At 40.6% G+C, this 527552-nt stretch overlaps 10 protein-coding genes and 2 non-coding genes across 25 annotated transcripts; 4 read left to right on the top strand and 8 right to left on the bottom strand.

Annotated features, from left to right (window-relative positions):
- Positions 1 to 11177: 11177 nt before the first annotated feature.
- bri3bp (bri3 binding protein) lies at positions 11178 to 20738 on the bottom strand. The gene is made up of 3 exons (XM_063034565.1): positions 20496 to 20738; positions 16988 to 17090; positions 11178 to 13662 (listed from the first exon to the last, which is right to left on the bottom strand). The coding sequence occupies exons 1-3, from the start codon at positions 20676 to 20678 to the stop codon at positions 13250 to 13252; spliced, it is 699 nt and encodes a 232-aa protein (XP_062890635.1). The 5' UTR covers positions 20679 to 20738; the 3' UTR covers positions 11178 to 13249.
- A 33263-nt stretch (positions 20739 to 54001) lies between these two features.
- Positions 54002 to 94923, top strand: dhx37 (DEAH (Asp-Glu-Ala-His) box polypeptide 37). The gene is made up of 28 exons (XM_063034527.1): positions 54002 to 54070; positions 54776 to 54904; positions 56713 to 56882; positions 57805 to 57917; positions 61639 to 61996; positions 64170 to 64318; positions 65916 to 66008; positions 66284 to 66380; positions 68519 to 68632; positions 69061 to 69162; positions 69621 to 69735; positions 71575 to 71673; positions 73334 to 73401; positions 75331 to 75475; positions 76063 to 76139; positions 77144 to 77376; positions 78879 to 78990; positions 79686 to 79792; positions 79897 to 80085; positions 82005 to 82129; positions 83580 to 83696; positions 86436 to 86608; positions 86735 to 86849; positions 88615 to 88752; positions 89908 to 90002; positions 92159 to 92232; positions 93292 to 93389; positions 94689 to 94923. Exons 2-28 carry the CDS (start codon positions 54793 to 54795, stop codon positions 94769 to 94771), a joined length of 3471 nt encoding a protein of 1156 aa, XP_062890597.1. The 5' UTR covers positions 54002 to 54070; positions 54776 to 54792; the 3' UTR covers positions 94772 to 94923.
- Positions 94924 to 97926: 3003 nt separating this feature from the next.
- On the bottom strand, positions 97927 to 97998 carry trnaa-ugc (transfer RNA alanine (anticodon UGC)). Its single transcript has one exon. It is a non-coding gene; the product is annotated as a tRNA-Ala (tRNA).
- An 847-nt stretch (positions 97999 to 98845) lies between these two features.
- On the bottom strand, positions 98846 to 98917 carry trnad-guc (transfer RNA aspartic acid (anticodon GUC)). Its single transcript has one exon. It is a non-coding gene; the product is annotated as a tRNA-Asp (tRNA).
- A 10414-nt stretch (positions 98918 to 109331) lies between these two features.
- On the bottom strand, positions 109332 to 113833 carry iscua (iron-sulfur cluster assembly enzyme a). Its single transcript, XM_063034303.1, has 5 exons — positions 113676 to 113833; positions 112939 to 113052; positions 111315 to 111425; positions 110649 to 110727; positions 109332 to 109561 (listed from the first exon to the last, which is right to left on the bottom strand). Exons 1-5 carry the CDS (start codon positions 113766 to 113768, stop codon positions 109500 to 109502), a joined length of 459 nt encoding a protein of 152 aa, XP_062890373.1. The 5' UTR covers positions 113769 to 113833; the 3' UTR covers positions 109332 to 109499.
- Positions 113834 to 116886: 3053 nt separating this feature from the next.
- Positions 116887 to 160260, top strand: sart3 (spliceosome associated factor 3, U4/U6 recycling protein). The gene is made up of 19 exons (XM_063034126.1): positions 116887 to 117135; positions 118970 to 119096; positions 119424 to 119528; positions 121295 to 121479; positions 122504 to 122609; positions 126401 to 126525; positions 129404 to 129559; positions 131107 to 131245; positions 132658 to 132765; positions 137345 to 137422; positions 138689 to 138747; positions 142398 to 142507; positions 143088 to 143200; positions 147175 to 147251; positions 148270 to 148429; positions 153620 to 154062; positions 154338 to 154490; positions 156225 to 156412; positions 158857 to 160260. The coding sequence occupies exons 1-19, from the start codon at positions 116995 to 116997 to the stop codon at positions 159044 to 159046; spliced, it is 2763 nt and encodes a 920-aa protein (XP_062890196.1). The 5' UTR covers positions 116887 to 116994; the 3' UTR covers positions 159047 to 160260.
- A 198-nt stretch (positions 160261 to 160458) lies between these two features.
- On the bottom strand, positions 160459 to 169537 carry ficd (FIC domain protein adenylyltransferase). Its single transcript, XM_063034127.1, has 2 exons — positions 169207 to 169537; positions 160459 to 162318 (listed from the first exon to the last, which is right to left on the bottom strand). Exons 1-2 carry the CDS (start codon positions 169472 to 169474, stop codon positions 161237 to 161239), a joined length of 1350 nt encoding a protein of 449 aa, XP_062890197.1. The 5' UTR covers positions 169475 to 169537; the 3' UTR covers positions 160459 to 161236.
- Positions 169538 to 171869: 2332 nt separating this feature from the next.
- mtmr3 (myotubularin related protein 3) lies at positions 171870 to 258413 on the bottom strand. Of its 14 annotated transcripts, none has more exons than XM_063034399.1 (24): positions 258215 to 258413; positions 237076 to 237180; positions 235598 to 235669; positions 233692 to 233743; positions 228617 to 228701; positions 228251 to 228330; positions 222756 to 222845; positions 221612 to 221728; positions 202642 to 202724; positions 202025 to 202191; positions 201609 to 201705; positions 199815 to 199928; positions 198145 to 198344; positions 197879 to 198010; positions 195543 to 195654; positions 195037 to 195235; positions 194634 to 194819; positions 194379 to 194549; positions 193386 to 193531; positions 189387 to 190815; positions 182328 to 182438; positions 180060 to 180148; positions 176324 to 176350; positions 171947 to 174494 (listed from the first exon to the last, which is right to left on the bottom strand). In XM_063034399.1, exons 6-24 carry the CDS (start codon positions 228251 to 228253, stop codon positions 174323 to 174325), a joined length of 3645 nt encoding a protein of 1214 aa, XP_062890469.1. In that variant the 5' UTR covers positions 228254 to 228330; positions 228617 to 228701; positions 233692 to 233743; positions 235598 to 235669; positions 237076 to 237180; positions 258215 to 258413; the 3' UTR covers positions 171947 to 174322. The 14 variants fall into 14 exon arrangements, 12 of the variants coding, with proteins under 12 accessions (XP_062890471.1, XP_062890476.1, XP_062890469.1 ...); XM_063034398.1 differs by lacking the exon at positions 237076 to 237180 and adding an exon at positions 231268 to 231369 and having other exon boundaries at positions 233692 to 233746; XM_063034397.1 differs by lacking the exon at positions 237076 to 237180 and adding an exon at positions 231268 to 231369.
- Positions 258414 to 258600: 187 nt separating this feature from the next.
- On the top strand, positions 258601 to 309712 carry ascc2 (activating signal cointegrator 1 complex subunit 2). Its single transcript, XM_063034482.1, has 19 exons — positions 258601 to 258664; positions 271413 to 271508; positions 273092 to 273250; positions 277116 to 277286; positions 279494 to 279623; positions 279710 to 279777; positions 280313 to 280423; positions 281327 to 281439; positions 283187 to 283261; positions 283650 to 283757; positions 285716 to 285784; positions 286593 to 286667; positions 289140 to 289329; positions 289984 to 290189; positions 293502 to 293621; positions 296082 to 296300; positions 297411 to 297489; positions 300126 to 300220; positions 305616 to 309712. The coding sequence occupies exons 2-19, from the start codon at positions 271425 to 271427 to the stop codon at positions 305788 to 305790; spliced, it is 2247 nt and encodes a 748-aa protein (XP_062890552.1). The 5' UTR covers positions 258601 to 258664; positions 271413 to 271424; the 3' UTR covers positions 305791 to 309712.
- Positions 309713 to 310935: 1223 nt separating this feature from the next.
- LOC134338567 (cytochrome b-c1 complex subunit 9) lies at positions 310936 to 314621 on the bottom strand. The gene is made up of 2 exons (XM_063034485.1): positions 314417 to 314621; positions 310936 to 311194 (listed from the first exon to the last, which is right to left on the bottom strand). The coding sequence occupies exons 1-2, from the start codon at positions 314555 to 314557 to the stop codon at positions 311144 to 311146; spliced, it is 192 nt and encodes a 63-aa protein (XP_062890555.1). The 5' UTR covers positions 314558 to 314621; the 3' UTR covers positions 310936 to 311143.
- A 191-nt stretch (positions 314622 to 314812) lies between these two features.
- zmat5 (zinc finger, matrin-type 5) lies at positions 314813 to 340058 on the top strand. The gene is made up of 5 exons (XM_063034483.1): positions 314813 to 314947; positions 318266 to 318328; positions 322771 to 322851; positions 326881 to 326977; positions 338642 to 340058. The coding sequence occupies exons 1-5, from the start codon at positions 314821 to 314823 to the stop codon at positions 338784 to 338786; spliced, it is 513 nt and encodes a 170-aa protein (XP_062890553.1). The 5' UTR covers positions 314813 to 314820; the 3' UTR covers positions 338787 to 340058.
- A 42850-nt stretch (positions 340059 to 382908) lies between these two features.
- Positions 382909 to 456693, bottom strand: LOC134338471 (calcium-binding protein 7). Its single transcript, XM_063034304.1, has 5 exons — positions 456585 to 456693; positions 455406 to 455549; positions 413694 to 413806; positions 388422 to 388575; positions 382909 to 383036 (listed from the first exon to the last, which is right to left on the bottom strand). The coding sequence occupies exons 1-5, from the start codon at positions 456691 to 456693 to the stop codon at positions 382909 to 382911; spliced, it is 648 nt and encodes a 215-aa protein (XP_062890374.1).
- Positions 456694 to 527552: the final 70859 nt, after the last annotated feature.

Here is a 527552-nt window from a genome sequence, read left to right as displayed (position 1 = left end):
TAAGGCGGCTGACAGGAAATGATAAAGTAGTGGTGGTTGAGGGCACGGAGTTGTGGGTTACTGGGTGGAGGTGTTGATCAGCTGGAGAAAGTAACGTTGGGAGTCTGGTGGTCCTGGCGTGGAAACTATGTGGCCTCCCCCCGAGGGAAGTGGGACAAACGGTGGGTGGGATCCATCATGATGTCCCCTGGCCCTTTTCCAGCACATATCTCTATACGTGTCCTTAATGGTAGGTTGGCTGGTGCCAGTCATTGAGTATTTTTGACTATCCATTGTGTGGAATTCCTGTCTGCCACAGTACATTTTCCTACATAAGCCCTACAGACTGGCATGTCTTATTTTCATTATCATTTATAATTTCAAATGTTAGATAAACATCATGCAGTATTTACAGATTGAAAAAAAAAGCAAAATACATACGTCAAGATCACAAAAGGTTTAGTAGCGACCGCTAAAATGCTAAATCTCCAACTATGAGTGAATAAGTTTGGTTCTTATATACAAAGTGAATAACCTAATTCATTTTTACCATTTATAGCCATTCTAATTAATTGTAATACTAAGAAGTGATGTTGATCAAGCTTGACATCTTAAAACAAACAGTGTTTACAACTAAAATTATTTATTTCTTTCAATGCTCTCCCATAAGACATGGGAGCAGAATTGGGCCACCAAGTCAGCTCTGCCATTTAATCATGGCTGATTTATTATCCCTCTCAACTCCCATTCTCCTGTCTACTTCCCTCATGATATGAAGCACTAGATTACAATATCATAAGAATGTTTGAGACTCTACAACAAGCAATTAAAGAGCAGGTCTATCACAAAAATGTAGAGTACAATTTTTGAGAAATGACTGATGTACAGTTATCACTATATAAATCTCAAAAAAAAGCACCCTATGGGGTATCCAATAAACGAATGGTACTGTAAATATTCAGTCGACTCTATTCAGTTAAGCCTCTGGTGATTCAGGTCCACTACTATATTTAGGTTTGAAATACATATTTATCCAAGGACAAGTTCCTCTCACTCTGCATTACACTTTCTTTTAAATTGGGTTCATTTCTCTAAGACCATAAGGCATAGAAACAGAATGAGGGCCATTTGGCCCATCGAGTCTGCTCCGCCATTCAATCATGGCTGATCCTTTTCTCCCTCCTCAGCTCCATGATAGGAAAGAGTCTTGGAGGTATTTACAAACAAGAATAAATGTCTTAAACTCAAGCTGAAATGAAATGAAATATCTTTTTGTCATTGCATAGTACAATTTGTCATGCACCAACACAGCGAAAATGAGTTTGCAACTCTCGTACTCAATGCTATAAAACAACAAATAAAATAAATAATAATTAAAATCAAGTAACCAGCCAGTAAAAGCAACGCCCAGCAGTACAAAAGCGCAACTCAGATACATGACAGCCATAAAACCAGTATTAAAGTAGCAATAGAACAATTTATGGATGATGCCTGATCGATTGGTTCAGAGCAATTATAGCTCTGAGGAAAAAGCTATTTTTCAGTCTGGAAGTGCGGGCATAGAAAATCTTATAACGTCTGCCAGATGGGAGAAGTTCAAACAGATGATTGCATGGCTGTGTATTGTCCTTACAGATGCTTGTAGCTTTCTTTAGGCAGTGTGAGCTGTAGGTATCCTCCAGGGCCGGGAGTTGTGTCTCGATGATCTTCTGTGCGCTAGAGACGACCCACTGAAGTGCTCTCCTATCAGCTGCTGTACAACTGAGATACCACACAGAGATGCAGTATGTTAAGATGCTCTCTATGGTGCAATGGTAAAAGGTCACCAGCGTCTGTTCAGGTAGACCAGCTTTCTTCAGCGTCCTGAGGAAAAACAAGCGTTGCTGTGCTTTCTTAACTATGGCAGTGGTGTTAGTGGACCATGTAAGGTCTTCTGAGATATGTATTCCCAGAAACCTGAAACTGGACACTCTCTCCACTATGTCTCCTTTAATGTAGACTGGATTGTACTTGTCATCCTGTGACTTTCCGAAGTTGATAATTAGCTCCTTAGTCTTTGCTGTATTAAGAAACAGGTTGTTCTCAGAGCACCAGCTCATTAAGTTCTGTACCTCCGCTCCGTACGCTGATTCGTCTCTGCTGGGATCAACCCGATCACTGTTGTGTCGTCTGCGAATTTGACAATGGTATTGGTGTTGAATGCAGATACACAGTCCTAAGTGAACAGGGAGTAGAGTATGGGACTCAATGCACAACCTTGTGGTGTACCAGTGTTCAGGATAGTAGTGGAGGACAGGTGAGGGCCCAGTCTCACTGCCTGTGAACGCTCTGACAAGAAATTCAGGACCCAGTTGCAGAGTGATGAGCTGAGGCCTAGCTGGTGGAGTTTGGAGATGAGCGTGCTGGAGATGACAGTATTAAAAGAAGAGCTATAATCAACAAACAACACCCTCACGTATGTGCCCTTTCCCTCCAGCTCAAGGAAAATGTGAATTTGTGTAAGTTCAGACATGGGCAATAGCTTTAATTCGAATGGGCTGAGAATATACATTTACTTATTATTTAACCAACTTCAACTAATCATGTAAAACACTGACTCAAACTTTCTTTTGTTTGGGAAACTAAGATTTTGAATTCTGCTACAGTTAATTTTGATGAGATGAAATAGGCTGATAACAACAAACCAGCCAAAAACAGTAAAGCTAAAGATGAAAGCTAGGTGGCGCTGCAAGAAAAGACTACACCTCAGTCTAGAACTAATAAAGAGAAGTCTACTCATCAAATAAGCAGCAAAAATAGGGTAAAGGCATACATTTAAAGAACATTTATATGGAGGGGATATTTAGAGGGGATCTGATTGAAAAATATGAGATTATTAAGGGATTGGACACGCTAGAAGCAGGAAACATGTTCCTGATGTTGGGGGAGTCCAGAACCAGAGACCACAGTTCAAGAATAAGGGGTAGACAATTTAGAACGGAGTTGAGGAAAAACTTTTTCACACGGAGGGTTGTGGTTCTGTGGAATGCTCTGCCTCAGAAGGCAGTGGAGGCCAATTCTCTGGATTCTTTCAAAAAAGAGTTAGATAGAGCTCTCAAAGATAGCAGAGTGAAGGGATATGGGGAGAAGGCAGGAAAAGGGTACTGATTGTGGATGATCAGCCATGATCACAGTGAATGGTGGTGCTGGCTCGAAGGGCTGAATGGCCTACTCCTGCACCTATTGTCTATTGTCTATTAAAAAGTGAAATCTAGGGGCTGGGTGAAATATACAGAAATTCAAAGAAGGATATAAGATTTGCAAGAAAGAATACAAGTGTTTTTTTTCTTTGAAGAACTACAAAGTTCAACACAAAAGCTTTTCAGTTGTATTAGAAGAGAGAGGGCGATTAAGGGGTGGATAGGCCTGTATATACAGGTGACAACAACATTTTTAAAAAAAAAGAAAATAAGGGCGTCTAAGCAATTATTTCCATTCAATAGACCAAGCACAATCTACAGAGTTGAGAAGCTGAGTCAATGCTTCAAGTCAGGAAACTTTTCCTCATCTTCATAATTGGGGTGGGAAATCTACAGCATGCCCACAATAATGCAGAATTTCAGAGACAGGTATCCTTAGAGAGAAATAAAAGTAAAAGAGTTGCAAACTTTGGCCAAATAATTGTGTACTTGAAGTTTAGTAAAGGAAAAGATTTAGTAAATTTGCTACTTTGATAATTTGGGATCTGTGCGTTCCTGCCAATTGCAGCCAACTTCTGGTGAAGGGATTCACTCCTATGGTGTTTTTGGGTAGAGAGCTCGAGGATTTAGGCCCGATGATGATGGACAACTGATTTGTTATCAAAAGGTGTGAAACTTGTTGGGAGGGGACCGGAATACACAGGTGCTCTCGCATCCATCCTGCCCTTGCCCTGTTAGGTGGATCTATTGTCAGAGCGTTCTGGATGAATGACAATACAGTGGCCACTGTGTAGTGGTAGCAGAGGGGATGCCTATTTACTGCTGTGAAAGAGTGGTGTAAAGAATGGTGAATATTTAAGAATCTTGAGTTTCGTGGTACTGTAAACTGGACACAATGCCAATAAATGCGGTGGGTAAGACTGTCTCTTTCTTACTAACGCAAGCTCAGAGGTATCTGCCAGGTGTTTACTGATTTTAGATTAAAAGTTTGAACTTATCAAATGAGCAAATAAGAATGGTAAGGTTATCCAATCATAAATGAGAAATACATTACAGGTAGGGTTTAGATCTCATTTGATTTCTCTATTTAAGGATTTTTTTAAATTTACCTTGGAACTACCCACAACACCACTCTGCCAGAACTTATTTTTGATCACCTTTGCCAACTTCCGACCCTAACTTTAATACCAATGACTTCAACCAAACTGGTTTAGAGATCCTCGTATTTATTCTCTCCATTTGTTTAAAGGGAGGCCTCTAATGATTTGGTGTGTGATGTTTCACAAAATGCCTGTCTTTAAGAAAGGCAAGTGTGTGAAAACAGGGACTATCCAGAAATAACTAGAATATTGTGCATGCATCTGGTATCCCTTCTCAAGCAAGTATATACTTGTACAGCAAAGGGTCAGAAATCTGATGCCTAAGACGGCTGATTTATTGTGAGAAGAGATTTGAACTGGGACTGTGCAAAGAGGTTTTGTCATTGAAGGAAAAGTATTCGACAACGTGGATGATTTCTCAGGCCAGTGTGTCAAGAATGAGCAGTCCCAGTCTCAAAATAGGTTTACTATTCCGATCCCTAAAAGGCTGGGGAACTTTAGAATGACGTAAGGGCCGTGGCAGCTCAGAAACCAGCGATATTGAAGAGAGAGACCAATAAATTTTTAGATATTATTGAAACAAGGAATATGGGGCTTGTGCAGGGAAATAGCACAGAAGTAAAAAACCTCAGCAATAACTTTGTCCAAATGCAGTAATGAATATTTTTCTTCTGCCATCACATTATTTGGAGGCCTACAAAGAATCTTGAAATGGTTGTGAGATTTTACCACAGTGATACTGTCTAATCACATAGTAGAGTTCAATCCCGACCCATCATTAATGGAGTTTGCATGTTCTCTCTATCACCACAGATTTCCTTGGGTGCTTTGATTTCCTCCCACAAAGATATGTGGTCTGGTTTTTATGTGGCCCACCGTAAATAACTTCTAGCATGTAGGTGAGTGGAAGAATTCGGGGCAATTGATGGGAATATGGGAAGAATAAAATGGGATTAGCATAAATAGTACGAGATAGTTATTGTGAACTTGATGGTTCAAAAGACTAGCTTCTATGCTGTTGGAGTAACACACACAAAATGCTGGAGGAACTCAACAGGACAGTACCGTTGATGTTTCGGGCCGAGGCCCTTCATTAGGACACGTTTTGTCTATGCTGTCTGACTCCATGATTCAAATTATAAGACTTTAAAGTTATAAGGGTAGTTTCTAGCAAAAAAGATTGAGGAATACTTGACGGGTGTGTAAAATATGATAAATTTAGGTTGTAAAAAGACCATTTGGGTAAATTTCATCTAAGAGATAGATGGAAGATTCAAGAAATACAAGTGGTAATGACCTGTAAATTGCTAAATTGGATGCAACAATGATCAATGCTGGCAAAAGGATATTAGATAGGCAACTGAAGAAAAAAAATGTGGGGCCACGGGGATAAAGCAGAGTACATGATTGATTGGATTTTTCTGCTGAAGAGACAACATGGGCACAATAGTCTATTTTGTGTCATCATGACATTGATTCAATAAATAAGACTGCATACAAACTGGATAACTCTCTAAACAACCAGTGCAGGATCATTAGGCCAAATTCTATCACTGTAGTTTGGACTTCTAAGCCAGCAATGGGAAAACAGCCTAAAATGAAACTCCAAGGGAAGCTATGGGATTATAGTTAGTCTCACGTTTTTTAATATTGCATTTCCCTACATTTATGATGCAGGTATTTCTAGAAGAGCCAGAGTTGGCAAATGGGCTGTGTTGATGCATGAATGAAATCACCGGTGAAAAGCACAAACAAGAAAAAAATCTGCTGATGCTGGAAATCCAAGCAACACCCGCAAAATATTGGAGGAACACAGCAGGCTGGGCAGCATCAAAGGAAAAGAGTACAATCGACGTTTCGAGCCGAGACCCTTCATCAGGACTGGAAAAAAACAGGTGAAGGGTCAAAGTAGGGAATTGGGGGGAGGGGAGGAAGAACCACAGGTTGGCTGGTAGAGACAAAGCAGCTTCTTTATTTGACAAAACAGGGTACAGCAGGCACCATACGGAGATGCTTTCGGTTGAAAGGTCTGCTGGCCCAACGTGGGGCTCGATATTTTATGTGCTAAACATCAAAGGACAATTCCATATTTACAATGTATCCGTAATGCTTTCTTTGAAACTACACACAAACTTCACACGTCCCAATTCGCAGGCACACCACAAATGAATTTTAATCAGCATTGTCTGGTCTGAGCTTTTCAGTTTTTAGGAACTCATTGTTCAGAGCTGTGCTCCAAATTAAATCCACGATACACATTCAGATACGAGGACTGGTAGCCAAAGTCATTTGCTAAATGTAAATGCGCTAAACCCAAAATAGCTCTAACATACCCTCCTCTTAGCTCTCCTGGACAAAAATAAATTTGCACCAGAAAAGGCCAACATGAAGGAGGATCTACTCAAACAGGGCAGCAAAAATGCCCTGACTCGTAATTCCACTCCTCACCCCTCCCGATTATTTAAATGTACACCTACATCTATCCTACCTACAAAATGCTAAGCAGAGAGATTGTTCCAGAAATTTGAAGAACAGTTTTTCGAAATGCGTCTTCGTCCGTGTGCCGGTTGGTTCTTCCCCTGCTGGCCCATTGCAGCACAAGCACGTTCCTTGTCTTCGTCCTTTAGTTGCTAAAACTCTCCTTTTCCGGGGGCACCAAGTGCATCAGGCTCACAGGCCTCTCAGGAAGGGGCTGGGGTGGTTTCTAATTGAATTACAGTACTGCAAGGACCTCTCCCCAAAGGCACTTCCTTCCGAAATGTCCAGTCGATCGCTGGCCCGACTGATTTGTATTAACTCCCCATTCAGGCTGGGGGTGACTGTCTTCAGATGCCGTGTGCAACCTTTCTCAGTCTGCTATGCCGCCGAAGTTGCGGAACCTGCTGTCTCAGCTTTAACTTAAATCCACCCCCATCCTCGCGTTTCCAGGTGGTGCGTTTTCATCCACTGTGGCCGGCTGGTGTTCATCTCTTTGGAAAGCAAACCCTGCCCTTTCAGGCAGCACCCTCACCGTGACTTGGTCACCCGGCTGCGGGAGGACTATCTCCTTTCCCTCCGACTCTCTCTGGTCAGCGATGTGCTGCTGTTGGTTTGCTCGGTCCTTCAGCACGTTAAGTTGGTTACAAAGGTCTTCACATGCTCTGTCCCTGTAAGCCCCAAAAAGTCGCATTGTTCGCCCCATCAATAATTCGCAGGTGCTGAGACCCAGCGTGTGGTTTAGATTTGCTAGCAATCTCGTCAGGATTGCTGATAAATACATCAACCCGGGTCTTTCCCGTTTCAGTTATAGTCGGCTAAATCAGCCTTTAAATCAACCGTTGTCGAATCCCTAGCAGTTGGCACATTTCCCTCCTCACTTTCCCCTGTAATCTCTGCTTCCTGACCCGAGTCCACCTGAACTGGGGTTCCCCACCTTGGGAAGACTTCCTGAACTAGAATCCGTGCAGCGGTGCAGTCCCTTGTTGGGAAAGCTTCTACCCATCGGGTGAAGTGGTCCATAATTACTAGACAGTAGCTTTCCCCGCCTGCTTTTTGGCAGGGGCCCCGTGAAGTCCGTCTGGATGTTTTCCCAGGGTCCGCTCGACCGTGGTTGATTTGCCAGCTGGATGCCTTTACCGGGGTTATGTTGGGCACAAATGATACAAAGGCGGCAGAACTTCCCAACATCCCCGCCCATCACCAGTCCTCCTGGAGGGTCGGGATCACGCTCTGCCTTCCCTGATGCATCACCCCATGATATATGTAACTTCAGTCGTATCTGTCTAATACATGCTGGGGCCACCGCGACTCCCTCCTCCCCCTGGGTCCAGCTCCCGTCATGTCTCTCCTCTGTTCCCGTTTCCCTCCATTTCTCCTCCGCCTCATATAATTTTACTAAACTGGCTTCCGTCTTTCCTTCCCGCGCACTTGCAATTCTAATTGCCACTTGTTCCTCTGCTGCCTTTTTCACACTCATTTCCCCCCTGCTCCTTACTCTCCCCTTTCCAGTGAGCTTTTACTTTAATTGCAGCCACCTCAGCTGGCAGACACACTGCTTCCAGCAGTCGTTGCGTTAAGTATCCGCGCTGAGTACCTGCCCCCAATGAAGTTGCAAATCCTAGTCGTGCCCATGCCATCCGATAATCATGCACCACCCCGTCTTTTATATATATTTACTCGTCTGCCTATTTACTGTAGCGCAGTTCCTCTATCAGGGCCACCAGTTCCGCCACCTGAGCTGAGCAACCCCCTGGCAGTGCTCCCGAAGCTAATTCTTCACCCGTTTCCTCCAACGCGGCGCACCCAGTTCGTGGTTTCCTGTCTAGGTATCACCTAGACCCGTCTACAAAAATCTCCTCTGCTTCCCCATTCCAGCAGCGTTTCCTTCACACTGATCACAAACAGGAGAAAATCTGCTAATCCAGAGCAACACACACAAAATGCTGGAGGAACTCAGCCGCCTGCTGAAAGGTCTCGACCCGAAACGTCGACTGTACTCTTTTTCCATAGATGCTGCCTGGCCTGCTGAGTTCCTCCAGCATTTTATGCACCTTCTATTTCCATTTGGCGCTCGTGTGCCTCCCCCTCTGACAGGATGGTGCTCGCGGGGTTCGTTTCAGTGTCCCTAACTGTCGTTACCAACTCGTCTTCGGGGATGAGAACTGCCTCCCCAGCTGCCCTTCCGCTGCCGGTGACTGTCCTCAGCCTCCCCGTATTCAGGAGCTTTACAATGGTGTGTAGTACGAGTTGCCCCACCATTACTCGCACTGCCCGCGCGGCGCACTCTACGCAGCGGGGTCCGGCCGCAACGGGTGCCTGTTTCATTCGGTAATATGCCCCTGGCCTTGGGTCCCCGTCGTCCTGCGTTGCTGCAGTACAGTATAGGTGAAACGGGCGAGACGCGGCCGGTCCCCTAGCGCGGGTGTAGAGACCAGGGCTTTCTTGATATCTGTAAAGGCCTTTTTCTCATCTGGCCCTAATCTTACTACCTCCAGAAGGGGCTTCCCTCCTTTAACAAGCTCTGCATCGGGGCCACTAGTGCAGTTCTGGCAATAATTAGACCCTTTACCTTCCTCACTCCCTTTATGTTTACTGGGCGGGGCATGAAGCTGATTGCAGAACGCCTGTCATCTGACATGTCCTTCCTCCCCGGGGAATGGTGCAGCCTCGGTACCGTATGGTTTGCGTTTCTATCCAAACCTTGTGTGGACTGATTTTAAACCCCTCGTCTCGCAGTATCTCTAAAAAAAACCTGGTTATCGCCCCCAAATGACCTACTTCATCTTCAGAAGCGATGAGTAATCATCTACATATTGTAAGATGGTCGACCATTGGCGTTCGATTAAGCTCTCCAAGGTCTGCGCCATAACCTTGGCCGGGGTATTGTGGAATCCCCGAGAGAGTCTGCTCCACGTATACTGCTGCTCACACAGGGTGAAGGCAAATCGATCTTGGGACTCAGGTGCTAAGGGGAGTCTCCAAATCCATTAGCGATATCCAGGACTGAAAAACTATGTTCTGGAATCAGGCCATTCAGGACTCGCCACAATGGGATGCAATCTTGGTATGGTCTTATTAGGGGCGGTATAGTCTATTGATAGTCGATATGATCCATCCATCGGATACTTTACTGGCCATACAGGCGAGTTGGTAATTGACGCGGTCTCTCCGAGTATCCCCAGGTGTTTTAGTTCCTTCACCATGCCCTGAACAGCCGTAACTGGGTTTATCGTTATTCGACCACAGTCTCGCTTGTGTCTGGCCCACGCTACTGGGAAATGCTGAAAAAAGTAACCCATAGGTACCATCTTAGCTCCAGCCTCTGGTGATCGGGGCGGCTGCCACAATGCTGGTCAGGTTGTGTATTATATTGGTTGTACGTGCTCGTTGCCCCTGATTTATCCGTGTTATTTCTCCCTTCCCCTAATCTACAACGGCCCCTGTTTCCCTTAGGATATCTATTCCAAGGATAGTACCCCCATTATTTGGATATGCCTAGAAATACACTGGAAGCTGCACTCCGCCGATTTCGAGTATTTGCGATTCGCTTCTTTCTGCTTTCACTGTTTTTCCTCCTACACCTGTAATATAAATAGCTTGTCCGGTTGTTGGCAAGGGTAGGTCGGTTATCAAATGCCCCGATATATTGCATTGCCAGCCCCCTAACAACGCTGTTTCCATTCGCGGGTTACCAGCGCTGGTTGTGGGGGCTGCCGCTAGCTATTTTTCTGACCTAGAAGCCATCTTCACCAGCACTAAAATCTCATCAGCCGAGAGACTGGACAGCCTGGGCGCTGGTGGGATGAGCGACTGCGTGTCTGCCGTGACTTTTGCCTCCTTTTAGGACACTGCCTCCAACCATGTCCCGGTAGGCCACAGCTGTATCATGTCGATTCCTTTACCACCTCCCCCCCCCCCATGTCTATTCCAGCAGTTCCTTGCCACGTGCCCCAGATGCCGGCACACAAAGCAAACCCTGTGACGTCACAACAGCTGCACCCACTATCGCCACTTTACAATCTCCCTTTCATTTTCTTTGGCCTATCTCACTGGCTCATCAGAGAAGGTCGACCCCACCTCTATTCCAAAATCTCGAACTTCTTGGTGGGCTGAGCTCCAGCATTTTCAGGAAGACTGGGTCATCCCTCCCTAGATCCAACCCTGAATGCTCCTCATACACTTGATATTTACATTCTGCATAATCCATGGCTGTCTCCTCAGCTCTTTGAATCACTGCCATTATCACTCTCCAGTTACTCTCACCTCAATAAGATCATTGCTATTCCCATAATCTTCTGATCCAATAGCTTGACAATACTTGCAAAACAAATTTTGAATGTTTGTATTTAGTTCAAGGAACGTTCCTGGCTCACTGCCAGTGAAGCTTTAAATCTAACAATAACGTGCAATTTTAAAGAAATGTAATTCAAAATGTACTAGATTGTTTTGCTTTTATTAAGGTACAGTAGCATTGCTTAACAGATTCCATATATAGGTAAAAATGACACTGACAAGAATCCAAATACTTAACTGTAACATATAGTTATACAGTGCAATTCACCAAATGCATGACACTTGTTTGAATCTGGACAATTAAAAAGGCTTTGACTGAAAAAAAACCAAGTACATTGCTATGATTTTTGTAAAAAGGCATAAAACACATTATTTGACTTGCTGAAAATATCACGTGGCCCAATGAAAAATTAGTACGGTCAAATAATGTATTAGCAATGAAATTCTCACGTGAAAATCACCAAAAATTAACAGTCCATTTTGTATGATATTAAAGTTAGGTTTTGAAATTATTACAATACACCGAGTTTTAAAACTGGCTACAAAACAATGCTAGCTCAAGTAAGATTATCATGATTTAGTCGATCACTTCAATTATGTTTTAAAATATTGATGATTTTCTTACATGTCAGAATCCCCACAATAACTTCAATTAATGTTTAATGGCTACACAAAAAAAAAAGCATTTATCTAGTGTGAATGTATTTTACCAGGCAGCTTTTGTTGCCCTTCAAGTGCTTGGTTCTAAACTCCAGAGCATACAGCATTTGAGAACATCCTCCAGAACAGGGGTTCCCAATCTTCATTATGACATGGTCCAACACCATTAAGCAAGGGGGCCATGCATCCCAGGTTGGGAATCGCTGCTCTACAACCAATATAAATTACTATTTGTTGGTGGAATTAACTCCACTTAGTATAAATTTCATCGATCTTCATAACTTAAAATCCCATCCTCCTCATGTTTTTCTTACCTGATCAGTTACAACAAAGAACGGGGAGACTCCAGCACAAACTCTGATTCATTTCCTCAGATAGTCACATTTGACTGCAACCATTTACAATTCTACTCGTCTATCCTGTGGAACTGATGATCTCTAAGAGGAATCATACAAATTTGTGTGATCAGCCCTAAATATGAGGCTATCCACTTTAAATAAAGTTCTATTGAAGACTGGAAGTGGGACAGTAAACAGTAAACTTTACACCTTTTTTAATATATCATAATTAGGCTATATATAAATAATCTGGCAATGAATTACTCATCACATTATAAACATGCCATATTAATAGATTCATGATCTTTGAATAATTGGCAATAAATGATTGCAAATATACACATTTCTATACCATACTTCTATTCACATGCAATGTACCCACAAAACCAAAGGAAAAAATTCAAATGCACAGTAGTAAGAAATCTGGACCTTTTCTTTTCACCACAGCACATTGCATATAGAACACCAACTCAAGTTCTCTTACATAATTAAGGATCTAACCACATAGTTACACTGAAATGGACAGGAAGGGGAAACTAGAAGGAAAAATTGTACAACATGTCTTTGAGTTTGCCCTTGCTTTTAATTGCAAACTGTGCAAGTGCTAAAAATCATCCAGTTTATCTATGAATGCACAAAGCGCACAGAAATGATGGTGTGCGCAATTAATGAGCACACATACTATTCATTCCTCCCTTCCCCCACAAAAGTTGAATAGGTTGAAAAGAATATTACACGAAATTATGCTGGCCATTGAAACTTAAAAAAAATACTTCCATATCAATGGGTCTCCGAAAATCTGGTGATCAGTCACTGGTGCAAACTGGAAGATAAGCCCTCTGCATTTGGCCCAGTAAACAAGGGAATGCAGGGACCATGGACGGCGATTCCAAACAAACTGGTCCAGCATATTTCACCATTGCCTCTACTTTTATACCAATGAATAACAAACCATGTGTACTTAAGACATTTAAAGAAAATATTAAGATACAACAATTTACCATTTGTTATTAGCAATAATAATATACTCAATGAGTATAAAAATTTTTTAAAAAAGGTTGAATGATAAAGAAGTTTAAGAACATAACTACTGGTCACTAATTCACTGACACTTCACAACTAATCCTGATTGTTACGAACATGGGTTGAACAAATCACACCTGTTAACAATGATTCAATATATTAAACAGTGCTGGTGATAAGCAATGGTATTTTCCCAGCACTAAGCAGCATTTTGGTCGAGTTTTTCCAAGACTCTATTAAGACGAATGTTCATGAGCCTGATTTGACCATCAAGATGTTCAAGTTTATCTTCTACATGATTACCACTTCTCCTCCAATAAAAGCCAACTGGACCAGTTATAACATATGTCAAAACTAGAATGCAAAGGGGGAGCACTGCACCTTCAGGGTCACCTTCATTCTTCTGCAGAATATACAAACAAGCAAGGGCAAAAAAGATGATTCGGGCAATCCAGAAAAAATAGCCAAATACTGTGCGTAACATATAAAACAGAAGTCCCAGACACATTGATATAAACCAGTAAGCTAAAAGCACAGCGACAGATATCAGGAGGACTTGAGATGGGTGGTGAACTGCAGTCGCTGGATTCAGATACTGGTGCAGGTTGGATGCTGCAAGAATAAAAAAAAACATAATTTTACTTACTATAATAAACAAAGCAATTCAAGTAGCTATCCACTCTACGAGAATCATGCAATCTTTCCTTTTGTGAGAATGCAAAAACTAAACTGCATCAGGTTATGGGAGAGGATAGCAGAGCTGGAAAGTTTACAGCTTCACTTTTCACTAATCTGCTGAGTTTTCCCCCCAGCGTTCTCAGTTTTTGTTGTAAGTTACACAGCTGATTCAAGCTGTACATGAACTATTTGGTGCGGATCAAAATGGGAACAAATAGAATAATGGGCTTTGACTAAAATATTTAACTTTATTCAGTCCTAAGTGCACTTACTTGATCTTTAAAGCCAGTGTTCTAACTTAAACCAAAGTAAACTTGTGACACACTAGTGTACTTATGATTGTACAGTAAAATAATCTTAGAACGTTAGTGAAGCTAGGTGAGCAGATATCGCAGACTACTAGATAGTACACTCTTGTCACTTTTTCCCTACATTTTACGACAGAGGTCTAATTAATTTTTAAGTGAACAAGCTAAGATTAAAGAAAGCAGGAAATTGACCTATAATGAGTTGAAAATACAGGAGCCTCAGGATTCACACCACCAGGTTCAGTAACAGTTATTACCCTCAACTATCAGACTCTTGAACCAGAGGAGATAACTTCACTCACTCAGTCACTGAACCATTCCCACAACCTATGCACACACTTTCAAGGGCTTTTCATCTTGAACTCGATAGCTATTGCTTATTTATCTATTATCATTATTTCTTTAGTATTTACACAGTTAGTTGTCTTTTCCTGTTGGGTGCGGTCTTTCAGTGATCCTATTATGGTTCTTGGATTTACTGAGTATGCCCATCCTCGCCATCAAACCCGCAGATAATGGGGGTGTTGCAGTAGTCTAGTGACTAGTCTCTACCCAGCTGAGGCCAGGAAACAACACTCAAAACACCTCCACGTAATTAACCCTCAAACAGGACCCTACTAAAGAGCACCAGGCCGTTGTCTCCCACACCATCACCGACCTTATCCACTCTGGGGATCTCCTGCCCACTGCCACTAACCTCATAGTTCCCTTACCCTGCAGCTCCCCTTTCTACCTCCTACCCAAGATCCATAAACCTGCCTGTCCAGGTAGACCCATTGTTTGTTTGTTCCTGCCCCACCGAACTTAATCTGTATACCTCGACACTGTTACATTCCCCCTGATTCAGTCCCTTCCTACAAGCATCCATGACACTTCACATGCTCTCAATCTTTTCAATGACTTCAAGTTCCCTGGCCCCAGTCATCTCATTTTCACTATGGATGCCTAGTCCCCATAACCTCTACCCTCTCCCCTTCAGAGGGCCTTAAAGCTCTCTGCTTCTTTCTGGACAACAGACCCAACCAATCCCAATTCCCCTCTGCCACCACTCTCCTCCATCTGACAGAACTGGTCCTCACTCTCAACAATTTCTCCTTCAGCTTCTCCCACTTCAAGACCAACGGTGTAGCCATGGGCATTTGCGTGGGTCCCAGCCATCCCTGCCTTTTTGTCGGCTACGTGGGACAGTCCATGTTCCAAACCTACACCAGTATCACTCCCCAACTCTTCCAATGCTGCATCAACGACCTGCGTTGGTGCTGCTTCCTGCACCCATGCTGAATTCATCGACTTCAACTTTACCTCCAACTTCCAACCTGCCCTCAAATTTACTTGCTCCATTTCCAACACCTCCTCTCTCCCCTTTCTCAATCTCTCCGACTCCATCTCTGCAGACAGTCTATCGAATGTTAACGTTTATGAACCCACTGATCCTCACAGCTACCTGGACTATATCTCTTTCCAACCGGTCACTTGTAAAAATGTGATCCACTCTCTTAGTTCCTCCACCGCATCTGCTCTCAGGATAAGGCTTTTCATTCTAGAACTAATGAGATGACCTCCCCCTTCGGATCCCACCACCAAACACATCATTCCCTCCCAGCCCCTGACCCCAACTTTCTGCAGGAATCTCGTCCATTCATCCTTCCCCAGTGACCTCCCTCCTGGTGCTTACCCTTGCAAGCAGAACAAGTGCTACACCTGCCCCTTCATTACCGTTCAGGGCCCCAAACAGTCCTTCCAGGTGAAGCGACACTTCACCTGTGAGCCTGTTGGGGTCATCTACCGTATCCAATGCTACCGGTGTGGCCTCCTGTATATTGGTAAGACCTGACATAGATTGAAGGACCGCTTCGCAGAACACCTACATAACATCTGCCAGAAGAAAAGCGGGATCTTCCTGTAGCCGCCCACTTAATTCTACTTCCCAATCCCATTCCGACATGCCAGTCTAAGGCCTCCTCCACTGCCACTATGAGGCCACACTCAGGTCGGAGGAGCAATATCTTATATTCCGTCTGGGTAGCCTCCAACCTGATGGTATGAACATTGATTTCTCCAACATCTGGTAATTGCTCCCCCTCCTCCTCCCCATTCCCCCCTTCCTGTTTCCCTCTCTCACCTTATCTCCTTACCTGCCCATCACCTCCCTCTGGTGCTTCTCCCCCTTTCCCTTTCTTCCACGGTCTTCTACCCTCTATTAGATTCCCCCTCCTCCAGCCTTTTACCTCTTTCACTAATCAACTTTCCAGCTCTTTACTTCATTTCTCCCCTCTCCTGGTTTCACCAATCACCTGCCACTGTATACCTCTACTTTCCCCCCCCACCGTCTTACTCTGACTTCTCCCCCTCCTTTCCAGTCCTGAAGAAAGGTCTCAGCCCAAAACATTGTCTGTTTACTCTTTTCCATTATGCTGCCTGGCCTGCATTTTGTGTACATTGATTTGGATTTCCAGCATCTGCAGATCTTCTCCTGTTTGTGACATATACGTACTTTCATAATAAACTTATTTTGCACTCTGAAATGATTTGGGGAAACATGTCTGCTTACGTTCCTCACTCTGACTGCACACCTTGCCTGCGGTCCAGACCCTGACTCTGGCAAAAATTCTCACCTGTGCTACAGACTATGAACGAGTGACATGTGGAACTATGATTTCCAAAGAGATCAACATTGGAGTTTTACTCTAATGTCAAACTCTAGGTCAACGACCGGTATGTATTCTGTATCAAATGCAACAGCAAAGTGGAAATTATCCTGCGTTAGATACAAGGCAGATATTTGCCTTTGTCTTCTTATGCAATGGAAGTTCACAGCCTTTTGTGGCTGCAAAATAATTTTGCATGCAAAATTCCATCAAGCAGTAATTTGATAACAAAGCAGGCATAAAGACTCAAGTTCTTTCACTTCAATGTCTCTTGCATCCCAACGTGAACAAGCAACTTTTTACCATCAATTCCAAGAATTTCCAGGAGGTCCGACCATATTTTCCACACGGTTTCCACTAACACATCCATACCAAAGACAAACTGTTCAGTTGCTCTGGAGAAAAACTGGAAGAACATTTTCTTCATTAGACCATGAATTCTAACTCAATCTGGTCCAATAAATTGCAGCACAGTTGACATATAGTATGAAGCCCATAATGTGCTTCTCTTTACCCCTCCATCCCAAAGCCCAGGGTGGCCGGACAAGAACACTTCAGGCAATACCAAAGATGTGTTTCTTAAAAATCAAATATCAATGCAAAAATCATTCCATTTTAACATTACACTAAGAGCAGCTCAATATTTATCTGAAACAAAGTAATTACAATTAAAGGTTACATGAACTTTGTAAATGAAAGCTACAATTACATTAAAAAGATCCCGTACTACAGCAATACACACAATGACCACTGGGTGCTGCTATTTACCAACGGCAAAACAAGCGTGCTGCCTTTGTGGGGATATGGCAAGTCATGACTGCAAATTATTTGGTACAAATTATGATCAGAATACAGATGACACTGAACTTCATTTGTTTCCCAAAAATAACATTAAACTTTCATCTCAGCGACTCAAAGCTGTAATACAAACCTGAGTAGTATCTCTTTGTATAAATGTCACCATTTCATTTGTTCTTCCTCCTCAAACCACTCTGCCCGCGCCCCCCCCCGTGATCATCACTTCCACCCTCCAAGCCTAATCCTCATCCTCAAACCCACCACCTCCTTCGGCATCCCCTTTCCAAGCCCTCTACAATGACTCTCCCCCCTCCACTCACTCTATCCTCCTTTTCTTGCCAAACCCTCCCCAATCTAAACTGCCTCACCCATCCAGCTCCCCCAAACAACCACCTCCCTCTATTCTTCCCCTCCACCCACTCCCCATTCCCCCCATCTCGCCACTCTCTGTCCTCCCTCCCTCCTCCTCAATCTTCCTTCCGATTCTACCTCCCTGTAGCGGCCAAATCAAAACAATTGCTGCCGCCAGCAACCCCCACAGATGTTATACTTGCAAGATGCGCCTTCACTCCAATAATGATTGCTCCAAAAGTCGACGATTATTAGCAATTAGCAAACATACAATCTTGAAGCAATGAAACCTAAGCGTAGCCAAGCATAACTGAGCGTTATTGAGCGGTCACCAAAAGCTACGACATCTGCCGGCCCCCAGATACTACAAACTGTGACCAACAAAGCCCGAATACATAACTTATTCCCTTCGCTTTTACCACGCCCCCCCCTACTCATGGGACTAATTACCAGAATAAACATAATTACTCTCAACATGGATAGGGAACAGATGTATGGCTCCTACACTCCACTTCTTCACACAACCATGCATTGTTCCCTCCTCATCCTTTCCTCCTTCCCTCTCCATTAGACCACAAGACCAAAATACATAGGAGCCGAATAAGGCCATTCAATCCATCGAGTCTACTCTGCCATTCCATCATGGCTGATTTAACCCTCTCAGCCCCATTCTCACCATAACCTTTGACACCTTGACAAATCAAGAATCCTATCAACCCCAGCATTAAATATACCCAATGTCTTGGCCTCCACTAATTCACCGGTCTCTGGCAAAATATATTCATCCTCATCTCTGTTCTAAAGGGATCTCCTATTCTGAGGCTGTGCCCTCTGGACCTAGACTCTCCCACTACTGGAAACATCCTCTCCACGTCCACTCAATCACGGCTTGTCAATATTCGATGGGTTTCAATGAGATCTCCTGCCCCCGATTCTTTAATACGCTAGCGAGTGCAGGCCCAAAGCCCTCAAACACTCCTCATACATTAACCCTTTCATGCCCAACTCTCCTTCCTCTATTCTGCCAGGCAACTTTCTCTTTATATTTACAGCTGTGCGAACCAACCATTGCACTGAGCAGGAAATTTTTACACGGCCTGGAAACTGTGCAGCACTTCAAATGTTTTTTTGGTAATATGCACATCAAACAAACACAAACCACAACTCACAACACAAGTAAACAATGTCAGGTAGTCAAAACAGCCAGCAGGCAAAACTGCAAAAGTAAAACGTTTTGACTAAATGGCGTTGGCAATCAGCAGGCCAGTGGTTTATTAATAATAAGTTACTTACTTCCATTCTGTGTTTATTGTTACAATTTGGAACAGTGTTGTAACTTGAAACACTGACAATGTAAATACGTTGAAGCTCTAAAATCTTTCAAAGGCTGTGGTACATTTGTTATTTAGAAAATTTATGGCTTACATTTATTAACAGAATTACAAGATATTTTCACAATTATATTAGCATCATTTCAAAATTATATTTACATAATGTAAAAGAAATCTCCAGCTGCACGGCAACAACAGTTATGTGTGCGGGAACATTTCAGTTACTGTGTTGCTGTGCACCCGTGCAGCTTAGAGGAAACAGTGCTGCTAGATCCTCATTTCCCTTTCCCACCCTCATCTGCACTTCCACACCTCCTCTCACGCTCACCACCATCGCACTCGCCCTTCTCTCTCACCTCCCACTCTCATGGCCAACAGCTCCACCTCCCATTTCCCGTTCTCCTGATTTACTCACAACCCTTCTCTGCCTACTTTCTCAATCTCATTCCCTTCTCCCACCCTCATGCTTCCTCCCCTCGTGGTCACGCCCTCTGTCCCCTTCCCCCTGATCCTACCCCACCCTTCCTCGTCCCCACCGCCCCTTTACTTACCTCATCCTTTGCCTTCCCCCTTCGTCAAAACCCTCCCTCCTCCCCTGCCCCCTACCTCAACTTCTTCCCGTCTCAATCCTTGCTGGCATCCCCTTCCCCTGCTCTCACATCCGCTCATCCTCATCTCTTGCTACATCCCCTCCCACCCCCTCATCCCATTTCTGCTCTTCCATACCTTCGCTTGCATCCCCTCCTTCTTCTTCCCCCCATCCTACTCATTCTTCCCATTCCCCCATTCCTCTGACCATACCCTTTTTACCCCTCTTGTCCCATTCCTATCCTCACCTTTCCCTTCTTGCCCCATTCCTACACCCCATTACCCCTCTTATCCCATTCCTACACCCCATTACCCTTCTTATCCCATTCCTACCCCTTTTCTTCTTGCCTCATCCAACCTGTCCTACTCAACCCATTCCACTCTTGCCCCACTCTAACCCCTCCTCCCACTCTCGCCCCACTCCAACCCCTCCTCCCACTCTCGCCCCACTCCAACCCCTCCTCCCACTCTCGCCCCACTCCAACCTCTTCCTCCCTTTCTTGCACTACTCCAACCCCCTCCTCCCCTCTTGCTCACTCCAACCCCCTCCTCCCCCTCTTGCCCACTCCAACCCCTTCCTCCCCCTCTTACCCCATTCCAACCCCCTCCATGCTCTCTTGACGCAACCTACCCCACATACCCCGCTAGCCCCATTCATACTCCCTCTTCCCCACTCCATCTCCTCCGCCGCCTCTTCGATCCCTCGCCTCTCTTTTCCCGCCCCACCTCCTGCGCAACCTTACCTTGTACACCGCCTCCACCATCTGTTCCCCGAAAACGGCCACCAGATTCCGGTAGATGCCATTTGCCACCTGCCTGAAAAAGTTGTTTGACTTCTCGTGTGCGGAGGCCCGACGTGCCTTGGCCGAGTCCACGGACACGAGGGCTGCCAGAAGCAGCGCGGCCAGCAGCACGGCTCTCGCCATTGCCAGCCCGGGGAAGCCAAGGTGCGCCCGCCAAAGGCGTCCGGCCGCCTCACAGCTGCCCCGACCCTCTTGTGCAACCAGCAAACACTTCCCACTCCAAAGACAACCTGCTCCGAAATCGACCTGTGCCAGGGGGGCGAATATGTGGCCTCATTGCTGAATTGTTGCTTGCCTTTGATAATTAATGCAGAAAAATTTAAATTTTTATTTCCTATAATAGAATTATTTGCAATTTGATTTGTTGGGAACTGTAGTCGATCTTCAAGCTGCTCCTGCTCAGTCACTTAAAGCCTTCCATTCTTACCGGCCACCTCCGAAATCTCACAACTGAACTGGAAGGCGCTCATCCTCGAACCTACCAAGAAGCAATCACCTTAGAAGCCTTAGACAGGGTTAGATTTTTGTGACAAAAAGGTTATCTCCATTATTGCAAATCCATCATATCAATGCTGATGTAAAATTCATTTTCCCTTATGACGTAGGAGGCCATTTGGCCCGTCGAGTTTCTTCTGGTTCCTGCCAGTCCCTTCTCCAATTTATTTGCCAGTAATGCTTACTTTCTCATATAATTATGAAGTGCCCCTGAATCTCCTACCATCCACAATTGCAGATATCACTGGCATATATTGTGAAATCTTTTAATTTTGCTGCCACAGTACAATGCAATTCATGATAATATAAAGAAATATATATATATCAAATACTTAAATGTAGTGCAAAAAAAAATAGTAGTCAAGTAGTGAAAAATGATCTAGTTCTTTCTCCGGCATATATGATAAATACACTCTGGTTTCCAGCCAGGTACAGGTATCCTGACATTTCAATGACAAACTCTGCCATTTTCGTCAGGGATGATGCCTTCGCATCTCTAGTCTGGTGGTATTTATACCCCCATAGTCCATCCCTCCTGATTGGTTAGTCCTCATCCTATCAGGTTTCTGTTCTATCACCTTGTCTACAATTGAATTCCAGTTCTTACTTAGAGTGAGACCTTTGTCTTTGTTAAAATTATTTTCCTCTAGTTTTATTTTTTATCAGGCAGTCCCAAAACCCATTGGCACGGCACGGTAGTTTTGTGCCATCGAAGTCAATCCTACGGCCATTGTGAATGCAGTGTTCTGCTACCTCCGATTTCTCCAGCTAACCCAAATGGATACACCTTCTGTGCTTGATGCGGGTTTCCACCATGTATCCCGTCTGCCCAATACCAGTACCACCGGACTAGACATCCCTGATGAAGATGGCAGTGTTTGTCATTGAAATGTTGGTTGTAATCAATACCTGTACCTGGCTGGAAGCCCGAGAAACATTTATTAGTGAGGTGGTGTTCATGGATTCAATGTCCATTCAGAATTCGGATGACAGAGGGGAAGAAGCTGTTCCTGAATCTCTGAGTGTGTGCCTTCAGGCTTCTGTACCTCCTTCCAGATGGTAACAATGAGAAAAGGGCATGCCCTGGGTGGTGGGGCTCCTTAATGATGGATGGCACCTCTTTAAGGCATTGCTCCTTGAAGATGTCCTGGATACTATGGAGGCTGGTGGTCATGATGAAGCTGACTAATTTTACTGACTTTGATCCTGTGCAGTAGCCCCTCCTCCCTACCAAATGGTGATGCAGCCAGTCAGAATGTTCTCCCCAGTATAGCTGTAGAAATTTGCAAGTGTTTTATAGGTGACATACCAAATCTCCCAATCTCCTAATGAAATATAGCCACTGTCTTGCCTTCTTCATAGTTGCATTGATATGAAGGGACCAGGTTGTGTCCTCAGAGATATTGACACCCAGGTACTTGAAATTGCTCACCCTCTCCACTTCTGCTCCCTCTATGAGGACTGGTCTGTGTTCTCTTGTCTTGAACTTCCTGAAGAAACATAAAGAACAATGTACATTAACCAACTAATTCTCCAGGTTGTCTTTCGGTTGTGGAAGGATATCAGAACATACAGAAGAGAACATGCAAACTCCACACAGAGAGCTCTGGAGGTCAGGATTGAAACTGGGTACGGCAGCCATCCCTAGCCTGAAGCCTGAAGGTAGATGGATACCTAAACTTCACAGGCAGTAATGGATCACTGAACTAGGAATAATCTTATTCAATAGCATCTAAATGTGATTTGTAACTCTTCCTTCATTTCTCATGCAATCCTGTATCTGTGTGAACTGAGGAGCTCCAACAAATCAGAACTGTTTAGACAAACGTTTCCTTCAGTTTATCTCAGGAAGCTTCTCAGAGACCAGTCAACTACTTGATACAATGTTTTTAAAGATAGCAGCCTTAAAATGACAATTATCATTTTACACTAATGCTGTATATACTAAAATACCTTTATTGAGAGCCATTGGTACTGCCAAATACAAGCACCCCCAATTATTTCCAACCTTTCCCTTTCAATAGTCCTGTATTCTTAGAAATATGCATCAACTGTTCCCAAATATTTTCCTCCTAACACTGACCCCACAGCCTTGTATTCTTTCATCTCAAAAGCAGGGCCCCACTTCCCAGACCAAAGAATGGTGATAGTAAATTTAAAAAAGCATAAAATGAGTGGCTCTGTTATAATGCCCATTGCCCAACAAAACTACAGAAAGCAACATTCCAAAACTACTTATGATTAAGCCTTACAATCAGAACAGTCTTAATTAATCTACAGCGTACAATAGTCTCATATACTAGATTTGGCCCTATAAAAATATAGCATACCTCAATTAAACTTGTAGCAGCCAAACCAAACCAAAACAATTGCCGCTGCCAGTAACCAGATGGATTTGTTATACTGGCATGAACGGGCCCTCACTCCTGTAATGCTTGCTCAAACAGTTGAGGATATGTATTCGATGCCTTATTAGAAATTAGCAAACATGCAATCTTGAAGCGATGAAACTTAAGCGTGCCCAAATGTAAGTGAACTGCAATTGAGTGATATTGAGCGATCAGCGAAAGATTTGACACCCGCTGGTCCCAACTACAAACTGCAGTGAACAAAGCATGAAGATGTGACTTATTCCCTTCACTTTCACCACGCCCCCACTCATGTGACTAGTTACCATAATAAACAAGAACACAGAATACAAAGCAAGTAGAGAGCAGATGCATGGCTCCTACACTGCTAAAATTCCAATTTATTCAGCAGCTGGATTAATCTCCTCACAATAATGTTTGCCTTTACAATGTTTTGTGCTTCCAGTTTAATTAGCCTCAGAATTGATTTTATGTGAAGACTTTTGTCCATGCAGTCTCCATGAGTTCACCTGATGTTGTGGTTATTTGGGGTTGTCCTGAAAATAACCCACCTGAAATCTATTCTAGCAGTACCGTACTTACAATTCTGTGTTGTATCAAGATCATACAATCCTCTTACACCTCCATCCCATGTCAGGATGGTTTGAAGGTCCTCCACTTCTTCCTGGAGAACAATTCCCCTCCAGCAACATATTTATTTGCTTGGCTGAACATGTTCTCATATTAAACATCTTCACATAGAACTCCACCCACTTTCTGCAGATCAAAGACGTAGCTTTGGATACTCACCTATACCCAAAGTGTGCCTGTCTTTGTGGGATATATGGAGCAGTCCTTGTTTCATTCCACCCTAAGTCCACTCCCTCAACTCTTTTGTTGCTTCCTCACGTGCTTATTTGTGCAGACCTCCTAAATTTCATTACTTTTCCTGCCAAATTCCACCCTGCCCTCTTTCTTCCCTTCCTTTTCTGGATCTCTCAGTCTTCATATTGGGAAGTAAGATAGCTACTAACATCAATTATCAGCCTATCAACTCCTATTGTTATCTCATCCATCTCTTTCACCCTGCATCCTACAAGGACTCTATTTCCTAGTTCCTTGGAGGGTGAGTCCTGCAGGTATTCTCTCTTCCTGAATCATAGCTTCAGCTCTACCACTGTTAACAAAGCCCTTGACTACATCTCATCCATTTCTGTCACTCTGTTCTCACCCCATCTCCTCCTGTGCAGAACAAGGACAAAGTTCCCCTGCTTTTCACTTTACACCCCACCAGCTTTGCAGTTTCTGCCACCTTCAAAGAGATTCCAACACCAGTTGTGTCTTCTTACCTCTTCCCCTTTCTGCATTTCATTCCTTTCCTGACTCCCCAGTCCATTCTTCTGTTCCCACCAGCCACTTACATCACTTTCTCTTGTAACTGAACTTCCCTTCCAACCGTCTGGTGACCCTCGCAACCTTTCCAGGTGAAGCAGCAGTTCACTGGAACTTGCTGTTATCTACTTCATAATGTTCTGTCCTCTACACTGGAGAAATCAGATGCAGACTGGGCGATCACTTTGCAAAGCTCTTGCGTTCAGTTTGCAGGATGACCCTTGCCTCTTGTTGCCTGCCACTTTGATTCTCCCATTCTGGCCCATCAGACAGCAGCCTCCTGTACATTTATATTGAGACCTAACAACCTTGAGGAAGAATACCTTATCTTTCACTTAAGCAATGTTGCAGCCTTCTTGCCTCAATATTGAACTCAACAACTTAAAGACAACTTGATTTCTGTATGTATTAGTCATCTATTCAGTCCAGTACATCACGGGTAAAACCCTCCTAACCATCTTCCATTGATCCTGCTAACAGATACTGTTCTATTGATATATGCTTGCAATATGCTCACAGGAAAAAGAAACACTGGGTTGTATATGGTGACATCTATGTACGATAATAAATGTTACTTTGAACTTTATTTGTGATATTAGCTCAACTTGCTCTGTGATTTTCCCCTTTTTTCTTTCCTTTCCTTTCATGAGTGAAGGATACACCCATTTTGACATGCATCTGAACAAGCTTCTGTCTCCTTCCCACTTCTAAGGAAGTGCTCTGACCTGAAACATTAGCTCTGTTCCTTTTTCTATCGACGTGGCTTGATCTGCTAAATATTACCACTACTTTCTGTTTTTATTTAAAATTTCCAGCACCTGCAGTTTGATTTTCACCAGCAATCACTGTTCCTCTAAGCTGCATAAGTGCATGGCCACACAGTAACTGCAGTCCTCCAAACCACATAACTTATGTTGCTGCACAGCCAAAATTTTCTTTTATATAATATTAATATATTTTTAAAATTATGCTAATATAATTTTGAAATCAGTTAATATTTGTGTAATACCCTGTAATTAATTATGTTAATGAATATAATCCATAAATTTTCTAAATAATAAAGGTAACACAACCTTTACTTTGAAACATTTTAGAGCTTCAATGTACTAACTATATTGTCAGTGTTTCACGTTACAACACTGTTACAAATTGCAACAATAAACACAGAATGGAAGTCAGTTGCTCATTGTTAACAACCCACTGAGCGCCGATGCCATCAAAACATTTTACTTTTCCAATGTGCCTTTTGGTTGTTTTGACTGCTTAACATCGTTTACTTGTGTGGTGCATTGTGGTTTGTGCTTGATGTGTACATTACAAAAAAAAATACCTAAAATGCTGTGGAGTTTTCAGGCCACGTAAAATTTTCCTGCTCAGAGCAGTGGTTGGTTTGTGAAGGAGTGAAAAAAAATTAGAGGGAATGTTGCTACAAATCCACATTCTTTCAACTTGTCTGTTAAGAATGCTACATTGGAATATTAAAGTTGGCAGTGCTGCTCATAGATCATGCCCATTCCTGTTGATATTTATTAGATAGAAAGCTTGAATTGCAGAATGTTGAATGTTGTATACAGTGCCTGCACCCAAACTTGTCAGATGTAATCGTGAAATTGAGAAAAAATAAACCATGAAGCTGATAGTGAGAAAAATAAAGCATGAAGCTGATAAGAGAGTAGTAAAATACCGGAGCTATGCGCAGGAGATTTGTAACAACATTGCCTGGACCAGAATTAATTAACTACCAGGAAAGATTGATGAAGCAGGGGTTTTTGTTTGGCACAGAGGAGGCTGAGGGGAAACCTTATTGAAATGTAGAAAAAAATTATGAAAAGCCTAGTAGAACAAATAGGAAGGACCTAGTCGAAAACCAGAGGCCATAGATTTAAGATAATTGGTAAAATGATTAGAGGGAGATGAGGAGAAATATTTTGATCCTGAAAATGACAGGGTTTTGGAACTCATTGTCTAAAAGGGTGGAGGAGTGAGTAACCTCTATCATATATAAATAATACTTGACTGTGCAGTTCTAGAGTCATAACTGCAGGGTTAGAAACTGGACCTGGACAGTGTGATCAGGCTGGAGAGCTGCTTTTCATCAACATATGACAGGCTGAATGGAATCCTCTTGTATTATAAATTGTATCTTATTTCTATTTTTATGATACTTTGTTGGTTTCCTAGAAAATACGTCACACTTGTATAAAACACCCTCAGCATGTTCAAAATAATGTTTGCCCCAGGACTGTGTCAGAGGCCCTTGGAGCATGGAACTATTGGACCAAATTGACAGCCTAGGGTTCCAAAGGGAACTGCCAACTGCCATCTATTCATAGCTCAGCTTATCTCAGATTTCCACACATGCTCAGCCAAACATTCTGGTGTAGCCAATCAGTTTTTTTAAAGCTTTAAATTAGTCTTGGGAGCAATTTTCAGCAACATTAACGAACCTCAAAGTTAAAGCATCTAACCTGGCCCACTTTCTCCTTACCCATTCTAGAAAGAGGCAGACTTAGAATATCGAACCATTTCACTGATAGATATTTGTGTTTCATTCAGCTCCAGAGAAACGGATCCATTTTTTTTGAGGCATCAATTTAGTCTTCATAACTATTCTCAGCAATGTTACCTAAATCCAAATTTATGCATTTAACCTGAACAAGCACCCTACTAATTTTGTATGAATAATTCATTTTTTGAAAAAAATTATTAAAGAGGCAAAAAAAAACAGTTATCCAAGTTTTTTTAACTCCCATTTGGGTACATTGCTATAGTAAAAGAGGAACAAATATCTTTGATAATAAGGTTTTGAAAAAGCTTCACTGCTAGAGTTGCTTAGATGTAAGTTAAGTGGTATTTTAAAATAGCTCCTACAAAATAGAATGTCTTGCAAGTTAACTGATCCTCAGCTTCCTGTGGCAACAGGCCAGAGATAGAGCTGAAATATTGTGGTTCTGGTTCTTCAACATGCACAGCTCAATACTGTGAGCCCACAAATATGTCTTCTAAATGCAAAACACTTTTCACTTTCCAAAACTTTTTAAAACAACTTACAGGCAGGCAACAGGAAAGAAAACTGTCCCGTTCATTAAGGTATTTGTTTCATTAAAATTTTGCATTATATAGCAAAGTGAAATTCCTATTCTTTTATCTGAGGAAAGCAAACTTTTAAAAACAGTTAATCTTTTTGACCTGATTACAAGCAGAAAAGAACAAACAGTTAACATTAAAAGTTACAATTGTTTCTTCACAATATATTGTTAAGATTGCTTGGCATGGCGTTGAACTTATTATATAGCACTGCATTATTTTTTATAGAACTAAGTTATAAAACAAAACAACAGAGCTTCCTTTGTTTTATGTATTAAAAAATTCCACATTTTTTAAAGTCCAGTTTACAACAACCACTTAGGAATTCTGCTTACTGTTTTAATCATTTACTGCTGCGTTGTGATGATGATGTTAATTCCTCATTTTGTTGTAGACCTGTTGGTAGGTATCATGAGTTGAATGCTATTGAGGAGTAAACATAAGATGGAAATGATTTGCTGTGGGCAGCTAAATTGAATTGAATTGACTTTGTTACTTACATCCTTCACATACATGAGGAGTAAAAATCTTTACATTACATCTCCGTCTAAGTGTGCAATGTGCAATCATGGTAATTTATAATAAATAGAACAGTCAATGTAACATAGAAATTCACTCAAATCAACGTGAGTTGATCAGTCTGATGGCTTGGTGAAGAATCTGTCCTGGAGCTTGTTGGTCCTGGCTTTTATGCTGCAGTACCGTTTCCCAAATGGTAGCAGCTGGAATAGATTGTGGTTGGGGTGCCTCGGGTCCCTAATGATTCCTCAGGCCCTTTTCTCACACCTGTCTTTGTAAATGTCCTGAATAGTGCGAAGTTCACAGCTACAGATGCGCTGGGCTGTCCACACCACTCTCTGCAGAGTCCTGCGATTAAGGGAGGTACAGTTCCCATACCAGGCAGTGATGCAGCCAGTCAGGATGCTCTCAATTGTGCCCCTGTAGAAAGTTCTTACAATTTGGGGGCCCATACCAAACTTCCTCAACCGTCTGTGGTGAAAGAGGCACTGTTGTGCCTTTTTCACCACACAGCTGGTGTGTACAGACCACATGAGGTCCTCGGTGATGTGGGTGAAATTTGATGAGGTGTTCCACTGAGTTTAAAGAAGGTCATGCATGGTGCTTACTGCTGATCCTGACATTTTTCTTGGAATTGTTACACATTATGTCCCCGCTGTGTCTTTAGGTAGACGGATTCAGAAAGTGGCTGTTTGGCCATTGGAATAAAATCTTTCAAGTTCACCAGGTGGATAAATAGACCAGGGCCAGCATCTTCTCCTAGGCCAACATTCCCAACACAAAGGCCCTGCTTCCTCACTTCTAGCTGCATTGGGTCGACCACATTGTCGATATGTCCAACACCAGGCTCCCAAAACACACATTCAGTCCCTGGCTCGATTGTGGCAAACAGAGTAAAGGATTCAAGGATGGACTTGAAACTTTTGGGAACCTCTGGTCCTCCGATCACTCAAACGAGGAGAAGGAACATTCAATTTGGTATTGAGAACTTCAAGACCAAACATTGGGAGAGAACAGAAGGTCTGTACAGGTAGCAAAAAGAGCATGTCACCTCCCAAGGTTTGTGGGTTCCCATACTGTCTCCATCAGTCATCTCAGAACCCATAAAACCAGAGTAGAAGCAAGTTACGCTCCATCTCAAGCGACTGGCGAAGAAGAAACTAAACAGCTCCTCACTATGTGCTTCAGGGATCATGTGTCCAAACAAAAATAAGTTATATAGAGTCATTAACATAACACAGATTTAATTAGGGTTCAAATGGGCACTGAAAATTTGCAAATGTGCCGTGCTGCACTCCCACACCTGAAGTAAAAAATATTTATATTCTGCAAGATTAATGAAGGAAGCTGGGAGTACCAGTGACCAGGTCACATAGCGGAATTGCTGAAAACTGAAATCATGAGGCAACATAAGCACCATAATCAACGGAATAAACGGGAAGCTTGATGGTCAGATAACACGATGATTAAGATAATGGGTGTGCGAACACGTCTCATGTTTGGCAATTACCATGAAGGAAACAGAGAAAATGGCTGCTAAGTAAATAAGATGAACCAAAGTCTTTACATTCTTTGATTGAAGTTTAAAGCAGATTATATCTGAGCATGCTGTGTGCATAATGAACATAACATTTTGCTCTGGGTGTGGGGGTGCTTATTAATAATCACTAGTACATGTGGCAGGAAGGTGAGATAATCAATATGAAGATCATTTTTCTAATAATAGATGGGTGAGTTAACCAAGATTTAACTCACTCATGGTTTGATATATACTGTATGTGATCAAATACAGCAGATTAACATGGAGATTTTAAGAACTTAACTGAAGCTTTCGGAAAAAACAAAGTAAAAACCTCCTTTTCCAATTCTGACTATCAATGGGTTTACAACATTGACACAACAGCATTAAAACCGCTGAGGTAAATTCATTAGGAATATTGGTACTTCCTGATTTATCTCACAAGCTTCTTTTTGGACTTAATGTAATTGAACTAGACAGAATAACTATGAAGGGCTTTGGCCTGAAACTGCAACTATACACTTTTCCATAAATGCTGCCTGGCCTGCTGAGTTCCTCCAGCATTTTGTGGGTGTTGCTTGGATTTCCAGCATCTGCAGATTTTCTCTTGTTTGTGATGATGTTCTGTGTTCTGTCGTGAATGTTTCCATAGCAACTGTACTAGTTTTCTCAATGCCTCGATATCAGAGTCATGGAAAAAGGCCCTTCATCCCAGTCTGCGTTGCTTAACAAGATGGTTCCGCCTGCCGTGCAGGTATAGCATGTTTTCTTTTACAACTGTCTAGTCAGCGCGCAATGCCAAATAAAAAAGGGTATGGTTTCCAGTTTTCAACATTGAAAGAGCAGAATAAACCCATTCAAGCCAGGTATACTCGATGATGTTAGATGGCATCACTAGTGGAACGCATTCTGCACAAGCAAGACCCACAAATACCATGAGTCTCACACTAATGCAGGGCTTAATTGGAGCAGAAGCCTCCTTCAGGATCTGTTGAAAGGGACCCTATTAGATTAGATTAGAATAGGAGGACACTCCGTCCTCCTTTATTGCCATTAAGAAATGCATGCATTAAAAAATGATACAACGTTCCTCCAGAATGATATCACAAGAAAACACAGGACAAACCAAGAATAAAACTGACAAAACCACATAATTATAACATATAGTTACAACAGTGCAAAGCAATACCATAATTTGATAAAGAGCAGACCATGGGCACGGTAAAAAAAAAGTCTCAAAGTCTCGATAGCCCCATCATCTCACGCAGGCGGCAGAAGGGAGAAACTCTTCCCGCCATGAACCTCCAGGCACCGCAAAATTGCTGATGCAGCACCATTGGAAGCACCCGACCGCAGCGGACTCTGAGTCCGTCCGAAAACTTCGAGCCTCCAACCAGCCCCTCCAACACCGAGCACTGAGCACTGAGCACCAACCTCTGCTAAGCGGTTCGATTCCACCCCGGCCGCCCAGCAACAAGCAAAGCTAAGGACTCGGGGCCCTCCCCTCCAGAGATTCTGGACCACACAGTAGCAGCAGCAGTGAAGTAGGCATTTCAGAAATTTCACCAGATGTTCCTTCGTGCTCTCATGTCCGTCTCCATCAAATCAGGATTGTGCACGGCACCCTACTTGACAAATAACAGACATCACCACCAGAGTGGCCGCTGCGAGCTGCGTTGCGCCGCCATCTTCTCCTCCCTCCCTATTGTGATAAAGTCTAGGTGTACATAGTCTTCCAGTGAGATTCACTTTTAAGCAGTTTCCTTACTGTTCATGCTCACGTAGGCACCCACTCTGTCAAAGTTCTCAGGTGTCAACTGACCTCCATGTCCCGGCCTAATTTCCTCGGCAAGTGACCCCAGTACTTGAACCTAACCATCTGTTTTGCTGACCCTCAGCCCTTCCCTCTCTGCATTCTGGCTCCATACCCTGCACATTGAAGTTTTGTTCTGTTGCGCATCACATTCTGGGCTTTCTGGGAGATAACATGTTGCTGTCAGGGTCCTCACACAACCCCACCCCCCCCCATCTCCCCACAGTGCCACGATAATACACCTCTCAGGCACTACCTCACAAGATGAAAGCATTCTTGGTATCCAAAGTGTGCATGTGCTGTGGACTGAGTTATGCTGGATGCTGCTTTGTTAATAACACTGGAGTGTATGCAGGGTAACCCGACCTCAAAATCAATCAGCGTCCAATGTTGAAATCACGCCAGCATTGTCATCTTTCTTAGCTTAAATGCATTAGCTGGTAAAGTCTTGTACACGGAAGATTCTAAGAGAGCAGTGAGGACTCTCTCCCTCTTGCCAACAAATCTATTTTTAACAAAACCATCTTTTTAATATTACTACTGTTATTACAAGCGTTAGGCCATAGAGTCACAGAGTCATAGAAAAATACAGCACAGAAAGAGGCCCTTCAGCCCATCTAGTCTATGCTGAAACCATTTAAACTGCCCATCGACCTGCACTGGGACCATAGCCCTCCATACACCTATTATCCATGTACACTACCAAATTTTGCTTAAATATTGAAATCGAGCTTGCACACACCACTTGTGCTGGCAGCTCATTCCACAATCTCGCGACCCTCGGAGTGAAGAAGTTTCCCCTCATGTCCCCCTTAAACTTTTCACCTTTCACCCTTATCCCATGGCCTCTGTTTGAAGTCCCACCCACTCTGGTGAGGTCTAAGTTTCTTTAAAATTGCACGTCTGTGAGGGGAGGCACGGTTGCATGGCACCAGCCAGCGATCAACAATCAGGGTTCAATTCCTGCCACTGCCTGTAAGGAGTTTGTATATTCTCTCCATGAATGTGTCAATTTCCTCCGGGTGCTTCCGTTTCCTCCCACATTCCAAAGACGTATGGTTAGGATTAGTCAGTTGTGGGCATGCTGTGTTGGCGCTGAAAGTGAGGTGACACTTGTACAATCCTCGTTGATTTGATTTGACACAAATGACTCTTTCACTGTATGTTTTGACTAAACTAATCTTTAATCTCTAAAACTGAGGCTTTACATTGTGTAGGCTAGCTCAGGTTTTCAAGTTTTATGCTTGCTCCTGAGAGACTCAACAATTGTGTCAAGGTAGACGCAGCCTACTCATCTTCCTTAAATCCTGTAAATATGTCATCCTCTGGTATATTATCCAAATACCTGCCATTCTTGTCCACAAAGAGATAGTGACTGGCACAAGCTATTCCCCTGTTGCTCCCCATAGTGTACACATATGACTGGGGCTAGAATCCCTGAAAGATTTCCCTTTATTGACAGTTACGGACAGTTGTAATTACCAGGCAAGTTGAAGGGTCTCAGCCTGAAACATTGAAAGTTGATTGTTCATTTATTTCCATAGACGCTGAGTTCCTCCAGCATCCTGTGTGCGTTGCTCTGGGTTTCCAGCATCTCTTGTGTTTATGAGTTGCAACCAACCAATTCAACACAAACCTTGGCCTATTTGGTATAAAATTATCAATGACGAAGCAAGCAGAATTTTAAGTTTATTGCCGACCATTAGTTATGTATACCACCAAATGTTGAACAATTTTCCAGGCCAACCAATCTTTGTTGCCATTGGTCTGATAGTAGCAACATAATGAATTATTGATACTGTTTTAGTTTCAGCTGCATAATTGTGAAGGTTATTAGCTTTGCCAGAACAGTATTGAATTCCTATTAACGTGAAAGACAATATTACATTGTCAGGAGCAACATAAATGATTTTAAGTCATCAGCTTTTGATTTTCTTTTGGGCCAGAAATTGATTGCTATGGTGACAGATGTCTGAAGATAAATCTGCAAACTCTTCCTTGAATTCAATGCAAGGAGGGTTTGCATTAACTATGATCAAATAATTATTCAACTTGAAGTGGAAAAAAAAGACCTTGTTGATAAATTTGCAACAGGCAAGTATGATAGATGCCTGTACGGATTGCGGACTTTGGGAAGGGGAAGTCACAAGAATGCACACCAGTCCTCACTGAGTGGTCAGCGGCGGAATGGGTTCCTGGGTGTCAGCGCCTTGGAGGGTCTATCTTGGGTCCAATACATTGATGCAATCACGAAGAAGGCACACCAGCGGCTCTGCTTTGTTAGGAGTTTGAGGAGATTTTCTACTTGCAAATTTCTACAGGTATATGGTGGAGATCATTCTGACTGGTGGCATCACTGCCTGGTATGGAGGTTCCAACGCACAGTGTTGAAAGAAGCAGCTCCATCACAGACACAAACCTACCCACCATTGAAGACATCTTCAAGAAGTGTGCCTCAAGAAGGCAGCAACCATTATTCTCACCATCTGGTACCTAGCCTCTTCCTAATACAATGATCAGGGAGAAAGAATGCAAGCCTGAAACCCACATTCAACAGTTCAGAAACAGCTTCCTCTTCTCCTCCATGGTATATAAACACTTCCTCAATATCCTGCTTTTGGCACTATTTAATTTCGTAATTGATGGTAATGTTACGTCTTTGCATAGTACTGCTGCCACAAAATAACACATTTTTACAACATATGTCAGTGATAATAAAACCTGATCCTAATACCCACACCTCATTTAATACCTCCTGAATATTCCGAAGTCACTCCTGCAAATTAAAGCTTCCCAAATCTTTCAAAAATTAAAATACTGGGAGCAATGACATCGACACTTCCAGAAATTAAGTTGTACTATTAAAAGTGCACTGAATGAGTTAAACTGTACTCGTCACAGCTAGGATTAGAATATCTATGTCATGTCTTTAGATGTGTCAGAGCACACCTTTAGTGGAGACAGCACATTCACAACTTTCAAACTGTTCTTGACATCAATATAAAATAAGTAATGCTCTTACTGGAAAATTTAAGTCTGAGCATTTATGAAACCCTTATAAATTAATATTTAATTTAATTTTCTAAACTCAGTGGGATGATGAGCAGCATGGTGGAACAGCTGGTACTGGAGCTGCTTCACACCAGAACCCCAGGTTTGATCTTGCGTTCATATTTCAATACAATACAGAAAAGGAAGAGCAGCTGCCAAGAGTTGAATTGTGATTCCCAGTGCTGTCTGCGTGGAGTTTGCATGTTTCCTCTGGGTGCTCCAGCTTCCTCCCACATCTCACAAATGTGCAGTTACCCAAATGATCACTACGAATTTTCCTTTGTGTACAGGGGAGTGGTAGAGACTGAGTGGAGAATAAAAAATAATGGAATTAATAGAAGTGGGTCATTGATGGGACTCAGTGGCCTTTTTCTGGTCAGTACTTCTCTATGACTATGAATAGAGTGGATGACAGAATTGATACGTTTGCTCAGAACTTAATTAAAATGAACCAATGAATCTAACGTTCTCTATACACCATTTTTGCACAACAGGTGTTATACAATTATCTCCCAAAAAACATAATAACTCAATGTCAGTCATGACAGAATTGCTACTTCAGCTCACAATCTCAATTCGTGGCATCTGGGTGGGGAAGATGGAAGTGGGAATCATGATTCTTGGCAGTTGCTCTTCCATTCTCACATAATATTGAAATACGAGTGCAGGATTCTACACCTAAAAGCCCAAATTGCATCAAAATGTGGTCTGATTGGACACATTTTAGCCACTCCCCTCATTTGTATTGGAAATTGATAAGGCTAAATTCAAGAGCTTCAGTGTGTATTTGTGCCAAAAAGTCATGTGAGCTGCAATGAAATAACACCATCATGGATATAAGTGACGTACGAACTGTGTTTTATGGTTGCTGTTGATTCTGCTGTACTCTCATTGAGGGGTACTACTACTACTACGTCGACTCAGGCCTAGGGGGCTGGTGTCGGGCACGATGACGGACTCTCCACTTCTCCCTCTCCCTCATCAGTGTGTTCAGTTCATCTACATTAGCCGTGCCGCTGTCTTCTAGGAGCGTGTTGACTACAGTCTTGGGAGGGCGCCCAGGGTTCATCCTCCCGTGCTTGGGCTCCCATATGATGACTAGGCTGGCAGGTAGCTCGGGGTGGCGTAGACAGTGCCCCGCTAGTTGCAGTCTTCTCGCCTCGATTTTAGTGGTGAACATCAGTAGGTTGTTATAGAGCTCGACGTTCGTCATGTGCTGTTGCCAACTCACGTCAAGAGCCATCCGGAGCATTCGTGTATGACAACCATCCAGAGACTTTCGCATCGTCTTGGTGAGTGTCCACATCTCTCATCCGTACCTGAGAATGGACTCTATGACTGCTATGAAAATCCTCTTTTTAAGCCCTCTGGTCAGGTTCGACTCCCAGATTTCCTTCATGTCGTTCATAGCCCTCCACGCCAGCGCCTTCCGTATCTTCATGTCCTTCTCCGAAGGGAAACATTGGAAAGGGAGAGCATTTTCAAGTCCCTGGGCATCACCAGTTTAGAAGTTCTATCCTGGGCTTGCCCCGTTGATGCAATCATGACAAAGGCTCGTCAGTGGCTATACTTCATCAGGATATTGAGGATATTCGGAAAGACTCAGAATCCTCTAGCAAATTTCTACAGATGTACTATAGAGAGCGTTTTAATTGATCGCATCACCGATAGGTATGGAGGCACCAATGCACAGGATCGTAAGAGGCTGCAGAGGGCTGTAGAGACAGCCAGCTCCATCAAGGGTATAAGATTCCTCACCATTGAAGACATCTTCTGAAGTTGATGCCTCAAGAAGGCCGGACTCGTCATTAAACGTCCTCACCATCTTCAGTATGCCCTTTTCTCATTACTGCCACCGGGGAGGAGGTACTGGAACCTAAATATGCACACCTTTCCCCCAATGCCATCAGATTTCTGAATGGTCCATGAACACGACATCGCTATGTCTCTTTTGCATTATTTATTTATTTTTATTGTAACTTATAGTCATTTGTTATACTTGCCAAAAAACAACAAATTTCACAACTCACCCAAAATGCTGAAGGAACTCAGCATCTACAGAAATGGATAAATAGTCGACGTTTCGAGCCAAGATCTTTCTTCAGGATCCGAAACGCTGACTATCTATTCATTTCCACAGATGCTGCCTGACCTGCTGCGTTCCTCCAGAATGTTGCTTTGGATTTCTGGCATCTGCAGACCTTCTTGTGTTTATAATTTCACAACTAATGTCAGTGACAATAAAGCTGATTCTAATTTTGAGTCGTGCATTCTTAAATGACTATTGTGGTTCGTTCTTACTGGCAAATACAGTGCAAGGTTCAACAAAAAATACTAGAATCCCTGAAAACGGCTGTGGGGTTGCAATGCATGATGAATGTGTGTCCATTGTTTTCAATACAATTAGCACACCACTCATAACGAATCAGAATCAGGTTTATTATCACCAGCATGTGTCGTGAAATTTGCTTAGCAGCAGCAGTTCAATGCAATACATAATCTAGAAGAAAAAATAAAAACAAAAATGAACAAATAAAATCAATTTTTACAGTACATGTATATTGAACATATTAAAAAGTGTGCAAAAACATAAATAATATATATTAAAAAGTGAGGATGTATTGCCTGACTTTTCCCTCATCCTCCTTCATTCATTAATTTCACAATGTTTACAAAGAATTTTTAATTTATCAGCCTGCCTGAATAGGATTTAATAATGAGTGGTAAACGAAAAACTTATTTCTCACCCTGTGCTTCTTTGGGAGTAAGATGTCCCTCTGATTCAGACAACATTTCATTGATGAACGTATATTGCAACCCTTTCAGATGTTAGGACCCAAGTGTGATTTTACTCCCATGTGAACAGCGAAATTGCCAACATTCACCTGTAAGGTCATGAGCCAAAGCTAGAAATATACAGGAGACCTATTAGAACTTAAAATATTACCGGTTAGCATTGAAAGTATGAAACTGATTTGAAGACTGTCCATTCAGCAGTCTTATAAAAATGCAACAAAAAAGAATGTGATTAACTTTTAAATTAATTAAATGGTGCTGCTATGTACTGTATATTTTGAAATTAATGATTTTGATATTTGGAAATTTTGGAAACAAGCTTCTAGTTACAATGAAGTTCCTGTGGATCAGAATTCCCAACTTGGGGTCCTCCGACCCCTCGGTTAACGGTAGGGGTCCTTGGCATCAAAAAGGTTGGGAACCTCAGCTGTAGATAAAGAAGATACTTAGAATTGAACAATTGAAGCTCCATGCAAAGGATGCCCATGAAAGATGTGCACGGTACTTGGCATTATCAAGAGTCTGATTCTATGGTATTTCAAAATCATGAGAATTCTTCATGCACAGTTTCATTTAAAACTATACATATAGTGGAAAGTCCAAAGAATTATAATTTTGGATTCTGTAATAAACTGCTCAACAACATCACAAGTAATAGCATTAAAGATCAATCGAGGGAGGCAAATGAGTCTTAAGTCAGGAAAATACTTATATTTTGTTTGCTGCAGAAATTGTGACAGCAAAGACTATTTGTAGGGTTTCCACCATTAAAATATGTCCATATCACTAACCATAATCTCACCCTTTTCAATGACATGCGGACAATATTATTATATCTGAACTACTCAAGTTACCAAGTAATATGGCATGTATTCAGTTTAAGTCAAAGAATCTAAAAATATTGTGAAGAGCATTTCAACACTTTCATTCAATTTCTTTTCAATAATAGATGGCAATGCTGAATATTGTATGACTTGCTGGAGTGGTCCCAAAAGTAAATAATTTAAGTTTCTCGCAATATAGCTTTTGCAGATGTGGACCCCAACCAATGAAGTAACAATGCTTGAACTTTCTATAGCAATTTTAAAACATTGTTTTCCAACTTACGTTTGATGTAAATCCTTTGTTGCAGAACAGAGATCTCTTAAATGAGCACAAGCCCACTTCCTCCAAGTTAGCACAAGGGAACAGAAATTTGGGAGAGGTGGGAGGTGGAGATATGTCTCTACCAAAGGAGGTGTAAGGCACTCCTTCCCGCTACTAACCTGCAGGTCACCCTTGGGCAAGGTGTAGCACCTGCTTCCTGTGAAGTCATGGGAGCAGGTGGTGGATGGTCGTATGATCAGCTGGTTCATATCACAGGTCCTGGTTATGCGACCATTGACACCGGGGAGACAATCTCTGAAAAGTATTGGTAAGTGGCTGGGGTCACCCATCATGTAAAGAACTGCCCAGAAAGCAATGGTGAATCACCCCCGTGGAAAAATTTGCCAAGAACAATCATGGTCATGGAAAGACCATGATCGCCCACATCATAGGACACAGCACAGAACGATGATGATGACAATGGGGTTGGTAGTTGAGAAAGGCACAAGAGAGAGGTGGAAGCTCAGATCAAGAGTGGGTATGAGTTGAGAACATTGGGGATCACAGCAACAAGTGGAGGCTTTGGGATCATGAACTAAAAGTGATCATTATTAAGCCAAAATGTACACATCAATAGGTACTTTTAACTTCAGAGAAATGTATACAATATACATCCTGAAATTCTTTTTCTTTGCAAACATCCACAAAAACAGAAGAGTGACCAGAAGATTGAATGACAGTTAAACGTTAGAACCCCAAAGCCCCACCAACACCCCCCTCCCATGCACAAGCGGCAGCAAAGCAACAACCCCCCCCCAAACCAGCAATAGAAAAGCATCATCACCCTCCACCGAGCACTCAGCGTGCAGCAAAGCATCAGTAAAGACACAGACTTGCAGTACCCCAAAGACTACTCATTCACCCAGTAATTTGACACACCACAGGCTCTCTCTCTCCCTAATAAGGGAAAAAGAGGTGTCCCCGTTTCACAGTGAGAGGGGAGACATAACAAACAACTCGCTGGTTTATGATGTTAAAAGTCTGAGTTCTGCACCCAGAGAATTGGCCTCAGGGCTCAGGTCTCTGGGCACACAGCTGGCAGCTAACCCGCTGCCCCTGATGTTCCGTATTCTCCCGCGACGCCTCAGTCAGGGGCACTGGCCCTGAATCAGCCCGTCTCCAGAGCCTCAAAAATCCGGCACCCTGAAGGCATGCTAGTCTTGCAGGCCGCGTCCTTGGAATATCAGAAAGCAGCCGGTCGTGAGGCCTTGAGAACGGGTCCCATTCCCGCAAAGAACCGAAGTCAGAGTGTAGCTCCAGGATAGGGTCTTCAAAAGAACCTTGAAAAGGGAAAAAAAAGAGATATCAAAGACAGAAATTGAAATCAGGGTGCAAATAATGATTGTCCACATGAAATTTATGCAGGGTATTGATGTGTTATCAGCTAGATCAACATATTTCAAAGCCTACATCATTACATCCAGGGAAAATAGATTGTCATCTTCTCTGGTCAGTCCAATACTAAAGTTGCAATGCTGACTAAATGCCCACATTTACTCATTCTGATTTTCTTTATCAGAATGACCTAGTTTTTGATAAATGAAATATGTTGAAATTTTTATTTTAAAATACTAAGGATTTGAAATGACCAAAAGTAAACACACAAAGAAGATATCAGCTGCATTAAGCTATACCTGTGTCATCTTAGTCTTGACTTTGACTATAGCACCTATGTTCTGTTGCAGTTTAGAATGATTTATATTTGCACGTGCCCACAATAAACCTGGAACTGACTATACTGTAAGCTTCGACACGAGGAAATCTGCAGATGCTGGAAATTCAAGCAACACACACAAAAAATGCTGGTGAATGCAGCAGGCCAGGCAGCATCTATAGGAAGATGTACAGTCGACGTTTTGTGCCGGGATCCTTTGTCACGAAGGGTCCCGGCCCGAAACATCGACTGTACCTCTTCCTATAGATGCTGCCTGGCCTGCTGCATTCACCAGCATTTTTTGTGTATACTATAAGCTTACTGTAGTGCACTTAACAAATAAATCATCAGGCTACTGTTTCCTTATTTAAAGATTACTTTTCACCACTTTGACTCTGCTGATCTTTAGGCAGACAAAGCCAGTGTTGCTCCATAACTCATCAATGGAATGTGATGGAGTTTAAATTATCTATATTCCGCACTTCTCATCAACTGAGAAGCCATAATCAAGACCTGCATTCTTAGTCAATACAAAACACATGCTTCAGTATTGAACTAAGAAATCACGGAATTAATGTGTTGGTGTATTGGAGGTTTGGGTGATGCAAGTCATGAAGCTTTAAGATAGAGCAATTCAATTAAAAAAAAAAATCGGTGAAATCCAATCTCTTGTGAAGATGTGCATAACAAGTGCCTCGATCAAGGTCTCTTTGCTGTTGCTTGCATGGTGAGGGGGCAGGAGTTTCGATGGTTTTGCTGGCAAAAGTGGTGGGGGAAGAGAAGGTTGATGCTTGTGTGAAGGGTAGGGGGAGGGGGGCTTCAATGTTTCTATCATTCATTCTATGGAGTCTTTTGTTTTGGTGGATGTCTGTGAAGAGTATGAATTTCAGGTTGTACACCGTATACATTCCCTGATATTAAATAAGCCCTCGAACTGAGGGTTTCCTAGTTCCCCCGATATTTTGTTTAACCATCTCAAAATGAATTTTTTTATTTTAAAGGGAAAAAGGCAGAGCAGCTGTCTTCCATTAAGATTGGTTCAATCACCCCATAAACAAATCAAAAGAGAAAACATGACTCAGTTTGAACAGAATTAACAAAGTAACAATCCTAAGTGTCAGTAACATTGGGGAGCCATGACTGAGTGGTTTATCAAATGATTTATTCATTAAAAGACTCTTTACAAGGCCTGTAGTTGTCTTCTATCCATCTATTATACATGATTTTACTCAACATTCCTATTGAAATCACATATCTTTTTCTCCAGGAATCTCATTAAAATTTATTGATCGCTGTCCAAATGGATTAGTGAGGTTATCTTGTAAGCAGCAAGATGGTCCAAATGAAGAAAGACTCAGTTCCAGTTTTTGGTCTGTGCTGAGTTAACTTTACCCAACTTGGACAAAAATTTGCCTTGAATCCTTGAGATCAGATGGGATGAAATCTGTAACCAAGATTGTGTGGTTACAAAACAGTGTCTAGGCTTATAAGGCAAACCAAGACACATCTCTAGTAATATTATTCACAACCCGACTGATACTAATTATTGTGGCTCCCAGATAAATAAATGCCACTTGAATCGGGTGATGAAAGATGGCCAAGACCTAAGGAATTAATAATTTGAGGAAGCATAGGGATGGTTTGGGAAAGGGTAGTGTTTTTAAAATTCATGTCTGGGATGTGGGCATTGGTGTCTTCTTCCTTTTCCTCTGGTGTTTAGAGCAGCAATGAAGGTCCTCTATCTCTGGCAGCGTTCATGGCTTCCTTCGCTGTGTCAGTAGTTTCCTTGCAGTCTCCTGTCAGTCATGCAAGGCTTGGGTGGAGACTCAGGAATACCATCGCACACAGATGTAGAAGGATTCTTCATTGCTGTTTCTGTAACAGTTCTGTTTGACCAGTATGCGTTCTTAGCCCTGACCTGAACTCCCGAACCTGGAGGACCGGTTGTCCACTCTTAGTCCAGCCTCTACGCTTTGACCTGTTGGCATGGGTGACCCTACCAAGAGCCAAAGCATAAAGCCCTGACTCCAGCCAGCATAGCTCTCTGGGTCATTGAGACATGCAAGCCTCCAAACCGTGACAAGCTAGTGGTCCTCTTGGACATCCTTATTTACCCATGAGAAGATATGATGGGCCACTTTTTAATCTTCTACAATCCCGCTGGGAAGGGAGTTCCAGTATTAGGATGAGTTACAATGACTGAACACTGATATACAGTATTTCTATGTCAGTATGTGTAACTTGTAAGTGGTGGTGTTCCTCTGCACCTGCTGCACTTATCCTTTGTAGGTGATAGAGGTTGAGGGTTTGGAGGTGCTGTTGGAATAGCTTAGGCAGAGAATTTTTCAGACGATTCATCCTATAGCAGGTGGAAGGGTGGAGATACATCTCTACCATAGGAGATGTAAGGCGCTCCTTCCCTCCGCTAGCCTGCAGGTCACCCTTGGGCAAGATGTAGCACCCGCTTAGCCCTCTCGATCAGGGTTACATAAAGCCACGGAAGCCTGTGGTGGAAGGTCGTATGAGCAGCTGCTACATATCACAAGCCCTGGTTATGCGACCACTGACACCAGGGAGACAATCTCCGAAGAGTATTGAGAATGGCTGATGTCACCCATCTTGTAAAGACACCGGCCAGAAGAAGGCAATAGCAAACCACTTCTGCAGAAAAGTTTGCCAAGAACAATCATGGTCATGAGACCATGATCGCCTACATCATACAACACGGCGCAGAATGATGATGTCATACAACACGGCACAGAACGATGATGATAATGGGTTCCGCAAGTATTCACGTGCAGTCAATGAAAAGCATCCGCGTCTTCATTGGTGGGACTGCATAATGTTTCTGCTTATTAGCTTGTATTTAATTCAGTGTTTCAACTACACCAAATTAGCACCTCACTTCTAGGCTTGCTTGGAGCTGTTCTTAATATGGCTCCTTACCCCAACTCTGTTGCTCCTTCAGTTTAATTGCAACAGTAGAACAGGCGGAAGCTGGGCTATAATATCACTCATTGTGATGGTACATGCCTTTGGTGCTACTGAAAAATGCCACACAACACAATTTTATTTTCTTTACTGCTCGTTACACCACAGGCGTTTAGGGCAGCAATGAAGGTCCTTGATCTCTGGTGGTGTTCAGAGCTTCCTTCATCGTGTCAGTAGCTTCCTCTTGGTTTTCACCACTGTCAGTCATGCAAGCCCCAGGTAGAGACTCAGGAATACCGTCCCACTCAGATGCAGAAGGATTCTTCATTGCTTTTTTTCCGTAACAATTCTGTTTTAGCCCTGAGCTGAACCCTCGAACCTGGAGGACCGATGGACCACACTCAGCCTTTAACTTGTTTGGCAAGGGTGACCCTACCAAGAGGCAAATATAAAGCCCTGTCTCCAGCCAGCATAGCGCACCGGGTCACTGAGGCATGCAAGCCTCCAAACCATGCCAAGGTTGTGGTCCTCTTAGAGGGCACAACACAATGGAACAAGTTTTCAGTGTGAAAATGAGGCAAGGGACTCTCTTTTATATTCCTTGGTCAATTTTCTATCCACATTGCTGTAACCTCCTTGCTTCAAAGCCTTCAGTTTTGAAGACAAGCCTATTATATGGCACCTTATCAAATGCCCTTTGGAAGACTGTAGATAATGCATTTCCGTTAACTAGCCTTTCTACTATTTCATCAGAGAAAAGCTCTATTCAGTTAGCTTACCTTAAATAAATCCATGCTGGCTTCTCTGATCAAATCCACCTTGTTCAGGTCACTGCTATTTCTCCCGATTATAGTTTCTGCAACTTACCTTACACCAAGGTCAAGCTGGTTGAGGAAAGGTAATAGGGAAGTCATTTCCTCAACTGTTTTTGACCTGATGCCTTGTGATTTCTTGTCCCCTTCTCCATGACAGTGTTTCATCTCCTCAGAATGGACTAACCTGCCAGTGGGAAAGAAGTAGGTGAGGATTTTAATGGTGGAGCTCAGCACATTGTCTGTAGGCATGATGTTATTCCTGCAATGACAACAAACTGTGGCTTGACTAACCTTTGGGACAGATCTCTCAGTTTAGACACCGATTCCCCAATGTTTATGTAGGGAATTTTTACGGTATTAACTGGGCCGAGAGAAAACTTGCTGCATCTAAGTTCAGAGCCTGAATTGGTGTTCAGTGATATGTCTGGTTTTATTCTTTCTCTGAATTAAAATACTGATTTTGATACAACTGAGTGGTGCAATTAGTCATTTAATGGGTCAATCACACTGTTCTGGTTCTGGAGTCGGTAAAAGGCTAGACTGAGCAAGTGTGACAGATTTCTTCTTCACATAACCAAATGGATTTGTGCTGTAATCTAATAAGTTTTTGATCGTCAGTAATAAGACACTTCTAAAATACTAGATTATCAATCTGAAGTTGGAGTTCACAACTACCATGGAGGGATTTGAACTTTTCTCTGGGTCTCTAGTTCTGATGATCCCTGATATATATATATATTTTTTTTTTTAATTTTATTTTTTTTTAAACTCTCTGCTTACTCAAAAGATCTGTTTATTTTCATGTCCCATAAATTCAAGGTAGAAAATCAGCCATAAACTGTTGAATATAGAAACTAAACACAAAATAATCTGCAGATGCTGGGGTCAAAGCAACACTCACAACACGCTGGAGGAACTCAGCAGGTCGGGCAGCATCCGTGGAAACGATCAGTCAACGTTTCGGGCCGGAACCCTTCGTCAGGACTGAAGAGGGAAGGGGCAGAGGCCCTATAAAGAAGGTGGGGGGAGGGTGGGAAGGAGAAGGCTGGTAGGTTCCAGGCCTTTCCTGCCTATCACCTCCCTGCTTCCCCTCCCCCACCCCTTTATCTTTCCCCTTACTGGTTTTTCACCTGGAACCTACCAGCCTTCTCCTTCCCACCCTCCCCCACCTTCTTTATAGGGCCTCTGCCCCTTCCCTCTTCAGTCCTGAAGAATGGTTCCGGTCCGAAACGTTGCCTAATCGTTTCTATGGATGCTGCCCGACCTGCTGAGTTCCTCCCGCGTGTTGTGAGTGTTGCAATATAGGAACTAGTTTGAGAGGCCAAGTGGCCTCCTGTTCTAATTGCCTATGCTCTTTACAGTCAAATAAATGACAAAACAAAATATTAAAAGACTTAGTTCATGAGGACTACTGTAACCCTGGGGAAATGATAATGCATGCAAAGGAAATAAGGCAGAAATTATTTTCTACTGATATTGTTCTAAGCATATCTCACACACTCATTAATTTTATAGCCAAGAAAAGGAAGGTCAATATTTTATCAATTCACAAAGCATCAACAGCTACAAAAACAATGAAGCCCTTTATAATTAGAAGCATAGTGAACCAATCCTGGTAGTGTTTCCATTTACCTGCAAGGGAATAAGACATCTCCCACCAGTAAAGCTACCTGTGCACCTCAAACTGCAGTTCGCATGTTGCCATGGAGATAAGGTCTTTAATGAGACTGAAATAGAAAACCAACTGCATGTTCTACTGCAAACAGTAATTCAAGTACATTAACTCTGGTTAAAATCTGGAATAACAGAATATGTGCTATGACTATAACGTATCACAGAATATGTAAAACTGTAGGAAATTTAAGAATATGGAATCCAATTATCAATAAAAGACTTTTCACAGGAGCATGCAGGAATTATGCTGTACTCCCTGGAAGTTACAAGTACCTAATACCCCCAGAGTAATCAATGGTGTCATCCAAAATGGTGGCCGAAATAACACAGATCTGGTAGATCTTTGGAACACCACATAAACTTCAGTAGCAACTGAGATCTGAAAGCCTCTCCCTCAATGAGCAAGGATTCGCACATTTCTGTGCCAACCTAGGAAATGGGAAGAGCTCATGGGAAATCAGAAACCACAAACTCATGGGGGATTGGAGGCCAGCAGCGACTATACCAAATCAGAATCAGGATCAGAATCAAGTTTAATATCACCGGCATCTGTCATGAAATATGTTAACTTTGTGACAGGATTACAATGATGTGCATGATAATAATAATAAAGGCATCCGTTAGTCTCATGAGACCACGGATGTGCGCCTTGGAAGGTTTCCAGGGCGCAGGCCTGGGCAAGGTTGAATGGAAGACCAGCAGTTGCCCATGCTGCAAGTCTCCCCTCTCCACTGCACCGATCTTGTCCAAGGGAAGGGCATTAGCACCCATACAGCTTGCACCTATGCACACACACACATAGACATACATATATATACACACACACATATACTGTAAAAATATATGTGTATGTGTGATGTGTGTGTGTGTGTGTGTGTGTGTGTGTATTAAAGAGATAAGGTAAGTAGTGCAAAAACAGAAATTTAAATAGAGTAGTGAGTTAGTTTTCATGGATTCAATGTCCATTTAGAAATTGGATGGCAGAGGGGAAGCAGCTGTTCCTGAATCGCTGAGTGTGTGCCTTCAGGCTTCTGTACCTCCTTCCTGATGGTAGCAATGAGAAGAGGGCATGTCCTGGGTGGTGGGGGTCCTCAATGATGGAAGCTGCTTTTCTGAGGCACCTCTCCATGAAGATGTCTTGGATACCATGGAGGCTAGTACCCATGATGTAGCTGAGTAATTTTACAATTCTCTGCAGCTTACTGCAATCCTGTGCAGCAGCACACCCCACCCCCCATACCAGATGATGTTGCAGCCAGTCAGAATGCTCTCCGTAGTACATCTGTAGAAGTTTTCAAGTATTTCAGGCAACAAACCAAATCTCATCAAACTCCTGATGAACTATAACTGCTGTCTTGCCTTCCTTATAGCTGCATCAATATGTTGGAACCAGGTTAGATCCTCAGAGACATTGACACACAGGAACTTGAAATTGTTTAACACACAGAAAATGCTGAGGAACTCAGCAAGCCAGGCAGCATCTATGGAAAAAGGTACAGTCGACATTTTGGATTTCCAGCATCTGCAGATTTTCTCTCCTTACTTGGTCAGGAAAGTGAAAAGCCAGTCATATTCCGGGGAAGAGGCATGTTGAATTCTATAACTGCCTGGTGCTCAGTGGGAGTGGAAAGGAGTGGGCAATGGGATTCCACGTGGTTCAGTACTAGATAACTTGTTTCTCAGGTTGCAGTGGCCATGAAGAAGTTCGCAAAAGATGTAAAAATTGATTGTAGATGATGAAGACTGTAGACCAGAGGCCAGTTTCAATGCAAAAATAAAATATTCCAGATGCTGGAAATCAGAAATAAAAACAGAAAATACTCTATATACTCAACAGGCTGAGCAGAATCTATGGAGAGAGAGAAGCGAGGTGAATATTTCAGTCCACTGACCTCTCATCAGAACCTTTCACTGTGTATTAGTGGACTTGCCAGTTAAATGGGAAAGTGAGGAATCGACTTTAATCCGCTGAAGTGTGAAACATATTTTGGAATGGGGAAGGCAGCAGTATCACATTGAGACGAACAGCAGCACCTTGAAATGTGTGTCCACAGATCCCTGAAGATAGCAAGACGTGTAGAAAGGCACATGGGATCTTTGTCTCTAAATAACCTTAGACACAGAATATACAAAAAAAAGTGATTATGTTAGCTAGCTCTTCTTTCAGTTAGTCCTGACGAAGGGTCTCCACCCAAAACATCAACTGTACCTCTTCATAGAGATGCTGCCTGGCCTGCTGTGTTCACCAGCAACTCTTATGTGTGTTGGTTATGTTAGGACTGCCTTAACCACTGATTAGGCCACAGTTTGAACATTATGTAATTATTGTTTCACACATTACTACAAGATAGTTGCGGAAATACAAGGTCCGGAGATCTGTGGGGATATAACCAGAATCAGAGAATTTCATCTGGGAGGTTTGATTGGATAACCTGGGAAAGTTATCTTCAGAACAGGGAAGGGTAATGGCAGATCTAATTGCAGCGTACAAAATTAAGGGACTCACTGTCTGAATGACTGGAAAGATCTATTTCCCTGGAGAAAGATTAATAACTAGGGGGATGGAGATTTTGAAATCATTGGCACATTTTTTTTGATTAAAAAGTAAGAAATCTTTCATCTCATACATTGAAATTTCTCACAATATCTTTATGAAATGCTCTGCTTCCTGATCCTTTCCAGAAGAAAATTATATCCAATGCCTCACAAAATCTGCAGACAGGCATCCCTCGAAGACTTACCAAATCTCTTCTGGTCCCACAGATAAGGGATTAGTTGAATTTCCTTGGGCTCAGTCATTTTGAAAATATTTCACAGCCTCTCTTTTTCAGGTTGAATATTTTGTCTCTAAAATTACTCACGTTTGAATAGCACAATACTAAATCCTCACAGCACATTTTGAATATGTTTTTAACTACAGTAACTGCTCAGGAATGCTTTACTTAAGTTCCAAACATTTGAAAACCAGTTCAATCCGGAACAGCATTGTGCTCTCAAGATCTTTGGCTTCTGACTTCTTGTTTGCCCATTTTACTGACATAAGGCTCCCCCGGATGGTGTCAGCAGTAGCATGCAAAACTCACTTCAGCATTATTTCCAGTCTCACTGCTCTGAAGAATGTCAGATTATTTTTGGTCACAACACCAGCAGGTTTTACTGGCCCTATTTCTCCTGAAGCCATGGTTTTAAAATGGCCAGCACCAAAACTGCACTGTTCACTTAGAAGTGTGACCACCATTGCAGTGTTACGTGATGTGCTTATTCACAGGTGGAGGGCAGGGTCATTCAGGAATTAAAGTCGGAAAATACACAAAAATTCACTCAATATGACAAATGTACATCCATATTGCGGTATTGAATGACACTAAAAGCTTAGGACATATTAGAATACAGAATTAGAATATTAGGTGCTTGACCGCTTCGTCAAGCACCTCCGCTCCGTCCGCCACAACAGCCAGGATCTCCCGGTTGCCACCCACTTCAACTCTGCTTCACATTCCCATTCAGATATCTCCATACATGGCCTCCTCTACTGCCATGATGAGGCTAAACTCAGGTTGGAGGAGCAACACTTCATATACCGTTTAGGTAGTCTCCAGCCCCTTGGCATGAACATTGAATTCTCCAACTTCCAGTAATTCACTTCCCCCATCCCAGTTTCACTCTGCCCCCTCCCCCGCCTGCCTACAACTTCCCTCATGGTTCCACCTACTTCTCCTACCCGTTGTGCTTTCCCCTATTCCTTCTTCACCTTTCCTGCCTGTCCCCTCCCCCACCCCTTTTTCTTTCCCCTTACTGGTTTTTCACCTGGAACCTACCAGCCTTCTCCTTCCCACCCACCCCCCACCTTCTTTATAGGGCCTCTGCCCCTTCCCTCTTCAGTCCTGATGAAGGGTTCCAGCCTGAAACGTTGACTGATCATTTCCATGGATGCTGCCCGACCTGCTGAGTTTCTCCAGTGTGTTGTGAGTATTAGGATACAATACAGGAACAGGCCCTTTGGCCCATAATCTTGTGTCAAACTAATTGAACTAGTAACACTGGATACTGAATATTTTGCTTCCTGAACACTTTAGGGTGTATCTTATGGATTTTGCAGTTAATCATGAAAAGCGCCATGAAATTTCCCTATCATGCACCACTTTTTAAAAAACTTCCTATATTTGTTATTTCAATTCATAATTCAAGTCAATTAAAATGTTGCCCACAATGTAAGCTGAAAAGTTTTCTATCTTGTCCAGGCAAGCTCAGGCAGGGTGGATACTGCATAGCAGGACAGGTTTTAGAAAGGCTATATATCTCAGTGAAGGATTTCGATATTTGAGACTGGTGCTTCCTAAGATAACTGATGCCAAGATTAAGGAAGGCATTTTTGTTGGTCCACAAATCAAACGGGTCATCAATGACACGCAATTCAAAGAATTTCTAGTGGGACGGGAGAAAATCACATGGAGGGCATTCAAGGATGTTGCTGAAAATTTTCTTGGTAACTACAGAGCACCAAACAACTTGCATCTGGCTGACAAAATGCTTCAAGCATGCAAAACCATGAAGTGCAACATGTCACTAAAGATACATTTTCTGCACTCCCATTTAGATTTTCCCCTGCAAATCTCGGCACTGTAAGTGACGAGCATGGTGAAAGGACTCACCAGGCCGTGGAGAAATGGTATCAGGGCAACTGGAATCCATCAATGCTGCCTGGTTATTGTTGGCACTGAAGCGAGAAGCCTCAGACACTGAGTACAAATGAAAATGATCAACAAACTACTTTTAGCTGAGTTGAACTATTGCAAAGCATCAGCACCATTATGTAATTAAACACATTATACTCAATAAAAGTTAATTTCTTGTTTCTCCAAATTCCTACATGATACAAGTAGTCTGAAATTATATTTGTGTTCAACTTGAAGCAGTCTATCATCAACAAAATATCTGAGGATGCAACACCTTCAAAAAAAATTTGTGTAAATGTCCAACTAAACTAAAACGCACCTGACTTCACCTATCACTTGCTAGCTTGTACTCCTTCCCCTCCTCCCACCTTTTAATTCTGCCATCTTCCCCCTTCCTTTCCAGTTCTGACAAAGGTTCTCGGCCCGAAACGTCATTTCCATGGATGTTGCCTGACCTGCTGAGTTCCACCAGCATTTTGTGCGTGTTGCTTTGGATTTCCAGCATTCGCACTATTTCCTGTGTTCGTAAAAGGAGCTTTCTACTCAAGTACTTTATTCATAATACACGACCAAATAAATCACTTTATAACCATGTAAGAAAAGAAAAAGAAGCTTTGTACTTTAGGACATTGTCAGTTGTGGTTAAGCTGGTGTTGCTTCACAATAAAAACATTTGAAAACTTTATAACCGTGTGAGCATATTGACAACTGAATTTCTATTCTAACCTCCCTGCATTTTGATTGATGAAATATTCATAGAACCATATAGGAGGGAAAGACCCCCTTGGCCCACCGGGTTCCATGCCAGCCAATAAGTACTTCTTTTACATATCCCATTTTCCAGCAGTCACCCCACACCCTTGAATTTAGTTGCTCGTCAAAATATTTATTCTGAAAGTGCCTGCCTCCACTACTCCCTCAGGCATTGCAATCCAAGTTTCAACCATCCTCTGGGTAAAAGGAAAATTACCCATATGCTCTATAAATCTCTAGCACTTATCTTAAACCATTGCCTTTTTTTTTTAAGATACCACCGGTCGGAAAAAATGTTTCCAACTGTCTGCCCTGATTTGTAATTCTGTATCAGCATCCCCCTCAGCCTTCTCAATCCCAAGGAAAACGGCCTATCCAGTCTCCCCTCATAACTGAAATGCTCCATACCAAACAATACCCTAGTGAATTATAAAGGCAAGAGGTTCTGCAGATGCTGGAAATCTTGAGTTACACACGCAAAATGCTGGAGGAACTCAGCAAGCCGGGCAGCATCTATGGAGGGGAATGAACAGTCGACGTTTCGAGCTGGGACCGGAAAGGAAGGGAGCAGAAGTCAGAATAAGAAGGAGGAGGGAGGGGAAGGAGTACAAGCTGCCAGGTGAGGGGGGGCGATGAAGTAAGAAGCTGGGAGGTGATAGGCCAAAGAGGTAAAGGGCCGAAGAAGAAGGGATCTGATAGGACAGCGGACCGTGGAAGAAAGGGAAGGAGGAGGGGCACCACAGTGAGATGATGGGCGGATGAGGAGAAGGGGTGAAACAGGTACAGATTGGGGAATGGAAAAAGGAAGAAGTGGGTGAGAAATTGCCATAACATAGAGAGATTAATGTTCATACCATCAGATTGGAGGCTACCCAGAAGATGAGATATTGGTCCTCTAGTCTGAGAGTGGCCTCATCGTGCCCGTAGAGGCGGCTGTTGACTGTCATGTCAAAGTCTAAGTAAACTTATTATCAAAGTACATATATGTTACCATCTACTCCCCGAGATTCAAAGTTTGAAGTTCAAAGTCCCGCAATCTACGTTGAGTTGCACCAACTAGAGGAGGCCACACCTGGAGCACCAAATACAATAGAGAAACCTGAGAGACTAGCAGCTATCGCCTCACCTGGACGGACTGTGTGGGGCCCTGAATATGGTGAGGGAGTGGATGTAGGGGGTAGGTGTGGCACTTGCCCTACTTGCAGGGATAAGTGCCAGGAGGGTAATCAGTGGGGAGGGACAAGGGAGTCACGCAGAGAGCGATCCCAAAGGAAAGTGGAGTATGGGGTGGGGGGGGGTAGGGAAAGGTGTGCTTAGTGGTCGGATCAGTGGATCTCCTCTGTACCCTCCAGTACAATGATGGTATAGCGTGGAATCCAAAACTGCCCACAGACTCCAGCTGTGGCTGGCAAATGTTTCAGATAGTTATACAAAAACCTCTCCACTCTTGTGTCTTGGCAAATGAAAGCAATCGTTCTATATGCTTCTTTCACCACCTTCTGTGCTGTGCTGTGGCCGTCAGGGGACCATGTAGACCATTCATTCTGTGCAAATATCCTAGCCATATTAGTCCTCCACAACTGTATCATCTCAGATTTTTAAAATATTAAATTCTACTTGTCAATTTTTTGTTCAAATAATCTGTGGCCTTTATCACAAATACCAGCAATTTTTATTTCATTTGCAAAAGTGAGAACTGTACCTTTCCCTTTAACACCCAGATCATTAATGAACATAACAAACCTCAAGGATCCCATCACCAGTTTCTGCAGAGCGCTAAATGGCACAGGCTTTCAAATACAAAACTGATCACCTCCCTCTGCCAATCATCATGCCAATTTCCAATGCAATGTGCCAGATTGCCTTGGATCCTATAATGTTCTCCCTTGCTGAAATTTACCAAAGGCCTTACTAAAGTCCAGGTAGAGTACACAGCTGCATTACTTATCACCTCCTCGAAAAATTCAATTATTCGGACAGGATCTCCCCACACTAAGCATTCCTGGACAATTAGTGTTTCTACAAGTGCAGATTAATCCTGTCCCTCAGAATTTTTAAAAAATCTCTTCTGCCCGGGATGTTAGATTCACTGGCCTGAAATTACCCATCTTATCCCTGCTGTTCTTCTTTAGTAAAGGTACAGCATTGACTCTCCACCAATCATCTGGCACCTCTTTTGTGGAGCATAAATCTTTTTGAAATAAGGTTAAATTCAATTTATAAAAGCTCAGCTCATTCTTCATATAGGCAGTCGGGAGCTCCTTAGTGACAGCTCTTAGCTGAATTTTATTTCTTTAGTTTTTTGAATGGAGTACCGGACATTGAATATTAGTTTCTGAAGGGGAAAAGATGTGGTCATGTGTCCAATGAAAAGTATCTGGTAATTTTTTAATTTTACATGGTAGATAAAGCAGTTCCTCATTGGAAGAACATTCAAATGAATCTTTAAGAACAAAAGTTGAGAAGTTTGATATCTCTCTCGTGTGTGTGTGTGGCCACAGTATCACAAACCAAGAGAAAATCTGCAGATGTTGTAAATCCAAGCAGCACACACAAAGTGTCTCGGCCCGAAACGTTAACTCTACTTTTTTTCCCCATAGATGCTGCCTGGCCTCCAGCTTTTTGCGTATGTAGCCTCAGTATCTTTCCAGGTTTCAAGCTCCCTCTCAAGGTTGCGTTGTGTTGTCTGGTGGCTCACTCTCACCCTCGGCCGCTTTGTTTGCCGGAACGGCTTCACGGCCGTGGATTCCGGTCGGAATCAATTTACGAGGTACCAGCAGACACTTCCGGCGAGGACATGTGTGGAGAATGAGAGCCTAACACAAACCTGTGATCGGGATTGAAAGGTGCACAATCCAGTTTCTCTTTAACATGACTGTTGCACCTCATTGACTCCGGATTCGGTGTCACTCTCTCACCCCCTACCACCATACCCTCTCCACTAACCCCGGGTTCTGTGTCTCCATCCCCCTCACGCTGACCCCGTACTCTGTGTCTCATCCCCTCTATTGACCTCGGGCTCTATGCCTCCACACACTCCCATCCCCATTATTGACCCCGGGCTCTGTGTCTCATCCCCATTATTGACCCTGGGCTCTGTGTCTCATCCCCATTATTGACCCCGGGCTCTGTGCTTCCACACACTCCCATCCCCATCATTGACCCCGGAATCAGTGCCTCCACACACTCCCATCTCCATCCTGTCTACTGACCCCGGACTCTGTGTCTCCACACACTCCCATCCCCATTCCCTCTATTGACCCCAGATTCTGTAACCTTCCCCCAGCCTCCTTCCTCTCACCACAGACTTTGTGTCTTCCCTCAGATCTGGACTTTGTGTATTCTCTGGCTGACCCTGGACTTCGTGCCTTCCCACCCATTGTCCCTTCACCTCCTTCCCAACCTTCCAGCACAAACGCGCATACACCCCCCGGCTCCCCCGGACCCTACTGTCCTTTCTCTCCTCCATCCCTAAACCTGTTGCTTCAGCTCTCTCTGCTCATCTCTTTCTCCTCGGCCGATGCTTTGACATTCGCATTTCTCTGTGACAGATTGTGGATTTTCAATTATGGGGAGATTGCGTAAAAGGCACAACTGGAAGGCACGAGTTCAGGGGAGTACTGTGGCATGCAGTTCGAAACAATCTGATGACGACGTCAAGGTTGAGATTGATCTGGAAGGTGTGTTTGAGAAAATAATGAATGAGCTGAATAGAAGTTGAAATTACTCTGAAGGTAACTGACAATCTCCCAGTCTTCATCCACTTACTGATGTACTCCAGTGAACTGAAAATGCGCTTCAAAATTTTCTGTCCATTGCATGAGAGTGACAGAAAAGAACCTAGTACATCACAGTACTAAGAACTTCCTACAGGGGCATGATTGAGCGCATCCTGATTGGCTGCATCACTGCCTGGTATGGGATCTGTACTTCCCTCAATCGCAGAACTCTGCAGAGAGTGGTACAGACATCCCAGAGCATCTGTAAGTGTGAACTTCCCACTATTCAGGACATTTACAAAGTCAGTTGTGTAAAAAGGGTCCAAAGGATCATTGGGGACCTGAGTCACCCCAACCACAAACTGTTCCAGCTGCTACCATCCGGGAAACAGTATCGCAGCATAAAAGCCAGGACCAACAGGCTCCAGGACTGCTTCTTCCACCAGGCCATCAGACTGATTTAATTCATGCTGATACAACTGTATTTCTATGTTATATTGACTGTCCTGTTGTACATACTATTTATAAATTAATATAAATTGTGCTTTGCCCATTTAGACAGAGACATAATGTAAAGATTTTTACTCTTCATGCATATAAAGGATGTAAGAAATAAAGTCAATTCAATTCAATTCTGGCCTTTGTGCCCTCAATATTGCGTCAACCTTTTGATCTACTCTTTGATCAATCTAACTCTTTTCTCCTACATTGGCCATCATACTTTATTGTTTTTCAACCACGTGCCAGTCTCAGATTCAGTGTTTCTACTATATCAGCTTCAATCAAGCCCCTGGAAGTACATGCCAAAGACACAGTAGAGTCAATTCTCAATCTGGCTTTATGCTTCATGAAAGTAATTTTAATAAGTTGTCCTAGTAGCACACACAATACTCATTTTCATCATGTGATGGTTCTTGAGAGGGTCTAGGGGAGATATTCCAGGATATTACCTGAAATGGAGCAATTCAGCTTTGGGGAGAGACCGGATAGACTGGGTTTATTTTCCCCGAAGCCAAGTGGTTGAGGGGTGACCTGAGAAAAGTATTTAAGCTTATGAGGAGGTAGACAGGGAAGATAGTAAAAATCCTTCTCCTGCATCCAAGACAAAAGGGAATAGATTATGAGATGTAAATTTAGAGAAGGTCTGAGGGGAAGTTTTTTCTTGGAGGATGGTTGAGTGTGCTACCTGAGGAGGTGATGGAAATAGATACTTGCAGCGTTCAAGACTCGTAGGTAACTACAGTAACTGAATTGCCAAGGCATAGAAGGCCAAGGGCCTATTGTGGGTAAATGGGATTACTGTAGATGGGTGTAGCGGGCTACTTGACTCTATGACTTTGTGTGTACGCAATGTTGAATGCCTATCACACCTTTACCGGGGAAAAAGCTTTGCATGTGCAATCTCATTCTTGTAACAATCAATGGTGAGATTCTTGTGCAGTTTACATAACATGGAGTTGTCAGGTCATTGTATGTATAGGAGCTGAGTTTTAAAATTGAGAGAATTACAGTGATAATTTTGTGAACAGATTAAGAAATGACTGTTTGTAAAGATAAGCATGAGGAGTCGCATGCTGGATACCTCTGTCTCTCCCTCTCAAAATTTAAGTGTAGGTGATCATTTCCAGACAGATTGATAACTATTACAAAAAGATTCTTGATGTAATTTGTTTTTGCATTTGGTTATTCCCTAGTTGTGCGGTGTGACTCTATATGCTTGCTGCTGATCAGACTTGAATGAAGTTTTAAAACCGGCTGTGCTTTTGCAGATGGGATTACCTTAAAAGGAGTTGATGAGTGTAATGCCCTGGTATTACCTGCAAAAAGAGCAAAAAAGAAGCAGGTGAACAAAGAAGTTCCAGCACCAAAGCAACCTCTGAGCAAGAAGAGAAGGAAGCAGCTGGAGAAAATATTGGAGCAGAAGAAAAAGAAAGTTCAGGTTAACCATGTTCAATATTAAATACTAAGCCCTACTTAACATTGATTTCACTTAAGATCCATATTGTGCAACTTTATTTTTGATTGTGTTTTTTTAAAAATACACAATGACCTGAAATTTTAGAGACTACCTCCCTGAGGAGAAGCAAGTTAGCCTGCAATCTTGTAAAGCTGAACTGTGTCAAATCCTTGGAATCTGTGGCTCTCGGCTGGAGGCCCTTTATGGCTGACAAAATGAGTCTATTGGTAGCTATAGCTCAGGTGAAGTAAGGTGATCAATGTCCTTCAGTATTGACAACCTCACTTGCCAAGATCTGCAACATCCACAAGATGCATTTCAGCTATTTTTTTAAACCAACAATCAGTCTTAGCAAAGCTTTTTAAGGATAATATTCTAAGAAAAGTTTTTTCAACAAAAAAGTTCCCCTGAGGCAGGTGGAAGATCTGACCTGGACCCAACTGGTGCTGCTCCTTCCGTGGGTTGCTAGATAGTCGGAGTCTGCCTTCCTTGCACTTTGATCCAGACTGAGATTGCAAAGAATTTCCTACCGAAGATCCTCAGCCAGAAACGTCGACTGTACTCTTTTCCAAAGATGCTGCCTGGCCTGCTGAGTTCCTCCAGCATTTTGTGTGTGTTGCTATTTGCAGCATCTGCAGATTTTCTCTTTTTTTTAAAAGCATTTTGATCTAACCCTCCAAATTTCCAGGTTTCTTTTAATTGAAAATTTATTGCTTAATTAAAAAAAAGCTCAATCCCCTTAAGCACCATTAAACAACCTTACTAATTGTAACAAGTGGCAGTTAGCATTCTGTCTCTGAGTGAATTAATGGTGAGTACAAAAAAAGGGAATTGTTCTGACTTATTGCATTCTGTATAATTTTGTGCTGTTGCCCTTTCAATTAATTTCCATATTTCTTCACAGAGGAAAGAAATTCTGAGCAAACTTGCAGAATGTCAGGTCTCAGAGTCAGAGATGAAACTTTTCTACACTACCTCAAAAATAGGCATCGGAGAACGCTTGTACCAGACTAAGCTGTATGTTGTTTGTTATTTTAAGATAATTATTGTATATGTGTGTATATATGAAATATATGTGTGTATGATATAAGTCTGTGTGTGAGTGCGTATGAATATTGCCTGTTTACAAAATGCACTGAAAAGTTTACACATACCCCTGCGCACCCCCCCCCCCACCCCTTTGGTCCTTTAGGGACATAGGCTGGCTGTTGTCCATAAGATTTCTGTTCACTTACTGCAGAGCCTTATAAAAGCATTCAGCCCCCAACCCTTTGTTGACAGAAATGGGTATTACAATGAGGGATTTTGATCAAGTTAATTGGGAATTTTTATTTGTGAATCAAGTGCTCTTTTCTCACGGTAGAGCCCCAAAAAACAGGGAAAATTGCAAAGAATGAAAACTAGAAGTTTGAAAGCTGAATGTCAGCAGTTCAAAAGTATTCATCCCCCTTTGCTCAGTACTGAGTTGAACCACCTGTCGTCGTTGTTACAACCCGTAGTCTTTTGGAGACGTCTCTATTAGCTTTGCACAGTGTAGTGGAGCAAGATCTGCCCAATCCACCTTGCAAAATTGCTCAAAATTCCAGGTTAGTTGAGCTGCGAAAGTAGGCAGCAATCTTGAGGTCTTGCTAGAGATGTCCGACCGGGTTAAGGTCAGGATTCTGACTGGGCCACTCAAGGACTTCAATTTTCTTCATTTGAAGCCACTACATGGTTGCTCTGGCAGTGTGCTTTGGGCCTTTGTCCTGCTGAAAGGTGAACCTGCTCCCTAGTTTTAAGCTTTCTGGTAGAGACTAGCAGGTTTTTTTAATCCAGAATCTCTCTGTATTCAGCAGCAATCATCTTCCCATTAATCCTAACCAAATTTCTAGTCCCTGCTGCTGAAAAGTATCTGCATAGCATGATAATACCTCCACCATATTTTAAGTAGGGATGGTGTTACCTGTCTGAAGAGCAGGTTATACTTACCAGTTTTTCTAATAGGTTTACACCACACGTACCATTGAGACTGAAAAGTTCCACTTTTGTCTGGTCCAGCCACCAGATCTTCTTCTATATCTTTATAGTATTTTCTACCTGATGCTTTACAAAGTCTTCATGGGCAAGGATATGCTTTTTTTTTAAGCTTGGACTTCTTCCTTGCCACTCTTCCATAAATACTCTTTTTTTTTGCTGTGTCTCAGATATTGTGAACTTCGTCTCCAGTTGTAGCCACTGACTTCTGCAGCTCACTCAGGGTAACTGTTGGCATCACAGTAGGCTCTCTTACAAGTGCCATTCTTCTCCGGCGACCAAGTTTAAAGGGGCGGCCTGACCTAGGCAGTGTGGCTGTGGTTTCATTTTTTTTTCACTTTTTCATGATGGACTGTATTGACCTCTGCAGTATGTTCAGTGCCTTTGAGATGGTCTTGTAGCCTTCCCCAGATTTGTGTTTCTCTCTTATAATTTCCCTGACTTGCCTTGAATGCTCTTTTGTCTTAATTTTGGTTTGGTCTATTGAAAATCTACCATACTGTTGGACCTTACAGATAGAGGGGGTCTTTATTCGGGTGATCCCTCCAATTTTCTACATCAACAAATTGGGTGAGTTGGTCAGGTAATATATAGTATTGCACCTGAGGAAAGATAGCATAGTAATTACAAAGGGGATGAATACTTTTTCAGCCTCACAATTTTGATTTTAAATTTTTAGTAAATTGACAGGTTTTGGAATTTTTCTTTTGCTTTACCATATTGCATTATGTTTTGCAGATTTGCTCAAAATATCTTATTTTAATGTACTTCAAATTTAGAAAATGGGACAGTAAAATGTGAAAATAGTTTTAGGGGCTGAATACTTTTTCAAGGCACTGTATAATCTGCCAGATAGAACATAATTAAGTTTCGAAAAGCAATTTTGCTTTTGTTTATTAATTTGTAAACTTGAGATCACAGTCTGCCTTCTAATTTATGCTAGAATTCCCCATGAATTGTCACTTGCAGAATTGGGCTTTTACAGGAATGTTCAATTTCAGGAGCACTATTTGTAGATGGCATAAAGCAGTTCTTTCCATTCGTCTTCACATTCTGAAATAGTAATAATGTTTTTATGTTTTTAGCCACTTCTTCATTTGGCACCATTTATTTCTGATATTCTACTTGTTTCATTTATTTTAATTGAAGATCTCCAAGATTCTACTGGCTGTGATTTGGACAATTTTATACTAATTTGAGAAGAATGTAAATCTGAACACATTTGTCCAGCAATTTTGTATCTTATTTTGCCAAAAAACATTCTTGGCTAAGGAAACTAGTGTATAGGTGCTGACAATTTGATGTCTATCCTGCAACTTATAAATGGGGTGCCATACATAATATGACCTCAACATAATGTACTGTCAGGAGACAAGTTTAACACCTACCCTGTAAATGATACTAGCATTTATCCATTTTTGGGGACATAAAACGTATAAGATCCTAAAGGGATTGGACAGGCTAGATGCAGGAAGATTGTTCCCGATGTTGGGGAAGTCCAGAATGAGGGGTCACAGTTTGAGGATAGAGGGGAAGCCTTTTAGGACCGAGATTAGGAAAAACTTCTTCACACAGAGAGTGGTGAATCTGTGGAATTCTCTGCCACAGCAAACTGTTGAGGCCAGTTCATTGGCTATGTTTAAGAGGGAGTTAGATATGGCCCTTGTGGCTACAGGGGTCAGGGGGTATGGAGGGAAGGTTGGGGCGGGGTTCTGAGTTGGATGATCAGCCATGATCATAATAAATGGCGGTGCAGGCTCAAAGGGCCAAATGGCCTACTCCTGCACCTATTTTCTATGTTTCTATGTTTCTATAATAATCGTGTGGTATATCCAAAACCATTTACAATCTCATTGTATTGAGGTTGCATTATATTTAGTTACTACATTTTATAAATTGATTTTACACCATCTACCTCAGGGGTTCCCAACCTTGGGTCATAGAAACATAGAAAATAGGTGCAGGAGTAGGCCATTCGGCCCTTCGAGCCTGCACCACCATTCAGTGTGATCATGGCTGATCATCCAACTCAGAACCCTGTACCAGCCTTCCCTCCATACTCCCTGATCCCCCTAGCCACAAGGGCCATATCTAACTCCCTCTTAAATATAGCCAATGAACTGGCCTCAACTGTTTCCTGTGGCAGAGAATTCCACAGATTCACCACTCTCTGTGTGAAGAAGTTTTTCCTAATCTCGGTCCTAAAAGACTTCCCCCTTATCCTCAAACTGTGACCCCTCGTTCTGGACTTCCCCAACATCGGGAACAATCTTCCTGTATCTAGCCTGTCCAATCCCTTTAGAATTTTATATGTTTCAATAAGATCCCCTCTCAATCTTCTAAATTCCCATGAGTATAAGCCTATAACTACAATAGGATCAATGGAAGATAAGCCAGAGTGCAGAAGACAACAAACTGTGCAAATGCAAATATAAATAAATAGCAATAAATATTGAGAACATGAGATAAGAAGATAAAGAGTCCTTAAAGTGAGATCATTGGTTATGGGAACATCTCAGTGGGTCCATGAACCTCTTGGTTAATGGTAGGGGTCTATGGCATGAAAAAGATTGGGAACCCCTGTTCTACCTCATTATGACTGCACCTTATTGTCTGCCAGCACTGCACCTTCTCTGTAATCTGTAACACATTATTCTGCATTCTGTTATTCTTTTCACTTGTTGAATTAATAACACCAAAGGATTAATGACTTTCTACATCTTAGGTCTGAACATAAGGTTGACAACGAGTGCCAAATCAACAGTGTTAGTGGGGCGAACAGGAAAAGATTCAAAAGAAGCTCTGAGGTTGTGGAGGAAGCACCAGAATCTGAAACGAGCTCATCTTCAGACAGCTCAGATGAAGAAGCAGAACAAATGGATGATGTAGAAAGTAAGGAAAGAGACAGCACACAGACAAATACAAACGAGAATGTTAGCAATGAACAAATTAAAAACTCGAGCACTTCCAAAGCACTGACAGAGAAACCTTCTGTTGATAAGGAAACCAGTCAAAATGCAACAAAGCAACCTTCCTCGGAACCTGCCATTTTTATTCCAGTGAACAGGACACCAGAGATTCAGGTACTGTAACAAACTCTAAATTACTATTTTCATTTAGGGCTTCACTTTTCTTTTGTTCAAAGTAAATTTTATTACTAGAGTACATATTGTTGTTGTTGGTCCATCGTTGTCGTTGATGAAGACCTCGACACTGTTATGATGGTGTCGAGACTAGCGCGTGATTTGGATTTAAGTGAGGGAGAGTTGCGCAGCGTCAGCCTCACTCTCTCTTCCCAATTCCTATCTGGATCCAGCGGCAAGACAAGAGTCGAGACGGCTGGAGATGGGACTAGGCGCAGTGGATGACCAGGACATCTTCTGTGTCTTGTCCTGCTCTACACGTTCCACGACGCTTGCAGAGACTGTCTTCTTGACCATTGGACCTTCTATTGGTCTCGTCCGCTCAGTCCACCGGAGTCTGTCTTCACATGCTGGGATAGACAACTCCCTATCTCACCGAGGGTTTGAGACCCATCAGCTACCCTCACCTGGTTTAGCCAGCTTGTCGAAGCCGTTGCCCGGGGTGTGGCTGCCGTCGCATGCAAACAGCTACGAGGAGTCACAGGTGAGAGCTGAGTGCCAGGTGGGGACCAAAGGTGGACAAGCCACCCTGAAAAGGATGCGACATGCTCCCCCACCAGAGGTGCTACTCCTCCCTGACACCCCATACACCCCATAGACACAGAGTACATATATGTCACCCCACATACAACCTGAGATTCATTTTCTTGTGGGCATATGCAGCAAATCTATAGAATAGTAACTACAATAGGATCAATGGAAGATCAGCCAGAGCGCCGAAGACAACAAACTGTGCAAATGCAAATATAAATAAATAGCAATAAATATTGAGAACATCAGATAAGATAAAGAGTCCTTAAAGTGAGATCATTGGTTGTGGGAACATCTCAGTGGATGGGCAAGTGAGTGCAGTTATCCCTTTTTGTTCAAGAGCCTGATGGTTGAGGGGTAGTACGTGTTCTTGAACCTGGTGGTGCGAGTCCTGAGGCTCTTGTACCTTCTACCTGATGACAACAGCAAGAAAAGAGCATGGCCTGGGTGGTGAGAATCTCTGATGATGTATGCTTCTTGGCTACAACAAAGTTTCATGTAGATGTGCTCAATGGTTGCGAGGGCTTTAACTGTGATGTACTGGGCTGAATCCAGTACCTTTTGTAGGATTTTCTATTCAAAGGCATTGGTATTTTGATATTAATAGTCAATATTAACCTGGAATAGGTGTCTTAAAGATGCAATTTTCATCTTGCATTTCTAATTTCCGATTGTTTAAAGCCATACTGTGGTGTAGAAGTCATGCCACCATTTTCTGTGCATACATGTAAGAAGATTTGATTCATATTCATATCATGTATACTGGTAATGGCAAACACTGCTTGATATGAAAAAGTGATGTTCTTTCAGCTTCCCTGATAAAACGTCATCACCTGTATAAGAATGGAAGTGGTGGACACTGTTGTTCCCTGAAGTTTATTTTACCACTTGAGATTGAGGTTTATCCCATTGTGCTCTTCATGAAGACATTTGTCTATCTCTTTCCTTGCTTTAAGACAACCTCTCATTCCAGACATGCAAGCGATGGGAAATGTACTTCATTGAGATCATCTCTCATTGTTATAAATGCAAGGCAGTAATAAGTCTAATCTGGTTAACTTCTCCTTGGAGGTCAAATCCATGTCCCAGAAATCAATCAGATGAGCTTTGGTTGCACTCTCAATTATAAATATATCTGTCAGAAGGGCAAAACACTCCTGTTCACGTTATTCCAGATGCAACCTCAACAAGGCCCTTAAGTTATATGTTGACTGTGGAATATGCACATGGAACTGATACATTGTGCATTTCTTGTTGTGATGTAATGCATTTTGCAATTGTTTCTGGATGGTATAAAATTGAGCTGTTGAAATAGCTAGTTTGAAAATGGAGATTTTGATGTGGTTTGATGTTATTCATAATAACTTGCAAACCAGTGTTTCTTTGCCACTTTCAAAATGAGATTTGATTATTTGGCTTGAAAATTATGAAGTTATCAGTTTGTCAGTTGGTATGCTTCATCAATTCATAATGTAGACTATCTCAGTCGCGGTCATCAATAAACGTATTACTTCACCTTCTATGTTAGTCAATTGGTTCTTTTACTGACTTCAAAGGATGTGCTTTCTGATTATTCTTCCAGGAAGCTCGCCTCAAGTTACCAATTCTAGCAGAAGAGCAAGTTGTCATGGAGGCCATTAAGCACAATCCAGTTGTAGTTGTATGTGGTGAGACAGGCAGTGGCAAAACAACACAAGTTCCCCAGTTTGTTTATGAAGCTGGCTACGCCAGGTATGTTTGAGAATTTATTTATCTGTCTGTCTATCCATTTATATATTTATTTATTGGGATGCAGTGCGGAATAGGCCCTTCTGGCTCTTCGAGCGATCCCCAATTTAACCCTAGTGTGATCATCGGACAATTTACAGTGACCAATTAACCTACCAACTGGTACGTCTTTGGACTGTGGGAGGAAACCGGAGCACCTAAAAGAAACCTATGCCAATAACATATAAACTCCTTTCAGGCAGTAGTGGAAATTGAACCTGGGTCGCTAGTACTGTAAAGCGTTGTGCTAAACCACTAGGCTAATGTGCTGCCCCAATGGCAGCTGCAATATTCATAAAATTTATTTATTTTTCTGAAGAAGGATGTATTCAGTAACAAAATAGCAAATGAGTTTTCACCTTCCTCGGAATTCTGATGGAAAATATTCAGTTTCAGTGCAATTGTCTAATTTTACTGTGACATTACGATAAAGTTTGTCAGAAACCTTTTTATACAAATACATTTAAACTGCAATGTTGAACATTGGAGTTTATTTGTAAGTATTTGCGTGAAATATTGTTAGCAATTCTGTTTATATTGTTTGAATGAAGTGTTGATTCAGATTATATTTACAGAATATTTTTTGTAAATTTCATGCATGATTAATTGAATTGGTGCATTAGTCCTGATCTAATTTTCTATCAGATAGTATGAACAAGATGTACCACATGTTGATCAACTCAAGTCTAAAAATGTATTATCAATTAGGATATTATTTCTTATGATATAGAATTGAAAAGTAGAGAAGTTATGCTAAACTATACAACCTTGGTTTGGCCAGATTAGAGCAAAGTATTCAGTTCCTAATAAAAACATCTAGACATTAGAGAAGATAGAAAAAGAATGGATTAAAAATCTGACACGAGTCAGAACTGCAAATTGAAAGGAAGAACAGGCTTGATTTCATCCAAGAAGATTTTGAGTTGTGATTTAATAGAGCTCATCGATGGAACAGTAGAAGTTTGTCTTCTGTTGCATGTGCCGAATGTGATGTAGTTGCCCCTGTGCTTTTCCAAAATTTGGCCCAGTCGACTTTAAGAGAACTATAGTTCAGAAGTGGTGTTCAAAGTACGTTGCTGCAAAGTCATGACATTACCCCGACGACATTTTTCTAGCTCGGTCAGCATGTCCATTTGGCAAGTGGCCATCAGTGTAAAATATCCCCCAGAGAAATCAAATTAAGCAATTCTGAAGAACCACTTCGCCAAGAGCGTGGCAGGGAAACTGCTCCTACTGGGAACAGCAAAATAAATGGATTGGGAAAGCTTGATGGGTTTATGAGTTAGAAAGAATTAGAACGTTTTGCTGATAATTGAAATGGGAGACAGAGTTAAATGAATATGGTGCAGATTTTGGACAGTCATGCTTAATTATGGGATTCAACCCACATGTACCTAATTATTGTGTAGAACAGGGGTACCCAACCTGGGGTCCACAGACTTGGTTAATGCCAGGGGTCCATGGCATAAAAAAGATTGGGAACCCCAGGTTTAGAATAAACGTGAAGCTTTTTAATGACTAAGTTTGGACTTTTAAGTGCTTCTCTGATTACTGCCCACAGTGGTGATGGAATCATTGGCATCACAGAGCCCAGGAGGGTAGCAGCTATAAGTATGTCTGAGCGAGTTGCAAAGGAAATGAATCTTTCGCAGAGGTACAATCTCTTCTTTCTTTACTATGAACTCAAATGTTTCTGTGCTTAAGGCTTTAACAGAGATCAAAATTGCACTAATAAAAGAATGATTGAAGTTTACCTTTTGACGAGCAATGAGTTGTAAGTTATTTGCAAAATAGAACACGAGCAGAAAATGTTTGAGGTGACATACTGGTGTAGTTCTCTGCCTATCAGTTCTATTGATTTTGTAGATGATTTAGTTGGTCCCTTTTAGCTGTGATAGTACTAATAATGTAACCTTGTGGCTTTTGAAGGGTGGTTTCTTATCAAATACGATACGAAGGAAATACAACTGAAGACACAAAAATTAAGTTTATGACCGATGGTGTCCTTCTAAAAGAAGTACAGAAGGTGGGTTGAATTAATATTTATTGTTAGAAAAATAATCAATTGATGGTGATTGATTGCCTGTTTACTAGGATGTTGCCTGCATTAGAGGGCATGATCAACGAGAGATTGGACAAACTTGGGATGTTTTCTCTAGGGTGGCGGAGCTGAGGACAGATTTGATAGGTATTCATAAGATTATGAGATGCATAGATAGAGTAGATGGGCAGTAGCTTTTTCCAAGTGTTGAAATGTCTTAATACCAGAGGTATTAGAGGTGAGAGGGGATCATTTCAAAGGAGATGTGAGGGGCAAGTTTTTTTTTACATAGAGAGTGGTGGGTGCCTGGAATGCGTTGCTTGGGGTGGTAGCAGAGGCAGAAACATTAGAGACGTTTAGAAAGGCACATAAACATGAGGAAAGTGGAAGGACATGGGCCTTGTGTAGGCAGTCAATTGAATTGGTTCAGCACAACGGTGTGAGCCGAAGGGCCCATTCCTGTGCTGTACTGTTCTATGTTCAATATTTTATTCCTTGGAGGGTAGAAGAATGAAGGGAGATTTGATAGAGATATACAAAATTATGAGGGTTGTAGATAGAGCTGAGGTTGGGTGAGACTAGAACTAGAGGTCATGGGTTAAGAGTGAATGGTGACATGTTTAAGGGGAACATGAGGTGGAATTTCTTCACTCAGAGGATGGTGAGGGTGTGTGACGAGTTGCCACCGGAAGTGTTGGGTGCTGGTTCAATTTAAATATTTAAGAGAAATTTAGATAGAGGGGTATGGAGGGCTATGGTCAGGGTGTGGGTCAATGAGACCAGGCAGATTTGTAGTTCGGTATGAACTAGATGGGCCGAATAGCCTGTTTCTGTGCCATAACTCTCTGTTAGCCACTATTTTCCAGAGTAACTGTGATTCACCAGTTGATGAAAAGGGGATGAGAGATCCTGTTACAAAAATCAGTAGAGACCCCAACATGGATTTCCCTTTCCTGACCTGATTTACAATTAAGCACCAGCTGTATGTGATCTGTGATGTTAATGTCAAGCACATTGGGCAGTCTATCAGACTGAAAGCAAAAGACACTAATTATCTGTGTTCTACTCTACCACATGAACCATTCTACAGCATGGACCCCACATCCATTAATTACCCTAGTATCTTAAAGTCTATTGATCACTGTTGTAGGCATCGAGAGTAGAGAATACTCTGAACTAAATGTCTGATATTTTATTTTGATTTTGATCTCTGCGTCTCCTCCGACAAGCTCCATAGGGAATTCATTCAAATCTGTAACGCTTAACATTCTTTTTCAGCGTGAATGGTGCATTTAAGAAATTGAAGTTACACTAAATCTGATTATGTGGTATGCTTAAAAGACCTCCCACAGAGGAGCAGCTTTAAACCAGCAGTGTCGACTTAATAGCGTATAAAAGTTGCTCTCAGTTTTAGCCATAATGGTGACAAGCAAGTGAAGCTGTGACTGATGTTACAACTATAAATTCTAGACTATTGATTTCTTTGAAGCTGCTGCTATGTTTAAAACCGCATGAAGATCTCTGGGCTTGTACATTCTGCAGTGCATGCAAAGCTGGTTCCCTTAGTCAACAGTGCTCAATACAAGAGCACTAGTTCATTTATGGTTTAGGCAGACTAAGCACCATTGTTACATGGTGATTCATTTTCATGTTGTGTTGGAATGCAAAAAAGGTTGTGATCCCATTATGCCAAAATAATATATTTAGTCACTCATATTACAGTTGTGTTGTATGCATTGTATATTTTCACTGTTTATATAAAGTTCACTAAGGTACAAGGTACTTGGTATTTCTGATTGGGGACCTTGAGGTACACATATCTAAGGGGATACTTAGAACTGTTTTACATGGCTCAGTTAATATATTTGAGCAAGATACCAGTTTCTAAGATTTTGTTACAAGGTTTGATGAGAGGAGTTGAATGAGCCAGTGAATCTGCAAATGAGATTTTGAAAATGACCTAGTTTTACAAGTTGTCATATTACGTTATTTAATACTGAAGTGGTAATGTCTAAAAAAAGACCTGAAATAATTTAGTTCAATTGTAGGCTTAACCTAGCTTTAACAGATTTATGTCCTTCAGTTCCAGCCAGAAATTGTGAAAAATGTTTCAAATTTTGCAGGATTTTTTGCTCACGAAATACAAAGTGATTATTATTGATGAAGCTCATGAGCGAAGTGTGTACACAGACATCCTGATTGGTCTGCTATCTCGTATTGTTCCACTTCGAGAAAAGGTAAAAACAGAGTTGCCCAAAAATCTTGAGATAGAGAATAAAATTTGCTGTCATGGAACTTAATGTGTGTGCTTTGGAGGGCGGGGAAACAAAATAAATAATATTTTTTTTCAATTTCCTTTTCCTGACCATCATGATTTGGATGACCATCCATTTTCTAGGAAACCAACCACCCGAATAAAGAAGCTTACATAAATAATTTCTTTCCAAGACTAGAATGAAAGAATCTTACATGTTTTTTACAAAAACTTAAAATATTCAATGATCTAGCTGTTGGAGAAATTATCAAATAAAAAAATCACATAGAATCCATGTAACTCTTAGATTTCATTATCAGATTTATTAACATAATAGAGCTACTAATAAGTTGTTATTTTCTACATTTATCCTCTGCACATGAATTGTCCATCACTACTTGTTCCCTACAGAAAGGGCAGCCGATGAAACTGATTGTGATGTCTGCTACTCTACGTGTGGAAGATTTTACAGAAAACAAAAGACTGTTTCCAACCTCTCCCCCTGTCATTAAGGTAATATAATTATGATAATATGCTCATATACTTATGCTAATGTTATGCAGAAATGTTTACATATGAGACATATTGAAAGAAAATGCCGTAAGACTTTTTAAGACATCGGAGCAGAATTAGGCCATCAAGTCTGCTCTGCCATTCCATCATGTTTGATTTATTATCTCTCTCAATCCCATTCTTCTGTCTTCTCCCTGTAATCGTTGACACCCTTACTAATCAAGAATCTATCAACGTCCATTTTAAATGTATATACTGGAGCTCAGCTGTCATCAGTGGCAATGAATTCCACAGATTCACTACCCTCTGGCCAAAGAAATTCTTCCTCATCTCTGTTCTAAAGATATTAATTTTGCACATATTTCCTTCTACTGGACTTATATTATCATTTTATAATATGTGTAAAAAAATCATTTTGAGGACAGTTAGGTAAATATTATTTCCAATAATCCTTTAAGGTGGATGCCAGACAGTTTCCTGTCACAGTTCATTTTAACAAGCGGACTCCACTTGATGACTATGCAGGGGAGACTTTTAGAAAAGTGAGCAAGATCCATCGGATGTTACCTCCAGGTAAGAAAATTGCCATTAGTGCCTTTCTGTTTTTACATTCATCTAGGTGAATTTTAATTTAATTTTTCTAATTGGAGGATTTTCTTCCGAGGGAATTCTTCAATTTGGGCTCAAAATACAACATTTTTTTAACATAAGAGACAGATTCAGATTTATTTATTACAGGTATGTCAAAACATAGAGTGAAATGCATCATTTGTGTTAACAACCAACACACCCAAGGATGTGGTGGGGAGCAGCCCACAAGCGCCGCACATTACAGCACCAATATAGCACACCCACAAAGCCCAGCAGAACAACACAGAACACAATAAGCAACAAAATAGTAACACCTAAGCCCCTTTCCTCTCTCTACCCTCCCTCCTACACACACACACACACACACACTCTCACTCTTACACTCATCCAACCCCAGGACAGACCTGACCTCTAACTCCTCCACATCCCTCTCTCCAGACTCTAATCTGACCTCTAACACCCCACATCACTGTCCCTAAGACCTAATCTGACCTCAAAATCCCCTGCCTGTCCCCAAACCATCCCTGTAAACTTAACAAAACAATTGAGTCTAAGCCACAATCTCGACAGGGTCTGCATCTTGGCGCCATCTTTAATAATCTTCTTCACACAAAGGGTGCCGGACGTTTGGAATGAGCTGCCAAAATTAATGGTTGTACTGGGCACATTAGCAACATTTAAAAGCCTTTTAGATAAGCACATGGAGAGGAGAGGTTTAGAGGCTGTGGACTAGATGCTGGCAGATTGGGACTAGCCCAGTGAGCAACACAGTCACCATGGATGATTTGGACAAAAGGGCCTGCACCCATTATCTGTGCCTCTATGACTAAAAGTTGATTTGGCCATTTAATGAAATACGCATTTATGAAAACATCTAATTCTTTCAACACAGAGGAGCAGCTTGAGCAATCTTGACTCCCCCCCACCCTCCAGTGTGGTCGGTATAGGTTTTCTCCATTTTCCTCCTGCATCCTAAATATGTGCAAGTTGCTGGGTTAATTGCCTGCTATAAAGTATCTCTGGTGTGTAAGTCAGAGGTAAAATCTGGGAAGATTTAGCGGCATCACTGGGAGAATTAAAATGAGTTAAGGTTGGATTCGTGTAGAATTAGGTGTTTGTTGTTCAGCGCAGACTATGGATAAGTCAGAGTTTCCACTTGTATCTATCTCTGACTCTGACTTAAACTTTTGCACAATACTGTATTTGTCAATGTGGAGCAGAAAGCGAGTTTGTAAATCTTGCAAGAGCAACGGGCGTTGGGAATGGCAAGGGGGAACACCGCAGGAGAGACATGGGACAGGTGGCAGAGGAGGAGTGCCTGGGTCAGTGTAGACACACCCAACCCTGAGACACCAGGCAAGGTCATTTGATTCCAAACTATTGGTTTATTGATCATTACAGAATCTCACTCTGGTGCTTCCCACTTCCTCCCCTCTCTCTTTCCCTTTTCTCAAACATGATTTCCCTCTCTCTGCCCCCTCCCACTCTCAGTCCATTACAGAGACCCATATCAGAATTAGGGTTTATCATTACTCACATATGTCGCGAGCATTTTTTTTTTGCGGCAGCAGTACAGAGCAATACATACAATTTCTGAGGTACTGTGCAAAAGTCCTAGGCACCCCGGTATATACAGTATATGTGCCTCAGAGTTTTGCATAGTACTGTACGATTTGACCCTACGTGTTAATGTACGTGATATGGTTTTGATCTTGCATAATTAGGGCTGTGTTTTTTTTAAGAAAATGTAGAAGTTGATTAAGTATTTACATGCATTCTTTTGGAACTCAAATGATCACAAATCAAAATTACTTCTTGTAGGAGGTATCTTGGTATTTCTGACAGGGCAGGCCGAAGTGAATTCTCTTTGCAGAAGGCTGAGAAGAGCCTTTCCCTACAGGCCTAACAGCACCTTGCAAGGTAAACATCTTGCTTTGCAAAGTACTTCAAATATCTTTTAAAAACAGTAATATTTGGTCAAATGTGTAGAAGTAGAATATTGACAAGAGAATGTTTGACAATATGTGGAGGACCTTTCGTCATCTACACGAGAGACTCTGTAGATGCTGGAAATCCAGAGCACCACACAAGATGGTGGAGGAACTCAGCAAGTCAGGCAGAATTTGACGTTTTGGACCGAGACTCCACAAGACTTGAAGGGAACAGGGAAGATGCCAGAATAAAAAGGTAGGGGAGGAGAAGGATGACAAGCTAGAAGGTGATAGTGAACTCAGGTGGGTGGAGAAGGGGGGATGAAGTAAGAAGCTGGGAGGTGATTGGTGGAAGAAACAAGGGGCTGGAGAGGAGTCTGACAGGAGAGGAGAGAGGACCATGGGAGAAAGGGAAGGAGGAGAGGCACCAGGGTGAGGTGATAGGCAGGTGAGGAGAAGAGGTAAGAGGCCAGAGTGAGGAATTAAAAAAGAGGGAAGGGAAAGGGGAACTTGGTGACACCTGTTTTCATGCATCAGGTTGGAGGCTACCTAGATGGAATACGAGGTGTGGTTTCTCAAATCTGAGAGTGACTTCATCATGGCAGAAGAGGAGGCCATGTCAGAACAGGAATGGGGATAGGAATGAATTGGTTGGCCACTGGGAATTCTGCTTTTTGTGGATGGAGCGGAGATGCTTGAGAAAGCAGTCCCCCAGTTTATGGCAGGTCTCACCAATGTAGAGAAAGCACTGGCTATAGTAGATAGCCCCAGTAGGTGAAGTGTTGCCTCACCCGGAGGAACTATTTGGGGCTCTGAATGGAGGTGAGGGAGGAAGTGAATGGGCAGGTGTAGCACTTTTTCTGCTTGAGGGGATAAGTGGCAGGTAAAGATGTGTTTGGTGGTAAGATCCCGATGAAAATGGTGGAAGTCGCAGACAAGGATATGTGGCATAAGGAGGCTCATGGGGTGGTAGGTAACCTTTTTGTATCTGGTCTTCCTCAATAACCTTTTAATTGCTATGTCTCTGCGTAACACCGTTTTATTAAGGATTGGGCAATATGCTCTAGGTAATGCAAAATCCAGATTTGATAGTGCTAAAAAGGTGATACTGTCTGAAGTTTTAGTACATTTAGATTACAATTTTAACCAGAAAACATTTGGCAAAGATTTCTGTTACTTATGGTTGAAGTAGAGCGGGGGAGATGAGAGATTTATTCAATGTACTTAATGTAATCAAAATCCTAAATGGGTTTAATAAAAGATTTGCGATTTTACTGAAAACAATCAATTAAGGAAATACCCTAAAGAGGATAAACAGATGTAATGCAAAATGTCAACGATGACTTGGTTTGGAGCTATCATATCATCATGTGTCCTCCTTGTTTACAAAATAATATGCCATGTACTTAGCTTTCGACTTTTCCTTAAGTTTGAGACATGCTTGCAATCATTGACTAGACCCCACAACTATCTAGGCGTAATCTCTAAAGAAAATAGTCACATTACTGTTGCAATTTAGAGTGTGTGCAAACAATCCTCACCAACACCTGAGAGTTTGCTTTCTGTTGGATATGTGAACTGTTCATGGTGACAGCAATGGTCCAGTCATTCATTCTTTCACAGTATTTTCTTTGTTCCTTCAAATATAGAAGTTGATCCTGCCGCAGATGATTCAGTTGAAGCAATAAGGAAGTTTAAGAAGGCCAAACCTAAACCAGTATGTGCTCTACCTTTTTGTTCTTATATTCTATACTGTGACTTGAACATCATATTACTGTAGTTAGAGATTTACAGCATAAAAACCGGCTTCTCAGCACACCAACCCATTTACACAAATCCTATATTAATCCCAATTTTATTCTTATTCTCTGCACATTCTTCCACACATCTACAGAAGTAGGAGGAATGTACTGCAAACAGTTAATCTACCCACCTGCGTGTCTTTGAGATGTAGGAGCAAACTGCAGAATGCCCATAGGATCACAGGGAGAACACACAAACTCCTGAGGAGAGACTTGCACCTGGTGCTCTTAGGTCTGTGAGGCTGTGGTTCCACTAGTTATGGCACTATGCTGATTGCCTTTTGGGTTTCTTTGTGTATTATTCAGACTGTGCGGCCCTTTGCAATATCTTAATCGTAAGTTTAATTTAACTTAATGTCCTCACCTCAAAGATTCGGAAGTAGAATTGGTATTGTTAAAACAAAGCCTGTATTGCATAAAATACTGCAGTGAGCTAGTTCCCATGAATCTTGGCTGTTTGGATTTTCCCTTTGCCTTTGGACGGTGATTTGTCACTGATTGGGTTGTTCCCGCGGCTTAATGTGCAAACATGGGTTGAAACAACTGAGCAGCAGTTACTGGATCAGATGCTCCATTTTCAGCTGCACCTCTTGTAGAGCAAATGCATCTCTGGAGACACCTGCAGGAAAGATAATGGCCCTCTGGAAATGTCACAATCATCTTGTGTATCTCACTGCACCCAAAGCATTATTTTTTTCTCTACGTTTTGTGTTTGATGACAAATATGGGAGTATTGTCTTAAAGGTGTTCAGTGTTTCTTTAGTTTGGGGGGAAAAAAAGGGTTCCCATCTTCCACACAGCATGTTTACTTTGAATATTTAGTCATACAGCAGTGATATCAGACACTCACCATCATTATAGGCTGTGTCATAAGACTTTGACCACGATTGTTCTTGGCAAACTTTTTCTACAAAAGTGGTTTGCCTTTGCCTTCTTCTGGACAGTGTCTTTGCAAGATGAGTGACCCCAGCCGTTATTAATATTCTTCAGAGATTGTCTGCCTGGTGTCAGTGGTCACATAACCAGAACTTGTGAAATGTACCAGCTGCTCATATGACCATCCACCACTTGCTCCCATGGCTTCACATGACCCTGATTTTGGGTGGTGGGGGGGGGGAACTAAGCAGGTGCTACGCCTTGTCCAAGGGTGACCTGCAGTCTAGCAGAAGGAAGGAGCGCCTTACATCTCTTTTGGTAGAGAAGTATCTCCACCCCAACACCCAGAAATTAGCCCTTCAGAATACAGCTTGTTAGTTTTTATAAACTCTCTTTTCTGAACCTCTTGAATCAATTTGATTTGCAAATATGCAGTACTGCGTAGGATCACGACTTTAATATCATTTGGCAATTTGCAATGCAATTCTAAATGTGTCTAGGGACTTTTGTTTTTACACTGTAGGGTGCATAGCTCAAAGCTTCAGGAAAACAAAGATAAAGTTCAGTTAGTATTTCAGTAATGTAGACTGCTGATATAATCAGGTGTTCATGCTTTGGGTTGGTGTTCAGTGTTTTTTTTATATGAAATGTCCAGAGGAGAACACTCCAGAATTCTGGTTTCAAAAAAAAGTACAGAGAGCAGGAACTACAAATAAAAATTGGAAAAGTGTCAAGATACGCTTAATAACAAAATCTAACTGCCGTTTCTGTACTTTTAATTTCTTCACACTTGCAACCTTTTGTGCAGTTAGCAGTTATGAATCTTTCTCTGTGTTTTACTATCTGGATAACTTTCGTCCTGATGAAAAGTTTGGCCTTCCATGGACCTGTCATTAATGTGATTCACGGTGTTTCTTGGTACTTTCAAGGTAATAATATGTGCTAAATTTCTTTTTCTATCACCTTAGAATTTACCAAAGATTAACCTAGATAATTACTCTGCAATGCCAGTGGATGAGGGAGATGAAGATCGAGAGGCAGGTGTGGGTGATGAGGATGAAGTTGGTTCTGATCTTGATATGGATTTGGAAGACATTGATGATTCGGAAGAAGGTACACAGATGATGGGTCTCTTTCTTCTTTAACATGGGAAGAATTTTTGTAGACGGAAAAGTAGACAAACCCATACTTTGTTAGTATCACCATGTTTCTAACTAAATTAGGTACAATTTGGGGGAATTATTTAGATTATTGCTATTTTGGCATTATAAATGCTTGAAATGATTTGATTTTTAAGAAGTGCAAAATTAGATGGGGCCGATTTGTGCTAGCTATGACGTTTGAAGTTTGTAGTAAGCACGTTTCAGTCTTAAGTCTGGGACAAGAGTGTCTCTATATCACTTTTCCCCAGTCACTGGACTGTACATGAAATAGTGGTTTGACTGAATCATAGTAAACCCAAACAATTGCTGTACAAGTATGATCTCAATACTTGTCCATTTGTGTTGATTTGAATGACACTTCGAATAACTCAGAGAAGTATTTGCCAAAAAGTCGAAAAAGACTTCCCACTAGTAAAGTGAGGCGCTGTGCTGGCTTGAAGCCAGTTTATTTCAATCTAAAAATCTAAAAACCCTTTGTTAAAACTTTGTGGTCATTATGTGATCAAAAGCTGATGCATCCATTTTTTGTGTACACAGTTGAGAAGTCGGATCCTTCTAGTCCACTTTACGTTCTTCCACTGTATTCATTGTTGGCAGCAGATAAACAGGCAAAGGTGAGCCTTCTCCTCTGTGATCTGAGTGTGAACTCTAGATTGCAGAATGCTCAAAAAATTACAGGTATTGTGCCATGGAGTACTTTTGTAAATGTAAGTTTTGAAAGCTTCAATATTCATTCAGAAATTTTGATTCAAATTTGAATGGTTTTTTTTTTCCCCGACTGGTTTCATACGTTTGCTCAAACTGAAAAAAAAATACACAGCATTTTGACAAGTTTTAAACTTTTTTACAAGTAAGTAAAGAAGCTACATTGGCACATATATGAATTAATTTTTTAAATTTTGAATTCAGAAGTTTAAAGCACAAGGAATACGTAGACATTGTCTTTTTAGATAGTTTTTTGGGATTGCTTCCCCAGATCTCTGATTAATGAATCCAATGCAGGAACTATGGATGCTTCCGCAGATGGGGCAGGCGACTGACTGGGCAAGTGGGTGGAATTTTGTGAGGTGATCTGGTCCTTTCGCTGTTTTCTCCTATAACATTATCTTGAGGTTCACAATACCATTCTGAATGCTCATGTGCTACTTTGAGTGGTCATGAGCTAGGGGCTCCTAGAAGCTCAATGGGAATGTTGTATTGTGCAGCTTTGAGGGTAGCTTTGAACACAGTTTTGAATTTTCTCTTCTGACCTGGTAGCAATGCCTTATGATAGAACTACAACAGGGTGTCAGTTTTGGGAGCCTGGTGTTGACCATGCAAGTTGTGTGGTATGTCCAACAGCCCACTGTTTAGGGCCTCAGTCCTGGAGGTGTTGGCCTGCAAGGGAATGATGACTTTGTTTCATTGATCCTTCCGATGGATTTGGTGTATTTGTGGAGAAGGCTGCTGTCGGTAGACCAGCTCTGGAAAGCATAGAGGAGATCGAAGATCACAGTTAAAGTGATGAAATTATTTATACCTAATCATTCTTGGTTTAAAACAAGCCTTTTAAGCAGAATTTAAGAGCTCCTATTTAAGCTTGGTAATACTCTGTAATTATTGACTCTTTGTTACTTAGGTATTTCATCCAGCTCCAAATGGCACAAGATTGTGTGTGGTAGCAACCAATGTTGCTGAAACCTCTCTCACTATCCCAAACATTAAATATGTGGTGGATTGTGGAAAGGTGAAAAAACGCTTTTACGATAAAGTTACTGGGGTCTCGTCATTCAAAGTTACTTGGATCTCTCAAGCTTCATCGAATCAAAGAGCAGGTCGTGCTGGACGAACAGAACCAGGTCACTGTTACAGGTCAGTAATTAGACGTAACAGCCATTCTTAAAACTGGAGCGACGCATTGAATTGGTATCCTGTCCGTTGAAGTGAGATAGTTATTTACTGAAATTTTGTTACCTGTGAGCTTCCAGTCTATTGATTAGATATCAGGAGGTGAGCATTACTTCTGCTAGTTGTTGGGTCAATTTCACTTAAGAAATAGGAACAGAATTAAATTGTACAGCCTTTTGAACTTTTACTGTCATTCAGTGAGATCATGCCTAAGCTTCCACAGCCATTCCATTTTACTGTCCATTCCAGATTCCTTGATTTGCTTCATGAACAAAAAATTACCGAATCCTTCAGCTGAGGGTGTGGAACCCTCTGGATAAAGACCGCCAAATATTTGCAACTCTAATATATTCGCATTATTCACAATGGATCTACATTGGCAAACATTTTGGGAATAGGGATCTACCTAATGGTATTGGTTCTAGCTGATGCTGAAAATGTAACTTTTAAATGCAAAACAAAATTGTTAACAGAACTTTTAGGTTCATTGCCTTTAGTTTTTTTTTCAAATGAGGCCACAAAGATAATGGCCCTTATGTATGCTAAGTTATTGTTCAGTGGAGGATTAAAGGCATCCGTTAGTCTTGCAAGACCATGGATCTGCGCCTGGAAAGTCTTCACTCTCCAGGGCGCAGGCCTGGGCAAGGTTGTATGGAAGATCAGCAGTTGCCCATGCTGCAAGTCTCCCCTCTCCACGACACCAATGTTGTCCAAGGGAAGGGCACTAGGACCCATCCAGCTTCGCACCAGTATTGTCGCAGAGCAATGTGTGATTAAGTGCCTTGCTCAAGGACACAACACGTTGCCTCGGCTGGGGCTCAAATTCACGACCTTCAGGTCGCTAGTCCAATACCTTAACCACTTGGCCACGTGCCCACACAAGTGGAGGATATTGTATAATTAATTAATGCATTTTTCATCAAGTTTTAGTGGACATAATTGAAGTGTTGAAAGTCATAGTATGATCTTAACAAGATCCATTTTTTTATTTTTGAAATTCTGATTTTAAAATAAAGTCTGATATTGGATCACAGACTATTCTTTTCAGCTTCAAGGAGATAATTGCAGACCTCCCAGAATATTGATCTTTACCTTTAAGTACTAGTTTAAGCATAATACATTAATTCTGAGGTCCAAAATGAAGCCACACAGAACAAGGAGTGTAGCTCTGATATTCTAGCCCACACTTCTGAAAGTATTGCGACGCAAGAGACTGCAGATGCCAGGATCTGGCACAATAAACAATCTGCTGCATCTTAGCAAGTGGAGCAGCATTTGCGGGGGATAGGTTTTTTTTTAAACCGCTTAGATGAAACAGGGTGAAAATTCGCATCCCCAAAAAAAATTCTTGCAATGAACTTGATTCTCCAAATGTGATATTAAGTGACGGAGAGTACATCTGTGGTCTGTTGGAGTAAATATCAAAACTTGTCTGGACATTAAATGCAGAAATTATTTGTGTGCAGGCTGTACTCCTCAGCAGTTTTTGCTGACTTTGAGAAGTTCTCTGCAGCTGAGATCACAAGGAGACCCGTGGATGACCTGGTTCTACAGATGAAAGACTTGAACATTGAAAAGGTATCTTTGTAGGAAGATTAACCTTCTATGTTTGGGACATATGATTTTAGTTTGGATTGACCAACTTGTGCTCTTAATTCAGGAGGCAAAGGATTATAATACCATAAGATATAGGAGCAAAATTAGGGCATGGAGTTTTTTCCACCATTCTATCATGGATGATTATTTACCTGTTCAACTCCATTCTCCCACCTTCTCCCCTTAACCTTTGACACCTTTACTGATCAAGGACCTATCAATCACTGCTTTAAATATTCCCAGTGACTTGCTGGCTGGTTTTATGCAAAAGCAGGCCTTTTTGAGCCCTGCCTACTCCTTGGAGCTTTATAATTTCCTTCCTCTCCTGTACTTCTCCAGTTCTCAACCTGAACATCTATATTGACTCTACACCCACCAGAACCATGCCAGTGCTTCCAAATCCTGACTTGCTGATATAAAATCCTTCTATTACTTTTGGTTCTTTTGCCAATCACCTTTTTTTTTTGCCTTCTGAAATAAGAATAGTTTGAAACAACTCCCTCCTTTCTGCACATTTTTAAAGACCTTCTCATCCTCCGTAAAGTACAGTGCCCTGAATTGACCACAAGACTTTATTTGTGACTGAACCAAGCTTTATTGCAACTTTTTCGCTCTTGTAATCTACGCAATATCGTGGTTGTAAAAGATGCACAATTAATTTGGTTCTTTATACATAGGTGATCAATTTTCCATTCCCAACACCACCATCAAGAGAGTCACTAATAGCTGCTGAGGAATTGCTCATTTCTCTTGGAGCTTTGGAAGAGCCACCAAAACATGGAAGGTAAACTTTAACTCACCTTTTTAAGCTATAACTTATAACCGTCTTAAGCCCAAGTATGATGTAGTGATGACTGTACTACTGAAGCTATTCTCCGTTCCTTTCAGGTTTAAGGAATTAGAAAGAGCAAAGCTGAGCTGTCCAATCACATCACTTGGTCGAGCAATGGCATCTTTTCCAGTGGCACCTCGATATGCAAAAATGCTGGCCTTAAGCAAACAACATGACTGTATGCAGTATGTCATTGTGATTGTTTCTGGGATGACTGTAAGAGAGCTGTTTGAGCAGTTTGACAGGTAGAGTTCCCATGAATTTTTAAATACACTTTTAATTTTTGCCTCCTGATCATCTCTAGTGCAAAATAGAGATTAAAAAAAGTAGTGCGATAGTGTTCATAGGTAAAGTGTCCATTCAGAAATCTGATGGCGTAGGGATCCCTCCTTGAAGATGTCCTGGATACTACAGAGGCTCGTGCCCTTGATGAAGCTGACTAAGTTTACAACCCTGCAGTTTATTTCAATCCTGTGCAATAGCCCGCCCATACGAGACGATGATGCAGCCAGTTCGAATGCTCTCCACGGTACATCTGTAGAAATGTACAAGTGTCTTTGGTGACAATACCAAATCTCCTCAAACTCCTAATGAAATAGAGCTGCTGTTGAGTCTCCTTTGTAGCTGCATCGTTGCGTTGGATCCATATTAGATCCTCAGAGATATTGACACCCAGAAACTTGAAATTGCTCACTCCTTTCCACTTTTGATCCCTCTATGAGGACTGGTGTGTGTTTCCTCATCTTACCCTTTCTGAAATCTGCAATCAGTTCTTTGTCGTACCTGCCAATCTAATTGTACTACAAGATCATCTATCTTATTCTATATACTGTGTGCATTCAAATATAACACCTTTAGTCCTGTATTCATCACCCTTTTTGCCCCCATGTAATACTTCAATTCATTTCACTGGCCACAATTTTGCCATATCATTTGCCTGTCCTTTTTCATAGTTTTACTACACACCACATCTGCTTGTATACTAATTGCCCCATCGCCAGCCCTAATATCCAGTTCCCAACCCTCTGCCAAATTAGTTTAAACCCTCCCTAAATCTGCCCGCAAGGATATTGATGCCGCTTGGGTTCAGGTGTAACGTGTCATTTTTGTACAGGTCATACCTTCCGCAGAAGAGATCACAATGTTCCGGAAATCTGAACCCCTGCCCCCTTCACCAGTTCCTCATCCACATATCAAACTGCCAAGTCATCTTATTCTTAGCCTCACTAGTGTGTGGCACAGGCAGCAATCCAGAGATTACCACCCTGGAGGACCTGCTTTTCAGCTTCCTACCTAACTCCCTACATTCCCTCCTCAGAACCTCTTCCCATTTCCTACTTATGTTGTTGGTACCAATATGTATCATGACTTCTGACTGTTCACCCTCCCCCTTGAGAATACTGTGGACCCGATCCAAGACTCTTGCACCTGGGAAGGAAGATACCATGGAGATGTCTTTTTCACGTCCACAGAATCTTGTGTCTGCTTCTCTAACTATGTAATCCCCGAACACTACTGCACTCCACTTCTTCCCTCTTCTCTTCTAGCCACAGAGCCACAAACCTGCTCACTGAGGCATCACCCTGGTAGGTCATGTCACCTGTCCCCACCCAACAATATTCAAGCAGTATACTTATTATTAAGGGGAACAGCCACAGGGTTACTCTGCACTGGCTACCTACTCCCTTTCCCTCTCCTGATAGTCGGGTACCTGCCTCCTGCAACTTGCGAATAACTACCTCCCTGTAGCTCCTATTTGTCACCACCTCATTCTCCCATGTGCACTGAAGTTCGTTGAGCTGCAGCTCCAGTTCCTTAACAGGGTCATTAAGGAGCTGCAACTCGATGGAATTCACGCAGTAGTAGCCATCAGGCAGAGTGGAGTTCTCCCAGGGCCCCCACATTTCACACAAAGAAAATACCACCAAATCTGGATCCATTCTCAGCACAGTAGCTATGTACTAATAGACAAAGAAAGAGGGAGAAAAAACTTACTACAAATTTATGTAGGACCTCCATCTGTGCTTGCCCAAGCCCTTTGAGCCAAAGCTAGACCTCTCTTAACACAGCCCCACTCCAACAATGGCCACTCCAGAAAAATTATCTCAGTTTGTTTTTTCTTAGGACAAACCACTGTCTAACATTTTTTACTTACTGTTTCCAGACCAGCAATCAATGATGAGAAGGCAGAAGAACTGAAAAAGAAGAAAGCTAGAGTTTCACAAATGCAGCGTGTTTGGGCTGGGCAAGGCCCCTCTCTTAAACTTGGGGACATCATGGTCATGCTAGGTACAAAGAATTTCTTAATATTTTTGGGTTACGGTTTTTTTTATCAGTACCATGACCGTGTGAGTCAAAGGTAATGTTTGTGAATAGGCTTCCATTTTATGGAAGGCTATCCAATAATTCAACCCTTCACTTTCTCCAGATAAGACACAAACTCAGGTCGTTAATGATTCTCAGTGGGAAGTGAAGTTGCCTATCCTAAATGGAGTGAATTTGAGCATCATACATCAAAGTTGCTGGTGAACGCAGCAGGCCAAGCAGCATCTATAGGAAGAGGCGCAGTCGACGTTTCAGGCCGAGACCCTTCGTCAGGACCTGACGAAGGGTCTCGGCCTGAAACGTCGACTGCGCCTCTTCCTATAGATGCTGCTTGGCCTGCTGCGTTCACCAGCAACTTTGATGTATGTTGCTTGAATTTCCAGCATCTGCAGAATTCCTGTTGTTTGAATTTGAGCATAGCAATTTTACTGTTACTTCCCCGCTTCTGTTCACTATTCCCCTTTTAATCTTCTCTCTGTCTGGTTCCATTGGATATGTACATCAGGTGGTTCAACATAATGCTCTACAAACCACAAATATATTTTGCTGCTTAACCTCTTCCTTGATATAAGCTATTCTAAACAAATTCAGGGCTACTTCCTTTTCCAGTTTTGCCAACTTACCTTTCTAAGTCTGGCTTCTTTTGCATAACAGAATCCTTTTGTCTCTGCATTTGCAGATGTGACTTAAACCACTTCAGGTTTTTAAATGCGTTTTTATGACTTTGATAGTTACCTACCGCTTTGATTTGAGATGCATTTTGTCTGGTTTCATTTCTGTAAAGTACAGTTAAATACATCACAGCATTAAATGAAGCTAGCCGACTCTGTGTTCACCTAATGTATGTTAAATAGACCAGTAATTTATTCCATAAGAAGCCAAATGCCAAAAAGCTAAATTGAGTGGAAAATTGGGAAGATGGTAGCTGCAGCTTTATTTACGACAACAGAATAGAATTGATGTTGGGGATGGGAAAAGGTTTACTTTAGCATTTGTTCCAAGCTTCAATTGTTGTTGCTTCTGAGTGCTGTTAAATCACCGTCAACACATGGCAACCCTATGGATACTGTAGTTGTACATAGGGATTTTGTAGCAAGATACAGAAGTAGATTGCCAGGCTTTTCTTCCGCACAGATACTGCTACTGCCCAGTTTGGGACCCAGCCAGATTGAAACTTAGGACCATACACCTTAAAGTCCAGTGCTAATGCTACTACACCACTGACCGGCCCAAAACTTCAATTACTGTGTAATAAATTACATTAAAATTTAGGGACAGGTACTGTGACTAAGATGTCAATAAAATATTGCATTACTGTCTTTAAAAATAGCAAATCCTGCAATTTCTAATGCACTACTTATCACTAAATAACTACATTTTAATTTTCTTTTTCTATATGTCTCTGACCATTCAGGTGCTGTTGGTGCCAGTGAGTACACAGAATGTACCCCTCAGTTCTGTATAAAAAATGGACTTCGACATAAGGCAATGGTTGAAGTCAGACGTTTACGAGGGCAGCTAACTAACGTTGGTAAGAATTGATGTCAACTGTTAAAGGAATTTGTCACAGTTAAGAAAAGGGGGTTGATCTTGTGACTTGTTACAGTTATTGGTTATGACGGCAAATGACTCTTATATATTCTGATTGGTACAATATCCATAATGCAGTTTCCCATGAAACCGTACTAGACTCTTGTCTTCTCATCCTTTTTATCAATAATCTGGAGGAAGTAGCTTCCAGAGGAAGGGTAGACATGGGACAATTAAAATGTTTAACAGCAGGTACTTTGATAAGAAAGGCCTAGCGGTATTTGGCCAAGTGGGATTAGTGTCGGTAACCATCATGATTGGCATTAATGAAGACCCTTCTCTATGCTGCACAGCTCTTTCACTCTGTCTATATCCAACTTTGTAGCTGATACTAAGTAATTTTTAAATGTTTAATTGCAGTTAACAAGTGTGATTAACACATAAACGTTAAAACATGTCGTAATGGATAAGATAGAATCGACTTAGGAGGAAACATTTAAAAGTAATCCTTTGCACATGGTGTTCCAAGAATCCATGTTCCAGACGTCCCTCCATCCCTCTCTTTGCTCCCTATTTTGTCACAGGCCCCCAAACCTGCAAATGAATTGTATTTATGACAAAGCTAGTTTTGCAATACACTGTGCTGGACAATACTTATCTTTTCATTATTTAACATTCCTTCTTTGAAATTTTAAAGAGTTTTAATGAGACATGGAGAACGTGGTCCATTTGAGTTGTTTAAAATTATGGAAGGATTCAAAAGGATAGATACAGAGAAGCTGTTTGGTGGGAAAATTAGAATTGTTACAGCACATTTGAGGTATCAATTCAGTTTAGAAAGGGTAGGAATCTCAACCCTTCCTGTCTTTCCTAAATTGTGGTTGAATCAAACTGGATGGAAAACTTCAGTTGTTGCTTAACCAATTTCAACATTACTTCTCGGTTTTGTACTCTAGGCTGTTAATTCATCAAGTGAAATTTAAATAAATGACTTTGTTTTGAACAAAGTCTTTAAATTTGAGTAGGCCATTCATGAGTGACATCAGAAAATTAAGTATAATAGATGAGTAAAGAGTTCTATACATAAAAAATCTGCAGTTTTATTTCAGAAGTTTGTAGATGTTGGGTGTGGATCAAAAATCAAGTAGGTGAAGTTGAGGTACAGATAATTCATGGTCCATTTGAATGATAGGTCTGATTTGAGAACTTGAATGGTTAACTTCCTTTTCCTACAAACTTAGCAATAAGATGGTGGGTTATCCACTCTGCAGGATTAAGGAGTATCTACAAAATAGGAGCATGCTTGAATAAGCGCTCTTCCCCCAATCCGGTTCAGTTGAACCGCATTGCAATGTTTTAACTTCTACATAATTCTGCACAAACCAATGTTATTGTTAATTTGACTGAGTTCAAAGCCACAATTTGTAATACCCTGTGGTTTCTCTGTTCCATAGCTTTTGAGTGGTAATTTTACTTGCCCTTTATCAAGCTCTTTCCAGTGTTCAGTTTTACTATGTAAGGTGGTATCGGGTGGCAGGGTGGTGGTATGCCTCTACCAAAGGAGGTGTAAGATGCTCCTTCCCTCCTCTAGCCTGCAGATCACGCTGGGGCAAAGTGTAGCACTTGCTAAGCCTTCCCAATCAGGCTCATGTGAAGCTGTCGGAGCAGGTGAGTAGTTGTGTGAGAAGCTGGTGCATAGACCATGATGGTTATGCAGCCACTGATGCCAGGCAGACAATCTCTGAAGAGTATTGATAATAGCTGGGGTCACCCTCTCGTAAAGACTCTGCCAGAAGCAGGCAATGGCAAATCACTTCCATAAAAAAATTTGCCAAGAATAATCATGATTGATTAGTATTAAAAGCTAATATAGAATTTTATCATGCTGCAGTAGTATTGGTAGTGTTCTAATTTGTTCTGTATTTCATTTAAAAACATAGTTTATTACTCATTTTGTTTTTTTTTATACCTTCAACTATTTCTGTGAAACTTTGGCTAATTGGGGCAGCTGCTTAATTGGCCAAAATGTATTAGTCCTGATGTGTACCAATTAAAGGGAACCATTTGATTTCTTTGCAGTGGAAGCAATAACTTTTTCCTTTTCAAATAGGGCTTCCATTTAAAGTTAAAGTCAAGTTTATTGTTATACACACAGTATGTGTATACAACAGTGCGATGAAAAACTTACTTGCAGCAGCAGCAAAGGTACTGCACTGAATGCCACAGGAGAACCTTTCTCCCTCTGGCTACAAGGCTCTACAACTCCTCCTTAAATATATAAGTATATGGTTCATTGCACATCTGTATTTTGCACTATGACTTTTTAATGTACGTTTTGTATTCTTTTTCATGCCTCAATGCTTCCATTTTGTATTTTAAAGTATATATTTCTGACTGAGCAACCTTGCAACAATAATTTCCTTCTGGATAATTAAAAGTTTTATCTTACCTTATCACAGCCACATAGCATCATATGAGAATCATTCACAGGAAAAACCTAAGCATAAATTATTCACAATTCTTGCAAGAAAGAACACAAATAGAACAAAACAAAACAGAAGTCCATTTTAGTGCAAAGTGATTTAAGCATTCATAATATTGCTTAACTGTAGTGAAGAGGCTTATGCTTCTTGATTCAAAAACAGAATGGTTCTTAAATTTTAGTTGTCATTATTGCATTTTCTAAATGATCCCAATTTGTGTTCTTTCTAAATGCCTATTATCCCCTTGTCTTCTACAGTAAATGCGGTCTTCCCACAACTTGGATTGTTCGTTGATCCCAAGATGAAACCACCAACAGAAACTCAGGTCCTGTACTTAAGGCAGATTGTTATGGCTGGTCTTGGGGATCACATTGCAAGGAAGGTCCAATCGGAGGATGCGTTAGATGAAACATGCAGAAATGCCTACAAGGTAAAGCAAATTGAACCTTCGGCACATAGATTTTTGATTTGAGTTGTGGCACTTTCCAGTTAGTGTACAGGAGCATGAATGAACTGGTCTGCATTTGATCTAATGTTTGTCTGTTCTGTTCTTCAGACCCCTCTCCTCGATGAACCTGTGTTTATCCATCCAAATTCAGTGTTGTTCAAACATCTTCCTGAGTTTGTCGTTTATCAAGAAATAGTTGAGACTTCCAAGATGTACATGCAAGGTAAAGGATGTACTTCTCTCCAAACTTAGAAATTTTGTAGTTCTTTTTTAACAGCTAGCATCATAAGGATGTTTCTGATAAGACAAGGCCAGTAAAGGTGAGATATTGAAACATGCATCATATATTTTTGTACTTTCAGCAGTTCTCATTCTATGTATAGGGAATTGAGTTTGGAGTAGCTGCATTCTGACAAAACTGGGTTTTATCTTACTAAAAATTGAGAAGCGAAGCACTGATTTTCTAAAGTTGATTCTGAATTGTTAAGTAGAGTTGTAGCTTCAATGTAAACTAGAAATGTTTCGAGCTCTGTTAATCTGGCAAAGACCCGAAGCAAAGGTTTTTCAAACCATGGCTAGATTATTTTGTATCCTAGAATTGGGTGGGGAGGCTGCATATGAAAGCATAAGAAAGAACTAGGCAAACATAGATTAGGAGCAGATACTGTATCTGCAGAATTACTGTAGATGGGCATAAAGTTGGCATGAACGTGGCGGACCGAAGGGCTTATTCTGTGCTGTGTAAATCTTTGACTCTAAGGACAAAATGTTACGTGTACCTGGAAATTTACCACATAAGCCCTGCTGATTCAACACTACAGCTGTGAAGATTCTGGCAGAGATATGTAGTTATCCATTGTAATTCTTTGTTTTTGCCATATTAGGTTTGTTTGCAGCTGCACAATCTTGTAAATGAGTTCAATGTAAATATTCTGAAAATAACTTGTTTTATTTCTGTATTTTATTAGTAATCCGATGCTTGAATTATTGCAAAAGTATCTTTGTAAGGTGAAACAATCTTGACCACACATTGATTATCTTGGGAAATATAGTCTTCAGTGATAGTTTGCATTTGTTGGCTGGGCGTTTGATGCCGTCTGGAGTGGCTTGCTCACAGATCTTTGCAATTCACATTTGCGGGTGACTTTAGCCATATTTCTTCCCATCCATCTACATCAGAAACATGTTCATATTGAAAATACTTCAAGCTATTAATTTGGACATGACAGTGTTCTTAACTTGCATACTAATTTCCTTGTCTCAATAACCTACACACGTAAGATCCTCCACTAACATTTACCAAGTTCTCAGTTTTAAATAGACTTTTTTCCCTGATCTTCTTTCCAAGGTGAATAACCTCTTGTTTTCTTACAATATATTGTCTGCTCTAGTTTGTTTAGGCTGACTGAGTCCATCCCTTTTGTAGATCTCCTTATTGTTCACTTTCTAAAAGGAGATGCTAGTATAGTTATCCAAATCAATATGTTCATAGGAACTGTATAACCTAAAGTGTGACAAGAAGAGCATTTGAATCATAATTTAAAGCCTTCTGGAAGATTTGTTCACTGCATCCTGCTACCTTTCTCATCAGGTTTGTTTATTTCAAGTACAACAGCATTGTCTATAATTGAAGAAATTGGCCAAAATCCACATGCCACACTGAATAAATGCCACATGATGAAATTATCTTTCCATTAGGTACATGATAATTGACATTCCAAACTATTTTAATCTATAGACCAGACTGAGGATGAATGCCTTTCAGCAATATTATTCATTATTCTCAGCTTTCCTCAGAGCAATGGAGTGGAGCAAATTAGGTTGGAATGATAATTTCGTACATGAACATTTTTGACAGGCTGTGTGATATTATGGTGTGGCACAAAGTCCAAATTGGTTCACAAGTCTTTTATAAAATTTGTAAGGCTATATTTTTAATGTTCACTTAATGCAAATTTAATAATTGTGAAATCAAATTCTCTTTCCAGGGCTGACCGTGATTGAACCTGAGTGGATCCCTCTCCTCCTACCCCAGTACAGTCACTATGGAAAACCTCTGGATTCGCCCCCTCCCCGTTACTGCCCTGGGACTGGTCGGGTTAAGTGTCACAGAGGAAGTACCTTTTGTAAGTCGATGGGTTAGTTTATTGCTAATGTGTGCAGTATATGTGTTAACTGGACCCTGAGGAGGAATTCTGCCTTTGGGTAGTACAAGATGGAATAGATGGCTTTGTGCCTAAGTTTGCTGACGATACGAAGATAGGTGGAGGGGCTGGTAGTGCTGAGGAAACGGAGAGTCTGCAGAGAGACTTGGATAGATTGGAAGAATGGGCAAAGAAGTAGGAAATGAAATACAATGTTGGAAAGTGTATGGTTATGCACTTTGGCAGAAGAAATAAACAGGCAGACTATTATTTAAATGGGGAAAGAATTCAAAGTTCTGAGATGCAACGGGACTTGGGAGTCCTCGTACAGGATACCCTTAAGGTTAACCTCCAGGTTGAGTCGGTAGTGAAGAAGGTGAATGCAATGTTGGCATTCATTTCTAGAGGAATAGAGTATAGGAGCAGGGATGTGATGTTGAGGCTCTATAAGGCGCTGGTGAGACCTCACTTGAGAACTGTGAGCAGTTTTGGTCTCCTTATTTAAGAAAAGATGTGCTGACGTTGGAGAGGGTACAGAGAAGATTCACTAGAATGATTCCGGGAATGAGAGGGTTAACATATGAGGAACGTTTGTCCGCTCTTGGACTGTATTCCTTAGAGTTTAGAAGAATGAGGGGAGACCTCATAGAAACATTTCGAATGTTGAAAGGCATGGACAGAGTGGATGTGGCAAAGTTGTTTCCCATGATGGGGGAGTCTAGTACGAGAGGGCATGACTTCAGGATTGAAGGGCGCCCATTCAGAACAGAAATGCAAAGAAATTTTTTTAGTCAGAGGGTGGTGAATCTATGGAATTTGTTACCAAGTCATTGGGTGTATTTAAGGCAGAGATTGATAGGTATCTGAGTAGCCAGGGCATCAAAGTTTATGCTGAGAAGGCGGGGGACTGGGACTAAATGGGAGAATGGATCAGCTCATGATAAAATGGCGGAGCAGACTCGATGGGCCGAATGGCCGACTTCTGCTCCTTTGTCTTATGGTCTAAAGATCACAAAATGGAGAAGCATGGAGCTTAATTCACTGAAACAAAAACAATTTTAAAACTTCCTTGCATTTATATTTGGTGAGGTAAGGTAAGTTTTCTATACTCATCAATTGCAATATTTCTATTTGTAGTCAGAGTTGGCTGGGAACTTCCTGCGGTTGAAGTAGACTACCCAGAGGGACTGGACCGATACAAGTACTTTGCTAAATTTTTGTTGGAAGGAACGGTAAGTGTTTCCTAACACAATACCGCACGAAAGGAGTCATATTCCAGCTGTCAGTGTTACATCTGAGCTCCATTATTGCAGCCTTTTACAGTGTAAATATTGATGGGATGAATTCTACAGCCAAAAACTGCAAAGACCTTTGCCAAAAACACCCAGTGAAACAAGTTTTCTTTTGTATGAATGTTATTGTATTTCTGCTGTGCCTTCTGATGGTTTCCTCCCTGGTCACTCCTCTCTTGTGGCATTGATCACTCAGTGAAGTGTCTTTTCATAGTTGCTGAGTCAGAATCTGCCACTTTACCCAATTCACAGCTGATGAGTGGTTGTGTGGTGTACACTTGCATGGAGTATCATCACACTCAGCTGTATTCTCATTAGATAGCCATACTCTGTTTCCTTTTACTGAATGGCAAAGGCCAGTTGAGATTGATGAATTTAGTGTAAGGGAATGATTTAGGCACTGGGCCAGATGGAAAACGTCGGAGTGCTGGGGCCTGAGGTGAGGGATAGGCCAGTTCAGCTTGCGGCTCCTTTCTGCACTGTACTAAGCGTCTGTGAACTGACTTTCTTTGTGGACTTCAGTTCAGAATGCTCTGTCCTTGCGTTTATTGTTTGCATGATTTGTTTTTTTTTTGTATCTGCACACTGGGTGTTTGATGATATTTTTTGTTTTGTGGCTACCTATTAGGAGACGAACCTCAAGGTTGTATAATGCAGAGGTCCCCAACCTTGTTTGCACCGCGGACCGGTTTAATATTGACAATATTCTTGCAGACTGGCCGACCGTGGGGGGTTGGAGGGGTGTTTGTTCAAGTAGGGTTAAACTCACCTCAACATGTCTTTTACAGTTAGGGTTACCAACTTTCTCAGTCCCAAATAAGGGACAAAAGTAGCAGTCAAATCCCGGGACACTTTGCCCCAGGAAAAACTACCATGACCATAAAGACTTGGGCGGGCACCTGTGTACGCATGCACATATGCACATATGTGCTGATTTTTTCCCCCACAAATCGGTTTTGCCTTCATCTTCCCGACAAGACTGTAGGTACATTATTTCTACTTCATATAGGCTGCTTTTACTATATCTTAGTGTTATTTTAGGTTTTATGTGTTATTTGGTATGATTTGGTAGGTTATTTTTTGGATATGGGAAGGCTGAAAAATTTTTCCCATATAAATTAATAGTAATTGCTTCTTCGCTTTACACCATTTCCACTTACAAATGGTTTCATAGGAACGCTCTACCTTAGCGGGGGAAATACGGCACAAGGGCGGTCCAGTATGGGACAAACCAATTTAGCCCAATATACGGGATGTCCCGGCAAATACAGGACAGTTGGCAACCCTATGTTCAAGTTCAACAGTGCGTGACAGGGAATGAGGAAAGGTGCAGCTGACTCTCATGGTTTCCTCGCAGCCCAGTAGTTGGGGACCGCTGGTATACTGTATACATACTTTGATAGTAAATGTCCGTTGAACTTTGTTTAAAGAAACCTGGGGAGAAACTTTAAATGCACGGTTTTGTGCAGCTTGAAATATTTAAAATCTGAGCACAATTTGACTAAATTTCAGTAATATATTCTTCATCTATTTACATTGATGGAAGTTCTAATCAGTGAGTATAGCATCTGCATCTGCAGATTTTTTGTTGTTGTGCATGTTATTGATTGTATTAATGAGGCCATTGGTCAGAGTCAACCATGGATGTAGCATCCTAAATGTCTAAACATGCAAGCCAGGGCAGTACGATATGGAGAGTAAGCTGTTGCCCGTGTAGCAAGTTCCCCCCCTCTATGCATCTGATGAACCCAAAGGAACGGCAGAGATTGATATGGTTTGGCACCAGCAGCATCACAGGAGTTGCCAGTCAACGTTGAACTCAATGTAGGACTGTCTTAGGCATTCATTCCTGTCCAACAGGCTGAACTCAGTGAAATTGGCTGATTCTTAATATAAGATTAACACCAACAGTTCCTTGTATACCTCTTAAAATATTTAATTGACAGGGTGAAGGAGAGAGTGTTAAGATTAAGGTGAAAAGTTGCTAATCTCTCGAGCTGTGTATGTTAATAAATTAAGATACAAGATAATTTTCTTAATAATGCATTACCTGCTTTGGAAATAATTGTTTTTTTATTTTCCACCCTATATTGAAGGTGATTAAAAAACTTGCCTCATACACCAAGTGTCTACTTTCCAGTCCATCGACTATGTTAAAGTCCTGGGCCAAGTAAGTTTGTATATTTTTGTGAATAACTGAGCATGAGATGACAACGTTAAAGTAGTATTTGATAAACTCATAACATTTCAATGATTATCTATAGTGTTTAAGATAAAACTGACTTTTTAATGAATTTGATGGAAGTGCACTTGTGCCAATTTGGAATGGATCAAGGCTGCAGTGCCAATGTACTATATCAAGCAGTTGTTATCTTCTCGCCTTGGACAGTCCCTCAGAATTGAAGGTGACTTGCTGCCACTGTGGTTTTAGGGCTTAAAGATGTCAGTGGGGCAGTTTCAGATTCCCCCGTTGATGAGGCAGAAGGTGCTGGTTAGTTTCTGATGTGTTCCACCACTCACACATGACTTCTGTGTTCCTGTTGCATGGTCTCCAAATTTTTGATCTCGTCCAAAATGTTTCTCTCTACTCTGAGCAGTCCTTGAGGCTTCTGTTTGTCAGGAAACATGCACAGTGTCCAATTCCACTGTCTGGTACTGGGCACCAAGACATCCCGTGGTGGTGTGGCACGTTGGTGTGCCACGACCCACAGTGGTGCTCTCGGTGGCGTATCAGTGTGCCACATCGCACAGGGGTGGTATGCCCATACTAAATAGAACTTTGTTTCTGTGGAGCTATTGTTGGAGTTTAAATAATAGCCAAAGTCAGTGGAGTAATGGCATAAAAATTAACTTAGCAATACTGGGAAGCACAGGAGCATAGTGGTTAGCACAACACTTTATAGTACCAGCAACCTGGGTTCATTTCCTGCCGCTGTCTGTGTGTTCTCCCTGTACTGTGTGGGTTTCCTCCCACATTTGAAAGATCTACTACTGGTTGGCAGGTTAAATGGTCATTGTAAATTAGGCTAGGTTTTAAATTGGGGGATCGCTAGACAGCACAGCTAGAAGGGCCTATTCTAGATTGTATCTCAATGAATTAAAAGGAAATACTATTTAGATATTTATTTGGGCTGGGTGATGACCTTGGGTGAAGTGGGGAAATTTTATTACTTGCTGTCATGTTTTGATTTGTGTGCAAGTCCAGTTACAAAATCCTGCTATTTCAAAGGCTTCAGCCGAGGACAGACGCCCTGCTGAGAGCTCTGGTTTCTGAAAAGGTAGACAACCGTGATGCATTGCTCACTGCTTGGAAGAAAGATAACAAATGTGAGAAAACTGTTATGTTTTTGTTTCATGTTACCTAGTGCCATGATAAATGTTTGTGCAACTCGCATTCCTTTGTTGAATATAGAAAAGTTCCAGTAAAATCAAGACCAACAAATAGGAGTAGTTATTAGTCTTCCTTGGAGCTATTTCTCCATCCATCACAATCATGGTTGATGTCTTTCACCCACTTTAGAGCCATTTTCTGTAACTAGCCCCATATCTTTTTTGTTCCCTTCATGCCTAGTAATTTTGAATGAACACACAACTAAACTTTCATAGCCATCCAGGAAAGAGAATTCCAACTTTCATAGCCATCCAGGAAAGAGAATTCCAAAGATTCACCAGTTTCTGATTGAGACATGTTTCCTCATCTCAACGTTGCCTTTTATTCTCAAACGAGACTCCTCTGTCAGGGGAACCATTCAAGCCATTAAGAATCCTTGAAATGTCAATGAGATCCTTCATCATTCTAAACTTTAAGGAATACAGTCCCAGTCTACTCAATCCCTCCCATTTCTGGAATCAGTCAGACTCTTCTTTGCTGCCTGCCCTCCCTCACACCCCTCCTTGGGTAAGTGGACCAAAAGGGTACAAAGTAAATCCAGACCCTGTCTCAGCAAGATCCTCTAGAAATACCCAGGACATGCTGTCGTCTCACTGTTGCAATCAGGAAGAAGGTATAGGAGCCCTTAGGCTTACACCACTAGGTTCAGGAACAGTTACTGCTCTTCAACCATCAGGCTCTTGAACCAAAGGGGATAACTTCACTTGCCTTTTCATTGAAATGTTCCCACGACCTATGGATCACTTTCAGGGACTCTTCATTTCATGTTCTCGATGTTTGTTTATTTATTAGTATTGTTTCTTCTTTTTGTATTCGTACAGTTTGTCATCTTCGGCACTCTGGAATGTCCTAGTTGAGTGGTCTTTTATTGGTTCTGTTATAGTTATTATTCTATAGATTTGTGTGTGCCCATAAGAAAATGAATCTCAGGATCGTATAGATGTGTATTTTGATGATAAATTTGATGTGACAGATGTGTATTTTGATGGTAAATTTACTTGACTTTCCTAATCATAAAGGCTGGCCTTCCAATCACAGGAGCTTTATATTGGCTTTTAGTAATGTGTGTAGAAACAAACCTGTTTGAATGTCATCTCTACATAGTTTAGTGAATAATCTGCTTTTCTGTTGTATGCACTGAAGTATTTTAAAAACGGTGTTTAAGTTTCCTGATAGTTAAATGTTTGGTGATAATTAACCTACTAATATTATTTTCATATTTTCATTTTAAACAGACCTATTGTCAGCTTATTCTCAATGGCTTCCTGAGTCAGTGCACACAGACGTCTCTCTTAACTGGCCTCCAGTAAAATTGTAAGATGCAGCTTTAGTTTCCAGTTGCCGGAAATAGTTTTCATTCAGAACTTACCCTCTTTGGTGGAATTATATCCTTCTGATCAACAACTGATTTAACAATGTTTGAAGAAAGAATAAAATTTGCTCAAAAGATTGTAGATACGAAATAATATTTTGTCCATGTCAAAGACTGTAAAAGTGAAAACTGGTACATTTATCTAAAAAGCAAACCAATTTGGATTTGTTGGTTATTGAGCATTGGAGTAATCCACATTACAGTTAAATATTTAACTGTAATGTGGATTACTCCAATGCTCAATAACCAACAAATCCAAATTGGTTTGCTTTTTAGATAAATGTACCAGTTTTCACTTTTACAGTCTTTGACATGGACAAAATATTATTTCGTATCTACAATCTTTTGAGCAAATTTTATTCTAGTATACTTGTATACTTGATAATACTTGTATTATCTATTTCAAAGGAGCTTTATTTGATTTCTCATAGTTCCTACTTTGCTGCATTGTAACTATTTGTAATGAAAAATGAATGCTGCTTGTAGTATTTTTTAACCTGTAATTTTACTGTAGCAGTAAAAGTACTTTAAGTGCAGTTGCCTTGTAAACTAAGATTTTGGTCTTTATAAGACCAGGGCGGGAGAAGAAATGGTTTAAGACATGTACTCAAATTACCATTAAAAATATTTAAGCAGACCAAATTGTTGGGTAGTTGCAATTTTTCAAATAAATCTTACTGTGCATAAACTGATTTTGTGTATTTTCTTTCCAACATAAATCTTGCCAGAATAATTATAGAGTTTAATTTTTGAGTTTATTTTTAATAACGCAATTTGCAGTGGCAAAACTAATCTAAAATCAAAGCAATTGCCGCTAACCTGTGACAGCGACAGGGTTGTTATACTTGCATGGCGCACCCTCAGCTCAGTGTTCCAAAGAGTTGAATCCTTTATTAGCAATCGGCAAACAAATAATCTTGAAGTGGTCAGCAAAGATACGACCTGCGCCGGTCCCAAGCCACAAACTACCACGAAATAAACAAGAATACGTAAATTATTCCCTTCACCTTTATCATGCCCGCCCACTGATGTGACTAGTTAACATAATAAATGCGCAATACAGAATAGAAACATGTAGAGAACAGATACATGGCTCCTACACAATCATTCTTGCACACACTGCAGAACTAACGATGGATTTGGTACAAGTATAGAGTGTGGTAATTTGCCTTGCTTGAATGATGAACAAAATAACCTGCAATTAACTTAAATTCTCAGAGGTTAAACAAATACATTATAAGGCAAGCTTTTTCCTAACGTTTTGCGCAAAATGGTTATAAAAATATGAAATTCGTAACTGGTGGGGTGAAAGAATTTCGCAGTTCCTCTATCAGCTGAATTTTATGCTGGAATTCAGCAAGTTTCTCTGCCATCTTTTCAAAGGCTTTGAGCATGCTAACGTGTACTCTGATTTCTTCAGCAGTCATTGTGTGCTTGGAAGTTTTCTCAACCTTCTCTTGAATCAGAATCAGGTTTATTATCACTAGCATGTGATGTAAAATTTGTTAACTTAGCAGCAGCAGTTCAATGCAATACCTAATCTAGCAGAGAGAGAGAGAAAAATAATAATAAAATAAAACATAAAAATAAATCAATTATGTATGCTGAATAGCTGTTCCTGATTCGCTGAGTGTATGCCTTCAGGCATAGGTATCTCCTACCTGATGGTAACAGTGAGAAAAGTGCATGCCCTGGGTGCTGAAGATCCTTAATAATGGATGCTGTCTTTCTGAGGCACCACTGTCTAAAGATGTCCTGGGTACTTTGTAAGGCTAGTACCCAAGATGGAGCTGACTAGATATACATCCTTCTGCAGCTTCTTTCGGTCCTGTGCAGTAGCCCCTCCATACCAGAGAGTGATGCAGCTTGTCAGAATGCTTTCCACAGTACAACTATAGAAGACTTGCAACAAGGTGGTAAATTATCTCGTGGAGTCACAGAGCACTACAGAACAGAAACAAGCCCTTCGGCCAGTCTGATCGTACCAGCCTGGCTTCATGCCCATTCCCATTTTCTTGCACCCAGACTATAGCCTTCCATACCTCTTGTCATCTATATACCCTTCCAAACTTCCCTTAAGACCATAAGATATAGGAGCAGAATTTAGGCCATTTGGCCCATCGAGTCTGCTCCTCAAGTTGAACCTTTTCAGCTGGCTGCTCATTCCACACTCATGCTACCCTCTGATTGAAGTAGTTTCCCCTCAGCTTCGTCTTAAATATTTCACATTCAACCCTAAAATAATGACCCCTAGTTTCCAGACTCAATGACTATTCTATTCTGAGCTGTTGCTGTAAGAAATTACCAGGGGGCAGTGGTTGTGCAGTTGATGAGGTGGTATCTTTAAATTGCAAGGGATCGTCTAAGATTGTGATCCCTGGAATTTGGAACATTAAGAATAGATCTGGTGTTTTTTTTAAATACAAGTAGGAAGTGATGTAATAGATTAAAACTAATACCATTAATATGGGCGTCCAGGTTGAGGCATCAAAAACACAAGAAAGTTTGCAGGTTCTGGAAATCCAAAGCAAAGCAACACACACAAAATGCTGGAGGAACTCAGCAGGTCAGGCAGCATCTATGGAAATGAATAAACAGTCGACATCAAAAGTTGTTCGTTTTCTGTTGTAGCCTAAAGCGAAGAGCCAGGATTTTCAGAGGATTTTAGTTCGGGGTAGTAGTTGCTGGTTGAATTGTTCATTTAAAATTTAAGATTGATGGAATCATAATCTTAAAAATTGGAAGAGCAAGTCTGATACAATTTATTCATTAGTTTGCCTAATAAATTGAACATGGTTACGGAGAAAAAGAGTAATCCAATTTATCTTCAGTATTCTGACCAATTATTGTTCTAAATTAAAATTTTTTAAAGCTGGAATTATTGCAATGACCATCTGCTTTGACAAATTCTGCTTGTTTCGTTGAGATATGTTACAATCTTCCATTATTAGTGCTCACGGTATGTTTACAGTGCAAGTATTTATTTTATTTAATTTATCTTTAGAATGATGTATTTTATTTAAGAAAATGTAATGTAACTCTACTGCTTGTTTGCCTCTGTATCCTGTGGGCCGTCAATTATATTCTTTGGAATAAAAGAGTGGAGATGCCGGGGATTGAACCCGGGGCCTCATACATGCAAAGCATGCGCTCTACCACTGAGCTACATCCCCTACCCGTGAACGAACAGCGGAAACCTGCCTTCTTATAGAATGCAGCAAATGTTTGCGTGAGATGGCTGAACTTTTTTTACTGTTAGAATTCAGGTCATGGAATCGGCCCAGAAAAAGACTGCTTACTGTGCTGATAAACCCATATTCATTAAGGAGATGCTTCTCATCATCTATGTGACTTGTAAAGTCCAAATTGGTTTGGATTTGACGAGCAGATAAAGTTACTTGATAAGCTCACACAAAGCGCTGGCTGGAGGAAATCAACAGGTCAGGCAGCGACCAGGAACGGTCGACATTCCGCATGGGACCCCTCGTCAGGGCTGTTTGTTTCTCAACATAGATGTCGCTTCATCCGCTGAGTTCGTCCAGCGCTTTGTGCGCGTTATTCCAGATATCCAGTAGCTGCAATCTCTCAAAATATACTTTATTGTCGCCAAACAATTAGTACTAGAACGTACAATCATCACAGCGATATTTGATTCAGCGCTTCACACTCCCTGGATTACAAATATTAAATATGAAAAAAAAATATTAAAAATAGTTAAGATTAGTAAACATTAAAATTTTAAATTATAAATCATAAATAGAAAATAGAAAAATGAGAAATAAGGTAGTGTACTGAGAGGCAGGTCCGGATATTTGGAGGGTACGGCCCAGATCGGGGTCAGGATCCGTTCAGCAGTCTTATCACAGTTCAGTTTATGAATATGTGTCGAAATAAGCGGCAAAGAAAGCTGATGAATTTTTAAATAAATCGCAGGGAAATTAAGAACTTTTGCAATGCAATGGTAATTGAAAGAGAGACTAATAAAATTTATAGGAAGAAAATAGGAAAAAGTACCACCATCTCCCCGTCGGGGAATTGAACCCCGGTCTCCCGCGTGACAGGCGGGGATACTAACCACTATACTAACGAGGACTTGGCACAGGCGGACGCTCTACTGTCTTCAACTTAAAGACGCGACATGTCGGGTACAATCACTGAATCCTGTGAGTGTGGCGAAAGGGCGCAGAACATTAAACACGTTCTGCGCAACTGCCCACTCTCTCCTGATTTGACTTCAAGAGATGCCCTTGGCAAAATAGTTTAACATTGCTAGCAACCTGCGCACATTGACATGGCTTCTTTCAAGTCTTCTTCAATATTCATTAAATGTATAAAATATTGTTACTGTGTTTACGGTAGCACCTAAAGATGCTAAGAATGCTGCATTTTTATTTATTTACTAAGAGATACAGTGTGGTACAGGCCCTTTCAGACCAATGAGCCACGCTACCAAGTAACCCACCCCAACCTAATCACAGGATCATTTACAACGATCAGCTAACCTACCAACCGCTGTGGTTTGGAGTGCGAAAGAAAGCCCAAGTGGTTATGGGGGGGGGGGGGGGGTGACGGTACCAGAACGGAACTTCGAACTCCAACGTCCTGATCTGTAAGTGTCGCGCTAACCATTTGTTATTAGCATTTGGGTGAAAACTGAACCATATTCTGTCAGTTACATGAGAACTGACTGTAAGTTGGGGTACAAGCACTGACAAGCTTCCCTAAGTGTGACAAACTTCTATAGATGTGTAGCGGAGAATGTACTGACTCATTGACCTGGTATGGAAACACCAATGACTTTGAACGGAAAATCCTGCAAAAGTAGATGGATTCGGCCCAGTACATCACGGATGAAGCCCTCCCAAACTTAGAGCACATCTACATGAAATGCTGCTGTAGGAAAGTAGCATCGATCATCAAAGACCCTTACCACCCAGGCCATGCTCCTTTTTCGCTGCTGCCATCAGGTAGAGGGTACAAGAGCCTCAGGACTCGCACCACCAGATTCTAGAACAGGTACTACCCCTCAACCATCAGGCTCTTGAACAAAAGGGGATAACTACACCCACCTGCCCATCTATTGAGATGTTCCCACAACCAATGACCTCACTGTAAGGAATCTTTATCTTGTTATTTCATGTTCTCATTAGTTGTTGCTATGTATTTACATTTGCATCTGCACAACAGTTGCTGTCTTCTGCAAGTTATTTGACCTTTCAGTGAATCTTGTTATAGTTACTACTCTATAGATTTGCTCAGTATGCCTGCAGAGAAAAAGAATCACAGGGTCGTATGTGGTGACATATATGTACTCTGCTAATAAAATTTACTTTGAACTTTTTGAACTTTCAGGTCAAGGTGCAAAGCGAGCATGCGTCAGTCATTGATGAGGACTCGACAGTATTTTACAAATGTTCATTACACATTGACCAGAAACCGATGCTAATGAGAATGGGAAGTGTCTCATTATCAGATGATACTAAATTGCATGCATAGAACATAAAAACATAGAAAACCTACAGCACAATACAGGCCCTTCAGCCCACAATGCTGTGCTGAACATGTACTTACTTTAGAAATTACCTATAGCCCTCTATTATAGATCAGATTATTATAGATCAATTGTATATGCACTGTAGCTAATTTAAGTATGTCATGTATTTTGTTTTAAATCCAATGTTCATCAACTTTTTTAAATGAATGTTGTTTCTTACTAAGAATTAGGAGAGCTTCCAATATCCTGTTCAAATCTGGTGTATTATGTGATTTTTTTCAAACCCTATTACACAATGCAAGCAAATTTCAACGTTGAGAACTACTGCACCATGTGGCATTTCCCTTCAGAGTAAAGCTTTCAGAGAGATTGTACCACACATTTACAATAGAAACTAACACACAATAGAACCTGTCTGGTTATTTGAAGTTCAGAGCGTAGGTAGAAAACAGAAACATGGGAAGGGAGAACACAAGAATGGCTGTTAGCATGAAGAGGAGACTTTGCACCAAAACCAAATAGGAAAATAGGAAATATACTCATGGAAACAGGTGGCATTATTGAGGTACTAATTGAATATTCTAGTTCATTTCATGAAGGGAGAAATTAATGTTCAGCAAATAGAATCATGGTAGAGATTCTAGATGGGATAAAAAAAATTGATTAGCAGCAAGTCCAGCATACCTGGTGCAGATGGGATGCATGCTAGATTTCTGAAGGAAGGAAGGAAATTGCTTAGGCCCTCATCATGATATGAGCATGTATAGATTTCCTGAGCGAGTGCTAGTGAATTACAAGGGATAAACTCAGTTCACTATTGACCAAATGATTTAACTTTTCATGATTAGGTAAGTTCTAAAAATAGCAGTCATTTGGACAGTTTGCAAAAAGCCAGTAAGGGTGGACCTGTTGAAGGCAAGTTATAAGGCTATACAGTATGACCATGGTACTTAGGAGCAGAATTAGGCCATTTGGCCCATTCAGTCTGCTCCACCATTCAATCATGGCCAATCATTCTCTTATCCCCTCTGCAGCCCCACTTCCCGGCCTTCTCCCTGTAACCGTTGATGCCGTGGCCAATCAAGAACCTATCAAATCTCCACCTTAAATACACCCAACAATTAGGCCTCTACAGCTGCCTGTGGTAACAAATTCCACAAATTCACCACCCTCTGGCATCTTTGTTTAAATGGATGCCCCTCTATCCTGAGGCTGTGCCCTCTTGTCCTAGACTCCCTCACCATGGGAAACATACTTTCCACATCTACTCTTTTCAATATTTGATAGTTTTCAGTGAAATTCCCCCCTCATCCTTCTAAATGGCCCAGAACCATCAAACGTTCCTCATTTGATAACACTTTCATTCATGGAATCATCCTTGTGAACCTCCTCTGAACCCTCTCCAATGCCAGCACATCTCTTCTGAGATAAGGAGCCCAAAACTGTTCACAATACTCACCAGTGCCTTGTAAAGCCTCAGCATCACATCCCTGCTGTTATATTCTAGATCTCTGGAACTGAATGCTAATGTTGCATTTGCCTTCCTTACAACTGACTCAACCTGCAAGTTAATCTTTAGGTTGTTCTGCACCAGGACTCTCAAGTCCCTTTGCAATTCAGATTTTTGGATTTTCTCCCCATTTAGAAGATAGTCTGCACATTTATTTCTTCTACCAAAGTGCATGACCATGCACTTTCCAGCATTGTATTTTGTTTCTTGCCCACTCTCCTAATCTGTCTAAGTCCTTCTGCAACTTTCCTGTTTCTTCAACACTAATCTTCTTATCACCTGCAAACTTGGCAACAAAGCCATCTATTCCATCATCTAGATTATTGACATACAGCATGAAAAGAACTGGTCCCAATAGCAGCCCCTGCAGAACACCACTAGTCACTGGCAGCCGATCAGACAAGGATCCTTTCATTTTCACTCGCTGTCTCCTACCAATGAGCCAATGCTTTAATCATGCCAGAAACTTCCCTATAATACCATGGTCTCTTAACTTGGTAAGCAGCCTCATGTGTGGCACTTTGTCAAAGGCCTGCTGTAAGTCAAAATATATAACATCCACTGCATTCCCTTTATCTATCTGACTTGTAATCTCCTCACAGAATTCCAACAGGTTAGGCAAGATTTTCCCTTAAGGAAACCATGCTGACTTTGTCCTCGCTTGTCCAGTGTCACCAAGTACTCCATAACCTCATCCTTAACAATTGACTCCAACATCTTCCCAATGGACTGTGATACCTGTTGTATTCGTTATTAAGGGATAGAGCAGAGCACACCAGGGTGTTAGCATGCAGGATACTCAACTGAACTTGCATGACAACTCTGCTTGTACAGTATGTGAACTCCTCCCGCGTAGGAGTGGCTAACTGAGTGCATCGGAATATCCACTATTGACCATCACTATGAACATCCTGTTCTTGAAAAAAATAGGTATGTACTTCTTGTGCATAGAACTGCATTGAAATTAAAGTCACTGAAATTGAGCGATTCAATTCACTTTAACCATAGCTCGTAACGTATGCTCTTCACATGAACATAAAAAAGAAATGCCAACATTATAACTGCCTTTCTCTTTGTTTTTAATGGTCTTTCTCTTTGTTTTCCTCTTTTCTCCAACAATTCCCTTTTTTTTAAACAGTTTCATTTTGTGAAATGTTTTGAACATTAGAACACTTTTTAAGAAACACTAAATCTAACTGAGGTCAGGGTGGACTTCCTGAACACTTCAGCAAAGTGAGAGGATTATTCAGCCTCTTTAGTCACTTGCCCTCAGTTATTAGTCTATGGAGTATATCTCTGTGGTGGGACAGATAAGTGACCCGATCTGGTGTAAGTTGGTGGAAGTGTTGGAGTGGATGGAGATTCTTGAACAGTTGCGTCCACCTCAGGTAAGTGGTCTTCATCATAAAGATCTGGCCACTCTGTTTCTTTCTCTACCATTCATGGACTTTGAAGGCACACAAGCGAATGCCTGTTCTGTCTGATTTCACCATGTGATGTTCTGATCAGAAACAATCCAGGTACATGCTGCCAGACTTTTGTTCCTTTGGTGGATTGGTCTAAGACCCAAACGGCTTCACCACTTCTGCATCTGAGATCATGCATGCTCTTTTTCTCATGCCGTGTTGTCTCACTTTGTCTAAGTGAGGTTGAAGAGGGAAAGGAGGAATAGACAGCCTTGTTTTCAGCCTCCAGTCCATTGACAACTCTCATAGATTGTAGTCATCCCAGAAGCTAGCAGTGCTTTGTAAAGGTCTCTCTGGAGGAAACTCTTAACAGTTTGTACTGCTCTTTCCGCTCCTCCATTTGTTTGTGGGTACCGTGGACTGATGTTTGAACTCATAGCCCCTTGCAAAGGCTTTGAATTCTGAGCAGCTGAGTTGTGGACCATTGTCTGACACAAGTGTCTCTGATATTCCATGGCAAGTGAGTACAGCTTTCAGGAGTCCTACAATTGCTGATGAGAATGTAGAGGACAGCTTGGACACCTCAATATCCCATGACTAGTAATCCACACTGAAAAGACACTCGTCTCTTTTCAGCTGGAAAATGTCTGTGCCTGCAATTTGCCAGGAAATGTCTGGGAATTCTGTGGGACAGAGAGGTTCAGCATGATTTTGTGCAGGTTTCTGCATACTTCACATTGCTTTACATAATCCCCCAGCAGCGTGCTCAGACCAGGTCACCACACAATGCCTTGATGTCCTTGGTGGCTTTGACTGATGATTCTGGCATGCATAGAAGTAGGAATGACGAGTTTAGAGCTCGTTAGCAGCAAACCGTCAAGAAGAAACTTTCAAGACAGTAAGGTCTGAGTTCACGAGCTCCTTTTAGAACAGCTGGCCATCCATGCTCACAGCATTGCATGACCTTGCTGCAGATTTAGTCTTTTTTCAACTCAGTGCAAATTTGGTCCAATATACTTTGTGAGGCAGGAAAGCTTTCACGTACCTGAGCTGAGAAGGTGTTGGTATCTTCCACGAGTGTCTGGTGTTGTGAAAGATTTGCCGGGGATATGTTCAATGTCATAACAGTATTGCCTACATCTCATTTTGAATCTTTGCAGACGTGGGGGTAAGTCATCCAAGTGTTGAGGAGTCTGACCAGTGGCTGTGGTCTGTTTCAAGTAGGAATTTAGTGCCGATCAAGTAGCAGCTGAAACATTTACGAGAGCCAGCATCTCCTTTTCAATTTGGGCATAATGCTGTTGAGTAGGAGTCAGTGCTCTTGATGCATATGCCACTGGTTTCTGTATGGCACTGCAACATTACTTGAGCACTCCCCATAGCCCAAAGGAATAGATATTTGAAAAGACCTTGGTTGCTTTGTTCAGATCAAAGAACACCAATGTTAGCAGAGAGATAAGCTCTGCTTTAAGTGATGAGAATGACTTTTCTTGTGGTGCGTCCCAGATCCAAATGTTTCTCTGAGAGAGGAGGTCACATAGTGGCTTTGTTTTCTCTGCCAAATCTGGAATGAATTTTCCCAGCTGGTTTACCATGCCAAGGAAACTGTGGATCTCTGATACATCCCTAGTTTGTTCCATGCTCTGAACTCCTGAACTCCTGCCGGTATGTCTGAATCTGGTTGCACTCCCTCTGAAGACCATTGATGGGCTAAGAACTTCACCTCCAACTTTGCAAATTCACATTTCTTTCTGTTCAGGGTGATTCCAGTCTGTTTCAGTTTCTCCAAGACAGCTTCCACTCTTTTTTCACGTTCCTCTCTTGAGCCTCCAAAGATGAGTGTGTCATCCACGTGGCAGACTACTCCTTGCAGTCCCTCCGAAATGTGGTTCATCCTCATCCGAAAGCGTTCAGGAGCTGATGAGATGCCCGAGGAGTGTCTCTTGAAAGCATAGCGTCCATACGGTGTGATAAAGTTGTGAACTTCTGTGACTCGGGAGCTAAACAGATCTGCCAGAACCCTGAGTTTGCATCTAGTTTGGTGAAGAACTTTGCTCCATCCGGCAAACCCAATTTGTGCTCAACAGAGGGCAGAATAAACTTCTGCCTCACTGCATTATTGAGTTTTGTTAGATCAACACAGATATTCACTATGTCATCTCACTTGGGAACAGGAACATTGCCCAGCAGTCAGTACTCCATTCACTCCAATTATAATTTCAAACGTCTCCATTCTCTCAAGTTCAGCTTTGACTTTGTTCATCAGTGGGACTGGTATACGCCTCGCTGTGGTCAGAGAGTAGGGTGTCACTCCTTCCCTCAGATGGATAAGGTACTCTTCTTTCAGTACCCCCAGACTTGTGAACAACTCCTGGTACGTCTCCTGCCACTGAACAACCTAGCAATGTGGTTCAGCTTCTCAATGGCATGTCGTCCCAGGAGTGGTGAGAAGAGATTCTGAACAACGTCGACATTCTCTGTTAACTGTTTCTCAGTTTCACAGATGGAAGTAATAGACATTTATTTCACACTGAGCTTATGTTTTCCTGGCCCCAAGAGCACTCCCTTTGATGGATTTAGCATAGTGTCTGTTTTCCTCACCAGTTTTGCGAACAGACGTTCAGGGGTGGCTGACATCTGTCCCTGTGCCCATTTTGAATGTCACGGCCTCATTGGAGTACACCAGCCTTGTCTATTTGAATCGAGAAGTCCAAGGTAAGCTCTCTCTTCATCTGAATCATGGTCTCCTTTGACCTCCTGAAGAACTGTTTTTGAGTGACACTGGCTTTTATAATGACCACCTCTGTTGTGCTGCTGGTATTTCACTTCTTTTACTGGACAGAGCTGTTTGTCTCACTTGTCTGTTTTGCTTGAACTGAGTTCTACTGCCCCTCTTTCTGACTGCACTTTGATGGTATCTTTCTTTTTTGTACAGCTTCTAGCTTTACCTCAGCATTGTTTTTGTGCCTGAATTTTTATTGCTGACAAACATTTCCACTTTGCCTGCTTGTAGTAATAGCTTTCTCTAGTGTGAGATTTGCTTGCAACTTACGTTTCTCTGACAAGTTGGTGTCTAGTAGCGACAACAATCCTACCTCTAATGAGCTCATCCCTCAAATTTCCATATGTACAGTTGTCTGACAACTCATACAACGCTGTGCTGAAGTCAGTTACACTTTCATCTGGCCTCTGTTTTCTGAAGTTGACCTTTGCCCTTTTATATATAACATTTCGTGTCCCTGTGAAATATACTTTTAATCTGTTCTTCATTGTTGTGTACTCTTTTCGAAGCATCTGTTAGTCCTAATCCACCCATAATGTCATCTGCTTTGTCACCTATGCTGTATATCAGTGTGCTTACTTGATGCTCTTTTGAAGCCCGAGTAAGATTGCTTGCAACCCTAAATCCCTCAAAGTACTTGAGCCATCTCTCAGTGTCCCCTAGTCTACTGGAGTCAAATGTCTCTTGGCGGGGGGGGGGGGTATTTTATCGGGTAGGTAGATGTAGGTACTGTAGGTATTTGCTCAATTTTCTCATTTATTATTTGGACTACAAATCTTCTTTTCTCTTCAAGTTTGACTGACTTCTGTGCTGTGTCTGTGTCTCTGTGCTGTATCCCAGGCTAGTTGCTCAGATTATTACAATGTATCCACTAACGGGTGTAGCTTGAAGGCATTGCCTAGCAACTCTTTTCCAACTAAACCTCATGGTGCATGGAATTAATATGTTAGGCAGTTGATCAGTTTCTGGATATTTTTCATAGATATTTGCAAACACAAAGAGTCTTACTGTAAATTCTTTCTTGATGGGAATCGCACTTGATCTGTAGCACCAATTCATCGGCGATCAACTTCTGATACCACGTTGTGTTCGTTAATGAGGGATAGTGCAGAGCATACCAGGAAGCCAGCAGGCGGGATACAGAACTGAACTTTAATGACAACCCTGCTTATGCAGCATGTGAACTTCTCCCACGTGAGAGTGGCATAAGGATAATGCTATCGACAGCCACTACATGAGCATCGATAGAAAATTAGGTAATAGGAAACAGAGAATAGCAATGAAGGGTACATAGGAACTCTCTAGATATCAATGCTAAGACACACTGTTTATCTTACTAAGTATCAACGGCTTGAACCTGCATGTACAATGCACTATTCCCAAACCTGCATGGCTAGTGAATGATGAGACGACATAGGCAGAATAAAGAATCATTGTTGCACACCACTGTTGTTACACATGGTTACTTGTGTTTCTGTTGCCATCTTGTCAGCTTAAACCAGTCTGACCATTCTCCTCTGACCTCTCTTTATTAAGATGCTTTCATCCACAGAACTGCCACTCACTGGCTTTTTTTTAAACTCTAGAGATTGTTGTGCACGAAAATCCCAGGAGATCAGCAGTTTCTGAGATACTCAAACCACCTCGTGTGGCACCAACACTCAATCCACAGTTAAATTCACTTAGATAATATTTCTTCCCATTCCTGATGTTTGGTCTGAACAATGAAACCTCTTGGTTATGTCTGCATATTTTTAATGCATGCTACCACATGCTTGGCAGATTAGATATTCGCATTAACAGCAGGTGTACCTGATAAAGTGGCCCCTGATTGTACTTTAAGCAGCTGCAAAATATTGTGCTCTAACATGAACTCTAAATCTGACAGAGGTTAGACTAATAGCTCTGAAATATATATTTAACGCATATACTTCTCTACCACTACAGCTCCAAACACAACTCACCAGCAATCACTCAAAGGAACTTTGCCCCAGCTGTAGAATTGATTAATCATATTTGCATTTTACTGAGATGCCCAAGGCCAAACTTTTTTTATAATACAAAGTTCACACTTCTGATGATTAATACTTATCAATTTCACTCAAAGGTATCATTGGTGAACAAACTGGTGCATATACATCTGTGAGTTCCTGATTCATTTGTTTGTCATAAATGCCCACAAAAGAATTTTGATGAGGAAGAATGCTTGGCTTATGAGCACATTGTAAAATTCTTAATTCTTGTGAATATTTAGCTGTCAGCTAGAAGATTATGTAGACAATAGTATTACAAATTATTTGTAGTGAAAGCTGATAAGTTCTGGCCTTGAGTTTGTCTCAAGTTTTTGTCAGTGATTTCTTTTCCAGAAGCTTTAGTCTAGTCTATTTGTAAAGCTTGTTGGTTCTTTATTGTAAGCTTAGCTGAAATTTTGGCCAGCAACATTTTATGATTGCTTATGATTACTAGTACAAGTTCAAAAAGGATCTGTAATACAGTACATGTAGTTCTCCCCCCCACCCCCAGTTCCTTTGCCTCAGTCTTTAAATGTTTGTCACAAACCTGGCCTTCATATCAATTTCTTGTTTACTCATCAGATTTGCTCTCTCTCCCCTCCCCCCCCAAACCTATTGAAATGTCTGATTGTTAAAGACAGCAAATGGACGCTACTCAGACTTGCGCAGTCTTTCAATAAGATCAAGGCTAACCCCATATCGCAGGCTCACTTTTCTGCCTAGACCTATACCTCAATTCCTTTAGTGTTCAAAATCACTCTCAGCCTTATATATTTTAAGATTGTCCACCCAGTTTCAGGGAGGTAGGAATCCCACAGTTTTACAAGCCTGTATATAAAAAGCAAAAATTCTCTCCACAGTCTGAAATAACTCAGACCTTCTTCTGAGATCATGTTCACTAGAGAAAATCGAGTGGAGGAACCCACTCTATCCTTTTAAATCCATTTCAGAAACTTGACATGATTACCAATATAGCATTGTACAAGGATCTGTAATACATCATGGGTATACAATAGTACAATATATTAGTTTTTTTTTCCTGCTTCAGTTCTCAATCCACAAGTGATCTTTGAAAAAACGCAGAAGCTGGACAGCCATGGATAATGAACCAGTTTAGGAATCAGCTAACACTCGCTTTATTGAAATCCAAGCAAAACCCGCTGAGTCAATAAAATGGTATTTGAACATCATACAACTAATTTGGTTTATACCAGCATTTATACTTCAAAAAGTTCAGCACTCACAAAATAATTTTCTGCACTCCATAAAATTAAGGCACAAATAGAATATCACAGACAAGAGTCAATTTAATATATTTATGGCTTGCGGTCCCCTTTCTTACAGAAAAAAGACTAGAGTATTCTTTCTGCTTAACTTTTGAAATTCTGCTGCAGAACTATACAGCTGTGTTGGTTAGACCATTATTAACAGGTGCTGAAACCCGTGATTTTCAGTTTCCAGTAAGATCTTTCACTTTTGCTGTTTCACTTTATAGTCAGCAAGAGCAGCTTTAATTGCATCTTCTGCCAACACTGAAACAAAAAAAAACAATTAAGAGTGCAGCTTCAACGTAAACATCATTTTCCAGATTCTAATTGAAAAGGAGTGAAATGAGAAGCTGCAAGTGTGAGAATCAAAAAGACTGCTTTATATTTAAGTACAAGGAAAAAGAATATTACACTGAATAGTTAGTCAATGTCAAGTGAAGTAGTTCTTGAATATACCAGTTACTGATAAGTGTCGGCACCAATATTTAATATTCATAGGAACTATGGTTGAATGAAATACAAACCTAGTATCATAATTATACAGCTTTAAACCATTTTCTCATCACATTAAAAATACATTATATGCTCAAAATACTAATTTTAATAACATTCTTTTCACTGCCAAGTTGAAATGAACCTCTGAAAAGGTACATACAAAAGTCATCTGTTAAGGGCAATTTAAAGCTGCTGAATTTCTAATAAAAAATCATTAAGTTATTCTTCAGTGGCTGCATTAGTTTCTGTTAAATCCCAAAGTTTCAGTCTTGTACTCATTTGATAAAAATTTCCAATCCTCCCACTTTTTTTTTTAAATTAAAAGGTTTATACCATTAACACCTAGCTTAACCTCTTCCTACAATGCTTATCTGTTGTCAACTAAGCTTATGTCAGTTAGGTGATGGAACAAGTATTTCCTGCAGCACAAAATCTACCGGTTGAACAAAGAAAGCAAGATCCTTTACTACACCATGCTGATGTATCTGAAATGTTACAGAACTAGAAGTTGGTCATTTGGCTCCTTATGCCCATTCTGCCGTTAAGATCATGGCTGACCTAATGCCTGAAGTCTGCTCCCTGCTCAAATGCCACATCCTTTAAGATGGCTGAAACCCAAAAATACAGCAGATGCTTAAAGCCTAATAACATACTTCTGTTCATCTCAGTACTAAATGGCTGATCTCTTAACCTGAGGTTATGCCCTCTAATTAAAGGATGCTGTTTCTACCCCTGCTCACTTTACTGTGTTTAAAATTATCTCTTTTCAGAACCTGCACTTCTCAAAAATATTGCTTCTTGCTCCCATAAAGTCTACAGGTTAGTAAGCTTGCCATGCTATGAAACACAGACTTACTTGAACAATGCAGTTTGACTGGAGGAAGGCATAGTTCCTTAGCAATATCTGTGTTCTTAATCCTTGAGGCTTCATCCACCTGTAATTAAATGAAGGCCAGTGACAGTTTCTTCAAATCAGGCATGATCATGAGGCACAAATAATACTATCATACGAATTTCAAAAACTGCAAAAGAAACACCTGAAAATTGGAGATAATACCATGCAACTCCAAGGTACAGAAAATGGCTGAGTCTTAATCTGCAGGACTGAAATTTCACACAATTATTTAAAGTAAATTATCTCTCCCTACTGTCATGATACAGAAGCAGCTTACTTTTTTCCATTTTAGTTTTCAGAACTTTCTCTAATTAATCAGTGACAAACTACCTATTTTTCAGGAATTGCCTTCTATGATACTGCTTTATTTTTCTACATTGCACTCAGGTGGCACAATTTCATGAAACCCCTTTTCTGGCCACAAATTCATGGCACAGAGCCTCAATCATATAACGCGCTTGCATGGATTGCTGGATAAAGAACAGGAGGGAGGAAACGTGTAAATATTCGGTTGAAAGAAAACCAGTAATTTTTAGGCATTTGGAAATCTCAGGAACTTTGGGGCTTTAAAACAAAGATATTTTTGTTGGTGTATTCCAGCCAGGTTTTGAAAAATTACAGCTTTACCGTTTTTCCTTTCACCCATTCCGTTGCCAGAGAGCTGGAGGCAATTGCAGATCCACATCCAAAGGTCTTAAATCTCGCATCAATAATTTTTCCATCACCGCCCACTTCAATCTTAGAAGAGAAAAGAAATGAGAGATTTGAAAACTTTGCCCTCATTGAGGTACAGCTCAGTCACAATTCTTGAGGGGTATTAACTAGGAGTAATTGCAGCAAGCATTCACGTGCAATGCAAGGAAGTTGAACGAGAAATGAAAGCAGTTGGTGAACTTGTTTTGCAAACTGTTCTTCCCCCTCCCCTCCCCACACTCCTCCTCAAGTCAAACTTAATACTTTCAAAAACCTCTGGGATACCTTTACCATTTTCTGACCACTGGCTGGGGGGGGAGGGGAGCATTTCCTAGATTAGGAAATGACAATTATTTTTTAAACAAAGAGGACAGAGCTCCAGATCGGTTACATTACATCAGAGTTTCCCAACCTGGGGTTCATAGACCCCTTGGTTAATGGCATAAAGGTTGGGAACCGCTGCACGAGAATAAGTGGCATTGCAGACTGCATCGGTTGCACAATGGTTAAAGTGCTGCCTGACACTGATCATCAAAACTATCAACAGTGACTGTCCAGTTTAAATACAACTTTATTCTCAAAGGACCGGCTCCTGATGAAGGGTCTCGGCCCAAAACGTCGACTGTACCTCTTCCTAGAGATGCTGCCTGGCCTGCTGCATTCACCAGCAACTTTGATGTGTGTTGCTTATTCTTAAGACTGATTTATAGTTGTGCGTACTAGCTTACACTGTAGGCTACGCAAGTGGGCTATGCCATCGTGAGCATTTATACTTGTGCGTTGGTGTGTCTGCGTCGCTCTGCGTTAGTTGGCAGTGGGGTTTCTATGCCACTGTGTTGAGTTTCAACACGAAGAAACTCAAACTTCAAACAATGGCGACTGAAACTGAAGGAGGGTGAATTTTCTGTGCTTGTCCGGCCACTGAGAGACATGGACGAGGAAATGCATTTCAAATATTTTCGGATGTTGGCAGGCAGATTTGACGATTTGGTTCATCGTCTCCAACCATTAATATCGCATCAGTGTACGCACAGTATACTCAGAGACTGGCAATCACCATTCGAGTTTTAGCTTCAGATGGAAGTCGACAGGCTGTAGCAGCTAGCTACAAACTGGCATAAAGCAGAGGCTCCTCCATAATTTCGGAGGTCTGTAAAGCTTTATGGAAAGCATTGTGGCCAGAGTTCCTTCCCTGCCCATCAGTCACCCAATGGGAAGCTATTGCAGCGTAGGAGGAAATGTGATGCTACCAAGCGGACCAATCACACTTGTTGAGGTCTGCGTCGCCACAACTTGTAGTTACATTTTGGGAGAGGTGCGCGTTAGGCTACAGTGTAGGATGCGTGGCTATGCCATACCTATGGCGTACATTTGACGCACAATTTATACACTGTACACTTTCCAGTAGAATCCATTGGGTAGCAAATCATAAGCAGAATTTGGGGTTATTTAATAACACCGAGGTCAACTGTTACATCTCAATGTTGAGCAAAGTCAGGACAACTCAGTTAAGAAATTCCCTGGGAAGTTGCCCCTTTGTACATGAGAACAAGTTTACCTGCAACTTCATGACGTCACCACAAGCAGGGGCACCAACCAGGCCAGTCCCAACATTTTTTGCATTCTTATCTAAAGAACCAACATTTCTGGGATTCTCATAGTGATCCACGACCTACAAGATATGGGAGGGAAAAAAAGTAAAAAATTCCTCCAATGCATCCAGTTATTCTATTCACGGATTTCCTGTACGTCAACAGTCCTAAACTATTAAGTCACCAAGCAACTTCATTAAAGAATTGCAAAGATATATGCAAAAACATACAATATTCTACATTATACTAAAATCACAAATTTCTCCAACAGCTATTCCCACCCTCATTTTTAAAGTGGTAAATTTACAATTTAATATGTACATGAAGGTACACAGTTAGTGAAAACTCCGATATCTTATGGTCTTCCGATTCAATGATCAATGACTCTGCACTTCTGAGCCCTCTGTTAAGATGACCATGCTGCCAAGAAATTGGTCAAACATCACCCCATCGCCTATTTAATCGATGACCTTATATTCCTGCTTCCACTCACTCACGCCCCGTCACTCCATTGCCCCCCTTTACCATGTTCCAGCAGACACTAAGACACTCAGGTCGGGGAAGAACCATTATGATTTAACGCCACCACTAACTCTCTTGCATAACCCCCATCACCCATAGCCCAGGGCAACGGCTGACCCACTGTCACGCCACACCGACCCAGACACAATCGCCGGCCCTCATTCGGGAGCGCGGCCCCCACCTTTTCGTGGTAAGCGGCCGAGAGAGGTGCCTGAGCGTTCACCGCCAGGCGCAGCAAGCGCCGGGACACACCGCTCGCCATCGCCGCAGCCATCACCCCGCCACTCGGCCGTTCATTAGCAACTGCGTCACCCTCCCCGTCCTAGTCACCCTACGTCACACGTCAATCACCCGCGGGGCCCGCCTCCTGCGCCGTGACGTCAGCGCGATCCCACGCACCCGCCGCAGGATCTGTCGACTTGTTTCATCTTGTTGCAAGTTCTATGCAAAGATAAAGCACCCAAGGCTGCAATATTACAGTTTTATTTAAACTCTAATGTGGTGATAATACGTTAGAAAAGCATATCAACATTGAAAAAAACAAGTCAATGGCTGGCTGATTTTTGCATTTGCGACGTTAGGGTTTCTCGTATCTTCCCACTTTGGTTCTGAGATGACATATTTAACCGGCAGCGGAGAGATGGGTAGTTTTACCCGTTTAAATTCCATGCGGAATATTTTGGAGGATCAAGGACCAAGAGCTGCATTCCGTGGGCGATTTCAGCCTTTAACATGCCATGTCAGTAAGAGGTACTCGACCAAAATGAACTCCTCTAAGAACCTGGAAAGTGAGGGATCTTGTTGGAAAAAAACCCGGCTTTTTCGGAGCATGCGGTTTCAGAACGGTGGAGAACTTGCTGCACGATGTATGCTCACAGCGGTCATTTAGAAAACTTTCTGAAAGTGGATTACTGCATGAACATCTTTTGGGGAGAATTGCAGGGAAACACCCAATCCCTCTGCTGAGTGCAGAGCATTCTTACTAAGGAAGATAACAGAAAGTGAAACATTGGTTGTCTGTATGTTCTAACTGCATTTTTTTGACCTGGATGTCCCAATGTGCCTCCTAAGTAACATAAAAGAGAAAAGCATTGATACCAGGGATATACATGTGATTGAAAAAAGCTGAGGGAAGACAAGGGCAGCAATGTATTTGTCATTGGCACATGTTAGAGCTACATAGAAAACCTACAGCACAACACAGGCCCTTCGGCCCACAAAGCTGTGCCAAACATGTCCTTACCTGAGAAATGACCTAGGTTTACCCATAGTCCTCTATTTTTCTGTGCCCCATGTACTTATCCAGGGGTCTAACAAAAGAGCCTACCATATCCGCCTCCACCACCGTTGCCGGCACCCCATTCCACACACTCACCAGTCTCTGTGTAAAAAAAAACTTACCCCTGACATCTCCTCTGTACCCACTTCCAAGCACCTTAAAACTATGCCCTCTTGTGCTAGCCATTTCAGCCCTGGGAAAATGCCTCTGACTATCCACACAATCAATGCCTCTCATCATCTTATACTCCTCTATCAGGTCACCTCTCATCCTCCGTCGCTCCAAGGAGAAAAGGCCGAGTTCACTCAACCTATTCTCACAGGACATGCTCCCCAGTCCAGGCAACATCCTTGTAAATCTCCTCTGCACCCTTTCTATGGTTTCCACATCCTTCCTGTAGTGAGATGACCAGAACTGAGCACAGTACTTCAAGTGGGGTCTGACCAGGGTCCTATATAACTGTAACATTACCTCTTGGCTATACACAGAGTAGTTTATTGTTGCCAAACAATTGATACTAGAGCATACAATCATCACAGTGATATTTAATTCTGCAATTCGCGCTCCCTGGAGTACAAATCGATGGTAAATAGTAAAAAATTAAATTATAAATCATAAATAGAAAATAGTAGGTAGAGCAGCCAGCAGAATGGTGCGAGCACAACAACGTGAACAAGACCAAACAGATTATTGTGGGTCTTTAGGAAGATGCAGGCTGCCCACTCCTCTCTGCACACAAAAAAATGGCTCCTCAGCGGAGTGAGTTAGGAGCACCACGATCCTGGGGGCGCACAAGAACGGACAATCTCACCTGGTCCCTCAACATCCCCTCTTTGATTAAAAAAAGCACAGCAGCATCTCCATTTCCTGAGGAGATTGAAACAAGTGAGGCTCTCCTCCACCCTATCCTAACCAGTTGTTACAGGAGCACCACTGCATCACCACCTGGTGCAGGAATTGCAAGGCACCTGACTGCAAGTCCCTACATAAGATTGTGAGGACTGCGGAGAGGATCATCGGGGTCTCTCTTCTAGAAAATGACAGCCTCTGATTTGCCTGAAACTTCCTGCTTTTTTTCTGAACGAGGTGTTGAGTTTCAAAACAGCAAACTCAAAAGTCCCATACTAAGTACCAAAGCTGGGTGAAAGCACCAGAAGTTCTGTACGGGTAAATGCCACCGTTTACGATCTTCTATTCCACACCCATTGCTTGAAATGTATCTTAAAAATCCAAGAACTAGTTGCATTTTGGTTGCAAATGAATGAAAACTGACAATGTGCTAATGTTAACAGGAATAAGTGATATATTATAAAAATGTTGACTTGAATGTTGTGCAATAAAGTATGATTTTTAAAAGATGACAGAAAAAAGATGAAAGTATCATGGTTTTGCAGGAGCAAGCTTTCACTTATCTTTAGCTGGTCAAACATAACATCATTTTTGAGAACAACAACTGAGTGGCAAATGTAGAGACTCATAACACGCTGGAGGAACTCAGCAGGTCGGGCAGCATCCATGGAAACGATCGGTTAACGTTTAGAGCCGGAACCCTTTGTCAGGTGTTGTGAGTGTTGCTTTGACCCCAGCATCTGCAGAGTATTTTGTGTTTTGCAAATGCAGAGATATGTACATTGTATAGGCAGAAGGAATTAATTCAGTTGGAGATTTAATTGCGAGTATAATTAGTTCAGCATAAAGATGCAAGGGTCTGTTCCTATGCTGTGCAATGTTCTATAAAAATTACCAGGGTAATTTCAAAAGATAAACCCGGGTAACAAACGATTAGTTAACAAATTTGACGACACGTGCCGGGCATAATAAACCCGATCCTGATTCTGATGATTATATTGCAATAACCAACGAGACAGACAGACAGACACAGACACACTGACCTTACAAATATGGCGATTCTCGAAAGACGCATTTTCAGCGATGAGGTCTGCTGACGTAAATTTTAACCGCTAGATTAATGAAAGCCCAGTTTAAAAAAAACTCTCGCATCGTAATGACTCATTTAATAGCCTTCTTTGTTACCTTATTCTCTTCTTCAAAATAAATACGATGCTTGGTTCACTTTCTGACGAGCTGTTTGTATTGTACCTTATTTTTAAGGTTTGGGTAAATTAAAGAAGGGCGTTAGGGGAGGAGGGTGGGTTCTGGGGGTGAGCGATTGTCCTGACTTGGATCGGGCGCGGCGAGCTTGACCACACTTGCCTGCACGATGGCTACCAGCGGTCGGCGGCGGGCGAGCGAGGCCGAGGAGATGGAGCCCGGCCCCGCGAGCGATTCGGCGGAGGAGATGGAGGACTCCTCCGACGACGAGCAAGAAAACGAAGCCGAAATCCAGCGGCTGGAGGAACAGGTGCGACCTGAGGCCGACGCAGCGGCAAAACACGGCGGGAGGCCGGAGCTGGAGTCGGCGGGGTTTTAAATTGTCCTCCCGTCCCGCTCAACGCCTTCCCCTGAGCGGGAGGGAAATGAAGCACGAAATATGCCTGAAACCCGGGATCCTTCCCTGAAGGGTCAGCCATTGCAGCCCTAAACTAAACCGGAGAATGTTATTGTGGCTCAGCTACAGAGGGAACCATCATTCTCCTGCAAAAGTACCTTTCTTTGTAAGAGTAAGGCATAACTTCTCACCGCGTTTCAGGGAAATCAAGGCGATGACAGAAGATATAAAAGAGCAGAAGGAATTGTCTTAAAACACAAATAGTGCCCTTGTCACTTGTTACGTCTTGATGCCCAGTTTAAAAAAAAAACCCGGCAATGCAGGATTGTCCATTTCTGTGTGTCCCTAATGTAACATTTTTAAGAGTTTAATAATATTGCAGTGAACCTGGGATGAATCCACTCTATGTTAACAATAATTGGCTACAATTGAATGATGAATGCCATTTAGAAACCTCACCCATTCTTTGAGGTCTTGGTTTTCAGCAGCTGATGATTCTCAGGTGACAAATACAATGAAAATAGTTCTTAAAAAATGGTATTATAGTGGAATTTAGCAAGTTTAATTTAAGCAGGGCATTAGAGACGAGTTATGTGTTCTTTTTGCTGTGGCTAATTGAAATTAAGTCTACCTCAGGTATACAATGAAGTTCTTTGTAGTCGAGACTTCTTGATACAACTTAAGCTACTGAAAAGTGTTCACTTTTGATAGAATTCTATGCCAGTATTGTATACAGTGAAAACTTTTTCTGTTAATAGAGGGAATGCAGAGAACAGTCTAGAGCAGGGGTTATCAACCTGAGGTCTGTGGACCCCTTGGTTAATGGCAACGCCTCATCGCATAAAAAAGATTGGGAACCCCTGTCTAGAGGGAGGCTAGGGAGGCTGGGGACACTGGGAACTAGAACCCAGGGAACCTTTTGCAATTTGTTCTTCACTGCTGGAACAGAATGGATGACTTGTGCAATTTGCTTCAATTAACCAGCACAGAGTTTCATCACTAATGATTTGATTGCATGAAGTTGCTTAAAAGACCATCATAAAATTGATTAAAATATTTTGGGCATAAGAACAGAAATATTTAAAAAGACATACTGGTGACAGGATTCATTTTGGATATGCAAGATTATTATCTTCAAATCAAGTAGTACTGAGTTTCTCCATTAGGTCATAAGATTAGAAGCAGAGCTAGGCTCTTCAGAACATCAAATCTCCTCCTCCAGTCCATCATGGCTGATTTTATATGCATTTTCTGTTATTTTCATCATGATGTGCCACGTCATATCACATGGGTGATCATAGTCTCATGACCATGATTGTTCTCGACAAATTTTTCTACGGAAGTGGATTGCCATTGCCTCCTTCTGGGCAGTGTCTTTACGAGACAGGCGACCCCAACCATTATCAATACTCTTCAGAGATTGTCTGCCTGGCGTTATTGGTCCCATAACTAGGATTTGTGATTTGCACTCGCTGCTCATACAACCATCCACCACCTGCTCTCATGGCTTCACGTGATCCAGATTGGTGGGGGGGGGGGTTTCTAAGCACACGTTGCCCAAGGGTGACGTGCAGGCTAATGGAGAGAAGGAGTGCCTTACACCTCCTTTGGTATAAATGCATCTCCACCCCACCACCTGAGTTGGATATTATACTGTAAAATAAAACCTACGCACAAGTTCGTACTCATTAGGGCACTGGCGGGTATTTGGGCTTAGCGGTAACGGTGACTTGTGCTTTTTCGTCAGCTTTCCATCAGTGCATATGACTACAATTGTCATGTGGACTTAATTAAATTGCTACGCCAGGAGGGTGAGCTGGAGAAATTGCAGAGTGCTCGACAGAAGATGAGTGAGCTTTTTCCACTTACTGAAGGTAAGATGATTGCAAATGTACTGAAAGCTGAGTCTTGTGATATTTTAAAGTGGAGCAGACTTTCTTTGTAACATTTGTAAGCCAGCTTGGTTCTTAGAAGTTGGCTTTTACACTGTGAAGAAGTTTTAATTGTTTATCAGTAGTTTGTGATTTGTTTTTAGATTGTAAGTAGCAGTGAATCATGTTTACTATTGTAGTTTTACTTGTTTTTACTGTTGATGTATCAATTATCACCCATACAATTATGAATAATTTTCTTTGGGAAGATTGTGCTTTGCTGTATTAGGAGTAGTAAGGAAGTAAGTAAATGTGGTTGTTTTTTTGCAGAGCTTTGGCTGGACTGGTTGAAAGATGAGATTCGAATGGCTGAAGAACCACATGACCGAGAGAAAATTTATGAACTGTTCGAGAGGGCCATCAAAGATTATATTTGTAAGTTGCTCAGATTGCTACATTATAGTCCATCCACGACTCACAGGAAAGAGCCCCTGGGCATGGTGGCACGGTTAGTGCTCCAGGGAACTGGCTTAAATCCTGACCTCATGCTGTCTCTGTGGAGTTTGTATGTACTCCTCATTGTGGCTTGGCATCCCCCTAGGAATTCCCAGTTTCTTCTCACTTCTCAAAGATTTGCTGATAAGTTGACTGGGTACTCCTTTAGTGTAGGGAAGAGGCAAAGTAATCAAAGGGGACCTGATGGTAAGAGAGAACAAGTTTCAGGAGTCACAGATAAAAAGGAGAGGAGAAATGGAAGTAATGGGATTGTTCTGCTGGGGACCAACATGAATTTGAGGGGACAATTGCTTCCTCTGTGTCACAGCTCTTATTTTAAGTTAGTACTCATCTATACGGCTGGTGGTGTAGTGGCATCAGCACTGGACTTCAAGGCAGATGGTCCTGAGTTCAAACCCAGCCAGGTCCTAACCTGGGCAGCAGCAGTATTTGCGTGGAAGGAAGGCCTGGCAATCTACTTCTGTATCTATCCATGAAAACCCTATGTTGGACTCGACTTAATGTCTGAATAACGAGAACTCATCTGTTGCCCAATGGCCAAACAGAAACCTGTCTGAATGGAGATATAAAGAGATCTTGGGGTTATTAACTTTGTTAATTTAAATAAGTTTGAGCCATAGTATAGCATTGTATTTGAGATTAGTCTGCTTGAAAATGATTCGTGTCTGTTGAATAAACCTGAGTTCAAATCTATGTAATTACAAACTGGGAAATGAAATGTCCATTTGGTTTAGAGCAGATAAGTAATTAAAATTTATGTAATGTCCCTGTGTCGTAGAATAATTTAGTTTCCTGTATATATTTGTTGTATATAATGGGACTGTCATGTTCTCCATTGCTCACTTTGGTACTCATTAGTTTGTCACAATGGCAGAATTGCAGTTGCAGATACAGGATATCTTCAGATAATTGAGACGAACAAGCTGTGTAAGAATTCCCATCAGAATCAGAATGAGAATCAGGTTTAATATCACCGGCATATGTCGTGAAATTTGTTGTCTTTGCAGCAGACTTACAATGCAATACGTAATAATAGAGAAAAAAACACTTAGTTACTGTAAATATGTATTAAAGAGTTAAATTAAGTAGTGAAAAATAGAAGTAAAATAGTTTGGTAGTGTTCATGGGTTCAATGTCCATTCAGAAATCAGATGGCAGAGGGGAAGAAGCTGTTTCTTAATAATTAAGTGTGTGCCTTCACATTTCTGTATCTCCTTCCTGATGTATTATCATGGGATATCAGTGTACAGAAGTTTAGTGCTCGCTCTACAGTTCCTTTCTGCGGTGTTAACTTGTTTCAATTAACACTGCTGCTAAAAGCAGATGAAGCTGTTTTGAACAATTTGCTGTCAACATAATTTTAGGATCTATGTAACATTGATGATCACATTGTTTCACAATTGAATTAGCAGTGAAGAGTTTGTTGGGCTGGTCACAAAGGGCCGCACTTTGTTCAATGGTAGTGTTTTACTACTAATCTGAAGTTTCGTAGTCAAAAATATGTGCTCTGTCTGAAGGAGCCATTCCACCCATATGTAAGATAGAAGCCAGGTTAAATTTTTAAGGGAATAATTCCACGTTTGTAAATGGCTAGTCTTTACTGAGACTTGGCTGTAAAAATGCATGTTCTATTCCTCGGTCTGTGTTAATATACATTACAATTAATTAACAAATTTTAAATACAGGTCCTGAGATATGGCTGGAATATGCACAGTACTCTATTGGCGGGATTGGCTTGCAAGGTGGTATCGAGCGAGCTCGTGGGATATTTGATCGAGCCTTAACTGCTGTTGGATTGCATATGACAAAAGGACTAGCAATCTGGGAGGCCTTTAGAGAATTTGAAAATGCTATTTTAGGAACTTTACAGGTAAGCAAACGTAACTCAATTAACGCATCAGGAGCTGTTTGCATGTTTTTTCTCTTAGAAGTAGATGCAAGCCAGCTAGAAGTAGTTAGCAAGTAATGTAGCATATATGGGATGGTGAGCATTGGTGTTTGGTTTTCGCGTTTTATTAGTCAGTTCGTGCCTGTTTAACCTCATCTCTCTCCATTGTATGCAGTTGATCCTAGACCCCTTTGGTGGCTGTAATATCACTCCATCCCAAGCAAAAGCAATTAATGGAAAATTATTGCTTAATTTGTGTTTTATTATTTAGAATGTGGGTTGAAGTTGCCCTAACTCATTTTATTCCTGATAGAGAAGATACTTGAAAACCAAGCATAAGACATGAACCCAATTTTCTGCTTTAAGGCATTAATTCACTATTGATTTCACAATTTTAAATTAATTGCCTCATTAATTTTATCAGTTAGATAATTCTGTTGTATTTTCCTTTAGTGAAGAAATGGGAATAAAATTTTGTCCGTTATCCACACTGAAGACTTGGCCAATGTCGTAAAATAGGACTTTTTAAGCAGAATTATGGATATACTGTAGTAATATTTCAGTGTTTGTCCTTGTTTCCAGTGCATTTCACAGTTGATGTGAACTTGGATTTAGGGTGACCAGTATTGAAATGAGCAATAATTGATGAGTTTTGGATTGATAATTGTTACTGAGATCTTATCCAGTGGCACGTCTTCCAGTTCATTCTTGCCATTATCTGCGTAAGAGCAAGGGAATTCATGCTGAAACAGAGCACTGTTTTAGCATGATTAGTGCTTCGGGAAAGAGTATTGATTGTGACTTTGAAGGGACCATATGTCACAGGTAGAATGAACTATCTTCTGAATCTGTCAAATTCTGATACGTTATTCTATTTTAAGTAAAGTTTACTGGCACTTAAAATGTTTAAGAACTGGAGTATTCTGGAACGTTCAATTAAATTCTTCATATTTAAATTCAGTAGTTGTTACTATTAATTACGTGATTTTCTTTTCACCTCTGACAGCCCTTACCTGGTACTATTGTGACTTCAGAACAGCAGGAAATGATGAAAACACAACTTGACCGAGTACATACACTCTTCAAGAGACAGCTGACTATCCCTTTGCTTGGTAAAGTGCTTTTAGTTTGTGTGTGGATAAATGCGCTTTCTTCAGAAATGTTTGCATCCAGTAGAATTTGTGTAGGGTGCCTATTAGATGGGCAGATATGAATCTTTCATATTTAGATCAGAAATTTAAATGCCCTACTCCCACTGCATCTTCATAACTTTATTTCTTTTGCATTTATAAATGTATCCATCTGTTTCTTAAATACATTAACAACTTTTCTCATACAGACATCTGTGAAAGCAAGTTCTATAGGTACACAGCTTGCTGAGTTTCATGAATAACAAGTTTCTTCTCAATCTTGAATCTCCTGACAGTGCGATGCCTCGTTCTATATCTCCCAGCCAGTGGAAGTATTATGTGGTAAATCTTGGTTGCATTGTTTGATGGCAAGTAGTTTTTTTGGGAAAGAGACGTAAACTGCACACACTATGCCAAATGTGGTCTCACCGAGGCCCTGCATAATTGCAGCAAGACATCTTTGCTCCTGTACTCAGTCCATACTGTTTGCTCTACCAGTATTGCTTTTAGTGACTGAGTGCCGAAGTCTGTTTACATATCTTCCCAACCTAGCACCACTGAAATAATATGTTATCTTTTTGTTTTGCATATTAAAGTGGATACTTACTGCCTGTTGCACTACTGATGTTGAGGGCAGCAATGAAGGTTTTCTTTGCGATTTCTGTAACAGTTTTTTTTTACCAGTCAGGATTGAAGAACCCTGAATCCGGAGAACCGGAGAGCCACTCTTAGTCTGGCCTCCACCCTTTGACCTGTTTGGCCTGTGTGACCCTACCAAGAGTCAAAGCACAAGGCCCTGACTCCAGCCAACATATCTCTCTGGGTCATTGAGATTCGCCAGCTTCCAAACCCTACGACAAGGTTGTGGTCCTCTTGGGGGATTAACGTGGATAACATCGTATTTATCTACATTATTACTGCATTAGCCACGGTTCTGCCCACTTTATGCTGCTAAATTGCGAACAGAAGAATGCATCTTTGAAACGTCTCACTCTTCGCAATCCCATCCAGTTTATGTCATAGTGTGGATCTAAATTAGATCACAGATTAAATTTTGATAATTCTGAAAGCGGTCGAAAACCACGACATGCAACTCAGCAAGACCCTCATACGCAGGAGACTGACGGTCCCCACTGTCATACAGACAGCAACAGCTCTCAACCTTGTTTGTTGCAGTCCAGAAGGAGACAGTCCTTTTAATTTCACTGTTGCCCTGCAACCCATTCTCTCTCATGTGCCTCAGCTCCCTTACCATTTACCTCTTAGTGCGAGTAACTTACCGACTTTCGGTTCCAATTAACCGAATAGCATGTCATTAGGATGTGTAGGATCCACATGAGGAGGACCTGCAAGGTCAAAGGTCAGAATTCAGAATCAGGTTTATTATCACTGACTTATATGATGTGAAATTTGTTGTTTTGTGGCATCAGTACAGTGCAAAGCTTCTCCGTGGATTGTCACAGTGTCGCGGTGGAGAAGCTTGTGTGGTCCTGTGATCCCGAGAGCAATGCCGTCTGGAGCCATGCTCCTGGTAGGGTCACCCGTGGCGGTAAGGTCGAGGGTGAGGTCCCTGACAAAGAACAATCCAACCAAGACCTCAACGGTGGAACAGGCAGACGAAGTTACTTCGAACTCAACGGCTGTGAAGGCAGATGAAGGCTACAACAAACCCATCAGCTCCAATCGTCGTGGTTTCAGTGCCATTGGAATCAGTTGGTTGATTTGTGAAGTATCGAGTGCTTCTTGGAGTGCAACATCAAGTACACGTTAAACAAATACACGCACAGGCGTCTTCGCTCTGTGGGCCACTTCTTCAGAACGAAGACCATCATCCTCGACCTCGGGATAGCCACGACAATGCAAAGGCATAAAATTACTATCAATTGCATAATGAATAGTGTGCAAGTAAAGGAATAATGAGCTGATGTTCGTGGGTTTGTAGACCATTGAGAAATCTGACGATGGAGGGGAGAAGCTGTTCCCGAATGATTGAGTGTGGTTCGTGCTGATGTTGAGTGCGAGGTTCACATACGAAATGCTGGGTCTCGGCCCGAAACATTCTGTACTTTTTTCCATAGATGCTGCCTGGCCTGCTGGTTTCCTGCAGCATTTTGTGTGTGTTGCTTGGATTTCCAGCATCAGCAGGTTTTCTCTTGTTTGTGTGTCGAGTGTGAGCTGTTGTTGCACTCAACAGCTGATCTCTCTCACTCACGTATGACTCCTTGTTGCCATCTGAGATTTTACCAATGGCAATGGGAATTTATAGATGCTGTTTGAGCTGAGCTTAGTCACATAGTCATGAGTGTGGAGTGAGCAGAGCTGGGGGCTATTCACACGTCCCTGATCTGCTCCTGCGTTGACCGATCCTAACTGACTCTGCTGTCTCGATGAGAAAGTCAAGGATCCAGCTGCAGAGGGAGATACAGAAGCCCAGGGTTTGAAGCTTGGTGATTAACACTGAGGGGATGATAGTATTGAATGCCAAGCTTTAATCAATAAACAGCAATCTGACATGTAGTTTGCTATTGTCCAGATGCTCCAAAGGAGAATGGAGAGCCAGTGAGACTGCTTTCATTGTAGACGTGTAGACTTGAAGGCAGCTGTTAGCTAACTGCTGTGTCACAATGCCATCCTTAAAAGAAAAAGATGAGAAAAGAGGATTCTGCTTTCAGAATGCAATGTGAGACTTGTATAAGTGCAGTCTCCCTAATATTTTATCTTCAAGTTGATCAGCCGTTATTAGAAGGTACAAAAATAACCTTGTGCCATTTGTATTCCCACCTTTCATGAATGGCATAATCAGTATGCTCCCCAATTCCCCTGGAGTGAGCTACATTTGCTTAAAATAAAGTGCTTTCAATCTAGGCCAGAGAATTCTGCATGATGTCTACCATTCCATGAAGACTACCAGGTATTGAAACTGTCAGTACAATCCAGCCCTGGCCATTTGTATTTTGTTTTGCTCTCCTAATAAAGTAATGGTATTGCTACAGCTCTGTAAAGAACTTCAGTGATCTTTTTAAGTGTAATGCTGAAGTGTTCTCTATGCATCTGGCTGAGTCTTAGATTGTTGTGCTTTAATAATAGAAGGCTCAGTAAAATGCAAGTTAGTTTTCCAAAATGAATACATATTGATTATTTTATTAAATCAGAGGCAGACAACACCAGAAGGTGATTCAGTTTGTTGTGCCTGTGATGGCTCTTTAGGAAGGAATTCGGCTCATCTCACTATGTGCCACGAATTTATTTTAACTTTTAAGTACTTTAATCATTCGTAAGGCCAGTGATGCTGTGGGGATGGAACTGGACTCTCTGACGGTGGTGTCTGAAAAGACGATGCTGTCCAAGTTGCATGCCATCTTGGACAATGTCTCCCATTCACTACATAATGTACTGGTTGGGCACAGGAGTACATTCAGCCAGAGACTCATTCCACCGAGATGCAACACAGAGCGTCATAGGAAATCACTCCTGCCTGTGGCCATCAAACTTTACAACTCCTCCCTTGGAGGGTCAGACACCCTGAGCCAATAGGCTGGTCCTGGACTTATTTCCTAGCATAATTTACATATTACTATTTAACTATTTATGGTTTTATTACCATTTAATTGTTTATAGTGCAACTGCAATGAAAACCAATTTCCCCCGGGATCAATAAAGTATGACTAAATATTATTTTTAGAGTTTTAACATTTTTGCAAAAGAGCATTTTAGATTTTGCTGTTAAGTGTAGCTGTGTTTATTTCACCCATGGTTATCTATGTTCTGAATAGACATGGAATCCACATATGCTGAATACGAGGCATGGGCTGATGAGGTGCCTAACGAATCAGTGATACAATTATACAAGAAGGCTTTGGAGCAAATGGAAAAGCGCAAACCCTTTGAAGAAGCTTTGGTATGAATTAAGCCTGAGATAGTTTTGCTTTAAAGTTCCGTAATGTAAATCTGTGTTCAAAAATGTATTACAAAAGAAATTTTTAAAAAATTTTGACATGTGGTGGAAAATAATCTAACTAAAGAAACTTGCATTGGATGAAATTTAGAGTTGCTGAACACCTGCTGAAGGTCCACATCTTTCTAACAAAATGGTGACACTCCATTTACAATGTTTGATTGGGAGAACATTTGACTACTAATGTTATTTCACTGGCTGGCAAGGTTCTTGTTCTGCTTCTGACATGCATTGGAAAGGATCTCAATCCACTTACTGCTTCTCAAGAGAACAAGTAAAACTGAAGCTGCTGTTATCTAAAAGATAAACAAATGGAAGAACTCAATCTGTCAAGCAGCTTTTGCTGAAAGAGAAACAAGTTAACAATTCCGGTCAGGGACTCTTTCCTCAGAACTGTTCTGAGGAAGGGTCCTTGACCCAATTAAGTGCTTTCTGGTACAGTGCTGCTACACTGGCTGAGATCTGCCATTTCTGTTTTAGTCCTTCCGAGACCTTAAAGGAAGGAGATAAGAACTTTGCAATTCCCATAATTTTACATTGTCCCAAAGTTTCTTTGATTTGGGAGCTATTCTTTTAGATTAGAACATTATGGATGTCACTTCTTTTAACAAAGATGAATGAGGTAAACAATAATCCCAATATTACTGGTGTATGTAATCAAGGATCAAGGGAATGAACATTTTTTTTAGCTGATCAGTGAGTCTAGCATCGATTTATTGCTGACATGTTTAAGTTTTATGAAGAAGCATCCAAATTAGTTGGCAGTGGCATGCTTATGATGTGAATTGTGTGAATTTGATAAATTACCTTACAAGAGACTGTTATTTAAAGCTATAGATCATATAATTGAGAGAAAAATTTTGTGGCTGGCTCAGAACTTGGCAGAATGCCAGGAGGAATGATGGGCATGTAGTCAGATTGGTAAGGTTAGAGCCAAGGTCTCTGGAAGGGTTATTGGTCAACAATTCCTTAGTGTATCTCATTCATCTTTATTATAAGTGACATCCACAATGTCCTAATGTAAAAGAATGGCTCCCAAATCAAAGAAACTTTGGGAAATTATAGTTATTTATAGTAATCAGAGTATATACTGAGATGAAGAGATGGAAAATTGTGTAGATATCTAGTTTTGGTGATTACATAAAGACAGGTAGCATTTTAAGCAATGTACTTGGAAGGAATCAATTAGAGAAAGTGTAATTCTTCAAGTGAATGGAAAAAATGGTGGTAACTGGATTTTAATATAGAGAGATGCAAACTTACATAAAAGGGACAAAACTCAGCATTGGCCGTGAATTGGTGGTTGAGCGGGTAGGCTAGGAGAGGAGAAGAACCGGAGGTGGTGGTGGGTATCTGTCCATCGATTATTTTCTGGACCTGACTGATACATTTGTTAATCAAGAGGGCCTTTTAATCTGAGGTGAGTGCAGTGGGAGTGACTATAAGTTATACTACAGCTGTGCAAATTCCTGTTTGGAAAACACCTGGAGACGTGTTGAGCAGTTCTAGCATCCTCGCTTTATAAAGGGTGATTTGAAGGGAGTGCAGCATGAATTTACTTGAATGCAACCTGGATCCTAAGTGTTAAATTATGACACAAACTAGCATTTATTCCCTGAAATTTAGATGGTTAGATTGAAGTTTTCAAAACTTTAAAGTGAACTATGAAGTAGTAGAAATTTTTACTGGTTGGGAATCTTGCACTGAAGAGTATTATCTGAAAATGAGAACTGAGCCTCTTGGGAGTGTAAGAAATTTTGAATGCTCTTCCACAGATAGCAAATGATGCCAGATTAACTTTGAATTTGTAACCAAAATTTGAGGTACAGATAACCAAATGGGAAAATTGCTGTTGGATTATAAATCAGTCATAATCTTAATGGATCGTGTCAGGAGAGAAGTAGACTAACTTCAATTTGTTGTATTTGAGGAATTGATTTAGTTTACATATTAAATATGTGAATATTAGATATTCAGTAATGTAAATCATCATGTGTGTTGCTATTTCTCAGGCAGAAAGTTCCTGAATGTCTCCCATCTTAGTGACATTTTGCAGAGGTACTCTTTGCATTAGGGAATGAAGACAGATATATCCAAAGTGGATTTATGCATCTCTCAGGGCTGTTTAGATTAGTCTGTGACAACTGTAATATTGAGTTACTTCTCCATTTTCCTTTTGCATTTGGAGTTGAGATGCAATTATCTGGTTCATTCTGTACTTCTGGGAAGGATTTATAAACACAGCTGAACTTGATTTCCTATTTTTCCCATTGCAGTCATTTGATTTTCTGGTACTTTTATTTCCAGATGATATAGATTTCCTTTGACAGTACTTGGTTTGAAATGGTTCATACTTTGAGAAATGAAACAATGTGCATATTAATGTGATTACTGCTGGCATGTAAATGAGCACTGACAAATTGGTTATATTAAAATGCATCTTGCTTTTGAAACAATTAGAATTATGAATAAAGAGAGAAAACACTGGAAACTCTCAGCAGGCCAGGCTGTTTCTATGGAAGAGAAACGGAGTTAACCTTCAGTTTGAAGACCCTGCGAAAGGGAGTGGGATGGAGAATCTAGGATCTCAGGTTTATCCCTGCAGACTGAATGGAGGTGCTTTGCAAAGCATTCGCTCCATCTGCATGTGGCATGTCAAGTGTAGAGGAGACTGCATTATAACAGCCAAGCTCCGTACACTCGATTGAAAGAAGTGCAAGTAAATTGCTACTTCACCTGGAAGTACTGCTTGGGAAGGGAAGAGCTAAAAGGAAATTAGGATATCATATTTCCCAAATAACATTTGCTTGTTCTATTGCAGTTGGTAGCAGATCCTCCAAAACTGGCAGAGTTTCAGGCTTACATTGACTTTGAGATGAAGGAGGGGGACCCAGCAAGGATTCAGATCACTTTTGAACGGGCGCTGTCCGAGAACTGTTTAGTGCCAGATCTTTGGGCACGCTACACTCAGTACTTGGTAAGGAAAAGGTGACAAAGCTGATTGCTCAGGAGCATTTGTGTTAGTCTTCTCGAATTTGCAGATTTGTAATATCACCTAATGACTTCTACCACCCTTAAGATCACACCTCCCGGCTACTTCTAATCAGCTGCCTTGGCATATATACTGTTATACCTTAATTTATGCCTTTGTTAGCACTTTTTGCTTGATTGTTCCAATGGCATTCTGGTTGCCTTCTCTTTCTAAACTTGATGTTATCCAAAATTCTGCCACTTGTACCTTAACTAGCAGCAATTGCTGTTTACCCTTCATCTCTGAACTTCCTGACCTACGCTGATGGAAAAAAAGCCATTCTTTTTCTCAAAGCCCTCCATGGCTGGCACAGCCTGTCTCTTTCAGTCTTGATCTCTTTTCCTCTAGGTCATTCCTGAATATAATTCTTTCACCACTAGCTGTTAATCTCCCTGCTTCTTTATTTCTTTTTCCAATTTTAAGACAATCTTTGAAACCTATTTCTGAGCAATGTTTTGTTATCTATCCAAATATACCTTATGTGGCCTAGTGAACTTTGGGATGTTCTGTGTTCAGCTTAGGACATTGGAGCAGAGTTAGGCCATTCAGTCCATCGGGTCTGAACTGCCGTTCCATCAGGGCTGATTTATTATTCCTCTCAACCCCATTCTCCTGCCTTCTCCCTGTATCCCTTGAGACCCTTACTAATCAAGAATCTGTCAACCTCCACTTTAAATATACCCAATGATTTGGCCTCAGCAGCCGTCTGTACAATGAATTTCACTGATTCACCACCCTCTGGCAAAAGAAGCTATTTGTATAAAGAAGTTATATGTAGTTATTTGTCTTTGCATAGATGAATTAAGATGGGCTGCATGGTCTTCTGGTTCTGTAAGTATCTTCTGGCTCTGTGATCTGCACAAGAATGATACGCTCTCCTAATTAACCTAAACAACTTAAGGACAGTGGTATGCTATATAGTTTGATAAGTACAAATATCAGGGCACTTTTAAAGTAAACTGCTTAGTGCTTCGTGTTGTGGAAGGAACAGCTATTACTGTATCTGCTGATCCTCATAAAATTCATCACAACTGAGTATCAGAATTTGTTTTCACTGCAAAATATCCCAGACACTTGCAATTGGACACTCTTTAGATTGAAGTCTTTCATCCAGCATTAGTTGCAGTACGTATAGACACTTATTCCCCAAGTCCTTTTTTATTTGTTTTGTGTACAAAGTTCTTGTGTGATCTAATTTATTGTTTGATGTTATTCTCAACCCTTCTCTGATATGCTTTTGACAGTGCAGTATGGAGTACTCTCCTTCCCCGCCCACACCATTTCAGTGCCCTCTCTGCTTGGTCCACTTTTAGTGGACAGAACAGTGCTTCGATTCTTAAAGCTTTGTTTCCTCACTTATCATAGACTGAATGAGGTGGCTCGCCTTCATGTCTGTGAAAAGTATGTTACAGAGAGAGTTTAAGGATGGTTAATCTTTGTTTCCTCTTTATTACTGATGTCTACATTTTGGCTTGCCCTCCATGCCATTGTAGGACAGGCAACTGAAGATTAAAGATTTGGTTCTCTCTACACATGAGCGGGCTGTTCGAAATTGCCCTTGGATAGTTGGATTGTGGAACAGATATCTTCTAGCACAGGAGAGACACCAAGCTGAACACAAGGTCATAACAGGTAACTTGGATTCTTAGCATTCGCACATTTAAAAGAAAATCCATGATGTATAGGTGTTACTGGTAAGCATTAAATGCTCATCTCCATTTGCTTTTGAGAAGTTGGTGGGATGCCTCTTTTTTTTAAACTGCTTCTTCCCATGTGGTGAAGGTGTTCTTACATTTTTATTGTATATGGATTTGGATCCATCATCTTTGAAGAAAGTGGTATATATCCAAGCCACTCTGCTGCATGTGGGGCTGGCTTCAGTGGGAGTGACGGGACCTTTCACACTGTAGTCCTTGTCCTTGCACTCGCACTCGATAGTGGATGTTAAAGATTTGGCAGGTGCTGATGAAGAAGCTTTTACAAGTTTGCTGCATTCATTTGACAGCCCAGGTGCACTGATAATGTGAATGTGTGATATTGTATGGGGGTTCCAGCCATGTAGACTGTTCTGTTTGAGATGATTTGAACTATTATGGGAATTGCATTTATCCTGACAAGTGGACCGTGCTCATCCGAATCCTAAATTAGAAAGCTTTGAGGGTCTGGAGAAATAATTTCAGCCACCAGTACTTTAGGCATCTATTAACTTAGGGTTAGTTTTGTCAGCCATTAGAAGAAGCAGTTTTAAGAATAGTTATATTTTAGTTAGAATTGTGTGAAGAGTAAAATATTCTTGATACTGTAAGTGAAAGAAAAATGTTGTAAAAAGTCAAATAAAATTTTATGGAGAAGGAAACTGCGTACTTATGTTACTTTCTTAGAATTAGAAAACAGGTGTTATGGACTTTATTCAGAAGCTGGGTGGGGAGGAAAGAAGAAAATCGAAAGGAAGAGAGATTAAATGATAAAGGAGAAGATCGTGTAAGACAAATGGGAATGGTAGGGAGAGAAGTAAAGAACTATAGGGGAAGACCATAAAGGTGGTGCTGTCTTAAAAATGGGATGGTGATAATGATCTGTAATTCATTAATTCAACAATGAGTTTGCCTGACACGATTTTTGTGCTGTTCTTTAAGTTACTAAATAAATTGTTATTTCATCAGTAATGGACATGTAGGGCCCTGCTCAGCCAGAATGGAATAGATAAAAGGGAATCCTTAGTTGAGAAAAAAGAAAGACTTGTCATTTACCACTCCAGTGGTTCTGACGTTATCAGAATGGGTAAGATGGAGACTGACAAACTGGGAGAATTAAATAGGCACCTTAGTGGATTGGCAGTTATGAGGAAGTGCAGCTTATGTAGCAATGGATGTTGCTGGAATGAATATGTATTTCATACATTTTCTGCAGAAAGTGAGACTGGTGCTTGGAAAATTGGAGGTTTGTTATGCATTTTAAAATATTTTATAGTAATCATGAAATGCTATAATGCAGAGCATCATTTCAGTGCAACTCACTACTTTTTTTTTAATTATAATTGGTAGATACTTTTGAAAAGGCATTGAATGCCGGGTTCATCCAAGCTACAGACTACGTGGAGCTCTGGCAGGCATTTCTCGACTATCTGAGGCGCAGGGTGAATTTTAGCCAAGGTATACCATAAAAGTGTGAGTTGGTGCTTTTGGCCTTATCTTGATGAAGGTAACAAATGGCAAAGTGTAAATTACGTTTGCAAAATAAACTGCTGCAGGAAGTATTTTTATTTTTGGAGCACAAGACTGCAGGAAGCACTTTTCTTGTGTTTCTTTTGACTCTGTAAGATTTGTTAACTTATTTCCCTGGCAGTTGTGCCTGCTTTGAGTCAAGTTCCCTCTATATATTAGAGGAATTCTATTGGAATGGCAAATTTTGTTGTTCAATGAAATAGATAATGGTAAGAAAACACTGGGGCTTGAAAGAATGAGATATGTTGACAACTTGTATGAGATGGTCGAGAGAGTCAAACTAATTCAAAGTTTGGGTATAAGATTTCGCTATCTGTAGGAACATCTGAGAGAAACAATAATGTCATGGAATCAGTAGGGTGATGCAAGGAAAGTGGTAGGTGATATTTTGAAATTAAAAGTAGGCGGTGTTGTTTATTGATAAAATGAGAGGTTTAAAATTTGGCTGTGACTTAATGTCGCTCGGTGTCAATAAGACCAAGGAACTGATTGTAGACCTCAGGAGAGGGAAACCAGAGGTCCATGAGCCAGTAATCATCGGAGGATCAGAGGTGGAGAGGGTCAGTAACTCTAAGTTCTTGGATGTCACTATCTCAGAGAACCTGTCCTAGACCCATCATATAAATATTTCTGCGAAGAAAGCATGACAGTGCCGATACTTTCTCAGGAGTCTGCGGAAGTTCGGCATGTAAATGAATAGCTTTGCAAACTTCTATATATGTGAGGTGGAAGATATGCTGACTGCGCATTACAGCCTGGTATGGGAACACCAATGCCTTTGAGTGGAAAATCCTACAAAAGGTAGTGGATTCGGCCCAGTACATCACGGGTAAAACCCTCCCAACCATTGAGCACATCTACATGAAACTTTGATGTAGAACAGTAGCATCCATCATTAAAGATCCTCACCACCCAGGCACACCCTTTTCCATTGCTGCCATCGGGTAGAGGGTACAGGTGCCTCCGGACTTGCAGTACCAGGTTCAAGAACAGTTACTACCTCTCAACTATCATGCTCTTGATCATAAGGGGACAGCTACACTCATTTAAGGTTATATTGTTATTTTATGCTCATTATTTATTGTGATTTATTTATATCTGCATTTGCACGGTTTGTTTACAGTTAAGTCCTGATGTCTACAGTTTAGTTATTGTTCTATAGCTTTGCTAAGTATGCCTGCAGAAAAAGGATCTCAGGGTTGTAAGTGGTGACATGTATATACTTCGATAATAAATTTTACTTTGAACTTTGACTTAAAAAGACTGAGGTTGTAGGCAATGTGGGTTAATGTGAGAAAGCATCTATGAAGTTTGTGCTAAAGGAACAGAGATGTAAAATATGTAATGACGAAAACAAAGTCTGTAGTTGACCTACTATTGAGGGACAGTTTGGGCTTAGTCGTGATTTAATATGAGACGATGAACTGGACAATATCCAGGCAGTTATAGGTTGAGTAGACAGGTGTTGCTAAATAAGTAGGGCACCGTCGTCAGCATTCTGTGGAAATTGACACTCGGACTGGATGACGTTACTCAAGCAAATGAGGAAGTACTATGTACCAAGAAAGAATCCTGGAGGACTGGAGTTGTTGGTGCAGAAGAGGGAGTTGCTTGCAAGCATTTTTTTAGATTTATTCTTCAAGATTCAAAATACAAAAGTTCAAAGTAAATTTATTATCAATGTACATATGTAACCATATACAATATTGAGATTAATTTTCTTACGGGCATAATCCATAATCGAATAATAGATTCAGTGAAAGCTGCACCGACTTGGGCATTCAACCAATGTGCAAATGACAACAAACTGCAAATACAAAAGCATATTAATAGTAAATAAGTAAGCAATAAATATCAAGAGCATGAGATGAATAGTCCTTGAAAGTGAGTCCATAGGTTATGGCGACATTTTAGTGATGGGGCAAGTGAAGTTGAGTGAGGTTATCCCCTTTGGTTCAAGAGCCTGATGGTTGATGGATAATAACTGCTCCTGAACCCGACGGTGTGAGTCCTCAGGCTCCTGTACCACCTTCCTGAAGGCAGCAGTGAGAAGCGATCATAATCCGGGTGATGGGAGTCCCTGACGATGGATGCTGGTTTTCTGCGCCAGTACTCCATGTAGATGTGCTCAGTGGTGGGGAGGGCTTTACCCGGAATGGACTGGGCCATATCCACTACTTGTAGGATTTTCCGTTCAAGGGCATTGGTATTTCCATACCACGCTGTGATGCAGCCAGTCAATATACTCTCCAACACACATTTGTAGAAGTTTATCGAAGTTTTAGATGTCATGTCTAATTGTTATAAGTAAACATAAGAAATAGGAGCAGGAGTCGGCCATCTGGCCCGTCAGGCCTGCTCTGCCATTCAATAAGATCATGGCTGATCTGGCCATGGACTCACCTCCACCTACCTGCCTTTTCCCCAATACCCTCAATTCCCCTATTATAAAAGCACTTTCTGGCAGATTCGTTAATGTGCAATTTCCAGATGTAAACAATACTCCATTCCATTGGTACATTTCCTTACAGACCCCAAAATAAATGTACACCATATATTAAAATAGCATCATACAAGAATTTTCACATTTACTAATCTGAAAATATATTGAATAAAAATATTAATTAATCCTCGACTCTCTCTTCTCACACCCCACCAGCCAAATAATGAAAAGTTGTGTATGCATAGTGAAAACAGTCTCTTAAAAGGGAACATGCTTAAATGATGCAGTCCATGACATGGATCTGTACGGTATCGATGTCAGGGAGGACGATCCCACACTTCAGGCAAGCGTGTTCTGGCAGAATACCTTGGTGCTCCCAACCGGGGTTTCTGGGTTCTTGCACTCCGTGCTGCTGTAATGCATCATCATCCTCAGTCACTGGCCCACAACTTCCATGCCGGCGCTGAAGTTCTGCTAAAGACTGCCTGCCAAATGTGTCCAGTTCTTCCTTCAGTTGTGTGTTTTCTTTCAGCAGCAGGTCCAACTTTTCAGCCATGGCCCTCTTTTCTAATCTATGCAAACTCCTAAGGAAGTAGAGGCGCTGTTGTGCTTTCTCTGTAATTGCACTTGAAGTGTTGGGTTCAGGACAGGTCCTCTGAAATTATAACACTGAGGAACTTAAAGCTGCTGACCCTCTCCACCTCGGATCCTCCACTTTTCCTACACCTCTGGTTTCCCTCTCCTGAGCTCAATAAACAGCTCCTTGCTCTTGCTGACATTGAGTAAAAGGTGGTTGTGTGGTACCACTCAGCCAGAGTTTCAATCTTCTTCCTATGTGCTGATTTGTTACCATCTTTTCAAAATTCTGATTCTTGCTTTTAGATTAAGGGAGCTAGGGCTTTACTCTTTGGAGAGAAGGAGGATGAGAGGAGACATGATAGAGGTGTACAAGATAATAAGAGGAATAGATAGAGTGGATAGCCAGCGCCTCTTCCCCAGGGCACCACTGCTCAATACAAGAGGACATGGCTTTAAGGTAAGGGGTGGGAAGTTCAAGGGGGATATTAAAGGAAGGTTTTTTACTCAGAGAGTGGTTGGTGCGTGGAATGCACTGCCTGAGTCAGTGGTGGAGGCAGATACACCAGTGAAGTTTAAGAGACTACTAGACAGATATATGGAGAAATTTAAGGTGGGGGGGTATATGGGAGGCAGGGTTTGAGGGTCGGCACAACATTGTGGGCCGAAGGGCCTGTACTGTGCTGTACTATTTTGTCTTTTTGTCTTCTAGAAATGGAAGAAAATAAGTGAAAGTCCATGGAGCTAAAATAAAGAGAAAATTTGTTAATAACTTCAAATCACAGTCACAAGCCTGCAGCTGGAGACATGATTGAAGGATTTGATTGTCTTAGGTTGGGTGTAGAAATGCATGGCACAGAGTGTTTGAGGATCTTTTATGAAGGAAGGATGTGCGGAGTTAATGGTCATGCATGAGCTACTTGAGGAAGGTTTATTCTTGGTAAATTTGGAAGTGTATCACAGTAAATAAAGAGCGAGAGTAAAAAGGAACAAGAGCTATTTATAAAAGCGATAAAAGCAACTTGCAGTGTGATGCAAGTGGTACCTTCCAAACATCTGGGTGTGGGGTTATTTATATATGATGTTCCTTTGGACTCTCACAGATTGGAGCAGTGTTAGGACTCTTCTGGCAAAGTGCTACAGCTATTGTTTACCAGCTGTATGCATGAGAGAGAGAATCACGTACAAAATAAAAGATATAGTACTGTATTTGTCTTCTAACTGCGTCTGAATAACTGCATGCTATGCTTAGAGTGAATCAGTTCTCACAGCAGCATTTCAATGGTTTGAGTGATTGAGGACTGCGATTTGAACAATTAAACTTTTCTATGTCAGTGAAGGCAAAGTTACATGGCAGGACATTTGGAAGTAGTGATTACTTTCAGCAGAGAAAACCAAGCTGATACTTTGCTGATAAAATCTCTTCACCCCTCTGGTCCTGGTGGAGGCTTAATTGCCTGCTAACTCTTTGCCATTTTATTTGAATAGATTCCAGTAAAGAATTGGAGGAGCTCAGATCAGCGTATAGTCGTGGCGTGGATTACTTGAAACAGGATATAGAACAAAGTATGTTTGCCCTTTATTACTTAAAAAACAAATTACTGGCCGTTTCACTGTAGCCAGATGTTATGGTGATTCATTCATCTGACCATTAAGCGATGAGAACATTTGATTCTTGCCATTTTCACATTAATCTTGTATTTTTAGATTGTTTTTATTTGTTGCAGATGTTCAGTTAATAGATCTATAGCTCTGTGTCAAAATTGTTACCTTTCTAGATATAGGTACTTGATTACCAGTTGTGCAAAAACCCTTCAGAGCCCACTGAATAAGTAATTGAGCACTAGTTAAGTTTCGTTAGAGCTCAAATTAGATAAACTTGAAATGACTGTGAATGTAAATAAATCAATTATTTCCAGTAGTTAAACTACTGTGAACGTGGATGGCCAAATACTTCCTCTCATACTGAAGCTTCTGTATTACATAATGATGGTCAATTTTCTCTGTATACCACATCAAGGCCTTAATATCCCGAGATGCTTTGTGCTCCCCCTATCAGGCATCTCATTTATACTGGTTTTGTATCATGTAGTGTTTCAATGAAACAACAGGAAGTTAGAAAGTTGCTGTTTGGCGATTATTAGACCTATTTTAACTAACCTTGTGATTTCACTAACCTATACCTGTTCTTACCATTTACTGGAACAACATTTTAAAAGTCTATTGTTGTCGAGGATTGCCCGACCCTAGAGGTTCTTTTGATTCTTTGTCACGCAACATTTCATTGAATGGAAACGATGATAGCTTGACGTCAGCTTGAGGATCAATTCCGAACCACATTTAATAGCTTAGATTCTTTCGCCTCTCTTTTGTGGAACAGATAAACTTCAATTATAGAAAAGATTTGTGCTTGTTTGATTTCTGACTTATAGCAGAAATAGATTTTTATAGGTCATTAACTCTTCATAGAGTATTCATTGCAGGTGCACTTCCCCACAAATTCAATGATTGATATTCTGCTTCACTTTTGGTAAATATATGAATTATGTATGTCACATTTCAGCAGAATTAATTGTGGACACCTTCATCTTATCAGTTAATCAAATTGATTTTTATCCACTGTATATTTCGGGAGATATTTGACTTGCTTCTCCTTATACTTGGTCTAATAGTCCCAGTTAAGATAAGGTTGGTTGAGTTGCTATTGTCATCCAGTATTTTTCCTTAGTTTGAAAAGTAATTTAATGTTTTCATTAGAGGAAACATCAGTCCTTTACACAGTATTTTGATTTGTGACAATCAAAACTGAAGTAACTTCCGGACTTCTTGCAGGATTCAGTGAGAGTGGAGACCCCTCATGTACAATTCTACAGAATTGGGCAAGAATTGAGGTAAGGTGACAAGTGGAACTGAGGTGGAATGATTTGAGAAAGTATTCCAGATAATAAAAAACAATTAAGAAGCCAGTGAAAGAACCTGACAACTATAAAGAATTATAAAGAATAAATGAAAAACATGACCTTTATTTGTCCATTTGTGCCTTTTAAGAGGGTATCACAGTGATACATTGTGGTATACCAACTTTCTTTGGAATTCTTTATAAAGTCAGCTAAATGATTTCTAAATTAATTCTAGTTTGTCATTATTTTGTTCTCTGGAAACATTTGAAAGAATGGAAAGTCAGTGATATAGGCAGCAATGTATGCTACAGACAAATTCCTAGCAGTCTTTTTATATCTTTTCTTTGTGATGCTTAAATGATGATTCCAGATTACTATTTTAAGATGTGGTATGAGATATTTTGATCTGTATTTTACTCAATTTCTGTATTATTCCATAAGACCATAAGCTACTGGAGCAGAATTAGGCCATTTGGCCCATCGAGTCTGCTCTGCCATTTCATCATGGCTGATCCATTTTCCTCTCAGCTCCAATCGCCTGCCTTCTCCTCGTATCCTTTCATGCCCTGACCAATCAAGAATCTAACAATCTCTGCCTTAAATATACATAAAGACTTAGCCTGCACAGCTGCTTGTGATAAAGAATTCCACAGATTTACTACTCTGGCTAAAGAAATTCCTCCTCATCTCGGTTCTAAAGGATGCCCTTCTATTCTGATACTGTGCGCTCTGGTCTTAGACCCCCCCCCCCATAGGAAACAGAAACATCCTCTCCACATCCACTTTATCAAGTCCTTTCACCATTCCATAGGTTTCAATTAGGTCACCCTGTATTCTTCTGAATTCTAGTGAATAAACCCTGGAATCATTTTTGTGAACTTCTTTGAACCTTCTCCAGTTTCAGCACATCCTTTTTAAGATAAGGTGTTCAAAACTGCTCACAATACTCCAAGTGAGGCCTCACCAGTGCTTTATAAAATTTCAACATTACATCGTTGCTTTTGTATTCAGTCCTCATGAAATGAATGCAAACATTGCATTTGCCTTCCTTTGCACAGACTCAACCTACAAATTAACTTTTAGAGAATCCTGCACGAGGACTCCCAAGGCCCTTTGCGCCTCATTTAAAAAAAAAAATTCTCTCCACTTAGAAAATAGTCAGACTTTTCATTTCTTCTGCCAAAGTGCATGACCATCAACTTCTTGACACTGTATTCCATCTGCCATTTCTTTGCCCATTCTCCTAAAGGTCTAAGCCCTCCTATATCCTCTTTACTTCCTCAAAACTACCTAACCCCCACCTATCTTCATATCATCTGCAAACTTTGCAATAAAGCCATCAATTCCATCATCCAAATCATTGACATATAATGTAAAAAGAGTTGGTCTCAACACAGACTCTTGTGGAACACCACTGGTCACTGGCAGCCAACCAGAAAATGCTCCCTTTATTTTCACTCTTTACCTCTTGCTAATCAGCCTGTACTTTATCCATGATAGAATCTTGCCTATAATACCATGAGCTCGTAGATTGTTAAGCAGCCTCATGTGTGGCGATATGTCAAAGGCCTTCTGAAAATCCAAGTACACAATATGGACTGATTCTCCTTTGTCTATCTTGTGTGTTGTTTCTTCAAAGAAATTCATATAGATTCATCAGGCAAGATTTTCCCTTAAGGAAACCATGCTGATTATGGCCTATTTTATCATGTGCCTCCAAGTACCCTGAGACCTCATCCTTGATAATCAACAACATCTTCCCAACTACTGAAGTCAGACTAACTGGCCTTTAGTTTCCTTTCTTCTGCTTCTCTCCCTTCTTGAAGAGTTGGGTGACATTTGCCATTTTCCAGTCTTCCAGAACCATTCCAGAACTTTGTGATTCTTGAATGATCATTGCTAATGCCTCTATAATCTCTTCAGTCACCTCTCTCAGAACCTTGGGGTGTACACCATTTGGTTCAGGTGACTTATCTACCTTCAGACCTTTCAGTTTCCCGAGAACCTTCTCTCTAGTAATGATAACTTTATGACCCCGACACTTCCACCATACTGCTAGTGTCTTCTACAGTGAAGACTGATGCAAAATACATTTATTTTGTCCACCATTTCCTTGTCCCTCACTACTACCTCTCCAGCATCGTTTTCTAGCGGTCTAATAGCCTCTCTAGTTCTGGCCTCACTAGCGTGTAGCATGGGTAGCAATCCTGAGATCACAACCCTGGAGGTCCAGTCCTTTAACTTGGCATCTAACTTCCTGAACTCCCTTTGCAGAAACTTCTCACTGGTCCTACCCATGTCATTGGTACCAACATGGACCATGACTTCTGGCTGTTCACCCTCCCACTTAAGAATGCTGAGGCCTTTCTCCAAAATATCCCAGACTCTGGCACCTGTGAGACAACATACAGTGTTGTCTGGGAATCTCGTCCTCGCCCACAGAACCTCCTGTCCTTTCCCCTAACTAATGAATCCTCTATCACCAGAGCATGCCTTTTCTCCCTCTTTCCCTTGTGTGTCACAGTGCCAGAGACCCGACTGCTGTCAGGTCAACTCCCCCTAGCAAGGACACACATTGTATGGAAAGGTCAGGCAGGAAGGCAGAGGGGGCGGCGTTGCTCTGTTGGTAAAAGAGGTGACATAGGGTCAGAAAGTGCTGAATCTTTGTGGATAGAGCTAAGGAATTGCAAGGGTAAAAAAGACACTGATAGGCATTGTATACTGACCCCCAAACAATAATAAGCATGTGGTCTATAAATTACAACCGGAGGTAGAAAATGCATGCAATATTGCAGTAGTCTTGGGGAACTTATCACACCTTTAGCCTCTTGAATGATCTGGAGTTCATCTAGTTCCAGCTCCAACTCCTTAATCTGGATTGTTAGAAGCTGCATATGGATGCACTTCTTGCAGTTGTAGTTGTCAGGGACACTAGACGTCTCCCTGCCACATCCTGCAAAAGGAGCAGTCAACTATCCCGCCTGGCATCTCTACTATCCTAGGTGGGCAGATATAAAGAAGGGAAGGAAAAAAAAACACCTAGCCTGGAACTTTTCATTTGCTTTCTCTGACTGAAGCCTCAAGGTCACCACTCTGACTCTGTACACTTATGATGGCCGCTGAACTTGCCACTGCCTGCCTTTAATTTGCTCGTGTTAATTGCAAACACTGATTAGTCACTGGTCAAAGCTCAGTTGTAAATTGCTGCGTAATTATGCTTTTAAAATCTCAGTCGCTGTCCTGATTAAAAGGTAGCTCTGACATACTCCCTGCCATGGATTATCCAACTCAGAGAAAACTGGCGCAAAGCTCTGCTTTTTAAATTTGAACGTGGACCTGACTGAAAGGTTGCTCTTTTTACGCACTGCCTCTTGTTATGTAGGAATATAGAGAAATATGGTTGGCACAGTATGCCTCTTGAGAATAAAGTTGCTTTATATACATTCCTGCCCATGTCCAGAAATTTTGACAGGTGAGAAAGTCTGGTTTGCACCATGTACTGTATTCCTGATAATGAGGTGAACTGTGCTAAAAGTGGCTTATCTCTTCTGCAGTAGAGATGGGGTTTACGGTAAGTGTTTGATCTCGGGAAGATTGAATTGCATCATGGTTATTGCTTGCCTCTCTGTAATTCTTTGTAGGCAAGACTCTGCAAGAACATGCAGAAAGCCCGTGAGCTCTGGGATAGAATCATGAGCAAAGGAAATGCAAAGTATGCCAACATGTGGCTAGAGTATTTCAATTTGGAACGGTAAGAATGTTAGCCTTATCAGGCAACTATTTGTATTTGATTTATTTAATTTCCGACCTGTCCTGAAAGCATTGGATGAAACAGCTGTTGGTGTATGCTGGCATTGGGACTCTTCCATAAATCTGTCCATTTGTCAGCTGTTGTATCTGAGCTGTGTGGAAAACCAGACCTAGCGGAAAGGAGTAAGACTCTCTTTGATAAGATTCTAATCTAGTAAAGGAGATGAGCAGTAGTCAGATGTGTTTTTTGGAAATAGTAGAAAGAATTTTTTTTTTAAGAAATGAGTGTAAAAATCAGATTATATATAGTGTTTAAAAAATACCTGGGCAATCAAGATTACAAAGTGTCTAATGAATAACAAGTTATTTAAAATAAGACGTATTGTTAAAAATCATTCTCATCAAAGGGATAAAAAGGAATCACAATTCTGAGATCAGGAACAATGCAATTTAACCAGTCAGTACTATTGGATCTGTGGGTTCAATCAGAAAGACTATAATTGTCACCATGTTTATCTGTACCTGCCTGTGTTAAGAAGCAATTTGATTTAAAAACAAATCTGCATGTGATGTTCTTACAGAGCTCATGGTGATCCCCAGCACTGCAGGAAGGCTTTGCATCGAGCAGTACAGTGTACCACTGACTATCCTGAGCATGTCTGCGAAGTGCTGCTCACCTTTGAGAGGGTAGAGGGTACGCAAACTTAAAATGTTACAGCGATGGATAAGAGTACCGAGACCTTGGCAATATGTTATGTGATTGCAGAGAGGGTATACAGCATTGTAGCATGATAGATAGATAACTGGATAAAAACAAGTAAAATGAAATTATGTTTTCTGGTGTTGATATTTGTAGTTATTTTTCAGACAGGTACATGTCATGAGGGTAGCCAGTGACAGACCTCTGAAAAGACTGACATTCTTCTGACAGTTTCAGACCTAGGGACTCTTACGTTCCCTTGGAATCTCAGCCGATGAATTCCTCCTTGAAATTCTTGATGATATTAGCACTTTAAGATTTGTTTTTCTCCATGTTGCTTCCTGGTAGTAGTGGGTCCTGAGGTATTGAGTGTAACCATATCTTGTCAGAAGATAGTATATAAGGTATGGCTCTTTGCTGTTAATGGGTTTAAGATAAAAAAAAAGTGATCTCAAGAATCTGAAGCTATTACTGTCCTATCCTATAAGAGTGGAAAGTTAATTTTTTTGAGAAGGCTTGGATTCTTCTGATAGTTTCAAACAAATTGATAAATCTTAAATATCTTTATCAAAAAGGGATTGACCAAAGCATACAAATGGAAATTCTTTTTATGTTTTGTTTTTATTCTGGGGGGGAAATATAAAATAATGTGTGTGTATATGTAAATGTGTGTATGCATATGTATACATATGCATACACACAGTACATACACATATACAGTTGCTAGAAAGAGTTTGTGAACCCTTTGTAATTAACTGGTTTTCGGTATTAATTACTCATAAAATATGGTCTGATCTTCATCTAAGTCACAATAATAGACAAACACAATCTGCCTAAACTAATAACACACAAGCAATTGTACTTTTCATGTCAACACTGAGTACACCATTTAAACAAACACAGTCTGGGTTCAAAAAACTATGTGAACCTCTGGGGTAATGCCTTCTACAAAAGCTACTTGGAGTCAGATGTTCCAGTCAATGAGATGACACCGGAGGTGTGGGTTGTAGAGGTGTCCTGCCCTATTTGTAAAGAAAAGGCATACAAATTCAGGTTACTGACAGAGCTTGTTCTTCTCAAGGAAGATCTGTTTATGGGCACCATGTCTCAATCAAACAACTTTAAGAGGAGCTTAGAATAATTGTAGAGATGCATAAAGTTGGAAAAGGCTACAAAAGCATTTCTAAAGACCTGAGTATTCGTCAGTCCACAGTCAGAGAAATTGTCTACAAATGAGGAAATTCAGTACTGTTGCTACTCTCCCTAGGAGTGGATGTTCTGCAGAGATGACAGCAAGAGCACAACGTGCAATGCTGAAGGAGGTGAAAAAGAACTGAAGGGTAACAGCAAAAGACCTACAGAAATTTCTAGAACTTGCTAAAGTCTCTGTTCATGTGTCCACTCTAAGAAAAACACTGAACAAGAATGGTGCTCATGGAAGTACACCACGGAGGAAGCCACTGCTCTCCAAAAAAAGCATTGCTGCATGTCTCAAGTTTGCAAAAGACCATCTGGATGTTCTCCAACACTTATGGGACAAAGTTGTGTGGACAGATGAGACAAAAGTTGAACTTTTTGGCAGAAATGCACACCACTATGTTTGGAGGAAAAAGGGCACTGCACACCAACACCAAAACCTCATCGCAACTACTGTATGAAGCACGGTGGAAGGAGCATCATGGTTTGGGGCTGCTTTGCTGCCTCAGGGTCTGGACAGCTGCAAATGTTGACTGAACAGTGAATTCAAAATTGTATCAAGACATTTTACAGAATGTCAGGGTAGAAGTCAATCACCTGAAGCTTAATAGAAATTGGATGATGTAACAAAACAATGATCCAAAACACAAGAGTAAATCAACAACAGAATGGTTTAAAAAGAAGAAAATTGTCCTTTGGCATGGCCAATCAGAGTCGAGATCTTAACCCAATTGTGATTCTTTGGCATGACCTGAAGAAGGCTGTTCATGCGAGGTATCCCAGAAATATTGATGAACTAAAACAGTTTTGTGTGGAGAAATGGTTTAAAATTCCTCCTTGCTGTTGTGCAAGTCTGATTAGCAGCAACAGGAAATGTTCAGTGGAGGTTATCGCTAAAGAAGGTTCCATCAGTTATCAAATACAAGGGTTCACATTCTTTTTCCAGCCTGGACTGTGAAGGATAAAAACGATGTGTTCAATAAAGACATGAAAGTACAATTGATCCCTGTGACTAGTGGTGTGCCACAGGGATCAGTGCTGGGTCCATTGTTATTTGTCATCTATATCAATGATCTGGATGATAATGTGGTAAATTGGATCAGCAAGTTTGCTGATGATACAAAGATTGGAGGTGTAGTAGACAGTGAGGAAGGTTTTCAGAGCCTGCAGAGGGACTTGGACCAGCTGGAAAAATGGGCTAAAAAATGGCAGATGGAGTTTAATACTGACAAGTGTGAGGTATTGCACGTTGGAAGGACAAACCAACGTAGAACATACAGGGTTAATGGTAAGGCACTGAGGAGTGCAGTGGAACAGAGGAATCTGGGAATACAGATACAAAATTCCCTAAAAGTGTCGTCACAGGTAGATAGGGTCGTAAAGAGAGCTTTTGGTATATTGGCCTTTATTAATCAAAGTATTGAGTATAAGAGCTGGAATGTTATGATGAGGTTGTATAAGGCATTGGTGAGGCCGAATCTGGAGTATTGTGTTCAGTTTTGGTCGCCAAATTACAGGAAGGATATAAATAAGGTTGAAAGAGTGCAGAGAAGGTTTACAAGGATGTTGCCGGGACTTGAGAAACTCAGTTACAGAGAAAGGTTGAATAGGTTAGGACTTTATTCCCTGGAGCGTAGAAGAATGAGGGGAGATTTGATAGAGGTATATAAAATTATGATGGGTATAGATAGAGTGAATGCAAGCAGGCTTTTTCCACTGAGGCAAGGGGAGAAAAAAACCAGAGGACATGGGTTAAGGGTGAGGGGGGAAAAGTTTAAAGGGATCATTGGGGGGGGCTTCTTCACACAGAGAGTGGTGGGAGTATGGAATGAGCTGCCAGACGAGGTGGTAAATGCGGGTTCTTTTTTAACATTTAAGAATAAATTGGACAGATACATGGATGGGAGGTGTATGGAGGGATGTGGTCCGTGTGCAGGTCAGTGGGACTAGGCAGAAAATAGTTCGGCACAGCCAAGAAGGGCCAAAGGGCCTGTTTCTGTGCTGTAGTTTCTATGGTTTTCTATGTTCGTGTGTTATTAGCTTAGGCAGATTGTGTTTGTCTATTACTGTGACTTAGATGAAGATCGGACGACATTTGATGAGTAATTAATGCAGAAATTGCAAAGGGTTCACGGACTTTCTCGCAACTGTGCATACACATACTCAAATATAAATTTTATGTATATATACACACACACACACACACACACACATATCCTATAATATAGATCTCCATATAAGAAAGTTTCAATGTTCTGAAACTGCTAAAATTGAAACTTGCACTTTAAAGTTCAAGTGACTAAAACTACATGGATCAGTATATATTCCGCTAGTGAAATGGCTGTGACTTGCATGTGACCATTGACAGACCACGTCAACAGTATAAAGAATGGAACATTTACACTCAGTGTCACTGGATTGTAGTCAGGAACAGAAACCTATGATTATTTTTCACATCTGCTGCAGTTGGACTGAGTAAAAAGGAAGGAATCTTATTGTAGTAATCTAACCAACATCATGTCAAACCTTTCTATAGTTTGTCATGTCGTGTTTTCAGTCCCAGAATCAAACAGGTCCTTGTAGTTTTCATCACTTAATAGAAAAATGTGATGAGTTTCTAAATCAAATTTCAAAGTGTGAGTCGAAGTACTAATTGATTTTAGCAGTTTCAGAACAATGAAAAGATCTTTTTTAACACTGATTCATCATTAATAACTCAGAGACATTTGGACATAAATGGGAAGTACAACACATTTTTGTTTCTTTTTTAGGGTCTTTGGAGGACTGGGACCTAGCTGTAGAAAAGACTGAGAGCAGAATCAATCAAGTTAATGAGTGGAGAGCCAAAGTAAGTGCCTTGTGTTTCTTGGCAGCATAAGCATCTTTAGTAATACTGCAAGAGGTTCTTCCATGCACATTGGAATGCCTTTTGCAGCTTTGGTCGTTACTGAGGGAGATACTCTGTAAAAGTTGATTGTCATTGTATATTCAGGGAGGCTGGCAGGTGATAACAGCTGAAGGTGTGTGTTACTGCCTTGGAATGACTTGCTCTCTGAATTCTCTTATAGTGTAGAATTTTCATTACTGGAGAACAGAGTTAAGCACTGATAGCAATTTGTGCCCCTAGATCTGATGTATTACAAATCTGATGTTGAGCAAAGCACCTAAAATATGCCATAAAGGGATAATATATAACATGAAAATTGATAGTTGACTCTCCACTCAACAGTGAATCAGAAGGAAGTTTTAATGTTTTCATCACTACAGTGAAGAACAATAGATTAGTTGCAATTTAATAAAGCATCATGCTGGGAGACCGTGCTAAATGATTTTAATTGCTGCTCAGAGAAAGAAAATGTCAATATTATAAAATACATTCAAACAAATATTTTGTGAATGCAGTAGAACTGAAATTAATTTAGAAAATATTGGTAAGGGAATTACTTAATCATGATGTGGACATATATCAGCATTGTGTTACAATAGAAGGTGTCCGCTATATAAATCAAACTCCAGTCCCTCCCAGAACGACAATGGACCCTACCTTTCTAAAAACAGAACCAAGGGAACAACCCAGCCTCAACATAACCTTTATCATCTGGAACACTGAATGCCTCTATTTTAACAATTGATTTTAGTCACGAATAAGAATACTTGTGTTAGATTTAGGTGCACAGCAGCCAGCTTTGTGAAATTAGATGTGATCATGTAACTTATATTAAGCTATGAAACTTTGATACTTTTCAGTTTAACTTTACCAAGCTATAAAGATTACCTTTAAATACTATAGAAAGAAATAAAGAAACTCCTATGTGGAATTGAGGCTTTTAAGTAGTAGCTTTACATTGTCACTTTCTTTTCCCCAGGCTGCAGAGAAAGAAGCCCTGCTGACGAAGCAGGAAGAAGAGAAAAACATGCAAAGGAGGAAAGCCAAATCTGAAAAGAAGGCTGCCAAGAAGGCCCAGAAACAGGCAGTACCTGGAGAAAAACGCAAAGCAGATAAGGAGGACTGGGAAGCAAAGTTAGGTGAGAAAATTTGACTCTGTATTTACAAAATGAGCACTGTTCTGTATGTACCAACAACTTATAGATGTGAAATCCGGTAGTGAGGCAAATGATTGACTAAGATTTATTTGAGAAATTTTTTTATTTGGCAATGAAGTGATTTTAAGCTTCTGTTCCACAGCCTTATAAAAATATTCGAAATGTAGATGTACAGTTAAAATCTAAAAATAGTTCAAAATTGCTGTTTAAAACCTCAAAGAAGATTCCTTCGCTTTCAATGTTACAATAAGTAGCAATAATTTTGCAGTTTCTGTAATCAGAAGCATATCTGCTGTAGGACAGAATTCATTGATTCTGTTTTGGCATTCAGTTTTCAATTATTGTGCAGTACTGAGAAATTTAGAGCAGACTAGTTAGGACAGGACCTGGTTGGAGCAAGACTTCCCTGCTTCTGATACACGTTTATTTGCAAAGACGTATATCAAAATATTTAAATGGAATTTAATTAATAACAGCTTTCCTTGTGGATGGTTTACGTCAAAGTGGAGAATGCATTGGTTTGAAACAATAGGTTCATCGTACCTTTACCCTAAGTTCTAAAGTATTCTTTCAAGAGGTCTGAAAAAGGATGGGTGGGTAGAACGTAGAACAGTACAGCACAAGACCAGGCCCTTCAGCCCACAATGTTGTGCTAAATTAATTAAACTAGTAATTTAATGCTTAACTAACCTATCTCTTCTGTCTACACAATGTCCATATCCCTCCATTCTCTTTACGTACATGTGCCATCTAAGAACCTATTGAACGCCACTATCATAATTTGCCTCGCACATCCCCTTTGAACTAATCATGCCCTCTAGTATTAGACATTTTGATTTTGGAGGGAAAAGATGCTGGCTATTTGTCTATGCCATTTTTATTCTACATTTTCTAAGAGTATTACTGGTTAGGGAAATTAATTTGCTAGAGAAATTCGATTAAAGTTGATGGCAAGTAAATTAGACATGGACTTCAAAGTAAAGAGAGCTTTATTCATGATATTGTGGGGCGTGGAACCTCTTAATGGTGGGTTTCGAACTCCTGATAATGCAGAGAGCACAGCTCCTTTTATGCATGTACAAATCGATTGCAGAAGCAAAAGCTGTTCGATTAACCTTGTGAATTGGAAAGGATAAGCTAGGTTCACATGCAGTTCTCTTGTGATAAACTATACCCATAGCAACAGCCAAAAATTAAAAATTCAGTCCCGTGTATAACTTTGTATTAAACAGTTTGTCTCATATCTTTGAGCCTAATTCTTACAAGATAAGCAACTGCAAGTATTTATTCTCAGAGCCGTCTCTGCTGAAACCCAAGGCCGTATCTGTAACAAACTAAGCTGCAAACTGGTTTCCATTCTCAAAAAGCCAATATTAACCCTTTGTCTATCAAAATCTTTAACTCTCAATATTTTCCTCTACAGCCCACTGTGTAACCCTATTATTTTCTCTTGTCTAAGTTGACAATTACAATACATTCCTGGTTGGTGCCCATTCCTCCCTCTGCATAAACTGCAACTCATCCAAGACATGGTTGCCTGCTGCATCAAATCCTATTGATCCGTCACCTCTGAGTTCACTGACTGATGTTAAGTTTTAATCCACCAAATACTCTTTTTAAAAATTCTCATGGCCCATGTTCCCTCTAATTTGTAATGATTGGTGTGCTGTGCAATTTTTTTGCCCAGTTACAATGTGTGTACACCGAATAATTTCTTCAATAAAAACAGTATAAATAAGCCAGTTCTAAGACCTGCAGACAAATTATCGCAAACTCCATGTTGTCAACACCATCTGCATCAGAAGCCTGGGCAGGAAATGTGATTGTGTACCATCGTTAAATATAGTTAACCTGCCAATTTACTGTGTGCACTTTAAGCTCATGCACATCTGAGAGGGAACATTGCTCATTGCTGACTTAAATCCTTCCATGGACTTACAGTTGTTCCAGCCTTACAAACTTCTTCCAGATGTGTCTCCCTCCCTTCTTTCCATTTGCCAGACTCTGTGCTTTGAACTTACTTAACTGAATTCTTCAGTATCTCTTGTCTTTCTTTTTACAATTTATCTTAAAGTCCACTATTTCAGAGTTTTTATTTTTATTTCAGCTCATTCCATTTGCCTGCATTTGGCCCATATCCCCCTCAAGCTTTCCAATTCATGAACCTGTTGAAATGTCTTTTACATATCGTAACCTCAGCTCCCTTTAAAATCTGTCTTATGCCGTCTAGGTTTAGACTCCCCTACTCTGGGACAAAGACGGCATGATTTTGTTTATTTATATATCTATGAGTGTTGGGTGTCATTATACACCAGTCATTGAAAGTGGGCATGCAGGTACAGCAGGCGGTGAAAAAGGCGAATGGTATGCTGGCATTTATAGCGAGAGGATTCGAGTACAGGAGCAGGGAGGTACTACTGCAGTTGTACAAGGCCTTGGTGAGACCACACCTGGAGTATTGTGTGCAGTTTTGGTCCCCTAATCTGAGGAAAGACATCTTTGCCATAGAGGGAGTACAAAGAAGGTTCACCAGATTGATTCCTGGGATGGCAGGACTTTCATATGAAGAAAGACTGGTTGAACTGGGCTTGTACTCGTTGGAATTTAGAAGATTGAGGGGGGATCTGATTGAAACGTATAAGATCCTAAAGGGATTGGACAGGCTAGATGCAGGAAGATTGTTCCCGATGTTGGGGAAGTCCGAAACGAGGGGTCACAGTTTGAGGATAGAGGGGAAGCTTTTTAGGACTGAGATTAGGAAAAACTTCTTCACACAGAGAGTGGTGAATCTGTGGAATTCTCTGCCACAGCAAACTGTTGAGGCCAGTTCATTGGCTATGTTTAAGAGGGAGTTAGATATGGCCCTTGTGGCTACAGGGGTCAAGGGGTATGGAGGGAAGGCTGGGGCGGAGTTCTGAGTTGGATGATCAGCCATGATCATAATAAATGGCGCTGCAGGCTCAAAGGGCCGAATGGCCTACTCCTGCACCTATTTTCTATGTTTCTATAAGGGCACTCCTTGGCCTGCTTTCTCCAGGGGGGAAAGCATCCCAGTTTCTCCTTATAATATAAACCTTGTATCTTTACTGCACCCTTTCCAATTTAATGTGACAACCTTTCTACAGTTTGGCACCCTAAACTGCACACAATACTCCTAGTGTTGTCTCTCCAATGACTTGTACAATTGCAACATGATGTCCCAATGTGACGGCTGATGAAGACGTGTGCCATATGCATTCTTTATCACTCTGTCTTTGCTTTCAGAGAATTATATACCTGTTCCCTTGGGTCTCTGTGTTCAGGTGCCTGACATTTTTTTTCCTGGCACTATCCTGATTAACTTACCAACATGCTTGTAAGTTAAGATGTTAAGTCAGTTGTCCTGCAGGAGTGGAGTGTTGGGGGTTTTCAGGATATGTGGAGGATATCCTGTGGATTTGAGATGACCTTCTGATATTCTTTAATTATTTAGTTATATTATCCTGGCCAACACTCATCTTTCCATCAACCCCACCAAATCAGAAGGCAGGAAAATAAAATAATCTGAGTGATGAATGAAAATACTAATTCATGGCACTCAGGAAACAGACTTCCTTTGTGATTATGCACTCCTTTATGACTTGACACTTTTTAAGATGAGAGCATCCAGTAACTGGTATTTAGTGTCTCCTTTGACAGTCAAGATTGTGTTACCAGCAGTAGGAAAGAGGTGCACTGGGAATGGAGGTAAGCTTTGATAAACCTAGAAAGAAAGGACAAACTGTATTTATAGAGATACAAGAAACTGCAGATGCTGCAATGCAGCAACACACAAAGGAGATGGAGGAGCAACACACACAAAATGCTGGAAGAACTCAGCAGGCCAGGCAGCATCTATGGGTAAAAAGTACAGTTGACGTTTCAGGCCTGTAGCATTTTGTGAGTGTTGCTCGGGTTTCCAGCATCTTCAGATTTTCGCTTGAAAGCGATGGAGGAACTCAGCTAGTCATAAGCAGCACCTTTGGAGGAAAATAGACAGTCAACATTTTGGGTTGAGATCCTTCATCTGGACTGTTTAGAAGGGCCATGACCCGAAACATCAACTCTGTACTTCCCTCCATGGATGATGCCTGGCCCACTGAGATCCTCCATTTTATGTGTTGCTCCTGCATTTCTTAAATGGTTTCCACATCTTCAGGAGATTCTACTGTAGCCTGCAGCTACACTTTTGAAGTAAGCTTACGTTTGGAAAGTCCTTGGGTGTTGCAGGTTTTCTGGAGGAAAAAAAAAGAGGCTGTGATACGCAGACAAGTGGTTCTGCCTCACTATCAGGGTCTTTGCTTGATTAGAATGGCTGGTGTGAGCAGCAGAAAATCAGCAGGTGGTGATAAGTTTTCTATATAAATTGTCTGAAGTCTCCAAAAAACATTTATTTTTGAATTAATTTCAATTATGAATATTTATTTCCCTTTTCTTCTGCCAAACTCTTGTCATTGTGTTATGTTTTGATTTTTTGCTTAAAACCTTACTTTTAGGCATTTGAGATTAAATAAAAATGAGTAATTTTGAATGATTCAGTTGGTTCAGTATGTTAATAGATTCTCTTGACCAATTATTAGTTTTTGACAGTTCCTCACTGATTTCTAGCAACTGTTGCTATTTCTAATTCATATTGCCTAACAATTTCTCAATTGATGCTGGATGACTTTACGTAATTTTGCAGCATAACTGTAGTTCAAGCCAAATTTTAATGTGATACATCTGCTTCATAAGTGTAACCACAAGTAAGAATGAAAAGAAAAATGTACAGTAATTTAGGAAATGGGATAGTTTGAAATTTTTCTGTATTTGAAACAAAAAAATCCTAACCCTTTTTATCAGGTTGAGAACTCAGTTTATTCTGAAAGCAAGTGTTTCTTGCCTTAAGAATCCCAGATGACTGTGTCATATTTACCAATCCTTCTTTCATCACCATTACTGATGGAAGATATATGGAGGTTTAAGCTGCTGTGGTGATATCATGTCAAGTAAGTTAGATCAAAACTACAGAGTTTACACTGTCTGGTTTTACAGCTAGTAAGCTTGCAGGTGCCTCTGTTACTTTAGTTTTCTTCGTATTCTCCTGCTCCTTTTAAGGTGAGAAGATGAGATTTTTATGATAGAGATTTCTAACGATTGCTTGTTGAATTTCAGACAAACCAAGTAAAAAGCCTCGACATGAGGAACAGGAGGAAACTGAGGAGGCTCTTTCAGCAGAATGTGGCCTGTTTGGGCGTGAAAGCAACATAAAGACTGTAGAAACTCCAGCACAACAAAAGCAGAAGGCGGTTGCTGCCACAAGGAACAAAGTTCTTCATGACAATAGCAAGGATGACCTCACTGTGTTTGTCAGCAATCTTGCTTACTCAATGCCTAGTCCTGAGGAGAGGATGAAGGAGATATTTGAAAGCTTTGGCCAGATCGCAGACATCCGCCCCGTTTACAGCAATAGGGGACACTTCCGAGGATATTGTTATGTAGAATTTAAAGAAAAGGTGGCGGCTGCAAATGCACTAACAGTAGACCGTCGGGAATTGGAAGGCCGGCCAATGTTTGTTTCACCTTGTGTTGACAAGGCAAAGAATCCAGAATTTAAGGTAGCAGTTTTGGTATCCATTTGTAATCAGGTCAAATCACTGTTTAAACAAAAGGAATGACTTGCATTTCTGGTATGTTTTTAAATTCAAGCCTTTCTGCGGTGTTTCATTCATTTCTCTCACATTTTTCTGTCACAAATCTTTTTCTGTTTCCAAATGAGATAAATTGTACAGTGGAAGGCAACAGTAAGAGTCTAGTCTTTTACTGCAGTGACAGAACATCTTAAAGGAATTAATTTTTCCACTATTAAGCCTTGATATTTCTTACTTTCCAGGTATTTAAGTACAGCACCAGTCTGGAGAAACACAAGATCTTTATATCAGGTTTGCCTTTCTCCTGCACTAGAGAGGATCTGGAGGAGATCTGCAAAGAGCATGGAAATCTGAAGGAGATTCGTCTCGTCACTAATCGCTCTGGAAAGCCAAAGGTACCAACTTTTGTACAGTTGCTTATTGAGATGGTTGTGTGCTGTGCTCATCTGTGAAGCAAGAGTATTCCCTGAGCTTAGGCAAGATTTGAGAATTTTCAGCACCTTGTCTAAAATTCACAAATAGCATGTAAGGATACGCCTTTCCGTTTCCTTGCCAGATCTTGCGCACTTTTCACTGGCTTTGAGAACTTTCGTAGTTCTGCATTGAGAGATAAAAGGCGTGAGGCTTTCAATACTGAATGCAGACAATGCATTTTATTTAGACAGTTACTTAAACTTAGTATTGAAAGTATGGTGCAGCCAAATTTCTGGGAAAGAAGTGCATGTCCCACTGAGGTTCTGGATAGCCATCAATTAAAAGGCCAATTGAATCATTTAGCCTTGACCAATTTCTCTGAGGCTGTCTTGCTTGTCATATTTCAGTCTCTTTCACAATTACCATCCACTTAAAACAGATACAGGATGGGTGGAGTGGTGCTGCAGTGCCAGAGACAGCACCCAGATCTGTGTAGAATTTGCCTGCTCTCCCTGTGACATCTCCTGCCACATCCCAGTGATGTGCTGGTTGGTAGGGCAAATGGCTACTGTAAATTGTCCCTAATGTAATGGAAATTTGTGAATGACTAAAGAGAGGATTAATGTGGTATTAATGCAAATGAGTGGTTAATGATCAGTACAGACTCGAGGGCTGAAGGGTCTGTTACTGTACCTCTTATGACTAAAATATCAGTGTCTTGTAAACGCCAAATGATAACTAATTAGTGAGTTCCTGGAAAGTGGCATTTCATTAAACACTTAAATAAAATGAATATTCTAGAGATAAATACATCGGGTAGCATCTATGAAGAATTAATGCTTAGGTCAAAGACGGACCCAAAAAGCAAAGGCTGTTATCTGAAATTGCTGAACTCACTGTCGATCCCTTAGGGCTGTAACATCCCTGTTTGGATCCTCTTCCTTGATGTTCAGCTGTAAGCATCACTGCACTTCCAATTCTCCATCAAAGTCCAGCTCTAACCTCTGTCTTTAGCCCTCGCACCCTTCCCATGAAGCACAAAATAAACTTAATCAATAGCACTTAATCTTACGTCAGGTATTTTATGGCTCTTGGGGCTCAATGCTGAATTCAGCAATTTCAGATGATTAGTCTTTCCTGATGATGTCAAAAAGGAAAGTAGACCAATGTAAACTTAACTCCATTTCCCCTCCATAACCGCTGCCTGACCTATTGGGTATTTACAGCATTTTCTTTTATTTTAGATTTCAGCAACTACAGTGTTTTATATTTTGCCATTTCAACATTGCTTTCCATTTCTTCCTCTTGTCTTCATTCATTTTTAAAAAAGTATTTCTCTGGAAAGATTAGCTGTATCTATCAAGACTTCAGCACACTCTCTTCTTGCATTGCAAGCTTTAGTATAATCTCCTCTCAAACCTGGATTGCCAAGAACAGGTAATTAATTTTTAAACACATTAATTTTCCTCTAGGGAGCAGGAGGATGAAACACAAAATGAAAAATTACACATTATTAATTTTACCAATGTGAACAAAGTCAATGTAGAGGATCTGTGAGGTCATTTTTGTCACCTTGATAATCGCTAGATATTAATATTTCACCAACTATGTGTTAGTTGATGTATTAAGAACTTGAAGGTGAATTAGTTTCTACTGTGTTATTTACTTTGAGATTTCTTGAGATTGAGTGAAATTTGAATCTGTTTTTGTTTCAGGGTCTGGCATATGTTGAATTTGAGAATGAAACGCAAGCCTCTCAGGCAGTCCTTAAATTGGATGGAACTGTAGTTAAGGATCACACGATCAGAGTGGCCATCAGTAATCCTCCACAGAGAAAGCAGGCTACTAACGTTGAAGCTGGCAGAGCTTTGGGCTCGTTGCTTCCTCGGCAGTTATATGGAGCGTAAGTGTTAAAACTGTGAATGATTCAGTCCGATTGTGAGATAAGAAAATTACCTATTTATTTGTGGTCTAATTTTCTAGCTATTCATCTTAGACAATCATCATATGAATATTGTATGATTTAATTTAGGCTCCTTTTTGTCATATAGTTTTATTTACTCTTTCCTTTGAGTTGCCAGGCTTGCATATTGGAATAGATATCCATCCATTTGAGTGGCTTTATTAAGCGTCATGTATCTTTTCTTGTATTAATTGTGATGGAGTCTTTATGTAGTTAGCAATGGTGATGTCTTGATGGTCAAATTCTATTTTACATGTCTTGAGGTGTACCTATTAATTACTAGAGAGAATTTTGATTTGCCTTCATAGAAATAGTAGCTCATCCTCAGTGCCATGCATTAGTTCATGGGTGATTTGTGCCTTAGTTCTATCTTCCTCCCTTGATTCTCCAAAAGTGTCAATTTTGACTCTTTCAATTGCTGTACACTCAACAACTGGAAGGGGAAAACTGTATTTCTATCGTTTACTATAATTGGCTAGTTTCAGGTTATTGGCTCTCTTGTATCGATGTTTGATTGTTGGATGGCCATTTGTAAAATAATGAGCAGGAAGTATTAGTCATAGAATGGCACAGCACAAGAGCAGGCCCCTCAGCTCAATGAGGCCATGACGCCTACCCATCTAGTCCCAATTTCCTGTGGTGGGTTGCTGGGCAGCATTGCTAGTTCCCACTATATGTCTAAATAAAATATCCAAGTGTTCCTTAAATGACCCTATTGTACCTGCCTCAACCACTTCCTCGAGCAGCTCATTCTATATACTCACCATCCTCTGTGTGGTAAAAGTTGCCCCTCAAGTCCCCTTTAAATCTTTCCCCTCTCACCCAATGTCTATGCTCCTTAGCTTTTGGACTGCTATCATCCACCTCATGATTTTATAAACCTTTAAGGTCCCCCCTCATTCTCCTATACATTCCAGGGAATAAAGACCTAGTCTGGCCAACATCTCCCTATAATTGAGGCCCTGTGGTACTGGCAATATTCTCAAATCTTTTTTGCACTCTTTCCATGTTAACTACTACTTTCTTGAAAAAGGATAACCAAAACTGTACAGTTATCCAAGTGTGACCTCACCAACTACAGCATAACGTTTCAGCTCCTACACTCAGTGCTCTGACTGGTGAAAGCCACTGTGCCAGATGCCCTTTTCACCACCGTTTACCTGTGACACCATTACACCACTCTCTATGATCACTTGTACTCCTGGCTCCCCCTTTTCCATTGCATTCCCTAGTACAGAGGTTCCCAACATATTTTATGCCATGGACCCCTACTCTTAAGTGAGGGGTCTGTGGATCCCGGGTCAGGAACCTCTGCAGTGCCTTGCCATTGATATTGTGTCACCTCACTTTTAATCTGTATTGAAGTTTGTTTGGCATTCCTTCACCAACTTCCCCAACAGATCAAGATCCCTTTGCACAAACCAGTGATAACCTTCCTCACTGTCACCGTTATCTCCTAATTTCCTGTCATATGTAAGTCGTCATTTTTGTGAATGAGTGTCCAAACACTGACCCCACTAGTCACCTGCCTCCAATCAGAGAAACAACCTTAACCACCACCCTTTTTTTCCCCCTACTTTGGAGCCAATTTTGAACCCACCAAACTCATTCTCTCTGGATTCTGTGGGTCCTAACCTTCCAAATGAGTCTACCGTGTAGATAGGTATTGTTTATAAATTATATTTAATTGGTGAGAAGAGATCATGGGGAAGCTGCAGTTTGCTGTAGCTTGGAATGGTTTGGAGCAGGGGTTCCCCACCAGTTTTATGCTGTGGACCCCAGGCTGGGAACCCCTGATTTAGAGGCAGGTAAGGAAACCTTATTCTTCAGTGGAGAACTTAATGATCATGATCCCTGGGAAGAAGCCGGTTTGGCGAGGGACAAATTCAGTGCAAGGGGGAAGTTCGAGGATATCCAAGTTGACTGATATCATGACCACCAAGTTGAAGCTAAGGATCAAATCAATTTTCATTGAAATAATGAGGGAAAGTATCTGGGAACTTGAATGAGTTGATGTTTATGGGCTCTCAGCAGGGCTATTGGCGAAAAGGCCATGATGAAGACTTAACTCAAAACGGCATTTGATCTGCTAGGTCTCAGTTAAGCTCTCGATATGTGAGCTTGGGGAGTGTAGGTAGTTTGAAGTAACAGTATATGTGGGGGAAGATGGAAAAGTAAGATTGACATTTGAGTATCTGAGAAAGAAAGAAGAGCAGAGAGCAATAAGTGGAATAGCTCCATTCAAATGTCCTTTGGGGTGGAACATCTGTAAATCTTGACTTTGATTTGAAATTGTTGATGGATTATGATAAATAATCCTTTATTTGTAAAAGAATGGTAATTGGATTTGTTGATTTACATGAAATTTCTTTCAATTTTCCAAGGAGGGGCAAAGGCCGGACACAGCTTTCACTTGTGCCTCGTGCTTTACAGCGCTTGCCTGCATCAGGAACGAATACTGAGAATGGGACGGTGAGCAGTCAGGATGGTAACTCAAAGGGTGATTCATCTCTGGCAGCAGAGACAAAAAAGATGACAAACGCAGACTTTGCAAAGATGTTGTTGAAGAAATAACTGTGATAAGCAGCATTTGGTGATTAAATGCTGAGAGTCTAGAAAAAAGATTGTGAACTTCCTTTTCAGAAACCATTTCACATCCTTAAGCATGGAGAGAAATTCTGAGCAGTGAACTGTAAATCTAATTTTTTAAAGAAAGTTTGACAAGTGTTAAATATATTTGATGGAAGCTCGTACAGATCTTTGCCTCGATTTTTAAGCAGTAGCTCTATTCTATTTATAGAGTTAGCTTGTATGTTCATTTATAATATTGTTTTGTAAGTGCAACTTAGTAAATTTGCATTCTTGTCTAAAACTGCACAATACTATGTAGAAAGATTTTGGGGACCATTTTATGTTATTTTGACCTCATCTTTTTTTAATACTGGCTGAGTTTTTTGTTCCTGATTAAATGTTTTCTATAATTGTATCATGTAACATTGGCCAGAAGAGCAAGCTCACTGGTTCAATTTATCTTTGTGTGATCCACCAAGAATAAGATACAAATAGAGGAAAAGTAGTTTGTGAACTGGTGAAGTTGTACATTTTCTGACGCATCAACATTAGCTTTCAACTTTGTTGGAAGGAAGCTCAAATGGCCCACGGGCACAGAAGAATGAACGATATTCTTTCTAGTAGAACTAAGGAAACTGCCAAGGACTGGTCATCCTTCAGCTAATATCACTAAACCAGTCATTACCAATCATACAGCTTTTACTGAGTACCAAATTAGAAACCACTTTTCCTACCTTATAGTACGGACTATAGTCCAAGTACTGAGGTGTTTTGATGCTGTCTCAACTGAGATTTTAATCCACCGTACTCCCAATTGTGATAGGCATTGTAATCTTGAAAAATAACTGAGGAAGCAGTGGTTGGCTGTTAAACTTGTGTGATCATGTAGGTTTGCCTTGGATTTAACACACTCTGGACTAAGGTGCCTATTCTACTAGATTTGCTTTGCACTAGAAAAGGACTTCTACTGTTTAGAGCTACTCAACGGGGTAGCCCCAGCTGGATCCGCAGCATAAATTTAATAGTTTTTGGCACCCAGCAATGACTGGTAAACAGGCAGCTGTTGATTACAAGTGCCCAATAGAGCATGTTATTTCTGAAAGTTTTCGTGTCTGCTTAAACGTGGGCTTACACACCAGAAAATCACTCTTTCATAAGTGTTTCTTCTGTACAAATGACAATTATAATACCAAAGGATATAAAGAGTATAATTTATTTTATATATTATAAATATACTATTTTAATGGCCTGTTTAAATAATTAATTTATACAAAGTGCAAGTTCCAGTCACATAAATATTTCAGTCATTTCAAAGAACAATTGAGCTACAGTCCAGGGTTTGTTCCACGCTGATTCCTCTGAAAAGGATTACTCAAGTGAGAGCTTGGGAGTTAAATCTGATGAGAAAATGCAGTTTCTATTTTAGTGAACCTCTAATGAACTTAGGTTATTTTTCATGCAGATCTTTGCTCTCTGACAATTGGCTGAAACCAACGCCACTAATCTCACCAGCTGTATAAAACTTAAAGTTAGGTTTCCTTTTTAGAGCTGTGCATAACAGCCTGTAATTAATATTAAACAAATTTGAGGATCAGAACATTCACACCAGTCTCATTAAATGGTGCACTATTATTAGTATGACATTGCGTGGAAAATGATTTTTTGCTCCCTCATAGGTACTAAAAAAAATGCTACAAGTGGTCCCTGGCCATTAAACTTGAAAGTATGTTCTCAATATGCAGATAGTAATCACCTCCCTCCTGACTTGGGAGAGGTTAAAAGTCAGGAGCTGTTCTGCTTCTCCCCCCAGTGAACAAACCTGCCGACCAGCTGCAGGTGCTGGAATCCACATTCCAATTTCCTTAACTGATCTAGAAATTTGGGAATCAGTTGTTTTCTTGTCCCACCGCATCCAAATTGTGGGCCTAATATTTAGCTGTTGAAGTTATTACAAGACTCGTTTGTTTAAAAGTAACACAGGCACATTATAAAAGAGTTATTTTCCTTTTCTGTACCATTCAGGAATGGGTTTGATTTGGAAATTCAGTCCACTATTCTTAAAAAGAAAGTGTATTCCAACATCACTAATCCTAACAATGTAAAGTGGGATTTTGCTTTTCCCTCCCACATGACACCTAGTGAAAGCTAGACAGAAGACTTGGCAAATTTCACATAATTGTAGCCATTAAACCATTAGTTTTTAACTAAGATGGTTTGTGTATAATCGGAGTGGTTTGGATTTGCTTCAGGTAAACCTTTATCGACAGAATGATCAGCTGTTGCAATCAGCAGTAAGTCAAGCGTCATCTCTGTGCACTTCCCAATAAAGCGGATAAATGGCCGAACGTCTCCCTCATTGGCCAAATCTAATGAAGTATAATACTCAACCCGCTGCTCCTTGCGGATTGTGACAGGCGGATAACCTGCCTGCATTAAAATAAGATTCATCAGTAATCGAGCCGTCCTTCCATTCCCATCTACAAAGGGATGGATATAAACAAGTTTATAATGGGCAAGGGCAGCGAACTCCACAGGATGCAGACTCATGGCTTCTTCAGAATTCAACCACTGGACAAGCTCTTGCATTTGTTTCCTGACATCTCTGGGATGGGGAGGAATGTGATGGCCTACGAAGACCTGATTGGTTCGAAATCTTCCAGCCTCTACAGGATCAACGTAACCCAAAACCCTTCTGTGAATCTGTAAAATGTCATCTATATTAACAGATCCAATTCTTGATAGCAGGGATTTATTGAGATACTTCATGGCTGCATCAACCCCAATAACTTCATTCTGCTCCAACAGGCTCTTCCCAGGTACGGCATACCTTGTTTCAATGATGTGCCTGATCTCAGAAAGGGTCAGTGTATTGCCCTCAATAGCCACAGTATGATAAATATGATGGTAATAACTTTCCTCCATCACACGGTGCAATGCTGCATTCCCTTTGGGTATAGCCATCAACTTTTTAACCTTGTGGTCAATAATACTAAACTGCTTCTGGTCAATTTCTTCTACCAGAGGTAACGTTCTGTCACGATTGACCAGTGCCTTCTCGTTGCATGGAGAAATGGTTAATGCTTTTGTGTACAAATGGTCAGCTTGAATAACATCCTTATTCTCTTCCATGAAGACTCCCAGTTCATTCAATGCATCTACATAGTGTGGGTCCATATTTAAGGCATGCATGAACAATTTGTGTGCCTTTTCTCTTTTCCCCAGACGCTTCATCTCCAGAGCTTGGTGCAGAGCAGCTTTAGCCTCCAACTGGATATCTGAAATCAAAACCAATTGAAGTTACAGGGACTAAACCAGTTTAAAGACATTCTAGACTATGACTTCAATTTGTCAGATATCTGGTTTGCATAAACCACAAGAATAGGCTAAACTGCTGTTAAAAAAAAAAATCAAAACTTCGAAACATGTTCTGAATGATCAAAGGATTTATGCTGTGTGATGTTTAACTACAGAATAAACATAACCAAAACTGACAAAATCACATCTTAAGCAGGTTAAAGCATTTAATTTTCATTCTAAATCTTATTTTGTTATTTCATCTTCTTACTAGTTATTGCTATTTATTTATATTTGCATTTGCACAGTTTGTTGTTTTCCGCACTCTGGTTGATCTTTCATTGAATCTTATTATAGTTACTATGCTATAGATTTGCTGAGTATGCCCCAAGGAGAAAGAATCTCAGGGTTGTATGCAGTTCTGTTTTTTTTCCCCCCTCTCCTATATAATAAACTTTACTTTGAACTTTGGAAATTGTTAGGACCTATCCACAGACATCTGACAAGGCAAATGAACACAATAGGGAACCCCTTTTGATTGAATGTGGTGGAACAGCGTCTGCTAAGCATCATAAAATAGATGAAACCAAAACATCGGTATTGCAAAATTCATTTAACCTGAACAAAGCTGGGCTGAACTATTTTCAATTTTTAAGCACTCACAGATCAAAATGAGGACTTTGGTCTCAACAACTGAATTTGAGTGATCGAAAAGTGCAGCACAGGAACAGGCCTTTCAGCCCATTTCATCCATGCCAAACCATTTAAACTGCCAGTCACATCCACCTGGACCATAGCCCCCTGGACCCCTCCCATCCATATACCTTTGCTTAAATGTTGAAATCAATCGCATCCACCACAGCTTGTCTACACTCTCACCAACAAGTGAAGACCTTTTCCCTCATTTTCCTTGAGCAGTTCACTTTTCACCCTTAACCCATGATCTTTTGTTGCAGTCTCACTCAGCTTCAGTGTTAAAAGCCTGCTTACATTTACCCCATTGATACCCCTCAATTCTGTATACCTCTATCAAATCTCCCCTCAATCTTATACGTTCCAAGGAATAAAGTTCTATTTTATTCAATCTTTCCTTATAACTCAGGTCCATCAGTCTCAGCAATATCCTTGTAAATTTTCTCTATACGCTATTTTATTTACATCTTTCCTGTGAGGTGAACAAATCTGCACACAGTACTCCAAATTAGGCCTCAACAATATCTTATACAACTTCAATATAACATGCCAGCTCCCGTACTCAATACATTGATCTCTGAAGGCCAGTGTGCCAAAAGCTCTCATTATGACTCTATCCATGTGTGATCACACTTGCAATGAATTATGGACCTGTATTTCCAGATCCATTTGTTCAACTGTACTCAATCTGTGCCCATGTACCTGTGCTCACTATGTTAAGACCTACACTGGTTGACCCTCCCAAAGTGCAACACCTCACACTTGTCTGCATTAAATTCCATCTGCCATTTTCCAGGCTATTTTTCTAGCTGGTCTAGATCCCGCTGCAGACTGATAGACTTCCTCACTGTATACTACACCCCCAATCTTCTTGTTATTTGTAAATTTGCTGATCCAGTTAACCACATTATCACAGAGATCATTGATATAGATGACAGGCATCAAGGACCCAGCAACCATCCCTGCGGCACACCAATCCTCACAGGCCTTCAGTCAGAGGCAACCATTTACTACCACTCTTTGGCTTCTCCCGCAAAGCCACTGTCTAATCCAATTTATTACCTCATCTTGAAGGCTAAGCGACAAACTTCTTGACCAGCCTCCCATGTGGCATCTTGTCAAATGTCATATGGACAACATTCACTGCCTGACTTCATCAATTTCTTGGTAACTTCCTTGAAGAATTCTTTAAGACTGGTTAGACATGACCTACCATGTACAAAGCCATGTTGGCCATCCCTAATCAGTCCTTGTCTATCCAAATACTCATACATCCGGTCTCTTAGAATACCTTCCAGTAACTTTACCACTACTGATGTCAGGCTCACCAGCCTATATTTCCCTGGTTTATTTTTAGAGCCTTTTTTAAACAGCAGAATAACATTAGCTATCCTCTAAACTCACCTGTCGCTAAAGATGACTTAAATATCTTTGCTAGGGCCCCTGTAACTTCTGCACTTGTCTCCCATAAGGTCGAAGGGAACACCTTGTCAGGCCCTAGGGATTTATCCACCCTAATTTGCCCCAAGACAGCAATTACCTCCTCCTCTGTAATCTGTATAGGGTCCATGACTTCACTGCTGCTTTGCCTCACTTCTATAGATAGTGTGCCTGTTTCCAGAATAAGTACAGATGCAAAACAACCTCTCAGAAACCCCAAGCCTGTTATCCTTGCCTTTTATTCTGACAGGCACACAGAGCTTTGTACACTCAAAATTTCACTTTTGAAGGCCTTCCACTTACCAAGTACACCTTTGCCAGAAAACAGCTTGCCAAATCTTTTCTGACACCATCACAATTAGCCTTTTTCTAATTTAGAACCTCTGGTCGAGGACCAGACCTATCCTTTTCCATAGTTGTCTTAAAACTAATGGCATCATGATCACTAGATGCAAAGCACTTACCTATACAAACTTCTGTTGCCTGCCCTGTCTCTTTCCCTAATTGCACCCTCTCTTGTTTGGACTTCTATGTACTGATTAAGGAAACTTTCCTGAACTCATGACAAATTCCATCCCTTCTAGTCCTTCTACAGTATGGAAAGGCCAGTTAATACGTGGAAAGTTAAAATCATCTACTATTGTAACCTCGTGTTTTTTGCAAGTCTGCGATCTCGACAAGTTTGTTCCTCTAAATACCATGGGCTGTTGGGTGGTCTATAATAAAGCCCCATAACGTGGTCATACCTTCCTTATTCCTCAGTTCCACCCATAAAGCCTCACTAGAAGAATTCTCTAGTCTGCCCTGATTGAGCAGCACCGTGGCAGCTTTCCTAACACCACCGCCCCTTCCCCTTTAATCCCTCCTGCTCTATCTGGTCTAAAACAACAGAACCCCAGAAGACTGAGCTGCCAGTCCTGTTCCTCTGGCAGCCAAGAAGCATCATGAACAAAGCAGACAAGCTTAGAGTGTAGATCAGTACTTGGAGCTATGATGTTGTGGCCATTACAGAGATTTGGATGGCTCTGGGGCAGGAATGGTTACTTCGACTGCCAGGCATTAGATGTTTCAGAAAGGACAGGGAGGGAGGCTAAAGAGGTGGGGGCGTGGCATTGCTGATCAGAGAGTGTCATGGCTGCAGAAAAGGAGGAAGTCACAGAGGGATTATCTACTGAGTCTCTGCTGGTGGAAGTTAGAATTAGGAAGGGGTCAATAACTCTACTGGGTGTTTTTTTCAAATATATAGACCACCCAATAGTAACAGGGACATTGAGGAGCAGATAAGGCGACAGATTCTGGAAAGGTGTAATAATAACAGGGTTGTTCTCCCAAATATTGATCGGCATCTCCTTACAGCAAGGGGTTTAGATGGGGTGGAGTTTGTTAGGTGTGTTCAGGAAGGTTACCTTAAACAATATGCAGATAAGTCTACAAGAGGAAAGGCTGTACTTGATCTGGTATTGGGAACTAAATCTGGTCAGGTGTCAGGTCTCTCACTGGGAGAACATTTTGGAGATAGTGATCACAATTCTATCTCCTTTAACATAGCATTGGAGAGGGATAGGAACAGACAAGTTAGGAAAGTGTTTAATTGGAGTAAGGGGAAATATGAAGCTATCAGGCAGGAACTTGGAAGCGTAAGTTGGAAACAGATGTTCTCAGGGAAATGTACGGTAGAAATGTGGCAAATGTTCAGGGGATATTTGCGTAGAGTTCTGCATATGTACGTTCCAATGAGACAGGAAAAGGATGGTAGGGTACAGGAACCGTGGTGTACAAAGGCTTTTGAGAATCTAGTCAAGAAAAGCTCATAAAAGGTTCAAAAAACTAGGTAATAATAGAGATCTAGAAGATTATAAGGCTAGCAGGAAGGAGTTTAAGAATGAAATTAGGAGAGCCAGAAGGGGCTATGAAAAGGCCTTGGCGAGCAGGATTAAGGAAAACCCCAAGGCATTCTACAAGTATGTGAAGAGCAAAAGGATAAGATGTGAGAGAATAGGACCAATCAAGTGTGATAGTGGAGAAGTGTGTACGGAACCGGAGGAAATAGCAGAGATACTTAATGAATACTTTGCTTTAGTATTCACTACAGAAAAGGATTGTGATGATTGTAGGGATGATTTACAGTGGATTGAGAAGCTTGAGCATATAGACATTAAGAGGATGTGCTGGAGCTTTTGGAAAGCTTCAAGTTGTATAAGTCTCTGGGACCAGATGAGATGTACCCCAGGCTACTCTGGGAGGTGAAGGAGGGGATTGCTGAGCCTCTGGCGATGATCTTTGCAATAGCAATGGGGACAGGAGGGGTTCCGGAGGATTGGAGGGTCGCAGATGTTGTTCCCTTATTCAAGAAAGGGAGTAGAGATAGCCCAGGAAATTATAGACCAGTGAGTCTTACTTCATTGGTCAGTAAGTTGATGGAGAAGATCTTGAGAGGCAGGATTTATGAACATTTAAAGGAGGCATAATATGATTAGGAATAGTCAGCATGGCTTTGTCAAAGGCAAGTCATACCTTAACAGCCTGATTGAATTTTTTGAGGATGTGACTAAACATATTGATGAAGGTGGAGCAGTAGATGTAGTGTATATAGATTTCAGCAAGGCATTTGATAAGGTACCCCATGCAAGGCTTATTGAGAAAGTAATGAGGCATGGAATCCAAGGGGACATTGCTTTGTGGATCCAGAACTGGCTTGTCAACAGAATATGAGGATGTGACTAAACATATTGATGAAGGTGGAGCAGTAGATGTAGTGTATATAGATTTCAGCAAGGCATTTGATAAGGTACCCCATGCAAGGCTTATTGAGAAAGTAATGAGGCATGGAATCCAAGGGGACATTGCTTTGTGGATCCAGAACTGGCTTGTCAACAGAATATAAAAAAATGGTTGTAGACAGGTCATATTCTGCAAGGAGTTTGGTCACCAGTAGTGTGCCTCAGGGATCTGTTCTGGGACCCTTACACTTCGTGATTTTTATAAAGGACCTGGATGATGAAGTGGAAGGATGGGTTTGTAAATTCGCTAATGACACAAAGGTTGGGGGGTGTTCTGGATAGCGTGGAGGGCTGTCAGAGGTTACAGCAGGACATTAATAGAATGTAAAACTGGGCTGAGAAGTGGCAGATGGAGTTCAAACCAGATGGAGTGTGAGCTGGTTCATTTTGGTAGGGCAAATGCAGAATATAGTATTAATGGTAAGCCTCTTGCAGCGTGGAGGATTAGAGGGAACTTCTGGTCCGAGTCCAAGTCCAAAGGACACATAAGCTACAGCATAGGTTGGCTCTGTGGTTAAGGCAGCATACGGTGCATTGGCCTTCATCAACCGTAGGATTGAGTTTAAGAGCTGAAAGGTAATGTTATAGCTTATAGGACCCTGGTCAGGCATCACTTGTGCTCACTTCTGGTCACCTCACTACAGGAAGGGTGTGGAAACTACAGAAAGGGTGCAGAGGAGATTTACAAGGATGTTGCCTAGGTTGGGGAGCACCCCTTATGAGAATAGGTTGAGTGAACTTGGCCTTTTCTCCTTGGAGCGGCAGGGGATGAGAGGTGACCTGATAGAGGTGTATAAGATGACGAGAGGATAGTCAGAGGCTTTTCCCAGGGCTGAAATGGCCAACACGAGAGGGCACAGTTTTAAGGTGCTTGGAAGTCGGTACGGAGGACATGTCAGGGGTAAGATTCTTAAGCAGAGAGTGCGTGGAATGGGCTACCGCGACGGTAGTGGAGGCGGATACGATGGGGTCTTTTGAGAGACTCCTGGATGGGTGCATGGAGCTTGGATAACGTTAGGCAATCTCTAAGTAGGAACATGTTCGGCACAGCACAGTATTGTGCTGTAGGTTTACTATGTATGTACGTACATACGTAGTCTGATAATAAATTTACTTTGAACTTCTCAGTAAGAGCGGTACGGTAACGTAGTGGTTAGCGTAAAACTACCCAGCGCCAGCGGGAAGATTTGGGTTCAATTCTGGGGGTTTCCTGCCATCGTTGAAAGGTTAGTAAGCTGTGGTGATGTTAAATTGGCGCAGCAAGCAGAGTGACACTTGCGGCTGCCCCCCAGCACATCCCCGAATTGGTTGGTCGCTGACGCAATCTCATTGTGTTCATGTACATGTGGCAAATAAAACACTTAAAAGATCTGATCTGTATCTAAATGATACGTTCATTACAGAGATCACGAGTTTAGGAGGTGGAATTCCAAACTTGAAAGACCCATTTTCGGCTGTCTCAGTTATTTATGTTTGAGAGTTGCACCCTGAACCCCCTCATGACTGTACAACTGGAAAAAAAAATGAGGAAAAGAGAAAGAAAAAAAATTGAACCATCTCTTCAGACAAGTTTCCGATCACCTATCCTTGGCTTGGTGTCAGTATTTGTTGCTGTGGAGTGCCTAGGAACATTTCACTGCTGTAAAAAAAAGGTCTGCGTAAATGTACACTTGCCGTGACATGGCGAAAGCTACAGGTCTTTTTTAAAAAAAACACAAAACTGCTGGAAGTTCATTACTGAGCGCCAAGAGAGCGAGGTAGAGGGCGAAAACCAACAGCCAGCCGCCCGAGGATAGGAAGTGGGCTCCGTTAGTCGGAGTTTCCCCAAAATGGGCAGGGCGGACAGCTGTAAACAATTCTGGAACCTACGTTTCTACCGCCGGTCGAGAGACGCCAGCTCACCAACTCCCCTATGCTGCGGGTCAGCCTCCCTCTCCGCCACCGCTGAGCTCTTACCTGGCCCCACTCTCTGCCTGAAGGCCCAGGGCTCGCCGATTTGGCTCAGTTCAACCGCGCTGTAGGTGAGGCTGAGCTCGGTGCTGGAGTCGCCGCCCAAGCCCGAGTCTAAAAGGCGGCATCGCAGCAGCCACAAGGCACCCCTGAGATGCATCACCAGCAAGGCGCTGAAAGAGCCGAGGAACAGCATCACCGCTACTGAGACGCCCCGCTTCCCCAGACCCATCGCATCCATCGCGCGGCCGAGGCTCCAGCAGCCAAGATTCATCGTCGCAGCACCAGAACCTTGATTGGTTGTCCTCCGCCGAGGAGCCCTTCGTTTACCACCGATTGGTCAGTGTCCTGCAAGCACAGTTCTAGCCAATAACAAACTAATACGTACTTAACGCTCGGCCACTCGCCAATGCGCAACGTTTTGCTGCTTAATACGCATGAGCATTGCGGCTCCCCGCATGTGAAAGCAGGATACTGTAGATATGACAGCAACACACACAAATCGCTGGAAGAACTTAGCGGGTCAGGCAGCCTCTATAGAAAAGAGACCCTTCATCAGGAATTAATCGGGTTTAATAGCACTGGCAAATGTCGTGAAAGACGGTGATGCAACCAGTTACAATTGTACACGTTGTACACGTAGAAATGTGCGGGCGTCGTTGGCATACCAACGCTCCTCAACCTGCTACTGAAACATAGCCGCTATTGTGCCTTCTTGGTAATTGCTTCAATATAAATCTTCAGTAGAGGTGTTGGCACCCAGCAACTTGAAACCGCTCAACCTTTACTCTTCGGATCCCTCGGTGTGTGTTCCTTAACTTCTCCTTCCTGGAGTTTACAATCAATTCCTCCATCTTAATGATGTTGAGTACAAGGTGGTAATTGAGACTCCACGCAGTATATTAGAACAACTAATATTTACTAATAACAAAGTTCTAAGGGGCGAACACTATTTAAATCTCCCTCACCCGTCAGCACTTGGAAGGATTATATAGAAATGCCAGCTATAAATGATTGAATAGAAATGGTTGCATGGGAAGTAATTGGAAACGTCAGCGGCAGGTTGTCCAACATTCTACTTTCTGTTTACAAAATAAACTTCAAGATGCATTTGCAATTAAACAAAATCTTAACAGACCAAGCACTTAACCTAATCATGCATTACTTTTTTGTAACAATGTTGCAAATTTCAAATGAAATGCTGGAAAAAATGCAGCAGAAGAGGGAAATTGAGCTGAAATGCTGTTCTCCCTCCCCGCCCCCCCCCAAAGATGCTTCTGAACTTAACGAATACTTTTCCCTTTCCCACCGCCTGTGCCGATGCACGATTTTTAACATCTGCCCATTTCCAAAATCAGGCTTCCTTTGAAAAATGGCTCCACTTTGACAATAATAGATCATACTTCATTAAAATAGCTCAATAAATAATGCTACCTTCAAATTTTATTTAATGCTTGTAAATTATTGAAATTCAAAAATCTAATATTTTAGTAAATGCAGTTGGTTAATTATTGTTGAATTATTGACTCTGCCTCAATTATCCACATCACACTAACCTCCAGCACAGGCATCAAGTTTCATTGCAGCAGGTCAAACTAGTTCATTTTCCAATAGCTTTACATTGAACTTGATAGAACATAGAACAGTACAGCATAGCACAGGCCCTTCGGCCCACAAGGTTGTGCCGACTCTTAAACCCTGCCTCCCATATAACCCCCCCCACTTTAAATTCCTCCATATACCTGTCTAGTAGTCTCTTAAATTTCACTAGTGTATCTGCATCCACCACTGATTCAGGCAGTGCATTCCACACACCAGTCACTGAGTAAAAAACCTTCCTCTAATATCCCCCTTGAACTTCCCACCCCTTACCTTAAAGCCATGTCCTCTTGTATTGAGCAGTGGTGCCCTGGGGAACAGGTGCTGAATGTCCATTCTATTTATTCCTCTTAATATCTTGTGTACCTCTATCATGTCTCCTCTCATCCTCCTTCTCTCCAAAAAGTAAAGCCCTTTCGATGTTCGATCCAATTTCAGATAATCACCATCCATTCATGATTTCAGATGATTATTCTGCATTAAAAGATGCATTAGACTGACTTTTCTTATTTTTAACCCTTCACTGTATATTTGCACCCCTCCCCCCACCCCCTCAAGATGTACTTGTCATCCTTTCTGGCAAATTATCTCTTATACTTCCACAGACCTCCATTGTCCCTTTCTTTCTCAGTAACACAACTTCAATATTTTTATTTATGCCCATTTTGATGGAAGATAATTTTCCTGACAAGTAAACTTCCTTTCCAAAATTTCTGGTTTTATTTCCATTGTCCAGAATGTAATATTTATGTAAAATTTATCTTGTCACAGTAATGTCAAGTGATCAGATATTCTAATTGTTGGCAAGTCCTTATTATTTCATTCCAACAGTCAAGTGAAAACATCTTCGAACAGTTGCAAGACTGAACAATGCACCGAATACCTTAATCATTGCAGCCAGGAATTTGCCGAGACAAAATCTTAATCTGAACAGTCTCTGATGGAAGGTGGAAAGGCAATAAAATGTTTATTCACCCAAATATACATTATATATGGCTGGGAATAGTGAAAATAAAACTGGATAAATACTGGAAGGAGCAAAATTCTGTACAGGAATAAAAATAGTGAAAAAGGATAAAGTGCTTTCCTGGCATACATGACAAATAAACTTCCAGCAGGGTACGGCGTTGATTTTAACCGATGTTATAAAGACAGTCTCAATATTACCTGGGATCTCAGTATCTTCTTGGAATGATTGTAATCTGAAATGTTGTTACACAGTGAACCAGGCACTTCAACGGGAAAGGTAGCAAATGGGGATTTCTAATATTTAAAAATTATTTCTACACTTCTCCTTTCCCAACAAAAATGTAAGAGAGAAATATGTGACTACAGATTGTCTAGTTAAATTGCTTAAGGAGACCAACTAATGCACAAAATTTAAAAAGTTCACCCTTCTAAATGCATGACAGATTTCAAACTACTGAAGATCTCTATTTATATCCAAATACATCATTCATTTAGTAGACAGTACATCACTGAACCATTGTGTTGATATGAAAATCAAAGTGACCCCCTCTTTAGTCAACTTGTAATGAATATGCAATAAAATCGGTCATTCAAATTTAAGATAAAACACAATATATGAAAATGACAAATTTATTTAGATTTAAATAAATCATTCTGAGGCTACAGAAGAGTATATGCCATGAAAGCTTACAAACAGGTAAGCACTACAGTTTCCACACTCAGCTTTGTGGCATCAATTCTTAAAGCAATTAAAGTCTGGCTTTAAGTGCTACTTTACAAATTCCACTTGAGTGTACAATCAGAAGTGTCTACCATTACCACAAAAGGATAACAGTCACTTAAACAAAGAAGATTGGGGGGGTGGGGAGGAGAAATGACCAGACTGTTCAAAATATGTTTAGCAGCATTTTAACTTTAGTTCCAAACCCCAAAACGATGTTACTGTGTGTACTCGACACACTTCAACTTCTGTGAAATCAAGCACCAGGATGAGGTGGATTCTGAATTTCAAGTTCAATAAAAAAAATTTACAGACTGTAAAATGGAATTATACTAAGCAACTAATGTACTGATAAAGTGCAGTTTCTTACATCAGCTTTTTATTGAACCAGTTGGTAATGTGAACTGTGGTTAGTTTTGTTACCAGGAAATTTCTAATCTGGTTTATGGAATCTTTTTAGTCACTTTAAAAAAATAAACAAAGTAATTCCAGAATAAATCAAAAACAGCACCAGTAAATTACTTAGATGCAATTTAAATTTAGAGAGTTGGAACAGTTCTTTCCTGTTTGTTACAAACAGCAGTTTCAACGACGTCCCTACAATGGACTTATCACCCATACCTCTTATTAGGGAAACAATGCCTGATACAAATACATTTTGCAAATCCTAATTGTGCTGCAATGATTGGCTGTTTACAACTTAAGAGCAAAAAGGAGGGGAAAGTGTTGGATTAATTGATACCTTACAGCACATTATTAATAAACAATGAAGTTAAACTTCAATGTCAAGTGGGGAAAAGCACTTGGTGTTTTTACCTGTATATCCACTGGCCCAATTTTATTTTATATTAAACACTGCTCATCTATTAATAATAAAGTAATAAAATTGTTGAGAGTTAGCATAAGCTTCATACAAATGCCAAACTTTAAATTTTCTTTACATCCTCTCTAAAACGCTAACAGCACTTGATGCACTTCTAAAACAAAACTGGGAAAAAACATTTCTTCATGGTGGGGCAAGGAGCACTTAAATCTTTCAGGAAAGAGTGCTTATGTAGCTAGCAACAGCATTTTGTCCTCTTTATTTACAAAGAGTGAAATTTTAAAAAAGTGCTTACATGAAGAAAATGAAATGAAAGTGAATGTCAAATATGCTTTTAAAACACAATCCCAGAAACCCGTATCATAAACAATGGCACCTATCCAGAACTTCTCATTTCTTGACTTCCTCTAACCTTCATTTGCATTTCAGAATCACAGCAGAAAGAGGTCAATTCACCAAGCTCAAAAGAAATCCTGTTCCAAATAGAAGACAAAAACATTTGAGCTTACAAAACATTGTGTAAACAAAGCTTAAAATATTTCATTCCTTCAGTGCCCATCAGTTCACTGTAAAGTCATTTTGCTGCAACTCGAGGGCATTTATAATACTTTCTGTACATGCCAAAAATCAATTTAGTAAATAAAAAGGAACATAATTAACACTGATCCATATTAAGATTTTACATATTCAATTACTTATGTAGGAGGAGTAGTGCGACAATGCAATCTTCCATCAAAATTTGTTTATCACTTCTGCAGGTCTAAGGCCTTTGGTTAATACAGTAATATACTGCACTGCCCATTCTATTCCAGTCACAAGTCACTGTAAATAAACTTTCAAACAGCTTTAAGTTACTCTATCTAAATATGTCTGCATCCACCACATCCTGTTCGAACTTCCAAGCTATAATGTGCATTCAGTTCCATCTTAAGTGCACAATTATACCAAGAGCTTGGCTTCTTGTACACCATCCCATAATGTGCGTGTTTCCGGGAAGAAAGGCATTGCCTTTAGTTTGAAGAAGCTGCAATGGGTTTGTCCAGTTCTATCTCCAGGGTAGACCCACTGGGCTGTAGACTGCTGTAGCAGGATTTACAGACACGGCTAGGCTCAAAAAGTTGTTGACTCGGCACTGGGATCTTCTGATTGCAACAACTTGAGCAAAATACATTCCCACAATTCCTTTTGGGGAAAAAAAACAAATGGGCAGATTGATAATTAAAATCTTGTTTCATCAATCTATAATCACCAAATACTGATAAATTCAGCTTCTTAAAAAAAGGAAAACATTTCCCTTTGGTTACTTGCTCTATGTACATGAAGTAGTGGCTGCACACTGAATTCTATTTTCAATAATAAATTTGCAATCAACATATACCCAACCACTATATTACAATGAAAACATCAATGTTGAATTTCTGCCAAACAAGTATTTAAATTTTCAACAATTAGTAATATTTATGCAAAATTTTAAAAAACTGAAGGACAAACTCTCAAGTGAAATTATATTCTTTAAAAATTCAAAGTTATTTCAATGAAAAAATACTTGTTTTCACCTATGAAAGTTGAAACCCTTGCATAGCTGTTAGCTCAAGATGAAAACATGTTTTTAATAATTAGAAACTGAATGAATCCAATCCAGAAAAAAAATTCTACTGAGAACTCTCACCTTTTCCATTCTAATGAATAGTTCAAACGTCACAGGATTATATACTCTCCTATTTACACACCTGCAAACCTAGTCTGAAGAAATCACAGGAATCTATTGAGGGAACCTATTGTTATAAAGATGTAAAATTTCCCTGTAGGTTTTTGATTTTGCTTTAAATTGAGAAAAAATGGCCAAATAATGTAATTTTCAATTTATAAATCCCAAATCAGATGTCCATAATACAATTGAATTAACAGTTCGGATCAAAAGCTTGAGTAATGTTCTAGAATCTATTTTCATTAATTTATCTGATGAGCTTACTTCTCAAAAAGTCTGATCTATTTTGTGCTGTATACTTCATAGTCTTGTAACTACTGAAATAATACTGCATTTAAAAAAAGCTTAATTTGTTTTAATTGGAATCCAAAGTTTCCCAAATGTTCCATGGAAACTCACGAAACAGTTGTGTTTAACTAATTCATGTTTAATGATGTTTTCAGTATAAATCTTGCACATAATTTACATTGGATGATTAACCTACAGCATTTTAATATTTGAAACAATTTAAGAAAACGAGTCTCAAGTTTTCACTACTAAAGGTATCAGGGGGTGAGCATAAACATGATTATTAGGTCAGTTGACAAATGAAGCTCACAGTGCATCTGGCTTACAATACCAATTTTACGGCAATTATGGTTTCTCTACAATAAACACAACCAGCAAATAAAAGATTTACAAGACTAACATGCAGTCCACCAATATTCAGCAGCTTTCTTAAAAATACACAGCAGAAAATTAATATTTTAAAGACAGTCAAAAGAGTGAGATTAAACGATATTTTGCCAGTGAACAGGTTACTGTAGCTTTTTAATTACATCTCAATTCTTGGGAAAAGTGCAAAAATAGTTTAAAAAAGATCATATTCAGATTGTGTATAGATAAACTAAGTTTTAATTAGTGGCAGAAGTCTTTACGTCACATAAACTTGGTTGTCAGGCTGATTAAAAGCACAATGTGATGAAATGGCAAAATCTTATACATATCCAAAACTTAAAAACTGAAAACTATTGACAAGGTTTCTATCAATGCAATTAAATATGTGCAAACAGGAGAAGTAATAAACATAGGTGTTACTGGGCAGCAAATTAAAAATTTTTTCAGCTGTGGTGTGGCTAGATGGCCTATAAAACAGACTGTACATTTCTTTTGGAAAATCTAATTTGAATTTAATCAATGTACAATCAACAAGAACCAATTGTTTGAGATGTTCAGTTAATAAGGCACAAATAAATGTTTTAAAATAAATATCATCAGGAATGAAGACAAACAAGAGACAGAGAAGACTGTTGAAAATGCTCACCATTTGTCATCAACAGGCTCCCTGTCCCTGCAAGACGGAAAAAAGAGCTCAGAGGGAAACTAGCTAAGGAAAAGTGTAAATCAGCAGGGCAACAGCAGGGGATACAAACAAATGAAAAACACATGCAGCAACCTTACAATGAGAGATGTATACTTGAAATAATTCCATATGTTAACAACAATGTCAATCTTAGAGATGAAATTAATTCTATTAAGCAACATTCTTGCGATCTTTTTAAATGAAGAAAGCATTACAATGTGCTGTATAAAGCATAACTGCAAGTTCATTCACCATGGGTGGGGAATCATGTTTGAAACTTAGACATCGAAAAGGGTTTAAAGGCAGGAATCAGAAAAGTGAAAAGGGTTTGAGGTGTTGAGCAGCTGTAAAATATCAACGTTAGTGGAGCAGACAAGAATGATGGAGAATATCATAAGTTGGTGGAGATATGAAAGGATTAGTGCAAGTCTTCGTGATGGAAAAGATTTAGAAGGTAAATTAAGATAAGTCTTACACAAGTTGGCAATGATCAGAATGCCTGAGATTTCAAAATTGAGCAGGTTGCCGCAGCAGTATTATGGTTGATTGTTATGGAAGGAAAAGTACTGGACAATGAAAGACCTGTACAGAATGGACGTGATAAGGATGTTTCCAATAGGAGGAATAGCAAGGAATCAAGAGCACAGCCTCAGAATAAAAAGGATAATCCTATAGAACTGAGGTGAGGTGGAATTTCTTTAGGCAGAAGGTAGTGAATCTTGTGAAAATGCAGAGCTATTGAGGCCAAGACAATGAGTGTTATAGAAGACAGGGATCGATAGGTTCTTGACTGGCAAGGGGGTTAAAGGTTCTGAGAAGGCTAGAAAATGGGGTTGAAGGAAATCATCCACGATTGGTGGAAATACTCAACAGATCAAATAATTCTGCTCCTATATCTTATGATATCACAGAAAGCACGTCTTACTGACAGAAAAATGGGGGATTAGTTGAAGCGGCATTGGAGGGAAATAGTAAAGATGCAAAAAAAATGGAAGGTGCCAAAATGAGTTTTGAAACTTGCACAGAAATTGTGTAGTACTATAACACAGTCCCATGAACCTGCTCAGTAATTCAATGAGATCATACTGATCTGACTGGAATCTTTAGCATCTCCACCTCCATTAACTCCAGCACCACTATTTCACTGTCAGTCACCTTATGTACAGCCTAATGTCACTTTATGAACATACAATCAATGTAAGAAGATATTTACCTGTACATGTGTTGTTTTATTATTGAGTTCTTTATCTTTTGTGGGGTTTTTTGTGCTTCACTGGATCCAGAACAATTACCGTTCTCCTTGCACTTTTGTACAGAAATGACATTAAACAATCTTGAATTATTGCCACTTACCCCAGTAATGTTCCACCTCCCTGCTTTTTAAGAATCTATCTCCCTGTACCTCAAGCATTGAAAGGTTTTGCTTCCCCTACCATTCGAAAAAGAGTTCCAAATACAGCCTCACTGCCATTTTTGAACAGTGACCCTGTTTTAGATGTTCTCACGAGAGGAAATATTCTCTCTGCATCCTCTAAGCACCAACTGATACATTTCTAGTCCATCCAACCTGTCTTCAGAAGACAGCATGTCCACTCCAACTATCCGTGCAATAAACTTTCATACATTTACATCTTTCCTTAAGCAAAAAAACCTATTCTTTAGAGACCCTAGAGAACACAGAAGTAATCAAATTTTAAAACTTCCCAAATCTCTCCCATCCTTTAAAACCATTTCTTTGATGGCACAAGTAATCAAGTTCTTGATTAAAGTAGAAAATGGAAATTCTGTCTGCATTTCCCATTTTATCATTTTGACTATACTGTGCAAGTACTTAAAAGGCTTGAAGCATTTTTGGATATTCTCTAAGCATCAAAATGAGTAACAACATTCTTCTGTAGCATGTAAAATGATGACACTTTACCAAACTAAAGACTATTACTATGCAAGTGGTACCTTGACTCTCATCATTATACTGTGCAAACCCAACCCCCACCCCCTGGTGGAAAGGACTGGCCATTCATTTTGTTGGCAAAACATGGACATCAGAAGGGGCATTCACATGATTTCCTGTCAGACTGTCAGCCACTCGATGAGTAACAGAAATATGAACATAACAGATAGCAAGAACTAGATTGAAGTATCATCTCATTCAATGTATTACAAGAACAAGCATCTTTCCCCAGCGTGTGCCATCGGCATTACAACTTACTGCTGGTACACACCATTGTTTCTCACTGTCCCTCAGTTCAGTGATAGAAGAGAACTGATTTACAGTTATCACTCACTTCAAACCTATTCTTAATACTTCAGCAGACTAGCTCACAGACTTTAGTATCACTCACTATACTAATGTCTCAACTCAAAGCAAATGTAAAATTATACTAACCACAATGCATCAAGATGCAGAAGTACAATCAATCTGCAATGACCATAGATCTTGCAACTCTACAATATTTAATAACCAATCTTTCTAAGCAGCACTGAACTATTCGATCAGAATAAAATGTTACAGTTCAAGCAGAGGGGGACAAATGCAATTGCGTCCTGTCAAGCTGGTGCCAGGGGTTCCCAACCAGGGGTCCACAGGCCCTTTGTTTAATGGCATTGGTCCATGGCATAAAAAAGATTGGGAACTCCTGCAGTAGACACAAGAGACTGCAGATGCTGGTATCTGGAGCAATAATAATAAAAAAATACTGCTGGAGCAATTCAGTAGGTTAAGCAGCATCTGTGAAAGCAAGATAATTGTTGATCTTTGAGTTAAGATTCTGCACCAGGTTTGGGAGTGGAGAGGGAAGGCAACTGGTATAGAGAGGGTAGGGATGAGAGATTGGTCTATAGACGATAGGTAGAATGAGGAGGGCTGAGGGATGAAGGGCTCCTGTCTCACTCCTCCCCCTCTATACCAGCTATCTTTGCTCTCCACTCTCAACCCTGATGAAAGGTCTTGATCCAAAACATGGCAATTTCTTCCACCACCACCCCACTCCCCATTCATGCAGTTCCTTTTACAGTTTGTTTTGCTTTCAAACACAGCATGGTATGTGTGTAAGTGTACATGCAGGCATGCAGATAGGGTATGAAAATCTATCAAGGGCAAGTTTCAGGAGAAAGTCAGAACTCAGTCATTGATTCAGTTCACAACTTTACAGTAGTGTGGGATGTTTGAACTTTGAAGTAGGCAGTTTTGTAACTTCATGATGATAATATTTTGAACAGGTGCCCTCCAATCACATTATGCCTAGTAAAGACAATTATTATTTTGGGGAAAATGTGGTAACTATGCTATTAAAACAATGTGGAAATCTGTAATGATGAAAACGAAATGTATAAAGGATCAATAATATTACTCCCAAACTTTAATTTCACCTGAATAAGAAAAATTATGCCAGTTGGAAAAGTCCTAATCTTTGTTAAACGAAGGAAATAATAGCCAATTACAAAAAATAAGAGCGTGAAATTTATCAAAAAAAAGTGTCTGCTGGTTGTAAATAGTACAATTACAAAATCTTTGGAAACTAATATTTTCAATTGGTGCCAATTTTTAGTGGACTTCTATGAACATGCAGAAGTTAAAGAATTTCTTGAAATTTGTTCAGTATTAGTTACATACATGCTCACACAGAACAAACAGGTTTTGTAAAAAAGACCAAGCAAAAGAAAACATTTAGTTACTCATTTTTTTGCAGCATAGTACCTGCAATGGTGTCTCCTGCTAGCTAGCCAGAATCTACTTTCACATCCATAGCACTGAGAAGCCAAATGATCAGGATACCATCGAGTTACCTAGAAAGAGACATTGTGAATCGAAGAAAGCACAATCCAACATAACAATTGCATTCAAATTTTCAAGTTTTAAATGCTTTTTTGAAGTTTTAGTTTCTCACTTTCTTTGCATCATAAATTATTGTACAATCTGTATTGTGAAAAAACTGAATATTGCCCATCAAATACAATTAAAAATCTATGAACATGCAATGGATATTCAATGGTATTGGCATTCAAATTTCCAAACAGAAAAAGTGAACATCAACCAAGAATATCTTTCATTATAATGTTAACTTAAAAGACAGATAATTAAGAAACAAAGATTTTAAAAAAAGTTACACAGAAGTAAAAGTGAGGAAAGAACACGAGTTATAAAGGAAAAGCAGAAATCAAAAAAATAAACTGATAATGATAGAAAATTTCAGGCAACATAAAGCAATGACAGGTCATGCTTGGTTATAACTAATCATTAGTCTGAACTGTTATTTATGCCACTAAGTTAAACATAACACTGTCACATTTGGCACACAACTTTCATTCTAAACCTGTCCATAGAGAGCCAGTATAGTAGATTCTAGTTAATTGGGGCATCGCTTATTTGGGATAACTCAAAGAACAAAAACTAATTGAGAAAATAGCTGTGATTCCCTTTATTTGGAACACAATGCCGCTTAATTAGGACAGGAGACTGTGTTGCTGAACAGTTTCTAACTAGAGTCAGACACATGCACTTCTGTGGCCATTACACTTCACAGCGCTTTGTGTAAACAGTATTAAATAGTGTCAATTGCATGTGCTTGTGTTTAAAAAAAACTTATTTTTGTCAGCAATAGTGGTGAGAAATAAGCAGCAAGACAATTCAGAACCGTTTTGTTCACTGCAGTTTCAAGCATTTGGGCATGGAGATGCCAGAAATGGCCAGGAGTGAAAATGAAAACTTCACTACTTCAACAAGTTAGGAACTACAAAGAATTTGAAGGTATTGACAATCATCCTGAATGTTATAATGAAAAAGAAGATGGAGAATACAGTCAGTTATCGAGAACATTGTATGAAGGCAGTTCATTATCTAAACTAGATGTCTGTGCTGATTTTGTTCATTTAAATGGTAGTTTGCATTTTTTAGAAAAATAAATCTTCTTAAAGATTCATGAAACTTTGGCTGAGGCAGCTGCTTAATTGGGCCAAAATGTACTTCCCAATATGTCCCAATTAACTGAAACCCACTATATTTATCAAATTGCATTAATGTGAACACTATACTAAATATTGCATTACAAGATTCAAATGCAAACTGAATATACTTAGAAATGACCGTAATGGCAAAACACTGTCATCCAACTATCTGGCTTAGATGAGAAATTGTGTGTTCTAATAGGCATTATGAGAAAGTGCATTTGATCAAGATAACAATAAACCAATCATACATTGACAGTAACATCCAAATTAAAGACCTACCATAATGTTGTTCACAGTATAATTCATTAGTTGAAGCTTAAATGCAATGAGATCATCTTTCTTTCCAGGAACGCCCATCAGTCTGAATGTGAATATTACCCCTTTTAAAATTCATCCAGTGAGAGTGTGGGGCTAATAGCCTTATCTCAGGAAAGTATCCAAGCTCTCACCCATCGTTATATTGTGACTTCACTGTCAACGTCTCAAACCAGTCAATTAAATAATTTGGTACAGCTGATGTGAGTAAACTTTGAAATCAAATTAACTTCACAATCGTCCTAAAATTGACTTCTGTTGTCTTCTTTGCACAATTTCTTAAGCTGGCAGATCGTATTCTTCTGCTGCAAATAGCCTTCCCTGGCCTTTGTCACCTTTTCCTTAATTCACTCTTTTCATCGATTTCTTGACCACTCATTCTTTTGTAGACTATTCTTTCTTCTTTAACTTCTGTAATAGTTCTCAAACTCTTAATATTTAATAGACTAGATTACTAATACTACCCACAGTTCCTCAATCTTGAAAAGTTCATATTCAAAATTTTCCTTGATTTTTACACTGGCCACCACCCATATCTAATGACCAACATGGCCACGATTTGGATTTTCTCTGCATCACATGAAAAGACATGGTGTTCGTATTTTTCCCCCCTCAAGTGACATTTAAAACAGTACGTTTTGACATGAATTCACTTTTTAATTTCTGCACTATTCCTAGCTTTTGTTGAAGCTGTATTTCTCACCTCTGCGTCCTGTTTATCCACTTGTTCCCAACTAGTTTCAGAGAATATTTCCGTGCTACAGCGAGATAAACAATTATGATCCACATTGCTCTCCGAGTCTGGGATAGAGGTCTAATTATAAAAAAGATATAACAAACTATTTCAAAATCATAAATACATACCCAGTGCATTGTATTATCATGAACATATTCAGTGAACAATTTTATTCCTATGTGCTTGTGAAATGTGCATAAAAATAAATTAGGTAATGTTCTGGGTGTGGCACAAATTTGGAGATTCAAAGAATGTTCAGAAGCAGACGTTTTGGCGCCTGTTCAGTTCTTTCTGCATGAAATCACACATTTTGTTAGTTAATAAACAAGTCTCGAGTCTTTTCTGGAAAGTTGTTAGAAGTTTGCTGGAATACAATTTGCTTTGTTACAAAGTTTTGATAATAGTTGGCCAACATTTCAACTTTTCTGTTGAAAAATAATTGCATCCCTCTTGGATTCTGATAGATTGCTATAATCTACGATAGCTGTTCAGATACTTTGTATGATTTTTTTCCAGTCTATGTAGATGAGACTGATTACAAAAAATGAAGTGTAGAATAAACATTTGTAATAGTAACTTCAAATTATATTCTATTTTCTATTTATGATTTATAATATAAAATTTTAATATTTACTATCGATTTGAAATCCAGGAAGCGCAGAATCAAATATCACTGTGATGATTGTACGTTCTAGTATCAACTGTTTGGCGACAATAAAGTACAAGTTATGATGAGGTATTTTATTTCAAAGGTCATCCTACAACGAAAAACAAATTTCTTATTTCTCTGTTCATCTTTTCAGAAATCCCATCAACTTGTCCAGAACTCACTTTCCCAGCTTGATCTAATCATGCTAATGGGACAATGTTTGAATGAAATGACAGGGCAACATACTCAAGTCACTAAAGTAAAGTTTGTGCAAAAGCAGATCCATAAGTTCTCCTCATTCTTCAGTGTTTTGCAGTTAAGTTGAAGTAATAAAGCTAAGCTGTTGTCCACTCTCTCACAGATGAGGCCAAGTGCTTGAAGGGTGGTTTCAAAGGCTGTGTAGTTGTTCCACCATTTACTCTCAACCTCAGAGGGCTTCTAGTGAAGGGACTAAAGGTTCTTGGTGCCATCCTGAATGCTCTTCCTCCATCTTGAGCAGTCATGGGTCACTGATTTCCATGTCAGTGTGAATATTGCATTAGGTTTCCACAAGGAGGCTTTGAGAGCTTCCTAGGATGTATTCCTTTATCTGCCTGATATTTTCTTGCCTTGGAGTATGCAGCAGTGCACCTTTAGAGACAGGTGTTGGTATGGCAGCGACATGATAGTCTGGGAAAGGTTATCAATATTGATTCATGTGTTATGTAAATAGATTTGGATGATTTTGCAAAAGGAACATTGGTACTAACTTTCTAGTCCCTCCAAGTACTTGCTGGAGGTAGTTCACACCTCAGAATCATATAGGAGTGTAAAGATCACTGCTCCTCGTAGATCATGAGTTTTCGTGCCAGGCTTCAAGTATCAAACTTCAAACACATTTCTTCAGATAACCAAATGCTTAACTGATGTACAATAGCTGATGGTGAATTTCAGTATCAGTGAGATACAAGAATCTTTTTTCACTTTTCAGGGTCTATCCAGCCGGTGCCTAGTAATAGGGACAATTCAGGAGACAACCTTAGTACTTCTTGGTTTCTGTTACCAAATTGTTGGCTTGAGCTTAGTTTTTGAACATGCATGTACAATTTGTGAGCAGTAGGAGGCAAAAGTGAATCATAGAAACATACAGAAACATGATGTTATGGCCCACTTTGTCCATGCTGGCCATGATCTCAACTGTCCATATTGGCCTTCACCTGTGAGTCTGTTGAGGTCATCTATTGTATCCAGTGCTCTCAGTGTGGCCTACTCTATATCAGTACGACTTAATGCAGATTGAGGTCCTGCTTCACTGAGCACTTTCATTCTGTCCACCGCAAAAGGGAGCATCTCCCAATGGCTATCCACTTCAGTTTGATATTCCATCCCCATTCTGATCTGTGTTTCGGCCTCCTCTACAGCCATGAGGATGGAGGAGCAATAGCTTCTTCAACAGGGCAGCCTTCAACCTGATGATACAAATTTCAATTTCTTCAACTTCTAGCAATTTATTCCCCTCCCATCTCACCTGCTCATCACCTGTCTGGATTTCCTCACCTTCCCTTTCTTCCATAGTTAACAGTCCTCACCTGTTAGATTCCTTCTTAAGTTTTCCTCTTCCACTTAGCCCCTCCCAGCTTTTCCCTTTATCCCACCTCCCCCGGGCCCACTGATCTTCCCCCACCAACTTGTACTGCCTTCCCCTCCTTCCACCACCTGATTCTGGCTTCTGCCCCCTTCCTTTCCAGTCCAGATGAAAGGTCTTGGCCTGAAACGTTGACTGTTTATTCCCCTCCATAGATGCTGTCTGACTTGCCGAGTTCCTCCAGCACTGGGCGTTGCCCAAGACTTTCAGCATCTCTTGTGCTTATGAAACTACTGGAAAGAGGTCAAGCAACAGCTAAAGAAAGAAAAAAAATGATGAAAGGTCACTGACCTCAAATGTTGATCATTTCTCTTTCCACTGCTGCTGCGCATCCGCTAAGTATTTCTTGAATTTTATTTCCAATTTCAACACTTGTTTTAATTTCTGACTGATATGCACAATGATGTACAGCAGGACTACCAGAAAGCCTACATGCAATATCAGACAGCACGACATCCAGCATCAACTCTCCATTAGCTCTTAGTTACCTATCAGAGCTTTCATTACAGCACAAGCAGATCAGCATCTTCCACCATCATACTGCAGCTCCAATGGCAACACTGATCACTAACAAAAGCAACCACTCAGTACAGACATCAAGGGATGTTCACAAGTGGCGAGATGATATTTTTGGTGAATGGAGAATTAAGGTTAGATCTACAGGCGTTATAGAATTGTGCCAAAGTCTAGCCAAGACGGGACTTCACAAATTACTTCCTTGCTTTTCCTCCTGCTCCTCAGTCATTTAGCAGGAGCACTGCATACATAGGGCCCTTAGTAATACTAAGGACCCCCACCCATCCAGCATACTCTACCTCCTACCATCGGGCAGGAAACTACAATGTATACAAACAAGAATGGTCAGGATGAGAAACAGGGCATCAGGCTTCTGAATTTCCTGTCACATCATATTTGAAATATCACTGGTTAATCTGTTCCATACCTTACAATATTTAATGTTAATGCACTTTAGTTTGTTATTAATTTGTAGATTTTATCTTCACTTGACTTGATTATCTGATCAAACAATGACAATCATTTTCCTCTAGTCTACTCCTGCACCATTTATGTGCTGTATCAGTAAAGCTGTGGATTACACAGTTAGGTCATTAGGACATAGCCTTGGTTTTTGAAGTTCAGTAAAAATGTTTAATCCCAACATTACTCAATATTTAATCATCACTTGTTTTGCCTCGATGACCCCAAAGCATATGGCACAGTGGACTCCTGCAGAATGAAGTAATACTTTCTGCACGATACTCACTGATTTGCATGATTTATTGCCTTTAGACCACAGCAGCTGAATGTCAAAGGAATGAAATAGCCTTTATCTTCATATATTTGCAATATTGACACACATTTCCTTACATAACATGTGCAATTAATGGCACACTTTACCACAGGTAGTCATCGTATTTTGAGAAAACCTGCTAAAGTTCCAGAGTCAGTAGCTACCTACAACAACCCTTAGACTCTAAAAATACTAAATTGAATAACTACCTATTTTGAAATTTTAACTTGCAGTAGAATATAACTTTGTCATGCAATAACAATAACTTTATTGTCATTGCTTGACAAAGTTATTTAGTACAAAACTAGCATTAGTGACAAGTTACTCATTTGATTCTAATGACTGCACACAAAAATGTTCACAGTAGCTTGTTTCAAAGTATGCAAAATTATAACTAGAGATTGCAGCCATTGCAATATTTTTTAAAAAAACGTTCACCTGAAATAGTATTGTTAATTACCCAGAATTAACAAAATAATACATATTGCACCATCCAATCAAAATGCTACCATAAATTACCATTAGTCCCAAAAATATTTGAATTACTGTATACTTGAAAATTTGGAATTTTGCAGATTTTCATTGTCAATTAATTCTAAAAGATACACTGTACCGCAACTGATTTAACAAAACTGAAAACACAGCAAGTGAACACACACTCACTTCAGGCTGTTTTAAATGGTAACATTCCAATGAAGCTGTGTGTTCTTCATGCCAGAGGTTGGTGTCCCACAAGACCCAGAGTCACCCAGGGAACTACACCTTCATGAAGTACACCCAGCTGCAGCTCCTTGAAGACAGTGTCAGGGATCTGGAGAAGTGAGATCACTGATCGGAGTCACCGCCAAGTTGTAGGAGGCAGGTAGCTGGGTGACTGTCAGGAGCAAAATGGGAAGGTGCCCTGTGGCCATTCCCCTCAATGAGTATACTGCTTTTGATACTGTTGTGGCACGTGGCCAAGTGGTTACGGCATTGGACTAGCGAGCCGAAGGTCGCGAGTTCGAGCCCCAGCCAAGGCAGAGCATTGTGTCCTTGAGCAAGGCACTTAACCACACAGTGCTCTGCGATGACACTGGTGCTAAGCTGTATCGGTTCTTGCCCTTCCCTTGAACAACATCGGTGTCGTGGAGAGGGGAGACTTGCAGCATGGGCAACTGCTGATCTTCCATACAACCTTGCCCAGGCCTGCGCCCTGGAGGGTGAAGACTTTCCAGGCGCAGATCCATGGTCTCGCAAGACTAACGGATGCCTTTACTTTACTGTGGGGGATGACTTCCCAGGGGAATGCCATGGAGACCAGGTTACTGGCATTGAGCATGGGTCCGTGCTGCAGAAGGGAATGAGGGAGGAGAGGGGAGTAGTAATGATAGGGGTCTCAATAGTTAGATGAACAGACAGGACATTCTGTAGACATGAATGGGACTCCCGCATGGTACGGGGACTCCCAGGTGCCAGGGACATCTTGGATCATGTCCACAGAATTTTGGGAGAGGGAGAGAGAGGGAGGGGAGGGAGAACAGCCAGATGTCTTGGTACATATTAATTCCAAGACCTAGGAAGGAAAAGCAATGAGGTCCTGAAGAGAGAATTTAGAGAGCTAGGCAGAAAGCTGAGATGCAGGACTTCAGGGTAGTAATTTCTGGATTGCTACAAATGTGCGGCTGAGAAGCTGGAGCAGGGGGATGGGAACCGGAGCGAAGGGACTCAGGATAGGGTGGATGGTTTAAAAAAATAAAAAATAGCATGAAGTCAGACTGTCAGGAAGGGCAGGCAAATGATAGGACAAAATTGCAGCCAGCAGGGTGAGTATCAGTGCAGAATCATAAAGGGTAACAAATACAGTACTCAAAGTGTTATATCTCAATCCATGGAGTACAAGAAAAAAGGTGGATGATCTTGTTGCACTTTTTACAGATTGTCAGGTATGAAGCTGTGGTCATCACTGAATTGTGGCTGAAAGATGGTTGTACAACATCTCAGAAAAGATATGTTATCATTGGAGAGAATCCAGAGGAGGATCACAAGGATGATTCCAAGAATGAAGGGGTTAACATATGAGGAGTGTTTGGCAACTTTGGGCTTGTACTCACTGGAATTTAGAAGAACGCGTGGGGATCTCATTGAAACTTACCGAATGTTGAAAGGACTAGATAGGGTGGACGTGGTGAGAATGCTTCCTATGGTGGGGTGCCCAGAGCTAGACGGCAAAGCCTCAAAATTGAGGGGTGACCTGTTAGAACAGAGGTAAGGAGGAATTTTTTTTAAGCCAGAGAGTAGTGAATCTGTGGAATGTTCTGCCACAGACTGTGGTGGAGGCCAAGTCTGTGGGTATTTTAAAAGGTGGAAGTTGATCGTTTCCTGATCAGTCAGGGCATCCAATGATATGGCGAAAAGGCTCGTGTATGGGGTTGAGCGAGATCTGGGATCAGCCATTGTGGAATGGCAGAGCAGACTCGATGGGCTGAATGGCCTAATTTGCTCCCATCTCTCATGGAAGCTAAATTAATTCTGCTTGGGAATTCTTTTAGATTGTAGTTTTCAAAAAAAAATTAGTGTGTTGAACCTTCCGCCATTCTCCAGAAATGGCAACTTAAATCCAGCTTCTTGTCATTTGACAAGTCAAGCTCAGAACAATGAACTTCAAGGTATTCAATTATCACATTACATTTCAGAACATTCACAATTTTGAAATTGGGATCAGTAACCTTAAAAAAAATAAAACTCACTAATAAAAGAGCTGATATACTTGTTTGAATCAACTTGGCTTCATTCGCCAACAGCTTGTATCTGATGCTTTACAGCAATTTTGTAATATAACATCTTGAGGAACATAGTTCTCAAGATTCTGATTTCAAAGTTGGGTAATCTGAGACTGATTCCTTTATGGAGTAGAATGGGAGAAACTTCAGTTAATTGCATTAAGGTTATGAAGGACTTAGATTAAACCCATTTCCTTTGGCAGTGAGGTAAAAAGAAAAATCTAAAGAGTACTTTAAAGTAATTGGCTAAAAGATCAGAAGGGAGATGAGAAAATAGTTTTTCCACCCAAAGGAAGTTGAGGATAGGGAAGACAGAGCCTGAAATGCAGACACAAAGGCATCACATTTCAAAAATTACTTGGATGCCTACTTAAGGAGCTGCAATCTGTGGATCCGTGAACTTGCTGCTAGAAGATAGTCAGGTTGGGCAATTTTGTCAACTGGTATAGAAAATCAAATAGCCTCCATTGGGCCATAAACTACGCATGATTCATGCTATTCTTTGTAATACCAACTAATCATTGGTGAGTAACTGAAAATATAAGATTTCAAATTAAACAGGTATCACATAATTTGAGCAGTATAGCAGCCATACTGTGCAAATGCAAGTGTTCACTTGCTTTCAAAATAAAATGCAAAATAACTGCATGCTAAAAGCTTCAGTAACAATCAGAATATGAAAACTTCAATTTCCTATACTTACCACTTCGTCACTAAACTCCCCATTAAAACGCAGTGAAGAATTGCTAAAATGCTGGAATTCCAACCTGCTCCATAGGTCTTGTACCTGTTTTTTCAAAGTTTCTACTTCTTGCTGATGACCTGTCTCCATCTGACGAAGTCGTTGTTGTATAACATCAGTGTATGTGGGCAGTCCATCGTCATCCAAGTGGCTTCGTGTAGGTTGATCTGGACTCGTTATTGGCTGCTGCTTTCCAGAATAGTAGTGACACCACTTGATCTGAGGGTTTCTAAAATGGCCAGATGGAAACTGCAAAGAACTACAACTTGCTGCAGAAACCTGCCTACTTAACACCATTTTCCCTCTTACTTCATCTCCATTTATACAGAGTCCATTAGCTGTGATATTTCTTTCAGCACCAGTCCCAAAGTCCATTGCTTTCTCAATTACTGCATTTTCATTGATCACTTCTCCATTAGGAGTAAATCCATCCTTACATTCACTGAATGACAAGGCACAAGGAGGAGGCTGTGTACTCTGAATGCTTTTAACTGAAGTCCTGTTTGTATCAGTTGATCTGGATTTCACTATTGTATCCTGATTTTCAGGCAAAAACTGAGAAAAATTAGAGTCTGTAGCAGGTACCAATGTACCATTGGCCCTGGTATTTAAATAAAGTTTATTAGAGTAGGTTTGTGGCACATCCTGCTTTGCTCCATCTTCTGTTAATGTTTCTGTAGAACTTTCCAAAGTAGATATTTTCTCCTCCAGTTTGTCTGGAGCAATTAAGTGTGATAAGCAAGGTTGAGGTGTAGTAAAGTGACTTTCTGGTTCAATGTCTGGGTCAAAGTCCTCTGCTGCAACACATGGTTTTGTATTACTTGATGGGCAATCTGGGGCAACATCTCTCACACCTACTTGAGTATGATTAACGGAATCCAAGCCACCCTCCTGTGTCTCTTCTTCTGAGCTTGTAACAAGCCCAGAATCAGGTTCAGCATTTTCCATTTCATTAGTTGCTAAAGTTTCTGAAGAGTCCGTTACCAAATGGTTACTCAAGCCAGTATCAAGATCACTTTCACTACTTAATACATTTACTTCTTGTTTTAGTTCTATTGTTGTCACATCCTTTGATTGTTCCTCCAACGCACCATCCTCTTTAGATGCTTCTTGTAAAATATTCTCTATTTGACCTTCCCCAACACCAGCAGCAACAGAAAGTTCAGCTTCTAATGGGTTCTTTCCCAATTTCAGTGCTTCATTGCTGTAGGAATCATCCAGTCCATTCCCATCCATCATTCCTCCTAATCCGACACTATTAAGTTCCAACGACTTGCGATGCTCCTGCCATTTGTCATTTAGGCTTGGATCACTGGAGCGTCTATTTGCTGTAGGCCCAGGGTTATCACAAACAGTTGTCAGGTTGTCAAATGATCTAGTCTTTGGTAACCTGTTTTCAAAAAGAAAGATGCTAGAAACAGTGTACAACTAAATACAGATCAACTCTACTTTTACCAACCAGATTAAATTTAATTTTGTAGTTCCTGCTCCTTAAAAATCACATTTGTTTAGCACACAGAATACAAGAAATACAAATGACCACATTTTACATTTAAAAATTATCTTGCATACAAACATCTATAATCTTTTGCATTCTTGCCTGGAAGAAAATCTCAATTTAACACTTGATAAGTCAAAGGTACAAATGATGAAATATTAATTGATCCACAAAACAATGTGATATTCTCCAATTATGTATTCTGGAGGCTCAACTTTCACATACAGTAGAAGTAGAATGATAGATCCAAGTTTGCAAACAGCATGTAGTTAGAGAAAGCAAATATAGAGATGACCATCAATAAAACTATATAATACAAAGTTGTAGACACATCTTTGGGCACAAGAAAAAATATTAACCTGGAGGATGAGAATTTAGGCATTACTGAGAAGTACAGGAATCATTAAAAGCTGGTGTAAAGGGCCAAGCAATTCAAGATTGTTTAATGTAATTTCCAGTGCACAAGTGTAAATAATCTCTATTTTTAAAAGGAGAATTTATTAATCTAGAGATTAATAGAACCTAGTCCTCATCTCAAACTGAAATACAAAGCACAGCTCATTCCATAGAGCCTTACTCGGAACTCAAAAAGTGATACTTATTAAAAATATTGTCAATGTTAATAAGATTTTTAGGATGGGATGAAGAATTTTCTTCTGCTCATGAAGGGAAAAAAGTGAGCCTAATACAGGAACAAAATTGGAAAGCACTTTTACTACAAAAACAAATGTAATAATGTAACTTTTAGACTTGGATATACAAGCATATTTTCCTTCATCTATGTAATTAATATAGTTTCCATTTCCACTGTTTCACCAAGTGTGAGTGCTTCTTCAGTTGGAACTTTCAAGACCTTGACAGAAATTACCGAAGGTTAAAAAGCAAGCACAGTGAATCATTAGCAAGGATATTGTTAACCTTAATTCTCATAGGCCAACAGTAAATAGTTACTGTATCAAAAGGTGTAATACTACTTTCCCTAGAAGCAGTATAAGCTATGTCCACTGTATTAACTTCCAGTATAAGAGGTTGTCAAATGAGTTGGATAGCAAGTAATCTAGATTTTAATTTTCTGTAGGTTAGAAAAATGAAAGAGGATCCCCTTGAAATTTTATGAAATTTTGGAGGATTCATAGAGTTGATTCCAAAAGACATTCCTCTGATTGAGCAGTCCAGAAATCTACATAATAGATTACAATAATGGGTTAGTTATTTAGCACTAAAATGAGAAAAATATATTCTGTAGATTATGAAGCTTTGGAATCTTCTTAAGAAACTGTGGGTGCTCAGCCAAATACTACACCTAACATTGGTATCAACAGTTTTAGAGCAGGAAGATGGTATGGTCTTGTCTGCGGATTCATTCAATGGAAGATAATGAACACTGGGTCATTTGGCCTGTTTCTCCTTAGATTTCAGTACCAAATTAATTCTATCTTGTATAAGAAACATGGACAATGATAAATCTTATCTAATTATCAGGAAATCTCTTCTGCTTTATTTGCTCTTCCTAACATTCAGTAGACCACATCAGCTCCATTTGCACAATATAAATGAGCAAACCTAACAGCTCACAATAAAGTGGGAGAGTGTTCAAAAAGGTTAAAGGAATTGTAATGCATATTAGATCAGAAATGTGTTCTCATCTTTGGCACAAATCCAATTCAACTTAATTTGCACTTTATCAGTTCAGCACAATCTACAAGCAGGAGAAACAGTACATTGTCTGCATAGGGAAATGGAAAAAGCACTGTACATGTGAAGTTACTTCCCCCCGCCCCCCCCCCAAAATCATGGGGCAGAGTCAATGGAGCTCAGTTCTACACACAACTGTGCTCAACTAAACTAAACGCAATTTGAATTGGTACTGGGTACTTAAAATTAGAAGAATCCTATTTCCTTGTGTAGGCTTACCTCAAAACCTGAATAGACAAGTAGGAACAGAGAAAATACTGAATTATAGCTACTCTACAAAAAAAAACTCCACATAAAAAAGTCCCAGCTCAAGAGTGGTGCTAATAAATGTTCCAATAAATTAATCCTCTTCTAATCTCTTGGTTTACACAGCTATGAAGTCAATATGAAATGGATTCTGCTTAGAGGAAAGATTCTAAAAAAGTATGAATTGCAAATATAATCCTTGCTTTCTATTTGGTGTAAACATTGCCAATAACATTCAAATAGTCTCAAAATATTCCAGTATTAGTTCTTGCCACTTTCCTATCTTAGCCTATTTGACTCATCTGTGGGGGGATACTTATTTATAATCAGTTGACAGAAAAATAATTCTTTTGCTCATGGGAATGCAGAATTGCTCATAATTGCAGACACAACTATTTCTACATCAAACATAGAATTCAAAAATAACTATTTATTAGAAAAATCATATCAATCTATATGCACCAAGTCCAATATCTAACATATCATATTGATAGTTAATGAAGTACTAGTCTGAAGCTCACCTTCCCAACGTCTGTTCTTCAGGAATGGACCTTGGAACTGGATAAGGGGCATAGTGGTCATCAGCAGGTGTAGAGGGAGATGAATTGGGTATGTACACTGCACTCCAAAGCATTAAATTCCTTACATGGCACACTGGATGCAATACCTAGTTAGATGTTCAAACAAAAACATTTACTTGTAAGCAAAACATTAAAACCATTGTAAACATTTTACAAAAAAGTATGGTATTGTGCTTAATATGAATTAAAATGGAAATAACAGACATACAGGAGATAATCAGAAATGTAAAGGCATTTTATCAGCATTAATCCCAGCATAAAATCTATAACATTTGGGCAAGTGTCAGTGCAGTTAAGATATAGGTAATAATTCATTTCCTAGTACTCAAATGCAGTCGGGTTATTCTCTGAACTGCACCAAATAGTCTTCCAGAGCTTTACAAATTAGATAACTATTGAAAATAAACATTTCATATCTTGAATAATTAGATGTGTATTAAGTTTTAATTTTAGATTGAATAGTAGTGGAAACTGAACAATCCATGAATTTTCCACATGGTGGAAATTCTAGAACATTTTGCTAAGCATCTTATTCTGGCATTCTTTTACTGTCATTATTTATAAATGAATCAAACAATTATATAATATATACTGACATATACTTTGCTTGCTAGCCCAAAATGTATTAGAAAATCAGAATGACTGATTAAAATATCAGATTTCAGAACCCTGAAGACAGCCTAAAGCATAAAAATCTATTTTTAGCTTTCATGTTGTTTATATAATTAAAGCTAGAACAAAAAGACACACATTCTAGTATACATGTTGTAACCTTAGTACAATGTTATCAGCTGTTTCTTTTAATAAGTTGAATTATTTGATATGATATGAAATAATTTAATATTGCCTTAGAATTTATAAAAATGCATTGGAAGGTCAACGATTAATTGCCATTGTACTACATCCAACATAAGCTGATGTAAACAAACATACAGTTTCAGATTGTGAGGTGTATAGGAGATTTTTAAAGGCTTTGTTGGCAGGCCTCAGTAGGGACCAAACAGAACAGGTTCTTTCCTGAGTGTGTTTCTCTTCACGCTCCTTTGCACTGTTGCACAGGAATGTTCCAAAAAGGCAAGAATATGTATGCTGCACCAATTTAACCTGTAAATAAGTAAAAGGAATACATTAATAGCCATTTATATTTAGATTAAGCAAGCAGCAAAATAGAAAATCCACTCCACTTACAAGGAATGCTTCATTAAACTCAAATGAACAAGGGAACTGCCTCTGTAACTGATGGACACAATCCAACCATTGAAGAAATACAGGACAGCGTTCATTAAAGTCATCCGAGTTTTCTCCATGGCCACACCGATCAGCAAACTTATGACCAAAATCCAGCCATTCTGTTTCCACCAGTACCTGAAAGCCCTGTTTAAAAAAAAAATGTTGTTTATATAAATCAAAGCTCTCTCAATTGCAAAAAATAATTTTCATTACAGGCGTGTTCGTATTAAAATTTAGCAATTTACTGTTGCTCAAATTATGAATACTAAAGACTATAGGTATAAGAGTTAACTATGTTTAATAATCCTAACAGATCCAATTTGCATATTAAGTTCCTACAAAACTTAACATTTATGCACACCTCAATTGTTCTGTAATAAGGATCCAGCAGTAATTTTGATAGAGCCACTATCTGTGGTGTTCTGTCCCAGCCATCAGAGCAGTGCACTAAAACAGGCCGCTGGTCTCGATCGACTGCATTAATTACAAGTACTGCTGCTTTTAAGAGCATGGATAGATGCTGAAGCCACTTGGTACCTTCTAATGCTGATAACCAACTGCTAATTAAAAATCAATTGAGGAAAATTTTAGATTAATTGATAATGTGACTTTACAGCAAACAAACAGGACATGTTACAGTGATATACATAAATGGTCGATTATAAACAACCATCTACATCTTGGCTAGAAATTAGTTTTAACTATAAATACGCAAAAAACAAATTTGATGATTTATAACCAAAACTTAATTAGCCTGTGTGAAAAGTAACTTGTGGGCACTTCCTTTCTGAAAGAAAGAACTACAAAATTCAGATCATTTTTTATTTTCATAGTTAGAGCAAATCAAAATGAAATTAAATAACTTACTTTCCAGGGTCTGGCATTTGAGTACAGAGAAATCTCAATGACTGGAAACTCTTCCGAATGGAGTGAATATTTGCCATACCCATGAACACTACTTCGCAGTTGGGATAATACTCTGAGAGATATATAACATTTGGAGTAGATTAAGTTACATACTAATGAAAAAGACAAACTTCCTTCACAATGTTAATGTTTTAAAAGCCTACTCCTTTCCTAGCCAATTGCAATCACTTCTAAAATACTAAACATTGATTCACACACAAGTAATTTAAATACAAAAAAGAAAAGCAGGTAAATGGTCAAATATAACACATGCACAGCTTTATAGCTCTCAACACATCCAGTGCAGGTTGGCACTTTCATTGCATCCTGGATTATGGACTTTCTGACTAGCAGACCCCAGTTTGTGCTGCTTCAGAGCTGTGTGTCAGACATGGATATAAGCAGCACAGGGACACCACAGGCTCATGTATTGGCTCCCATCCTGTTTACTCTGAAAACCTCAGACTAGACAACACCGAGTCATGTCATCTGCAGAAATTCTCTGATGACTCAGCAATAGTTGGTTTCAAGGGCGCACTGGACGATGAATACAGGGCCCTGGTGGAGGACTTTGACGAATGATACAAGCTGAATCACCTGTAGCTCAACATCAGTAAGACAAGAGAGATGGTGATGGACTTCAGGAAGATGTTTCTCACCCTCTGCATGACATGTTGGCTGAACTGAGAAGCACTTTCAGTAATAGACAGACAGCTGCACTGCTCCAAAGTGCACTATGAGATCATTCTTACTCTGGCTTTATAATGAGTCAACCTATAGCCAGGGAAGTGATGACCACTGGTGGAAGTTAGACTATTTGATGCAACTTATTTTTAAAAAATTTATTCTTCTTACTTTTCTTCTAGTATTGCATATCTGTGTACTTGTAATGCTACTGTGGCACTGTAATTTCCTTTGTGATTAATAAAGTATACACATTAAGCCTGACTGTAATCACCATTCACATCTTTTTAAATAACTTTTAGGCTTACTTAAGAGATAACACTAGCTGTAAATTAGAAAAGAATTGAAAATATTTATGTCATTATAAGTACTCCCAAATTAGGTATAATGTTATTAGATGTAATGTTGTGACTGCCACTTCACGACACCACCATATAACACTGAGGTCTGGGAAACTTTCATTTCCATGCAAGACACAGTAGCTGCAGAACAGAATTTGTCACACAATCCAATGTCAAATTCTGTAGTTCTCATATCTAACTGTAGTTTTTTTTATTATTAGCCCACTGCTCCAGAACCCAATAATGGTTATTTAGACAGAATGGAGATGTTGATTGAGGTGGAAGTGTGATGGAGCTGCTGGAAATCGTCATTTTATGATGTCACTGAGAGGAAGCACAGGGAGATGGGATTATCCTACAAAGAGATACCTTGAGATGCCATGAATAATAGTGTGAGAAATGGGAAAAGAGTAGTCGATTCTTCTGCCACTGGACAGACAGGCAAACTGGATTTCACTCACCCACCTACAAAGACTGTAGTGGTGCAGCAATCCAGTGAAGGAAAATAATATGATCAGTCTTTTGTTGCAGTTACAAATGATGTCATTTGTGTATTTATTTTTTTATTTTTTAAAGTACTGTAGTAGAGTCAGAAAAGTGGCGAGAAGGATTCAGATTTTTGAGCAAGTAAAGCCAAACTTAAGAGGCATCAGCACTTGAGGAAAGGGAGGTTGGTGATAAGATGGTTACTTGAAGGAATGAAGAGGCACAAGTTGCTTTATTGACGAGAGCAGTGAAAACTAGGTAGTTAAAGGGAAGGGATATCACATTACCTGTGGATTAAAAAAATTAATACCAGCTAACAAGTGGACTGAGTGAAAGCTGGTGGTTTACAGTTAAATGACAGCAAAATACAGCTTCATGAAAAATAAGCACACCAAGGGCATGAGGAGATAACAGAGAAATTGGAAAATTCAAGGGTAGGAATGGGAGATTGAGGACAGGAATGAACCTTAGATGACACAAGGCCAATAGATGGGGGTAAAAGGAAGGATGCTCACGGTATTACTGCAATCCTAATGACAAGGAGTCTATGTTCCTCGCATTTGTTGGAGATAAAGGTTTGGGAAACTGTGGAAAACAATTTACTTCTTTTATTCCTGGATGACCCGACTCCAGAACATTGAGATGTTTTGGCAGGTGACAGGAATTAATGGCATTCGATATAATATGCCCAGGTGTAGTGGTGTACTTCAGCTGTCTTTCACATATGTGCAAGTCCACCCCCACTGGAATTAAAGGGTGATTTTTCATTTTCTTGTTGATACTCACCAGGACATTCGCATCCACCACCCTTTGCCCTGTTAGCTACAGCTGCTGCATATGACCTCGCATCTAATATCAAAAGTTTATGTGGCGGATTGCATATATTTTCTACTCCAGTTGTATTAGTCATTGAAGAATCTATGATACAAAGACAATCACCTTATCAGCAGGAGTATTAAAAAGTAGTTAACAACCAAAAGACTTTAACAGAAAGTATAAATCTATATTACTGCTGTAAGTAATTCACAGGAACAAATGATTACAACTCTTACCAAATTCTCCATCAGACAGGTCACTGCCATTAGGACAATCGCGCATATAAATGCCATTGACATGTTTCAGGGAGTTGCTATCCATGGCACAAGCTTTTGCAACAGATTGTATTAGGTGTTCATCATCTGCGTTCCTCCAGCCCCACCAGCTGACCTCCGGTTGACCACAGCGTGCAATCACTGCTCCATTACCCTGGTGCCTGAAATATCATCAAGTTATTTATATAAAATTTGTACTAATGGTAATAATGGTTATAATCCTCTTTTCAGGTAACTGGATCATCAACATGCTTGCCCACATAACGATCACTAAAAAAAAATTCACAGCACGATTGAAACATGCCAGAGGATATGATAGACTACTATTTAAATTGGGATTCATTTTACTTTAGATAGTGCACAATACAAATGCATCTCAAGATGTTGGCAAACCAACTGCAGTCATCTTAAAACAAAATAATAAATTTATTCAGATTAGCATATAGCATTTTAACCAACTAAGATGGAGTACTATAAAAATACTTCTGCATCCATGTGCTGCTAACAAAACCAAAATTCAGTGCCCATAATTGTTTGCAATGGAAAATAAGGTAAATTTTAAATAATTTAAATCAGTAACTCAGCTGGCTTATTCTTGTAACATCAATAGCAAGTGAATTGCTTGCTAAGGCAGACGCTATCAATCCCACATAGAAATACAATATATCATTACTCATAGATGATGAATCCAAGTACTTCAAATAGCACTATGGGAACACCTTCACTACAAAGATAGTGAGTCAAGATGCTTTCAAGGACAATGAATTAATGCTGGCATCAATGCTTAAATCATATATACAAACAAAAAGCAATTTGTTTTTCATCATAGTGTGTATTGTTAGACAAATAAACTAGTTAAAATAAATTTTAAAAAACATGCACATTCAGACTGTCTTTAAGTTTAACTGGATGTGCTAGATTTAAAAAAAATTCGGTCATAGTTTCTGAAAGCTATTTTTCATGGGAGAATAAATGAAGCAACAATGCTGATAGGCTATATCACTACGCCCAGAGCAGCCAAGATGGCAACAGTGGGGTAAACAGTAACAGAAGTATGAATTTGTTTCTAAGAGTGGGGAAGAAAAATATGGGAGGAGTTGAACAAATATTGTCGAGAATTATTTTTAAATTGAACATTGAATAAGTCATTAAGTATTCAATAAATTAAGCAGTATATCAACTGATTAGCCCAATAAATCAAAAACTAACTCGCTCAGAAAACTGGACATCAGTGAAATGTTTCTTTACTTACTGAAGTCTTAAAAACAAAAAGAAAAAAGACATCTTTCATAAACTTTAATGCTGAAAAGGAAGCCAAGGAATATCTTTATCAGATTTAGAAAATATTACCTAGTTCTCAACACCACCAATGAGTTGCAATGGATATCACTCATGGAGGATTCCTAATATGTTTACTTTCAAAGGCCTTCTATGCTTGGCAAGCAAAATTCAAACAGAAATGGCCGATTCATCTGAATTATTGTGATGACAGGTCACAGTGCAAAGTGGTACAGGGATATTTACACTTTGTTTTATCATACAAATATTTTCCCACAAATTTGCATTGCATGTTCAAATGCGCTTTTAAAAGTACGTTTTCATATATATTAACTTTGTGAATCTTTTGTCACCTGTAGACAACACTCGGAATTCTTTTCCATGATCTAAAGTTTCCAACGCTTTCAAGCTCTTTATCAGTTAGCCAAGCTGGTACAAGTAATTGCTGTGGGTAACTGGCACATAACCTGCAATTCAAAGCAAAATACTGTTTAACAATCCTTGTCATTTCAATCATCAGTGAGAACATTCAACATGTAAAAAGTAACAAAACAGCTTAATATATTGCAGTAAAAGGATGTCAAAACCATTCATCTTTGAGGCTGACTTTGCTGAACAATAACGGCCAGGGCCTAATGACAGGCTTTCTCACCAGGTCAGAACAATCCTCACCACAAAATGGCTAAAACCAAGACCTGGCATCAAACAAAGAAATCCTTGGGTCAAAGTGGTTAAGACTTTGAATGCCCAAGCATTCCTGACAATTAAACTGCATTCAAAAAACCTAATTAAATATAGTTCAAGCAATTTGAAAATAAAAAGTCATCCCAAAACTAAATAAAGTATCAAACAATTAAACATGTCCATTAATTTGCTCTCTCACATAATCATAAATACTTCTTTCAAATCAATGGTTCATGAATGATCCATCAGGGTTATCCAAGTATGCTGTCAGATTGCCCAGCTCAAATGTTCAGGAATCAACACATTTCCATTTGCCTTATGGACTTCGAAACAACATCCAGCAGTGAAGGGCAGTCAGGAAATTACCACTACAATTGTGTTCCGTGGACCCTAGGTTGGGAATCCTTAGTTTAGTCTATACTTATTGCTGCTTCAGTGCAGCCGCTAGCACAATCACAGACCCCACTGACCTTGAACATTTTCTCTTCACCCACTGGGCAGAATATACAAAATACTGAAAACACGTATTACTAGGCTCAAGTAAACACGAGGAATTCTGCAGATGCTGGTGAACGCAGCAGGCCAGGCAGCATCTCTACGAAGAGGTACAGTCGACGTTTCGGGCTGAGACTCTTCGTCAGGGTCCTCGTCGACTGTACCTCTTCCTAGAGATGCTGCCTGGCCTGCTGTGTTCACCAGCAACTTTGATGTGTGTCGCTAGGCTCAAGGTCAGTTTCTATCCCACTGTTTCAGATCTTTAAACTGACCTCTTCTATACAATGGACTCTTCCTCCCAATCAACCTCCTTGTGATTTTGCACTTTACTCTGCATTGTACTCTTAGTAGCTTTTACACTTCATTCTGCACCATTGTTTTAACTTATTCCAGTTCAACGCATGATGTAATGCTTTGATCTGTATAAGCAGTATGCATTGTACATGTGACAAGTTGGAGGAACAATCCAAATAACAAAAAATGATTTTATGCATATCAAACGACCAAGAAAATACAAAGAATACAGAGACATTTAATAGTATAGCACAAATATAAAATGTCAAAACTGATAAAGGCCATAGATACATTTAAAAAAACCCAAATATCCTTAAGGACCCATCAACTCTGAAGTACAAAATTGAAGAATATGCAGTTTGCTGAAGAGCAAGTTTTGCTATATTAAGACATTGTGTACTTTAACAATTACTGACATACAGCAAATTTTCCACTTGATTCACCGAAATTAAAAAATCATCAACATCTTAACTTTATCAGATTTGAAGTTCATTAAGATGTTCAAAAATGATACTAATTTTCATTACAAATATTAAGAAATGAGAAATCAGAGCCAAACTGAACCACAGCACACAATTCTGGATACAAATATACATGGTCATCTGGCCAAGACTGAAGGTCAGAAGATTAACAACTAATAAATACCACCAACAAGAAATTACTGCAAGTCTTACTTGTATTTATCATTGATATTTGTGATCCGCCATGCATTTTTCATATCAAAACACATTCGTTCCACTTCATTTTTAAATCTTGAAACAACATGCTCACCTGAAAAGATAAATATTTTAGGAATAGTTACAAGTGGTTTGTTCTTTATAAAGACAAGCAAGTAGAGGTACATTTCTGAAATGTGATGTTTTTGGCTGCAGAGGCACTTTTATTCTTAGTTTGCGCTCATGAACACCAACAAGTTTTTTTGGAAAGGAATATACCCAGCAAGGCGTACTTCTTGTCAGACAATTTCTCAAATGGGATTGTCAATCTTTGAAAATCTCCCTTATATGCACTCCCTACTTGATTGAAAGAAACCTTCTTTGGTACAAAGTTTTAAGGAAAATATATGAAGAAAGTAAAACATTAACAATACCTGGTCGACACAGGTCTCCATGTTGCTCTTTTTCACTGGCATATACATCCATACACCAAGCATGGTAAGCAAAGGCAAAAAGGTCTTCTATCTTTGTAGGAGGTCGTATAGCATTATTCAAACGCTTTACCCACTCTTGACATTGCTCGAAGGTAGAAAACTGACACCTGTTTTGATGTTTTTGTTTTTAAAAAGAGAAAACAGTTTTTCAAAATCTGTATTACTGGCTTGTTTCAGTCCACTTGTGATCTGATTACGCTGCTCGAATGTCATGCTGCATCAGCTTGTATTGGCCCTAGGAGAGCCACATCGGTCTGCATCAATTAGATTTCGGTCAATGGGGAATGTGAACAATCTATTATGAAGGCAGATTTCCTGAAGAATCCAGGCTAATAGTCATTGAAGCCTTGCCCACTTTAGGATGAACATAAAGTACCCAATAACTTGGTCAAAATTCTTGTCTCCAGTCTGCAGCAATTTTATGGTTTTAATTACCTCAACTTCACATGAAAGGGATTTGAATTTTACAACTTTTATAAAGACCAGTTGTGTTAGTGAGTCCTGAAAATGTGTAATATTAGACACAAGATAAAAATATCTAAAACCTAATTTTGTACCTGATAACTTTGCAATCTTTACAAGTCAAATGAAGCTGGAACATTTCACGGCATTCAACACTTTCAATCAGTTGCAAAGGAACCTGTAACAAAGCACCAGAGAAAATGAGGCAATTTTACAAATATTTGATATGGATACTGTAAAGATAACAGTGCTAAGTACATCTATATTTTGAGTCTCAAGTTTATGAGGAGAGTGGAAATGATAAACCTTTAGTGGTAAACTGCCAGTTCAAAGCCAGTCCTGTACTGAAATGATGAACTAACAATTTAATAGTTTTTGCACTACATTTCAAAATGTGCTGGAAAATACCCTATGTAGCAATGGCCTATTGAAGTTCAATGGAGTCATAGCACAGAAACAGACTCTTGTGCCTCCACATCATTTAATAACCTATATTAGTAATATTTACCCACATTGGGCCCATAGCCTTGCATGTCTTGTCAATTCAAGTCTTGTCTAGATAATTTTTACAGGTTATGAGATTACCTGCATCATCACCTCCTTTAGCAGAATTTTCTCGTTTCCAAATACACTTTGCACTTTGAACATCTTATAAGATGTTCTCTTGTTTAAGGCACTCACTACAAGGGGAAAAAATTCTTACCAGCTATCCTGCTCACAGTTTTGTATACCTCTTACGGGTCACGTCTCAGTGTCCTCACTCCAGGGAAAACAAACACAGCCCATCCAATCTCTCCTTATAACCAAAATGTCAGTCCAACCAACATTCTGGTGAATACTCTCTGCACCCTCTCCAGAACACTAACATCTTTCCTAATAGTGTGGTGAACAGGGTTACACACAACACGCAAGGTAATGTCAAACAAGGGTTTTATAAATTTGTAACATGATAGCCTCGCTCTTGTATTCTACAAGAAGTGATAAATTCTATATACCCTTCTCACCATCTTATTTATCTCCGCTAGATAAATCTATGGACTTGTATCCCCAAAGGTCCCTCTATTCATCAATGCCTCCTAGGAACTACCATTCACAGAGCACGTGCTATGATTATTTGACCTTCCAAAATGTAGGACATTACACTGGTCAGGATTAAATTCCAACTGCTATTGCTCCACTAATTTGGTTATCTGCAAACATTGTCATCAGCAAACTCAAAGATTATATCACCTACACAAGTGTCCAAGTCAATAAAGAATATCACAAACATCAAGGATCCCAGTTCCTATCCTTGTGGTACACACCAATAGTTACAGATTTCCAGTCAGAAAAGCAACCCTTCATCTTCTGTTACTAAACTAAATTTGGAACCAATTTGCCACCTAGCCTTGGATCCCATGGATTCTAAACTTCTGGACAATGCTCATGCTTTGGTCCCTTCTCTTGGTTATATCTCCAAATTAACATTATAAAATTTAAATAAATTTCTCTGCAATATGAATGTTCACATGCATATTACAGAATTACATAGATCCAGCATGGATCCTCAAGCCATTCTCCTCCCCACCTGTGGGCAGCTGGGTCCTTAATCCCATTCTCTGCTCTTTGGAATTCAACCTGCAATCCACTCTGCTTTGTAGCCCTGACACTGAATTATCGAGTGTTCATTTGTTTTTTTTCAGGGCACAAATTAAAGACCTTTTGAAAATCTGATTGAATTACATCAACTTTATAATCACTGCCTCCTCTCTATTTCTTCAAAAAACTCAAGAAACTGGGTAAGCACGATATTGTCTTTTGAAATCCAAGTTGACTGTATTATTTTTCAGCTTCCTTCCTACTTCATAACTTAAAAACAGGCACAACTCTCCCCACCAGAGGGCATCTTCAAGATGTGGTGCCTGGAGTAGTAGGCATCCATCATCAAGAACCATATTCTCCAGGAGATGCACTCTTGTCATTACCATCATGGATGGTAGTTTGCCTCCCTGGTGCCAGGGTCCGGGATATTTCTGATCGTGTCCAAGATATCCTGAAGTGGGAGGGTGAGGAGCCAGAGGTCGTGGTACATATAGGTACCAATGACATAGGTAGGAAAAGGGATGAGGTCCTGAAAGTAGAATATAGGGAGCTAGGAAGGGAGTTGCGAAAAAGGACCGCAAAGGTAGTAATCTCGGGATTACTGCCTGTGCCACTCGACAGTGAGAGTAGGAATGTGATGAGGTGGAGGATAAATGTGTGGCTGAGGGATTGGAGCAGGGGGCAGGGATTCAAGTTTTTGGATCATTGGGACCTCTTTTGGCGCAGGTGTGACCTGTACAAAAAAGACGGGTTACACTTGAATCCTAGGGGGACCAATATCCTGGCAGGGAGATTAGCGAGGGCAACTGAGGTGACTTTAAACTAGAATGGTTGGGGGGTGGGAATCAAATTAATGAGGCTAGGCGTGAGGAGGTTAGTTCACAACAAGGGGATGGGAACCAGTGCAGAGAGACAGAGGGGTGTAAAGTGAGGGTAGAAGCAAAAAGTACTAAGGAGAAAAGTGAAAGTGGCAGGCCGACAAATCCAGGGCAAGCATTAAAAAGGGCCACTTTTCAACATAATTGTATAAGGGCTAAGAGAGTTGTAAAAGAGCGCCTGAAGGCTTTGTGTGTCAATGCAAGGAGCATTCATAATAAGGTGGATGAATTGAAAGTGCAGATTGTTATTAATGATTATGATATAGTTGGGATCACAGAGACATGGCTCCAGGGTGACCAAGGATGGGAGCTCAACGTTCAGGGATATTCAATATTCAGGAGGGATAGACATGAAGGAAGGGGAGGTGGGGTGGCGTTGCTGGTTAAAGAAGAGATTAACGCAATAGAAAGGAAGGACATAGGCCGGGAAGATGTGGAATCGATATGGGTAGAGCTGCGTAACACTAAGGGGCAGAAGACGCTGGTGGGAGTTGTGTACAGGCCACCTAACAGTAGTAGTGAGGTCGGAGATGGTATTAAACAGGAAATTAGAAATGTGTGCAATAAAGGAACAGCAGTTATAATGGGTGACTTCAATCTACATGTAGATTGGGTGAACCAAATTGGTAAAGGTGCTGAGGAAGAGGATTTCTTGGAATGTATGCGGGATGGTTTTTTGAACCAACATGTCGAGGAACCAACTAGAGAGCAGGCTATTCTGGACTGGGTTTTGAGCAATGAGGAAGGGTTAATTAGCAATCTTGTCATGAGAGGCCCCTTGGGTAAGAGTGACCATAATATGGTGGAATTCTTCATTAAGATGGAGAGTGACATAGTTAATTCAGAAACAAAGGTTCTGAACTTAAAGAGGGGTAACTTTGAAGGTATGAGACATGAATTAGCCAAGATAGACTGGCAAATGACACTTAAAGGATTGCCGGTGGATATGCAATGGCAAGCATTTAAAGGTTGCATGGATGAACTACATCAATTGTTCATCCCAGTTTGGCAAAAGAATAAATCAAGGAAGGTAGTGCACCCGTGGCTGACAAGAGAAATTAGGGATAGTATCAATTCCAAAGAAGCATACAAATTAGCCAGAGAAAGTGGCTCACCTGAGGACTGGGAGAAATTCAGAGTTCAGCAGAGGAGGACAAAGGGCTTAATTAGGAAGGGGAAAAAAGATTATGAGAGAAAACTGGCAGGGAACATAAAAACTGACTGTAAAAGCTTTTATAGATATGTAAAAAGGAAAAGACTGGTAAAGACAAATGTAGGTTCCCTACAGACAGAAACAGGTGAATTGATTATGGGGAGCAAGGACATGGCAGACCAATCGAATAATTACTTTGGTTCTGTCTTCACTAAGGAGGACATAAATAATCTTTCAGAAATAGTAGGGGACAGAGGGTCCAGTGAGATGGAGGAACTGAGCGAAATACATGTTAGTAGGGAAGTGGTGTTAGGTAAATTGAAGGGATTGAAGGCAGATAAATCCCCAGGGCCAGATGGTCTGCATCCTAGAGTGCTTAAGGAAATAGCCCAAGAAATAGTGGATACATTAGTGGTAATTTTTCAAAACTCATTCGATTCTGGACTAGTTCCTGAGGATTGGAGGGTGGCTAATGTAATCCCACTTTTTAAAAAAAGGAGGGAGAGAGAAACCGGGGAATTATAGACCGGTTAGCCTAACGTCGATGGTGGGGAAACTGCTGGAGTCAGTTATCAAAGATGTGATAACAGCACATTTGGAAAGCGGTGAAATCATCGGACAAAGTCAGCATGGATTTGTGAAAGGAAAATTATGTCTGACGAATCTCATAGAATTTTTTGAGGATGTAACTAGTAGTGTGGATAGGGGAGAACCAGTGGATGTGGTATATTTGGATTTTCGAAAGGCTTTTGACAAGGTCCCACACAGGAGATTAGTGTGCAAACTTAAAGCACATGGTATTGGGGGTAAGGTATTGATGTGGATGGAGAATTGGTTAGCAGACAGGAAGCAAAGAGTGGGAATAAACAGGACCTTTTCAGAATGGCAGGCGGTGACTAGTGGGGTACTGCAAGGCTCAGTGCTGGGACCCCAGTTGTTTACAATATATATTAATGACTTGGATGAGGGAATTAAATGCAGCATCTCAAAGTTTGCGGATGACACGAAGCTGGGTGGCAGTGTTAGCTGTGAGGAGGATGCTAAGAGGATGCAGAGTGACTTGGATAGGTTGGGTGAGTGGGCAAATTCATGGCAGATGCAATTTAATGTGGATAAATGTGAAGTTATCCACTTTGGTGGCAAAAATAGGAAAACAGATTATTATCTGAATGGTGGCCGATTAGGAAAAGGGGAGGTGCAACGAGACCTGGGTGTCATTATACACCAGTCATTGAAAGTGGGCATGCAGGTACAGCAGGCGGTGAAAAAGGCGAATGGTATGCTGGCATTTATAGCGAGAGGATTAGAGTACAGGAGCAGGGAGGTACTACTGCAGTTGTACAAGGCCTTGGTGAGACCACACCTGGAGTATTGTGTGCAGTTTTGGTCCCCTAATCTGAGGAAAGACATCCTTGCCATAGAGGGAGTACAAAGAAGGTTCACCAGATTGATTCCTGGGATGGCAGGACTTTCATATGAAGAAAGACTGGATGAACTGGGCTTGTACTCGTTGAAATTTAGAAGATTGAGGGGGGATCTGATTGAAACGTACAAAATCCTAAAGGGATTGGACAGGCTAGATGCAGGAAGATTGTTCCCGATGTTGGGGAAGTCCAGAACAAGGGGTCACAGTTTGAGGATAAAGGGGAAGCCTTTTAGGACCGAGATTAGGAAAAACTTCTTCACACAGAGAGTGGTGAATCTGTGGAATTCTCTGCCACAGGAAACAGTTGAGGCCAGTTCATTGGCTATATTTAAGAGGGAGTTAGATATGGCCCTTGTGGCTACGGGGATCAGGGGGTATGGAGGGAAGGCTGGGGCGGGGTTCTGAGTTGGATGATCAGCCATGATCATAATAAATGGCGGTGCAGGCTCGAAGGGCCGAATGGCCTACTCCTGCACCTATTTTCTATGTTTCTATCATCAGGGAGGAGGTACAGAAGCCTGAAGACCTACATTCAACGAGTTCGAACAGTTTCTTCCCCCACACGAGACGTTTTCAACTTTTTAAAAAAATATATAAACACCATGGACCAATACCATTAAGCAAGGGGTCCATGAACCACAGGCTGGGAACCCTTTTCCTACACAATCAGATTTCTGAATGGTCCATGAACACTATCTAACTGGTTGCATTACCATCTGGTATGGAAGGGCCACTGCACACGATCAGACAAAGCTTAAGTTGTAAACTCTGCAAGCGCCATCATGGGCACTTTCAAAAGGCAATGCCTCAAAAAGGCAGCATCCATCATTAAGGACCCCATCACCCAGGGCATACCCCCTTCTCATTGCCACCATCAGGTCGGTAGTATAGAAACTTGAAGACACTCAACGACTCAGGAACAGCTTATTCCCCTCTGCCATCAGATTGTTGATGAGACATTGAATTTACGAACACTGCCTCAGTATTTTTTCCTCCTCTCTTTTTGCACTACTCAGTTAATTTAAAATTTTAACATATATACTTAAATGTAATTTATAGTTTGTAATGCATTGTAATATACTGCTACCCTAAAACACATTTTACAACATATCCCAGCAATATTAAACTTTGATTATTGCTTTTTCCTACTACATTGTAATTTATAGTAATTGTGTCTTTGCACTGTACTGCTGCCACAAAATAAATTTCATGACATAAAAATCGTGATAACAAACCCATTTTGATTCCCATTTTTAAGCAAAAATGTACATTAATGGGCAAACTCAAATAATGTCAAATCCAAAACCATCTTACGAATAACAAAAGTCTGCAGATGCTGGAAATCCAAGCGACACACACAAAATGCTGGAGGAATTCAAGCAGGCCAGGTAGCATCAATGGAAAAAGAGAGTACAGTTGATGTTTCGGGCTGAGACCCTACGGAAGGATCTCGACCCGAAACGTCGTTTGTATCCTTTTCCATAGATGCTGACTGGCCTGCTGAGTTCTTCCAGCATTTTGTATTGCTTATGAATAACAAAGCCTCTCTAAATAAGTACTCCAAATGTTAAAATCTTTAATGTTAATACCTTTACTAGATTAGTTTCCTTTTAAATGTATGCTCAAATTCTGACAGTGAAGTTTTACATTTGCTTACCTGTGTTCTAGGTATTCCATTATAAATTTCTAACCTACACTTAGAATTGAAATTGCCATGCTAATAATATTGAAGAGCAGTTTTTCAGAATACCATCAAAAAAAAATGCAACTTTAAATGGACAATCTCTAATGTCAGCCAGGATGTGGGAAGTACATACAATGTGCCTATTTCAAATTAAATTTTGCCCTTAAACCTACTTCATCTGAAGCGCTTTACTCAAATTCATGTAAAGCTACAGAAGAATGGAACAACATTAATATATCAGGTGGTATAGAAGGTCCAAGTAATGCAACAGTAACAAAGTTAGAAGTATTACAGAGTTGGCCAAGGTTTTAAAGCACTTACAAGAGCCAGCATATTACAGCCAATTAATAGGGCATGCTCTTCCCATGGCTAAGTGCCTTCTACTAAATTGTTGGCTGTGTACTAAAGGATTTTGTCTGAATTTTTGTATACATGTTAGATAATTCTAACAGTTTAACCTACAGTAAGTTATACATGAAGCTTTATCATGAAGTTAAAAAAGTAATCTCTAGTGCATTTAAATCAATGCAGTAATAATTGCACTGCTATTATTTGTACCAAACACATTATTACAAGAAAATTAAACACCACCTATTACTCAGGTATACTGGAGGTGTTAGTGATCATTCAGTTAGATCACAGATACAAAAACTAGTCAACAGGACTAACACAACATTGACCTTCATTTCCAGAGGAGTGGAATTTAAGCTATAGTTACAAAAGTCCAATTCAACTCGCCTCATTGCTCCCTATGTGACTCCCTTGTCCTATGCAGGTTTGGAGACCATTTCGCTGAACACCTACGCTCTGTCCGCCAGAAAAAGCAAGATCTCCCAATGGCCACACATTTTAATTCCACATCCCATTCCGATATGTCTATCCACGGCCTCCTCTACTGTCAAGATGAAGCCACACTCAGGTTGGAGGAACAACACCTTATATTCCGTCTGGGTAGCCTCCAACCTGATGGCATGAATATTGACTTCTCTAACTTCTGTTAATGCCCCTCCTCCCCTTCACATCCCATCCCTTATTTTTTATATATTTTTTATCCCCCCCCTTTTCCCCTCTCTTTTTCTCCTTGTCCCTCTCACTATAACTCCTTGCCTGCTCTCCACCCTCCAGGTTCACCTCCTCCCTTCTCTTTCTCCCCAGGCTTCCCATCCCATGATCGTTTCCCTTCTCCAGCTCTGAGATCCACTCCTCCCCTCCTGTCTTCTCCTAGCATTTCGATCTCTCCCTCCCACTTTCAAATCTTTTACTATCTCTTCTTTCAATTAGTCCTAATGAAGGGTCCCGGCCCGAAACGTCGACTGTACCTCTTCCTATAGATGCTGCCTGACCTGCTGCGTTCCACCAGCATTTTTTGTGTGTATCGCCTCATTGGTTCCACTATTGATCTAACAGCTGAATTCTGGGGGCTAGGGGAGGGTTACTACCTCTGATAAAAAGCAAACATTCTTTCCCCCACGAAATACAGTATAAAGGAACTCGAGTAAAACTGAAATCAATGGGCATCATGAAGCAGCATTTCAATAATGATGCAAACATGCCCCATGGCTCACCAATTTTGCACGAGACATCAAGTATCCATTTACACCAATCCTAACGTATTCTTCCCACATTCCCTCCAACAAAATGCAGATTCTACCACTCCATTTAGGGTAGGGATTCCCAACCTTTTTAATGCCATGGGGCCTTGCCAATAAGCAATGATCTGTGGACCCCAGATTGGAAACCCCTGGTTTAGGGTGACCAACTAACCTAGTGATCTGCACGTCCTCAGAACATGGGAGGAAGCTGAAGTAAATTGAGGAAAGCGAGAGGTCTCAGAGACAATGTGTATATTCCACACAGACATTATCAGAAATCAGGATTAAACCCAAGCCAATGGAGGTGCAAGGCAGCTTTGCTCACATTGGGAGTCATACTTAATACAAAGGAAGATGGCTGTGGTTGTTAAAAATCGCTACAGCCAGAACATCAACTAAAGCAGCCATACAAATGTGATGGCTCAAGGGCAGATCAGAGGCTGAGCACCCTGAGGCTAGTAATCCAATGCCAACCTAAACCCACAGCAAATGGAGCAGAGTCCATTTGCTTGAATGAGTGCAGTTCCAATTCAAGGAACTTAACTCCATCCAGGACAAAGCTGTTTACTTGAAAAGATGTGCACTTAATTAACAACCCATGCAGCACCCTTTAACAATCTCTGTCCGTGACAGCTATACCGTAGTTGCAGAATGCGTCATCTAGAAAATGTATGCCTCCTGAGTCTAACAACTCAGCACCAGAGAAGGCAACACCAGAATTTAGATTCCCTTTCAAATTACATGTCCTGACCACACAATATATCCTTCACACATCACAGAGTAGAATTAGTGAGATCATTGTCAGGACTACAACATTTCAAACATGTGGCTCATCACAAGCCTCAAGTGAAATTAGGGATCGACAACAAACATCTGCCTTATCAACAATGTCTACACCCCCAAAAAACAGACAAATACAATCCAGAACCTACTAATTAGTAGACCCAATGTACCATTATTTGTTATGTGGACAATTACTGATTTAATCCCATCTATTACTGTTGGACCCAGCTGGTGATCTCTTTGGAAACTCATCCAGCAGAAGGCAATGGCAAACCACTGCTGTAACTTGCCTCGTATGCAGTTCCCCACTACGTCGGGGAGGCGTGGAGGGAAATTGTCCGCTAACCGGAGAGAATCCGGATGCGACGTACCTTTCCTATTACTGTTGCATATTTGACCCAAGTTCAAATGAACTTGCAATTGCAATTCTGTTACAAAAGAAAACAATGTTTTTAATAAGAGCTCAATGGGAACATTAATACTCACACTCAGACTTGCTACCCATTAAACAATGCAAATCTATTCAGATTTTACTTGGTTAAGCAAAAGTACTGTTGTGTCCACAGAACCTGCACTCCGACTGATGTAGTTGAAGCCCATGTCTACCTGAAGACCCAGGAACAGGGCAACCTCACCGAAAAGGAGACTTGGCTCTCTTTCCTGTTACTGGTTAACTAGCTGATATATCTCAACAATCTACTTGTTTGGATGCATGGGAACCCTTTTGTCTGTCTAAAAGTTTCATGTTCATTTTTTTCCCCTCCATGATATTTTTCCATTCAATATGTGATACAGGAATGATGATTTGGAGAAATAATGGGAATTGTTAAGCACAAACAATAAAAAAAGTAGGAATTTTGACCATGATTTAAAAAGAACCTACCAACAATTTTTGTAAATCTTGCCGAGTTCAGAAAATAAAAGGTAATTGATTTTAAAGTAGTACTTTCCACAGCCTCACTATCCCCTAAAACGTTCCACAACTATTTTGAAATGAAGGCACATCTACAATAAAATTAGTAGTGATTTAGACGGAATGAAGTGCTCTCAAACAGCGGTGAATTAAAAGGTCAGATCATCATCTCTTTTGGTGTTGCAGATTTAGAGATAAATATTGTTTGTGAGAATTGAAAAAACAAAAAAGGACCAGATGTGTTTCACATCAATTTTTAAATTAAGTTCCATTTACATTTGCCTTTGTGGAGAGAAAAAAAGTGTCTCTAACACTACAGCACCCCTTCATTACTGCAGTTGATTACTTGCGTAGTTGTAGGATATGAACTCAATCATGAGATTCAGCAGATCATTCAGTAATGGGACAGAAAGACCAAGATATTTCCACATTTGTCAACATTGTGGCCTGGTGTTTATATTCTGAGAGGGGTTGGGGGGGGGCGGGGAGGAGACTTGAAGACCCAATTTAAACCTCATGTCATAAAAAAAACTGCTGAGTAATGCTTGCATTAGCACTGATGGACAGGATTAGGAATGTTATCACAATTGAAATGGCTTGAAATACACAGCACAAAATCATCTCTTGGAAGAACCAGAGAATCTCCTCTAGAAATGCTTTACCACCTTACAGCGAGAAGGTACAATTAAAATCAAATATTGAGCTAATGAAGTGGGTGGACCAGGGTCTTTAATGTTAAATAGAAGCACTGTTATTCTGCTGTTCCAACAAAATATTATCACTTTAATCAGTAAGTTGAATAGGCACAGCCCATTTAAAACCAGCAACGTAGCCATACCAATCATGCATCATTAATTCAGAAATGCTGAGACAGGCAGTGTAAAAAGACAAGCAATTAATTCCCTAACTCAGACTGCCATCACTTCCAGCTTAAAATAGCAGCTGAAGTGAACATCTGGTACCAATAGAAGAAATATGAAATGAGATCATTTTGAAACTGTTGCAGATTCTTAGAAAGTTGATAAGACATTCTATCAATTAATGCAAACTTGCCCCTACATATTCTCTTGACTGCACAACAGCACTGATATCCTAATTTATTATTAGATGTCACAATCCCTTAAACAGTGTTAATAGCTTTTGAGCAAACCACAACAGACAAGCTTTTTAAAAAAAATTATGTCCATTTGAAATAGTTTACTTGGATTTTCAGACAGCCTTTGACAAGGTGCCACATGAAGCTGCCACACAAAATAAAGAGCCCACGGTATTACAGGATAGAAGATTGGTTGATTGGCAGGAGGCAAACAGTTGGAATAAAAGGAGCATTTACTGGTTGGCTGCCAGCAACTAATAGTGTTCTGCAAGTGGTCAGTGTTGGGACTGCTTCTTTTCACGTCAAATGTCAATGACCTTTATCTTCTGCAAAGTTAGCCACAAAGCCATCAATTCTGTCATCCAAAGTTAGATGGAGGGGCAGGTAGAGTTGAGGAAACAGGAAGTCTGCAGAAGGACATAGATTGGGAGAATGGGCAGTTTCAGATGGAATATGGTGTAGAGAAATGTATGATCATGCACTTTGGTAGAAGAAATAAAATCAGAGTCTATTTTCTAACCGGGGAGAAAATTCAAAAATCAGAGGTGTAAAGGCACTCGAGTTCTCATGCAGTATTCCCCAAAGGTTAACTTGCAGGTTAAATCTATGCATTTGTCTTCCTTACCAATCATTTTGAGAGGATTAGAATTTAAGAGCAAGGATGTAATGCTAAGGGCTTACAAGGCATTGGTCAGACAGCACCTGGAGCATCGTCAGTAGTTTTGGGCCTCATAAATGATAAGATGTGCTGCTATTGGAGAAAAGCAGAGGTTGATAGGTTCATGATTGGTAAGGGAATCATATATTATCGGGACAAGGCTGAAAAATGGGGTAGGGAAGGATAATAAAATCAGTCAAGCTGGAATGGTGCAGCAGACTCAATGGGCTGAATGGTCTAATTCTATGACTTACAGAAATATTTAATTCATTAATAAAGATTCTGAATCATCAATCTCATACTACTTTTAGAATGCTGTTAGAGGGGAAAAACAGCATTTCTTTCCACAAAAGTTGAAGAGTATAAATTTCATCTATCTCAAATGTTAGCTGGGAAGGAAATAGTGCTATTTGAAGTCAAAAACAGTTTTTATTCAATGTATACCTAGCTTGGATTGAATGGTGGACAGTTTTCGGCTTCAGTTCAAGAAATGGGACATGTAGAAATACAAGTGTTAACATTACTTCAACAACTTTCAAAAACCAGATTTAACATAGTTTCAACCAGATACCAGTTGAGTATGTCCAATTTCCTGAAGCCTTGTTTTAACAAAAGTGACCTCAAAATAACTACTTAGAGCACAGGGGTTAGATGATGGAAATATTGAATGAGATGCAGAGAGCTCAATACTTCTGAAACCCCGAGGCACTAAGGTTATGATAGTAGGGGATTTTAACTTTCCACATATTGACTGGGACTCTATTACTGTAAAAGGAAGTAAAGGTTGTCAAATGTATTCAGGAAAGTTTCCTTAATCAGTACACAGAAGTTCCAATCACAGTGCGCAATACTTGATGTCCTATTAAGGAATGATACAGGGTAGGAGACACTAGTTTCTGTAGGGGAAGTTTTGCATCTACTGATCAAAATGTCATTCGTGTCAAGGTAACTATAGAAAAGGATAGCTCTGGTGATCAAACAGATTCTAAACTGCAGAAAGGTCAATTTTGATGGTATCAGAAAAGATCTGGCAAGTGTGGATTGAGACAGGCTGTTTTCCAGCAAAGGTGTACTTAGTAAGTTGGAGGTCCTCAAAATGAAATTTTGAGAATACAAAGCTTATGTGCCTGACACAATAAAAAGCAAGGACAACAATTTAGGAAACTTCGACTTGAGAGAAATTGAGGAGCTGGTTTTTTAAAAAAAGGGAGGTGCATAGCAGGTATAGGCAGCCAGGAAGAAATGACGTACTTAAGGAGTACAAGAAATGCAAGCGAACACTTAAAGAAATCAGGAGGGCTGAAAGTAGTAATGAGGCTGCTCAACCAGACAAGGTGAAGGGGAATCCCAAGGTTTTGTACAGATATTATGAGCAAAAGGGTTGCAAGGGACAAAATTGGTCCTGTGGAAGATCAGAATGGTAGTATAATGTGTGGAGCCAGAAGAGATGGGGGAGACCTTAAATGGATGTTTTTGCGCCTGTATTTACTCAGGAGATAAACAAAGTCTAGAGAAGTAAGGGAATGCAGCAGCAAGGTCATGGACCCTATACAGATTACAGAGGAGGAGATTTTGCTGTCTTGAAGCAATTAGAGTAGACAATTCCCTTGGGCCTGAAAAAGGGTGTTCCCTCAGACTCTGTAGGAGGCAAGTGCAGAAACTGCAGGAGCTCTGGCAGAGCTATTTAAATCATCCTTAGCAACAGGTGAAGTACAGGAGGATAGCTAATGTTGTTCTGCTGTTTAAGAAAGGCTAAGAATAAAGTAGGGAATGCTAGGCCAGTGAGCACGACATCAGAAGTGGGGATGTTATTAGAATTTTAAGGGACAGGATGAATAAGTATTTGGAAAGAAAGGGACACTTTGTTCCTGGTGTCTCAGAAAGGCAGCGTCCATTATTAAGGAACTCCAGCACCCAGGGCTCGCTCTTTTCTCACTGTTACCATCAGATAGGAGGTAAGCCTGAAGGCACACACTCAATGATTCAGGAACAGCTTCTTCCCCTCTGCCATCTGATTCCTGAATGGACATTAAAGTTTTGGACACTACATCACTTTAAAAAAAATTATATACAGTATTTGTTTTTGCATGTTTTTAAATCTATTTAATATATGCAATTGATTTACTTGTTTATTTATTTATTTTTTCTCTGCTGATTGTGCATTGCACTGAACTGCTACTAAGGTAACAAATTTCACATCATATGCCGGGGATAATAAACCTGATTCTGATAGGTCGTGACTAACCAACCTTGTAGAGTTTTGAGGAAGTTACCAGGAAAATTGATGAAGGCAAGGCAGTGGATGTTGTCTCTATGGACTTGAGCAAGGCATTTGACAAGGTCCCACATGGGAGGTTCGTCAAGAAGGTTCAATCACTTGGCATTCAAGATGAGGTAGCAAATTGGATTAGATATTGGCTATGCGGGAAAGCCAGTGTGGTAGATGGTTGGCTCTCTTATTGGAGGCCTGTGACTAGTGGAGTGCTGCAGGGATCAGTGCTGGGTCCATTGTTGTTTGTCATCTAAATCAACGACCTGTATGATAATGTGGTTAACTGGATCAGCAAATTTGGGGGTATAGTGGACAGAGACGAAGACCAAAGCTTGCAGCGGGATCTGGACCAGCTTGAAAAATAGGCTGAAAAATGGCAGATGTAATTTATTGCAGACAAATGTGAGCTGCTGCACTTTGGGAGGATCAACCTGGGTAAGTTTTACACTGTAGGGATAGGGCAGTGAGGAATGCAGTAGAACAAAGGGATCTGGGAATTCAGGTCCCTAATTCTTTGAAAGTAGCGTCACAGGTGAACAGGGTAATAAGAAAGTATTTGGCATATTGGCCTTCATTGAAGAAAGTATGAGTACAGGAGTTGTGATGTTATGTTGAAATTGTACAAGATGTTGGTGAGGCCTAATTTGGAATACTGCGTGCAGTTTTGGTCACCTACCTGTAGGAAAGTAGTAAATAAGATGAATAGAGTACAGAGAAAATTTACAAGGATGTTGCCAGGACTGGAGGACCCGAGTTAAAAGGAAATATTGAATAGGTTAAAACTTTTCCCCCTAGAATGTAGAAGATTGAGGGGAGATTTGATTGAGGTTTACAAAATTATGAGGGGTATCGAGAGGGTAGACGCAAGCAGGCTTTTCCCCCCCCAATGAGGTTGGGCAACACTACACAGAGGTCATGGGTTAAACATGAAAGGTGAAATGCTCAGGGAAAAAGTAGGGGAAACTTCTTCAGAAGGTCTTGAGAGTGTGGAACGAGCTGCTAGTCCAAGTGGTGGATGCAATTTCAATGTTTAAGAGAAGCTTGGATAGATACATGAATGGAGGTTGATGGGACTAGGCAGTTTAAATGGTTCAGCAAGAACTAGAAGGGTCAAACATCATGTTTTTATAGTGTAGTTTTCTACGACCATGACTGAAAATAAGTTAAAGGCAAAGACAGAACGTGAAAGAAAAAATTGTTAAGTGAAAGTGAATCTAAAAATGTTATACAAATGAATTAAGGGGGGGGAAGAGAAAAAAATGGACCTATAGAAATCAAAGGTGGTGGGTAAAACACAAAACATAACAATTCAAAGAGAAAAAGTATTAAGCAGATTAGTATCTTTTAAAATAAAAACATTGCTAAACCAGATAAAAATACATTTCAAATGATATAGAGGCATCAGTTCAAACCGAAGAAAATTTGGTATCACTTTCCAATCATCCTTGGGTTACAGGCTGAATGACTGGACATGCCAATATGGTGGCATCGATTAAATGTGAGAACTGGGTTAAAAAAAAAAAACAATTTGGATCTGGAAAGGAGAGCAGAAAATCAGGGTAGGCATTTTATTAAAAATTATCTGAAGGCCATTATTCAGAAAGGCACAGATTAAACATGGGATTTGCGAAGGAGTAGGGGATCATGCCAGACATTTAATAATTATGCAGTGGTGGTAGAAAGTCAACGGTGCCATGTTCAATAAACTACTCCTCCTACTTCTTTCAAATATGATTCTAGAACTAAGCTGCAAGCATTTGGAACCTGTGATTTACATTTTGGGTTGATTGAGCAATCTGACACGTAGTTGTCGCTGAAGGAGTTCAGTGAGGTTTGGAGCAGAGTGTGTGGCCTGGAGAGGGACTCAATTTCTCACCGATCAAATCAATGAGAAGTCAACAAGGATGAGAGCAGAAGTAGGTGGGTGTTCAGTGCAGACTGGTCTCTGTCTCTCTCTCGTCACTGCTGCTGGTAATCTTGGGTCTTGGACAATGTTTCAGCGTGTTTGCGGACTAGACTCTGCAGTTCGTGTTATGCATTTCTGGTTATTTCTTTTTTATTTGCTCTTTTGTGCAATTTTGATCAGAGTAGATTAACTCTGAGGCTTATAGGCAACGAACAAAAGTGTTAAATTAAACTGAACAGAACTAACCTGAATATTCCTAAACTGTTTCAAGGACTCTGGTTTGATGTTTTATATTCTGTGTGCTTTTTGCTCTTTATTGCCATTTGCGCAATTTATTCTTTTTTGCGCATTGGATATTTGATGTTTTCTCTGAACAGGTTCCATGGTGTTTCTTTGTTTCGTGGCTCTCTACAGGAAGACGAATCTCCGGGTGTATAGTGCATACATACTTTGATAATAATGTACTCTGAGTATTTTAAGTGGCCCACATACATTTGGTCAAGGGTTGGCATGACATGGATTGGCAGATTAATCAGCAAATTTGAAGCCTATAGTAGTGAAGGGAATAGGGCATGTTAGATCCAAGCTGGTTCACCGTCAGAAAACAAAGAACAATTAAGCATGTTCGATAATAGGGCATTTATTTGGAACATGATTCAGAAGAGCTCTTGCACTGAAATCTCAATTTGAACTTAAATGGAGGAGACATATTTAAGAGGCTTGTAGATGAAATAAAAATGTGCAACAATTGTCTATGTGGTCAACATTAAAGAGAAATCTACAAACCGTAGCAAAATACTAGTGCAGTAAAATAGCAAACATAATTCAGTCTGGAGACTGAAGTAATGCATTCTATGGAGAACAATGAATACTAAAAACACAGTTGGATACTGAAAAATAAAGAAATATTGGGATTTTCAAATGAATTTCTACGGGTCACTGGAAGTGGAAAGGCAGGTAGATTAGTGGTCAAGCATTTAGAATATTTTCTTCATTAGTGACAGTACATAAGTCAAATGAAGTCACACTAAAAACTGTATAATATATTAGCCAGGTATTCGATCAAATGTTATAGAATATCACAAAGGATGTGCTAAGAGTAGCGAGGCTACTGAAGAAATTAGTGAAGATGTAGCAGGGCTGGAATTTAGTTATGGGCAAATATCAGCTAGACTGGGGTTTAGTTTAGAACATAGTAGATCAAGCTGAGACTTATTCAAAGCAGCAAGTGGTAAAAGTGGTTAAGCATCTGTCACTGATGAAATTGAGCAACTTTAAACACCTTGTAATACCAAAGCATGTTTCTAGTCTGATTTATCTTAGAGAATAAGGCCCCATTACTAAAAAGTCTACTTTGGGCAATGTTTCAGAAAGTTCAAATACTCATTATTGTATAATGCTAGGATAAAGCCACACTTAAAAGACAAAGCATGCAAGAACTACAATGCCACAATGCACTGACAGCATTCTGTTTCAACATGTCCATCAATGATGCTAGGATAAGAAAAAATGTATTATACTTACTGTCAGTTCACAAAAGGTATTTTGATAAATACTCTGCGCAGGAAACCAAAAAAAAAACAACTGTTTTTCCTCCATAAGCCATAAACAGATTTTTTTGCTTGGAGTAATGGAAACAATTCTTTAATTATGTACATAAACAATAATAAACTTTTGTTTTTCTTAAGATGTCCATGAATTAATGTGCATGCAAAGTTGACAAACAATATTTTCAGAATTCTATAGAGCCTGAACTTCCAAATCTCTAGAAGTTCTAACATTTTAAATCCAGAGCACGTAATTGATCCCCTTCTGTAAAAAGGCACCAATAAAAACAAACTTGTTAAATAAAAACACACTGGGAAAATTACATGAGTATACTTGTGGTGGGGGGGGGGGGGGAGAGAAAGAGAGCTCAAAATTAACCAAACATTAACAGCAGCGTCAGCCTTAATATAATAATCTAGTTATCCTGTCAACCTCTAACTCAGCAATTTCTTTTGTTTACTAACAGAGCTCAGGAATTCACAATTCTACCTGCTTTGCTACATTGGAATAGGATGATGTAAATCTGCTTTGGTTTTATAATGAAAATGCAAACACTTATCTTCATACTATCTTGATTCAACTGGAATTAAATTCTAGAAAAATAGGGATAAAAGATAGAGAACAATGTGTGCGAAGGAAAAGAATATTAGAAGGCTAGCACACACTAAAAGAGATAAAGGTGGAAGCAGTAGAGTGAGTAGTTGTTTTTTTTTGGAGGGAAAGATAAGCACAAAGAGTGCCATTGTGAAATAAGAAAACCAAACATATCAAGATGACAGGGTGATTACTGAATGCTCAAGGGTAGGGTAAATCCTTGGAAAGAAGGTTGCAGTAAAGTGGTTGTATCAAAGATGCATGTGGAGATGGAAGACAGGAATGAAGAGCACAAGTGAGGTAGGTTCTATGCTCCAAGATTATGGGAAGTGTCAAACACAATGGAGATAAGGTTACAGCTTTTAATCACGTTAAGCTGATTCTAAAGAGAAATTAAACTTATTTATTACGCTTCTCATTCTAAAACTTTGATCAATTTGACTCAAATCTCCAAGCATTTGTACCTTGATCACTGTAAACTCAACAGTAGCAGCAGCAGACTCCTGCACCTTGGAATATACCTGTTACCATTCTCTGGTATCTCCTTACACCTGCTCTATGGCCTCTCACATAGATTGTTCAAAGAAAGCTCAAAAAAAATACCAACTTATCTTCCAACTAGACAATTAAGTTTTAAGAATGCAACATTAAATTCAATAATTACAAAGTTACCCATTCCCACTTTTTTCTTTTCCAATTTCAGATTGTTAATTTCTTTCACTGATTTCAGATTGTATTTGTTATGTCCTATTTACATAATCAGTTACAGTTTCTTTACTAGCCATCAACATCCCTTTATCATTACCACCATTCATGTCAGTCTCCTTAGACTCACTATCAAGAGCTTCCCTTTTGATCACTTATTTCAAAACTAGTTCAGATGAAATATTAACTGTTTGTCTCAGTGTGCTGTAAAGCCTGAGTATTTCCAAAAGTTAATACCTTACTTGATTGATTATTTAAAAGGTTTTCAACACTTACATTCACAAGTGATTCCTTAAACTTGATGTGTAATCTATAATTAGACAAAGCAATAACTGCATCTTCAGCACGTCCTATGTATTCTGTACTTTCTCCATGAAGTTCTGGGAATGGAACCTAAAATAGTAAGTAATTGGTAAGCAATCATTAAGCAGCACAATAACTAAAATTCTGTTATAATTGTACCTGGTTTTATGGAAATTGGTTGTCATAATCTTGATTCAGCCACAAATACATTTAGTGCAGGGGTCCATTGGGAAATTTAAAAACAAAAAAATGTACATCTACTCTAAAGCAACAGAACATATATACATGCATAAAATCTATTTTAACACAGTGACTGAGCATCTATTAAAGAAAATGGAGGAAAGCAGAGGCTACAATCTACTATTGCGGTTGATCATGTCAGGTACAATATACAAAATGTGAAATTCAACAAGGCCTCATTATACACAAAATATTTTCATTTATTGGGAAATTTTTACCTATAGTTGACAATAGAGAATCACGTAATAAAAGCCGTGATAACCATGAGGAAAATAAACCAAGTCATTAATGGAATAATTCAAATTGTGAAACTGCCAGTTGGTTCAGTCACATTTGTATGGCAACACTTTCACTTTAGTGACAGAGAGTTTGAAGTTCAAATGTTGCTTTGGAGAAGTGAACAAAACAGTTTGATTAACACTCAGTCATTGCAAGAATGTTCACCCAAGGCTGTTTTCTTTCAAAGTCAACTGAGGACCCCATCTACCTGCCCGGGTGGATCCAAGGGATCGTAAAGGAAATACTTTAAAGGAGCAAATTCGCAATGGAGTCTTCTGTTATATGAAGACACATCAGCTAAAACAATCTATCCAGTTATTATGATATGGCTGTACATGGCATCCAGCACAGAACAAATTAAGTGCTGTTTTACAGCAGTGACTAAAACTTTGAAAGTACTTGAAATGGTTTGGGGTGAGAAAGTTAACTGCATGTCTCTCAGTTTAAAAAGTGATACAGCTATCCAAAGAACCAACAGGAGATCAGACATTTAGATGAACCTGGGATCTATCCTAGTACTACACTGGAATTAAAGCCAAGCAGATCAACAAAAATGAACATTTAATTTATAAACAGTCCACAATTTTTCCATTTGTACCTGGAGGTTTTCTTCTTCTCTAATTAGTTTTTTTCTAGGAAAGATTTGATTGGCTTGGATACATTCCAAACTATGTTGTCCGTCTTCATCCTAAAAAGGAGGGTTGGTTTCCTTTTTAGTCAAAGGGCACATTTATTTTCCATCAAATTAAAATAATTTCTCTTGTAAGATTTTATTTTCAACTATACACATACATCCTTATAACACCAGGTGATTTCTCAGAAAACAAAAGATTTAGAATGGATTAATTCTGGTACAGTTTGTGGTAATTTCAGATAAACAACAGTTATTTCACGAGGACAATCTACTTCAAATTATGCGCAATATCCTTTGAAACCAGCCACCTCTGACGGGTGCGTCTGTTCCAAGCTTTGCTAAGTTTGATGATGAGTAACACTAGTTCTTAAAAATGAACTGACAATCTATTCAACTGGACAAAATAATGTCTTGAATGTGGCTTGAATTAGTCATCTAGCTAATCTTGGATGCAAAACAGATGCAATTAAGTGGAAGATAGAAAAATGATTTGGTACTTTATTAAAACTTTTGTGCTAATTTGAAGCCATATGTAATGGTACACACTACACAATATCAATTTTAATTATATTGTTTCATTGAATGTGATAAAGTAGGGCATACTACGATTGATAACTCATTGTTAATTTACACACTAATTATCAGTAGCATTAGACTGTTTTTCTTTATAAAAGTTATTTCATCTATCCTCAATGCAAATCTTTTCATCATATTTGACTACAAAACAGTTATTTGTAGAAACTGCCTCCAAATGAACTCAAATTTCCATTCATTAGCAGGAAAGGCTTATGAAGATGCTCCTAGAGGAATGGGTTATCGAGGGGATAAGCAGGTTGGACTTTATTCATTGAAGCAAGGGAGAATAAGGGGATAATCTCAAAGAGGTACATAAAATCTTGGGCGGCAAATGCACCATGGTTGGGGTAAGTCATGAACTAGGAAGGCATAGGTTTAATGCAAGAGGAAAGATTTAAAAAGGAAAGAGAAGGGTAACTTTTTCTCCCAGAGGCTGGTATAATAGAATGAGCTGCCAGAAGAAGTGGTTGAAGCAGGTACAGATATGAAAAATGTAAGGTTGAAGGAACTGTTAAGATCTTACATCACAGAAACAGGCTCTTTGGCCAGCATGGACTGGTTGGCCCATAGATCTTATTTCTGTACTGTATGATCCTAACATGTGATCCATATTTTATGATAGTGCAACAAAAGGTACTTGGCGCCAAATTAAAAGAAAACTCTCCACAATGATCATTTTGGCAGCAGTTCCTCAATTTCACTGCAGGTTGCTGCCAATCAGGTCAACTGCTTTGCAGCCAAAGATAATCAAGAAAATTGGACAGGCTGCATACCAAAAAGGAAAAAGCACAATTTTTGGCTATGTTACACAGTACTACAGCTGGAGTGAACACAAATAAATCAGGAACTCAAATATCCAAAACTTTTCCAAAAATAATTCAAAATCTTTGAATTTGAAATGTGAAGTTACAGATGTATTAAATGTCTCAGATACATTTTTCTCAGGCTCAGTTTGCCAAACAGTAATTGTGTCTGAGTAAGCCTATGAAACCTCACTTAGATTTCCTGCAGTTAATCATACAATTTTCAGGGTATTTTACAGCAGTAATTTGAATTCACTATGATGAAAATGTCTTAAACACCATCCCTGGAGCAATACTGTAACATTAATTACAGCTTTGGGATTTGCACATTAGACTTCCAAAGTTGCCATCTTCTTGAGACTAATAGCTGAAAACACCAATAATTCTAACACTACTTGTGTAAAATCCAAACTGTGTTTTGACAGAGACAGCAAGTTTTCCTATATTTGCTACACAAGAAAATTGCAAAAGCATCCTGAAGTATGTAAACTATCAGATGTATTTCCCCTACTCAAACCTGGCTGCATTGGGCAATCGGTGGAGATAGTAAGAACATTTCAGAGACCTTACTTTCTTCTTGCTTTACACTTCTAAAATAAAACTAAGGCTTATTACAGGGTCAGAGTAATTATAGCATAGAAACAGGCCCTTCAGCTCAACTCACCTATGCTGATCAAGTTGTCTACCTGAAATGATCCCACTTGCCTGTGTTTGGCCCATATCCCTCTGAAGCTTTCCCACCCACGAACCTGCCTAAAGTCTTTTTACATGTTGCAATCATCTCTAGCTCTACCAATTCCTGGTGGCAGTTTGTTCCACATACCATTATCCTATGTGAAATCACAATTCACCCTTAACCCATGACCTCTAGTCTCACCCAACCTCAGGGAAAAAGCCTGCTTACATTTACCCATCAATACCCCTCAATTTTGTTTACTCTATCAAATCTCCCCTTTTTTCCTATACTCCAGGGAAAAAAAAGAGACCTAACCTGTTCTACCTTTCTCCATAACTTAGGTTCCCAGGCCCTGACAATATCCTTGCAAATTTTCTCTGCACTCTTTTAATCTTATTTGTATCTTTTCTGTAGGTAGGCGTACAGAACTGCACACAATAGACCAAACTAGGCCATACCAACATCTTATACAACTTCAACATCCCATCTCCTGAACTCGATAGTTTGACAAGGCCAAAGCACCAAAAGCTCTCTTTAAAACTTTATCTACCTGGGACATCACTTTCAAGGAATTATGCATTTGTATTTCCAGATCCCTCTTGTTCTACTTTCACCATGCAAGTTCTACCCTGGTTTGTTCTCCCAAAGTACATTTTTCCAGTTGGTCCAGATTCCACTGCAAGCTTTGGTAGCTGTAGAATAAACCGATCTTAAATTAAACTGAAACACATCTGCTCAGAAGTGATTGGGAGTGGAATCAGCCCAGCAAAAAGCAGCAATTGTAGTTAACTTTAACCACATCCCATGGAATTGCTGATGGATGGCCAACAGCATGTATTCATATCAAGTTCACCCATTCTCTTGACCAGAAATCCAAAGTCACAGAGCACATCATCGAGCTTTACAAAGGTATTTGAGTGACTGACTCTACACTGCTGAGACACAAATAAGCCTACAGAATGTAAAGACTACTTAAATGAAAAGTTAACATCTACTGGGTCTAATCTAACACATTTTGTTATATATTAAATTGGATATCCATTTTAAAGTTTAATAAATCTGCACCTATTGTTCAGTTTCTCAAATGGCAGCCACAGTATTTACCTCTGCATGAACTAATTCCCCTATGTTGCAACGTGTTTCCTGCATAACAATCAAGGAAGTTGTTCCATGTCAAACTGATGCATTTCAATACATTAGGAGAAATTATACAAAACAGTAAAGATAATAACTAAAGATATTAATTGTAAATGATCAAGAAACTGTTGTTTAATGATCGGGCAAGGTTAACTGAACTGTCCAGGTTGCACTTTTATGCACTACATCTGAAGAAAACATTCCAGGAGTTACGATTATCAATGATGAGTGATAGATAGATTTTACAATTTTACTAACTTTGCAGTGAGTATTCATCTGTAAGCAAGTATTCTTGCAACAGCGGAAAGAAAGGAGAACTTGATAGTAATCTTCACAGAGACATTATGTCAAAATACATGCTCTGAATGCTTAGAAGTAATGGTGCCTCAAGTTTATTTTTTTGGTATTCTAAACCTGCCACCACAGCATTCCATCTGAGTTTGCAACATGTACAAATTTTGTCTCTTTATTAAATCTGCTGAATTATATACCCAACAAGAGTGCCACCGTACAGTAGTGGTTAGTGCAAAGCTATTACAGCTTGGGACATTGGAGTTCAGAGTTCAATTCCAATGTCATCTGAAAGGAATCTATACACCCTTCCAGTGGAATGTGTGGGTTTTCTTCTTTGGTGCACCTGTTTCCTTCCACACTCCACAGACATACTGGTTGGCAAGTTAATTGGTCACTACAAGTTGTCCCATGATTAAGCTAAGGTTAAATCGGGAATTGCTGGGGCGGTGTAGTTCTAAGGGCCAGAAGAGCCTACTCTATGCTGTATCTGTAAGTAAATAAACTGTGTGCCCGAAGACATGAGATCTTTGTGATCTTCAGGCACGGAGCTCGAAAAAAAGCAACATAATGGACCTATAACATCGTAAACCAGCAAGTTGTTTGTTGTGTCCGCTTGACGGGAAAATGAAGGGGGGGGAGGGGGCATTTTTGAATGTCAGTGTGAAACGCTAAGTCTTTGGGGTAATTGCAAGTCTGTGTCTTTGCTATTGCTTTGCTCACACTTGAGTGCAATGCTTGCTTTTTTTTTGCTGGTGGGGGGAGGAGGGGGGATTGTTGCTTGCTGCCACTTACACGTGGGAGGGGGAGATGGGGGACTTTGGGGTTCTCACGTTTAACTGTTGTTCATTCTTTGGGGCACTTCTGTTTTTGTGAATTGTTGCAAAGATAAAGCATTTCAGGATGATATTGTATACATTTCTCCGACATTAAATTGGACCTTTGAACAAGAGAAATCACAGGGGAGAAAAGTAAACAACTGAAAAATAAGTTCTGATCCATTCTTTCATCCTTTGATTCATAATATACTTTTTATTTTATGTTCTTCACTAAGATTCCCCTAACAATCTTCTCTTGCTAGGTTAGAGATAGGGTCATATTGAAAACTAAATACTCAAAACATTTAACTGTCAGACTCAGAATAAATCAACTGGATGCACCTTTGACTTATGACCATGTCATAATATGGCAAGCACATTTCAACAAGTACAGGAAGTGGCCACACACTAATTCACTTGAGCTCAATTCCAGCACAATGCCAACACTGTTAACTATTTTAAATGTTTTATTATGACAATTTAGCTGACTTAAATGCAATGCAGAAGTATTTGCAGAAAAGATACATGTCCAATTTCAATAGTTTTTAAATGAATTAGATGTATTGTTACGTACATTTTAAACATCAATAGCTGATTTCATCATGTCTTTTTAGGGTACACTGAACATTCTGGTATTCTTTAGTCACAGACTAGGATTTTTAAATCAAGAATTTTTCTAACTCAAATGGCAGCCCCTGCTGAGGGAAACCACCTTTATTCCTCCAGTGATACATCACTGATTGCAATAGGACCGGAGCATACTGAAGGATATGGAAATGGATGGGGAAAGAGAGCACAGCCACATCCAAGAAAAGGGATGAGGTGAGGAAGAGAAGTGGTATTTGGTAGTAATAATTGAGCATGTAGAAAATACATAGTTATAGAGGTAGGTATAAGTAGAACTGCTAAAATATTTTTGAAAAAAACTCATCTAAAAACTTTAATTTTTACCTCATGAATAAAAGAGATACAAAAGAAATGCTAAACCTGTGTACTTGGACAATTAGAAGCAATAGGTCAAGCAATATAGGTCTCAACAAGATGACTATCCTCAGAACACTGAAGAACTTCTCATGGAATTGAAAACAAGGAAAAGAAATTCAAGGTGAATGCAATGGATATTACAGAATGTAACAAATAAAAAGCTGGTAAGCTCACCATGTTAACTCCACTACTACAGTTTATGTACAATTCTTTGGTATCACTTTGTTGTTCTTGTATTCCACTCAAGATCAAATCTGAAAATTCATGTTAATACAAAATTATGCAACTTCCCTTTGAGATAGTACATGATGAATAAAGTAAACAAAAACACACTGTAATTTACAAATTAAAAATTTTACAACTACTTCACTGCAATCACAGGCAAGAGCAAAAATTAAAAATTATAATCAAAAATTTAAATAAACAGTTTATGTAATTATGCTTTTATTACTGGGCACATCTTTGCTAGATTTCCAGATACCTCTAATACCAGTGCATGCAATAACTCTTTTTGAAGTACATTTTAATCTAACAACTTACCTTAGTTTATTATTTCTACCATCATCTGATCAAGAGCGAGCAACTTGGACCCACAAAACTATGCCAGGCACCAATTAAGCCATCCCTAAATCAGTATTACACAGAATGCAATTAGTATATGCCAGCTTTATATTAGATTTTAATTTTACAAATCAAATTAATAAAACCTGATCACAAAACACTGTGCCTTGTAAACGTATTCAGCCCCAACCCTTTGTTTCCATACATGATGTATTACAACCAGGGATTTTGATCAATTTAACTGAGAATTTTTTATTTGTGAATAACATTCTCCTCCCCCCCCCGCCAACAGTAGAGCCCCAAAAGAGGGAAAATTGTAAAGTATGAAAAACAAAAAATTCAAAAACTGAAATGCTAGGTGTTCAAAAGTCTTCATCCCCCTTTGCTCAGTACTCAGTTGAATCACCTCTTGCAGCTATTACAGCCAGTAGTCTTTTTGGATAAGTCTCTATTAGCTTTGCACAACATAATAGAGCAAGATTTGCCCAAAACCTTGTAAAATTGCTCAAAATGTGCCAAGTTGAGTTGGGGAACAGTGGCGGACAGCAATCTTGGAGGTCTTGCCAGAGATGTCCGATTGGGTTAAGGTCAGGACTCTGACTGGGCCACTCTAGGGCATCAACTTTCTTCATTTGATGCCACTCCATGGTTGCTCTGGCAATGTGTTTTTGGTCTTTGCCCTGCTGAAAGTCAGACTTCCTCCCTAGCTTAAGGTTTCTGGCAGAGACTAGCAGGTTTTTAAATCCAGGATCTCCGAATTTAGTCGCAGTCACCTTTCCATTAATCCTGACCAGATTTCCAGTCCTTGCTGCTGGAAAGCATAGAAACTACAGCACAGAAACAGGCCTCTTGGCCTTTCTTGGCTGTGCCGAACCATTTTCTGCCTAGTCCCACTGACCTGCACATGGACCATATCCCTCCATACACCTCCCATCCATGTATCTGTCCAATTTATTCTTAAATGTTAAAAAAGAACCCGCATTTACCACCTCATCTGGCAGCTCATTCCATACTCCCACCACTCTCTGTGTGAAGAAGCCCCCCGTAATGTTCCCTTTAAACTTTCCCCCCCCCCTCACCCTTAACCCATGTCCTCTGGTTTTTTTTCTCCCCTTGCCTCAGTGGAAAAAGCCTGCCTGCATCCACTCTATCTATACCCATCATAATTTTATATACCTATCAAATCTCCCCTCATTCTTCTACGGTCCAGGGAATAAAGTCCTAACCTATTCAACCTTTCTCTGTAACTGAGTTTCTCAAGTCCCGGCAACATCCTTGTAAACCTTCTCTGCACTCTTTCAACCTTATTTATATCCTTCCTGTAATTTGGTGACCAAAACTGAACACAATACTCCAGATTCGGCCTCACCAATGCCTTATACAACCTCATCAAACATTCCAGCTCTTATACTGAATACTTTGATTAATAAAGGCCAATGTACCAAAAGCTCTCTTTACGACCCTATCTACCTGTGACGCACTTTTAGGGAATTTTGTATCTGTATTCCCAGATCCCTCTGTTCTACTGCACTCCTCAGTGCCTTACCATTAACCCTGTATGTTCTACCTTGGTTTGTCCTTCCAATGTGCAATACCTCACACTTGTCAGTATTAAACTCCATCCGCCATTTTTCAGCCCATTTTTCCAGCTGGTCCAAGTCCCTCTGCAGGCCCTGAAAACCTTCCTCACTGTCTACTACACCTCCAATCTTTGTATCATCAGCAAATTTGCTGATCCAATTTACTACATTATCATCCAGGTCATTGATATAGATGACAAATAACAATGGACCACCACTGATCCCTGTGGCACACCACTAGTCACAGGCCTCCACTCAGAGAAGCAATTCTCTACCACCACTCTTTGGCTTCTTCCATTGAGCCAATGTCTAATCCAATTTACCACCTCTCCATGTATAACTAGCGACTGAATTTTCCTAACTAACCTCCCATGCGGGGCCTTGTCAAAGGCCTTGCTGAAGTCCATGTAGACAATATCTATTGCCTTCCCTTCATCCACTTTCCTGGTAACCTCCTCGAAAAACTCCAATAGATTGGTCAAACATGACCTACCACGCACAAAGCATGTCCATACCGCCACCATATATCAACAGGAAACCAATCCACACAGTTAGAAAGGTGAGGATCCACATACGGATCGTGTTTCCTGCTGATATGTAGCATGAGATTTATACCACACATACAGTTTAGTGTTGAGGCCAAAAAGTTCCACTTTAGTCTCATTCGACCATAAGATCATCTTCTACATCTTTAGAGTGCCTGCTAAGTGACGCTTTGCGAAGTCTTTATGGGCAAAGATATATATATTTTTTTAAAGCAAGGTCATTTTCCTTGACACTCTTCCATAAATATGCTTTTTGTGCAAAGCCTTAGAGGTCTGAACTATAAACTTCATCTCCAGTTGCAGCCAGTGACTTCTGCAGCTCATTCAGAGTGACTGCTCGTGTCACAGCAGCCTTTCTCACAAGTATCATTCTTCTCCGGCAACTAAATTTAGAGGGGCAGCCTGACCTATGCAGTGTGGCCATGGTTTCATATTTTTCTACTATGTCATGATGGACTGCACTGAGCTCTGAAATATGTTCAGTGCCTTTAAAATGGTCTTGTACCCTTCTCCAGATCTGTGCTCTATTGTTTCCTTGATTTGCTTGAATGCTCTTTTGTCTTCATTTTGGTTTGGTCTGTTGAAAATCTTTATAATACTGTTGGACCTGTCAGAGAGAGGAGGGTTCTTTATTCAGACAATCATTCAATTTTCTACATCAACAAACTGGGTGAGTTGGCAAGGTAGTAAACAGTGCAGCACCAAGAGGAAAATTAGCTCAGTAACTACAAGGGGGATGAATACTTCAGTCTCAATTTTGGTTAGTAATTTTTAGTAAATTGTTGACAGGTTTGGGGATTTTTCTTTTGATTTGATATAATGCACGATGTTTTGTAGATTAGCTCAAAATCCTATTTCAAATATATTTTAATTCAGAAAGTGTGACAGTAAAATGTGAAAATAGTTGTTGGGGTGAATACTTTTTCAAGGCACTGCAGATGGGGCATTTCCATGGAAATGGAAAAATCACAATTCTTCAATACTTGATAACATACATAGAATGTATGTATCTTATGCAGAGAAGCAAAACATGCAGAACACAAATAGCAAACCTGTGGCATTCCAGACACAATGCGTGAGAAAATATAAAATGTCACTATTACTATACATTTCCCTTATCTTGCTCTGGTCAATTATTAAGTTATCTTTTATTGTCCTTTCTCACCTCTCCAGATTTTAAATTGCTTCTTTCATTTCCCTTTCTCTATGAACTTGTTGCCTGTACATGAATTGTGCATCTTTTTGCTAGTTAGTGCCAAGGTAGTGAAAGTAAAGAATGAGGCTTAAAGCTTCAATTTGCATGACAGAAACTTTTTTTTTGAGTCTGGGCTGAGAAGCTGACAGTATGGAAGAGAATACTTGAGAAATACCTAACTCAATCATGTCCATTTAGTGTGCTCTCCCACAACCCAAAGTCTTCAACAGTCCCATTGAGGGAACACTTTTTTTTTAAAGTAATAACCTATCTAATGATGTTAAAGTCACTTTGAAAAGGACCACTACAGACTTACAACCTCACCCAATTACTGCTATTTTTGGATTACCAATGATAGACTCAAATCATTTAACCTTTTCAGCTCGTCGGATGATTGCATTTCTTACTTTGATGGCTAGAAGATCCATTTTGCTGAATTGGAAAGAGATTAACCCTCCTACTGTATTTCACAAACTATGTTCTGTTTGAATTTGGAAAAAATTAGTGTGGTTTATGACCCTTCCACTAAATTTGAAAAAACTTGGAGGCCATTTATTCAGCATTTTCATATGATGTAATTTGACCATTTCCAAACTTATTTTACTTCTCTGTAGTGTTGGTTGAGAGGAATGGAGTCGTCAACACTAAGGTTTTCTTTTCTTCCATTTTTACGTTGTTAAACTTGCCCAAGTCGTTTTAGTTTAGTTGACTAATTCTGTTTAGATTAGTTTTTTTTTGGGGTGGGGTTTGTTTTTTTCTCTTTTTCATGATTTTTTCCCAGTTATTTTTTTTTGTCCTGTATTATTCATTGTTATCCTACATGATTGGGAGTTTTGTCAATTTATACTATTTGATTTTATACTTACTCATCTTAAGTATAACAATGTATTTCAAACAATTTTGTATTATTACTATGTTATGTTTATATTTTATGAAACTAATAAAAAGATTGAAAAAGAAAAGGACCACTTGGCTACGGACCCCTTTATAGCCTTGATCTTGTCTAAAAATATCCACAAAAAGTCAAATGTCACGAGGGACCAGGATTTGTTGTACCCAACACTAATATAGTATTTAACTAAACATGGCATGAAACTTCCAACAAGCAGGAAACAATGAAAAAGCAATTATTATAGCCCCAAAACATCACGGAAGGATGTTGTCATTTAGCCCATTACTACCTAGATGTCTTTAACAGTACTGATGATCACAAAGATGGGAGTGAATCCACACTTGTACAATTTCTGTATTTAAAGCAGTCCATATAGCAAAACATAGATAACATTCAACCACATTCTGATGTGAAAGCTAACTATGTTTCAGATGATTAACTTGAACAACTTCTGTGATTCCACAATACATCGATATGATCTCTGTCATTACTGACTAAAGCAATCATTTTTATTGCTACCAGAAACAAGGTAGATATTAACTTTTCTAAAGCTGGAAACTCACTTCTTCGATTGTCAAGACTTCTTCATCTTTTAAAAGATCCAGACAGGATGTGATGAAATAATTACAACTCACTTTGGATGAGCGCAGTTACAATGACTCAAAATGTGATAAAACATGTAGGACAGACAGTTGGATCAATACTTTCACCGACTATCTTTATCACTGGAACATTATGATTACAGTATGAACTACAGGAGACACTGCATGAAGTTGCACATTCAAATCTCAAATTAAGGCAGTGACCCAAGGTGCTAGATGACAATTAAGATCTTGATTTACCTTGTTTTGATTGCTGGCACACTCGTCCCAGCATCACCTACTTCTGCAATTCCTACTGGTAAACACAAGATTTAATCTTAGGTAGATGGTAGATGACAGTTCTCTTGAATATCAGCCTAATAATATCCACTGTAAAACTCATATACAATCTAACCATCACTATGTTTTCATATCTTTCAGTATAAAGTATCTCCAGACTCAAAACCTATATTATAACTTGCCTGTGCTTGTATGATAAGTGTATCAATACTTATTCTTCTGTTGTGGAATGGGACAGCATTTCTCAATCCAGCAACATACAAAATAGACTAACTGAAATGAATGGTTCACCTTACAAGAAGCTGAACAGACAAGTCTTGGATGCTGTAGAATTTAGAAGAGTAAGAGGAGGTGCTGTTTGAAATATACATGATCCCCAAGAGTCTTGACAAGGCAGATATGGCTAGGATGTTTCATCCTTGGGGTTAATCTGCAACAGGGGTCAGTGATTAATTATAAAGGGTCACCAATTTAACAAGGCAATTTTTGTTTTCACAAGGTTAAGAGCCTATGGAATGTTCACCCCCCCTCAACTGTGAAAACATAAACTTTGAATATTTTCAGCACAGACTTAGATTCCTGTTAAAGCAAAGGAGTGAAAGGTCAAAGTAGTCAGGAACGTGGAGCCGAGATTAAAATCTGAGCAACTGTGATCTTATTGAAATAACCCAGCAGGCTTGAGGAATGAAACGTTTACCTGCTCCTAATAAATTTGTGGAGTCATAGCAGAGAAAAAGGTCTTTTAACTGATTAAGTATGTGCTGGTCATCAAGTGCATATCTATCCCCAACCCATTTTCCAATACTTGCCATTTCAAGTGCTTATCTATAAAACTTAAATATTAGCAGAGTACTGCCTCCAATGTACCCTCAGGAAGAACGTTCTGGATTTCAACTCATCTTATTGGTGAATAAGTTCTTCGCCAGATCCCTTCTATACCATTTATATTTGATCACATTTTTAAGTACTTCACTTTAGGGAAAAGTTACTTATTACCCAGCCCCTCAGTTTTGTAGCCATCAAATCAGCTTCCCTTTTGTGCCAAGTAAAAGAAACAGCCAATCCAGTCTAATGTCATAACTGAACTGTTCCACTGCTCCAATTTTGTTTCATTTTGCCATGGTGGACATGGAAGCAATTTTTAAAGTTACTTTATCTTAAAAATTGATACAATTATAATAGTCCTATAAAAGTGTGAATCAGTACCTCTGAAATAACCAACTCAGATGGTAGAAGTAATTTTGATGCTCAAGCAAAAAGTTAATGGCTATAACCACACAAACACGAGGAATTCTGCAGATGCTGGAAATTCAAGCAACACGCATCAAAGTTGCTGGTGAACGCAGCAGGCCAAGCAGCATCTCTAGGAAGAGGTACAGTCAACTTTTCAGGCTGAGACCCTTCGTCAGGACTAAGGATTTTGGATCTCCCCCCCCCACTTTCAAATCTCTTACTAGCTCTTCCTCCAGTTAGTCCTGACGAAGGGTCTCAGCCTGAAACGTCAACTGTACCTCTTCCTAGAGATGCTGCCTGGCCTGCTGCGTTCACCAGCAACTTTGATGTGTGTTGCAATGGCTATAACCATTTGGCTTTTCTGACTAACATTAGCAAATATCATTTGAAGTGTAAAGATTTTTAAGTAACAGGGACAATTTTGAAACTTGAATTAATTGAAATACAGATGAAGAAATAAAAAGTTTGCTGCAATCAGCTGCACCGCATGCCTTACAGTTCAGTAGAACCCCATTGTCATTGAAATGCTGCGAAAAAAAAATGAAATTGTGAAACTCTGCAGTTAGAGAACTAAACAGAGCATCAGATTCTAAGTTCTTTATTTAAACCAAAATGATATTTAAAATGCACTTACCAAAATTAGTCAATGCCTAATCGACTTTTCCCAAAAGGAAACCTTGTGTCTTGGAGCAGATCACATCAAAAACTGCAAAACAAGTTTTCAATCTTTAGTACAAACATTTGTAGTTTAAAAGCTACAAGAGTATTCTGGCAGTTTATTTTTCAATAATATACTCAAAGTGAGAAACACACAAAACTCAAAGCTGTAAAAATGCTTTAGTATGCAGCTGAACATACTCCCTCAATTCAAATACATTTTGAACACAAACTATGGAAAGTAAAACATTGTCATTATTGAGGAAGTACACTGCACCCTTTGCTTTCTCAATTGTTTTGTTTACATGCATACGTTTGACTTTTTCATGATTTGTATCCTTTTGCTAAAGGTATACTATCAACCAACTGGTGGGGGTATTCCGGGACATTTTCAACCTCTCACTGCTACAGCTGGAAATTCCCACCTGCTTCAAAAAGGCAACAATACCAGTGACTAGCGTGCAGTCTTAATGACTATTGTCTAATAGTACTCACATCTACAGTGATAAAATGCTTTGAAGTTTCGTCATGGCTAGAATCAACTCCTGCCCTAGCAAGGACCTGGAGCCACTGCAGTTTGCCTATCACAATAGGTCTACAGCAGACACAATCTCAATGGCTCTTCACACAGCCTTTGATCACCAGGGCAAGACAATCACAGTATGTCAGGATGCTGTTCATTGCTATAGTTCAGCGTTTAACACCATCATTCCCAAAGTCCTGATCGATAAGCTACAGAACCTTGACCTCCCTCTGCAACTGGATCCTCACCTTTCTAACTGTGTGGATTGGTGAGAAAATCCCCTCGTCACCGATGATCAACACCGGCACACCTTGGGTGTGTGCTTACCCCCCTGCTTTACTCCCTCTATACCCATGACTGTTTAGCTAGGTATAGCTCAAATACCATCCATAAATTTTCTGATGATACAACCATTGATTGTCGAATCTCAGATGGAGATGAGTGGGTGTACAGGAGCAAGATACCAGCTATTTGAGTGGTGTCAAAGCACCATCCTTGCACTCAACGTCAGTAAGATGAAAGAGCTGATTGTGGACTTCAGGAAGGGCAAGACTACAGAACATGAACCAAGCCTCAGGGGGATCAGAAGTGGAGAGAGTAAGCAATTTCAAATTCCTGGGTGTCAAGATCTGAGGATCTAACCTGGTCACAACATATTGATGCACCAATAAAGGTGGCAAGACAACAGAGTTTTCATTCGGAGTTTGAAGAGATTTGGTATGTTATCTAAAACACTTAATCTTCTATAGATGTACAGTGAGAACATTCTGCATCACTGTCTGGTTTGGGGGGCTATTGCAAAGGACCGAAAGCTACAGAAAGTTCTAAGATTAGTCAGCTCCATCTTGGGTACTAGCCTCCGTAGTATCTAAGACATCTGTAAGGAGCGATGCCTCAGAAAGGTGACATCCATTATTAAAGGACCCCATTACCTTGGGCATGCCCTCTTCTCATTGTCACCATCAGGAAGGAGGTACAGAAGCTGAAGGCACACTCAGCGATTCAGGAACAGCTTCTTCCTCTCTTTCATCCGGTTTCTAAATGGACATTGAACCCATGAACACCTCACTTTTCAAAAAATATTATTTTTGTTGTTGCACTATTTTAATTTAATATACATATATACTTTAAATGATTTATTTTTTCCTTCTATATCATGTATTGCATTGTACTGCTAAGTTACCAATTTTTAACCACACATGCCGATGATAATAAACCCGATTCTCAAATACTTTTGCAGATCAACATAAAAATCAAATCCATTGCATTTTTAACCTTACTAATTTCTTCAGTTTTCTATAAAGTTGGGAAGTCCTTGCTTCATTTGGTTTATATGTTAATGGGAAAGTACATGGATATTGTTCATTCTACTCGTTTTCTTGGATCTGAAAGAACTGCTGTTAAAAATATGCCCACTTTTCAATCTAATCTTTTATTTAAAGATGAAATTATTATATACTTCAGATTGTGTGCTTTGTGGAAACATGCAAGGTGACAGAATTTGTTGGCATTAAGAATTTAAAGTTGCCCAATACAAACTGGAGGCAAACGTGCTCAGTTGGGAGTCTATAATCATATAATGGGTTGCAGTTTAAACTTCTTCACTTAGGTTGCAGGTGTATCGCAGCCATTTTTGCATCAGATTTACAGTGGGAACAGTAGGGGGAAGTCTCTTCAACCCACCCAGTCTGTGGTGACCATCAGCCACCTACTTACACTAATATGGTCTTACCCTCCTCACATTCTCATCAACTCCTCCCACAGTTCTACTACTCATCAAAACTCAGGGCAATAGACAGTGGCTAATTAAGCTACCAACCTGCACGCCTTTTGGATCTGAAGGGAAACTGGAGCAGCAAACTCTACGCAAGCAGCACCCAAGGTCAGTCAGCAGCTCTACTAACTACACCACTGTGCTGAAATATTGCATATGGTCAAATGTTTCAATTTCCAAAAAAAAAAGTGAAGTAACTTAAACAGGAATACTGCAGATGCTGGAAATTCAAGCAACACACATCAAAGTCTCTAGGAAGAGGTGAAGTAACTTAACTTCATTTTCCTCTGACACATAACTGTTACTGGAAAAGTACTAGACCAGTACTAAACTAAGTAGGCATCTCCTCAAAATATGAGTTTTCTTAAAATTTAATATGCAGTTTGAAAATATCAATTCCTTTGATTAGTATCAGCTGTTGGGTCAAGTAACATTTGGATATCTTACACACTTCCATCTTTAATATTGTAAAATTGCACATAATCGAGGGCCAAGTATGGGTGGATGTTTTTTTTTGGGGGGGCGGGAGAAAAGGGAGAAGAGAATGGGTGGGAAAGAACCTTCAGTTACATTCTTCGTGCCTAGAAAAGACCCCTTTAATTTGACTTTCTCTTCCCTAGGATAGTAAATCTTTAATTCATGCCAATGTAATTTCCGTAAAACTACATGCACCAGTCTTTTGGCACATTGTCAAATACTTCTGAAAATCCAAATACCACTACATTTATAATTTCCCCATCGACTGTGGATTCCAGTTAATTGGGACACATCAGGACCAATACATTTTGACCCAATTAAGTGGCAGCCCCAATTAGCTGAAGTTTCATGGAAGTAGTTAGAAAGATATACGAACAACCTTTTAACTAAGCAAAAACTCATGTATTTAAATGAAATACAGAACAAGTTAGAAAACTACCAATTCCTCTACAGTACAATAAAATTATTAGTCCCTAATAATTATGAGTGGAGGAATTCATTACCATATTCTTTTGATCGACTGTAAATGATCAAAATCAGCACAGACATATAGTGCAGTTAATAGCTTGCCTTCATACAATACTATAGACAGCTGCAGCCTCCAGATCTTCACTTCCATTGTAACATTGTTGATGCTTTCAAATTTTTCGTATTTCTTAACTTGAAGTTGTGAAATCATTTCACTTCCATTTCTGTCAGTTTCTGGCATTCCCAAGTCTGAATGCTTGAAACCGCAGTGAGCAAAACAGTTCTGAATTGTCATACTGCTCATTTCTCACTATTAATGGCAAAACAAAAAATCACTACTTTCTGAACACAAACTGACACTATTTAAAAAAAAGGTATCTCTAAGCATGGTGCAATAGTCACGCAAGTGCACACGACTGATACTAGTTAGATGTTCGGCAGCAGTATCCCTCTCCAATTAAGTGGCATAGTGCCCCAAATAAATGAAGGGAATCCCAGCTTTGATTTAGTTTTTGTTCTTTAACAGTGGTCACAAAAATGTCTTCCCTGATTGGCCTGGTCCAATTAACTGGAATCCACTGTATTTAGATTGTTACATCCTCAAAGAACTCTAGAAAAACTGTTTACCCTTCATAAATCCACACTGACTTGGTTTGATATTAATTTCATTTAAATGTCCAGGTATTTCTTCCCTGACTTATAGACTAAGATGCCTTTATTTTCTTCCTCTACTCAAAAATATCACCAATTTTTTTTATATATAAATAGTTCAATATTGCTATTTTGTCATTCGATTTCATACTTCATCTTTTCTGCAGCTGAACATCGAAGTTACACAATTGTAATGTAAACAGGAAATCTAGTGCTCAGTTTACTTAAAATAATTGGGACATGAAATAATTTATAGAGCAGCTTTTACCTAAAATTCCAGTCAATAAACAACCTGATGCTATCATAAGATTACAATTACTTCTGCAGTTTGGGATCCCCATCTGCTTCAAAAAAAAAATGTTATTTTAAGTGTCCAGGAGGAGTGTAGTTACCTGCCACAATGACTGCCATCCCCTTCATAAGCACTTCGAGAACTGCACAACTTGTTCAAAGCCAGTTAAACTAAAGAATTGATTTCAAGAAGGGGAAGGAGGGTGAACATGTGACAGTCTTCCTTGGCGAGTCAGTGGTAGAGATGGTCACTTTCATCTCCAACTGTCGCTGAGACATCAACCGTCTCAACTTCACCACTCCTCTCTCTGGTTCCAACCTCACCCCCTCTGAACGCATTGCCCTCCACTCTCTCCGCACTAATCCCAACCTCACCATCAAACCTGCAGACAAAGGTGGTGCCGCAGTAGTGAGACAGACCTCTACCTCACTGAGGCCAAACGGCAGCTCTCTGACATCCCCTCTTACTTACCCCTGGAACAGGACCCCACCAAAAAACATCAAAACATTGTCTCCCGTACCATCACCGCCCTTATCAACTCTGGAGAACTTCCATCCTCAGGCACTAAACTCATAATTCCCACACCCTGTACCGCTCGGTTTTACCTCCTCCCCAAGATCCACAAGCCTGACTGTCCCAGTAGACCCATAGTTTCTCTCTGCTCCTGCCCCACCGAACTTGTATCTGCCTACCTGGACTCCATCTTGTCACCTACAGTTCAGTCCCTCCCCACCTACATCCAGGATACATCCTATGCTCACCACCTCTTCAATAACTTCCAGTTCCCCGGTCCCAACCGCTACATTTTCACTACGGATGTCCAATCCTTATACACCTCCATTCCCCATCAAGAAGGGCTCAAAGCCCTCCGCTACTTTCTGGACAATTACTTTCCCACACCACTACCCTCCTCCGGTTGGCGGAACTGGTACCCACACTTAATAACTTCTCTTTTGGCTCTTCCCACTTTCTTCAGACCAAGGGTGTAGCTATGGGTACTCACATGGGCCCCAGCTATGCCTGCCTCTTCGTTCCTTATGTGGAACAGTCTGTGCTCCAAACCTATTCTGGTACTGCTCCCCAACTTTTCCTTCCTTACACTGACGACTACATTAGTGCTGCTTCCTGCACACATGCTGAGCTTGTCAATTTCATCGACTTTACTTCAAACTTCCACCCAGCCCTCAAATTTACTTGGTCTATCTCGGACACTTCTCTTCCCTTTCTCGATCTCTCGGTCTCCATCTCTGGAGACAGACTGTCCACTGACATCTTCCACAAGCCCACTGACTCTCATAACTACCTCGACTATACCTCTTCCCACCCCGCCACATGCAAAAATGCCATTCCCTATTCCCAGTTCCTCCATCTCCGCCGCATCTGCTCCAAGGATGAGGTTTTCCATTCCAGGACATCTCAAATGTCCTCTTTAAGGATCATGGTTTCCCTTCTGCCGTCATCAATGATGCCCTCACCCGCATCTCCTCCATTTCCCGCACTTCGGCCACTCACCCCATCCTCCCGCCACCACAACAGGGACAGAGCTCCCCTTGTCCTCACCTACCACCCCACCAGCCTCCGGATCCAGCACATTATCCTCCGCAACTTCTGCCACCTTCAACAGGACCCACCACTAAGCACATCTTTCCCTCTCTACCCCTCTCCGCTTTCCGCAGGGATCAGTCCCTCCGCAACTCCCTGGTCCGCACGTCCCTCCCCACTGATCCCCCACCCGGCACTTATCCCTGCAAGCGCAAGTGCTACACCTCCTCTCTTGCCACCATTCAGGGCCCCAAGCAGTCCTTCCAGGTGAGGCAACACTTCACTTGTGAGTCTGTTGGGGTCATCTATTGCATCCAGTGCTCCCGGTGCGGCCTCCTCCACATCGGTGAAACCCGATGCACACTGGGGGGGCCGCTTCATCAAGCACCTCTGCTCCATCCGCCACAACAGACAGGATCTCCCGGTTGCCACCCACTTCAACTCTGCTTCACACTCCCATTAGGATATTTCCATACATGGCCTCCTCTACTGCCATGATGAGGCTAAACTCAGGTTGGAGGAGCAACACCTCATATACCGTCTGGGTAGTCTCCAGCCCCTTGGTATGAACATCGAATTCTCCAACTTCCAGTAATTCCCACCCCCTCCCTTCCCCTATCCCTATTTCATTCTGCCCCCTCCCCCAGCTGCCTACTACTTCCCTCATGGTTCCGCCTCCTTCTACTTCTACTACCCATTGTGTTTTCCCCTGTTCCTTCTTCACCTTTCCTGCCTATCACCTCTCTGCTTCCCCCCCCCCACCCCTTTATCTTTCCCCTTACTGGTTTTTCACCTGGCACCTACCAGCCTTCTCCTTCCCACCCTCCCCCCACCACCTTTATAGGGCCTCTGCCCCTTCCCGCTTCAGTCCTGACGAAGGGTTCCGGCCCGAAATGTTGACTGATCATTTCCATGGATGCTGCCCGACCTGCTGAGTACCTCCAGCGTGTTGTGAGTGTCACTTGCTTTAAATTCCTAGGTGTTAACGTTTCAGATGATCTATCCTGGGCACAGCACAGATACGCAAGGAAGTCACACCAGTGTTTTTACCTTCAGGTGATAAGGAGCTTTGGCCTTCATTGAACACTAACAAACTACTATAAATGTACTATTGAAAATATCAACTGGTCCGAGCATGGTCTGGTATGACAATTGGATGGCCAGGAATTCAGAAGGCTGTAGAGAGTAGTGGATTCAGCCAATATATCAGGGGCACACCCCTCCTCTCCTTTGGTAGTACCAACATGAGATGTTGCCTTAAGGCGGCATCTATCAAACATCCCCACCATTAAGGCCTTGACATCCTCTTGCAGTTGCATCAAGCAGGAGGTACAAGCATTAAGTGGCATACCACCAAGTTAAGGCTAGCTAATTCCTTTCAATCAAGCAAACTCACCACCAAACTGCACTTGCTGAGAGTCATCACCTCCCTCTATAACTCAAACTGAGGTGAAACCCTCAGCCCCCTACTCCACATTCATGACTATGGCCAGATTCCATTTTAACTATGTTTCCAAGTGATACCATCATTGTGGGATGTACCTCAACAAATAGCAAGTCAGAGTACAGGAAGAAGAGAGGGAGCTTAGTAGCAGGGAGTCATGATAACAATTCGCTCAATATCAATAAAGCAGAAGAGCTGATCATTGACTACAGCAAAGTGGGATGGAGTGGGGGGGGGGGTTAGTACACAAGCTTTTCTCTCCAATGTGCTGAGGATGAGACCTGGGGACTTGAAGTAAAAATCACCTGCCACTCCGTTACTTTGTTTCGCTGTACTTCCATTATAGTATTTATACTTTATTCTGCATTATTATTTTATCTTGTTCTATCTCAATGCACTGTGCAATGATTTGATCTGTATGAAGGGTGTTAGACAAGTTTTTCCACCATCACAGTACATGTGACAATAATAAACCAAACCAAAATAAACTATTTGCTTCTTAAACCAAACCTGCAGAACTCTATTACCTCATACAGCTACACTATGACCACTTTGCATTATAACAGGCTTTTTATTTCAACTAATTGTTCTTTCTTGTAAAAGATTGCGCATAATTTGCTTTTCTTGTGAAGGCTGTACATTTGATGCCATGTACTGCAAGCATGAAAATAAATTCGACTTTGAATACTCACCTGTAGCTAAACTGGACACCTGCCTTGGCTTCATCCAGTTAGACCACAAGACCATAAGATATAGTAGCAGAAATAGGCCATTCAGCCCATCGAGTCTGCTCTGCCATTCAGTCGTGGGCTGATCCAATACTTCCAGTCATCCCCACTCCCCTACTTTCACCCAAACCCTTTGATGCCCTGGTTAACCAAGAACCTATTTCTGCCTTAAATACACCCAATGACTTGGCCTCCACAGCCGCTCATGGCAATGAATTCCAGACTTACCACCGACTAAAGTAATTCCTCCACATCTCAGTTCTAAAAGGACGTCCTTCAATTCTGAAGCCGCGTCCCCTTGTCCCAGAATCCCCTACCATGGGAAATAACCTTGCCATATCTAATCTGTTCAGGCTTTTAACATTCAGAATGCTTCTGTGAGATGCCCCCCTCATGTCGTAAGTGAGTTGTGCAAACTCACTTGGAATGTGAAGCAAGTGAAGATGGGCATTAAATAGGACGATGTTAAGACTTTTTTTTAAAAAAAATAGCACTAGAATTACTGCATAGAGGGTATTTCTTTGCAAGGAGGACCAGTAAACCTTCCAGACAAACTTTACAAAAGGTAAAGATAACAGCTAAAGGGCTACAGAGGAAGAAGGGAGAAATTTATACTAGCAAGCAACTCCAAGGAGTGGGATGCAGTGTTGTAAACATTCAGTGGACTTACGATCATTTTCTAACATCTCAACTATAAGTACATGTCATTTAGTGTACCACAGGTCCACTCATCTACAATAATCTAATTCATTTCACCTTTACGTGTGAAGGTATCATCTCACAGCCTGTACAGACTGCCTGTGATAAAGCACACTAGATACACCAACAGTTGCAGATCCTGCAAATAAAATAAATAAAAGATGCTGGGATCTGAAATGAAAACAGTGCTGAAAATACTCAGATCATGTAGCATCTATGGAGAGAAGCAGAATTCATGTTTCAGGCCAATGACCCTTCAATTGGGCTGGAAATGTGAAATACAGGTATATTTTCAGCCCAGTAAGGGAAAGGTGGAGAAAAAAAAACATGCAAGTAGGCATGGGAACTAAGACTGACCAGTTGACAAAGCTTCTGTTGCCATCAAGTTACTAAACGATGATCATATTTGGGTAACAGATACCAATTTACAGAAGAATCTGTACATGCCAACAAGTGTTTAACATAAATCAAATAGGCTTTTACAACTATCAAGGAGTGTTGTGGTTTCCACAACTTGAACTCAATTTCCAGCTACCTTGGTATGATTTGAACCCAGGTCTCAGTATACAAGTCTTATAAATTAATTAGCATGCTCCTGTCCATTGCATATGAATGCATGGAAAACGTGCCTACTTACTGAACAAATGAGTTATAACTGTCTCACTGAACAACCTACAGGTTTTGATGCAATCAATGAGTCAAGTTGTGAACACCTGCCCTTGAGCCACAGAGGTTCTGAAGTTTATCCTTTACCAGAATGGACACAAAAAATTCTGAAACATCAAAATAACAAATTTAACATGCGATTTTTCCTGCTACTGACTGCCCTAATCAAATGAACTAGTAGTCCACATAGAAGTACATTCATCAATAGAATATTTGCAAACTGCAAGTTACTTTGTTTTCAAGATTACATGAGGTTAAACAACTGAAATACCACGAACAATATTACACTAAGTAGCAATTCAAGGGCACATTGTTGTTCACAAGATAAACGTACCACTCTGATTATATTGTAACTGAAGGTTTTTCCATGTTGTTATAATGCTTGTCCTTTGGTATTTCTAACTTCGTTTACATAGTGCTGATGATTATGTACACGATACAGTAGAGCTATGGCACCACCATTTAGTTGGACACACCATGCCACCTGACTAGCAAACTTTCCTAACTATTGGGTGTTATGTCTACCCAAATACACTTCCAATTATAAATGCTAGTGAATTTGAAGTAGAGTCCTGGTCAGTTTAAGAGGAATGCAAGAAACATCACCTGGTGAGCCATCAAGCATTTCTGAAGTTAGATAGTGGATTATCAGAGCTTTGATGTACATTTAAAGTACCTTCCTAATATCAGCTTTCCCCAGAGTCAAACTTAGAAACCCGAAAACAGATCAAATCTGCATCAAAGTATGTGCATACACTCCTAGATCCTACTGAACTCAATATTTCATAAGCAATTTTTTTAAAAAAACAATTTCCATACAAGATGCAATAATGCTTTATTTGGCCTGTACAAGTTCCCTAATTATTTCACACAAGAAAAAAATGCTCCAAATGTTTGTAAACTTAAGATCACTAAGCCCAGTCAAAAAAAGATTTCATGTGGATTTTACAGAAAACATTTGTCATGCAATGTACAGAGGAAAGATAACCATTTGAAAATTGATTAAGCATATAAAAGTTCATCCTGTTTGTAGAGATTGTGTACTCAATGTCTGTACAGAACTAGAGAATGGATCAAGGCTAGAACCATAACATGATGACTTGAGGGTCTCCACTAAATAGGCTTCAGAAATGTGTGAGTAACACTATCCAATAGCAAGAAGGGATACTACAGCATGACTGCAGTCACAAAAGCAGGCTTTAATAACAAGATTAAGTAATCTTCAGTGTGCTGGAAGATCTGCAGATTAAAAGGAGAAAGTTTTAGAATGTGGGTATGAAGCACTATGGCAACACATTTAAGATCTTAAGGCAAAGCAGGTCAGTATAGAATGACACAACAAAAGAGCAGAAAATTGAGTTTTCAGGAGCAGAATAATGATAAGTTGGAAAGCTGGTAGAGTGGAGAAGACGAGTACATCTGAGAAAATGCAACCATTTATGATGGCGACACACTGGGGCAAGGGAAATATTTAAGTATTCATAAATTGTGTGCTCAGCAAAAGGAGACGAGTGCTTGATATGGTAAAAGCAAAATGGGGTATAGAAATAGAGTTGACAAACTTAATATCAAGAATGGATGTACAGAGAACAAGGAGAGTAAAAAAGTGGCCAAGAATAGTTAGCAATCACTGATTCACTATGATCTGCAACTGAAAATGGAGATGATAGCTTTTATTTCAGAGGTGAATTTAAAACATAATACATTTAAAACTACTTAGATTGAGTACTAAGATGCTGAGAATTTTTAAGATATCTTTTGCTTTTAGTATTTTTTATCTCCTCCGTTTTGCAACTGCATTATTTGAACTTCACTGATTTGATTCAGACTAAACTTGAGTCAAAGAAGGATGCTCAACAGTTGTGGGAGTGCTTGAATGCTATCACCCGTTATAAAGTAAAAATCAAGCAACATAGGAAACAGGACTTCACTTCCAGATAAGCTCAATGCCTGCTATGCTCACTTTGACCGTCAAAACACGGAGGAGCCATCACGAACTTCCACAGCCCCCAAGGATCCTGTGATTTCAGTTTGAGGCCAACATGCGAGCAGCCTTCATGAAAAGTGGTGGATATGGCTCCGTCCATCATAGAGAAAGTCTTTCCTAGCACTAAGCACACCTATATGAAGCACTGTCGCAGGAAAGCAGCATCCATCAACAGGACCCTCACTATCCAGCTCATGCTCTCTTCTCATTGCTGCCATTGGGAAGATACAGAAGCTCCAGGACTTACCACCAGGTCTAAGAACAATTATTACCCCTCAACCATGCTGAACTAAAAGGGGCAACTTCACTCGCCACATTATTGAAATGTTACCTCAACCAATAGATTCCCTTTCAAGGACTCTTCATCTCATGTTCTCAATATTAATTGCTTATATATTATTATTTATCTTTTTTTTGTATTGCGCAGTCTCTACTCTTTTGCACACCGGTTGAGCTCTCAAGTCGGTGCAGTCTTTCACTGATACTATGGTGGTTTTAATTCTATTATGGATGTATTAAGTATGCCTACAAGAAAATGAATCAGTTTATGGTGGCATAGATGTACTTTGATAATAAATTTACTTTGAAATTAACCTTTCCAAATCAACACCAATATTTATGTAACTGACCACCAGGAGGCACTGGAGACTAATTAGCTACGAGTTCTCCAAGGACCCCCTCCCCCCTCAAGCTCAAAAATTAATTTGTTTCAAAAATTCACAGCATCAGAATTTCATTCCATGCATTTATTAAAACATTTCAAAGTAAACAAGGCAGTATAGCAAAGCCAAAGATATTGTGGAAAAGCATATCATGCATATAACAAAATTTACAATACTGCAGTGCAACAGAAGCTATTGTTTGCATCTGCTCACTTTAAACGTAGTTTGTGATTGTTGTTACATACCAGCAGCAACAGACCACAAACTGTCAGGGTTTAATGTTAAACCACTATATTTATTAGTATCTACTCAAAATATAGAAAATTAAACAAACTACTCTTCTAAACAGAAATTGACAGTGTTATGTGCTTGTGGCTCCTAAACTATCAAGCTGAGGAACAGTTCTTAAAGTTTCAAAATGGCAAGTTGAAAAGTTTCAGCTATCCACGGATTAGGTGAGGGGAGAAACTTGTAAATCCACATTAAAATGCAATAAGGAGACGATCACAAAGAATTCCACAGGTTCCATGCTGGGAAAACGAAGCAACAGTCACAGAAGATCTCAGCCATCGAGTTGTATTCTGAAATCCACGTAGAGATACTACAAGGCGACAGTCACGGAATATTCCTTAGCACAAGTGGACACCACATAACACATCTGAATCCATGTAAGGGTTAATGAAAGTGGCCACCACAGAATACTCCAAAAATCCATGTATGGATCATAAGTAGTAACAGTCACATATCCAATATGCACTGTGTGCCACTCATTCACCCAATCCTTTGGGCATGGGAAAGTATCAAACTTCACCCATTACTGTAGCGAGCTCCGGCTTGAAGTCCGATATCTCGTGTCTCTCTCTATCGTGTCCCAGCAGTCTGTCTGCATTTTGTTATATTGATGTCATACTCCCGCCTTGTCCAGGTGCTTAAAGTGACACCCACAGTAAACGAAACCCGTGGTCACGTAACATTGTACAACTTTAAAGGTGTAATATCAACTTTGTTCATACTTATTGAAAGATGGCATCTCCTTTAACTAGACTGCCTTTCCTTTCAAAAAGTAGAGAGTTTACTTAAAAGGCATTTTATCCTCAGATTTTAAAGCCTCAATTTTCATCCCTGGTAATAACTCATTTCACATTTTGTAGAAACAGCAACTTTTCCTTTAAATGCTCATTTCCTATGTGACCGGCACACACATGCATGCTGGAAGAACTCCGCATGTCAGGCAGCATCTACGGGGAGAAATGAACAGTGGACATTTTGGGCTGAGACACTTCATCAGAATTGGAAAGGTGGGGAGAACCCAGAACAACATTTCCTATCCTTCACCATTCACTAGAATAGCCAGGATTCTATCTGTTTTTACATCCTTACCAACTCATACTGTTATTAGAATGCTTAAGCTGTTGAAATTTAAAGTGGATCTCATTTGCTCAATATAAAATCCAAGTTTAAAAAAAAATTAAATTTAAACCCATTATGTGAAGAAATTGGTTTTCAACATTTTAGGGGCATTACATCTTCTGTACATTTGATAAAGCTATTCAATTTTAAACATTTCTATAGTTATTTTTAAAAAAATCCCAAAGGTTTGCTTAAAACATTCAGAGAGCTTCACTACAATTTGATACCTACTGGCAAGACTTAAGTGTCACTGGTTTGCAGTGCATTGTAGTAACAATGTTCAGGTCAAGTTCAGTTGCTGGGTTGAAATTGCATTTTGCATTGTGTTTTTTTTAAAAAATTCCTGAAAGCTTACTTATTAACAAATATGCTTCTCCACTATATTTTCAGAACACAAGGCAAATATCTTCCAAAACAGTTCCATAAAATTTTATTCATGAGATGGCAAAACAGCAAACAATTAATCCTTCACAGAATATTATACAATGTAAGACAAATCAACTAATCTACACATTGGCAGATGAGGCACTCTCTGCATCTTGCTCATAGGGAGATCTACCCTTTCCTTAAATATATTAAGGACTATTTACTTTAACCACTTCCTTGGCTGTAAACTTTTAGTTTCTAAAACATCATATCACTCCCTAAACATCCAATTTTCCTGTTTCTAATAATGGCTTTATTTACTCTATCAAAACATAGTAATTCCATTCCAAGTTGAGACCCTGCCTATACTTTCTATATTAGTTTCAGAACAAGGCTATAGAGTTCTTGTGAATCTATGTGTATCCTCTCCTTTTTCTATGATTATCATCAAATGGGCTGTTTCGATCTACCTAGATAAAAGTTTCACAAATTCTCTGATATTTAGTTCCATCTTAGGGCCTGGTTCTCCCCCCCCCCCCAAAAAAAAACATTACTATCCCTCACATCACAACTTTTTAGTGATTAGTGTATTTGTAAATACTTGTGCTTCTACTTAGATTCAAATATTTCAAGCAAAACTATCTTCCCTACCCTTTCAAACAAGATAAAAATCTGCAGATACTAGAAACCCAAGCAACACACCAAAATGCTGGAGGAGCTCAACAGGCCAGGCAACAGTGGAAAGATTACGGTCGAAGTTTTGGGCTGGGACGTCAACTGTTCTCTTTTCCATAGATGCTGACTGGCCCACTGAGTTCCCCTAGCATTTTGCGTGTGTTCCCTACCACTTCTGTGCATGAATTACTTTATTAATTAAATACCAATTCAAGGCTATTAATGCCTTATTGCAATTTATTATAGACAGACTGGCTCTCTCCTTACCTTCCCATTTTCTATCCTCCAGATTTGGTTATGTCCACAATTTTAAAATCAATTTCATCGTGCATTTTTGGAGATTAAATAACTGAATTCTATTTTATTGTAAGGAATAAAATAGAATTTTATCTGTTTCTGCTATTAACATGACATTCCCAAATTTCCTAATGACGGTCTTGATTTTAATTTAAGGAGGATCCTACTTTGGGAGTCTTACTACATACAAGGAGTTGACACATTTGTAACCTGAGGTTTTGATTCAACACCCTTTTGTCTATATCAACATTGTCATGAAATCTTTACACTTAACCTGAATCATCTCCCAAAATTCTAAGATTCCATCAATCATAGAACACTTCACTGTTGTGCACAAAGTGATCGCTGCAACAAAAAGAAAAGAGCAGATGTGGACACACTTGACGTATTTTTATCCCAGGTGGTATGGTTTTTGAAAATTCCAGTCTTTATTTTGTTCTTTTTATTTCCCCCACCATGAAATAGTTCAAATTAATGAGTCACATTGCAACGTTCTGACACGTGTATCATATTAGATTCATAATCAGATAAGTTTTTCTTTTAAACTGCATTTGAGTAAAACTATCAGAGAATAATTTGATGCACTTCAACTGCTAGGAACTATGTGGAAGGGGGGTCTAAATTTTTGATTGCATCATTGGTAAACAAGAATTTGGTAAGTTTAATATATAGATCCACCTGGAATGTTTTTGTAAATAATACAGATAGAGTTAGGAATATGACTTTTACCATACAAAAATCTGAACTTTTGAAAAAGTATTCAATTATTCAAAGAAAATGGTATCGTTGGACCACATTAAAGGAGGATGGTGCAGTAGTCTAAAAGTTTTCAACATTAAAAAAGCATAAACAATTAAATAATTAATCTGCATCGCTTTGAAAGTATTTTGCACTTTTGGAAATTTTGGAACGTCATGTAATTAGCAGAAACAAATAAAATTATATTTTATTCCTTAGAATAAAATAGAATTCAGTTATTTAATCTCCAAAAATGTACTACGAAATTGCTTTGAAAGTTGTTTGCATTTGAACCACCCACCTATCACAATTTATTTAACAAAATCCCTCCTAACATCTGAGGTTAATAGATTTCAAACAAGTGAAGGTAACAATTTTGCTGCACTTTAGAACTCTAGATTAATAGATGGGTTGTTAACTCATTGCAAAATACAACACTCCAAATATTTTGCTTGTACATTTATCCTGCTACTCATGTTGCAATTTACAACCAGATAGCAACTTCAAGTTATAATTGTGAATGAAAACAAAAGACTATAGTGATGAATAAACAATTTAAAAAATAACTTAATCATTAACTGACAGTTAACTTGCATAAAGATCTTAAAAATAAATGGCTGTATTAATTATGAACCTTTCAGAAATTTAGAGCTGTCTGATAGCTTTTTCTGGATTTCTTTGCCAACTGATTATATTAATTCATTTTGTGGCAATCTCAGAATTTGGCACACATCTCTCTTAAAAGTACCAGAAAAAAAAATGCATGCTACAGCATGTAACATTGTTACATATAATTTTAAGTTTTCAGATTGGCTCAAATAATTCCACATAATAGGAATGTTAGATTACACGTTATCAATATTCAAACATCAGTTGATGGTTGGGTATTTTTTCTCCATTCTTTATGAATGGCCCAAAATTTATGAAAGAGAAAGCACTACACTCAGTGGCCACTTTATTAGGTACACCCGTATTCCTGCTCGATAATGCAGATATCTGATCAGCCAATCATGTGGCAGCAACTCAATGCACAAAAACATGCAGACGTGGACTAGAGATTCAATTGTTGTTCAGCCCAAATCATCAGATTGGAGAAGAAATGTGATCTAAGTGACTTTGACCATGGAATGATTTTTGGTGCCAGACGGGGTGGGTTTGACTATCTCAGAAACTGCTGATCCCGTGGAAATTTTCACAAGTAGTCTCAAGTTTACAGAGAATAATGCAAAAAAGAAAACAAAAAAAAACCTAGCATTCGGTAGTTCTATGGGCGATAACATCTTTTAATGAGAAGTCAGGAGAATGGCCAGACTGTTCAAGCTGACAGGAAGGCAATAGTAATTCAAATAACAACGTATTACAACAGTGATGTGCAGAAGAGCATTTATGAATGCACAACAGATGAAACCTTGAAGTGGATGAACTACAGTAGCAGAAGACTACACCATGTTCCACTGCTAATAAAGTGGCCACCGAGTGTACATGTCTAAAATAATGAAATCCAAACCAGCAAATGTTTCGCCAGAGAAAGCAGGATCTCCCAGTGGCCACATATTTTAATTCCACATCCCATTCCCATTTTGATATGTCTATCCACGGCCTCCTCTACTGTAAAGATGAAGCCACACTCAGGTTGGAGGAACAACACCTTATATTCCGCCTGGGTAGCCTCCAACCTGATGGCATGAATATTGACTTCTTTAACTTCCACTAATGCACCACCTCCCCCGGTACCCCATCCGTTATTTATATACACACACATTCTTTCTCTCTCTCTCTCTCTCCTTTTTCCTCCCTCTGACTATATCCCTTGCCCATCCTCTGGGTTCCCCCCTCCCCCTTTTCCTTCTCCCTGGGTCTCCTGTCCCATGATCCACACATATCCCTTTTGCCAATCATCAGTCCAGCTCTTGGCTGCATCCCTCCCCCTCCTGTCTTCTCCTATCATTTTGGATCTCCCCCTCCCCCTTCCACTTTCAAATCCCTTACTAACTCTTCCTTCCGTTAGTCCTGACGAAAGGTCTCGGCCCGAAACGTCGCCTGTACCTCTTCCTAGATGCTGCCTGGCCTGCTGCGTTCACCAGCATTCTTTGATGTGTGTTGCTGCTCAATGAATTGTGGCTCAGAATTGAAAAAAACATGATTCTGACCTCCAGACTGTAAAGGGAAAGGGGAAGTGGGAAAGCCTTGTAGACACCATTCTAGAATGCCGATTAATTATCCCAAATTTGATCAGTGCACACAGAAAGCAAAGGGTGATTGTAAGAGACAAGCAGGGGATCATAGGAACCATAGTCCTTACCTTTGTCTAACAGGTATGATGCTCTTGCTACTAGCTTGGATGAGAGCAGAGGGGATATGCAAATTCCCTGAGATACTGAGTGGGCGTGGGTGCATAAAGGGAAAAAATTAAGTCCAAAAGCACAGTGAATGAGCATTGTTCTCTGCAGTAAACAGTCATTATTAGCTGATTTAAGTATAAATTGGTAAAGGGTAAATAAGATTAGATAAGTAAATACATGGTTAATAACTGATATAGGAGAAATAGGTTCAGATTTATGGGATGCTGGTACCAGTACTAGAGAAAGAGAAACCTGCTGCACTGGGAAAAGCTTCATTTGAAATCAAATTAATACTTTATTTTAAGAAAAACTAATTTTCTAGCCATTACACTAAGAAAAACATTTGGCCTAACAGTGACAAAGGATGGAATAGTTTGATGTTGAAAATGTGCATCTGCCTAGCTGTATTTTATTTAGCCCCAATTGACATAAAAGCAGCAACAACTAAACCAGAGTTTAAAATTAAAGGTGAATGGGTAATTTACTAATCCTCGATACAACTACATAATAGTCTATTCTATTGCCTACTAACATTGCTCTGAGTGCCATTGCTAATTTGACTTCATTATTTTTCATTACTTGCCAACTATTTTCTCACACAATCAAGGACTATATTCATTCCAAATAAATAACAAAACATGATAAAAAAGACAATGTTTTCATTGTATTTTTCTGCACTCATACGGCCTCTCCTGAGCTTAAGTTCCAGCCATTTAATGCTTCTTTTTAAAAAAATTTACAAGCCTTGGTTTCAGCAAGCTAATTAAGAAAATCACCATCATTAAGTTTTATTATGCTCTCAACCAATGTCCACATGAGCATCTTTGAGTAAAACCTGGGAACAAGAACTTAAGATTAATTCCTTCCCTACCATGATCCCAGCCTTCTGCTGCACCAAGCAAACTATTTAATTTCAGAGCAACTGAGATCAGTTTGCTTTGTGCAAATATACACGAAGCTTTGATTGAAAACATCCTAGGTCAATGTATGCACAGATGAAACTTCGTGATGCACTAGTTGAGCATTTCAAATGCTGCAAGCTGGGGCAACAATTACAGACCGTAGTAAATCACACTAGGCAACATTTGTAATTTTCACCAGCACGGCCTCGCATCAGTAACAGATTATAAGCTATTCAAAAGTGGAATTCGTCTGCCAGATACACGAAATAAAAAAAAATGTGCAAGGTTTTACACTGCACAAAGCTTTAAATGTCCCAAGAAATCTTGAATGCAACAACCCAAAGGACAGAATATCAGGGTGGCATAAAGTTTTAAGATGATCTCAAAGAAAAAAAAGTGGAAACTTTCATTACAATTCCAAAGTTTGAGGGTTATAGGTCAGTATTTCTGCTGAGAGCAAGAGAACTGCTTGGTAACAAATGCAAAATTCTCGAAGTTCTATTGACTGGAAGAGATTAGATGGCTAGGAAGGGAAAAAGCAGCCGAAGTATTAAAGCAAGAATTTTAAATTTCAAGTATTCCGAAGATCCAAACTCAGTATGGATCCAAAATGTTTTCCTAACAGGTTGAAGGTTCCACTGATGGTGCTTTTTTTTTAAAATACAGCAAATGGCTCAGCTATGCAGTCATAAATTTTACAAAACTGATATGGGTTTGTGCCAAGTTTTTAATCTCAGGAGGCAGCAATATGGGCACAATTTAAAGTTGGGCAAGAAATATCTGATTCACTACCTTGCACTGAAAATACAAACACATACAATTAGTCGGCAAAAGAGGGCTGCCTCTCAAATGGCTCCAATAAGTAATTTACATTAGCTGTTGAAGCTCACCAGTGTCCAAGGGGCAAAAGGCCAACCATTATTCTAAGTATTAGCTTACACCTTGGCCACAGTCTTTTCAGGAAAAATGTTGAGTGGTTAAAAAAAATAAAACCAGTTTAGAAATTCAAATGAAGATGAATAATTAACTTCATTACAAAAGAGCTAATTTATGGATCTTGTTGGTAAATGCACAATATTCTGTCCTTATCCATTTAAATGGAATAAAAATCCACAAATGTTGTGCAAAGCCCTAAACTTAAATATAGATGCTGAATGCCAAGCCTAGTCAAAACAATTTTAAATCTCAGAATCAGGTTGAATATCACCAACATATGTTCTGAATTTTATTGTCTTTGCAGCAGCAGTACAATGTAATACATAATTACAGAAAAATATGTGGATTTATATATTTAAATTAAATTAGTGCAAAAAGTGGAAATAAAGAAGTGAGGTAGTGTTCATGGGTTTGATGTCCATTCAGAAATCAGATGGTAGCAGGGAAGAAACTGAATTGTTGAATGTGTGTCTTCAGGCTCTTGTACCTTCTCCCTGATGGCAGCAAAAAGAACAGGGCAGGTCCTGGGTGAAGGGGGTCATTAATGATGGATGCCACCGTTCTGAAGAATCCGTTAAATTGTTCAGTGTTTACACCTGGCAAAGTTGGATTCATGATTTTCTAGCTATCAAAAGCATAGTGGACTTTTTGAATTTTTTTGTGCATTGCCACATGGAAGTCTGACTGTCACTGTTGGGAGTCTGGTATATCTCAGGACAGCATCTCTTTATGGAAGATGCAGGGGAAATCTCAAGCTCCGACTCCAACTAGTTAATTTGGTTCAGTATTATTCAGCACATTTTAACATTATAGAAAAAAATAGTTTAGAAAACCCCATATTTGTTCACCACTGTACATAGTTACCCAACTGTAGCATGTACATGATATCCAGTTACCAATATCAAAACAAAGCCAAATCTTTACATCAAAAATGGTACAAACCAAACATAAATTCCCTAAAGTAACTGAGAAAGAATATAACATGTCAAATTTAGTTGGAACAAAAAAAAAGATGCAGCTGATTGCAAGATTAACAAGATGAATTATATGATTGTCAACCATATTCCCATATACCTATAGATATCAAAATACTGCTTCGAACTCAATCACTACTTTCTCCATCCCAAAGAGCAGCATTAAATTGGAGCCAGAATGCCAAGCTTCCTATGGTTGCACATTGAAACTTTACAGTATTAATGACCTTAGATGCCTTACCATGCTTGAATTAAGTTTCTGTATACATTCTCAGAGTTTTGAGGCTGCAACACAACAGCTCAAAGTTACAAATGCAGTGTGATGTATTGGCCAATCAAAACAAAGTGATTAGAGAAAACCACTTCAGAGTAACTTCATAAATCAAAGCTTAGAAAAGATGATATGATAAAGAACAAATTTCAAAAATAAAATACAATCTGGTGTCATAAGTTAAATCATCTACTTTAATGGAAAGCATTCTTGGTTTTGAAGTGCAGTTTCAGGCATTTAGCTTTACACCTAAAATACAATTGAGCATTAAAATTATTCACAATGCACTACATCACCAGCATTTGCACCCTTAATACTACATTCATTTAAAATGTGTTAGCATTTTAATATTGAAAATTTTAAAAATATGAACTTGACAGTTTCACATAGGACTTACTTCACCCCTGAAAAGCAGGATTGTTCTATATTCAAGATACATTCATAAATTTCCTTTTAAGTCTGATTCAGAGCAGTTGGTTTAATTATCCACAAATTTACATTTTACTACCTAGATTAGTCAGTTTATCAGCTTTAAAGTAAGCACACCTTGATTCTGATATCACACTCAAGGTGGCAAGTGAAGCCACAGGTTGATTCAGGGACATTGTAGTCATTTGATGAGTAAATATTCTTAGACTGTAGTCATTTATGGGTAAATATTCAGACCTAAGTTCCCGTAGATTCTCTTACCAGAAATTTAAATTCTAATTTTAAAGTTCTTACTCAGAAACAGCCTGACCTTACTCTAATCAAATGACAAAAGGCATAAGAAAAAAGCGAATGTTGCAAAGCGGCAATGCTCTCCGGGGATTTACCTCATAGAAATCACGAGGGCTCAAGTGTATTCAATGAACATCCAAAAAATTATGTAGTGTGGCATCTTACAACGATTCTTTTCAACTTATATTCACGATTTTCTTGACGATTTACCACTTACCACTGCTTGTAAAAACCAGTGTTATCATTACATGTCACACTAGGTGATAGAAATGAACTTAAAGGTGAGAATTAGAAAATATCAACTGACACGATGCCTATTTTGCTTAAAATTACGTTAGATTTTAAATAGATATGTAAATGAAGCATATATTGATATATTAAAGAAACAGTAGTATCTCAATCACTCAGGGCACACTACATGGCTTTCAGTAACATTTAAATAACAATGGTAATAAATCGGTTATCAAAAATAAAATGTCCTTTGACTACACACTTCGCAAAACAGAACCGCAGTTATCTACAAAAGATGCGTTTAAAACATTGATTATATTTAAGCTGTTTATGATACTGGGAATTTTCAATTGAAGTGATTAGAAAGCATGAACTGCAGCATGAAACTAAATATTTCAACCCCCTCACATTAACCTCAAACTGAGGGGGGGGGGAAGAGGAGGGATGGGAGAAGGAAGGCGCTCAAAATATTTCATTATAAACACCTAGCGAAGAAGACAAACGCAGCCACGTTGGACAGAGAACTACATCAGCTGAGCAGCACCAAATCCTCACGAACTAATCCCACGACTACTCATTCAATAAAACTGCGGCGGCTCCAATCCAGTTTAAAAACTCAGCTCAGGCTACAATGCGCCCGTTAAAATGCCATTCGGGGCTGACATTTCAACAGGACGGGGATGTCGTCTACGAAATAGATGGCTGGGCTTTATGAATAAAAGGAAACTAAAAGCCAAGCAGCGCGCATACGGCGCATATCCCTGAACGCTGTCAAGATGGAGGGCGGACACCCTGAAAGCAAACAACTTGTAAACTAACCTGAGCACCAGACCAGCTACCGGCTTCTTCCCCCAGCGCAAACAACATAAAACTGCCCTTTCCGTCCGGGAACACTCGAATACAAGCCTCCTCGATGTCCGGAGCTGCCTTTTTATTTCACTAGAGAAAGGTCATTCTGATTTGTTATTATTTTTCTTTCCAAGGAGATGGGATTCCGGCTCAGAACATGGCGGCGGGAGGGGAGGGGAACGTCAACTACTCTCACTACGTCACGAGCGGGGCCGTCACCCGGCGGCCACGCGCTCTCACGAACGAGCGCCGCGCCGCGCCGCGCCCCCTCTGGCGAAGCGCGGCCATTTGTTTTCAAACGGAGCTGCTGCGGGCCACGTCAACTCCTTGGAAACGCCCTTTGAACCGGTAGAGCTTGTCCGCAGCCTGGCGAGGTCCGGTGTCGGCGTTTGGGTTTCACTCAAAGAAGTGAAGTTTGCTGTAAGGTTTGATCCTAAGCAAATAATTCTGTAAATGTTAAGTTATACAGAGCTCGTTTCTTTGTCAAATCGCATTTATGACAACGTTTCTCTGCCTTTATGTGTGACATAGGAAGTGAATCTAGGACTTTGGACATGATACTTGTCTTCTTGAGAATGGTTATATTTTATTACCCATTGATTTAACTTGTGAGGATGTTCAGTGATAAAACAAATACATTGTTCTACATGTTTCTGACGTCAGATACTGCAGGCTTTTGAAATTTGAAATAAATACAGAGGGTTTGTTTTTCTTTGAACGGGTTCCATGATTCTTGTTTCGTGGCTGTCTACAGGGAAAACGAATCTCAGGATTGTATACTGCATATATACTTTGATAATAAATGTGCTTTGAGTCCTTTAAATACTAGAAAAAGCTGACTGGGAACTTTGGTGGATACAGACCTGATGTTTCAGGCTTTTGATCTTTCAGTTGATCTTGGATGTGCTTAGAGAAATGCAAACGAACTGAGCTAGATGATGGAGAAGGAAATATATTGGATCATAACTTCTGTGATACGATCTTCCTATCTTCAAAGTAGCTTTTTGGATTTTATCAAAGTTGCTGGTGAACGCAGCAGGCCAGGCAGCATCTCTAGGAAGAGGTACAGTCGACGTTTCAGGCCGAGACCCTTCGTCAGGACTAACTGAAAGAAGGACTAGTAAGAGATTTGGGAGGGGGAGATCCAAAATGATAGGAGAAGACAGGAGGGGGGAGGGATGGAGCCAAGAGCTGGACAGGTGATTGGCAAAAGGGGATATGAGAGGATCATGGGACAGGAGGTCCGGGGAGAAAGACAAAGGGGGGGGGAACCCAGAGGATGGGCAAGGGGTATAGTCAGAGGGACAGAGGGAGAAAAAGAGTGAGAGAAAGAATGTGTGTATAAAAATAAATCTCCCCCTCGTACCCCATCCGTTATTTATTTTTATACACACATTCTTTCTCTCACTCTCCTTTTTCTCCCTCTGTCCCTCTGACTATAGCCTTTGCCCATCCTCTGGGTTCCCCCCCCCTTTGTCTTTCTCCCCGGACCTCCTGTCCCATGATCCTCTCATATCCCCTTTACCTGTCCAGCTCTTGGCTCCATCCCTCCCCCTCCTGTCTTCTCCTATCATTTTGGATCTCCCCCTCTCCCTCCCACTTTCAAATCTCTTCCTCACTCTTCCTTCAGTTAGTCCTGACAAAGAGTCTTGGCCTGAAACGTGGACTACACCTCTTCCTAGAGATGCTGCCTGGCCTGCTGCGTTCACCAGCAACTTTGATGTGTGTTGCTTGAATTTCCAGCATCTGCAGAATTCCTGTTGTTTTTGTTTTTTGCATTTTAGTTGGCTTACTGCACCTAATGAAGCAAGCAGTTTGGTACATTTATGATTACCTCAAATTTGTTCAGTGTCTTTTATTATTGTGATTAAGATCTTAAGTTGCACAAAGAAAATCAGAAATTTGACAGTAGGTCTGCAGATAGTTTTTTTTAAAATATTGTGTTAGTATACTCATTTATATGGCTGGCTTACTCTGAAGTTGAGGAAATTTTATGTTAATCATTGCTGACAGTTTGTTAAAAGTAGAAAATAACAGTACAAGTAGTTGCAGTTACAGAAACGTGGCTGCAGAGTAACCAGGGTTGGGAACTGAACATTCTGGAAGAGAAGCAAAGTGTGAACGAAGGTGCAGGAGCATCATCACTACAGCAGCAGTCAGTACAATAGTGAGCAAAAATATTAGCTCTGAGAACTGAACATGGAATCCGTATTGATGAAACCAAGAGCAGAAAACGTTAGAGGGAGTTCCAAACAGTGATGGTAATGTAGAGAATGGCATTAGGCAAGAAATTAAAGATGAGGGTACAATTGTAACTATGAGTCTCTTCAATGTAGATATAGATTGGTTTACTGTTGCTGTGTGTGTTGAGGGACTGGAAAAACTTGCCTTGCATACCATTCATACAGAACAATTCATTGCAGCAATGCACTGAGGTAGCACAAAGTAAAACAATAGCAGACTGCAGAGAAAGTACAGTACGGCAGACAATAAGGTGTAAAGTCATAACAAGGTAGATTGTGAGGACAAGAGGGCAAAACAATAAACTGAGAGGAGAAATATCTGGAGTGCATTTATGATAGCATTTTGGAGCAGTATGTTGAGGAGCCATCTAGAGAATGAACTATCCCAGACCAGGTACTGTTTAATGAGAATAGATTTGTAAACAAGCTTGTCGTGCAAAGTCCTTTGAGAAAGTGACCATAATTTGAGAGAAATCTTCATTGGGATGAAGAGCAGGAGAGATAACTGAGACAAAGGTGCATCAAAGTAAGGAAAATTGTGAAGATGTGGGGTGTAAATTGGCTTTGATAGATTGGGAAACAATACTTAAAGGCTTGGCAGTGGATAAGCAATGGCGAATGTTTAAATAGTTCATGGATAAACTATAGAAATTCTTCATTGCTATCTGGTACAACAGCAAAGTTTGAGAAGTGGTTTGATTATTGATGTCGGAATCAATTAAGGATAGTATTAGTCTAGGTGGAGACACATAAAAAGGTCAGAAAAAGGCAGAAAACCTGTGGAGGGCAAAGAGATTCATTAGAACATAGAACATAGAATAGTACAGCACAGTACAGGCCCTTCGGTCCACAATGTTGTGCGGACCCTCAAACCCTGCCTCCCATATAAGCCCCCTACCTTAAATTCTTCCTTATACCTGTCTAGTAGTCTCTTAAACTTCACTAGTGTATCTGCCTCCACCACTGACTCAGGCAGTGTATTCCACGCACCAACCACTCTCTGAGTAAAAAACCTTCCTCTAATATCCCCCTTGAACTTCCCACCCCTTACCTTAAAGCCATGTCCTGTTGTATTGAGCAGTGGTGCCCTGGGGAAGAGGCGCTGGCTATCCACTCTATCTATTCGTTTTATTATCTTGTACACCTCTATCATGTCTCCTGTCATCCTCCTTCTCTCCAAAGAGTAAAGCCCTAGCTCCCTTAATCTCTGATCATAATGCATACTTTCTAAACCAGGCAGCATCCTGGTACATCTTCTCTGTACCCTTTCCAATGCTTCCACATCCTTCCTATAGTGAGGTGACCAGAAATGGACACAGTACTCCAAGTGTGGCCTAACCAGAGTTTTATGGAGCTGCATCATTACATCGCAACTCTTAAACTCTATCCCTCGACTTATGAAAGCTAACACCCCATAAGCTTTCTTAACTACCCTATCACCTGTGAGGCAACTTTCAGGGATCTGTGGACATGTACCCCGAGATCCCTCTGCTCCTCCACACCACCAAGTATCCTGCCATCTACTTTGTACTCTGCCTTGGAGTTTGTCCTTGCAAAGTGTACCACCTCACACTTCTCTGGGTTGAATTCCATCTGCCACTTCTCAGCCCACTCCTGCATCCTATCAATGTCTCTCTGCAATCTTTGACAATCCTCTACACTATCTACAACACCACCAACCTTTGTGTCGTCTGCAAACTTGCCAACCCACCCTTCTACCCCGACATCCAGGTCGTTAATAAAAATCACGAAAAGTAGAGGTCCCAGAACAGATCCTTGTGGGACACCACTAGTCACAATCCTCCAATCTGAATGTACTCCCTCCACCACCACCCTCTGCCTTCTGCAGGCAAGCCAATTCTGAATCCACCTGGCCAAACTTCCCTGGATCCCATGCCTTCTAACTTTCTGAATAAGCCTACCGTGTGGAACCTTGTCAAATGCCTTACCAAAATCCATATAGATCACATCCACTGCACTACCCTCATTTATATGCCTGGTCACCTCCTCAAAGAACTCTATCAGGCTTGTTAGACACGATCTGCCCTTCACAAAGCCATGCTGACTGTCCCTGATCAGACCATGATTCTCTAAGTGCCTATAGATCCTATCTCTAATATTTACTATCGCAGACGTAAGGCTCACTGGTCTATAATTACCCGGACTATCCCTACTACCTTTGTTGAACAAGGGGACAACATTCGCCTCCCTCCAATCCTCCGGTACCATTCCTGTGGACAACGAGGATATAAAGATCCTAGCCAGAGGCTCAGCAATCTCTTCTCTCGCCTCGTGGAGCAGCCTGGGGAATATTCCGTCAGGCCCTGGGGACTTACCTGTCCTAATGTATTTTAACAACTCCAACACCTCCTCTCCCTTAATATCAACATGCTCCAGAACATCAACCTCACTCATATTGTCCTCACTATCATCAAGTTCCCTCTCATTGGTGAATACCGAAGAGAAATATTCATTGAGGACCTCGCTCACTTCCATAGCCTCCAGGCACATCTTCCCACCTTTATCTCTAATCAGTCCTACCTTCACTCTTGTCATCCTTTTTTTCTTCACATAATTGAAGAATGCCTTGGGGTTTTCCTTTACCCTACTCGCCAAGGCCTTCTCATGCCCCCTTCTTGCTTTTCTCAGCCCCTTCTTAAGCTCCTTTCTTGCTTCCCTATGTTCCCATCTGATCCTTGCTTCCTAAACCTCATGCATGCTACCTTCTTCCACCTGACTAGATTTTCCACCTCACTTGCCACCCATGGTTCCTTCACCCTACCATTCTTTATCTTCCTCACCGGGACAAATTTATCCCTAACATCCCGCAAGAGATCTCTAAACATCGACCACATGTCCATAGTACATTTCCCTGCAAAAACATCATCCCAATTCACACCTGAAAGTTCTAGCTTTATAGCCTCATAATTTGCCTTTCCCCAATTAAAAATTTTCCTGTCCTCTCTGATTCTATCCTTTTCCATGATAATGCTAATGGCCAGGGAGCGGTGATCATGGTCCCCCAGATGCTCACTCACTGAGAGATCTGTGACATGACCCGGTTCATTACCTAGTACTAGATCTAGTATGGCATTCCCCCGGTCGGCCTGTCCACATACTGTGACAGGAATCTGTCCTGGACACACTCTGCCCCATCTAAACCCTTGGAACTAATCAGGTGCCAATTAATATTAGGGAAGTTAAAGTCACCCATGATAATAACCCTGTTATTTTTGCACCTTTCCAAAATCTGCCTCCCAATCTGCTCCTCTGTATCTCTGCTGCTATCAGGGGGCCTATAGAATACCCCCAATAGAGTAACTGCTCCCTTCCTGTTCCTGACTTCCACCCATATTGACTCAAAAGAGGATCCTGCTACATTACCCACCCTTTCTGTAGCTGTAATAGTATACCTGACCAGTAATGCCACCCCTCCTCCCCTTTTTCTGCCCTCTCTATCCCTTTTAAAGCACTGAAATCCAGGAATATTGAGAGTCCATTCCTGCCCTGGTGCCAGCCAAGTCTCTGAAATGGCCACTACATCATAATTCCATGTATGTATCCATGCTGTCAGTTCATCACCTTTGTTCCTGATGCTTCTTGCATTTACACACATTTCAGCCCTTCTACCTTACTACCTTTACACTGTTTATTCTGTTTTTCTTTCCTCAATATAGAATCTGCACTTTGCTTCTTTCAGTGTTATCTGTGGGGAGTATGGAGTGCAGTCATGGGCAGTGTAGGCAAAATTATCAAAAGAATGTCAAATATTATATCCTTGAAATGTGGATGAAATCTACTGAACTTGAACAAGAAAGAATCTGCTTTCATTTTCTCCTAACTTTCTATGAAGGGCATTTATGTCAATGAGAAGAAATGATTTACCCACTGTGATCTCTGGGCCTGGACTCCCTGGCCATCGGAATAGCCATTCTAATCTGTCCAGTCCTGTTAAAATGTCATTAATTTATGGAATCTCCTTTCATGCTTTTAAAATTTAGTGAATAGTAAGGGGAAAGTATGTGTGTAAGCTTGAAGAAACTATGAAAACAATAATTTTTGTATAAATGTCTTGAGAAGAAATGGTATAAATGTCTTGAGAAGAAATGAAGACGAATTCATTTCCCTCACAGTCAGGACGGTACTTTATCAGAAAACAAAGAAATGGCTTACCAATTCAGTTCAGACTCTGGTTCTGCCTTCAGGAAGTGGCCTTAGAAATTGTAGATGAATTTGGTTCTTATTCCTGTGGATTGAAGGTTAGCTAATGTTTAAAAAGGAAGTAGAGAAAAAAAAACAGGTAATTATGGATTGCGCATTGGTAGTGGTAAAAATACTAGACTCCTTGTTTTTTTAAAAAAAATGTAAAAGTAGAGCTCTAGGAAATGGTGACAGGATTGAACAAAGGCAGCATTGATTTGTGAAAGGGAAATTGGTATAACTAGTATACAAGTGAATCTGGTGCAGTATAAGAGATTGCCTTGCAAAATTGAAACACATGGGATTTGGGGTAAGGTGCTGAATAGATAGGGAACTGTTTGTTTGACAGGAAACATGGAGGAGCAATAAACTACTGAGTGAAAAGCAGTGACTAGTGGGATAAAACATTACAGCTCTTTGGCCCCCGATGTTGTGCCAACTTTTGAATCTACTCTAAGATCAATCTAAATAGAATATGTCAGGAATTGGTGCTGGGGCTGCAATTATTCACGATTCATTCAATATTAATGAAGGTTCTAAATGTCATATCTCCAGATTTGTTAGATGATACAACACTTGATGAGAAGTTGAGACCTGACAAGCATGCAGAGAAACTCCAGGTTCATTTGAACTTGTTCAGGGAGTAGGCAAACACATGAAAGGTGCCGTATAAAGGTGATACTAACCATTTTGATGGTAATAATGTGAAAGTCAGATTGTTATCTGAATGGTGTTAGATTGGGAAGCGGGTCAGTGCAGCAAGGCTTGGGGATTCTGGTGTACCTTTCACTGAGGATAAGCACGTAGCTCCATGCAGCTGATTAAGAAAGAAAATTGTGTGCTGGCTTTCAGAACAATGGGGCTTTCATAACAATAGGAGCAGAAATATTGTGATGCAATTGATAAGATTGCACCTTGAGTATTGTGTGCAGTGTGGTCTTCTATCTGAGTAGTAGTAGTAGTAGTCATACTTTATTGATCCCAGGGGGAAATTGGTGGATTTGGTGAAATTGCAGGAAGGATGTTCTTGCAATGTAGGGAATTCCTGGGATAATGGGACAGATATATGAAGAGAGATTGAGTTAATTAGGCTTCTGTTCACTAAATTCACTAAATTTTAAAAGCATGATTCCATAAATTAATGACATTTTAACAGGAATGGACAGATTAGAATGGCTATTCCGATGGCCAGGGAGTCCAGGCCCAGAGATCACAGTGGGTAAATTATTTCTTCTCATTGACATAAATACCCTTCATAGAAAGTTAGGAGAAAATAAAAGCAGATTCTTTCTTGTTCAAGTTCAGTAGATTTCATCCACATTTCAAAGATATAATATTTGACATTTTTTTGATAATTTTGCCTACACTGCCCATGACTGCACTCCATACTCCCCACAGGTAACACTGAAAGAAGCAAAGTGCAGATTCTATCACATAAGCAGTTTTCAGTTAGCATTTGAAAGGTAAAAATGTAGTTTTGACTGAAGAAGGGTTCTTCAGTAAGCTTGGAAGGGGGCAGAAGTGCAATGTGTTTTTTTTTGCTCATCTGTACTAACGTACACATCAGTTCCCAGTGTGTGATTGTAACCTACTGATTCAGTAATTTCTCCTTCCATTTTCAAATCTAATTTGCCTTTTTTGTATGTGAATCAGCAGATCATTTATAAAATCAGTTCAATAACTGCTTTGTAACTTTATGTTCATTATGTTTACCGTCATTTGTTGTCCATCCCTAATCAAGCATGAAAACGTCATGATGAACTTCTTTCCTTTTTCACTGTTGTCTATTTGGTGAGGATATGCATACACTTCTGTTCGGCAGGGAATTATTGGATTAAGACCAAATGATAGTGAAGCACTGGCAATCTTTTTCCAAGTCTGGTTGATGTGTGACTTAGAGGAGGATCTTGCCGCTGTTGTGTTTCCATGCCCCTGCTGCCCTTGTATTTCTGGGATTTAGAGGTCACAGACTTGAGTGATACCGCAGTACAGTTTGTACATGGCATACACTGCAGCCATCATGCATTAGTATCGGGGGGAAAGAATGTGTAGTGGTTGATGGAAGGTCAATCAAATGGGCTGCTTTGCCTTGGGTGATGTTGATCCTTTCGTTAATGGCCTTGTACTCAATTGAAGACCATTTTACCACACCCTCAATTCAAACCTTGTGAGTCTGCCAAGTGGTGAGCCACAGATCACAATACCCAACCTTAATCCACTTCTAGTGGCTGTGTTATCTTTGTGGTTAGTCCAGCTGAGTTTCTGGTCATTGGTGACTCCCAGAATATTAATACAGTATCTGTACAGTTGAATTTCAAGGATAGATAGTTTTGCCTTGTTGGAAATGGTCATTGATAAGAATTTCTGAGGCACAAATATTACTTGCAACTTATTATCCCAAAATATTAATTTGGGCCTTCCAACCATCTTGTATACAACTATCACCAATAACTTATGAAAACCGCACTCTTAGAATCCTTCAGATCTTTCTAAATATTAGCATGAAATTTTAATAAAGTATGACTATGATTATGACTAATGTCTTTGATAATAAAATGATGGAACCCATCATTTAGTCAGAACATAATAATATATCTTGTATTTGGTAAGCTTTCAGCAAATTATGGCTCAATTTGTCTTCGGAAAGAAAAACATCTAATCAGCGTTGGAAGATGGGTTCAATGTTACTTATTTTCTGTCAGCTGTTTTATCCTTGAGCACATGCCCAAGTGTTCTGGTGAGATAAGTTAAAGCAAACAAAAATAAATTTGCATTGCGCAGTACTAATACTGAAGTTGCATCCGGCCACTTCTCTCTTTCTGAATTCTGTGGTTGATCAGGAGGGATTACATCTCCATGTGTATTGGTACAACAACTGATAAAACAGCAAAGCTCATTTGCAGTTTATGGTTCTTTTGAATCATTGCCTTCGGCCATGTCATGGTGTACTGTAGCTTTAAGATAAACACAAAAATGCTCGATAGTCATTAGATCGAGCAGTATGTATTGTGAGAGAGTTTAAGTTTCTTAATAACAGCATCTCATCAGAGCATATAAAAGTGAGAGAGATTTTTTTGAACTTGTGAAGAAAGCAAAGGAAATTTCTGTCGTAGAGCAGAGATTAAGGTTGTCCAGTGGTCAATATATGTCATAATGTAACTAAGGAGGAGAATGTGGGCAGTTAAAACGGAAATAGTGAGAGGCAGAACACATGAAATTCCTGAAATCCAGAAGAATTTTGTAAAATCTCAGCAAGTCAGGCAACATCTGTGCAGAGAAAATCCGACTTAAGATCACAATTTTTTTCCTAACTGCCCTCATTCATCTCCCTTTACATTTTGACAGACAGATCAGCTATGATAACAGAGTTCACCAAAAAGAATTGTTTTCAGATTAACCTGAGTCACCACCCTAATACATTCATTCTCTCATTTTCCATCACCTACCCCAAAAGTCTCGACAATTTTAAACTTTTGATTTCTTCTTTCTCCTAGCTCTTGACCTGAAGCATTAACCTTTTTCTTCCTCCATAGATGCTGCCTGAATTGATAACTATCTTCAGTAATTTGTGATGCAAGTTCATATTTTCAGTATCTGCAGTTATTTTCTTTTCAATTATTTTTTAACTTATGTGGCTCAGAATTGAAACAAATCTACAACATGCAAATTTATAATCATACTAGAAACTATATCCAATGGTTGAAGTGGATAGGCTATGAAAATACAATTTTTGCTTAAACTATCACCTCAGTTGGTAAAGGGTTCCCTTGAGTGATAAAATTGAGGATGGGGATGGGGTTTGAAGCACATTATAGCCACTTGAGCACAAAATTCTAGGTAGTTCATTCCGGTGCAATACAGAGTACTTTACTGACTGAGTTGCCATCCTTTGAAACTTGAGCTGCTTCTTTCCTCAGACGGATGCAAAACTATGATCCCTCCCCAAAATTGAGTGGGGAACTGTGGCAGTGTAGGTTATATTTTTGATTATTATTAGAAAAACAAATTAATTAATCAACTGCAGAAGTGTTGCCGACTCTTACAAACCTCCCCAAAGAGCTCATTGATTGTCTTCTGAGAGTAAAAAAAATACACAACATAACAATTAAACTTACTGGCTTCCGTCATGCCAATTTTCTTACTGGTCCAAGTGTGAAATTAATTTGGTATTTTGTTCAACACCAAAAATGCATTGATAATATTCTATCAATCTGTGTGCAGTACAGTATTTCTGAATTATTCAATTTACATGATATCTTGATTAGGCTACACAGATAAAAAATGCTGGTGAACGCAGCAGGCCAGGCAGCATTTATAGGGTCAATTAGGCCATGCTGCAACCATCCTGCACCTTCAAGTACCTCATTTTTTTCTACATGTCTATACCTGCTTTGCATCATCTTCTTTTTCTTTACCGGGGTGTAAATATCTCTCAAACACCATGGTTCTCTAAACCTGTTATCCTTGCCTTTTTATTCTGACAGGAACATATACTCTCAAAATTTCACTTTTGTGGCTCTCTCACTTACCAAGTACCCCTTGGCTAGAAGACAACCTGCCCCAATCCACACTTGCCAGATCCTTTCTGATACCATCAAAATTAGCATTCCTCCAGTTTAGAATCTCAACGTGACGACTAGACTCAAGCACGAGGAAATCTGCAGATGCTGGAAATTCAAGCAACACACACAAATTGTTGGTGGAATGCAGCAGGCCAGGCAGCATCTATAGGAAGAGGTACAGTCGACATTTCGGGGAGCCCAGAGGATGGGCAATGAGTTATAGTGAGAGGGATAGAGGAAGAAAAAACAGAGAGGGAATAAATAAATAAATAATGGATGGGGTATGAAGGGGAGGTGGGCCATCAACTGAACTTAGAAGTCAATGTTCATGCCATCAGGTTGGAGGCTACCCAGACGGAATATAAGGTGTTGTTCATCCAACCTGAGTGTCATCTTGACAGTAGAGGACGCCGTGGATAGACATACCAGAATGGGAATGGGATGTGGAATTAAAATGTGTGGCCACTGGAAGATCCTGCTTTCTCTTTCGCCGAACACCTACGCTCTGTCCCACTATACTCCTTGCCCATCCTCTGGGCTCCCCTCCCACCTTCTTTCTCCCTAGGCCTCCCGTCCCACGATCCTCTCCCTTCTCCAGCCTCGTATTCCTTTTGCCAATCAACTTTCCAGCTCTTAGCTCCATCCCACTCCCTCCTGTCTTCTCCTAGCATTTCGGATCTCCCCCTCCCCCTCCCACTTTCAAATCTGTTACTGTCTCTTCTTTTAGTTCGTCCTGATGAAGGGTCTTGGCCCAAAACGTCAACTGTAACTCTTCCTATAGGTGCTGCCTGGCCTGCTGCGTTCACCAACATTTTTTAAGTGTGTTGCTTGAATTTCCAGCACCTGCAGATTTCCTTGTGTTTACATCTTGATTAGGCTGTTTTGCTTGCTATTTCCTCTGTTTTATTTTAACTTTGTCAGAACTGTTGTTTACACTTAAACAAAAGAAAGTGAATGCTAGGATAAAAGGTCCTGCTTTTCAATTGGGGTTTCCACAAAAAAATGCAAATGGAAAAAAATCTAGAATCTCCCTATTGAGTAGTTCTTCATTGACTTGACTTGCTGTATTTTTGTCATGTGGGGTGTTTTTGAAATGAATGAAATACTGTTACCTTTGCAAACGTGCCAAACAATTGGTATACAACAAGTTGTGACAAACAACAAATTCATTCAGTATGCAGTTAATTTGCTGTTGGATTTCTGAAAAGGAATGTTTGGTTGAGTATTTAATAAATGTACAAGTTTTAGAACTATGCAATATTACTTCTGACCAATTAAAGTGGTTGTTGTCTTGGTTTAACAGTTTGTACATTAAACCTCAATACTGCACGGTTAAAACTGCTTTGGATTATGTATCAAAGTGAAATAGGCTGAATAAAAGACCTCCAGCCCAAACTCTAATTTTGTTCCCCTGAGGTAGTCGTTGGGTTGCTGAATATTTCCAAATATTCTTTGTTTTTATTATGTAAGTTATGTTCCTGAAACTTGGATTCCAATCTGATCTGATTCATTAGTGGTTAATTTGAAAAAGGGAGATGCACAATTTTTCTGACCACCTATTGACCTTGGATATAAAACTTGCAGCCACTGAGAGAAAAACTCTGGATCAGTATAAAGTTACACAGCTGTTTAACTAGTATGAATGTTCCTTTGCCTATGAGTAGTTAGCTTTTAATGAACAAATCTGGAACTTCTGTGAAAGATTTTTTTTCAGTAGCTTTACAGTAGATTTGTCAATTTTGTGTGGATTCTACAAAAAGATAACAAAGAATGTGTGACATACACAAAATGCTGGAGGAGCTCAGCAGGTCACACAACATCTATGGAAAGGAATAAAGAATCGATGCGTTAGGCTGAGACTCTTCATCAGGATAGAGTCCTTTCCTTTCAATAGGTGCTTTCTTTCTATTGAAGTTGCCTAATCTACTGATTTTCTCCAGCATTTTGTGTTTTTCTCTGGATTTTCAGCATCTGCAGAATGTATTGCATTAAAGAATGTATGGCAATCTTATATGTGAATATATTGTTCCTTAAGAATGTTAATAATTTTTTTGGGTTAAATTGCCATTCATGACCAAAGAATGAATGTATTAATGTTTAACATAATCAATTGTATTAACAATATTGTATATTGATAGCTTCTATTTGTTAAATTGACATTAGGAAAAATCCATCATGGCCCCAACTTTGCCTCTAGATCAAATTTCTGTGTCTGAACCAGATGCAAAAACTGGGAAGACAGAACAGCTACCAGCATTGGTAAGATGCTTCAGACTATTAATGGTAGACGATTATTGAAGTCATCTCAAGTTGTACATTGCAATCTTCCATGCGATGTACTTGTAGTATTGTTTCTCCACCAATCTTCTTGACTAGCTTTTCCAATTGTCTCTGTACTCTCCTGCTATATGTCTTTGAGAATCCATATTGTCCTTAAGTTAACTGTTGAAAATACTAAAAATGTCATTCTTTTACTACTATTATAAGATCTGCGCCTGTGCCAACAATTCAGATGTCTTTTTTTACTATTGTTTTCAGTTGACATATTTAGCCTCCAGCTGAACTTTGTAACTCCATACAGACTCCATTCACCTCTATAACATGATTTGCCCTGCTTCTATCTTTATCATATGAAATTGATTCATGCATTTTGCTTTTTCTTGGTTGGCTTAGCATTCTCCATGCTGTTTAAGTGTCAAACTCACCAAAATATTGTTGCTTATAATCTGTCCCAATCACCAATCATTCCCATTCTTGGTGACCTCCCTCCACGGGATCCTTACTACAGTGACTTGGATAATAAAGTATCACCTTAAATTGGATTCCTGTGGAGAATAGTTCCAATGCTGTTGGAAAAAGGTGACTCATTGATGGGCGTCCTAAACAGGTTTATTATTATGGTAGCAACTCTTTTTGTGTGTGGTTTGTAGACTCCATAACAGCCAGAGTACCCTGTAATAACAAAGTCTGGGGAGTGATACTGTAGTGTAGATGATGAGCAAATACAAGCTGAACACAGAAATCTGGGCATTGTCACATTTTTCAGCACGTCTTTTACATAATGGCATCATGATGCAAAATAACATGAATATACAGCGTAAAGAGTAAAAAAAATATAAAAAAGTGAGCAACAACTTAGTATCATCTAAAATTCTAGTTATTGCAATTTAGAAAGAATGTCAAGATCCTCGCAAGAATGCAGGGGAGAATTTGCTGGAAAGGTTCCTGAGATGAGAAATTTCTGGTACGTGGTTAGATTGGGGAGGTTGGGGTGGTTCTCCTTGAAATAAAATAAATTACTGGAAAACTTGATTGTGTTTGTGTAGAGAATATGCTTTCATCAGCAGACACTTCATAAATTCACGGATGCAGATAGAGACTGATTGTCCAAAGACAGGTGATTTGTGGTCAAATTTTTTAAGCAGATAGCTTTGATCTGGATCTCATTACTTCAAAGTTTCGTAAAACAATCAACCATTGGTGAGAGAAAATAATTTGCAAGGCTCAGGGGAGAGATAGAATGGATCTGACAGACTTGTTCCACAAAAATAGAAACTTAATAGACAATATAGCCATCTTTTATACCCAAATGGTGCCATGATATTGCAAAGCAGAATTACCAAATAATTTCCTTCTTCAGCATCCTTGTTTTCTTCAGATCTCCCTTTAGAATGTTGTGAAGTTAATTTAAAACAGTAACATAATTGAGAACGTTGCATGTATAAAGCCTGTTAGGAATAATGTTTCATTAATGAAGACTAAACTGATGAGTTAACCTTGTGCTTAGTAAAATTAATATATTCATGATTTTTCATTATATGTGTATTAACTTTTGAAAAAAGCACCCAAGCAGGAAAGAAGAATGTTACTTTGTGTTGTATAAGCCTCCACCTCAAGATGACATACCAGCACTGGTGGAAGAATTTCTGGAACGTGCAAATTTCATTGCTCAAGATCTTGAATGGTTGCTATCTCTTCCTCATGATAAATTTTGGTGCCAGGTAATACAGTCCTCCTTTCTATTTCAAAATACAAGCACGATAAAATGTTCTATAAAATCTTGTGGTAGATCTCAAGATTATTTTTGGCGGTTGGCAACAAGGCTATAGACAGATATATATTTTGTAAAAGTCTCTAGACTTCTTGAAGTCTGATTTCAGAGAAGTTTCATTTACAGTGGATTCCGGTTATTTGGAACACATCGAGACAAGTACATTTTGGCCCAATTAAGCAGATGCCCCAGTTAGCTGAAGTGACATGGAAATAGTTAAATACTTAACTCAGTAACAATTTATGTATTTAAATGAAATACAGTACAAATTAGAGCACTATCACTACAGTACAGGACCTCTCTGACATTTCATCATCCACCGGATCCATACCTTTAACTGCCGGTTCTCCACCTTCCTCGTGTTCAGTAAGGATTGGAAGAATGCTCATCTCCAGACCACAGACCCCGCCATCTCCAACTCCAGTTTCAATGACCCTGGACGTCCCCAGACAGTGGTCCCTGCTGCTTCTCACTTGGACCCCAATTTAATAGGGTGCCCACAGACCGCCGAACTCACAGACTCCAACCTCAGCTCTGACAACCCTGGGCGCCTCCAGACTTGTGACACAATTGTCTCCAACCCCTGTTCCAAAGACCCTGGATGCCTTCAGACTGCAAATTGCATGGCCTCTAGCTCTGGCTCCAGCATGGACCTCAGCTGCTAACACTTACAACCTGACACTTTCCTCGCTGTTGTTCGGCCCCCGTGCTTTCTCTCCCCCACCATTATCTCCAGCTCCAGGTCTCTCAGGCTCCACTGTCACATCTTGGGTCCTCAAAGCCTCCATCTTTCTCCCACCCCAACCATCCCCTCTCCTTCCAGGGCCACCAACTCTCTTCCCCCCCCCCCCCCCGATCCCAGCTGTAATCCTTGCTGTGTCTTCTCTATTCCCTAGACCTTCCCTTCTCTGAGGTGGAATGTTCTGTCTTCAGCAAGGGTTTACCTTTATCCCTCTCTGCACGCACATCGGTAAGTTCCAGGCCTGTCACGACACTGAGCTCTTCTTCTGTCACCTCCCTCTCCAAGCCCAGTTCTTTAGCAAGAATTTCACACCCAGCACTGATGATCCCTTCTCCCATCTTCAACCCTCCTCCTCATCTTGGCCACCCTGATTAGGTTCTCATCCTGCTCTAGATCTTTTAATCTCAAATCTTGAACGTTGCCCTCTTTGAACTCACTGCCCTTCACTCTCTCTGCACCAATTCTAACCTTGCCACCAAATCAACAGACAAATGGGGTGCTGTTGTAGTGTACCAGACTGACCTCTACCTTTCTGAGGCCAAGTGACAACTCTTAGACACATCCTCAAACTACCCTTTGAAGAGGACTCCACACCAGACCATCAGAAAATGATCTCTGACACCATGACTGGCCTCATCAGCTCTGGAGAACTCCCAGTTGCGGCCACCTTACCCTGCACTGCTTGCTTCTACCTCCTCCCCAATTTCCACAAACCTGACTGACTGGGTAAGCCCATTGTCTCTGCCTGCTGCTATTCCACTGAACTCGTGTCCTCATACCTCAACTCCATTCTATCCCCCTTGGTTCAGTCTCTTCCCACCATATCCACAACACTTCTCATGCTTTCAGTTTCCTCACTAACTTTCAGTTCCCTAGCGCTTTCTGCCTCATTTTCACGTGGATATCCAGTTCCTATACACTTCTGACTCCCATCAAGAAGGCCTTAAAGCTCTCTGCTTTTTTTCTCAATAAAACAACCAACTAGTTCCCCTCCACCACCTCCTTCCTCCATCTGATAGAACTGGTTCTCAACCTCAACAGTTTAATCTTGGGCTTCTCCCACTTTCTCCAGACTTGAGGGTTGGCCTTGGGCACCCGCTTGGACCCCAGCTAGACCTGTCTTTTCATTGGCTGTGTAGAACAGAACATGTTCCAAGCCTTTCCTGGTAATGGTCCCCAACTCTTCCTCCGCTACATTGACAACTGCATTGGTGCTGCTTCACACGTCCATGCTGAGCTCATCAATTTCACCAACTTTGCCTCCAACTTCCACCCTGCCCTTAAATTCACATAGTCCATTTCTGACACCCCTCTCCCCTTTCTTGATCTCTCTATCTCCATCTCTGGAGACAAACTTGACTGAATTCTTTTATAAACCTACCGATTCACACAGTTATCTTCACAATATTCTTCCCACCCTGTCTCCGGTAAAAATGCTGTTTCCTTTTCTCATTTCCTTCATCTTGTCCAGGTCTGTTCCCAGGATGCAGCTTTACTTTCCAGGACATCAGAGATCTTCTCCTTCAAAGATCGGGGTTTCCCTTCCTTCATCATTGATGCTGCCAGCACCTCTTCTCCCGATCGTCCGCGCTAACCCCATCTTCCTGCCATTCTTACCATCCCATGAGCCTCTGCATCCAACACACCATTCTCTGCAACTTCCACCATCTCCAAGGGATCCAGCCACCAAACATATCTTTACTTCCCCAAATTTCCACATGGATTACTCCCTCCATGATTCCCTTGTCCATTTGTCCTTCCCTACTTATCGCCCTTATGGATTTTAACCCTGCAAACAGCCAAAGTGCTTCACCTGCCCGTTCACCTCTTCCCTCACTTCCAGTGAGGACCCCAAACAGTCCTTCAATTTGAGGCAACACTTCATCTGTGAATTTGCTGGGGTTGTCTATTGTGTCTGGTGCTTCCAATGTGGCCTCTACAATGGTGAAAGCAGTCATAAACTGGTTTATTGGCAGACAGCAGGGGAGTTGTGTGGCCCCGTACATAGCGAGGTCTAGGCCTCGAGTTGCAGTCACGTCTGTTTGCTGCTGCCCAGGAGAGACAAAGGCGTTGGAGTTGGTACGCTCCATTGGAGTGTTGGAGGCAGTGTGGTGCTGTGTTCATGCTGGAGTTAATGCTGCTCCCTGGTGTTCACTTGGCAGAAGACAAGCCATATTGTGTTCAACTGCAGACTGCTGCAACATTCATGGACTCGGGGAATTGGATTATTTTTTTTGTGTGATTGTATTTTAACTGTTATATATGCTCTATGTGCCTTGTATTGTGTATGACTATGTTTTGTTCCTTGGCCCTGGAATAACACTGTTTTGTTTAGCTGTATTCACATGTGGTTGCAGGACAATCAAACTTGAACTTGATTCTTTGTAGTTCCTCACTTGTTGAAGTAGTGGAATCGTTCCACTTTCAATCTTGGCCATTTCTGGCAGCTCCAAGCCTGAATGCTTGAAACCGCAGTGAGCAAAACAGTTCTGAATTGTCTTACTTTCTCAACATCAATCAGTGATAAAAATCACTGATTTTTGAACACAAGCCTACTTAACTGATGCTGTTGAGAAACTGTTCGCTCTAAGCACAGTATGGTGTCTAACTAACTGACGCTAGTTATAAACTTCAGCAACAGTCTCCTGTCCTAATTAAGTTGCATAGTGTCCCAAATAAATGAAGGGAATCCTGGCTTTTTTCTCAATTAGTTTTTGTCCTTTGAGAGGTGCCCCAAGTAGGTGGTTACCTCGATTAACCAGTGGCCCAATTAACCACTATCTATTGTATTTGGGAATTACCTTCTATATTTCTGTACAGATGGAGTAATGGATTAATTTATGCAATTTAAAACATAAACTTTGTCACACGATCACATCATATCCTGACATGGAGGGGCATTGCTATGAAAGACACAGTGGAAAAACTGTTTAACTAGTGTGATGTATATGGATGGTTACTTTCTATTTTAAATTTAGGGTCAAAGAATTTATGAGGTAACAAATGGATAGGAAGTGTAAAATTTGAATATCTTAAGTATTATTGTAATGTAATTTTTTTTGCTCACTTTTAGGTTATTTTTGATGAGACTCTCCAGAAATCTTTGGACTCTTTCTTGCGTTACACACCTCGTCAGTATGATGAAATGGCAAATTCAAATCCAGCCATGGCAGAAATGCAAAAACGCCTTCATCGCAACATCTTTATGACCTTTCTTAGGATGTCCACCCACAAAGAGTCCAAAGTATATCATAATTTTATTTCTAAATATGTTTTTTATGTTAGTTTTCAATAAGCAAATGCGGAACTAAAATAGTGAGGTGGCGGGGTGGCGTGGTAGTGTCGTGGTTAGCACAGTGCTTTGCAGTACTCACAACCCGGGTTCAATTCCTGCTGCTGCCTGTAAGGAGTTTGTACATTCTCTCTGTGACCATGTGGGTTTCCTCCAGGTGCTCTGGTTTCCTCCCACAGTCCAAAGACATACCAGTTGGTAGGTTAATTGGTCATTGTAAAATTCTCCCGTGATTAGGCTTGGATTAAATCAGTAAATTGCTGGGTGGTGTGGCTGGAAAGGCCTATTTCACCCTCTATCTCAATAAATAAATAAATAAATAAATAGGTATGTTGAATAAAGTTATTGTCATGGACAGTAGGAGATTTACAAATTACTTCATTACTGTTTAATCAAATATATTAAAAATAATATTTGACAAATAGGTTCAAAATTATCAATTTGATTACCTCTTTCAACTAACAATTTTGCATGCATATATTAGATATTCTGGTCAGAAGTTATTATTTATATGCTTTTGCCTCTGGTAGTGAAATAAAACATTTCATGATACTGGATCTAATAAGACATTGAGTATGCTTTGCTAGAGTAAACTTAGATGAGTTCTGTGCCCATGCATCTTTGTATTTTATCTGAGGATAATTGTATCATCACCAATCATATTGTACCTCCCCTGACTACATTGCCTCACCTTCTGATATGTACATAAATAACTTTACAAATTTGTTTCATTCAGCTACAAACAGGATATGGACTAGTTTCCCCACAAGGTCACTACTGGACCAGCATGCTGCAGTTAATATGTACCTTTAACTTTACTCCCATAACCATGTAATTTTCTGAGAGAGAGACAAAACAAAATCTATTTAAATTCAAGAATATGTGGGAAATTCATTTCTAACATCAGAGGGTGAACAAACAAATTACAGAAGATCGAAGTCTAGGATGTACATGGTTAGGAAATGTTAGCGGGGTATGGGCCAGATCTAGGCATATGGGGCTCAGTTTAGATAACCCCCTTGGGTGACATGGGTGGGTTGGGTCAAAGAGCCTGTTTCCATCTGTATAACTCCGAGTCTATGAGGTACATTCCAAATAATCCACCTACAATATACAGTTCTATTATTTGTTGTTCAGAACTTGTCTTTTGCAGTTATATTTGTAGAGAACTTTATTTGTAGAGGTTATTCCAGAAGTGGGTGTTTTTCTCAAGGAAAAAATAGTTGCATTTCCAAATTGTTTCTGATCTTATTGGGATTTCAAAGTTTATTGCTTAAATATAAGAAGGGGACGTCCACTTAAACTATGACATGTTTAAAGGGCCAAATGCTATCTTTTTTAAACAATATAGCAGAGATCAGCCTCAGACCTAATAGCTGATTGATTTTCATTTAAAATATTTCATTCTGATGTTACAATATGATATTACTTACCTCAGGGAAGACTGTCATAAGTTTTTCACATGAACAGACCCTTTTGAATACTTCTGTATCCTGAACTCTAGATCTCTAAAGAGATCTGTTTGTTAGCGAGTCTCTCTTGTCTAGGTGAACGAAAACTCATTAACTAATGGGAGATGGGTCTTCTTGAGAAACCTATCATAATTGAATACTGTATAAACGAAAAATCAAGATTAGCTGATAAACCTTATTGCATTGAATAATGATTTAATTATTTCTATATTACCAGGAGTCCTGACAAACATAGAATAGCAGCTTATTTGCTCACTATAATTGGATCCAATATATAATTGTATTAAAACTGTTTATACCATTTTACATTGGGGATTTTTGTGTATTAACTGTGCTTTCTAAAATAAAACAATCACGTCAAAAATGAGCAAAGGTGGTGGAATGCAAATGAAATGTGTGTACAATCAGATTGGCCAGGAATTTGACTAACTTGTAGCCTGCCTTTGTGTGGGTGAATCTTTCAACTACACTTAATGAATATAATCATTCTGCAATTAAAACAAAATGTTTTTGATCCCAGTTATATTTTGCCAATTAAGATTGCACTAATGAATCTATTTGCAGATTAATTTGTCAAAAATATGCAGAGCTAAAGAGCTGTTTCCCTAATTTTTAATTTGGGCTGATAGACGTACATGTAGGTTCGGATGAATCTAATTGTTTTCCAACTATTTTCTTTTTCATTAGGAACACTTCATTACACCCAGTGTTTTTGGAGAAATTATCTATGACGGCTTTCTCTTCGACATCCCAAAAATCTTTGACTTGTGCGTAATATTTGGAAAAGGAAATACTGCTCTTCTTAAGAAAATGATTGGTTAGTCTTGAAGAAATGTGTAGCTTTTTTTGTGAAGGAGGATCTTCATTATTTGGACTTTAATTGATTTTATTTTTAATCCACAGGAAATATTTTTAATCAGCAGCCAAATTATTTTAATGATCTGAATGAAACAGTGCCCACAATCCTCCAGGTATTGAAACTGATTTATGCTTATTCTATAGCTTAATTGACTACAAATTTTTGTAGAGATTGTTATAGGTTGTTGTAAGTTTACTAGAAAAGCATCATTGTTTGTAAACATTTATATCTGGAATACCTTAAAGGTAACTTGTGTTTCGGCAGATTGATTTGAGAATTGTGTAAAAATAGATACAAAATCCTGAGAGTGACTGAGAACACTTGACATTTTCTTTCTGGAAGAAGAATTTAAATCTGACCCTGACTGTAGACATGTATATCACTTCTCAACTATGAGCGTTACATATGAAATAAAGTAACTATTTCCACCTCATTTTCTCAGTACACAATCCACAGCAAGTTTGTGAAATTATTGTGATATATCTTACAAATGCCAGAATCTATCCAGAAAATGTTTCAGCACCCAAGGCTTCCCTCACTAGTGATGTTGCTAATGTGACTCCTGATAGCATGAAAAGGTAAAAATAAAAAAAAATACTGAGTTTGGAAATCTGTAACATTTATGATTTTTTTTTTCATTCTTTAAGGTTTACAGTAACATCTGTGAGAAGTGTGGCCTAAGGCTGGAAAATTATTCCACTTGCCCTCAAAAGATTGATGGTCAAACCAAAGTCTCACCCATGGATATGCCTCTTCAGGTATTGTTCACTTTGTTGATTCTTAAAAATAATTTTAATCGCTAAAGCATTCATATTAGAGCTTTAGCTTTGTAAATGGAAAACAATCTCTCAAAATCTCTTCTGTGTATTTCATATCTTAACCAAGAAGAATAAATATGCTCTAAGCAGTAAAAAATATTTTGGTAAAATTAACAGCTAAGATATTTAAAACAAAATTTGCAGCAAAATGTGTTAGCTCTGATTAGTTCTTTGAACAATCACACACTATTCTGTGTTATTGACTCTACAAGCAGCGTCACTTGTGATTAATTTCTGTGTATGATTTAAAAATGATCACTTTTAAATAAGTTCTTATGAACACAATACTGACTCATATTGTTACCAATAATAGACCTATTGATAAATGTATTTGGGATTGCTTCTATCATGATTATAATTTTGTTTTGTATTCGTATTGGAAATTGTCCACAAATATATTTAAGCAACCCTTTTTTTAAATGACTAGTTGAAAGATGTTTGTTGGAACTTGCCATTTAATCATTACTTCATGACCAAAGCATGCAACATTTTTCAAAATGAATGCTGCTTCTTCTAGCATGTATCACTGCGCCTACAGTATATACTATACCTCTGCTTGATCTCCCATTTAAGTGATTAATGCAATATGATGAGAGCTGGTGTCAATTTTAATTTGAGAGCCATGTGATTACTTGTTCTTTAGAATTATTGGTAAAACAGCGGAATTCTTACAGTCATGGTACTGTATGTTACAGTTAAGCTGCACAAGTTGATCTACTGAAGTTTATTCTGTGTCAGGAGATTTGGGTCTGAGTAATTCTGACAAAATATTTTTTATCTGGTGTGTTATGCAAGTCAGATTGCATTTATGAACAGTGTCATGATAAAATCTTTGCTTTGTAGGAGTTCAAGGATGTCTTGCTGTATCTGTGCGATACCTGCACTACGTTGTTTGCATTCTTGGACATTTTTCCCGAAGCTAGTAGGACGTTCCAAAAGCATGACTTTATACAAAGGTATGAAAGCATAAAGCAAGTCTGCAATAAAGCAAAAAATAAAGCAAATATCCACTGAACTGGACAACATTTGCAGAACTGGTGTTACAAGTTAATGATCTTTCATCAGATTTTGGAAAAGATGAAGAAAATATCTGTGGTAGTGTAGATCAAAAGAGAGAAAAATAATACTAATGGTGTTGCTGTTAGGTAACGAAGGTTTTAGAATTACTGCTAATATCATGAGGTGTTGTGCCTCCTCCCACCCTGCTTTCTATAAGGACTCTATTTCTCTTTACTTCATCTTGATTGTTTCTGCTTGGAAGACCACATTACCGACACATTTGCTTTTGAGATGTCTTCCATGCTCCATAAAAGTAGCTCCCACCAAGTTGACAGTGCTCTCAACCATGTCTGTCTCCTCTCACTCAAGCCCAAGTTAGGGTTCACCTTGTCGTTGCTTTCCATCTCACCATCTACTAGATAATAAGTTGGTAAATCGGCTTAGTATTGTCACATGTGAATAATTTTGTTTTCTTCGGCTTAGTATTGTCACATGTGAATAATTTTGTTTTCTTGATAATTTATTAAGTCCCTTAATAGTTTGTGTTACAGTTAAAGAGAAAGTGTAATTCAGGCAGACATCAGATGCAAGGCTATGATGTGATAGATTGTGAGGTTGAGAGGCCAAGCAGTCCTTGAGCCTGGTGGTATGTGCTTTCAGACTTTTCGCATCTTCTTCCTGATGGAAGGGGGGGGCGAAGAGAGAAGGTCCATGTGGGATGAATTTCCATGCAGTGAATATCTATAATTCCCACCATTGAGGTGTGATCACCTGTTACGCCATTCCCTTTCCTTCCAAAAGGATAGATCTCTTGGTGTCTTCTTGTTTTTCCCTTCCATTTCTAATAACACCCATTCCTCTTTTTGTGGGACCTTCCCATGCAAATTTGGGACGCCACGGTAGTGTAGTGGTTAGCACAGCGCCTTACAGTACACGTGACCTGAGTTCAATACCTGCTGCTGCCTATAAGGAGTTTGTACATTCCCTCTGTGACCGCGTGGGTTTCCTCTGGGTGCTCTGGTTTTCTCCCACAGTCCAAGGATGTACTAGTTGGTAGGTTAATTGGTCATTCTAAATTGTCCCATAATTAGGCTCAGATTAAAATGGGGGATTGCTGGACGGAGTTGTTTGAAGGGCCGGAAGGGCCTAATCTGCACTGTATCTCAATAAGTAAATAACCACCTTCCCATTTGCTTCTACCCTTCCCACCATTCATGGACCATGCTGGATTATTGCTGGATTCCATACTGGGCTGGGGGCTAGCTCCTCTCAACAGTGCTTCTCTCCAGTGTTTGCTGGTGGAAGGCGAGCTGGATTACGTTCGTCTGTGGCTGCACTTGCGTAAGATGAAGAACTGCTGCGGGCTTGTTCTTGCAGAAATATGGCTTCAGAACAGCATCCATCCACTACAACATCTACAGACCATGACACTCAGGGACCTGGGCTATGCATATATTTTTAATTTTTTTTTCTCTCTAGCTATGTTTCTCTGCTGTCATTATTATATGCACCGTATGGTACTGTGTCTTGTAACTTGGACCCAGAGGAACTCTGTTTTATTTGGCTGTATTCATATGTAAAATTGACAATTAAACTTGAACTTGATTTGCCACATAAGTCTAAGTAATTGGGTTTTACCCAAAGTGACATAATAAAGAATTATTATATTTTAATATGTATTTTTGACAATTCTGTTTCTTGCAGATTGACCTCATTTTATGAACTAATCATCCCTGAATTAGAAAACACGATTAAAAAGAGGCAATTTGAAGCAGCTAGGTATGTTTATTCAATGATGGTTTTGAGATATCTTGAGTTTAGATCTTAACCTCTTCTTACTGTTTATCTCAACTTTATTAAGCCAGTCTTCTCCTCCAGCCTTCTGAGGGAGGATTGATATTTCCCTAATGCTCTGATTTTTATGAAATTCAGTGAGAAATTAACTTAGAAATGTCATATTTTATAGCAGCAAGCTGAGAGTTCTGTTTATTTTCTTCTCACTGTTGCTGAAATATCCACTTTAGTTGGATTACAGAAGTCAGGATTTATTGTGTATATACTGACACAGGGTCATGTGGTTTTTTATGTCTTGCTGTGCACCCTTCCCATTCCTTTCACTCCCCACTCATCCATACAAAGTATTAATATTTGAAATTTATCTTTTCAGTATGCAGAATGACTTGTGGAGGCGAGTCTCACACTCAAGGAAGAAAATTATTGAAACTTTTCATCACATCATTAATTACATGTGCCTTCAACCTATATTAGAAAATGGGTAAGGAAGGAGCAAACTAGTTTCGTATATTTTTAAAAGCTTTGTTAGGCTATTCATTGCCACTGTACTGGCAAGTATGCTTTTCAATTTGAAAGATGTTGGAGAATACCTTAACAAAATATTTTCGTATTTAGAGCTAAGTATAATAAATACTGTAGGGTATCCTCAACTTCACTCATAAGTGTGTAGCAATTTTCAATTGAGAGAACACCACAACTCAGTCCAATTGTATTTTATCTAATGTCCATACAAATCCATCTTTCAACAAGGCTTACTAGATGGTGGTCAGGGCCATTTATTTGTTAATTATCTCTCATGGTTAAGTGCCAAATGTTTGTTGGTTTACTGAGACATAACTACAGAATTTGTATGTAGTTCTGTAATGATTTCCATCCAGATAAGATAACAATCTGAAAACTTGCTAAACATAAACTACTTTCACTCCTCAAGAAGATCATTCCACATACACCTCAGATTTAAGAATGACAACAAATAATCAGAAGTTAATTCATTGAATTTTATTTCTGAACAATGTCTTGTGTTGTTAGTGATTTTGTGGGAATGTCAGTCATGCCCAAAAGAAACTAACTTGCATTATTTTAGTTCCTCTTCATAAAACATTTGATTGAATTGTCTTCATGAGGAAACTAGGAACGTAAGTGTACGCAGCTAATTATTACATTTTCCATTGGATGTGTACTCAGTATAAAGAATCACTGAACCAGCCTTTATTAAAAGGGCAGTGCGGCAGAATTGTTAACTGTCACCACTTCTTTGTAATGTTTTCATTAATGTTTGAATGGAAATATAAGGATTGCTTCAAATGTTGAAGTGCTTTTTCCCACATGTTGTGTTGCTAGTAGACTTGACTGTTGCGCTTCTATACTCTATTCATGACCTTCAAAATGGGATATTTGCCAACAAATGAGATCTTTCAAACTTCAATTGTCAATTTCTTTAATCTTGTCCACAATTGCCATCTCCTCCTGCTTCTGTTTCTTCCTCAAAGCAGCAGAATACGAAATAATCTGACCCCGAATATAGGCTTTAAAAGTGTCCCAAAGAGTGTTAACCGAAATATCTTCTGTATGGTTAATTGTAAAAAAAATGAGATCTTTCAAACTTCAATTGTAAAAAGAGAATCTAATAGCTTTCATTGGAAATGCTAAGAATATCTGTCAGAAATTTGGATGTTCTGATATATTAGAAATTTTGGTGGCTGCCAACATTTTGAATACCTCTCTTAGATCTTGTGGGGAGGTCAAAGGATTTATTTTTCACTTTCTCTCAGTGATTGTAAGGTAAATAAAACATACACTAAGTCCTCCCATCATCATTCAGAGTTTATTGTCACCCATCAGATGTACTTTTTTTTATTTAAAATTGTTTAATGGTATACATAGCGCACTGCCTGAAATATCCATTGTTTTTAAAATGCAGCTTCTGTTGCAGGCAGACTAAACCAAACATGATTGCATAAATATAGTGGCATCAATTGAATATAAGCGATTAAATTCTTTATTTTGAGCTTCTGGAACAATTATAAAAGTAAATAGATAATTGGGTATATTCTAATTAAATTTGTACTCCAAGAGACTCTCTTTTTTAATTAAGGATTTCTATTTTCTGTGAAAAAACCTCAAATATAAACTTCATGTCAATATCTGGGTCTCAGGTCCTATTAGTTCTCCTTTAAAAGCTTTAAAAACTTGTATCATTACCCTTCAAACTTCTGAATTTCAAAAAATACACCTCCAGTTATGTAATCATTCCATTTTAAAATAATTTAATCTTTAGATAATCTAAGTGACAGTACTTAAGTATTGCAAATATAACATATGGTGCAAAAAAACTTGTAGGAAATTTATTACAAAAGAGCCATGCAAAGCACTCTCGATAATTTATTATTCTAGATCATTTATTAAGCCCCTTGATAGTTTTGCTTATCTCTTTTATAGGTCTGAACAGAGTCTGACTTTTATAGAAGATTTCCTTCAGATCTTTACTGCTCTACTACACCAAAAAAGGTAAGTGAGCAGTCAAGCTCTAGAAGATTTGCAACATTAGAAAACATTTCCCAGTCAAAGGTTTCAAGTAATTTGGTATGTTAAAGCTTTAAAAGAAGTTATTTAAGGTGCATTAATAGATAGGGTGAAGAAAAGAGAACCTATCCTTTATGTAGTGTCAATTGTAATGTAAAGTACTGGCTGCTGGTGAAGGTCTTTGTTGACCTTGTCTACTCCTTTGGGGAGCTGCTTTGTTATTTAGCATCTTCATTTAATGATGTGCTACATTGGCTGTATATCCAGTTTGAAGGCGAAAGAAGGGAAGAAGGAGTTGCATGATTAGTTTTATTCTGTTAATGTGCCTGTGTTGATTAATAATTGAGCTGTAATGAAGTATGTACCTGATCTGTTCTCCACTGGGTTGCATCACAGTGCTAATAATAAAAATCTACAAGTGAGACAGAGCAAGCTCAAAGAAATATAACAAATATGCAAACCAGTAAACCAGTGCCATGAACAACTGACCCAAATTATTTTGGCATCATTGTGAAATTTGCATACATTGCAAATAATAATTTTATTTTTTTATTTAAAAGAAAGCATATTTGCAAAAAATGCTTATGGAAGCCATCAACATTCTTATAATTACTTATTCCAATGTGTATGAAATAATTTAGGTCAGTTATTTATAATATAAATAGCATGAAATCTGCGAAAAAATGGCAAGGGAAAAATTCTCAGTTCTGAGAATCAGTATATATATCTGCAAGTATTATACATCTGCAAAGACTAACTGTTAATACTAAGAATTTCATAATGCTTTACACAGGTTTTTGACAGACTATGATGAGCAGTTTCCAGTGGCAGATGATATCAGCCTTCTACAACAGGCATTTCCTGCACTGTATCCTTTACTGCTGAACTGAGCTGCTGAAGTAGCAACTGGCAGGAGAAAAAATTGGTATTTTATCAATTTTGGTTTTAAATAATGGTAACTGGCAGCACAGGAACCTGTTCGTTTGTGAACTCTAATCTACTTTTGAAGATAATCTCTGGAATTTTAGGGGCTTTTGAAGAGTAGTTTGAATTCTTTTCCTCTCCACACATTTATGAGTGAAATTATTTGGTGCTGGATGATTCAAGGCTGTGGAATATTACATGCTTCTAACATAAGTTAATAGAGAATTGTCATCATCTTTGATCTAACATACATTACCGTTTTGAGCAAAAGTTACTGAGCATCTGTTGGAAAAATCTAAGTTATAAGTACAGATGAAAAGCCACTTGTTTGCAAGTACTTTAATCCATAAGGTTGTTGCCATCCATACAGCTCTTTCAAGCCATATCATGTTAAAATGAGAACAAAAATGTATTTTGAAGCTGTACTGAACAGCTGATGTGATCAACTAGATAAATTTTACTCTGAAAAAGACTTAATGGGAATATGTTGAAGTTTTTAGAAGTTTTCTGAGCTCTCATGCAACTGGTTCATTGCCAAAGTATCCACCATGTGATAGACCAGCAACTGTATGTTATCTGACTGAATGCTCACATTCTTGCATTTTCACTGTGGTAGGAAGCAAAGAAATGGTTTTAAAGGAAAAAAAATGTACTTTTTGTTTCTTTGGTGTTGTTTTTAGAATTATACACAACAGACTTGGGTAAAAACATTCTATATCTTTTATAATAAAATTTGTGTCTTCCTCTTCACTCAGTAAGGGGTAAGTACTAATGGAGTAGTTTGGAGTATTCCTATTAAGTATCTAATGGTAGAGGTGCAGGAAACTAAATTGACTTTCTAAATGTTGCGTTAACAACAAAAAAAAACAAATAAGATTGTTTAATGTCATTTTCAGTATTCAAGTGAACAAAATACAGTACATTCCAGTTAACTGGGACACACTGGGACCAGTACATTTTGGTCTAATTAAGTGGCTTCTCCAATTAGCTGAGGTTTCATAGAATAGTTTAAAAAACTATTAAAAAACACGAACAACCATTTGCTTAATAAATTAAGAAATACAGAACAAATTAGAGTACCACCAATACAGTCCTATAAAACTGTATTAGTTCCTAATAGCTATTGTTAGAGGAATTTCACCAGACTACATTGCTGTGTTCTTTTGATTGACTGTAAATTAACAAAATCAGTGCAGACATTTTGTGCAGATAATAGTCTGTCTTCACATAATGCTTTCAATGATTGAATCCTCAAAATCTTCTTTTTCATTGTAACATTCAGGATGATTGTTGATACCTTCAAATTCTTTGTAGTTCCTAACTTGTTGAAATAGTGCAATCATTTCATTTTCACTCCAGATGTTTCTGGCATCTCCAAGCCTGAATTCTTGAAAACAGAATAAGCAAAATAGTTTGGGATTATCTAACTACTTATTTCTCACCAAACTATCAGTGACAAAAAAAATCACAGATTTTTGAAAACAAGCATGCAACTGATGCTGTTTAAAAAACATTTGCTCTAAGCACAAGTAGTGTCTAATGGCTGTACAAGTATACGCAACTGATGCTAGTTAGAAACTGTTCGGCAACAGTCTGTTGTCCCAATTAAGTGACATCATGTGCCAAATAAGCGAAGGAAATCCTGGCTACTTTCTCGATTAGGTTTTGTTCTTTAAGAGTTACCCCAAATAAGTAGCTGCCCTGATTAGACAACTGATGGCCAAATTAACCAGAATCCACTGTAGTTGTTACTCTGGATCCAATGCAGCACAAAAAAAGAACAATAAGTGGTTAGTGGGTTGAGCTGTTGATCAGGTTTGCTGTTTGGGGAAAGTTAACGGTTTTTGAGTCTGGTGGTCCTCGTGTAGATGCTATGTAGTCTGCTCCCCGATGGGAGTGGAACGAACAGTCCATGAGCAGGATGGGTGGGATCCTTTATGATGTTACTGGCCCACTGGTACCTTTCAGTACCAGTCTGCCTTTGATGGCAGGTAGGCTTGTGACGATGCTGTGTTGGGCAGTTTTGACTACCCGTTGGAGTGTTGTCCGATCTGCCACAATGCATTTTCTGTATCATGCAGTGGTACAGCATGTTATGATGCTCTCTACTGTGCAGCTTAGAATGATGTGAGTGTAGATCTGCATATTCAGCCTCCTCGGAAAGTAGAGGCGTTCCTGAGCTTTCCTGATTGTGTAGGATGTGTTCAGGACCATGAGAGGTTGTGCAAGATGTTTCCACTGCTGAGATGTAGATGTAGAGATGGGTATTTAACAAAAAGTTGGGGAAAGTTGATTTTAAGTTTACAGTATTTAATTTAGCTATTACTCTTTGTGTTCTAAATCCATGGAAAGTTTTTAATGCTAAGATGTCTATAATATGCAATTTGATTTGCTTCCATCTTAACAAAAATCACAGTGATGAAACCAGGACATCTTACATCATCAAAGCCGTTGACAGTGCTTGGGAAGCTTGTAGCAGGAAGAAACCTGTCTTTGCCACAGGAAATTCTCATATTTCAAGTGCATCTGGTGCCTCTCAGGTTTCAGCTGTAAATGGTGAAGTGGACCAAGTCCTTAAACAGCCAGAACATGAAAATGATGACTATGTGAGTACGAGAGTCACTTTAATTCGCATTCCCAATGGCTTTATGAATTTATTTGGAGACACATGTGCTACATTTGGAAGGTATGTAACTGGCCCGATATAGTTTAGGAATTGAGGATTAGTTGAGAAGGAAAACTTAGTACAATTCTGAAGTTGGTATTCATTCACAAATGTATGGATGGAATATTTTTAAAGCATGAACATACTTTTGCACAGCAGTTAGAATTGCTGGATATTCTCACATGTTTTTGGTTAATATTACTGTTGTTATTTGACAGATATTCCCTTCTCCAGTTTTACAATTTCCTTCTTGGAAGAACAAAGGATGACTGCTGCTGTAATTGCACCTCCTGCCTGTGTTGTCTGGGGAGTGTAATTACAAGTTTATGCAGCTATTTCCTATTATAAATTTGGCTAAAAGAATTTATAATATGAATTGACATGGTACATACAGAAAATATGTTTTAATAATATTTGAATTTTAATAAGAGTAAATATTGATTTTAATTTTAATTTCAGTGACATTAGGTGCCAGTAAATTTTATTTAGTTTGACTTTAATTAATGTTCATTGTAGTTTAGATTGAGATATAAAATGAGTAACTTTTAGAATTAATTGTAAATGGTTTTTTTTTAATTCCTGTTTTGACATATAGTGTGAAGGTGCAGCTGCAGCAAAGGTAACAGGAGTAGAGCTGGAATCTTTAGTTTCTCAAGTGAAGGACATTTTACCACATCTTGGAGAAGGCTTCATCCTTGAATGCTTGGAGGAATACAATTATGACACAGAAAAAGTAATCAATAATATCCTTGAAAATAAAATATCACCTTCACTTCAAACAGTAGATCAATCTCTTCCAAGGTAATAAATTAAGATTAGCTATTCTAAATTGAAGTTTTGCTGGCATAGTACAGTCCTTGAATTAAGTAAAAACTCTTGTCTAATTATAAATTTGAATATTCTTTGATATCAAGGATCTTTAAATTATTCTGAGTTTTTCTGGACATGCCATAGGTTTTGTACATTCCACTCAGTGACTGACGCTCGACGGATATTGTGCCCTTGATCCTGGAATCTGAACACACCAATACTTTAAGAAAAAGACATCATGTTAGCCTGTGTACTATGCAATACATGGGACATGATACAATCATAGTCATACTTTATTGTTCCCGAGGGAAATTGGGTTTCGTTACAGTTGCACCAACCAAGAATAGAGTATAAATATAGCAATATAAAACCATAAATAATTAAATAATAATATGTAAATTATGCCAGGAAATAAGTCCAGGACCAGTCTATTGACACAGGGTGTCTGACTCTCCAAGGGAGGAGTTGTAAAGTTTGATGGCCACAGGCAGGAATGACTTCCTATGACGCTCAGTGTTGCATCTCGGTGGAATGAATCTCTGGCTGAATGTACTCCTGTGCCCAACCAGTACATTATGTAGTGGATGGGAGACATTGTCCAAGATGGCATGCAACTTGGACAGCATCCTCTTTTCAGACACCACCGTGAGAGAGTCCAGTTCCATCCCCACAACATCACTGGCCTTACGAATGAGACTCCCTCCTTTGTGCTACTGAACCAAAATCCTGTCAAAAGATCAGCGGCCTCCACTGGTGCTCCCCAGCATTGAATCATTGATTTGATCTGACAAGACTGCCTGTGAGGTCTGGTGTGGGATGAGCTGTAGTGAGAAGTATTGTGGCTCCATGCTTTGATCTGTGTCTTAAAGCCAAGTGATGGCCTTCACAATAGGTACATGCCATTATTGGGAATAAGCAATGGCACATTTTCCCTTGTCACTTCCAGATGAATCTAATGGAAACTGTTGGCCCTCTGTCTTTCTTTGGCTGAACTACTCTTCTTGTCCCAGAGATTGCAGTCTATAGTAATTTCAACACATGGTGTGAGTCCCAAATGGCTGCAGGGTTGCAGTCATCATGCCTGCCACAGGCCAGACCTTAGCCCCTCACCTCAGTGCTGATCAGCCACACAGCTCCTCCAAGCCTGACCAACACCAGCCCTTGCAGGCAGCCGCTCCACAACAAGTAGTGGGACAAATCATTGGTAGATTCACAATAGATTCTCTCCACAACAAAGCACAAGTTGAAGAAAGAGCAGAGTGACCTAGTTTCTTAGAAGGTTCCTGGTACAAGGAAGAGGTTAGTTCGGAGGTCACACCAGAGTGCCAGTGCAGCAATGCCATTAGTAATACATTCCTCTGTGAATATAATGCTATAGTAACTCATCTTAGTATTTATTCCATTAGCGTTTATTTTCCTGGGAATGCATCCTCTACGCAAAGTGAGGTACCAAAGAATTTCCTGATGAAAGTACAGTTTGGTGGTAGCTTATTAGCAAGAGGGTGTAGTTTTGCAGGTGAAAACCTAATTGGCATGCTAAATCATGAAGTTTAATACTTGTAAAATTTTCTGCTTCTTAAGTTCATACTCTCAAAAAGAATTCTTTCATCGTAGTTTTAGGTTTTCCATTTGACTTGGCTTCCCAATTTAAAATCAAAACTTAGGTTTACTGGGAAATAAGTATCCAAAGAACGTTTAAATCAAGTGCTTACAAAAGCTGTAAAGTACCATTGTGAAAACATGAAATGGTAGCATTGTTAAGTTTTGATTAATTTATTCCATGAAGGAATGAGTAAGAAATATGATTTGTTTAGAGAATATTGCATCCATCTTCATTCTTAATTTCAAGATGTAATTATTTTGAAATCAAGCTAAATTTTATTACGTTATCTGATTACATATTTATGGTAAAATATGTTTCCAGCTGTTAAATTTTTCCCTTGGGCATGATTAATTTTCTAGCAGGAATCTAAAACTGGAATCTTTGATGATGTTGTTCACAGTGGTTTCTGAATATGTTAGTTGATGTGTTCAGTTGTCTTTGTTGCAATTAGGATTCTCCAAATGTATCCAGAATCCAGGGTTTATCACAATCAAACAATAAAATTTGTACAGTTTGAATTTGTCACTTTTATGATCCATTTAGTACAGCTAATGGAGTTAATGTGATTGCAGAGTTTTTTCCCCCATGTAGTCAGTTTAAATATGTCTAATTACCACTTTATTTAGTTAGCTATTTGTTTGGTTCACTTATACTTAAAATATTTGCAAGAATTACTGTGGAATTTCTACTGTTTATATTTCACTTCTGATTTTGTTAACTCAAAACAAGTTAAAATAATAGCAAATCACAATGGGAAAATTAGGAATTGTGCAAATCAAAATTGTTGGTTCAATATATTCCCTGAATCACAATGCCTCAGTGGTGTTATTCATGCCCATGTTTAAGCTTGCAAGAAATGATGCATAGCCTTTTCTAAATCATATTCAGTTAATGTTCACGATACCTGTTTTGAATTAAGTTTGGTCATGTGTTCACTGGTAAGAACTGACCAGCAAAGGTAGCTGTTCAGATTTCATCAATTAATGCCATTTTATGTTTAAGATTCAAAATTGTAAAGGGTATCATTTTAAGTTTACAGGTAATGGAATATGTTCATTAATAAAAAATGTTAATTTTTTTTGGCTATCATTCTATGACCATGTAACAAAAACAGAAGTTGACATATTCAGGTCAACTTACAGCAATGCCTCTGATAAATTCTGTGGCATGGTATCACTATTGTTTTTAAATGGGATTATTCTTTGTTTCACCTTAACCAACTATTCTCTGAGAAATAAAATATTTTGTGAAGTTTTCACTGGGTCATTTTGTGCTGACTCTTTAAATGGGATAATTCTGACCAATTGAAAGACTAATTGCAGGTTGGCTTCGTATAAAGTTCATTCTTCTTTTCCCCTTACACAACATTTTCCTGGAATCTCTTGAAAGTAATTGGAATGGCTCAATAACAAATTTTCAGACTCTGTGTGTGTATGTGTGTGTACATATATGTATACACATACATAACAAACAAACACACACACACACTATATATTCTGAAAAAACTTGATTTTCCACTTCATCTTTCAGTTTAGCGTTGAATATTTAAATCTCATAATCCTGCGTTTAATTGGTCTACATACAGTCTAAAGTCAAATACCGGTTTAGGAATATGTTCTTGAAATGTTTAGTAATGTGAAGTGTAAGTTGCAATACTCCATGAAACAAAGTCTAACAAGTATGATTTTTGTGTTCATTAGGCAGGTGAACCAGAACCAGGAATCAATTCTGTCAACCAGACGAAATGTTTTTGACTATGATGAGTTTGATGTTTACACTAGAAATACTGTAGACCAGAGCAAAATCTGGAAAGGCAAGAAGTAAGTTTGACATTCCAAATCAAAATTTGACCTTTTAATAGTTATTGTAGATATGTTGGACTAAATCTTTATGATTTATTCTGAATCTTTGTTCTTTTATTTAGAGCTTTAAGGTAAGCCAACAAAATATATTCTACAGTAAAAAAAAATGCCATTGTCCTTGTAACTCAGAGGTCAATTAAAGACCATATACTTCCCAGGTTTAATTGTGCAACTTATTTTTGGGAAAATGAAATCTCAGCTACAGTATTGTGGGTAATTAGTTGACAAACCACTGTCATCAGGAAATGTGGGTTGGTGAGGGAATGTATTTGTGATTCAATGCAAAACTTTTCATTTCTCTCAAAAGCACTTGAATAAGTTGTAGTTCCCTAAATTCATGCATATCTTGCCTGAGATTTTTACTTGACTCTCTCCAATCAGGTTTCTGCCCTCACCACAGTACTGAAGCAATATTGATTACAATTACAACATGTATGCTCTCTCTTCTCAGTTTGCTCTTATGATCATTCATCTTATAGATAGAATCAAGATTGATCAATAAAGAATCACATCTTTGGGGGGGAAGAATTGAGAGCTGAAAATCACTATGAAAGTTTTATTCTTCATTACAGACATTGTTTTCTATTGTGTATTGTACAAACTACATGTTTTTAAATTTTTTTGAAATATGGAACTCTGGATATCTTGTAATGGAAATTGGTCTCATCAGTGAGAGGTCATATCAGACTCTGCCCTTTATCTTAACCATTTGCAATCATCCTAAATGTAAGAGCAGATTATTACCATAGTGTACAAAACGTATTCATCTTTACAATCTCTGACATAATGCAAAATTAAAAACTTTAGTTTAATTGACTATTTTCTCATTTTCAATTAAACTAAAGCTACACAAACTAACTTGATGTAGTATTCTATGCTAAGGGACTCATTAGAACTGTCGGATAACTGAAATAACTGTTACTGGTTTTATTTATAGATACAAAACTTGTTAAGAGATGGAAAACAGCACCCAATATGTGAAATTGTTATTTTTCAGTTTACAGAGAATTACAAGATGTTATCTGCCTCTTCTATTAGAGTTGATTTTGGTACCACTGTTCGTTCTGATGACATTATGTCTTGGCAGAGAATATAGAGTGTAATTTTAAAGATGACAAAACTTAATGCAGGAAACAATAACAATAGCAGGAAATCATAAGCTGGTGAAATGGGGACATAAATGGCAGATCCATCTTAATGAAATGAAGCACATGCATTTTGTTAGGAAAGATGTGGAAGCAAATATTAACCGCATGATATATTTTGGAAGTGGGAGCAGGAATCAAGAGATCTGGGCTGTATCTTCAGTTTTGAAAGAAGCCGACTAAGCAAATAAAAAAAATTGTTTTAAAGAAGGCATATAAAATCATAGCAGACTTATACTAATTGAAGAAGAGCTACCCTACCTTTACTGCACTAGATGATACAACAGGTGACAGTTCTTATCTAATAACTTGGTAAAATGCGGTGAGAGTTTTTTCCCCTACACTCTTTAAGATGGCGTGCTCAATATATCCTCTGCATAGAAAATAAATCTATTGCTTCTCTTGCCTGTGGCCATCCTATTAATTACATTTAAATCAGTGGTGCCTGCTTTTTCTACAATTTAAAGAGAACAAAGCCCTTTCCATTTCCGTTTATATAGTTCCTGAGCCCTAGGCATATGATTTAAAAACTGAGCTGTGGAGACCAAAAGCTAGTGAATTGCAAAATTCCCTTGACATTCACTGGTTAAGACTCAACTGGACTATTTTTATTATTATGATGTTCAATTCTGAGCATCAGACAGTAGGAAAGGAGTCAAAGAATGTGTAGAGTACGTTTGCTAGAATTGTCCTGGGACGAATGATCTTAGAGAAGCCAGATTATTATCCTAAGAGCAGATAAGATGGAGGTATTTGGGAGCAGTGTTTGAAGTTGTAAATGGGATTGAGATGCTCCTTAGACAGTACCTTGGGATCAAAAATGATTTGCTTCTACTGTGGTTCTGAGAGTTCTGAAGTAACTGACAAGGCTAATCCTGGAACCCCGGACTCACTACAAATGGGGCAGGAGAAGCCTGATGGGTCGGGTTGGTGAGTAGTGAAGTCCTTTGCTGTGATGGAGCTTGGAGCTGTGTGCTTGTTTTGGGAGTCCAGTGTTGTGATGAGATGATATTGACCTGAGAGGAAACAGGAAGGCAGCAATGTTTGTTTGGTTACACTGTCAATGGATGGGAGTATTTTGTGAAGGCAGCACTGATGGTAGCTTCCCAGTGTGCATACTGCAGGTAGTGTGTGTCTCCGGAAAAGATCACTGCAGCCAATAACCTACAAGCGATTTCATTTTCTTGCACAGATAACAATTTAATTAAATTTATGAGATGAACACAAAATATGCTGTGAGATTTTCACTAGGATTGTATTTTCATCTTTGCAGAAAAGGAGAAAGTGGGAAAGCGCTGCTTGATGATAAAACTCACATTGCACAACAGAAGGAAAGATATAATACTTATAGTATAGTTGTAGAGGATGTGCCTGTAGAAGATGGAGTTCAGTTTTATGGGGATGAATATGATGACGAATATGATGACACGTATGACGTTAATCAAATTGGGGCAAATGACGTGGATTCTGATGATGAACTTATCAGCAGAAGGTAGGATGAATGGTAATATGCGATAATGTGATTGATACCTTATTTAGAAACCTGCGTGTTACCAAGGGTATTTCTGATGTTCAGTCTATTAATATAAAACCTGTTGTTAATTACTAAACTCATAATATTTGATTGTGTTTTTCAATATTGCACTTTGAAATTATTTACAGATACTCTTTTTGTTTAGCTGTATGTATTATTGATGTAAAAGTACACCCTTGTTAAGTTTATGGAGGATAAACTAATGAAAGCACAGTGGTATCATTTTCTTTTGCCGTTGAGTTGATAACTTTATAATCTCTCTATCCTTGCTTTCTGTCTCAATCCAGAAAATTAAGGGTAAAAGCTGGCATGATCCAGAAGGGTTGTAGCCAATTAGCTACAAGTGAGTAGTTTCTCATGTTGTGTGAAGCCAAGGCTCTCTGCCCATGAGGGAATTTGTGTACAGGGTATATCCCAGCAGGAAGGTTTTCACCAGCCTTCAGGCAGATCTTTTTACATACATGAGGGTAATATATGATTTCATTTGAAAGGCTTTGAAGAAAAGTGAACCAAGGATTTTATAGTTCTATAAAAGGAGTTTGTTCCTTTAGACTCAGAAGAAAGTTTAGTAAGTCAGTAAAAGTTAATTGATGTATTGTCAACAAACTGAGAAGAAAATATTACAATGACAGCCAAATGGCATGATGTGGAATTTAAGTAAGGAAAAGATAGAATTTCATGAGAGTAAAGATTTCCAAGTTTGAAATTGTTAAACAGTAAATGTATTTTGTATAGAGGGTGTGCATATAGATGCAAAGTATATTATAGATTGATTATGTAGAAGCTCAACAGTCAATTTAAAGGGACATGTGTGCTCCAACGTTTTCAAGACTTTAGCATTTTTTCCATCTAGGACAAGGAAGCCAGTGCGGAATTGAAATTAGGCTCCTGTAATTGAGGAATTGTCTTCAATAGTCTGTTCTTTATGCATTTGACATACATCTCCAGGAACCAAATGTAATAATTTTTAAATTGGACAGGTGCATTTTGAAGCTCAGTGGCATTCACAAATAAAAAGCTTTACTTGTCTGTGTGTGCACCATAATCCACTTGCTTGTTTTCCCACAGACCATTTACGATCCCTCGTGTTCTACGACAGAAAGAGGAAGTAGAAGAGGAAGAGGAAGCTGAAGATGAAGTGCCAAAGGTAATGCAAATTATTTAGACCAATGAAATCCAATTTGTGCAATTTTGCAACTTATGGAAGCTGATGCACAGACTAATATTCCATTTACTTTACAATTATGTTTTGATATTCTTCTAGCTTGTTTTTGATTCCCAGGGTGGGATTGGTGATTGTATTTGAATACCTTTTGTGTCTTTCTATATTAATTCAAATAATGGAGTTGCACCGAAGACAAATTCGAGATGAATCATTCTAAGCTTAATATCTTCTCCCTGATCGTTCCCCTAAGGTATTCACTAGTTTAGAACATAGAACAATAGAGCACAGGAAAAGGCCTATCTGCACCAACCATGATGTTAAACTAAACTATTCCCATCTGCTTGCAATGTCCATATCTCTCTGCGCCCTGCCTGTTTTTGTGTTTGTTTTAGAAGTTGCTACCATGTCTGCTTTCACCACCTTCTCTGGCAATGCATTCTAAGCACCTACTACTCTCTATGTACAAAAAAAAAATTTGCTTTGCAAATCTCACTTAAACCTATTTCCTCTAAAATGGAGACATTTCTTCCAACCTTGGAAATGGGCTGTGATTATCTACTTTTTCTTTGACTCTTAATACTTCATAATTTTCACACCTCCACCTCTGAGTATTGAGACAAAATTATCCAGGTTTGACCAACCTCTCCTTTATAGCTATAACTGTCCAGTCCAAGCAACATCCCAGTGAACCTCCTCTGCACCCTCTCCACTTCCTTTTTATAATGTGGTGACCAAAACGACACACAGTACTCCAAATATGGCCTGCCTAAGATTTATGCAGCTGCTACTCAGGAAGCATATCTTATTGAATATTAAGTGGCATATTTGCATTTGGAATAACAAGCTTTCCAATTGTCTGTCACTTTCTTTCCTGTATTTGTACTTACATTTATTTGGTTTGTCCCCGCATTCGTTTAAAACATTTTCAACATCTGCTAGTTGCAATCCAATTTGGTTTGGCCTATTTCGTCTCTTCTCAATGTGCAGCATTTAGAAAAATAATTATGTTACTCTAAGTCAAATTATTTATGAAAAACAAACTGCAAATTCTGACAATCTGAAATTCTGTAATACTGGAATTATTCAGTGGGGAGAGAAACAGGATTAAAGTTTCAGGTTGATGACATTTCTTCAAAACTAATCTTTCATTTCATTCACAAACACTTTACAATAAAGGCAAGACTTGGATTTGTTTAAGCAATTTTCCAAAATGAAAGGCAATTTAGAACCTACCCGTAGCACTTTGCCAAGAAATTCTTTTCACTCTAAAGGCCAATATGTTAGAACTCGGCAGAAGTATTTGTAACTTATTTAACCGTAACATTTGAGGATATTCAGTACACATTCACACAGATTTTTGTCAAATAATCATTTCTTTTGAGAGGCACTCCATTGGGATTTTGTTTTTTTTTGGGGAAGAAAATAAAGTTTTCTATCAAAGCTCTGCTTTTGTTCTATTTAAATGAGAAACACAATCAATCTGTTAAGTTTACCCAGTGCCGTCCAGTTCTTTCACCAACACTACAAATTATGTAATCCTGTTCACATTAAATGACATGGTGGGAGAAAGTAACTGTTTTCATAAAGTCTCTCAGCCTATTGAGTTTATGCCCAAAGTAATCTAATTAACTCCCATATCCTTCCTCTGCATCTGTTCAGTAACTCTTTTTTTCAATCAAGTATTTTATCTGTTCCCCTTTGAAGGAAAGGGAGCTGGAAAGATCAGCACAAGGATGTTTCAGAACAAATATTACTTTTCTCCTGCCACAGATTCTTACCATACTGACACAGAAATCGGCACATCTTGTCTCATCGTTTTCCCATATCTGCCATCCTATCAGGCACTGCATCCTAATGTATTAGATTAAAATATTTTCCTTATGAATCCATCTTGCCTTTTACCTTAAGTTAATGCACTCTGGTTCAGCAATTGGAAATGATTTCTGCTTGTTTGCTGACTAAAAATTAAACGATTTTCACTCTTGCATCAAGTCTCCTGTTAGTCTGATTCTACTGTTGGGGGTGGGGGCAATAAACTCAGCGTCCCAGTCTCTCTATATAACTGCAACTTCTCATCCTCTACAGTAGTTTGAGTAAATCGCTACAGTTCTCTTCCCAAAGTTTTTCATTCTTCGAAAACTGTGGTTAATTACTGAAATATCTTCATGCAGAAATGTGGATTGAATGCATAAATGAAAATAAACTACTCATAAAATTAAAATAAAATTTCCAGGTTTGAAGTTGTTACTTCGATTGTTTAAACACAAAAATCCACTGCTCTGATTATAAAGGCTATTTAAATAGGGTGGAGATGTATATCCCATGTAGTTATTTTTAATATTCCGATACATATAAAACTATTGTTTAAAATTTGAAAACCAAAAAAAACTGCAGACTTTGAAAATTGAAATTAAAATAGAACAGAGTGGAAATACACAGCATGCTTGCTAAATCCAGCATATTTTCAGCTTATTCTATTGTTCAGATTGTTGGGGAATGAATGATGGTTCTGAATGTAAACCAGCAAGCTACCAAAGATCTGTATCTGTGAAGGCAAAAAGAATGGTGTTTGAGAGTGCTGAAAAATGTGATGATTAATGGATTGTTGTAATTTCCAGGAGGAAGGACCGAAGAGGGATCTATTTGTGCAGGACCCAGCATTGCTGAGAGAAAAGGCTGAAGCAAGGCGTGCTGCTTTCTGTGCAAGAAAAGGGTAAGGAGGCGTGGCCGAGCAAAGAAAACATGTTTGAGGTGTTATTATAATAGTGTCTTTGTCATATTATCTTTTCAAGTCATTTTCCTTAACAGTCTGTCGTGCATGTTTAATTGTTGTGGATATGCCACTTCCCAGCACCATAGCCCGAGTGGATGTCATGTTTATAGTATGGAGATTCATTGACATTTGTCCCCTTGCGGGCACTCAGAGTTGTATATGGTATATATGCTTTGATAATATATTGAACTTTGAACTTTGGAGGGTACATACCTGTGAGTGTTCAGACTCACTCCAGGGACAAAGTTCTCCAAGAATGAGTGCAGATTTCGGAGTAATTACTTTCTAAGTGTAGTAGAGAAGCACTGCAGCCACATTTACATGCCTATTTTATTTATATTCTGATTTTACTTAATTTTACATGCTTTAATTTCATTTCACGAAGGAAAAATATGCATGCATTTACAAAATATTGATTAAGATACAGTAAAATTAGTTGAAAGTGCCATCATGCGTGGCAGTGTTTACTCTAGTGTCTATTTTATTTTTCAAGCTCCTCTCCTGATGGTTTGACTTTTAAACCTGAAGCAACAAGATCATTTGTTTGGGGGAGCACATTCGCGCAGCAGAGTTATTGCTGCCGCCTCACTGCTCCAGTGTCCCAGGATTAATCCTGACCTTGGGTGCTACCTCTGAAAAATTTACATGTTCTTCCTGCATCATCTGCAAGGATGTGTTGGTTTCCTCCCACATTAGTTTAAACATAAATCTTCAGTCTTCGAAAAATTTGGTGCTATTTTTACTTCGATGATTCTAAAGTTGAAAATAAAAGAGGAGGATATAATTCATATTAAGAGAAAAATCTTATTGAGGTATTAAGTATTTTCTTCCTTATGGCTTATATGGAAATTCCAAGTTTGCCATCTGGGTGTTGGTTGGCAAGGCTTGCAGTTAAGGTGACTAACACCTTCCTGAGATTGCATTGACACAGAGCTACCCAAAGCAAAAAAAAAAGATTCCAGGAGACCTATGCCAGGATACAGTATACCTGCTCTTGGCTGGAGTAGAATTTAACTGAACTACTTGCGTTTGTGTCTGAACCAGTGAGAGATGAGGGACTGTTGCACTCTTGTCTGGACAGAAGCATGGCTTCAAGACAGCAGAGCAGACTTGACTATCCAGCTAGAAGGGCTAATCTCCTTTCAGGTGGACAGCAAGATTTGGGGAAGGAGGTCTGTGTGTCTATGTCAATAAGAACCGGTGTGTGAATGCCTCGGTAGTAATGGCCCAATGCTCATTGCAGATAAGTGTATTTAATGGTGAAGTGCAGGGAACTCTCAGCCACTATGATTATCGCTGTTTACATCCCCCCCCCACCCCCGTGCTATTGCTGGGGAAGTGCTGCGAAGTTCCATGGTGCAACCTGCAACCTTGAAGCCACTCACCTTAATGGTGTTTTCATTGTTGCTGGGAACTTCAAACATGCCAACTTAAATAGTCTTGCCAAAGTTCTACTGGCATGTCAACTTCACAACCAGAGGAGAGAATATATACCAATATTTGTTAAGCCTACATGCCTATCCCTTGTCCTCACCTCGGATACTCAGGCCACACATCCACTTTGCTAATCCCTGCATGCAGACCACTGGTTAAACGAATTAAACCAGTTCACAGGGAGATCAACAATGGTGAATCGGCAAACAGAGGTAGAGAGGCTTGTTAAATGGTGCACAAACAACAACCTGAGTCTCAGTGTGGATAAGACAAAGGAGATGATTGTGGACTTCAGGAAGGTGCAGATTGACCACTCTCTACAGCACATCAATAACTCTGCCACAGAGAGGGTGAAGAGCACAAAGTTCCTTGGTGTACTGTTAAAGGAGGATCTAACCGGGATCCACAACATCTCCTCAGTAGTCAAGAAGGCACAAAAGCATCTGCACTTTCTGAGGAGGTTGAGTCCTGCATGGCTCCCCACCCCCACTCTAACAACTTTCCACAGAAACACCATAGAGAGTGTCCTGCCTAGTTGCATCATTGTGTGATATGGATGTTGCAAGGCATCAATCACAAGACCCTACAGAGGATAGTAAAAAGAGCTGAGGGGATCACCAGGATCTCCTTCCCCCTCATTTGTGATATTTACCAGGAGCATTGCAGACAAAAGGACTAAAGCATTGTTGAGGATCCTACCACCCATCCTACAATCTATTTGACCCACTATTGTCAGGAAGGAGGTACAGGAGCATCTGGATAATGATTGCCAGACTGGGGTAACAGCTTCTTCCCTCAGGCTGTGAGACTAATGAATATCCTGCCACCACTGAGGTCTTGTCACTAGTACAGCAGGGTGTTTACTGTTTAGTGTTTACCTGGGTTGCACTTTTCTACATGCATTTTGAAATCTATTATTAACTTAATTTTTAGTATAATAATACTGGCTTATAATGCTGCTTGTGATATATGTTGTGTGGGTGCACTGTAGTGTGAAGGAACATTGTTCGGTTTGGTTGTCTATATGTACAGTCAGATGACAGTAAATTTAACCTTGAGTCCATTGGTTGTGGAAACAGTTCAGTTCATTATGCAAGTGAAGTTATCCCTCGTATTCAGGAGCCTGATGGTTGAGGGGTAACAGCTGTTACTGAACAGTGGTGGTGTGGTTTCTGAAGCTCCTGTACCAACTTTCTAATGGCAGCAGTGAGAAGAGAGCATGGCCTGGGTGGTGGAAGTCCTCGATGATGAATGCTGTCTTCCTGCGACAGCACCCCATGTAGATGTGCTCAATGGTAGGGTGGGCTTTACTCGTGATGGTCTGAGCTGTACCCACTAATTATTGTCGGACTTTCTGTTCAAGGGCATTGGTGTTTACATACCAGGCCGTGATACAACCAGTATCTCTCCACCACACATTGATAGAAGTTTGTCAAAGTTTTAGGCGTCATGCCAGATCTTCACAAACCTTGAAGGAAGTAGAGGCACTGCCATGCTCTCTTTGTAATGTCACTTACGTGCTGGGCCCAGGAAAGATCCTCTGAAATGATAACACTGAGGAATTTAAGGTTGCTGACCCTCTCCCCAATGAGGATTGACTGATGGACCTCCGGATTCAGCGAGAATGACACAACTGCACTTCAGGAGGACATTCAGTGGAGCCATATGGGTGGGTAGATAGATAGATAACTACTTTATTGATCCCGAAGGAAATTAGTGTCACAGTAGCATTATAAGTGCATAGATATATAAATATAAGAAGAGAAGTAGAAAGAATAAAGAAGTTATTTCAGTCTAACAGGAGGGGTGTCACCACTTCCCTGGCTACAGGTCGACTCATCATAAAGCCTTATGGCCGAGTATAAGAATGACCTCATATACTGCTCTTTGGAGCAGCGCAGTTGTCATACTGTATTACTAAAAGTGCTTCTCACGGTGACATGCAGAGGGTGAGAAACATTGTCCACAATTGCCAGGATTTTCCGTAGGGTCCTTTGTTCTACCACAGCCTCCAGTGTGTCCATTTTGACTCCTATAATAGAGCCAGCCTTCCTAATCAATTTATTGAGCCTGTTGGCATCACCCGTGTTGATACTATTGTCCCAGCACACCACCGCATAGAAGATTGTACTGGTGACAACAGACTGGTAGAACATGTGAAGGAGAGACCTGCATACTCCAAAAGACCTCAATCTCCTCAGGAAGTAGAGGCAACTCTGTCCCTTCTTGTACACAGCCTCTGTGTTGGTGCTCCACTCAAGTCTGTCATCCAGGTGCACCCCCAGGTACATGTATATCCTCACCACATCCATGTCCTCACCATCAACAGTAACAGGGAGCAGTGCAGGCTTAATCTTCCTAAAGTCTTCCTGAGTAGAACTCAGGAATAAGATAGGTGTAGTGACTGTAATGAATTATATGTCTCCCAAAAGCCAGAGTAATGAATACTTGGGTAGATCATGCACAGATGTAAAAAGAACAGAAGATTTTAATTTCACCAGTATTGACTGAGACTCCCTTTGCACCAGTGACTTAAATGTGATAGAACTTGTTAGGTGCATCCAGTAGATGGTTTAGCTTAGCATAGCAAGAGAAGACAGAGGCTGATGTGTGGGAGGAGTTTGTTTGACTGAAGGTACATGATTGTTGTTCTATAAAGATCAGTGTTGTATATAAATGACCTGAATGAAAATATAGGTAACCTGATTTTAGGTGACATAAAAGTGGGTGGAATTGCAGATATTCCAGGATGTTAAAGGATATTACAGGATATAGGTCAGTTGGAAATTTCCATGGAAAAATAGCTGATGGAATTTAATCCAGACAAGTGTGAGATGGTGTATTTTGGGAGGCCACTGTCACATGCAAACAGCTACTCGAAGCCACAGATGAGATCTGAGTGTCCAGTGGGGACTAAAGGTGAGTCAACTGTCCCAAAATGAACGTGACAAGCCCCTTTACCAGAGGTGCTAACCTTCCTGGATACCCCATACACGGCAGCATACACTGGATAAATACCTCTTGTCAATAACTATCAGGAACTAATACAGTCTTATAGTACAGTAGTAGCATTGGTAGTGTTCTGATCTGTTCTGTATTTCATTTAAATACATAATTTGTTACTAAGTTAACCCCTAATTTGACTCTTTAACTATTTCGGTGAAACTTCGGTTATTTGGCCAAAATGTACTGGCCCCAATGTGATCCAGTTAACTGGAATCCACTGTATTTAAAAATTATTTGTGTGTGGTCATTGTGTGGTCTTGCTGGGAAACCCATCTATATGAATTGCTTTTCAAACTCCCAAGGTTAGTTGTTTATTCACAAGAAAATCTGCAGATGCTGGAAATCCAAGAAGCAACACACACAAAATGCTGGAGGAACTCAGTATTTTGTGTGTTGCAAGGTGAGTTGTTTAATATGACAGACCTTTCTCAGGCTTCCATCTGATTTTTTTGTCCAGGTATGGCCTATGCTAAAAATTTTCAGTTAAAAATACTGCAGCGGACTTCTAATTGAGAACATTTTAATCAAAATTCTTCAGATTTTTACGTTGTCCTCTTTAGTTGTAATTTTTTTTGAATGATTTAGACTTTTGTGTCATTTGAGGTACATTGTAATTGCAGTGCTTATTTTTCAATAATTTTCATTCATTTTGGGGAATCTCTGGATTTTGAACTGGTCTTTAGGGAATTTATAAACATGCACACATTGTGACACTAGTTAAATTTACTGCAAATCTCATCACTGTACTGCCTTTCCAAGAATTTTCTTCTCCCATCACAATATCCCATTGTGATTGATTTATGTTAGGTTGGCTCCTCTGAATGACAAAAAATCAATTGTTTCACATTAATTATTTTCTTTTGTCTAAATAATGTCTAAAATTATATTTCTACAGGATCAAACGTGACAACGCTGCTGTTGTAGGGGGTGCAAAGGGCCAGGGACAATCCAAAGAAACACTAGCAGAAAGGAGAAAAAAGGAGACCAATAAATCTCTTCGAGCCAATCATAATCGACGATCACTAGCAGATAGAAAGCGCAACAAAGGAATGATTCCAACTTCTTTTTAATCATTATTTCTACTTAACCTTTTCGTCTTCCTTCTGTTCTGCTTTTAAAAATTCATCTTTTATCCCACTTTGATCATATGCTGTATAAATGGGCCCTTATTTTCCATAACGTTCTTTCTCAGGCAAGAGGAGCCAAATGTATTAAATATAATAAATTTATTTTTTCTCTTTTTCTGGATAGTGTTCACTCCCTTGAATATTTTGCTGCACAATCTCAATCTGACAAACGTGATGGCCAAATTTATGCTAGTCAAAACTAGACTGCAGTGATAGAATACTTTTGCAAATGTTTCAATCTGTTTGTAATTCAGTTTGATGTATCTTTAATGCATTTGTCCGTTATTGTTGGACCATGCTACAATTGAGTAATTAAGCGAATAGAACTCTTATTTAAAATTTTCTGAGAAAAGATACTTTATCCTTCATTCTTCTCCTTTTTAGGTGCACTACTGTCATGTAGTATTTAATATACAGAGAAGTTTTCTTTTCATTCTGGTTTCAAAACCTGTCATTGGTGCCAAGTTTGACCTGGCTGTTAAGAGACAGCTTGGCAGTCTTGGGTACCTAGACTATGGAAATCTTTTTTTTGCCCCTTGTTTGAAGTCTTGACTTGGACTCATGTGAAAGCATTGGGGAAAATATAAAGGATGCATGTATGCGTGACACAGTCAGTTTGCACATTGATGATTTGAAAAGAACAATAGACTAATTCTCGATTTGCAGAGTTTATGGTTTGTACTAACCAGCGGTAATTACAGAATCCACACTTAATTACAACCAATGTATTTGCATAGAGATTTACATGTGATATAAATACTTATGAAATAAAATATGTGCCATCCGTCAGTATATTTGTATTTCTTTCAATTTGAGGATGTGAACTTTGCCAACAAGGGTGGCTTTAATTGCACATTTCTGCATAGCCTCTTGCAGCTAACTGACTTATTTGTGTTGTATTTCTATAAAATGGTGTCGCACATGTGGAAACATACAATTAAACAGACAGTTTAAGCTACGGATTTTCATTTCTTTCTGCATATCCCCTAGTTTTCTGTAATTCATAAGGAGTAGTGCCAGAGTCATTGTCTGTGCTTTCATTTCTAGCAGCACAAGAAAAACTTACATTCAAATTGGTGTAAATATACATTATAAGTTAAATGAGAAATACTGGAGCTGGTTTGGGTATGAACTAAATACATTCTTATGACAACGAAAGATATCCTAAAATGATGACTGGTGATGATTCAAGGCTGGAGATTAAAATGAAACATTAAATATGGTTCATGATACAACAGGAAAGAAAGTGTAGAAGTGAAATGAAAATGATTAAAGTGTCAAAGAATTTATGACAAAAGATGACAGAGAATACAAGTCTTATAATCCACAGGGCTAGAAATTTGTGCAAGAAAGTGGCAAAAAATGACCATAGTAGATTATTAGTGATTACATATCCAGCAACAGTTAAGAATATCCTACTTGAAGACAAATTTCTTCTCTACCATCTTTAAAACAATGGTCAAGGATTTAAGATGGGCCAATTATGTCAAAATTGTTAAGACCATTAATAGTGATGATACAAGTATGAGAAGAGTTGTTTAAAATAAGGACACAAGACTGCAAATGCTGAAACTTGCTGTATGAACTCAGCAGATCAAGCAACATCAGTAGCAGCAAAGGAATGAATCATCGATCTTGATGCAGGATTTTGACCTAAAATGCTGACCAGCTCATTGCCTCCTGATGCTGTTAGACCGAATGAGTTCCTCCAGAAGTTTTTTTTTTGCTGGGTGAAATATAGTTCATCTGGTAGAACAATAAAATTCACTGACAAATCTTGATAAATGCATGATCACATGGTCATGTGGGCTGCCCATTTGATAACACGCAATTCTGTCTGCAAACTATGCAGACAGAATTAAGTGTCGCTATTCAAGTTAAGAAATCACTAATTAAGATTTTTTTTCACTTTTTTGAGCCTAGTCACCAGGATAAGCAGGAACTGCCAGCTGGCCCAGGAGAAAAAATATGCAAAGTATAAATTAACACTCTGGGACTACACTAGACTGCCATTGTTATAGGTACATCTGCTCGTTAATGCAAATATCTCATTAGCTAATCATGTGGAAGCAACTCAACGCATAAAAACATAGAGACATGGTCAAGAGGTTCAGTTGTTGTTCAGACAAATAATCAGAATGCAGAAGAAATGTAATCTAGGCGAAATGATTGTTGGTGTGATGGTGGAGTTTGAGCATCTCATAAACTGCTTATCTCCTGGGACTTTCACGCACCATCTCTAGAGTTTACAGAGAATGGTGTGAAAAACAAAAAACAATTAGTGAGCGGCAGTTCTGTTGATGAAAACGCATTAATAGGAGAGGTCAGGGGTGAAGGGCCAGACTGGTTCAAGCTGACAGTAATGCAATTAACCACCTGTTACGATAGTGGTGTGCAGAATAGTATCTTTGAACATCCAACCTTGAAGTGGATGTGCTACAGCAGCATAAGACCATACTGGGTTCCATTCTTGTACCTAAAGTGGCCACTGAGTGTATTCAGTGTCCATCAGATAATAGAGCTTTTAGGATTGTCTAACCCACGGCCCAAGGGTTTTCTGTGTCATAAATTCCTATTTGTATCGAGGATGAAATCTACATCCAATTCTTGGAATAGTTGAAGAGAATATGAGTAATACATGAGTGTCCCTGATTTGTTCCTGTTTATTAATTTATGGGATCTGAATGAAATTCTGTCAACATTTAGTGACATTGTTGTCCATCCATAATTATTCTTTACAAGTTGATAACTATCCTGAAACAGCAATCTTTGTGAAGTGCTATTTAGACCAAATGATGAAGAAAAAACAGCAACAATGTTTCTAGATCAGGACAGGTCTTTTGGAAAGACTCACAGGTGATATCCCCAAGAATACCTTCCATCACTGTAATAACTCAGAAGAGATTGCTCAGTGGATTGGATTATTGGTAGTTGCAGACAAGATGTATCTAGGCAATTTTATACATTGGACAGATGCCAATATTGTATCCAGGAACAACATGGCATGTGCCACTAGTTTTAGAATATATCTTAAGCACCCTTGGTGGGGCAGTCAGATCCCCAGTCCTGTTAGTCTTGATAGCATGGAGACTTATGTTGTCCATATATTATAACATGAACAAACCAACAAGGATAATACACTGCACGTGTATTCAAATATGTCTTCATCTGTTTCAATATTGACTTTGGTTCTTTTGTTAGGCCCTCCAATTGTCGAGCATTGAGGTGCCCAGAAGCTCTGTTTAGCTGTTTAATTAGCTACTCTCACCTACAAGTGGATGTGGCAGGATTGCATCTTTGATTTGAACCATGTGGATTGTAAATTTGCCTCGTTCTATATGACATGCAGCTGCCAATGCTTAGCATGCACAATATCCTGTTTATAGATTCGTTTCTGTTTGGTCTTGTTGTTCAACACAAACTCAGAAACAACTCTTCATCTTTCTATGGTGCAATTTGCAGCTTTTTTGCCTTAACAGCAATAACTTCAAACCTTAGCAGAGTTTTTTTGACCTCTTGCACAGAGCTGCTGCTAAGAGATTAGATGCACTGAAGTTACATAGAAACATAGAAAATAGGTGCAGGAGTAGGCCATTCAGCCCTTCGAGCCTGCACCGCCATTTATTATGATCATGGCTGATCATCCAACTCAGAACCCTGCACCAGCCTTCCCTCCATACCCCCTGATCCCCGTAGCCACAAGGGCCATATCTAACTCTCTCTTAAATATAGCCAATGAACTGGCCTCAACTGTTTCCTGTGGCAGAGAATTCCACAGATTCACCACTCTCTGTGTGAAGAAGTTTTTCCTAATCTCGGTCCTAAAAGGCTTCCCCTTTATCCTCAAACTGTGACCCCTCGTTCTTCCAGATAGTAGCCATAATGTCAGTTCAAGTAGGGATTTTCCATTAGTACTCAGCTAAAGAATTACCTATAAAATTTCCCACTGCTATCTTTCCTTGCCTTGCATCGTCACACTTATTAATTATTCTCCTATCCATCACCCCTTCATTGGGCTACTGTCTCTTCAAAAAAAACATTTATTTCTGTAATTTATCTTGGCACTGCCACAAAACAAATTTCATGTCCTATAACTCAGTGATAACAAAGCCAATTCTGAATATTTTCTAATTCTGGTGAAAACTCACTGACCTAAAACAGTATTTGTGTCATCAGAATGTTGTAAAAAAGAATTTAGAGGCAAGGAGAAATGAACACACAATTTCAACTCATTGAGGATTTTAGGTTGAACACGGAGCTAATGTTGCCCAAGTATGTGGAATCTGCGAGTATAAACAAGATTGAGACAGATTTTTGGACCACAGGGAAGTTAAGTCTACAAAGATCCGGGTATGAAAATGGGTATGAGTGGAAAGACCATATCATATGATCTTACTGGAAGTTCAAGATCTATATGGATTGCTTCTGCTAATTTCTATGTTACACGAAATCTTCCCCATCTACTCTCTGACACAAACATTCTAAAATGGATAACATTTTCTACTTTCCTTTTGCTCACCACTCTCTCCTGAGACTTAGGAGGTGAATTTCATAATTCCCTAACCAGGAAATGCAGGTCTTAATGGTTCTCATTCCCCTCAGGGAATTAGCAGGTCATTAAGTATTGAAGGAATTGGTTATTAAAGCCTTTTCAAAAATCTGATAAGAGAAAAAATGATGAGAATGAGTAAACTCAGTCTTATTGGACCCTTGGTGGGGGGAGGAAATATGTTCAAACACATGCTGAGCAAAAGATAAAAAGAAAGAAAATTTGACTAAACCTCTACTTTCCCCATATAGGTCAAAAGTTGTTGAATGCCCTCAGGAGGGTACATTATCAGAAATAAAGGAATTATTTCATTAACATAACTTCTAAAATTGACTTTAATCCTACCCTAAAGTAGTTCTAGTCATTATAAATAACAAAATGTCAAAACCCAGAAATGTACAACTCAATTTCAGCAACAATGAATAAAGGGGTCACAGTATCTGTCCATTGAAAAATATGATTGAATATACCATCTGTCCTGCCATACCTCAGTGATGTCTTTAGTGATCAGCACAGGCAAAAATGATATAAAGGCAAAAAAAAATTACAGCATTTATTTATCTCTATTAATCTTCTTAAGCAGAAGAAATCCAGCATTAATCAAATTAAAGTAATAATCCATTCTTGTAGGGGCTGTGTAGAAATCATCCAGTGAAATAAACAGCCCGAGTGGATTCGATATCAATGCAGGGCTCTTCATCAGGAGCAACGTTCAGGATGATTCAATGTTCCTTACACAATGGAATCCTATTCTTCCTCTTTGTTTTCGTAATTGTGTCTGATGTGTTTCCATAGTTTCTGCAAACAGAAAAGCTATTACTTCACTGATCTAATTTTCACCTCATTTTGTTATTAGAATATACAAACTGAAAAAATGACTATCAACTTGAAATATAAAGCAGTACCAGGATAAAGTAAATTTATAAGGTACATGAATTAATTAAGATTAATAAGTTTTCCAACAAACATCAAAGGATTGAGATCTAAAATTAAACTTGGCAGGCAGCTCAATCAAGTTCCAATGAAGGAAGTTTTGACCCAAAATGTCAAGTGCTGGTCTTTCTACAGATACAGCTTGACTCAAGTGTTTAGACCAGGGTTTTTTAACTGAGATCCCGTGACAGATCATGATGGAAAAAAAACATATTTTGAACTTCATGCAACGTGATGCTAGTGGTGGGCAGCCCCATTAGCAATCACGCAAGAGGTCTCTCAGCCAAGTATGGCAATGCGCAGTTCATAGAGCACAGCAGCTGGGGCCGTCTTCATAGTCTCAGCTCCATAAAAATGATCACCGTAGAGAACAAGCAAAATCAGCTCTCGTCCTGACCGGCACCCTGTCTTTTCAGTCTATCTGGGCCAGCATTTACATTGACTAAACAACAGAACATCGAAAGGCTCTGCCACTCTGGAGAGAGGAATGAACACTCATGGAGAGTGAGCGAAATTGCCCCTCATCTCCAGTCTTTGTTGGCATTTAAACAGCGGAGCATACCTTGCACTAGGACCCAGGTACCACTGTTGCAAAGGATTCGGGACCTTGACCATGCTTTCCAGTGACTCGCTCCAAGCCTAGATTCCGTCACCCAGCCCAAAGCCACTTTCAACCCCTTCAAATCAGTGTGGCACCCAGAGCAATCCAACCTTGTAACCAGGCCAGTTGAACGAGCATCAGAACTTCTCTGCCCAGGCACTGACTTCTCCTTTTGGTGCCCTGAGCAATCCAACCCCGCACCTGGGCCAGCTGTATGGGCATCGATACTCCGTCTGCAACACACCATCTGGGCTCATCCTCCGAACTCACCTCAGCATTGCTCACCCCTTCACTGATGGCGGCAATAATTTAACACAATTTACCTCAGAAAAGGTATTTTGAGTATTGAGCACTGGCCTTCATGGTATCTAGGACTTCTTCAAGGAGTGATGCCTCAAAAAGGCGGTGTGCATCATTAAGGATACCCATCACCCAGGTTATGCCTTGTTCTCATTGGCACTGTCAGGAAGGAGGTACAAAAGCCTGAAGGCACACACTCACCAATTCAGGAACAGCTTCATCCCCTCTGCCATCTGATTTCTGAATGGACATCAAACCCATGAACAGTACCTCTCTACTTTTTTTTAAAATATCTATAGATAAGTACACACACACACTTAATATAATTCAGTTTCTCCCCCTCTATTTTCAAGTATTGCATTGTACTGCTGTCACAAAGTTAACAAATATTGAACCTGATTCTGATAACACATACATGTACTTTGAACTTTGGCCTGTTTTTGGTTTTTGACCTTAGTTCAGAATCAGGTTTATTATCACTGGCATATAAGAACATAAGAAATAGGAGCAGGAGTATGTCATCTGGCCCGTCGAGGCTGCTCTGCCATTCAATAAGATCATGGCTGATCTGGCCATGGACTCATCTCCACCTACCTGCCTTTTCCCCATAACCTTTAATTCCCCTACTATGCAAAAATCTATCCAACCTTGTCTTAAACATATTTACTAAGGCAGCTTCCACTGCTTCATTGGGCAGATAACTCCACAGATTCACTAGTCACTAGAAAATGCTGTTTTTCCTCATCTCCGTCCTAAATCTACTTCCCCAAATGTTCAGACTATGTTCCCTAGTTCTAGTCTCACCTACCAGTGGAAACAACTTTCCTGCCTCCATCTTATCTGTCCCTTTCATATGTCGTGAAATTGGTTAACTTTGCAGCAGCAGTGCAACATATAAAAGATGATGTTACAATAAGGTGTAGAAAACAAGAGAGCAAAATAGTGCGGTAATGTTCATAAGGCTTCAGAAATCTGATAGGATATGGATGAGTCTGGTTAGATGTTGAGTGACAGAACCACAGAGGACGTCAATGGACTGTGGGAGTGCCTTCAAAAGCAGTACAACAGTTTAAGATGGTAGCTTATCATCACAACGATGGGTAATAAGCATTAAGATACCAAAAAATGAATAAAATCACTGAGTCCTTGGGATTTATTAGCTTTTAGTTTCACCAACTCTACTAGTTTCTTTGAAAAACCAATTAGACTCAATGACACAAAATGGAAAATTTATAGAGTACCAACTCTGACAAATTCTCCTTCATCATGATGTACCTCTGAACATACAGCGATTACTTTTCAAACTATCAACACCCACACCAAAGATCAAGAAAGTAAACCGGGCCAAACAAAGTACCGACATTTAAAATCTGAAAAGAGATAAGCTATCAAGAGATATAAAATTAGGAAGGATTGATAAGTTGTTTCCACTGGTGGGTGAGACTGGAACTATGGGACATAACTCAGGATTCGGGGGAATAAATTTGGGACGGATATGACGAGGAACTGCTTTTCCCAAAGAGTTGTAAATATGTGGAATTCTCTCTCCAATATCTACCTCAATAAATATATTTAAGACAAGGTTGGATATATTTTTGTATAGTAGAGGAATTAAGGGTTATGGGGAAAAGGCAGGTAGGTGGAGATGAGTCCATGGTCAGATCAGCCTTGATCTTATTGAATGGTGGAGCAGGCTCGATGGGCCAGATGGCCTACTCCTGCTCCTATTTCTTATGTTCTTATATTCAGCAAATCAAACAATATCGGGGGGGGGGGTGGGAAAGGGTTAATGATCAGGTCCACGACCTTTCTGAAAGGTCACCGACCAAAAACGTTGACAGCTTCTCCTAAAATATTTTGATTAATTCCGAGAATATTCAGCGTTTTGTTTTTAAGAAAAACGAGCATGAACAAATTAAGTATTAATGAGAGAGAGGATATAATGTGGATATTCACACGCCGGTGAATAAACAGCTACTGGTATTTTTTTTATACTGTCAGCTTGTACACATTTCATAGCCAGGTGGAACTCAGCGGTAAGGGGAGCGAGATACGGCGCGGCTGAAGGCAGGGGGGATTCAGCCTCCGAGCCCGACAGCCAAGGCCGGGCAACAAGCGGCATCCTCCCGTAGGTCACCTTCCTGCCCCTGAATGAACCCACACCCCGCTCGAAGCTGCAGCCTCACCCCTTGGTTGATGCGCTCGAAGATCGCGTCGCCGGCCTGGTCGAAGGCCCTCTCGAAGATGAAGGCCCCCGTCACGATGGTGAGCGCGAAGGTGGAGGTCCTCCTGAAGAGCAGATTGTAGGCCTCCCTCATGAGCGCCATGTTGCTACGGACTGAGCCCGCTCACCGCACGCTCCCAGCCGGCACGTCGCCCTCCGCCGCCGCCGCCACTGAGGCAAATCTTACCGCTGCCTCGCCGCCCAGTCACGTATTATTAAAAATAAACCAGCCTTTGAAGTAGAACTCCTCGTAAGTGGCTGTTGCAGCTGCATCCAACCTGCGGACTTAGGTTGGGACTACATGCTGCGGTAGAACACAGCAATGTGAGCCGCCGCCGCCGGGTGCCCGCTCCCTCCCCGCTCGCCATGGGCAAGACTTACTTCTGCGATTACTGTGGCAGATCCTTCCAAGATAACCTTCATAACAGAAAGAAACACTTGCAGGGAGTTCAGCATCAGCGGGCAAAGAAATTTTGGTTCGATTCGTTTCGAGGTAAAAGCGGATTTTAGTTCATTGAGGTTAAGGGTTTGGGACTGGCTGCCCCGATTGTTTGTTGTCGGTCTGACGCGGGCTCACCGAGTTTATAAGGGGATCGTAATGTGGTGGGGGCACAGACAGGGTCCTGGCATCCCAAGGCAGGGTCTGAACCCCAAACGTCGACTCTGCATTTCTCTCCATGGATGCTGCCTGGCTCGCAGAATTCTTCCAGCACCTTGTGTGTGTGTTGTGGCTCTTCTGTGAGGGGCTGAGGCAGGCCCTGGAGCAGTGATTCAAATGGGCGTCAATCATACCTGTTCCACTGACATCTACCATGATGAAGTGCGTTAAGAGTTGGCCATGACCAGAATCAACTCCTGTTTAAGCAATTTGCTACCTGCACAATAGGTCTACAGCAGATGCAATCTCATTGGCTCTCTGCTTAGGCTTGGACCACTAGACAACACCAATACCTATGTCAGGCTGCTTTTTATTAATTACAGCTCAGCGTTGACATCATCATCATACATACCCCAGGTATAAATCCAAACCAGGGCCTCTGTGCCTTCCTCTGCAACTGGATCCTTGACTTCCTCATCAGAAACCACAGTCAGTGCAGATCAGAAGTAATATCTCCTCCTCGCTGACAATCAGCGTGGGCAAACTTCAAGGATGCGTGCATAGCCCACTGCTCTACTCTACATGCATGACTGCGTGCTAGGCACAACTCAAATGCTATCCATAAGTTTGCTGATGACGCAACTGTAGTTGGCAGAATCTCAGGTGGTGATGAGGCGTACAGGAGTGAGATAGATCAACTCATTGAGTGGTGTTGCAAGAAAACCTCGCACTTAGCATCACCAAGACCAAGGAATTGATTGTGGGCTCCAGGAAAGGGAAGTCAAGGGAACAAGCACTGGCCCTCATTGACTCAACAGTGGAAAGGGTGTTCTGTAGAACCAACATATTGATGCAGTTACAAAGAATGCACAACAGCAGCTGTATTTCAGTGGGAGTTTGAGGAGATTTGGTGTGTCACCAAAGACTACCAAGTTTCTACAGATGTACCGTGGAGAATATTCAAACTGGTTTCATCACCATCTGTTACGGAGGGGCCACTGCACAGGATCAGAAAAAGCTGCAGAGAGTTAGAGACTTAACTAGCTTCATCATGGGCCGCAGCATGGAGAACGTCTTCAAAAGGCAATGCTTCAAAATGGCATCATCCATCATTAAGGGTTCCCATCACCCAGAATATGCCCTTTTCTCATTACTACTATCGGAGAAGAGGCGCAGGAGCATAAAACTCAACATTTTAGGACCAGCTGCTTCCCTTCCACGATCAGATTTATGAATGGATAACAAACCAACCCATGAATACTACTTTTTTTAACTCTCCTTTTGCATTCCTTGTTTTTTTTAACCTTTACACTCAATGGGCACTTTATTAGGTACATCTGTATACCTTGTTAATGCAAATACCCAATCAGCCAATCATGTGGCAGCAATTTAATGCTTAGAAGCATGCAGGCATGGTCAAGAGGTTCAGTTGTTGTTCAGATCGAACATTGGAATGGGGAACAAATGTGATCTAGGTGACCTTGACCGTAGAATGATTGTGAGCGCCACAGGGACCGTGTGAGTATCACAGAAACTGCTGATCTCCTTGGATTTTCACATACAACAGTCTCTAGAGTTCACAGAGAATGGTGTGATAAACAAAAAAAAATATCCAGTGAGCAGCAGTTCTGTGGGTGAAAACAGCTTGTTAAAATGAGAGAGGTCAGAGGAGAATAGCCATACTGGTTCAAGATGACAGGAAGGCAACAGTAACTCAAATAACCATGTTACAACAGTGGTGTACAGAAGAGCATCTCTGAACACACAATATGTGAAACATGCACTCGGTGGCTACCTCATTAGGTGCAGGAGGTAGGTAATAAAGTGGCCACTCTGTGTATATGTATTATTGTAATTTATAGACTTTTTTATGTATTGCACTGTACTGCTAAAGAACAAATTTCCTGACATGTGCCAGTGATAGATATTAAATCTGATTCAATAGAATTGTCTGAGGGGAACATGATTATATTGACCTTTTTCATGAATGACCAATTTTTCTCTGTCTCTACTGCCACCTGCTGCAGACCGAAGGGAACAGGAGAATAAACAGACTTCCTAAATTACACACTACTTAATTGGTTACAATGTTGTAGAAATGAGCAAGCAATAAAAAGATTCACAGAACATAGATGTCATTCAAAATTTCTTGCCAGGAGAATAGAGAAGAGATGACTAGTGTCTTCAATAGCCACTTAAAAATAAAATCCATGCTGCCATTGTCTCAAACATTTTTAAAACTAGCATGTTGTAAAAAAACATTTTGATGTAGCTCAAGATGTTTTTTGTTCATTTAATACCACTGCTCTCATAACTTGAGTCATGGGAAGTTTATTTGTGTACATGTTTAATATAACAAATTAATCTTGTACGTCGAATAACTAATTACATTCTAATGGCCTTTTCTCCGCTCATTTGGCACACACTACTTTCTTCAGCATTATACAAATCATACAGTATAGATGTAATCCTTTTAATCCAATTAATCCATTTTCGTGCTTAATGATCCAGTGAAGCCTTATCCCATCTGTATCTCATTCTACTTCTTTTTCAACTGTCTATCTGATGTTTGGTTGTTTGCCTCAACTACTTTACATGGTGGTAATTCCAGTTTCTAGCTGCTACTTAACTACTCAAAAGTGAGAGTACCCTCTCCTATCATCTCTGGATAAGGGACCTTCCAGGTTTCCTATAAAATTTATTAGTTAAGTTCCCACTTTCAGTTTGTTTACATCAAGCAAGATGAATATGGAATTCTATGCATGTTGTCCACAGTTGAAAAGGACTCATTTTTAATGGGTTGGGATTAATAATCTGGTATGAGATGCTTGGGGAAAGTAATGATTTGAAAACTTGTATCATAATGTGCTTTTCTGGAGAAGTGAAATGTAATAAAAAGAAGCAATGCTTAGAAGAATTATGGTATAACTAGTTAGATTATGTAATCATAGTAGTGGGTGTAAAAGCTGTGTCTTTACTGATGTATATGTAGTATACATGACAGAATAATAACTGAAAATGCTGAATTTTGTTTATTTTTGTCTCTTTGTTCTCTGTGTAGGATGCTTTGGCCAATTGTAAAAGCCTAACTATCACATAAATGATAACTTGCCAAACTAAGATATATCTGTGTTTTTTTTTGTTTTTGGAGAAGCCCTGATTAAACATTATTATTTAAGACAATAACTTCTCCAATTTTTTTTTGATTTCTAGATAGTGCGACAATCCTGGCAGAAGAACTTGCCAAAAAGCCGTGCAGAAAGTTTCTACAATCAGGTAAGTCAAGAAATGTCAAAACCAAGTGTAAGAACTGAACAGAGTAATGTGATAAATGCACACTTCGATCACTTCTGGGACTTACATCTAAATCTCATATGTGCTATTGAAAATTAACTTCAAAGTTCAAAGTACATTTATGTCACCACATACAACCCTGAGATTCATTTACTTGCGTGGGTTCATAGTACCAGAAACTCCTTAGAATCAATGAAAGATTGCACCCAACAGGATGGACAAACAACCAGTGTGCAAAACGCAGCAAACTGTGCAAATACAAAAGAAATTTTAAAAAAGTAGTAGTTGTAATAATAATAATAAGTAAACAAAAGTATCAAGAATATGAGGAGAAGGGTCCCTGAGAGTAAGTCCATAGGTTGTGGGAATAGTTCAGTGATGGGGCGAGTGAAGTTATCCCCTCTGATTCAAGTGTTTGATGGCTGTGGGTTAATAACTGGTCCTGAAACTGGTGGCGTGAGTCTTGAGGCTCCTGCCCCTTCTTCCTGATGGCAACGGCAAGAAAAGAGCATGGCCGGGATGATGGATATTGCTTTCCTGCGACAGCGCTTCATGTAGATGTGCTCAGTGATGGGAGGGTTTTACCCGTGATGGACTGGACTGTATAGAATTCTTTTTGTTGGCTTTTCCATTCAAAGGCATTGGCGTTTCTATACCAGGCTGTGATGTATACTAGTCAATATACTCTCCACTGCATTTTTATAACAAGTTGTTCTAGATAACATGCTAAATCTTCGCAATCTTGTAAGAAAATAGAGGCACTGCTGTGCTTTCTTTATGTGCTATTGAAAATTAATTTCAAAGTTACATGCTGGACCCAGGACAGATCCGCTGAAGTGATAACAGTGAGGAATTTAAAGATGCTGACCCTCTCCACCTCAGTGTTATCGTTTCAATGAGGAATGGCTCATGCACTTCCAGTTTCCTCCCCCTAAGTCAATAATCAGCTATTGGTCTTGTTGACATTGAATGAGAGGTGGTTGTTGTGGCACTGCTCAGCCAGATTTTCAATCTCCCTTGTTTATGCTGATTTGTCAACACACACAAAATGCTGGTGGAGCGCAGCAGGCCAGACAGCATCCATAGGAAGAAGCACAGTCAACGTTTTGGGCCGAGACCCTTTGTCAGGACTCTTCGTGATTTTTATAAATGACCTGGATGAGGAAGTGGAGGGATGGTTTAGTAAGTTTGTTGGTGACACAAAGGTTGGGGGTGTTGTGGATAGTGTGGAGGGCTGTCAGGTTATAGCAGGACATTGATAGGACGCAAAACTGGGCTGAGAATGTGAAGTGGTTCATTTTGGTAGGTCAAATATGATGGCAGAATATAGTAATAATGGTAAGACTCTTGGCAGTGTGGAGGATCAGAGGGATCTTGGGGTCCGAGTTCATAGGACGCTCAAAGCAGCTGCACAGGTTGACTCTGTGGTTAAGAAGTCATATGGTATATTGGCCTTCATCAATAATGGAATTGAATTTAGGAGCCGAGAGGTAATGTTGCAGCTATATAGGACCATGGTCAGACCCCACTTGGAGTTCTGTGCTCAGTTCTGGTCGCCTCACTACAGGAAGGATGTGAAAACCATAGAAAGGGTGCAGAGGAGATTTACAAGGATGTTGCCTGGATTGGGGAGCATGCCTTATGAGAATAGGTTGAGTGAACTCGGCATTTTATCCTTGGAGCGACGGAGGATGAGAGGTGACCTGATAGAGGTGTATAAGATGATGAGAGGCATTGATTGTGTGGATAGTCAGAGGCTTTTTCCCAGGGCTGAAATGGCTGCCACAAGAGGGCACAGGTTTAAGGTGCTGGGGAGTAGATACAGAGGAGATGTTAGGGGTAAGTTTTTTATGCAGAGAGTGGTGAGTGCGTGGAATGGGCTGCCGGCAACGGTAGTGGAGGCGGATACGATAGGGCCTTTTAAGAGACTTTTGGATAGGTACATGGAGCTTGGAAAAATAGAGGGCTATATGGGTAACCCTAGTAATTTCTAAGGTAGGGACATGTTCGGCACAACTTTGTGGGACGAAGGGCCTGTATTGTGCTGTAAGTTTTCTATGTTTCTTTCTTACCTTCTTAAGAAGGATGCAGTGATTTTCCACTTTCTCAAGGGTGATTATTGTCATGTACAAAGATTCAAAGTCCATTTATTATCATGGTATGTATGCAGTATACAACCTCAGTAACGCTAACTGCACAAATCATTACATAGAGTTGGGCAAAGGTCTCCTACAAGTCCCTCACCATCAGCTTTTGCAAAGCAAAACAAGACCACTTGTTTTCTTGCATAACCCAGGGTGCTGAATTTGGTTATACCTGTTGCACTGGCATCTTGGCTGGGAGATCATCTTCAAATTAACCATGTCTCTTGAGTTGGAGTGTGTTTCTGGAGCTCAGTTGCTCCTTGATGAATACTTTTAGGGAAGATCTGCAGAAAAGTCTTAAAATTTCTATGATTCTAGGGATGGTAGTTACAGCTCAAAGATGGTTGTGGTAGGAACCATACATAGCTCTATTAGCGGGAGAAAACTGACAATGTAAAGTTAAAATAATACTGAAGTCCTTTGCTTGAATATAATTTTTATATTTTCCTGGAGACACTGAGATTTGTGTCTTAGCATAAAGGTAATGTATACAATGATTTATTTTGATTCATTAAATTTAGAAATCTATGTTTGAGATCTATCCTGAGGTTTTTATGGAATTTTGTTTTAAAATGGGTAGTGTCACTTTATAAACTGAAATGCAAAAGTAATACTGCTTATTGGCTGCTCATTACAGACACGCTTTTTCACCTGGCTTGTAGGTTCAAAAAGTAGTTGGATGCCTAAATGCTTTGAAGCAAAAAAAAATGGATAATGTGAATTATCTCTGGTCAGGCAACATCTGTGGAGAAAGTGGTAAAAATAATTGACGTTTGAGATTGATAACTTCTCATCAGAACTGTGAAATTAGAAAGTAAATGCAATTTGTATTGTTTCTGTTATAAGAGAAGGGCTTTGAGTCTCACTGGTCTGTAAGCTCACTTTTTGCATGTCTGCAAGAGACATTTGTACTGAAGGCTTAGACATCTGTCACAATTCCATTCTCTTGTTAAAGTTTTCTCCCATTAAACTCTTGTTCTTTTTGAGAAGTGGATGAATATAGAAGAAGATGGTATGTAGAGGCATTACCACCATATCAGACCAAATACTCCCCTGTGAGTTGAGCACAAAAAAATACTGATACAGGTTGATCACAGACATGTAATAGCGGATATGTTGAAAGCTGGTTAATTATCCAGTCTTATCCTGGGAATAAATACAAGAGATTTTGCAAATGCTGGAAATCCCGCTTGTGACGGATGGTGTGGAGGTGCTCGACAAAGTGGTCTCCCAATTTACAACGAGTCTCACCAGTGTTGAGGAGACTGCTTCAGGAGCATTGGACACAATGGACAACCCCAGCAGATTCACAAATTGGGGGACTGCTTTGTTGAGCACCTCCAGACAATCAGTCACAAGCAGGACTTCCCGGTGGTCAAACATTTTAATTCCCATTTCCATTCAGACATTTTGTGCCAAGATAAGGCCACCTTTGGGTGGAGGAGCAACACTTTGTATTTCGTCTGGGTATCCGCCAACCTCATGGCATGAATATTGAATTCTTCTGGTAAACAAATTCCACCCCCCCCCCATTCCCCACTCTGACCTTTTACTACTTCTCACCCACCCATTACTTCCCCCTGGGACCTCTCCTCCTTCCCTTTCTCCGATTGTCCATGCTCCCCTCTTATCAGATTCTTGCTTCTCCAGCCCCTGACCTTCCTTGCCCACCTGGCATCACCTATCGCCTCCTGGCTATCCTCCTTCCCATCCCTCCCCCCCCACCTGTTTATTCTGGCATCTCCCCTTTCCTTCTCAATCCTGAAGAAGGGTCTCTGCCTGAAATGTTGACTGTTTACCCATTTCCATAGATGCTGCCTGACCTGCTGAGTTCCTCCAGCATGTTGTGTGTTTGTTCCCTTGGATTTCCAGCATCGGCAGACTTCCTTGTGTTTAGATTTATTATTTTGTTGTTAACAGGATATCAATGACATGATTGATGAGTTTGAAATTTATTTTAGATCTGTTTTAACGAAGTGTTTTAAATTTTGTCATTCAACAAAATAACTTTGGCATTGAGTGGGAAATATACTCCTAGCATATCTCCAACTGCATACCTTTTTAGCAGCTGGTAGAATGTTCATGTTACACCTTGAGTAAGATACTCCAATCTCATTTATTTACTTGGGACTTAACAGTATGGCTGAAATTGAGAATTCCGTCTGAACCTGTATACTTGGATCCCACTGTCCATTGTCGTATTGTTTGATGTTTGTTATTTTATCAATTTGTCTTTGATATTTTTTATTGATTACAATATTCTGTTCTTTTTCTCTGCAGGACAGTGTGATTTTGGGGCTAATTGCAAGTTTTCTCATATGACAGATGAAGATATTCAGAAGTTGAGACAAAAGGTGGAAGGTTAGTGCATGTGGTATAAAAGATGAATATTCTGATGATGTTTGACAGCAGAAAGTCTGATGAAATACTTTTTTCATTTTCTTTGGCTCTGAAGGAGAGGACTGAGGGCTTTGTGTTTGTAATACTTCTTGGTATTATTTTGTGATTTTCCTTATTTCCATTTACAATCTGCCGCGCTCTAGGCTGTCAAAAAGTTTGAAATTTAGTGTTATCTTTAATGTAACTATAAAATAAAACATGGAACAATATTGAGTGAAACTGTCACAGCACTTCAATATGTGATAGTGATACATTGTAATCTGATTACTGAATATGAAAACTAGTTTCCCTGGAACTCAGTTAATTCACCAAGCAGTTGTGCCACACAGATGCCAGAATAATCCCTTGTTTTGTCCTGTTAATGCATCTCATTGGTGACTTTGAGTTGGAGACTATTTCGTCCTTCAGCAGACCTGTTTGATGGATGTGGGTCTAATTTGGTAGAGGTGATGTCCGCCATGGCACCATGAGCTGTCACATTGTGTCATCAGGTCTGACGTGCAAAAGAAAGGATACCGACAACACTTAGTTAGAGTACTGCATTGATTATATTCTTCAAAATTATAGAACAAGCTGGGTTTTTTTCCAGCTACACTTGGTACTGTGAGCTGAAAACTAGTTGTGAAATCTCCCCTACATCAGCTGATTTGCACTGTGTGACTAAATCTACATTGTATTTAAGAAGCAATTCTGATGTTTTTGATGCAACTAGTATAGGAAAAAAGAATCACTGATGTTTGGTCTCTGCTAATATTGTCATAACATTAAGCAAGTGTATATAGAGATGGGAGGAAATGTGTCATTTATCAAGGGCTGCATACATTTGGAAAACTAGAGTCAATTGTAGCAGTAAGCCTGTGCTAGCCAAATTTGATTATATGTTAACCAGGCATAAGTAAAATAACAATTTTGTTTTGATTTGGTTTTAAAGAACATGGGCTAGTTTCAGAAGAATAATGGGGAGAAAAAAGCAACCAATTTCAGACACAATTTATGGAGCAACTGGAACATTTTGGAACACACTACATCCTTGAACAGTCTAAACACATGTCTGCAGCAATATAAATGAATTATATTCATTTTATAAATTAATTACAAAATCCATTTATAATTTCTAAACCAGCTACAGTTTATAGGTGTAATGGCTATAACTGTTGAAATATAATAATGCATCTGTGCAAAGTTCATCTAAGTGTAAAAACAAAAGATGAAGCATAAAACTCTACAAATGTACAGCAAGCTAAATATCCATAACTGTAAGGTCCACAGGTTTATAGAAAATCTCAAGGCCCAAGATACCAAAGGCGATAATGGAGGTTTGTCAAGGTTGTGGGAAAGCAACATTATTGTCACTGACATTCCAATTCAGTGAAGAATCAGCATGATAAAGAATCTTTGAGAAATTTGGTTTGCCTTTGCAGCCCTAATAATAGTGTTTCATTCAATGATGCATTGATTTATTAGGGGCTGACCACACTGTTGTAAAATATCCTAGCAAGTAGGCAAATGACCAGTTCTTCAGACACAAAATTAAAAATAGAAAATGCTGATAGCGTCGATGGAGGGAATCATGTTTCATATTGCTGCCTTTTCTTCACAACAGTTTTGATGAATTTTTTTCATTTTTGGAATTTGAATTTTTGTTTTCAAATGCTTTCTGCCCCCTTCCTCCCTGACCTTTCAAATTTTGGGCAAATCTGTACAGAATCTCACTGAATCAGAATGTTTCAACAACGTGTTGATGTTTTTTTCATAACTGCAGTGAGTCAAAAGAAAACAACTGTTCCAGCAGGTGGAGCTGTTGGTTCTTTCCCACTATCGACCCCACAATGACTACTATGTAAATCAGAATCAGATCAGATTTAATATCACCAGTTTATGCTGTTAAATTGGTTAATTTGTGTAATATTCCATCATTTCAACATAGGAATATGAGGACCAGAACAGTGCATATAGATCTAAATGGCTTTTAAAAGGGTTTGTAAGATTACCTTTTTTAAAGGGGTTACATTTGCATAGGCGCTTATAAATCCTCCAAAATTATAGACTTTTGGACATTTTAGTGTGATCATAACAGTGGATAGAAAAGTCAATTTGTGCAACAGAGTTTTACCATAACTAATAGATAAATAGCCGGATATTCTTTCGAAGGAAACTTGGTGGCTAGTCCATGGGAAACTTCTGAGTATAGTGGATGGATTTTTGAGGATAGTGGCTTGAGAGTCTGGGAGCTTGGAAAGTCTGTTGAATATTCATCAAAAGATACCACCTCTGATAGGAGGACTTTCTGTTTTTTGAGTGTAATTTTAAAACTGGATCTTTAATATTAAGTATTTAAGAGCGTTTTGGCAGATATTCCACCATCTTAATGAATAACTGTTCTGTAAGTACTTGTATAATTATACTTGAAATACTGAACCAGGTTTGATACTTCATGGTGTAGTCTATTGAACATATCCATCATTCATTGGGCAGACCAGTTTAACATTATCCCTTCATTAGAGCTTCTTCCCACGTCCTTCATGATTCTGGAGGCTGTAAATTAGACAACTGTTTATTGTTAAAGCCTCCACAGTATTGACACTCCGTTGCATTGAATATAGACTACATCTGTGCTCTCTCCTAGCAGCTTAAGTACAAAATGCTTTTGTTCAGATTTAGAGGTTAAGTTGAATGGTCATTAACTCTGTCTTCCACACAAATGTTTATACATTATCTGTTTTTTATTACCCAATTTAATAGGTTTTCTTTAAGATCCCAAATCTCTTACAGACTGTGCACAAGACATCTCAATAAAAGCAAAACAACAATCAACAGAGCAAACTGAAAACGGAAATATTATTCCAGTTGAAGGAAATGATGCTTAAACTGATAAATTGTCTGTTGAGCCACATTTTATGATATATACTGTAAGATTTATATCAGAAAGAACTGTAAGTAGGTTCCTCCTTACCCAACTGAAAAAAATGTATAGTGTAGAACCTCTGCTGCTTACTCAGTCAGTAATTTAATTTCTGTAGAGACAAAACTATTCCAAAATCAAAACAAAACATTTTCCACTTGCCTGTGACTGTGACGTGCCCCCAGCTCCAATGATTGCTTCAAAAGTCAAACCCTTTATTCAATCCCTAATGATCAATTAACAAGCATACAATTAAACATTTTTGAGCATTATCTCAGTAGTCGGCAAAAGATACGACCTCCTCTGGTCCCAAACTACAAACTGCGATGAAATAAGCAAGAATACATAGCTTATTCCCTTTGCTCTTACCATGCTCCCCTCCACTCACGTGACTAGTTACTGTAATAAGCGTAATAAAACACCGCAGTACAGAATACAAAGTGTAAACAGAACAGATAACATGGCTCCTACAATTTGACTGATTGATCTTTTGTGTTCCTGCAGTAGGTCTTTCAGTTATCCTTTAAACCCTGGAAAATATGTTTTTCTCCCCACACTTTCTCTTGCTGCTCCGCGTTTTGATCATTCTTGTGACTGCTTATCTTTGCTTCCTGAGGTTGAATTTCTTCAGTGTATACCACATTTCCTTCACATTATTTTAGTGTAACGTTTTGCCTTGTTGATTCAGCTATTGGGAATATAATGTATGTAGTGTACCCAAGAAGCTAATCTAGACAAAGAATTGGTTTAAAAATTGGCAGTGTCCACAGACTACCTTGGATAAGAGCAGTGAGGCAGCAAAGAATGTTGAGGGTTGATTGGGAAGAAAATAGCAGGAAGTCAGAAGGGAAATACAGTTTGTGTTTCTGATATTTATCAGCTTTGCAAAGTTAAATAAAATAAATGTAAACCCTACATGTAAATGAGTGAAAACCCAAAATTTACCTGCTTTGTCTACTGTCCTTTGAAAACATGGTAATATGCAATTGTAAAAAAAAGTAGTGTGAGGGAATTTTCAAGTTTCTTGAGGTAATTATTCAGATTTAATATTTCTGTTATTAACATTATTTAAAATTAATTTGTTGCAGATGAAAATAAAGTTGAACAAGATGACAGGCTAGCTCCTAGCATTGATGAATGGTTGGCTAAGAGAGCCAAACGAAAAGAAAACAAATCACACACAAGGTAATTTGCATGTAATGCATGTGAGTTGTAATATGTTATCAGCTTTGTAACAGAATTACACTTAACTGGCTCACTTTTTATCTATTCCTAAAGCAGCAGGAAATTGTAACTAAATACAGTAATGTGCAAAAATCTTCGGCACCCTAGATTTTTTATACAAATTTTGTTTTAGATGTTTATCTTTTGTCTTCTGCATCAGTGTGTCAGTAAAGAGCAAGTTTTAGATTTCTGAACATTCATTTTCCAAAAAATTTAATGTTACAGAGATTTTTAAATATTTCATTAAAGGAAGTAACATCAAGTAATCGACCACTTTTCAAATAAAAACCTCATTACTTTGTAGGTATATAGCCAAGCGCATGATTAAGCAAAGATAACAAACAGGTCCCAGTGATCAATGACATAATGAGTTGAATGAACTAAACTGATTAAAGGACATAGAAACGGGTGTAGAAGGAAACAAACTGGGCTAAGGACAATCAGACCTAGAGGTGAGGGTGTGGCAGGTGTGACAGTTTAACCTTCAAATCATCAATTCTTATGCCTTCGCAAGAGTGAGCATAGTAACAAGACGCAAGTTAGTCATCTTACATCAGCAAGGTTTCTCCCAAGCAGAAGTTTTGCGGCAGACAGGAGTTTCAAGCTTTTCTGAAGAACTACAAAGAAGCTGGCAAGGTTGGGGACCAGAAACACAGTGGCTGGCCATTGAAACTGAGTGCAGCAGATGAGAGGTACGTTAAACCGGCATTCCTTCTAAATCAGAGGAAATCCAACCCTGCTGTCAGCTCTGAGCGCTCAGAAACCACTGGAACTCTAGTGCACCCCTCTACAGTCTGGGGAAGTCTTGCTAGAAATGGTCTTCATGGAGACGTTACTGCCAAAAAGCCAGTCCTCCAAAGTGGAAACAAAGCCAAGAGACTCACCTACGCACAAAAACACAAGGGCTGGGGTGCTGAACAATGGCAGAAAGTGCTTTAGACTCTGACAAGTCAAAATTAGAAATTTTTGGCTCAGACAGTTTGTCCGTAGAAGAGTTAGAGAGCACTACGTGGATGAGTGCCTGCAGCCGACTGTGAAGCACAATGGAGGTTCCCTGCAGGTTTGGGGCTGCATTTCTGCAAATGGAGTTGGTGATCTGGCCAAAATTAATGGAATCCTCAATGCTGAGAAGTTCAAACAGATTCTTTGCCATCATCCAATACCATCAGGGAGGCATCTGATTGGTGAACAACTTCATTCTGCAGCAGGATGATGACCCCAAAAGAACTATTTTCAGTGAAATGAAGATCGAGGAGTTCCTGCAACAGATAGCATGGCCTCCACTGAGCCCTGATCTCATCGTCATCGAGGCTGTCTGGGATTACCTGGAGAGACAGAAGTAAACGATACAGCCAAAGTCTGCAGAAGAACTGTGCCAAGTTCTCCAAGAAGCCTGGAACAATCTATCAGCTGCTTTTTCTTATAAAACTGTATGACAGTGTACATAAGACAATTGATGCACTTTTAAAGGCTAAGGGTGGTCACACCAACTATTGATTTAATTTAGTTTTTTACTGTCATTGTCCTTTAAAGTAACTTTTTTGATATTTAGAAACATTTCATTATTTACCTTGGCGTTACAGAATTTTATTACACATGTTATAATACTGTTGCACTATTGTATATGGGAAGTTAACCAGTGAAAAGTCATTTTTAAACTGTATGTAGGGACAAAAGTTATGTAGTGTACCACGTTGCATAGTGGTTAGCATGACACTATTACAGCTTGGGACATTCCAGAGTTCAAGATTCAATTCTGTGGCATCTGTATTGGAGTTTGTACATAGTCTCACAGTCCAAATATGTACCGGTTAGTAGGTTAATTTGTCATTTTTCAGTGTCCCACGACCAGGCTAGTGTTAAATAGGTAGGTTGTTGAGTGGTGCAACTCGTTGGGTTGGAAGGGCCTGCACACTTTTACTCCAAATAAATAAATACATAAAAGCATTAGACTTATCATAAGATAAGATAAAACTTTATTTACCCCAAAGGAAGTTATTGTTGCAAGGTTGCTCAGTCAGAAATATCTACCTTAAAATACAAAGTGTAAGCATTGAGGTACGAAAAAGAATATAAATGTGCACTAAAAAGTAAAATACAGATGTGCAATGAAGCCCTATACTTAAGGCGAAGGAGTTGTAGAGTCTTATAGCCACAGGGAGAAAGGATCTCCTCTGGCATTCAGTGGTGCATCTCCGTGGAATCACTCTGTTACTAAAAGTGCTTCCCTTTTTGTCCACTACTTCATGGAGGGGGTTCGAGGGATTGCCCATAATGCCCCGTAGCTTTTGCAGCATCCTCCACCCGGGCACAACCACCAGGGAATCCATTTCCACCCTCCAGAACAGAACCAGCCTTCCATGTTGATTTATTCTGATGGGGGTCATTCTTATGTTTTATAGCAGTTAACAGAATAATTTTGGGATGTGTTTTTTTGAGGTAGTGAAAAGATGAACTTGCAAATACAATGTTAATATGAACAGTGGAATAATGTGACATTCAGTGCATATTAAAATATTCTTTCCCCCAATTGATCACAAGCACCCTCATCAGTTGTCTACATATATTTTATGTTCTAAAGATTTGTTTTATAAAAAATATGCAGCATTTTCCTTTATAAATGTACAGTAAGTCTGACACATTGACATTCGTTCAAGTTCAAAAGGAAAACATACATGGATGGTAAAGAACAGTAATATTAAATGATAGTGTTACACTTCCAATATTGAATAAGATAGAATTTAGCAAGTTTGTAAGAGAACTGTATCAGAATTTGAAAATGGGTCTCGGCCCAAAACGTCAGCTGTTTGTTCGTTTCCGTGGATGCTGCCTGACCTGCTGAGTTCCTCCAGGATTTTGTATGTGTTGTATCAGAATTTGTAGTTATAAGTGTTTGTACATGAAATTGATGCTCTTGGTAATGAGAACTGATAGCTGAAGAATGTGATGTTTTTCCAATTCATGCGCCAGCAGCTATGGGCATTCTGCTCAAATATGATGCATACTGTATGCTTCGGTATGTGTTCCATAACCATGATAACCACGTTCCATGCAGGTTATTTTTAGCTGAGGCAATTCAGTTTGAGGCATTCAAGAGTCAAATATTTATTGACTTTTAAGGAGGGTCATTATTCTCTTGCTAGCACTCTTGTCTCTTGTTTACATTTTAGATGAGGTGGAAGACTTTTTATTGTTGTTTGTTATCATGATTTAAATGAGCAACTATACAAATCAAAATGTAAGGCAAATACTATATGTTACAGTAGCACATTGATTTGTATGATAAAATGCAAATCAATATTGAATGTGCTTCATGTTTTCTTTGAGATGCGTGACTTGGGTAAACAATAGAGCTTCTGCAATGCATAAGCAGTAGGGGAAGTTAACTAAAGATGAACCTTCTAAATGCTGAGGTGCAATATTGGTCTGGGAATGGGGAAAAAACCTTGCTTCCTTGAATAGTAATAAAATGCATGTGACATGATCTTTATTTCATGGAAAATTGTTGGGATTAATGATAGCACTGTTCAGCAGTGAATACTTGGGTGGAGTTCAAAACCTATTATGGGAAGAAACCCAATATCTTCTTGGTCAAACAGCATAAATGCTCTCGGCTGATCAAGAATTGTTTTTATATTTTGAATCTTAATTCACCTTGGCTGCAACTAGTACAAACACCTGGCATTTTTAACTGTGGGAAGCCTTTCTGGATACACTTCAGTATTAATTCTATCACTCCAACTCTACATGTCTTTTTTTTGAGATTCTATTAAGCCAGATTGCTTGCATGTAAAATACTTTCAATTTATGTCCATAAATAGTGAAATAAGTTTCTTTTTAATATTTCTTTGAACCATTTGTACCTTTGTTCTGCAGCAACATATTCAAAATATCTCCTATCAAAATATCACCTGCCAGGATTAGAGAGCAAAAAATTATTGTGGGGCTCTGTCAATTACGTTTGACATTTAATCTAGGAACTGGTTTGACATGCTGCCTGTTTTGAATTCTAAAGTGTTTTCTGAAGTATTATGTTGTAATTGTTTTCACTTTTATTTGCTGACCAGTGGAATGGAATGGTGTCTTATTTGGGGTATTGTAGAAGAAAATTTGTGAATTTGTAAATAAAGAATGGTTAAATTGTCCTAACCATTTTAAATTCTATAGATAGAACATGGAACAGTACAGACCCTACAGTATTGTGTTGACATTTAACCTATTCCAAGTTCAATTTAACACTTCCCTCCTGCATATCCCTCCATTTTACTTTTATCCATGTTCTTGTCTAAGAGTCTCTTAAATGTCCCTAGTTTCTACCTCTGCCACCACTCCTGGCAGGATGTTCCTTGCACTTACATCAAAGTTGCTGGTGAACGCAGCAGGCCAGGCAGCATCTATAGGAAGAGGTGCAGTCGACGTTTCAGGCCGAGACCCTTCGTCAGGACTAACTGAAGGAAGAGTGAGTAAGGGATTTGAAAGCTGGGGGGGTGGGGGGAGATGCAAAATGATAGGAGAAGACAGGAGGGGGAGGGATAGAGCCGAGAGCTGGACAGGTGATAGGCAAAAGGGGATACGAGAGGATCATGGGACAGGAGGTCCGGGAAGAAAGACAAGTGGGGGGGGAGTGACCCAGAGGATGGGCAAGAGGTATATTCAGAGGGACAGAGGGAGAAAAAGGAGAGTGAAAGAAAGAATGTGTGCACAAAAATGAGTAACAGATGGGGTACGAGGGGGAGGTGGGGCCTTAGTGGAAGTTAGAGAAGTCGATGTTCATGCCATCAGGTTGGAGGCTACCCAGACGGAATATAAGGTGTTGTTCCTCCAACCTGAGTGTGGCTTCATCTTTACAGTAGAGGAGGAAGTGGATAGACATGTCAGAATGGGAATGGGATGTGGAATTAAAATGTGTGGCCACTGGGAGATCCTGCTTCACCTCCCCCTCGTACCCCATCTGTTACTTATTTTTGTGCACACATTCTTTCTCTCACTCTCCTTTTTCTCCCTCTGTCCCTCTGAATATACCTCTTGCCCATCCTCTGGGTCACCCCCCCCCTTGTCTTTCTTCCCGGACCTCCTGACCCATGATCCTCTCGTATCCCCTTTTGCCTATCACCTGTCCAGCTCTCGGCTCTATCCCTCCCCCTCCTGTCTTCTATCATTTTGCATCTCCCCCTCCCCCTCCAGCTTTCAAATCCCTTACTCACTCTTCCTTCAGTTAGTCCTGACGAAGGGTCTCGGCCTGAAACGTCGACTGCACCTCTTCCTATAGATGCTGCCTGGCCTGCTGCGTTCACCAGCAACTTTGATGTATGTTGCTTGAATTTCCAGCATCTGCAGAATTCCTGTTGTTTGTGTTCCTTGCACTTACCACTTTCTGTGTAACTCTGACACTCTGCTCTACTTTCTTCCAAACACTTTAAAATTATGCCCTCTTGTATTAGCTATTTCCACTCTGGCGAAAAAAGGTGCTGGCTGTCCATTCTATCAATGCCTGTTATCATCTTATACACCTCTGTCAAGTCACCTTCCATCCTCCTTTGCTCTAAACTGAAAAGCCCTAGGTCGCTCAACCCTTCCTCAGAAGAAATGTTTTGTATTCCAAGCAGCATCCTGGTAAATTTCCCATGTATCTCCTTCAAAGCTTTCACATTCTTCCTATATGAGGTGACCAGACTGAACACAGTACTCCAAGTGTGGTATAACCAGAGGCTTACAGATCTGCAACGTTACCTTGGGGCTGTTGAATTTAATCCCATGACTAATGAAGGCCAACAGTCAATATGCCATCTTAACCATGCTCTGAATTTGCACAGCAGCTGAATATGGTCCAATTCACCAAGTCAAAGCACTCCTGTAAGCAGTCTCCCACCTCCCTTGACCATTCCTCCTTGGTCTTCACCACTGGTGCTATGGCCTTTAGTCTCCACCTTATATGGAGTACATCCAGGTGATCAGATTTTGCAAAATGTGGGCACAGGATGGCTTAGTAAGTGTTCTTGATGATAGTATAACAGTGATAAAGTGTGTTGGCTCCTCTGATCGCACAGGTGATATGTTGGTGATAGTTGTTCAGAAACTTTTTGAAGCTGACCTGGTTGAAATCTCCTGCAATGATAGGGAAGACATTCAGAGTGTGCGGATTCACGCCTGCCGAATATGTTGCTCAGCTCCTTCAGAACCTACCTGACATTGAGTTAGGGTGGAATACACACTGCTACCAGGATGATGGTGGAAAACTTCCTGGGCAGATTGAATGGACGACATTTGACTGCTTGATGTTCCAGGTTGAGTGAGCCGAACAGAATCAGAACTGCCACGTTTCTGCACCACAATGAGTTGATCATAAAGCATACTCCACCTCCTCTGCTTTTAAAAGACTGAGCTGTCCTATCTTTGCGCAGAATGGTGAAGCCATCGAGCTGCAACACTGTGTCCGAAAGGACAGGTGTGAGCCATGTTTCCTGATGTGCCTCTGGTACGGCAATTTTGCTTTGATGTCTTCAATTTCATTTTCCAGAGGTTGTACATTCACAGGACAGTTGGGAGGGCAAGTCTAAAGCCTCTGCATTTCAATCGGACCAATAGACCGGCACAGTGTCTCTGCCATCACTTTCTTTAAGGGAAACTGCACTCGCGACCAGAGTTTGCCATCTGAGGTTCATCGACTGTGTGTACCGATTGATTTTTTTAATGTCTTAAAATTATGCTGCTTACTGAAGGATCTTGGGGTCCATGTCCATTGACTACAGGGTGACTTTGTGATCTCTGTCTCGAAGGCTGGCATTAGAAATCTTTCAAGAGGGTGATCACATGGCCTTGATGGTGTACCAGGTAGGGCTCTGAATACTTGTGCCAACCAACTGGTGGGTATGTTCAAGGACATCTTCAATCTCTCACTGCTGCAGTCAGGTTCCCACCTGCTTCAAAAGTGCAATAATCATACCAGTGCCCAAGAAGAACAGAGTGAACTGCCTCAAGGTCTATCATCCATCGCATCCACTATGATGAAATGCTTTGAGAGTTTGGTCATGGCTAGAATCAATTGATGTTGAAGCCAGGAGCTGGACCTGCTGCAATTTGCATATCGCCTCAGTGGGTCATCAGATGCAATCTCACTGACTCTTCATTCAACCTTGGATCAGCTGGGCGATACTAATTCTGATTCTCCTTCCTTCACACTTCTAAGAATCCTGCCATTAACCCCATATTCTGCCTTCAAGTTGACAATCCAATATGTTTTATTTCAGACTTTTCTGGGTTAAACTCTGTCTGCCACTTCTCAATTCACCTCTGCATCCTATCAATGTCCCATTAAAACCTGTGACAACCTTCTACACTATCCACAACATCACCAACCTTTGTGCCATCTGTGAACTTACTAACCCACCCTCCCACTTCCTCATCTAAGTCATTTATAAAAATTACAAAGAGCAGGCGTCCTAGACAGATAACTGTGGAACACTAGTGGTCACCAATCTCCAGGCAGAATAAATTACACTCTATCTGCTGCCAACCCCTGCCTTCTGTAGGCAAGCCAATTCTGTATCCATATAGCTGGGTTTTCCTGAATCATCACATGCCTCCTGACTTTCATGGACTTTCCTTGTTGAGCACCTTACTAAAATCCATAATTAGTCTTTTCTAAAAATACTTGAATTCCAATTGAAGAACATTAAATGTAAATATGATGTTTGAAGTATTACTTTTGACTTGTGTGAGGGATTATCTATTTTGTAGACTTTTAGATTGTCTTTTTGGATGGCATCCAGGGAAACTGGCTTAAAATACAGCCTTTAAGATGTGAAGTTGTAATATTCTTCACTAAAGTTAATGATGTTATACACTTATCACTGTACAATATCAAAAATAGGTGGAAACACCCCTATTACATTTCTATTTTAAAGATCTTTAGATTTGGGAGTTGCCTTAGAGAAATGACATACAGAGCATTGCAGAAGAGCTGTCTTGTGCAACATGTTCTGCTGAAACAATCATAATTTGCTTGGCATTGTTATGTAATTTAGTGCTTTGTTATTTCGGAATAGTGGAGGATCTTGGTAATCCTCTGATTACTTACCTAGGCGAGGGATCACATTCAATATCTGGCCTGAAGTCTAATATGTTGTTTGTGTTTTTGGATCTTTCTAACTTGTACTTAACACTTAAGATCTGGAAAAAATAATTATTGATGGATCCTGGTCATTGAGGTTCAAGAGGTATTAAAGCATTTGTAATATTCTATACTTATGTGGGAGAAACTAATGTATTAGCACTATGTATAGCTCCCATTTATTGCACTAAAGAGTGTGAAATGCAATTTCATTGTAAGCTCTGCCGAAACACACACACAATGTTGGCAGCCCTTTTCAGGACCTTTCTCAGCCGAAACATCGACTGTTTATTCATTTCCATAGTCGCTGCCCGACCTCCTGAGTTCCTTCAGCATTTTTGTGTGCATTGCTTTGGAATTCCAGCATCTGCAGAATTTCTTGTATTTATCAACATAACCTCTGTCTCTTAACAACAACAATTGCTCATGCTATACAAATAAGATTCCCATTACTCTGACATGTTTAATGATACTGTTTTGACCATGTGAAGCAAGCACTTTTTTTTTGAAAACTTGGATGAGAGGCATCATAAGGGTTTAATTAGTTCTGTTATCTAATCAATAAAATTGATTTCTATCGCTGAACTGAAAATTTAATTGTTCAGGCAAAAAAAATTGAAATTCAAACTGGTTATGCGACATTACTATCCTCAGTGGACAAATTATTTATTCAACAATTTTTTTTTGCTGGGTAGCTAAAAGGACAAACAAATTGATTAGGATTCGTAAACTTAAAAATGAGTCTGACTTCTTCATGAAACACTTGTTCAACTTATGCAATGTCTACCTATTTTTTCTTTCTTTGGTTGCGTCGTTCCCCGCTCCCACCATAATTTTGCAAATGATGCAAGCTTGAAATAAGAGCGATGAACTCAATCATTCCTAGCAGCTCGCTTATCTGTGTCTACGGTAATTTATTTAGTTCTCATCCTGAATTTTTAGATGTTCATAATCTGGTTTTAGTGGTGTGTGAATTTAAATTTGATATTAATTATCCATTATGGCCACGTTGATTGCTTGTGGATCTGCATTTCGATGAATCACTTCTCTGTGCTTATTTCGAGTTACACTGGTTTGTGCTTACACAGTGTACCTAGTGCTGAGCATAATCCCACAAGGATCAGTTTTAAGTATGTTGTGGCTGCCACATGTCCAACAAGATGAATGGTTGTGTTTCAAAGCACTTAGTTAGCTGTGAAGTGCTGATGTACAAATAAATATAGAATTGAATATATTTTGTATTCATCTCTCAGTTTTAAGAACTAGTGTTTGTTACCTCTCATTTCTTTGGTGTTTAGTTGCACTGCTGTTTTTAACTGCATACAATCTATACACTACTAAAACTCTCATGCTCTGTCTGTCTGTTTGTGACCTCCAATTAGCGCAAACAGTGCATTACAGCGGCACTTTTTTTGGCTAAATCGAATTAAGATGCGCTTACAGAATGTAGGCAAAGTTCAGGATTATGTATTCGTATAAAATTGCTCATTCACAAAAATCAACAGGCTCGCTTTCAGCCGACAGCCAATCCACCATCATGGAAATCGGTACGTGACAGCCCGACGCGTGTGCACGGCCAGCCTCAGCAGTGACACCTACTGGAGCAAAAGGGCAGGGCAGCTCTATTTCCAGGGGACGCATTCTGCTAATCACCATCAGCATGTGCAGGATTGGGACAGATCTAACTGCCACCCATCAATAAGAGATAATTAAAACTTATTGTAATGACGTACTTCGAGACGCCCGTAAAACCCTTTGCTGCAGTCAAAGGTCAGCAGTGACTGTATCACGTCCATTTAGGAGAGCGCTAACCACACCATCAAGAATAATCATCTTTTGGTGTTACTGCTTCGTTTCTTCTATCCAGCATTAGGGTTAAAAAAAAGGTCAGCCCAATTATGCTGCGTGGAAAGGGAAGGGAGACATTATGGTCAAGAGATGACGCCAAAAGTCGTCGGGAAGCGGCAAGGGGAGGGAGAGAACAAGAATCGGATGAGCCAAGACCGCACGACTCCAGGATCAAAGACTCAGGATAAAAAAAAGGATGAGAGAAGAAGAGACAGAGGAGGAGAGGCATGCATGTCTCCAGGATCAGAGACAAACAACAAATAGCAGAAGAGATGAAGAGATGGGGGATGAAAGGAGTGCACATCTCCAGAATGACAACGAGAGGCACAAGGGTGGCAGATAAACCAGAAATTTAATGTTCATTTTGGTCACATCAGACTGCACTACCCTTCTCTCAAAGGGTGCCCCAACAGGTCACCCCGTTGTCTAGTTTAGTTATAAGACCATAAGACATAGGAGCAGAATCAGGCCATTTGACCCATCAAGTCTGCTCTGCCATTTCATCATGGCTGATTTATTATGCCTTTTGGTGTGAAAGGCTCCAAAGGCCCTGAGCTCTTTTTATACCATGCACTGCCTCGCCAACAACTGACCTCTCACCCTGATTGCAACCTGCTGAAAAGTCCCAAAAGCACCTGAGATCTGCTGCTGTAAATGCTGTCATTGCATTTATATCCTCAATATATACTGTATGCCTATGCCTATGCCTGTAACTTGGAACTTGAACATGAATTCAAATGCTGCAAATCTTCAGGTGCAGAGCCTTTAGTTTTGTTCTTATTTTTCTGTAACCTCTAGTCTGATGTTCATGTAGGTTTGGCTATGGCTTCATGTTTTCCTGTCAGTTTTTATTTATTGAGATACAGCACAGAAAAGGGTCTTCCAACCCTTTTAGCCACGTTGCCCAGCAATCCCCCAATTTAACGCTAGCCTAATCGTGGGACAACTTGCATGACCAATTAACCTACTAACCATAGGTCTTTACCTACTAACTTACTAACCACAGTCTTGGACCCTGGGAGGAAGCTGGAGCACCCAAAGAAAAACCCGCACAGTCACAGGGAGAACGTTCCTTATAGACTGCAGTGAGAATTGCACCTGGGTCGCTGGTATTCCAAAGCATTATGTTAACCAGTATGCTACAGTGCTGCCCTTTTTCTTTCTTTCATTAATATGTACTCTCTTAGCCTCTAATCTTTGATATACCACATCTTTGCAACTTTGATTCCTTGTCTAGTTTAAAATACTCACTACATCCCTTGCTCTGTGCTTTGCTGAAACATTGGTTACAACACATTTCAGAGTATACACAGGCCCAAATACTGATGAAGGAGCCCGTGAATGAAATGCATTGCCACAATCTTAAACTGGCAAATTGTCTTAACAAGTTTTATTTGTCTGAAATGTTAATTTAAAGATGATTTTCACTCTCTTGTTGGGATTTTTTAAATGTTACCCTGAAGTGCAATATTAATATGAAGTTCTGAAGTTAAAATTACTTAAATTGAATGCTACTGAATATTGCACTACCAAGACCAACCAGTGGTGCATCCCATTACTGATCTTTCTTCTACTGCACTGTGATATCATGACTATTCTTTACTTGAGAATTTGTTGTATATTGTAGTAACATGAATATTACAATATTATGTCATATTTTATTACAGTGATCTGGAAGAGGAAAAAGATGACGATGTGCCTGTTATGTATTGGCTACCTCCGGGATATCATGCAGTCCATGAGTTACCACCTTCTCTACATCCACCACCTCCTGGAGGCTGGAAGACTGCACTGAATGTTGAATGGGGTTAACACACAAGGACATGTGAACAATACAAAAGCTTGACTTGTGTTACTTTAACTGATACACTTGGAAGTTTATAAGACTTCTGAAGAAGTTTTATTTGCACATGCAAGGGCCTTTTCTCACTTGCTGCATCATTTTATTGTAATTAGTGACAGCAAAGGAGCTGTTAAAAGCAATTAATTTTTGAAGTAGATCTACTAGAAAGACAAGTATACATTCATCAGTTGAGACTGCCTGACAGTACTAAATGTCTTCTTTAAAACTAGTGGTTGTAGATAAAGATTTCTAAAGCAGTAGATTATTGCACCATTCTTAATTTTCTGAGTTTTCCTGTCAGATGTTACATAGAAAGTGCCTGAAGTCTGCCTAGGCCATAGAAATGTAAGCTTCATACTCTGTAGGTTCTATTGATAGTGGATTGTATTTCATTTGAAACTAGTGGTATGTTTCAAAAATACTCTCTCTGTTTGCACATGTAATACATCTGTCATATGTAGTAATGGGGGTCCCTTGTTAGTATTTGACCACCACTTGTTAATTGTCTAAATAATATAGCAACACTACTGAATTTGAAATCACAGAAAATGTGCAAATCAAAAGAATGAATGGTTTGAAAATCAAAACCATGAAGGAGTTGGCACTGAATAAGTACTGATTGCTGTACGGTTCAGTTGACCCAAATTTAATCCTGATTTTGGCTGGCTGACGAGTTTGCATGTTTTCTCCAGGACTGTACAGAGCATGTCTGTTTTCTTCTTGCTTCACCCACCCCGGAGCGATTGCGTTTCCTCCTACTTCTCACAGATTTGCTACTATAACTTACCTCCAGGGTAGGTTGGTTGCAGAAAAAATGTGAGACAATTTGCATATCGATTGAATTGTGTTTTTTTTATTGAGTTGCAAATTGCATCAGAAGCCTAGGCCTGTGACTCTTTTGCTTGAACAGTTGCAACCACATCCCTACATTCTGATTGTGAGGGTTTGCACAATTTACCATTGGTAGAAAGAAGATTTCACTTCTATTTTCCACCAGTTAAGTATTATTTTCATTTTGGGAGGATTCATCTATTTTTTTTCAAAATGACTTTGAGGCGAACTGATAATTAAATTTCCATGTATTTGTTCGGATTTACCGATGAGCAACTATTGTTTATTTAAGTTATGAATTGGTAGATGTACAAACTATGGGCAGGATTAAGCAACTTGATCCTTTGAGCCTGCTCCTCCATTTAATAAAATTGTGGCTGATTATAACTCAACTATACATTGCTGTCTGTTCTGGTAACCTTTCTGTCTTAAAAATATTCAAAGCTTCTGCTTTCACTGTGTTCGAAGAAGTTTGCAAGACTTGTGGTCCTTAAAAGATACTTCACCTGATCTGCCTTAATTCCTTATTAATTGGCCAGTCCAAAATATTGTTCTTTAGATAAATTGCAAAGTTGAATTCTTTCTGGGTTTCCCTGAATAATAATGTTTTCTATGTTACTTAGCTTATAATATAGAACTTCAGCATGGAAACAAGCCCTGTGGCCCATCATCTAAACTATGTACTTGGCCTGTCTCTGACTGTTCACTTGCCTGTCTCCAAAATGTCACATCTGCTTCTACCATCTCCTTGGCAGTACATCTAGCACTTACCACTCTCTGTGTTTAGGAAAAAAACTTTGCAGGTCTCCTTTTAACTTTACCCCATCACCTATATCTTCAATGATGCCCTCACCCGCATCTCCTCCATTTCCCGCACTTGGGCCCTCACCCCATCCTCCCGCCACCACAACAGGGACAGAGTTCCCCTTGTTCTCACCTACCACCCCACCAGCCTCTGGATCCAGCACATTATCCTCCGCAACTTCCGCCACCTTCAACAGGACCCCACCACTAAGCACATCTTTCCCTCTCCACCCCTCTCCGCTTTCGGCAGGGATCGGTCCCTCCGTGACTCCCTGGTCCACACGTCCCTCCCCACGGATCTCCCACCTGGCACTTATCCCTGTAAGCGTAAGTGCTACACCTGTCCCTATACCTCCTCTCTTGCCACCATTCAGGGCCCCAAACAGTCCTTCCAGGTGAGACAACACTTCACTTGTGAGTCTGTTGGGGTCATCTATTGCATCCAGTGCTCCTGGTGCGGCCTCCTCTACATCGGTGAGACCAGACGCAGATTGGGGGACCGCTTCGTCGAGCACCTCTGCTCCGTCCGCCACGACAGACAGGATCTCCTGGTAGCCACCCACTTTAACTCTACTTCACATTCCCATTCAGATATGTCCATACATGGCCTCCTCTACTGCAATGATGAGGCGAAACTCAGGTTGGAGGAGCAACATCTCATATACCGTCTAGGTAGTCTCCAGCCCCTTGGTATGAACATAGAATTCTCCAACTTCCAGTAATTCCCACCCCTTCCCTTCCCCTATCCCTATTTCATTCTGTCCCCTCCCCCAGCTGTCTATCACCTCCCTCATGGTTCCACCTCCTTCTACTACCCATTGTGTTTTCCCCTGTTCCTTCTTCACCTTTCCTGCCTATCACCTCCCTGCTTTCCCTCCTCCACCCCTTTATCTTTCCCCTTACTGATTTTTCACCTGATACCTACCAGCCTTCTCCTTCCCACCCTCCCCCCCCGACCTTCTTTATAGGGCCTCTGCCCCTTCCCTCTTCAGTCCTGACCAAGGATTCCGGCCCGAAACATTGACTGATCGTTTCCACAGATGCTGCCCGACCTGCTGAGTTCCTCCAGCGTGTTGTGAGTGTTACTTTGACCCCAGCATTTGCAGAGTATTTTGTGTTTACCTATATCTTTGCCCTCTGGTATTAGATCTTTCCATCTTGACTGTATTCTCTGATTATATACCTTATCTATGGTTCTCACAATTTTATATACTTCTTTTGGTTGCCCCTCAGCATTTGACACTCCAGCAGAAACGATCCAAGTTTGTCCTAATCTCTTATAGCTAATCTAGGCAACATCCTGGTTTTACCCTTCTTCACCTTCTCCTAAGAATCAGAATCAGGTTTATTATCACCAGCATGTGTCGTGAAATTTGTTAACCTTCGCATCTTCCTGTATCTGATGACCAGAACTGCACAAAAAGGTATCCTAACCAAAATGTTATACAGCTGCAACATGACCTCCCAACATTTGAATGTCTTTACCACCCCATTCAGGGATCTGTCCTGGATCCAGCACATACTGTAAGTGCCATTACAAAGAAACCACAGTGGCACCTCTACTTTCTTAAAAGTTTGTGAAGATTTGGCATTTCATCTAAAACTTCGACAAACTTCTACAGACATGACGGAGAGTATGTTGACTGGTTGCATCATGGCCTGGTATACAAACACCAATGCCCTTGTAGGGAAAAGCCTACAAAAAGCAGTGGATACGGCCCAGCCCATCACAGGTAAAACACTCCATACCATTGAGCACATCTACACGGAGTATTGTTGCAGGAAAGCAGCAAACATCATCAAGGACCCCCCACCAGCCAGGCCATGAAGCAGGTACTGGAGCCTCAGGACCTGCACCACCAGGTTCAGGAAGTTATTACCTCTCAACCATTCGGTTTTTGAACCAGAGGGGATAAATTCACTCACCCCATCACTGAACTAAACTTTCAACTTCTCATGTTCTCGTTATTTATTGCTTATTTATCTATTATTATTTTTTTCTCTATCTTTGTGTATTTGTACTGTTGTGTATTTTTTTCTTTTGCACATTGCTTGTCTGCCCTGTTGGGTATGGTCTTTCATTGATTCTATTGTGTTTCTTTTACTTACTGTTATTGCCTGCAGGAAAATTAATCTCAGCATGGGATTGAGTTCAAGAGCCGAGAGGTAATGTTACAGCTATATAGGACCTTGGTCAGACCCCATTTGCAGTACTGTGCTCAGTTCTGGTCACCTCACTACAGGAAGGACGTGGAAACTATAGACAGGGTGCAGAGGAAATTTACAAGGCTGTTGCCTGGATTGGGGAGCATGTCCTGTGAGAATAGGTTGAGTGAACTTGGCCTTTTCTCCTTGGAGCAATGGAGGATGAGAGGTGACCTGATAGAGCTGTATAAGATGAGGAGAGGCATTGATCATGTGGATAGTCAGAGGCTTTTTCCCAGGGCTGAAATGGCTAACACGAGAGGGCACAGTTTTAAGGTGCTTGGAAATAGGTACAGGGGAGATGTCAGGATAGGTTTTTTATGCAGAGTGGTGACTACATGGAATGGGCTGCTGGCGATGGTGGTGGAGGCAGATATAATAGGGTCTTTTAAGAGACTCTTTGAATAGGTACATGGAGCTCAGAAAAATCGGTAACCCTAGGTAATTTCTAAAGTAAGTACACACTTGGCACAGCATTGTGGGCTGAAGGGCCTGTATTGTGCCGTAGGTTTTCTATCTTTCTATATGGTGACATATACATTTGATAATACATCTACTTTGAACTTGTGTTGCCACTTTCAGGGAGCTATGCATTTGCACCCCAGAATCCTTCTGTACACCATCCTAACCATTTACTGTGCATTTACCTCTTGCATTTGTCCTCCCTAAGTGCTATTATTTACACTGAGCTGGATTGAACTCCATTTGCTATTTCCCTGTCTAAATTTCCAACTAATCTGTATCCTTTGATAACTTTCCTCTCCACCCACAACTTCTCTAATTTTCATGTTATCTGTAAGCGTATAATCAAGCCACCTACAGTTTCATTCAATTCATGTGTATGAACAAGTCTCAGCATTGAACCTGCTGGCCACAATCTGCCAGTCAGAGAAGCAGTCCTCCACCGCTACCCTCTGTTTTATATGGCATTGCCAATTCTTTACCCAATAAACCCATTCACCATGGATCCCAGGTGCTTCAATCTCCTGAAACAGCCTACCATGAGAGACCTTGCCAAATGGTCTGTGTAGCTTGCTGTTGACACTGCGGTTGTTGACCAAATCAAATAAGGTGATAAATTGGCATATAGGAAGGAGAGTGAAAATCTGGCTGAATGGTGCTACAACAACCACTAATTCAACCACAGTAAAATCAAAGTGCTGATTATTGACTGCGTTGGGGGGAAACAGTGGCGGAGAGGGTCAGTAACTTCAAATCTCTCAGCTGCTGTTATTTCCTGGGACCAGTATGTTAAGTGCCCTTATAAAGAAAGCATAGCAGTGCCTCTGCTTTCTGAGAAATTTGTGAAAATCCAGCATGTTATCTAAAACCTTGACAAACTTCTATAGGTGCGCAGTGGAAAGTATACTGACTGGCTGCATCATGGAAACACCGCTGCCCATGAATGGAAAGCTTACAAAAAGTAGTGGTTACAGCCCAGTCCATCAGAGGAAAAGCCCTCCCCATTATTGTGAAACATATATAAGGAGCACTGTCACAGGAAAGCAGCATCCATCAGCAAAGACTCTCACCCTCCAGGTCATGCTCTCTTCTCTGCTGCTGTTTGGAATGAGGTACAAGATCCTTGGGTGCCACACCACTGGTTTCAGTAATAGTCATTACCCCTCAACCATCAGGCTCCTGAACCAGAGTGGATAACTTCACTTACCCCAACACTGAACTGATTCCACAATCTATGGACTCACTTTCAAAAACTCTACCACTCAAGTTCTCTATTTATTATTATTATTATTATTATTATTATTATTGTTTTCCTTTTGTATTTGCACCATTTGTCAACTTTTGCATATTGGTTGATTATCTATCCTTGTGTGTGATTTTTCATTGATCCGATTGTGTTTCTTTGTATCTGCTGTGAATTTCAGCAAAGAATTAATCTCCGGGTAGTATATTGTGACATGTATATGGAGAAATTAGACAGGTATATGGTAAAATTTAAGGTGGGGGCTTATATGGGAGGCAGGGTTTGAGGGTCGGCACAACATTGTGGGCCGAAGGGCCTGTACTGTGCTGTACTATTCTATGTTCTATGTATGTGCTTTGGTAATTTATTTACTTTGAACATAATCATTGTCCACTGCTCTACCCTCATCAATCATTAGTGTTACTTCTAAAAGTTGGGTCAAATTTGTGAGACTGGATCTCCCACACATCATGCCATGCTGACTCCCCCTCCCCCCAGACTAAGTGAATCCTGTGCCTGAGTGTACCACAGAGGGCTCGGGACCAGAATTGTTCACACTCAGCACGTTATTTGTTATTTTGTCACAATTGATTTCTTAGGGTATAGCTCTTATCAAGCAGCATCTGTTATGACTGAGGGATGCAATTACTTTGTAAAAGTCGGTATACAGAAGGCTTGCAAAATGAATGAAAGAGTGATTTCTCCTGAGATAATTTTCAAGTTCAATCTCTTGGGAATCCGGTCAAAACTTTATTCATAATTCTGTGGTCCTTTTCCACCACAGAAATAGTAAAATTTGGGTTGAAGATTGAAATTAAAATAGCTAAATAGAATAACCAATACTCACATCTGAGCCAACAAAGCTTCAAACTCTTGTTATTAATATGGCACCTGAGCATCTGACAAATGGTACATGTCTTATTTAAAGCAAATAAGCAGTAGTCTTTCACAATAAACATAGCCTGATTCAACAGTAACTCGATTTCATTCATGCCTGACCACTTTTGATGAGGTCTGAAATCTTAGTATCATGTTGGCCCTTTTGTTTCTTCCAAGAATCAATAGCTTGTTACATTTGTCTTTGTTGGTTCGTTTTCAATTTTACCACATTGTTTCAAGGTAGTTTCGAATGCATAGTGATATTAATTTTAAGGAACTGCAGGTCAATGGGCCTGACTTCATTTGTAGAGTAGTTACTGGAGGGAATTCTGAGAGACAAGATATACTGTCACTTGGAATCTTGAGCCCTGATAAGGAATAGTCAACATGGTTTTATGTAGGGAAGGTCATGTCTGACAATCTTGGAGTTTTTTGAAGAGGTAAATAGAGATAGAGCAGGGTTGTGGTTGTTGTCTACATAAACTTTAGACATTTGACAAAGTCCTGCATGGCAGGCTGATTCTTTAAGATTGGTGGCTTGGGATTCTGGGAGAACAGGCAAGGAGAGTTCAGAATTAGATTAATGCTATGAAACAGAGACTGATGGTTGAAGGTCGGTTCTCCAACTGGAGGCCTGCATCTAGTGGGCTGCCCCAGTGTTAGTGCTGGGACCTCTGTCATTCGTTATTCATGTAAATAACTTGGATGTGAATGCACATAGCATAATTAGCAAGTTTAATTCTGATTTCCATTCCCATTCTGACATGTCGGTTCATGGCCTCCTCTTGTGCCAAGGTGAGGCCACCCTCAGGGTGGAGGAGCAACACCTTATATTCTGTCTGGTTAGCATCCAACTTGATGGCATGAATATCAATTTCTCCTTCTGGCTTAAAAAAAATTCCCCACCTCTCCCCACTGACCTTTTTACCTCCCCTCACCTGCCTGTCGCTTCCTCCGGGTACCCTCCTCCTTCCCTTTCTCCTCTGGTCCTCACTCCCCTCCTATTAGATTCCTTTTTTTCCAGCCCTTGACCTTTCCCACCCACCTGGCTTCACCTATCACATTCTAGCCATCCATCTTCCCCTCCCGCCATCTCTTTATTCTGGCATCTTCCCTCTTCCTTCTCGGTCCTGAAGAAGGATCTCGGCCCAAAACGTCAACTGTTTATTCATTTCCAAAGGTGCTGCCTAACCTGCTGAGTTCCTCCAGCATTTTGTGTGTGTTGCTCAGCAAGTGTGTTGATTATATTAAAATTAGGGGGTCTCGTTGCTAGTGTGAAGTAGGTTACAATGAATTACAAAGGTATTTTGATCAGTTAGGGAGATGGGCCGAGGAATGGCTAACGGATTTCAACGGAGATACATTTCAGATGATTCGTTTTGGACCATCAGACCAGGGTAGGACCTAATCTGTCAACAGCAGAGCACTAAGAAGTGTTGTGGAACAGAGGGGTCTGGGAGTACAAGTGCACATCCTCATCCAGATTGCTTGTTGCTCCGGATTCCAGCATTTGCAATTTCTGGCATCGTTATTCCCTAAGTGAAGTTTGTCCCAGCCCTCCACCCAATCACTGGGTTTCTGCACTCCCTTTGTACTGGTCTGGTTCAAAGTTACTTGAAACTCTCAGGGCCATGTTACCTGTCAAATGCCCCATTTAAACCTAGGATTCACAGGAAAATTATTATTCTACCATGTAAACTACGAAGAAAATAAAGTGTAACACATAAAGAAAGTGCAAATGAATCATGTGATGAAGTATTAACAGAATAACATCTAATAGTCCATAGATTGATTGCACAGCCAGAGACTTTTTCCCAGCATGGAAATGGCTAATAACAGGGGGCATAATTTTAAGGAGACTTTAGGAAAGTATGGGGGGAGGGATTTCAGAGGTAGGTTCTTTACACAGAATGCTGGGCGCGTGGAACACTCTGACAGGGTTGGTGGTAGAGCAGATACATTAGGGACATTTAAGCGACTCGCAGATAGACACATGGATAATAGAAAAAATGGAGGGTTATGTCAACAAAATAGAGAGAGTACAAAGAAGATTTACTAGAACGTTACCTGGGTTTCATCATCTAAGTTACAGAGAAAGGTTGAACAAGTTGGGTCTTTATTTTTTGGAACGTAGAAGGTTGAGGGGGGACTTGATAGAGGTATTTAAAATTATGAGGGGATAGATAGAGTTGATGTGGATAGGCTTTTTCCATTGAGAATGGGGGCGATTCAAACGAGGACATGAGTTGAGAGTTAAAGGGCAAAAGCTTAGGGGTAACTTGAGGGGGAACTTCTTTACTCAGAGAGTGGTAGCTGTGTGGAACGAGCTTCCAGCAGAAGTGACTGAGGCAGGTTGGATGTTGTCGTTTAAAGTTAAATTGGACAGCTATATGGGCAGGAAAGGAATGGAAGTTTATGGGCTGAGTGCAGGTCGGTGGGACTAGGCGAGAGTAAGAGTTCGGCACGGACTAGGAGGGCCGAGATGGTCTGTTTCCGTGCTGTAATTGTTATATGGTTATATAGCTATATGATGCTATCTGGACTAGAAGGTTTGAGCTATAGGGAGAAATTGGGCACACTGGATCTTTACTCATTGGAGAGCAGGAGAATGATGGTGACCTCACAGAAGTTTTGTAAAATCATCAGGGGTATGGACAAAGTGATTGGTAATAGTTTTTGTCTCACTGTTGTGCGTCCAAGAGTAGAAGGCACAAATACAAGATAGGAGAGAGAATTAGAATTCTTTACAGAGAGGGTAGTGAGTATCTGGAATGAGCTGCCAGAGGAAGTGGTCGAGGTGGGTCCAATTGTAATATTTAAAGAGGCATTTGGATGAGTACAGGGAGGAGAACAGCATTGGATTGTAATGGGTCAATTGAGGGCATCTTGGACTAGCAGGGAGGATACTATGGTCGGAATGGGCTACTTAGGTTAAAAGACCTGCTTCCATGTTGTCTTACTCTATGACTTTATTGATCACCATACTGAAGGTGGTGGATTTGATGCCATCTGCAGGAGGTGGCTCCCTAATACGCTGGTACTCAATGTGGTGTAAACAATGAAGAGGCGATCGAAGACAAGGCTGACTCGAGGGTCAAGGCATGGGGGTGCAATGCAAAGTCGAGAAAAGCTGGAGCAGCAGAGTTTCAGAGCCCATCCACCTGAATCTAGAGCGAGGGATGACCTGTTGTTTAGACAATTTAAACACCAGGCTGAATGGATTGAAAAGGCCGGGTGTCAGAACCGGTGGCGATGGTTGAATCAGTTCTGCTTCCTGCTCCGAGACACTTACTCCACTCTCTGTAGCACTGAGGCTGGAGCCTGCTCCGGCTACCCCAGGCTTTGTGTCTGAAAGCTTGGTTTTGCTCCACTTTGTGATGAACTGAGGCTGAGGCTCTGGGCCTGTTCCGGCTGCTCCAGGCTTCGTGTCGATGAATTCACTTTTGTTCTGAATGCTGTTGCTTGCTTTTATTGTTTGCACGATTTGTATGATCTCTGTCTCTCCCTCTCCCCTCTCTCTCCCACCCCCTCTCTCCCTCTCCCACCCACTCTCTCCGTCCCCCACCCACTCTCTCCCTCTCCCACCCCACCTCTCTCTCCCCCACCCCCACCTCTCTCTCTCCCGCCCCCACCTCTCTCTCTCCTGCCCCCAATTCTCCCTGTCTCCCCCTCCTCCCCCTCCACTTTTTATCATGGGTTCTTTCAGGTTTCTCGCTCTGTGGCTGCCAGTAAGCAGACGAATCTCAAGGATATATGATTTTTTTTACATACTTTGACATTAAAAGTACTTTGAACTTTGAGGATACATTCCCAGAATGAGACTACTTGGGGGAGAGGATCTCAGTAATCCATGGATTGAATGAGGTGAGTTGAGCAGGGTTTAAAGCATGGTCGGATTGAGAGTTGCAAATGAAAAAATCTGTGAAAGAAACACACTCAAAATGTAAAACAAGTTTTCGGTACAAGGGCGACCAGTTGCATTTCAAGTTGATTTGGGAGCCACGTGCAATGCCCTTCCAAAGTAAACTATTAATCATGAGGCAGTGCAATTGAAATATATGAGTCATGTGTAACCGGAAATCTTCAAAGCTGACTCAGAGATGATCTCTGAAGGTGAATCCAAAGCACCAAGAGAGCTATTATATGGGTTTCATTGAAATAGACCAAAAAAATCACTCCAGGTTTGAAAATAGTACAGTACTGCAAACAGGATGGATAAAGGGAGATGATAGCCATCATGAAGATTGCTTTGATGCAAAGAATCGCTCCAGTCGAGCATCTAGCAAATCAGTATGCATCTGTTTTATGCAGTAGAGAAATGGGAGGTGTAAAAAATGTAGGAAGGGAATTGAAGGATTCAAAATGTTTGGAAACTAGCAAGTTATTTTGGACATTTTTCTCTTTGTCTTTCATTACTAAAGGAGCGATGTACAATATGGGGCATATCTAATATTGGTTGATAGTTAAGAATTGTGCCTTGTGATCAGGTATTTCCTGTGGATTTATTTCACCAATCCTGCCGACATCTTTCAGTCTGCCTTTGCGGTAGCAATGCGGCTCGCTAATGTGATTCAGACCGTGTAGCTCTTGGTTCTGCCAACATTACTGCCTTGATCAATATGCAAGGTGGAGAGGATAATACTTAGCAATCAGGCTGCAAGCAGCAAAAGGTAGAAGCCAGCTGACAGGCTGGCCTGATGGATGCCTGACACCTTCTGAGGCTGTCTGAGGCTATTTCACTGCTTCCAAATGCCTCTGATGTCACAGCGACAACAACCTCTCACTTAACATCAGCAAAGCCAAAGAGTTGATTATCAGCCAGAGGAGAAGGAAGCCAGGCATCCATGAGTCAGTCCTCCTCAGGGGACGGAGTTGGAGAGGGTCAGTAGCTTTAAATTCCTTAGCATTAACCTATCCGAGGATCTGTCCTGGAGCCAGCATGCGTCATCACAAAAAAGGCACGACGGTACCTCTACTTAGAAGTTAGCATAGATTTGGCAGGTCACGGAAATCATCAAACTGCTGTAGATGGATGTCGGAGAATATCCTGACTGGTTGCATTATGGCCTGCTATGGAAATGCCAATGTCCAGGAATGGAAAAGGCCAAAGAAATTCGTAGATACAGCCCATTCCAACACAGGCAAAGTCCTTCCCACCACTGAGTACGTTAACATGGAGCGCTGCACGAGAGAGTCGCATCCATCGTCAAAGCAGGCCGTGTCTTCTTCTTGCTACGATCATTGAGCAGGAGGTACAGGGGCCCTAGGTCCCACACCACCAGGTTCAGGAACAGTTATTACGCTGCAACCATCAGGCTCCTGAATCAGCATTGATAGTTTCAATCGCCACCACTCTCAACTGCGCCTATGACCTCTAGACTCACTTTCAAGGATTTTTTTTTACAATTCAAGTTCTCAGTATTCTTTTATTCGTGCATTTTGTCTTTCATAATTGATTGTCAGTCTTTGTTTATGCACAGTTTTGTATAAAATTCATTTTTCATTATTTCTCATAAATAACGATAAGAAAATTAATCTGGTAGTTTATAGTAAAATATACATACTTTGATAATACATGGAGCTTAGAAAAATAGAGGGCAATGGTTAACCCTAGGTAATTTCTAAAGAAAGTATGTGTTTGGCACAGCATTGTGGGCTGAAGGGCCTGTATGCTATAGGGTTTCCATGTTTATAAATTTACTTTGAAGTTTGAACAGAAGAAGGGTAATTAGAAACACATGAAAGAAATTTTGGCGATTCTTAAAAATCTAATTAATGAAATAAATTCACTTGAAACCATTTGACATGAGTTAACTAAAAGCAGTGTAATTTGAAATTGAAAAAAAATTGCTGAACTGCTTGCCTTCACTATTTTATTAAAGTTCGGCAAACCTATTCAAAAGAACGGAGTCAAGCTAAATGTGCAAGGGACGGCAGGAATGAAATTAAGGAGCCAGACAGAATATGTATTTGACCCTTTAATGTATGGTTATAACTGTAATTATCGGCTAGTGGCTTTGTGAGTAAGTAAGATGATGCTACTTAAGAGGCTGACAGTGCTTAATGGCTAAAGTGCAATTTTTTGCCTTTAGACTTTGAGTTAGTTTGAGAAAGATACTGGGGATACTGGTGCAGTGTCTGCCCAAGGAACAAGTATTCAGGAGCACCATACTCTGCAGTGGACCAGGTAAATAACATAACATACTCTGTTCTTTTTCCGGCACTGACTTAAGCTATACACGAAAGCTATTGTTCACAAATCAATGCGATACCAAGAGGGAATCTGGTAGTGAGAGACAACGAATCTCCAATTCTCAGTATCAGATCACCAGCATATGTTGTGAAATTTGTTGTTATGCAGTAGCAGTACAATGCAATGCATAATAATAACTTTAAATTACAGCAAATATCTGCTTGTGTGTGTATATATATATATGATTATATATATACACACACACATACACATATGTACTGTATATAGTATGTATATATATGTTTATATATGAATATGTCTAAATATATTAGATTAAATTAGATTATGAGGACACGCAGTCCTCTTTTAGTGTCATTTAGTAATGCATGCATAAAGAAATGATACAATGTTCCTCCAGAATGATATCTCAGAAACACAAGACAACCCAAGACTGAAAAACTGACAAAAACCACATAATTGTAACACATAGTTACAACTGTGCAAAGCAATACCGTAATTTGATAGTCATAGTCATAGTCATACTTTGTTGATCCCGGGGGAAATTGATTTTCATTACAGTTGCACCATAAATAATAAATAGTAATAGAACCATAAATAGTAATAGAACCATAAATAGTTAAATATTAGTATGTAAATTATGCCAGTAAATTATGAAGTAAGTCCAGGACCAGCCTATCGGCTCAGGGTGTCTGACCCTCCAAGGGAGGAGTTGCAAAGTTTGATGGCCACAGGCAGGAATGACTTCCCACGTCGCTCTGTGCTGCATCTCGGTGGAACGAGTCTCTGGCTGAATGTACTCCTGTGCCCACCCAGTACATTATGTAGTGGATGGGAGACATTGACCAAGATGGCATGCAACTTAGACAGCATCCTCTTTTCAGACACCACCGTGAGAGAGTCCAGTTCCATCCCCACAACATCACTGGCCTTACGAATGAGTTTGTTGATTCTGTTGGTGTCTGCTACCCTCAGCCTGCTGCCCCAGCACACAACAGCAAACATGATAGCACTGGCCACCATAGACTCGTAGAACATCCTCAGCAACGTCTGGCAGATGTTAAAGGACCTCAGTCTCCTCAGGAAATAGAGATGGCTCTGACCCTTCTTGTAGACAGCCTCAGTGTTCTTTGACCAGTCCAGTTTATTGTCAATTCATATCCCCAGGTATCTGTAATCCTCTACCATGTCCACACTGACCCCCTGGATGGAAACAGGGGTCACTGGTACCTTAGCTCTCCTCAGGTCTACCACCAGCTCCTTAGTCTTTTTCACATTAAGCTGCAGATAATTCTGCTCACACCAAGTGACAAAGTTGCATGTGATAAAGAACAGACCATGGGCACGGTAAAAAAAAAGTCTCAAAGTCTCTTGAAAGTCCCATCACCTCATGCAGACAGTATAAGGAAGAGAAACTCTCTTCCTACCATGAGCCTCCAGCGCTGCAAATGTGTGTGTGTGTGTGTGTATGTATATAGTATGTATATATGTGTGCATATATATGAATATGTCTAAATATATGTGTGTGTGTGTTTTATTTATATATATAACATTATAAAATAGGTAAGTTAAATAAGCAGTGGAAAATTTTTAAAAATGTGGTGAGATAGTGTTCATAGGTTCAATGTCCGTTCAGAAATCTGATGGCATGAGAAGAGGGCATGTCCTAGGTGATAGGTGATCTATTTAAACAGAAGTAGTACTTTTAAATTCAGATTTTGCAGAATGCTATCTGAAAGGAATGTGAGGGATGCGATGCTCTGATATTTGAATAATGACTCTCTCTGGAGTTGATTTCTGTGTAAGTGTGCTAATATATTTCAATGCATTCAGAATTGCATTGCTTATAACTATAGACAGTATTTCATTAGCAGTAACAATAGCATCATGAAGAAATTTCTTTTAGAGTTAAGGCTTGTTGAAAATATATGTGAATGGATGCATTAGAACGAGCCATGAAATGAGAATGAACTCCTTGCACCAATAGAAACATGTTACCAGCTGCTGAGATGAAAACAGAGCTTTAAAAATCTACAGCTCCAGTCAAGCTCCCAATTTATTCCAGCCGTAGCTATTTGCTTATGGTAAATTAGTAAATTATTTGAACAAAATCTCATTTAACTGTTTACAAGACGTAAAATGAGCTGTGCTCGAATGTAGTGAGAACCAAAATACTTCAGTGCTGTAAATTATTTTAAATGCTGAAAATATTGGGAATCCAGAGCAGATAAGACCATAAGACAGAGGAACAAAATTAAGTCATTTGGCTCATTGAGTCTGCTCTGCCATTTAATTATGACTGATCTTTCTTCAGTCTCCTACGCCACCTTTTTCCTGAACCGTTAAACCCTTTTTACCAATGAAGAGCCTCTCAAGCTCCACCTTAAATACGTCTAATGACTTGGCCTACACAGTCTTCTGTGGCAATGAATTCTGCAGATTCACTACTCTCTGGATGAAGAAATTTGATGGGAGGAGAGAGAGCAGCACGCCGTGCGTGCGCAGCCCTCCGGTGAAAAATGATGTCGTATCTGTTAAATAGGGGACGTGGACAATTCTGATTTGATGGAGAATGGACGTGAAAGCACAGAGGAACATCTGGAGAAATCTCTGAAAACTCGTTCGCTGCTGTCGTTACTGTGCGGTCGGGAATCTTCTGGAGGGAAGGCTCAAAATCCCCGGCCTTGCCTGCTTTTGGCGACCGAGAAGGAGGTTGAATCGTTCGGACAGAGATGGCGCTCAGTACTCGATGTCGGAGAGCTGATCAGAGCTCGAAGTTTTCGGATGACTCAGAGTCGGACCGTGGTCAGGTATGGCAGGGAGAGTTTTTCTTCCTTCTCCCATCTGCATGAGATGTGGGACATTTGAGAGACTTTGAACTTTTTTACTGTGCTCATGGACTTCTTCATCAAGTTATGGTATTGTTGCACTGTTGTAACTATATGTTATAATTATGTGGTTTTGTCAATTTTTTCAGTCTTGGTCTGTCCTGTGTTTTGTGATATCACACCGGAGGAAATATTGTATCATTTCTTAATGCATGCATTACTAAATGACAATAAAAGAGGACTGCGTGTCTTCATAATCTAAATTCCTCCTCATCTCAGTTTTATTCTGAGGCTGTGCTCTTGGATCCTAGACTCTCCTAATAATCTTCTCTATCCGAGATAACTTGGTTCTATTTCTTTATGACTGATTTGTATAATTTAGGATTGCGGGTCTAATTACTTCCTATCAGCAAGAAGAGCTAATTCACTGCAAGGTGCTTAAGAGATGTACCAGCCTGTAGAACCATGTTACACCTTTGAATCTACAAAGTCCTTGGCTGAAAAAAGGCAATTCTTTGAAAAGTGGTGGTGGAGTGGGAGAAAACGTAGATGACCCTTTGAGGAACTTTTCTTGTCTGATCTTACTTTTGAGCTGTGCAGTCCAGTATATGGACAGTCCAGCACTTGGATAACCAGAGATTTCTGTGAGTCTCTGGGTTAGGCCACCACCACTTTAGTTTCCATCTGGGCAATATACATGCTGAACATGAATGCCGACGGTCCACTGGGCTGAGCCCCGAACCTGGAGACTGGTGGACCACTCAGAGTGTAGCCTCTACCTTTTGACCTGTTTGACATGGGTGACCCTATCAAGAGTCAAAGCACAAGACCCTGACTCCAGAAACCATAGGGTCATTGTGGCACGCAAGCCTCCAAACCCTAGGACAAGGTTGAGGTCCACTTGGAGGCTTTGCATACATTTCATTGGGCACTAGTGTCAGAATTATTGAAAGGAAGTTGTACAATGCCTTTTGTTTACCCTGCAGGTTGCTGTGAAATGGCCCCACTATTTACAGTACCATGCAAAAGTCCAAGGCACATATATATAAAACCAGGGTGCCTAAAACTTTTGCACAGTACTGTAGTAATTTTATGTATTGCACTGAATTGCTGACACAAAAAAAAAACAAATTTCATGACATAAGTGAGTGGTGATAAACCTGATTCTGATAAGGATCTCTATTGTGGACTGAGAGTGGGAAGGGGATAGGGAGACGGGAATCGTCTCGCTGTGAAACAAGGATACCTCTTTTTCCCTTATTAGGGAGAGAGAGCGAGCCTGTGGTATGTCGAATTATCGGGTGAATGAGTAGTCTTTGGGGTACTGCAAGTCTGTGTCTTTATTGATGCTTTGCTGCATGCTTGGGTACTCTGGGGGGTGGGTGCTGATGCTTTTTTGGGGGTGGGGGGCATTTTTGCTTGCTGCTGCTTGTGTGTGGGAAGGGGAGCTGGGGGGGCTTTGGGGTTCTTATGTTTAACTGTCATTCATTCTTTGGGGCACTTCTCTGTTTTCGTGGATGTTTGTGAAGAAAAAGAATTTCAGGATGTGCACTGTATACACTTCTCTGACATTCAATGTACCTATTGAAACCTTTTCATGGTTGGGAGCAGGGAGAGGGAGAAGGAGGCACCAGAGAGACATTCTGTAATGATCAATAAACCAATTGTTTGGAATCAACTGACCTTGCCTAGTGTCTCAGGGCTGAGCGTGTCTGCACTTGCGCCACCCCCTACCTCTGGCACTCCTTCTCTGCCACCTGTCTCACACCCCTCCCGATATCCTTGGCTCCAGCCAGATTTGCAAACTTGCTCTCCGCTCCACATTGACAAATACAGTACCGTACAAAAGTCATAGGCACCCTAGCTACATGTATGTGCCTAAGACTTTTGCACAATACTGTATGACTGCAATGATGTCAAAGATGTACATTCCTTGTCAGTTGAAATAGATCATAGTTAATTCCTGGGATCTAAAAGAGCCTCTGGAGCTCTTTCATATTTCTCCCATCAATTTGTTCATTTTTGAGCTGCATTCTCACCCCCCCCCCCACCCTCTCAGAAACATTAAAGTTCACTAGCTACTTTCCTTTGGACACCATGAACTTTGCTGATTCTTGGAGTGGGTCAAACACTTGCTGCCATCTCACGTGATGTTCCCAAGCTCTGTAGCAACTCATTTTCTCTTGGAAGCGAGCAACAATGATGAATTGTAATGCATTCCTGAAAATGCCTCGACAGCTAAATAGCAAATTTAACACTCAGAGACTGGGATAATGAGCCATGAGAAGCAATAATGATAATACATACTCACAAGAGATTCTACAGATGCTGGAAATCCAGAGCAGCGCACACGTAATGCTGGAGGAACTTAGCAGGTCAGGCAGCGTCTACGGAAATGAATAAACAGTCGATGTTTTGGGCTGAGACCCTTCATCAGGACTGGAAAGGAGGGGGGAAGAATGCCAGAATGAAAAGGATGGGGGTAGGGAATGATAATACATAGATCAAAATTGTGTTACATCACCCTGATCACCCTGATTGGTTGGGGGGGGGGCAGGTGCGCTAAGGAGGTGCTACACTGTGCCCAAGGGTGACCTGCAAGCTAGTGGAAGGAAGGAGAGCCTTGTGCCTGACACTTCCTTTGGTAGAGATGTATCGCCACCCTGCCATCCAGATGCATAGAGGAACCAATACAGTTATTTAACAAGTTTCTACAAGCTTTTGATTTATGTATTTAAAGTAGTCCAGCTGAATCCATCTTTTACTGAAAAGCTTACTGGGGTCTATTTTATGACATATATAATTGCTTCCCACCTTCATCAATACTCTGACCAGAGTTCAATAATTTGGACTAAACCACAATATACTTTAAGTTTCTGCCTTGTTTCACACCTTATCCACTCGAGAGGAGAACTGAGTACCCGGAGGACAAGAACAGGAATTCTATTCTCTTCACGCATGTGCTGTAACATAACGTTGTGGAATTAAACAATTGTAACAAAGTAGGCCATTTGGCCCATTGATTCTGTGCCAGTTTCGAGCCAGAGTCAGGTCAATCCCATTCACCAACTCTTTCAATGTAGCCCTGCAAATTACATTCCAACAAATTGGTTTTCCAATTTCCTTTTAGAGCCTTAATTATGGTTGTTTGCACTGCCCTAACAGTAATGAGTGTAAAAAGTACTTTCCCTGCAGATCCTCTCTGCTTTCTGTATATACAAATGCTTTTCCTCACATCACGTATTGATTGCCAGCTTTTTTAAAATCAATTCCCCATGCTCCTTGAGCCATCTGCCAACAGGAACAGCTTCTCTCTATGCACCCCATCTAAATTGGTCACGATTTTTTCATCTTTTTCGAATTTCTTTTCCATCTTCTTTTCCCAAGGAGAACAAGCACAATTCCTGCAATCTATGTTTAGCTAATATTCCTTATCTCTAAACCATGTTAGTATTTATTTTCTGTAAACTCTTTGGTATTTTCATATACTTCCTTAGGTTAGGTACAGTTCTTCAGTGGAGGCCTAATTGTTGTTTTATCCTGTCCCCTTTTTGAAATGTTCCTGCAACCAATGATCGCATTATTTAGGTTCTCATTATTTATTGCTATTTATTAAATTTGCATTTGCACAATTTGTTTTCTTCTGCCCTCTGGTTGATCTTTCATTGATCCTGTTATAGTTACCATTTTATAGATTTGCTGAGTATGCCCACAAGAAAATGAATCTCAGGGTTGTAAATGGTGACATATATGTACTTTGATTATAAATTCACTTTGAACTTTGAACTTTAAAGCACCTCCTTTTGTACTCCATTTGTCTATCATAAACCCCAGCATGTTTTACACTTTACTGAACACTCCCTCCACATGGCTTTGCACTTTCAAAGGTTTATATACGTTTATACCAGGTTTCTCAGTTCCTTCATGCCCTTATTTAACTTGTCTCTTCCTATTCCTCTCGTCAAACTGCTTTAATTAGCATTAAATTTAGATTTCATTTGTGATTTGTCTGTCTAATCTGCCAGCCTAACTAATTTGTCTTGCTGTCTAATCCAGTTCTTGCCACTGTTTATCATTAATCCAAACATATGCCAGCTGCAAATTGGGAAATGTTGTCCTCTATTGCCCATTTCTAATAAATATTAAAAACACTGATTCGATCCTTGGATAACTACTCTATCATACTTCAGTTTGAAAAAAAAATCTATTTATACCTATTGGTGACCAAAGACTGCAGATGCTGGAATCCAGAGGATAAAATTGGCTGGAGGTGTTCAATGCAGACTCTCATCATAAAATGTCAACTATCCATTCGCCTCTCCAGATGCTGTTTGACCTGCTGAGTTCCTCTGGCATTTTTCTGTTTGTGCCCATTCTCTGCTTTCTTTCTTTATTTTGGCGTGTGCCTGCGTGCGTGTGTGTCCGTGCATCCGTGCATCCGTGCGTGATGATATCTGTTTCATGCCTTTTTACAAGGCGCAGAGCGGGAGAGAGAGAGACTGTGTGGTGTGCCACTCCCCACACAGACATTTTGCAGTATTTTCCCTTCATTTTACGAGGTCGGGTTGTGATCTCGACACTCAACCCGGCACGGATGGAAAGGACACTCAGGAGCGGACCCGACTAGTTTCGAACCCGGGAACCTCCGCTCCCGGGTCTGCCACCGATGTCATTGCACCACCAGGCGGCCCCATTCTCTGCTTTCTATATTTAAGTCAATTTTCTATCCTCATTTTTAGTGACTGTTGAATTCTATGAGTAACAGTTTGCAAACCTGCCACTTCTGTGTGACTTATAAACATTGATTTTCATCTCTATAATGGTAAATCATTGATAAACTTGCGTGTTATATAAAATAATGCAAACAATAAGAGTCTACAGATGTTGAACAATATTGGTAATGATACTGGAGAAATGGTTTGAAATACCTTTTGACAACATGAATTCTGTTGTATCATGAACAAAGTCACCAGACAGACACTGAAGCTAGATACAAAAATAACCTTTTATTCAATAAAATGATCTCTCTGGAGGAAGAGGCCCATTCAACCCAATATCACATGACATTTTATATGCTGAAGATCAAAGGACAATTCTATATTTACAATGCAACTACAATGCTTCCTTTGAATTTCATATAACTTTCACACCTTCTTCGGACTCACACTCTAGACACCCAAAACGAATGTTAATCAGCATTGCCTGGTTTTTCATTTAACTGCTGTCCACAGCTTCAGGAAAATATTGCCCAGGGATGCATTTTTAAATTTAACCTACAAAGATTGGTTGCCGAAGCTAATGTTTGCTATAACACCCTAATTCCTGAATGTGCCCTGACAGATTCAATGCTATGTTTCACATTCTAGAATTCAATAAGTGTGGAAACTGGTTCTGTGAGGTACGGCCAGCAAATAATGATATGGTAAGAAAAGTTGATTATGGAAATGCAAAGGTGTTAGTTGTCCTTTCACAATAGAACATGTAGAGCAGGGATTCTAGACATGGACCCCTACCATTAACTAAGGGGTCTGTAGGCCCGGGTTACATTGTAGAGCAAGGAATGTTGGTGGTCTGAGGGACTTTAGGTGCCGAAAGAGGTGACACGGATGGATAGGGTAGTGACGAAGGCAATTCATATGCTTGCCTTCATCGGAGCATTGAGTATAACAGTTGGGGTGTAATGTTGCAACTGTACAAAACATTGGATAGACTGCATCTGGAGTTGTGTGCCCCAGTTCTTGTTGCCACATGATAGGAAAGATGTAGTCGCAAAAGAAAGAACACTAAAGAAATTCACCAAGATGGGGAGTAATTATAAGAGAGATTGGATAGATCTGGTTTATTCTCATTGGAATTTGTCATGTTGAGAGTGACCTGAAAACCATTGTGTTGTTAAAATAACAGGCAACACACATAAAAGTTGCTGGTGAACGCAGCAGGCCAGGCAGCATCTCTAGGAAGAGGTGCAGTCGACGTTTCAGGCCGAGACCCTTCGTCAGGACTAACTGAAGGAAGAGTGAGTAAGGGATTTGAAAGTTGGAGGGGGAGGGGGAGATCCAAAATGATAGCAGAAGACAGGAGGGGGAGGGATGGAGCCAAGAGCTGGACAGGTGATAGGCAAAAGGGGATACGAGAGGATCATGGGACAGGAGGTCCAGGGAGAAAGACAAGCGGGGGGGGACCCAGAGGATGGGCAAGGGGTATATTCAGAGGGACAGAGGGAGAAAAAGGAGAGTGAGAGAAAGAATGTGTGTATAAAAATAAGTAACAGATGGGGTACAAGGGGGAAGTGGGCATTAGCGGAAGTTAGAGAAGTTGATGTTCATGCCATCAGGTTGGAGGCTACCCATACGGAATATAAGGTGTTGTTCCTCCAACCTGAGTGTGGCTACATCTTTACAATAGAGGAGGCCGTGGATAGACATGTCAGAATGGGAATGGGATGTGGAATTAAAATGTGTGGCCACTGGGAGTTCCTGCTTTCTCTGGCGGACAGAGCGTAGATGTTCAGCAAGGCGGTCTCCCAGTCTGCGTCGGGTCTCGCCAATATATAAAAGGCCACATTGGGAGCACTGGACGCGGTATATCACTCCAGTCGACTCACAGGTGAAGTGTTGCCTCACCTGGAAGGACTGTTTGGGGCCCTGAATGGTGGTAAGGGAGGAAGTGTAAGGGCACGCGTAGCACTTGTTCCGCTTACACGGATAAGTTGTTAAAATTATGAAGCATGTGGTTAGGATAGATTTTTTTTCCCCAAAGGCAGAAGAGTCTAGAGGTTGATGGCATAGGTTTAAGATGAGAGGAAAGGAATATAAAGAAGTGATGATAAGTTTTTCCAAGCAGACGGTGGTGGTATTCTGGAATGAGCTGCCAGAGAAGGTGGCAGAAACAGATACCATTACAATGTTTAAAATGCATTTGGATAGATATTTAGAATGGAAGGGTGAAGAGGAATATGGACCTAATGCAAGTAAATGGGATGAGATTAGATAACATTATGGTCATATACAATTCATTGATTTTAATATCCAAAAAAAGGAACAAAATATGTGACCCAAAAACAGGCAAAAATGATAATGTATGTATTTTCAGAATGGAGAATATTAGCGATTGCAGACTTCTTTTAATTTGTAAGGAGGAATTGAGCTTGTCTGAACATTATAGTTTTGTGCATCATTACTTCTGGCCAACAGCACAGCTGCACCTTGCACTGTCTTTATTCTGCAGTGACTTTGGTATATGTTGTCTCTGGCACACATCTAAAATCTTAGACTGTACCTGCGGCATGGACTCACACACTGCTTGTAGAGGTTTAAGATCCAAAATCATGCCAAGCAGTTTTCATCTGAACTTCATCACTCAGGTCTGACAGGTTTGCTGGAGAGAGTTCCAAAAAGATGTGAGTACCTAGGGCAAATGCATTAGATGAGATGTTCCTTGTCCAATTAACTGAGTGTCATTGCATTCATTACACTCTTGTCATGAGCTATTTATTCAACATTGATGAATAGCTGTTTCATCGCAATGTAAATACACAATATTCAACCATTCAATCTCTTTTTTCTTAAATTTCAGGACGGAAATTTCACACTGCCTTCATATAGAAAGGGGTAATATTAACTGTGTGTCTGAGACATCAGATTATGAAATAAGAAGATCTCATTTTAAAGATCTTTCTCAATGTAAATCTCCTACTTGTTCATGCAAAATGTACACTTTACCAAGAATTAATTTAGAATTATTTATATTTGAGAGATTATAAATACTTAAGCAAAAATTCTTTTCAATCTAATTTCTTGGATAATTTGTTGCAGTCACAAAAAGGAGTAAGCAAAACCATTCAGCCATCAAATTCTCCGTTCCATAAAGACCTTAGATTTTCTCTCTTTAAAGATTTTATTTGCCTCAATGAAGAATCTCGCCTCTGCTTTTCCCACGCCACCTGTTACCCTGAGATTTTTCTGACTAATAATCACACAGTGTGAAGGAGCCCTCCCTAATGTCAAATTTGTACTTCTGTTCCTTATCCTCATTTGATGTGTAAGATGTAATGGTGCTCAAGTACTTCAATGACCAGTACTTCAGCTGGTATCACAAATAAACTCATCTTGTATCTATTCAAGACTGAAAACCTAAAAAGGCAAATTACCTTTATACTCGTTCCTTATTAAAGAGTAATTATCTGTAAAATAATACAAGGTGGGGAGCTTTGTCTTGATTTAAGTTTGGGAAAAATTTTAAACTAGTATAAGACCATAAGACGTTAAGTCATAGGAGCAGAATTAGGCCACTCAGCCCATCGAGTCTGTTCCGCCATTCCATCATGGCTAATTTATTATCCCTCTCCACCTCATTCTCCTTTCTTCTCCCCATAAACTTTGACATCCTTACTAATCAAGAACTTATCAACTTCCACTTTAAATATACCCAATAACTTGGTTTCCACAGCCGTCCATGGCAGTGAATTCCACAGATTCACCACCTTTCGGCTAAAGAATTTCCACCTCGTCTCTGTTTTGAAGGGACATCCTCGTATTATGAGGCTGTGTCCTCTTGTCATAGACTCCTCCGCTATAGGAAATATCCTTCCCACATCCATTCTATCTAGGCCTTTCAATCTTCAATGAAATCACCCTCATTTTTCCAAACTCTAGAGAGTACGAGCACAGAGCCATCAAACACTTCTCAGACGTTAACCCTTTCATTCCTGAGATCACTGTCAGGAATGAAAGGGTCCCTCTCTGGCCCCTCTCTAGTGCCAACACATCCTTTCTTAGATAAATGCTTGCCATATTCCAAGTGTGGTCCGATCAATGCATTATAAAGCCTCAGCATTACATCCTTGCTTTTATATTCTCGGCCCTCTCCAAATTAATGCTAGCATTGCATTTCCATTCCTTACTACTGACTCAACCTACAATTTAACCTTCAGGGAATCCTGCACTAGAATTTAAGTTGCTTTGCACCACTGTTTGATATATTCTGCTGTCTCAGATTCGTGCAAAGGATCCCTTGAATCTACTTACTGTAAGTCAAGTTCTGCTAGTGATTTGGGCAGTACTAACTGGCAATTTTTTCATCGATGTGTGCAAGACTGTGCTGTTCATGATTTGGCTGATGTTCTCTTTTTATATTGCTATAGAAACTAAGTTACTAAGTATGAAATATGACTATGAATACCTTTGGAACATATGAGTTGAACAAAGGTGCTATATAAGTAAATGGCTTCATTTTTCTGAAAACCAACTTTAATTTAAAACTGAGTTCTGGATTTGAATTTTTCATTCATTTAGACAATCGAACTTTAAAGTTTTGAGTATATCTAAAAAACAGAAAATTCAATTAGTTTAAGAGAAAGGAGGAGAAAGAATTTCCTTCCTGGGTCTCAAAGTAATAAAGTTCAGTAGTTAGTTGTTTGAGATTAAAATCACAGTTTTGTCTTGTCAAGTAAGAACCAGATAGAAGATGAATACCTGTGGGGAAATTAATTGTTTCATAAAGCAATACATTTCCAAAACAAGATGCTTGTTTTAAGTTTGAAGAGGAAAAAAAAATCAGGTACCATATTTTTGTAGGCAGGAAATAGAAATGGGATAATAGAATTGAAGGCCAAGTGGTTAAGGTGTTCGTCTAGTGATCTGAAGGTCGCTAGTTTGAGCCTTGGCCGAGGCAGCATGTGTGTCCTTGAGCAAGGCACTTAACCACACATTGCTCTGCGACGACACCAGTGCCAAGCTGTATGGGTCCTAATGCCCTTCCCTTGGACAACATCGGTGGCGTGGAGAGGGGAGACTTGCAGCATGGGCAACTGCTGGTCTTCCATACAACCTTGCCCAGGCCTGTGCCCTGGAAACCTTCCAAGGCACAAATCCATGGTCTCTTGAGACTAACGGATGCCTATTCTATTCTAATCTAGAGATTGTCTGGAAATGTTAGAGAAGAATTCTTGCTTTCACTAAAAGCATAGACTATTTGTCAGAAATTCTAAGGATTGATTAGTGTCCACACTGGAGTGCATTAGTCTGATGTTAATTTTGATATGTGATCTGGAACAGAAGAAACTGGGCAAGCTTTCTGGATTTACAGAGAAGAAAACATTTAAAAAAAACAGCATCAAGATGTGAATTGCAGAATTAAATCTGATCTGACATTAATTTCCGGCTAAACTAGGGTGTAATATAATCTGATAAACAGGCATTAAAAATCTTCTTGTTAAGGACATCTGTGCAGTGTGCCACAATCATTGGTTGGCTAGAATAAGAAGGATTACGGGGGTTGTAGATCATTGTAGGGTTAGCAACAGACCAGCAGAAAATTGAAATATTAATGATCCCATTATCTAGTAAAAAAAATCAATGCAATTAAGTTTCATCTTTGACCAGGCAAAACGGTATAAAATAAAACCTTTATGGAATAATCGTCAGTTGAGCTATTTAGTATGATGCTTCAATAATTCTTCTAATAATTAAAAACCAAATTTGTGCTGAAAATACATTTTTTTAGCAACTGCTTAGTGTGCAGCACATACAAAACTTATGGAAATCTGTATCCCTTGTGCATCCCCAGTAGGGTCAAAAGATCACTATGATTAGTGAGGCAACGCGGTTAAAAACAGAATTAGAATCACAGAGCGTGAGATGAGCCTTTCCGCCCACCAACCATTTATACTATCCCTGCACTAACCCTTATTTTATTCTCCCTACAATCCTATCAAATCTTCTCAGATTCCATTGCACACTTAGACGTTAGGAAAGTGAAATTAATTTGTTTAATGTGTTGCTTGAATTCTAGCTTGGCCAGGCTAAGAAGTTTTGAACTAAGCAATGATTGAATGCTCAGGTTGACTCTGTGGTTAAGAAGGCATACGGTGCATTGGCCTTCATCAACTTTGGGACTGAGTTCAAGAGCCAAGAGGTAATGTTACAGCTATATAGGTCCCTGTTCAGACCCCACTTGCAGTACTGTGCCCATTTCTGGTCATCTCACTTACAGGAAGGATGTGGAAACTATAGAAAGGGGGAAGAGGAGATTTACAAGGATATTGCCTGGATTGGCGAGCATGCCTTATGAGAATAGGTTGAGTGAACTCGGCCTTTTCTCCTTGGAGCGACGGAGGATGAGACGTGACCTGATAGAGGTGTATAAGATGATGAGAGGCATTGATCGTGTGGATAGACAGGGTTTTTTCCCCAGGGCTGAAATGGCTAACATGAGAAGGCACAGTTTTAAGGTGCTTGGAGGTAGGTACAGAGGAGATGTCGGGGGTAAATTTTTTACGCAGTGAGTGGTGAGTGCGTGGAATGGGCTGCTGGCCATGGTGGTGGAGGCAGATACAATAGGGTTTTTTAAGAGGCTCCTGGATAGGGTCATGGAACTCAGAAAAATAGAGGGCTATGGGTAACCTGAGGTAATTTCCAAAGTAAATACAGTACATGTTCAGCACAGCTTTGTGGGCCGAAGGGCCTGTATTGCACTGTAGGGTTCTCTATGTTTCTATGACAGAACTTTTCCCTGTAGCTTCTGGAAGGGAAGTCATTCAGATGGTTTCTTCTGAGAGTAAGTACAATCTGTCTTTTTAAAATATGAGCAGTGATAGGTAACAGCTGTAGTTTGGTAAAAGTTGTGTTTAATAACTAATCCAAGTGACCAGTGCTTTGGGAAGCCATTTCAGATGCTGTCACGCCAATATGTATTGTAGCAATGGTCTCCATGAGTCGAGTATTTTCCTTTCATCCTCACGTTGCAAGTTAGTTGCTGAAATAAAATGGTGCTCTCTGCAAAGCTGATCAATGCTGGTATGGATCATTTTTGATCAGTGCAGCGATATAAGCATGTTCGATCACCGCGAAGGATTTAATCGGTCACAGATTTGTACAGCGCAGTAGCAGGTCCTTTGGCTCACCACATCCACGCCAACATTTTAGCCTGTCTACGCTGCAGGCTGGGCTTGGGTAGTGAAGAGCTTCCAGTTTTTTTACAGGATTCCATAAGCTGTGTGTTGTCCCGTTCTATGTGTTGCCTATTTGAGTGTCAGTCAAATTCCTCCGAGCATAATATTGGATCTGATTCCACTATCTCTTCTCTCTGTGCATTCCGGAGATTCGACTCTCACTGTGTCAAGAAAATTTACCAATAAGCAACACTCACAAAATTACCCCAAGTTCCTCTTCAAATATCCCCTTAAAACTTTGCCCTCTTGTTTCTGATGTCTGTACCATAGGAATAAAGATCTTGACTATCTATCTGTGTTATCTACTCTTAATTTCATACACCTCCCACTCTTCAGCCTCCTCCCCTCCCTGGAAAAGAAGCCCAGCCTACCCAAGCTCTCCCATAAATAAATAACCCCCATCCAGGCAGCATCCTGATGAACCTAGTCTGCACTCTCTCCAGCGCCATCGCACCTTTCCTAGTGTGTTGCATCCTAGACTTATAGACAACAGACAATAGACAATAGGTGCAGGAGTAGGCCATTCGGCCCTTCGAGCCAGCACCGCCATTCACTGTGATCATGGCTGATCATCCACAATCAGTATCCAGTCCCTGCCTTATCCTCATAACCTTTGATTCCACTATCTTTAAGAGCTGTATTCATCTCTTTCTTGAAAGCATCCAGAGACTTGGCCTCCACAGCCTTTTGGGGCAGAGCATTCCATATATCCACCACTCTCTGGGTGAAAAAGTTTTTCCTTAACTCCGTTCTAAATCGTCTACCCCTTATTCTTAAACTGTGGCCTTTGGTTCTGGACTTACCCATCAGCGGGAACATGCTTCCTGCCCGCAGCGTGTCCAATCCCTTAATAATCTTATATGTTTCAATAAGATCCCCTCTCAGCCTTCTAAATTCCAGAGTATACAAGCCCAGTTGCTCCAATCTTTCAACATATGACAGTCCTGCCATCCCGGGAATTAACCTTGTGAACCTACGCTGCACTCCCTCAATAGCAAGAATGTCCTTCCTCAAATTTGGAGACCAAAACTGCACACAGTACTCCAGGTGTGGTCACACCAGGACCCTGTACAGCTGCAGAAGGACCTCTTTGCTCTTATACTCAATTTCCCTTGTTACGAAGGCCAGCATGCCATTAGCCTTCTTCACTGTCTGCTGTACTTGCATGCTTGCTTTCAGTGACATTATGCACAACATGACTTTAAATAGCTGATGTACCTTTTAACAATTAAATTCAAGAGCCTTAGGTTTAAGAACATTACTACCCCTCAATCATCACGCTGTTGAACTGAAGGGGATAATTTCATGTCTCCCACCATTGAAATGTTCCCACGACCAACGGATGCACTTTCAGGGGCTCTTCATCTCAAGTTCTTGTTATTTATTGCTATCTATTTCCATTTGTATTTGCACAGTTTGTTGTCTTCTGCTTGCTGGCTGAATGCCCTAGATGTGTGGTCTTTCATTGATCCTGTTATAGCTACTTTTCAATAGATTTGTTGAGCATGCCCACAGAAAAATAAATCTCAGGGTTGTGTATGGTGACTTATATGTACTTTGATAATATTACTGAACTTTTGAACAAAGAATATTGAAAGTGTTACCATATCTGAGAAATAAACTGTGATGATTGACTGCTACTCCTTCCAGCTCACGGCTATCCTCCTGATAGTTTACCTTGAATACTAACTTATCCTTAAAGCTCTGAAAGTGTTGGAGGAACTCAGCAGGTCAAGTGGTATTTATTGGGGGGGGGAGAATAAACTGTCGAGGTTTCGGGCTGAGACCCTTCATCAGGACAAGAAGGGAAGAGCAACGACAGAGCATTTATGTTAGAGGATGTGTCAGTACAGTGCAAATTCTTCCTTTCTTACATCAGGGCAAATAGAATTCTACACCCGAATATTACTCTGTGTTGAATTAATTTATCCCACTGAAAGAAGTCCAGGGGTAATCCGTCTCCCATGGATTCCTGCTCAACTTAGATATCCATATGATTGGTGGGAAAACTGCAAGTATTGCTGAGAATGAAGCAAGTTGTGCCCCATCCTCCCACTGTGGTGTTACTGACACCAAGAGGAGCAGTTACCTTAACAGGGGTCTCATGACTCCCCTCATATTGAGGAACCTGTGATGGCAACTTCTAGTCCGCTGACAGAGTTCAGTTGGGCCCATTCATTAATGTCTGAACAGCTGACTTGACAGAAATTGTTAACAGCCCCTTATCCTTGAAAGGCAAAGCGCCTTTGTTGATTAAAGAGTCCATTAGTCAGCTGCTGAAGATGTACTATTGAGCGTCTTTCACTGATCTTGTTGTATTGCTCTTTCAGCCAATGCATTTCACTGGTGATATCTTTGGTAACTGCAAAATCAATATGTGATACTTGAGAGGGCTTCAATGTGAACTTCCAGGATACTTCATTAACTGATAGAAAAGTTCTCCTGTGCTCAATTAAAACTTGGACTTTGTAAGTAGGAACTCTTCAAGTTCAAGAAGAACATCCATTTTCTCAAGGAGCTCAGACTGCCACATGGGTTATAATAGACAATAGACAATAGGTGCAGGAGTAGGCCATTCGGCCCTTCAAGCCAGCACGGCCATTCACTGTGATCATGGCTGATCATCCACTATCAGTATCCAGTTCCTGCCTTATCCCCATAACCTTTGATTCCACTATCTTTAAGAGCTCTATCCATGTCTTTTTTGAAAGCATCCAGAGACTTGGCCTCCACAGCCTTCTGGGGCAGAGCATTCCATATATCCATCACTCTCTGGGTGAAAAAGGTTTTCCTCAACTCCATTCTAAATGGCCTACCCCTAATTCTTAAACTGTGGCCTCCGGTTCTGGACTTACCCATCAGCGGGAACATGCTTCCTGCCTGCAGCGTGTCCAATCCCTTAATAATCTTATATGTTTCAATAAGATCCCCTCTCAGCCTTCTAAATTCCAGGGTATACAAGCCCAGTTGCTCCAATCTTTCGACATATGACAGTCCCACCATCCCAGGAATTAACCTTGTGAACCTACGCTGCACTCCCTCAATAGCAAGAATGTCCTTCCTCAAATTTGGAGACCAAAACTGCACACAGTACTCCAGGTGTGGTCTCACCAGGGCCCTGTACAGCTGCAGAAGGATCTCTTTGCTCTTGTACTCAATTCCCCTTGTTATGAAGGCCAACATGCCATTAGCTTTCTTCACTTCCTGCTGTACTTGCATACTTGCTTTCAGTGACTGATGTACAAACGTGGTTTGATCTTTGGAGAGGATAGTAATGTTGCAAGTGCACATGTTTGTGAAGACTCTTCTTCACTGTAAAAAACTAGAGGATGCACCTTCCCCATGATTACAGACCGCCAGGGACTTTTCTAATGCCACAGTGCACAATAAACTCTGAGATGAAGCATAAGTCAGCAGAGCCTTGAAGAGCGACTAAGGTTAGGAAGTCAAATTGGACATCCACAAACAAAAGTAATCCTGGGGAAACACTGGAGGAACTCAGCAGGCCGGGCAACATCGATAGAGGGGAATAAACAGTCAACTTTTTTGGGCCAAGATCCTTCATCAGGGTCTTTTATCAACTCCCCTGCCCTATCAAATTCCTCCTTCTCCAGCCCTTTACCTTTTCTACCTATCACCTTCCAGTGTCTCACTTCACCCACCAGCCACCAACCTTCACCCTCACCTGGCTTCACCCATCACCTGTCAGCTTGTACTTCTTCCCCTCCCACACCACATTATTCTGTCTTTTTCCCCCTTGCTTTCTAGCCCTATTGAAGGGTCTCAGCCCGAACCTTCAGATGTTTATTCCCCTTCATAGATGCGGAGTTCCCCCAGCATTCTGTGTGCGTTGCTCTGCATTTGCAACATCTGCCGAATTTTTTGAAAATAATTCTGGAAATGTGTTCATGGTTAGAGGTCCTCCTGCAGAATGTCATGCATCTCAGCGATGACCACTGTCGTAGACACGAACCTGTGGGGGTATTGTTGCACGGAGAGCTTGATAGGAGGCTGAGTCAGCAGGTGCCCTCCTTCATTCAGAGCTCCTGACCTTGATTAAGATTCCAGCGATGTCTGGCCTGAAACTCTACTCAAAAAGTGTTGCCATTGAAATCACAGAATTTCATTAGGTGCAGTCTTTAAGCAGAGCTCCGGAGAAGTGTTTGTTGTAATCTCTCTAAGCACTAACAAAACTGAAGACTGTCTCCAGAGAGCTCTCAAAGACTACTGAAAATTCTTTTTGTGGAATGAGTGCCCCTTAAAGGGCATTCCAACTAGTTGTGCATCCTAATTGAGACCTGCATTTTCTGTGACTGTTGAACACCTGGATCTGGCAGTTCCAACCCATGATGAATGCTGAAAGGCTGAAAAATGACCCAGGCAATGTCATTATTAGGTTTGCCTGTTACACTCCTGATGTATCAGCATGTGCCCTGATCAGATGTGCCCAGTCAAATCACACACAAAATGCTGAAGGAACTCAGCAGGTCAGACAGCATCTATGGAGAAGAATAGTGTCAACATTTCAGGCCAAGACCCTTCATGAGGATGGATTTCCAGCATCTGCAGAATCTCTTGTGTTTAGGAGATTCACATAACTTTCTTCCTCTTCAATTTCTAGCAACGGTGCCTTTTATGACCTCAGATCTCCTAAACTTTGTTTTCAACCACTGAAGTGCTTTTGATGTTTTGTTTAAGTCTTTAAAGTATGCACTTTATTTCCTCCCCTTGGCTTTTGTTACGGCTTCACATCTTTGCGATGTGTTGGAGAGATAATGAACCCCACAAAATACTGTTGTTAAAATCTCATGTGCCTTCATATATGACTTTACTCTTACCGGTATCCAGCTAGTTTCAAAATTGTGCAAATTATTAGGGAGCCAGATTTAAAAAAAAACAGATGCAAACACAAGAGATTCTTCAGATGCCGGTAATCTCAATGAACACACACAAAATGCTGGAGAACCTCGGCAATCAGGCAGCATCTATGGAAGGGAATAAACAGATGATATTTTGGGCCAAGACACCTCATCAGGACACTTGTATGTTTCTTCATGTCAAAGTGAAACTGAAAGACGCATAAATCTGTAAGTGGTGAAGATGTGCTATTTCCCAAAGATCAATTTTTTAAATCTCCCAAAATTTAATGGTGACAATAGCTAGGTAGTAGTTAGCAGCTGTGGTATCATCAAGCTATCTGAGTAACCAGTCACATTAAAGAACCCTCATAGGCAGTGTGGAATAAAAATGAGAAGGTACACTTACAATGGAAACAAAAGCTTAGATATCTCATGTAACTATTTTAGGATTTTTAAAAACCTTAAATATTTAATAATATTTAAAGGAAATTACAATCCATATAGATATGTTTTAAAGCCAATTAAAAACTTAGTTTGGCACATGTCAGTGCAAGTCATGACATTCCAGCATATTTTGTATTGGGTCTACTTTGTAAATATTTGAAATTTTTGCCGGTTCAAAACTCCTGCAGAGAAGACTGAAACTGTGCAGTCTGTGGGAACATGCTGGGTGACTGACCGCAACTTTGTGGTTTCCATGTTGAGCTGCTCCAGAGTAAAGTTCCTGGAGATAACTATCAATTCACGTACAGTGGTGCTCTAGCTGTCATTATTAGGCAACAACCAAATGAAGGAGTCAGAATTTTCTGTAGCCTTCCTGATCTCATCAGAAGTTCTAATCAAAGATCCCCATTTTCAATCTTTCTTCAGGAATTCACTAAGTCTAAAGCTGTACAGCTGCTACATTTGACAGCTGTCCTACAGCCAAAGCGAAGCTGTAGGAAACAAGACCACTTCCATCTCTATCTGTATCTTCATCCCGTCTTCTTTCAACCTGGTAGTGGTTAGCACAATGCTTTACTGCACCAGTGACCCAGGTTTCATTTTCACTGCCGCCTGTAGGAGTTTGTATGTTCTCCCCGTAACCGCATGGGTTTCCTTCCACAGTGGAAAGACATGCCAGTTGGTAGGTTAATTGGTCATTGGAAATTGTTTTCGATGATTAGGCTAGTGTTAAACTGAAGGTTGCTGTGTGCCTTGGCTCCAAGGGCCGGAATAGCTTATCCCATGCTGTATGCCAATAAATAAATAAACATCTCATCTAGACCCCTTTGTCAATTTCTTGCTCAACCATATCATCAAGAAAAAAGCCCTAAAGAAGGCAAATGTGTTTTTTTTTCCGCACAAGGATCATAAGGATAGTTTGCAGATCTGTTACTGTATCATATTTACATGGTCACTCCTCTTAATGGGTAATTAAAGAGCTAGAATGAGGGCCTTGGCTCACCTAGATGTCAAAGTTTGATATACAAGTAACAAAGGAAGGGTGTGGAGCCAGAAATGGAACCTGCATGCCAGCATCAGAACTTGATGTACTGGATTGTTTTAACTTATCAGTTAAAGAGGGCCAAAATGCAGGGACGAATTTGACAAATTTTCAGAGACATCTTTTGATGTTATTATAAAAAAAAATTGGATAGGAAGGGAATAGAGGAAAACCAACGAGGCAATCAAAAATTGGGTTGAATTTAAAAGTTACTGTAAGCCATCTTCCGGAATGAATGAGCAAATTGTTCAAATGACAATATTTCTCACTAATATTCAGGCTTGTATTTCCCCAATGAGATGATGCTGCACCTTGTAGGAAAGAAGATAAAGAATAAATACTGCAGTGACTGGAAATAGCATTACTAGGGAACCTTTTGATTTGGGAATGCTACATTTATAATCTCTTTCTTTCCTCTGTTCCAATTATTCCTTACAAACCAAGGGTATCTCAAAAAATATGAATGCAAAATGATAAAAGAATCTTCTATCCTCATGGTAGCGCAGTAAATAGGTTTGGCAATGAAAATTATCTTTAAGACCAGCTGTACACGGAAACAGTCCCGGTAATTATATGTCAGCTCACTCACAGTATTTACCCTTTATAATTAGATTAATAAAAAAAAGTTATATTCCCAAACAGTGTTTTTGCTGAAATTCACCTGGCAACAAGAATTCGTCCTTCAAGCGATACTTAAGAAGAAATTGACATGACACTTCGCACTTCACAATCCTTTATAAAGTCATGAGTTTTGTACCTAATCTCACATACACCAAATTTGACTAAACAGTTTGGATATACTAATTTCAAGATAGATATTACAAAAATAAATTTAATTTAAAATTTGTGCTTGCTCATTTTAATAATGTTGCGCATTAAATATTTAATATAACTTTTACATCCATTCTCCAATTATATCCATTCTGGATAACTTTCTTCCCAGTGGTATGTTTTAACTTGAACTTGTGAACATATTGACAGAAGTACGGAGTGGAAAATGCCACTTAATTCATATAGCATGCTCCACATAGTTAGCCTGATATATTCACAGCTTACATACTTCTGAATTGGTTCATTGAGAAAAGGGAGGTGTAGAAGCATTTGTATAACGTGTTCCATAATTCTCCATTGACAATTTACTAGCATCTATTGGAAGAAATATGAAAAAAATGCAACTTTTCAGGAAATAGTTACCTTTTTATTAAAAACATTTTCTTATACCAAATTTTGAAACATATAACATTTTAATAAAAAAATTAAACATTGATTTGTTCAGTATTGCAAATAATTTATTAAAAATATGTTCATGCACTAAAAGCAACTCATAAATTAGTTAAGCATATATAATAAAATCAAGACCTTTAAAATACACAGATGCATACAGGTGAATAATATTTTTGGTCTTCAAATTTCATTTAGTACATTTAGAAATCAAATCTACCCAATATTTGATTGTAATTCAGTAGTCAGAATTCACCCTCTTTGATTGTTGTTAGTCACATTCCAGACTATGATATACATTTCTCTTGATTTAATGAAAATATACTGGCCTTGCCATTACAATGTGTAATAATTATTTATTGAAGTATTAGTCTGAGACTCCTCACTAAACTAGTAAAGGTACTGAAACTTTTTGTAAACAGTCTAATGCCTCCAGGAAAATAGCAGAGAGTGGAATTTCAGACAAATGCATTAAACATTCAGAAGGAATTACATTGTAAAATAACTGTAAGGTCCATTCATTAGGCTACAGTATGCAGTACCACCAGCAACAGGAACAACAAGATCTTCATAGTGTTGGGGACAGAAATGGGGATTAAGACAACCAACGGCAGTGAACTCATTTCAAGTACTGGTGTCAGAGATATTGCCTCCACAATGTTGACTTCCTTTGACTCAGTTTCTCAGACCTTCCAACTTAAGGCAAAATATTCAGAAGGTAAATTCCTTAGCCAACTGCCAATAGTAAAGTTTGCTAGGAATTCCATTAAAACATTGGCTGTTCCGGTAGAGAAAAATACAGGTGATTATTAAGAAATGAGATATCACTTCATAATTATTTGAGGGTACAGAACGTAATTGAGGGAGTGCAGCGTAGGTTCACAAGGTTAATTCCCGGGATGGCAGGACTGTCATATGTCGAAAGATTGGAGCGACTGGGCTTGTATACTCTGGAATTTAGAAGGCTGAGAGGGGATCTTATTGAAACATATAAGATTATTAAGTGATTGGACATGCTGGAGGCAGGAAGCATGTTCCCGCTGATGGGTGAGTCCAGAACCAGAGGCCACAGTTTAAGAATTAGGGGTAGGCCATTTAGAACGGAGTTGAGGAAAAACTTTTTCACCCAGAGAGTGGTGGATATATGAAATGCTCTGCCCCAGAAGGCTGTGGAGGCCAAGTCTCTGGATGCTTTCAAAAAAGAGATGGATAGAGCTCTTAAAGATAGTGGAATCAAAGGTTATGGGGATAAGGCAGGAACTGGATACTGATTGTGGATGATCAGCCATGATCACAGTGAATGGTGGTGCTGGCTCGAAGGGCTGAATGGCCTACTCCTGCACCTATTGTCTATTGTAATTAAGAATGCAAGTGGGATTTTGGCCTTCAGTGGAGAGTAGAGACACAAGATTCTTAGATGCTGAAGTCTGGAGCAACAAACAATCTGCTGAAATAACTTAATGGATCAAGGAGCATCGGTGGGAGGAAATGATTTGCGGACATTTCAAATAGGAACCTTGCATCAGGACTAAGAGTGGAGTAGCGAGATAGCCGGTATAAAGAGGAGAAGTGGTGTGCCAAGGAAGGATTCCGAGGGGACTGGTTGGCCAAGAAGAGCTGAAAGACGGTAGGCAGTTAGTGGTGGTAGGGGAGGGGAGTGAGGGTGAAGCTGGAAGACAGTGGCAGTTGAATGATAGACGGAGGCAGATGGTGGGGGGGGGGTTCAAATGGAGTATGGTGGTGGTAGGGGAGTGTGAATTTAGGAGACATCTGCTGGAGGGGGATAAGCAGGAACACAAAGCGTGACCAATGCTGGATTTAGACATGCAAAGGAGGTGGGAATGGGAAGGGGTGAGGTGTTGTGTGTGAAATGAATGAGGGGCAAGAGGCAAAGATGAGTGAAGGGAGTTCAGGGGAAGTATCAGAGGGAGTAGGAGTGGGAGGGTGGAAGGGAAACAAAAGGAGGTGTGAGTTGCCTAAAACTGGGAAACCTGGTAAACCCAGTATTCATGCCACTGGGTTTTAGACCACCAATAGGGTGTTGTTCCTCCAGTCTGCACAGGTAGGTAAGTCTAGCTACAGCTGTGAGACCACACTAATACCATGGAGGAAGTTTGACAGGGTGAACTGTTGACTTCATGAGTTGGCCACTTCAGGAATCCTGCTTTGATCTCCTTGTTTAAGGAGGGCCATATCAGCAACGGAGACCATTCAGACAAAGTCCATGAGATTGGTTACTGGGGTAATGTTGAGAAGATAGGGTTTATACTTGACTTTAGAGTAATGAAAGGTTGTCTTATTGTAACATACAGAATTCCAAGGAGGGTCAACAAGTAGGTGTTTTGAGAATGTTTCCCTCTGCAGCTCTTTAGAACTCAGGGCTATAGTTTCAAGGTAAAAGGTTGCCCATTTAAGTGGAGCTAGTGGATTTTTTTAAGGGGGTTGTGAATCTTTGGAATCCTCCACCCAAGAGAGTAATGGAGGTTAAACCACAGGAGATATTGAACATTGAGACTGACAGATTTCTTTGGGGGAGCTGTCAGAAAAGTTGAGTGAAGGCCAGGATTGCATCAGCCGTATTGACTTCAAAGATGATACACGTTTGTGAAACCACTTTCTATTCAAGCCCCTATTTCTAATTTTTATACCACCTCACCCAGTTACAATGAGGGTAAGTTGGAAGGTCTGAGTTCACAATGTCTGAATCTTGTGTAATAATTTTGATGTCAAAGCCCTACCAATTTATTAGCTACTAATTAAAAGAACAAACTACCATGTTGAATTAGTGGGGGAAAAATTAACCTGCAGACCAGGAGAACGGTTAAATTGCACACAGATATTTTGTGCATGTACATGCACATCCCTTTCCTCAAAGATAGAACAAATGACCCTTTGAAGCTTCTTTGACCAAAATCTTAACGGGGTTTGGCTAAAACCTAATGGAGTTTGACTAAAATTTATAAAAAGAAAATTCATGTTGTTGATGCTTAATTCTACAATCAAGCCCATCACAAAGACCAACAAAAAGTTTACCATTTCTTTAAAAATATAACATCACATACTTTAAAATTACTCTTTGTTTAAGCATTATATCACCATTAGTTAGCAATGTACTGTTTTTAAAAAAGCTTCTAATGCACATGCCCCTTTGTTTATTGAGAGAAGTAATAATACAGAGCCCTTTCAACATTTATCCATCTAAGGATATACCATCTATAGCAGTAGCTTGCATAGTAAAATCCCATACAATTTTGAGACATAGTTTATAGACAGCTTGGAATCCATTATTTGTTGGCAAATGGCTACCTTCACTACAATGGTGGATCACAGTTTTTGGAGTGCTTGTTAACCTATGCCTAAAGCCATTAACTATTTAATGTGTAGCCAACACTGATGAGACCATCAGAATCTTTTTTGGAGTCTCTAGTGGGATTCAGGCAGTGCACTGGAAAGGAATGCCTCTTCTTACAGACTTTAAAATCATAATGATACCTTAAGAAATCTTAATGGACATTAATAATGCAAATGAAGATGTTTTCTTTTCTAACCAGTAGATTCTATTATTCTGACGAGGAGTTTAAGGAAAATAAATTGCTAATTTAACAGAAAATAACTAGAGTCAACTAGAGTAACTAGAAAATCCGAGAATCAGCTGAACAATGCTATGAAATAAATGTTTAACACAACGGATGAAATTCAAAGTCTGTTGTATGGATATTTGGATTTTTTAAACCCTTGAACACCCTGCGGCTTGGGATACGACACAAGCATGATTATATTTGCTGTATTGTGATATTTACTTCCAGTCCATACATTGTGTGTGCAGTTCTGCCTGTCGCTCTTACCACCCTTTTGATTACATCCAGCCTCAGGTTGCTGGGCTGAGAAATGTTCTGAATTCTAAATTGAACACTAATTTGACCAGACACAGTTCACGACATTTACAACAGAAAACAAGGACAGTACATATCGTTACCACAACGACAAGTAACACTTCCACTAAGTTGAACTTTGGATGTCCATAAGCTATAAGTACGTTATATTTTTCAGTATGACTTACAAAAAGATAATTGCTTTCATTTTATATTTTCAATAGCTTTTTAAATATAAATCTGAATTCACACTTCATGAATTATGGAGCAGAGAAATGCATTACTCACAGATAACGTGTTCTGTATGGGGTAACTGGTTCTTAACTATTGTATTCAACTATCTACTAGTATTGTAAATCATACATCACCCTTATGAACAAATTTAACATAATTTGCTATGCTATACTGTAGTTTCTCCTACACATTATGCATTGACAAGAAATACAATGTACAAAATTAAAGGCATTCTTAACTGTTTATAAGATTCATCGAGATAAAGAAACACTGATGCTACAATTAAAATATTTTCTACACAAATGTAAACTTAAGACATTTTTCATCAAATAAAATATACACTTCTCTAATGTACTTCACATTGCTTCATGCAGAGAAATGTATTATATTGCACAGAGAACACTTTGGTGGGCTATGGTGCATACGTTAGACTCTCCCTGTTAGTACTCACGCTGTGACCTCCCTACTCAAAACCTAGAGTGGTTTAACAGAGTAAGTAATCCTACTATAGATGCCACTGGAGTTACACAACACATCCTTAGTGATGGATGTCACTGAATCTTCCAGTTAATGCACGGGAAGAATGAGCAAACTTTAGGGCATTATCCCTAAAACTGAATTTTCTTTATTTTTATTACAAACTATGTACATTTTTTTTTTATTTTCATAGATCTTCTAACTTATTAGTAACATAACGAATGATTAACACTGTACTATAGCTACAGATGACTTTAGGAGACAATTTTGCATTGCTTCGGTTTACTATGATAATATTGCACACAGTGCAGATGCTATTGCTGCAAAAGATGAAATACCTTTGTGTTTTGTTACCAGTCTAACAGTTCATTTTTAAACTAATATGTCCCTTAGTAACCGTAACCGTAATATCAATGCATTGACTGAATTTTTGAGACCTACAGCCCAGCACAAAACGATGGCATCGCATTTACAATGACGATATTTGTCTCACCATCTAACTGGGGTTTCTGAATAAACATCCCACATATTCATCTGGAAAGGGCAGTTGGTTTTTGATTTTCTACTAATGTACCTTTGCTGATCATTCCTCATGCGACTGAGGACCAGAGTGATTGTATTGTGTACTCTGCCCTGTCTTAGTTGGCTAGTTGGGGTGAAGAGAAGTCAATATGGTATGTTTCACTTTACAGTTCTAGGGCCAGCAGTGATTGTGGTGCTTCACTGAACTGCACTAATCTAGCCAAGGTCACCACCAGCCTAGGTCACTGACCTTCCTCATCTCCCCACCACTGAAGATCACACCTCTGAAGTCAGAGGGAATGTCGGTGAATCTTCCTTTGGCTAGGAGTGTGGCCTCTCAACATTACTGGCTGCCCAAAATGTTTCAGGTTTTGGTCTGCAGCTCATTTTGTTCTTGTTCCCAAACCGAAATTGATCATACACTCTACAAATCAGACCACTGGCCTGTGCTCACCACTAGTTGGCCACCTGTAATCCATTATCGGGGGAAACTCAGTCCCATTCTTTCAATAGGACACAATCTGATTAACAGGGTCGCTGATGGGACAGCTTCTCATATAGATGGCTCCCAATCTGATTGCCTGAATGCCAACTTCTATGCTATATAGTTCTGCAAAGAATCATTGAAACAGTTTATTCCAGCCAAATAGTATTACTATTTCAACATCCAGGAAACTTGATGTGCCACAGGATAATATCCCTTAATGCTTTTAACAGAGGCATTAGTCTGTTTAGGAAAAAAATGGTGTAATTGTCTAAAATGACACTGGGATGGATTCCTTGTATCATGTGGTACATTTTCAGGGCCTAATGGTTGACTATCAGTGCTCAAAAATACAAACTTTGAACTTGGATCCAAGGCTGAAATTTAACAGAATCCATCTGTTCCACTGGATAATATTAAACTTAGCACAAATAAATAAATTGATAGGATTGCAATTCATCTCAAAATGTAATGGGAGAATTAATTGCGAATTTGATCCATCAAAAATAATGGGGTTCTAATGTTTTTATGCCATTTATTCTTTAGGGTTGCCTTCTGTTTTGTGGATGTCTGTGAAGAGTAAGAATTTCAGGTTGTAAACATTCTCTGATATTAAATGGAGCCATTGAACCATTGAAAATTTCAGATGATTTCAACACTATAAAATTTTAGCATTTGCTCTGAACTTTGTTGTCACAAATTTTTAAGGTTATGGCTTTAAAAATGAGATGTCAGTCTCATTAAAGAATTAAAGAGTTCCATCAAATTAACTTTTAAAAGAAGGATTTAAGGTTTTAAATTTACTTGGCTATGTTTTCACTTATTCAGGAAGACTTGATTCCTTTATAAGTGCATGTTTTAACTCAATAGCTGGGTATTAGTGAAAGTGATCACCAGTAAATCTCTAGGCAAAAACGTGAATGCTTCTGCTATGCAACTAAATGGTATAGTTCCCACTAATGATTACTGGCTGTTTTACCACACTTTATCATTAATAGTGCTACATTTTTATACTTAAATCTAAGCCACAGTGTTAATTGTGAGGATGACCTGAAAGTAATTTGCTACAGTTCAAAATGCATTTTTTATGGATACCTACAGATTTTCCATGAAATATGAAAATTTTCAGGATTAAGTAAACATGATGAAATATTTATAACATTTATCAAATAAATATTTGGTGTCCTGGCAAGATAGAGAATTAAAAAGGAAGCAGCTTGTTATTTCTGTTCTCAAACCCTTTCCTACCCAAGTTACCTTTATCATCACCACCCATTTGAGTGAAACTGATTTATTGAAAGCAGAGGTTAAATATCCTGGAGGACTCTCGATAATATTACACCAGTAAACATCCCACTATACTGATGCATGACCTACTCTTTACCATTTTCTAGTGCAAAATCTTTCTTTTCAAGTAAATTATGTTCACTTACAACAAAGATCACCTCACTTCCTAGAAGTCATTAAGACTCTGAAATGTCCAAGAATTTGGTTTGATTTCTTCTAATCTTGCCTTAAGTTCACACAGCAAACACCATTGACTGTGGCAATAAAATCCTCCGCAGGGAAACAACATTACGCTGTGAATCACAAATATGTTTTTCTTTCTTTCATAGAGGAATAAAAGTTAATGTAGCAAAATCTGCAAAAATATATGTGCGGCTTTAATAAAATGTTTAGCTAAGACTCCTTAGAAATTATTTTGTTTTTTTTAAAGTGCTTTTCAACCACTTATTTGTGGATAGAGGCATGGAAACAGCATTTTGCCAAATCAAGAATGAATCCAAACCTCTAATGTTGCTGTTAATTTCCTCCATATTGATGGGATAATAAAAACATGAGTTAAGATAATTCAAGATATCCTATTGCTACCTGAAAACCTAGCACAAGCCTTGTACAGGGAAGCATCAATTTTTATCAAGGCAGATAAGTTGACGAAAAGCAAATGTTGTGCTTCTTTCAATTGCTATTGCTGAGAAAGATTTTTTAAAAACTTAATAATGCTGATTGGGACTATATTTTGTTTGACACTTTTTGAAATTTAATTTTCTGAGTGAATATAAGATAATTATAAATTATTACACTGAAGCTATTTAAATCTATCTGTTCTGGTTTAATTGCTTTTTTTTTCCTCAACAAATTTTTTACCTTAACACATCACATTACCTTACATCTGCCTATGCCCTGTTTGCCTCGATTGCAAAAATATCAACAATTGATGTAATCGCTCTGAGGAGCTAAGGGCAATGTTCTTTACATGAACTGTCTGAGTTGAAATCCTGAAGTTGCTGTTAGTACTTCATTTCTCTTTCTCTGTAGTTATTGTAGTAGCCTTCCCCATTACAAAGAAGGGAAACCAGTGAACTGATGAAAATTCAAACCACTTGCTAGTTATCCTTAAATATCATATTTTGTTTCAACATGAGCAAGTGAGATTTTAAAGAAACTTCTTTAATTTTAAGTGTCATTATTTTAATATTTTAACTCATATTTTAACCATATTTTAATATTTTAACCAACAGGGTTTAAAATAAAAAGAAGTTTGACTTTTAAAAGACTTATTTGTGGTATTTCCGCCTCTAACTCAAAGAGTATGCAATCCAATTTTAATTTCTGTACATTGTTAGCTAAAAATTGTGCTTTTTCTTTCTTGGCTTGATGTCTGTGAAAATTCTTGCAGTTTGATGACATCATGGTTACTGGGCACCAGGGTTCCTTTCGAACTGATCCCTGTCAGCAAGCAACATTGGCAAAAGGGAAGTCTGCAGCGAATATTAAGATTCTTTTCCTGCTGATTTTCTTCCCTAGCGGTAGAGGCAAGTACCATTACTGTGTCAAAATCAGCAGAATGCAGCTCAATAGAGAGTACGGTGTAACATTTACAATGATGCATGGCTAAGTCATCTGTGTTGTTCATTATTAAATCTGCAATGGATATAAAGTTGTGTAATGCAAATTATAGAATCGAACTTTAGACTAGAACAATAAATACTGGCAATTGATTTTTTTTTGTTGAAAGCAGACAGGTCTGGGAGTCAGATGCATTTGTTTGATGTCTGGGAATTCTGCTGTGATGCCTTTCACTATAAAACAGCTAGTGCAATGTCTTTTTTTTTTGAGAAAATGAGAATGCAATATTTAGAACCCTTCACTCACCAGTCTTCCTTTTCCTTTCTTTATGTGGACACGTTTGGATTCATTTTGGCATAATGGGAGCTCCTCCAGTCTTCACTAACAATCTTTTTTTCTATTCAAAATTGTCTTGCATACTGTGGATTTCATCTGCACGTAGTGATACCCTTATTGGTAACGTTCATTACATTACAAGAGATTCACAAAATATATGTTGTCACATCAAGGTTTCAAAATCCATGCATTATCATGCATTTATTTTCCTGTATTCCTGTATAGGCGGGAAGTTCCTTCAGGGATTCCAAAGTCATTAGGGCTACCATGCAATCACGCTGCTGTCTACCAGTTTATCTGAGTTGTTCAGGTACGGGCTGACTTGAGGACGGTCCCCTCATTTCATCCCACTTCTCAGCACCTGATTTGCTGCTATAAGCATTACACTGATAATGAAAGCAATAGCAAATGCGCAGATGAGACTCTTCCTTACACACGTCTGTTTGATTTGCTGCGTGGAACATGCTGCAGACGGAAACAAAAGAGAGTTTACTCTGTGTGAATTTACAACACACTGCACGGTATTTCTCTGCTGACAGCAATAACTATTGACCCAGCTGAGAAAGAATGAAACTTGCCAGATGGAGGCAAATGCAAGCAACGAAGAGCTGAAAATACAACTCAAGTGTGTTTTAATTTTCAGTTGCATACAGTACAATGAAAGGAGTGCACATTAACCAGATATATAAATACATTCCATTTAGACCCAGTAAAAGGGGGAACTGAACAGATAAAGCAGCTGATATTCAACTCCCCAGAACAGCTAACCCTTGACACAGAAACAATAACTGCAGAATCAATGTCACAACTCACAGGACATTCACAGAAAAATTCTGCCATTCTATCCAGTTGAATATGTGAGTAGTCTTTTACAGTGATGAGTTGAAATTGAGAATTCTCACATCATTAAAACTGCTGGGTTTTTAAAAGAAAGGGAGTAGTTTCTGGGATTTGTGGAATCGTTTCTGGGAAATTATGTAAGGCAAGTGAAGTGTGTAGCATTCTCCAAACCAGAATGATCACAGTATAATTTGGTTTAAAATAATGATGAGAAGACCTTTGAAAAATGTTGATGGAGAAAAACTCTGAGAAAGAGATAATATCAATGATTTTGAAGTGTCAGAAGTGTTAAATAAATTGTCTATTCCTGCCTTCACGGAAGAAATAGGTAAGGTTAAACCAAAGAAGATAGTTATGAGCGGGAAAGTGATGATTTAAAAAAGATTTATTTAAGAACGGAGTAATTTGCTTATGAGGAGAAACTGGAGAAGTTACGTCTGTTCTCGCTAAAGTAGAGGAAGGTAAGAGAAGTCTTGACGGAGATACATAAGATTGAGGATAAAGAGAGGATAGATGGCAGGAAACTTTTCCATTATCAAAGGTACATAAAATAAAAGATGCAGGTTTGGAGTTAGAAAGAAGACATTTAGAGGAGATATGAGAAGGGATTTTCTTAACTTAGAGGGTTGAGCAGCTGGAATGCACCATCTGAGAGAATTGTTGAAGCTGAGTGGCTAAAAGCAGTCAAGGAATGTCGAGATGGATATTTCAAATGCCTGGGGATGGAAGTCTATGGACCACATTTAGGGAGATGGGAGTATTCCAGACATATCCTCATTGATCTGTGTGGATGAATGGGCCAAATGATCTCTTTCCATATGGTACAGTTCTATGACATTGTTCGGATAGAGCAGCGTTGCAGCTTGCTGAAGTAAAGATAAAAGTAGTAAAGGTAGCTCTCTTCAGTCTTCTTTAGATACAGGAGTACTGCCTGAGGACTTGTTCAGGAAAGGAGAGATTGTTAAGTGGAGTAATACACACAGGTTCCACCTAACATCAGGTGTCAAAGTTAATGCAGACCATTATAAACCATAAGGCAAAGAAGCCCTTGGGAGGCGGTGATCATAATATGATAGAATTCACCATGCAGTTTGAGAGGGAGATGATAAAGTCAGACGTATCAGTAGTACAGTGTAGTAAAGGGTATTACAGAGACACGAGAGGGGAGCTGGCCAAAGTTGACTGGGAAAAGACACTAGTAGGGATGACAACAGAACGGCAATGGCGGAGTTTCTGGGAGCAATTCAGAAGGCGCAGGAGAGATACAACCCAAAGATGAAGAAATATTCTAAAGGGAGGATGAGGTAACTGTGGCTGACAAGGGAAATCAAAGACAGCATAAAAGGAAAAGAGGGGACATATGATATAGCAAAAAATAATGGGAAGTTAGAGGATTGGAAAGCTTTTAAAAACTGACAGAAGGCAACTAAAATGACATATGGAGAGAAAAGATGACATATGAAGGTAAGCTAGCCAATAGAATAATAGAGCATACCATAAGTTTTTTCAAATATATTAAGAGTAAAAGAGAGGCAAGAATGGATATTTGACGGCTGGAAAATGATGCTGAAGAAGTTGTACTGGGACAAAGAAAAGGCAGATGAATTTAATAAGTATTTTAATAAGTCTTCACAGTGGAGGACACTGGCAGTATACACGGAAACGGAGTGTCAGGGGGCAGAAGTGAGTGTAGTTGCTATTACTAAGGAGAAGCTACTTGAAAAGTTCAAAAGTCGCAAGTCACCTGGACCAGATGGAATACAGCCCAAAGTTTTGAAAGAGGTCGCCGAAGAAATCACAGAGGTGTTAGTAATGATCATTCAAGAGTCACTAGATTATAGAATAGTTCAGAAAAACTAGAAAATTGAAAAGACCAAGGAGCTGATTATTGAATTTGAGAGGAGGAAACTGGGGGCCCATGAGCCTATCCTAATCAAGGGATCAGAGGTGGAGAGGGTCAGCATTTTTAAATTCCTCGATGTTACTGTTTCAGAGCCCTGGGCCCAGCACGAAAGTGCAATACAAACAGAGCACAGCAGTGCCCCTATTTAATGAGGAATTTGCGAAGATACTGCATGACATCTAAAACTTCAACAAACTTCGATACTGTAGATGTGTGATGGAGAGTGTATTGACTGGCTGTATCTCAGACTGATATGCAGACTAGTTTGAAAACACCAATGCCCTTGAATGGAAAATCCTACAAAAAGTGTAATGGATACGGCCTTGAAGGGCTTAGACATATCGGGAGAATGGACAAAGAAGTGGCGGATGGTATATAGTATTAGGAAGTGTATGATCATGCACTTTGGTAGAAGGAATAAAGGCATAGACTAATTTCTAACAGGGAGAATGTTCAAAAATCAGAGGTGTAGGAATCCCTAAAGGTTAACTTGCAGGTTCAGTCAGTGGTAAGGAAGCCAAATGCAATGTTAGCATTCATTTTGAGAGGACTAGAATACACTGTAAAAGTAAGGCTGTCGTCCTGAGGCTTTATGAGTCATTGGCCTGACTGCACTTGGAGTACTGTGAGCAACTTTGGGCCACTTATCTGAAAAAAAGATGTGCCGACATTGGAGAGGGTCCAGACGATTATTCAGGGAATGAAAGGGTTAACTTAAGAGGAGCTTTTGATGGCTCTCAGCCTGCACTCACGGGAGTTTAGCAGAATGAGGGGGGATCTCATTGAAACCTATTCAATATTGAAAGGTCTAGATAAAGTGTAAGCGGAGAGGTTGTTTCCAGTAATAGGCTCGTCTAGGACCGGAGGGCACAGCTTCTGAATGGAGAGAAATCCATTTACAGCAGAGATGAGGAAGCATTTCTTTAGCCAGAAGGTAGTGAATCATGGAATTAATTGCCACAGTTGGCTGTGGAAGCCATGTTATTGAGTATACTTAAAGCAAAGGATGATCGGTTCTTGATATGTCAGGGTGTGAAAGGCTACGGGGGAAAGGGAGGAGACTGGGATTGAGAGGGGTAATAAGTCAGACATGATAGAATGGTGGAGCAGACTCAATGGGCCAAACAGCCTAATTCTCCTCCTATGTCTTATGATTGGGGACAGTCATTGGGAACCGGTGGGTTAATCAAAAAGAGGCAGCATGGTTTTGCCAAAGGGTAAATAATAAGTGAATTTAATTTTTTTTTGATGAAATGTCAGAGAAGATTGATCTTGGTATCTCAGTAGATGTACATTTACATTGTAAGTGAGGCATTCAACAAGGATTTATTGAAGGCTGCAGATTTAAAAGGCAGGTGGCAACAAAACACAGAATTGGTTCAGTGCCAAGGAACAAAGTGAGCATGGCACAGCAGATTGATGTGTTCCAGACTGTGAAGTCATTGATGTTCTTCAAGGACTGGTTCTGTGCCTTTTTGTGCGTTAATGAATGGCCTAGTCTTAGGCACAGGGAACGATACCATACATTTGAAAATTACATGAATGTGGCAGAACGATTGATGAAGATGAGAATTCAGGAAGGGAGGCAAATAATGAAATGGGCAGAAGAATGATAGATGGAGTCCATTGTGAGGCTAAGCACAGCTCCAATGCCATATTTAAATTTGCTGGCAACACCACTGTTGTTGGCCGAATCAAAGATGATGATGAATCAACATATAGGAGGGAGATTGGAAACCTGGCTGACAGGTGCCACAACAACCATTACTCAATGTCAGCAGAACCAAGGAGCTGATTGTTGACTTCACAAAGACGAAACTTGAGGTCCATGAGCCAGTCTTCATCAAAGGATCCGAGGTGGAGAGGGTCAACAATTTTAAATTCCTTGGTGTTATCATTCCAGAGGAATTGTCCTGGGTCCATTTAAGTGCAATTATGAAGAAAGCACAGCAGCGCCTCTACTTCCTTAGAAGTTAGCAAAGACTCAGCACGACATCAAAAACTTTGCCAAATTTCTAAACTGTAGATGTGTGGTGGAGAGTATTTTGACCGGCTGCATCACAGACTGATATGGAAACACCAATGCCCTTGAACAGAAATGTAGTGGATACGGCCCAGTCTATCACAGGTAAAGCCCTACAGGAAAGTAGCATCCATCATCATGGGCCTCCAGGCCGTGCTCTCTTCTCGCTGCTGCCATTTGGAAGAAGGTACAGGACCCTCAGGACTCACCAAGTTCAGAAACAGTTATTACCCCCGAATCATCAAACTTTTGAACCAGAAGGGTTAAATTCACTCAACTTCACTTGCCCCATCACTAACTGCTCCCACAACTTATGAACTCACTTTCAAGGACTCTTCATCTCATGTTCTCAATATTTATTGCATATTGATTTACTATTACTTTTTTCATTTGTATTTGCATAGTTTGTTGTCTTTTGCACATTGGTTGTCTGCCTGTCCTGTTGGGCATGGCCTTTCACTGATTCTATTATGTTTCTTGGACTTACTGTGAATGCCTGAAAGAAAACATTAATAATAAATTTGCTTTGAACCTTGAATATTTTGGAGAGATGTGAAACAGAGCATTTTGGAACTACTATACAGTTTAAATAGCGTTAATTGAAAAAGAGAATGTGCAGGAAAAAATCTTCAGGAACAAGGAGAGAATTTGATGAGGTGCTAGGAGATTACCTGAGTTACACGAATTTATGAACCGAACAAAGCATGTAAGGCAATGGGATCTTGCTGGAATGTGATTAACCACTTCCTATTGAGGAATATTGAGAATAATTCTATGCACTACTCTTTAGCAAAGATATAGTATATAAGGGCTTTTGAAGGGGGTATAGAGTGTTCTATCAGGGTATCACCCATTTTGAGGAGTAGATCGGAAGATCAGGTTGACCACCTTGGAAGCAATAAGCTTAGGACAGGTGACTGCAATTATGTCTGGTTCTGATAGAGTCAATAGAACAAAACTATTATTCCTGTTGTGTGAGTCAAAACAAATGACACTTATGCTTGTAGAAACTATCATTGCTCTTCAGATTTATTGGAAGCCTGGAAATGATTTTGCAGAAAAAGCTGTATTTTTTTGAACTTACTGTCAATGTCAACTGGACATTCATCTGGGTTCTCCACATGGCTTGCTTCTTCTGTCATGATTATATTCTCGATGTCTTTCATTGACAAATGTTCACAGAAGGCCTCATACAGGAGTCTCTTCAGCTCTTCCACTGTCATTCGTTGCATATCACACTGTAAGAGAAGGCAAAATATGTCAAGCCAGTATTTCCAGAGTACTGAGATCATTACTGTAACTATTATACTTTTGTTAGCAACAGTTATCAACAGAAGCTTGCAAAGGGATTCTGTGCTTAGCTGATAAGAGTTATTTAATTGTAACTCAAGCTGGAACCTTCACTGAATCTCCAGCCTTTTTGAGTTATCTGGACATTTTGACCACTTTAGTATTCTGTAGTACTGTAACATTCCAACCAAATTCATAGTTTAATTGTTTAGGGAGCTTTTTGCCATTCCAACTTCTCCTCCTCCCCCCCCCCCCGTCTACCTCTCTTCCCCCCGCTCACCTGGATTCACCTAACACCCTCATGCTTCATCCTCTCCACATCCCCAAGTCTATCTATCCTGGCTTCTCTCCTCTTTCCTTTCAGTCCTGCTGAAGGGTCTCATCCACAAACATCGACCATTCATTTGCCTCCATAAGTGCTGATGGACCCAATATGTTCCTCCAGCCTTCTCTGAGTGTTGCTCCAGATTTCCAGTCTCCTGTCTTGCATCTAATATTGCTATGAAAGAATTTCCTACCGAATAAACAATGTGATGTAGTTACCACTAGTGGGACAAAACATCATGACCTAAAAATGTAGTTCTGACTGGGAACCTGTTTTGAATATGAACGAACCCACACTAGTGGTTCACACGAGCTTTTCATCCATGCATCCCTTGTCATAACTCAAAGGCTTCAGTGGTGTCAACCACAATCTTTCTTCAAATAAAATGACTTGTGAATAATTTCATGAACTTTGGTCAACAAATGATACTACCTGACACTAATTAACAACACACACACAAAATTCTGGAGGAATTTAGCAAGTCGGGCGGTATCTGTGAAGGGGACTAAACAGCCAATGTTTCGCGCCACCTAGAGTGCACCGGTGGTCCTTAACTGGGACTCTCAACCGTGACCTTGAGGGTGTACCTGGAGAATTTTCACATATCGTGCAACATAGAACAGTACAGCACAGTATATGCCCTTTGACCCGTGATGTTGTGCTGACCTTTTAGCCTACTCCAACATTCACCTAACCCTTTCCTCTCACAAAGTCTTACAGGTGTCTTTCATCCATTAAGAGTCTCTTAAATGCCCCTAATGTATCTACCTCTATCACAACCCCTGGCGGAGCATTCCACACATTTACCACTCTCTGTGTTTAAAAAAAACCCTACCTCTGACATCCCCCCTATACTTACCTTCAATCACCTTGCTGCCCAGGGGAAAAGGTGTTGGATATCCACTGTCTATGTCATCTCATTGTGTCGTCTCACAATGTCTAGTTGTGTCATCTCACTGAAGCCAGAGGAATTGCTTCAAACACAGCTTGTTTCATCATAGAATGACCCACCGTGACGTCTGCATGCATGCGGGGCGCCATGGTAATGTAGCGGTTAGCACGACAGTATTGCGGCTCGGGGCATTGGAGTTTGGGGTTCAATCCCAGCGCCGTCTGTAAGGGTTTTGTACATCCTCCCCATGAAGGTGTGGGTTTCCTCGAATATTTCACAGGCGTACCGGTTCGTAGGTTAATTGGTCATTGAAAATTGTCCTGCGATTAGGCTAGGGTTAAATGGGTGGGCTGCAAGGGTCTGCTCCATGTTGTACCTCTAAATAAATAAATAAATAAATAAAATAAAGTCCCCCATTTGGTGATAATACATGTATTGTCAGCGTTGCTCTCTTCTGATGTGCGTCAGAATGGACAGAAGGCTTCCAAAAGATGGGCGATACCTTCCATCTTTCCAAAGCAACTAAGACTCTACTTGTGACTATGGACTTGGTTGCCATAGACACCATGTCCAGAAGAGCTCCAGAAATGAATGACAATATAATCTCCTCACGTCTCATGCCTCTCTCATCCCATGGTCACTTTCTCCAATGACGTGGAGACGGGTTTAAATGTGCCCCACCAGTTGCCCTCCCCACGCCGTCCGACTGCTGTGCCTTTCTCATTTCGGTGATGTGAGGGTGATCTGACTGGGTGAGAGCAGTTGAGTGGCAAAAGCCAGCAGTAGTTTCACACATGCATATCTCCAGTCAGTTTGGGAGAAGGAGAGGTCTGTTTAGAGATGAGTCATTAGGCCAACGTACATGCCGGCTTCCTGGAGGGCAGGCAAGATCTCAATTTCCACATCACAGGGCTCGGTTTGACGATTTTATTGATGAGGGCTGATTCACCTGCACATCAGGATCATAAGGGCATTGTCTGATCTCCTTGAAAGTCTGCATTCGTTAAGCATGATGTGCACTGTAATCTATTAATAATGAATCACAAGATATTTTATTCAACAGCTTGCTCCTTTTTAAAAAAGAAGGGGACGGAGTTTGCAATCTAATTTCAATGCTCATGGTTGGGGCACTTACTTAGTCATAGTCATTGAACGCTACAGGAGAGAAAAAGGGCCTTCAGACCATCTAGTCCATGCCTAGTTCCATCAATCTATGTGTGGACCATAGACCTCCACACCCCTCACATCCATGTACTGACCTTAAATGTTGAAATCGAAATGGCCTTCACCACTTCCTCTGGCAGCTCGTTCCACACTCCCACCACCTTCTGAGTGAAGAAGATCCCCCTCATGCTCCCCTTAAACTTTTCACCTTTCACCCTTAACCCAGCACCTCTCACTTAGAAACACTCTTACAATCCAATGATGCATTAAAGTACGGTGTAATGAAATACTTGAATGTGATTTTGCTGGATGACCCCCTTACACAACCACAGCTGAGGTGTTCATGTCAACTAAGGAGAATGGATAGAGTTCCTGGGATGAACTAAAATGAGCGGATGCACTGCATTGTGCTGGTGCACAGCACCCCCTGCACACACCGCAGAGGCCCGGGTGCAGTTGAGTGGGGGAGAAGTCTCAATAGCAAGACCATGCTCTCTGAACAAGACAATAAAAATGCGGTTCGAGACATTTTAGATAACATTCGCTTCTGTGATACTCTTAATCTACTCCTTTGCAGCCTATTCACAGTTCTTGCTGGCCCAGATAGACTGAAAAGGCAGGGTGTCGGGACCGGAACCGAGGGGTGGGCCAATTCCGGGATGCTTACTCATCTCTCCACGGCGTCGAGGCTGCGAGGCTGCCCCGCGCTTCGTGTCTGCCAGCTTTACAGCCATCTGCCCAATGCTGTGTGGTGAACTGAGACCGAGGCTACGAGCGTACCCCTGGTGCGCCAGGCTCCGAGCCCAGGAACTCAATTTGGTTTGGAATGCTGTTGTTTGCTTCAATTGTCTGCACGATTTGTGTTCTTTTTTCTTTCTCTGTCTGCGCATTGAGTGTTGGGCCATTTTTTAATTGGGTTCAATCGGGTTTCTTGTTTCGTGGCTGCCTGTAAGCAGACGTATCTCAAGGTTGTAGAATTTATACGTTTGTACATATTTTGATAATAAATGTACTTGAGCTTTGAATGATGCATTGGAGATCCATGCAGGTATTAAGTCTCATTTAATATCTATGTAAATATTGAATGCTGATCTAATAATATCAACAAAACAACAATTGCATTGATATCTCCCACTAAAGCAAGGTCTCTTCTGCTTTGGACCACTCAAAAGTTATTACTTACTTACAACTACTTACTTGTGTTGGTGTGCAGGTGCAGTTGGAGTTTGACAAATTCAACCTCAAGACTCCCAAGGCAAAAATTTCATAGCTCTGGAGGATGTTGGACCAACCCACGCAAATACTTCCGAGGCACGTCCCTACTGATTTACAAAGCCTACTGGATTGAACCAGCATGGACTATACTACAAAATGTCTGGCACATGTCAACAGATGGCCAGTAAAGTGAGTAGCTAGAAACACTTCCATATAAAGGCCTGCAATACCCGGCAACAAAAGGAAGAAGGTAAAAGCACCCATGAATATGTAGAAATACTAACACTTGTCTGCACCACCATTTCCTAAGTGTGTTTGACAAAAAAAATCTTGGCTGAGATTTTTTAAAACTTTCCTTTGGTGAATTTGTGAAGGAAAGGTTAATACAATCCCAATAAATATGCTCGTCATCTGAATGAGGCTGAATGAAGATGAACATAATTTAGACCACATAATTGTATATTCCTGTCATGTTGTACTTTGTGTTGTGTGTATTTATTATGGGTTACGGTAATTTGTCAGGTGGGTTGGGGTGTGTTAGAAGCAAATGAGTAGAGGCTCATATTTACGTTTTGTCCTCATTAGTTTAGTTAGAGAGAGGGTGAGCCAGGGAATGAATACTTTTGTTGACTGCTAATTACTCTCATTTCACTTATTTCGCTAATATCGCTGTGTAAATTAGTTCATCTTCGCAGGTTTCATAATATAGGAACGAAGGTACTTTTTTGGACTTGCAAGTCAGTTATTTGGAAGTAAGTCTCACCTCACTCAGTCTCTCAGTGGTTTTGCTTTGATTTTCAAGTAACGGCTACAATATACCCTCGTAAAGTCATCGTACCATGCCACATTCAGGTATTCAATAATCTGAAGGATGTGGACATCATGGGCATAAGGCTCCCCACCACTGAGGACATCTGCAGAAGGCAGTGGCTCAAGAAGGTGTCTCACCATCTTCTCAATACTACCACGAGGGAGAAGGTACAGGAGCCAGCAGATGCACACTCAACCTTTTAGGAACAGCTTCTTCCCCTCTGCCATCGGACTTCTAAATGGTCCATGGTTCTGAATGCTTCCCTCGTTTGTGTTCCTAATTTTTTATTGCAACTTCTATTATTTTTTTTAATGCTTTGCACTCTACTGCTGCCACAAAACAGCAAATTTGCTGGCATAAACTCATTTCTGATTCTCCATTTTCTGCTTGATCTTCAACAGGAAAACAAAGAGTTAAGAATACTTCTTGGCCCTTTCTGTTCAGGTAGGATGTGTTGTCGTGTTGTGAATTAACTCATCGTAACACACCTATATTCTTCACTTGAATAGCTCTTGTGAGTTCTGATGAGCATCCATCATCATTATGTTCTTGTGAGCCGCTGTCAGAAAGTGAAGAACTCCAGCATTCAAATCAGATTTATTTCCATCTGGCACTATTTGAAAACAGATGATATACTGCTTATTCTCAAGTGGCTTCACTGCTATTGGCTTAACATGAAGCTGTAAAGAATCCTGAATCTCCTTGCCACTTAGATCAATCAACAGTATTCATTCCCAAGTAACACACTCTGTCGCTTTGCTGAAAGATTGCTTGCTTGTTGCTCATGCTTTGCCTGGGTTAAGCATTGCAATTATATCTGAGTGCTAATTTCTTTCAATTGTTTTCTGGTGATTATGCATGTTCTCATTATCAGTTTAGTCTCTTGAAATAGACTCTGGAGGCTAAATTCTACAGCTCTGGTGAAGATTGATGAGGGATTAGACCATGCCTATTATTTTTGCAGTAGGTGTATGCTGATTTACATGATTGCTTCACCCAGCCAACACCAACTGGGTCTTTTAAAGAGCTGGTTCGTTTCAACAATCAGCCAATTTTGTGTGTGGCAAGAAACACTTTAAGAAATGGCCAGCAATAATTAATAACTAAAGAGGGAAGAGGACCACAAACTTCTCGTAGAGTTTGGAGGCTTGCATGCTTCAATGACCCGGACAGCTATGTTGGCTGGAGTCAGGGTCTTGTGCTTTGGCTCTTGGTAGGGTCACCCGTGCCAAACAGGTCAAAGGGTAGAGGCCGGACTAAGAGTCGTCCACCAGTCCTCTTGATTTGGGGGTTCAGCTCAGGGCTGACAAACCTGACTGGTCAAAGAACAATTGTTACGGAAACAGCAATGAAGAATCCTTCTATACAGACAGAGATGGAGGACATCCGTTCATTGCTGCCCAGGACGCCAGCGGTGTAACCAGCAGTGAGTAAAGTGGGAAGGACAAATTGTCCCCCACTAGTTAACTGGAATTGCCGATCCTCTGTCAAGTAGGGATAAGAATGGCTCTGTGGAGCACTAACTTGTAAATTGCGCTTGGAAATTGTTCCCCTAATCTTGATGCTTCAGTCCCATGCCTGTCATCTGTCAGATCATTAGTCTAGATCAAGGGTTCCAAACCTGGGGTCCACAGTATTGGTCCATGGCATAAACAAAGTTGGGAACCCTTGGTCTAGGTGGTGGGTTACACTGTGCACAAGAGTGATCAGATAACATTTCTGATGTATTGTGGCATGCTTCGATCTATAAAATTTGGCTTTTGGTATTTTACTGTGCGCTGCCTTTTGTCTTTGTTCTGAGCCAAGTAGATGATATTCTGAAAGTAAGTCACAGAATGGTAGAGCACAGCATCAGGACCTTCGCCTTACCCGGTGCGTACAGATCATCAAGCCTCCACAAAGACCGGTTCTATTTTACTCCCCCCACACAGCCATCAACTCCGCCGCACCAGATTCTTCCACTCACCCACACACTAGGGGTACCGACCAATTCACAGAGTTTTGAGGTGTGGAAACCCCCATGCGGTCATGTGGAGAACTTGCAAACCTCACCCAGGCAGCACTGGAAGTCAGGATCAGACCTGGGCTGCTGGAGTAGACAGCATGGGTGTCAGCACGGAATGGGTGACCACTCTGTCACCCCCAGTCACGGCAGCAGTGATGAAACAGGAGTTTGGGCTGTATTTACTGACATTGCAGTTAAACCACTCGCGCAAGGGCAACTCTCAGAGAGGGGCTGCCCAATTTGCTTCCTCCCTTGCGCTCGCCTCGTACTTCCAGCTCGTCACTTAGCGGGTGGCAAGGACCGATCAGCGTGCACAATGGATCTTGACAACCACACTGCCGAGTGGTGAGACTGCTCGACATTAGTCCAATGGACTGTAGATTGTTACGTTAGCAAACTCAAATTGTCTGGTGTACCAGGTTCCTTGCAGTGCCAGTTGAAGATGCATTGAGTTCATGATTAACGTGTGTCAGTCATCTCAGCAGCACACACAAAATGCTGGAGGAACTCAGCAGGCCAGGCAGCATCTATGGAAAAGAGTAACCCAGTCGACGTTTCAGGCTGAGACCCTTCATCAGGACAGGAGAAAGAGAGATGAGAAGTCAGAGTAAGAAGGTCGGTGGGGGGGGGGGAGGAAGAAGTACAAGGTGGTAGGTGATAGGTGAATCGGGGGGGGTGAAGTAAAGAGCTGGGAAGTTGATTGGTGAAAGAGATAAAGGGCAGGAGAAGGGGGAATCTGATAGGAGAGGGTAGAAGACAATGGAAGAAAGGGAAGGGGGAGGAGCACCAGAGGGAGGTGATCGGCAGGTCAGGAGATAAGGTGAGAGAGGGAAATGAGATTGGGGGAATGGTGAAGAGGGGGGCAATTACTGGAAGTTCGAGAATTCAATGTTCGTGCCATTAGGTTAGAGGCTTCCCAGACGGAATATAAAGCGTTGCTCCTCCAACCTGAGTGTGGCCTCATCGTGGAAGTAGAGGAGGCCATGGACTGACACGTTGGAATTGGAATGGGAGATAGAGGTGAAATGGGTGGCCACCGGCAGATCCCGCTTTTACTGGCGGACGTAGGTGTTTGGCAGAGCGGCCTCCCAATCTACGTCGGGTGTCACCGATATACAGAAGGCCGCACCGTGAGCACTGAATACAGTAGATGACCCCAACTAACTCACAGGTACAGTGTCGCCTCACCTGGAAGGACTGTTTGGGGCCCTGGATGGTAGTGAGGGAGGAGGTATAGGGGCAGGTGTGGCACTCGTTTATCTTGCAAGGGTAAGTACCAGGAGGGAGATCAGTCGGGAGGGACGAATGGACAAGGGAATCACGTCGGAAGTGATCCCTGTAGTAAGCAGGATGTGGGGGAGGGAAAAATGTGTTTGGTGGTGGGACCCCGTTGGAAATGGCGGAAGTTATGGAGAATTATGTGCAGGACACGGAGGCTAGTGGGGTGGTAGGTGAGGACAAGAGGAACCCTATCCCTGGTGGGTTGGTAGGAGGATGGGTTGAGGGCAGATGTGCGCAAAATGCACCATCAGCCATCTCATCAGTAAAATTCTCTAGTCGCTCACAGGCCGCCCTTTGCTTGAGGTGATTAAATGTGGATGGCACAGTGGACTGCAACAGGGCAGAGGCATCCAGCCTGCTGTCAGGACCCTAAACATTCATACATTGGCCAAGCCAGAAGGACATTGAGGGACTGGTACCTTCTTTGATTAATGTACATTAACAGATTTGACATGAGATGCACCATAGCAGCCCTGCATCACAGGCATATCTGTCATTTTTATAGAACAGTGATATCTCTCTCTCTCTCTCTCTCTCCCCTCCCCCTCCCCCTCTCTCCCCCCTCTCTCTCCCTCCCCCTCCCCCTCTCTCCCCCTCTCTCCCTCCCCCTCCCCTCTCCCCTCCCCTTCTCTCCTCCCCCTTCCCTCCCCCTCTCCCCTCCCCTCCCCCTCTCCCCTCTCTCTCCCCCTCTCTCTCCCCCTCCCTCTCCCTCCCCCTCCCCTCTCCCCCTCCCCTTCTCCCCTCCCCCTCTTCCCTCCCCCCTCCCCCTCCCCCTCTCCCCCTCTCTCTCCCCCTCTCTCCCCCTCTCTCTCTCCTCTCTTCCCCTCTCTCTCCTCTCTCTCCCTCCCTCTCTCTCTCTCTCTCCCCCTCTCTCTCAATCCTGTTCCATGAGCAGAGAGAAGGAAATGTATTTAGCTCTCTTTGAAAAGTGATTGTCAGTGACCTCCATTATAGATCAAACTGAGAAGCATTTCGAATACCTTTAGTTCCAGCCTGCAAGAGTCAGTGTACAGGAAATCAGTCATCTTGACAGCCTCTGGCAGTCCTCACCCCGTACTAGGTGGTATGGTCACGGCAGGTGGTAGGTCTGAATAAACAAGTCCTGACTGAATTGTGGCTCATTCATGCTCTGTTCCTTGCTGAGATTTGGTTGACAAACTGTCCTCCCTGGACGCCTAGGGAAGATTTGCCCTTCTGAAAAGTGCCTTCTCCTCCTCCCCTTTATCCCGTTCTACCTGCTCTCTGCTGTTTTCTTCCTTTCAAGCGGTTCTCCCTGGCTAGGAGTTCACGATAAACTTCTTTAACATCTACCATAATATCCCTCATGCTTCAGTCACATTAGTATCTCCAACAAGTATCAGACGTCTGCCAGACTGCAACAGGTAGTGGAAATAGCAACCAAGCTGGACGTGGGTCCTTACAGATGCTGAATGTGTTTTCAGCAATATGAGAAATGAGGATGAAATCCATCAGAGAGCAAGTGTCAACTCCAGTGCTATTGTTGAATCAGCAATATTGTTTCATACTCATTGATAATTGAGATAGTCAGCTGTATTTTTCAGATATGTATTAGCTGTGCACTAGCTAACGTCCCTACCAACACCATGTCCATTGGAACTCAACCACAACTTCACTGAACATAGAATATTACAGCCCAGTACAGGACCTTTGGTCCACATGACGTGTCAACTTGCTAACCTACTCTAAGATCAATCTAACCGTTACCCCCTCTGCAGCCCTCCACTGTTCTATCATGCATGCATCTAGCTTAAATTTCATAAACAGCTTTCCTGAGTAACAGGCTGGCTACGGGGATAAACAGAAAGGTGTGAATACTGGTTAGCAAACAGTTCCCTAGCCACTGTAGAGTGAATGCTCTTCTGTTCCTCACTATTGGCAACGGAAAGCGCATTTCATTTTGGTTTTAAAGTTTTGCTTCTTTTCACTGTATCTACTTTTAAAGACTACTGACATTGCACCACTAACACCAATTATTAAGCGCAGTTAACAACAATCAATAAAAGATTTAAGGGAGTAAAAATGTACCGTTTAAAGTTCAGCTGTTCTTACTTAATTATATTTAAAACCTAATCACACTAACATGTTTAGATCAGGGGCACTGACAAATAACTTCTGGAAAACAGTTGCAAAGATACAAATCAGTTTTAAATGGCATAATCCCATCATTAAGTTGGACCAGTGTAATTAACCAAAGAAGAATGAATGACAGACAAATCCTTGGATTTGCCAACATGAGTTGTTGGAAATGAATAAAGATGTGACTTCTTGTGGGTCTTGTATTGCAATGCCTTCACTGAGCCATGCACCTGTTCTCAATCTGCATTGTATCCTGTGTTGCACATTTTAAATTTTATTATGGTAGCTAGTCACAGGAATGAGGGTGTGGTAAAAGCGAAGGGAATAAGCTAAGTATTCTTGCCTATTTCATTGCATTTTGTATATTGGGACCAACAAATGTCATATCTTTTGCTGACCACTCAATATAATTAAATTGTGCTTAGCTTACATTAGCTTAAGTTTTATTGCTTCAAGATTGTACATTTGCTAATTGCTAATAGCGGATTGAATAAAGGATTTGACTTTTGGAGCAATCGTTGGAGCTGGGGGTGTGTCATACAAGTATAACATGTCCGTGGGGTCACAGGCAGTGACAATTGCTTTAAGTTTGGTTTTTCCCCCACAATAAATAAAATTAACAGTTGGAATTGTAAAGAATTTTAATATTCTTCCATTTGATAACTGATATGATTGGATGCAATGCTGCCCCTGCATCTAATTTTGTTTTCCATGGTGTAAGGCATTCATGCCAGCTGACCCCATGAAATGATCAACAAGTGAGAAGGTTTGAGTAACACAGACAAAATGCTGGAGAAACTCAGCAGGTCAGGCAGCGTCTATGGAGGGGAATAAACAGTCCACGTTTCCGGCTGAGACCTTTCATCAGGACCCCCAGCAGATTTGCACCACCAATGGTTGTGGCCCAGTAGGAGGACATTCAGTGGGCTCCCTGATCGTCTAATTACACACTCTTTGTTAAGTAAGAACATGAAACTGCTAGTACATAAGAAATAGGAATCAAGGAACCAACATCAGTAGCTGCTAGAAATGAGAAATAAAGAGAAAACAGAGAAGGGCACAATTTCGACTGGGTATCAGTGAAAGCCCTAGTGCAAGCAAACACGTCGGATGCATGAGAACTCCCGGGGGCATGGTTTTCCGCAAACAATTCCATAAACAAGCACGTAGACCTCAATCCTACTTATAAGCCAATGCAGGCAAAATTCCAGACAATGCACAAAGTTCGCCATGCAACCAATCAGCAATGAGACCCCTCCCTATGTCATATTTGAGCTTCTGTAATGATGGAACTCATAAGTATATAAAGGCCAAAGCATTTGGAGGACTCACCACAAGTGAACAGAGCACTGATGATGTCTTCTTGTATGGTGATGAAACCTTTGCAAATGGGTTGGCAAGATTGGAGAACAACTCAACCTAACCGTCAACCACTTGAGCTACACCTTTTCAGAGTTACTTCCAAAGAGAAAAATTGCTAAAAATAACCCAGAGATCACTCAGCCTCTGTAGAGACAGATAGAGTTAATATTTCAGTTCGATGGCCTTTCACCAGAAGCAGGAAAATTGAAAGTAAGCAAAATTCAAGTTACAAAGGATGACTGGAAAGTTTGTTAACTATTACTAATCTGTCTGTGGAAATGTAGGTGGAGAAGAGTACGGTAGAAAGAGGGAAAGAGAAAGAGAAAGATGAAACTGTGGAGAGAGTTTCTGGAAGTAAAAGAAAGCAGTCAGTACTCTGTAGGTCAGGCAGCATCTGAGGAGAAGGAAAGACTGAATTAAAGCTACGTGAAGATGACTTCTGCCCGATTCACCTGTCAGATTTATTGTCTTAATCTGTCTTTCTGCATTAACCCTATTCTTTTTCCCCCGGCTCACTTTCTTCCCAATTAATCTGAGGCACCTCTGACATCATCTGCAGCACGGAGGGGTAGTGGTTTGGGCCATCGCTTTGCGGACCAGCGATCGCCGATCAGGGTTTGATTCCCACTGCCGCCTGCCAGGAGTTTGTACATTCTTCCCGTGACCGTATGGGTTTCCTCGGGCTGCTCCAGTGTCCTCTCACATTCTGAAGACATTCAGGTCAGGGTTGGTACGTCGTGGGAATGTTATGAAGCATGGCAATACTTGTGGACCGCCCCCAGCACGATCCTCAGACTGTGTTGGCCGTTGATGTAAAGGCAACATATTTCACTCAACACACATAAAAATTGCCCGTGAACGCAGCAGGCCAGGCAGCATCTATAGGAAGAGGTACAGTCGGCGTTTTGGGCCGAGACCCTTCGTCAGGACTAGACCCGAAATGTCAACTGTACCTCTTCCTATAGATGCTGCCTGGCCTGCTGCGTTCACCAGCAATTTTTATGCGTGTTGCTTGAAATTCCAGCATCTGCAGATTTCCTCATGTTTACATTTCACTGCATGTTTTGACATACAAGTAAAGCTTTGCAGTTTCCTGTTGCCAATCCTAAATGGTTCAGTTTCAGTAAAGACATATCAACCCTGCATCTTCTACCAGCATCCTACAACAATCCCTGTGCTCTTCCTTTAACAAAGCCCCAACCAGTTCTCCTCCATCAACACGTTCCTTCACTGGCTGAACTCGGTGTCATATTGAATATCTCCTAACTTGATCCAGGTTACTGGTTCAGTTATATGAACCTGCATGGGACCCAAGCTATGTCTTTTCATTATGGGATATTTGGAAAATTCCTTGTTTTACTTCTAATCAAGGCCCCGCCTTTGCCTTCTTTTCCAGTAATTGATGAATTTATTGGTGCACCTTTGTAGTCTCATTACCTTTGCAGCCAATCCCTACCCTGCTCTCACATTCACGTACTCCAGTTCTGTCATATCCCTTTCTTAACTTCTCCATTTCTATCCACCTTGGGGAATATTACTAATGATCATCTCCATCCTGCACATTTAGTTTAGTCTCCAGGGAAGGTCCCAGCACCTTACATTAACAACTCATTACACAGACCAAGAAACTTAACCTATTGAAACCTGGGCCTCTGTACCTCCCTCTGCAACTACATTGCTGACTTCCTCATCAGGAGACCATGGTCATAGAACATAGCACATTACACATTAGAGGCCCTTCAGCCCACAATGCTGTGCCAACCATGTAACCTACGCTTGAAGCTGCCTAGAATTACCCTACCACATAGCCCTCTATTTTTCTAAGCTCCATGTACTTATTTAAGAGTCTCTTAAAAGACCCTATTGTATCCGCCTTTACCTCCATCACTGGCAGTGCATTCCATGTACCCACCACTCTCTGTGTGAAAAACTTATCCCTGTACCTACTTCCAAGCACCTTAAAACTATGCCCCCTCGTGTTAGCCATTTCAACTCTGGGAAAAAGCCTCTGGCTATCCACTCGATCAATGCCTCTCATCATCTTATACAACCCTATCAGGTCACCTCTCATCCTCCATTGCTCCAAGGAGAAAAGGCCAGCTTTATTCAACCTATTCTCATAAGGTACACCCTCCAATCCAGGCAACATCCTTGTAAGTCTCCTCTGCACTCTTTCTATAGTGTCTACATCTTTCCTGTAGTGAGGTGACCAGAACTGAACACAATACTCCATGGGGTCTGACTAAGGTCTTATACAGCTGTAACATTACTTCATGGCCCTTGAACTCAATCCCATGGTTGATGAATACCAACACACCATACGCTGTCTTAGTAACACTGTCAACCTGCGCAGCAGCTTTGAGTGTCCTATGGACACAGGCTCCAAGATCTCTTTGATCCTCCACACTGCCAAGAGTTTTACTATGAATACTATATTCTGTCTTCAAATTTGACCTACAGAAATGAACCACTTTACACTTACCTGGGTTGAACTCCATCTGCCACTTCTCAGTCCAGTTCTGCATCCTGTCGATGTCCTGCTGTAACCTCTGACAATCCTCCAGACTATCCACAACACCCCCATCCTTTGTGTCATCAGCAAACTTACTAACCCACTCTTCTACTTCCCCATCCAGGTCATTTATAAAAATCACAAAGAGGAGGGGTCCCAGAACAGATCCTTGTGGAACACCACTAGTCACCGACCTCCATGCAGAATACTAACCATCTACAACCACCCTTTGCCTTCTGTAAGCAAGACAATTCTGGATCCAGAAAGCAAGGTCTCCTTGGATCCCATGCCCCCTTACTTTCTGAATGAGCCTCTCATGGAGAACCTTATCAAATACCTTACTGAAATCCATATACATTACATCCACTGCTCTACCTTCATCTATGTGTTTTGTTACATCATCATTGAATTCAATCAGGCTTGTAAGGCATGGCATGACCTTGACAAAGCCATGCTGACTATCCCAAATCAGATTATGTCTCTCCGAATGCTCACAAATGCTGCCTCTCATGATCTTCTCCAACAACTTGCCCACCACTGAAGTAAGACTCACTGGTCTGTAATTGAGTCCTGATGAAGGGTCTCGACCCGAAACGTCGACTGTATTTCTTCCTATTGATGCTGCCTGGCCTGCTGTGTTCCACCAGCATTTTGTGTGTGTTGCTTGAATTTCCAGTATCTGCAGATTTTCTTGTGTTTACTGGTCTATAACCTGGGTTATCTATACTCCCTTTCTTGAACAAGGGAACAACATTTGCAACCTTCCAATCCTCTGGTATTTCTCCTGTCCCTATTGATGATGCACAAGCCATCGGCGAGGCTCAACAATCTGCTCCCTCGCTTCCCACAGTAGCCTGGGGTATATCTTGTCCGGTCCCAGTGACTTATCTAACTTGATGCTTTTCAGAAGCTCCAGCACATCCTCTTAATGTCTATACACTCAAGAGTTTCAGTCCGCTGGAAGTCTTCAGTATGGATTGGTAATAACATCTCCTCCTCACTGACAATTAACACAGGAGTAGCCCACTGCTCTGTTCCCTCTATACTCATGACTGTGTGGCTGGGCACAGCTCAAATGCCCTTTACAAACTTGCCAAAGACACCACTGCTGTTGGCAGAATCACGAATGGCAATGAGGAGGCATACAGGAGTGCGTGGCTCTTCAATAACAACCTTGCACTCAATGTCAGCAAGACCAAAGAATTGATTGTCTACTTCAGAATGGAGAGGTAGGGGCCAATTGTTCCAATTCTCATAGAGGGGTGGAAAAGCCAAGCAATTTCAAGTTCCTGCGTGTCAATATTTCGGAGGATTTAACCCATTGGTGCAATCATGATGGATGCATGCCAGCAGCTATACTTCCTTAGGGGATTGAGGAGATTCGTAATGTCAACACCAGCAAGTTTCTACAGATGGACTATGGAGAAGATTGTGACTGGTTACATTACTGACTGGTATGGAGCTGCCAATGCACCGGATTGTAAGAGGCTTCAGTGGTTTGTAGACTCAGCCAGTTCCATCATGAATGCCTGCCCCTCTACCATCGAGCACATCTTCAAAAGGTGGTACCTTAAGAAGATAGCATCCACCATGAATGACCTTCACCACCCAGAGCATGCCTTCTTCTTGTTAATACCATCAGGGAGGAGGTAAGGCATTATGAAGCCAGTCAGCTGTCTGTTATGCCACTGGTGTTTAGGGCAGCAATGAAGGTCCTCCATCTCTGTCCCTCCTTGGCCATTTTTCTCTATTGTGCCCCAAGTGTGGTTCAGGGTTCTCATTTCTGCCTCTATGATACTGCGCGAATCCTGAGTGGAAACTCAGGAATACTGTTGCTTCTTCATTGCTGTTCCTATTTTTGTTTGACCAGTCAGGGTTGTTAGCCCTGAGCTGAACCCTCGAACCTGGAGGACCAGTGGACCAGTCTTAGTCTGGTGTCTACCCTTTGACCTGTTTGGCATGGGTGACCCTACCAAGAGCCAAAGTACAAAGCCCTGACTCCAGCCAACATAACTCTCCAGGTCATTGAGGTACGCAATCCTCCAAACCCTAAGATAAGGTTGTGGTCCTCTTGGAGGAGGATTATGAAGATGCACACTAAATGGTTTAGAAACAGTTTCTTCCCCTCTTCCATCAGATTCCTGAACAGTCCATGAACTCATGAACACTACTTTGCTATTCTTTTTCTGCTCTACTTAATTTTCATATAATAATGTATAGTAATTTGTTGTTCCTGTAAAAAACCAACTGATTTCATGACTTATGTCAGTGATAATTAAACAGGTTCTGGTTCTATTGGTAATTACATCCATTAGACTATTTCAATTCATCCTATCACAGGCATTCCTTTATTTTACACACTGCCCTCCCCACTACCTCCACTCTTACTGTAAACTAACTTCCATCTCTCTCTTTCTGATGAAGGGTTGCAAACCAGAAACATTGACTTTCTTTTTCCACAGATGCCACTGAACTTTCCTAGCATTTTCTGGTTTTTGTCCAATATTTGGTTTCATTGTGACCTTTTCTAATACTTCTGTGATCGGTACACAGGCAATCCACAGCATAACAGTTCTCTCAGACAATGCTGTTCCCCGTAGATCTGTGCTTTTGTCATTACAAAGGGGAAAATAAAGTTACCTTAGTTCAGCTGACTGAAGCTACCATTTCCCACTGAACACATTAACCTTCAGAAAATTCTATTTGTCTGACAGGCCACAAATATCACAAAGAAATATACTTGCACCTCTATTTCATTTCTTTTCCTTGTACTTAATCCTTTCTAAGAATGATTAAAGGTAACATAGTAATCCACTAAAAGAAAGGAACTGCCTCTGTGAGGCTAACCAAAAATTGTTTACACTTTTTTTTCTGAGTCAAAGTGACCCTTGTCAACAATCTACTTTGGTGTAAGATTTGCCTAAAAGATTACATAGTGGTTTATTTATGAGATGAGAGAGGCCTACAATCAGCCAGCATACTACATAGAACATAAAACAGTACAGCACAGTACAGGCCCCTCTGACCACGATGTTGTGTCGACGTTTTAACCTACTCAAAGATGAATCTAATCCTTCCCTCCTATATAACTCTCGATTTTTCTATCACCCATGTGTCTATCTAAGTGTCTCTTAAATGCCCCTAATGTATCGGCCATTCTGCTTCTTCCTTGCTCCACACAGGACTTGCCTCAGGAATTCTGGTGGAAAAGATGAAAAAGATCGGAACGCTCACCGTGAGTGTATTGTCTTGTGCACACTGAACATCGGGTGCTGACTTAACAGCAAAAAAAAACAGCATGCAACAGACAGAGCTAAACATAGCCATAAACAACAGATTGTAGCTCTGTGGCTGCAGATGAAAGTTCTGGATCCAGATGTAAATGGTGGTAGACAATTAAACAACTACCTGGGACAGAAACCTCCAAGCACATTTCCATTCTCAGTGAGGGCAGGGGCAGTGTTAGGGCGGAAACATTTGCCAGAAGTGCTGGGATAGGTGATTCATTCTGGCTTTCTTCCGACCATCACGGAAGCCGGTCTTCAGCTAATTTAATGCACCCTATATAAGGAAATGGCCAAGAAGACAAACACAGACAAGTCAATGGGGCCAGACAACAACATAGCTGTATTTCTGATTACCTAAGCCCCAGAGCACAGCACTGCCACACCAGCATCAAACTGACAATAGTCCAGAGAAGTCCTGCAGAAACAAACCCAAGTTGGCTAATTAACGCCCAATCTATGATGAAAAATGTCATTGTCATTGCCAAGTGCACCCACAGCTCCAATCTGCCTATCAGATTTGCTGATGATACTACATTGATTGACCTTATCTCAAATAATAACGAGGCAGCCTACAGAAAAGATGTCATCAACCTGACACAGTGGTGCCAAGAAAACAACCTCTCCCTCAATGTTGCAAAAACAAAGGAGCTGGTTGTGGACTTCAAGAGGAATGGAGACAGGCTAACCCCTATTGACATCAATGGGTCTGGGGTTGAGAGGGTGACAGCTTCAGGTTTCTTGGCACAAACATCATCGAGGACCTCACGTGGTCTGTACATACCGGCTGTGTGGTGAAGAATTGCACTACAGCGCCTCTTTCACCTCAGACAGTTGAAGAAGTTCAGCATGAGTCGCCAGATCCTAAAGACTTTCTACAGGGGCATAACTGAGAGCATCCTGACTGTCTGTATCACTGCCTGGTATGGGAGCTGTACTTCCCTCAATCACAGGACTCTGCAGAGAGTGGTGCAGACAGCCCAGCTGTCCAGGACACTTACAGAGACAGGTGCATAAAAAGGGCCCGAAGGATCATTGGGGACCCGAGTCACCCCAACCACAAACTGTTCCAGTATTAAAGCCAGGACCAACAGGCTCTGGGACAGCTTCTTCCACCAGGCCATTCAGACTGATTAATTCACACTGTATCTCTAAGCTATATTGACTGTTCTGTTGTATATCTTACTGTACATACTATTTATTACAAGTTACTATAATTTGCAGATTGCACATTCAGACAGAGACAAAACATAAAGATTTTTACTCCTCATGTATGTGAAGGATGTAAGAAATAAAGTCAACTCAATTCAATTCGACTCTAATAACCTGCTCACTGATGCCCAACTTGCTTTCATGAAGACCTAAAGTTCATCAGAGTCTTGGTCCAAACATGGAGCAGAGAGATGAAGTCCAGAGGAGAATTGAGACAGACTGTTCTTGACATCAAGTTAACATTCGATGAGTGTGGCCTCAAGAAACCCTAGCAAAACTGAGGTCAATAGGCTTTATGGGAAAACAGTCCAATGGTTGGAATTCTACCTTGAACAGATGGAAGTGATCGTGATTGTTAAAGGTCCTAAATGGAAAATATTTTATTGCTCATTATTATTTGAACAAAACCCAGGAACCCTGCAGGAGTACCTTCACCAGAAGAAATATAGCAGTTCAAGAAACTGGCTCATCTCCATCTTCTCAGATACAATTAAGAGCAGGGAGTAAATTCTGGCCCTGCCAGCAACACTCTCCTTCTTATTAAATGAAATTTAAAAAAACAGACCAACCAAATATTTAGTTTTTAAATTCTGCTGTCTGTGTTATCTTTGAATGTTAATGAAGAATTTGATCAGAGCAGCTGGTGCCTTGTAGAATGGTGGAACCTGCTCTGTGATAATATGGCCTTTTACTCCTATTGAAACCCTATGTAAATGCAAGTTCACAACTTGTTGTCGAATCACTTCATTCATTTAGTGAGAAGGGATTAATTGAACCAAGTGTTATACTGCCCTTTGGAAGGCAGTAATCCTGTGAGGAATATCGTTTGTACAACATACCATAGTGTAGTTCAAGTGAGCTAACCATAGACATAAAATAATCTTCAGATTTGAGCAGTAGATTTGTAAGTGGCTCTTTGATGAAGAGTTTAAAATCAAGAGTTAAAGCATCTTAGAAAATGTACTTTAAGGCTTATGGGCTTAACTAAACATGGAGCCCATGGTGCCATTAAAAGCGAGCTTTGATGCACTCTCTGAAGGTTGCTGCTGCCGACATCTGAACTCTCACTCTAGTGAGCTTTGCATCCGTAGATCTGTTTCAACCAAAGGTGAGCATGTTCCTCCTGGTGTTCGAGGCATTAGTTATTGATCCAATGACATGAGAGTTGAAGAGTCTGTCACACTGTGCTATCAGGTGTGGCTAAGCGTGCCCGATGAGATTCACCAGTTGAAAAAAAATTATATGGTAAGCTGTAACAGCACGTTAGTTCAAGGGGTTTTACTTAATATCAGGTAAAAGAAAAAGAGCAAAAGCTGTCCACAAGTTGTGAAGGAAAGAAGTATTTACAAATAGACAAATGAAAACAAACACACAAAAAGTTATGAATATACCAAGGCTTTCTCCTCGACACACTTTGTCGTTAACTTTCCAATATGACAATTCACCAACCATCAGCTCCAAACAGCACGCCTTTAAGCAAAGCCAAACTGAGGGTTTAAATTTGCCTGTGTAGGGTATAGTGCGCCTGCTCCCACTAACCCAGGCATTACTTTAAGACACCCCAAACTGTCCCTCGGGTCTTCTGGGGCCATTCTGCTGTCTGCGAACCGATGTAACGGTGTGACTGAAAATAAATGAAACTGTTTGGGAATGCCTGTGTCTAGAATCCTTATCTTTATGATTTATAAACCAGTACAGCACGTTAACTGTTTCGATTAGCCAAGCTAGCGATTGTTCTACTGTTGTGGGTGTGTAAATGGTGAACTCCCAAGCACTGCAGAAGGGGAGGGCATAGTGTGTGAAGTACTGGGGAAACTAGACCAGGGACAGAACAAGGAGCAGGGGCTATCTGGGCAAAGGGGCAAGGTTAGCATTGCCAACCTGTTCTGTCACAGAGTCATAGAAACGTACAGCACAGAAGCAGACCCTTCAGCCCATCTATTCCATGCTTACCACCATCGATCATAACCCTCCATTCCCCTACTATCCTTGCGCCTATCCCAACTTCGCTCAAGTGTTGAAATCGAGCTTGCATCTGCCCACCGGTGCTGGTAGCTCATTCCACACTCACAACCCTCTGAGTGAGAAAAATTTCCCCTTTTGTTCCCCTTAAACTTCTCACATTTCATCCTTGACCCACGACCTCTGGTTGTAGTCCATCCAACCTCAGTGGAAAAACAAGCACGAGACAGTCCGCAGATGCTGGAAATCCCCAGACAAAACACACAAAATGCTGGAGGAACTCAGCAGGTCTGGCAGCACCTATGGAAATGAATAAACAGTCCACGTTTTGGGCTCAGACCTTTCATCAGGATAGTGTAAAAAGCCTGCTTGCATTTATTTCTATCCATTCCCCTCATCTTCTACACTTCAATCTTCTCTCCTCTCAATCTTCTACTTTTTAAAGAATAAAGTCCTAATGTATTCAATCTTTCCTTATAACTCAGGTCCTCCAGACCCCGCCAACATCCTTGCAAATTTTCTCTGTAGTCTTTCAACTTTATTTACATCTTTCCGGTAGGTAGGTGACCAAAAGGGCACACAATAGTCCAAATTAGGCCTCACCTACATCTTACACAACTTCAATGTAACATCCCAAATCATCTCGATTAAAACAGATAACCCGGCCTTTTACCTCATTCATGTTTAAGTAATTCTGGTGTGTCCAATCTGGAATTTGCATTCTGCTGCTATTGATTTGCAACTTTAGAGTCTCTGTAAAGTTGTGTCTTGCATTTCTCTCCGATCATGAGACATGTCGCACAATGTGTCTTCTTTTGCAAGATTTGGAGAAATTGCTTTGGGTATAAATAATTTAACTAGGTATTTTACTGAAAACAACTGTGCACTGCTTGAAAATAGATGCAGATTTCTCTCTGTGTATTCCCACCGATGTAGAAATCGAATAAATGCTTTTCTACCTTTTTCACATTTTATTCCTCAGGTCTGCTGCTTGGAATAAATGGTGTGGTAAGTAACATTACAGGATAAACTCAAAGGGTATTGTATTGTACCACTGCACAGAGAGCAAAAGCTACTTAAAAAGAGCGATGTGATCTTGGTGTCTAAAGTGCGTCAGATCTGAGGATTCAAGAACTTTTAACTGGGAAGGTTTCAGGACTGGCTTTGATACTTGGGTTTTCATTCCCATTCCCATTTGGATATGTCCATACATGGCCTCCTCTACTGCCATGATGAGACTAAACTCAGGCTGGAGGAGCAACACCTCATATACCGTCTAGGTAGTCTCCGGCCTCTTGGTATGAACATAGAATTCTCCAACTTCCGGTAATTCCCTTCCCCTATCCCTATTTCATTCTGCACCCTCCCCCAGCTGCCTATCACCTCCCTTATGGTTCCGCCTCCTTCTACTACCCAGTGTTTTTTCCCCTATTCCTTCTTCACCTTTCCTGCCTATCACCTCCCTGCCTCCCCTCCCCCACCCCTTTATCTTTCCCCTTACTGGTTTTTCACCTGGAACCTACCAGCCTTCTCCTTCCCACCCTCCCCCCACCACCTTTATAGGGCCTCTGCCCTTTCCCTCTTCAGTCCTGACGAAGGGTTCCGGCCCGAAACGTTGACTGATCGTTTCCACGGATGCTGCCCGACCTGCTGAGTTCCTCCAGCGTGTTGTGAGTGTTGCTTTGGCCCCTGCATCTGCAGAGTATTTTGTGTTTACGATACTTGGGTTTTAATTTCTCTGGGCAAAGGCTAACAATTATTTAAGTTGTAGTAATTCTGTATAATTCACTTTAATAATGGAAACTAATTTGATCCTATATATTCATGATTAATCCTGAGAGCATACAGTACGTTTCTAGTGCTATTAACGCATAGTTCCAGGGTTATTGTTTTCCCCTCTGTCTGTCTAATGCTTGTTAAGTAGCAATTAATGCAGCAAATGTAAAATTACTCATAATTGACTTACTTCCTGTAACACAAGCATTACATGTTTTCCATTTAAAGGCATATTGCCCAGAGGAAGAATTTTTCGGGGAACTTCAAGTTGGGAAAAATTGCATACCTTGTTGGAGAAGGAACTTGGAAATGATGAGGGATTCTGCAGAAAGACCCAAGGTTTAGCAAACTCTAGCGAGGAACACATGTAAGGTGACGGAATCTCGACAAGTATTGATTTCTGATCTGTCTTCACATACTTTTTACCTGCTGAGGTTTCTGAGCTCTAACAGGAGTCATCAATCAGGGAAGCTAGTGTATAATTCACTGCTGAGTTACTGAGGTAACAGATGCCTTCTTTGCTACGTGTTGTCATTCATTGATTTTAACTGTGACGTGCAGTCCAAATTTCAGTGGATAAGGAATATTCCTGCTGTGTAAAAGGGCATTAAAGATCAAACTAATGTTGCTATTCATGTACCTGAAGGGAATAGTATCTATTTTTATCAACTGAGAGAGTTCAAGCAGATAGCAGCTACATCTCCTCAAGAGTTCTTAGATAAATGCTTTTTGAAAGAATCGGAGGTTTGAGAGCAGAGGAGAGGTGGAGAGTGTGAAATTGCAGAACCAATATTGGCTCCTGAGGAACAGGGAATACCTAGCCCAGCAAAACATTTAGTTTAGAAAGGGAAATAGTACTGTCCGGACCACTTTGGAGGGAAGCTTATTAAACTTTTGCTGTTAGATCCCATGCCAATTGTTGGATTAACTACAGAATCATACATAATGCATGATATTACCATTGGAAAATGTTTACACATGCTCGGGGAAATAAAGTAGCTATTTTGCAGTTTCTGAGTCAATTTAAGGGAAACCTGAATCCTCGGCAACTCAACAGCGAGATTTTGAAGCATTGTAAATGTTAGAACTATTTGTTAACCACTATGTTGATTAGAAATGATGACACTGCATATTGAAGACAGTAGCAAAATTGTGAACACTTATAAGAATGTAGTTGATTTATCAGCAGAAAATGGCCATATTAAAGTAACGGAGGAATAAATTTTGGATAAATACATTAGAACTTATGATTGTGTGGCTAAGCACAGCTCCTATGCCATATTCAAGTTTGCTGCTGACACCACTGCCATAGCCCAAATCAAACGGGGTGACAAATCAGTATAGACAATAGGTGCAGGAGTAGGCCATTCAGCCCTTCAAGCCAGCACCACCATTCACTGTGATCATGGCTGATCATCCACAATCAGTACCCTTTTCCTGCCTTCTCCCCATATCCCTTGACTCCGCTATCTTTAAGAGCTCTATCTAACTCTTTCTTGAAAGAATCCAGAGAATTGGCCTCCACAGCCTTTTGAGGCAGAGCATTCCACAGAACCACAACCCTCTGTGTGAAAAAAGTTTTTCCTCAACTCCGTTCTAAATGGCCTACCCCTTATTCTTAAACTGTGGCCTCTGGTTCTGGACTCCCCCAACATTGGGAACATGTTTCCTGCCTCTAGCGTGTCCAACTCCTTAGTAATCTTATATGTTTCAATCAGATCCCCTCTCATCCTTCTAAATTCCAGTGTGTACAAGCCCAGTCGCTCCAATCTTTCAACATATGACAGTCCCACCATCCCAGGAATTAACCTCATGAACCTACGCTGCACTCCCTCAATAGCTAGAATGTCCTTCCTCAAATTTGGAGACCAAAACTGTACCCAATACTCCAGATGTAGTCTCACCAGGGCCCTGTTCAAATGCAGAAGGACCTCTTTGCTCCTATACTCAACTCCCCTTGTTATGAAGGCCAGCATGCCATTAGCTTTCTTCACTGCCTGCTGTACCTGCATGCTTACTTTCAGTGACTGATGAACAAGGGGAGAGACTGAAAATCTGATTGAGTAGTGCCACAACAACAACCACTTACTCAATACCAGCAAGAGCAAGGAGCTGATTATCGACTTCCTGAGGAGGAAACAAGAGGTCCATGAGCAAGTCCTCATCAGAGGTGGAGGGAGTCAGCAACTTCATCTTCCTTGGTGGTACTATTTCAGAGGACCCGTCCTGGGCCCAGCACATCAATGCAATTATGAAGAAAGTGCAGCAGCGCCTCTACTTCCTTAGGAGTTTGCGAAGATTCGGCGTGACATCTAAAAACTTTGATAAACTTCTATAGAGATGTATTGGAGAGTATATAGACTGGCTGCATCACAGCCTGGTATGGAAACTGCAATGCCCTTGAATGTAAAATTCTACAAAAAATAGTGGATACAGCCCAGTCCACTGTGAGTAAAGCCCTCCCCACCACTGAGATCTTCTGCATGAAACGCCGTTGCAGGAAAGCAGCATCTTTCATCAGGGACCCCCACCACCCAGGACATGCTCTCTTCTCACTGCTGGCAGCAGGAAGAATGTACAGGAACCTCGGGACTCACACCAACAGGTTCAGGAAAATTGTTATTTTTCCCTCAACCATCAGGCTCTTGAACCAAAGGGGGAGACTTTACTCAATTTCACATGGCCCATCATTGAAATATTCCCAAAATCTATGGACTCATTTTCAAGGACTCTTCATCCCATGTTCTTGATATATATATATATATATATATATTTATGTATGTATGTATGTATGTATGTATTTCCACAATTTGTTGTCTTTTGCACATTGGTTCAACACCCAAGTTGATGCAATCTTTCATTGATTCTATTATGGTTATTCTTCTATTATAGATTTATTGTATCTGCCTGCAAGAAAATTAATCTCAGGATTGTACATGGCGACATATATGTAATTTGATAATAAATTTGCTTTGATCTTTGAACTTTGGGACAGCTATCAGTATCCCAGGGTAACTTTTCAGGACCAATGTATGAAAAATACTTCTTATTTCAATGCAAGAACAAATGAACTCGAGGAGTGATTTTTGTTGCAGAAAATTGCTTATGTTTCTTGGGATACTTGCCGTTCCCCTGCACCCCTACCCCCACACCCCATGAGTGCCTTACCTTCCAAAAAACATTATCAAACTCGGTCCCGTGGAATTTTTCTGGAATTGCAGCTGATGACAGCTTGGGCCCTAGCAGAGTCACAAACTCTTCAAAGTCCACCTGCCCATCACCTAAAAAAATAATACGTCCCGTTAGCTTTGAATTATCGAAATCCAGTCAGAATAATGACATGAATCATGCTTCAGCATTTTTGTGAATAATAATGATGGGTATGGTTCTGTTTTGAAAATAAGCAGCGTATCTGACTCCCAAACATAGAACAGTGAAGTTGCTGGACTAGTAGCTCAGAGACCTTGGCTAACAATCCAGATCCCTTAGTTCAAATTATATCATGGTGGATTATGAAGGATAACTAGAAGCTACCAGGACCTTCTGGGCTCAGCAAAGTGAGCGGGAGAAGAGGTTTGGCCTGTGTGCACTCTCCAGGCTCATGGGGAAGAGTCGAATATGAAATGGAGACACTGTATGGACATACAATCGATCTATGTATATAAACTATCTTATGTATTTATATTTATAAAAATTACTGTGTTTCTTATTTATTGTGTTTTATTTTGTGTGCTGTATTGGATCCAGAGTAACAATTATTTTGTTCTCTTCTACATTTACGTACTGGAAATGACATTAAACAATCCCGAATCTTGAATTTTAACCTGTATGTCTTTGGAATGTAGTAGCTACAATATTAGTAACATAAGCATCCTTCATTTTTATGTGGCTTAACAAGGGACCTTAACTCTCTTGCATTTCTGTAAAATACAATTTAGTAACTTGCACGCGGTAACTAATGTCTTAAGCAGAGGCTGGGGAAGAGTTTCAACTAATTTTGCAGGGAATAGACAGGGGTAACCAGAACACAGAAGATCACGTTAGAATGATATATAACAGCAACAAAACTCGAGATATTGCAAAGCTGAAGCATCCCAAATGAAGGGCAAAAGGAAAAGTGACAGTATATTAAATTTTCTGAACATCAAAGTCTGTGGCGTAACTAATAGGGTTAGTGAGCTGCACGCACAAATTGCTGCAAGGAATTATGACGTGTTTGCAGCAAAAACATGGGTCAAACAAGATCAGGAATGGATTCATAATATTAATTTATCCAACTCCTTTGCTGCTGACTCGTGCCCCCCTACTACAGCAACGCAAATTCTGATCCTTCCCAAGTCACCCATTCCAACCTCATCTTGTGCTATCACTCCTTGTCCTTTAACCTCTCCTGTCTGCCATAACAATCTTCTCTCTCTCCTTTCTTGCATCTCAAACATAATCATCTTCTTCCAATTCTAATGGAATGATCAACTTGATAAATTAACTTTGAACTTTGCTTCGAAGTCCACCGATACTCCCTGACTCAATAAGCACTTTAAGAATTTTCTACTTTGATTTCACATTTCCACAATCCACGGTGTTTTGCCTGTTTTTAATGGATTTTTAGTACTCCAGAATGATATAAAAGGAAAAGGAGGAGGGGCTCTGGCAGTTTGGGTTAAGGCTGATGTCACTCTTCCAGACAGAGAGAATTTGGTTTGAGCACAAGAACAGAGGGAGATCTGCTACAGGGCGAGTACTTAGGATGTGCGCAGTATGAGTGGCAGGTGTGTTTACAGACATTTTTAATCTTTCCCTCTCCCAGTGAGAGTTCCCTCCTGCTTCAAAACATCCACCATTGTTCCTGTACCGAAAAAGACCCAGGTAACGTGTCTGAATGACTGGCGTCCTGTCGCAATCACCTCAACAATAGGAAGATGCTTTGAGAGGCTGGTCAAGGACTACACCTGCAGCTTGCTGCCACCCACACTGGACCCCCTACAATTCACTTACCGCCTCAACCGATCGACAGATGATGCAATGGCCACAGCTCTACACACCTTCCTTACACATCTGGAGGAGAAGGATGTTTATTCGAGAATGTTGTTCCTGGACTACAGTTCAGCATTGAACACCACAATTCCCTCCAGGCTTAGATAGATAGATAGAACACCCAATTTCCCTCGGGATCAATAAAGTATATCTATCTATCTATCTATGTTGCCAGCTACAGCTCCAATCTGCTAATTAAATTTGCTGACAATACTACACTGATTGGCCTTATCTCAAATAATAACAAGGCAGCCTACAGAAAAGAAGTCATCACCCTGACACAGTGGTGTCAAGAAAACAACCTCTCCCTCAATGTCACAAAAGCAAAGTTGCTGGTTGGGGACTACAGGAGGAATGGAGACAGGCCAACCCCTATAGACATCAATGGATCTAGGTTTGAGAGGGTGAACAGCTTTAAGTTTCTTGGCATACACATCACCGAGGATCTCACGTGGTCTGTACATACTCAGATGGTTGAAGAAGTTTGGCATGAGTCCCCAAATCCAGAGGACTTTCTACATCATCATCATCATCAGGTGCCATGCCCAGTTTGAGCTTTGACTGGATAAGCATAACATTTCAGTACTCTGAGGCAGGTTGTCATGCCTAGTTTGGTATTGGTCAGTATACTCTTCATTCTCGTAAAGGTGTCTTTGCCATCCCTATTCTTCTGTTGATGTCTATGTCGCACCTGCCATCTGATGTCACCCAGCTTCCTAAGTAGTAAAAGTTCTGTACTTGTTTTATGTCTTCCCCGTTTATTCTCAGCCTGCAGATAGGATTCTCCTTCTTTTTGGATATCACCATACATTGTCTTTTTGCAATTGATAGATAGACCCATTTTTGCACTTTCTTCAGCAACTATATCAATTAAGTTTTGTGGTTCTTCCTCCGTACTTGCAATTAATACAGCGTCATCTGCATATCTCAAATTATTGATGTTTTCACTGCCAACTTTGATTCCCAAGACGTCTCTTATTTTTTGTAATATTGTTTCTCTGTATACATTAAATAAATCAGGGGAGAAAACACACCCTTGTCTAACGTCTCTCCTGAATTTGTAAACTGACTCACTTCTCCATCTATACTTACAGTGGTAGTTTGTTCCCAGTTCAGATTTCTGATTAGGCGGAGGTCTTTTGAATCTAGATCTAGAGTTTTCTGTAATATTTCAAATAACTTATTGTGCTTCACTTTATCAAATGCTTTTGTGTAGTCGATAAAACAAACAAATCTTTTTTCACTTGAATAGCTCGTTCTGATAATACCTTTAACATCAATATCGCATTTCTTGTACCTTTGTCTTTCACAAAACCACATTGTGCTTTACCTATTTCAGCTTGTATCTTACTTTTAGCTCTTGACATCAAAATTCTTAGAAGTATCTTGGTGATATGACTCATTAAACTTCACATTCTATTGCTCCAGGTTTCTTAGGAAGAGTGATAAATACTGGTTTTTTTCATCTCTTCTGGTATTATTCCAGTCTCATAAATGTCATTGATTAAATCAGTAAGTTTTTCAATTCCATAATCTTCAAGGGCGATAATTTGTTCTATTAGTAATTCATCAGGACCTGCTGCCTTTCCTTTCTTCATCTTATTTATTGCATTATCAACTTCAGATTTTAAAATACTTGGACCTTCAATGTTTTTCTTAATTTCTGTTTTCTTGCCCAACGGTAGGCAATAGCAAACCACCATTGCTAAATACTAGGTTTCCTAGAATCTATTTGCTAAGAAAACCATGGTCAAACTCACAAAATGTATCACACAACAACAGTGTCAAGAGGATCTTCAAGACAATTCTGAAGATGCTTCACTTGGTAGGGTTGATTCTGGGCAGCAGGGGATCCCTGACCGTCATCAAGCTACTGCTCATAAAATTCAACTAACACAAAAGAAAATTATTGCCACTTGGAATGTAAGAACCCTATATCAAGCAGGAAGATTGGACAATGTGATAAATGAAATGGAAAGACTAAAGATTAACATCATGGGAATTAGTGAAGTTCATTGGATAGGTGCTGGAACATTTCAGAATGGAAATAAAACACTAATTTATTCTTGGAACATCCCATACTAATGGAGTAGGAATTCTTATGGACTTTCTACAGGGGCACAATTGAGAGCATCCTGACTGGCTGTACCACTGCATGGAATCGTAGGACTCTGCAGAGAGTGCTGCAGACAGCCCAGCGCATCTGTAGACGTGAACTTCTCACTATTCAGGACATTTACAGCGACAGATGCATAAAAAGGGGCTGAAGGATCATTGGGGACCCGAGTCACCCCAACAACAAACTGTTCCAGCTGCAACCATCCGGGAAACGGTACCGCAGCATAAAAGCCAGGACCAACAGGCTCTGGAATAGCTTCTTCCACCAGGCCTTCAGACTGATTAATTTTAATTCACACTGACACAATTGTATTTCTAAGCTATATTGACTGTTCTGTTCTTTATCTGACTGTACATACTATTTATTACAAATTACTATAAATTGCATATTGCAAATTCAGACGGAGATGTAACATAAAGATTTTTACTCCTCATGAATGTGTAGGATGTAAGCAATAAAGTCAATTCAATTCATTATTGGAGGATTTCTAATAGAACTTTAGGGAGAGGGTGATTAACTAGAACATTTGATGACAGATTTGAAAGACGTGCAAACAAAAGAGTAGCAAATTTGGAAACTTCTACTACCTTCATTTAGCTGAGTAAATAACTACCATGATCAGAAGGAGACATAAAAGTATTTTTTGTGGAAGAATTTGTCTCCAATCGAACAGAGGTGTTCACCCTGGGAAATATCATGGGGCAAATAACTTATCTGAATGCGACCAATACATTATTCAGTTTAAAGAACTTATGAAGAGAACAAAAAATTGCAAAGGTTACAATTGCTCAAGTATGAAATATCTAATTTCAGTCAAGAATTTTATTACAGGTAGATCAGGAAAGGTGATCACAGGGTAAAGTGAACGTAATTGAATGCCACTAGTATAATATTTGATTTTCTATATGTTGTTTGCTTGGTTTTTGCTGTTTGTGCAATTTGTTCTTTTTTTTTGCACATTGGGTGTTTGATATTTTCTTGAACAGGTTCCATGGTGCTTCTTTGTTTTGTGGCTGCCTACGGGAGGACGAATTTTAGGGCTGTATTTTGTGTACATACTTTGATAATAAATGTACTTTGAAACTTTGAATCATTTGACGTCGTATCAGGGACAATACTTAGGAAAAGATATTAAGTACCTTTGAAGGGATAGAGAAAATATCCAGGAACATTAGGGAAGGGAGGAAATTGAAAGAAATTATTACCAGTGGCAGAGAGGGATTACTTAGAATTAAATGGAAGCTATAAACAGTTATACATTAAATTGTCAGCTGTTAGCTGCTAGATGTGTCTAGCATGCTAAGGACTGGAAGTGAATCACCTTTTGGAGGCAGAGGATGTGGAAATGTTAAATAAATACTTTGCACCCACCTTAGTAAAGGAAACAGATTATCTGAAGATTGCACTAAAAAGGGAGGTTATGGAGAAAGTACTAATTGTAAAAATAGATGTATTAAAATAATGGCTGTGCTCTCCTGATCTCTATGGCATGCAGCTCTAGTAGATGAAAGAAGGAGAGGCAGAAATAAAAAGGCAGAGGTCAAAATGTTTGGATCAGGAAACGACGCTGAGGGTGAGAGAGTTGCCGGCGTCCTGTCATTATTCAAAGAAAGGAGATGGGTAAAGAAGTTAACGGCCGGCCAGTTAGCTAGTCATCAGTGACAGGGAAATTGCTGGAATTATGATCAGGGTCAATCAAACAGGAGCAGTATCGACTGGTAAGAAGCAAGCTGTAGCTGAATAACTTGATCGAATGCTTTGGAAAGGTAACAGATGATTTATCAGATGGTGCAATAGGTGTACAGTGAATGGTTAAAAGGATATTCAACAGAAGTTTTATTCTAATGATGAAGATTTGTATTATAAGGGGAAAACCATAGTATGGGTGAAAAATTAACAGGGAATGAAGGATGTTGATAGATAAATTTGAATTCAGACAATTATGTTCGTGAATGATCAGTTTTGGGTCCAAGACTTCACGGTTTGTATTAGCACCTCAACCCAAGTGCAGGAAGCTGCATTTAAAGAGTTTGAAGATGATACGAAAGTAGTAAATAATGATGAGCTCATCACAGCTTTGATAGGATGGGCAGAAAAGTGGCAAATAGAGATTAACATAGAGACGTGAAATAATGACTTATAGGGGGAAAAAAAATCCAGCAAGATTCTGAAAACTATAATTGAACAGACAGACCTTGATGTTCATATACACTTATATATAGGTGGCTTAGCAAGCTGGTGAGTTATTATGCAGTATACACAAAGACAGAAGCAGAATATTGTAAATAACTGGCTAAGCTTTAGCTATAATAAAGAATGATGAGAAGGCCTTGGAAAAAGTATGGAGGTGGTTTTCCAGAATGCTACAGGGATGAGAAATTTTAGTTAACAATAAGGGCAGGAAGGTTATGAGAAGCCAGACAGTCATTTTCAAGTTGGAGAGCTTTGATAAGGAAGATAGAGGAGCAATATTCTCTCTGTAAAAGGATTAATACAAGAACTGACCGATCCACAATCATTGACAGAGATGAAGAAGGGAGATAAGGAGATTATTTTTTCATTCATACTAACTGAAAATGTTGGAGGTCAATACCACAAATAAATTTAAAAGGGTGTTGGGGCATTGGAAACCCTTTAGTTCTGAAGGAAGGTCCCTGATCTGAAATATTAACCGCTTTCTCTTTGATTGGTTGAATTCTTTCAGTGTTTCTGGTTTTTTATTTCCGGATACATTCAGAGCAACTTTTGTTTCCCATTACTATTGCAGAGTTGGCAGGAATTGTTTTTCATATCAGTCGTTACAAAGTGCGTTACTTCACAGGATAAAATGTAACCACTTCTTTGACTGAAGCAAGGCAGACTGAATGGCCACTCTGTGCATGCTGTAAGTTTCTGTCATATTACATTTTCTGGAAATTTGATTTTCTCAGTATCAATTGTCTCAGCTCACCTCAGATGACTCCAGATTTGCTTCTGGGGTGGTTGGTTGAATCCAATTACTTAGTTTAATTCAGACTGTTACTTCAGTTCAATACTGAATGAGGTGCTTTAATAGAAGGACTTGCTGACCAATTACATGCTAAATTAAACTCCCTCGTCGCAGTTAAGCTAAAACGTTAAATAAATAACTGTTTCCAGGCAAACAGCTCTTTTTTGTGTCAATGAACTTTTAAGCAGTTAGTCATCTCATTAGCTGGTCATTGGACCTTACGCTGTACAAATATGCTGCTGTTTTTACCCACTTGCCAATAAGGACCACTCTTCAAAATATCATTTACCGAATGTGAAATACACTCAATGGACACTTTATTAGGTACACCTGTACCTCTGCTTGTTAATGTAAATATCTAATCAGCCAATAACGTAGCAGCAAGTCTGTGCATAAAAGCATGCAGACTTGGTCAAGAGGTTCAGTTGTTGTTCAGACCAAACATCAGAATAGGGAAGAGCGGTGTTCTAAGTGACCTCTACTGCGAAATGATTATTGGTGCCAGACGGGGGTGGTGGTGGGGTGTTGGAGTATCTCAGAAACTGCTGATCTCCCGGGACTTTCACGCACAAAACAGTCTGTGGAATTTACAGAGAATGATGCGATAGACAAAAACACCCAGTCAGCGGCATTTCTGTGGGTGAAAATGCCTTGTTAATCAGAGAGGTCAGAGGAGAATGGCCAGACTGGTTCAAGCTGACAGGAAGGCGACAATAATGCAGCCAGCCACACATCACAACAGTGGGGTGCAGAAGAGCATCTCTGAATGCACAACACATTGAACCTTGAAGTGGATGGGCTACAGCAGCAGAAGACACATATACTCAATGGCCACTTTATTAGGTACAGCAGGCACCTGTTGAAGCAGTCACTGAGTGAGTAGCCTGATAAAGAGCATCCAACTGTTTAATACAGCATCATAGACATCTTTCCTAGCATATACAAATTCACAAATAAAATGATGAAATCATCTGTATTTGAGCGGAAGTTTCAACTGTCTTTGAAAGTGACCTTGAAGAGGGGCCCAGATTTGATTTGCTTTATCTTTGGCTGAATTGATTGTTAAATGTTTATTACGTGTGTTGGAATCCGAGCAGGAGCTTTCTTTTTGCCGCAGATTGACAATTATGAAAGAAGCTATCCATTTTATTGTAGATTTAACTTGCAAAGAAGTAATCATCTAGCCAGTTCATACAGGTATAGAGCCACACACTATGACTAATTGGTAATTTACAGATGTTACAATGCAAGCAACCAGGTGCAATTACTAGTGATCCTTTACACAGCAGCATGTACCGCACGGCAAAATTTACAGCTTCAAGTCTAAGGGCATAGTTCACATGTAATCAAATTTGCTTGCTTCCTTTGTTATTTCAAAGAACTCTTGGTAAATCTGTTCCATAATAGTTGAAATTTCATCTGTATAAGAGGAAGCTTTGTTAACGTTGATGGCTGTGTTGGGGGAGAGCAATAAATCAAAATATTTACCTAAAGTATCATAAGTGGACTGTCCTGCTTGTCAAATCTGAACTTTGCCTTTGCTCCGGGCAGACATTGCTTGTTTTTCCTTTCTAAGGAAAGGATAGGATAAGCGCTAAATGGCCCTTCAGAATGGTGGGGTCATGACAGTACAAGAGAGACACTGAGTGATTTTACACCTAAACCCTTGGCATTCTAGTGACGAGATACAGCAGAACTTCTAGTGAGATCATGCATCCATTCTCTGCTCACTGCTGGAGTGTGATATTGAAACCTTCGATCCCATCAGGAAGGACCCAGATGCACCGTGAAATTCATGTGAAACAAGCAGAAATGAACAGCACAAGTGATGTTCCTGTTTGCTTCTGAATTTTCCATCCTCCACAACCATGTGGTCCTTGATTTATTGGGAGAAGAAAAATACCAAAGGAACCATCTTCTCTTGCAGACAGTTTATTATTCCAGTTGGTACACTTCTCCAGAATTCAATAGCATTGTGATATTTTTTGTGCTCAATAAATTAGGGGGCATCTCTACTGCAAAGCAGTAGACTTATTATATTTTAGTCATTTTGCATAGGAAATAAATAGTCTGCTATTATAGATGGCAAAGGCAGAGAGAGGGTTAAATATCTTCCAAACCAGACCAAACTGTTCTTGGAATCCAAAATAAACTACATCAGTTGACTTCTTTGGAGAATATGAATTTTGATGATCGTCAATGTGATTTTTTGCGCTGAGTTTCAGATACATGAACTCAATTCATTTCAGATCCTGTGATGTCCGGGCAAGAAATGTGAGCTGAATTTGGATATTAGGGGTAGCAGTTCCTATTTAGTCTCCTGACAAATAATGCATGAGAAGGAAAAGTCAGGCTGTGTTCCATGACGATAACAGGTTTATGTATGAATAGAACCCTTTGGCAATCAATAAGCTGCAGATGCAGTAAATCTCAAGTAAAAGTAGAAAACATAAGACTGAGAAATTGAGTTCTGATGAATAGTTCTGACAAATGGGCAATTGGGAAACACAAGATCATTGATCTAAAAGTACCAAAACATTATTCAATTTAACATACTTATAGAGAGGTCAGAAAATATCAAGGATGAAAATACTCAAGAAGGTGAAATCTAATTTCAGCGAATGAAGAAAGCTCCACATAGAAGTAAGTTAGAAAGGGAGATCAAAGGGTAAAACAGTAACAGGGCAATGGATGACACTGAGGAAAGAATTAGTTAAACTATGATGATGATGATGGCATCGGCTCAGACTATGAACTAAACAAATACAGGAAAACAGATTATTATCTGAATGGTGGCCAATTAGGAAAAGGGGAGGTGCAACAAGACCTGGGTGTCATTATACACCAGTCGTTGAAAGTGGGAATGCAGGTACAGCAGGCGGTGAAAAAGGCAAATGGTATGCTGGCATTCATAGCAAGAGGATTCGAATACAGGAGCAGGGAGGTACTACTGCAGTTATACAAAGCCTTGGTGAGACCACACCTGGAGTATTGTGTGCAGTTTTGGTCCTCTAATCTGAGGAAAGACATCCTTGCCATAGAAGGAGTACAAAGAAGGTTTACCAGATTGATTCCTGGGATGGCAGGACTTTCATATGATGAAAGACTGGATCGACTAGGCTTATACTCATTGGAATTTAGAAGATTGAGGGGGGATCTTATTGAAACATATAAAATCCTAAAGGGATCGGACAGGCTAGATGCAGTATGATTGTTCCCGATGTTGGGGAAGTCCAGAATGAGGGGTCACAGTTTGAGGATAAAGGGGAAGCCTTTTAGGACCGAGATGAGGAAAAACTTCTTCACACAGAGAGTGGTGAATCTGTGGAATTCTCTGCCACAGGAAACAGTTGAGGCCAGTTCATTGGCTATATTTAAGAGGGAGTTAGATATGGCCCTTGTGGCTAAAGGGATCAGGGGGTATGGGGGGAAGGCTGGTACAGGGTTCTGAGTTGGATGATCAGCCATGATCATACTGAATGGCGGTGCAGGCTCAAAGGGCCGAATGGCCTACTCCTGCACCTATTTTCTATGTTTCTATGTAAGTGTTAACATAGATGAAAGCAAATGTGCCTGGGTAACAAGGAAAGAAAATGAAATAAGTCATTAATGGAAAATATCAAAAGTAAAATTAAATTTCTATTCAGGAACTTTATGGAAAAGGAGGAATGTATACCTACTTAACATCATTGGCAAAGAACGGTTACTGTAGAGGTAAGGAGTAGAGTGGAACTGAAGCCAAAAGTGTTGCAGCATTGAAGTGTCATTTATCAGCTATACAAAGTGTTGGTCTATTAAGCACCAAACAACTGAGAAACTTTGAAAGATGCAATTGCTACAGATGCTGCCTGACCTGTTGAGTATTTCCAGCAATTTCTTGCCACAGATAAATTATCATAAATGAAGAGACCAAATTTGAGTATTTTAGATTTCAATCATCAGCACTTTTAAAAATATTCATTTACTATGCTGTTCATTACAACTTCTCTTCCAGGGATGCCTGCCTTGAAGAGGTTCTGCTCCTCTGTTCTGACCAACAACTTTTCCAACTTTAGAAAATACCATATCTTATACAATTCTCTCTTGATCTGGGTAGATGAATTGAGGCTAAATGATCCAGTTTAGAGTTCTGACAGAACACCAGGATCTTTGTAAATCCTTTTACTTTTCCTTTATGATCAATGATAATGTTACCACTTGACAGGTAAAATGAACTGAATGAGGTAAAATTGCATTTGTGAACATGGAGCAGCAAGTGAGTTTGTAAATCTGACAGGAGCAAAGAATTTTGGGATTGGTGAGGTTGCGTTGCCATGGGAGGGATGTGGGACATGTGGCGGAGAAAGGGTGCCAACGGCAGGGGGTGGCACAGGTGCAGACACACCAAACCTACAAGACACCAAGAAAGGTCATTTGATTCCAATCAGTTGGTTTACCGATCATTACAGAATGTCTCTCTGGTGCTACCCGCTCTCTCCCCTCTCCCTTCCCCCTTTCCCAACCACGATTCCCCTCTCCCTGCCCCCCTTCCCACTCTCAATCCACAACGGAGACCCCTATCAGAATCAGGTTTATCATCACTCACATGTCACGAAATTTGTTTTATTTTCTGGCAGCAGTGCAATACAATGCATAAAATTACTACAGTACTGTGCAAAAGTACAAGCCTGAGACTTTTGCACAGTACTGTTTTATAGGCATCCGTTAGTCTCATGAGACCATGGATTTGCACCTTGGAAAGTTTCTAGGGTGCAGGCCTGGACAAGGTTGTATGGAAGACCAGCAGTTGCCCATGCTGCAAGTCTCCACGCCACCGATGTTGTCTAAGGGAAGGACATGAGGACCCATACAGCTTGGCACCAATGTCGTCGCAGAGCAATGTGTGATTAAGTGCCTTGCTCAAGGACACCAATGCTGCCTCGGCTGGGGCTCGAACTCACGACCTTCAAATCACTAGATGAACGCCTTAACCACTTGGCTACGAGCCAACACACTGTACTGTACTGTAGCTTCTCTTATTTTAATCCATGTCAAATTCTTTTATGTGATGGATTTCTATTGTATTTAAAGTCTTCATCTCCAGACCCATCTCTGACCTTGATTCCTCCAGCTATGCCCTCAATTCAGCGCCTTTTGTTCCTTTAACTGGTTTGTGTTTTGTGCTCTGTACCTCAATGAATTGAGCCTTCAGCTGCTTTAGCCCCAGAGTCTAGAGCCCCTCCCGAATCCCATCCAGTTCTTCACTTAACTACCCCACTTCAAAAGTTCTCATACCATTAACCTAGATTTATGCTGTAGTAACGATGTGGATAGCTGCTCTCATTTCCCTCCATTGCACCATGAAACTGTCAGCAACTTGGGGATTTCCAGCATAGTTTAATATATTAGTCCCAGGATTGCTGACAGCGACTCACTACTGCTCCGCACGCTCTGATGTTTGCTGCCTTGTCCAGCCCAGTCAAGGGAAATCATCCGGAGTTACGTCAATTTAAACTACTTAATAATTAGTACTGTGCTCAAAAATCCTGAAAATCCTTTAGTTTGTTATACCAGGTCTATGCGCAATTTTAACGACATGCTGAAACAGAATTTTCTGCTTAGCAAACTAAACCTAAAAATTTAATTTTGTGTTTTATAATTCTTTCTAATGAATATTTTAACGTGCATGCGTTGAAATAAAATATTTTTAATATTTTGAAGATTTAGTTTTTGTATTTTAGCTCATAAGTAAATGGTGTCAGTTCTGATCTGTGTGGAAGACATTTGGGTAAGTACATAGGACAGGTTTAGAGCAATATCGGCTGAATGTGAGCATATTGGACTAGTTTGGCGGGGACCGTGGGCAACATGGGCTATTTGTACTGAAAGGCCTATTTCCATGTTGCTTTACTCTGTGAATAGCATTGTATGATGTTTAAAATTAAATATAGTGTACTTACTTTCTAGTGTGAAGTGTGTGAAAATTCTTTTGTAATGCTGCAGCTTCAGTATTGAAGGAAAATACTCATTGCACAGACTGATAGTTTGTTTCAAAGACAGCAGCAGGCCCCATTCCTAATCAAGAAAATTCAGGGCCATTTTCTCCAGATTGTCTTTGAACCCCACATTTTATGATACAATATTTGTTCCTCAGTTACCATAGTTGTGAATTACACGGAGTTACTATTTTCCATAATTATGCCTCATAATAAATACATAGGCAGGATTATAAAAGGTCAGGAGATTTTATCATATGGCCATGGAATTTTCTATGGGTTTCAATGTTTTTTTTGGTGTGTTACGTCTAAAACTACTGCATTACCCGAAAGGAAATTGCACTGCAAGTTTGCTTCACCCACAACATCTAGCAAGTCCTTGAACAAAGTAATCAGCATTGCAAATTACAGCTTAATGTGCCCTTTTGAAGGAAGGTCTTAACGTTCCATTGGCTTTTTCATCTTGAAAGATACTAATACGGTATGCACAATTTGAGAGCTTTGAAGATAATTCTTTGCAATTTAAGAAAATGACGATACTTGTACAATTTTTTTACATTTTTCTAAAAATATATTTAAATGAACTTTTAGTTGCAATTAATCTGGTTATTTTCATTATGGAATGGAATTTGATAAATAATGTTTAGTAGCTGTGAAAAGTCTAATCCAGCTGCATTGATAGAATCTGCTCCAGAATCAAAGTAATGTGTTGAGAATGAAGCAAGGGGTCAATTTTAAAGTAAACATTTTTTGGAAGAAGTAATCACATTATAAATTCCCGTTTAATTGCGCCAAGTCCCGGTGACTTTTTCTGCTCTGTGTCCACTGATGCGATGAACTGATAAGCAAGGCCTTTGGCCTTCTCTGGGCTGCTCCGTGGGTTTGGATCTAAGGACTCAATTTTTCCGATTGTTGTTATTCGCTTCAATTGTTTGCACGATTAGTTTTTTTTCCCCCTTTTTCTTGCATATTGGATGTTGGCCTTTTATTTATTTTTTATTTTTCTTTTCCTTAATTGGGTTCTCTCTGGTTTCTTGCTTTGTGGCTACCTGTAAGCAAACAAATCTCAAGGTTGTATAATTTATACATTCTTTGATAACAGAAGTGCTTTGAACTTGAACTTTGACTTTTAGGACTTCGAATACACACGGCTCTATTTGAAACACTAGTTTCATTCACATGAACATAAGGCAGAGCAAACAAAGAGGGCACTGTCTCTCACAATGACTATACAATTAAAGTTTGATTGGCTGTCATCAGCACTTGAACTGATTTGTGCATATTTTGTCCTCAGTGGGTGATTTTTTTTCTTGCAATCAGCAAATAATTTCTAATGGAAATTTGTGAAGAATACAAAAACCTCCGATGTTGGTGGAAAATCAATGGAAGTAAACTACTGACAGATCTCAAAACAGAAACTCCATTTGCCAAGACTTATCAAGCAAAAAATCTGTCGTGTGCTTATAGCAATTGCAAGAAAAACGGAAATTCTGGAATGAAGGTTAAAAAATATACCAAGATGCTGCACAAAAGACATATTTTTAAATTGAGAAATATTTGAAAAAAGAAAATTTCAGTTCTGTGTAAAGGTTGGGAAATAGAATTACAGTACTATGCAAAAGACTTGGGCACATTTATAGAAACATAGAAACATAGAAAATAGGTGCAGGAGTAGGCCATTCGGCCCTTCGAGCCTGCACCGCCATTTATTATGATCATGGCTGATCATCCAACTCAGAACCCAGCCTTCCCTCCATACCCCGTGACCCCTGTAGCCACAAGGGCCATATCTAACTTCCTTTTAAACATAGCTAATGAACTGGCCTCAACAGTTTGCTGTGGCAGAGAATTCCACAGATTCACCACTCTCTGTGTGAAGAAGTTTTTCCTAACCTCGGTCCTAAAAGGCTTCCCCTCTATCCTCAAACTGTGACCCCTCGTTCTAGACCTCCCCAACATCGGGAACAATCTTCCCGCATCTAGCCTGTCCAATCCCTTTAGGATCTTATACGTTTCAATCAGATCCCCCCTCAATCTTCTAAATTCCAACGAGTACAAGCCCAGTTCATCCAGTCTTTCTTCATATGAAAGACCTGCCATCCCAGGAATCAATCTGGTGAACCTTCTTTGTACTCCCTCTATGGCAAGGATGTCTTTCCTCAGATTAGGGGACCAAAACTGCACACAATACTCCAGGTGTGGTCTCACCAAGGCCTTGTACAACTGCAGTAGTACCTCCCTGCTCCTGTACTCGAATCCTCTCGCTATAAATGCCAGCATACCGTTCGCCTTTTTCACCGCCTGCTGTACCTGCATGCCCACTTTCAATGACTGGTGTATAATGACACCCAGGTCTCGTTGCACCTCCCCTTTTCCTAATCGGCCACCATTCAGATAATAATCTGTTTTCCTATTTTTGCCACCAAAGTGGATAACTTCACATTTATCCACATTAAATTGTGGATAATATATAATTATATAGCTAGAGTGCCTCAGTCTTTAGCACAGTACTGTATTTGTCAACGTGGAGTGGAGAGCGAGTCTGTAAATCTAGCAGGAGCAAAGGATGTTGGGAATGGTGAAGGTGGAGCATCATGAAAAGGGTACAGGACAGGTGGCAGAGGGGCAGTGTCTGGGCATAGGGAGGGTACAAGTGCAGCAACACTCAGCCCTGGTGCCACAGAAGGTCATTTGATTCCAAATGATTGGTTTAATTGATCATTACGGAACATCTCTCTGATACTTGCCACTCACTCCCCTCTCCCTTCCCCTCCCAGACCCCTTCCTACTATCTGTCCACAATGGGAACCCATATCAGAATCAGGTTTATCATCAGTCATATAATTCACGAGATTTCTTTTCTTTGCGGCAGCAGCAGTACAGTGCAATACATAAAATACTTTATACTTCATTGTCGCCAAACAATTGATACTAGAGCGTACAATCATCACAGTGATATTTGATTCTGCGCTTCATGCTCCCTGGAGTACAAATCGATAGTAAATATTAAAAATTTAAATTATAAATCATAAATAGAAAATAGAAAATGGAAAGTAAAGTAGTGCAAAAAAACCGAGAGGCAGGTCCGGATATTTGGAGGGTGTGGCCCAGATCCGGGTCAGGATCTGTTCAGCAGTCTTATCACAGTTAGAAAGAAGCTGTTCCCAAATCTGGCCGTACGAGTCTTCAAGCTCCTGAACCTTCTCCTGGAGGGAAGAGGGACGAAAAGTGTGTTGGCTGGGTGGGTCGTGTCCTTGATTATCCTGGCAGCACTAAAGTACTGTGCAAAATTCATAGTCTCCCTGGCTATATATACTGTATGTACTTAAAACTTTTGCACAGTACTGTAAATCATTTGTTCATTCATTATGTGCTGTGCCACACGGTAAAGGAAGCCATTGAAATAAAACTAGAGGAAAAAAATTTCAGCAAAAATGAACGTCTTGCTCTAAGTAAGAACTGGAGTTTGATCGTAAACAAAGTGGGAGAGTGGAAACATGATTGGATGAGGACTAGCCAATCAGGAGGGATATATTACAGGGGGTATAAATACCACTGGACTAGACAGGTCCAGACATCAAATTATGAGGGGGTGTATATAGGGTGAATGCAAGCAGGTTCTCTCCACTGAGGTTGGGCGAGATTAATACCAGAGGCCATTGGTTAAGGGTGAAAGGTGAGAAGTTTAATGGGAACTTCATGAGGGGAAACTTCTTCACTCGGAGGACTGTGAGAGTGTGGAATGAGCCACCAGCACGTGGTTCATGCAAGCTCGATTTCAACATTTAAGTAAAGTTTGGATAGGTATACGGATGGTAGGAATATGGAGGGCTATGGTACCGGTGTGGGTTGATGGGAGTTGGCAGTTTAAATCATCTTGGCATGGACTAGATGGGCCGAAGGGCCTGTTTCTGTGCTATACTTCTCCATGATGCTATGATAGGAAGATCTCAGCAAGACAAGCAGCATCTGTGGAGGAAAAGGGATGATTGACCATTTCTTTGCCTGTGCAGAAGCTGCTTGACACGGACATTTCTTGTAGATCCTCTCTAAAATAGCCATGCCCTTCCCGAATCTGATGTTCAGAATTATCCGCAAATTTCAATATCTGCCTACTAATATCCCATGAAATTAAACACAAAACTCCAGCAGGGCCAAAGCAGTGGTTTTGTAGGTTTAACACAGCCTTTTTAATCATTTATACGATCTGGGAAGAGTTTTTGTACTTTTTGAAATTGACATCTGGGTGCTCTTGTGCCTCAGCTCAGACATCATATGTTCCATCAAGTGTCTTTTAAACAGTCCTGCACCTTGAGAGTCTTGTACATAAACACACACAAACCTTTCTGGCCTTGACTCCCTTTTAAGATTATAACATTTTGGCTCCCTTCCTACAGATGTGTGTTAGCTCCAAACTTTGTAGTGAATTTCAGCAACCTTATTTTTACATTTTCCAACAGCCAGTCATATTTTCTTGTGAAATATTGGTGGCTGTCCACTGTGTCCGGTGATGTTAGGAAATCTGTGTGGAAGAGTTTTTAAAGTGGAAAAAATGTTCAAATGTTGCTAGTTGGCTTTCCTCCTCATTGTTTATCAAATTTCACTAATACAGAACCACATGGAACAGCACAGAACGCCAACAAGCCATTTAACATAAATCCATTTTCTATTACTAACACAATTTTGCATTCACGCTGGTGCTGATGCCTTTTTTCCCATAGGGCTTCACTTGTGTAGGCAAGCCTTTCATCTGGGACTTTACCAAACCCACCCGCACATTAACTGCAATGTTCTTAACCACCCCTCGAAATATTGTTGTAACCAAAATTGTGAGAGGTATCATCATCATCACCATCAGGGGCCGTGCCCAGTTTGAGCTTTGACTGCCATGGCCCACACACTCCTGTTTCGGGTCAAGTGGATCAATTCATTGGTATTCATTTCCAATTCTCTGGGTGCTGGCTCCATCATCATTTGTCTTTGTCTTCCTCTTGCTTTCTTCCCTTCAATCTTTCCCATAATTACCGTGCATTCTAACTCCCCTTTCCTAATCACATGTCCAATGAAGTTACGTTGCCTTTTCATGATCTCATACATTATTTCTCTTTTTGTGTTTGCTCTGTTCATGACATCCTCGTTAGATATTCGTTTCGTCCATGATATTCTTTGCATCCTCCTCAAAAACCACATCTCTGCTGCTTCAATTCATTTCCTCATGTTACTAGATATTGTCCAACATTCTGAGCCATATAACATAACTAGATAAAGGTAACATTTCAATACTCTGAGGTGGGTTGTCATGCCTAGTTTAGTATTGGTCAGTATACTCTTCATTCTCGTAAAGGTGTCTTTTGCTATCCCTATTCTTCTTTTAATGTCCAAGTCGCACCTGCCATCTGATGACGCCCAGCTTCCTAAGTAGCAAAAGTTCTGTACTTGTTTTATGTCTTCCCCATTTATTCTCAGCCTACAGATAGGATTCTCTTTCTTTTTGGATATCACCATACATTCTGTCTTTTTGCAATCGTGAGAGGTATAGATAGGGTTAATGCACGCAGGCATTTTCCACCAAGATTGGGTGAAATTAGAACTGGATGTTAAGGGTGAAAGATGAAGGAAAACCTGAGGGGGAACTTCTCCACTCGGAAGGTGGTGTGAGGTGGACAGTGCTGCTGGAGGAAGTGGTGGCTATGAGTTCCATTTCTGCATTTAAGAGAAGTTTGAGTAGGCACATGGATGAGAGGGGTATGGTCCAGCTACTGGTGGATGGGACTAGGAAGAATACCAGTTTGGAGTGGACTAGATGGGCTGAATGGACTATTTCTGTACTGAAGCACTTAATGACTCTATAACACCCTTAGTTATCTAATCAAAAACCTCAATCAAATTGATTTGCCCTTAATCAAATTTGATTTGTCCTTCCCAGATATGTTCTGGCCCACTTTTAAGTGGTTGGTGAGAATCTTCTACCAGATTAATGTTTCTGAATACTTTCCCCACCGTGGATGTTGAATAGACTTGACTATTGTCATGTTTATGCACATTCCCTGCAATGTTTGACCATTCCTTGTACCTGACGAGGAATTGGAAGATTGCGGCAGCCTCTCTGCATGCATCCTATTCAAGGCAAGTGATCCCTCTCTTTCAAATATTGCCAGCCATTCTAGGATCACCATTTATCCTTTTATCTCACTCCATTTCCTGGCAACCTCTCAGTCTGTTTCCAGTTTAGCTGAGCCCCTTTTCTTTGTAAACAATTCAACTACAGCATAATATTCCCATATGCCAAAGCCATCATTCAAATTTCCTAAAATATTAATCAAAACAGGTTTTAAGTTTTAAGAGGAAGTCTGAATCTCATTAAGCAAACATAAAACATAAATTAGTTCTAATTGGATTTCTATTATCCTCTCTACTGGCAAAGACAGCCATTAGTTAACAATTGCCATCCCTTTCATGACTTTTTTTCTAGTCACATTTATCAGCAGATTTTCTATCTATTAAATATAAAGCCTATCAATGTATATTTAATTATATTTCAACGAATCAAACACTCCGAACAAATCTGTATTTTAACGATGCAATCAAATTCCGTGTTCAGTTTCAAATAGATTTTGATTGCTTTTACTGTACATTTGAATGACAGTAATCTCATTGTATGTACCAGGTTAGTTCAATTTCCAGTACCAAGGTCTCTTACTGATTCTGCTGTCAAAATCATGAGGATAACACCACTGAGGTGTGGAATGAAAATTAAGTGCTTTCAAGAACCATAGCTTCACTCAGTAGCATACTGTATGAATGATTAGCAAGTGGAAAGCGAAGTACATAAAATGGCTTAGAATTACATGGAGAGTGTCATCTCGCAGACCTGCTTCACAACAAAGGCAATGCACACTTGATTGAAAATCGTGTAAGTGCATGCTGGGCACTAAAACATCAGACACATGATGTAATCAGTGGAGAAACTGAGAATTGCATAATCTACATTGTAAGTCCTAATTTTCTTCCGTGAAGGGTTTACCTTAGAGATTGTATTGTGTAGTGCACATCAACATTTCCTTGAATTTTTTTATAGCTGCACAGACCAACCATTGCTCTAAGCAGGAAATTTTATATGGCCTGAAAACTGCACAACACTTTAAATCACAAACAAAAGAAAATCTGCAGTTGCTGGAAATCAAAGTAATACACACAAAATTCTGGAGGAACTCAGCAGGCCAGGCAGCATCTATGGAAAAGAGTAAACAGTTAACGTTTCAGGCTGAGACCCTTTCAACAGGATGCCCACCCTGAAGAAGTTTAAAACTTGTTTACTCTTTTCCAAAGATGCTGCCTGGCCTGCTGAGTTCCTCCAGCATTTTAAATGTATTTCTTGTATTCGGCTTTGGTGTTCAGCAAGCAAACAGTTTATTAGCAATGAGCTACCGACTTGGGATGTATAGGGTGTTCAGGGAGGGGTAGCACCTCGGGTGAAGGGGCTAGACCTGTCCATTCCAGGACAGCTGCTCACCTTTGGTCCCCACCAGTCACTCAGCTCTCACCTGTGGCTCCAAGTAGCTGTTTACATGTGACAACGGCCATATCCCGGTACACTGCTTCGATAAGTGGGCTAAAACAGGTGAAGGTAGCTGGTGGACTCATACCCTGGTGAGGTTGAGACATGCCTGTCCTAGTATGCGAAGTCAGCTCTGGGTGGATGAGATCTACAGTGAGATCCAAAGGCTAGGAAGGTGGTTCTGCAACACTTTGTGGATAGTGAGGGACATGTAAGGCATAGAAGACATCATAGTCATCTACTGCAACCAAGGAAGGCCCCAGTTTGTGATGTTTGTTCATACCACTGGACTTGGCCTTCCAAGGTCAAGAAAATGGAACTGACCCACTGCAATGGCTTTTCCACTTTAAAAACTCCCCCGCACAGGTTTCCTGTCATCATCAGACACAATGGACAACCACCACTGACTTCCATTCTGTGTTTATTGTTACAATTTGTAACAGAGTTGTAACTTGAAACACTGACAATGTAAATATGTTGAAGCTCTAAAATGTTTCACAGTAAAGGAAACGGAATGCTTATTATTTGGAAAATTTATGGATTATTTTCATTAACATGAATAATTACAGGGTATTTCATAATTATAGGTTTCAAAATTATGGTAGTATAATTTCTAAATTATATTAACTTCCAGCAGTATGGCAACAAAGGCTATGTGCATGGGAGCATTTCAGTTACTGTGCAGCCCTGCACCCATGCAACTTTGAGGGAACAGTGGTGCACAAAAACACTTCAATAGAATATTGAGTCCAAAGTACTATAATCTCTGGGAACAAACTGTTACCTGCCGAGATGGACTTGCTTGGTTTTAGTCCTTCCTGTTCTGAATCAGAAAGGTTGATCAGCATTGCAGGAATATAAAGCTCATCTTTTAAAGGCTTTTTAAAGGTAAGTAGCACATTCTATGGTAGGACGAGTTGGTGATGAATGTGCAAGTACACCAATTTCATGAAATTCAAGGGAAGATTGATGGAAACCTACTGTTTTTGAGAGGTTGAAGGGGGGAAACTGCAAATCACCCAGGACCTCATAGGCTCTCTCTTTATCACCAAATATTACATTATTAAGTACCCCCACAACCCATTTCAAACCTCTTCTCATTACTACCAACAGGGAATCAGGGAGGAGAGACAGGAGCTTGAAGGCACACACTCAACTTTTTAGGACCAGCTTCTTCCCCTTCACCATCAGATTTCGGAACTATCCAGGAACCCATGAACATGACCTCACAATTTTACTCTTTCTTTGCACCATCTATTAATTTTTAAAAAATATTTATTGTAGCATATAGTTTTTTTTTGTATTACACTGTACTGCTGCTGCGAAACAACAAATTTCATGATATATGTCAGTGCTAATACACATGATTCTGATTCCTGGATGACTTATGAAGTAATGACTGCGTGGACCTCAAATAGGCCATCACCCTGTTAGTCAATTTTGCTCAGTTATGAACATTTAGAAACATAGAAAACCTACAGCACAATACAGGCCCTTCGGCCCACAAAGCTGTGCTGAACATGCCCTTACCTTAGTAATTACCTAGGGTTACCCATAGCCCTCTGTTCTACTGAGCTCCATGTACCAACCAGGAGTCTCTTAAAAGACCTTATTATCGCCAGCAGCCCATTCCACACACTCACCACTCTCTGCGTAAAAAAACTTACCCCTGACATCTCTGTACCTACTTCCAACCTCCTTAGAACTGTGCTCTCTTGTGCTAGCCACTTCACCCCTAGGAAAAAGCCTCTGACTATACACGATCAATGCCTTTTCTTAGTAAAGTACAAATAATTTATTTTCAGATATATTTATCGTTTTGCTATGTCTTGGCTTCTTGATCAATCTCCTTCAAAAATATAATTGATAAATTACACAAAATGTTACCAAGCCACCAGTATAAAATACAGGTTGAACACCCCTTATCCAAAATCCAAGTTTTTATCCGAGCACTTCTATGACATCACAAATGGAAAATCCCACAAGGTGCTGGGAAGGTTCCCAGGCGACGCGCAGGTCTCTGCACATCACAGACAGTTCTGAGAAGTGACCTCACGTATGTAATGAACAGAAGTTAATGAAAAATAGAAAAAACGCTGCATAAAGCGAAAAAGGAAGATCTCGATGTGTATTGAGCGAATGGACTGGCCAGCATCAGTGTGAACTTATGTCCCTTTGCAGTATGCTGATCATGAAACAAGCAAAGATCTATCATGATAGACTGAAAATTGAAGGTAATTGTGAATATTCAGCAGGCTGGTTGCAGAAATTTATGAAAAACCACGGCATTAAGTGTTTAAAGATTTATATATTTTTAAAGATAAAGTGTCTGCTGATCATGAAGCATGGGAAAGTTTGTGAAGATGTCACTGATGAAAACCTAATACAAGAACAAGTCTATAATGCTAATTGTTCTTATACCTTACATAAAGCCTAAAAAGAGTAAAGTACAAATTCAGGTTAATCGAAACAGGGCACTGTAGACTGAAAGTCTGCTCTTGTTTGTTGTTTATTCAGGTATTCTGAAACACTTCCGGCCCCAAGCATTTTGGACAAGGGGTACTCCGCCTGTACCTACTCGGTTCCCCGTGGCACACAGGGTGTATCAGTGAAGCCAACAGTCCATCCTCAGCTGGATTGGAAGATGGAAGTTTACGTGATAGTGCCATTTCCCACCTTGAGAGGAAAGAGGAAGAAGATGGGTTCATTCAGGACTCTTTAACCTGTGCTTCCCTGCAGCTGATTGAGAGAGAAGGCTGATTTGCGGAGAATGTCTCTGTCGAAGCAGTTCCTTACAGTGTAACGCAAACCTACTGTAGTGACCGGTCTAAAGTAGGAGCTCAGAATGACTGTACACAGCAATCAACACATGGATAGAGAGGGAATGCAAACTGCAGAGAGAGAGTTTCCTTCTACCCTTTATTGCCAACATCACGCAGTTTGAATGATCTACTTATTTTACAAGCACAACTGTGCATGGTTATGGACTGTAAAACTATTCCAATAAACTCTGCAGCCTATTCATAGATTATTGATGGTGTTGTACAGCACAGGGAGGGAACGTTGACTCAGACCATGAGAGGCCTGTGTCAGGCATTTTCATGCCTTACAAGGCGCAGATTGGAAGTCTGTGTGGGGCGCCACTCCTCGCACAGACTAGAGCAATGTGTGATTAAGTGCCTTGCTGAAGGACACAAACACGCTGCCACAGCTGAGGCTTGAACTAGTGACCTTGAGATCACTAGTCAAACGCCTTAACCACTTGGCCACGTTCCCTCCCTCCCTATACAGCACAGGAAGAGGCCCTTCGGCCCAAATCACCCATGCTGACCAAAATGCCCATCTACACTAATCCTTTTTGCCTGCTTTTGGCCTATGTCCCTCTAGAGCAGGGGTTCCAAACCTGAGGTCCACAGACCCCTTGGCTAATGGTAAGGGTCCATGGCATAAAAGAAGTTGGAAACCCCTGTTCTAGACCTTTCCTATCTATGTATCTGTGTAAACACCTTTCACTGTTTTAATGTCTTCTAATATATTTTTTTAATAAGATCATAAGACATAGGACCAGAATTTGGCTATTTAGCCCATCGAGTCTGCTCTGCCATTCAAACATAGCTGATTTATTTTCTCTCTTAACCCTATTCTCCTTCCTTCTTCCCGTAATCTTGTACTCCCTTACTGATCAAGAACCCATCAACTTCTGCTTATGTTCACCCAGTGACTTGGCCTCCACAGTCATCTGTGGCAATGAATTCCACAGATTCACCATCCTCCGGCTAAAGAAGTTCCTCCTCATCTTTCCCGGGAATCGATGGAAATACGGACTGCATACCCCTTATCTGAAATGCTTGTGGCTGGAGGTGTTTTGGGTTTTGGAGTTTGGAAGGCATAATGAGATAGCTTGGAATCGCTATCTTTTTCGACTCTGAATTTATGTGCTACCGGAAGGGAATCTTTATCTTACACTTGTTCATCACACACATGTACTGATACAGTTAAAATTATTACATACCATTAATGCAGTGAAAATATTAATGTGTGCAGGGTAGCAAAAACAGCACAGCAGCAATGGGAAAATACCTGAATCAGCTGTTGAACAGCAATGAACAATGGCAGGAGTTCACTTTCCACCTATGATGCACAGTTTTGAATAAAAGAACACGGTATTTTTATTTTACCCTGTTTTAGGTTTTATGTTAAGTATAAAAATAATCAGCATTGTAGACTTGTTCTACTGTTCGATTTTCATCAGCGGCGATCTTCACAAACTCAAATACATTCCTCTGCTGCTTCGTGATCTGCAGATGCTTTATCGTTAACATTTTTAAAATCTCTTTAAAAAATTAATTCTGCACCTTTTCTTAAACTTCTGCCACCAGCCTGATGAATATTCACAATTACCTTCCAATTTCAGTTTGTTGTGATAGATCTCTGCTTGTTTCATGAGCGACATATTGTTAAGTGACACATGTTCACTCCAAAGCTGATGAATCCGCTCTTTCAATTCACGATTGAGATCTTCATTTTTTGCTTTATGCAGTGTTTTTCTATTTTTTCATTAACTTCTGTGAGGTCATTTCTCAGAACTGTCTGTGGTGTGCAAAGATCTATGCATCACTTGGGAATCTTCACAGCGCCTCGTGGAATTTTCCATTAATGATGTCACGTCAGTGGCCAAAAATATTTTGATTTTGGATGTGTTTGGATTTTGGAATTTTAGATAAGGGGTACTCAACCTGTACTGCACCAAGCAGGAGATCTTGAGTATGGAATTGATGGCTTTGTTGCAAAGTTTGCAGACGATATGAAGGTAAGTGGAGGGGAAGGTAGTTTTGAGGAAGTAGAGAACATACAGAAGGACTTAGACAGATTAGGAGAATTGACAAAGAAATGGCGATAGAATACAGTGTCGGGAAGTGTATGGTAGGGTTGACTATTTTCTAAGTGGAGAGAAATACAAAAAACTGAGGCGCAAAGGGACTTGGGAGTCCTTGTGTAGGTTAATTTTAGGGTTGAGTCTGTGGTGAGGAAGGCAAGTGCAATGTTAGCATTCATTTCAAGAGGACTAGGATACAAAAGAAAGGATGCAATGTTGAAACTTTATAAAGCACTGGTGAGGCCTCACTTGGAGTACTGTGAGCAGGTTTGGGCCCCTTATCTTAGAAAGGATGTGCTGAAACTGGAGAGGGTTCAAAGGAGATTCATGAAAATGATTCCAGGATTGAATGGCTTGTCATGTGAAGAACACTTGATCGCTCTGGAATTCAGAAGAATGAGTGAGTGACCTCATTGAAACTTATTGAATGTTGAAAGGCCTTGATAGAGTGGATGTGGAGAGGATGCCTTGATGGGAGAGTCTAAGACCAGAGGACACAGCCTCAGAATAGAGGGGCGTCCTGTTAGAATGGAGATGAGGAGGAATTTCTTTAGCCAAAGAGTGGCGAATTTGTAACAGGCAGCTGTGGAGGTAAAGTCTTTTTGTATATTTAAGGCAGAGATTCATAGATTCTTGATTGGTCAGAGCATGAAGAGATACTGGGAGATAGGGGCTGAGAGGAAAATTAGATCAGCTATAATGAAATGCAGGAGCAGACTCAATGGCCTAATTCTGCTTCTATATCTTATGGTCATTATCAGAAAATATGTTAGAAGCATGTTAACACCCAGATCTCTCATCTGGCAAATTAAATTTTACAGATTTTCATCCTTATCATTTTACAGCAATATCAGGAGCCCAGCGTTGATCAGTTCAGTACAGCACCCATAAACCTGTCAGACACTCCTTCTAAGACAGCTAAGATGCAAAACACCTAACTGAGCAATCTTCTATCAGTTGGAGTTACGAAGCTTGAAGAGAGCAACATGTCTTTCTGCAATCATGTCATATTTGGCATTGAACCCTAGACAGATTAGTTTGCTCTCATCCCCTGCTCCAAGGCAGCATCTGTTATCACCGGTATCAGTGTTGTCTCTCCGGGCATCTATTTCAATATGAAAGGAGGGCCCAGTGGGCCTGTTGCAAGTAACCCATGTCTCCGAAATGCACGGAGGTTAGCCATCACATCTGCTTGTAGACCCAAACACTTTTGATTTCTTGCATGAATAATACAATACTTCCATTAATTCTGGAGAACCTCTGGACAGTGACAATTCAGAATGAACGAGGAATATTCAGGATGACACTTCGAACCTTGAGTCCTTGCGCTGTAAGAATGGCATAAAGAGGAAGGCAACCAAAATGGGCAGAACTCATCTCATCTCCAGTAAATTAATCCGCATTCTTATTGATGGGCTTTAGTAAAGGGGTATGCCTGCCTTGGGACTAGCTCCCTATTATTTAATCAGCAATCTTCATTCCCTGTTAGCACATCTTCTGTTTAATCATTAAGCTTGCTCGCGGCCCTGAATCTGGTACAAAGGATAAAGGACACCCCTTGGCTTTGTGCCTAAGGCACTTTTGGCTTGAAGGAGGAACATTGTCAGGAGGTATGCTACTTAGTGGTTCTAATATGCTGTATCAATGAATTAAATTAAGGTCAAATAACATGATTTGAATTTTATTTTTAGCAGCATTTTTGGATCGCAAAACTGAAGGAATACAGTTCTGTGAATACAAACTTCAGTGAAAAATCATATTTTGAATATTATCTGTTCTGAAGGATGTGACATACATAATATGTTATTTCAGAATCTGCCTAGAAACTCAAATTGGATAATGCTGTTCTTTTTTTCCCTGCTTTATATAATTGAACATCTACCTTTGAAGAATGAAAATCATCAACTCTTTCAAGTCTGGTGTCACCCAGAAGTTTGGCTGAGGATTTCCTTGCACTGTTCTTCTTCTTCTTCTATTTCCGGCTGTTTAGATGCATCTAGGCGTATTACAGCCCTCTGCCAGATGTATAATTAATTATAGAACTTCAAGGAACTCAAATTCTCGAATACAACCTAGTCTCACGTATAAACTGAATAATACTCTTCAATCAAATGTTGATTCTCTTGATGGCCAAACAAAGATTGAATAGAAAACCAAAATAAGTTTAAGCCAGATAGCCTCTTGAACAACATGCTTCTTTCAATTATGTATCGATTACAGCTCAGCAAAACATGCTGGACTGTCTCTGGACTACCACAGTCACATAATCCAGTGGGATGTTTTCCTATTATTTTTAAATAATAGTTTAGCCCACAATGCCCCAACCTAAGTCTTGTAAATTTCACCGTATCTCTACGACTTAAAAGGTAACAGTCTGAGACCTTTTTAACTAGTGGGTGACTAGAAAAATAATGCCTGCCCCTTAATTCGTTTTTCCAATCCTCCTGCCACTTCTTCTCTATACCTTTTTTATACCTTGCACTGTTCATATCTGTGTCAGTCATGTATAAAACTCCTTTTCAGAGCATCTTGAAGGAGCACAGAGAAAATTTACAAGGATGTTGCCAGGTCTGGAGGACCTGAGTTATAAAGAAAGGTTGAATAGGTTAGGACTTTATTCCTTGGAACATAAAAGATGGAGAGGAGATTTGATAGAGGTATACAAAATTATGAGGGGTATAGACAGGGTAAATTCAAGCAGGCCTTTTCCACTGAGGTTGGGTGGGATTACAACTAAAGGTCATGGGTTAAGGGTGAAAGGTGAAAAGTTTAGGGGAACACGAGGGGAACCTCTTCACTTTGAGGACCATGGAAGTGTGGAATGAGCTACCAGCGCAACTTGTGGATGCAAGCTCGATTGTTAAAGCCCATGCAGTATTGGCACAAGGCACTAGGCGTACGCAGAGTCACACAATTCCCAGGCCATTCAGCCCACCGTGATTCTGTTGACCATTAATCATGCGTCTATGCTAATCCCATTTCCCCTTTCACATCCCCATCACCTCTCTCCACCCATATTCTCCTGCCTCACATCAATTCCAAGCATTATTTACAGCTACTAACTAACCTAGCCAGAGTTGTAACTGACCCTCGTGAGTTGGGAGGGTTAGAATCTTCCAATCATTGAAGAAGATTTAGACCAGGGGTTCCCAGCCTGGTCAACCTTGCTTAATGCTACTGGTCCATTGCGTAAAAAGGGTTGGAACCTGTGATTTAGACTATAGTCTCCATGTTGGCCAGTTTAAAGCTCTTCAGTCAGATTCTGCCTCCCAAATGGAACCGTTTAGGTTGCTGCACATCAGGTGTTCAAATACATCGTTTTATGGCCTAGAAATAAACTATTCAGCCCATCTATTCCTGCTATCAACATGTTCCTCGACTTCTTTTCCTGAAACTTATTCTCTGAAACATACCAATTATTTTTTCCAACTGTCCCACCACTCACCTATGTGAGGGGCAATTCACCTTAGCCACAGTAGCTTATCAACAAGTGTAGTCGAGAAAACTGGAGCTCCTGTTATTATATTTTTAAAAAAATGATCAAAAGAAAAACATGCAAACTCCACAAAGACAGCAGCAGAAGTTAGGATCAAACATGAGTTGCCAGAGCTGGGATGCAAGCAGTACTACCTGCTGCACAATTCCACTCTGCTGCCGTCCCAGAAGAAAGGGTTTTTTTTGTCACCACTGCGCTTTGAGAGAGTGAGTCACTGATCAACATCCCCCAACACTCCTCCACATCCTCTGTGAAACTTTTTTATTCTTCAACTCCCTTCTGTTCAGTAACAGCGGGTCCTATAGACTCTACAAAACGCTGGAGGAACTCAGCAGGTCAGGCAGCATCTATGGAGGGGAATAAAGAGTTGACGTTTCGGGCCAAGACCATTAGTGGGAATTGGAAAGGAAGGGGGAAGAATAAGAATAAGAAGGGGAGGGAGCACGAGCAGGCAGGTCAAAGGTGAAGTCAAGTGGGGGGGAAGGAGGATTGTGGGAAGCTGGGAGGTGATTGGTGGAAGAGGTGAGGGGCTGAAGAAGAAGGAATCTGATTGGGGAGGGAAGTGAACATTGAGAGAAAGGGAAGGAGGAGGGGCACTGGGGGGGGGGGTGGTGATATGCAGGTGAGGAGAAGAGAAGTGATAACATAGGGATAGTTAGAAATGGACCATTCTCATCAAAGTTGACCAAACTGTCTACCTAAGCTAGTCTAGTTTGCCTGAGTTTGGCCGATATCCCTCTAAACCTGCCAGTGAAAAAATATAACTATCGTCTTACATGCTTGCATAAAGGTACAGAAACGCTGCTGACATGAACACAAACTGATTGCGCCTGTGTGACTTCATATCTAACACTCTTTCTCTGCCTGAGTTTGGAGCAGTGGGTGTATATTATGATGTAAAAATCCCATTTTCATGCTGGCTTACAAGGAAGTTAATGTCCAAGAACATAAAACCCTGCAAAAAGTAGTGGATACAGCCTAGTTTGCAACAGGAAAAGCCCTCCCTCCATGGAGCACATGCACAAGAAAGCTGTATCCATCCTCAGGGACCCCCCCCCCCTCCCCACCAGCTGGGCCATGCTCTTTTCTCACTACTGCCATCAGGAAGAAGGTAGCTTAGGTACCACGCCACCAGGTACAGGAACAATTATTATCCTGCAACCATCAGGCTCCTGAACTAGTGTGGATAACTTCACCCACCCCAACACTTTCAAGGACTCTACAACCCATGTTCTCAGTATTTACTTATTTATTGTATTTGCAGAGTTTATGTTCTTTTGAGAATTGCTTGCTTGTCAGCCTTTATGTGTAGTTTTTCATTGATTCCATTCTATTACTTTGTTCTACTGTGAATGCCTGCAAGAAAATTAATCTCAGGTAGTACATGTTCTTTGATAATAAATTTACTCTGAACATTTGAAATGTAGCTATAACAGTGACAAGGGTTCTAAATGATAAAGTTTTTCTCACAGGCACTTAAGCCTTGTGTTTTGACAGACACCTTGGAATTAGGGGAGGTTAAATGCGTGGGATCTCCACAAGTTTATGCGTGATTAACTCATTGTTGCCTGGACTGCCGTCGTGCAGAAGGGAGCAAACGATTCTTCCACGTTATCTATTCTCCTGCAATAGCCCCCAATCCCTGTCGTTTCACAAAGAATAAATCAGCAGGGATATGAAGCATAGTTGATGGGGAAATGTTGGATGTGGTACATCTTGACTTTCAGAAAACCTTAGCTATATACAATGGATGAGAATTTAAAGAAGATTGAATGGCAAGGGATTAGGAAAAGCTCCTTAGACCAAAGGAGGCAGTGAGTTGGAATTAAAAGCCATCTCTCATGAGGCTATAAATATTAAGTAATGTCCAAAAACTTCTCTGGTGTGACTTTGTTTACTGTGTAGGGTAGCTTGCAAGACTGGTGCTTAAAATTATAGAGCAAATTTACTAATTCTGAGAACCTAATGAGAACTGAAAAAGAATATCTAAAAAAAAACATAGAATCATAGAATCCTTGTGGAACCTAAGCCTATTTGTTTTTGCTTTGAACTCACATCAGCCTTTTTTCAGATCAACCAGCTCAGTCCCATTCCCCCATGCCTTGCCCATTGCCCTATAAATGATTTCCCGTTGTGACTACCCAACTCTCTTTAGAAAACTCTTTCTCAACCACTCTTACAGCCATCAAGTTCCAGATCATTTCCACATTCTGCAGATTAAGTTATGCCCACTTTCTTCCATTGTCTTTTACCCATCACCTGCAGATGAAGCGCATCACGGATAAACACACTGAAAGAATAAAAACAACAATTACACCTTGGACGCAGGAAATCTGAGTAGCATGGATAGAAAGATCTGATGATTCAATTTTCCTAGACATTAAAAGCTCCCTGCTAGCAAATAAGACAGTAAAACTAGTTAATAGAATACTGGGTTTTATGGCAAGAGTTGTGGATTATATATGTCAAAATATGATGATAAATCTAAATGAAATCATCATGTCTGCAGCTGGAATACTATCTGTAGTTTACGCTCCACACTATAAAGAGGATACTGGGACAAAAACCATACAATAAATTCTCTAAGACACTGCCAAGTATAAAGGAAAATAATTGGAAATGTTTTCACGACAAGGGAAGAAATGAAGGGATGATTTGACAGGAATGTGTAAAGTCATGAAGTGTGCAATGGAAAGAAATATAATAAACGGTATTCATTAAATGCATTGAATGAAAGAGGATTCAGATATAAAATGAAACGTGTGAGATCTGGGACAGAGAGGCATTTTCTTTATGTGGGGCTGAGGAATGTAGGATTTGAAACAGTGATTGAAGCAAAGACTGGCATTTAACAGGCAGGGGTGAACATTAAGAAGATAGATGGTTGAAGAAAAGTGCGATAAAGGGACTTGAGAACAAGATGTCACGTCGGATTAGACTTGCTGATTTCGTGGAAGACAAACATCAGCAGTGTTGGGAGGGGTGGCGGTGTCCTGATTCCAGCCTATGTTAGAAAAACATTACATTCTCAGACCACAACCTGGCATAACGCACGAGTGCAAACTCAGTTTCTGGTTATTGCATTCACGAAAATAAAAATGTGTGCGAACCTAACTGCTGAGCTGTTCCCCACGAGGTCAGAGTGGATAACTGTAGAATCACAATTGAGGGCTGTGGTAGACTTCATTGTCACTGGTAATGAATTGTAGATGGCTCATTGCCTCTGTGGACATTCTTGCATTAGCAGATTCTCCTGACTCATCATCTTCCTGCAGACTCGGAGCCTCCCTATATTCCGCGCCCTGGCTGTCCCGATATAACTTTAATACTATTCACAGCAAAATTGCTATGTTGATTCTTTGTGGATGATTTTAGTCTAATTTGTCCAGCAGAAGGCATACAAGCGAGGGATTGCTTTACATTCAGCCTGATTTTATTGTCTACAGTAACCATATGTTGCAGATATTGCAAGCCTGAAATAAAACCACAAAATGATGTCAATACTTAGCAGGTCAGGCAGCAGCCCTGGATAAAGATCCGAAGTCAACAGTTCAGATCAATGGTCTTTCACCAGAAATGAGAGATTAAACCTTATTTCATTAGCAGAGAAGAGAGTGGGTGGACAGAATGATGGGAATATCCATGTGTCTTTCCACAGATGCTTCCTGATCCACTGAGTAATTCCAGTTTTTTCTGTTTTTATTTACTGTTCGTTACTTTGATAACTGGTAAAATTGACTCAGGTGTAAACGTAGGTGACTCAATCTTTTCAATTTCAATTTCTGGCCAAATGGGTTGCACCCAAAGATTCTGCTTTGCACGTACTCAGCCCTAAGGTACTCATTGATACCTGCTATAATGAAGTCCATTGATAAAATTCATCTATGGACTATTCATTTCTCTAGCAGCTGAGATAATAAAGTTCCATCCAAACTTAGACCTATATTCACCAATCATCTCCCTACTTGCTGGCATATATTGGTTGCCAATTGAACAACCTCCCAGTGTTAGAATTCATACCTATATTCATAAAATATTCATGAACTCAACACTCTGTCTTTACAATCTCCAAGAGTCCACCAATGCTTTGAAAATCAGATTTCACGTCTCTCTAATTCTGGCCTTGTGATTATTCCTGCATCATTGGTGAGTTTGCTTTCCCTCCCAAAACCTTCCTAATTTGCTACCTGAATTCCTTAAATTGCTGCTTAAAACCTTTTCCCACATTCTGTCATTCTCCTGATTAGGTTCACTGTCAAATTTATTTGATTAAGGATCTGTCAATCTCCATGTTTCCTGAAACTGGATAATTGCAAGAAATTGTTTGGTAGTTCATAAGGTTCTAACTCAGAGTGGGTATGACTGATAAAAATATCAATTGGCTCTGTCACCGAGACTATTTTTGGGGCATCTGATAACTTACCTTTGATGAGTAGAGACTGAGCAAAACTTAAAATAAAAATGCTGATATTTTATTTAGTGGATACCGAAATCCTTGAAGAAGCATTCAACAGACATGTTCCCTGCACATATTCAATCAACATTCATGCCCTTTTTTCTATAAAAGTCAGAAATAGTATCCCAGAAAAGATTTCTAGAATTTCCATTTTTTTCCTGAAAGGAAGGAAGTAAGGAAGGGGCAATACAAAAGCATGAGGTGAGTAATTTATAATTTGTCCTTGCGTGTATGTGAGTGGAACAAAAATTACAAAATACTGGTTTTATATTCATTCATTTTGGGGGAACTAGTTGTCAGTGGCTAGACCAGCAGTCATTGCTCTTTCCTAATTGGTTAATTAATTTGATGATTGTATGAATGGTCAATGCCCATAAATTTCAATTCTCTATCAATTGTTCCTTTTATTCATTCACGGGATGTAGATTGCCCTGGTGTGATCAGCAATTACTGTTGTACCCAAAAGTCTAAACGGTACTGATCAATGCAGAGTTTAACTTCTAAAAGGTCATTTAACTTTTAAATTACAGTCATTACATTCACATTATGCTGAAAATAAATGAGAGTCTAATTCGTTCTGTGTGAGACAATCTAAAAGATAAGTTGCAATAGGGAGTAAGTGGTAATTTTGTTCATTGACTTAGCGCTATATAGTAAATATAAGCTCAAACGTTCAATGCATTTTCAGCAGTGCTGATGTCACTTAATATATTCCAGTGTAGGTTTTAACACAGCAGTAGGTCTTACAAAGCAATTATTAGGGATAGGTGTTATGCATGCAATTATTTTTTGACACTTAATAAATAACGTGATATTACTGATAGATAAGATTATTGCTACAATCTTAATGAAGAGCAAAGAAATCAATTGAACTGTATGTGGTCTTGCTGAATCTTTGAGGGGGAAGGTGCCAATGTTAAAAGGTGGCTGATACAAGAATCTTGATTGTCTGAAATCTAAGGATTATTGTCCTGTCTTTGGGGACATTTAGAGATTTGGAGAGGGTCGTGTAATTATCTAATTGTCACGGTCCCGGCCGTCCCTCCCGTTTATTCCTCATGATCTCCTAATTCCCTTTTCCCCGTGTTTCTCCTACTCCGCTGTCTGTCTCTCTCTCTCTGTTTGTGTGTGTGTGTGTGTGTGTGTGTGTGTGTGTGTGTGTGTGTGTGTGGGCGCGGTGGGCGTGGCATTCCTTTTGTTCTCCCAGGCTTCCTGATTGCGACGCACCTGAATCTCATCCAACCTGCAGCATAAATACCCCGGCTTTCCAGCCACTCATCGCCAGATCATTGGTTCAGCCAGTGTGGCAGTTGACGTTCTAGGCGTATTCGAAGTTTTGTTTCCACACTGTTGTTTGCCTGGGTTAACTCTGTCTCTCCGCGTCAACGGGAGTGTTGCATGCCGCCAGCCTTCCCGTTCATCCTCTTGCCTGCCGTTCTCCTCCAGCCACACTCACAACCTTGTCTGCATCCCTGCTCTGCCTCGTCCTGCCGCCCGCCTACACTCTCCGCTGGCTCCGTGGTTAAACGCCGCGCCCTCACCGCAGCGACCCGGGTTCGATCCCCGGTCAAGCCTTGCTCACTCCTCGGCTTTCCTTTGCCTAATCCTCACTCCCCTGCCTTCCCTGCAACCATTAATGAACCCTCATCAGAGTACTCTACCTCTGTGTTAGTGTCCTGCATTTGGGTTCACCCGTTCCCTGCATCACTAATTAAATGAGGGTTGTGCAATTATAGTAACCTAGGGATTAGCAAACTTCCTAAACTGAAACTCTTTTCATTTAATTGATCAACAGATAAATATACTTCAGGAAGTTTTCAGTTATAAATGAGTAGAAACGTTAAATACAATTTGAAAATTTTTATTCTGAGGCTTAAATAATTTGGAAAAAAAGGTCTATGGCCTGAAATATCATCTCCATTTCTGTTTCCACAGATGATGTCAGATCTAATGAGAGTCGTCAGAGTTTTTTTGTATTTATTTCAGATTTTCCCCCTGCAATTGCATTATTTGTTTTCATGAAATAATTTGGAATTGTGCAATTCACTAAGTTGCAATATCTGAATGAATAAATAGTGCCAGTCTAGTTTCCAACCTTGCTTCTGAGTAGCTTAAACTCAGCCCCGATGAAAAGATGTGAGCACTCTATCCAATGTGGTGTTTGTCAATAAATCATTAAATCAATAACCCTCACAGCATAGTCAGGTGGAAGTAAAGGCAGCATTAATAGAAGATGAGACTCTCCTAATATACAGGTTGGCATTTATTTCTAAACCAACACCAGCAAAAATAACCGGTGATTTATCTCTTCTGCTAATTAGCGGACAGATAATGTCAAATAGCAAAATGTTCTTACTTTACATTCCTCTGTCCTGATTGTATTGCATTCGTAGCAATTAAAGTTTCCTGAATAAATCATCTAAATTCTTAGAGTTATTTAAATGTACAGGGTGGTTGGGTTTACTGTATTAGGTAACAGATCACATGCTGACTACAGCAGTGAAAGCTTCTCTGATATGGAATCTTCGCTACTCCAGTGAGAATTGGTTTTGAATTTCCTCTGCATCAGTGCTTCCTTTCCAGATGCCTTTCTTATTGCTGTTAGAGGCACCATTTCATCTCCAAATTCACTACCCTTCCGTCTACAAAATCCAATTACCTTTAATTTCTTTAGCTGGAGAGCGGTGAATCTGTGGAATTCTTTCCTACAGGCAGCCGTGGAGGCCAAGTCTTTATGTATATTTAAGGCAGAGGTTGATAGATTCTTGAATGGTCAGGGTATGAAGGGAGACGGGGAGAAGGCAAGAGATTAGAGCTGAGAGGAAAAATGGATCAGCCATGATGAAATGGCAGAACAGACCCAAGTGGCCTAATTCTACTCCTATATCTTATAGTCTTATGGTCTTAAACTTTATTCTCCCTCAGAAAGCTGAAACAGGCCAAACTCCCACAAAAGCTGTTGCTTAACTTCTACAGAAGCGCAATTGAAACCATCCTGACCAACAGCGCCACAGTGTGGTGTGCCAGCTGCACTGCCGCTGAGCGACAAGACCTGCATCGCGTGGTGAAGGCGGTCCAGCGAATTGTCAGGAGGCAGCTCCCAGGACTGGACACCATCTATTCCAGCAGACTCAGGAGGAAAGCAATCAGCATAACCAGAGACCCCACACACCCCGGCCACTCCCTGTTTGACCCGCTGCCGTCCAGCAAAAGGTTCAGGAGACTAAAAGCCAGAGCAAATAGACTGAGAAACAGCTTCTATCCCAGAGCTGTGGCCTCCATCACACCACTCCCACAGAACAATGACTGAAACTGTGAACACACACATCCACACACAAGGGCTCAAATACTTGCACTAATGACACTTTGTGCATTACTGTGATACTCTGGTGCTGCTGAAACTTATTTTCTGCTACTTATCTTATTTAATACTGTTTTTCTATTACGGTCTTGTTTTTATCTACCGCTTTATTTAATTGCCTGAGAGGAAGCCAAACAGAGTTTCATTGTAACTATGTATAATGACAATAAAGATCATTCAATTCAATTCATTTTACTGCTGTGATTTAGTCATCATCAATTCTGGCATTCTCCTTGGATATGATCTTATTTTGTTCTAGTCCATTGTGAACATTAAGGAGCTAGTTGTACAAGTAAGTTATATTTTCCACCACATTACTTCCAACTTTTGAGAGTTCAGGTTCTGCCTTACACTGCAATTTACTTTCCTGTCAGAAATTCCCAACCCATATTAATCTGACACACAGGTGTGTGGCCGGCAGTGTAACATCTCCCCAAATACACATTAGTCTGCTGTTACCCAATCAATCATTTGAACACCAAATACAATCCGCCAATTGTTTAGGGGCTGAAATTGTAATAGACACTCAATGGCCACTTTATTAGGTACACCTGCTGGGGAATGCAAGTATTTACCAGCCAATCCTGTGGCAGCAACACAACGCATAAAAGCATGCGGACATGGTCAAGAGATGCGGTTGTTGATCAGATCAAACGTCAGAATGGGGAAGAAATGTGATCCAAGTGACTTTCACTGTGAAATGCTCGTTGGCGCCTGACAGGGCTTTTTTGAGCATCTCAGAAACTGCTAGTCGCCTGGGAGTTTCATGCACAACATTCTTTAGAATTTAGAGAAAATGGTGTGAACAGCAACAATATCCAGTGAGCGGCAGTTCTGTGGGCAAAAACACTTTGTAAATAAGAAAAGTCAGAGGAGAATGGTCAGATGGGTTCAAGCCAACAGGAAGGTGACAGTAATTCAAATAACCACGTGCTACAGCAGCGGTGTGCAGAAAAGCATCTCTGAATGCACAACATATCAACCCTTGAAGTGGATACCATGGCCCTAACCTTCTGGACCAGTCCACTGTGCTAGGGCAGCAGAGGACCACAAACAAATAATCGGAGGCCACTTTATTAGCTACAGGAGATACCTAATAACGTGGCCACTGAGTACATTTGCATTTTTATGCCACACATTATAAATATATTAGAAGAAGTGAGTTGCTAGGGAAGGAGTAGGGCTCCTCAGAAATCAAATGGGTAACCTTCGTGTAGAGCCTGGGGATGTCTCATGTTCCTGAATGAATACTTTGATTTGGTATTCACTGGGGAGAAGGAAGGAGAAGATGGAGAGTTAAGGGGAGTGGACATTGATAGTCAGAACAGAGGAAGCATTGGGTTCCACCCATGCTAGCAGGCACCTATTCACCAAATTGCCACCAGGGAGACACTACAAGTCCATCACCACCAGGGCTACACGTCATCTCCGAAGCTTCTTTGCTGTAGCTATCTAACTCCCCATCAAAACTCACTCAGGTGTAATAACCTAACTGTCCCCTGTACAGCATCTGTTAATTAGTCTTTTCTGCTTTCCTTGTTCTGTTGATAATTATTGAGTGTGTTCAAATGTTCACATTTATTAAAGTTTGATTATTGACGTTTGTCTGCGTGACCATTCTGCTGATTTTTGATTGCTCGCGGCTGTTTGCAGTATTGTCTTGTAAATGGTTAGTTGCTCTTGTGTTGTCTGTTATGATATTGTCCCATGATTTATGCTTGGCACCGAGCCACAATAATTTCCGGTGTGCTTCACTTATCGGCAATAAAGTGATTCTAATACTGATACTTTATATTGATACTGATGCACATCAAGGTGGAGAAATTTCCAGGTCCTGATGAATCTATCGCAGGGTGTCACAGGAGCAAGTGAGGAGATTGCTGGGGCTTTGATGTTTTTTTGTTAAAGAGGAGGAAATCATTTTTGCCTCATCTTAAGCCACAGCTGAGCTACTGGAAGACTGTTGAGTGGCTAACATTGGTCCCATGTTCAAGAAGGGCAGTAACATAAGCCAGGAGAGTAGAGGCCAGTGGGCCTTATGTCAGAAGTAGGTGAACTATTGGAAAAAGTTACCTTAGGTACAAGATTTATGACCACATACAAAGAGAAGAACTGTTTAAGAGGAATCAACTTGGTTTTGTGCCTGGAAAATGTTGGAAAATCTGATTAAGTTTTTTTCCCCAAGGAATTATTCAGAAAATAGACAGAGGCAAGGTGGTAACCTTGTAATACATTGACTTCGGCAAAAAATTTGCCGAGATCCTCAGTGATAGATTGGTTCAGAAAATTAGGGTACATGGGATCCAATGTGTTTAGGCAAAGTAGATCCAAAATTGGCAAGGTGAGAGGAGACAGAGGGTAGCGGTCAAGTGTTGTTTTTTTGACCGGAAGTCTGTAAGCAGAGGTGTACCACAGAACTGGTGCTGGGAACGTAGTTGTTTGTCATTTATAGAAGCAACACAGATGAGAATGTCTGTGGTCACAGTAAGTTTCATGATAACTTAAAATGAGACAACAAAGAAAATCGTGAAAGGTTACAGAGGTATATAGACCGGCTGGAATGGTGAACAGAGTGCAGTTTAATCTAGTTGACAACCTACATTTCAATTTCAACACTTTCAGCATTTAAGCAAAGTTTGGATAGGTACTTAAATGGTAGGGGCATGGAGAGCTATGGTCCCGGTGCAGGGCGATGGGAATATGCAGTTTAAAATGTTTGGCACTGACTGGATGGGCCAAAGGGCTTGTTTCTGTGCTGTACCCGTCGATGACTCTCTAACAAGCATGATATAATGTATTTAGGATTGCCTAATGCTGGCAGGACACATACAGTAAATGGCAGCCACATTAGAAATGATGACAGTGAGAGAGGGAACTTGGGGTGCAAGTTCATAACTCTGAAAATGGCGACGGAGGTGGGCAGGATGGTGAAGAAGGTGTTTATCTTGCTTCCCTTCATAGGTAGTAGTACAGAGCATAAGACTTGGGACATTATATTGCAACTGGTCAAGGCACGGCTGGCCACATTTGGGACATTGTGTGCATTACTGGCCACCCCACTATAGAAAAGATGAGAAGGAGTGCAGGAGAAATTCACCAAGATGTTACCTGGACTGGAGGGTCTTAGTAACAAGAAGAGACTGGATATGCTGGAATTATATTCCTGAAGATGTGAGAGGCTGAGGGGTGTCCTTACAGAGGTTTATAAAATTATAGTAGATAGTTACAATCTTTTTCTAGGGATTGGGGGGGGGGAGTCTAAAACTAGAGGACATGGGTATAAAATGATAGGGGAAACCTTTAAAGGCGATCTGAGGAACAGAGTTTTCTGAGAAGGTGGTGGATTTGTGGAACAAACTGCCCAAGGTGGTAGAGGTTCAGTACTGTGCAAAAGTCTTAGGCACATATTTACAGCTAGGGTGTCATCTGCTTTGGCACAGTACTGTCGTAATTTTATGTATTGCATTGTACTGCCACCTCAAAAAAAAAACACAAATTCCATGACATATGTGAGTGATGATCAATCTGATTCTGATATGAGTCTCTTTTGCAGACTGAGAGTGGGAAGGGGGTAAGGGAGAGGGGAATCACGTTCGGGAAAAGGGGAGGGGAGCTGAAAGCACCAGCGAGACATTCTGTAAAGATCAATAAACCAGTTGCTTAGAATGAAACGGCCTTGCCTGGTGTCTCTGGGCTGGGTGTGTCTGCACCCGTGCCACCCCCACCCTGCCCCTGGCACTCCTTCTCTGCCAGCCGTCCCTCCCCCGCGGCTCTCCGCCCTCGCCATTCCCAACTTCCTTTGCTCCCGCCAGATCGACAAACTCGCTCTCCGCTCCACGTAGACAAATACAGTACTGTGCAAAAGTCTTAAACATCCTAGCCATACATATGCCTAAGACATTTGAACAACTCTGTAGGTGAAATTGCAACAGTTTGAAAAACATTTTGGACAGATACAGGCATAAGTATAGAGGTTCATGCGGCAAATGTCGGAAAATTAAATTAGCATCATGGACGAACCGGGCCGAAGTATCTCACTTCGTGCTGTACGACTCTATGATAATGAAATATCGGGTAGTGAGAAGCTACAGCGGTAAGGTACCAAATATTTAGCGGCTGGCTTGGGCGATTGATTATCCCTGTGATAAAGGGGAGAAAAGGGAGAAATATAACATTAAGTGTTAACTTTCGAAAGAGCCGCGGGATCCTCTTCCCTCTTTCGGGCTATGCTCTGAGAAGGACAGTTCCCAGTAACCAAGGACCCGCCTTTTATGCAGTTGTAGTAGACATTCCGATTGTGGTTAAATTACGCTGAATCCCACAATCAGAGACATTTAAGGCAGTGAGTTTAGGTTCTGCCAACACCGAAGCGGCTACGCGCCAAACGCACCCACGTTGAAAAGCCAGTTTGGAAGAGCAAGTGGCTTCCTCATCGGGGCGCGCGGGAGGTTGTTTCCTTGGGTCGGGGAGTGGGGAATTACCAGCACTCTGCGCCACGGCAGAAGCGGAGTAAGGAAACATTTACACAGAGGGTTGCGAATCTGCGGCTCTCGCTCCCTCAAGAGGGCTGAGTAGCGACAACCAGAGTTCGTGAAGATCGGCCATGACTGAGTGGCACCAGGGCCCATTTCATATAAAACTGTGTCTAGCTCCAGTCCCTCAGTAGTAACATCCCGACCTGACTTTACTTACTGAGCCATATCATTTTAGTGCCAACCTCATTGCTATCCTTGGTTCTTTTTTTAAATGAAAGCAATTGGGCGTTTATACGTTAATCTCTCCATCATCCATTTGGCACCTCGGCTAGTCGTAGGGGCTCGAGTTTAGGAGGAATACAAAAGGCTGTGATTAACTGTACGAACTTTTTTTTTAAACCGGTAACTGAATTGACAGAAACTAGACCAAGATCAAGTGCTTGCAATGGCCAGCTTATGTGTAACTCTAAAGCACAGTGCAAGTTTTTTAGGAGTGAATGAGGGAGTGTTTGAATGTAAGAGGTTGCTTTCTGCCTCCTACCGTCCATATCCAATCGCTGGATGATCACCTCTAGTTCCACTTCATTCGGCATGTAGCCCAGAGATCGCATCGCCATCCCCAGTTCCTGCTTCGAGATAAACCCGTTTCCATCACGGTCAAAGACTTTAAAAGCCTCCCGAATTTCTGTAGGGAGGAACTAGGTTTAATTAAATTTATACTGACGTTAATATATAGTAAGTTGATTTATAATATTGTGGTTATGCAAAAGTTATTCTAATGTCTGGGAAATACAGACACAAGCCCAATATTTCGTGTCGTTTTCAATCGATATTTTCAGTGATCTTGCTTTGGAATACCTACGCAAGATTCATGACTAAACAAGTCGCTCTCCTCAACATTTACCTGTGGAACCAAATCGTGAAGGTAATCGTGACAAAATTTTCAAAGTCGCCAGGGACTTCATGAATAACTGCAATCTTTGCTGTATGCGTTTAGCAGCAGGTTGTTTAAAGGGGATACGGACAGTGTCACGGTGCACGAAACGCTCTCATCAAAGTTATCCAGAGCGGAAATGGAGGAACGAGAAATCCCAGCAGCAGGTTCGCACACTGGTACAGGAGCAGTTCGTGCGCCCAGATGTTCATCTATTATTTGCCTCTAATTTCTATAGATTAATTGAGAGGATGCTTGATGTTTAAGGCTGAAGACGGTAAACCTTGAAGTAAACAAAAAGTGACCACTTCAGTTCTAAAGTGCATTCTGAACGGATTAATCCCAAGAATAAAAACAGTTAAATACAACCTGCAAGAGAAAATTGTCTTTAGCCTTGCTCCCCACCAATAGCAAATGAGTACTGTACTAGCTGACGCGCACTGAATATCAATGCTTCGCGTTGTAGCCAAATACACGACTCCTCGCGCCGAGATCTTCCCTCCTTCAGTAATCCGTACGCATTCGTGGCAGTGTCTAACTTGGGGGGTGGGGGGCTTTTCTCTCGGTATATCTTTCCCTATCTCTCCCTCACCTGTCTGCCTCCCGTACAACAGTTCCACAGTCAGATTCCTGTGTTTTAACTACAGAAAAGAAAGACCATATTCATCTGTGGCACAGTTTTGGGTGGTGACAGACCCGTTACCGCAGCCCGGTGATCTAGCATAGAGCAAATATGTCACTGCCCTCACAGGTAACACGGCTAAGACAGAGACGAATAACACTAACCTTCCAGTTCATCCTCAGGTATGTCTATAGGGTCTTGGTTGGAGAGAATATCAGGGATCGTGTAGATACCCCTGTACATTAAAGTCGCGGTCACTGGGTGCATAGGCATGTTGAATCTTTAGATCACAGAGGTGCTTCGCCCGGATCTTCATAAGGCGAGTTTGAGATTCCCGTTCACCTCGATCAGTTCCAGTGAAATGGCACTCGGGAACCAAGGGTAAGACATGATGCTCGGCTTTAGTATTTGCGAAAGGATCCGCGGTAAGGCTCCATTCGTTTCCGTGCGATGTCAGGAGCTGCGAGCCCAGTGCCCCCCTCTCTGCCCGCTCCCTCACAGTCTGACACGTGGCTCCAGTCAGGAAAATTCTGTCTGACACTGAGAAGCAACCTGCAAAACGCCTTGGAATTCAGTCAGGTCACAGCCGGCGAGGCTGCTCCAGCGTCGAGACTCACTTGAAATGTAGTTAGGCTCCCGGAACGTGACGGTTCATCGCCGACAGCGGCAGCTCTAACCCTCCCCTGTCTTCAGACCATCACCCCGGGCATTGCAAAGCATGAATCATTCATTCCAAAATACAATTTATTTGCTCTCATATTGACAGCGACCAAATCTTGTGCGTGCACCAATCCACTATTTGCAAACAAAGCACAACGCCAGAATTTTAAAAAATCACATCTGAATGTTCGTTTTGATTATAAATCTCAATCCAACCAGAAGCCGGCAATCCGGCAATTCAGCAGGTTGAAGCGCGCCACTGGGACTTCGCCGGGGAAGACGGTATCAACGAATAAAAATCATCTCACGGGATCCAACCAGTTAAGTGAGGAAGGGACGAGCGACCCTCGCCAGTCAAATACACCCAGTCGTGTCGACTCATTGAGGAACCGAAGGAGACATTGGTTACTGCTGCTTGCTTAATGCAAGAAACGCGCAACAACATGACACCGAGCAACCTGTTCCTTCTCGATTCCACGAACTATTTACGACGCGGGGGTTAGAACCAGGCAGGTGACCATCGTGGACATTTAGGCTGCTGTGATCTTGTTTCACGTGTTGGGAATTTCCCGAAGGCTTCGACTAATGCCATCACCGCGGTGTAGATTTGCCGGCCTCAGAGATGGCCGGCTTTGTGTTGTCTCTCCACTGAATGGACAAAGCAATAAAGAAACCCCCTGATCCGTTCTCCGGTTGAATATTCTCAAGTTCATTTGCTATGTGTTTGGACGTAACGCACCAGTCCGAACATGATCTTAACAGGGAGCATTTTAGCTTTCTCGAATGTAAGTCCTCTAAATAACACCGAGAGTAATGCCCTTCACTCTCAGCACATCTCTGTGCCGGGCTGAGTGATCGGAATAAATCCTAAACTTTCCTCCTTCCGCACGTTCCCCGTGAAAACCGCGGTCGGCTTATGCCACAAATACGAGGATTCATTTAGTGAAAAATAAAGTTGGCAGTTTCGCTGTTAAGTGAAACTTTAAGGAACTTTAAATAAATGATAATCAGGGACGCATTGGTCCATCTGCCATATGCGCGGAGTGTGTGGCTCGGTACTGCGTTCTGCACCATGGCCTCCGAAGAACGCAGTTTCGTTCTGTGTTCATGTGTATGAATGACAGCTAAACTTGAAAATGAGGGTGATTAATATACATAAAAAGGATCCGAGACGGAAAGAATCGAGGCTTCAGAAGAAGGATGACCAGGCCTTGATATTTTTTGGAAAACCTGTTACGATGATGACGAAAATAATTGCGCGGGACACTCAAAAGGATCCATGGACACTCAAAAGGATCCATTGACACTCTGAACTCTAAAATGTGCACGAGTCATGCAATAGGTAAAGTAATGCTTAATGTACACGATTTAATTGTCTTGCAAAAATCCGATTATCTGCATGTGTACTTTTTGACACTGGTGATCTCAGGAAGGGTCGCGGTTAGCAACGTGATTTATTAATCATTTCCATCAGGAAACAAACTCAAAGAGAATCTAAGTGGTCTCTGCGAGCAGGGTTGCACAAACACAAGAATAAATGGAAGCTATCAGACTGAAAATAATTGGAAACAATGGCAAAATTTATAATTAAATCACACATTACCCATAATTAGAAGTAAATTAGTTATCAACACAAGCTTCCTCTCAAAAATAAATGAAGATTTCCTTTATAGGTGCATTAATTTATTTCAATTAGGTGATTTGTGTCACGCCAGGCAGTGCTGCACACATTCTAATTTTTCAGTCCCTAATCTTCAGACTAAACAATTTGTGAGAATATTTTGAATGAGTTAAGTATTTTGAACACAACCAAATTATAATTCTTAAGACTGCCTTTATCCCTTCCTAACTGAACCCTTGATGCAAGTGTAGTATTTATATTTTAATTAAACATTTTGAATAGCAATGTTATTATCCGTCATCTGCTTGGATAATTAAGCCTTCACTGAATTAGGATTGTAGCATTTGAAAAAAAAAGAGGAAAGGAACAAATAATTGTACAAATTCAGGTGGAAAATTTCTCAAGTGCAAGTTAACATAGGTGAAATTGCTTCAAGACATAGATCAACATGACGACATTCAGCCCTTCTGCCAACTTTAGCATTTGATGATTCCATAGTTATAAAGCAAGTACAGTGCCTGCCTTTGTACCACCATCATCCAATGATTTAGTAAATGATAAATGATCACTCTCAGATTTGAAATTAGCAAATGGGAAAGCTTCAATTGCTATTTTCGGAAGAATTTCAAATTATGTGGACTTTATTAAACACTCCTCTGAGTCTTGGTGCTCATGGTTAGACAATGCCACAAGTACTAAACTTTTCGTGAGGAGCTTTTCCCATCTTTCTGTCACTTTTCCCATTATGACTTAAAAACTTCCAGTCATCCGGAGAATCCAGCTGAAGTCTGTGGAATCTCTTCTCATGATGAGCATTTGAGGAATGATACTGGTAAATCTCTGCTGCATTATCTCTAAAGCCAACACACTCTTCCCAGAATCATCCTGGATACTCCAGATGTGGTCTAATTAAAGCTTAGAATAGATGCACTATGCCTTCTACCCACTAGTAGATCTCTCGAAGTAAGAGTTACCAGCCCATTATCATCTCAGTACCAACCATTTCATTGAATTATGTACATTGACCACAAACCTCATTAGATTTCCATTACTTAGAAAACACTGTGTCATAATGGGGGCGCTGGGAGTGGGTGGACCCCAAATGCAAGACACAGACACTGAAGTACAAGGAACAGGACTAGGTAGTCAAGAAAGAAAGGGAAGTGGGGAAGAAAGGACGCTGGACTTGACACAGGCCCTGGGCGAGACAAGGATATAGGGCCTGGGCTAGGACTTGACTAGGATTGTGGAACCAGGACATGGAACTTGGAACTAGGAGCCTGGGCTTGGACTCCAAGCCAAAGACTGGACAAGGACCCGAAACCTGGGTCTTGACTTGGGCTCGGACCCCGGATCTAGGTGAGAACATGACGAGGCTTGGGTTCTTTGAGGCTAGGGTACTTTGAGGCTTGGGTACAGACTCCAAGCCAGAGACTGGGCAAGGACCCAGACCCTGGGACTTGACTTGGGCTCGGACTCCAGAATTAGGTGAGGACAAGACGTGGCTAGAGGACGAGGAGTGGCAACAGGACTGGACATGGGACTCCTGGACAGGACAAGGGAACCCAGCACGGGCTGGGAAAGGTACTCCTGGGCTGGGCGAGACACATGGACAAGACGAGAACACAAAGCCATAGCTTGGACAGGACAAGGTTCTTGGATCATGGCTAGGACTGGACGAGACCCCAAAGCCTTGACTAGTTGAGGGAGAGACAGGAATGCAGAACCTTGGTCAAAGGAGAGACAGGAACGTGGAACACAGAGCTGGGACCCCTCCTTGGAAACAGGACGTAGGGCTGGGACTCATACACAGAACACAGAGCTGGGACACCTCCCTGGGTACAGGACATAGGGCCGGGACTCATACACAGAATGCAGAAAACGACAAGACAGTTGCCAACACAAGGTAGCGGCAGATGGCCGGACCTACCTAGCAAAAGCGTGGACACAGACGGTTGCCAACACTAGGAAGCGGCAGATGGCCGGACCTACCTAGCAAAGGCGTGGATAAAGACGGTTCCCAACACTAGGAAGCGGCAAATGGCTGGACCTACCTAGTGAAGGCGTGGATACAGACGCTTCCCAACACCAGGTAGCGGCAAACGGCTGGACCTACCTAGCGAAGGCGTGGATGCAGACGGTTCCCAATACTAGGTAGTGGTAAACAGTCAGACCTACTTAACGAAGGCATGGACACAGAGACAGTTCAAAACAAAAATAGACAATTGCAATGCGCTGGAGGAACTCAGCAGGTCAGTCAGCATCAGTTTAAAAGATTAGTCGATGTTTTGGGCTGAACCCCTTCGTCAGGACTGAAGGAAGAACTTGGGGGGGGTGTTGAAGAATGCTGGTAGTTGAAAAAAACAGTAATTTGAAAGACAAAGAGGTGGGGGAGGGGAAGCAGGGAGGTGATTGGCAGGAGAACAATGCGCAGTAGTAGAAGGAGGCGGAACTATAAGGGAGGTGATGTGAAATAGGGATAGAGGAAGGGAGGGGGAGGGAATTACCGGAAGTTGGAGAATTCTATGTTCATACCAAGGGGCTGGAGACTACCTAGATTGTATATGAGGTGTTGCTCCTCCAACCTGAGTTTAGCCTCATCATGGCAGTAGAGGAGGCCATGTATGGGCATATCTGAATGGGAATGGGAAGCAGAGTTGAGGTGGGTGGCTACCGGGAGATCCTGTCTGTTGTGGCGGACAGAGTTGATAGGGGGGGAAGGGGTTAGATCAGGAACAATCCAGCAGCCAGAGGCTGAATCCTGAAGCTACTTATGAAGCCAGCACAAACAAGAATCAGCTGCCTCAACGGAAACTGGGAAAACTGGAAAACCTGGAATAAGGAACATGGACCGGACCGTGAACCAGAATGCAGATTTCACGGACCGGACCATAACACACTGCCCAAAGTATATAGTTTAGTTTATAGCATTTACCAATTTCCTCATTCACAATCTGTTAATAGGTTTGTAATTTTATACTATGCCTATATTAACCTACCCTTAAAATGTGCCACGTTTGTAACGTGAGCTGGCTTGCTCAACTCATGAAGGTGAAAATCCTCATTTCAAATTATTTTGGCTTTAATGCACCCTGATACTTTGTGGGTACAGCCCGATTGACAATACATAACCCTTCGCTATTCCCATAAATGCTCCACTGCCTATTTCAAGCATGAAGGCAGCTCCAAGGACAAAGTGATTGATGGCTAAAGCTTATTTGGAATCACAAGTGATTCTCAAGTAGAGTGCCCAATGGCACCTATTTCATCACTGGATGAAACCTCCCTGGCCTTGTAATCCTAGGTAATCTACCAACCAAGTAATTATTGTCCTTAACATGCCTGGCAACTGAGAGCAGGTAGCTATCATGTTGAAACTTCTATGTTGACCATGCACCTGCAATTTATTTAATTTCTTCTGTACTTCTGAGTCATGGATCATAACCTATTCTTTTACTCCAACATTTTAAGCATTCTTCTTTTATTTTCCACCCCTGATTTTACATCATTGCTTTATTTTCCCTTTCTCTTCAGTGCCTAGAGCACAACTGCGGAATTTTACTTTGTTCTCTGATTTCTGCTGTTTCAGAATTATTATTTATATTTCTTCTTCTACATGTATACAGCCTCCATTTAGTAGCTTGTAGTCTATGACAGCCCCGTTTGTTATTTCCATAAAGTCAGATGGGGGCATTTCAACACTCCCAACCTGCTGGAGGAACTGGGCAGGTCAGGCAGCATCTATGGAAAGGAATAAAGAATCAATGTTTCAGGCTGAGGCTTTTCATCAGCACTGGAAAGGAAGCAGGAAGAAGCCAGAATAAGAAGGTGGGAGGACAGGAAGGGGTATAAGCTAGAAGGAGATGAGTGAGAGAGAAAGTAGATGGGTGGGGAAAGAGGGGGACTGAAGTGAGTAATTAGGAGGTGACGGGTGGAAAAGGCGAAGAGGAAGGAATATGATAGGAGAGGAGAGTGGACCATGGAAGAAAGGGAAGGAGGAGGAGCACCAGAGGGAGGTGATGGCCAGGAGAGGAGGAGAGGAGGGGTAAGTGAGAAGCCGGAACGGGGAATGGAAGAAGAGTGAAAGCCGTGGTAAGAGATATTACCAGAACGTAGATATTACCAGCATGCTCATGCCACCACAGTTTAAGCAGTTGAACGCTGAAAGAGGAGGCTGCTTAACTTGCACTTGAGAAAATGGAACTTTTCTTTACAACCTCACTTCCTCAAAGGCTCAGATAATAAACCTGATGACTTTTAATTCAGTGATAGAGTTGTACAGTATAGAAGCAACCCCTTTGGCCCAACTCCTTCATGCCAACCAAGACATCTATCTATGCTAACCCTATGTTCCTGCATTTATCTATCCATGTACCGATAGTTTTAAACATTGTGATTGTACCTGCCTCTACCACCTCCTCTTTGATATACTCAGTACCCACTGTGTGAAAAACCTGTCTTTCAGATCTCCTCACCTTATACTGATGTCATCTAGTTTTAGTCTTTCCTACTGTTAGAAAAAGATGGTGACTATCAATGACACTCATAATTTTACAATCCTCTATAACTTCTATTTAACTTGTATCGGAATATGTGGTGGCACTTGCAGACTACTCCCGGCATATCCTTAGGTTGGACTCATAGTCATAGAAAAATACAGCACAGAAACAGGCCCTTTGGCCCATCTAGTCCATGCCAACCCATTTAAACTGCCTGGTCCCATTGACCTGCACCTGGGTCATAGGCCTCCATACCCCTGCCGTCAATGTACCTATCCAAACTTCTCTTTGGCAGCTCATTCCACAGTCTCACGCCTCTCTGAGTGAAGGAGTTTCGCCTCACATTCCCCTTAAACTTTTCACCTTTCACCCTTAACCCATGACTTCTAGTTGTAGTCCCACTAGTTGTGTTAGCCGTTAACACAAACAATGCATTTCTCTGTAGTCTTCGATGTATGCTTGATAAATAGATAGACCATAGAACAGTACAGTGCAGGAACAGGCCATTCGTCCCATGATGTTGTTCCCAACCAGCTAAAAAGAAAATCAACCCGCCCCAAACAAATCCCTACTACATAATCTTCATATGCCTCCTACATAATCTTCATATCCCTCCATCTTCCTCACATTCATGTGCCCATCTAGATGTCTTACAAAAGCCTCTAATGTATGTGTTTCTACCGTCATACCAGGCAGCACATTCCACCACTCTCCGAATACAAAAAAAAACTTGCCCCTCACATCCCCTTTGAACTTACCCCCTCTCACTTTCAATGCGTGCCCTCTGGCATTAGGCATTTCTATCCTGGGAAAAAGACACTCCCTGTCTACTCTGTCTGTGCCTCTCATAATCTTATAGACCTCAATGAGATCTCCTCTCAGCCTCCACCACTCCAGAGAAAACAACCCAAGTTTGTCCAGCCTCTCATGGTAGCACATGCCCTCTGAACCGGGAGCATTCTGGTAAACCTCTTCTGCACCCTCTCCAAAGCCTCAACAACCTTCCTATATAGTGGGAAGACCAGAACTGTATGCAATACTCCAGATCTGACCTAACCAGAGTTGTATAATCTGAATCATCATGTAATCTTTGAGCAGAAGTTGTTGTGGATAGTCTATTGATATTTCTTACAACCTGCATCTTCATTTTCCAAAAAAATTCATTATGGTTGTCAAGCTTTCAATTATTGCCTGTCTGATATGTTACTGAGAAGGCAGTGAAGACCCGTCTTCTTGAATTGCAGTGATTTAGACTTGTGGGAGCAGAAGGAAGAGCAAGGAATTTCCAAGTCAGGTTGGTGAGTGAGGGTTTAATACCAGAGCTTCTCTGTATCTGCTGCCGTTGTGATTCTTGGCGGTCGGTTGCAGTTTGAATAGCCAAAGCAAGGGATTATCTGAACACTTTCCAGTTACGTGTGTAGGTGGCAGAAAAAGTGAGTAATTAGCATGGTTGATGGAGTTCAGAAGTTCAAAGATCCATGTATGATTTATTATCAAAGTACATATTACGTTACCACATGCTGCATTGAGATTAATTTTTTTACAGCTATTTGTAGGAAAATAAATAAATTCTTGGGCTGTTTTGATTGGGATAGTAATTGAGCTGAAGCTGCACCTCTTCAGAGCTGTGAGTATTTCACCACAGTCCTGACCTGCTTTGTAGGTGGCAGGAAAGTTTCTGGGTGCAAAAGGTCGGAGCACAAGAGATTCTGCAGGTGCTAGAAATGCAGAAGGAATCACCCTGAAATTGCTGGAGGAACCCTGCAGGTCAGGCAGCACCTATGGAAATGAATAACAGTTGATAATCTGGGCCGAGGCCCTTCCTCAGGACTAGGAAGAAAGGGGAAGATGCCTGAATAAAAAGGCAGGGGGGAAGGACAAGCTAGGAGGTGATGGGTGAAGTCAGGTGGATGGGAAAGGTCAAGCGCTAGAGAAGAAAGGATCTGATAGGAGAGGAGAGTGGACCATAGGAGAAAAGGAAGAAGGAGGGGTGCCAGGAAGAGGTGATAGGCAGGCGAGGAGAAGAGTTAAGAGGCCAGAGTGGGGAATAGAAGAGGGAAATGGGAGGGGAAAAGAAAAAAAATTACTGGAAGGAGAAATCAATGTTCAGGCCATCAGGTTGGAGGCTACCTAGATGGAATATGTGGTGTTCCTCCACCCTGAGAGTGACCTCGTCATTGCGTAAGAGAATGCCACGGACCGACATGTCAGAACAGGAATGGCGATAGGAATTAAAATAGTTGGCCACCACGAAATTCCTCTTTTGGCGAATGGAGTGGAGGTGATCATTGTCTAACTGCTCTTTTAGCCATAGTATTTAAGTGGGTGTCAAGCTGAATTTCTGGTCAGGAGTGACATCCCAGGATGTAAGTGATAAGGTAGGCTCTTGTTAAATTCTCTTTCTTAATGGAGACAGTCATTGCCTGGAATTGTATGGAGTGAATGCCATACTTATTTCTCAGTCAATGCATGAACATTCGTACTTTGCCGCATGCAGATCTGGGTTGCTTCACCTGTTGGAGCAGGTGGAAATGGAATTGACTCCTGTGCAATCATCAACAAATCTCCTCAGTTCGAAACATATCATAGAAGAGGACTGAAATTTGCAACCAGTTCCAGTTTCCTCTGTGCAAGATGTGGCCCAGACTCGAGTGTTTTGCATTTTAGTTTAGCCGGAACTCTCTGAGATCACATTTGGTCAAATCTTGCCTTGAAATCAAAGGCTGTCAGCCTTTCCTCATCTCTTGAATTCAGTTCTGTGGCCTTTCTTTGGACTAAAACTTCTCTGTTGACTTTGACAGACGAACATATGTATCTGTCTCCCTCTAGCTGGTTTCTGATGGTTCAGATTGTGGTCTTCCTATGCTTCAGGTCAGTAGGAAGTGTTTGGTTTGATGATTTCACTATCATGGATACTATCTTTGCATTCTTGATGTACAGGACAAATACATACATCCAAGCAGCTCTTAAAATGTCTGTCACAAGTGGTAACATTATTGGAGAAATACAATCCCTGAAACTGAGTATGACGTTCTCCTAAGGGATTGTCTATTAGTGGGTGACTTAATCTAGAATGTTAGGGAGGATTCCCTTAATGAGGAATGCCAGTGCGTGACTTGGTTTAACATGGGGAGAATTCCTGAAGAAGTGTCTCGGCCTGAAACGTCGACTGTTTACTCTTTTCCATAGGTGTTGCCTGGTCTGCTGAATTCCTCCAGCATTTTGTGTGATGTGTCGTTATCTTCTGCGAGCTCCACCTTGGTTGGATGCCTCCTGGTCTGGAACTTCTCCCTTCACTTTACCCACCAGAGGTGACCCTACCAGGAGCTAAACTCCAAAACAGCATCTCTCTCAGGATCTCAGGAATTCACAAGACTCTCCGCCACGCCAAGGTGACAATCTTTGGAGAAGTAACATTACTGAATATCCATCCAAAGTCGGGAAGAGGAATGTTGTCAAACTGTGTGGCATTTCCATCTGTTAGATTGTCCTAATGCCTTTAAATTTCACCGAGTCTGGACCCTATGGAGAATTTTCTCTGCAGTCCATCAAACACTTCAGCTTTCTGTGACTGCGTTATTAGATGAATGATGAATTATGTATAAACGAATAACAGAATGATTTTTGCTGCAAAGCAAATAGGAGTTCTGTCCCTGGAATCAGAATCCCCTATACTCAGAACAAACTATTAAGAAAGTGGTTGAATTGAACAAAGTGCAAACGAAATGCATTTAATCCCAATAATTTCATTTAGTGCAAGAATTGTAATAATGGAGAATTTTATCCATCTCAGCATTATTGTATTAGAGGAATGGGAACATAGCTGACAGTAGTTTCCTCTTCAAGAAAAGAAGAAGGCGCATGAAAAGGTTCAAAGCTTGTGCAGGAACGGATGGATGCTTGTGCTTATGTATATAAATGTTTGAATGAAGCAAAGCATTTTGAAGGAGCAGTCAGTAAAGCACATGGGATACTGGGTTTCGGAAAAAGTGGCATCACGTAGAAGGGTAGGAAGGTTATGTTGAATTTGTATAAAGCACTGGTTATCTATACCTGGAATACCACCTCCAGCTCTATTCCACACACTCAGAACAAGCATTGAAGGTCCCAGAGGAGGAACAATAGTTCAATAGTTCCATTTAGTATCTGAAAATGTATACAATATACAGCCTGAAATTCTTGCTCTTTGCAGACATCCATGAAAACAGAAGAGTACCCCAAAGAACGAGTGACAGTAAAAACCAAGCAGGCAATAGCAAAGTCCCTAAGAGAGACAATGATCTGCAGTACAACAAAAACTAATCGTTCACCCAACGTTCGACAAGCTCCCTCTCTCCCCAATAAAGGGACAGAGAGGAGTCACACAGCGAGAGGGGAGACTAACAAGACAAAGAAAAGAAGCAGAAGTTGTTTTGGGGTTAAGGGATTGTAACTACAAGATTACAATTCTCTTTGGAACTAAATGGATTGACAGTGAAAGGATGGAAGTATTCAAGATCATTAAGGCAGGGTAGAACGTCTGCCATGGTGGCGTGGCTTGGGACATTAGAGTTCAACTCCAGTGCCCTCTGTAAGGAGTTTGTGTATTCTCTCCGTGACTGCAGTGGTTTCCTTCGCACGCTTCAGTTTCCCCCTGCAGCCCAAATTGTCCTGTAATTAGGGGTTAAATAGGTGGGTTGCTGGGTGGCATACCTTGTTGGGCAAGAAGGACCGGTTCAGTACTGCATGTCTAAAGAAAAAAACTACTCAAATAAAACAAAGAAGCTTTTCTCATTCTTGAGTGATTCATGGTCGGAGAAACAAATTTTAAGTGAAGGACAAAAGGTGATGAGGAGAAACTTTTCTTATGTAGAGATTAATTGTAACCTGGAACTCACTGCTTTTAAGGTTGGATTTTAAAAGGGAGTTGAACAGGAACTTGACAGAAAGTAATATAAAGAGTGAGGGAGTGGAACTGATTGTACACTTTACAAGGAGCTCGCCTGGACATTATGGACCAATTGCTTTCCTCCAGTGAAATAATAATTCTGTGATTCTGTGGTTCCATAAATTTTTAATTATGTTTACTGCTCAATAAGGAAGGGCCCATTTCTGGTTGCACCCCTCAGGATTGAGTGGATCAAGTGAAGTATAACTCAGAGTGGGGCATCCTGGAATAGTAATATTGTAACATGAAGCTTAGAGTTGTTATAGAGAAGACTAATCAGAATAGAATAAAAATATTTGACTGAAGGAGGAGTGACTCTTGAGAACTGAGAACAGAAAACGAAAATCAAAAAAAGTGCAGGTGTTGAATATTAGAAGTAAAATCGGAAAATAACTGGAAGCTTCGGCAGCAACTGTGGAAAGAGAAACGGAGTTAATGTTTCAGGCTGAAGATGCTTCATCAGGACTTGAAGAGAGAAAACATTGGTTAATTTTAAGCCAATGGAAGGATAGGACAAAGGGAATACTTCTGAAAGAGCGATGCCATGGTTGCCATGGTGATCAGCTATTGATGAAGCTGTCTGGTTGACAGATTAACGGGGGCAGTTAGACAAATAATCAAAAGAAACAAAGGTCGGAGTTGTAGGAAAAGCCCAGCAGATCAGGCAGTATTGAGAGAGAGAGAGAGGGATATATACATAACACTATAACTGATGGATATCCCACAGCAGCACAGGCCAGCTCTGATACAAAAAACAGAAAGTAAGTTACCTCATGATATGGAATTCATAATTGTGTCAGATGAAAGATGAAATGCTGTTCCTCAAGCTGACATCGGATCACAACATAACAATGCAGAGCGAGTGTGAGCTGGAGAATTGAATTGGTGGGAAGCTCAGGGTCATCCCTGAGGACTGGATACAGGTGCTCTACAAATTCTTCCTGCATTGGTTACTTACTTGAAGAGGAAACTCCATGGCAAACATTGAATGCTGCACACTTGGGAAAAGTCCTGCTGCCTCATCTTTGGCAGGAGAATGGGGTTGAGAGGGATAGTATATCTGCCATGATGAAATGGTGGAGCATACTCGCTGGGCTGAGTGGCCTAATTCTGCTCCTATCTCTTATGGTCTTTGGTTTCCTGGATGGTGAGGAGGAAAGGGGTGAAAGAATAAATGTTGCATCTCCTGTGGGAAGGAGACTGGTTAGAGATGGAAAGGATCAGCCCCTTTGTCCCATGGGAAAGAGTAGGCGAAGGAAAGATGAGTCCGGTGGTGGAATATTATTGAAGGCAGTGGAAACTGCCAAGGATAATCTGTTGGATCCAAAATCTGGAGTCGAGAATGAAGACCAGTGGAAGGAGAGGTGGTGAGAACAGAGGGAGGAGGGAGGGGTTCTCAGCTGGATCAAGGATTCTAAAGAGAGCAAGGGAATTGTGTTGGGGGTGAAGGCAGCAGAAGAAGTATTCGGTGTCAAGATGGGGAGATATGTAGGCAATGCTGAGGCCTCTGCTGAGAGCTGATCACTGGGGATTAAGAAGAGGACGATCAGAGGATGGGGGTGCAGATCAGGAAGTAGGGAGGAGATCTGGAGAGGCATTAGAATTCAAAAGCTAGGGAAGTTTGTGATCTCTGATGTCTAAGAGAAGATGCTGAACATGGAGAAGAATTAGGCAGAACTGAGGACTAGGGCGACACTGACACGAAGTGAGTCGACATTGTTGTAGGGAGATGTCCTGAGCATCCAGGTGCAGACCCACGCCACTACATGTGGACCTCAGGACAACACTAGAATGGTGCCTTGGGGATTGCGCGGCAGGTTGAACATACCTGGGTTGCAGGTGGAGCCAAATTTTGAGGGATAAAGTTTCTGCAGGAAAGCACATGGGGTGAGCTGGAGCTGGAGACATTTGCTAAGGAAAGCGATGAGACTGTGGAAGTGAATTTTACTCAGCATCGTGTCAAACATTAGGAGGGAAAGAGAAGCTACTGAAGATAAGCAATGGAAGGGGGAGGGGTATTAATTCTGTCAGAGAGTGAAAGTTTGATACTCTGAGAAAAGAAATGAAATCATAAAGGTTCTCTTCCCAACCAACACAGATTTCAATGCTGATTGGCTAGATTTAACACCAGATCTTCGGGGTTCCTCTTCCCGCCATTAGAGATATTTACACCACACGCTGCATCCGTAAAGCAAACAGCATTATGAAGGACCCCAAGCACCTCTCATACAAACTCTTCTCCCTCCTGCCATTTGGCTAAAGACACCGAAGTATTCGGGCTCTCATGACCAGACTATGTAACAGTTTCTTCCCCTAAGTCATTAGACTCTTCAATACCCAGAGCCTGGACTGACACCAACCTACTGCCCTCTACTGTGCCTATTGTCTTGTTTATTATCTATTGTAATGCCTGCACTGTTTTGTGTACTTTATGTAGTCCCGGGTAGGTCTGTAGTCTAGTGTAGTTTTGTGTTGTTTTTTTACGTAGTTCAGTGTAGTTTTTGTATTGTTCATGTAGCACCATGGTCCCGAAAAACGTGGTCTCATTTTTACTGTGTAATGTACCAGCAGTTATGGTTGAAATGACAATAGAAGTGACTTGACTTGACTTGAGGTTATCAATGTCAGGTGGGCTTGCTCTGGTTAAAAATTAAAAAAAAGCGCTGTAAGTGAGAAGTAAAATCAAAAAATGTTAGAAATCTTCAGCAGGAAAGACAGCATCAATAGAAAGAGAAAGGGTTTGGGATTTAAAAGTTAGTTTAAATTGCTGAAGGGTTGGAATAAGGCAGGGGTGATCAGGTGAGCCAGGACTGCTATGGTGAAAAGCTGTTGATGAAGCTATATGGTTAATAGATGAGTGCGAAGTAACCTGAAAATGTGTCTCGTCTGGGTAAATGGTTCTCAAAGACAGAAAAGTAATGAATAATGGGCAGCCTTTAAAGTGGAAAGGGAGAATAATCAAAGCTATGCTTCTTTGTATGATTAAGGCATTAGTCAGTAGAACAAAGCTGAGAGAAATAGCTCATAATGGATATCACTTTGATAATGCAAAAAAGAATCAGGTTGCATATAATAAAATCCAATTGCCTGTCATGTTAATTCTCCATCCTGACCTCTGTACATTTCTTCAATGATAAGATAGATAGGCAGGCAGATAGATAGATAGATTGATAGATACTTTATTGAGCTCGAAGAAAATTAGTGTCTCAGTAGCATTACAAGTGCACAGATACACAAATATTAGAAAGGAAGTACAAAAAATAAGTTACCTTAAAAATAAGACGCACAAATTTACAAGTCAAAGATGACAAAATTTACAAAATTTACAAGTTCACACTGATATGATGGTAGTGCAAGAATTAAGGAAATATTATACAGTAATGGGTGCACATTCACTCTGTCCAGATAAGAAGTGATGGTAGTATTGCACTGGGTTTATACGAAAGCAGGGTGTGGTAAACAGAGTTCTCGTAAACAGAGGTTAATAACGGTCTAATGGGAGGGGGTCATCACTTTCCTGGCTATAGGTTGACTCATTATAGAGCCTAATGGCCGAGGGTAAGAATTACCTCATATAATACTCTTTGAAAGCAGTGCAGTCATCTTAGTCTATTACTGAAAGTGCTCCTCTATTTTGCCAAGGTGGCATGCAGAGTTTGAGAAACATTGTCCAGAAATGGCAGAATATTCCGGAGGGCCCTTTGTTCTACCACAGCCTCCAGTGTGTCCAATTTGACTCCTGCAACACAGCCAACCTTTTTAATCAGTTTATTGAGCCTGTTGGCATCACCCATGTTGATGCCATTGCCCCAGCACACCACCGCATAGAAGACTGTACTGGTGACAACAGACTGATAGAACATGTGAAGGAGAGGTCTGCATACCCCAAAGGACCTCAGTGTCCTCAGCGAGTAGGGGTGACTCTGGCCCTTCTTGTACACAGCCTCTGTGTTGGTGCTCCTCTCAAGTCTGTCATCCAAGTGCACCCCCAGGTATTTGTAGGTCCTCACCATCAATAGTAACTGGGAGCAGAGCATGCTTGGTCTTCCTAAAGTCCATCACCATCTCCTTGGTCTTACTGATGTTGAGCTGTAGATGATTCAGTCTGCACCATTCGACAAAGTCCTCCACCATGGCCCTGTATTCATCCTCCCGACCTCCCTTTATACACCCAACTATTGTTGAGTCATCAGAGAATTTCTGTAGATAGCATGACTCAGTGTTGTATCTAAAGGGACAAAAACAAAGAAACTAAACAGCATCTTAACTTCTGCCTGGGTACGTTTTAGGTCTTGGAATTCAAGACTAATTTTAAGTTTCAGGTAACCACCACTTTTTAAAATCACTCTCTCCTCTCTGTTTCAATTAGTTTCTTACTTTCTGTTCCCTGCTGCCAATTTTTAAAGTCATCTTCAGTCTGTACCCTATCACAAACATTCTCTATGTTCTCTCTAACTCCCCCTCTCTCTGCAATTTTACTTGTTGGCTTACTCTTTCATTTCAGATGAAGGTCCCTTGACCAAAAGCATCAATTGTTTTACTTCCCCACTGACCTGCAGAGTGCTTCCGAGGTTTTTTAAAAAATTTTTCTTTTGGATTTCAGCATCCGCAGTCTTTTGCTCCAATGTATGGAAAAGGAGGAGAGGTGAAAGTGTGAAAAGAATTTTAAGAAACAATATGAGCGTAAATTTGCTCCTGACATAGAATGTAAGCCAAAAGTATTCTGTATGAACATTAACAGCAAAGTGGTTAGGTGAGTGAGATGATGAGGGGCAAAAATAGAAATCTGCTGAAGGAGATGATGAGATATAAAAGGATGTGAACACTGCCAGAGAAATGAAGAAGATGGAAATGGTCAGGTTAACAGATGAGTTAAAAAACGGGAAAGAGGGAAAGTAATGAAGATTGCCATTGCTTTATTGGATTGATATCTCAGATTGGATGAGAATCATCTTTGGTTGCTATGATTTGGTAGCTAGATGTATTGCACCAAAGGAAAGGACGAGTGAAAATATTGTACAACATTGTACACACATTGGAAGAGTAATAAACCCTGTGACTACAGACCAAGAAACAGTCCATCCCAATGCATTTCATATTATAGTCAGGAATTTCAATCAGACTTGTTTGAAGAAATCCCTGCCCAATTACTGTCTACATATAACTTGTAGCACCAAAGGTCCCAACACCATTGTTGTACCCAGATAAGGAATGGCTACCGTTTCATGCCCAGACTGCATTTCAGGATATTTGATCACCTGTCTGTCCTTCTCCTACCTGCATATAAGCAGAGGCTAAAGAGCAAGGACAACTAAGAGGTAGTCACTGCTCTAAGCACAGCGTAGTCCCTGACAGCCACAGCAGTGTACGTGACTGGTGCTAGTTAGGAACTGTTTGGCCTGTCCTAATTAAGTGGCAATAGTACCCTACATAAATGAAGGGAATCCCGGCTATTTTCTTGATTAGAGTTTGTTCTTTAAGAGTTGTCCCAGTTTTGTGACATGCTCCAATTAACCGTAGTCCATTGTATTCAGACGTGGCGTGGTAAACAATTTTACACTAAAACTCCCCTGGGTCTCCCTCTTCTTAAAGTTGCACAATTTAGCTTCTTCTCAAAATGCAGCATTCCATTGTTTTCTGGATTGCATTTCATCAGACATCTACTTGTCCATCTCTTCCTTAATTCTACATCCTTCCGAATGCTATACTACTTTGTTCAATCTAACATAAAATCAGAAAATGCAGAAATAACTCAACAGGTCAGGCAGCATCCATGGAGGGAAAATAGAGTTATTATTTCTTTGGACAGAACTGGTATTTTTGATAATAATGGACTTTTTCATCTATTTCCTGTCTTTATTTCAGGTTTCCATCGTCCACAGTGTTTTCCTTTTATTTTGCTCTCTTCAACGTAAAAAATAGCTCTAAATATGGCATCACCTGCAGATTTTAAATTTGTGCTTTATCATTCATCCCCATCCTCAACTCCCACTGCCACTCAACCCCCTATTCAACATACTGTGTTAATCCATGCCAGGTGCAATCACAATCCCTGTCCTGATTCTGAGGGAACTTCATGTCATTCATTACAACTCTGCAGCTTAAACTCCTCGGCTAATTTTGTATTCCTTCTGCCACTGTCACTTTCATCCCATGGGCTTCACTTTCATTTACAAAACTATGATATGCTGCTTCAATAAACACGTTTTGAAAATCCAAATCAACTGAAATGCCCTCAACCACTGTCTCTGTTACATCATTAAAGAAGTCAAACAAGTCGGTTAGACTTGAATTGCCCTTAACAGATCTTTGCTGGATTTTCTTGACTGGTCCATATTTACTGAAGAGACGGTTGATTTCCTCTCAGTGTATTACATCTAAGCACTTCAAAGTTCAAAGTAAATTGACTATCAAAGTAAATTTACAACCCTGAGATTAATTTTCCTGTAGACATACTCAATAAATCCCATAATCATAATAGAATCAATGAAAGACCACACCAACTGGGTGTACAACCAGTATGCTAAAGACAACAAACTGTGGAAATACAGAAAGGAAGAAGAAATAATAATACCCGCTTTTCAAACATTCGCTTTACGAAACCGCACTGTTATGAAAGACCTACATTAGTTCCCTGTTTTTGCTAACAGAAGGCGTTTTCACTGTTATGAAAAAAATCAGCACGCGCCCCGAGCAGCCGCTCTCCCCCGGATTCGGAACGGCATTCTCGCCGGCATTGCTTAAACACGTGCCTGTGAGCAGCCGTTTGCAAGATGAGTTCTACGGTATCGGAAAAGCCTAAAAGAGCTCGTAAGGGTGTTACACTTAGCGTAAAACTAGACATAATTAAGTGTTTTGATCAAGGTGAACGAAGTAAGGACAAAGTGAGTTTGGCTTGTGAAAGTTGACGAAGATGATGTTGAAGAGGTTTTGGCATCCCATGACCAAGAACTGATAGATGAAGAGCTGATGCAATTGGAAGAGGAAAGGATAACGATCGAAACCGAATGCAGTAGCGAACGGGCCGCGGACAGATACCGATTCGCGGAGAATGCAGCGGACACAGTTGGCAATCGCCTCTGATCTGGGCCAACATTTATGTGCCGGGCGGCACCTAATTAATTAGCATGTTTATTTTGGCTTTTTTCTTAAAGATGTGCTGGGTACGTCCCAGGCACCGCCGGACCCCTGCATGCTTCGTGGATCGGTATTGGTTCGCTGCCCGGAGGGTGGGGGCCAATGCACCACCCCAGACTCCGACAGCTCAGTCTAACACACCATCATCAGTGTGCTCGGTGCTGTCTCAATTCCGGTAAGTGAAACTACACTGTACATACATTATTTCTACTTTATATAGGCTGTGTATTTTCGTGTTATTTGGTATGATTTGACAGCTTCATAGCTTAAAGGTTACTGGAGAGAGTGTTTTTGCCAACAGCGCTTGCATGAGATTTTCTGCCGATGGCGTTTGCGCCGTGTTTTTGCCGAGAGCGCTTGCGTGAGATTTTCGCTACGGAGAACAGTGCGGGGAATCATTGGAGCATTGGAGAGAAGTTTTTCTACTTTATATAGGCTGTGTATTTATCATATCATTCCTGCTTTTACTATATGTTACTGTTATTTTAGGTTTTATGTGTTATTTGGCATGATTTAGTAGGTTATTTTTGGGTCTGTGAACACTCACAAATTTTCCCCATATAAGTAAATGGTAATTATTTCTTTGCTTTACGACATTCCAGCTTACTAACCGTTTCATAGGAACGCTCTACCTTCGTATGGCGGGGGAAACCTGTAATAAAAAATAAGCAATAACTATCTGGCCTGTGTACAATGCTCCTTTGGTTGACATCGCTGGATAGACCATGAAACCATATATTTCACTTCCTTTATGTCCTTTATGTTTGTTTTTTGTCTTGCATGTCATTCTGGATCTGCTGGAGCCTGTGATTTGCAGTTTGGAGATCGTTTGGGTGTTCCAGCGCTCTGCAGTTTTTGGGAGGATTCCAGAAGGCACAGGCAGCGTGCGTGAACCTTGTGGCGAGAAGGCGCTAGCCAGTGTTCAACTCCATTTCGTTGATTAAAGCTTCCCTTGTTCGCCGATTAACGTGACAAGGGAGATTGAAACATCAAGGGGAATGTGGAAGTTTGGAGATCATTTGGATGTTCCAGTTCTCTGCAGTCTCTGAAATGATTCTGGGAGATAGAGGTAGCGTGCATGAACCTCGTGGCAGGCAGATTGCGGGACGGGGTGCAAGGTGATGATTGATTTCGTTTTGCTGATTAAAGTTTCCATTGTGCACCGATTAAAGTGAGGAGGGAGATTGTAACATGAAGGCAAATGTGGAAGGTGAACCTGTCTTTTGCTCTGCTACTGGAGAGGGGAGAACCTGCCGCCATGCCCGGAAAATTTTACCCAGGTTTTCAGCATTTCGGATATGGACTTGGACTATAGACTTTTTTTCAGTATTATAATTTTTTTATATTGTGTTCTTTGCCCGAGCTTTCTCTTTTTTTTGTGTGGGAGGAGAGATTTGGAGGTTGATGTGCCTATTCCATTTTTGCAAACACGAGGAAATCTGCAGACGCTGGAATTTCAAGCAACACATATAAAAGTTGCTGGTGAACGCAGCAGGCCAGGCGGCATCTCTAGGAAGAGGTACAGTCGACGTTTCGGGCCGAGACCCTTCATCAGGACTGAATGAAGGGTCTCAGCCCGAAACGTCGACTGTACCTCTTCCTAGAGATGCTGCCTGGCCTGCTGCGTTCACCAGCAACGTTTATGTGTGTTGCTATTCCATTTTTGTTTGTTTTTCTGTGTGGGGAGGGGGCATTTTGGGGGTGATGATCATGCTGTCTTTCTTTTCTTTCTTGGTTTCATGGCTACCCAGTGAAGAAGAACTTCAGAGTTGTATACTTTGATAATAAATAAACCTTTGAACCTTTGAACGTGAAATGAAGAGTCCTTGAAAGTAAATCCATTTGTTGTGGGAACGTTTCAATGATCCGGACAAGCAAAGCTGAATGAAGTTATCTGTCGTGGTTCATTGTTGAAGGGTAATAACTGTTCCTGAAACCGGTGGTGTGTGACCTGAGGCTTCAGAACCTTCTTCCTGATGGCAGCAGTGAGAGGAGAGCATGTTCTGGGTGTTGGGAGTTGCTGATGATGGATGCTGCTTTCCTGTGACGGCGTTTCATGTAGATGTGCTCAATGGTGGGGAGGGCTTTACCTGTGGAGGACTGGGCCGTATCCACCACTTTTTGTAGGATTTTCCATTCAAGGGTTTTGGTGTTTCCATACCAGGCTGTGATGCAGCCAGTCAATATACTCTCCATCACATCTACAGAAGTTTGTCAAAGTTTTAGATGTCATGCTGAATCTTCGCGAACTCAGAAAGATTAGAAACAGCCAGGCTTTCCTTGTAATGGTATTTACATGCTTGGGGTGTGTGGGGGTGTCAGGGAGGGGTAGCACCTCTGGTGGGGGAACATGTTGCATCCTTTTCAAGGTGGTTTGTCCACCTTTGGTCCCCACCTGGCACTCAGCTCTCACCTGTGGCTCCCCGTAGCTGTTTGCATGCGACAGCGGCCACACCCCGGGCAACGGCTTCGACCAGCCGGCTAAACCAGGTGAGGGTAGCCGACGGGTCTCAAACCCTCGGTGAGATGGGGAGTTGTCTATCCCAGCATGTGAAGGCAGACTCCGGCGGATTGAGTGGACGAGACCAATGGAAGGTCCAACGGTCAAGAACGCGGTCTCTGCAAGCGTCGTGGAACGTATACAGCATGACTGGACACAGAAGTCGTCCTGGTCATCCACTGCACCTAGTCCCACCTTCAGTGGTCTCGACTCTTGTCGTGCCACTGGATCCAGATGGGAATCGGGAAGAGAGAGTGAGGCTGACGCTTCGCAACTCTCCCTCACTTAAATCCAAATCATGTGCTAGTCTCGACACCATTAATTGGTGTCGAGGTCTTCATCAACAATGATGGATGAACGAATTTACATGCTAGGCCCAGGACAGGTCCTCTGAAGTGTAACACCAAGGAATTTAAAGTTGCTGAGGCTCTCCACCTCTGAACCCCGATGAGGAACGGCTCGTGGATGTCCGAAAATCTGGCTGAGAAGTGCCACAACAACCTCTTACTTAATGTCAGCAAGACCCAGGAGATGATTATTGACTTCAGGAGGAAGAGAGTAGAGGTGCCTTTATGTGGGACACAGTGCCACTTAATTAGGAGAGGCAAAAACAATTTCTAACTGGTGTCAGTCGTGTGCAATTGTGTGGCCATTAGACTCTGCACCGCACTTAGAGTGAACAGTTTTTAAGGTAGCATTAGTTGAGTGTGTTTGTGTTCAAAAAGCAGTTATTCTTGTCACTGATAGTTGGTGAAAAATAAGCAGTAAGACAATTAGGAATGGTTTTGCTCACTGCAGGCTCAAGCATTCACGCTTGGAGATGGCAGAAGCAACAGGGAATAAAAAAGAAATGATTTCACTACCTCAGCAAGTTAGGAACTACGAAGAATTTGAAGGTACAGGTGTCCTAAGACCTACATTACTACCTATTTTTGTTAACCGAAAGAGGATTTTCACTTTAATGGAAAAAGACACTTGCTTTAAACTTGTGTTTACCCTGAGAAAGACTACCATGACCATGAAGCCTTGCACGGGCAGGTGTTTGCGCATGCATGTATGTGCGCATGCGTGACGGGCGTGTACGTGCGAATGCGTGACGTGCACATGCGTGTATGTGCCGATTTTTTTCGACAAATCGATTTTGGCTCAAACTTCTCGATTCTGTTATGTGAAACTACACTGTAATACATTATTTCTACTTTATATAGGCTGTGCTTTTACTATATGTTAATGTTATTTTAGATTTTATGTGTTATTTGGTATGATTTGGTAAGTTATTTTTTGGGTCTGGGAACGCTCAAAAAATTTTCCCATGTAAATTAATGGTAATTGCTTCTCAGCTTTATGCCATTTCGGCTTACGAGCGGTTTCATAGGAATGCTCTACATTCAGATAACGGGGGAAACCTGTATTGACAATCATCTTGTACCTACTCCCAAGCACTTTAAAACTATGCCCCCTCGTGATAGCCATTTCAGCCCTGGGAAAAAGCCTCTACTATCCACATGATCAGTGCCTCTCATCATCTTATACACCTCAATCAGGTCACCTCTCATCCTCCGTCACTCCAAGGAGAAAAGGCTGAGTTCACTCAACCTATTCTCATAAGCCATGCTCTCCAATCCAGGCAACACCCTTGTAAATTGTGCACATTTCATTTTACAAGGAAGAACACAACAAGAATGGGAAAATCACAAAGTCCAATGCAGTGCAAAGTGGTCAAAGTGGTGACAGTGTGGCTCTAATAGGTACAGATTAATGGTGTGTAGGTGGTTCAAGAAGCTTATAGTTGAAGTGAAGTATTGTAGATTTTCTTAAGTCTGGTGATGTGGGACTTCAGGCTTCTGTACCTCCTGCATGATGGTAGCTGCAAGAAGATTACACAACCCATGTGGTAGGGATCGATGATGACAGATGTTGCCATTTTGAGATAGTGTCTCATTGTAGATACCACCGATGGTGGGGAGGGATTTGCCTGGAATGTCATGAGGTTTTCAAGAAGATACCAGGATAGTTGAGACAGTGGGAGTCAATGCAGGAAGAAAGCAAGGAAAGACAAGAGCAGATTTGTGATTTAAATATTTAAAGTTATGAAGAAAAAATAAGGAGAAATGGTTGACAGAAACTATAACCAGATTTAAGGTGACTGGAAAACAACCTGAAGGAGTCCAATTTTAATGCAATGAATTGGACAATGGAAACAGTTTCATTCGTGTTTAGGTAAATACTTGATTCCCCAACCATATTGCAGCCACCACCCTGCGACCAGACATTGTCCTAGTGTCTGAGTCTACTAAGCAAGTGGTGCTGCTGGAGCTGACAGTCCCATGGGAAGATAACTTGGAAGAGGCCTTTGAAAGGAAGCTCTCCAAGTACACAGGACTGGTCAGCAACTGTCAGCAGGCTGGATGGAGAGCGAGGTGTCTCCCAGTGGAGGTTGGTTGTAGGGGATTTGCAGCCCGTTCCTTAGTTAGAGCCTTCAGCAATTTGGGCATCAAGGGAGAGAGGACGAGAAGAGCCATCTGCAGAACCACCGATGCGGCAGAGAGGGCCTCAAGATGGCTGTGGCTCAAAAGAGGGGAGCCATGGAGTCATAAGTAGCTAGCCACCTGGACACAAGGTGGGGTCTGATCAGCCCCGGCTGGGTCACCTGGAGGAAGGTGTATGATGTTGAAAGACCCGAAACACCCGATGATTCCAGGAACATCACTGAAGATGTGTCCAGAAGCATCAGTAGATGTGTGTACACCGAAGAGTAATACAATACAGAGACGTTGGAAAGGAAAGGACAAATTGCTTCCTTTGCAGTGGAGGTTACATGGAATGAACAGCTTAGATTCTGTCTGTGCTATACTTTTTGTCCAGTACTATTCTGTTTTGCCTTTATTCCATGATTCTATGGGCTGGAGAGTACTGCACTTACTTTTACCAGATGTGATGGGCTGCTTGGTTCCTAAGGTTATCATAGCCGGGGGTTGTGGTGGGAATAAGCTCCCACTACCTATAAAGTGCTCCAAATGACGTGTGACTCTCATAACCAAGTCCATTTCGGGGCCTTCACGGGGCTTAGCTACTAGGCCCGGCGGAACTGTTTCCACTGACAAGAGAAGGGGCAAAGGCGGAGCACTGACACCTCAAAACCAGTTGCTTTGGGCAGGTGGGGCTCATTAGCCTTGGACGGCAGCCCGCCTGGAAGAAGGAAAACTCTGATTTCAAACCTCCGCTGCCTGGCAGCCATACCCACCCATGGGAAAGGCTTCAGGAGTAAACCCTGAGGAAGAAATCTGGAGCCGGGGTCCCTAAGGCAGTTTGATGTTGTTTACAACTTCACTCTGGCAGCCTCTGCGACGACCCTGGTGCCAAGCTGTATCGGCACTTGCCCTTCCCAGTGACGTGGAGAGGGGGACCCCACTGCATGGGCAACAGCCAGTTCTTCAAATCACCCTGCCCAGGCTTTGCCCTGGAGAGGACGCAGTCCACCAGAGGCGCAAACCCATGATCCCCTGGGATTGATGGCTGCCGACTATGTTGGGCTGTTTGAGTGGAGCCTTCATGACCAAGAGATAGACTAGGCTCTGAACAATGAGAATGCCCTACCTGGCCACAGCCAGACAAGTTTTAATAACCTAAATGCCATTGAAATGTTTCTAAATGATAAGATAAAGAAATAAAAAAAACTGTTTTAAACAATTATAAAAGTTGTAATTTTAAAAAGACCTGAAATAGTCCCATGCAATTAAACCTAAATAATTCAACCTCTAGCCTTGATATATTATCTTCTTCAGGTTTGGCAAACCTTTACAAATGGTTGAGTTTGCCATTGAAATGACGTCCTTCCTCAGTAAAGCTGAGGACTAGGTGCAAAGTGTGGCCAGGACCTCTCTTTGTTCAGTTGCTGGGTGGAGACTGGATCACACATTTTTCAACACAAGGCCAGAGGAAAAAAGAACTAGTTGCCAGGCTGCATGTGGTCTTGTTATAAATATAACATCTATTTTATAATTTGCTTCCTTGCTACTTTTATGACTGAAATAATAATATATACTGTAATCTGAACAAGGTTCCTTCTTGAACAAGGCACCAGAGAAAGCAGGATCTCCCAGTGGCCACACATTTTAATTCCATGTCCCATTCCCTTTCTGATATGTCCATCCGCGGCCTCCTCTACTGTAAAGATGAAGCCACACTCAGGTTGGAGGAACAACACCTTATATTCCGTCTGGGTAGCCTCCAAGCTGACGGCATGAACATTGACTTCTCAAACTTCCGCTAATGCCCCACCTCCCCTTCGTACCCCATCCGTTATTTATTTATATATACACTTTCTTTTCCTCTCTCTCCTTTGTCCCTCTCACTATACCTCTTTCCCATCCTCTGGGCTTTTTCCCCCCTCCCCCTAGGCCTCCTGTCCCATGATCCTCTCGTATCCCTTTTGCCAATCACCTGCCCAGCTCTTGGCTCCATCCCTCCCCCTCCTGTCTTCTCCTATCATTTCAGATCACCCCCTCCCCCTCCCACTTCCAAATCTCTTACTAGTTCTTCTTTCAGTTAGTTGTGACGAAGGGTCTTGGCCCGAAACGTCGACTGTACCTCTTCCTAGAGATGCTGCCTGGCCTGCTGTGTTCACCAGCAACTTTTATGTGTGTTGCAAGGCTCCTTGTAGTTTCTGAGTGTCAAAGACTGTTTGTAATATACAGTACTGTGCAAAAGTCTTCAGATCCCTAGATTTTTTTATATGGTTTCAGATGGTATGGCCTCCATCGAGGCAGTCTGGGATGACCTGGAGAGACAGGAGCAAGTGAGACAGCCAAAGTCTGCAGAAGAACTGTGCCAAGTTCTCCAAGATGTTTGGAACAACATAGCAGATGATTTTCTTACAAACTGCACAACAGCGTATCTAAGAGAATTGACGCAGTTTTAAAAGCAAAGGGTGGTCACACCAAATATTGATAGATTTTGATTTCTATTGTTTACAGCTCTTTATAGTAATTTTTTTGATATTTAGAAACCTTTCATCTCATTATTTTTGAGAGCATCTTTGCTTTATAGAATTCTTTTACATGTGCCAAAGGCTTTTCTGGTCCTGTAAATTACCCACGACAACCTCTTCAAGTTTAGTAACTGTATGAAGTGGAGAAAGTCAATTAATACTAGGCGGCAATAGGATAATTTGATCTGATAATCTGTTTTTGATCACATTGACTGAAAAATTAAAATTTGCCATGGTTCCAAGAAAATTCTCATGCCTTGCATCAGAAAGTGATAGGTATTTTTATGGTGATCGCGGGGCAGAGAGAGACCAGTGGTTATTGTTTCACAGGAAAGACAATATCTCAGATGGTATTGTACTCCCAGAATACTGAATTGGGGTCTTTGCTATTGCTTGTATGGTGGGTGGCGAAGTTGGGGAGGACTGATGCTTTATGCTGAAACAAGTGGGAGGAGGAGGATAGATGCTTTGATGCTGTTTGTGCATGGGATGGGGGGGCTTCAGGGCGCTAACATTTTTCTGTTCTTCATTCTTTGGGGTTTTCCTTCTGTTTTGTGGATGTTTGCAAAGAGTAAGAATTTCAGGTTGTATATTGTATACATTCTCTGATATTAAGTGACACCATTGAACCATTCAAATGTTGACGTAGATTATTTATGTATATATATACGGAGTTAGGTCTTGAATTCAAATCCTCTTACCAATAGGCAAGAACTCTGCAAGTGAGAATTATTAAACCAAATGTGATTGGCATATATTTCTAACTGTCTTAACATTAGATTTGGATATAATAAAAAGATTGATAAAGAAAGAAAGAAGATTTAAATCAGAATGGCAGATTGAAAGAGAAGTCTATAGGTCTCAAGTAGATGGAATAATAAAGTAAAAGATAATAGATAAAGTTGTTTATTTAAAAGAAAATCAGGACTGAAAGGAATGATAAGAAATAAAATATAATGGATGCATTGATATAACCTGTAAGACTTTATCAATCTACTTCTGCTCCTTCAGAGAAAAGAATCTCCAGTTTATTGTAACATAGCAGTAATGGGAATGTTATTACATTGTTTTATAAAAACTGATTCAACAGATAGCTCCAGTATTGTTATCTATATAACGTTAGTGGGTTCTGCTGTTTTTATATGTCTTCTTAATTCATAAATTGCAGGAAACTTTATCCCAAAGCAATTTTTTTGGTTACTTTTGAATTGTGATCCATTGAATATATTGAGAGCAATTTATCATTAGATTTGACATAGAAGGTTATTGCTGTGAAAGTCATAGAGAAGAATCTGGAGGCCACCGGAAAACATACATTGGATTATTGATGAAGGATTAAGCTGTGCCATTCCAACCTGGTGCAGGTTACACATAAAATATGAGTTCTCACCCCATTACCGTGATTGTATCATCCAGGCAGTGTTAATTCTGCTTCTTATTGCATTTCATTAATTTTGAGTGGATGTGCTGACCAAAACTCTGCTCCCATCTCTTAAAAGGAAGGTGGACATTGCTTCCAGCTGTTGGTGGAAGGTATTCTACATTTCTGAGAATAAAGCAGAGACAAGATAACACGTTTTCTCACAGAATCGTTGAATCATAGAACCATGTTGCATTTGTAAGGGGGTTTCGTCTTTTATGTTACTGCGTAGGCTAACTAAAATGGCTTCTTTGTTATGTTATACTTGGGAATGCTTCTTGTTATGTTAAACGCTGAGAAAGTTCTTGTGCTAGCAGTTTGTTTTGGGTTAGACTGTGATAAGAAGGTGTTACGAACCAATTGGGATAGTTGTTATGCTTTTGGTATATCTGTAAGATTTGTATGCACGGGGTTTTGGGAGGAAAAGGCGGGAGAGAGAGAGACAGAGGATGGACCAGGTGCTGTGAGTCCGCTAACGGGGTCGGACCCCGAGCAGGGCATTCGGCGAGGAGAGGACGGAGATGGACTCATGTGGAGTGTCTGGTCGACCACCGTTGTTGGTCCCAGGCGGCCGGTCGAGGTGGTTCGAGGGGTCGCAGGGTGAAGAAGAAGGGTCCTGAGCTCCAACTGTTTGTGCACGAAGAGATTGAACTTTGATAAGTGTGGCGCCTTTTATTTTCCTTTTATATTTTATTCTCTATTAATTATATAGTTCCAGTAATATCTATAAACTGTAAAGCATTTAATGGTCTCTGGTGTGTTGTCTGTTATTTGGGCGGGGTGGGGTACATCACACAGCATCCACACAATTACCCAGTTTGATGGGGCCGAGGGCTATTTCCCTAGACGACAGCGAGCTCAGCAACCTGAGGCTAGCCAGGGGGGCTACACATTGAAACCAAGGTGGGCTGCAAGGTGCCCTTTCCAGCCCACCTGTCCATGCTTATCTACACAAATCATGGTTTTGCCCGCATTACGTTTACATTCCCCTCTGTCTTTTCTATCACAGTATCTGCCTAAATATTTTTAAACAGCGTCTGATGAGATTCAGAATGCCATAGAGCAAGGCGAAAAGGAAGAAAGGGGTCTTCAAGGCCCTGTGTCCCAGGAAGCCACTTAGAATGAGGAGATGACCACTAATGAATTAATGGCAGGATTGGAGTTGAAAGGATACTCTAGCAATGCTGCTAAAGTGTGGTCAGTGTCGATGAAGACACCATCACATCCTATCTCTCAATGAAAGACTGGCCTCATACTGCTCCATGTGATATACATACATCATCATTTAGAAGCTACTGAAATTAACAAAACATTCATTTGTCCATCTCACCCTCATACATTTGCAGTTGTTACAACCTTATCCACATAATCCAGCATCAAGCAATCTAGCGATGACAATATGTTTCCTAGACGCATTGCAATATGTTCACTTTTTCTTTTAGCACAAGGTTGGAAGTGAAGATCTTTGCTGATGATTGTACAAAGTTCAGTTCTGTTTGCAAGCCCTCGGAAAACCAACAAGCCCATGTCAATGTCCAACATTCAGGAAGCGTTTGATCCATAGCGAGTAATCTTTATACTTCGAAAGTCCCAGACAGTAGGCATCTCCAACCAGATAGAGCATGGGTTCCCAACCTGAGGTCCAAGGACTCCTTGCTTAATCGTATTGGTACGTGGCATAAAGAAGATTGTGAACCTTCTGGGAAAGAGTCTAGCCACCTATCCTTGATGTTTAGAAGCAGGGTTCTCCCATCAAAATCTTGGTGTCACCCTTGAACAGATTCTCAATTAGATCACGTAAACGCTCTGGCTATAACACAAATTTAGTTGTTGGATCTCCTGAAATGAATGACTCGTCTCCTGATACTTCAAAGCTTTTCTGCTATTAACAAAGCAAAAATCAGAGTCGTAGAGACATACAGCACAGAAATAGCCTTTGACCCAGCTGGTCTGCGCGAATCACTGCACCTTTGCCGCTCGTCCCAGTTGCCCCAATTTGACCCATAAACCTCCAAGCCCCTCCCCTCCCAGTAATTATCCAAATGCTTCTTAAATGTTGCAGTTGTACTTACCTCAACCCCTTCCTCTAGCTGCTCAATCCAGGTACTCACTACCCTCTGTGTAAAGAAGTTACTGCTCAAGCCCCTTTTAAATCTCTCTCTCCTCGTATCTTGTATTTGCACCCTCTACCTTTCAGGAGAACAGCTATGACCTTGTTGATAGCCCTCATGATTTTGTAAACTTCTATGAGGTCCCCGTCGTTCTCCAATGCTCCAAGGAGTAAATATTCAGCATAGCTAACTTCTCCTTGCAAACCTAGTCCAGGAAGCATCCTTGGAAATCTCTTTTGCACTCCTTCCAACTTGACAATATCTTTCCTATAACAGCGTGACCAAAGCTGTACACAATACTCAAAGTATAGACTTACCCATCACCTATACATCTGCAACATAATATCCTTACTCCTGCACTCGATGCCCTGACTGCTGAAGGCCAGCACACTCTTCTTCACTATTTGAACTACGTCAGGACACACAAACCTTGATTGCGCATCTCCAGTCTACTTCTGATGTCCAAAGGGTCTTATTTTTAAGAACACTGAGCTCTTCACCCGAGTCTGGAACCTAGTAGCTACAGCATAGTCCTTTTCCCAGAGAGTGATATATAGTGTGGCTCTGGGCCAGAATTTCTTTCTCTGCGCCTCCTAATTCTTCTGACATGCTCAATATCTGCATAGGTTTACAGGGGTCATTATTCTCGGGCACTAATGTATTTCTTCGGAACTTGAGATGGTTAACATAGCCATTGATGCATTCCAACAGGAGCCAAGGATAAAAAGTTCAAAGACAAATTAAAGGAAGCAAGATACTTTCAATATTTAAATAACAACAGCTGGAATCAATTAATAAAAATTCAATGTAAAATTAATGACCATTGAACAAGTAGATGTTATATATACTTTGTTGTATATTCTGCAGTTAGGTGGATTCACCAGATTAATTGAAAATTATATCAGAGTGCTATTTGTGATACCATATTATATAAGCAAGTCCAATCCAGTGTTTTTAAGCATTTAGAGAAAAAGATAAATATGTGAAAGTCTCCAGATGCTGGAAATCCAAAGCAATACAGACAAAATGCTGGAGGAACTCAGCAGGCCAGGCAGCATCTATGGAGAGGAAAAACCAGTCAACGGTTTGGGCCAAGACCCCTCTTCAGGACTGAGAAGGAAGGGGGAAGGCACCAGACTAAGAAGGTGGAGAGAGGGGAAGGAGGCTGGCTAGAAGGTGATAGGTGAGGCCAGGTGGGGCGGGGGGAGAGGTAAAGGGCTGGAGAAGGAGGAATCTGATAGGTAGGGAGAGTGGACCATAGGAGATAGAAAAGGAGGAAAATGTTCAAAAACGCTTCTGAAACTTTATAGCTCAAAAGTTTTATTTAATCATATCAATACTAATGAACATTTGGATTTTCTATAAATCAGGTTTTATTTAATCATATCAATACTAATGAACATTTGGATTTTCTATAAATCACAGGAGATGCTGAATTTTACATCTGCTGTGTGTTTATGAACTTTAATATAATTGAAATTAGGTAAATTATAGGGGCATTAATTCCTTAATAATTTATTGAGATATCTTTAATGGAACAATTGCATATTAAACTTCACATGTTGGCTCAGAATTTATTGGGATGGCACACCATGTGGCAGGCAAGATTTTTTCTTCACACCCTTTGGCAAGGCAAATCTCTCTGCTGCAAATTACAGGAAGTGTGAGCTGATAATGACATGGCGAGAGCAACAGAGCATCTGGGTCCTTGGTGAATGACAAAAGCAGAAGTCTATGCCCTTGAGCTAAGTGATTTAGGGATGGCAAGAGTCATCGAGCCATGGAGCTATACAGAACATAAACAGACTCTTTGGCCAAACTCAATCAATGCTGACTTAGTGTCATTTTCCCCATTTAGCCCATAAAAAGCCACAAAAAAGGCACAACAGTGGCTCTATTTCATTAGCAGTTTGAGAACATTTGGTATGTCTCCAAAAACACTCAAAAATTTCTACAGATGTACCGTGGAGAGCATTCTAACTGGCCGCATCACCATCTGGCATGGGAGTGCTACTGCACAGGATGAAAGTACAATGCAGAGAGCTGGAAACTTAATCAGCTCCACCTTGGGCTCTAGACTCCGTGGTATCCACCACATCTTCAGGGAGCGATGCCTCAAAGAGGCAGCATCTGTCATTCAGGAATCTCATCACCCAGGACGTGCCTTGTTCTCATTGTTACCATTAGGGAGGAGATACAGAAGCCTGAAGGCACACACTCAGTGATTCAGGAACAGCTACTCCCCCTCTGCCATCTGATTTCTGAATGGACATTGAATCCATGAACACTTCCTCACTACATTTTTATTTCTATTTTTGCACTAATTTAACTATTTTTATATATTTAGTAATTCACATTATTATGTGAATTAATTACATAATAATTATTATGTATTAATAATACATACATAATTAATGTATTATTAATTATAATAACACATTATATTATGCATAATAATACATAATATGCATTATTATGTATAGCATAATATTATGCAATACATATTATTGCATGATTATTATTATGCAACAATAATAATAATAATTATTATTATGTATTTCATTGTACTGCTGCCAAAAAGTCAACACATTTCACCACATATACCGGTGATATTAAACCTGATTTTGGTTCTGATATCCCTCAAAACTTTTTCAATGCATAGCTGTCCAAATACTTTTCATAAATACATTAAGTACAAAGGAATGGGGGGAAAGGAAATTCTGAGAATTAGAGTCTAATTATGTATAGGAAGAAAAATAAAGAAAGGGAAAGAATGAATGAGAAAAAGGTAACATCACAGAATTTTTTTTTATAAACTACATTTTGCATCACAACCCTTCCCCTCTGTAGGACTCCATACTTGAATAGTTTTCATACGAGGACAGAGACCGAGTGACATTGAAACTGCGCATACCTCATTGTTAAAAATGTTCTTCCACTGTTTTGTGCCAGAACCAACTTTCTGCAATGAAGTTAATTGGTTATTAATATGCAAATGTAGCAACTTTTTGAAACTCATGCAAAGATTGGCAGTAATCTGCTGTTTTCCCAGGGCTAAAGTCTGATTCAAAGCCTCCAGAAAAAAATATCACAGATATCTCTTCCTAGTAACAATTATAATAGTATGTAGTATGAGGACATTGATACATTTCCAACAAATTCTGGGCCCTGATTTTAATGTTATTTTGGAGATTTTATTTCAGTTTGAGGTCTATCACGGTTTTGCCAAGTGCTTGTTGGTATGTATTGCAACTGCCTGTAAACTCCACATCCTTAATACATGATGACAAGATGATTAATGGCTGTGATATAATTGCTGCAAATTCAATCAAGAAATAATCGGCAATTGATAACTGTGAAGACCTACATCCAGCAGGTATTATGTTTTATTTATGGAAAATGCAGGACTGTTCTGAATGTACAAATACTGATTATCCCAATGATGAAAGAGCATTTTTTTTAATCAAATGCTTGAGATTCAACATAAAGATTTGACAAAGCAAAGTGAGAAGTGATTTACATCTTTTTCTAGAATTATAGAATGACAGCAAGTTAGAATTTGGCCCATCTTGTCCAAAAATTACAAGGTTCAGAAATTATTTGTCCCTTCTCAGATGCAGTATTAAATGATGTGATCAGTGTTTGATGTCATCTGTAACTTGGCAGATAATGACGTGGTCAGTGCAGGAGGACCAGGACAACATGCAGAGATAATCTGATAAATGGGAAGTAACACTTGTTGTACATAATTGGCCAACAATGCCTAGGAGTCCTAGGTCTTTCCTTTGACCTTCAATGGCATTTCCACCATCAAAACTTTTGCCTTTGATTCCTTGAGGTCACCATTGACCAGAAACCTACTGTGGCTACTGAGGTAGACTGAAAACCGGGTGTTTGGCATTGAGCGACACATCACTGATGCTATTGTCTACCTGGCTCAGGTATGTCAGAATGGACCAGAGGCACTGACAATTATCCCTGTGTTTTGTAAAGAACTAGAGGCCAGCCTCACTGAAGCTCATTGCAGACTTCTGCACTTACACGCTGCAGCACAAAGGTCAGGAACTTATGGGAGGTCAGATGTATCAGAATCAGAATGATATACAGCTGACAGACATCATAAATTTTGACGTTCTGTGGCAGCAGGACAATACAATAAATAAAATATACTATAAATTACAATAAGATATATATAAATACAAATATATATATTTTACTCTACATATAAATACTGTATGCAGTAGATTCCAGTTAATTGAGCCAGCAGTAAAACGGGCAGCCCTATATATATATATAATATATATATATATGTGTGTGTGTGTGTGTGTGTGTGTGTGTGTGTGTGTGTGTGTATGAGTGTGCTTGTGTGTGTGTACCACTGGCCCAATTAACTGGAATCTACTGCATACAGTATATACACAGTGGATTCCAGTCATTTGGGCCATCAGGGCAGCCAAATTATTTGGGGCAACTTGTAAAGAACAAAAACTAGTTGAGAAAATAGTTTATCTGGTACAGTAACACAAACACAAAATGCTGGAGGAACTCAGCAGGCCAGGCAGCATCTAGGAAGAGTGCAGCCAACGTCGACTGCACTCTTTTCTATAGATGCTGCCTGTCCTGCTGAGTTCCTCCAGCATTTTGTGTGTGTTGCTCAGATTTCCAGCATCTGCAGATTTTCTCTTGTTTGTATTTGGTATAGCATGCTGCTTAATTGGGGCAGGAGATTGTTGCCGAACAGATTCTAACTAGCATCAGATGCACGCACTTGTGTGGCCGATAGATGCTACACCATGCCTAGAGTGAACAAATAGCATGATTTGCATGTGTTTGTGTTCAAAGAGCAGTGATTTTTGTCACTGTTAGTTGGTGAGAAATAAGCAGTAAGACAATTCTGAACTGTTTTGTTCACTGCGGTTTCAAGCATTCTGGCTTGGAGCTGCCAGAAATGGCTGGGAGTGAAAGTGAAACAATCTCACTACTTCAACAAGTTAGAAACTACAAAGAATTTGAAGGTATCGACAATCATCTTGAATGTTATAATGGAAATGAAGACTTGGAGGATGCAATCGTTGATAGCATCATATGAAGGCAGTCCATTATCTGCAATAAGTTTCTGCACTGATTTTATTCTTTGTGTATGCTGGATAAATTCCTTGGGCATTAACTATTAAGAACTAATACACAGTTTTATAGTACTGTAATACTATTGGTAGTGTTCTAATTTGTTCTGTATTTCATTTAAATACATAATTTGTTACTCTGTTTGTCTTTTTTGTAACTATTTTAACTATTTCAGTGAAACTTTGTTTAATTAGGCAACCGTTTAATTGGGCCAAAAGGTACTGGTCCAATGTGTCCCAATGAACCAGAATCCACTGTGTGTAAATGCATACAGTATATATACTGTATACAGTGAAGATGTCTCGATGGTGGGAGGCTAGTGCCCACGACAGATCTCGCTGAGTTTACAACCTTCTGCAGCGTTTTCCATTGGTGTTTCCATCCCAGACGGTCATGCAACCAGTTACAATGTTGTCCTTGATTCTCGGCTGACTTTTGAACTCGGTAACATGTAGAGCCTAGGGGCGAGTTACATTTCAAATCTGGCCCCTCAACATTATGTTGGTCATTGCTGTTGCATCCAATGGATTGAATAGGTTTCGCAATCCTAATTTAGAATGTATACTTAGGTATGTTTTTTGTTTAATTTTCTTTAATTTTCATTATGTTTAAACTAACTAGCAGTAAGTTCATGTTTTAAATAAATTTTAAATTTCCATTAAAAGTATTTTTTTAAACTGCATTTGATCATCAGAGATGCTTCAAAAACTTATAAAGACTATCAGGGCCAAGTCTTAGTTCCTACGTTTTGTGAAAGGGTTATGATGGTGATACACCACCAGTACATTGAATTTTGGAGAAGGAAAACTCTGATTTTAAACCTCTGCTGCCTTGTGGCCATATCCCCCCATGGGACAGGCTCCAGGAGTAAACCCCAAGGAAGAAGTCTGGTGCCGGGGCCCCTAAGGCAGTTTGATGTTGCTTACAACTTCACTCTGGTAGCCTCTGCGACGACACTGGTGCCAAGCTGTATCGGCGCTTGCCCTTCCCTTGGACCACATCAGTGACATGGAGAGGGGGAGCCCGCTGCACGGGAAGCAGCTGGTTCTTCAAATCACTCCACCCAGGCTTGTGCCTTGGAGAGGGCACAGTCCACCAGAGGCGCAAACCCATGATCCCTTGGGATCGATGGCTGCCTACTACTACATCAGATTTAGTGTAGGCATGAGTGTGGCACAGGTGGCAACCACAAACAGCATCAAAGTGATCCAGATTAACACTTCCCACTTGCCTGGCTAAGAGCAGCTCCAACAACACTCAAGAAATGGACTTATCCACCTATCTGACTGGCATGCTGAATATTTATTCATATGCAGTATATTCATTCTGCAGCCTGGATATTCACTTTTAACTGTGTTTAAAGCACATGGTGTAAAATTTACAAGACAGGTGGCAGAACCTGCTGCATTGTAGTTGACAGCACTTCCCAAACCTGCTCGAGCACCTGACCAATAAGATCATGAGCATACCTTCACCAAAAGGAATTCAAGTGGACAGCGCTTTATCAAGGATAATTAGGCATGGGCTTCAAGTAGACAGCATATTACCAGCTTCTCAAGGACAATTAAACATGGGCATTATTGTTAGTCTTGCTAGCACTGCCAATGTATTCCAAAACAATCAAAAAAAAAACCTAAATTGTCAATATTTTGTCTTCATATGTTTGGCTGGGACTTTGATCATTTTCAGCTTAATGAAAGACCATAATCCAATAAATTTTTTGATTAAAAGTGTCAAGAGGATTGATAGTTGGACCACTGGTGGAAGCAATGCAGAGTAAGGAAGCCTATTAAAGAAAAAGGGGAAATCATTATCAGTGAATTGAGCATTAAGTCCATTAACTTACTTCTTTATGATTCTTTTGGATAAACATCAAAGTAACAGCTGAAATTTGCTAAAATCTTGAGCCTTCTAAAGACACCTTTACAGTGCACACCAATATTAAGTTGCAGAAGTTCAAAGAAATGTTGCCATGAGGAGTTATGTTATTATGTGCGAGAGACCATCATTTCCTGGGACATGCCCACTTCTCCAGTGAGGCCATCATTGAAAATATTGAGCAGATGTTTATCATAATTTGGCCCCAATACAATCAACAGTATTCGCTGCAGTTAAGGCCATGCTCACAACACTACCACAGAGTCTGAAACACAAATGGCGCGGGCAGCGGCATGATCCATATATTTCAGCAAACACTGTTAACTGGACTCACTATCCTCAGCGATGGCATCTCATGATATTTGTCCCTTGAAATAGTGCAATGCTGATGAGTTAAAAATCTCAGTGTTGCATTAGGAGCTCATGAATGTAAACTCAATAAAGTAAGTGTTGTATTCATTATTAGGGGAGAGTGCAGAGCACACCAGGACACCAGCATGCAAGATACCCAACTAAACTTCATTGATAACCCGGCTTGTACAGTATGTGAACTCATCCGATGTGGAACCAGCTAACTGAGTGGCATGAGAATAATGCTATTCACTACCACCACAGTAAGGTCCATTACAAAAAAACTCTTGCATTTCATATATAATTTTCCACAACCTCAGGAGTCGCCAAGGGCTTCATTTCTAATATAGCAGTTTTGAAGTGCAATCAGTGTTGTAATGCACATTTGGCAAATGCTTTGAGCCTGCCAAGATTCTGTAGATTTGATAATAGCCACCCAATTTCCTTTAAGGTGTTTATTGAGGAATAAATCTAAGCCAGGGCAACAGGGACTAGTCTCGTGCTTTTCTTAAAAAAATACTGCCTTGGGATTTTTCTTATTTACACCTGAGATGGCAGGTCTTTAATCAACATTGTAGCTTGAAATAGGCAATTCCAGTGATGGAGCACACCTTCAGAACAATCCAGATTTTGTGTTCACATTCCCGGAGTGTACTGGTTTTTGATCTTATTATTATAGTTTCTCATTATTATTTTTCTAGAGATAATAAATGGAAACTGTTAAAATTCCCATTTCTGCTCAATTACATAGGTTACATTATCTTTAATGTAAAACTTCATGTTCCATTTATCCAGCTACCATTGTTTAGAATATTGTGTGCTGTAAAAAACCCCCCCACATGTTTTGAAGTATTACTTTGTACATTATCGTACTAAAATCCCTTCATCTCCAGCTCTTGACCTTTCCCACCCACTTGGCTTCACCTATCACCTTCCAGCCGGCCTCTTTTCCCTTCCCCCACCTTTTGATTCTGTCATCTTCCCCCTCCCTTCTCAGTCCTCGGTCTTGGCCGGGAACGTTGACTGTCTATTCATTTCTATAGACGCTGCCTGACCTGCTGAATTCCTCCAGCATTTTGCGTGTGTTGCTAAATATTAAATAATTATGTCTTCATAAATAAGTAAGTAAATAAATTACAGTATATATATTGAATAGATTAAAAATCATGCAAAAATAGAAATACTACTTTACTTTACCTTATTGTCACCAAACAATTGATACTAGAGCGTACAATCATCACAGCGATATTTGATTCTGCGCCTCGTGCTCCCTGGATTACAAATCGATAGTCAATATTAAAAATTTAAATTATAAATCATAAATAGAAAATAGAAAAGGGAAAGTAAGGTAGTGCAAAAAAAAACCGAGAGGCAGGTCCGGATATTTGGGGGGTACGGACCAGATCCGGGTCAGGATCCGTTCAGCAAAAGAAGTGAGATAGTGTCCAAGGGTTCAATGTCCATTTAGGAATCGGATGGCAGAGGGGAAGAAGCTGTTCCTGAATCGCTGAGTGTGTGCCTTCAGGCTCCTGTACCTCCTTCCTGATGGTAACAGTGAGAAAAGGGCATGCCCTGGGTGCTGGAGGTCCTTAATAATGGACGTGGCATTTCCGAGACCGCTCCTTGAAGATGTCCTGGTATGGATGGTCTTAAGATTTTCTTAATAATATAGATATTAAAAATACAGATTATATTACCCAGCCTTCTTAAAGCAGTATCTTTAAACCGCCCCAGAATACTTCAAATGTAGAGAAGACAGGAGGGGGAGGGGTGAAGCCAAGAGCTGGGAAGTTGATTGGCAAAAGGGATACAAGGCTGGAGAAGGGGGAGTATCATAGGACGGAAGGCCTTGGAAGAAAGAAGGGGAGAGGGGAGCACCAGAGGAAGATGGAGAACAGGCGAAGAGTTAATGTGAGAGGGAAAGAGAAGGAAATAAAACTGTAGATGTCCAGGTGTCTTTTAAATGTGGTTATTGACTCTGCCACAACCAGCTTATTCCACACACAGAGATCACCTTCTGTGAAACAAAATTGCCCCTCATTCCTATTAAATCTATCCCTTCTCACCTTAAGCCGATGCCTTCTAGTTCTTAATCACACAAACATTGTATGATTTCATGATTTTATACTGAAGCTGCTGAAATTTTCAACGAAGGAGGGTGACGGAACACTGGAGAAATATTAACTGATCAGAGACCCCCATTGTGAGTTTTGTGAAGAGTAGCTTATGGCTAACAAAACAACCGGATTGTTGAGGTAAGTAATTAAAGCAGCCAACAGGGGTATGTCCATGGAGATAATTTAAATGAACTTTCAGCTGGCATTCAATAAAATTCCAGTTAAGAGGCTGCCAGCTAAAGTTAAAGCTCGTGGCTGTAACTGGGAGTTATTCACTTGGTTGTGACAGAGTCGCAGAGGACAGTGATTCCAGATATTAGGCTGAGTTGTTTAGGGTATTGCAGATGGTTCTTTTTGGAGCTGCCCGTGGTTTGCTATTGAAACTGAAGTAAATAATGAAAAATGTGCAGAGGATTATGAACACAGGAAGTTCTGCAGATGCTGGAAATCCAAAGCAGCATACATAAAATGCTGGAGGAACTCTGCAGGCCAGGCAGCATCCATGGAAATGAATGAACAATGAACATCTTGGGCCAAGACCCTTCTTCAGGACTGGAAAGGAAGGGGGAAGATGCCAGAATAAAATGGTGGGTGGGGGGGGGGGAGGAGGATGGCTAGAAGGTGATAGGTGAAGCTGGGTGCGTAGGGAAGGTAAGGAGCTGGAGAAGAAGGAATCTGAGTGGACCATAAGATAAAGGGAAGGAGGAGGGGAAGGTGATCGTCAGGTAGAGAAGAGGTAAGAGACCAGAGAGGGAATAGAAGAAAAGGGGAGGGGGAAGGAAACTTTATTTTTACTGGAAGGACAAATAGATACTCATGCCATCCGATTTGAGTCTACGCAGATGAAATACAAGGTGTTGCTTCTCCACCTGGAGGGTGGCCTTATTGTGGCCATCAACCAACATATCGGAACGGAAATGAGAACAGGAGTTAAAATGTTTGGCCACCAGGAAGTTCCATGTTGGCGGATGGAGTGGAGGTGTTCGACAAAGTAGTCCCCAATTTAGGATGGGTCTCACCACTGTGGAGGAGGCTGCTTCAGGAGCACCGGACACAATGGACAATCCAAACAGAGTCGCGAGTGAAATGTTGCCTCAGCGAGAAGGACTGATTGAGGCGCTGAATAGAGGTGAGGGAGGTGTAGCACTTTGGCCACTGCAGGGATAGGTGCCCGGGGAGATTAGTGGGGACAGACAAATGGACAGGGGAGTAATCCCTGCGGAAGGGCAGAGAGGGTGGAGGCAAAGATACGTTTGGTGGTGGGATCCTTTTGGAGATGGTGGAAGTTGCGGAGAATGACTTGTTGGATGCAGAGGCTCATGGGGTGGTAAGTAAGGACAAGAAGAACGTTATCACTATTATGGCAACAGGAAGATAGATTGAGTGTGGATGTTTGGGAAATGGAAGAGTTGCGGGTGAGGGCAGCATCAATGGTGAAGGAAGGGAAACTCTGTTCTTTGAAGAAGGAGGACATCTCTGAAAGGAAAGTCTCATCCCAAGAACAGATGCAGTGGAGACGACAGAACTGAGAAAAGGGAATAGCATTCTTGTAGGAGACAGGGTGGGAAGAGGTAAAGTCAAGATCGCCATGGGAATCGGTAGGTTTATAAAAGATGACGGTCAACAATTTGTTTCCAGAGATGGAGACAGAGTGATTGAGAAAGGGGAGGTAGGTGACAGAAATAGACAAAGTGAATTTAAGGGCAGGGTGGAAGTTGGAGGCAAAGTTGATGAAATTGGTGAGCTCAGCATGGGTGCATGAAGCAGCACCAATGCAGTCATCAACGTAGTGGAAGAACAGTTTAGGAGCATTACCAGGGAAGGCTGGGAACATGGACTGTTCTACGTAGCCAACACAAAGGCGGGGGCTCATGCGAATGCCCATGGCTAGCCCTTGAGTCTGGAGAAAGAGGGAGCAGCCAAAGGAAAATTTGTTGAGGGTGATGATCAATTCTGCCAGATGGAGGTGGGTGGTGGTGGAGGGCAACTGGTCGGTTCTTAAAATCAGAAAGAAGTGGAGAACTTTAAGGCCTTCATGATGATGGATAGAAGTGTATAGGGACTGGACACCCGTGGTGAAAATGGGGTAGTGAGGGTCAGGGAATTGAAAGTTAATGAGGAGATCAAGGGCATGAGAAGTGTTGTGGATGTAGGTGGGAAGGGACTGAACCAAGGAGGATAGAATGGAGTCGAGGTATAAGGACAAGAATCCAGTGGGGCATGAGCAGGCAGAAACAATGGGCCTACCTGAACAGTCTGGTTTGTGGATCTTGGGTAGGAGGAAGAAGAGAGCAGTGCAGGGTTAGGGCACTACGACTTTGGTGAGGGTGGATGGGAGCTCTCCAGAGTTGATGATGTCAGTGGTGGCGTCGGAGACAGTTTTCTGATGGTCCACAGTGGGGCCCTCTTCAAGAGATAGGTATCAGGTGATTATGAGGTGGTTATAGTTGTTCTTAGGATTCTAAAAGGGTGGATAGAGAATAACTTTTCTACTGGTGAGGGAGACCAGGTCATGAGTCATAACCATAAATAACCTTCCACATTTCAATAGAATCTAATAAATACTTGTTCACACAAATGATGGAAGAATTGTGAAACATTTTCTCACAAAGTCATTGGTTAATAGTTCAATAAATAATTTTAAATCATAGAATCACAGCTTTTTATAGGCCAAGTATATTGATGGTTAATGAGCCAACCAGATGAATGGATTAAACCATACATTAGCCAAGTTCTGAATGTAAAGTACAGCAGCCTTGAAGAACTGAAAGGACTTCTCTTATCACCGCGATCATTTGTTTGTCTCTGGTACCAATGCAGTCAGAGAAACAGCTTCCAATAACTCTGCACTTGTAGCAATGCTTTGATGGTGTTAATCATTTTGATTTTATTCATTTTGAGTAGTAGAAGAAAAAAGTTGGATTTGGATACATGTATTCTGTTTTAATATTTGGAACAATAACTAATTATTTATCAGGACAATTGAGAACTAGTTTTCTTTCCTTTTTTTTACAGCATTGAATCACAGTGGATTTAATTCGGCTTTTTTTTTGACACTGATCAACAGAAAAAGACACTTTTGGGTCTAATTGAAAACAGATCTCTATAAAGTGATCTAAATTAATTACATACATAGAAGACAAAATAATTGATTGCTAAAGTGTTCACCCCCTTTAATATGACACACCAAATCATCACTGGTTCAGCCAATTGGTTTTAGAAGTCACATAATTAGTTAAATGGAGATCACCTTTGTGCAGAAAAGGTGTTTCAATTGATTGTAGTAAAAATACACCTGTATTTGGAAGGCCCATCTGCTGGTGAGTCAAATACTATGCCATGAAGTGAAGAGAACACTCCAAATAATTCTGTGAATAGGTTATTGAAAAGCACAAGTCAGGAGATGGATATAAGAAAATTTCCAAGTCACTGAAAATCCCTTGGAGTAAAGATAAATTCATAATCAAGAAATGCAAAGAATATGGCACAACTGTAAATGAAACTAGAGCAAGCTGTCCTCAAAAACTGAGTGACCGTGCAAGAATGGGACTACTGAGGGAGACCACCAAGAGACCTGTGACAACTCTGGAGGAGTTACAAGCTTCAGTGGCTGAGATGGGAGAGACTGTGCATACAACTGTTGCCTGGGTGCGTCACCAGTCACAGCTCTATGGGAGAGTGGCAAAGAGAAAGCCACTGTTGAAAAAAAACTCACAGGATATCTCAGCTAGAGTTTGCCAGAAAGCATGTGGGAGACTTTGAAGTCATCTAGAAGAAGGTTCTATGGTCAGATAAAACCAAACTTCAGCTTTTTATCCCTCAGACTAAACGCTATGTTTGGTGTAAGCCGAACACCACACATCACCAGAAACACACCATCCCCTACTGTGAAGCATGGTAGTGGTTGCATTATGCTGTGGGGATGTTTCACTGTAGCAGCCCTTGGAAGGCTTGTAAAAGTAGAGGGTAAAATGAATGCAACAAAATATAGGGAAATCCTGGAGGAAAACCTGATGCAGTCTGCAAGAGAACTGTGACTTGGGAGTAGATTTGTTTTCCAGCAAGACAATGACCCCAACGATAAAGACAAAGCTACACAGGTATGGCTTAAAAAACAATAATGTTAATGTCCTGGAGTGGCCAAGTCAGAGTCCAAACCTCAATCCAATTGAGAATTTGTGACTGGACTTGTAAAGGGCTGTACACTCATGGTCCCCATGCAATCCGACAGAGATTGAGCAGTTTTGGAAAGAGGAATGGGGAAAAATTGCAGTGTCCAGATGTGCCAAGCTGATAGAGACCTATCCACACGGACTCAAGGCTATATTTGCTGCCGAAGGTGCAGCTACTATATACTGACTTGGAGGGGGTGAATACTTATGCAATCAATTATTTTGTGTTTTATATTTGTAATTCATTTAGATCACTTTGTAGAGATCTGTTTTCACTTTGACACACAGAAGTCTTTATCTGTTGATCAGTGTCAAAAATGCCAAATTAAATCCACATGAAATCCTCTGCGGGGAGAGGGTGAATACTTTTTATAGGCACAGTAACTAATGAAAACAGATATTTGATAGTCTTTTTGCTTAGGTTCGAGGGAAAAACTCTCTCAGAAAAATGAGACATACAAAATCAAAAATTGAATGTTAGCCTTAAAGCATTGACAAAGATAGTGTCCCGGAACAGAAAATTCAATCCTTCACTGAAATAAGATGAACATTAAGTTGTCCTTCCAGGCGGTGGTTTGTTCCATTCAGATTCTGACATCATTTATACCGAAGAAAATGAAATATATCTAAAACATGCTGTAAGTTTTAAAAATCCTAACGGAATCTAAGAATAACCTGCAGCAACCAAGTAAAACGGAAAATATTTCAGATGATGAGTAAGTCCAGCTTTACGTCTCTGAAAATGACAATTGTTCCTTTCTTCCCCTAAAACTTATTTTTAGTGTAAGTTTGAAAATTGTGACTGTTAATTTCTGCTCTCTGAATGTTTAATAAAACACAAGTAGAACCACAAAACTATGTATGGACTATAAACTGATAAAAACTGACAAAACATTTTCATTATTTTGAAATTTTTATAGAATTTTATTCAAGTCTGATGATGCCACAGTCTCAGCCCTCCACTCCTTATTGTCCTACCTAGGAAACTATGCCTTATACACCAGCAACACATCAAAGTTGCTGGTGAACGCAGCAGGCCAGGCGAAGGGTCTCGGCCTGAAACGTCGACTGTACCTCTTCCTAGAGATGCTACCTGGCCTGCTGCGTTCACCAGTAACTTTGATGTGTGTTGCTTGAATTTCCAGCATCTGCAGAATTCCTCGTGTTTGCCTTATACGCCAGGATGTTGCTCATTGATTTCAGCTCATCATCCCTCAGAGGCTGGTGTGTAAAGTGTCCTCTTTGGTACTCTACACCCGTTTCTGTAACTGCATCTTGGACTTCTTGCAGTTAGTCAGTTAGCCTGACTTCAGTGGTTGGGGTGAATTTGGGCTCAATTATTCAGGATCAGGTTTTGGGATACTGTATAATGAATTCCACAGATTCAACACTGTCTGGTTAAAGAAATTCCTCCTCGTTTCTGTTGGAAATGGATGTCCCTCTGTTTTGAGGCTGTGCCCTCTGGTCCCAGACTCACCCACTATAGGAAACATCCCCTGTACATCCACTCTCTCTAGGCCTTTCAATATTCGATAGGTTTCAATGAGGTCCTCCCTCATTCTTCTAAGATTCAGAGACATCAAATGATCCTCATACGTTTAGGCTTTCATTCCCAGAATCGTTCTCCTGAACATCTGTTGGACTTGCTACAATGCTAGTATAACTTTTCTTAGATAAGTGCCCCAAAACTGCTCACAATACTCCTCATAAAGTCTCAACATTACATCCTTGCTTTTTATTCCCTAGTCCTCTCAAAATGAATGTTAACATTCCATTTGCCTTCCTTACCACTGATATTGCCTCATCCTTCTGAATTCCAGTGAGTACACGCCCAGAGCCATCAATCGGTCCTCGTATGGTAACCCTTTCATTCCCAGAATAATTCTTGTGAACCTCTTCTGAAACCTTGCCAATGTCAGCACATCCTTTCTCAGATAAGGGGCCCAAAACAGTTCTCAGTACTCCAGTGCCTTAAGAAGCTTCACCATTACATCCTTGCTTTTATATTCTAGTCCTCTTGAAATAAATGCTAACATTGCTCTCGCCTGCCTCACCAAATTAACCTTTAGGGAGTCCTGCACAAGGTCTCCCAAGTCCCTTTGCACCTTGGAGTTCTGAATTTTCGCTCCATTTAGAAAATTGTTTACACTTTTATTTCTTCCGTCAAAGTGCATGACCATACACTTCCCGACACTATATCCCATCTGCCACTTATTTGCCCATCCTCCTAATCTGTCTGAGTCCTTCTGCAGCCTCCCTGCTTCCTCAATTTTACCTGTCCCTCATCTATCTTCAAATAATTTGCAAACTTGGCCACCAAGCCATCAATTCTGTCATCAAAATCATTGCCATATAATATGAAAAGAAGCAGACCCAACATCACCAGTCACCAGCCAACCAGAAAGGCTCCCTTTATTCCCACTCTTAACCTTCTGCCAATCCAGCCAATACTCTATCCATGTTAGCATCTTCCCTGTAATACCATGGACTCTTAACTTGATTAGCAGCCACACTTGTCAAAAGCCTCCTGAAAATCCAAGTACACAACATCCACAACATTCTTCATCTTTGGAGTGTACAGTATCTATCCTCTGCCTTCTGTGTTGGTCCAGAAACTCCAGCCTTTACTGTTCTGCCATCATCCCTGCTAGTGTCCCCTTCCAATCAACTTTGGCCAGCACTTCTCTCATGCCTCTGTAATTACCTTTACTCCACTGTAATACCAATTTATCTGATTTTATCTGCTTCCTTTCAAACTGCAGGGTGAATTCTATGATATTATGATCATTGCCTCCTAAGGGTTCTTTTATGTTAAGCTCCCTAGTCAAATTTGGTTTATTACACAGCACCCAGTCCAGAATTGCCTTTCCCCTAATGGCCTCAACCAAAAGTTGTCTAGAAAGCCATCCCATAGGTGTTAGAGCGATTTTGGGTTCAACATAGTTACATTCAGCAAATGAATTTGGCTACCAGTCTTCACATTTGAATATGTACTGTGGATTGGATTTTTTTTTAAATTTTATTTTTATTTGGATAAGGAATTCACAATTATCATGTACTTTTTTCACACATATAACCTTTTCCATTTTTTATATGTATAAAACTACAATTATTTATACATTCTTAAGTACACATTGAGATGATATAAAAGGAAAATAAACATTTAAATAGATAATTATGTACTGTGGTAAATCTAACCTATTAGGCTAAGTAATGAAATTAGTTGTTAAGAAAAATGGTAATAATAGTTTCCATACAACCCTTCTGGACCATTTCCACTGGTCCAAAATGTTGCATACAAGCCTATATACCAACCATTGTAGGTAAAATCAGCTAAGTGCCAGTTTCATGGTCAACCTGGTCTGTGAACCTGTTCAGAACTGCATTAATTGGATTTTAATGCAGTTCTGAACAGGTTCACAGACCAGGTTGACCATGAAACTGGCACTTAGCTGATCATCTGCCTGAGTCCAATCAACATTCCATTGCAAGGAGGCGACACTTGTGTTGGGTGTGATGGTGGGAAGAATGTAAATATGGATTTGTTTTGACTTATCCTGACTTTTCTTTGTTCTTTAGCACGTAAGATCTGTGTAGTGCTGGGCTGGGCATAGGCTGACTTTTCAACTGAAAGCATCTCCATATGATGCCTGCTGTATCTTGTGTTGTCGAATAACAAAGCTCCTTCATATCTACCAGTACTTTTCTCCAGTGGCTTCATTCACACCACAGAAGTGGGCATTGTAAAATCCCCTTTCTTGGGATCCAGCACCAATCTGATTTTCCCAATCTAACTGCATATTGAAATCCCCCATGACTAACATAACATTGCCAAATGTACAATTGACTGCACCTTGGGAATATACTGTATATAAAGTGAGCAACGTGTTTCATTTTATATGCTTTTTCTTTATTTTGCTTATAGCAGGTGGTAAAGTTTATAATTTCCAAAAGCCATTGTGACCCCAGGATTTTGGAACCCATTCCCACAAATCGTAGAATTGTTGATAAGGATCAGGATATCTGCCTATGCTGTCTTCACCTTTATTAGTTGCAAGCCTTGGACTGAATTCCCAAAGCAAGCACACAACTCTGAACACTGCCGCAAGAAACAATTTGCAGGAGAGATAAAAAAGCTCCGGTGATGTCCTCAAAGCCGAGCTGAGAAAATATAACACGCTCATCAAATTGTTGATTAGGAAGGGAAGGTAGGTCTCAAGGATAGGCTTGCATGGATATCTAAGAAACAGGTGGATTGTAGAACCTTCTATAAATATGTATAAAGACAAAGATCAGCCAAGGTTAATGTGAATCCCCTACAGACTGAGGCAGGAGAAATTGGGGAATAAGAAAACGGCAAAGAAATTAAACAAATATTTTATGTCTCTCTTTAAGGAAAATAAACCCTTCAGGAAATACTGGAGAATGACAGGTCTAGTGAAAATGAAAGTCAAAGCTAGTAGCCTCAGTAAAATATATTGGAGAAATTAATGGGACTGAAAAGTGATACGTTCTGAAGACTTGATGACTTGCATCCTAGGATTTTGAAGGTCACAGCTATGATGTTCTAAATTTCTAATGGCTCTAGAACAGTGGATTTCAACCTGAGGTCCACAGACCCTTGGGTTAATGGTTCTAATCCATGGCAAATACCTGGGGATACGAATTGACAATAAACTGGACTGGTCAAAGAAAACTGAGGCTGTCTACAAGAAGGGTCAGAGCCGTCTCTATTTCCTGAGGAGATTGAGGTCCTTTAACATCTACTGGACGATGCTGAGGATGTTCTACGAGTCTGTGGTGGCCAGTGCGTTCATGTTTGCTGTTGTGTGCTGGGGCAGCAGGCTGAGGGTAGCAGACACCAACAGAATCAACAAACTCATTCGTAAGGCCAATGATGTTGTGGGGATGGAACTGGACTCTCTCACGGTGGTGTCTGAAAAGAGGATGCTGTCTAAGTTGCATGCCATCTTGGTCAATGTCTCCCATCCACTACATAATGTACTGGGTGGGCACAGGAGTACAGGAGACGCATTCCACCGAGATGCAGTGCAGAACATCATAGGAAGTCATTCCTGCCTGTGGCCATCAAACTTTACAACTTCTCCCTTGGAGGGTCAGACACCCTGAGCTAGTAGGCTGGTCCAGGACTTATTTCATAATTTACTGGCATAATTTAGATATTACTATTTAACTATTTATGGTTCTATTACTATTTATTATTTATGGTGCAACTGTAACGAAAACTAATTTTCCCCGAGATCAATAACGTATGACTATGACTATAACTATATAAAGGTTGGGAACCCCTGCTCTAGAACATTGTTGGTATGAAAAATTAGGGGATCTAGTACTGTATTAAGAAAGTGGTAATTGGGTTCTTGGAAAACAGTAATAGAATTGGGCAGAAGTAAAATGGATATATGGGACAGAAATCACGTTTTACAGCACTTTTAGATGTTCTTGAGCTTCTAACAAATAGAAAAGATAAAACTGAAATGGTGGAAATTGTGTGGGTATCAAGAGTGTACCCCCAGAACACACTTGGTAAGGTGGAAGGCAATAGATTGTTTAAGAAAACCAGTGCTCACAGTATTTGGGCAGTATAGAATGAGGAAAAGTTAACAGCCACACATTAGACGGTAGGAATAAACCGATCACTAGGCTGGCAGGTTGTGAATAGAGAGCTGCTGAAGGGATGAGTATTGGGGCCACAGCAGCCATAGTCCAGATCAATGATTTTGTTGGATAACAAGCTGTAATCCAGAGCAAGCACCTCCACACCATTCGCCAGAAGCGGGACTTCCCAGCGGCCAAACACTTTAAAGTCTGATTCCAATTCCCATTCCTACGTGTCGATCTATGGCCTCCTCTTGTGCCAAGATGAGGTCAGCCTCAGGGTGGAGGAGCAACGCCTTATATTCCATCTGGATACCTTCCAATCCAATGGCATGAATATTGGTTTCTCCTAGAAACAAATTCTACCCCCCTTCCTCTATTCTCCACTCTGACCTTTCACCTCTTCTCACCTGCCTATTACTTCCTCAAGGTCCCTTCCTCCCCTCTTTCTCCTTTTGCCCACTCTCCTCTCCTATCAGATTCTTTCTTCTCCAGCCCTTGACTTTCCCATCCACCTGGCTTCACCTAGATCATCCCAGCTAGTCTCTTTTCCCTCCCCCTTACCTTTTCATTCTGGCATCTTCCCCCTTGCTTCTCAGTCCTGAAGAAGGTTCATGGCCCTAAACGGCAACTGTTTACTCTTTTCCATTGACACTGCCTGACCTGCTGAGTTCCTCCAGTGTTCTGTGTGTGAAGACATAATCAAGGTTTGCCTTTGACGCAAGACTCGGCAACGGTGTGGGATTGGAGAAGTTTTTTCGGTTATGGACATATTATGCTGTTACATACCTCATGGATATCTTGTGACTGTCTTATGACCATGATGTAATTGAGTAGCGGATGAGCATGATGTAATGGTCTTTTGGCGGTCTCCCGATGTAATTTTCCCACCGATGTGAGGACACGTGATGACATGTCCACCACGGGATAGGTTGGGTGAGTGGGCAAATTCATGGCAGATGCAATTTAATGTGGATAAATGTGAAGTTATCCACTTTGGTGGCAAAAATAGGAAAACAGATTATTATCTGAATGGTGGCCGATTAGGAAAAGGGAAGGTGCAACGAGGGTGTCATTATACACCAGTCATTGAAAGTGGGCATGCAGGTACAGCAGGCGGTGAAAAAGGTGAATGGTATGCTGGCATTTATAGTGAGAGGATTCGAGTACAGGAGCAGGGAAGTACTACTGCAGTTGTACAAGGCCTTGGTGAGACCACACCTGGAGTATTGTGTGCAGTTTTGGTCCCCTAATCTGAGGAAAGACATCCTTGCCATAGAGGGAGTACAAAGAAGGTTCACCAGATTGATTCCTGGGTTGGCAGGACTTTCATATGAAGAAAGACTGGATGAACTGGGCTTGTACTCGTTGGAATTTAGAAGATTGAGGGGGGATCTGATTGAAACATATAAAATCCTAAAGGAATTGGACAGGCTAGATGCAAGAAGATTGTTCCCGATTTTGGGGAAGTCCAGAACGAGGGGCCACAGTTTGAGGATAGAGGGGAAGCCTTTTAGGACCGAGATTAGGAAAAACTTCTTCACACGGAGAGTGGTGAATCTGTGGAATTCTCTGCCACAGGAAACAGTTGAGGCCAGTTCATTGGCTATATTTAAGAGGGAGTTAGATATGGCCTTTGTGGCTACGGGGGTCAGGGGGTATGGAGGGAAGACTGGGGTGGGGTTCTGAGTTGGATGATCAGCCATGATCATAATAAATGGTGGTGCAGGCTCGAAGGGCCGAATGGCCTACTCCTGCACCTATTTTTCTATGTTTCTATGTTTCTATAAAGGTGAGGCCTCTGGTGACGCAGTTAGTTTTCAGTTAGATCGCCATTCGGATACTTCGCCCTGCTGCGTATTCATCCCATGATGCAGTTTAGTTTTAAAATGGAGTTTTACTTTCTATTGTAAGGTACAGAAGTGTTGGGCCGGCAATTTCACCAATAGCTGCCAGCTTTGTTGGTGTACCTTTTCGGTAGTATTAGAGAGTGAAGACATTACTAAGGTACGGAACCTGAAGGAGTCGAGTAAAGCTGATATCGTTCGGCGGTATTGGAGAGGATTGACCATTATTGAATCTTCGTTCAAGAAAGAGTGATCTGCATGAGATAACCTCTGCTAAAGCAAGAAAGGTTGTGCAGTGTCTATTCTACAGAGGAAAAGGTCAGTTCCTTTAAACTGTTTTATTTCTGTTGTCGTGAATCCTGCGGACAAGGCAGGTTCCAGCTGGGATAAGCAGTAACGTCGCGTCTTTGAGGAATTCTTTACTTCAGGAAAGTCTCTCCTAATTGACTGTATAAATCTCTTGGACTTTCAAATTTACCATTCTAAGAACTGTGTTCCAATTTACCACTTTAATACTGTGTTCACATTTACCGCTTTAAGAACTAGTAATGAGTTTGGCGGTTTGTTAAATGGCCGCATAGCAGTTTACCTCCAGTTAAGGTTTTCGTTTGTTTATCTTTTTACTAATGTTGAGCGGAGTTTAATAAATGTTTATTTGTTTATAAAGCCTGACTCACTTCTATATTCATTGTTGCCGGTCACGTGACAATGTGAATGGGTAAGGATGTGGCAAATGGAACATAATGCAGAAAAAAAGTGAAGTATTTTTAAATAGTGGGAAATTAAAAGATGCTATTTGCAGACATGGTAAATGGATCACAAGAAATTAACATACAGGGGCAGCACACATTTAGGAAGGCAAGCATTCTGTGAATTTTTAGTGTGAGACAACTTGAGTTCAATTGTGCAGATGCCTCCTGTATTCATATAGAGCTCTGGTGAGATCACATCTCGAATATTGTGTGCAGGCTTGGTTTCCTTAACTAACTGAGGACACACTTGCATTAGAGGGAGTTCACTGGAGGTTCATCAGACTGATTCCTGGAAAGGTGAATTTGCCATATGGAGAAAGATCGTGTAGAATATGCCTATGCACTGCTGATTTTAGTTAGATTAGAAGTGATCTCATTGGAACTTTCAAAATTATTAAGAAATTTGATGCAACAGATGCAAAGCTGGGGCCTGTGTATCTGTCTCCAAATAAGGGTCAGGTATTCAGCAGAGGTTCCATCCTTTGAGCAGGTCTCTTACTTTGACCCTCTGACTCATGTGTTGTTCGATGTAACTGGAGGACAGAAGAGAACATATGAGGATATAAGATCAGCTGGCATTATTGTGATGGAAGGGGTTTTGGTTTGTAACTCTAAAACGTAAAACTAATTTAAAGGAAAAGTCCAATATGGGAGTCTAAGCTTAGTTTTATTACCTTAAGCGAGATGTGACGTATGTCATTTACATAATTTTACAGCTAATCCACAAATCATTATGTAAACAATAAAGAATGCTTAATCAAACAATATATCTGCAATATTACTCAACTATTACTGAAATATTAAACACACAAGAGTCCTCCCTGCTTAGCTGCAACTCAATATAGAATGCACTCAATTTATATACGTATATTATGTATACAGTATACTATATAATACAACTACTATATAGACATCCACAGCATAGTAAATTTTTAAATCGTTCCATTCAAACCTAAGGATTTAATCACCGTAAAGCCTTTCTTATTCTTGGGGGATAATGTCTTTCCCGACAACGGGGGTCACTCTGCTTGGCAGGTGAGACTTGTGGTTGTAAAACAATCTCGGGATCTGTGACCTCCTCCGTGATGGTTGCAAGAGTAGTTTCTGTGGCTGCAGGAACCAGTTCTGACAGCGCTGAGTACCTTTCTTCTCTTTTTTTCCTTGGCTTTTCTCTCCATATCTTCCCTCCTTTTCAACATCTTGTCTTTCTTTTGTCTTGCCTTCCTTTTTCTTCTTCTAGTTTCTTGCGAGTATCTCTCAATTTGCTAATTTTTTTGAGAAGTTAGATCTCGTTTATCCTCTTTCATTTCCATTATACTTATATCCTCCTCCTCTAAATTTTCCTTTTTCTTCTTTCTAGGATGTGCACTGTTACGTTTCGCAATGCCAAAACATAATGTTTAATCAAAAGGAAAAGATGGAGAGTCTGAAATGTGAGTCTAACTTAGTTTTTTAACTTTTAGTAAGATGCACACATATCACATAGTGACGTGATGGCGTGTGCCATTCGCATACTTTTACATACAACCTACAATGCGTTATGTAAACAATAAAGAATGTTTAATCAAACAATATAGTCATAATATTATTCAAATTTTACTGAAATATTAACTACACAGCAGAATAGACTGTGGGGTTAATTTCTGTCATTCATGGAACTTCAAAATGATTTGAGCCACAGTTGGACTGAGTTGCTGTGTCAAGGTAATTTAAAGGGTCTAAATGCCCCATGCATAATGTTCTCGGGTTTGGAGGTATTCATGTCAGATGAGCGCACTAAATCAAAGGTCAGCAAGGAAGACGATAATTCTGACGGCTAAGAAGAAGGAAGTAGAAACTGTTCCGACAGCTTCATAAAGTCAGCAGAGAAAGGAAAACAGCTGGCATCCTCCAGAAGCTATAGTGAGGGTTACAAAGAATGACAGGGTGTACGTGTAGGTCAACGCTTACTGTAGCTTCATCCCAGGCTCTGCGGCTCCTTCCTCTGCCTCACGGAGGGCAGTTGTGCAATTTGTCTTCCACTTTATAAATCTGGATGCCATCTGTCATGTTAGGTCTTCCTTTGCATCCTTTGTAGATCTTATTTACTTTCTTCTGATATTTGTCCTTGTTTAATATAGGCCAAAAGGTAGACTTTGGAACTGTGCTGTTCGAATTACATGGTAGATTTTGTTGTTGTTCCTTTTCATGCCTTGTGGTGCATCGGGTTGCATTTTTTGCCGTTTCCTTAGCATTTGCCTGTTTTTTAACGAAGCCAAGTTGCCTGCTCGATGCCCAACCCAGCACGGATGGAAAGTGTGCAAGGAGCCGGCCAGATTCGAACCTGGGACCATTGGCCTCGAGGTCTGGTGCTGACGCCACTACACCACTGGCTGGTGTATGGCAGAGGACGTCAACAATAAAGATTCTTTTAAACTTATTTTTAATTTCTAGTACCTGTCCCTGGAATTCAGTTTGCTGTAAATCTTTGCCTCTGCATGTACTGGTAAGGATTGGATTTGGGTAGTTGTCTCTCTTGATCTTTTTTTACCTTTTTACCTTTCTAGACCACTCTTTGGGTACTAGGCAAATCACTGGCCATCCACTAGGCTCCTCTGTCGTCACATGGACTTTCACCCAGTCAGTATCTTGGCCTGAATTAAATGGACCTGCTCCGCATCGTGGAGTTCCTTGTCCATAGTTCTCATCAACTTAATTAACACTTTATGTAGGGGATGGATTGTTGGGTTCAGCTGGGAAATAAATACTGATGTGATATTTAAAATCCTCTGATGCTTCAAGAGAAATAGCTACCAAAAGAGCAAAACACCTTCAGTCCAACTGCTCTCTAAATGTTTTGATGTTTTAAGCATCCTGAGCACATTCGGATTGGAACTGTTTCGCTTCTTCCTGAGGATTTTTTTCCAGTTTTCTGTATTTCACTTCTATTCTATGTTTTTATGACCGTTTGTAGATCCACCACCAGTTTCCCCTCTCCCACCCCTCCAGCTCACGTTCTCAGACCCAGCATGATTGCTGCTTCCATTCTGTGAATAAAAATGCAGCGCATTTATAGAAACATACAAAACCTACAGCACAATATCGGCCCTTCGGCCCACAATGCTGTGCTGAACATGTACTTACTTTAGAAATTATCTTGGGTTACCCATAGCCCTCTATTTTTCTGTGCTCCACGTACCTATCCAAGAGACTTTTAAAAGACCCTATCGTATCTGCCTCCACCACCATCGCTGATAGCCCATTCCATGGTTTTTTTCACTCTGCGTAAAAAACTTACCCTGATATCTCCTCTGTACCGACTTCCAAGCACCTTTAAACTGTGCCCTCTTGGGTTAGCCATTTCTGTCTTGGTGAAAAAAGCCTTTGACTATCCACACAATCAATGCCTCTCATCATCTTATACACCTCTATCAGGCCACCTCTCATCCTCCGACGCTCCAAGGTGAAAAGGCCGAGTTTACTCAACCTATTCCCATAAGGCATGCTCCCCAATCCAGGCAACATCCTTGTAAATCTCATGTGCACTCTTTCTATGGTTTCCACATCCTTCCTGTGGTGAGGTGACCAGAACTGAGCACAGTACTGCAAGTGGGGTCTGACCGGGGTCCTATATAGCTGCAACATTACCTCTCGGCTCTTGAACTCAATCCCATGATTGATGAAGGCCAATACACCATATGCCTTCTTAACCACACAGTCAACCTGCACAGCAGCTTTGAGTGTCCTATGGACTCAGACCCCAAGACCTCTCTGATCCTCCACACTGCCAAACGTCTTAGCATTAATACTATATTCTGCCATCATATTTGACCTACCAAAATGAATCACCTCACACTTACCTGGGTTGAACTCCATCTGCCACTTCTCAGCCCAGTTTTGCATCCTATCGATGTCCTTCTGTAACCTCTGACAGCCCTCCACACTATCCACAACACCCCCTACCTTTGTGTCACCAAAGGAACCTTTGTTTCTTTTATTGTCTGTCTGATTGGAGCCATTTCAAGATGTGGACTCTTACTTCCTTCTCTATTTATTTATTTATTGGGAGACACCGCACGGTAACAGGCCCTCCCAGCCGATTACACCCATGTGACCAATTAACCCACTGACCCGCGCATCTTTGGAACGAGTGACGAAACTTGAGCACCCGGAGGAAACCCTCTGTGATGACAGCCCTTGACATGGATGGCTTGGAGCCAAATACTGCAGCATCCAAAGCAAGGATTGAGACGCGGTATCAAACTGGATCGAAAACTGAGCACAAGACAATTGCTAGATGAAATCGCTATTCGGGCTTAAGATAGAGCACCAATCCTCAGTTTACAATGTTCCTTAAATACTCGATTCTTAGCACCCAAAACATACTTACCAATTAGCGGGACTGTCCCGAATCCTTAAAAGGAGCCGCACCAGCTATCTGTACTCTGGGGAGTTTGAGCATCTAAATCCTGGAAGCTGGTGCCATTGGGAGTGTCTCGTAACACCGTGGTCGTCATGGGGAGAACCTATAAAATCCTCTCAGACTCTGGAGGAGAGACAGCTTCTTCTAAAAGGAGCAGATGCTCAGTTTCGAGATATTTTCCTTCAGATACTCCTTTTATTTTTCATCTTTTTGCGTAAGATTTTGATATTTTGGTATAGATTGAGAGATATGATAGTACTTTAATACAAAGTTTTGACCTCTTGGTGGTAATAGGTTTGGATTTCGACTGTTTTCTGATCTGCTTGGCAGCGTGCTCTTCATTCCTCTGGTATTCCTACGTGATGTCACTTCCTGCAGAGATATCGACTCTGTCATCTCCCATTCTGAATATTCTGAAAATGTTTCTTTTCCATTGCCCCTTTTCGTATACATTTGTATGTGTTTACTTTTGATCTGAATAACTTCTCCCAATGGATATGCTTGCCAAATAACCAGCAGTACTTAATCCACACAGTCTGCATTTCTTCTTCACTTGAATTAATGAGTGCATTCACATTTCCTACATCTGCTTTTGTTATTACGTTTCTGTTGTCTAACTACATCAGTCCTTCTTCTAGTCCAGGGGTCCCCAACCTTTATTGCACTGCGGACCGGCCGACCGGGGGGCGGGGTGGTGGTGGTGGTGGTAGTAGGGTTGTCAATGAACAAGAGTAGCAGTCATATACGTTCGGTTTACCCGGAGAAAGACTACAATGACCATTAAGCCTTGCGTGGGGACCAGTGCGCATGCGTAATTTGCGCATGCGCATATGCGCCGATTTCCTTCTACAAATCGTTTTTGGCGATTCTGTTCGGGGGGGTGTGTTGGGGTTAATCACGAACGCAATATAGGCGATAAGTGGCTAATACACTCAATTTCGTTTCTAAAAGGGTTTATCTAACGAATTTAATATTAAACACACAGCACATATTTTCCTTGCATGAATATAGTGATAAGTCAATTGTCAGGGGAGGACAGGGGAGCTTGAAGTAAGTGTTGAACGAACTTCCAGTAGAAGTGGTAGAGGCAGGTCTGATATTATCATTTAAAGAAAAATTGGATAGGTATATGGACAGGAAAGGAATAGAGGGTTATGGGCTGAGTGCAGGTCGGCGGGACTAGGTGAGAGTAGCGTTCGGCACGGACTAGAAGCGCAGAGATGGCCTGTTTCCGTGCTGTAATTGTTATATGGTTATGTAAGTCAATAGCATCATAACATTCTAAGTAACGTTTGGATATTAAACACACAGTGCAAATTTTCCCTGTATAAACATATAAAATCATTGCAGCACACCAATATCGCTGAATCAGTGGGAGCCCTGGGCTTGTTTCCCTGCAACGAGACGGTGCCATTGAGGGGTGATGGGAGACAGCGATACTCGAAGGGGGTTCCTTGTGTCCAATCTATTCTGCAATTTAGTTTTTGTTGCATTCATTGCAGAGATATGTTGGAAATGGAAGCAACGTCTTCAGTGCTTTCGTGACTATCTCAGGATATTTAGCCTTGACTTTGATCCATAATGCCGGCAGAGATGTTATGTCAAACATACTTTTCAGCCCGTCGTCATTTGCAAGCTGGAGGAGTTGATCTTCTTCCCGTGCTGACATGGATGATGCGTGCGTAATGACCTCGCGTGCGTTCAAACTCAACAGTGAGCGTGACAGGGAATGAGGAAAGGTACAGCTGACTCCTATCGCCAAATCATATCGTTTCCTCGCAGCCCGGTAGTGCATGCTCTGCGGCCCGGTGGTTGGGGACCGCTGTTCCAGTCGGACTGATATGGAAGTTAGTCTTTTCATGGTTAAGCGGGGCAGTGAAAATGCCTTGCACTTTTGATCCTTTCCTCAATTACTAACCAACGAGTACCTACATCTACACCATCTAACATCCCCAAATGGCTGTCTACAACACTGCAGAGATGGTAATAAAACTGTTACGTTTTGAAACATCAGAAATTAATTGAAAGAAAAAGATGGGAGCTCTGGGAGATGAGTGTCTACTTAGATTTTACTTTAGTGAAGCACACACTTATGACATGGTGGCGTGATGATGTATGCCTTTCAAGGATAGTACTTTGACGTATAAGCTGTAATGAATTATCTAACAACCAAAGAATGCTTAATCAAACAATATGACTGAAATATTAAATACACAACACTTCTCCCCACTTAGCTGTAAACTCCAACTCAATACAGAATGCAACTCAACTCAACTATGTACCATATTGCTTTCTAGACATTTTATATATATATTTATACATACATACATAGATATGAGGGGTGATTGATATGTTCGTGGCCTAAGGTAGAAGGAGTCAATTTTAGAAAACCTAGCACATTTATTTTTCCTACATTTACACACTTAGTCCAGCGGTCGTGGAGCATACGGATCCCTTCTTTGTAGAAGTCGGCGTCTTGGACCTCCAGAAGTGGTTCACAGCAGGGGGTGATTGATAAGTTCGTGGCCTAAGTTAGAAGGAGATGGGTTATTAACATCAAACTTTCTGCATTTTCACTCAAAGAGTTGAACTGCACGTGCATGTAACAAGAGCTGTATAACTCATCTCCTTCTACCTTAGGCCACAAACTTATCAATCACCCCTGCTGTGGACCACCTGGAGGTCCAAGACGCTCTCGTTACATGCACGTGCGGTTCAACTCTTTGAGTGATAATGCAGAAAGTTTGAAGTTAATAACTCATCTCCTTCTACCTTAGACCACAAACTTATCAATCACTCTGTGTGTGTGTGTGTGTGTGTGTGTATACTTTATTGTCGCCAAACAATTGATACTAGAATGTACAATCATCACAGCGATATTTGATTCTGCGCTTCCTGCTCCCTGGAGTACAAATTGATAGTAAATAGTAAAAATTTAAATTAACAATCATAAATAGAAAATAGGAAAATGGAAAGTAAGGTAGTGCAAAAAAACCGAGAGGCAGGTCCAGATATTTGGAGGGTACGGCCCAGATCTGGGTCAGGATACATATAAATACATATAAGCACACTGGCTTTGGCACCGCTACCCTGGCAGCTGTAAACAGGCGACACTGCAGCCTGAGGCTTAGTCCTTGCCACAACCAAGGCCACACAGCGCACCCTCTGTCCACCCCTCCTGTCAGCCAACAAATCTGTGAATCGGATTTGCAGCATTCCCCTTTAACAATGTCCAAATGGGTCTTGCGATCACAAGAAAAGCAATTAAAAGAGAGTCACTGGCTATTAGACTGCGTGCTTCCTTTGTGCACGGACTCCTCTGAAGCCTCTCTGTGGAAAACGGCAGCACAATCTGCACCAAGCCCAGCTCTTTCAGTTTCTCTGCCACTGATGGGCTGGACTTGCAGTACTTAATGTCTAGCAGGATCTTGCGATCATAAAAGGTACATTTAAAAAGGACAGTGGCACCTCTGTTGATGCTGTAGAAGCCACTGCGATTGAATACGCCACCATCTTGGCATATTCTGGACACGTTGGCATCCCAACCAGTGCATGGCAAGCTGCTTGATCCCAGGCCACCAGACAAGCTTCGAGCCAACACTTTGACCAAGATGATGGGCACATAGCTCCTCCAACACTTTAGCTCTCAGCTTAGATGGTACAACTCTCAATCCCCACATAGGGGAACCCTGTCAAGGGCAAGTTCATCCCGGCTCCGGTAAAAGTGTGGGAACTGGAATTTCTGCTGCACATTCCAGCCATTCTTGGCTGCCATGTAGACCTGAGGCAGTGTGGCGTCTTGTCTGGTTTCGCTTTGCATCATCTCTGGCGTATTAAGATGACTGACAATTTGCATTGGGGAGAATTCGTCAAGAGGTGTGCCTGCTTTTGTAAATTTTTCAGCTATTTCCTTTTCCAAGGGTAAACAGGACAATCCATCAGCACTTGCATGATTAGTTGTCCTCTTGAATTCACGCTGATGAAGTGTCCTGATCGGACCTGGTGAAGGCTCTCGGCCCGAAACGCCAACTGTTTACTCTTTTCCACAGATGCTGCCTGACCTGCTGAGTTTCTCCAGCATTTTGTGTGTGTTGCCAGTGATTAATGACCAGTAATGAGGGTAAACTCACTCCCATACAAGTACTGGTTGAAACGTTTTACGCCCCAAACCAGACTCAAGGCCTCTCTGTCAACCTGTGCATAAGTTTTCTCTGCAGCAGTAAGGAAACACGAGGCATTCACTTCCATCATTGACAATCCACCATGTGACATGACCACACCTATAACGTAAGGCGAGGCATCACAGGAAAGCTTCACTGGATGATATGGATCATAATGTGTGAGTACAGATTCTGACACCGTCATTTCCTTTGTCTTTAGGAAAGCCACCTCACACTGCCTTGTCCATTGCCATTTCTTCACGACCCGTAGTAATGAGTTCAAGGGCTAGGACGCAGAGGCCAGGTTTGGTAGGAATGTATTGTAGTAATGGACAAATCCTAAAAAGGACTGCAAACGGCGGATTTTGGGTCCACTCTTGTGGCCTGGTACTTTGTTATCTCTAGGAACTGCCTAAAGAACGCGTATCTTCAGCGAGCGGACCCAAAGGTGACCCGGTTTCCTCACCGATCTTGCCGACTGAGGCGTCGTGGAGACTAAAACATTGAGACAGTAGGCAGTGTGTGCCACTGCTGGAAGAAGGCCCCTGTACTCAAGCAATCTCTCTCTCTCTCTCTCTCTCTCGCTCTCTCTCTCTCTCGCTCTCTCCCTCTCTCTCGACGGTGAGTGAGCGCCTCTTGGTCCTCAAGTCGGTGGGCTAGGAGAAGCAACGTGAAAGATTATAACATCAGAACCGCGAGCTGCTGGTCCCTGCTCTCACAGCAGGAGAGCCACCTCTCTCCCCCTCGCTGTGAGAGAAGCCTATCTGAGACACTGAAGTGTTGGATTACGGACTATAGTTTTTGATGGACTTTGGGGAGCTTTTGCCATTGCTAGCACGGTGGGGGTGGGGGGTTCGATGCTCCTGATGTTGCTTGGGAGGGGCGAAGGGGGTTCCGGTGTTTCTATCATCCATTCTATGGGGTTTCTTGTTTCATGGATGTCTGCAAAGAGTAAGAATTTCAGGTTGTATGCTGTAAACATTCTCTGATACTGAATTGAACCATTTAAACCAGTTGAGCTGCTATGTGTCCGTTGGCATCTGGTACTACCTGAATGTTCTCCGCACACTTGTGTAATTCTTGCGTGGCAACATTGTGACCACAGTGCTTGGTTTAAAGAATTCATACATTACGTCATGCTCTGAACCTATCTCTGGCTATCCATCCCGCAGGATGATGACGGTTCCTTTCAGTCATTTAGTGGGGTTTAGGATACCCCACTCCTCAGAAAGGAACAGCGTGTGCGTGAGTGGATTTTAGGTGAGTAGGGGGTTGCACAGGTCCAGACCCACTCTCTCGACATCGCCTCCCGGATCCAGCGGCATGGTGGGGTCCAAGACGGCTGGAGGAAGTTCTGTTGCACTGAATGGTCAGACAAAGCTTCGATGCAAGGGGTGCCCTTTCCACGCTTCACGGCACATGTTTGCAAGATGGCCGTTGACCCTACAAGAGGGTTCATCCGCCCTTTGACAGGTCTTGCTTTTTGTCCTGTAGGGTGTCTAGCCGCCCTCCTCACCAGGCAAGCCTGGTGGGGGAGCCGGTTTAGTCGCCGACCACCCGACCATGCGACAGGTAGTAACTGGGTCACATGGTACCAGTAGCACTCAGACCAGTGACCTGACACTAAACCTATCTGAACCTATAATCTATTAATCTTTTCAATATTTTCTTGAAACTTTGGAGATGTTCCTTGCCATCCTCACCTATAGAAATGATGTCATCCAGGTAACAGTGAGTGTCTGGACAGCCTTGCAGCACCTGGTCCAGAGCTTCCTGACAGAGACGCCTCCAAAATTAAGCCCACTATAGCGATAAAGCCCTTTGTGTGTGTTTACGGTGAGAAACACTTTGGACTCTTCTTCCATTTCCATCTGTAGAGAGGCCTCAGCTAAGAGAACTTTGCTGAAGTGTTTCCCTTCAGAAAGTTTTGCAAAGGTACCCTCTATTGTGAGCAGAGGGTGTTGATCAACTTTCAGTACTGGGTTGACGGTGACTTTAAAGTCCTGACAGACCCATCATTCCTGGCTACTGGGACCACTGGTGTAGCCCACGGGCTCCACTCAAGCTTGGAAAGAATTCCTTCAATCTCAATGCGATCTAGCACACTAGATACTTTATCACAGATGGTATAAGGAACCAGATGGGCTTTAGTAAAACTTGGGTGTGGCATTTTCATTTAACACTATTTTACCCTTGATATGCCTGAGTTTGCCAAAGCCATCCTTGAACACTGCTATTGCCTCATCCAGTACCTTTCTTAATTCGCTTTCAGTTGGCTATTGCAGGGGATGTGGCATGCAAATGGTGGATGGATCTCCAATCAAGTTGTAATTGCCTCAGCCAATCATGGCCCTACATTGCTGGCCCTCCTGTTTTTACCACATGCAAGCCCAATGTGGCTTGTTGGTTGTTTTATTTCACTGTAACGAATGTCATTCCCACAGGAATGATCTTTTCTCTTGTATAAGTTCTTAGTTGGATATCGACAGGCTTCACTTCAGTATCTTTGAAATGCCGTTCAAACTCATTTTGCTAAATGACTGAAATAGCTGAATCAGTGCCCAATTCTATTTTAGTTAGTTTGCCGTTCACTTCTGGTGTAATCCATATTGCTTGTCTCTTGTTAGTTTTCACATTAAAATCTTGAGGCTACCCAGTCTTGTGTCACTCTCACCATTATCAGAGTTTTTACCAACAGCATGCAGAGTAGTGCTATGTTTGAAACTGCAACTTGACCTTTTTAAAATCCTTTTCTCTTCCCTGTGAAGTCTATTTATTTTTGTTTGCCCGACATGCTCTTTGTATGTGTCCCACTTTGTTGACTTTCCTGCAAATTTCACCTTTAAACCTGCATTGGTCTGGTGTATATAAGCCCCTGCCACAATGGTAACAAAGTTAGTTTGGCCAGACAGATTTCTGTTTAATTGATGCAATTTTGTTCATGCTCATTTTCATTCTGACTGCAACTCAATTATGTCACCAGTTGCTGTTTCCATTGATACAACAATTTCAACTGCCTGAATGTGAATTCAGTTACGAGACATTTTTGAATGCTTTCTTGTAAGATTCCACAAACTAAGCAATCTTTCAGTGCAGCATTAAGCCCATTACTGAATGGACAATCCTCAGACAATTTCTTCAGCTGAGCCACATAAACGGTAATGGACTACCCTGCCCTATGATTCTGTGTTTGAAACCTAAGCCTTTCTGCAAACACAATGGTTTTCGTTTTAAATATCCCTACATTACTTCTATGATATCAGCAAAGCTCATTTCAGCTGGTTTAGATGGAGCAATCAAACATCTAAGCAAACTATATGCTTCCCCACCTATTGCATTCAGTAACACCAATACTCACTTTTCATTGGCTATTTTATTTGGTTTAAAATACTACACACTTTGTTCAGTACACATGATCCAGTTATCTATTGTGTAGTCAAACTTGTCTATCTTTCGAATGTAGCCTGTCATTTCTGCTTCTTTAAATTTTATTATTATTACCCAGTACTCACTGTTTATGAACTCATGAATTTCATCTGTTTTCTGCCTCTTTTAAACTTGAACACCTTTCTCTCCTAGTGAAGAAAATAATGTGCCACACTTCAACAGGCAGATAGTTGCCTTGGGTTCATTTTAAAACTTCCTTATCATCACTGTGACGTTTTTGTAACTCCAGAAATTAATCAAAAAAAACACACGAGCCCTGGGAAATTTGTGTCTGCTTTGTTTTTACTTTAATGAGGTGCACACTTATAATGTGGTGTATAATGACGTATGCCATTCAAGTATTTTTACATATAACCCAGAATGAGTTTAGCTGTCAGTGTTTTCTCTGTGGGCAGGGTCACAGTAAGGTAACTTTGTTTCAAGTTCATAGGCATCTGTTCACATTCCATGCCATGACAAAAGATTATCGGAATGATCTTGACAATTAGCCTTTATGGTCAAGCGTTTGTGGTGGTCTCCATTCGAATAGCTGCAAGGACTTTACCCCAGTGACACCCCTTCCTGGACTGTCCTTTCCATCACTGGTCCAACCATCAATAAAAACACAGCTTATTTCTGTTCACTCCCCATTTAGACTGGGCTGGTTGCCTTCCAATGCTGTGTGTGATTTCATCCCCTTTCTCAGACTGTCTTGCCATTGAGGTTATGGAATGGGATATCTCTGCCTTAACTCGGATCCCTTCCCATCGCTGTTCCCCGATATCTTTCTATTCTGATCTATAGAACTCATCATCTACCTCCAAGAACCAGCTTTCAGTGCGGTTACTGCTATAATTTGAACTTTGTTCACTGTTCGCTGACATGCTGTCTCTGCCTTCTGCGTTTGTATTTCCGTTCTCTTTCATCTGTGGGTCTACTTCCATCAGGTGGGGTGAGAGGTGGTGCAGCAGGCTGGTGTTCATCACTTAGCTTCTCAGTAATGACACTGTCAATGGGTGGACTTGATCTCTTGTTCTGTCTGTGAGTGTGACAAGAAGGTGGGTATGTTTTACCCTCAGTCCACTGTTTCCACTGGCTGCCTCACCCGTTCTGCACAACCCAAGTTCCATATTTCAGAAGCACATCCTTTGGTCTTAACCACCTAGGAGCAAACCCTGCCTTTTCAGACAGCTCCCTCACCATGACTTGGTCACCCGTTTGTGGGGGAATATCTTCCCTCCCTTTACCTTTCTCCAATCAGCAATATATTGCTGCCGTTTTGCACTGTCCCTCAATCCATTAATCAGAGCCATGTTGCCTGGTTTGACACAAGCCACTTAACACAATGCATTTGTTTTAATGTTTGGCTCTTGCATTGGCAATCTTTTAGTCCGTGGAGCAGATGTGCTTTTAACATCAATTTACTGCTTGCAATCACCAAATATAAACTGAAGGTAATTGCAAGCTTCCTGAACTTATTTGCATTTACAATAAGAACTGAAGCCCGTTTATCATTTGTATTAATATCTGCTATATTCACATAACTCCCGAATACTCCCTAACATCTTTCACAACTTTTTCAAGGTACCTTAAGTTGTTTTTAAAGTGTTTTTTAAGTGTAATCTCTGCTGTAGTTTTGCAAAAGAGCACCCATTTTCAACACAGCTAGCTCCCAGTAACAGCGATGTAATAATGACATGAGATTGCATCTTACTACTGCTAACCAAATGATCACCATTGACCAGGACAGTGGCAATGCTCCCTGTTCTTCTTTTTAAATGTGTAATAGAATAGTTTACATTACCCAAAGTAATAGATACCAATCTAATATTTTATATAAAAAAACATAAAAAGTCCTGTTCTCATTGCTACCATCATGAAGGAAATACAGGGGCCTGAAGGCATTCACTCGATGATTTGGAACGGCTTCTTCCCCTCTGCCATCTAATTTCTGAATGGACATTGAGCCCATGAACATTATCTCACTACTTTATTTTTATTTTTGCACTACTTATCTAATTTACCTATTTATATATATATATATATATATGTGTGTGTGTGTGTGTATGTATGTATACTTGCTGTAATGAAGGAAGTACAGTATATATATATATATATATATATATATATATATATATATACACATACACTTACTGTAATTGGTGTCAAAATGGTTGTTGTAATGTGTCTAGTGTGGCAGTGTAGTGGGTATGGCTTGTTGTTCTCACTTTCAGCTTCCCTAATGTTGAAGGGGTTGGACAGAGTAGATGTGGAAAGGTTGTTTCCCTTGGTGGGTGAGTCCAGGACAAGAGGCCATAGTCTTAGAATTAGAGGGTACCCAGTTAAAACAGAGATGAGGAGAAATTTTTTTAGCCAGAGGGTCGTGGATTTGTGGAATTCGTTGCCACATACAGCTGTGGAGGCCCGATCTTTGAGGGTGTTTAAGGAGGAGATTGACAGGTATCTAATTAGACAGGGTATCAAGGGATATGGGGAAAAAGCCGGAAATTGGAACTAGATGGGTGAATAGTTTAGCTCATGGGGGAGCTGCGGAGCAGAGGCGATGGGCCGAATGGCCTACTTCTGCTCCTTTGTCTTGTGATCTTGTGATCTTGTGATCTTGTGAATGTGTCAGTCTCTCCCTGCCAGTACATAGTCCTCCAACAGCAAGCCTCATGTAGTGCCTCCTCGCTGGTGACACACGGAAACTGAACTCCTTTCAGGCTCAGGATCAACCACAGAGACAGGGAGGAGACCTGGCCCCTGCTCACATCGCACACAGGCCCACCGGTGTGTGGGCACGCCCTGCTGCTCATGAACCAGATCCCCAGCTATGGGTAAATAGCCCCACTGCCTTGTGGGCAGCCTCGGGAGAGACAAAGGCAACAGGAGTAAACCCAGACAGCAAATCCGGAGTGGAGCCCCTAAAGCAGCTGGACGTCATTGAACATCCTTCTGGCAGCTCCTGCAGCCAAGTTGGTGCCAAATGTATTGCTTCATAAGCTTTCCTTTGGACCACACTGGTGAGGCCGAGAGGGGGTCTTGTTGACTGGGCATCTCAAGATCTTCACCCATCGTCTTTCGAGACAGACGGATGCCAACCAGTTCCTGTAACTCCCGTTCTTTTTCCCTGTTATCATGTATTGCATTATACTGCGGCCACAAAGATAACACATTTCGTGATATATGCCTGTGATATTAAATCTGATTCTGCAAAAACATCTCCCTTAACAGTGCGTCTTTCACTCAGTAGAGCACTGAAATGTCAGCCTAGATATTATGTCCTCAAGTCTCTGAAATAGGATTTGGACTGCAACCTTCTAATCTAGATGCAATAGTGTTATCAACTAAATTAGAGCTGCCACTGATTACATATATGAGAATCAGATCGTTAAATCAAGCAAGTGATGATGCTGTACACTTCTTGACATCAATTAAAAAGAAATAACTATTCCTTTTTTTGCCAGCATTTCACAATGATCATGTTAGTGGTCGAATTTTCACTCACGCAAACATAATTATTGTTTCAAGGATTTTTTTCTGTGGTTATTTAATGAACCACGCATCATTTGATGTAGGTCAAATGGGACAGCTTCCAGGTGGAGCCTTGGACTCCTGTTTGAGAATGAAAGGAGCCTATGCCAGCAGCATTTCAAAATATCTTCCAGTGCTTTGCCGGCAACCCTACCAGACAGATTTGATATACATTTGAATGGAATATTTAAAATAAGTATGTCAGCAAGACAATTAGACATTTGCTAAGATATACCAAAATCTTTGAACATTTTCCACTCTCTGCATTATGTGAACTCTCTTGCCAGAATATTCTCAGAAGCATGATTTAATGCAAAATTGCTATTTTACTTACTTGATAACAATTTTCAGTTAATTAGATTTATTAAAATAGCATGTTGATTTAAAATTATACATTTCTCACCATGAATAACTATGATAATTAAAGATAATCTTGCTCAAACTTTGCGATGCATATATATGAAGACTATATGAAGACTATAAGTGAGTAATATTTAAATGATTTAGGCATGGTTCTCTCATAAATCATCCTTGAAACCGGATTCTATGGTGATTTGAATGCTAATTAGACACTCTGGTTGTAACAGAAGCAGCCTTAGTGGTCACTTTAGTGCCACCCACTAATCTTGTTGCCCATATTAACATTAATTTATTCTTTGTTAATGATAAAAGGAAATCCAGACGGAAGAGTATGTGATGTTAGTGGAATGTTAGATGTGCTTTTATACAAATGAATAAATTATTTATTAGTGCCACAATTTGATATGATAATTAATTAAGACGAAACAGAACAAAGCCAGTCTTAGCAGCATGATTTGAATACAGACACATGCTGCACATTGTAAATCATTAGAAAGGAGCCTTTATAAATTGAGTTTTAATTTATTGGAGAAATGTCCTTAGTCTAATATATGACCCTTCAGCCCTGAATGATGGTGCCAACCATGATATGAATCCAAACTAATCTGCTCTGTCTCCACATTGGCTTTATACCTGCATTCCCTCCCTGTTCGTTTTCCTGCTGTTTCTGTCTCCACCGCTTCTCTCGGCAGCATGTTCCAGGCACCTCTGTAAAAAGAAAACTTGCCTTGTAAATCTCCTTTCAATATCTCCCCCTCTTACTTTAAAGCTACGTTCTCTAGTATTGGACATTTTCACCCTGGGGAAAGGACTCTGACTATCGTCTCTTTCTATACCTCTATCAGGTTGTCCCTCAGCTTCCAAGGCCCCAGAGAGATGAGTTCAAGTTTGTCCCACATCTCCTTTTTGTTAATACTCTAATCTAGGCAATATCTTGGTGAGCATCTTCTGTAGCCTCTCCAAAGCCTCCACTAATGTAATGCAGCACACAAAACTGCATCAAATATTCTGATTTAGTCTAAGTAGAATTTTATCCAATTGCAACACGACTCCCTGACTTGTAATATTCAACACCCTGACTGATGTAGGCAAGTATGCCTTTTGCTTTATTTACCTCCCAATCTACTTGTGTTGCTTCTTTCAGGGATCAGTGGTCTTGCACCCTAAGACCACTCTGTACATTAGTGCTCCTAAGGGTCCTGCCATTTACTGTCTGCTTTCCTCTGGCAGTTGATTTCCCAACGTGCTGCTCCTCATACTTCTCCCAATTAAGCTCCATCTGCCAGTTCTCTGATCTGGTCTCTATCCCACTGATTTCTTCGACAGCCCCCTTCACTGTTGCCAACTCTGCCAATTTTTTTGTGTCAACTCTAAACTTAATAATGAGCCCGGCTACTATGTCATCCAAATAATTTATATACAAGACGAGCCACAAAAATCCCAGCACCGATCCTTGTGAAAACCACTGGTCACAGGCATCCAGTTAGAGAAACACCCCTCCAAAGTTACCCCCTGTCTTCTATGGAGAAGCCATATACAGTAATACTAAAACTGCAAGCTAAGTATGCCCGCAGGAAAAGGATCTCAGTGTTGTATGTGTTCTGATGATTAATTTTACCTTGACTTTGATATTCCTCCAATAAATAATCATACAAGGCAAATTGCATAATAATATTCATTTTTGTGACCAATATTTGAGTTTATCAGAATAGAAAGGTGAGATTTGAATTATCTATCGTGGTAAGGAAGTTACTATTGCCAGCACTTTAATTTCTATGTAATTAGTTTACATTTGAACCCAGGGAGATTAGGGAAAGAGCTTAATTTTTATTTGATAGGATTCTTTGCCTAATTGACATAGCAACTTTGTTTAATTGGTGGTTGCAATTGCCTTGAACACTTGTTCAGATTCCATCAGTGTGATTGAAGCTTATTTTTTTGGGTTAAATGTCATACCTCAGGAGCCACTTTTTAGTGAGGTATTAGGAAAGTCCGAGGCAGGGTATCAACCCAAAATGTCAGTTATCCCTCTGACTCTGCAGGTGCTGCCCTGACCTGCTGAGTAACTCCAGCAGTTTGCTTTCTGCTCTATACTCAGATAGTCTCCTGTGATCCCAGCACTGAGGTTCACGCCACACTCAAATAGTGGGCCGTGTTGTCTGCACTCTGGGAAACACTCTATTATGAGCTCCGTCATGGAGATTTTTTCCAAGAGAGAGGGCATGCTTTAAAACCTCCTTGTACATAACATCCTCACAGACTCATGGGTATCAGAGGTCCTTGACCATTGAGATTGGCGGAAAAGCACATGGGAAGGTGCTTAGCACTTGGAGTCTCTCCACTAGGAGGCCTGGAGCAATCAGTCGGTGAGTGCAAGGACCTAATCAATCCAGCAACCCGTCCTGTCGACCTCTGTGACAGTGGATCCCACACAGAGCTTGTTAGCCATCTCAGAACCCTCAGGATTCGAGTGGAAACAAAATCCTCCTTGACCCAAAGGACCGGCCAAAGAAGAGAAGGAACAACCTGGTTATCTTTAAACAACAGGAATTCTGCAGATGCTGGAAATTCAAGCAACACACATCAAAGTTGCTGGTGAACGCAGCAGGCCAGGCAGCATCTGTAGGAAGAGGTGCAGTCGACGTTTCAGGCCGAGACCCTTCGTCAGGAATAACTGAGACATAGAAACATAGAAAATAGGTGCAGGAGTAGGCCATTTGGCCCTTCGAGCCTGCACCGCCATTTATTATGATCATGGCTGATCATCCAACTCAGAACCCTGCCCCAGCCTTCCCTCCATACCCCCTGACCCCCGTAGCCACAAGGGCCGTATCTAACTCCCTCTTAAATATAGCCAATGAACTGGCCTCAACAGTTTCCTGTGGCAGAGAATTCCACAGATTCACCACTCTCTGTGTGAAGAAGTTTTTCCTAATCTTGGTCCTAAAAGGCTTCCCCTCTATCCTCAAACTGTGCCCCCTCGTTCTGGACTTCCCCAACATCGGGAACAATCTTCCTGCATCTAGCCTGTCCAATCCCTTTAGGATCTTATACGTTTCAATCAGATCCCCCCTCAATCTTCTAAATTCCAACGAGTACAAGCCCAATTCATCCAGTCTTTCTTCATATGAAAGTCCCGCCATCCCAGGAATCAATCTGGTGAACCTTCTTTGTACTCCCTCTATGGCAAAGATGTCTTTCCTCAGATTAGGGGACCAAAACTGCACACAATACTCCAGGTGTGGTCTCACCAAGGCCTTGTACAACTGCAGTAGTACCTCCCTGCTCCTGTACTCGAATCCTCTCGCTATAAATGCCAGCATACCATTCGCCTTTTTCACCGTCTGCTGTACCTGCATGCCCACTTTCAATGACTGGTGTATAATGACACCCAGGTCTCGTTGCACCTCCCCTTTTCCTAATCGGCCACCATTCAGATAATAATCTGTTTTCCTATTTTTGCCACCAAAGTGGATAACTTCACATTTATCCACATTAAATTGCATCTGCCATGAATTTGCCCAC

The sequence above is a fragment of the Mobula hypostoma genome, chromosome 27, assembly GCF_963921235.1.
Source record: "Mobula hypostoma chromosome 27, sMobHyp1.1, whole genome shotgun sequence".
NCBI classification, from domain to species: Eukaryota; Metazoa; Chordata; class Chondrichthyes; order Myliobatiformes; family Myliobatidae; genus Mobula; species Mobula hypostoma.
Note: the sequence above shows the minus strand (reverse complement) of the source record. Positions and strands in the feature narration are given on the sequence as shown.

What these genes read in the sequence shown, in the direction of transcription:
- bri3bp (XM_063034565.1), bottom strand. Translation starts at nt 20,678, where the DNA reads ATGGCGAGAGCCGTGCTGCTGGCCGCGCTGCTTCTGGCAGCCCTCGTG. An exon ending in TGGTGGAGGCGGTGTACAAG is followed by an intron (nt 17,091 to 20,495) that starts GTAAGGTTGCGC and finishes ATGTTCTTCCAG; the next exon opens with TTTTTCTCCAGAGCAACTGA. An exon ending in GGAAATTCTTGGAATTGATG is followed by an intron (nt 13,663 to 16,987) that starts GTAAAAAGTTGC and finishes TTATTCTTGCAG; the next exon opens with CATCCAACCTGCACCAGTAT.
- dhx37 (XM_063034527.1), top strand. Translation starts at nt 54,793, where the DNA reads ATGGGGAGATTGCGTAAAAGGCACAACTGGAAGGCACGAGTTCAGGGG. An exon ending in TCACAGAGGAAGTACCTTTT is followed by an intron (nt 88,753 to 89,907) that starts GTAAGTCGATGG and finishes TTCTATTTGTAG; the next exon opens with TCAGAGTTGGCTGGGAACTT. An exon ending in AATTTTTGTTGGAAGGAACG is followed by an intron (nt 90,003 to 92,158) that starts GTAAGTGTTTCC and finishes CCTATATTGAAG; the next exon opens with GTGATTAAAAAACTTGCCTC.
- iscua (XM_063034303.1), bottom strand. Translation starts at nt 113,768, where the DNA reads ATGGCTGCGGCGATGGCGAGCGGTGTGTCCCGGCGCTTGCTGCGCCTG. An exon ending in GTGACGTCATGAAGTTGCAG is followed by an intron (nt 111,426 to 112,938) that starts GTAAACTTGTTC and finishes TTCTCTTCTAAG; the next exon opens with ATTGAAGTGGGCGGTGATGG. An exon ending in AATGGGTGAAAGGAAAAACG is followed by an intron (nt 110,728 to 111,314) that starts GTAAAGCTGTAA and finishes ATTTAATTACAG; the next exon opens with GTGGATGAAGCCTCAAGGAT.
- sart3 (XM_063034126.1), top strand. Translation starts at nt 116,995, where the DNA reads ATGGCTACCAGCGGTCGGCGGCGGGCGAGCGAGGCCGAGGAGATGGAG. An exon ending in GCTTTTTCCACTTACTGAAG is followed by an intron (nt 119,097 to 119,423) that starts GTAAGATGATTG and finishes GTTTTTTTGCAG; the next exon opens with AGCTTTGGCTGGACTGGTTG. An exon ending in CACGCTACACTCAGTACTTG is followed by an intron (nt 129,560 to 131,106) that starts GTAAGGAAAAGG and finishes ATGCCATTGTAG; the next exon opens with GACAGGCAACTGAAGATTAA.
- ficd (XM_063034127.1), bottom strand. Translation starts at nt 169,474, where the DNA reads ATGAATCTTGGCTGCTGGAGCCTCGGCCGCGCGATGGATGCGATGGGT. An exon ending in CAGGCAGAGAGTGGGGCCAG is followed by an intron (nt 162,319 to 169,206) that starts GTAAGAGCTCAG and finishes TTTTGATTTCAG; the next exon opens with ATATCCAGTTGGAGGCTAAA.
- mtmr3 (XM_063034399.1), bottom strand. An exon ending in TTAAGGAATCACTTGTGAAT is followed by an intron (nt 202,725 to 221,611) that starts GTAAGTGTTGAA and finishes GCTTTGTTACAG; the next exon opens with GTTCCTTTGCAACTGATTGA. An exon ending in CAAATGCCAGACCCTGGAAA is followed by an intron (nt 195,236 to 195,542) that starts GTAAGTTATTTA and finishes ATTTTTAATTAG; the next exon opens with CAGTTGGTTATCAGCATTAG.
- ascc2 (XM_063034482.1), top strand. Translation starts at nt 271,425, where the DNA reads ATGGCCCCAACTTTGCCTCTAGATCAAATTTCTGTGTCTGAACCAGAT. An exon ending in CAGAACAGCTACCAGCATTG is followed by an intron (nt 271,509 to 273,091) that starts GTAAGATGCTTC and finishes TTTTGAAAAAAG; the next exon opens with CACCCAAGCAGGAAAGAAGA. An exon ending in TCTTCTTAAGAAAATGATTG is followed by an intron (nt 279,624 to 279,709) that starts GTTAGTCTTGAA and finishes TTTAATCCACAG; the next exon opens with GAAATATTTTTAATCAGCAG.
- LOC134338567 (XM_063034485.1), bottom strand. Translation starts at nt 314,557, where the DNA reads ATGGCGCTCATGAGGGAGGCCTACAATCTGCTCTTCAGGAGGACCTCC. An exon ending in TCGAGCGCATCAACCAAGGG is followed by an intron (nt 311,195 to 314,416) that starts GTGAGGCTGCAG and finishes TTCTGTTTGCAG; the next exon opens with AAACTATGGAAACACATCAG.
- zmat5 (XM_063034483.1), top strand. Translation starts at nt 314,821, where the DNA reads ATGGGCAAGACTTACTTCTGCGATTACTGTGGCAGATCCTTCCAAGAT. An exon ending in TTGGTTCGATTCGTTTCGAG is followed by an intron (nt 314,948 to 318,265) that starts GTAAAAGCGGAT and finishes TTTGATTTCTAG; the next exon opens with ATAGTGCGACAATCCTGGCA. An exon ending in GAAAACAAATCACACACAAG is followed by an intron (nt 326,978 to 338,641) that starts GTAATTTGCATG and finishes ATTTTATTACAG; the next exon opens with TGATCTGGAAGAGGAAAAAG.
- LOC134338471 (XM_063034304.1), bottom strand. Translation starts at nt 456,693, where the DNA reads ATGCCTATGCACCCAGTGACCGCGACTTTAATGTACAGGGGTATCTAC. An exon ending in ACCTGAGGATGAACTGGAAG is followed by an intron (nt 455,550 to 456,584) that starts GTTAGTGTTATT and finishes TCCTCCCTACAG; the next exon opens with AAATTCGGGAGGCTTTTAAA. An exon ending in TTGATAATGTTTTTTGGAAG is followed by an intron (nt 388,576 to 413,693) that starts GTAAGGCACTCA and finishes CTTCTCTTACAG; the next exon opens with TGTGATATGCAACGAATGAC.